Source organism: Vulpes lagopus, chromosome 11 (genome assembly GCF_018345385.1).
Source record: "Vulpes lagopus strain Blue_001 chromosome 11, ASM1834538v1, whole genome shotgun sequence".
NCBI classification, from domain to species: domain Eukaryota; kingdom Metazoa; phylum Chordata; class Mammalia; order Carnivora; family Canidae; genus Vulpes; species Vulpes lagopus.
This window is the reverse complement of record NC_054834.1, coordinates 72,728,509-73,251,766: the sequence shown is the minus strand read 5'-3', so window position 1 is coordinate 73,251,766 and position 523,258 is coordinate 72,728,509. Positions and strand designations below refer to the sequence as shown.

Here is a 523,258-nt window from a genome sequence, read left to right as displayed (position 1 = left end):
TATCCCGAGGGTCTGGCACAGAATGGGCGCACCATAAAGGATGATTCACTGGAGACTGGGTGACCACAAGGACTGTGGTCCAACTAACACCCATACACGTGCTGACCTCATTCACCCTCCTTGACCTTGGGTAGTAGACATGATGCTTATGATTCCTTTCACAGATGAGAAACTGAGGCACAGTGATTTGCCAAGAGTGTGTATGTAACAGGCAGCCAGGGGTCTAGATCTTCCAAACCAAAGTTCTTCCCACTGCTGGCACCTGCTTTCTACCCTTCCCCCTCTAGAAGCCAGCTGGGGTTGAGGGGAGAGTGTGGGTGGAGCCTCACCACCCCTCAACCAAACCAGACCCAGGCACACAGCTTGGGTCTTACTGGATAAGAATTCACCTTGCCCTGTTCCTCTTTGCAGACACAACTAACAGATAATTGCTTTGATTTTGTTAGTTTCTGATTTATCACTAAATGTTCTTTCCAAGATTTTTATAGTGCTTGGCTCCAAATACTCAGATTACATCCCAGAAACCCTGAGATTGCCTTTGCCAGCCCCTCCCCCACTGGATGCCCACAGGAGGCGTGCGCAGGAGGGAAAAGAAGGAAACCCCATCTGCCTGCAGTGGGCAGCCGCAGCCTTGTGTGGCTCTTGGTCGCTAGGCTTCAAGCCCAACTGTGCCTGGGCAGCCCTTCACAGCTAAGCACCAGTGTCCCCTCAACTCCAAACTTTCCAGAGTTCACCCCAACACAGACCCCTGAGACTGACACCAAAATCCCCACCCACACCCACCCCTATAAAGCCCCCAGATTCCCAAGATGCTGACACTGCCATTTATTCATGGCCCAGGGCCAGGTCAGGTGTTCTGGATAGTGACTTGCAAGGGAGCAGGTCAGACCTACAGCCCAGCAGGGGAGACAGATGAGACCTAAGCTCAGCATCCTCTCAGGCTCCCCCGGCTCTGGATCTGCCTCTCCTCCAGCATTGCTGGCTGCTCTTGTAGCCTTAACTGTGAGACACAGGGTGGACCAGAGTTCTTGGCACAACTGAGTTGGGCCTCAGGACCTCGATGGAGTAAGGATACAGGGAAGCTAGGGCTAAGCTGGGCAGAGGGCACAGCCCAGAGCGGTCCTCCTGGGGGAGACTGGAAATTTGACTTCCCCACAGTGAGCATGGCCAGCTGGAGGCTCCTGCTGCCAGCTGGCAGGGGAGGGGTGGATGGGGGACAGGAAGTAGTGTGGCCTGGCACCTGCCCAGCCCCCAGGTGACAGGAGCCATTGGCATTTACACTGTGAAGCCTCTGGATACTACAAAGTGGAAGTGCTAAGCAGTAACAGGAGCAGTGGGGCCCCCACTGGGCCTGGACAGATGGAAAGATATTAACAACTCTAAAGAAAGACTCAGTTGGCGGAAGGAGCCTGGCCAGCCCCGGAAGCTCCAGGAGTGCCAGCCCAGCCCGGAGCTGACCTGGGAGCGGCCCCCTTGCCAGAGCACTGGCTGAGGTTTATAGAGACTGTTCCAGTCCTCCCAGCCGGGCCCAGGGGTACTCCACAGAGTACCCAGTCTGGTCCCACCAACTCTGCATCACTCTCTAATTTCCCTTCTTCAAATGCTAGGTTCACCCAGCAACTGGCTGGCAGGGATTTGCTTGGTGGAATCTTGTGCCCACAGGGAGGGCCTGCAGGTCACGCTGACCCCAGAATTCTGGGTTGGGCAACAGTGGCTTCTTGTAAATTGATATGTTGACTTTTGACTTTGTACATGTGTCTCACTGTCCCTCCACCCCTGCCCAGAAGACAGGGCTGTTCTGATGAGAGCGGGCATCCAAGACTAATGGGAGAAGGACTGGGAACAAACCCAGGACCATTCCGGTGACCTGTCTGGCCAGCTGCCTGAGCACCACGAGGCCCCCTGCACCATCCTTACCTTCACCTGCCCTGACACTCTCACTCCTCCTTTGATAGGTTAGGAAACCCAGCCTCTGGAAGGTCAGGTGACCTGCCCAAGGCCACATAGTCAACAGCAGGCAGACTTATGGCAGCTTTGAACTGTCTGGGCTACATGTCTGACCTGGAATTGAATCCCCAGCTCCCCAACTTACCAGCCATGTGATTTGGGGCAAGTGATGTGGCCCATCTACACACCACCCATTCAACTGTGAAATGTGCCGATTCTTGGGTCTGCCCAGAACTCACTCATGTCTTTAAAATCGTTCATCTATTTAACGCCCCAATTCTGATTTCCAGCCTGGCCCACTGTTCTGAACTTCAGACTTCACCACTTAGGTATTTACCAAGCATTTCCTATATAGCATAGGAGCGTGTTCAGTTCACAACTGAACACACACACACACACACACACGCACGCACGCACGCACATACATGTGCACGCTCCCACCTCTCAGTCTTCCCATTGCTCAGGTCCAGTAACTAGCTTTCATTCCCCATTACCAGCCTTTGTGGCTTTCTCTCCTTAACACGTATCACTGTCTAGCATTCTGTACATTTTACTTACTCATCATGTCTACTGGCTGTCTCTCCTTTCCAGGCTGTAAGCTCCTTGAGGGCAGGGGCTTTGTCTGCCTTGTTCACAGCTGCATCTCCAGCATCCAGAGTAGTGCCTGGGGTGCTGACATAAGAGGCTCGATACATGAAGGATGATGCAGACCTTCCAGCCCTGCTACTGGGCTAAAGGAGGTGTAAGTGTTTCTTCACCTGCTCTTCTGGCCCAGTGGCTCAGGTGTGTTCAGCCGTGCCCACAAAGTGCACAGACCCTTCCATGCCTTTCAAGATCAGGGGTGCCCTGTGATTCGTATCCACCTGGGGCAATCAGACAGGCCCCAGGTACAGCCTTGTGCCCCTGAGGGATGGTGCCCTTTCAGGTCCCCACCACCTCCAAAAAGAAGCCTGACTGTGGTGAGCCCTGTCCTCATGCACACTTAACAGTAAACACAGAAAGGATCAATGGCAGCTGAAAAACTGTTTTCTTCAAGAGCAGGAAAACCTTAATCTTATTATTTTTTAATAATTTCAAACTTACAGGAAGTTTCCAAGTATTACACAAAGAATTATTTTTCCTGAACTGTCTGCCTATAAGTCACTACCCAGGGGCACCTGGGTGGCTCAGTTGGTGAAGCTTCAGCCTTCAGCTGAGGTCATATCTCAGGGTCCTGGGATCAAGCCCCACATCAGGCTCCCTGCTCAACAGGGAGTCTGCTTCTCCTGCTCCCCCTGCTTGTGGTCTCTCTCTCTCCCTCTCTGTCAAATAAGTAAAATCTTAAAAAAAAAAAAAAAAAAAAAAGTCACTACCCAGATGCTCCACAGCTTCAGAGCACATTAGGGTGTATTTCCTTCCAACTGATATATCTTCCTACAAAACCAGACCCTGGTGAGCAAAGTCAGGGAATCACATCCATAGGTTGTAGTCATTTGATCTTCAGATCACATTCAAATCTTCCCTATGACAATAATGATGTCCTTTATATCAAGGGAACCCATGTTCCCTTGGTTGTCAAATCTCTTCAGCTTCCTTCTGGAACATTCCTCCCTCTTTCTTTGACTTGTATGCCTTTGGCACTCCTGAAGGTTACAGACCAATTATTTTGTAGTATGTCCTTTAATTGAGGCTTTTCAGATGGTTCCTTATGGTTCGATTAAGATCAGGGATCTTTGACAGGAATGTTGCAGAAGCAAGGCCGTGTTCTCATCGCATCCTATCAGGTGGTGGAGGACTTCAGTCTGCCCCATAACTGAGGATGTTCAGTTGGGTCACTGATAAAGGGATGTCTGCCAAACTTCTCCACTGGAGAGTCACTTGTTTTCCCTTTGTACTAAGTATTCCATGGAGAGATGCTTTAAGAGGACACAAACATCCTATTCCTTATCAAACTTGCAGTGTAGTAATATATTTATGTCAGTATGACTTATGAGTTCCTATTTTTTTTCAGTAGGCTATACTCTGTTCCTCTCTCTCCCTCTCCTTCCTCTCCCCTTCTTCAAAGATTCTTGTGGCAGCTTCATTTATTGTAGCCCTAAACTGGTCACAACACAAATGCGATCAACAAAAGAATGGATAGACCAGTTGTGGTCTATCCACACAATGAAATCCTACCGAAATAAGAGCCAATGAGTTACAACAACAGATGAACTCCAAAAACATTGTGTTGGGGTAACAGAAGACAAATAGAGTACAGGTTGTTTGATTTCAAATATGTGGTATCAAAAAACAGAAGAAAAACAGACCAATGGGGATAGAAATCTGGAGTCACTCGCCTTTAGGCAGGTGGGAAAAACTTCCAATACAGATAGGGACGTTCTGTATTCCAGGGCGGTTACCCAGGAATGTGGGCTCAAGAAAGCTCTCAAGCTAAAAAATAAAAAAAAAAAAAAAAAAAGAAAGCTCTCAAGCCAGGTGTCTAAGTTCTGTACAAATTACTGCATGTAAATTATACAATCATAAGAGAGTGGGGGAGATGGGGGGGGGTAGTGAATTGAACCGAGCTACTGTTCTGTGAAAACCTCTCCTGTTTTTCCATGACTTGTCTTGCAACTGAGTTCATTTTGCAGCATAGGTTTTCATTGGGTGTTACCCAGACATTGCTTCGGGGAAGGACCCAGGTTTAAGATGACACTCATGGTCCAAAGTGCAGGTGAGGGAGCTGAAGATCCTCTCTCCTCCCTCTGGGCTCTGTCAGTATTGCCTCTTGCTGAGTGAGAAGTAAAGGGGAGAGGAAAAACTGCTCCTGTTCCTGATAGGCTTGATGAAAGCTTCTCCGACCAGGTGAACTTCCCTGCTGCAGGCCCTGGGGCCTCCTCTCAGCTGCTCTGGGGCCTATATTGGACTGGAATCTCCAGCCAATTTTCAGTTGACCTTGGTTTTCTCTGGCCAGGATATCATGGGGCACCAGGGTTTGCTCTGTTTCATTACCCTTAATTTCCATGTCATACCTCACAGATACACTTTGGGCTATTGGCTTGTCTCTCGGTAAATTCCTAGAGATGGTGTTTCCTGAGTCAAAAGTAGAGATGATTTTCCTCTAGAGCATTCTGGGTAGCCAGGCAGAGAAGATGAATAGGGATGAGGCTCTAGCATTGGGAGTGGAGACACTGGCTTCAGAGTTGGGGGGCCCCTAGAGGTTCAGTTCCAGAAGGCTTTAGAGTTGGGGAGGGAGCTAGTTCACCAAGGGAGAAAGAAGAGTTTTGAGTTTCTCTGTGACATCTTTTTTTTTTTTTTAAGATTTTAAAAAAATTTATTCGTGAGAGACACAGAGAGGCAGAGATATAGGCAAAGGGTGAAGCAGGCTCCCTATGGGGAGCCTGATGTGGGACTCTATCCCAGGATCCCAGGATCATGACCTGAGCCAACCACTGAGCCACCCAGGTGCCCTTCATTTTTTTTTTAAGTTTTTTTCTTTAAGTAATCTCTACATGCAACATGGGGCTTGCACTCATGACCCTGAGATCAAGAGTCACATGCTCTTTCAACTGAGCCAGCCAGGCATCCCTGTGATATTACTCTTGGTCTTTAATCAAATAGTAGAAGAAATGTGATAAGCCCCCAGTGAGCCCACTGAAAGGAGAAGCCACAAAGAATCAGAATCTTTCTTTGTTACTTCAATTCACAAGAACAAAATCTATTCCCCGGCCCTCAGACATTGCTCACTGCAGTGCCCAGGCCTTGATGGGTGCCCTCAGGAGATTGGATCCTCAGCAACTGCCGCCCAGACTAGAGCTCGGTTTGGGGCTGTGAGTTGCCCTGAGCCAACTAGGAGAAAGAGTAAGAACTTGCCAGAGATATGAGGTCTCTGGAGTGGTAAGGGGGAGGGTGAACGAGTTCCCAATGTGTGGGAGCAGTACACACTGAGGCTCCGCAGGCCAGGCACAGGTCCCTCCCACATCCTGGTGCCACAGGCAGCTGGCTGCAGCCACACGCTTGTCCAAGCCTCTGGCACCCTGCATCTGAGGTTCTGAAGGCAGAACTGGTTGTACAGGATCTCATTCCAGCCCCGTCCCAGGCACAGACTCTTCATAGGGCATATCTCTTTCCAAAGGGCTTTAAACCAGGCAGAGAAGAATCTTTCAATCTGGAAAGGGCTCCGCTCAGAGGGAGTTGACTCTTCTCATTTGTATTCGTTTCCTGTGGCTTAAAACAACAGAAAATGATTCTCTCACAGTTCTGGAGGCCAGAAGTCCAAAATCAAGGTGTTGACGGGGTGCTCCCTCCAGAAGCTCTAGGGGAGGATCTTTCCTGCCTCTTCCAGCTGCTAGAGGACTCCAGGCACTCCTGGGCTCACTGCTGCATCCCTCCAGCCTCTGCCTCTGCCTCCCCAAGGCCCCTCTCTGTGTCAAATCTCCCTTACCTTTCTCTTATGACACCTGTCGTTGGATTTAGGACCCACCAAGAGAGCCCAGAATGATCTCATCTGGAGATCCCTAACTTAAAATTACATCTGCAAAGTCCCCTTTCCCAAATTAGGTCACATTTGCAGGTTCTGAAGATAAGGACAAGGACATACCTTTGGGATGAGGGGGGACACACCATTCAACATACTCCAGCACTGTTTATTTGGATGCCTGCATTGTCCTGGATTGGGCTAATGGGAACCAATTCAGCCTTGTTTCTGTCCCATTTTATATGCCCCCATGGTTCTTTGGGCCTCAGCCCCAGGATCAATCATTTCTCCAGGGAGCTCTGGTTCCTCTCAGGGCAGCCAAGCTCTGGGTGCCAGGTATGCCCAGGGTCATGGTGGTGGTGGTACTCTCTGGCCCACTCAGTAGACCAAGCCCAAGAATGTATATGTCTATGTGTGTACATGTATATGCACATATAATACACATTTTTATATGTATATATAGTTATGCACATATTTACAGCTAGGTACATTTTTAAAAGATTTTATATATTTATTTTATAGAGAAAGAAGGAGAGAGTGCCTACATGAATGGGTGGAGGGGCAGAGAGGGAGGGAAAGGGAGAGAATTTTGAGCCAACTCCAGGCTGAGCTCAGAGCCCAACACAAGACTCAATCTTAGGACCCTGAGATCATGGCCTGAGCCGAAATCAAGAGTAGGATACTTTACTGACTGAGCTACCCGGGCCCCTCTGCATCTATATTTCTTCTTCTTCTTATTATTATTATTTTAGATTTTATTTATTCATTTGAGTGAGAGAGCAAACATGAGCAGAGGGGAGGGGCAGAGGGAGAGGGAGAAGCAGACTCCTTGCTGAGCAGGGAGCCCAATGCAGGGCTCAATCCCAGGACACTGAGATCATGACCTGAGCCGAAGGCAGATGCTTCACCAAATGCACCACATCCACAGCTATATTTCTATATCTAAATACATATTGGGGCGTCTGGGTGGTGCATTCAGTGAAGCATCCAACTCTTGATCTCAGCTCAGGTCTTGATCTCAGGATTGTGGGTTCAAGCTCCCTGTTGGGCTCCATCTAAAAAAATCATAATAAAATAAGTAAGTAGGGCAGCCCGGGTGGCTCAGCGGTTTACACTGCCTTCAGCCTAGGGCCTGATCCTGGAGACCTGAGATTGAGTCCCATGTCAGGCTGTGTGGAGCCTGCTTCTCCCTCTGCCTGTGTCTCTGCCTCTCTCTCTCTCTCTCTCTCTCTCTCCCTCTCTGTGGCTCTCATAGATAAATAAAAATATTAAATAAAATAAAATAAGTAAGTAAATAAATTAAAATGTGTAAACATAGACTTCAACCTAATTCCAATACATTACTGGTTCATTTTCATATTCTCTGTCCACAAACAGTTACAACCCATGACTACTATCTTTGTCTGGGCTGTTATAATACAATACCGTGCGCAGACTGGGTGGTTTAAACAACAGACTTTTCTTTCTCAGGATCAGAGGCTGGGAAGTCCAAATCAAGGTGCCTGCAGATTGCGTGTCTGGTGAGGACCTGCTTCCTGGTTCACAGACGGCCTCTTCTCACTGTGGCCTCACACAGCAGAAGGGGGGAAGGAGCTCTCTGCTATCTTGTTTATAAGGGTTCCTCCCTCATGTCCTAATCACCTCCCCAAAGCTCCACCCTCCAGTATCATCACACTGGGGATTAAGTTTCTGTATATGAATTGGGGGGGGGGGGGAGGACACAAACATTCACTTGATAGCCCTATCATTTACTTTATTTTGATTGCCCCAGGTTTGGCCAGTGGAATCCCCTTCAAGCTGGCACCTGTCCCTTTGGACATGTTCCTGTCATTCTTAGAATACTTCCTTACTTTGTGAAGTCACAAGAAATCCTAGGATCAAGTTGTACTTTCCCTGCCCCAGTTCTGAACCAGTCCTTTCTCTAAGAAGGTCACTTCATGTTAGTGGGGGATGGATTTAGAAAGCAAGATTCTGATGCCAGGTGTGCACATCTCCACTGGTGGATCATTGCTCCTCGGCTCTCTTAGCAGACATGGCAGAGGGAGTATATGCAATCCACACAACACACACACCTACACATATGTATTTCACATATAACTATTATTATTTCTATGTGGTCTGTCTGTCAAAAACAAAGAGTTCAGTTCTATGTTCATAACTCTTCCCCAGCAGTGAGAATCCTGACTCCCATTAACCTCAATAGATGTACTCATTTACTCAAGTCTAAAATACGCAGAGGGTAGGGGGCTCTTGGGTAGCTCAGTTGGTTAAGCATCTGCCCTCGGCTCAGGGTATGAGATAGAGCCCCGCCTCCATGTGGGGGTTCTCTGATCAGCAGAGTCTGCTTCTCCTTCAATCTCTGCTCCTCCCTCTACCTCTCCCCCTGCTCATGCTCTCTTTCTCTTGCTCACTCTTTCTTAAATAAATAAATGAAAAATCTTAAAATAAAATAAAATACACAGAAGGTAGCTTCAAAATTACCAACCCATTCCACCACAAAAAGCCACCCTATCAATAAGCGTTCAATATTTGGTTGCAGTTCCTTTTTTTTTTTTTTTTAGGTAAAATGTACATATATTGAAATTCTCAAATCTTAAGTGTACAGTCATGTCCTGACAAATGGATATAACCATGTAACCCACAACCTATCAAGATATTCACATGATCCCCAGAATGTTCCCTCATGTCTCTTGTCTCTTCCCAGTGTCTTCTCCCAGAGGCAGCCACAGTGCTGAAGTTTTTCACCTTTGATCAGTTTTGCCAGTTCTAGAGCTTCTTATAATTGAAGCATAATGTTTCTTTCTTTTTTTTTTTTTTAAGATTTGTTTATTCATAAGACACACACAGACAGAGACACAGGCAGAGGGAGAAGCAGGCTCCATGCAGGGAGCCCAACGTGGGACTCCATCCCGGGTCTCCAGGATCACGCTCTGAGCTGAAGGTGGTGCCAAACCGCTGAGCGCCCCCACCACACCCCGGGGCTGCCCCTGAAGCATAATGTTTCTGTGAGTCATTCATGTTGTTGGATGTATCAGGCATTTGCTCTTTTTTTGTTTTAATTTATTTAAGTAAACTCTCCACTTGTTGTGGGGCTTGAACTCATGACCGCATGCTCCACTGACAGAGCCAGGCTCCCCAGCAGTTTGCTCCTATCATTCCTGATATGCATACAATGCACAGATACCATGACCTTTCTACCTCCCCACCTGCAGCGGACTTTTGGATTGTTTCCAGTTCAGGATACTATGAATAAAGCTACCAGGAACATTCCTGTAAAAGTCTTTTTGTGGGAAAATATTTTCATTTCCCTTGGGAGTAGAATGGCCCGGCCATAGGGTAGGTGTATGTTTAATCATAAGAAACCGCCACACCTTTCCCGAGTGCTGCACCAATTTCCACTCCCACCAGCAGAGTAGGAGGGCTCTATCTGTTCACCAACTTTTGATACCATCAGTCTTTTTTAAGTTTGGCCATTCTAGGGGGTGTGTAATAATATTTCATCGTGGATGTTATTTGCATTTCTCTGATGACTAAAGATGTTGAGCATTTTTTTTTTTTTTTTACAAGTTCATTGTCCATTGTGTATCTTCCTTTGGGAAAGTGTGTGTTCAAATCATTGACCAACTTATTAATTGGATTTTTTGTCTTGTTATTAGTGAGTTATGAACATCTTTTATTTATTTGGATACAAGATGATATGTGTTGTATATATATCTATACACATATATATGTATACATACATATATGTATATACATATAAAACAAACTACTTTATTCTAACAAATTTACAAATTTGACAAGTTAGATAAGATGGGTGTATTTCTCAAATGGCAAAAAAATAAAAAAATACCATGAGTAACCAAAGAAGGATATAAGAATCTGAATAGGCCAATACCTATATCTATCAAAGAAATTTAATTCATTATTAAAAATTTCCTCTCTAAAAAAAAAAAAAATTTCCTCTCTCTCTCACACACACATGCACACACACACAGTCCAGTCCTAGATGTCTTCACTAGTCACTATAAATTCTAGTTTATAAATAATGTAAATCGTATGCAAACTCCTTCAGAAAACAGAAGAGAATATTTCTAACTCATTCTTTTTTTTTTAAATTTTTTTAACGATTTATTTTTGTTTATTTATGATAGAGAGAGAGAGAGAGAGGCAGAGACACAGGCAGAGGGAGAAGCAGGCTCCATGCAAGGAGCCCGACGCGGGACTCGATCCCGGGACTCCGGGATCATGCCCTGGGCCAAAGGCAGGCGCGAAACCGCTGAGCCACCCAGGGATCCCCTCTACCTTATTCTGTAAAGCTTGCTCCATCCCACTGCCATAACTGAAAAAGATATTACAAGAAAATAAAGTCACAGAAGGACATCTCTCATGATAGACATGCAAATATTCTTTTTTAAAATTTATTTTTATTTTTTAATTAGAAAATTGGGATGCCTGGGTGGCTCAGCGGTTGAGTGTCTGCCTTTGGCTCAGAGTCCTGGGATCGAGTCCTACATCAGGCTTCCTGCATGGAGCTTGCTTCTGCCTCTGCCTGTGTCTCTGTCTCTCTCTGTGTGTGTCTCTCATGAATAAATAAATAAAATCTTAAAAATAAATAAATAAATTGAAGCCATAGACAGGAAAGTGTATAACATACCCAGGTGGGGGGCAGGACTTCTTTAGTGGAAATAGCCCTGCCATCACTGATGTTTGGAACCAGATGCCAGAAGTTCCACCATTGAGATCCCTCTCCCCCAGCCCAGTGATGGTGGGGAATGAAGGTGAGGACAGTGAGGATAAGGGTGGGGGAAGAGTCTTGGCTTCAAATGTCTCACGGTCTAGTCACTACAGGAGGGAAGTGATGTGCTTGTGCATTAACTCATTCATTCCCCAAATATTTATGGACTGTCTCCTTTCTGCCAGGAGCCCATGCTAAGTGCTAGGGATAATGTAACAAAAGTGCCTAATTCTTGCTGTCATGGTACTTCCAGGCTCCTGGGTGAGACAGAGCCAAAGCAAACATGCATTGGGAGAAGGGAAGAGGCAGGGCTCTACTGAGGAGGGTGGGGTTGATGAGGCTGACCTGTTTTAGAAGCAGCCACAGCCCGGCCCTACATGGGCATCCTTGGACCTCAGGGAGCATAGGTGCCAGGCCCGCCCAGGCCAGTCCTGGCTGTCCTCCCTGCAGGCACTGGCCCACTCCTCCCCCTCCAGGAAGCAGTTCTTCTTCCCTCTTCCAGAGCTGGCGTTGAAGAAACACATGGTCAACAGGGACCTACAGGGACCTGGGAAGGGAGGCAGAAGGCAGGTGGCAGGCCTTGGGAAGAGGTACTGGCTTCATTCCCCTGGGTACTGGCTTCCAGGGTACTCAGCAGATGAGAAGGGTTGCAGGGAGGCAGAGCCAGCTCATCTCATGGCCTTGAGGGAGGTGCTCCTCCATGCAAATATTCTTAATAATATATTAGCAAAATAAACCCAGCAATATAGATGACAGATAAAAACACATAATGACAAAGTAGGGTTTATCCCATGAATGCAAGACTGATTTAATACTGACAAAAGTCAATATAATTCACTACATTTATGTAAAGAAACTTATGTCAATTAATTAAAAGGAGAGGGAAAACCCACGTGACATTTTAATAGATATATTTAATAAGAAGTTGACAGAATTCAGTGCTTTGATGATTTAAAGAGAAGAAGAGGAAAGAAAACCATCAGCAAATTTGGAATAGAAGTGAACTTGTTCAATCTTAAAAAGGCTGTCCTCGGGGATCCTTGGGTGGCTCAGTGGTTTAGTGCCTGCCTTCGGCCCAGGGCATGATCCTGGGGTCCTGGGATCGAGTCCCACATCAGGCTCCCTGCATGGAGCCTGCTTCTCCCTCTGCCTGTGTCTTTGCCTCTCTCTCTCTCTCTCTCTCTCTCTCTCTATCTCTCTCTCTCTCTCTCTCTATATATATATATATATATATATACACATATATATATATATATATACATATATATATATGTCTCTCATGAATAAATAAATAAAATCTTAAAAATAAAAAGGCTATCCTCAAGAAACCCAGAGCTAGGGGATCCCTGGGTGGCGCAGCGGTTTGGCGCCTGCCTTTGGCCCAGGGCGCGATCCTGGAGACCCGGGATCGAATCCCACGTCGGGCTCCCGGTGCATGGAGCCTGCTTCTCCCTCTGCCTGTGTCTCTGCCTCTCTCTATCTCTCTGTGACTATCATAAATAAAATTAAAAAATTAAAAAAAAAAAAAAAATAAAAAAAAAAAAAAAAAAAAAAAGAAACCCAGAGCTGACATCACACTTCATAGTTAAAAAGCATTAGGTTCTCTTCCTAGATCAGGAGCAAAGTGGCTGCATCTATGCATACCACTTCTACTCAACACGTACAGGAAGGCCTGACCAGTGCAATAAGGTAAGAAAAATTTAGAAGCATAAAGATTAGAAAGGAAGAAGTAACTGTCCCAACTAGTAGGCAGCATGATTTTTTATACAGAATATCACATAACAACCACAACACATTAGTAGAACTAATATATGAATTTGGGGAAGTCACAGAATACCAGGTCAATGTAAAAAAATTAAGCATATTTCTGTAAACCAACAACAAATTGGAAAAAGAAACTTCATTTACAATAACATTAAATACTTAGGGCTAAATTTAACAAACCTAACACAAGACCTGTATATTGGAATTGCCAAATATATCTGAGAGAAATAAAACAGTCTAAGTAAATGGAGAGAGGTATCTTATCTATGGATTGGAAGAGAACAGACAACTCAGTTTAAGAAATGGGCAACAGATCTGAACAGACAATTCACCAAAGTAGATATACAGATGGCAAATCTGGGTTTGGAAAGCTGGTCAATATAATATATCCTTAGGGACTTGCAAACTGAAACAATGAGATACTACTCTCACCTCTCAGAATGGTCAGAATCCAAAAAGTAGACAATAATAAATCTTTTTTTTTTTTAAGATTTATTTATTTATCTACTCATGATAGACAGAGAGAGAGAGAGAGAGACACAGGCAGAGGGAGAAGCAGGCTCCACGCCAAGAGCCCGACGCGGGACCCGATCCCGGGACTCCAGGACTGCGCCCTGGGCCAAAGGCAGGCGCCAAACCGTTGAGCCACCCAGGGATCCCCGACAATAATAAATCTTGATGAGGATGTGGAACAATAGGAAATCTGAGTCATTGCCGGTGGGAGTACAAAGTGATACAGCCACTCTGCTAGACGTTTCTTACAAAACCAAATATCATTTCACTGTACAACCCAGCAGTCATGTTCCTTGGTATTTACCCAATTGAATTGAAAACTTAGGTCCACACAAAAACCTACACAGGAATGCGGCTTTATTCAATCACCAAAAATGGAAACAACCAAAATGTCACCCAACAGATGTAAGGATGAAGAGACTGTGATACATCCAGTTGATGGAGTGTCATTCAATAATCAAAAATAATGAGCTATTAGGCCATAAAAAGTCATGGAGGAACCTTAAATACATACTGCTAAGTAAAAAGCCAAAGAGAAAAGGCCTCATACTGTGTGATTCCAACTATAAGACATTCTAGAAAAGATTCAGCTGTAGAGGGATGTCTGGGTGGCTTATCAGTTGAGTGTCTGCCTTCGGCTCAGGGCATGACCCTGGGGTCCTGGGATTGAGTCCTGCATCGGGGTCCCTGCGGGGAACCTGCCTCTGCCTCTTCCTCTGACTACATCTCTGCCTCTCTCTGTGTCTCTCATGAATAAATAAATAAAATCGTTTAAAAAAAAAAGATTCAACTGTAGAGACAGTAATAGGATCAGTGGTTTCCAGGGATTTGGGGGAGTAGGGAAGTATGTAAGGAGAGCAAGGGGACTTTGAGAGCATGCAACCATTCTTTGTATCACTGGGACTATAGATATATAGAAAGCACAACACCAAAAGGGAACTAATGTAAAGTATGGGCTTTGGTTGATAATTATGTATCAATGTTGGGTGATAGAATGGAACAAATGGGCCACACTAACACAAGATGTTAGTGATAGGGAAACCCCTGGGGTGCAGTGGGATGTATACTGAACTATCTGTACTGTCAGTTTTTTTGTAGATCTAAAACCGTTCTAAAAGAAATGAAGTTGATTGGGGTGCCTGGGTTGCTTAGTTGGTTAAGCTTCTGACTCTTGGTTTCAGCTTGGGTCATGATCTCAGGGTCAAGTGATCGATGTTGGGCTCTGCACTTAGCAGGGAGTCTGCTTGGGTTTCTCTCTCCTTCTCCCTCTGCCCCTCCCCCCTACAATAAATAAATAAATCTCTAAAAAAATAAGAAATAAAGTTTATTGATTTAAGAAACCAACTGAACAGAGAATTTGAATTTGCAGATCAAAAATGTCATTTGTACTCTGCTGGTCTTCTGAATTAGGGTCAAGTAAGCTAGGCAGTCCCCACCTGGCTGCCTGATGCTGTGCTCTGGGACAAATGGAATTAGCTGGTCTACAGAGAGAAGAGAGCAGCTTTGCAGGGAAGGACAACACCAGGGAGGGGAGTGTCCCAGACAGAGCTTGAAGAACAGCCACTCTTGTTGCTTTGTCTTTCCAGTTTCCTGTTCCCAACTCTGGGCAGGCTAGGGCCCTTTCTGCCTGTGGTTCCATAACATATACAAAATGGGACAGTATGGTATCTACCTTAAAGGACAACTATGGAGATTTGGGCAGTCATGTAGGGACTCAGTGAATGTCAGCTCTCACTTGGCCATCAATGTTCCACCTTCAAATTGTTCCAATCAAGTACCCTCTTGGGCCCTACCTGTTCTGATTTTTTAAATATTTCTCATTAAAAAAAGAGTCATGACTAAGGTGAGAATGTTCACCAAGGAATGGCTGAGCTGGGCCATGGGCTGCAAGCCAGAGAAAGAGGCTAGAAGACTAGAGCCCGGGGGCTGGATCGGGCTGACATGGTTTCAGGGGATTCTATGCAGGCTTGAACAGGGTCTCTCAATCTCTGCTCTCTTGACATCTGTGGCCAAACTACTCTGCTGTGGGATCTGTCCTGTATATTGCAGGATGTTTAGCAGCATCCTACCCACACCATCCCTGGTCATGACAAAAATGTCTCCAGATGTTGCCAGATGCCCTCCGGGGACAACGTCACTCCCATCAAAGAGCCATTGGCTTATAGAGTGGTTGCTCTGATTTGTAGCCGAATTCTGAGGCAAAGCAATTCCTGGTGACAGGAGGATCCGGGTGCAGCCATGGGTTTGGGTGTCTGCACTGGAGGCAGGAAGAGGACCTGAGAGATAAAGGGGTCAAAGTAGCAGGAATTTGCTCAGCTCTTGCAAGAAGGTGGCATAAGAAAACCTGAAAACTCCTCTGCTCACAAACACCTAGAAATGCTGAATAAAATATATCAAAATCAGAGCACCTGGGTGGTCTGCCTTTGGCTCAGGTCATGATCTTGGGATCCTGGGATTGAGTCTTGCATTGGGCTCCCTGCATGGAGCCTGCTTCTCCCTCTGCCTATGTCTCTGCCTCTCTCTGTGTCTCTCATGAATAAATAAATACAATCTTAAAAAATAAAAATAAAACATAAACATATCCAAAATCATTTCTAGCATACAGCTGAAGTTTATTTGTTTGCTTTTTCAAATTAAATGCCATTTTATTTTGTTTGGTTTTGGTATATGCTTCTGTGAGATTTCACATATTTAAAGACTTGGGCATCCACCTCCATAGTGAGGGATGAAACAGCCCCATCACCCCCAAATCCCTTCATACTGCCTCTTTGTAGTCAAGTTGTCCCCTAAATCCTGGCAACCACTGGTCTGTTCCCAATCCTGTTCTAGAATGTCCTGTAAGTAGCATTCTTCGGTAAATAATCTTTTGAGACTGGCTTGTTTCACTTAGCATAGTGTTTTTGAGAGGCTTTCATGTTGTCACTGTATCAATAGTTGGTTTCTTTATGTTGCTGAAGTAGTATTCCAGTGTGTGGCCATTTGACCATTTGCCTATCTTCTGGCAAGGACATTGGGTTGTTTCCAGTTTTTCCAGTTTTTCACTGCCATGAATAACATTGCTGTAAACATTCATGGACAGGTTTTGGTGTGAACAGAAGTTTTTGCTTCCCTTGGGTAAGCAACCAGAAGTGGCATTGCTGATATATGTTTTATTTTATAAGAAACTGCCAAACCATTTGCATGACTACATCTCTGCCTCTCAATCGGGCTGTGCCATGTTGCATTCCAGATGCTGTGCCATGTTGCATTCCACTGTGTGAGAGGTCCAGCTCCCCACCTCCTTGTCCACACTTGGTCAGTTTTTTTTTTTTTTATTTTAACCATTCTAATAGGTCTGGAGTGGGGTGTCTTGTAGCTTTAATTTGCATTTCCCTGGGGACTAATGAGGGTGAGCATTTTTTTCAGGCTTATTTGCCATGCTTATATCTTCTTTGATGAAGTGTCTGCTCAAACCTTTCATGCATTTTGAAATTGGGTTATTTGTGGAGCACCTGGCTGGGTCAGTCACTAGAACATGGGACTCTTGGACACCTGGGTGGCTCAGTGGTTGAGTGTCTGCCTTTGACTCAGGGCATGATCCTGGGGTCCTGGGATCGAGTCCCACATTGGGCTCCCCAAGGGGAGGGAGCCTGCTTCTCCCTCTGCCTATGTCTCTGCCTTTCTCTCTGTATCTCTCATGAATAAGTTAATAAAATCTTTTAAAAAAAACAAGATCCTGGGACTCTTCACCTCAAGGTCAAGAGTTCAAGCCCCATACTGGGGGCAGAGATTACACAAACAAATAAATAGGATTGTTTTCTTATTTTTTATTTTTTTAGAGAGGGAAGAGGAGAGGGGCCAAGGAAGAAGGAGACAGAGACCCAGCATGGCCCAGCATGGAGCCTGATCTCACAACCCTGAGATGACTGAGTCAAAATTAAGAGTCAGATGCTTAAACAACTGAGTCACCCAGGCGCCTCTCCTAATGCTTAATTTTGAGAGGTCTTTATAATATCTCCTTAATACAAGCCCTTTTTGGATAGGTGATCTGTAAATGTTTTTACAGTCTATGTCTTTTTTTTAAAGATTTATTTATTTATTTCAGTGAGAGAGAGAGAGAATGAGCACAGTGGGAAGAGGCAGAGGAAGAGGCAGAGAGAAACTTAAGCAGACTCTCTGCTGGGCACAGAGCTGAGGCGGGGCTCAATTTCACCACCCTGAGATCAGACCTGAGCTGAAACCAAGAGTCAGAAGCTTAACCAAGTGTGCCATCCAGGCCCCTCCAGTCTATGTCTTATATCTCATTCTCTTGTTTGTTTAAAGTAAGATCTACGCTCAACATGGGGCTTGAACTCAAGACTCTGAGATCAAGAGTGTACGTGAGGAAAACAAAATGTCTGCTCAAACCTGGGAGACAAACACCCAAAAGGATCAGAGGGAACAATCACAATAGCTTACACAGGGCCAGGAGTAGATTTCCTGCTTCCAGTAGCCACAGGGAAAGCCTTCTAGACTTTGGGTAAAGTGCTGAGAAGGTTCCTGCTTGTGTAGAGTGGAAAATTAGCCCTAGACTAAACACTGCTCTGATCTTGCCTCACAAAGCAAGACTAGAAAGAATCAAACTCTGTCTCAGGAACATAAGTGTGTCCCAGAGCAAAGTTCAAGAATATTTATATAAACACCAAATAGTCCAAAACAAAGTAAAATTATTTTAAAAACTGTGTAAATGGTGTATGGCATCCAAAAAAAGTTGCCAGTATGCAAAGAAGCAAGAAACTATGAGCCATAATGAGAAGAAAATTCAATCAATTGAACTGAACTAGAAATAACACAGATAATAGAATGAGTAGAGAAAGACATTAAAGTAGTTACTATAACTGTATCCCATATGCTAGAAACTAAAGGAAAGATTAAGAATGTTCAGTAGAGGTATGCCTGGGTGGCTCAGCAGTTGAGCATCTGCCTTTGGCTCAGATGGTGATCCCGGGGTTCAGGGATTGAGTCCCACATCTGGCTCCCTGCAGGGAGCCTGCTTCCCCCTCTGCCTGTGTCTCTGTCTCTCTCTATATATATATCGCTCATGAATAAATAAATAAAATCTCTTTAAAAAAGAATGTTCAGTAGAGACATGGAAAATATTTGTTAAAATACCCAAAGTAAACATGCAGATATTAAAACTACAATCTCTGAGACAAAACACATGTTAGATAGGATTCACAGCAGATTAGCCATGGCAAAAACAAGGATTATGCAACTAACAGGTCAAAGGAAGTCCTTTGGCAGAAAGGAAATGATACCTGAGGGAAACCAGAATGGAATGAAGAGCTTTGGAAATGGTAACCCTGCATAAGATGTTTTCTTAAGATTTAGATCTCATTATGAGGTCATTGGCTGTTTAAACAAAAATATTAACAGTGAGGTTTACAGTGGTTGTAGTGGGGTTTACATAAAAGTAACTATATGGTAACAACAACATAAAGACTATGAGGGAAGAAATGGAAACATGCTATTTTAAGTTTCTTACAATATACATGAAGTGGTGTATAGCAGCTGAAGGTAGACTGTGATAAATTAAAGATATATACTATAAAGCAACCACTAAAATACAAAACCGAAAAGTTTTAGCTAATATGCCAACAGAGGAGATAAAATGGAATTCTAAAAAATGTGTAATTAGTAGAAAAGAAAGCAGAAAAAATATAAAAAAGGGAAAAAGAAGATGGAACCAAAAACCCTACAAATAACAAGATTATATATTTAAACCTGATCATATCCATAAACACATTAAATTTAAATTGTCTATCCCAATTAAAAGGCAGAGATAGTTAAATTTTATTTTGTTTTATTTTATTATTTTATTTATTTATTTATGAGAGACAGAGAGAGAGAGGCAGACATAAGTAGAGGGAGAAGCAGGCTCCCTGTGGGGAGCCAGATACAGGACTTGATCCCAGGACCCTGGGATCACGACCTGAGCCAAAGGCAGATGCTCAACCACTGGGCCACCCAGGTGCCCTTAAATTCTATTTTAAAAAATGCTCCCCTTATATACTACCTCCAAGAAATCAACTTTATTTTTTAATTTTTTATAATAGATTTTAGGGCAGCCCGAGTAGCTCAGCGGTTTAGCACCGTCTTCAGCCCAGGGTGTGATCCTGGAGACCTGGGATCAAGTCCCATGTCGGGCTCCCTGCATGGAGCTTGCTTCTCCCTCTGCCTATGTCTCGGCCTCTCTCTCTCTCTCTCTGTGTCTCATGAATAAATATAAAATCTTTTTATAAAAAGATTTTATATTTACTTACATGAGAGAGACAGATCAAGAGAAAGCATAAGTGGGGTGGAGGGGCAGAGGGAGAGGGAGAAGCAGACTCCTTATTGAGTGGGGAGCTCAATGCAGGGCTCCATCCCAGGACCCTGAGATCATGGCCTGGGCTGAAGGCAGACACTCAACTGACGGAGCCATCCACATGCCCCCAAGAAATCAACTTTAAAGGTAAAGGCACAACTAGATTAAAAGCAAAAAAGACAGAGAGAGAGAGAGAGACAGAGACAGAGAGAGAGACCATGCTAACACCAGTAAAAAGAAATCTGGGGAGGTTATGTTAGTATCAAAGTGGGTTTTTGAGGTGCCTGGGTGGATCAGTTGGTTATGTGTCTGATTTTGGCTCAGATCAAGATATCAGGGTCCTGAGATTGAGGCCCCCCCCCCCCCTTTGAGGCTCTGCACTCAGCAGGGAGTCTGCTTCCCCGTTCACATGTGCACATGCAAGCGCTCTCTCTATCAGCCCTCCTCCCCCTCTCAAGTAAACAAATGAAATCTTTTTTAAAAAAAGAGTAGGTTTTAGGGTAAGGAATACTACTAGGTATCAATTTTATTTCATTGTGAAAAGTAGATCAATTCATTGAGAGGACACAACAATCTTAAATGTTTATGCATCTAATAGCAGAGCTTCAAGATACATGAAGCAAGAAGTGAAAGAAATATAAGAAGGAATGCACAAATCCACAATTTTAGTTGGAGATTTATTTTTTAAAAGATTTTATTTATTTATTTGACAGAGAGAGAGAGAACCAGAGAACACAAGTGAGGGGAACAGCAGAGGGATCAGGAGAAGCAGGCTCTCTGCTGAGCAGGGAGCTCAATGTGGGGCTCCATCCCAGGACCCTGGGATCATGACCTGAGCAGAAGGCAGATGCTTAATGACTGAGCCACCCAGGCGCCCCTTAGCTGGAGATTTAATACTTCATTATCAATAGTTGGTAGAACATGTAGATGGAAAATCAGTAAAGATATAGAAGAGTTAAACATATTATCACGCAGCTTGACTTTATTACGATTTATACAACACATCATCCAATAACAGCAGAATGCATTTTTTTCAAGCTCACATGCTAGACCAGATTCTGAGCCACAAAACAAATCTCAGTAAATTTAAAGAGATTCACTTTATACAAACTATGTTCTCTGATTACAATGGTATTGAATTAGAAATGAATAACAGAAATAGCTTTGGAAATTCTCCAAATATTTGGAAACTAAACAACACCCTTATACATAATAAATGGATCAAAAATTCAGAAGGGAAATTAGAAAGTGTTTTGAACTCAATGGAAATGAAATACAACATATCAAAATGTGTACCTGAAGTAGTATCTAGGAGGAAACATAGAGCACTAAATATGTATATTAGAAAAGAAGAAAGGTTTCAAAGACTTCAGTTCAGCTTCCACTTTAAGAAACCACTTATAAGAATGTTAAACCCCAAATAAGCAAAAAAGAGGAAGTAATGAAGATAAAACTGGAAATCAATGAAATAGAAGACAAAAACAATAGAGAAAAAATCCACTAATCCAAAAGTGTTTTTTTGAGATCAACCAGATTTATCAATCTCTAATGCATTCATCAAAAATAAAAGAGAGAAGATATGAATCACCAGTTTCAGTCACATAAGAGGTGACTCACTATAGGATTCATATATATTAAAAGAGTATTAAGAATTATGAACAACATGCTAAAAATTCAACAACGGCTTAGATGAAGGGGACAAATTCCTTGAAAGACAAATTACTAAAGCTCACTCAAGAAGAAATAGACAACCCAAGTAGCCATTTGTTTATTAGATAAATTTAATTTGTAGTTAAAATTCCTCCCACAAATTAAACTCTAGGCCCAGATGGCTTCATTAATGAATTCTTACAAACATTTAGGGAAGAACAAAACACCATTTCTATGCAAAATCTTCCAGAGAATTGAAGAGGTGAGAATGTTTCTTAATTCATTTTTTAAAAGATTTTATTTATTTATTCATGAGAGACACAGAGAGAGAGAGAGCGGCAGAGACACAGGCAGAGGGAGAAGCAGGCTCCATGCAGGGAGCCTGACGTGGGACTCGATCCGGCGACTCCAGAATCACACCCTGGACAGAAGACAGGTGCTAAATCTCTGAGCCACCCAGGGATCCCCTTATCTCATTCTTTGAGGTCAGAACTATTCTGATTCTGAAACAAAGACATGGCAAGGTGGCATGGGAAAAACAAACAAATAAAAAAACAAACAATAAAGACCCTGTAGACCACTATCTTAATAAACATAGATGCAAACATTCTTTTTTTTAAAGGTTTTTTTTTCAAAGATTTAATTTATATATTCATGAGAGACACAGAGAGAGAGGTAGAGACAAGCAGAGAGGTAGAGACAAGCAGAGGGAGAAGTGAGCTCCCCTACCAACCCCCCACCCATGCAAGGAGCCAGATGCGGGACTTGATCCTAAATCCCAGGATCACACCCTGAGCTGAAGGCAGACACTCAACCGCTGAGCTACCCAGGCATTCCAGATGCAAACATTTTAACACATTTTAAGCAAATCCAATCCAATGAAAGGATAACATATCATGACCAAGTTGTGATACTGTAGGAATTGCAAGATTGGTTTAACAAGGGGAAATTCAAGAAATTTAATGTAATACACCATATTAACAAACCAAAAAAAGAAAAACTATAATCATCTAATATAAGAAAAACTATATAATCATCTAATAGATGCATAAAGCATTTTGTAAAATCCAACATCCATCTATCCTGTAAAAATGGGTAAGTGAACTATGAACAAAGGGAACTTCTTCAACCTGACCGGGGCATCTATGAAAATCCTACAGCTAACATTATACATAACAGTCCACTCTAATCATGTCTATTCAACATTGTCCTGGAGTTTCCAGCCAGTGTAATCAGGCAGGAAAGGAAATTAATGACATCATATTAGAAAGGAAGCAGTAAAACTGCCTTTATTAACAGATGACATGATTGTCTATGTTAAAAATCCAATGGGATATACAAAAAAGCTATTAATAAAGATGTGTAGCAAGATTGCAAGATACAAAACTTGATTGTGTTTTTACCTACTAGTAACAAATAATTCTATGTACAATAGCATCAAAAGATGAAATATTTTGGAAAAATGAGAAAATAGATGTGTAAGACTTACATATCAAAAACTATAAAATATTATTGAGATAAACAAAAGAATACCTAAATAAGTAGAGACACATACCTTGTTAGTGGGTTGGAAATTTTAGTATTGTTCAGATGTCAATTTTCCCCAACTGATCTATATAGGTTCAAAATAATTTCAATCAAAATCTTAGTAGACTATTTTGTAAGAAACTGACAAGCTGATTCTAAAATTTGAATGGCAATTCTAAGACCTAGAATGGTCAAAATAGTTTTCTTTTTTAAAATTTTATTATTATTTTAAAAAGATTTTATTTATTTATTCATGAGACACACACACAGAGAGAGAGAGAGAGAGAGAGAGAGGCAAAGACACAGGCAGAGGGAGAAGCAGGCTCCATGCAGGAAGCCTGATGTGAGACTCAATCCCGGGACTCCAAGATCATGCCCTGAGCCAAAGGCAGACACTTAACTACTGAGCAACCCAAGCATCCCTCAAAATAGTTTTCATAAAGAACAACAAAGTTGGAGGACTAACATTAACTGACTTCAAGTTTTAATATCAAGCCCCAGTAACAAAATAGTATGCTGTTAACATAAAGATAGACAAATAAAGCAATAGAACAAAATAGAGATTTCAGAAGTCCATAAATATATGTACAACTCATTTTGAAAAAAAGTACAAAAGCAAATCAATGAGGAAAGGATAGTTTTTTTTTTGTTTTTTTGTTTTTGTTTTTTTTTTTTTAACAAATGGAGTTGGAATAATTGCAGATGTGCATCCAGGAGCAAATTTCAATCCATACTTCTCAACCTATACAAAAGTTAACTCAAAATAGATAATAGGCCTAAATGTAAAATATCAAACTTCTAGAAAAAAAAAAAGAAAATCTTTGTAACATTGGGTTATTCAGAAGTTTCTTAGATACAATGCCAAAAACATGATCCATTAATTTATTAATTTGACTTCATTGTGGTGGCTGGGTGGCTCAGTTGGTTGAGCATCCAACTCTTGATTTTGGCTCAGGTCATGATCTTGGGGATGTGGGACTGAGCCCTGAGTGGGGCTCTGCACTCAGTATGAAGTCTGCTGGAGATTCTCTCTCTCCCTCTCCCTCCAGCCCTACTGCCATTCTCAGTCTATCTCTCTCTAAAATACATAACGTCTTAAAATTAATTAATTAACTTCACCACAATAAAAAAATTTGTGCTATTCAAAAGACATGATTAGGGATCCCTGGGTGGTGCAGCGGTTTGGCCCCTGCCTTTGGCCCAGGGCGCGATCCTGGAGACCTGGGATCGAATCCCGCGTCGGGCTCCCGGTGCATGGAGCCTGCTTCTCCCTCTGCCTGTGTCTCTGCCTCTCTCTCTGTGACTATCATAAATAAATAAAAAATTAAACAAACAAACAAAAAGACATGATTAGGAATGCCTGAATGCCTCAGTCAGTTAAGGGTCTGCCTTTGGCTCAGGTTATGATCCCGGGGTCCTGGGATCAAGGACTGCATTGGACTCAGCATGGAGCCTGCTTTTCCCAAACTTTCTCCCATTGCTTGTGCTCTCTCTCTCTCTGTCAAATAAATAAATAAACAAACAAAATAAAAGACATCATTAGGAGGATGAAAAGATAAGCTATATAATGGAAGAAATCTTTGCAAATCATACTGATAAAGGACTTGCACTGAGAGCTCATATCTATATATCTATATCTATATCATATTTCAAAAACTCAGTAATTAGACAATAAGCTAATTAAAAATAGGCAAAAGATTTGAATAGACAACTCATCAATAAAGATACATGCATAACAAACAAGCACAGGAAAATATGCTTAAAGCACTAGACTTTAGACAAATGAAAATTAAAACCATAATGAGATACTACTCATACCTATTAGAATGGCTAAAGTTAAAAAGACTGACAGCATCAAATGTTGGTGAAGATATGGAGCAACTAGAACACTCATACACTAATAGTTGGAATTTGAAATGGTGCAAACATTGGTGCCTGGGTGGGTCAGTCAGTTTAGCATCTGCCTTCAGCTCAGGTCATGATCTTAGGGTCCTGGGACGGAGCCCCATGTTGGGCTCCCTGCTCAGCAGGGAGTCTGTTTCTTCCTCAACCCTTGCCCCTGCTGGTGCTCTCTGTCTCTCACTCTCTCTCTCACTCACTCTCTCAAATAAATAAAAAACATATTTTTTAAAAAAGTTAAAGACACCAACCATATGATCTAGCCTCTCCATTTCTAGTTATTTACCTTAGAGAAACAGAAGCAAATGCACACAAAAAGACTCACACACAAACACTGATAGAGCTTAATAGCTCAAACTGGGAATAACACAATGTTCACCAACAGATGAAAGAACAAAGAAATTGTGGTATATTCATACAATGTAATACTACTCATAAACAAAAAGGATGAAACATTGACATACATGACGTACTAATGAAAGAAGCCAAACAAAAAGAAAACACATACTGTATTCTTCCATTTACAGAGAGCTTTATAAAATGCAAACTAATCAATAATTGCAGAAGGTAATTGAGTGGAAAAAGTGGACAATGTGCATGAACAGATGGGGAATTCCAGCAGAGAGATGGAAACCAAAAGAAGGAATCAAATGGAAACACATTAAATTTTTTAAAAGTCTCAGATATGAAGAGTTCCTTCAACAGGCTCATCAGAAGACTTGATATGGCCAAGGAATGAATCAGTAAACCTGAATATATGTCAATAGACATTGCCCAAACTGAAATACAAAGTGAAAAAAAGAGTGGGAAAAAGTTGAACAGAGGATCAAAAAGCTGTGGAATGATAAGTTTTATTTTTATTTTTTAAAGATTTTATTTATTTATTCATGAGAGACACAGAGAGAGGGAGAGAGACAGGCAGAGGGAGAGCAGGCTCCCTGCAGGGAGCCTGATGTGGGACTCAATCCAGGGTCTCCAGGATCATGCCCTGAGCCCAAGGCAGACGCTCAACCACTGAGCCACCCAGGCGCCCTAACAAGTTTTAAATAATTTTATCAGAGTCTCAAAAGAGAAAGAATGGAGCAGAAAAAATATTTAAAGAATGTTTCTAAGAATTTTACAAAAGCAAAGATAGGTAACAAACTATAGATCCAAGAATCTCAGAGAACCCAAAACCTACAGGGGCACGCGCGCGCGCACACACACACACACACACACACACACACACATCATACTCAAACTACTGAGAAACTGATAGGAGAAAATAATGAACACAGCTATGAGGGGAAGTACATTACCTACAAAAGAGCATAGATAAGACTCATAGCTAAGTTCTCATCAGAAAATAGGCAAGCTGAAAATAGAGTGACATCTTTAAAATGCCGAAAGAAAAATCTGTCAATCCAAAATTCTCTGTACAGGAAGAATATCTTTTTAAAATGAGGGTGAAATAAAGACCCCCTAAAGAAAGAAAGAAAGAAAAAAAAAAAAAAAAAAAAAAACGGGCAGCCTGGGTGGCTCAGCGGTTTAGCGCCACCTGCAGCCCAGGGCGTGATCCTGGAGTCTCGGGATCAAGTCCCATGTCGGGCTCCCTGCATGGAGCCTGCTTGTCCCTCTGCCTGTGTCTCTGCCCCTCTCTCAGTCTGTGTCTCTCATGAATAAATAAATAAAACCTTAAAAAAAAACTAACATCTGAGAAAATTCATTGCTAGCAGACCTGTGCTACAAAAACTGTAAAGGAATGTAAAGGAAGTTCTTCGGCAAGGAATTTGATTTAAGGAGGAATATAGTACCAAACAGGAACTTTGGCCAACACACACAAATGAACTCTGGAAATGGTTAAATTGAAGGTAAATATTAAAAGACTCAAACAGGAACGCCTGGGTGGCTCAGTGGTTGAGCATCTGCCTTGGCTCAGGGTGTGATCCAGGATCTGGGGATCAAGTCCCACATTGGGCTCCCTGCAGGGAGCCTGCTTCTCCCTCTCCCTGTGTCTCTGCCTCTGTGTGTCTCTCATGAATAAATAAAGAAAAATCTTTTTAAAAAAAATTAAAAAATAAAAGACTCAAACATTTTTTCTAATCTAGGACATAACTGTCTAAAGCAAAAATAGTAAAATGTGTAATAATTAAAATATTTATTTATTTATTTATTTATTTATTTATTTATTTATTTGAGGAAGAGGGGTAGAGGGAGAAAAAGAGGGAATGAATCTCCAGCGGACTGCTCACTGAGCGTGGAGCCCAACGCAGAGAGCTTGCGACCCTGAAATCCTGACCTGAGCCAAAACCAAGAGTCAGTCACTTAACCCACTGAGCCACTCAAATGCCTCCAACAATGTATAATTTATAGCATATGTGAAAGTAAGCTGTGTGACAAACATTTAGCACAAAGGATGAAATGGAGAAACTAAGAGTTTATTGAAAATTGTGATGTCAGACCAATATGTCCAATACCCATTCAATACCATAGGTCCCATTCATGAGTTCTCCCTTTTAAATTTGTACTTCGGTTCTCCAACCATGAGAAACATGTCTCTCTAAATCCTTAATCTCTTTCCTTAATCAATTCCTTTCAATGTAGCCAACTCTGCCACTGATGTTCCCCAATGCCAATGCCCCCCTCACCATACTCAGACTCTGACAACTTATGCTTGGATGCACATAGCTACTTGGAAGCTCTTCTCAACCTCCTTGGGCTCTAGAAATCTGCACTGGTCTTCCCTCTTCATAAACACTCTCCTCACCTTTCTTGGGGTCTAACCTCCTGCACCTGGCACTACTGTGTGGGTGTCCTCTTCACCAAGCTAAGGTTCTGACATTTTGCACCAAGATGCCTTGTAAGTGAACACTCTCCTCACCTTGGCTCTTGGAACCCCGTGCTGAGCTGTCACCCATGTGGACACTTCATGGACTCTGGTCAGGTTCTGACACCCTGCATTGGGCCATACCCTCACATGAATGCCCTCTTGAAATCATAGTGCTGCACTGAGTCATATTGGAACTTGAGGCAAAAGAATAATTCAGTATATTGATCCTTTGTTTAATATTTTTGATGGTTTGGTCATTATGGATTTTTTTGCATTTACTTTGCTTTTTTAAAGTAATACATTAAAATGTGATTTATCTTAATTAATAAGCTTTTTAACACCCTCTTAAAGTTTTCAGCCAAGGTGAGTACCTCACTCTTCTTACCCTAGTCCTGGCCCTGTATCTTCACTCACTCTAAGCTGTCAAACTCTGCCTCCACCTACATGAAACCCTTCTATTTCTGCCCTCTCTAAAGGCTTTTGGGCTGAATTGTTCAGATGGGAAGAGAAAGAAAGAGAAAATGGAAGAGATTTATAACATCTAAGTATTTTGCACATTTTCATTGCTTCCACTTGTATTCTTGGACTGGATTCTGCAAATATTTGGGGCAAAGAGAATCAGTGGAAATTCTTAAATTAATAGATGTTTCCTTCTTCCCAAAGAACTCAAGACTCAGCTCAAATACTAATGTTTATCCCCTCTCTGAAGGAGATGCTTACAGCTCTTTAGCCATTTTTTGGTTAATATTTAAATATATTGTCTTTCAAAAAAGTAAAACTTTACCTCCTTACTTTTTCCTATACTCTGCAAACAATCCTTGTCCTTAGCCTTCTTATTTAAGAATTCAGTGCATCAACTGGTACAGCCACTCTGGAAACAGTGTGGAGGTTCCTCAAGAAGTTAAAAATAGAGCTACCCTATGACTCAGCAATTGCACTATTGGGTGTTTACCCCAAATATATGGATATAGTGAAACACTGGGACACCTGCACCCCAATATTCATAGCGGCAACATCCACAATAGCCAAACTGTGGAAAGAGCCACGATGTCCTTTGACAGATGAATGGATAAAAAAGATGTGTACACACACACACACACACACACACACACACACAGGAATATTACTCAGCTATCAGAAAAGACGAATACCCACCACTTGCTTTGACACGGATGGAACTGGAGGGTATTATGCTGAGTGAAATAAGTCAATCAGAGAAGGACATCATCATATGGTTTCACTCACATGTGGAGTATAAGAAATAGTGAAAGGATTATAAGGGAAAGGAGGGGAACTTAGTGGGAAAAAATAGAGAGGGAGACAAACAATGAGAGACTCCTAACTCTGGGAAACAAAGGGTTGCAGAAAGGGAGATAGGTGGGGAGATGGGGTAACTGGGTGGCAGGCACTAAGGAGGGCACTTGATGGGATGAGTACTGGGTGTTAGACTATATGTTGGCAAATTGAATTTAAATTTTAAAAAAAGGAAAAAAGGATTCAGTGCATCTTTCTCCAGAACTTTCCCATTCTTTTATATATATGCATATGTTTGTTTATTTAGAAATAACATAAATAAGCAGTATGGAGGATGGACTGAGGTAGCCTGGATTGAATGAATACCATTCAGTAGAATTCATTCAGTAGGCTTGAATGAATACCAGCCTACTGGTATTCATGACGTTATGTAAGCTCCTCCCATTGAGTGTGGGAAGGACAAGGACCTATGACTTGCTCTTATAACCAGTAGAATGCAGAATATCTGTGATAGTATTACATATGATGTCACACAAAAATGGCAGAGTGGGAAGCTTTAGGAGTTGATCCCTCCACAGAAGCAATGAGAGAGTAAGAAAGATGACTGGAACCACCAACCATTTTTGAACTCTGACACCTGGTTGGATACTTATAACAATCAAAAGAATGTGTTTTTTTTTTTTTTTTGTTAAGATTTTATGTACTTATTCATGAGAGACACACACACACAGAGGCAGAGACACAGGCAGAGAGAGAAGCAGGCTCCATGCAGGGAGCCCAAAGTGGGACTCAATCCCAGGTCTCCAGGATCACACCCTGGGCTGACGGCGGCACAAAACCACTAAGCCACCAGGGCTGCCCCAGAGGAATGTTTAATGAAGGGAGAACCTGCTATTCTTTGGTAAGAGAGAAGTGTTCAGTAACCATCTATCATGCCCTGTTCCTCAGTCTTGCCACAGTTGTGGAGATAGGGACCCATGTTGCTGGAGAGACTGGCTTGTGCCAGGGTGGGCCATTGGGTCCTTACTCTTCAAATATTTGGGATGGTGCATTTTGGTTGGTCTGGCAGTGTTTTGAGGGGCCAGTGCAGATGCTTGCCTTGGTTTCAGACCTCTCAGCTACAGCAGCCTAGCTCCCCTGGCAGGATCTATGGGCAGATTTAAAGAGACAAAAACTTTTTTTTTTTTTTTTTGAGCCAGACATTTAAAGAAATCTTTGTCAGGTCACTGACTGACCACAGATTTAATGGAACAGAAACTTCCCTGACCATGCACAACAAGGAATACACACTTTGCAAGAATAGTTTGGAAAAGGCACAAATGGATGTTGCAGCCCTCAAAAAGCAAAAGCCAGCAATCCCTGAGGATTGGGTACATCAGATTTCCAGAGCGACTTCATTATGATATTTGTAAGATCCAGTCCTCAACTAAAATTATGAAACATACAAATAAGGAAAAAATGGACCATTCACAGGAAAGAAAAAAAAAAAAAACCTTGACAGAATACATCCCCGAGGAAGCCTAGACATTGGCATTGCTGGTCAAGAACATGAAATCAATTCTTAAACATGCTCATTGAGCTAAAGGGAACTATCAACAAAGAACTAAAAGAAATCAGGAAAATGTTTGAAGAAAATGAGAATATCAATTAAAAATAGAGACAGAAAAAGGAACTAAATAAAAATTCTGGAGCTGAATGGTATAACTGAAATGAAAAGCTCACTAGATGGGTTCAGCGTCAGATTTGAGCAGGCAGAAAAAAGGATCAGTCAACTTAAAGATAAGATGATTGAAATTACACAATCTGACAGGCAGAAAGAAAAAAGAATAAATAAAAATGAGCAGAGCCTAGGGGACCTGTAGGACACTACTAAGCATACCAGCATATGCATTATAGGAATCTGAGAAGAGAGGAAGGGACAGAGACTATTTGAAGATATAATGGCCGAAAACCTCCCCAATCTGAAGAAAACATGAGTAGGCATATCTAAATTCAACAAATTTCAAGTATGATAAACTCAAAGAGATCTACTCTGAGACACATTATAGTGAAACTGTCAAAATCCAAAGTTAGAATTTAGAAAGCAGCAGAGTACAGCAACTTATCACATACAAGGAATCCTCAAAAGATAGCTACCTGATTTCTCCTCAGAAACCACGGAGGCCAGAGGCAGCGGGATGACATATGTGAAGTCCTGAAAGAAAAAAATTCAACTGAAAATTCTATATCCAGCAAAACTCTCCTTCATTCTTGAAGGAGAAATTTAGATATTTCCAGATAAACAAAAGTTGATGGAGTTTATATACAAGATATGCTAAAGGGAGTCCTTTGGGTTTAATTGAAAGGACACCAGACTGTAACGTGAAGCCATAAAGAACATTGGTAAATATAACTATATAGGTAAATATGGAAGTCAGTATTATTGTACTTCTGATTTGTAACTAATCTTTTTTTTCACACATGATTTAAAAGGCAAGTTCATAACACAATAATTATAAATCTATGTTAATGGGCAATAAAGGTGTAATCTGTGGCAAAAACAACATAAAGGGGAAGGGATAGGGATTTACAGGGGCAGAGTGTTGATATACTGTTGAAACAAAGTTGGTATTGCTCAAATTAGGTTGCTAAGAGATTAATTGTAATCCCCAAAGAAAACCAAGAAAATAACTAAAAAACATACAGAAAAAAAGGGGCACCTGAGTGACTCAGTCCTTTAAGTGTCTGACTCTTGATCTTAGCACAGGTCACGATCTCAGGGTTGTAAAATTGAGCCCCATGTTGGGTTCTGCACTGGGCATGGAACCTGCTTGGGATTCTCTCTTCCTTTCTCTCTGCCCTTGCCCCCCACTTGCTCTCTCTCAAAAATAAAAGTAAAAAGACATATATACAGAAAAGGAAAGAGGAAGGGAATCAAAATAAGTTTCTACAAAAAATCAACTATAATCAAATTTAAAAAGAGGCAGTAATGGAGGAAATTGAAGATCAGAAAAATATAAAACAGAAAACAAATAGCTAAATGGCACAGTAAATCCTTATCAGTAATTACTTTAAATATAAATGGCTTAAATTCTCCAATTAAAAAGCAGAGATGGTAATATCGGCATAAAAACATATTGTCTATATGCCATTCATAGGAGACTCACTGAATTGAATCTTCAGATTCAAAGACACAGAGAAGTCAAGGCAAAAGGATGGAAAAAGATATTCAAATATTAACCAAAGGAGAGCTGACTCTATTATTTTCAGACAAGATAGTCTTTAAGCCAAAACAGTTATCAGAGATAATAAGGACATTATATACTGATACAAGTTTCAATCCAGCAAGAAGATATAACAATTATAAACCTATACCTACCTAACAAAGGAGCCCTAAAATATATTATAAAGCAAAAACTGACAGAGCTGAAAAGAGAAATAGACAGTTCTACCATAACAGTTGGAGATTTCAATACCTCACTTACAATAAGAGAACATTAAAACAGAAGACCAATAAGAAAAATTGAGCACTTGGGGTACCTAGCTTGCTCAGTTGGAAGAGTGTGTGACTCTTGACCTCAAGATTGCGAGTTTGAGCCCCATGTTGGGTGTAGAGATTACTTTTTTTAAGATTTATTTATTTATTTATTTATTTATTTATTTATGATAGAGAGAGAGAGAGAGAGGCAGAGACACAGGCAGAGTGAGAAGCAAGCTCCATGCAGGGAGCTCGACGTGGGACTTGATCCCGGGTCTCCAGGATCACGACCTGGGCCGAAGGTGGCGCTAAACCACTGAGCCACCCAGGCTTCCCGAGATTACTTTTAAAAATTTATTTATTTATTTATTTATTTATTTATTTATTTATTTATTCATGAGAGACACACAGAGAGAGGCAGAGACATAGGCAGAGGGAGAAGCAGGCTCCTTACATGGAACCCAATGTGATGTGGGACTCGACCCCAGGGCCCTGGGATCACACCCTGAGCCAAAGGCAGATAGATGCTCAACCACTGAGCAACCCAGGCATTCCTAGAGATTACTAAATAAGCTGAGTATACATTCTTCCTAAGTACACGAGGAATGTTCTCCAAGACAGATCATGTGTTAGGGCACAAAACAAGTCTTAGTAAACAATAAAAGGTTGAAATGAAACAAAATATCTTTTCTGATCACAAGGGAACGAAACTGAAATGCAACAAAAGAACAAGAAAGTTCACAAATATGTGGAACTCAAACAGTACAGTCTCTTTTTTCTTTTTCAAATTTATTAAATTCTCTTTAGTTAACGTATAGTGTAATATTGATTTCTATAGTAGAATATAGTGATTAATTACTTACATATAACACGCAGTGCTCATCACAACAGGTGCCCTTCTTAATACCATCACACATCTAGTCCATCCCCTACCTACCTTCTGCCATCAACTCTCAGTGTGTTTTCTATCATTAAGACTCACTTATGGTTTGTTTCCCCCTCTCTCTTTTTTCCTCCTCCCACATATTCATCTGTTTTGTTTCTTAAATTCCACATATGAGTGAAATTATATGATAATTGTCCTTCTCTGGTTGACTTATTTTGTTTAGCATAATACACTCTAGCTCCATTCACATTGCTGCCATTGGCAAGATTTCCTTCTTTTTATGGCTGAGTAATATTCCTGTGTGTGTGTGTGGTGTCTTCTTTATCCGTTCATCAGATGATGGACACTTAGGCTCTTCTCTTAGTTTGGCTATTATTTTTTTAAAGATTTTTTTTAAATAAGCTTTTTATTTTATTTTTTTATTTTTTTAATTTTTATTTATTTATGATAGTCACAAAGAGAGAGAGAGAGAGAGGCAGAGACACAGGCAGAGGGAGAAGCAGGCTCCGTGCACCGGGAGCCCGACGTCGGATTTGATTCCGGGTCTCCAGGATCGCGCCCTGGGCCAAAAGCAGGCGCTAAACCGCTGCGCCACCTAGGGATCCCCTATTTTTTTTTAAAGAGTTTATTTACTTATTCATGAGAGGGAGAGAGAGAGGCAGAGACACAGGCAGAGGGAGAAGCAGGCTCCACGCAGGGAGGAGCCTGATGTGGGACTTGATCCCGGGTCTCCAGGATCACACCCTGGGCTGAAGGCGGTGTTAAACCCCTGAGCCACCGGAGCTGCCCTAGTTTGGCTATTATTGATAATGCTGCTATAAACATCAGGGTGCAGGTATCCCTTCAAATCTTTATTTTTGTATCCTTTGGGTAAATACCTAGCAGTGCAATTGCTGTGTTACAGGGGAGTTCTATTTTTAACTTTTTTTTTTTTTTAAGATTTTATCCATTTATTCATGAGAGACACACAGAGGGAAGGCAGAGACACAGGCAGAGGGAGAAGCAGGCTCCATGCAGGGAGCCTGACGTGGGACTTGATCTTGGGTCTCCAGGATCACGCCCTGGGCTGAAGGTGGCGCTAAACCGCTGAGCCACCCGGGCTGGCCTATTTTAACTTTTGGGGGAACTTCCATGCTGTTTTCCAGAGTGGCTGCACCAGTTTGCATTCCCACCAACAGTGTAGGAAGGTTCTCCTTTATCTGCAGCCTCACCAACATCTGTTGCTTCCTGAGTTGATAATTTTATCCCTTCTGACAGGTGTGAGGTCATATCTCATAGTGGTTTTGTATTTGTATTTGCCTGATGATGAGTGATGTTAAGCATCTTTTCGTGTATCTGTTAGCCATCTGGATGTCTCCTTTTGAAAAATGTCTATTCATGTCTTCTGCCCATTTCCTAACTGTATTATTTGTTTTTTGGGTGTTGAGTTTGGTAAGTTCTTTATGGATTTTGGATACTAACCCTTCATCATATATGTCATTTGCAAATATCTTCTCCCATTCCATAGGCTGCCTTTTAATTTTATTGATTCCTTCCTTTGCTGTGCAAAAGCTGTTTCTCTTGATGAAGTCCCAATAGTCCATAAAACAACAAACTCTTAAAGAACCAACTAGTCAAAGATGCAATCCCAAGGGAAATCAGATGATACCTTGAGATAGATGAAAATGAAGATAGAACACACCAAAATTTATAGGATGCAAAGAAAGCAGGGTAATTACAAGGGTAATTCATAGCTGTAAATGTCTGTATTAAAAAAGGAAGAAAGGGATCCCTGGGTGGTGCAATGGTTTAGCACCTGTCTTTGGCCCAGGGCGCGATCCTGGAGACCCAGGATCGGATCCCACGTCGGGCTCCCGGTGCATGGAGCCTGCTTCTCCCTCTGCCTGTGTCTCTGCCTCTCTCTCTCTCTCTCTGTGACTGTCATAAATAAATAAAAATTTAAAAAATAAAAAATAAAAAAGGAAGAAAGATCTCAAATCAATAACCTAACCATATAGCTTAAAGAACTAGAAAAAGAAGAGCAGACCAAGCCCAAAGCCAGCAGAAAGAAGGAAAATAGTAAGGATTAGTGTAGAGGCCAACAGTGGAGGAGAAAGAACAATCAAGAAAATCCGTGAAACCTAAAGTAGGTTCTTTGAAAAGCTCTACAGAATTGACAAAGCTTTGGCTAGATGAACTAAGGCAAAGAAAGAAAGAAAGAAAGAAAGAAAGAAAGAAAGAAAGAAAGAAAGAAAGAAAGAAAGAGGGGATCCCTGGGTGGCGCAGCGGTTTGGCGCCTGCCTTTGGCCCAGGGCGCGATCCTGGAGACCCGGGATCGAATCCCACATCGGGCTCCCGGCGCATGGAGCCTGCTTCTCCCTCTGCCTGTGTCTCTGCCTCTCTCTCTCTCTCTCTCTGTGACTATCATAAAAAAAAAAAAAAAAAAGAAAGAAAGAGAAAGAAAGAAAAAGAAAGAAAGAAAGAAAGAAAGAAAGAAAGAAAGAAAGAAAGAAGAAAGACTCAAATAACTAAAGTCAGCAATTGAAGGACCAGTAGTGTGTGGCTCTACTTATGATTCCACCGTATCTGGTTCAGGCATAGTTTATAGAGACAGAGAGTTGAGTAGAGGTTGCCAGGGGCTGGGGGAGGGGAGTAGAGAGTTGTTGCTCAATGAGTACAGAGTTTCTGTTTGGGATAATGAAAAAGTTCTGGAAACAGTGGTGATAGTTACACAACACCAGGAAAGTGCTTGGTGCCTCTGAACTTGTATGCTTTTAACTGGCTACAATGGTAAATTTTATGTTGTGTAAAAGATTTACATTATATCAAAATATTTTATGTCTATCTTGCTTGGAGACTCCCTTGCTGGCTTGGAAGAATGTGATGCCAAGTTCTAGCTGCCTATGGAGTAAGCCATGTGGCAGGGAGGTACAGGAGGCCTCACCCCCCCACCTGCAAGGAACCCAGTCCCTCAGTCTGAGCCTTGCAAGGAACTGATTTCTGCCAACACCATGTGAGTGTGCAAGAGCTCCCTCCTCAGATGAGCTTCAGATGAGAATGCAGCTCTGGCCGACTCCTTGATTAAAGCTCTGTGAGACCCTGAAGCAGAAGACCCAGCTAAGTCAGGCTCAATTCCTGACTCACAAAAACTGTGATAGGTAACTGGAAAATGCAAGCAGTATTGTACTGTAACTTCGGTAACTTTTCCTTTCTTGCTCAGAAATATGTCTCTGGAAACTACCAATTCTATCACAGATCGTTCTAGCTCTTTCTTTTAAACTGCTATCCATATTTGGTGGTACTACTGAAGACCATTTAGAGCATCTGCATTTTTGCCTTTACAAAGAATGTGGTCAACGGTGTTCTAATCCGTGCCTCTCCTGTGCTTCTGTAGGGCAGAAACCGGGGCATGTGATTACATCTGTGTTTTAATACCATGGTCAGTTGCCCTGCAAAGTGCCTTCATGAATTGTGCTCTGACGCAGGACCTAGGGGCCCTCCGTTTCTTTTGTAACTCTTGTCTGCGCCTCACTGTCCACCATCTGAATGCCCCACAAGCCTGCAACTCCTTGAGAGCAGGAAGCACGTCTCTTGAGTCATTGTGCCCTGGAGCTCAGCCCAGGGCCTGGCACATGGAACAGAAACCCACCAAGATGTGGGCATCCTTTCTTCTCTGTCCACACTCTTTTCATAACATTTGGGCTGCACCCACAGCCCACAAGGGACAGCCTCCTGGCCATGGTGGATAGACAATGGATGACCTTGGGAGTTGGACAATGCAGCTGAAATGGGCCATGGTTGGTGCCAAGGTTACAACCAGAGTCCCTTGGGGAGATCAGACCCTAAGACTTATAAAGGCAGGTGCTCAGCCCAGGGGAGAGTGGAGATGTGCAGAGAGAAGAAGAAACGGAGAGGAGCACACAGCACAGCTCCCAGAGTCTTGGCTCTTCTATCTTTGTGACAGATCCCCCTCACTTTGGAAAGTCCCAAGGTTTCTGTTGCTAGCAATCCAAGGTTGTCTGAGACAAATAGTTGCTCAGGGCTTATGGAATAAAGTGGACTTGTTCTCTGGGGCTCCCAAGATGCCACACTGGGGGTCTCCCAAAGGTGCAGGAGAAAGGCCATAAGTGGGTATGAGGTCTCCTCTTTCAAGCTTTTCTATTTACAGGACCCAGGGCCGACCCCTTAGAGTCCCTTGTGCTTCCTCTATACCTACCTGGATTCCTTTGTACCTGTTTCCCTCATGCAGTGCCCTGAACACTGGCAAAGTGGAGCCAAGCCCCCGCTGTGTACCCTGCTTACGGGGCACAGTGAGCTTATTCACTGAGTATTATAACTGGCCAACAGGATGTGGCACCCCCAACTGAGCAAACCTGGTGCTCTACTCAATTTGGCAGTGGGAATGTGTGACTTGGAGCCAGATGGACTGAACTCAGAGCCTGGCTCAGTTCTTAGCTATGTGGCCTTGGGCAAGTCACCTAATCTTCTGTCCCCAGTTTTCCCATTTGGAAATGGGCACAATAGTTGCTCCTCCTGTGTGGGAGGCAGTGAAGCACTGTTTGAACCTCTAGGATCTCTGTTTTTAAAAATTTCCTTCTTTGGGGGTGGCTAGGTGGCTTAGTCGGTTGGGCATCTGACTCTTGATTTCAGCTCAGGTAATGATCTCAGGGTTATGAGACCGAGCCCCGAGTTGGGCTCCATGTTGAGCCAAGAAATGGACCTTCAACTCTATGGCCAACTAATCTTCGACAAAGCAGGAAAGAATATCCAATGGAAAAAAGTCTCTTCAACAAATCATGTCAGGAAAATTGGACAGGTACATGCAGAAGAATGAAACTGAACCATGTTTTTACACCATACACAAAAGTAGACTCAAGATGGATGAAAGACCGAAATGTGAGACAGGAATCCATCAAAATCCTAGAAAAGAACACAGGCAGCAAGCAACATCTGTGACCTTGGCCACAGCAACTTCTTGCTAGACACATCTTCAAAGACAAGGGAAACAAAAGCAAAAATGAACTATTGGGATTTCATCAAGATAAAAAGCTTTTGCACAGCAAAGGAAACAATCACAAAACCAAAAGACAAGTGACAGAATGGGAGAAGATATTTGCAAATGTCTTATCAGAAAAAGGACTAGTATCCAAAATCTATAAAGAACTTCTCAAACTCAACACCCAAAAAACAAATAATCCAATCAAGAAATGGGCAGAAGAGATGAAAAGACATTTCTCCAAAGAAGACATCCAGATGGCCAACAGACACATGAAAAAATGCCCAACATCACTCAGCACCAGGGAAATACAAATCAAAACTGCAATGAGATACTATCTCACACCAGTCAGAATGGCTGGAGTTAACAAGTCAGGAAATGGCAGAGGTTGGTGAGGATGCAAAGAAAGGGGGAACCCTCTTACACTATTGGTGGGAATGCAAACTAGTGCAGCCACTCTGAGAAACAGTATGGAGGCTCCTCAAAAAGTTGAAAATAGAGCTACCCTCTGATCCAGTAATAGCACTACTAGGTATTTACCCCAAAGATACAAACATAGTGATCTGAAGGGGCACCTGCACCCCAATGTTTATAGCAGAAATGTCCACAATAACCAAACTATGGAAAGAGCCCAGATGTCCATGACAGATGAATGGATTAAGAAGATTAAGAAGATATTATATATATTAGATATATATAATCTATCGATTCTCTCTCTCTCTCTCTCTCTCTCTTACACAGCCACCAAAAAAAAGAAATCTTGGGGCACCTGGGTGGCTCAGTTGATTGAGCCTCTACCTTCAGCTCAGGTTGAGATCTCAGGGTCCTGGGATCAAGCCTGGCGTTGGGCTCCTGCTTAGTGGAGGGTCTGCTTCTTCCTCTCCCTCTACCCTTCCCCACCCTACTTATGCTCATTCACTCTCTCTCAAATAAATAAAATTATTTTTAAAAAAAGAAAGAAATCTTGCCATTTGCAATGATGTGGATGGAACTAGAGAATATTATGCTAAGCAAAATAAGTCAGAGAAAGACAACTATCATATGATTTCACTCATATGTAAAATTTAAGGAACAAAACAGAGAAGCATAGGGGAAGGGAGGGAAAAACAAAACAAGATGAAATCAGAGAGAGAGTCAAACCATAAGAGACTCCTAATCATAGGAAACAAACTGAGGGCTGCCGGAGGGGAGACAGGTGGGGGGATGGGGTAACTGGAGGACGGGCATGAAGGAGGGCACATGATGTGATGAGTATTGGGTGTTATATAAGACCGATAAATCACTGAACTCTACCTCTGAAACTAATAATACACTATATGTTAATAATTAAATTTAAATTAAAAAATTCTGTCCTCCCTCTGCTTGCCCTTCATTCATGCATGGTCTCTCTCTCTCTCAAAAAAATCTCAGTCCTTCTTGGGGACTGAGATTACACAGAGTGCACGTATCATGATGAGCACTGAGTAATGCACAGAGTTGTTGAATCACTAGGTTGTACACCTGAAACTAACACAACACTGTGCGTTAACTATACTGAAATTTGATAATATCCTTCTTGGTCCCCTCTCCACCTCTACCTGCTGCCCTGTGCCCCCTCCCCGTCCCCACATCTAACCAAACCTTTCCAGATTGTTGCCTCAGGTCACTGCCCCTTGCTCACCTGTCTTCCTTCCTAACCCTCCGCATGGACTTTCTGAGGCTGCCTCCCCGAGGCCACTTGCCTACACAAGCAGCCACTCCCTGCCATGAACCCAGCCCATGGCAGCATCTGATGTGGCTCCCCTTCCTCCCTGAAACAGCGGCTTCTCTCGGATTCCAGGATGCCCCACTCTCCTGGTGGAAGAAGACAGGTCGTCTCTCTCCTCTGCTCAGCCTCACCTCCCCTCTCTCCTCAGACCACCTGCTCCGGCCTCCTGGCGTTGAACCCCATCTCTGCTGATGGCTCCTGACGTCTCTCCCGTGGGGGCCTTCCAGGCCTGTAGACCCGTATCCCACATCCTCCTGATGGCCTAACAGACATCCCAGCCTCAGCACAGACTCAGACTGGGTTCCCTGCCCACCTCCCCACACCCTCCCGGCAGGAGGCAGTGGTGTCTCGCAGTAAAGCACAGAAGCTGGGGTGTGGCTCCAGGGTGTGAATCCCAGCTCTGCCCCCTCGTGCTGTAGGACATCGGGTAGGCTCACTAATCTCTGACCTCAGTTTCCCCTCTGTGGGCTAGGGGTGATGTGATGATGATAAGGATGCTTCTGTCTCATAGGATTGTAGCAATGAATTACTGTGCAAAGTGCGGAGAATAGGGGTGCCCTGCTCCCCAGCTCCTGGAAATGACCTCACCCCCATCCCATCCTCAAGCTCCAGATGGAGAGGCCATCCTGGCTTCTGCCGTGTGTGTGTGTGTGTGTGTGTGTGTGTGTGTGTGTGTGTGTGTGGCGGGGGCGGTATGGAAAGAAACACTGGACGTCCTGTTGTCTCAGCTTCCAAAACACATCCCCATGTTCATGTGCGTCTCTCCCTCTGGGACACTCCCCAGTCCAAGCCGTGTCCGCATCACCACAGCCTGGGACACTGAGCAGCCTCCCAACTGACTGGCCCTTATGCGCTGGCCCCCAGCCTCCCTCCACATCACAACCAGAGCCATCATTTACCTAAGAGATTTAAATGATAGCTCTAGGGACACCTGGGCGGTTCAGGGTGCGATCCTGGAGTCCTGGGATCGAATCCTGCTTTGGGCTCCCTGCATGGAGCCTGCTTCTCCTCCCTCTGCCTACGTCTCTCTGTGTCACCCATAAATAAATAAATAAATAAATAAATAAATAAATAAATAAATAAATAAAACCTTAAAAAATGGCAGCTCTACATCTCCCTTCCTTTCTCTTCTTCTTTTTAACTTTTCATCATGGAACTCTCCAGACATGCACAGAGGGAGTAGGTAGTGGCCCCGCTGCACCCACCACCCGTCGTCCACAGCAGCTACATGCTGTCTTGGGGCATCTTCCCCCTCACCCACCACTCGCGCCAAAGTGAATCCCAGGGCGCCCGGCTGGGTCAGCCGGTGGAGCATGCAGCTCTTCATCTCCGTCATGAGTTCAAGCCCCGTGTTCTTAGGCATTGAACCTACTTAAAAAGAAAAAAGTGAACCCCAGGGGCACCCACTTCATCTGTGAAGACTTCAGTGCAACAAAATAATGCTTCAACCTGAAATCAGAGGACATTAATCTGCGGAGCAGAGTCCTGGGCCTCCACCTCTTCCTTGCCCCACACTGGCCATGTCCTCCCAGCCCTGCCCCACCGTCTGTCACTCCCCCCCTTGCCCTTCAGTTCTCCATGCCCACCAGTGTCTCTCTGTCCAGGGACTACTCCCCTCCTCCTTCTGCCTCGATCCTTGTTTTCCAGATTTTTCGTGAATGCTTCTCTCTGGCCAGGTGCATCCTTAGTTCACATTTGGATTTTTTTTTCCTACTATGGTGAGAAGCCTTTGAGGGACCTAGGCCGGGTGGATGGTATCCTGATCTGGGTTGTATTTTTAAATCATCATTCTGGCTGCCTTGGAGGATGACTTGTGTGAGGGGGTGGGGGAGCAGGAAGACTGAAATCTGAGATTATTAAATGAGATGATAGCTATCATCAGTGCTTGTGCTGCCTAGACACTGGTCTCTTATTTTGAAGCATAGATGTAGATATAAAAATTGTGGCCGAGCATGGACATGAATGGTTTGCTCCTTGCAGCCCCGCTGGTTGCTTCTGGGACGGAAGTGCAGGGCTGTGGTCGGGAGGGTACTGCGTTCTCCCCGAAATCCTGACTTCCTTTTTGGGGGAGATGGTCGCAGGCACAAATGACAGGATTCCACCCAGAACAGTCTGTCCTACAGGAAGAGACCCCCAGCTGGGAGCATGCAGGGGCAAGAGCTCTTCAGTGTGGGGTTCCCGGGGGGGCTTCCCGGTGCCAGAGGAGCTAGCACGGAGGGAGACCCCCGAGCAGTGAGGGGAAAGCTGGGGTGCTGTGCTCGGTGGTGCTAGGACTAGCACCCAGGGCGTGCCAGCACTCAGGATGAAGGAGTGAGGCTTGGCCGCCAGGGGGAGCCCGTGGACCTCCCTGGCTTCGGGATACGCGGCTGCCCCCAGAGGAGATAGGCTGGGTCCCTGGGTGCCCCAGCTGCCTGTGCTCCCAGAGTGAATCCTCTCCTGCCACTTGCTTGGAGGGTGGCTTTGGGCAGCCACTCGGCCTTGCCACACCTTGGTCTCCTCACTGGAGGGAAGTTTGGAGGCCGAGCCCCGAGTCTGATTTTCACTGCACCTCGGCCTTCCATCTAGACTCTCAATAGGGTCCCTGCTCCTCTGCCTCAGTGCTGCTTTGGCCACTGAACCAACCACAGCCACAGCCACCACAGCAAAACGCAAGGAAGAGAGGGGCTCTGAGTCCTCTCTGCCGAGCAGCCTTCCCTGACCTTCCCAGGAGGGTAAGGCACCTCCTCCATGTGCTCACCTCTTGCCTCCCTCCTTGTGTTTGTCACATCTCACTCACCAAATGGTGAGTTCCTGTGGGCAGGGCAGGTGGATTTGTCTCTGAATTCCCAACTGGTTGGCAAACAGTGGGTGCTCAATGAATACCTGATGAGCTAATGCTGAATGGGTCTTTTGAGCAGGCCAGGAATGCCTGCTCACTGTGGGCTGGAGGCCTCCAAGGCAGGGGGATAGCTCAGGACTCAAACCCGCGGCACCCCCCAGACTTGGACATGGGTCTCTACCTCCTGTGAGCTCTCTGTAGACTGGCTCTTTCCCTTATGCTCTGCTTGGCCAGGACTAGCCAAGTTTGCCTTGATCTAGAATGCCAGACAGAGCAGCTTCGCCTTTATTTTGGGAAGAAATACTGACTGGAAAAGGTGTGGTCATGTTTGTGTTTTGAGGGGCTCCTGGCTACAGGGTGGAGGATGGCTGGGTTGGGGCTGGCACTTGGCGGCAAGGTCCCAGGCAGGGCAGCAGCAGGGGCCTATTCACAAGAATATGGGGAAGGGGCCCATGGCTGGCTCAGTCAGTGGAGCACGTGACTCCTGATCTCAAAGTTGGGACTCTGAGCTCCACACTGGGTGTGGCGATTACTTAAAAATAAAATCTTAAAAAAGGAAAAGAGTCTGTGGGTGGTTGACAGGACCCTGGGCTGAAGCACGGGTCTCTAGCTCAGGTAAGCAGCAATGCCTGTAGGTTTAGGAAGAACCCCAAGGGCCCAGGACACTCTGGGGCCCAATGCTGAGCTTGGCCATGGACGCCATGGCTTGAGGCACTCGTGGCCCACCTAGGGAGCCAAGATGACTAGATGGTTGGGAACATGACCCCCCAAGGAGGGAGGGATGGAGATTGCAACCAATTCTCAGGGGATGAAAGGACAGGACGTCTCTGGCTGGGGCAGGGAGGCAGGCAGGCCCTGACGTCCTGTGCCCTCATTCCTTGTACATAGGGGTGCCAGGCAGAGGCCCCTGGCCGTAAGCTGAGGATGAAAGCCATCCCTGTGGGTTGTCCCCCATCCCACCTCCCCAGACAGGAACAAAGCACCCGATTTGTGGGGATAGCCTCCAAGCCCTGGTTCACATGGGTCCGAGTCTCTGGCTCTCATGAGACTCAACCAGCCTGGGTATGAGACCTGCCTTCCGCAGACAGGTCCCGGTGCAGGCTGCCAGCGCTGGCTGGCAGAGGAAAGGGCATGCTCCAAAGTCCTGATGCTCTCTCCTGAAATGCAGAGCAGCTGTCAGGGCACAGTGATGCAAGATGGGTGGCAGCTCCGGCCAGGAGCAAGAATGACGAGCCAGGGGCTGGAACAAGCACCTTCAAGCCACAGCCAGCACCAATACCTATGAGCATGCACGCGATGGGCTCCGGTGTGCGATGGTGTCCTCTGGGGAAGGGAGAAACCAGAGGCACAAGCTGGTTGAGGCCTAGCTGCTGGGACACATGGCATGGCTCAGAGACAGGCAGAGGCCTGAGAGGGGAAAGGGGGCTGGTGGACAGACCACAGACAGACAGGCAGAACAGACAGGCTGCAGGAACCTGGTGGAGCTAGAAGGCAGGTGAGGACCACGTGGGTGTTCTGATCCCTCCTCCCTACTCTGTTTCTCCTCCCTTGGCTCCTACGGGATTTCTAGGTGATTCTAGGTCTCCCCATTCCACAGATGAAGTGGAGTTCCGGAGCATTCCACACTTGCTCCAAGTCACGCAGTTGGCCACTGCACACTTGGTCTGGGGACTCAGCTTGATGTGTTGCCCACCAGCTCTCACTGCCTTGGGCAGGTAGGCTGAGCAAGGCTGCAGGCCAAGCTCCACCTGGGCAGGGGAGTCGGTAAAGAGGGAGGATTCCAGAATGGGTTTAACCCTGATTCTGACCCTCAGGGGGTGAGTATGTCTCCTGCTCCTCTGTGCCTCAGTGGGGTCGGGATGGCCATGCCTCTGTCTTGGGGTCAAGGTGGAGGTTAAGCGGGTTAGCGTGTTAAGTATGAGTAGCCAGGACAGTTAAGTACCTGACACACACATGACAGGCCCCCTGTGTGGGCTCTGAGGGCTGTTTGGAACACGGGAACCCAGAAACGTCATCCTGTGCAGGAGAGGGCCCTGGGTGCCCTCACGCTGGGGGCTCCTCTGTGTTCTAGAGGTGCTAGTGGGCAAGGTGCTAGTAAGGACTGTCCCGCCACATGAGCTGATTGGGTTTCCATGAGGTGAGTGCACAGCATGAGCTATGCAGGTTCACTGAGAATTGTCTGAGCAGGTCCAGGCTGACCCACCATGCCGGGCAGCTCACATGTGGTTAATGTGCTGGCTTCAGCTCTCTCGTGCCCAGATCAGACTCTAAGCACGCACCACTAAACAATTCAGCAAAAGGATGTCTGTGGGAAGGCCCCAACCGCACGTGGTGCCAGGGGCTGGCACGCTCCTCGCCAAGGGCAGGGCAGGTGTGGGCATAAGAGTGAAGTCCCAGGGGCAGCCCGGGGATGCTCAGCGGTTTAGCTCCCGCCTTCAGTCCAGGGCATGATCCTGGAGACCCAGGATCGAGTCCCACGTCAGGCTCCCTGCAGGGAGCCTGCTTCTCCCTCTGCCTGTGTCTCTGCCCCCCCGCCCTCTCTGTGTCTCTATGAATAAATAAAATCTTAAAAAAAAAAAAAAAAAAGAGTGAAGCCCCAGAAAGTGACACAGACATAACAGATCCCAGGGCCTGGGGTTACAGCAAGTGTTTATGAACACGAACCCCATCATGCATGTCCCAGGCAGGCTCACCACGACGTAAGGGTTGGCAGGACTCGGCCTACACAAATGGGGAGACACAGGGCTGAATGGAAAGCAGTCATTGCTTTAATTCTGGTCTGGATCCACATTGGGGCCCTGCCAGCCCCGCCCACGGGGGGATCGCTGCCTGCTCCATGAACATGACTGTTTACAAAAATAAATATGAAAAAGCAGCAACTCGAGTGATCGTGGAATTTGTCTGACAGCATGTAAATGTGTTGAAACGTCCGGCATAGCTCCTAATTGCACCAAAAGAATCTGGAAGCACTGGGTTTGGTCTCAGAGGCAAAATGGAAGGAGGGGTGGGCTCAGCCTCCCAGACTCCTCACAGTTCTGAGTCCGCGTACATCCCGTTGATTAGATAGTCTACCTGTGTGTACTCCTTCTTCCTGTAGCTCTCGTAGGCTTGTAGGGCAAACAGAACCAAAATTATGATGAAGAGAGTCACCCCGAGCAAGAGCAGCGCCAGGAGGAAGCCTTTGTTTACTAGAGACTGGGAAAGGGGCTTGGTGGTGACCACCAGGTACTGGCCTTGGGTGCTAAGCGAGCACGAGTCTGTGGTTGGCATCTTAGAGCCCCCTGAACTCCCGGGTGTCAGGGCGGTGGAAGCAGTACCAGGTGATGTTTCAGGCGGCACCTGTTCTGGTGTCCCGGGTGTGCCTGGTCCTGTGGCTCCCCGGGTCAACGGAGCAGGGCTTGGCTGTGTTGTGGGGGACGTGACCTCCACCTCGGGGGTTGGGCTGGTGTGAGGTGCAGGTGCTGGCTCTGTGCTGGTAGTCAGCTCCTGGGCTTGTGTCGTGGTGGTGGTCACTGCGGTGGTGGACACAGAAGCCACAGAAGCCACGGATATGCGGGTGGGCTCTGAGGTTGTGTTGAGGGTGGGTGTGGGCCCACTTGCTGTTCCATCCATAGGCCAGGCTATCGGTGTCTGGACGGTGGAGACTTGTATGGACTCATTAAGTCCTTGGGGACTCAAGGAGGGTGCCAGGCCTGCTGGGGAGTTGCCAGGGATGTGCTCGGAAGGGCCCTGCGTGCCTGTCAGGCCGTTGGCACCTGGTGTCATCCCAGGGGCAGTCTGAGCACTAGTGGCCGGTGTCGTCAGAGCTGTTATTCTTGGCACCTGCGTTGGGGATGTGCTGATGACAGTGCTGGAGGATAGAGTCTGCCATGCTGATGACGTCAGGGCAGGTAGCAGGGGCAGGCTGGAGGTGACTGGGTCAGGGGAACCTTCTGTCCCCGTGTCTGTCCTGAGTGTTCTCCCTGCTATGACCACAGGAGAGCTGGGGTTGGCCTCCGGAGTCCCTGCAGCCAAGGTGACAGGAGAAGGTGTCACCACGGTCACTGTTTTAGACGTTCCATTAAGGATGCTTATAACTTTCATCACAGATGCATTTATCTTGGCTGGATTATCCATCTGGTTGGGGAGTAAGTGCCCTTAAAGTCAGAAAAGGGAGAAGAAAGAGATACCATCACTTTTCGTCCTGGGCAGGTGGATGATTCAAAGAGTGTCTTAATTGCTGGCCTATTGGCCTGGCGTGGGTGGCTTTCCCCTTGGCTCGGTGAGAACAAACGTGATGTGTCAACACGCTTCCCTCTTATCTTCCCCCTGAGCACATGAAGCCTGCTGCCCAGCAGAGTGGATGTAAAAACTCCTCATCCTCTGAGCCCTGGAAGGCTCGAGAGCTTCACTCTTTGATCCGATTCCCAAAACAGAGTGAAAGTCTCACCGTAGAGGTGTGAATCACTATTAACAAAACCCATCAAACACACACCTAAGTTTACAAAGCAGTAAATCATTGCCCAGATATTCACACCATAAAATAATTCTTGGCTTTACGAAAGGATTTATGGCAGGAATTTCTGGAGATGAACAGTGCCTGGCACACGGCAGGAGTGTAATGAAATATTTGATGTATGAACAGATGAATTCCCCAGTGAAGATCAGATTTATAGAAAAGATTTTGCAGGGCCAAGCAAGTGACCCTCTCAGGACTCAAAGGTGCAGTCCCCTGGGGGCTTTCTACCCAAGCTGGCCCCCAAGAAGCGTGGCCTGACAACCCTCCCCAGAGCAGCATCCAGGCAGCAATGGGGCCCCCACCTCACCAGCCTTGGCTTGTATATATCCCTTGGGCTCAGGGTGCTTTGGGACCACTGTGGGCCTGACCAGCAGTCACAGAGCTTTCTCACTTACATGAATCCTGAGTTGGCACTTGGCTCTTAGATAAGGACAAGAAGGAAATCCAAACGAGCACAAGGGCTGTCCACATCTTTTGGGTGAGCCAGGAGCAAGGCTGGGCGGTCCCTGAGGCTCCCAGCTGGCCAATCCTCAGGCTGCTAATGGTTCCCTGCTGCTTGGCTGAAGGGAACAAGAAAGAAAGTGGTCAAGAAAGAAGGTGTCTGGTCAGTAATGCACAACCTCACCTGGGACATGGGGCATGGCATGGTACCTGTCATGGAGGGTTCTGGCAAGGACCAGTGTGCAAACCAAGCTGAGTGTTTAGACCAAGGCCTGGCGCCCAGGAAGTGTGATACGTCTTAACCATGGTGGTCTAGTGATCTTCTCTGTGCCTGCATTTGATGGGTTTAAAGCATGCCTTGACCGACCTTCCTACCCAGAGATCCTAGTGTGAAAGAGCAGTAGAGAGAGGTCAAGGTCTTTTGGTAATCAGGATCAGCCAAGATCATGTATATCTGGACCAAGCTACTTCTGTACACCCCATGATAGCCAACCACACCTTTTTTTTTTTTTTTAAAGATTTTAAAAATTTATTTGACAGAGAGAGAAAGAAAGAGTGAGAGCACAAGCAGGGGGAGCAGCAGGCAGAGGGAGAGGGACAGGCAGGCTCTCTGAGGAGCAGGGAACCCAATGTGGGACTTGATCCCAGGACCCTGGGATCATGACCTGAGATGAAGGCAGACACTTCACCGAATGAGCCACCCAGGCATCCTCTGACTCACATGGGAGAAAGCATTCATTTATCTATTGATCGATCGATTGATCCATCGATCTAGATTCATCTATTCATCATGTGTCATCCATTCACCCATCTATGATCCACCCACCCATCAATCCACCTATCCAACATCTATCCATCTATCCATTCACCCCATCCATCCACCATCCATTTACCACTCACTCATCCATTCACCACCCACCCACCCATCCATCCACCCATTCACCACCCACCCATCTATCCATCCATCATCCATCCACCCCTCCATTCAACCTATACTCCCTGATTCCCTGCTCATGTGCTGAGCAGTGCAAATAGAACAAAAAGATGAAAGCCACACAACTCCTTCCTCCAGGCAGCTTGCCATCCCGTAGGAGACACAGAAAGAGGTCACTGCATGCTGCTGCAAGCACAGAGCAGGTGTGACTCAGTGCCTGGAAGCAGGCAGGGCATGGCACATGGGAAGGCCTTGACCTGTAAGTGGGAGCCTGGTCCTCTGTGTGGAGGCCCCAAAGGTGGGTGGGGAAGGACAGGATGCTGTGGGGCTCAGAGGGGGCACTGAATTCTGGTGGGTGGAGGGGCATGGCCAGGGAAGGCTTCCTGGGAAAGCAACACATGAGCCATGTTCTGAAACAAGGGATGGGATCCACTTGGTGGGGAAGAGGTGGGGGAGGCGAGTGAGAGAGTAGATGACAGCGGCAGGGCCAGAGGCTGAGACCTGGGATTAGATCAGAGATTGGGAGACCACCACCAGGCAGTTGGGATGTGTGGGGAAAGCCCCTGCAGGCCTGAGGCAGGTGTGTCACTAGCACAGAAGGTGCTTGGGCAGGAGGGACAGATGAGGGGTAGGCATGAGCGGAGCCCAGCAAGGAGGTGGCAGGGGTAGTAATGCAGGCAGGAGGGGACAAGGCCACAGGAGGCTGCAGGACTGGACCAGGGGGGTGCCACTGCAAGAGACAGAGGTAGTTGTGAGGATCTAGTCACCCAGCTGGTTGCAGAAACTTCCAGAAATGCCATGATGCTGAGCTTCACCAGGAGGAGGGCTGGGTCCAGCCAGAGCCAGCTTCCTGAGTACACAAGAGTCTCCCCACCCTTAGGCTGCTAATGGTTCCCTGCTGCTTGGCTGAAGGGTCTGTGGTCAAGAAAGAAGGTGTCTGGCACCCTCCAGTATGCTGGCAGGCTGGGGTCCCTCACTGCAGGGGTGCAGTGGGGAGTAGAGGGGCCCACTGGCCTCAAGCATCCCATTGCTTCCTGCCTTGCTGGTCCTGGGTGTGCCCTGAACCTGTCCTCAGCCCTGCGCACCCGCCTGAGTCCTGCGTAGCTGCCTGAAAGGCCCACGTCCTCTCTAGGCTATGACGCGGTCACATGCAGTCATGGGCGGTCCCATGGACTAAACACTCAATTTGGGCACAGGGAATATAGAACACAGGCATGCTGGGAGCTGCAGGGCAGGCGAGGAGTCTGGGGCTCCTGAAGACACCTCCAAAATCAGTCCTGCCTGAAGACACCCAAGACCTTTGGTCTTTCCACTGGCCCTCACCATGAAGTTCCTGGGTTGCACAGAACATCTTGGAAGGCCCTCAAGTCACACTAAGTGAAAATGTCCTGATCAATTCTTCACCTGGCATGGAGGCTGTCCACTTCCCTGTGATTAGGCCAGCTTCTGGCGGTTACGGCAGGCTTGCTGTCTTCCCATGAGCCCTGAGTCACAAATGAATCACCTTCAAGCATCCCTACCCCAGCCCTGATGCACGTGCTCCCACACAGCTTCCAGAAAGATCCTGTAACCCACAAAGGTGACCTTGTTTCCACTGCTTAAATCCCATACTATCCCAAGATAACCCCCAAACTCATTAACACAGCCAAGGTAGCCTTCAAAATCTGGCCCTGCTACCTCTTCCCAGTGGTCACAGTCCCCCTGGGCATGTGGAATACCTGAAGGTTCCAACCCAGCACCAGGCTTAGCCACCAGTCCATCCCAACAAGCACTTCCAGTCCTGCTGGGAGCTACACCAAGCAGCCCCTGTGCAGCAGAAAGGGATGAATGGAGGGCGGCCACATGGTGGCTTTCTGCCTCCTGTGATCAGAGGAGATTGTGGTAAAGTGATTCCAAGACTGGAAAAGCCCCTGGAGCACCACCTCTTCTGGAAGGCTGGTGCATTCTTTGATGCTTCTCACACCTTTGCAAGCGTCCCTAGCTGTTTTTTAGCCTCAAATTGTATGTTCTATCCAAAACTGTCCGTAAGGGCTCTTGGTAGCTTACAGGTCTAGAGGACTCAGTCCTACAGGCTACAGATCTGCATCTGTTCTCTAGAGTGCAAAGGCATTCTTTGTTCTGACAGAAACAAGTGGGGGAGGGTGGGGAGAGAAGAAACAGGCCGATACCATGAGAAGAAAGAATTGAAACTGGAAGGTTTCAGGGACAAAGAACCCACACTTTCCCCATGAGCTAAGGCAATGCAGCTGGGCTTTCGGTAAATAAATGCATTTATAAAGAAAAAAAAGAATAAATGCATTTAAATGACTCTTTCTTTGGCCAGTCACATCTACTGAATGCATTTAAAATGCTACCACTGCTGAACCCAGCATGCTCCCTGTGTGTGAGCCTGGATCTGGGGTCCGCTGTACTGGGATGATGTGACTAAGGCTTCCTGAATGTACTCCAGGCCCTATCGCCTTCTGCTACACCCCTCTTACTACAAATCTCCAGGGCAAGGTTGGCAAATTTTTTCTGTAAAGAGCAAGGCAGCAGATGTTTTAGATTTCTGGGGTCCACGCGGTCTTTGTCTCAGCTACTGAAGTCTGCTGCTGTAGTGCAAAAGGGCTGTGGGCCATTTGTAAACAATGAGTGTGGCTGTGTCCCCATAAAACTTTATTTACAAAAACAGGCAGCAGGAAGGATTTGGCCCACAGGCCATAGTTTGCCAACCCAGCTCTAGCACTTGGATGAACTTCAAAGCTGATAATCCTGCTAAGGGACAGGGGGACCGATCCACCGTGCTGAATAGATTGCATGAATGCAGGACAGACACAGACTGTCTTGTTTGTGGTCTGGGCAGCCTCTCGTCTGTCTCCTCCTAGGCCACTGCTGCTCGGCGGTTCCTCCTCCAACCCTGGCATCCGTGAGGGCCAACATACCCTGCTTGGGCAGCAGGATGGGCCCATGCAGGCATTGTAAGATCTCAACAAGAGGGCAAGAGAAAACCTCTCGTGGTGTCTGGCATTTGTGTCACGAGAACAGAAGATGGCCTAGAGGACCACGTGCTCCCAGCCCCACCTGTCTATCCCAGCTCGTGGCCCACGCTCCTGGTCTACCTCGGAAGGCAGAACCTCAGACAGTGAAGTGCCACAGAATGGGCCCCTCCTGGTTATGGGAAAGCTCGGCCCTCTGGGCTTTGCTCTTTCTTTTTTCCACCTGCAGCAAAGCCCTCTTGTGGCCCTCTCTGGGCTCACCATCCCAATACTGTGCTAACACGCAGGGCCACAGACACTCACCAGAGGGAGTTGCTCAGGGCATGCTCCCTGGCTGGGCCATTTTCTTCCTTGAAGAGTTGTGGGCTTGGCACTGTGTGCTCTCTGGGTGAGGTCTGGCTTTGCAGGAGGTGAGAGCAACTTCGGGGAGCACTTGCAGGCCATGGCATGCTTTGTGGCAGATGTAGGACATGGATAGATGCTCCACTCTGGGAACAAACGCATCTAGGATTTGAAAAAGAGTAAATACTTCTTAGGAAAAGCTTAGGGAAAAAATCCAGGGAGAAGGGAGGCACTGAAATAGCAGCACTAAATAGATGATCATGCTGGGAAGCTGATAATGTGTATTAGAACTTTCAAAGTCAAGACTTCTGATGTAGCACTTTCTACTGCTGGATTTCTTCAAAGAAAGCAACTGGATGGATGTTTAAAGATGGAGGTCTAAAAAGATGTCAATCGTGGCATTATTTACAACAGCAAAACAGAATGGAATGGTTACATAGGGATACAGTCCCACCCACATATCAAATACTATGGTGGCTGGGATGCCTGGGTGGCTCAGTAGTTGAGCGTTTTCCTTCTGCTCAGGGCGTGATCCTGGAGTCTTGGGATCAAGTCCCTCATCAGGCTTCCTGCATGGTGCCTGCTTCTCCCTCTGCCTGTGTCTCTGCCTCTCTCTGTGTCTCTCATGAATAAATAAGTAAAACCTTAAAAAAAAGAAACAAATATTATGGCGGCTGCTCAAAAACATAACAACTTCCTGGCTGACTCAGGGGAGCGTGTGGCGCTTGATCCCGGGGTTGTGAGGTTAAGCCCCGCATTGAGTGGAGATTGCTTAAAAGTAAATCTTAAAAAAAGATATAGCTTCCTATTTATTGACATGGGAAGATGTGCAGCATGTATCATTAATGATTGAAAAAGCAGATCATACAATAGTATACACACCATGATCCTTTTTACTTAAACAGACATTTGTTAAGGGGTCTAGAGAGATTTACACAAGAACATGATGACGGTTATGCCTGGGGAAAATACATATACTGGTGATTTCCATCTTCTACTTCTAAATAAATAAATAAACAAATGCATTTTTTTTCACACAAGCATGTAACACTTTTGGAAAACATTTCTGAAAGGCTCATGAAAGAAAACAATGAATTGAGTATTTTGAACTATGGGAAGAAAGGGACAGAAATAACCCCACTGGATATATACAGTTTCACATGGAGATTTTAATATTTTAGAGAAACTCCATAATTTATATACCAGGAGTTGTATTTTTCTAGAGCCAACCAAAACTTTAGAGGAACCAGGAGGATAGTTGTAATGCAAAGATATTCTGGTCCACGATTCTCTCATTGATGAATATTTAAGGTAAACTCGGGAGACTAAGAAATAGCTCATCACCTCCTACTGTGACAGATACTAGTAGGTGGTGATGTGTGAGGACCACCATGGGCCCACTCCCTCATACAAACACCCACAAGGGCACACACAGCCGCACACATGCACAATGCACATGCACACACATGCCTGTGTGCAGTCACTCTTATGTGTGCATACAACTGCATGCATATCCAGCTACACACATGTGTAGGCACACACATGCCCGCATACCGCCACATATGTATACATGCATGTGTGTGCTATTGCACACACAGTTAGAAACACAAAGGTGAACGCATACATGGTGCATTTCTCTAAGACTATGTCAAGAAACTCCACAAGTTTCTTAGGAAACTTCTACTGGATACCATCACTGCTATTCACTCCCAGGCGGTGGGACTGGTGATCACTCCCACAGAAACAGGAATTGGCCGCCTTAGACTCCAGAATGGGCCCTAGTTGGGCCATGACTTCATCTCTCTGGAATGGTCCTGCCTCCACTTTCCAAAAGCATATTCTAAATGTCAAGATTCACGTGTGGGGACCTGCACTCATCTTTGTGAGTTGACTCACAATGGCAAACCCTCAACAAGATTTAAAATAATAGTTTGTCCTGCAAAGGCTTCAGTGAGCCTTAAGTGAGGGGCTCACATTATTAGGGTTCAGGGAGACTGGGTACACCAAGGTTTCAGACTACAGTGGATGGAAAGGAAAGAGACCCTGGGGCAAGAGGGAATAAACAAGAAAGAATTAAGTTATTATGAAGTGGAAGACCTGCAGATAGAAAGACAGGAGTTAGGCTGGTGTTGGGAGTCCCTCTTTTTCAGCAGTCAGCTCCCCACAAATTCTGCTGGGAGGAGGTAGCACCCCTTGAGCCAGGTGACACTCCATCAGAAAGACACCTCCAGACTGTGGCCCTAGGTGTCAACTTCCTGATCCTATTTTGGTCCATGATCTTGTGATGCCTCCCAATACTTCCTGTTTCTAAAATTTTTAAAAAGATTTTATTTACTTATTCATAAGAGACACAGAGAGAGGCAGAGACATGGGAGGGGGAAGAAGCAGGCTCCTTGAAGGGAATCTGATGTGGGACTCGATCCCAGGACCCCAGGATTATGACCTGAGCCAAAGGGAGATGCTCAACCACTGAGCCACCCAGGTGCCCCTGTTTCTGAATTCTTATGTTCCCAACCTTGGCTTGATTTTTTTAAAACACTTTTTTTTATGAACCTGCTTGTTATAATGCTGAATGCTGTGTGCAAGTCACATGGAATCCGACTCCAAATTGCTGGATTCCTTTTTCTGGTCCAAACGGGTTCCTAAGATCCAATGCAAGTAATCCTTAGGCTTGGTAAAGGATTGTAAGTGTTACTCCCACATTCTGGCACTCTAGCAGGATTTCAATCACTAGCAGGATGGCCTGGGCCCCTACTCCAAGCTGGAGAAGCTATATAGACCAAGAAGCAGGAACTGCAGTAACAGATGCAGGGCAAACCACAGATACCTAATACTGACACGTCACCTGGCTGAACTTTGGCAGCAGAACCCAAGGAACACAGGTTCACAGTTTTGTGTATACAGACATTGCCCTGTGGTCTAAAGGATGTGTATACGTGGCAGATGGAAACCTGGAGAAGCGGATATCATCTACTTGCTTCCTGGTTTCTCTAAGTTTTGGTATCACAGCTAAATGCTGATGGAAGGCTAGTTTTTGTTAGCAATGTGGACAAATCTGGCATTCCTTTGTCCGTGAAGCAAGTCCAGCATATAAGAGGAAAATCTGTATTTTACTTTCCTCACCGATTTTATTGCAATTTTTAGAGATGCTCCCTCCAGGGGGTAAAAATAGCTGCACGTTGGTAGAGGCAGATTTCTAAGCACGATGTTTATGTCTCATGGCAAACCATGTGGATGCCGCTTCCTCCTGTCAGCCGATGGGTGACTGCACACGACCAGGCTCACACGGGGGAGGGAGGCAGGCAGATGGAAAGGCACAACCCCCTCCCCGGTGCAGGGCCTGGGGAAGGCCTGGGGCATACAAAGGGCCACCTCCTTCCTGCAGGGCAGCACTTCCTAGGGCCCAGCCTTGCCCCGGGAAGACCTTCCAGGTCCCCGCGCCTGTGGGAGCGTCCCGACTCTCCCGTCCTCCGCTGCCGAACCAGCCGGGCAACCAGCCGGGCGTCTCCCCTGCAGCCCTCCTCCTCCTCCTCCTCCTCCTCCTCCTCCTCCTCCTCCTCCTCCTCCTCCTCCTCCTCCTCCCTCCGGCCTCTCGGTCCCCCATGCGTGAGGGACCCCCCGACTGACCCCCCCGTGTCTTCCTCTCTCCTGTCCCCTCGTCTAGCACCTGCGCCCCCACTAATCTCTTCTCGGTCCCCCTCCTGCCTCCGTGCCCCTACCTCCCTCTTTCGCTCGCAAGCCGGTTCAGGCAGCCGTGACAACAGCTCCCCGGCCGGCGGCGCGGGCCCCTTACCCGGGCGCGGCAGGCCTGCGGCGGCCGGGCGGCCGTGGGACGGCGGGGAAGTGCCCGCGGCCCGGCCCAGAGACGTGGCGGGCAGCAGAGTCAGCGCACCCGAGCCGGACTGCTCAGGGCAGCCGCCCCAGCTCGGGCCCCGCCCGGCCCGCCCCGGAACTGATGTCACGGGAGGCGGGCCCGGGAGGGCGGGGCAGCTCCGGCCCGAGCCCGCAGAGGCTCCGCGCCGCCAGGCACAGCCGAAAGGGAGCCGGAAGCGGAGGGCGTGGCCGCCCTCGGGCTCCGCCCACCGCGGGGGCGGGGCGGCTCCTGTCGCGCGCGTGGCCGGAAGCGGCCCGAAGTTGCGCTTTCGGGCGAGAGTCCGGCGGAAGTGGTGGCGCTCGGCCTGGGCCGCGGGGCTGTGGGTGCCCGGGTGGGGGTGGCCCTCAGTGCAGCCCTCCTCCCTCACACTTGGTCCAGCCCCTGGGGGCCAAGTATAAGGACTCGGGGTGCGGTCACCGTGCTCCGAGCGCTAGCCACGTGCCCAGCGCAAGTTCATCGGTTCAACTCTGCGGCAGCAGGCTAGGCGCTTTGTGCCCATTTTACAGATGCAGAAGCTGAAACTCAAAGTGTTTAGTAATTGAAAGACGCAGGATAAGAATGGGGCAAAATAGAGCATTAAAAAAAGCGTATAGGACTCGACTTAGAAGTAGGCTTGCAAATCACTCGTTTTGTGACTAAATCCCACTCTGTAAAACTCTCTCAGGTCCCCCCAAGTCCAAAGAAAGCCTGTGAAGGATGCTCCCTTGGGAATAAACAAAAGGCTTTATTTTCAGACGATTGTGTAACCCGTCTCGGGGTCTTGGGCTAAGGAACTACATACACCAGAGCGGGGAAAACACCGTGTGCAAATCCAAGATCGCCTCCCTGCTCTGAGTTCTGGGAGCCCTTGAAATGCAACTTAGAGCTGCAATGTCCAGTTCAACCTCATAATTTCAAGTTGTTTAGAACTCACCCCTCAGAGACAAGTTTACTGGGACCTAAGCCATTTGGGAATGTTTGTGAAGACAAGATCCTTTTTTGCTTTGTGCTTGCTTTGGTTTTCCCAACTCACTCAGATCTAACACGTTCTGGAGAAAATATACCCCATAGCCAGTTGTTCTATGCCCGTCTTCCTCATAAGTCAATGTCTGTGACCAATTTCCTCTTTGGTAAAATCAGGACAATTTTTACTGCTAGGGGTGAAATTACAAAGATAAAGACACAAACCTCCTGGAAGAGCTCATAGTCTAGGGCAGAGGTCTGCTGGCCCTCTGCTTCTGTAAATAAAGTTTTATTGGAATACAGTTACACGTTTTTGTCTCTCTGCTTTTGCACTGCAAGGGCAGAGTTGAATAATTGCAACAAAAGCTGTATGGCTCACAACACCTGAAATACTTACTGCCTGCCTTTACAGAAAATATTTTTTAAAAAATTTTTTAATTTTTATTTATTTATGATAGTCACAGAGAGAGAGAGAGAGGCAGAGACACAGGCGGAGGGAGAAGCAGGCTCCATGCACCGGGAGCCTGATGTGGGATTCGATCCCGGGTCTCCAGGATCGCGCCCTGGGCCAAAGACAGGCGCCAAACCGCTGCGCCACCCAGGGATCCCAACAGAAAATATTTATGAACCCCCCAGTCTAAGATGTGAGTAGAAAATGATTTTCAGACAGCAATGGAACCATCTTGTCAAGATGGTCCAGAATACAGGGAAACTCACTCTCTTGTAGAGGAATCTAGCACCTTTTCAATGGATTGGGGTCACTTGGAACCTAGTGTTGAGCGCAGCTCTGGGAATCACATAGCTGCTTCTGTAGAGTGAAGCAGAGCTGCTGTGCTGCTCCTGATGGCAGTGGATGCATTAAGTTAAGAGAAGGGTACATTTAGATCCTCAGGCTTTTGTCTCAGGGCACAGATAATCTCAGGTGCTTTCTACGCAGAAATAGCTAATAATAAACTCAGAGCCCAGTCCTCTTAGTTGTTGAGTTACATTATTATTTGAATATAGTCCATGCTAGATTGCACATGTAAAGAGCTCTGGAGTAACCCTGCCTGGCCTCAAACCCCAGCCCCACTTTTTAGCTGAGTGACAGCAAGTAAGAGGCTTAGGCATTCTGTGCCTCAGTTTTATCGTTACCCATGGTAGTTATGTTCAATAAGGTCTCCATGAAGACTGACTTAGTGAATTCTGAACCATCAATCCTAGGAGAAAAAAAAAAAACAAGGACAATTTTCACCTTCATTGTCATTATTTTTTTTATTATTATTATTTATGATAGTCACACAGAGAGAGAGAGAGAGAGAGAGAGAGAGGCAGAGACACAGGCAGAGGGAGAAGCAGGCTCCATGCACCAGGAGCCCGACGTGGGACTCGATCCTGGGTCTCCAGGATCGCACCCTGAGCCAAAGACAGGCGCTAAACCGCTGCACCACCCAGGGATCCTTTCATTGTTATTATTAATCGAAGGTTTGTTTTTATTGTAAACAGAAAAGGACATTAAAAATTATGAAAATTTGTAGAATAAAGATGGATAATGATGAAAATAGAAATATAATTCTGTATGGATTATTGGGCAGATGTTCCTGACCTGTCACTTATAGTGTTCAGAAATACTAAGTTTGGCAATCTCCAACATATTTACCCAGAGGCAGTGAAAACATATATACCCACAAAGACCTGCATGAAAATGTCTACAGCAACTTTATTGATAATTGCTAAAAGCTGGAAACACTCAAATGACAGTCAGTGGGTGAGAGGATATAAAATTTTGGTACAACTGTACTATACGATGGACTATTAGTTGTAGAAAGCAGAATTACTGATATAGCCACCATGACCGAAGAATCTCAAAAGCATTATGCTAAGAGAAACCAACCAGACAGGAGAAACTACTGTTGAGGAAGGTCATTAAGAAGATGTGACTTCTGGGGACGCCTGGGTGGCTCAGAGGTTGAGCGGCTGCCTTTGGCTTAGGGCATGGTCCCAGAGTCCTGGGATGGACTCCTGAGATCGAGACCCACATCGGGCTCCCTGCATGGAGACTGTTTCTCCCTCTGCCTATGTCTCTGCCTCTCTCTCTCTGTGTCTTTCATGAATAAATAAGTAAAATATTAAAAAAAAAATAAGATGTGACTTCCAGTTGACCTGTGAGCTGGACCTGGGCTCTCAGAGGCTACTCAGCCTCTGCCCTGTCCATGGAATGTGGGTTCTGCTTGATTTTCCCGCTCTCAGAGGCTGCTCCAAGGATATAGGCTTAAGATAATGATTTGGTGTTGAGAACACCTGAGCAATATATGTGACTGACACTGGTTAAGACTTCTCTATATATAAACTTCCAAGATTCAGCAGGTGGTGAAGGGATTCACTCACATTAATGCCACCTAAGACAAGCCTCATATATAAGTTCCCTTCACTTATTAAAACTGCCACCTACCAAACTGGAGTGCCCTTTCTCTTTCTTTGGTCTCTTCCTGCCCTCTGCATTTTGGGGTCAGTTTCATATTATACACAGAAAGCTCCCAAAGAGGTTACAAACCAACAACTACATACAATATGATTCCATTTATATGACATTCATGAAAAGATGAAAGTATATAGGTGGCTCAATGGTTGAGCATCTGCATTTGGCTCAGGTCATGATCCTGGGGTCCTGGGATCAAACCCTGCAACAGGCTCCTGGCAAGGAGCCTGCTTCTCCCTCTGCCTATGTCTTTGTCTCTCCCTGTGTTTCTCATGGATACATAAATAAAATCTTGAAAAACCAAAAAGAAAAGAAAAAAGTATAGAAACAGAAATCAGCAGTCACCAGGAGATAGGAGAGGGTACAAGAATTGGCTTAGATTTGCCAAATAAAGTACAGGTTGCCCAGCTAAATTTGCTAAATCTGGCAACTCTAAATTGACTACAAAGGAGCATAAGGGAATTTTGAGGGATGATGTAAATATTGTATATCTTGATTGTGGTGATGCTTGCACAACTGTATGCATTTATTACAGGTCATGAAAATGTGAATTTTACTGAATGTAAACTATGCTTCAATACATTTAACTAAAAACAAATACTTTGCTGTAAAGAAAGGCAAAAATTAAGGGATTATATTCATAGTTACGTGAATGTATGTGCCTGTGTGTATAAGTGGAACTGAACACTTAAAATGGATGCATTTTGTTGCATGTAAAATTGTATCCCAAAAAGTTGGTTTTTAAAAAACTACACTAAGAATAAAGAATGTCACTTCAAATTGATTCAAAATCCAACACAGGGAACCCTGGGTGGCGCAGTGGTTTAGCGCCTGCCTTTGGCCCAGGGCGCGATCCTGGAGACCCAGGATCGAATCCCATGTCGGGCTCCCGGTGCATGGAGCCTGCTTCTCCCTCTGCCTATGTCTCTGCCTCTCTCTCTCTCTCTGTGTGACTATCATAAATAAATAAAACAAAACAAAACAAAACAAAAACAAAATCCAACACAGTAGGAAGATGTAACACAGGGGCTCCTGGGTGGCTCAATTGGTTTAGTGTCTTACTCTTGATTTCAACTCAGATCTTGATCTCAGGGTTGTGAGTTCTGACCCCATGTTAGGGGGGTCACTTAAAAAAAAAAAGGAAGATGTAACATTTCTAAATATTCTATATGGGAATACACCCAATAATAAGACCTCAAAATATACAAAGCATAATTGGCAGAAGAGAAAGAGAAAAATCCCCAACATAGAGAGATTCGAATATGTTCCTTTTAATAATGTATAGAACAAGTGGACAAAACAAAACAATAGCAGCAACAACTACAAAACTCAGTAGGATCATTCAAGACTTGAATGACACCACTGACAAATCCTGGCCTCCTAGACATATAGAGATCACTCCACCCAATAACTGAAGAGTCAGTAGCATTAGTGGGTGTCCTGAGGGAAAAGTTTGAGAGTATGCTTATTGGGGCACCTGGGTGGTGTGGTCAGTTAAGCGTCTGACTTGATTTTGGTTCAGGTTATGATCTCAGAGTAGTGGGATCAAGCCCCATGTTGGAATCTACGCTCAGTGTGGAGTCTGCTTGTCCCTCTCCTTCTGCTCCTCCCTCCACCCCCAGCTCATGCTCCTTATCTCTAAAATAAATAAACAAATCTTAAAAAAAAAAGAAGGGTATGCTTATCAAGTTTGCAGTTAACACTGGGGTTTCAACCAGTTGTGCCTTGGCTCACCTTCAACCTTGGGTTGGCCCCACATGGCCCTTTTGTCCAGGGAAAGTTCTGCTGGCAAACCCTGGGGGTCCCCAGTCATCCAACACCAATACTCACTCCACTGCAAAGTTCTCCAGTCTAAGGAGGGGCTATTACCAGCATCTCTTTCAATGCTTCAGAGCCTCCTGCTGCCTTCACCAACAAGGGCTGCATGTTGCTGGAGGTGTTCATACTCCAGGAACCCAAGGAGCATGGCTCAGAATCCAAGAAATGAAAAACTGAGGGTGCAGAAACGTTGAGGTCAAGCAAGGATTCTCATCAGAATGGTTGATTTGGATCACCTGGGTGGTTCAGTGGTTGAACATCTTCCTTCAGTTCAGGGCATGATCCTGGAGTTCTGGGATCAAGTCCTGCATCAGCTCCCAGCAGGAAGCCTGCTTCTCCCTCTACCTGTGTCTCTCCCTCTCTCTGTGTGTGTCTCCTATGAATAAATAAATAAAATCTTTAAAAATAAATGAATAAATAAATAAATAAATAAATAAATAATAAATAAAATCTAATCTTACAAAAAAAAGAAATGGTTGATTTAAAAAATCGTTTTAAATATTTATCTCCTACTTATGCAAATAATGTATCTTGTATATCCTGATTTCCAAAATTCTGAAGAAATCATCATTAAAAATCTTGATTAAGGATTCTGGGTCGTGGGTAGCCCCCGTGGCGCTGCGGTTTAGCGCCGCCTGCAGCCCAGGGCGTGATCCTGGAGACCCTGGATTGAGTCCCATGTCAGGCTCTCTGCATGGAGGCTGCTTCTCTCTCTGCCTGTGTTTCTGCCTCTCTCTCTCTGTCTCTATGAATACATAAATAAAATCTTAAAAAAAAAAAAAAGGATTCTGGGTCGTTGTTCCAAGCATGTGTTCACTATGTATGATATGGATGGAGAGGAAATGACAGGAATTTCTATAACAATTTAGTAAAAAAAATGGCTAACATGATTTTATAAAAATCCTTAGTTAACTAGGAATCAAACAATATTTACTCAAAGTGATAATGATTATTTTGAACTATTATCCCACATCAAAGTTATTGATTAAAAGTTTTTAAAAAGCTAGAGATATTCCTAGAAAGATCAGAAACAAGGTAACTATTCTCAAGCTCTTAGTGAACGTTGTTCTAGTCAAAGGAATGAGACAAAAAATAAATGGAATATATATATATATATTTTTTGGAATATATATTTTTAAAGATAAGCTTTCATTATTTACATATGATATGATTACCTGAAATGTCTAAAGGAGTCACCTTAAAAATCAATTAGGGGCACCTGAATGGCTCAGTAAGTTAAGCATCTGCCTTCAGCTCAGGTCAGGATCCAGGGTCCTGGGATTGAGCCCCTCATCAGGCTCCCTGCTCACAGAGAGGTCTGCTTCTCCCTCTCCTTCTGCTCCTCCCCCCTGCTTGTGTTCTCTTACTCTGTGTCAAATAAATAAATAAAATCTTAAAAAAAAGTTATAAGAACAAGTCAATGATTTACCTCGATGCAAAATAAATATATGTCAGTAGATTTCTTGCATACCAACAGTAATGAGCTAAAAATATTTTTAAATAAATAAATTAATTAATTAATTAACTAATAGTAGTTAATCAATTAGGGAACTTAAGGGAAACACCCAATGGTGGGGCTTGAACTCACCACCCCAAGATCAAGAGTCACATGCTCTGGACGCCTGGGTGGCTTAGTGGTTGGGCATCTGCCTTTGACTCAGGGCCTGATCTCGGGGTTGGGGATCAAGTCCCACATCGGGCTCCTGCAGAGAGCCTGCTTCTTCCTCTGCCTGTGTCTCTGCCTCTCTCTCCATCTCTCATGAATAAATGAATAAACACATGCTCTACCCACTGAGCCAGCCTGGCTTCTCTAAAAAAATTTTAACATCAGTTACTCTGATAACATTATAAAATACCTAGATATACATTAGCGAGAAACATTCAGGACTTAAGCAGGCTTTCTAACTTGCTTTATATGGAGAACTTAAAAATAAACTTGAATGAATGAAGAGATACATTATGTTCCTGGGTAGGAAAATGAAAGATGTCAATATTCCCAAATTAATCCATAGGTTTAATGGAATTCTAATAAAAAAGACTGTAGGGATCCGTGGGTGGCGCAGCGGTTTGGCGCCTGCCTTTGGCCCAGGGCGTGATCCTGGAGACCTGGGATCGAATCCCACGTCGGGCTCCCGGTGCATGGAGCCTGCTTCTCCCTCTGCCTATGTCTCTGCCTCTCTCTCTCTGTGTGTGACTATCATAAATAATAATAATAAAAAAGACTCTTTGTATTCTTTTGGAACTTGAGAAAATAATTCTAACATTTAGGGTGCCTGGCTGGCTCAATTGGTAGAGCATGCAACTCTGGATCTCAGGATCATGACTTCAAGCTCCATGTTGGATGTAGAGCCTACCTAAAATAAAATAAAGATCTAGTATTCATCTGTATTTCTTTTTAGATATCTCGCCAGAGGTAAGGGAAACAAAAGCAAACATGAACTATTGGAACTTCATCAAGGTAAAAGAATTCTGCACAGAAAAGGAAATGGTCAGCAAAACTAAAAGGCAGCCTATGGAATGGGAGAAGATATTTGCAAATGGCATATCTGATAAAGAATTAATATCCAAAATCTATGAAGAACCTATCAAACTCAATACTCAAAAACCAAATAATCCAGTTAAGAAATGGGCAGAAGACATGAATAGACATATTTTAAAAGGAGACATCCAGATGGCTAACAAACACATGAAAAGATATTCAATATTACTCATCATCAGGAAAATACAAATCAAAACCACCATGAGATACCACCTCACACCTGTCAGAATAGATAAAATTAACAACACAGGAAATAACAGATGTTGGCAGGATTCGGAGAAAGGGGAACCCACCTACACTGTTGGTGGGAAAGCAAGCTGGTGCAGCCATTCTGAACAGTATGGAGGTCCCTCAAAAAGTTAAAAATAGAACTACCATATAACACAGCAATTACACTGCTAGATATTTACCCAAAGGATACAAAAATAGAGATTCCAAGGGGTACATGCACCCTGAGGTTTATAGCAGCATTATCAATCATAGCCAAACTATGAAATGTGCACCAGCTGATGAATGAATAAAGAAGGTGTCATATGTGTACAATGGAATATGACTCAGCCATCCAAAAGAATGAGATCTTGGGACAGCTGGGTGGCTCAGCGGTTGAGCATCTGCCTTCGGCTCAGGGCGTGATCCTGGGATCCTGGGATCCTGGGATCGAGTCCTGTGTCAGGCTCTCCACAGGGAGCCTGCTTCTCCCTCTGCCTATGTCTCTGCCTCTCTCTGTGTCTCTCATGAATAAATAAATAAAATCTTTTAAAAAGATGAAATCTTGGGCAGCCCTGGTGGCTCAGCGGTTTAGCGCTACCTTCAGCCCAGGGCCTGATCCTAGAGACCCGGGATCGAGTCCCAGGTCAGGCTTACTGCATGGAGCCTGCTTCTCTCTCTGCCTGTATCTCTGCCTCTCTCTCTCTCTCAGTAATAAATAAAAATATATTTAAAAAAAATAAAATCTTGCCATTGGCAGTGACATGGGTGGAGCTAGAGAGTATTATGCTAAGTGAAATAAATCAGAGAAAGACAAATACCGTATGATTTCACTCATATGTGGAATTTAGGAAACAAAACAGATGATGTGTGGGAACAGGAGAAAAAGAGTGAAGGAGAGAAAAGGAGGCAAACCATAGTCTCTTAATGATAGAGAACAAACTGAAGGTTGATGAATGGAGGGGGTGTGGGGGATGGGTTGACTGGGGGATGGGGATTAAGGAGGGCACTTGTTATAATGAGCACTGGGTGTTATATATAAGTAATGAATCACTAAATTCTACTCCTGAAACCAATATTACACTATATGTTAACTAAAGAGAATTTAAATAAAAATTTGGAAGAAAAAATGCTAATGTTCATCTGAAAGACTAAATAGTGAAAATAGCAAAGATACTATCATGCCTTTCTATATTTCTCAAATTTTCTATAAAATATGAATTGTTTTTATTGTGGAAAAAGGTTTTATGTTATAAAAACTTTTTGGAGGCAAAGTATTCTTTAACAACAACAAAAGATAAACTAATCCCAATACATATTTTAAAATAGGTATTGAATGTAACTACTGATACAAAAACCTTTCTTTACTATGGCTCTATCCATTCCTTATCAGATAATTGTTAGAAGTTCAAATTATGGGGTGCCTGGTGGCTCAATTGGTTAAGGGTCTGCCTTTGGATCAGGTCATGATCTCAGGGTCCTGGAATAGAGACCCTCATCGGGCTCCCTGCTCAGCAGGGAATCTGCTTCTTCTCCCTCTCCTGCTCCCTCTGCTTGTGCATGTGCTCTCTCTCTCTCACTGTGTCAAATAAATAAATAAATAAATAAATAAATAAATAAATAAATATCTTTAAAAGAAGTTCAAATTACTCTGCTTTAAAAAACTGACAAAGGAAATGGAAAAATAGTTTTTTGGGAAGAAGTTGATGATTTGATATTGTCTTGCCTACAGAAAGAAACAAACCAGTTACAGTCTTGTTAAACCTGAAACAGGAGCAAACAAGCAAGTCCCCAGCTTGAACAGTAATCATCTTGAGAAGTAAAGGCTGTTTTTTTTCACAACAACTATAAACGCAATAGTCTCATCTGTGTGTTTATTTCCAGTCAAATGAAGTGGAATGCCCAGGTACTTTTGACCAATTCTAAACACTGAACTTCACTCCTGTCTCTGATTATAAGCCTGATCACAAGGTGCATGGAGGCAAACCCTAACCAGGAACCTTTCCTTTCATGTCTGATTTCAGCTAAGCTTCCCTGTGGCCTTTAGATTTCACTGATCACACACACACACACACACACACACACACGCACGCACACACACACACACACACACCTGTAGATCCCTAAGATTTTGTCTCCCATGCATTTCACCTCTTGGGAGATGTCTGACTGTCCTCAAGCTGGTTTAGAATGTCCAACTAGTGTTTCCAGAAAGGCAGCCTGGAAGAAGTGCTAGGGAAGACCTTTCTATGCCTTGAAAAATGCATGTGGAGGTGCTTTAGGGAGACTGTGCTACCCTCTACTGCCGCTGGGCACAGCATTCTTTTTTTTTTTTTTTTTTTAAGATTTTATTTATTTATTCATGAGAAACACACAGAGAGAGGCAGAGACACAGGCAGAGGGAGAAGCAGGCCCAATGTGGGACTCAATACCTGGACCCGGAATCAGGCCCTGAGCCAAAGGCAGACGCTCGACCGCTGAGCCACCTAGGCATCCCTGGGCACAGCCTTCTACCAACATCCCCATCCCACCTCTGATGGCATCAGGTCACAGTGCTCCCTCCCCTCCTTTGATATCATTAAGGGGGACTCCATTGTTTGTGTGCTCTGACTTTCTCTGCCCCCTGTCACGGTGAATTCCAGGCTTCTCCACCTCAGTTGGCCATCTCAAGGCCACGATCTGGAACCTGTCATCATTCCTGTGCAGAGGCTCCCTGCTCTTGGGCCCTCCTTCCAGCTATCCCACTTCATTACTCCCACTGTACCTGTTCTTGAGTCTCATCCTCACCTGCAGCCCCTTCCCCTCTCTGCTTTCTCCCCCTTTGCCCTGCTGTCCTCCAGGTGGGATTCTGCGATCCAACAAGTAAGTCACTCTTTTGCCAACATGGTATCTTCAGCTTCCTTGTCCTTCAGCACAACCACATGGCAACACCACACCCCTGGATGAACCCAGCTGTCCACCTCTTTCCTGACTACACCTGGGTGCTAGAGAAGATCCGTAGTCTCTGGCCTTGGTGGAGTCTTCTCGGCTGCCAGGAATCCCACTCTTTCCTGGGAGGCCCTTTGCTTCCACTTCCTTCCATCCTCTTCAAAATCCTGTGCTCAGTTTCTCCACCTGTACATGGATAGGCCTGTTCCTCGGCCACTCTTCTCTTCTCCCTTCCTATCAAGTTGGAAGAAGAGTTCTCTCCTGTAAAAGATGATCTCCTCACCTGTGTCTATTGTTTCCTGTGAAACCTGAGTCTGCCAACTAACTACTTCCCTTTTGTCCGCCCACCTCTTCCTCTCTACTGGCATCTTCCCATTGACAGTAAAACACTCGAGTTCTCATCTAACTTCCTGAGATGGATGTTTATTCCATTAATCTTCAACCTTGACTTGTTTCCTAAGATATGCGCATAAGACTAAAAATGTCCGCTACGTGCTGTTTCACATACTCCACAGTTTAGGGATATGGTATTATTTTTTTAATTCAAAATATTTCTCAATTCCTATCTGAATTATTCCTTGGGTCTATTTATTACTTGTATGTGTATTTCTTAATTTCCAAACAAATAGGGATTTTCCAACTTTTTGTTTTTGATTTCTAGATGAATTGCACTGTGGTCAGAGAGTATGTTCTGTATTATTTTAGTCCCTTGAGATTTGTTCAAACTGCTTTATAAGCCAGTGTATGGTCACTTTGCACAAATGTTCTGAGTGTGCCTGAAAAGAATGTGTGATGGTCAGTGCTCTATACTCATGTATCAAGCCATTCATTAATTATGTTTTCCAGGGACGCCTGGGAGGCTCAGCGGTTTAGCACCTGCCTTTGGCTCAGGGTGTGATCCTGGAGTCCAGGAATCAAGTCCCGCGTTGGGTTCCCTGCGTGGAGCCTGCTTCTCCCTCTGCCTGCGTCTCTGCCTCTCTCTTGCTCGCTCTCTCTCTGTCTCTCATGAATAAATAAATAAAATCTTTAGGGATCCCTGGGTGGTGCAGCGGTTTAGCGCCTGCCTTTGGCCCAGGGCGTGATCCTGGAGACCTGGGATCGAATCCCACGTTGGGCTCCCGGTGCATGGAGCCTGCTTCTTCCTCTGCCTATGTCTCTGCCTCTCTCTCTCTCTCTCTCTCTCTCTCTCTGTGTGACTATCATAAATAAATAAAAATCTAAAAAAAAAATGTTTTCCAAATCTTCTATACCCTTACTGACTTTTTGTTTCCTTGTTCTGTCAGTTAGGGATTGAGAAAGGTTACAATATTCTGTGGACTGTAGATTTTCCATTTTTCCTTGCTATTCTATCAAATTTTGCTTTACTTACTTAAAGCCTGTGTTATTAGGTACATAGAAATTTATTCATTTATTTTTAAATTTTTATTTATCTGAGATAGATAGAGAGAGAAAGCATGAGCAGAGGGAGGGGCACAAGAGGAGAGAGAAAGAATCTAGAGCAGATTCCACACCGAGCAGCTGCCTGATGCTGGACCCATGATAGTGAGATCATGACTAGGGAAAGCATCCTGCTGTAAGTCAGACTTGCAGGAATCCACATTGAGATCTCTAGTAATAATACAGGAAGCTAAACAATACCTTCTGTAACAACCAGCCAGTATGGCCAGGATTTGATTAATAACTGACAATTTCCATAATTTTTGTCCCTGCTTCCAACTTAAGGCCAACCGTAGGACGCTAAATATGCTCCCTTTATGAGTCACACAGGATGCCCCACTTCCAGTCCATCTGCCTACTACTTCCCAGGCCACCAGGCTCCAATCAAGGCATACCTAGAGCCTTCCCTTGCCCACCAATAAAGCTTCCCCACTGCTCTGCCTGCCCTGAGTCTCTGCTAAACACAAGCGATGGTGGTTGACTCCCTTATTGTAACAAGCCTCAATCTGTATCCTCTGTTTGTGTCATTTGGGTGGTTTCTGTTTATTTCCATGCTTTTGTTCATCTCTTTGACTACAACAGAAGTGACCCTCCTCAGAGCTGCAGAGTGTTCCTGTCCATCACACGCTCACCTCTACTTGCCGTTGAGAAAAGACAGCACCCGTCCCCAACACATCTACATGGAGGGCCAAGCTTATTGAATGCTTTGTGGCCAGGCCCCTCAAACAAAAGCCCCCTTGTCATCCACTGCATGTGGGCTTTCTTTTTTTTTTTTTCCATCCACTATATGTGTAGTGAGGTTCCCTGGAAGGCAGACTCTGAGATGCCAAGATTTGCATGCAAGAGGTTTATCATGGAGGTTTTTGGGACGGACATGTGTGGGGAAGTACAGGTCCCAGGACAGGATGAAATAAACAACTGGCCTGAGATGCAGCCAGAGCACAGCCTCAGCTCATCTGGTGAAGGATCTCTGGACTGGAGGTGAGAAGCTTGGGCCTTTATTCCCCGGCATCAACCAGTCATTGAATGAAGCTGCCCCAAGAAGGGCCTTGATCATGGGACAGGCAGCTTCCATTGTCTGAGAGCAAGTCCAGGAGAGAACTCCACTTGTACTTCAAGTGGCTGGGGAGTGAGTGTTTCGGTTCTGGGGGAAGAAAGATGTAGGGGGTCTGTCGGGGTGTACTGCAAAACCTCAAAGCCTGCCCTACCAGAAGCCAAAGGAACCTGTACCTTTGTGCTTTTTGTTTGTTTGTTTTAAAGATTTTATTTATTTATTCATGAGAGACACTCAAAGAGAGGCAGAGATATAGGCTGAGGGAGAAGATTCCCTGTGGGGAACCTGATGCAGGACTTGATCCCAGGACCGTAGGCTTGCAACCTGAGTGGGAGGCAGACACTCAACCCCTGAGCCACCCAGGCATCCAGAACCTGCACATTTGCATCAGCAGAGAAAACAATGACAGACCGCTTGTGGACTTTGGGATGTGGAGGGAGTGAGGCCAAGCTGAGCATGGAGCTCCCATGGAGTCAGAGCTCGCAGAACAGGCTGAGAGAGAGTAATGGGAGCCTCAAAGTGGATGCAAATAGGTCCTGGACAGTTTCCCAAGACCAAGAAGACGTCATTTCCAAAATTAAAAATTCAAAAGAGGAAATATAAAAAACCAATAGTCACGACAGAGAACCTTCTGAAATATCAGATGGAAAAATCTGAGAACAAAGCAGAATTATAGTAAAAATGGAAATTAACATGAAAGAGAGCAGAAAGCTGCAGGACAGATCTGGAGTCCCCCCTGCCCCGTGAATGATGGAACTTCCAGAAGGGTGTGTGCCTGGGTGGTTCAGTCGCTTAAGTGGCTGCCTTCTGCTCAGGTCATGATCCCAGGGTCCTGATCCCGTCCCGCATTGGGCTTTCTGCTCAGCAGAGTCTACTTCTCCCTCTCCCTCTGCTGTTCCTCCTGCTTATGCTCTCTCTGTCAAATAAATAAATAAAATCTTAAAAAAAAAGAAAAGAAAAAGAACTTCCAGAAGGAAAAGGGGAGTAGAGATGGGGTAGGGATGGAAGGAATAACAAAGCACTGGCCCCAGCCTCTGGGAGAGTCTTCCCTGGCCACTGTCGCCTACAGCCACATCTGAGGTGTACACTTGGGGACTATGCCCTCCCTGGGGAATGTCCAGCTTTGGCAGCCCATGTCTGCTCATGCACATTTGTGGGCCTACAAGTCACTTTTGTTTTTTTTGTTTTGTTTTGTTTTCTTTTTGTCTTTTATATTTTAGTTATTTATTTGAGAGAGACAGAGAGAGAGGGAGGGAGAGGGAGAGAATCCCAAGCAGACTCTGCACTGAGAAACAATGACAGACCGCTTATGGACTTTGGGACATTGAGGGAGTGAGGGAGTGAGCATGGACCTTGATGCAGGATCTCTAGGCCAATGTGAGGCTTGAACTCATGGCTGTAGAGTTGTGTACCACCGTTTGTCTCAGCTCTGAGTTGAACCTGACCCCTGCATCTTTCCCAACTTCCAGCCCTGTGTCATGGCTACATTCAGAACCTGGAGTCTAAGCAAAGTCTGGCCCAGGGGACTGTCATGCATATTATCACCTGAGCCCATAAACAGAGAGACGCCCAAAGATGTATGTGCAGGATGTTAGCTGCAGTATTAGGTCCAATGCTGAGAACATGGGGACGGCTAGATGGTATGCAGTTGTAGTATATCCATAAGCAAAATTATTATTTTTTAAAGATTTTATTTGTTTATTTGATTTGGAGAGAATGAGAGAGAGCATGGGGGGCAGAGGGAGAGAGAGAAGCAGGGAGCCCAATGTGGGGTTCATTCCAGGACCCTGGGACCACGACCTGAGCCGAAGGCAGAGGCTTAACTCAATGAGCCACCCGGGTGTCTTCCACAAGCAAAATAACTAAGCAGCTACTAAAAAATGATGCCTGCTGGGGCAGCCTGGGTAGCTCAGGGGTTTAGTGCCGCCTTCAGCCCAGGGTGTGATCCCGGAGACCCGAGATTGAGTCCCGTGTCCGGCTCCCTGTATGGAGCCTGCTTCTCCCTCTGCCTGTGTCTCTGCCTCTCTTTCTCTCTCTCTCTCTCTCTCTCTCTCTCTCTCTCTCTGTCTCTCATGAATAAATAAATAAAATCTTTAAAAAAAATAAAAATGATGTCTGTGAAGGACGGCTAAGAATAAAGAAAAATGCTCAGGATATAATACCAGGTGGGAAAAAAAAGCAAGAAAAAAAAAAAAAAAGAAAAAAAGCAAGATAAAAATTGCATACAAAATGCAATTACTAAAAACAAAACAAAACAAAACAAAAAACAAAATGCAATTACTCTTTGTGTCTCATGAATTTTATGTAAATGTATGGCTGTCTTAGAAATGTAAAGAACAAAATAAAAGATGCAGTCCAAAAAAAGAATGAGGGGCAGCCCTGGTGGCGCAGCGGTTTAGCGCCGCCTGCAGCCCAGGGCGTGATCTGGAGACCCGGATCGAGTCCCACGTCAGGCTTTCTGCATGGAGCCTGCTTCTCCCTCTGCCTGTGTCTCTGCCTCTCTTTCTCTCTCTCTCTGCATCTCTATGAATAAATAAACAAAATCTTTAAAAAAAAGAATGAAAAAATAGGTATAAATGTAGGGGGGAAATAGTTAAATCACCCTTTTTTTAGCTGAAATGATTTAACAGCTAGAAAGCCCAAGATAATCAACACTAAAAAAAAAAAAAAAGACACACCTAGCCCCCAATCTTTGTTTCTAAATACCATTCTTTTTCTTTTTTAAAGTAGGCTCCACACCCAGCATGGAGCCCAATGTGGGGCTTGATCCCAAGACCCTGAGATCAAGACTCAGACACTTAACCAACTGAGCCACATAGGCACCCCTAAATACCATTCTTTATAAAAGAAACAAAGCTCCCTGGAGAAGTGGTTAAGTGATTGGTTCTTGGCTGGGCATGGAATATACCAAATAATCCTGGAGGACCTCACAGAGCTAAAATGTAGGGAAATGCTAAAATAATAATAATAATAATAAAGTACTCATAATGGACAGTATTTATCAAAGGGACACAGTCAACTGAAGGAATTCCCAGTGACCAAAGCTGGAGTAATTTGAGCAAGAAAACAAATAAATAGGGATGCCTGGGTGGCTCAGCAGTCGAGCGTCTGCCTTCGGCTCAGGGCCTGATCCTGGTCCCGGGATCAAGTTCTACATGGGACTCCCTGCATGGAGTCTCCTTCTCCCTTTGCTTGTGTCTCTGTCTCTCTCTGTGTGTCTCTCATGAATAAATAAATAAAATAAAATATTAAAAAAAGAAAACAAGTAAAATAGTATTGAGTTAAACCCTAAGTATAAAATAAATATCCATGAGTGATATAAGTAAATGACTAAGTCAATAGGAGGAGGGAGACGACAGTTCGATGTCCCATGCAGAGGAATTCTAAATAATTTATATAGATACCCCACTCTCAGGGAGGTGAAGCACCACTCCCTTCCTTAAATGTGGGTTGCAATGAGGGACTTTCTTCCAAAGAGTACAGCAGGGAAACAGGAAGAGAGTAACTGCGGTGGAGAAATCTCACACATGCCCCTCAGCCAGGTGGTCAAGATTGGCAGCAACGGTGGTAAACCAGTCATGTTGATCCTATGTTCCCTTGATGTGATGTGATGTGATGAGAAGGTGCTTTACCTCTGTGGTCTTTCTCCTCCCCAGCCCCAAACCCCTGTCTCACCATGAGCCCCAAAAGAGAGACGTTCTGCAGAAGAGTGTCCAGTGCTCCTCCAAAGTGTCGAGGTGAACAAAAGCAAGGAAGGTCTGAGAAACTGTTCCAGCCCAGATGAGCCTATGAAGACATTACTAAATGTGATGTGACATCCCAGATGGGCACCTGGAACGGAAATGGACATCAGGTAAACTCTATGGAAATCTGGGGACACTTGGGGGACTCAGTCGGTTACACATCCAACTCTTAACTCAGGTGTTGATCTCAGGGTCATAAGCAGGGCCTGGCATTGAGCTCCAAGCTGGACATAGAGCCTACTTAACACACACACACACACACACACACACACACATACACACACACAACTATGGAAATCTGAATAGAGCATGGATTTCAGATACTAAGAATGTTATTGGGTCATTAATTATGTATCATGCTAATGGAAGATATTAATACCACAGGGACCTGGGTGTGGGCTATATATGATCACTTTATACTCTCTTTGTAACTCCAAATCTGAAACTGTTCCAAAAATAAAATGTGTACTTAAAATGCAGTTAGATAAAATAATGAAATAATATGTAGACATATTGGAAAGGAGGGAGTAAAACTATCTTTTTGATAGGTAATGTGATTAAGTAGAAAACCCAAGATCATTTTTTTAAAAAGTTAAAACACAGGGGCACCTAGGTGGCTCAGCTGGCTAAGTGTCCAACTCTTGATTTTGGCTCAGGTCACGATCTCAGCGTCTTGGGATGGAGTAGAGTCAGGGTCCCTGCTGGGTGTGGGGCCTGCTTAGGGTTCTCTCTCTCTCCCTCTCCCTCTACCCGACCCCCCGCCCCGACTCACACTCATACATGCACTCTCTCTCACTAAAAAAAAAATAAAAATAAAAAATAAAAAACAAGATGAAACAGGACAGACTTAGCATCCAGATCTTGGTTTCTAAGTACCATTATCCTGCCAAAGGAGCCAGGGCTCCTGGGAGAACCGATTATTCTAGCTTTGGAGCAGGGAAAATAGAAGATGGTCCTGGAGTGTCTTATGGGGCCAGACACTCAGTAAGTGCTGGTGGGGGTGTGCACCTTACAGGGACAGGAGCAAAGGACAGACCTCGATGACCAGCGCTGCAACAGCTGGCCTCGCAAAATAAATAAGGGCAGTCTGTGATTATGACCCAAAGAATAAACCAAAATCCGTGTCTACATAAGTGAGAAAGATGAAGAAATGCAGAATGCTGTCCTGCAGTTTCTCAGATCCACACGGCTTCCTCCTGCATACACAGTGGGTGTTATGACTACTGTGTACAGTCATTTATTTCCATTTATCCAAACCTTTACCATTTTTGTTGCCTCCCATTCCTTTACAACTCACACCTTTTCCCTGGAGAATGTGTTCAGGCAGCTTCTCCGCGGAGGGTATGTTGGCAAACTCTCTTTGTTCCGTTTGTCTGATAAAGGCTTTGTTTGGTCCTGTTCTTTTTTTATTTTTATTTTTTTTTTAAGATTTTATTTTAGGGCAGCCCAGGTGGCTCAGTGGTTTAGCGCCACCTTCAGCCTAGGATGTGATCCTGGAGACCCAGGATCAAGTCCCACGTCAGGTTCCCTGCATGTGCTTCTTTTTTTTAAGATCTTTTTAAAGATTTTATTTATTTATTCATGAGAGGCACAGAGAGAGGCAAAGACACAGGCAGAGGGAGAAGCAGGCTCCCTGTGGGGAGCCCAGTGTGGGACTTGATCCCAGGACCCTGGGATCATGACCTGAGCCAAAGGCAGATGCTCAACCACTGAGCCAGCCAGGCACCCCAAGTTGGCCTTATTCTTGAAGATGGTTTTCCTGGGTCTGGGATGTGCAGTGAAGGTGCTTCTGCCCCAAGGTCCCCCTGGCCCACTGCCCCTGGCCAGGCTGGCTGGCACTGGCCGGTTGGCATTCCATCCTTCCCTCCAGCTGGCTTTAGGAGCTCTTTCTGTCTGCCGTCCTGCGGTCTTGCTGTTGGGCCAGCTGCAAGCTTGCTGTCTTCTCTGTGGCAAGGGACCCAGAAGGCGCAGGGGACAGTAGAGTGGAGGACCGATTGCTTGTCCAGCTTCAGTGTGTTCCTGGGCCCTGGGCAGCTTCCTAGCGCAGGGCCACCAGCAGGACACCTCTGCACGACAGGCTTCCCTGGCACTCAAGGGTGGATTTCTCCAGTCTCTTGACTGGACTCTCAACATATCTTTATGTGCCTAGGTGTGGATTTCTTTTTTTAGTCTTTTAAAAAAATGTATTATTGCTACTTTTTTATTATTTTATTTAAATTCAATTAATTAATGTATAATGGATTATTGGTTTCAGAGGTAGAGGTCAGTGATTTGTCAGTCATCTATAACCCCAGTGCTCTTTCCATCATGTGCCCTCCTTCACGCCCATCCCCCAGTTACCCCGTCCCCCCATACACCCCACGCCCCTCCTCTCTCCAGCAACCCTCAGTTTGTTTCCTGTGGTTAAGAGTCTCTTACGGTTTGTCTCCCTCTCTGATTTCATCTTGTTTTCTTTTTTTCCTCTCTTCTTTCTCCTATGAAAACCTGCTTGGGATTCACTGGGTTTTCTGAGTCTGAGGAGGACTCTGTGTCAGTGACTACTTCTGTACACTTCTGTAAACTTTCAACCATTACCACACTGAATATTGCCTCTACCTCTCTGTGGTTTTTCCTTCTGTAGGATGATGCTCTCTAGGAGATATTCTTGTCCCACCCTCCATGTCTCTTCATCTCTCTTAAAAAAATCTTTGTAGAGATGCAATTCACATACCATACAGGTCACCTATGTAAGGTGAAGAGTAGAATAGTTTCTTGTACATTCGCAGAGTTGTGCAACCACCCCTTTAACTGACACTAGAACATTTCATCATGCTGGAAAAAAAAAATCCCCATCCTCCTATCCCCCCAGCCCTTGGCAAATTCTAGTCTGCTTTCCATCTTTGTGGATTTGCCTATCCTGGATGTTTCAAATAAACAGAATCATACAATATGGGGTCTATTGTGCCTGGCTTCTTTCATTTAGCATAATAGTTTCCAGATTCCTCCTCATTAAAGTGTGTGTCAGCACCACGTTCCTTTTTATTACCAAATAATATTATATTCGATAAATCGAATTCACCACATTCTGGACCCCGGGGCATTTGGGTTGTTTCTACTTTGGGTCTGTCATGAATAATGCTGATGTGAAATTTCACATGTATTTTTGTGTGGATTTTTGTCATCGTTTCCCTTGAGTAGATGCCTGGGAATGTGGTGGTCCTATATGTAACGTATATGAGCCCTATAGAGCTTTTCCAATAGAAACAATGTAGAACACACCATTGTATCTTGCCACCAGAAATGTGGAGTTGACTTCCCCTTTACTTGTTTGGCTCTCTGGACTTCACCCGGGGCAGTCTCTTCCATCTGTTTCCAGAGCACTTACCAGTCTTGTCAGATCCTTAACCTGGCCATTTGGCTCCCAATTTCAATTATAATTTTTATTTCTGGAATCCTTCTTTAGTGTTTGCTTATAACTTCCCTGAAAATGTGATGGTTTCTGGTTTCTTTGTCATACTTTCAATATCCTGTTTTATTTCCATAAACATTTGAAAAAGTGTTTTTTTTTTTTTTTTTTTTTTTTTTTTTTTTTTTTATGGCTCCAAACTAAACTTTCTCTTGAACTTTAGAGTCTTGGCTCTGGACAAGTTTGCTTTTCCTGCCGACTCTTGCTTATGATGGTTCATTTCCCGATGTGCTCTTTGAGTTGCACAACTTTATGAGTGGGAAGCTTTTGAGGGCTCCGTCTGAAGTGCATTTACTCCTGAGTTGCCTTTGCTTTGCCAGGCTCTGTGGAATTCTGCCAATGGGGACCACTTTGGGTGACACCTTCATTTTTTTTAAGATTTTATTTATTTATTCATGAGAGACACAGAGAGGCAGAGACATAGACAGAGGGAGAAGTAGGCTCCCTGTGGGGAGCCCAATGTGGGACTTGATCCCAGGATCCTGGGATCAGGACTTGAGCCAAGGGCAGACGCTCAGCCATTGAGCTACCCAGGTACTCAAAACCTTCAAACTTTATGTGGCTTCTTGCTCCAAGCCCCTGTGAGTATAGCACCACACTGAGACATTCTCAGGAAGATTTCTTTCTTCCTTCTAACTTTTTCTGTTCTACCCAGAGCCAAGCTAAGGAAGTCCTCTCCCTCTTACCCCCATGGCCCTCCATGGGGGAGATAATTTTGTTGCAGTTTACTCACTGAGGCTGTCTCTTTTCTGGGGATTCTCAGCTTCTTGGGGGTTTCTAGCATGACCTTCCTCCTTGTTCAGGCCCAGAGTTTTGCTCCTGTTTGGAATGTGCTGTCTTTCCAGGGCATCCTAGCTCTGAGGTTCTTGGGACCAGAGACACCCTGGGGCAAAGCTAGATATAGCCCTCCATGATTGTGTTTTCATTTAATGGAAAATTTCAAATTTACATAACTATGCAAAAAATAATGTAATGACCCCAGTGAACTAATGACATGGCCAATTTTCAAGCTCACCTGCTCTCAATATGGTTTTGAAACAAATTCTATACATTATGCTATTCCATCAGAAAATACTTCAGTATACATCTCCAAATGATGAGAGCTCTTTAAAAAAATATAGCCAAAGCATCTATATTCACACACAAAAATTTAAAATAATAATTCCCTAGTATCAGCCGTGTTCATGTCTCTGCTCTAATCAGTGCTCAAACTGCCAGTTGCCTCAAAAATGTGAATATGGCTTTCTTTGTTATTTCTGGCCTGAAAAATGTCCCCTACTTTCCTGCCAACTCCACTATGCCTTAACAAAGCTTTTTAAAATTAATATTGTTTCAGTATTTTTACACATTCTGTATCAGGAGGTCCTCTCTGGATATCTACCCTGTCATTCTGCCAGAAACAGAAGCTTCTGACCACAATCTTGCTTTAAAAATATCATCTCAGTGGCACCCGTCTGGCTCAGTCGGTTGAGCCTGTGACTCTTGTTAGTTGGAGCCCCATGTCAGGTGCAGAGATTACTTAAAAATAAAATCTTTAGGGATCCCTGGGTGGCTCGGCAGTTTGGCGCCTGCCTTCAGCCCCAGGGCGTGATCCTGGAGTCCTGGGATCGAGTCCCACGTTGGGCTCCCTGCATGGGAGTCTGCTTCTCCCTCTGCCTCTCTCTCCGTGTCTCTCATGAATAAATAAATAAAATCTTTAAAAATAAATAAAACATAAATATTAAATAAAATCTTTTTAAAAGATGTCATCTCCACATATGTACCTAGGAAAAAAAGACTGGAAGGAAATAAATAACCATGCTAACAGTAGTGAGAGCTCTGTCATAGATCATTTATGATTTTTGTTGTCCTCTTTATCCTTTCCTATCTGTATTCTATAATCAGAATACAAAATAAATACCATTACTCTAACCCATGAAACCATAAGCACTGCCTCTGAAACTGAGCTTCTCTGTCTTTGACTTTCAGCCTTATTGACACCTTATTATAATGATGATAGGGCTGCCCCAGGACACTTGCATGTTCCTCAGTCTTTTGGGGCTGGCAAGGGATGAGTGGGGGGAGATTCCTGTCTGCATCCCCTCTGGCTTCCCACTGTCTTGCCCATGGCTAAGGGTCCTGAGCCAGTGGAGAGAGGGCAAGGTAGACCAACAGTGGAGCTCTGCCTAAAAATTTTCGTAGGAAATCTGGCAAACCTGCGGGGGGCAGGGGGCAGATGTGAGGAAGGACAACTGTCAAAATGTCCATCAGCAGCTCTCACCTTGGTTGAGGGGGTTTGGGAGGAAATGAACGTCCCTGACCATGCAGAAGTCACTCAGACAGCCTTTTGTGCAGGTTTGTGTAGGACTTGCAGGGTGCCACCCTCACCCCCACAAATCCCAGCTCCTGGGATCCTTGGCTGAAGCAGGGGATGGCTCCAGGCCAGGTACCCAGCCTCTTTGAGCCTGTTTTCTTATCACAAAATGGAGATACCAGAGTCTCCCTGGTGGGGTGTGTGTGTGTGACGTGGATGCTCAGTGATTGTCATGCATTTCTAGATGTGGGTCCCAGTGCTGGCCGAGGAACAACATACCCGGCTCTTGAAAGTCATGGGCAGACCAGGGAGACTCAGAGCGGCCCTGCCCTGAGGGGCACCTGCCCAGGTGTTATGAGGTCCCAGGCTGGATGCCCAGGATCCCTCCTCCAGGCACATGCAGAAGCCTAGCCCTGGTCCTTGCTGCTGACCCTGCCTGGGGGCCCTCAGGACCCTGCCAATAACATTTTATGCATGCTACCTGGGTACCTTTCTTTTTTCCCTTCTGAGGATTCTTCCCACCAAACCCCTTTAAGTAACGAACGTGAACCTTAGATGTTCAGGCAAGATTTTTCCAGGTCTCACTACCCACTGTCTTAATCCCCAACACAGCCAAGCCAGCAGCTACTATTATCACCATTAGCACCCATTAGAAAACTGAGGACCCCCGGGTGGGGGGGCAGGTTCAACAACTCGCCCAAGCGGGCATTCCAACCCTGTTCACGGATCAGGGAAACTGCTTTCCTTCCTCCTATCTTGACAGCATCAGGTGGTTTCTCTGGGGAGCTCCGCTTCCCTGAGAGCGATTTCTTGGGTTCGTCAAGCTCCAGGCAGAGCCAGGCAGAGCCAGGCAGGGCAGGCTGCTGCTGCCCCCTTCTGGCCGCATGGCTTACCGCAAGCCCGAGGACCCGGAGCGCCCAGAGCTTGGAGATGCCTGAGTCAACCCTCCCGGACCTCAGCTTCTTCTCCCCAGAAGGGACACAGAGCTTTGTGTAGAGAAGAAATCACCGAGTCTGCAGCTCCATCCTTTGCACACTGATGAACCTCAGTCATGTCTCCCATCTTGCCCCAGGCCTCAGTTTCGCCCTCTGTAAAATGGGCATAAATGAGGCCTTTGAAGGGCTGTTAGGAGGCAAGGGGCTCAGCCGGCTGCAGATAGAAGGCGCTGGGTGCCCTTGTTCTCTGCCCGCTGTGATCTCTGGTCGGAGAATTCTGGAAAAGCAGGAGGAATGTGTGATCCTAGCCTGGGAGGGAACACTGGCAGGAGACACCCCAAGCCTAGGCTCTCCCCTTGCCTGCAGTACCTGATAAGGGCTGAGGCCACGCCCACCAGAGCCCAGGGGTGCTGCTGCAACTTTGAAGACCTCTGCAGGGGGAGGGAGGGGACTTCATGGGACTTGTAAGGACACAAGACCCCTGAGCGTGCCCTCAGCCACAAACAGCCCTGAGATCTGCACCCTTCTCCACCTTGTTCAGGCAAAGCCTCCTGTCCTGGGTGCCTTCCATGACTTCCTTTCCCATCACAGCTACTGGAGTGCCCACATCCCAGGATTCTACTGGGAAGGAGTGTGTCCTGCAGGAAGGGAGGGGTTGAGACCCACACCACAGCTGGGCTCCAGAAGCATCCCTGAGGGCACAATGCACAATATTCCACCAATGCAGAGCCCTCATTAGGGGTATCCCCTGTCTGGGTCCTTGCCCCTACAGGCTGCCTACCCACAGATCCCCTTCCTCTCCGCACCCCAGAAACCAGCTGCTCCTGGCCCCATTTCATGCATGCACCCTGTCTCCTTCCAGAGACAACCAGCCTCTCCATGGCTGCCCATCCAAGCTGACCCTCGGTGAGGGCATAGTTCACCTGGTTCACCCTCGCCCATGGCTGGCATGTGCCTCCCCCACACGGAGTCTCTGCAGTATTTACTCTCTCTTTGCTCCTCCCTCTGTCTCCATCTGAGCCTCGTAGGCCTCACCCAGTGAAAGGTGACCTTGATGTCATGTCTGCAGAAGGGCAGCAGCTAGACCCAGAGACCCAGGGCTCTGGGAGGATTGTGACCAGTCTGGAGCATCTGTGCCTGGCCGGGGATGGATGCCAGCAGGAGAGGACGCTCCAAACCTGGAAGCTGGCAGAAGCAGGAGCCCTTGGGCACTGGGGAGCCATAGAGGATTTGTGTGTAGGGAGGACCATGGTCAGATGGGCATTTCAGGACCGTCGGGCTGGTTATGCCGATGGCCAGACTGCCATGGGGGAGAGCCCGGGGGGCCTGAAGCTGGCCCTGGAGATGGAGAAAAGTGGCACAGTGGCGGGCCATGCCTGGAGCAGGGCAGTGTGTGGGCAGGAGAGGCTAGGCCCAGGAGAGGGGAACCACTGAGGGGGGGTTGGACTCAAGGAAGCACAGGAAGGAGGTCTGGGGTGGAGAAAGCTGCAGAATCCAGAAACAAGACACAGCAGGAAAGGCCTTTAGGGCTGGCAATGGGAAGATCGCGGCAGGGGCAGGATTGAATGAGCAGGGGCTGAGGACAGGAGGCAGTGAGTGTAGACGGTGGGTTGGAGAGGCTTGGCGGGGGTGGGGGGGCTGTGGGGGGAGCAGAGAGGAAAGAATGAAGGGGAATGGGGAGGTTGGGTTGTTTTTTTACAAGGGCAGACTCATGCTGCGGTTTGAAAGCTGAACAGGTAGAGCTGGAGGAGGGGGGTGCCCAGAGTGGTCCTGGCAGCAGGTGGGTTACTGGGGAAGGAGAGGTGGTCAGTGCAAGGAAGGGGGTCAGCCTGGCAGGAGGAGGGCCTCGGCAGAGCCGGGAGACCTGGGTTCAAATTTTAGCCTGGCCATTTTCCAGCTGTGTGACTTTGGGCAGGAGCCACACCCGTGCCGAGCGGTGGTGTCTCTCCTGAGGGGTGAGTTCATGTGGGACTTTCCACCCCAGTTTTGCCTGATATCGAAGGCTTCAAACAAAACAATGCCATCTGCCTGGGGCTCCAAGCTTTAGGGGAGCCCCACTGCACCCCCTCCACCCTGCCCATCCCCCACAGCAGACACGTTCCCTGCCCCCCACCCCACCTTGGACTCTGAATCCCTTCTGGGACAGCACAGAGCACAGGGGCCAGGCCCATTCCCCCACCTGCTGATGTCTCCTGTGGCAGAGGTCAGGTGAGCTCGCCTGACTGTTGCTACCAGGCTCCAACGCAGAACTCCAAGAAATCAAAAAGTTCTATGTGGCACTGCCTTCCTGATGTTAGGAAGGTGTGTTTGTCCAGCCAGGAGGACAGAGCATTCCGTGTTCCATAGTCTGTGCACCTAATTCATTACTTTTTTTTTCAGTTGTCACCCATAATTTTATTACCTAGGTTCTAAATTTGCTAAGGTTTTGCCACATTTGCCAAAAATATAAATATTGAGGACAGTTGCAGACAATATGGTGTTTCTCCACTGAATAGTTTGGAAGAGATCTCCTAGGAGAATTCTCCTACATATAGTTTGTCACATCTAAAAAAAAACAATGCTCGTGAGGCACCTGGGTGGCTCTGTCCCTTAAGTACTTGTCTTCAGCTCAGGTCATGATCCTGGGGTCCTAGGATCAGCCCCAAGTCAGGCTCCCTGCTCAGTGGGGAGTCAGCTTCTCCCTCTCTCTCTGCCCCTCCCCCTGTTCATGCTCATGCTCTCTCTCTCTCAAATAAATACATAAAATCTTTTTTTAAATGCTCATAATTCTAAAAAAAATAAATAAAATAAAATGTTCATAATTCTTAACGTCATCAACATTATTTTTTTAAGCAGGATACCATCAGCCAGGATATCTCTTTCATCTCTTTGTATTCAGGAAAATCCCTCTACTTAAACAAAAAAAATGGCACTGATGAGCTCAGGAGGGATTTTTCAACTTTTAGGTGGCAGGCACAGTGCAGGGCCTGCTTTATATTTTTGCCCTGGGTCTGCAACGTGCTTGGGGTCAGGGCCTGCCAGAGGGGAGTTTGGTTTTACCAGCCCTACGATAACCAACTCATTCCCGTTTGCCTGGGACCTTCTCAGGTTAAGCTCTGAAAGTCCGGAGTTCTGGGAACACCCAGTGCCAGGCAAACAGGGATGGCTGCTCACCTAATTAGCCCACTGCCCACCATGAGAGCCTGAAAGAGGAGAAGACACAGTGAGAAGAAAGAGAGGCTCTGGGGTGGGTCCCTTTCATATCAGGACCTGACAAAAGTGGCTCTGAGGAACCAGGGGGATGAATGTCCCTGGAGCTGGGTCTGGCTGGAGGGGCCAACACATGAGTCTGGTGCTTCCTCCATGCCTGATAAAGTAAAGGGCAAGGCCATTGCTATAGCTGCCTGGGTGGCCACGGAACTAAGCAAAGTCACGTGTCCAAGTGTCAGATGGCACCTAAGAAATAGCCAGCATGCCCACCAAGAGCCCGATAGGGAAATAATTGACATTTGGAATCCCCAAACCTACAGGCCCCCAGTCTGGTCACAGGGAGGCCTGTCCGTCCCTCCTCCCCCACATCCCAGCCTTCTCCCGCCACCATGTCCTTCCCTCCCCCTGCTCCAGGAGAGCAGAGGCCAGCTAGCTCCCTCCTGCTGCGGCTCCCCTGCCCCCAGCCCAGTCCAGCAGGAGGAAGGGAGAAGCAGTGACTGAATAAACTTTGGTTTGGGTCATTAAGCCAGAACTGGAATTGCAGCTGCTAACCAGTGCTGTTTTGAGGCCCAGAAGTGACCCCAGGACCTCACTGCGCCTGAGAGGGACCAGAGAGATGTGGCAGCTGCCCCAGTTTCCCCCCAGGTGCATGGCCCCAAATGATTTCTGCCTCCATCAGTGGAATCCTCCAGGTGTTCAACGGACTGTACATTGTGTGCCTGGTCTCAGGGCAGAGCCAGGTGCGTGTGAGCCACGGTGTCTTCCCGAACAGCTTCTCAAGGTCACAGCAACCAGCCATCTGCTGAGTATGGACAAGTCTCCATCCCCAGGCCACCCGTCTGGGCAGCAGCCACACTCGGCCCTGGCCCTCCACTCACTTTTTCCCCCTGGCTTCTGGTCCCCTCATCTATAAGCTTGGAGACCTCAACCTGGAGCCTTGAACCCCTTTCTGCTTGGATGCTTCCCTAGGATTGTGGCCTCCACACTGAATATTCCCACCTTTCTATGCCCAGCCCAACCCTCCTCCCTGAACCCCAGACCCTGCCTGTTCTACTCCTCCCCTGGGAAGTCTAGTAGCTAGGCAAGTTCGAGGCAGGACACCGCACCCTGAACCCGGGGGTCTCCTGCCTTTCACTCAGCAACCCTTACAATCTCAGCGAATGGTAGCCGTGCCTCCAGGTGCTCAGGCCAAAAGCTTTGACAGCATCCTTGACTCCTCTCAGCCTTGACGATGCTCTCTGTGTCCTCTCTCCTCTCAGAGAGATCCAGAACTCGACCACTTCTCACCGCTGCCGGCTTCGTTCCCACCATTTTGAACTTGGGCTCCTGCAATGGCCTCTCCACTGGCCTCTCTTTGGTTCTCCTGCCCCTGCAGTCTGTTTCCCACATAGTAGCAGAGAGATTCCATAGCATGGAAATCAGATCCTCTGCTCCCTCTGCTCCTGGCCTCTGTCTCACTCAGAGAGAAGATGGCCTCCAGACCCCGCAGAGCTGGCCCACTCCTCTGACCTTGGCTCTCTATCCTCGGCTCTACTGGCCCCTCACTGTGCCTCTGGGCCTTTGCACTGGCCTTCCCTGCTGACTGCAGGCTCCCTCCCTCCCTTTTTCCAGGTGCTTGCATGGCTGTTGCCTTCCTAGTGAGGCGACCCTAGGAATTCGGTACCCCTTGACCCTCTTCCCCTGCTTTATTTTTTCCAGGACAGGTATTACCATATGACTCCCCAAAGCACGGGTGGAAAATGTGTCTGGAAAGGACCAGATAGCAAACATTTTAGGCTTTGCAGGCACACCATCTCTGTTGCCACTCCTCCACCTTGCCCTGATCGTATAAAGACAGTTGGGGGATGGCACCCCGGATAAACCTCTCTGACCTCAGGTTCCTTCCCTGGGTTTGAAAAAATTAGGGGCTATATTCATTGCCTGCGGCTGCTGTAACAAACCACAGACTGGACGTCCTAAAACAGCAGAAATGTATTCTCTTGTAGCCTGCAGGCCAGAGTCCATGATGCAGATGTCAGCAAGGCTGCGCTCCCTTCCGAGGCTCTGGGGCAGGATCCTTCGTGCCTCTTCCACCTTCTGGGGGCTCCGGGCACTTCTTGGAAGGCCCTGTCTCTGCCTCTGTCTTCACATGGGCTTCTCCTTTTTTCTCCTCCTCTTCTGCCTCAAATCACCCTCTGTCTTTCCGGTATAAAGACAACTGTCACTGGACTTGGGGTCCACCCAGATAATTCAGGATGATCTCCTCATCTTATGATCCTTAACTTAAAAAAAATGATTGTATTTATTTATTTATGAGACACACACAGAGAGAGGCAGAGACACAGGCAGAGGGAGAAACAGGCTCCCCTTGGGGAGCCCGATGCAGGACTCAATCCCAGGACCCAGGGATCACGGCCTGAGCCAAAGGCAGACGCTCAACCACTGAGCCACTCAGGTACCCCTGACCCTTAACTTATGGCTACCTACAAAGACCTTTGGTCCAAATAAGTTAACATTCCCAGGTTCTTGGGATTAGGACATGGGTATGTCTTTTGGGGGGCCACCATTCGACCCATACAGGTGTCTTTAAAGTGCCTTAAAAGGAAAATGAAACCGGAACATCAGCTTCTTCATCTGCAGCAAAAAAGAAAATGAGGTGGATCAGACACCTGTGTGTCTCAATGAAGAACACGGTCCCAAGGACACAACTTACACAGCTGCCAAACCATCAGCAGGGCTGGAACTCAGGCTACAGAAAGTCAGTGTTGGTGACAACGGTCAGTAGGGGAGGTGGGGAGGTGACACTGAGTGGGTGCCGGCACATCCATCCTCCTACCCCGTCCTGGGCCCATATTAATCACAATTCACATCCAGGCAGGACTTTTAACATCTAAAGAGCACATTTCTGAGTCTCCTCTTACTGGAGGGTCACATCAGCACCGACAGGTAAGAAGTTGATCAGATACCACCATTGTCATATTAACGATTGAGGACACCCAGGCTCAGAGAAGTAAAGTCCGGCCCATGTCCCTCACAGCCCAGCAGCTTCCACAGTGACCATGCCCGCTACCATCCAAGCCTTCCACTGTCCATCCCCTCGCAGCAGTGGCCATCTGCCCTCGCCTGGCCCTGGTGCAGGTTGCTGGGAGGTGGTGCAGGGGAGAGGTCCGGCGAGCTCGGTGACATTCCAATTGCACGCCTCTATTGAGCAGCCCTCCGGACGATGCTTGTGGTGCAGAAACCCTGGGGACACTGGGTACCCAGTGCACACCTCTGATCACAGTGGCCAGGCCGGACGGGCAGGAGGGCTCTTGTGCCCAGAATAACTCTCTACAGAGTCAGCATGTCCTAGCTTGGGAGGGCAACCAAAAAGGCACCTTCCCCCAAGTGTCACAGGGCTGAGATGCCATCCCCTGATGGGCCCTACAGGGACCCCATTTGAGCCCCTGTCCCCGGAAACGATTAGATCCGACAGGTGCCGAGCCCCGTTACCTCATTGGGATGGAACTTGCATCTGAGCGGTGAATTGAGAGTGAACACTTCCAAATGTGAGGCCTAAGAAAAGGTCGGTGGTGTGATGAGCTGTGACAGGCAGTCTTCTGGGGAAGTGGGAGCTTAGCACATTCTCCGGTTGCTTCTTATGTGAGTGAGGAGTCTAAAAATGACTGCCCTTGTGATGTCGGAATCCTGTAGGATCTAATCGTGATTAGTTCTCATTTGTTCTCTGTAAACGACTTTTCTCAAAGTTCTGATAGGAGTCAAGCAACCTCAGATCTTGCTCTGATGCCTTGAGACCTGGGGCTCAGTCCTTCCCTTCTTGGGAGGGAGAGTCTCTGGTGGCTTCTCCACCACTGGCATCTCAAGAGTCCTCACAGGAAACTGTGGGGCATGCTTGGAGCTGCTGCCAGCCCGCCATCACCTGACCTCCACGGTGTCTTCCTTGTTGACTGAATTCTCCCACTAAAAGAGTCAAGCTTTCCATCTCCCTCCTTGAGGACAAAGAATCTCTGTCTGTCGGTCCTTTAATTCTTGGTTCATTTTCCTTTTAATCATCTGAATAACCGGGCATAGGGTCTTCAGCCACTCTGCATTCCTTCTCAGATCTAGAACCATGATTTGAACTTTGGACCAGCTGCTATTGTACATGTCCCCTTAGCAGAGCCCCTACAGCTGGCCCCCCTGGGCCCTCTTCCCCTGTGCCCTCAACAAGTCCCATTAGATCTTCCCAAAGCATGCTGAATCTGGTTCCTTCTAGCCATTTGTGAGCCTCTTGCTCCCCAACCCCATCAGCCCAAGCCACTAGCTCTTCTGGTTGCTGCCATGGGACCCATATGCAGACCAGTCTCCCACATCCTCCCTTCTCTCTGGTCCTCCTGTCCCTACTCAGCAGCCAGAATGCTCCTTTTATGAACATAAATCAGCTCTTTGCTTCATTCTGTCATTCAACAAACTTTTATTGAGCACCTACTGTGTCCTGGGCCCTAGTCTAGACTCGGGAGGATACACAGGGAACAAAACGAATGAAAATCTTTGTCCTCTGGAGCTTCCATTCTAGCGGAGGGCAGAAAAGTTAAGTAGACAGTGTGTCAGATATTGGTCAGAGCAAAGAAGAAAAGTAAAACAAAGAAATGGAACAGGATGTATTTGCAGGGGTGAGTGATGGAGAGGGTGTAGTTTACTATTTTCAAAGGGTGTCAGAGAAGGCCTGGCTGAGGAGCTGAAGACGTGAGGGAATAAATCACATGGATAACTGGGGTAAAAGAGTTCTAACAGAGAGAAGAGCAAACGCAAAGGCCCTGGGGCAGGAGTGTGCCTGGTGTGTTTGAGGACCAGCCAGGAGACCTCCGTGGCTGGGGCAGAGTGAGGAAGAGGAAGGACAGTGCATTAAGAAGTTGGAGAGAAAAACAAGAGAGATGTGGCCAGGTCAGGCCTTTAGGTGCCCTAAGGCCTTCTGCTTCTCTTCTGAGATGGGAGTCATAGCAGATTCTTGAGCAGACGAGGGAATGGGATCTGTCTTGTTTCAAGAGGCTCATTCTGGATGCTGTGAAATGAGGCTGAAGGGGGTCACGGCAGGAAGTGGGGGACCTGCGTAGTTTGGGAGGTGTTGGTAGTGGAGGGGCCACAAGAACTGGGAGTCTGCATCTGGCCCCAGGAGAAGCAGCAGGATGTGCTCCTGGAGCTGGGCATGGGGCCTGTGTGAGGAAACAGCAAGGGTTTCTTGCTACTTAAACCCCGTGATGGTTTCCTGTTGCTTTTGGGATAAATTCTTGACGCCTTTTCCAGGTCTGTATGTGTGGCCCCAGCTAGCTTCTCCCACTGCAGCTCTGCCCCTCTCCCCCACCACCCCAGCCTCTGCATACCTTGGCCTCTGGGCTTCCTCTCACAAGCCCAGCATCCTGGAGGGCCTCTGCCCAGGGCCTTCACCCTTAATGCTGTCTCCACCTGAACGGCCCTCCCTACCATGCGCCTGTTCCTGATTTGTAGCCAGAAAGTCCTTACCTCCCTAAAGTCACAATGTCCTGAGACACTGCAGCTCAACGCCATCCATTTTTCATGGCATCCCTTGTTGTCTGTTAACAGTGCTTTTGGTTTTCTGTTTTAAATCTGCCTGTCTCTTGTGTTTTTGTCTCCTTCTCTAGAACATAAGCACCGGGAGGACAGAGACTCCTGCCTGACCGGTAGCTTGGTCAAGCTGTCACAAATACATGAAGAATGTGGGTGTCCTGGCATATGTGGCTGCTCGTGTGAGTTACAGCTAGCTTAGCACCTGCCTGCAAGGTAGGCATTGCCCTACCTGTCTTATAAGGGAGGAAAGACTACCGGAGAGGTTTATATTTAGACCTGCCCAAGGGCACATCTACTTCTAGGAAGCAGCAGAGCTGGAGTTTTGAACTTGGGCCCCCAGTTCAAGAGCCAGTGCATTGTCACCTCCCAGGCCCTCCTGTGCCCTGCCGGTTCAGAGCTGAGCCACCAGCTCAGTTGGGCACAGAACCTGAAGGATGGGGTGGGGGCGGCGGGCTCCCTTCCGAGCCTGCTTTAGGGACCAAAGGTGAGGTCTGCCATCCTGGAGGGGCTTTCCCGTCAGCCGGCCTGGAAGCGCATCTGGAAGAACAGTGCGTCTACTGCTCAGTGTCCATGCGCTATAACCAATATGTAGGGTATTACATTTAGTTCAAAAAAATAGCCTCAAGCCCACCCCACTGTCAGCCCCTGCAGCTCCTGCCTTTGCCCATCGTCTGCGTCTGTGGCTGCCTCCAGCTGACATCCTGGTCGCCCTCCTCTGCCCTCGGGTGCGCCCTCACGGGTGAGAACAGGTGTCTTGGGGCCGCCCCGGGCGACTGACCCTGCCAGAGCGGCCGCGGTCGCGGGAAGGCGCACCGGCTCCCGACGCCAGAGTTGCCCGGTCGCGTGCCCTTCCCACGCCCCGCCCCCCGTGCCTCGGTTTCCCCGTCGGGGACGGCCGGCTCCGGCGCTGCTCCACAGGTGACACACCTGCTTCCGGGACCCGATCGGGCCCCGAGCCGCCGCGGGCTGTCGGGCCGGCGCCCTCCCCGCGCCCCGGGAGCGCCGCGGGGGGCGGGGGCGCGCGGAGGGCCGCGGGGGCTCCGGGGGGCGCCCGCGGGAGGGCGCGGCGGCGCGGGGGGCGGAGACGCGGCGCGGCTTCCGCTCCCGCGCCTCCTCCCTCCTCCCCCGCCGTCCTGGTCCCCGGCGCCCGAGGGGGGAGGCGGCAGGCGCCGGGAGCCGCGCGAGGAGCCGCCGCCGCCGCGCCATGGAGCCCGAGTGAGCGCGCGCGGGCCCGCCCGGCCCCGGACAACATGGAGGCGGCGCCGCCGCGGCTGCTGCTGCTCGCGCTGTGCTGCAGCCTGGCCCCCGCCGCGGGTAGGTGGCGCGGGCCGCGGGGACAATGGCCCGGCGGCCCAGTGCGCGGCGCGCGGAAGCGACTTTGCAAGTTGGGGGCGAGTCGGGGCGCGCGCCGCGGCCCCCCCCCCGCCGCCGCCCGGGGCCGCGCGCCGGTCCTTTGTCTCGCCCGCCCGGGCCCCTCCCGGGAAGGCCGGGCCCGGGCCCCATCCCCGTCCCCGTCCCCGTTCCCGTCCCCGGCCCCGTCCCCGTTCCCGTCCCCGTTCCCGGCCCCGTCCCCGTTCCCGTCCCCGGCCCCGTCCCCGTCCCCGTCCCCGTTCCCGTCCCCGGCCCCGTCCCCGTCCCCGGCCCCGTTCCCGTTCCCGTCCCCGTCCCCGGCCCCGGCCCCGTCCCCGGCCCCGTCCCCGGCCCCGTCCCCGTCCCCGTCCCGAGCCGGCGCGGAGGGCGTGCGGGCGGCGCCGACCCCGCCAGGTGCGGCGCGGGCGGGGCCTCACCTGCCCGCGGCCCGGGGCGCGCCCCGAAGTGCGGCGGCGCGGGACCGTGTGGCCCCGGGCGGCGGCGGGCGCGCAGCGCGGACTCTGGCCGGGGCAGGCCTCGCCGCCTCGTCGCGGACTCCGGCGCGCCCGCTTCCGATGGCCGCGGCCGGCCTGCCAGCCCGAGAACTGCTTGAAGTTGCGGGAAAGTTGCGAGACGCGGCGGCGGGGGCCTGGCCTGTGGCGCTGCCGCGTCTCCGGCGGACCGACACCTGCCAGGTGTCCGCGGGCCCCCGCCGTGGCGCGGGCCGCTGTCCCCGCGGGGGTGGGGGTGGGGGCGGGGGCCGCCGGCGCGGTCGGAAGCCGCGTGTGCCGCGCGGGTGCACAGCCCCGGTGCACAGCCCTGGGAGCTCGGCCGGGCACCTTTCTCTCCGACTTTTGGTGTGTCCCGAGGGGTGGAGTTGAGGTCAGGAGGACTCAGGAAACCTGAGCGCCTCGTGAAACGCTACACATGTTCTTTTAATTTGGAGATTGCCATGTGGTTTTGAAGCAAATCTCTTGCTACCTAAATCATTCTGTTTGGACGTGAGTGTTTTGTTTTTCTGGAGTGTGGCTGGCCAGACTGGACAGGGCCACAGAGCCCTGGGCTCCCCGGCTGCTGTTCTGCTGCTGGTAGCAGATTTTTTGGGGGGTGGCGGAGGCTGTGGCGGTGGCGGTGGTGGTGGTGGGTGGCTCAGGTCCCTTTGTCTGGGCCTCTTTAAGGCAAACAGCTGTCTCCCTGAATATTTCCAGTTGGGACATTGCAGGGAGGTGTCCTGGCCAGGCTCTGTGGTCACATTCCCAGTGCTGCAGCCCCTTCATTGAGGTTTGGGGGGCGTAGAGGGGAGCGTTTCCTCAGGTCCTTTTGCCTCCCAGCCCAAGCTTAGAGAATGTTGGCGGTTTCACCCCAAATTTATCTGCCTCAGGAGCGTGTTTACATTTCTCGGCCATGTCTGATACTAGCAAAACAAGGTGATGACAAAACAATGACAGTATCTGGGTAGTTCAGGCCAACGCTGCTTCTTTTCTTTCCGGAAATGCCTGGATCACGGAGGCAAAAGTTTTTTTTTTTTTTTTTGGGGGGGGAAGATGTTTGTTTTAAAGGTGGGGTTTCTCAGCCGGCTGTGTTGCTTTTCACTTCGTTACAGTTTTGGATTTCCTGTACCTTTTGGGGTGACGTTGCTGGAGTCAAACGCCTGTCATTTTTGTGGTTCAAGCCCCTAATGAGAAGGAATCACATCTGTGGAGTGCAGTCCTGTAGGAGGCAAAAATAGAGTTGATTATTTTAACATTAGGAAGCATGTCAACACAGGGGTTTTAGAGCACTGGCTAAAGTGGCTACCCAGTCCTAAAATGGAAGGAGAAGGAGGGCTCTTTCTGCACAACTATTTTGACTGTTCTTGATATGTTATGTCCCCGATTTCTGTGTTAGATTCATGCGTTAGTCCAGAGTGGAGCCAGTAAGTTGGTGGCTAATTATTTTTCCTGATTGCTTCCTGTTGCAATTTGAAGCTGTGAGCCCACGGAAATGCCTTTGTTTTAGTGGTCCCGGTGCTGGGAATGGCCTTCCCCAGCTCCACAGGCCCAGGCCTCCTTACCCTCTGGCCTCACAGCACTTGCTGCAGGACCACCTGTCTGGGACCCCCCTTCCCTCCCAGGGTGGTTACTGCAGATGCCTACTGCCTGGCCCACTGCCTGGCAGGTGGGTCCTGCTTAGTTAATAATTAAGTGCTATGTGGAGTCCACTGAGAGAGGTCCCCCAACCCCTGTTTTCAAAGCAGGGCCCACGTGCTTTTGACCCTCCCTGTTCAAATCCAAGAATTTACCCCGGTCAACCTGTATGATGCCACATTTGCTGTGGAGATCCTGCGGCATTTGGAACCCATTTAATTTCAGCTACACTGTATCACTGCTCAGGCATTTAGCAGAATTTGCGCACTGCCCTGGGGTGGGGTGGGGTGGGGGGTGCAGTCAGGTGAGGACTCAGCACGGCTGCCTGCCCTGCAGCTTGGGCTTGCCAGGGCTGAGATTGGGGAGCTCTGGGGTCAGGCCAACCTGGATTTTACATGCTCAGGAGCTATTTGGCTTTGGATGACTTGATTAGCTTTTCTGCGTCCAATGTCTTCACCTGGTCCCCCCTACCCCGGAGAGTTCAAGAGCAAGAAATGCTGTGTGTACAACTCTTAGCACCATCCCTGGCCCAGGTGTGGGGACCGGTGGTGGCCGAACTGCAATGCCTGTTGTGTAATAGGGTCCTTGATCTTTTTGGCCTGGAGGTCCAAAAGCCGTTTTTACACAAGCTGGATTTTTTTTCAGCATCCGATATTTAGTCCACTGCCCTGACTCACTTATTGCTGCAACCCTGGTGGGGTCTCAAGGTGATTAGCAGTGGGGACAGACAGAGCCTGAGGGCCAGGGCCTAACATCAGCCTTGGTGCTTGCCATGTGGAGGAGCTTGAGCAGCCAAGCCCACCTTGTGTGCTTTGGTTTTCTCTTCTGTAAAATGGGATAATAATACTTCCTATCACTAGCCCAGTGAGTTAACCCCTGCCTGGCACTCCATCAGATCTTATCATTGCTGCCGTTACTCTTTGGTACCCCTGGTGCCATGTGAAGTGCGGTGATAGAATGGCAGATGAGGCTGGGCTTTTGCTGTGAGGGCATCCTGTGTAGACAGGGAAGGTAGGCAGACAGAAGCTAAGTATGCAGCTGTGGGAGAGGTGGACCCTGGGGGCGCTCCCTCACAGTCCCAGAGTCCTGTCCTCAACCACCAGGTTGAGGTCTTCTCCACTGAAAGAGGCCAGATTGCCATGTAGAGTCTAGATGTGATACAGAAGGCAATGGGAGCTTCTGGAAGAATTTAGTCAGAGGGATAGGAAATGTAGGCTGGAGTCAGGTCTGTCCTAGGTGAAAGGTGTCAACTTGATTTTTTTTTTTATTGAAGTGAAAGTCACGTAATATAAAATTAATCTTTTTTAAGGATATAATTTATTGGCATTTAATACATTGACTAGGCTGTGCCGCCACCAGCTCAATCCAATTACAAACATTTCTGTCTCCCTGAAATAAAACCCCACACCCGTTAGACAAGAACTTTCCATTCCCCTGTCACTGTCTGCTTTCAGTCTCAGTGGAGTTGCCTATTCTGAACATTTCATGTATACGGAGTTATATGATATGTAGGCCTTTTGCGCCTGACTCCTTATGTCACTGTCAGTGTTTTCTAGATTCATCCATGCTGTAGCATGTGTCCATGCTCCATTCCTTTTCAGTGCTGAGCAATATCCATCGTATATCGGATAGAGTGCACTTTAACAACCCCATCGACGGGTCAGTCTTGGTTAGGGACCTCTCAACAGGCCCGGGCTATGGGCAGTGCTGAGTGGGGTTTGGGACAGGAAAGCCATTTTAAGCTGGGCTGGGAGCGAACAGATTTGTTCTTAGATCTGTGTCTCGGTTCAGAGATGTGACAGCTGGTGGCTGAGGCTGGGGACAAGCTAAGGGCCGGTGCTGGCCTCTGGGAGGAGGGATGCTGGGAGGTGGGCTATAGTGCTGTGGTTAGTGTTGCCAGAGCACTGAGAGACAGTGGACATTGTGGCTTATTCGGCATCTTGGACAGTCACTTAACAGGCTCTCAAAATGGGGAGACTCTGATGGAGTGAGGGGCTGTATCCAGGACCTGCTGGCACATTTGCTCAGAAAGCAGTAGTATATGTGCTGTGGGACAGGCTCCTGGGGTGGGGGTGGGGGGTGGCTGTCCTAGGGATAGCATGGGTCCCAGTGCTGACCTGTCAAGACAGCTGCGGGTCTGGCCAAGAGCTGACTCCCTGGGTCCTGCCTGCTGTTCCTGGCTGGTCCCTGCTTTCTCTTCAACTCTGGGAATGGTCTGCTAGCTTGTGGCCTCAGATTCCTCATGGGCAGAAGTGGGATGTGGCATCTAGCTTGTGGGGTTTGTGAGGAGGGTGTCTAGTGTCCGTAAGGAGGGGCCAGGAGGCTCTTCCCTCAAGACAGGCTGCAGTGCCAAGGACACCAAGAGGTCCTGCCCTAGATAGCCAGGTTACCTTTTCAAAGTGCTGGAGAGCATGATCAAAGTCAAGGTTGAGAACACCTTCCCCAGTGGGGCCTGTGGGCAGGAGTGCTGAGACCTGATGGGGGCCTGGGTTTGGCGCCAGCTTGTCCCCAAGGGGTGCTCCAAGCAGGAGCAGACCGGGCTGCTGACTCTTCCCTGTAAGTAAGGGTGTCCCACTCCCCTAAGCCACCTTGGGCCCTTGTACACATCCATCCTGCCCCTTCTGAGCCCCAAGCAGCCCCATCTCCTGTGTGCCTCCCAGGCCAGCATTTACCCACCTGGCTGTGGACAGTTAACCCTCCCCTGGCCCCACCTGTTGCTCACCTGCCAGAGGAGTGCTCACCTCACAGCAGCCGAGTAGCACTGGAACTCAGGTCTAGATTCAGTCTGTGCCCAGAATCACATGTCCACTGTGTCCTCTTTGCTCAGGGTCTCCCTTGCCATGGACGCCTTGAAAGGTTATCATGGTGATGTCACATCTGAGCCCTTTCACAGGGGTGGGGATCTGTACTCTCTGGGTATTATCTGCTTTATTTGTTGGTATTTAATTTAGTGCTTTCAGATTGCCTTGTAGTAGTTTTCTAGTGCTTAAAGGAAAGCAAAGATCCGCTCAGGGAGACGAGGAGAGTTTAGGCTTTCTGGGTCTCTGGTGTCTCTTTGGAACTATGGTAAGGCTCCTGTCCCTGGAAGAGCCAGAGAGTGGTGCACACACACTGGGCCCTTGCGGGCTCCCTCTTGAGGTCCTGGGTGCACTTCCTTCCCATGAACATCAGTTTCCTTCTTTGTAAAATGAAACAGGTTGGCCCTAAACTTGGAGGTATTTTCTAGGATGAGGCTTTCATTTTTCTCCCTCCAGAGGTCTTTGGGAGGGCTGCTCTTGTAAGAGGCACCTTGTCTGCCATACTGTCTGGCCCCGCTGCTCCCGGCTCCTGTTCCCTTGGGCTGTGTGGCTTCCCCAGGGTCCTCGGGGCTCCCCTTTCCCCTGGGAATCCTGTATCCTCGGGTCTGGAGTATGGTCTTCCCAACTCTGCCATTTCTGCCTGTTTCCCCCCTACTTTTAAGTGTATGATTCAGTGGCATTAATTGCATTCACAATGGCATGTGACCAGTACCACTATTTCCCCAGGTTTTTTTTTTTATTTTTTAAGATTTTATTTATTCATTCATGAGAGACACAGAAAGAGAGGCAGAGACACAGGCAGAGGGAGAAGCAGGCTCCTTGCGGGGAACCTGATGTGTGACTCGATCCCAGGACTCTGGGATCGCTCCCTGAGCCGAAGGCAGACGCTCAACTGCTGAGTCACCCAGGTGCCCCTATTTCCCTGGTTGTTTATTACCTGAAACAGAAACAGTGTCCGTGGAGCAGTCAAACCCCATCATCTCTCCCTCTCTACAGCTCCATCCCAGATGTGGCCTTCTTACTTTCCCATGGCCACGAATCTGCCTGTTGTACGTACCCCCTCTTCGTGGAATCACACGGCATTTGTCCTTTTGTGTGGCTTGTTTCATTTAGCGTAATGTTTTCGGGTCCATCCGAGTTGCAGCGTGTGACTGAACTCCATTCCCTTTTATGGCTGAATGATACTTTGCTGCATGGGTAATGCAGGTTTTGTTTGTCCATGTACCTGTCACCTGGGCTCCTGCCCCGCTGGCTGTTGTGAACAATGCTGCTGAGAATGTGGGTGTGCGAGCACCTCCCTGAGCCTCTGTGTTCACTCTGGTGGATGTGCCTGGAAGTGGAGCTGCTGGACCATATGGTGCATCTGTGTTTGATTCTTTGGAGGATCCATCTAACTGCATGATTGTATGCAGTTGGCAGCAGCCCTGGAATTCCAGTGTCTCCACATCCTGGTCAACACTTCTTTTCTTTTCTTTCTTTCTTTTCTTTTTCTTTTTCTTTTTCTTTTTCCTTTTCTTTTTCTTTTTCTTTTTCTTTTTCTTTTCTTTCTTTTTGGTTCTAGCCATCCTAGTAGATGTGAACTGGTACTTCATTATGGTTTTGATTTGCTTTTTCCTGGACGTTCATGACGTTGAGCATCTTTGCTCCTACCAGTTGGCCATTTTCTTTTATAAATATGCATAAATATTTAAATGCAAGACATACATGAATATATATGCTCTGCTTAACTGTGGTTCTTATTTCCATGCGGATGGACATCTTTGTTTATTGCCTACTTTATTTCTCTCCTCAGAGATGACCAGACCTTTAATACATATCGTAACAAACATATTACATTGTTTTGAACATTGTGTTCATATTTTTTTACTAAACCCAGTCACTCTTTACCTGTGATTCAGTAGCCTTTTTTACTTGCTAATGAATCTTAAATGTTTTCTGTATCTTTACTTTCAGATTTTCATTCTTTTTAAAACCTAAGTAGTGTTTTATAATATGTATCTACCACAGTTCATAGCTTTTATCTACTGGAACAGCATGGAAGTTTTTCCAGGCTTTATTTTATTTTTTAATTTAAACTCCGTTAGCCCACATATAGTACCTCATTGGTTTCAGATGTAGTGTTCAATAATTTATCAGTTGCATATGACAGCCAGTGCTCATCACATCACCCACTTACCCCACCCCCCCATCCACCACCAGGCTTTTTTATTATTATTATTATTATTATTATTAATACAAGGCATGCCACAGTGACTGCCTTGTTCATGCATATCTATGCATTTGTGTACAGGCATTTCTGTAGGATTCGTTCCTTGTCCAAGAGTATATCTGCTTGTAAGTTTCTCGAGTTCCTGACCAAGTCCTCCAAAGAGGCTGCACCAGTTTGTACCTTCCCAGGCATTTGTGAAAGGATGTGTTTTCCTGTGCCCTCTCCAGTGCTGGCAATGACCAGACTTTATTGTTCTTAAATCATCAGTTTGTTTAAAAATTAGAAAAATTTGATTTGCACCTCCTTCATTACTGGCTTCTTGGCTGTTTGGCCATTTGTATTTCTTTTTCTGTAAATTACCTACTCTTGTCCTTAGCCCATTTTTCTGTGGAGTTGTTTATCTTTCTTATTGATTTGTGGGAGCTGTTTATGGGCATGGACAGTAACTCTTTGTTATATTTGTTCCAGTTTTTTCTTCTGATCTGTAGTTAGTCTTTCATGCTTATTTCTGGTGGTTTATTATCCTAAAGGCATTAAAAAGTTTCATGTAATCAAAACCCTGTGTCTCTTCCCTCATGGTGTGTGGGTTTGTGCTTTGTTTCTCTACCTCTAGATTATAAACACCTCTTCCTTTATTTTCTTCCAGGGCTGTTATTGTTTTGTGTTCTATATTCAGACGTTATTTTATCTGATTTTGGGGAGGTATATGGTATCAGGTAAGGATCTGAGCTGTTCCTGATGTGCCCCTCCCCCACCTCCATCAGTGGATGGAGAATTGTCCCAACACATTTCTGGAATGGCCCATTCTATCCTCATTCACTTAAAATACCACTCATTATGTCATGTGCAGTGTTCACAGATGGCATGGCTCCTTATTCTGACATCTTCTATTCTGCTCCATTGACCTGTGGGTGTCTTTCTGTACCAGTGTGCTGTTTCAGCTCCTATAGCATCACAGTGTATCTAGAGACTGAGTGTATTCAGAGACTCTCTCTTCATTATTGTCTTTAAAACATTGTATTGACTGTTCTTGTACGCTTATTCTTTTGTGATAAACTTCAGAGCCAGCCTATCAGGTTTCATCCTTTGATCTCTTGATCCAGAGACAGTGAGTGGTCACATTCAACAGGTGTCGGAGGGCTGGACTTTAGAAGTGGTCTCTGACAAGCAAGCTGGCCTCGGGCTGTGGAAGTAAATTCATTTTCTTCCGCCACGAAGGAGCTGGTCTTCATGCTTTTGTTTCCTGTTGGCACATGGAATGCTCCAGAGGTGACATTTGTGCCAGATAGCCAGCCACACTCCTGTTCCCTGGCACACCAGCGTCTGCTCGGGAGATGAGCTCTTAATGCAACCAATTCCATCGTTAGCCCAAAGGGAAATATAATTACTGTGTAAATTACTGCTCCCCTCCCCTAGTTCATTCCAGAACAAAATGTGAGTAACTTTAATTTCTTACCTGGCTTGCACCCCTTTATTAGCCCAATAGGGAGGTGGTTCCTGCCTAGCAGAACTCTTAGGCAGTTGCCCAATAGGGCATTAAAAGCCGCCCGAGCGCGTGGCCCTGGCCAGAACATGTCAGCCGGGGGTGCCTGGGTGCCTTCCAGACTGTCCACTTGCAGCAGCTGCCACCCTGGAGTTCACCCTGGGAGGAGCAGGCCTTTTCCGAGATGGGAGCTGAAGTGATGTCCTCGCTGCAAGATGGTTTCAGAGCAAAATGTGTCCTCCAGCTGCTTTTTTTGCGGGGGTGAGGGGGTGGAGGAAGGAGGGAAGACCATTTCTCTGAACTTTCCCCAGAACAGATTTGGTTCCAAAAAGAGCCTGGTGGGAGTGTGCACTGTCTTGCCTCCCCCCCCCCTTGCCCCATGCCCCAGATTCCTCCTGACTAAGGCTGGAGCACGGGCTGATTCTGACACCCATTCTTCCTCTGCTCTGCGATGCAGGCCTGGTCTCTGTTCCCTCCCACATGTTGGAAAGCCCTGGTGCTTCCTTCCTCTCCATCACCACCCCTTCCCCAGCTCCAAGACCTCCCCTCTAGGCCCCCACAGTACTCACCCTTGGGGTGGGAGACTGTACCAGTTTCTAGCAAGTCTCCTAGAACCTCCCCCTGCCCATTTACCTTTTACTCTGGCCAGATTATGTTTTCCAAAACTAGTTTCATCATGTCCTTCCTTCCCCTTCTCAGAAAATGACAGCAATTTCCCAACATCTGAAGTTGGGACTTTTTGGCCTGGGATTCCATGCTGCCCCCAGGCTGGCTTTAGCCCTCTCCTGTGCTCCCTGGGATGAGTGCTTCTCCAGACAGAGCTGTCTCCTTGGAGTCCAGAAACTTCCATGACCCACTCAGCCTGAGAGGGCCTTGGGGACAGAGGCTGCCTTCATGCTTGTCTTTCCACCTGCTGTCTTGCATGTAGTAGATGCTCAGTAGCTATCTAGAGGATTCCCAAGACCTCATCTGTCCAGGGAGCCAATCTTTCCTATCCTTATCCCCTCTGGCCCCTAGATCTACAGTGTGGTAAGCTCCCACCCCCATCCTGGCATCCAGCAGTGCTGTGTTTCCCAGATTACAGAGCACCTGTCCTTCATAACAGAAGGCTTGTGGGGCCAAGTGTGGGACCCACTTCCCCAATGGAGAGTCATATTCCTGAGATATGGACTCTGAGAGGGCCTGCTACAAATAAAGCTGTTTTATTTCAAGAAACCCAGTGCATCCTGAACATATTTAACTGGAGTCCAGCGTCCATGATATACCTACCCACTGTGGGGGTCATTGTGCTGGTTCTCCTGGTGTCACCTGTGTTTGCACAGAGTTCTCCTTTTCCACAGGCCAGAGCAGTATCAGCTCATGAGGGCCAAGGTGCTGGATCCCTAGCCCTGCCAGGGAGCAGCCCCGGCACAGGGGATTTGGGTGGGCACCTCTTGCCTGAGAGGAGTGTCGGCCTGGTCATCTTAGTGCTGGCTGTGGCCCTAGCTTTGCCTCTCTCCACAGAGCAGGTGACTGCCTGGTGTTGTATCTGCTGAACAGAGCAGCCCCGACATGTCACCCTTTGCCCCAGGCCCCCAACCTGCTGGGCTGGGTACAGCGTGTCATGTTGTGTCGTGTCCCTAGAGAGGATGCGGTGTGTGCTGTTTGCAGCCCTGGGAGGTCTCTGCCCGTGTGGCCCCAAGGTGAGCACAGCACAGTGAGTGGAATGACCTTGCTGAGGCTCCTCTAGTTTTCATGTAATCCCCACCTTCTTGCTGGAGGCACTTGTGCGGCCAGTGGTGGAGCTTGAGGACGATCACTCAAAAGAGCAGATTTCATCTGTTTGGTTGTTACCATTCCTGGCTTCTTTCTCTTTCTTTCTCTTTCTTTCTTTCTTTCTTTCTTTCTTTCTTTCTTTCTTTCTTTCTTTCTTTCTTTTTTTTTTTTTTTTTAAGATTTTATTTATTTATTCGTGAGGACACACAGAGGCAGAGACATAGGCAGAGGGAGAAGCAGACTCCCCGCTGAGCAGGGAGCCTGATGTGGGACTTGACCCCAGGATCACACCCTAAGCTGAAGGCAGATGCTCAACCACTGAACCCCCCAGGTGCCCCAACCCTTCCTGCTTATTGATTGCGGCCGCGCATGTGCAGGTGGCCAGGCACAGCTGGTTGGAGCTCTATAAGGCCCACCAGCAGCACAGATGCCAGAAACTGAGGCTCGGGTTCCTTTTGCCCTCAGAGGGGTGTCTGCATTCAGCTTTTCTGTACCAGTGGCACCTCTCAGAGCCAGGACATGTCCATGACCCCTAGGGCCATGGATATGGGCTGGAAATAACTGATTTGGAGGGTGAATGGAACCCATGCCAGGATCCAGGCAGGTCTGGCCATGAGGTAGGTGCTGGGCTTCAAATATGAGGATCCAGAAAGACCTGCTCAGGAACTCTCTACCCCCATCACCCCAAAACATTTCTCCAGCCAGGCTCCTGCATCCTGCATCCCTGTGAGACCCACTTATTGAGACCTGTCTATGTGACCAGGCTTTCTTGGGGCCCCACTCCCTCAGGATGGAATAGGATGTTTCACAGATGGGACTCTGTTACACAGGCAGAGGGATCCTCTTAGGGTGCTTCCTGACCAGGGGCCTGTGAGACAGAGTTTCCAGAGTCTCCAGGCATATAATCACTGATTTCTTCTTACCACAGTAAAGGTGCAAGGTCTCTCCTAGATGGCTGGGAGCTGGAGAGGTGCTGGGTTTTCCTGAGCTTCACTAGCTGGTGTCAGCAGAGCAGGATGCAGAAGCAATTGGGAATGTAGAGTTAGGAGTGTGCTCCCATCCATGGCCGCTGAGGTCCTCCCTATCAAAAGGGACAGGGGACGCATTTGGTTAAAGTGACCCCCCTTCTGCTCTTTGTGGGTGTGAGGAAGGCAGAAAGGCCTCATTTCTTCTTGCCTGTCTATGGTACCAAAGGCCAGATGGGTCACTGGGGAATACTTGGGAAAGTCACTGCAGCACATGAGGTGTGGTGTGGGTTTCCATGTAGCACCTGCCCCTCGGAGCTTGCTGCCTCCCAGCAGAGTCACTGTGGTGGGGATCCTTGGACCGAGGACATGCTGTACCGCAGTGTCCTCCCCTGCTGACCTGCCCAGGGTTATTGTGAGCAGCAGAGGGGGCTGCAGAGGCATCCCAGTAGGGAGCCCCAGGGGCCCTGGGAGCCTGGAAGCCCGGGCAGTGCAGGCTGCCTCCACCTGTTCCGGCCTGGCCTGCGTTCCTGGCTCTGCTCGCAGCTCCGTGGCCTTGGGCAAGTGTGTTAACCCCTCTGGGCCTCAATTTCCTCACGTGTCAGGGGAAAGTTGTTGCCTGAGGATGCAACGAGGCTGCAAAGTGCTTAGCATGGGGCTGGCTCCCAGAGAGGGCTCAATAATTATTAGCTATTAGGGTTATTATTACAATCGTAATTGTGATTCTCCAGGGAGAGGGCCCTCAGGGGATCCTGGAGTCAGGTTCAACTCCAGCTAAGCGGTGGCTTGGCTGAAACCATCTTAGCTCAGACTTGTTAGAAGGTGGAGTGCTGCGTTGCGGTAATGGCCATGTTGAACCCAATCACTCTGCGCTGAATTTGCTTCCTTGCCCAGGTAAAGCCTGGTAGGGGCATGCTCTGGAAGCCCTGCGGCTGGGAGAGCAGGTGCCTATGTCTGTGGGGGTGGGGATCTTCCTGGGACTTTGCTCTGTCCGAGGTGTGGTGGGGGGTGTTTACCTCTTAGTTCTTTCATTTGGAGCCCCCACCCCGTCTATTTGTAGGTGTTGCCTGCCTCGCCCCTGCTCACAGGAAGTTGTTGGTAGCCCCGCTTTCTTCTCTCCCCATTGCCTGTCTTCTGACTGCCGGCTCACTGGCCTGCCTGACAGGCTCCCGGGCTGGGCAGGGCCTCCTGTCCACTGGATCGGTGGTCTCTAGTCCTCTCGTGTCCATTGGCCTTCCCCCTGGAGGCAGAGAAGGGAGCCCAGGCACCAAGTCTTCACCCTCAGGTGAGGTCCCTGCTCCATCTGGCTTCCCTGCCCTGGGATGGGGACAGTCAGTGCCTTTGCCCTGGGTTCCTGATGGCACTGTGCCCAGCAGGCACTCCGTAATTAGTGAGAGAGGCTGCCTTCCAGCTCGGGTGCCAGGCTGGGTCTCCCATTGCCATCTCCCTCTCTCTACAGCCTGCAGGAGGGGAGCAGACTCTGCAGCCCTCAGCTCCTGGCCCTTCTTCTGCACCTGCCCTCTGGCTATGAACCTAGGTGGGACCTGCCTGTCCCTTCCTCGGCCTAGGCTGGCTTTCCTGATTTCCTGTTGCCTCTAGCCCGAGAGTAATTTAAGCCCCTAGCAGGTGCTCCTGGCCCCAAACTAGGCCCCTGGAACAGGATGAAGACAGGCAGGCAGTGGCTCTGTCATGGCCAGGCCAGATCTGGGAATAGAACACTCTGACCCTTGGCCAGTGGTGATTGTCCTGGAGGTGAGTCTGTGAAGGGAGGGCACCCCTCCACCCTGTGCCTGTTGCCCAGGCCTGGCTCCTGTGCTATCTGGACCCTGATTTCCTTGGCATTGGTCACTCCCTCTTGGGAGAGCGGGGTGGCCTCCCTCCCTGTAGCGTTTGCTTTCTGCTGCCTGGCGGGCCATTCTTCTTCCATGGTTGACCTTCACAGCAGCCCCGGAGGCAGGGAGGCTGGGCCACATCTCCATGGTCACCAGAGAGGCTCAGAGTGCTGACCTCTGTTTGGAGAGTGAGCCAGTGAGGGGCAGGCACTCCCTCCCTCCACCCTTGCATGCTGCTCAGTGTGCGACAGGAATGTTAGACTCTGTCATGAGGGAGACCTGTAGCTCCAGGCTTAGAGCCCCTGAGGCACTTCTGAAGCCCAGTGGTCCTTATAAGGGGGCCCTTGGGGAGTGTGTAGGCACGGTGCCGGGTTGCTGTGTGGTTTTAATGGTTGGTATGTCCTTACCCCCTTCCTACAGATGTGGACATTGAATCTGAGGAGCACCTGGACCCTGTACAGAGTTCTGCTGGGATGCTGGGGGTGGGGGGGGGCCTGGGGCAGGAGCCACGGAGATGAGTAGGAGGGACCTGCCGACCCACCAGCCTTACCTGGCTCCCCCTTCTAAGCAGCACTCTTCTGGGACCTACTCTCTGCGCAAGAAGGAGCAGTTGGAGTCCCAGGCTCCAGGTGCATCTCTCTGTTCCTTTTCTTCTTCTCCCTGGGCACAGAAGGGTTGTCCTGGAACACAGGACCCAGATATATGGTCAGGGGGTGGGAGGCCACCATCCCTGGGGGCAGAGGCTGAGATGCTGGGCTTCTTCCTTGGAATGTGGTAGGTCACCGCAGTGCCTTGGGGACTGGATGCCCCTCCCTTGTCTGACCCTTCTGCAGAGAGATCTGGGGGTCATTCAGGTGCCCTGAATGAGTGAATTTCAAGTGCTTTGGTAAGAACCTGTCCTCTTTGCTCTCCTGTGTTGCTGATTAGCAGAGGGTGACTTTGGGCAGGTTACCCAGTCCCCCCTTCCACATACCCACATACTGAAAAAGCCCCCCCCCGCGCCACACCCAGGGCCCTCCCAAACGCTCATTTCAGGCTTCTCCACATTCTTACAAAACTTCAGATCCGATGCTTAGCTTGTTTCCAAGTATAATGAGAATAATCAGAGCTGGTCTAAAGTGCTGAGCATTTACAGGCAGCCCCCAGACCTGCATAAGATATTCAGGACCCAGAAGCTCCAGCTCTTCAAGACATGTTAGTGGCCGGAGGGGCTTTGGACAGGGTTTCAGCAGGGACCAAGAACCATGGTTTCTCTCTGTCCACTCTGCTCTGCCTGGGACAGAAGTGTTGCGAGCCTGAGGTCTTTTGTTTGGCTCCTGGCAGCAGCCTCGAGGCCTCAGCACCTAGCGGGCTGCTTTTTTTTCAGGAACAGTAGATCATTTGAAAGCAGAGCCTCCCAGTCTTGCCCCATAAAAAATGAGATTTTGTAGAGTGATGGTAAATTTGGCACGCCTTTATTATTATTTTTTTTGTGCAACACTTAAAGAAAATAAAAGCTGGTACAAAGGTATGTTTGTTTCTGAAATGCATTTCCTTTCCCAGATGTTCTTTTCTGCCAATTCCAAAATGCGTTCTGAGCTCAGTTCTCGTTTCCTCTCTGTGGAGTAGAACAATGAGATCTCTGTGACCACACAGGGAAAACGCAGTCTTCCTCGCCAGTGGGCCCGGGGCGGGGTGGGGCCGCTGCAGTCGTCCCACCTTCTCCCACTTCAGTGGAAAGGACCAGTCTGTGCCAGCAGGGTTAGGGACTCCTGCTGACATTCCCGCTGACTGTTGGGGGGGCGGGGGTAGGGGGCTGCTTAGAGGCACCGGGGCCCTGTGCACCTTTGTTTCTAACTCTTTAGTTTGCTGTGTGGCCGTGCACTAAATTCTTGTATGTGCATTGCCTTTGTGCATCCTGGGACTATGTTACCTGGAGCTGATCTGGCCCCTTCTTTCTGGCATCAAATACTGGTGTCCCTGGCCAAAGGGCAGGTGTCTAGGACACATTGCAGAGGCAGAGTTGGCCGGAGAGCCAGGTAGACCCCGGTGGACATCCCCAGAGTCAGCAGGACCTCGGGCCCTCCGGGGCTGGTTGGCCAGTCCCTTTTGCGCTTGACATGGGTGATGCATGTGCTCCTTGGGAGCCATGGACCGCACAGCTGCATGTGCTCCCACATAATACATGCGTGCACACAAGTGCAGGATCCTTAGCACCTCCTTGGTTAATTTCCAAGGACTGTTAAGAGACCCATAAAAGCTTGCACTTAGGATGGATTTTATACTGATGTCCATTAAGAATGTTTCTCTGGGGTGTGCATTTTTATTTAGGGTGTGCATTACATGATATCTTTACTTTTTGGTCAAGGTACCCTGCCTTCGAACACCCGCGATACACATAACTAGGCTTAATAAATAAAAGTAGCTCACGGTACTACACATTTACAGTGTGCCAGGCAGGTTCTAAGGGATGTTCGATTGACTCATTGAATCCTTGCCGCCACTCTGGGGCCTGGGTGCCCATTATATAGATGAGCAAACTGAGGTTAGGAGAGCCTGCAGAACTTGCTTGGGATCACGCAGAACTCAAATTGGCAGACTGAGGCCCCACTGCCTACTCCTTAATTGCAATTTGAATTATAAAAGTGTTTTCTTTCATCTATAAAGGAAATAGGCTGCAGAGCCCCCAGTGCATTTAGATTGGCCTTCATTATAAGAGGTGGGGAGGACCCAGGCCAGAAGGCTCTCCTGGGTGGCCCCACCTTCTGTACGAACCTGAGCAGCCACCTTGGTGCCTGTTTCCATGGGGCCTTCAGGACTTTGGGTGGAAGCTCCTGCCTCCCCTTTCGCTGGAATGGGCTGGCAGAGTCAGCCCCCCAGGGCCTCCGGGTCAGTCCCTGCCATGGCCTTGGGCCACTTCCGGGAGCAGGGAGCTGTTGAGCCGAAATGGTATGTAATCAGAATGCTATATTTTGTCGAAAATAAGAATGTTAGTAATGGGCTGGTTTCTGGCAAGTCCAACTGGGACTCTGAAATACATATTTTTCCCTACTCTGCCCTAAACCTTCTAATTAGTGAAAACGCACATTTGCAAACATAAATCAAATGTCGTATTTCCTACAAACTTGTCCTAGGTATCACTGAGCTAGTAACATTCCACGGTTGCTAAATTAGGGCTTGCAGAATGAGTGCATGTGAGTGTGTGTGTGAGAGAGAGAGCGAGCACGAGAGAGCGAGCACAAGCTCATGAGGAACAGGAGGGAAGGAGAGACTGGGGTGCCTGTTGGGGAACCCACTTCTGTCCCTCACAGGTGCTTGGGCCCCTGCTTCCAGCTCCCTTACCTGTCAGCACCTGCAGGGTCACCGCAGTGAAACTTATATATTTGCCCAAATACAACATAGTTGGTAGAGGAAATGGCTTCACTTTCCCTCACAGGGAAATCTCTGCAGTGTTTGTAACCAGACCCTGACATCTACAACCAATGCACTCCGTTAATGGACTCTGTTTTGGAAAGGGCGATTATCTCTGGTAACTGGCCCTGGTGTGGGCTGTGCCCTCCCTCCCTGGCATTGGCACCAGCTCTGGGGCCCCATGCACTTCTGGGGCTGCGTTCAAGGAACTGGGCTTGGGGTCCCAGGCAGTTGGGGTCATTTCCAGTTCTGAGCCATGTTGTGGGGGTAGGATGCTTACCTGCCTGTGTAGACCAGCGTCCTGGAGCTTGTTGGGTCATTGGTATCTGGGGTGGTTGGTTGCAAATAATTTCCCAGTAACCGGATGGAGAAAATCTTTGTCAGGACTGACATCCTCTGGCCAGAAGACCATGTGAGAGCCCCCAGAGAGCCTTAGAGAGCCCCCAGACTTGGATATATCAGTCTTCTTGTTCACGAAAAGGGGAGGAGGTGGTTGGGGATGGGAAGTAAGTGTGATGGGCTGGAGATAGGATCTGTGGTGCCTCTGCTCAGTCTCTGCTGACGTGTCCTATTCAGTTTTGCTTTTGTGTTTTCCATTTCACTTTACCTCCAGGCCACTTTTTCTCAAAATGTGTCCCCTAGGTCAAAACTAAATGGTGCTCTTTTATCAGATACACTTGGGAAATCCTGGGTATAGGACATGAACTAGGTTTCCTCATTGTGGGACTTCTCAGAGCCTTTAAAATGGCAGTTACATGCTAGATTGTGTCTCCTCTCTGTAGGCTCACTCCACAGGTTGAGGAAAAGGGGTGGTTACTGGTGTGTGAGCTCTATAGTGCCCAAGGTAACAGGGGACATCACTGGCACTGTTCTTTCCCATCACCCCTGCTTCTTCACACTTGTCACCTCTGGGCAGTGGTCTCCTCACTCTGCTGACTGAATAGAGTAGCCCGGCTTCGTGTCTGGGTCCAAGGTCAGAGTAAGCCCCTGCCCACTCATGTCAAGAGATTTAGTGAGATCTGTCAACTTTTGCATTCTTTGAGGTTGCCTGTTGGTTGCTTTTGGGATTTGTGCCCTCAGATAGACGTGGGTGACGTGTGGTGTGGTGGGTGGTAGTGGAGGAAAAAGCCAGCTTAGGATCGGGGTCTCCACCCCGGGCCCCACATTTTGTGTGCTGTGTGGTCTCAGTGAGCTGCTGGAGGTCCAGCTTTTTTTGGTCATCAAAAAAAAAAAAAAAAAAAGAAAGAAAGAGGTAAAACTGCTCTTCCTTCAGGCCAGGCGGCAAGGCAGGGAAGGTGCTATGAGATTGAGTTGGGTTAAGATAGAGAGTGAGTGGGCAGTAAGCCCACAGCAGATCCCTCTGGAGTCTGCTGACCCATGTGGGAGTTGGGCTGGGGGCTGGGGAGCTGACTTCAGTTGTGAAGGGGTGTCCAGGACTTGCCAGGTGGGAGGCTTGATGATCATCTGACAGTCATCCCGGGAGGTGTTCTGCATTGGGGGTGAGCCTATGTTGGGTGGGAATTAGGGCCCCATAGTCACCTCTGGAAGGGGTCCATGTTACTTGGGCCAGGGTCAGGACCTTCAGAGTGGCCCTTGGGGGCAGTGTGCTACTGCAGCTGATTCCTAGGGGTCCCTCTGACAGGTGCTCAGTGGGTCTGTGCCAGGTCCTGGGGCTTTGCTCATCTTCTAGGACTTTCCAGAGTAGCTGAGCTCAGGGTCCTCCTTAGCATGGGCCACAATGTCCTCCTGCCTGCCCCAGGGCACAGCCCCCTTACACAGGGTGGCATCAGGGACCCCCCCCACCCCCACCCCCCGCCCAGCCCATCTCCTTGTTTAATGAAAATACTATTTAAGGGTTTTTTCTAAACTTCTTTGTACTCTAAGACATCTGAAGCTTCATTTTCTTGTATCTTTTACAACTGATTTCTTCTTTCCTGCTCCACTCCCCCCAGACCTGCCCTCATAGTTTCCTGTCCGCCTGCTTCCCTGACCTTTGAAATGTGGTCCCTGCTCTGGAAGCTTTCCTGGGCCTCAGGGTTAAGTACCCTGTGTGTGTGTGCGCACGCGGGTGCGTGTTAAGGCTAGGGAAACTAGCAGCTGGGGAACTGTAGAAACGGGGTGACCAAGCTGGAGGAAGATGGCTGGCTCTGAGCTGTGCCATAAGCCCAGGCTGGTGAGCCTGTGAATGGAGGAGCAGGTGGGGAGGCACCTGGAGTCTAGCAGTTGCAAGGTGAACCTGAGGACTGGGGACCAACCCACGTGACTGGGCTGGGACAGGGCAGGTGGGATGAGAGGTGTTGACCTTGCTTCTGCAGCCAGTGATGTGCATAGACCTCAGAGAGCAGCTTGATGAATGTCCACAGCCATGCGTCTTAGTCCAGGTCAAGAGTATAACTTCCGGAAGATTCCTTGAGCTGCTTTCTAGCTTTCCCCTGCCCGCCCTGTCCCAGGAGGCACCACTCAAGTTTTGTCTTCTGAACTCCCCACCCTTGTGGTCATAATAAAAGCTATTTCTTTTTATCCCAAGCAGCCTTGATTTGGGAGTAGATAAGCATCCTTTGTAATAGGTTATAGTCTTAATGCCAACCGTGGCTATATCTGCTCTGGATTTGAAGCAAAGTACAATATTTATTTATTAATATAGTGCAGATGTCAGCATACCTGATTGATGGATAGGTCATTATCAGGATAGCACCTTGAACAGAGAGAGAGAAGGAGGGCCCTCTGCCAGAAGCCCCATGTGCCAGAGCCAGCCTTGGAGGGGAGTTGGGCAGTCTCACGGAGGACTTGGCTTTCACCTGGGCCAGGTGTGGGACCAGGGAGGGCTCGGGGGGTAGGAATGGTGGAGGCATGGTGGTAGAGAGTGGAGTCTCCTTGGTCTGCTCTGGTGGGAGCTGGAGCCTGCGAGGAACCTGGGCGGCTGAGGCCAGGTTGGGGGTACGAGAGGAGTTTGGGCACATCCCTGGCTGAGTGGGTCTGAGGTGGATAGATGGGTGGGGGAGGCTTTGGGGGCTCTGACAGGGCAGGCCAGGTGGGAGCTGGGAGAGCCGAGTCTTCCGGGGCTTTGGGAGAGGTTATGGAGAGTTCCACTCCAGCTCAGCCCACTCAGGCCAACACGTTTGTTTGCTGAGCTTTCCATAAAAGGCAGAACATCTGTTCAGTTAAAGGAAACCCAACATTTATGATTGTTGTAAATGTCAAGTGTCCCCTTTAGAATGTTTAGGAACCGCAGAATGTGTCACTGAGGGGAGCCTATCTTCATTGGGCAGAAGCCCCAGAGGGAAGGTGAAGCTCCGTTGCTGGGATGGTGGCCGCACGTGGCCTCTGCGCCCCAGTGACAGGGTGCTCCCCTGCGCTGGGCGCTGGGCAGAGGCGTGGGGTGGGAGGTTCCCAGCTCCGAGGAACTGCCCATGTAAAAGGGAGTTTGGGCATTTAACATGATGTTAATCAAGAAATTGCCTTGAGAAGTTGCAGTGGGGTTTTGCTGAGCTCGGTGCTCCTATGGTGGAGCTGCAGACATTTTCCAGCCATTCCAACATCCCTGCAGTCTGTGCTCCGCGATCCAGCGCGTGCTTCTCGGACTCGGAAGTGAGGGACTGAACTTCTCTGTGCACACACCTGGGGAGCCTCATTCACTTGCATTTTTGGGGACCACGCAGATTTTTCCTTGATCCCCGTCATTTTAGCCAGATCAGCGCCTTTCCTGTGTTTCCTCTTATAGGGGAAATAGAACTTTCCTGCCCAGTGGTGGGGAGAGGCTCCCACCCCAGCCCAAGTGCCTCTGAGGTATGCTTTATCATAACAGTCGAGGGAATTCTGCAGTTTCTCTCTGTTCAAGTCATGCTTTTTTTGTTTTTTATTTAATGAATTAATTTATTTTAAAAGATTTTATTTATTTGAGAGAGAGAGGGAGAGAGGGTGAGCACAAGCAGGGGGGGAGCAGAGGGAGAGGGAGAAGCAGGCTCCCGGATGAGCAGGGAGCCCAATGTGGGACCCGATCCTGGGATCCCGGGATCATGACCTGAGCTGAAGGCAGATGCTTCACTGACTGAGCCACCCGGGTGCCCCCCCCTTTTTGTTTTTTTAATTAAAATTAAAATTTTTTTAAATATTTAAATTCAGTTTGCCAACATATAGTATAACATCCAGTGCTCATCTCATCAAGTGCCCGCCTTAGTTTTTTTGTTTTTGTAAATGATGGTTTGAGCTTTATCTAAAGTACCTAGGATTGTATCTAAGTAGTACGTACAAGACAGTTTGGGAAAAGAATACAGTTTTGTAGAAGGACCTAAACAATATTTAAATAAATGTTTATGGATAAGAAGACACAGTCCTGGAGATGTTACTTCCCCTACACGAACCACTGTGTCTATCCTTTCCCAGGGCAAAGGTGCTAGCCCCTGGCATGTGAGGAAGCGGGGTGGTGGTGGGGTACGGCGTGGAGGTGCTGGTGGTGATGTGGCCTGGGCACCCGGTGTCCGGGAAGCAAGCAGGGGTGCTGTGAGCAGTGGCGGGCGGCAGAGGCTGGGGAGTGGTTGGGAAGTTGGTTATATTGAGCAAATAAGTCAGTCAATGGACAGCCCCAAACACCAGTTTTCCACTTTGGAGAAGATACTAACACATGCAGAAAGAGAAACTGATTAGGGATGCCTGGGTGGCTCGGTGGTTGAGCGGCTGTCTTCGGCTCAGGGCATGATCCCGGGGTCCTGGAATTGGGTCCCACATTGGGCTCCCTGCTCATTCGGGAGCCTGCTTCTCCCTCTGCCTATGTCTCTGCCTTTCTCTCTGTGTCTCTCATGAATAAATAAATTAAAGCTTTAAAAAAAATCGCCAAAAAAAAAAGGAATGATTAGAAAGCACCGTGAAGAAATGTGTAAAATCGCAAGGAGTGCCACGCACTCATGTATTTTTCCTGCATGTGCACGCACATGCAGAGGGTGATATAGAAATACAATTTTAGGTGTCTCTGTGTGTAAAAGTGCATGGATTCACGACTGTTGGTTCTCCTTATTTATAGCAGTGTGTCCTGTAAAGTCTCTACAGACACTGACTTAGTGAAGACCGGGAAATGCAAGGCTGGCTTTCTGTGGGCCTCTCGTCCTGACATCTTCATCTACCGATCAGTATGTAGCCTTACTTCCCATATGAGTTTGTCGAAGACTCCTTGTTTAGGATGGATGGCATGAATGCATGGCCAGCAGTGCTGGGAGTCATGCCCTCAGGAAGCTCCTGCAGCCCATATTGTGTCTGTAAGGCTGGCATTGGCCTTCTTGCATGCGGGCATGCCACACAGCATTTGAGCACCGTGCCTAGGGACCATTTCTAATGGTGACCCCGCCAAAAAGCCCAGAAATATGAACAACATGGCACTCACTAGGGCACAAAACAGGATGTTTTGTTTGAGAGCAGAAACAGAGCATCGCCTCGTCCTGCCTCAGTGGGACATGCACATGAGACGACAGTTCTTTCCCTCTGTGTGTGCACAGAGGGTCTGGTGATCACAGGAGCTTTGCCAATGACTTGAGGGTTGTAAAGAAAATTTAGCGTATAGGCCAACTAAGAGATGGGATATTTGGATAACGAGGGTGGCCTGTGCTCGTGTTTTCTAGCTGCACCTCCTGACAACCCTGGGGACAGTGATTTCCAAGTAGCAGTGAGCAGACCCCATGCCCAGGTCTGGGCTTCCAAAGCTCACTGTCCCAGGAGAGGAACCAGAGCTCCTCAGAGGAAAGGCCAGAGCCAGGGCTGAGGTAGGGAAAGGGGCCCCTGTGCCTGGAGCATATTATTGGGGCAGAAAGTAAAGAAATCCTCAGGAGGCAGTGGAGGTGTGCCAGTAGGAGTCAGCCTGAAGGGAATCTCACTGTCCAAATGTAGGGAAGTATAAACATCAGAGTAAATGGGGATATTGGACCTTAATCCATTTAATGAGCTAGGAAGGGGTGGCTAGGTGGCTCTGTTGGTTAGCCATCTGCCTTTGGCTCAGGTCATAATCCTGAGGTCTTGGGATCGATTCCTGCATTGGGCTCTTTGCTTAGCAGGGAGCCTGCTTCTCCTTCTCCCCCTACCCCCCCACCTAGTGCTCCTATTCTCTCTCTCAAATAAATAAATAAAAATCTTAAAAAAAAAAAAGCTAAGAATAGATGAGTCTACACGGGCTTAAATAAATAAGTAGCACATTGCAGACATGCTTTAATGACTGCCCAACATTTAAAGATAAAATCCTGAATGCAGGCTCTACCTGCAGTTCTAAGTCATTCTTTTCAGTAGCTTGTACGATTCTGTAATGTTACTACGCCATGCGCTTTGATTTATACCATTAAGTTGTGTTAAAATATGCATCATATAAAATTTACCATCGTAACCATGTAAAAGCGTCCAGCCCAGTGGCATGGGGTACATTCACCCTGTTGTGAAGCATCCACTCCACCCACCTCCCACAGTAATGTATACACTCCTGAAGCCAGGCTTTTACTATGAGACAGCAGCACGATAAGCATCCTGGTGTATCTTTCTGTCCCGTCAGCTTTGCTGTGACATTTTTGCCTTTCATACTGTGAACACTTTAAGATCCCATATAAAACATCCCAGCAGAGACTCTGGAACTCAGGAAGCTGGTTGTGAAATGTGGAGAAGGCTCAGGACAGCCAGGACATCCTGAGGAGGAAACGAGGGGCTGGCGCTGCCAGGTGTTGGGGTGTGTGCTGCTGGTTCAGGGCTGGACAGGTAGACAGGGGCAGAGGAACCCAGGCATACCTGGGGATATGGCATGAGTAGGGGAGCTCCATTTGAGAAACTGCTAGAAGGCATCCAGAGCTGTTAGGAGTTGGGTAAGTTGCTTGTAAGCCATTGTGAGTAAAATTATTTCAAGTGCATAGATATATCTTGGTATTGAGCCTGGGCACACTCGGTATTCACAAAGCCTTATTCATCCTTCCAGGCTCTGGTCTCCCTTCCTCCAGGAGGCCTACCAGGTCCAGCCAACAGTTCATTTTCCTTCAGGCTCTAGATATCTCCTGTCTGTGACACTCACCTGCCATTTCTTCTTGTTTAGTTAAACTGTGTGTGTGCAGTGTGTGTCCTGCCCGACTAAATCCTTGAATGTGTCCCATGTAGTCTTCCTTTCCTAGAGGGCTGGTGTGGGATGGAGGGTCACTCCTGGCTGGTAAATCCACAGCTTGTGTCCCAGCCCCGCCAGCCCAGTGAGCAATGTAACGCTTGGTGAGTATCAATAAGGCATGCACTAAAAATGTTGCTTATTTGGTCCAGTAGCAGAGGATTGGGTTACCTTGAGTTGAGTTGTGTTTAGAGTAACCATGTGAACAGTATAAAATACAGGCTATTGGAATGGAAGCCCAGACATCTGCTATGAATTCTATATATAAATACTGGATATGCTTACATGGGGTAGAGTGGGATGGCTGGCGCTGGATTTTCAGACTTGGAAATTGGTCATGGGTCCTGAAACCCAGGGGAGGAGGGAGAAGGAGCCAGCGGCCTGTGTCCGACGCTGTTTGGCTGAGGGTGCTGGGAACGTCAGACCACTTGCAACCAGGTGGGAGGACCTGCCCCCAGGCCCCTAACAGGGAGGGGGGGGGCCCACAGGACTCTTTGGGGGTGTCCTGAGGGTTATGGCAAGAAGGGACCATGCACATCCGGGGCCACGGAAAGGGTAACCTTGTGCCTGGTTAAACCAACTGGGAGACCAGGACAGAGGAAACATCACAGGGGAATTTGGTCCACTCCGGGCCCGGTGGTGCCCTTTTAAGGGTAGATCTCATTTCCTGCCTCTAAAATTTTGTCCCAAATTTCACAGTGAGAGCCCAGTGTCCCCCCACCCCCACCCCCAAGTGTGAGTCCATGCACATTCCTTTGGAGCCGAGCTGGCCCAGTACTGGATGGAGGATACTGCCCCACCCCGGCTGCTGTCTGGGTCAAGCCTGTGTATGAATCGTCCTGGCTCCCAGTCTAGTCCACAGTCTTTGAACTAGACGGACAGTAATCCCCCCCATTTAGGGCCAGACACGGCCATCCGAGAGGGCCGGGCCTGAACCGTCGCCCCCAGTGGGCTCCAGCGCTCACACTCGGAACGCTGACCTGGTTGGCCGGCCCTTCTGATCCATGGTCCTGAAAAACTCTTTGGCACAGATAACTTTGTAGCAACATAAATGGAATTCAGGGTGAAGACATGAAGAGTAAATTTACCCAGAGACCCAACGAGGTCATCTTTCCCGGTCTCCTGTTCAATCTTTGTCCCCACTGAGCCTGTCGGTGAAACCGCAGTGCAGGGGATCCCTGGGTGGCTCAGCGGTTTGGCGCCTGCCTTGAGCCCAGGGCGTGATCCTGGAGTCCCGGGATCGAGTCCCACGTCGGGCTCCCTGCATGGAGCCTGCTTCTCCCTCCTCCTGTGTCTCTGCCTCTTTTTCTCTCTCTCTGTGTCTATCATAAATAAAAATAAATAAATAAATCTTAAAAAAAAAAAGAAACTGCAGTACAAGTACAATTAGAGTTAGGTCGTGTGGGTGTATTTTTTTTTTTAATAATAAATTTATTTTTTATTGGTGTTCAATTTACCAACATACAGAATAACACCCAGTGCTCATCCTGTCAGGTGCCCCCCTCAGTGCCCGTCACCCATTCACCCCCAACCCCCGTCCTCTTTCCCTTCCATCACCCCTAGTTTGTTTCCCAGAGTTAGGAGTCTTTATGTTCTGTCTCCCTTTCTGATATTTCGTGTGGGTGTGTTTTGACTTAACACGATATTGTGCACATTCTCTGATGTCCCCGCAACCACTTTTTTATTACTTCTGTGGATGTGACTTTACGCTGGGAGAACAGTCTGGCTACCCCTGACTGTGGAGATATTTTGTTTATATTTTTATTGCAAATAAGGCTGCAGCAAATGCTGTGATCAGATCTTTTTCCTTCCTCCAGTATTCCTTCGGATGCATTCCTGCAAGGGTGAGCCCTGGGGAGACCTTTCCATGGCCCTTAATGCCAGGTGCTACAGTGTTTTCCAAAAGTGTTTTCCTGGTGTCCGTGGCTATCAGGTGACAGTCTGTTTTTCATGGTGACCCATGTGGTTTCCGGAGCTTGGAGGTGGCTGGGCCCAGTGGCTTCCGCTCAGCCCGTCCACCCTACCTTCCTCTTCCCTGTTGCGTTGCACTCTTTCTTCTTGCGATTCCTTCTTGCTGCCCAGAAGCTCAGGCCCTGAGTTAATAAATCATCCCTGGGACTAAAGGGAAAGGAGAGAAAATGAGTGAAAATATCAGTGAGGGTGACAAAACATGAGAGACACCTAACTCTGGGAAATGAACAAGTGGTGGAAGGGGAGGTGGGCAGGGGGGTTGGGGTGACTGCGTGATGGGCACTGAGGGGGACACTTGGCGGGATGAGCACTGGGTATTATGCTATATGTTGGCAAATTGAACTCCAATAAAAATTTTTTTTTAGTAAAATAAAATTAAAAAAAAAAATCGTCCCTGGGTGGAGTGACCAGAGAAGGTCAAGGTACATTTCTCAGAGCTGCAGTCCTCTCACCTGGGGGATATGCAGCTGAGACCTCTGACCCACAGGGGACTGTGGGATGAGAGGGTCTGGGGCATACAGGCACGCTGCCTGGCAGGGAAGGAGGACCTAGGAGCAGTGTCTGCTCCTCCTCCATGCTTCACCCTAGGACCTTTGCACTGGCTGTTCCCTCTTTTGATGATACCTTCTCTTCAGACCTCCCTCACCCCTTCACGTCTTTGCCAGGTGTCACTCTCTCAGGGGATTGCCATAACCGCCTTAGGTGAAATGAGAGCCCCCCACTCCCAGACCTTGTACCCTGCTCTGTTTTTCCAAACCATAGCACTAATGTTTCAAGGTACTAACTTTGCCTGTCTATTGTATTTATTGCTTATGACGGTTTCCCTACCATCATAGAGGACATGAAGGGGGTTCTGTGTGTCTGGGGTGATGCTATAGGGTCCTCTGCCACCACTCTCCTGGCTGTCTCTGCTGTGGTCTCAGTGCAACACACTGCCCGTCTTGACTGCTGTCCTGAGAGCTTCCTTGCCTTTCTGTTCTGCTCTGTTCTCTTCCATCTGGCCCTACACCCACCAGCATCCCCATGGCTGGCTGGCTCCTGTCCATTCTGTGTCCAGTGTCTCTCCACCAGTGGGAGAAGAGAGGCCCTAAGGAGGCCGGGTGGGAGGGCCATGTTGGCCGGGGTCACACAGGCCCTGAGCAGGCCACGAGGAGGGTAGGTGCTGCCTGTGGCATCTGGGGAAGCCGCCCTCACTGTGAGTTCCCAGGTACTTGGAGAGTGAAGTGGGTGCCCCTGTAGACCTGGAAGTGGAGTGTGCCATGCTTTCTAAACATCCTAGAAGCAGGAGCCGCTCCTCCTGGAAAGAGCCTGCCTGTTGGGGCCACGCCCATCCGGGTGGTGTGGAAGCTTGCCTGCCACCCACTCATCCACCCCTGGCTCCTCAGGGTGGTTCCCCTCCCTAAGAGTTTCACTTTGGGAAAAGCATAAGAAATTGAAAAACACTCCCCATCTGTGGCCTTTGAAGGGTGCACCTGAACTGCCCAGAGTGTAAACCGTGGTGAAAATGTGGTCTTTCCAGTTTGGGGAGAAAGTACAGAACAGAGCTAGAATTTTTTTTTGTGCCTGGGGCAGCTTCCAGGAGCTCCTTTCCTCCCCCTGTCTCCACAGCCCAGGCACCTCTTGCTGCAGGGTAGGGTGTTCTGGGTTTCTGGCTAACACTGGGTCTGGCAACTCACCCCCCACCCCCGTACCTCCTCCCCAGTGCTTCCCCTCCTGGCTGGAGAGCAGCCGATTGGAGGCCAGTCCTCTATGGAGCTGTCTTCCCGATGGTGCTCACACCCGGCGAGGCTCACCTGCGGCCCCTCACCTGTAGTCACGGACTAACACTTGAATACCTGGCAACAGGGAGCTTGCTCCCTCCTGAGACAGAGGTTACTTTATAGAAAGAGAGGTCAGTAGCTCCCCTTACCTCCCCACTTGCCTAACAAGGGGTTATCTGGCTGGAGCTGGGTCCTCCCTGCCAGGGGGAGGTCATGGGACTTTGGTGACATCACTGAGTGTGCTCCTGTGGGTGTCTGTGTCGGACGAGAGGATCAGTTTATCAGAGAGAGCATTGTGACCCTCAGAAGGTTAAGAACCATAGTGTGGAATTTTGACTCCTCATGCCCCGGCAGGTCATGCCTTGGCTGGAGGAGTGGGGATGAGCCAGGGGACCGTGCTGCAGGGAACCTCAGGAGCCTGGGCACTGTAAACCTCTCAGGTGGGACGGGATTCCTGGTAATCCCTACTCTGGGTGGCCAGGAACATCATGGCGATGATGAATGGGAATGTTGTCTAGGCATGCCACATCACTCTGGGTGTGCTGAGGGGTGTCTGCGTTTGGGTGGCTTTGTCCACTTGGGCCACTGTGTCCTTCAGATCCCACATGCGACCCTGCTCACAGTGAAGGCCCCCATCCTCTGGCCTCATGGATTCTTCCTCTCAGAAGGTTCTGGACCCTCCTTCATCCTGGGTCTCATCTACCTTCTCCCACTGCCTTACACGGCTGGCCAGGACCCAGCTCTCATGTGGCACCTAACTGCCGGCCAAGCCGTGGGGGTGGGCATCCCTGCTTCACTACCCAGAGTCTCTGGCTGGGGGTGGGGGCCCACACCCTTCTGGACAGTCCTGCTTTCCCTCTCCACCTCTCACAGGGCAGAGGTAACACACTTTCTTAAAGTTGGGGGATGCCGTAGGCTGGGTGTGGTGGGTGATGTGCACTTGCAGAGCAGCCCCTGTGCACGGGCCTGGGGCAGGGGCAGGAGCATTCTCAGCCAGGCAGTGGACCCTTGGCATATTGGGAAAGATTCCTATAAGAAGCCAGGAAAACAGGAAAAGTACCATTTTTGAATTTTTATTGAAGTGAATATACAACAGAAAAACAATGCATTTTTACAAACTGAATACACCTGTGCAACCAGCATACCGTAAGCGACCCACAGTGCAGGGGCCTTCGGTACACTGTTGAACTGGGCTGCGCAGGTACCTTTCAAAGGCTTATCTTTCCCTTCCATGAAGTGGGCACAATGTCACCCACAGCCCAAACCTGGGCATGGGGTTCCCAGGGGACTTACTGACGAGCCCGCACAGCTCTGCGTACTGTGCATGAGCTGCAGAAAGCTGTCAGCCTGTGAGGATGAATGTTCTTTACTGTCTGCATCTGTTTGGGGCAGAGAGGAGTGAGATCCGAGGACAGAGTACTTTGCAAGAGGTCCCTCCTTGCAAGAGGTCAGGACGCCAGCTCAGATGTGTCTGCACGACCCCCACTTGATCTTTACAAGCGTCCCTTCCTGCCTCACGACGCAGTGATGCTGGTGATGGCGATGGTGATGGTGGCAGTGGTGGAGCCCGTGGGGTCCTGACCTTCAGCCGTCCTTGTGTCCTTGTGTCCTCTAGAGGTGCAGCCTAGGTTTGAGCCCGACACTTGCTGTGGCGGCCTGACCTCAGCCCCAGCAGCACAGGGCGCTGTTGAAGGGTTTGAGCTGAGGGGTGGCATTCCAGAGTGGCAGACCGAGGCCACAGTCCCAGGAAGAGGCCTGAGCTAGGACAGCGGGTTGGGGAATTGTAAGGGAATCCTGAGACTGTGGCCCAGCCGAGACTGTGCCCTCCCGTCCCCTTCTCTGGCATCAGGATGATGTGACTTACCTCTCTGCAGCCCCCAGGGGTGCCATGTGGTGTGGGCATGGCAGGCAGAGTCACCTAGGCTTGGGGTGCTGCACGGGGTACTCCATGATCCCAGGAATTAGGGGAGCTAATGTTTGCTGCTTTAGAGGAGCTTTTGAGATGGCCTGGCCTGGGCCTGCCTGGGCACCTTCCAGCCTGTGCCCAGGGGAGTGGGAGGAAGGAGCAGAGGGCCTGGGGGTGTGGAGTGCCCACGGCCCCCTGTGCCAGGGTGTGCAGGCTCTGGCTCAGTGAGTGGTCCTCATGGTTCGCTTCCACCCCCTGCAGCCTCACCACTCCTGCTGTTTGCCAACCGCCGGGATGTGCGGCTGGTGGACGCTGGCGGAGTCAAGCTGGAGTCCACCATCGTGGTCAGCGGCCTGGAGGATGCGGCGGCCGTGGATTTCCAGTTCTCCAAGGGAGCCGTGTACTGGACGGATGTGAGTGAGGAGGCCATCAAACAGACCTACCTGAACCAGACGGGGGTTGCTGTGCAGAATGTGGTCATCTCTGGCTTGGTGTCACCTGATGGCCTGGCCTGTGACTGGGTTGGCAAGAAGCTGTACTGGACGGACTCAGAGACCAATCGCATCGAGGTGGCCAACCTCAATGGGACGTCCCGGAAGGTCCTCTTCTGGCAGGACCTTGACCAGCCACGGGCCATCGCCTTGGACCCCGCTCACGGGTAAACCCAGCTGCCTTCCTTCTTGGTGGGGGTGAGGGGGGGTCGGGGTTTCCTTCTTAAATTTGCTTGGGCCCGAGCAACTTTTTCAGAGAAAACCTGACAATCTTACGAGTTTACCTTTCAGAACTTGTTGAGAATAATTTTCCCTTGATATGAGGAACTTGTTAGGGGATTGTTTCTCTGAGCTCTCCGGAAGCCCTCTGCTCCCCTCTGTTCCCTGGTCTGGCTGAGCTCACAGTGACCCACGAAGGCTCAGGGCCCAGCGGTGAGTTCCAGGTGGGATTGTGTGAGTGGCAGTGAAGCTAAGAACATCCTTGGATTTGAAGGCCGGGAGGGAGAGATCATGGGGAGGTGGCTGAGTGTCACTGCCTAGCTTGGCCAGGCTCATTCTAGATTTTTCTGAGTGGGAGCTTTTGCTCAGTGACCCCTCCACCCTCAGTCCCCTCTTCCCACAGCCTGGGAGTGACACACTCTTACCTGGGCAGCAGGTGCCTACCTGCTATCAGCAGCTGACCCACTGATGTGTGTCCAGTTCTCTGCTGATTCAGTTGTCAGAGGTGGATGGCTCCCTGACATCTGGAACGGAAACACAATAAGACCCCCGGGTTCTGGTCCTGATGCCACCCACTTGCTCGTGTCTCCTCTGCCCTGTCAGCCTGCCCCAGGGTGGGTGGAACAGGGGCTGGGAAGTGCAGACCTGTCCTGCTGGGGCTGGCATTTGGGTAACTCAGGGAACAGGTTGGTGGAAGGGGTGCTGTGGTGGCCGAGTAAACCTCCTTAGGTTGGGGGTGCTCGGTTGACTTAGAAAACGTACCTTGCTGGCTCTGCTGTCCACCATGTGCACACACGCGAGGTATGGGATGGTCTGGGATTTATGGCCCTGGTGTCTGACTCACTGAAGTCAGGCCAGACAAGCCTGATGCCTCCACCACGAGAGGAGCAGCCCAGCCCAGCATCCTGAGGGGCCAGCCCAAACAGTGACTTCCCTTAGGCACCTCCTGCCCCCCTTCTGAGCAGGCTGAGCTGCTCAGGGCCAGGCTGCCCTTCCAGGATGTTCCCCATTTCAGACCTCTCCCATACTGCTGTGTGGCTCCAGGACTTGCAGGAGGTGGCAGCTGGCATGGGCTGAGTCTCCCTGGCTAAGAGGGAATATTGTCAGTGATGGGAGAGGCTGAGGGGTGCTGCCTGGAGGCCCTTATGATGCACCAGGGGGAGAAGACCATAAATGTTGTATGCTCAGGAGAGATGTATGCCACAGAGGAGAATAGTGCAGGGCCTGAGGACAAAGAAAATGAGGCAAGGGGCTTCCTGTTGTAGGTCAGGAGACTAGGAACATCTGTTGGTGACATTTGAGCAGAGACCTGAAGCAGATGAGAGTGAGAGCCACATGGCCATCCCAGGGATACATATCCAGGCAGTGAGAGCTGCCAGTGCAAAGGCCCTGGGGTAGGAGGAGGCCCGGCCTGTTGGAGGGGCTGTAGTGGAGTGAGGGGGAGAGGGAAGGACACAAAGTAGGGGAGGGGCAGGTCCTGTTTAGAGTGGAGGGGTTGCTCTTCCAACTCATGTAAAGGAGTCCCTCTGGCTGTTAGAGTGAGGTTGGACTTTGAGGTGGGAAGGGCTCTCATTAGCAGCTATCAAGCTGTCATTGTGATCTGATAGAAGGTGGAGGCTTGGATCAGGAAGCTAGTGGGCTATGGGTGAGCAGTGGCCAGATTTGGGATGTTTTGAAGTCAGAGTCATGTGGGTTTGCTGGTTCTTTGCATGCAGGTTAGAAAGATATGAAGCAGGGGTGACTTGCTGTTCTGTGCCTCAGTGTCCCCATCTGTACAGGGTGTGACCATGTCATGTCATGCAGAAAACACCAAGAACAATTAGTGGTTTCAATAAATATTAGTAGTTGTTACACTAAAAATGCCCCTGCCTCACCACCCCAGATACAGTCTCCTTGTCTGTGCACAGAGTTCTCTCTTTTCTTCCTTATGACCTCTCACTGTCTTGGTTGGGAGGTACTTGGTGCCTGGTTGGGAGGTGCTCAGCACTTGGTGGGGAGGTGCTCAGTACTTGGTGGAAAGGTGCTTGGTAGGGGGGTACTTGGTGGAGAGTTGCTTGGTGGGGAGGTGCTTGGTGCTTGGAATGGAGGTACTTAATGGGGAGATGCCTGGCACTTGGTAGAGAGGTGCTTGGTGCTTGGTTGGGTCTTCTCCATGTTCACGTCCAGGCTGGCCTTGCCTGTGCCATCTCTGCGAGTCGCTCAGTCTCTGGCTTTGGCTTTTCTTATTAAATGTTTGAAATCCTTTCTGATCTTGCCTCTGAATTCTCTCCCACAGCCTGGCCCCTGGGGTGAAGTTGACTTTGGTATTGATGCCCTGAGTAGGGCATTCTGAGGCCCTAGCCTCTCCCCCACACTTCCCCTGGGTAAAAGGTTAGAGGCACCATGCTGCCCAGGAGGGGAAGACTCCAGCCAGTACCCAGATGCCATGGGCAGCACCACTACTCTTGCTGAATACAGATTGGGGCTGAGTCCCGGGGACAGGACCACTGTCCTAAAGAATAGAGACAGTGGATCTTGTGCTCTCTCCTGGCCACAAGCATGAGGTTGCAAGAGCAGTAGCGCCCCTTCCCGGTCCCGTGGGAGCCTTTCCCACATCAGATGAGGGGACCCGGACCTCAGGAGGGTAGATTCTCAGTCCATCTCAGTGTCCACGCCACCAAGAGCCCACAGCCAGGAGGGCCCTGGTCCTGACACTAGGCTTGATATGGTTTCCACAGCATAGGTAGTAAAGTGCAAACGTCCAGGTAGGGTAGAGGGTGGACACCCCCTCCCCAGTGCCACGTGCCCACGTGGGGGGCAGAGCAGGCACTCAGGGAGACCTTCTGGCCCTGAGTACCTGGTGCCGGGGACAGGGCCAGGGGTGCAGGGGAGGCCCAGCTGGCATCAGCCCAAGAGGGGCTGCAGTGGCTCCTGGGTCTCAAGTTAAAGCCAGGCTGAAACCCAACCCCTTCTTTAAAATGCAAAATGGTCCTTCCCTAAAATAACACACAACCGCGACCCACCACGAACGCAGCCAGCCTCTGCAGAGAGACCAGGCAGCCGTGCTTTCCTTCGGAAGTTGATTTTCCCCCGTGGAATTTGGCCAGGCCTGGGGCAGTGTTCAAGATTTTGCAAAAGTACATCCACGCCAACTGGTCTCTGGTAATGGAGTGGCTCGCAAATTCCCCATTTAAGGAAACCAGCGGGCCTCTGTTATGAAACCCGGGGGAAGGAATTTGAATTATGCTCCTCACGGAGGTCCCGAGCCTTCACATTTTCCGGCCTTTCTCGTTGGCTGCAGTGGAGCATTCAGGGAGGTCATGAGTGGATCGCTCTGAGATTTATTCTCCTGATATCTTCTTGGCGGGTGGTGGGAAGGCTGGGCCCTGTCTGGGCTGCTGGGGGCAGGGAAAGCGTTGGGAAGAAAGGCGGCTACAGCAGGCTGGCGGGAGCCTTTGCCGAGCTGGCTGACAGCACCTGCCAGCCCGGGGCTGCCAGGAAAAGTGCACCAACGCCCCGGGCCTGCTGGCACGGGGGTGAGTCATATGATGGCTGGGCTCTGGTCTTACTCAGAGAACCACACGGTGCTCCCAGAACCGCTGGTGCAGGTCAGCCTCAGTTTTGTAGACTCAGTTTTTCCATCTGTCCAGTGGGAATAGTAATTCCTGCTTCCCCTTCATCTGCTGAGTACTCGCTAGATGCAGAGGAGAGAGTGCAGGAGAGGCTTCTGGGACAGTTGTTCCGTGTGAGGTGTGCCTTCTTCTCTCTGTCCCCATTGGGCATGGAGAGCAGGGGAGCTTGGTGACAGTAAGCTTGCTGCCACATGGGGCAGAGGGTGCTTTTTGAACCAAGCCCCTGCAGGCTCATTCTCAGTGACCTTGTCACAGCTCCTCCAGCAGATAGTAATGGCACTGGCTTGGAAATGACACCCCTCTGGGAAGGCTGCACAGCCTCACAAATGCAGCTGGTCACTCAGGCACCCACACCTCCTGTGGCCGCCGGGGTCCCACTGGACAAGGACCCATGAAAGGCCAGGTGGAGTTTGTTCTCCCCACACCCCTGATGAGTGTGCTGACCTCTGGCGCACAGCAGTAGCTCAGGGTTTGCTGAAAACGGATGAAATCTGGGAAGAGGTAGAGCCGAGAGCAGTGGGAGGGGACTTGCTTGGTGGGAGGGAAGAAGCTTGAAGGGGAGAGAGAGTCCATGGGCCCTGGAACTAGGATGCCTGAGAAGGGACGGGCCACAGGCTCTCCCCATCTGGATTTACCATCCCAGCAGGCCCTTTCATGATGGCACAGATGGGGCCCGGGAGCTCCCTGCCTTCCTGGGTCAGGGTTCCAGCCTAACTCCTGTTGGCCCAGCATGGACGAGCTGCCTGCTTTTAAAACAAAGCCTGGCCCAGGGTTATGGGATTTGCTGATTGACCAGGACCCACCCACACCTACCTCAGAAGGAGAGCTTCATAGACCACACGTGGCAGCAGGGCTTCTCAAAGGGACACTGTCCTACTTATCTGCCGAGAGACACTGGGCAGAGCAAATAAAATAGGTCTGCCACTTGTGTCCTGTGGCTTATCCACGTCCGACTGGAACCTGAGGGTCATGTGTCCTCCAGGCTGGTGTGGTTCCTCTAAGCTGTCACCAAGACCCATGCCTGGCTTTGAGGAGCACGCTGGGTGGTCACCCCACCTGGAGAACTAGATGTGTTCTCTGGGTGCTGGTGAGCTTTTGGCCTGTCACCCCGGCTGCCTGGTGTCACTGCATATTATGTCTGCTTATGTGATGGGACATCACATAAGGAAGACTTTAAGGAGGTAGGGTGGCTTCTCAATGGATGTGAAGCACCTGCCCCTTATTGAAAGCTGGAGGATGTGGATAAACAGAGCCAAATCACCCACAAACCCACCCAGGCAAAAATGCTATTACTATTGCAGGGCACAACGCCACCCATGTGGGTTTTATTTTTTTAATAGACTTTATATTTTTAAGCAGTTTTAGGTTCACTACAAAACTGAGGGGAAGGTATAGAAATTGCCCGTATACCTATGAACAGTCTGTGGTTTTGACCATGATTTAACATCATGTGTCCACCAGTGTCGAAAATCCTCTCTGCCCCACCTGTTTGTCCTTCCCTCCTCCACCTCTGGCAGCCCCTCATCTTTCTGTTCTGTAGTTGTGTCTTTTCTGAGATGTCCTGTGGTTGGATTCACACAGTATATAGCCTTTTCAGATTGGCTTGTCTTGGTAATATACATTTACGATTCCTCCATGACTTTCCATGGCTTAGTGGCTCATTTTTTTAGACTGCTGAATAATATTCCATTCTACATGTTTTTAATTGGCTTTAGCAGTTCACTTACAGCATTTTTGTAGTAGCAAAAAATCAGAAACAACTCAAACGCCCAATGTGGAGTTGTGTAAATAATTTATAGTACATTAAGAGAACAAGGAGGATATCTATTAGTATATTGCTAACTGAGGACACATGGGAACAGTGTATTTTGATTACTCAACCTTTTTTTTTTTTTTTAGATTTTATTTATTTATTCATGAGAGACAGAGAGAGAGAGACAGAGAGAGAGAGAGAAGCAGAGACACAGGCAGAGGGAGAAGCAGGCTCCATGCGGGGAGCCTGATGTGGGACTCGATCCCAGGTCTCCAGGACTCGATCCCAGGTCTCCAGGATCACACCCTGGGCTGAAGGCAGCGGCGCTAAACCGCTGAGCAACCTGGGCTGCCCCCCAATATTGTTTAAAAATTAATATGTTACTAACTGCTTAGAACACAAATTAGAGGAGCACTTGGGTGGCTCAGTTGGTGAAGCGTCTGACTTCAACTCAGGTCATGATCCCAGGGTCTTGGGATCGAGCCCCACATCGGGGTCCCTGCTCAGTGGGGAGCCTGCTTCTCCCTCTCCCTCTCCCTCTGCCTGCCACTCCCCTTGCTCTCTCTCTCTCTCTCTCTCTCTCTCTCTCAGATGGATAAATAAAATCTTAAAAAAAAAAATTGGAAGCAATAATAGCCTAGCCCCTAAGCACTGGTTCTCTCTAGTGGGTGAGATTTTAGGATGAATTCACTGTTTCTATGTTACATGTTTACATTCGTGTGGATAGAAAATGAGGACGAAAGCAGATCTGAGCTAGCCTTGTCTGCTTGTGCTCTGCCTCCTTGTTAGATACATGTACTGGACAGACTGGGGAGAGACACCTCGAATTGAAAGGGCAGGGATGGACGGCAGCACCCGAAAAATCATCGTGGACTCGGACATCTACTGGCCCAACGGACTGACCATCGATCTGGAGGAGCAGAAGCTCTACTGGGCCGATGCCAAGCTCAGCTTCATCCACCGCGCCAACCTGGACGGCTCCTTCCGGTAAGTGGGCCCCCACCTCTTACTCTGCTCCCCAGCCACCGCCAGGGCCTTGGCCAGGTCTGGGCTTTTCAGAACTTCAAACAGAGAGTGCCCAGGGCATGTCTAATACCACACCCAGGCAAGATCTGCCATCCACTGTGGGAATGCATTCACAAAAAAACTACAGAATGTTCATTCTAAGTGGGGTTGGAAGACGATAAACAGCCCCATGTCACACACAGGTTTTGCCACCAAATGAGTAATAGAACTCTTGAAATTTTCAGAGCTTTTTGGATTTCAGAATTCCAGATAAGGGATTGCAGACCTAAAGCCCAGGGGGTCTGACGGGGTTGTGAGCTATTTGGCTGTGTACCCCCTTCATCCCTGTGCCAAGTACGCATCCTGAGGGCAGGAGCAGGGTTGGTTTTGGTGTTCATTGCATCCCCCAGTCTTGTGAGAGGACCTTATACATAGTAGTTTCTCAGTAAAATGAATTAAGTGAATGAAATATAAAGGATTTTTTACTTATTAGGTAATTGCTTTTAGAACTTTCTGGTCAGCTTAGCTTGACAGCCCCTGCCTCATTACCCTATAGATGTAGCAATGTCCCTCCCATGCGGAGGTGTTCATTTATTTTTTATTTATTGACCAAAGGCTGCCTGTTAGCTCTGTGCCAGGTCTTGGGGATCCTCCTGGAAGGACAGACCCTGTTCCTGCATGGTGGAGCTCCTGAACCAGGCACGGCATATGTGGGTGCTGGTGCCACGGGCTGCAGTCACATGGTGTTGGGAACACTTAGCTGGATCTCTCCACACAGGTAGATGACAACTCCATAAGATGTGAGGATGTTAGCAAGTTTGCCACATTTTATCCAGGCCTGTGTATTAGTTAGCTATTGCTGTGTAACAAAATACCCGCAAATGTGGCCACCTAAATCAACAAACAGGGTTTTTTGCAAGAAAGGGGTATCAAGAATTAAGAGTGGCTTTGCTGGTTTAGCTCAGAGTGTGCCCTGTGGTTATAAGCAAGCTCTTGGCTTGGTCATCTGAAGGCTTGACCAAGATCAATCTCATGGTGGTTGGCAGGAGGCCTCAGCTCCTCCTTGATCTCTGCGGACCATGCCTAGCTGGTTAGAAACATTCTATCCCATTGTTTCTGTGAGCACAGACTGGCCTGGGGCCTGGATGGAGACCTGGAAAGTGTGGCAGCCTGAAGAGCTGTGATTCTTGGGAAGTTGAATGACCCTGGCCATTGTGAAGGGAGTGTGTGAGGCCAGAAAGGCTGCAGGCTGAGGGTCCCTGGCAGAGGGATTGTGACAAGACAGGAAGGATGGTGGTGGCATTTAAGACATGATGATGACGGTGATGATTATGGTGATGCTGGTGATAGTGATGTAATGATGGTGGTGGTGATGATAATGATACTAATGGTGGTGACAATGATGGTGGTGGTGGTGATAGTGGTGAAGATAGCAATGACATGGTGATGTGGTGATGGTGGCTAACCCTTCCATACCGCTTGGTGTTTGCCAGGATATTTATCAGTTCGTTTCATGCTCACACCAACCCTAATGTGCTAGTAGTTATAATCCCGTATTATGATATTGCACAGAGAGGCATGTGAACCCCCCCAAGGCTAGTCAGAGTCAAGATAGGAAGCCAGGCACTATGACTCCAGGGTTCCCTCAGCCCTTCTTCTGTCCTCCTCAGCACCAGATTCTTCTGGCTCTGCAGGTCGCTAACACTCTTTATGGATGTGTGTAGGGCCATTCCAGTAGAAGCATAATCTGCTGGTAAAGAGGGCAAGCACTGCAGCCAGATGGACCTGCTTGGTCCCCTCTCAGCTGTGACCATGGCTGGGTCACTTCACTGCTCTGAGCCTCAGGACCTCACATGTGAATTGGGGGTGGCAATTATACTTTCTAGGGGTATTCACAGGGTTTGATGCAACAACAGACATCAAACTCATTGCATGGTGCCTGGATACAGTAAGCACTCAATAAAGGCTGTGCTCAGGAAGTTCCTGGACCCAACAGGAGGTGGGGTGGGCATGGTTGGGCCAGCACCTGAGAGGAGGGGTGAGGGTGGGTGAGAGGAGCTGAGGCCTGCACCAGCTTCCTGTGGTGCCTCTGGCTGAGGCAGGGCTTGGGGGGAACAGCCTGAGATATGATGGGCCTCTGGCTTCTTTGGTTAAAAAAGGACATCATGAAAGACAGTTGGGTGGTTCCTCAGAATGTCAACGTTGAGTGACCGTACAATGCAGCAGTTCCATTCTGGGGAGAGATGCCCGAAGGAAGTGAGAATTGGTATCAGAATAAATACATGTGCGCATATGTCCGTAGCAGCAGTGCCCACTGTAGCCCAGAGGTGGAAGCAGCCCTGGTGTCTATCGCAGATGAATAGATAAACCAAGCATGGTCCGTCTGTGCCGCGGAATATTGTTCAGCCATAAAAAGGAAAGCTGCACTGGCATGCCTACAACGTGGGTGACACAGAAGGACTCCGTTTATAGGAATGTCCAGAACATGCAGATCCATGGAGACAGACAGTAGGCTGGTGGCCTCTGGGGGCTGAGGTGGAGGGGATGGGAGGAGGAACAGGCGAGTGGGCTCTGGGTTCTCCTGAGGAGCTGTGGGAATGTCTGGGAGGTAGATGGAGGGAGTGGTGGTAAAGAACTGTAAATGTGCTTCATGGCACCGTATTGCTCACTTAACAAAATGGTTGATTTTGTGTTATGTGAATGTCACCTCAATGAGCTTATTTTAAAAGTTACACACGCTGGGGAGGTGGTGGTGACCAGCCCCCTGCAGGCCACCACCCCGCCCCGCCCCGGGAGCCTGTAGTCGGGGGAGGGTCATTAAACCAGATAATCACACATGCTACCAGGTGTAAAATTATGAGTCTATTACCAGCGTCCATAATCCTGTTAAAAAAAGTTGTTCGCTGGGCGTTATAAACACATGAAAGAGTTGCTTTTTCTGGCACTGATAAGCAATTTCAATTTACTCTGATACTGTAAGTTATTGGCATTACAGGAATGAGCAGGCACATTTGGTCCAATTTGTACTACGTTGTGGAAACATCAGGGCTGAGCAGGCATGCTTGTCACCAGCTCGCTGTCATCAGCTGCGGCTCCCCCCTTGTTTCCCTGTGGGGCACTCTGCCGCCAGCTACTTTTGTAGAAACAGGTGGGGAGGGGAGGCCCATGTCACCGTGAGGGACAGCAGGAGGCTGGCTGAGTCTGGGAGCTGCCCTGCACACATGGGCCAATTCCTGGGATGCCTGCCCCACGGTTATCCTATGTGATGTGAATGGGTCCACCGTGGCCGGTGCGGAGGGTGTTCAAAGCTGGGGGCGTGCGGGGCTGTGGGGAATCTGCTGATGGCTCATCCGTCTCCTCCCTCACCTGCAGGCAGAAGGTGGTCGAGGGCAGCCTGACGCACCCCTTTGCCCTGACACTCTCTGGGGACACTCTGTACTGGACAGACTGGCAGACCCGCTCCATCCACGCCTGTAACAAGAGGACTGGAGAGAAGAGGAAGGAGATCCTTAGCGCTCTCTATTCACCCATGGATATTCAAGTACTCAGCCCAGAGCGGCAGCCTTACTGTAAGTGGGGGGCTGGGGAGAGGGTGGCTGGCCTCTTCCCTCAGCTGAAGCCCTTAGTCTTGGGGTGCTGGCCTCAGAGCAGTGGAGGAGAAGAGGAGGTGCTGGTAGAGGGGAGGGAGGTGTTTGCAGAGTGCAGGGCCAGGTTCGGGGGCAACCAGGGGAACTCTCTGCAGAGCTGGTGTGAGGGCTGCTTCATGTGCCCCCTGCCCCCCGCTGTCCTCTCTTCGGAGGTGGCAGAGGGACTCCCCAAGGAAGGTTGCTTTGTTTTCAAGGCCGACAAGTTACAGAATTATTGACGAACAATCAATAAGGCTTTAAGTTGAGACTCAGCCTGGGATCCCCATAGGGTGGTGGCTGGGGTCTTTGTTGGTGAGAAGCTTGAAACACATGGGCTCAGGGCTCCTGTGACAGGTGGATAGCAGAGTGGGGGCCCTGGGTTTATGTAGAAGGTTCCAGCTTTGAACTCAAGAGTGGAGACCCAAAGGGGGCAACTGTTGTCAATGCCAAAGGGAAGGTAGGGCTCTTTGGAATCATTTTCTGGTGAGAACATCATGGTCCTTAAATGGATCCACACTTGGGGCAGCCCACAAGTGGAAGGCGGCTTTAGGGACAGGAGAGGCACCACCCTACAAGTCTCCTCCAGTTGTCGGGGGTGGGGCGGTTCCTACTTTGCATTTTGGGGTACCACACCCCAGCCTGCCCTGGGCAGAGTGAAATGCCGGCAGTATTCAGTTCAGTTGCGTGCTAGTTGTGGACAGTCTTGAGAGAATGAAAAGGGTTGTTTTCAGCACCGAGAGTGTCCAGGTGTGGCCACCAAAGCATTGGTGCATATCCGGTGGGGTCCAAGCATGTCACAAAGACAAGACAGACCTCTGCTCCAGGAGCCCCTGATCCATACCGCATGGGCAGGTCCTGAGATCGTGGCAGGGAAAGCTGAGGGTGGCCTTCACAGAGGAGGTGTTGTCTGAGGGCTTGGGAGAAGACAAGAGTTTCTTATCATAGAGGGTTGGGGGAGGAGCAGGGAGGATGCCCCCAGCGGGAGTGGTGCATGGGGGTGGGAGTAGGGTCGAGTAGGGTCGAGGGCCCTGTTCTAGAACCTTTCCTCAGTCTTCCCTGTCTTCCCCAGTCCACACACGGTGTGCGGAGGACAATGGTGGCTGCTCCCACCTGTGCCTGCTGTCCCCGAGGGAGCCTTTCTACACGTGTGCCTGCCCCACTGGTGTGCAGCTTCAGGACAACGGCAAGACGTGCAAGGCAGGTGAGACAGGGAGCGCTGGCTGGGGGCCTGCCTGGCCCCGGGATGCGGGGGCAGCAGGGGAGCTGCGGAGAGGGGGCAGCCCAGCAGCTGGGACTGGGGTTGGATCTGGGTACTGCTGCCCGCTGGGCACGTTCCCAGGCTCCGGGCTCCGGACTTGCGTTCTGGTCCATCGGGCCAGCTTGCAGTGGGCCGCCAGCACACTGTGGTTGTAGCCCAGATGCTCACTGTTGCCAACTGCCACGTGAAAACTGTGTGGAGTGTAAGAGTGACATTAGGGTGGTGTGGGAGTGGCCAGGGAGCCAGGAGGTACCCTGCGATCCTGCACCCAGAGGGAGATACGGTCTCCTTTCCTGCCTCTCCATCCCTCGAGTGCACGCTGCTGCACACTTGGGATTCATTTCTGTCCTTGCATCCGCTTTCCGTGGGGCCTTTGTGCCCCACTAACCTGCCCCATGGAAATTCAGCTTGCAAGCACATGCTCAATGGGAGAAAACTTCAGGCACAGGGAGTTCAGTGGAGGTCCCTTCCTGAACACAGGTGTTTCTCTTTGCTTCAGGTATATGTCAGCCTCTTTGTTCTCCTCCCTAATTCTCAGCACTTGCCGCTTCCAGGACTTTTTGTATGATTATTTTTTAATGACATGCCACCCCCTGGTCCGGGACAGTGTCTGAAGCTCTTCATTTCCAAGTGTCAGGTTCAGAGTGTGCTCTTCTGGACATGATGCATGTCCAGGATACAGCCGTCTCTGGGATGCCCAGGGCCCAGCGCAGCTGGGTGGAGCCTGAGTGGCCAGTGAGGTGCTGGTGAGAGACGTCAGGAAGCAGCTGCCCCTGGGCCAGGGACTTCCCTGGGGACCTAGGGGCAGAGGGGAGGGAGTGTTACCAGAACTCGAGCATGGGTTTAGAACAAAAAAGCTCAGGGGTGCCAGGGGGGCTCAGTTGAGCACCCAGCTCTTGGGTTTGACTCAGGTAATGATCTCAGGGTTGTGGGATTGAGCCCCACCTTGGGCTCTGCGCTCACTGTGGAGTCTGCTTGAGATTCTCTCTCTCCCTCTGTGCCGCCCCCAGCATACACTCTCTCTGTCTCTCTCAAATAAACAAATCTTTAAAAAAAAGTTCATCTTGGCAAATCTGAAAAATATGGAATATATTAAGTTCCATGTATCTACAAGCAATGACCACATGCCTGTTATGTGCTGGGTGCAGAGAATAAAAGCAGTAAGTGACACTGGCCTATTCCCCACCCCACTCCCCCTGCCGTTTTTAGAGCACATGTGCAAGTTGAGGTGGGGTCAATAGGAGGCCAGCAGGCACACAAATGAATAAAACCAATTCAAATTTGGATCAGAGTAAGGAAGGGCATAAAGGAGAGATTCAGATGGGGTAGGGTGGAAGGTTAGAGACGGTCCTTCCCAGGAGGCACCATTCAGGCTGAGACTTGAGGATTAACAGGGAGGAAGGGCAAGGAACAGTGAGAAGGAACAGCATGTGCAACAGCCCTGGAGCAAAAGCTGGATGGTGTCAGAACTGACTTCACAGGGGTTTGGTCTGTGCAATCACTCGGGGCCCCGAGTTCAAAAGAGCCCTGGTTTGATGCTCTGTTGTTGCTGACTTGAAATGCTTAATAATTTTTGGACAGGGGGCCCCGCATTTTCATTTTGGAGTGGCCCTGCAATTTATGTAGCCAGTCCTGCTTTGTGTGCAGGAGAAACTGAAGGGAATCTGGAGGTAGTCTTAACATTTTGCTGCTTCTTTCTCTGCTGCTTTTCCATGGGTGTTTCTGCATTTTACTCAATATTATTGCGGGAGTACTTGCAATTATAGGAGGTGTATATGCTTCTAAAACATGAGTTTTAGTGCCTGAAAAATGTTTATCCAATAACACATCTGTCCCCAGTTGTGCATTTCTGTTTTATTTATGTTTTTGCTATTTCCAAGTCGTGCTGCCATGAGAGAGCCAGCTTGGGGCCTGGCCCTAGAGTTAGAGGGATCTGAACATGGTGTCTGTTGCTGCCATGTGAAGCAGGAGATCCATGCACCCACAGATCCAGGACTGGAGTGTGGAGCCCCCTAGAATCCCAGAGTCATGGCCCAGTGCAGCTATACAGCTAGAGAAGCCTAGAGTTCCCCAAAGGGTTGCCCAGGCTACCCTGGTGTACAAACGGCTGTTGGTCATCAGGGGTGGACGGTGTCTGGGGCCTTGTCACTCTGTGCCTCTCTTCCTCTTTTGAGAGGTAGGGCTCACCGACCACCCCCTGCCCAGGGGAGCTGGGGAGGACAGTGTATTGATAGGACTTAGAAGTGCTGTGCAGGGCACCCAGTGCATAGTCTATGCACATACATGGCAGCCACACCCACCATTCACACCGTTGGGATCCGTCTTCACGTTGGGCCAGAGGGAGTAGGGCAGGTCTTCCAGAGGCCTAAGTTTGTCTCCACGGTCCACAGTCTTCCCACCCCTTGGGGGAGGGCTGCCTTCTTTTCCAGGCAGAGGAGCAGGGACTTTCTGGTTCTCTGCATTCCAGTAGCTGGAGCCTCTGAGCTCTGGGGACCACTGCCTGTGGTCAAGCCCTTTGAGGGCATCCTGTTCTTTCTGCAAACATCTGTGGGAGGTGGGGTATAGGAGGCAGAGTAGGAGATGCGCTCTGGGGGGGGGGGGGGGAAGCCCTCCTGGAGGAGGCTGTACAAGGGTGAAGGGGGTTGGCTGGAAGCTCTGGTGGAGAGCTGGCACCAACCCTTGTGGATTGAACCTGGTGAGTTAGCAGCAGGGCCTGGCCCTGTGGGAAGCTGTCTGGCAGGGAGCTGATCCTTCAGGAAGGATGGCCAGCTTGCAGATTCCCCTGGGATTCAGGTCTTGTGAGAGCCATTTCCATCTCCCAACTGTAAAGGGCACTTTTACAAATAACTCAGTTGGAGAATGCCAAGTGAGAGGAAGAAAAAATTTTTGTTGTCTTTCAGGGCAGCCTCCTTGGGTGTGTGGGTGTGTGGATCTGTCTGCATAGAGCAGCTCAGGGGGCTCTTTCAGGCTTTTGCTCCAAATGCCCTGGAGGGTGTGTCACAGGAGGGGGAAGCTACCAGAGGACACAGAAGGGATGGGCTGGGACTTTTGCTCTGAATGAGAGTTCTGTGTTTTGATAAGAATAGTTCCCACCCCGTGTGCTTCCCACCAAATAGACTGGCTCTGGAGGCTTCATGGGGCTTCTGTAGCTTCCTGCCCTGGGACCACTTGAAGTTTTGTGGGAAAGGGGAAACAGAGTTTCCTCAAGATTTTAGTTCGAGTTGAGAAGAAATCCAGAGCTTCTCAGAACATTTCAAGGGTTTGCCACCAGGGTGGCTCTCTGGAGATCTGGGGTGGAACTGAGGTATGTATCTGTCCATGTATATTAATCTAGAGGTATCAGGGCATGAGTGAAACATGGATTCCATCTTTGAGGGGTGTCTGTTTGGGGGACAGACATGGCGAGTCAGAGATAGGGTCGTGAGCCAGGACCATGGGCTTTGAACTTCACACAATGTGACAACTCCGCTGGCAGGCTGGGTTTTAGGGCACAGATCTGCCCTCCAGGTTTCATTTCTTGCCACAGAATGTCACATTAAAGGAAGACGTTTGATGAAAGCAGTGTGTCCACTGATTTACTTTTTTCGCGTGGCCTTCCAGGCCTCTCATGTCTGCTGCCTGTAGTTTTGCCTGGGGGTAGGCATGACTTACATTGTGCAGCGTGGATTTGGACTGCTGGCTTTGTGCAGGCGATCCTGAAAGCAGCCTGGAGATAGTAGCTGGAAACATGAGGGTAAATTGGAGAAAGCAAAACACTGAGTCCTGCTGAATGCCCCCCGCTGACAGTGGAGCTCAGAGGCCCCAGTGTGTGGGGACCTGGCGCAGGGCATCGCTGGCTAATGTTGAGCGGCACCTGTGGAGGCTGCCAGTGCTCGGGAGAGGCTTCCTGGTGGCCGGTAGGATGATGGAATGCAGGCACTGGCAGGAAAGATGAACGGAAGGCACCTGCTGGCACAACTTCAGTCTTCTAAAAGGGGAGGCATCAGAAGTGACATTCGCTCTATAGAATGTAGCTTTGCTCTTTAATTGACTTTTGGAGTGGTGAGGAAATCCAGTCTTGGGGAGACCCAGAATTTAGATCAGTTTCCAATTATGTGATGGCTTTGTGTGTCCAGTCACCATTTTTTGATACCTGCACTCACGTCCTGGCTGTGTGATCTTGGGAAAATAACCCAGCCTCTCTGTTTTCAGTTTCCTCCCCTGTAAAAAGAGATGATAATAGTACCTGATTGTTGGGAGGAAGGCCTGGCCACCCAACAAATATGAGCTGTGCTTAAATTTAAACTTGAACTTGGAGCCAGACAGGCTAGTCTCATTTGAGGCCAGAAGAGCAATTCTTCCCTGAATGTTTGAAATCAGATGATGAGGCTGGGTGGTGGCAAGAGGAGTTTTGAAGATGGCATAGGGTGGGTGGGGAGCAGAAGAGTAAGGGGTATGTTCTGGGGGCACTGGGCATGTGGCTCCCTTTCCAGGGATGAAGGCCAGCATCAGGCTGGGCAGGATTGGGGTCTGAGGCAGAGGTCTGGATGTGTCAAAATTACTCGGACCCTTACATCACGTACAGATTCCCCAGGCCCCAGCAAATCAGAGTCTCCAGGACAAGGGCCAGGTATGGGAGGCAGAAGGCTGAGTCTGGACTTGACACGCACCCAAGGTGGCTCATGTGCTGCATTTGGGGAACCTCCACACAGCCGGGAACATCTCAGGACCTGGAGCCACGGCCTCAGGCATGGCTTGGCGGATTCCTGGGGCTTTCACTCTGGGCATCTGACCATCTTTGCTGTGGATTTGAATCTAAAGACATTTTTGTAATATGCATGAGTCCTATTTTTTTCCTGCTTTTGAGCAAATGAAAGCCAGCCCTGTGCACAGAGTTGACACCACCTTCCCCAAGGAAGGGGCTGAGGTGGCAGAAATGCTCAGACCCCAGTGGATGGGGGTGGTGGTGGTGGTGACAACCCAGGGCCTGCAATCTGTGCCCCAGAGGCAGAGGATGGCGGCACAAGGCAGGGTGCAGAGGGTCATGTCCCAGCTGCTGCCTTCTCACCTGTGAAATGGGGAGAGCAGGGTGACACCCCTCCATGTAGCTGGGGGACAGTTGAGAGGCTACTTTCTGCAGCACCTGTGTGGGGGCCACACAGACAGGATGGGAGACTTGGACTCCCTTCCTTAAGAGCAACACTGGCTTATATCCCATGGCCCTGTGGGTGGGGTGATACCCACTTGCCACAGGGTGTGACGTCTCAGGTCCCCGAGCCCCTCCTCAAGGGGCCCCAGTGGAGGTCCTGTAGGCTAGGAGACTAGAACCATCGATGTCCTAGCAAGCGGTCCCTCCTGGGTCCCGGCTCTGCAGGGGGTGAGCTTGGTGAGACCCTGGGGCCCGAGTGACTCTTGTCTCGTGAGCCAGGCAGGGGAGGACGCCTGGGCCGGCCGTGATCCCATGCAGCGAGCCAGCGTCCTCCAGCGCCTGCCACCCCCCGCCCCTCCCCAGCAGCCTGGCCCACGGGGGCGCCCAGCTGGATTTGGTTTTCCCCATGTTTTTCCAATTATGTGGGATCGGCTACAAACAGCAGTAGCGGGGCCCAATCTGGGAGTTACCACCACTGTCCAAGGAAGCCTTCCGCCCCCCGCGCTCTGGCCCAGGCTCTCTGTAGGATACGCCCCTGCTGTTTTGACGTTTATCCCTGTGCACCCCTCTCCACTGGGGGCTTCCAGGCATTGTGCAGCCCTGCTCCCCTGCTCGGGGCCTGAATGACCTGGGCAGGTGATGCGTTGGGGCCGTGTCCAGAGCGGCCAGCCTCCAGCCCATTCCATGCTCTCCACCTTGGCCTTCCTAGAGGAGGCCGTGGCTGCGTGTTGGGGCAGGCGGGAGGCTTGGGCTTCATGATTTACGCCGAGAAGGAGCTTTAACAGATGTTCGTGAGGACAGGAAACAAAAGGACGAGGGGATGTGGGGGGGCTGCGGTGGTGGGGGCCGGGCGAACAGAGGCGTCACTGTTGGGGCTGACGCGCAGACTGACAACTGGGCCAATGTCTCAAAGCCCCTCACATCCATCCGTCTCTCTGGGTGGATTAGCCGGGGCTCAGGGCTGAGGAATAAGGGGCGCGTTTGTTCCTGGTCTGGCTGTCTTGTCACTTATCAGGGAAGTAGGTCAAAGGGAAAAGAAAGGAGGCCCTTGTGGCCGAGGCTGATGCCGCCTGGGCTGTGATTGGCGTTGACTCTGCAAACAGAAGGCAGCTGCTGTTCTCAGCCATGGACCGTGAATTTTTAATAGCAAGAAAATCAGATTGCACAGTCCCAGGAAATGGTGTAACAAGGCCAAGCACTAACTTTTTTTTTTTTTTTTTTCAGTTTTTGGAGATAAGGTATAACTCACAGACTGTAAAATGCACAGATTTTAAGTTTATGTTGTGATGTAGCTTTGAGAGTTGTATGCACCTGCCAAGCCACCACGCTGGTCTGGATACAGAACATGGCCAGCGCCCGGGGGATTCCCGGGTGCCCCCTCCCCACCCACAGGGGCAGCCCTGTCCTGATTTCTATCACCGTGGATTAGTTTTGACTGTTCTGGAGCATCATAGAAATGGAACCACACAGCATGTGTTCTTTTGTGTCTGAGCCTAGAGACTACTAAATCTAATGAAAGAGAGGAGGGGAGCATGCCGTATTCTTAGAAAGAGAAAACTGTCATCCTGCAGCCCTGGGATAAGACAGAGTGGCGCCTCCTGGGTGCGGTTAGCTCCCTGGATACCCTGGGTCCACTGACTGAGAGCTACATTGCAGTCACTCCCAGCCCTGGCCCTGTGTCCCTGCCCTGTCCCCTCCACCAACCTCCCACCCCCTCGCCCTGTCCAGAGTCCCCTTGGCTGGTGCTACCTGAGTTTGACCCCAGAGTGGAGTCAGGTTCTGGGCTTGAGGTCTGGGCCCCGGTGGAGCCCTCAGGCTGCCAGAGAAAGCCCCTCCACCATGGGCTCCTCATGCCCTCTCTGGCTTTGCGGATGGCTACAGGTCCTCAGTCTTGGTTCCTTCCACTGACTGTGCCCTCCCCAATTCCAAGTGCCCTGGAGGCAGTGACTCGATTGCCCCCCCTCGGGCTGGGCTGATGTCAGGAGGCTCTTTTTCACCTTTTGCCTCCTGTTCCCATGGAGGAGATGGATGGTTCACCCCCTTCCCTCTGAGGATTTCCCTTCTGCCTCTGCCTGTGCTGTGCCCGTTGTCTAGAGCACCCTTCCTTGTAGCTCCCCACCTGATGTTCCTCCATTCAGACAGTCCCCGATAGATGTGTCGTGATGCGCTCCCACATCCACTGCAAGGGAGGGACCCTGGCTTCCCATGGGACCAACAGGCCCGGGAAGAATGCTGGGAAAGTTGGTTAGACACCTTCAAGAACATTGGCCATGGTCATCCTGGAACTGGGGACAACTTTGGTGACTGTGCCAAAAGGGACCTCTCCTTGTCCCCTCCCTGCCACCCCAGGTTTGGTAGGAATCAGGGCATCTGAGTCTGGTCTTGGCCTAGATGTGGCTGTGACCTGATGAAATGTAGGATCTTCGTGTCTCATTGGCCTGGGAGTATCAAACAAGCTTGTGTTAAACTGTAAGGTGCCGGGGTGCCTGACTGGCTCAGTCGGTTAAGTGTCCTACTTGACCTCAGCTCAGATCTTGATCTCAGGGTTGTGAGTTCAAGCCCCATGTTGGGCTCCATGCTGGGTGTGGAGCCCACTTAAAACAAAAAACAAAAAAAATTCCAACCAGTCTGAAAGATGAAGTGCACTTGACTTAGGTTGAACCGTGTGACCTACCAGTGCCCAGCCACCTGCCTGCTCTGTGATTTCAGCCTCCACCCCCAGAGCAGGGTAGACAGTAGCAGTAATGATATTGCCTAGGGGCCGCCATGCGGGTGCACTTGACAGGCCAGCCTGCTTCAGAAGTTTGGGCACTCAGAGCTTGCTCGAAGCCACAGAAGAAGGGATGGAGGCAGGATTCGAACCTGGGACCCTGGGGAGCTTTCACAACTGTGAATGTTATCAGGAGCAAGAAGGATTGCTGCTGTTTGCAGGGCACCTACAGTATGCCTGGGCCCCGGAAGGCACTCTGTTGTTTTCTTTTAAAAAGCTGAGCCATGTGCCCAGAGAGGTGGGACCCTGCCTTCCCCATCATGTGAGTCACCGCCAGTTATATAGCTTCCAGCCCCACAACCCTGTTTCAGGTGACTGGGTAGCCTGCCTTCAATGAGTCCAACCAACTGCACTTTGTTCACATGTCTCTCTCTCTCAAGATCCTGTGGCCTGGGTTGTGAGCCTTCAGGGCACCTCTCTGCTGCTGGCTCAGAGAGAATGTGGCCTAAGGGAGGTCACCTGGAGCATGCTCCATGCCCCTGGGAGAGAGCCATGTGCTGGGGCTGTAGCCTTGGGCTCAGGGCCTCACTGACTTTGTCATGGGACCTCCCAGCCTCTCTGGGGAGTCTTATCTACTCCTGACTCTTACGTGTGAGGAGATGGAGGTCAGGTTGCTTACCCAGGGTCACTCAGTGAGGAAATGTGGCTGGGGGCCGAAGTTGGGTGTGACCATTGGGCTGTGTGGCCTGGATGGTGAACAGTCTCTGAGGGGGAGAGGCAGGTGGCAGAGGACGACGTGAAGGGCTGATGCCTGCGAAGAGGAGAGGAAGGGGCTGGCTGCAAGGAAGTCCTGAAGCCGGCACTGACCTTGCTGCCCTGGCCGCCCCAGGCCTTAAGGCAGAGGAGTGACTCTGTGTAGAGCTGTGCAGAAGGAGGCCAGGACCCTGGGCCAAGGTACCTGCCTGGCCTCTCCTGGCGGGCTCTGGCCTCCCATGGGCTCACAGAAGGCCTGGGGTGGGCTGCGCAGGCAGACAGCTGCTCAGGCCTCAGGTTTCTAGTGGAGGCTGAGCCTGGCCCGACCACTTCCCCTGTGGTCACTTGGCATGGTCTCCTGGGCCAGGGCGCCGGGCTGTGGTCTCAGCGCCTGTCCAACAGCTTACCCCAGGGGGCAGTGGAGAAACTTAATCAATTGCTAAAAAACAAAAATAAGTTGGCTGCCTACCAGCTGCGAAGCTGTTTATGGCCTCAGAGACTGTAGTGTGGACGGCGGCCTGCGCCGGGACCGGCTCTGCCCACGCGACTCCAGGCCCACTCCTGAGCCCACGTGAAGTCAGCGATGGTGGGCAGCGAGGGGAGCTGGGGCAGAAGGGAGGTAGGAGGCTCCACTTCCCAAGTCTAGCATGATGAAAAGCTAGTAGGAGGGGTGGCCCTGGGGTAGTGTGAGCATCTGGGTGGGCACCCATCCTTTCTCGGAGATGCCATTGCTTCAGTGGGGACAGTTGTGATGTCCACTCTGCCAGCTGGGAAGGCCAGGCCCTGCTGCTGGGTGGCGGGTGGCACAGGGGTTGTGGGTGCTGCCTCTTTAATCTGTGTTGATTTGGTCAGTCCACATCCTGATATGTGTGGTTTTGCTCATCCTGAAAAATCCTTTCCCATGTTGGAGTACAGAGGGGATTAACCTCAAGGACCTTCCAGGTCTCGCTGGACGACCTGCCAGCAAGCCCTCCTCCTGCTGGGCTGTGGGGGGCTGTGGATCCTTCTGCCCCATCCCACCTCCCTCCTGTGGTTCTTTACTCCCACTCCGCCCAGAACCTGGAGGCTAAAGAGGTCAGCCCCGTGTGGTTGCTCCATTTCCCCTGGTCGTCAGGTGAGAAAGCCTTGTCCCCAGAGCTTCCACCCCCCGCCCCCGCCCACTGGAACCACGAGGCCTCTACCCATAAGCGGGGGCACCATTTTTTAAAGTCTTGTTTTATTCTTGTTAAAAAGTAACATTTGTGTTCACCCTCAAAAAGAAAACATCACACAAAAGAACAGAAAATAAAAACCACCCGGAATGCTGCCGCCCAGACATCGTTGCTGCTAACCTTGTGCTAAGCTTATCACTCCTCGTTGCCCTCTGCTTATGCTCAGAGCTGGGTTTGCATGATTCCATCATAGCGTGTGAGCCCCACTGCACCTCACCTCACACACCGCTTCGCAGGCACGTCCACCCTGACCCTTCTCCAGAGCCCGCTGCTTTAGCGGGTCCCTCATTTACTTGATGTTCTTGCATTAGTGGAACATTTACACTTGCCTACAGAGCTCTTCCTGCAGGTTCGGGCTTTGCTGTTATCACCACACCATGGTGACCCTCTGCAACCAGGAGGAATCTGTGGCCAGGAATCCGTGTGCATTTATTTTCAGCAGCCACTCTGGGCTGGATTCTCAGAGGGGAAGTTGCTGGGTCAGAGGGTCCCTGAGCCACACTGCCGGCCAGGAAGCGTGCACTGGGTACGGTCCTCTGGGAGGCGGGGGCCTGGCTGTGGCCATGCTGGGCTGCCAGCATTTTCCACCTCTAGAAACCTTCCTTTCTCTCGTTTCTTGACTGTGGTTTTTTTTTTTTTCTCCTGTTAATTTGCATTTGTGGTCTTTACCTGCTTGCTGCTGGGATCTGGGCGGTTTTCTTATTGATGTATCCACCTTCTGGTGTACTTAAAAAATGAATAGACTTTATCTGGCATAGCAGTTTTAGGTTTCCAGGACAACCGAGTGGAGGGTCCCGAGAGTTCCTGTGTATCCGCTCTCCCTCCATAGACAGTTTTCACTGTTATTGGTATGTGCTGTCTAATGTTGTAAAAGGCACATGTACTTGCCATGCAAGGGTCAGCAAAGCTCCCTTGACCCATGGGCTGCATGGCTTGCACCTGCTTTTGTGCAGCCTTCGAGCTCAGAATGGTTTTGGCGTTTTTACATGGTTGAAAAGAGAATCACAAGAATGTTTCATGATGTGGGAAAGTAATGATAAACTCAGATTTCAGTGTCACTTCATGCACAAAGTTTGGTTTGCACACTGTTGCTTATGCGTTCTCTGTGGCCACTTTCATACTACAACTTGGGGCTGCCTGATGGCGACAGAGGTGGTTGTGGCCCGCAGAGCCTAGAAGGCTTACAGCTGGTGCTCCACAGAAAACATGTGCAGACCCCCTGCTGGAGACCAGAAGGAAGACCGGGAATGGTCCAAAGATAGCTGCTGTGGACATTTGCGTGTGTTTCCTGCCAGGCTTTTGTTCTAGGATGGCTTTTGTTTGTCTTGTGGCTGGGCTCCTGCTGTATGCACAGCGTGCTGTTTGCACGAGGCTTCCTTGTAGACAGGGGTGGGCTCAGGGCTGTCCTAGCATCCTGTACACAGGCACCCAGCCTCCGAACTCAGACCAGACTCGCCCTGGGTGGGGTGGCAGGGTGGGGCCCTGTTGATGTGTTGATGGGCCAGCCCCATCCCTGCCCATCCCAGCTGCAGAAATGGCCCGGTGCACTCTGGCCTCCACGGTGTGGTGCACAGTGTCCCTCCTGCCTGGAGTCTCCCCACCCCTTGGACCTGCCTGTCCTCCCATGGAAGCTTTCCTCTCACCTCCACTCCCCATCTCTTGTGGATTGAATTGTGTCCCCCCAAAAGACATGGTGAATCCCCGGAACCTATACGTGTGACCTAACTTGGAAATAGGGTCCTTGCCAGTGTAACCAAGTTAAGAGGAGGTCATACTGGTGTAGGATGGGCCCTAAATCCAATCACTGGTGACCTAATAAGAGGGACACTGAGACACAGAGACATAGGGGAGGAGACTGTGTGAAGACCGAAACAGAGGTTGGAATGGTGAAACCACAAGCCAAGGAGCATCCAGGGCTTGTTGGTAACTGCCAGAAACTGGAAGAGGCAAGGAAATCTCCCCCAGAGGCTTCAGAGGGAGCATGACCCTGCCAGCACCTGGATTTTTTACTTCTATTCTCCAGAACTGTGAAAGAGTCCGTTATTATAAGCACACACACCCCAACCCCCATTTGTGCTGATGTGTTACAGGAGCCTTTTCCTGCATCTTGCCTGCTCTGTGTGACCCACAGGACAGTGCCCCATGATGGAAGGCAGCTTGCTCCTCAGGGATGTTGGCAGGGAGGGGTGGTGTTGAGCTTGACATGCCCATGACATTGGGCCATCCCTCAGGTCTGATTTTTTTGTTTTGAGAACGCCTGCTGCCAGGAAGGCTGTGCCCTGGCCTGTGTTCCGCGCCCGCGTTTGGCCTCAGGACAGGGGCGCTGCCCTTCTTTCCTGCGTGTGCTTGCAGGGAGGAAGGGGAGAGGTCAGGAGTCCGCCTGAAGGAGGCTCCGGGGACTGCTGCCCAGCCAGCAAGGGGAAGGTTTCACTTTCCTTGGCAGCGCTGTGGGGCAGGCTATTTGTTTAAACAACCCCAAAGAAAACCATTTGGCCAAACTGTTAGTTTCTAAACAATTTACTTCCCTGGTGTTTAAACAAACTCCTACCCAGGATCTGGGTCTGGCCCCAGGGAGGGGGTTGGCTTCTCCTCTTCATGGCCGGCACAGTGCCCTACACCCTCCAGGTGGCCCAAGGCTGGGGCTGCTGCTCAGACCTCACTGCAAACAACCTTGGAGGTCACCTGTGAGCCGCAGCCTCAGCAAGCATTCAGCGGAGCCCAGGCCAGGGCTTCTCCCTCTCTGGGTTCCTCTCTCCGTGGCCGCCCCCCGCTGGCCTGGCCCTGGACACAGTGCTTTACCACCTTTACGCTTCAGGCAATGAGCTGGGCCGTGGCTCTTGCCCACAAGTCCTGGTCTTCTAGGCAAAGCTCAAATAAAAACTTCAAACGCTCTGCAGCTCAAGGGGTGTCAGACACCCCCATTGGAATCAATTATCACCTACAGATTTATCCTGGCATTCAATTACTGCCTCAGCCACAGAGACTTAATTCTAAGGGATGATGATAATGGGGTTCCCTGACAGTGGGGTGTGCTGGGGGCTTTGCATTGACCTGGTTAACAGAGAACTGGGGCCAGACACACTTGACAGCTCTGAGCCCACTGGGGACACTCTGCAGGGATCTACTACATGGTCACAGCCTCATGAATCTGAGGTTCTTGAAGCTGGCAGCCAACTGCCCCAGTCTCCACTGGCCCCCTTAGCAGGCCCACCTGTAACCCCAGCTCTCCTCCTAGTACCTGTTCACTGGTGGTCTTCCTCACTGAAGGTCTCTGCCCTGCGATCCCAGGAGCACCATGGGGGTCGATCCTGTGTTGGTTTTGCCCACCCCCACCCCTAGTTTCCTGGTCCAGGGCCTGGTGTGAAGTAGCTGCCTGCAGAGATACTGGTGGGGTGACCGAGCTAGTGGGGCAGTGCTTTAACCCTGGGCTTCCAATGTGTGCCATCTCCAGAGATCCAAGTGTCTGCAGGACCTTATTTTCCCTCTCACTTCTGTGTGCCTTTGAGCCAGGAGCTTTACCTCTCTGTGCATCAGGGTCGTCCTCAGTAAAATGGGGCATCATCATACCTCTGGGGATTGGTGTGAGGATCATACTATTCTAGGTGATTGTGTCTGAAGGATCATAGGAACAGGGTTGGGTGAAACAAGCTCAGAACGTGTTTTATGGGGCACACTGGGTGGCTCAGTCAGTTAGGCGTCCAACTCGTGATTTTTGGCTCAGGTCATGATCTTAGGGTCGTGAGGTTGAGCTCTGCGTCAGGCTCTGCACTCAGCATGGAGTTGACTTGCAATTCTCTCTCCCTCTCTCTCTGCCCCTCCTCCTGTTCATGCTCTCTCTCAAGTAAATAAATAAAAATCTTTTTTTTTTTAAATGTGTTTTGGGACAGAACATTGGTTTTCCTTGGGGACAAATGTTTCCTCTGGGGAAGAAGGGTTGCTTGAAGTCAAGTGGGGTTCGACACACACCCTTCTGCTTCACAGACTGAGCTGTCCCGGGCTCAGCTTGGGAGGCTGACAGCCTCTTTGTACAGTTTTGCAGATGCCCGCTTGGACGGGGTTCTTCCTGGCCATGCTGTGGGGTTGGGGGGTTTCCTCCTTCCATCTATGGTGGCAGATTAAGCCAGAGCCTTTCATGGAGTTTGGTTCCTTTGATGTCAGAGCTGGATGGAAACTCAGACACCATCAGGTTGGGCTGATTCTTCATTATAAATGGGGAGACCAAAGCCCAGGGAGGGTTAGGGATCTGTCCAAAGTCAAACAGTGGGAGCAGGGCCAGGAAGTTTCTGCCCTGTGTTCTCCCTACTTGTCTTAGGATGTCAGCATCTGCTCTGGGTGTGTCTCTGGGTCTGCAGAGGACCAGGGGGGCATGTGCCAGAATCCCAACGAACTGTTAAGTGTGGTGCCCACGCAGAGGGGCAGGTAGTGTGTGTGTGTGTGTGTGTGTGTGTGTGTGTGTGTGTGTGTGGTGTCAGCCAATCCATGGGGGTGAGTGTCACAGGAACAGCTTCCTGGAGGAGAAGGAGGTGTGTGACCTGGGTCTTGAAGGACAGGGCAGATGTCCATAGAACATTTTGGGAATGGAGCCCAGAGGAAGACAGTTTGTTGAAATTCACAATTCCCCCCCCCTCCTTCCAGCACACACCAGATCACGACCAAATCTGAACTTGGGTCTTGGAGGTTTCCAGTGTAGTCAGGTACTTGGGGAACCTTCTGAGGACTGCCTGCCTCAGTTTCCCAGCCTGGGCTCATAAAGCCTTTGCTGTCATGTGTGCGCCCTCTAGTGGAGGAATCAGATTATGACCTTAGGTCTAGGAGCCCAACAGAGAGGATCCTTGTCCTACCCTTACTTGAATGCCAGGTGAGGGACCCCAGGTGGATTCCACAATCACCAGGCTTCGGGGAGCTCTGCCGCTGTGGCCAGAAGCTGGCACTGGGTGAAGGAGACAGCCTGCTGTTTGAGGGCTGTGGCTTGACCAGGCAGCTGGCTGCAGAGGCTGGGCCTGGGGGCCTGAGTTTGATAAGTGTGCCCCGCTGGTTCCGCCCTGTCCCCATCCTGCGTGTCTGCATGACTTGAGGCAGGTTCTTCCCCATTCTGGGCCTTTCACCAAACCAGGCAAGTGGTCCCAAAGTTCCCAAAGTGGTCTCTGGGCCTAATCTTGGTTGTGGGTCATTGAGACCAGAAAGGGCCAGAATGAGTGAGTGGACAGTGACCCAGCTCTGGGGGAGGGGCCGCATCCTGACCCCGGCAGCCTCCAGAGGTGTCCAGGTCAAGGCTGGGGAGCACTGTGAGCTTCCCTGTGTTGTTTGTCCTGGAAGTTCTGACAAATCCCAGGGAGGGTCCAGGACAGAATCAAAATATTAATACTGCTGGGGTGGCCGAGGCCCCAGGTGCTCACCCTTGTCAGTGAGAGAGCCACATGGGGAAGAATCGGACTTTGCAATGATGTGTGTGCTTAGGTGGCATGAAGCTGCCCTGGGGGGTGAGCGGGGCAGGGGTAGGGCCTCAGAGAAGAAGTGGTAACTGAACTGAGCCGTGAAGGATGAGCATGTGGAAGGCAGGGCCCAGGGGGGCTTTGAGAAGTATGGCTGGCAGTTGATGTCTAGAGCCCAGTGTCTGTGTGGGACTTGTATTTGGATCTAGCTTGTGGCAGGAGAGGGGCTGGCAGGGGTGAAGGGGGACTGCATGTGAAGCAGTTCTTCCATAGTGATTGAAGTCAGGTGGCTGTGTTGCTTGACCTCTCTGTGCCTACCTCGTCTCATCTGTAAGATGATGGTACAAATTGTGCTGGCCTCATAGAGCCCTTACGAGGATGCACTAGTGACCACGTAGGAAGATCTCGGCAGGTGTTCCCCAAAGTCACCTGCTGTTGCAAGGAAGCTCTGCCCCTGAGGGCTGGCTGAGCCCCTCCCTGCCAGTCTCAGCACAGGCCCAGGCTGCTGTCCTGCTGCAGGCCTCTGACCTCACTGCTTGTGCATCCACAGGGGCTGAGGAGGTGCTGCTGCTGGCCCGGCGGACGGACCTGCGGCGGATCTCTCTGGACACACCAGACTTCACTGACATCGTGCTGCAGGTGGATGACATCCGGCACGCCATTGCCATCGACTACGACCCACTGGAGGGCTATGTCTACTGGACAGACGATGAGGTGCGGGCTATCCGCAGGGCCTACCTGGATGGGTCGGGTGCACAGACGCTGGTCAACACCGAGATCAATGACCCCGACGGCATTGCCGTTGACTGGGTGGCCCGAAATCTCTACTGGACCGACACAGGCACCGACCGCATCGAGGTGACCCGTCTCAATGGCACCTCCCGCAAGATCCTTGTGTCCGATGACCTGGATGAGCCTCGTGCCATCGTGCTGCACCCTGTGATGGGGTAAGGATGGGGGTGGGTGGACCTCCCATCTGGTGGGGACTGGGAGCCAGGCCATCCAGAAGTGAGACAAGTGGTTCTGGAACTTTCTCTGGCATCAGAATCCTTTGGAGGAGGGCTTGTTAAAATGCAGGTGGCTGGGCCTTCTTTGCGGAATTCTGATTCTGGAGGTCTGGGGTGGGGCCTGAGAACTTGAATTTCTCACAAGCTCCCTGGTGATACTATTGCTGCTGGTCCAGACTTTGAGGAGCTCTGACACAGGCTATTGTGCATGTGTATAGAGGGCCTGTTGAGCTTGGGTAAGTCATTTCTTCCCATGGGCCTCACCCTTCCCATGGAACGGTCCACCAGGGTGGTTTCCAGGCTAATCACGGTTTGTCCTTACTATGTATGGTCTGGGCCTCTTCTTAACACATTACACACAGTGAACCTTTACCTCCTCCTCTCACCCCATGAGGTCAGAGCAGTTGTACAGTGGAGGAAGCTGAAGTCCAGAGAGGTTAAGGGACTTGCCCAAGGTCACATAGCTAGGAGGTTGGGATTGGATCTGGCAGCCTGGCTCCAATTTTCCATTTTAGGATTCTGTGACAATAGCTTGTGAGTGGATGTAGGTGCCTTTCTGAGAATTTCAGCGGCTCAGGGCAGGGTCGCAGCCCCCTTCCTGGGGGTTCATGGCCAACAATGTGAAACTGGCAGACCCTGAGGGAGGAAGAACAGCTGGAGCTCCTGGTGGGTGGAGCCAGGGCTGCAGGGAGGCCTCCCACCCTCTGTGCAGGATATGGACAGTGTCCCAGAGACGGCCTGGAGGAGGAGCTGCAAGGACAAAATGGAGGGCAACCCATGAAGGCAGCCCTGGGAGCCATGCCTTGTGGGGAGTAGCAAAGCTGCAGTAATAGTAACCGTGGTAACTGGCTGCCGTCCACAGAGCACCCACTGGGTGTCAGCTGCTTCTCTCATTTCCCTGGGTCTGAGGCTCAGAGCATGCAGTGACCTGTTGAGGTGCCTGCTGCCAGAGCTGGGGTTCTGGGCCTGTCTGCCCGTGGAGCCTGCGCCTTGTACATGGGGGCTATCCACTTCTTCCTCATCCTGGTGCTCAGTCCCGCTAGCCCATGGTTCTCTCAGCAGAGCGTCTGCTGTCTGCCAACCTACAGCCCGGGAGAGGAGTCCCAGCAGCCCCCTCTAAATCAAGGACCCGTGTAGTTAGGCCTGCACTGTGGGCACCGCTGCTCCTGTGGGGCCCCTGGTCCTTCCTGCCTTGGGGCTTGGCGCTCATCTGTCCACCAGCCAGCACTTCTCGAGCACCTGCCATGGGGCAGGGAGGAAGGTGTCCTCAGCCCTGGGGTTGCAGCCGGGACTAAACAGACAGTGCCAAACAGATATGTGCTTCTTCTCCAGCCTCATGTACTGGACGGACTGGGGGGAAAACCCCAAAATCGAGTGTGCCAACCTAGATGGGCAGGAGCGGCACATCCTGGTGAACACGTCCCTCGGTTGGCCCAACGGTTTGGCCCTGGACTTGCAGGAGGGAAAGCTGTACTGGGGAGATGCCAAGACGGACAAAATTGAGGTGAGTCATCCCCACCAGTGGGCGTTGGTTCCTGGAGCTGTTTAAGATAGGTTGTGCAGTCTGGCAGAGCCCGGCAGGCCTGGAGCACTGTTTTAGGCAGAAGCCAGGCCTGGCTGCCCCTGTGGCCTATCACGTGTACCAGGTGGGCATCAGATGGATGCTTGTGCTCTGCTATTTTTTTTAAAGATTTTATTAATTTTTTAGAGAAAGAGAACATGCATGTGCGCGCGCGCGCGTGTGTGTGTGTGTGTGTGTGTGTGTGTGTGTGTGTGCAAGCCGTGGGGAGAGGGAGAGGAAAAGAATTTTAAGCAGTCTCCACATTTAGCACAGAGCCTGATCCGGGTCTCAATCTCACGACCCTGAGATCATGACCTGAGCCAAAATCAAGAGTGGGACGCTTAACCAACTGAGCCTTTGTGCTCTGATATTTGACCAAATAGGATCCTTGATAAAATAATTTGTTATGATACATTTCTGACATGTAAGAGGCCTTTAAGGATATATGTAGCCAAGTTAATGCCATTGTAGGATATACTGTAGTGATGTGAGGTGTTACCCCAGGGAAGCTGGGTGAAGAGCACACGGGAGACACTTGAGTGACTTCTTGTGAATCTTAAGACTATTTCAAAATACAAAATCTTTTTTTTCTTAAAGAGTTTATTTATTTGGGCACTTCGGTGGCTAGTGGTTGAGCATCTGCCTTTGGCTAGGATCATGATCCCAGGGTCCTGGGATCAAGTACCACATCAGGCTTCTCACAGGGAACCTACCTCTCCCTCTGCCTGTGTCTCTGCCTCTCTGTGTCTCTCATGAATAAACAAATAAAAATCTTAAGAAAAAAAACCCCAGACTTTATTTATTTGACAGAGAGAGAGCACAAGTAGGCAGAGTGGCAGGCAGAGATAGAGGTAGAGGGAGAAGGAGAAGGAGGTTCCCTGCTGAGCAGGTCCTGGATTCCAGGACCCGAGGATCATGACCTGAGCCAAAAGCAGACGCTCAACTGACTGAGCCACCCAGGTGTCCCACAAAAGTCTTTTTTTTTAGTTAATAAATCAATTTATTTTAGAGAGGGGGAGAGAAAGTGGGGGGTGTAGAGAGAGGCGGGGAGAGAGAATCCTCAAGCAGACTCCCCGCTGAGCACAGAGCCAGACCCAGGGCTTGATCTCAGGATCCTGAGATCATGACGTGAGCCAAAATCAAGAGTTGGGGGCTTAAACTTAGTCACCCAGGTACCCCTCAAAATACAACATCTTAATGAAAAATAATGTGCACATGCCCACCACCCAGCTCAAGACATAAAATCTCATCAACATAGTTGAAGCCAGAGGTGACCACTGTCCTGAATTTGGTGTTGCATTCCCAAGACATTTTCTTTGACTACATGGGTGTTTCCCTGAACAGTCTTATTGTGAATGGTTCTACATGATTGATTTAAGTGGTGTCTGAATGTGTTCTTTGGCAACTTGGTTTTTGCTCATGGGTGTATTTTTTTTTGAGGTGCTCTTGATATGGTAGCTAGATCTGTCACTGTGGAGGGGAGACTCCAACATTCATTCCTGTCCTCAGTGAGGACACCTCCCTCGGTTCTGGTCACATTTGCATCATTCTCGTGTTTCTGGTCATATCACTATTTATCGGCATCACCACCTAGGAGTCACTGTCTCTCCTCTCTCGGCTTCATGGGGAGCCCCCTACCAGGCAGCTTGCAGGGAGTGAGGATCCCAATGTGTCTCAGGGTTTTCAGCCATGCTTCCGAGCAGGAATGTGAAGGGGACTCAGGGTTGGGTGGATGCCTCTCCCCAACAAGTTGCTGCCAGAGTGGCCATTTCCTGTCAAATTCCCTACAAACAATCTTGTTGCAAAAGGGAGTTTCTTTTGGGCCTCTGAGCCTGAAGCTGAGACCCTTGATTCTGGTACAGTCAGCAGAGGAGGCTTCGTCTCCAGGGACCCCACCCACCCCTGGGAGCAGGCTGGGGATTCGTGTTTCCAGCACACACCACTGGACACGTTACAGGCATGGCTCTGTGTGCTTCCACGGCAGGGTGTTGTCTGCTGCGGTGAAATACATGTGATCTATGATGGCCATCTTAACCATTTTAAAGTGTGCTGAGCATTCAGTGGCCTCTCATACATTCACAGCACTGAACCACAGCAACCATCACTGCTACCTAGTTCCAGAATGTCTTCATCCCCTGGGACACCATATGCATTAAGCAGCCAGTCCCCAGTCTCCCCTCCCCAGCCCCTAGCATCCACAGATATCCTGTCGGTCCCTCTGGGGTTGCCTGTTCCGGATGTCATCTAGTATACAGCCTATTGTGCCAGGCTTCTTCATGCAGCATGATGTCTTCAGGATTCATCCACACCGTGGCACCTGTCTCTGCCTCCTTTTTACAGCAGAATAACACTGGTTGGATGGACAGACCACAGGTCATCCACTCATCTGTTGATGGACTTTTGGGTTGTTTCCCCCTTTTGGCTGCTGTGAGCAGTGCTGGGAAGAGCACTGTGTGCACATTTTGTTTGAGCGCCTGTTGTTAATTCTCTTGAGTACATACGGAGGAGCAGAATTGCTGGGTCATGATTTACTGAGAACAGTCAGACTAGTCCACGGTCTACATCGATTGGCACTCTCGCTAGCAGCATAGGTGTGTTCTACTCTCAGCATAGCCTCACCTGCCGTAACATTCCATGTCCTTTATCATTGTGGCCATGCTGGCTGTGGTTTGATTTGCATTTCCTGATGTTCAGCACCTTTCATGTGTTCGCCCCACAATAGTATGTGACATGGTCCCTGTTTGTGGACCAGGAACCGAGGTCCAGGGGGATGGTACCTTGCTCGGGGTCATGTAGCAAGTGGGTGGTTTTTTATTTTCTGCTCTTAGACTCAATCCACAGACAGAACCCAAAGACACTGTCAGGCTTCCATTCAGAATCCAAACGTTATACCCTGTGGTAACCACTAAATAGAAAGGACGGAAGTTAGGAGGCGTGAGGCTGGGGTGAGGTAGGAGCACGATTTCAAGGGTAACCAATGGAGGAACTAGGATGGTGCCAGCACAGTGGCATGAGGGTGAGGGAAGGCCCGGAGTGAGGGAAGAGGCTTCACCTACGCAGTGGCTGCGCCAGCAAACCAGGAATGTGCACCACAGTCCTGTTACATCTATTCATTTGGAGCTAATCACCAGAAAGCATAAAGAGAAAGGGCTGCAGAGTTAGAAGTGTTTGAGAATCTTGGGTCAAGCAGACTCGGGAAACATGCGGCAACTTCCCTGTAGGACTCCTCTTGTGGGAGCTTTTCACATGCTCACATAAGCTGAGCTGCTCTGAGGGGATGAGGCACGTTAAGTGTTCTCAAACTGTGTGATCGAGGGTCCCTTTCTTTCCCTGCTGTGGCTCTGGTGGCACACACTGTGGGAATGCTGACCCCGGTGGAAACTGTTGCTGCTGCCTCCCACACATCCAGGCCTGACCCTAGCTGCGGGGTTTGTGCAGGATACCCCTCAACCCCTGCCCCTAGGGAGGCTACTGACATGCACAGACAGACATGGAGACCATCCTCCACATAAACTCAGGGAGTCTTATCCCGCCAGTGGGAGATGCCCCAGGTGAGTCACGGGTGCTTTCTGGTCGTGCTGGCTCCTCTGGCTCTAGTGTTCTTTTCAGTGGTGAAATACCCCAGACACAGGGGTGAATGTTTTGGAGGTGGCCCAACCATGCTAGGGGATGTGTCTGCATGTTCCTGCTGTGAACTCCTTACTCTCAGGTCCCAGGGTTTGCCACGAGCACCTGGTGAGTGCCAGCGCTGTTCCCAGTGCTGTGGCCACCTTGGCAGGTATGCCCAACAGATGTTCCTCTGGTGTGCCCCTCAGGACAGATCTTTGGATCAGGCCACCAGCTTGGGTGCAGAAGCCCCTGCCAGAGGTCACAGAGGATCCTGAGGGCTTCAGGGGGAACAGCTGAGGAACCAGGGGCTGTGTTTACTTTTCAGTTTCCAGGTGGGAGGGGTGGTCAGGGGAGGCAGAAACCAGCTTAGGTCAGCAACAGGACATGCTTCTGGCAGTGGTAATGTCTCCAAGAAATTATGCCCAGTGACAATGGAATGGCCAGGCCAGATGCTAAGGAGCCCCAGCACTGGCCTTGGGCTTACCTCACGCGGCTGCCTTTGACGGGGAGAACGGATTCCATGCGGCCTCATTATGTGCATGGCCTGGCTCTGAATGCAGAGAGAAGGCGCTGGAAGAAAGGTACTTTAGATGGTGATAAACTGGCTTTCCCTTTGAAGAGGTGATCAGTCTCCTGTGTTCTGCCCACTGGGCCCCCAAGAAGGACTTCATAGAGCAGCTGTGGCTAACCAGGAGAGTGAAGGTCTGGAAAGGCCGGACGTGTGAAACAGGGTTGCATCTGGATGGCATTAGTGGCACGTAGATGCATCTTACAGAACAGGCCAAATTGCTGGCCCTGTTGGTGACAGCTGTCTGGACATGGGGTTCAGGCCAGCCCTGGGGCAGTCCCTCAGCTGTCCAGCGAGCTGCCATCATGGGAGTCGCAGGGTGGCTCCCCCTGTGGCGGTGGCCTCAGGACGCTCCCTCCAGGCTTATGCTGGGAGGCAGCCCCGACCTCCCCCAGCACAAGCAGGCTGGAGCCACGTGGGATGGGTGGGGGCTGAGGAGCCCCTCCTGCAGTCTTAGGTCTTGTGTCCCAAAGGTCAGCCTGATTCATGAAAGCAGCTGGGACTCACTGTCTCCCTAAGCTGGCTCTGACCAGTGGCCACTGGGGCCCTGCGCTTCTCTCTCTGTTTTTGGCAGATGCCACGTCCTTTCTCCCTCTGTCCATGCTGCTTGGCAGACACCAGGCTCGTGACAGCCCCGCGTGGGGCCTCCCCCAGGCAGCTGCACCTGTCCCAGCCGCCCCCAGGTCTCAGGCGTGGGGACGGCACTTCACAACTGGAAGCCGCAGCACCTTTGAAACCCATCCAGTGCCCATGCTCTGGCTTAGTCACCAGATCATCTGCATTGTCGTTATTAATTTTTTAAAATTTCATTTAAATTCAATTTGCCAACATAGAGTATAACACCCAGTGCTCATCACATCATGGGCCCTCCTCAGTGCCCGTCACCCAGTTGATCAGCATCATTATTTTCACCCCTTCCCTAGTTTGTGAGCAAGCCTTGTCTCCCAAAGCAGACGGGAGCTCTGTTGGGCCCAGCTTGAGTCAGGGTCTCCGTGCTGACCATGGGTGGAGACTCAAGACACACCGGGTCTGTATCGGGAGTGCCCTCTCCCACCTCCCTCCTCTGTTCCCTCCCACACTCTCTGTCGCTCCCACTTGCCCCTTGCTGGGCCCCCTCCTCTTGTCCCCTTCTGAGCAGGTCCCCCTTTCCCACGGCTGCTCAGCAGGCCCCTGAACAGAGCTCTTGTCATGCCCCCCAACCCCCTCCACACCCCTGTTCATTCTCCAGCATCCACAGACACTGCCTCGTGCTGGAGGAGCACCAAGGGACAGCCCTGTGCCCTGGTGGGGCAGATGTTCTAGAGGGGAGATGGACACGGGGTGACCTGACAGTTGTAGCACTTTGGAGGCGGGCCGTGCTCTAGAAGGACGCTCAGGAGAGGCGACGGGGCACCGTGGTTAGGGGGTGACATTCAGGCTCCCCCGACGGCGCCTCAGCTGTGTTTCCAGCCACGTTTGTTCTGAAGCCCTGTCTTCTCTGCCTTATTTGTGCAGATTCTGTTGCCTCTGTTTCTAGAGTAGAGGGAAGAATTGTGCCCATGAGTGACGCTCAAACAGGCAAAGAAAGCATTTAAACAGCCAGACACACACACCGCGATACGTGTCCACGGAGGGTGGTTTCAGCTGTTACTGCATCAAAACTGGGACTGGTCTTGCCCCTTTGAAGTCTTGAGCTGTCTTTCTAAAGCTTCCTCCTCAGCTGTTTCCCTCTGGATTGTCTGGACTCCAAGACAGACCAAGCAGAGGTCTTGCAGGCCAACACAGGCTCCCTGCGGCAGGAAGTATCACCAGTGTGTGGGCATGGTGGACCTGCTGGGGCCCCCACCCCAACCCCCGTAGATCATCTGGGCTCTTTGAGGCACCCTGCTGTCTCACTCTGGCCAGGACAGTGGGAGCTTGCATCTCCTGCCCTTGACATCTGCCGTTGGGGTAGGCTCTCAGATGGAGGATCTGAGGATCTGATCCACACACCTGGTGGGGCTGGCTGGTGGGCGGGCTGAGGATAAGTCACAGCCTGAGAAACTAAAAATATATCTATGTCCCTGTTCCTCACATGTCCTAGGTCAATGGAGGGGATTTCTGGTATGCCCAGAGTAAATACTTGGCACAAGAGTAATGGTTGCAAGGCCTGATGGCTGTGTGTCCTTCGTCCCCAGGGAGGACATTAGAACATGAGCCCTGCGCACGTGCATGCAAGTGTGTGTTTAAGATCTTCTTTTATTATGTAGAACAAAATAACCAGGGCAGTTTTAATTTGATGCTTATGTCCAACTGTGATAATTATTTTTTTTAAAGATTTTATCTATTTATTCATGAGAGACACATAGAGATAGAGAAAGGCAGAGACATAGGCAGAGAGAGAAGCAGGCTCCATGCAGGGAGCCCGATGTGGGACTTGATCCTGGGACGCCAGCATCACGCCCTTGGCTGAAGGCAGGTGCTCAACCGCTGATCCACCCAGGCATCCCCAACTGTGACAATTACTGCATCAGAAAACAGAAGTCTTTTCCCTTTAAAAATGTATTTTCAAAGGGTTGGTCTTGGTCTTGTATCTCTTTGCATGGTGACTTTCTGGGGTCCACCATTGTGTGGGCCTCCCTCCAGACCCCCATGGGTTCAGCCGCTCAAAGCTCAGCTGAGAGTGGGCTTCTTTGGGATCTGTAGGCATCTGCTCTGCTTGTCCCACATCTCAGCCCCCCCTCTCTGACCCCAGATCTGGGCATGGAGTGCAGAGTTGGCCAAGCCAAGAGGACAGAAGCCAGAGGTCAGAGAGAGCAAGACTCTGGGCATGTTCGGCATCTGATGTGATCGCCTTTGGCATAAGTTCTTGGAGAGGTGGTTCCTTTCCTGAAGATCAAATGCACAGGTGTTTCTGTTCTAGAGCAGGGGTTAGAATCTACAGCCTGTGACCCAATTGCCTGTTTTTGTACCACTCTTAAATTCTTAAACTTTCAAATGATTGGGAAAAAAATGAAAAGTAGTATTTCATGATGTGTATAAATTACTTGACATTCGAATTTCATGATCCACAAAATTTTGTTTTGTTTTGTTTTGCACAAATGATGTTCTGTTGGAGCATAGCCCTGCTTTTGTTCACTTACATACGCTGTCTGTGGTTGCTCTTGCGCTGAAAGGACCATATGGCCACCAAGCTGGAAATATTTATGATCTGCTGCAGGAAAAGTTTGCCAGCTCCTGACCTGGAAAGTCTGTCTCCCATGCTCTCCCGTTGGCTTCAACATTCTTGGATGTTTAGATTTTATTCTGTTATTGCTGAATTCTTTTTGGATGTGTTATCCCCTCAGGGGTCAGAGGGATATGTGCCCTGGGTCTCGTCTCCTTACCCTTGGCTCTTCTCAGGGCTCCAGGAAAGCTGGAATGTTGAAATATGTGTGCTCCCTGTAGACAGGCCCCACTGGTGCTCCAGGACTGAGGAAAGGCCCGGTCCAGCAGAGTTACTTTTACAGATGGGCTGGATTTGCTCAAGAGGTGCTAAAAGCTGGCATAGGAAACCATTTTGGGGGGTGCCTGAGTGGCTCGGTCAGTTAAGCGTCTGCCTTTGGCTCAGATCATGATCTCGGGGTCCTGGGATAGAGTCCAATGTAGGGCTTCCAGCTCAGCAGAGAGTCTGCTTCTCCATCTCCCTCTGCTCCCTGCTCCCTATTCTCTCTCTCTCTCTCTCTCTCTGAAATAAATAAAATCTTTAAAAGAAAAAGAAAAAAGAAAACCACTTTGGGCTCATTTATTTTTCTCAAGTGTTAAGAGTCTTGATGGAGAGCCCGTGGGTTCCCATGGGAGCTTCGTGGGTTCTGTAATTGGTGGAAGGTGACCAGCACAGGTGGGCAACAAGGAGGGGGCAGGGGTGGAGAGAGGAGGTGATGCTGGCCGTCCCCCCCACCCTCCCCCGTTGGCCCCATGTCCTCCGTGGACTCATTCTCATTGTTCCTGAGCCAGGAAAAAGGTACTTCCTTTTCTCAGTTCAATAGAAATGTGTATTTATTTATGTCTGGAATTCAGCTATTAAAGGAAATTGAGAAAATATGGAAATAGTGAAGGAAGAGGAAAATCTCATACAGAGATGATATTGACATTTTGGTGTATTAAAGCTGAGTCTTTTTTCTAGATGTGGACAATTTTCTTTGTATACGGTTACATGTACAGACCACCCTCTGCCCCCCCCCCCCAGTTATCCTGAGCCGAGGGGGGAGCAGGAGTCCCCAGGCCTTGCTTGATCCCTGCCCTGATGAGACGTGCTCCTGGACACACTGTCTTTCTCTCCTCCCAGCCTCACCTCCATGGCCATGAGCCCCAATGTGACCCCTCCCAGGGGCAAGTTTTGTGCTGAGTGTTCTCTGAGGAATTCCTTGTGTTCTAGTTTTCATCTTTATGTGCCTTCCCGTTGGCAGGGGGATAGAATGGGAGCCAGCGCCCAAGCCGTTTGCAGAGGTGGTCTGTCACCTGCCATTTACTGCTAGCCAGAGGGGCCGGCCGGGAATGGTGCCCAGATCCTCACAGAAATTGGTACAACCTGAGCTCCTCCCTCCAGGTGAGGCTGGCAGCTCCCCGGCTCACCGTCCAAGGGCATCCCCTAATCCCGTGTTCTCACCTGGGCTGTGTGTTGGAACCACACCTGCCGGGGGAGCTGCTTTCAGGACCCATACCTGGGCCAGGGCCCCTCATTGCTGGCTGAATTGCCTCAGATTGGGGCCTGGGTGGTGTTCTGTCTTTGGTGAAGTTTCCTGGATGACATCAGCTGCTCCTCTCAGTTACAGGTGGGCAAACTCAGGTCCTTTGGGAGTGGGGGCTTGCTGGGTCAGCCCAGAGCTGCCCACCCCTCCCGGTTGACCTAGCAGTTTTGTCCTGTGCTGTCCTACAGCAGAGGACCCAAGCCTCTTCTGTTCGGCATGAATTTTATCTGTCTTCTGTTCTCACCACCTGCAAAGCAGAGGGTCTGTCGCTTTTCTGACGGGCTGGAAACATAATCTGGCTGCAGGAGGCCTGTTGGGACTCGTCATGTCGCTTTCATCCTGGCCCGAGAGCCTGGGAATCTCGATGTTGTGTTTTATCGAGTCTTCCTTTCAACAGAAGCTGCTACAGGATCATCTGTCATCAGAATCCCATCTTACCCCGTATGTGTGTTTCAGTTGGTTAAGGCGTTTTGATGTCTGACAGCAGTTTTCTCCTTTGTGGCTTTTGTGGCTAATGCTTTTCATCAGCACTGATTCTTCAAGAAGAAGACTTAGCTTTTCTATCTCAGAATAAATGACCACTGGCGTGTGGGGGGTGGAAAGCGTCTTAGAGTTACGGGCTCAGGCTAAGGGCCAGAGGTGCCCTCAGAGTTCGTTTGGTCCTGACCAAGCAAGACCTTGGTCCCCAGGCCAGTGGGAGGTCTGGCCCAGGGCCCACGGCATGTTCGCAGGCCAGCCTCCGGAAATGCAAGTGTGTACCAAGAGTGTGATTTGATGCCTTCTGGTGCTGCATGCAGGCGGACGTTGCTATCAGAGGCTGCCCCGGGTCTGAGACCCATGCCTTGGGACTGCAGGTGGCCATTGTCCGGCAATCAGCAACAGGAAGGGTGGAGATGCCCATCTGCCCCGCCTGGCCCTTTCAGCACAGTGTCAGTACCCAGGTAGGGGAGGCTGCGGGGAGAGCCCCGAGCCAGCCGCAGCTCGGAAGATGTCATCCGTCCAGCTCTGCCAGTGAGCCACAGCCCTTGGCTTTGTATCATAGCCTCGCAGGCTGCAGACAGAGCTGTGCACCCCACTAGCTGAGCCCACTTCCTTCTGGCTCAGGACCGAGGCTGCTTCATACCCGTGTCTGCCGTCCTGCAGGTGATCAACGTTGACGGGACAAAGAGACGGACTCTCCTAGAGGACAAGCTACCACACATTTTTGGGTTCACGCTGCTGGGGGACTTCATCTACTGGACTGACTGGCAGCGGCGCAGTATTGAGCGCGTGCACAAGGTCAAGGCCAGCCGCGATGTCATCATCGACCAGCTGCCCGACCTGATGGGGCTCAAGGCCGTGAACGTGGCCAAGGTTGTTGGTGAGTCTGTTGGGCCTCCAGCCACGGGTGAGCCACACTGACTGGCACCAGGAAAGGGCTGTGGGCTCGGGGCGGCCCTTCATACAGGCACTCACCCTGGAAACTGGCAGGACAGGATATGGCAGGACCTGGTTAAGTACAAGTGGGAATGCACATGGTACCTCAGCCAGGAATGTTGACTCGCTACTGGTTGTGGACAGGCACTGCTGGTGATAATTATTATAATAATGGCTAATGTTTATCAAGTGCCTGCTGTGTGCCAGGCTCTGGCTAAGTGCCTTTGTGCCTGAAGCAACCCTGTGCACTAATTATAGTATTGCCCCGTTTACACTGGGAAGGAAGGAGGCACCACCACATGGCTGATGTGTGGCCAAGCTCAGGACTCACCCAAGTCTGCCTCAGCCTCCTCCTTGCGGGGCAGCCACGGTGTCCAGGCTGGACCTTCAAATACATGCTTTTTTAAAAGATTTTATTTATTCGTTTGAGAGAGACAGAGAGAGCATAAGGGGAGGGAGGGACAGAGGTAGAAGGAGAAGCCGACTACCTACTGAGCATGGAGCCCAGTGTGGAACCTGATCTCAGGACCCCGAGATCATGACCCGAGCTGAAGTCAGACCCTTGACCAACTAAGCCACCCAGGTGCCCCAAATACACACCTTTTATCTGAAAGCCAGGATCTGCAAAAGGTTCCCTTTACATGATTTGTCTCTTTATGAAAAAGGATTCCAAATGCAAGTCATTAGGCTACACTGGAGACAGTAGCATCCAGGTGTGGTAGGGGAGTTTGGAAGCAGGGCTATGGGCTCCATGTGGGCAGGGCCTCTGTTCCCACCTGAGGTCTCTGCACCTAGTACAGTACCTGCATGTCAGAGGTACTCAACAGACCTTTGCTGGATGAATGAATGAATAATGAATGAATGAGCAGAGAAGATGCAGAGCTTGTCCTCAAGTAGCTCATGGTCTAGAGGGTGAGACACTCCTTAGCTCTACTGCCAGGCAGTGACTGTAGCTGGGACACTAGGGGTGCCTGGGTGGCTCAGTCGGTTAAGTGTCTGCCTTTGGCCCAGGTCACGATCCCAAGGTTCTAGGATCAAGCCCTGGGTTGGGCTCCCTGTTCAACAGAGAGTCTGCTTCTCCCTCTCCCTCTGCAGTTCCCCCTGCTTGTGCTCTCTTGCTCTTTCTCTCAAATAAATAAATAAAATCTTAAAAAAAAAAAAGCACAAGGGAGGTCACTTGAGCTTAGAATTCAGAGAGCAGGTGGGGGCAAGGTTTGCCTGGCAGAGGGGCAGCTGAGCAAAGGCCTAGGAGTAAGGTGGTGTGGGGTGACCCGAGAGCAGCTGGTGCTTCTGTGTCACTGGAATGGGCCTTCCCTTCCAGTGGCCTAGGTTCCTGATAAAGAGGTGATGGGACTGACTGATAAACTTAGTTTAACAGTCGCCTTTCAGAACATGTTGATTGTCTACCATGGAAGGCGAGGCCTGTCTGTGAGTTATTTTAAAAAAAAAAAAAAAAAAAAGTAAAACCGACAGGAGAAAAAAGATGTGTCTGTCGGGTGTGCTTTAAAGTTGAGAAATTGGGTTCATCTCTCTCTCTCATCTCAGGATTTCCTGAGAGAGATGGGGGAAAGGATTCTTTTTTTAGCTGAAATACTTAACACTAAATTAAAGCCAATTTTAATAGCACCTCAGTAGGTAAGTGAGATTAACAGGCTGGCCAAAAATAAATGAGCACCCTAAGTACTCTGCTTTAATAAAGAAGAGACCCCTTTGGCGGTCCTGGGTGAATCTGGGTTTGTGAGGCTGCAGAGAACTGGTGCAGTGGATGGGCCATGCAGGTGGTCAGTCCAAACAGCAGGCCTGGAGTCCAGGCCTGGGGTGAATTTGGGGGTGTGTGACTTGTCCTGTCATGTGACATTCTTCCATCTGTGCTACTTCCTGCCTACGTCACCTTCATCAGACTCTCTGAGCTTCAGTTTCCGAGACTGGAAAAAGGGTGGGAATGGCTTCCACCTCCCAGGCTGCTGGGCAGACAGAGTGAGTTCAGATGCACTGGGTCGCACTGGGCCCAGAGCTACCACTTTGTCATTGCCACTGCCCTTCCCTGTACTGGGGGAGGACCTCGGTTTCCATCATCCCCACTGGTATCCTCATGTGATGTGTGGCTGAGGCAAAGCCGTGCGTGATTGTGGATCGATGCACGCCTCTCTCTGCTGGACTGCCAAGGTTTAGAGCTAGTATGTTTACTTCTAGGAACCAACCCGTGTGCGGACAAGAATGGAGGGTGCAGCCACCTCTGCTTCTTTACGCCTCACGCGACCAAGTGCGGCTGCCCCATCGGCCTAGAGCTACTGAGTGACATGAAGACCTGCATCGTCCCTGAGGCCTTCCTGGTATTCACCAGCAGAGCTGCCATCCACAGGATCTCCCTTGAGACCAACAACAATGACGTGGCCATCCCGCTCACGGGCGTCAAGGAGGCCTCTGCGCTAGACTTTGATGTGTCCAACAATCACATCTACTGGACGGATGTCAGCCTGAAGGTATAGTCTTCCAAGTGTCCTATGCATGCAGCTTTGCTTGTGACAGCACCACCTCAAAGGCGTTTACGTTCTTTTTAAAAGAGCTGTAATATTTAGGGGTGCCTGGGTGGCTTAGTCGGTTAGGTGTCTGACTCTTGATCTCAGCTCAGGTCTTATCTCAGGGTTGTGAGTTCAAGCCCCACATTGGGCTCCATGCCCAGCATGGAGCCTATTAAAAATTTTTTTTAAAAACAGCTGTAATATTTATTGTAATTTGATCTATGACAAAGTATTAGTGAGCTCTTTTAATAAACTAACGTGAACGATTGTAACAAGCAGATCCAGTAGACACACAGATGGGCTTTTCTAGACTGTGTATCTGTGAAACATTTGTGGTAAGTTGACACTGTCTTTGGATTCACACCCTCAGCAGGTGCCCACCTGCTTAGCAAATGCTATCTTTATGCATGGTGTGAATATACGTGAACACCTGGAAGGGCCTTTTCATCTTGTAAAGCAGGATTTGGCAAACTCGTTCCCGGGCTGGCCTCCTGGTTTTGTAAATAAAGTTTTATTAGAACACAGCGATGCCCATTTGGGGATCCCTGGGTGGCTCAGCGGTTTGGCGCCTGCCTTTGGCCCAGGGCGCGATCCTGGAGACCCGGGATCGAGTCCCACGTCGGTCTCCCGGTGCATGGAGCCTGCTTCTCCCTCTGCCTGTGTCTCTGCCTCTCTCTCTCTCTATGTCTCTCATAAATAAATGAATAAAATCTTAAAAAAAAAAAATGCTTAAAAAAATTTATAAAAAAAAAAAAAAAAAAGAACACAGCGATGCCCATTTGTTTATGGGTTGTTTACAGCTGCATTTGTGCCACTAGGTTGGGTAGTTGCAACATTTCTGCGTGGCCCTTGATCTTTTATTCTATCGATTATATTACACAGCTCTCCGATCTTTCTGATTCTAAAACTTCATGGGAGCTCACTAGAGAAAGAGAGCAATAGAAAAGTATGCAGAAGAAAATTAAAATAAAAAAATGAGATTCACTCATAACCCCCCAGCCAGCATTTTAGGGTAGTTCTGATGTTAATGTTCCTGACATTTACCAGTAGGTGCTATAGAGGATTCTGTATCCTCGTTTTTTTTTTTAACTTAACATTATAAGAGGTAATTGATTAAGCTGTTAGGGTCTCTTTTTCTTTTTCTTTTTTTTAAAGATTTATTTATTTATTTGAGAGAGAGAGAGCATGCGCATGAGTGAGCAGGGGGAGGGGGAGGGGCAAAGGGAGAAGCAGGCTGTCTGCTGAGCAGGGAGCCTGACCAGGGGCTTGATCCTAGGACCCTAGGATCACAACCTGAGCCAAAGGCAGACGCTTAACTGACTGAGCCACCCAGGCGCCCCTGTTACAAACTCTTTAATACAAGTCTTTAGATGTGTGAAGTGTTCCACTGCACAGATATTCCCCATTTTGTGTAACTGTTCCCTTCCAGTCTCCCCCGCTCTAAACCTTATCATGGTCATGAGCACCTCTGTGTTGCTTTAGTAGTGTCTCATCTTTTGCATTTTTATTCCCTTGGATAAAACTTCACATCACAGATTACTGGATGAAAAGACTTATCTCTATGTGATATACATATATAAATATAAGTGCTTAACTCTTGCCAAGTCATTTTTCTCCTAAAAAAGTGTGTCTTGCTGTATATCAAGCATTTAAAAAAAAAAAACTGTCAAATGTTGGCGATCTGGCCCCAGATGTGGTCAGTAGCTGCTCCAAGTGACCGAGCATCTTGTGGTTAGAGGTCTGCAGAAATGCTGACTCCTAACCCGTGGCCCCTGCCTCCTGCTCCCAGACCATCAGCCGAGCTTTTATGAACGGGAGCTCCGTGGAGCATGTGATCGAGTTTGGCCTCGACTACCCGGAAGGCATGGCCGTTGACTGGGTGGGCAAGAACCTCTATTGGGCAGACACTGGGACCAACAGGATCGAAGTGGCCCGGTTGGATGGACAGTTCCGGCAGGTCCTGGTGTGGAGGGACTTGGACAACCCAAGGTCACTGGCCCTGGACCCCACCCAAGGGTAAGAGCTGTTTTTGTCATACGTGTCCCTGCCCCCCTCCCACTTCTGTACATTAGCCAGTGTATGACAACCCTAGGCCGAGGGGGGTGGCTGCCCAGCTGGCCCTCTGTGATTAGCGCCCTAGTGACCACTACTAGCCCTGGTGACCACCACTAGCTTTGAGGTGGCTGGGGCCAGCGGGACATGAGGAGGAATCTACTTTATTTCACAGATGTGGAAACTGAGGCTCAGGGAAGCTGAGCGACTTCCTGAGGGTCACGTAACTGGGGAGAGCAGAGCTGGGCTCCTTCCTCGCCCCACTTGGATTCCAGAGTGCTCAGAAAGGGCTCCTCACAGGCCTCTTAGGCAGGGTGTCACCTGCTTTGCCAGGTACCTGCTTTTATCTGTAGGTGGCCGGGGGGCCCTGCCCTGGGCAGGGTGTCCAGAGGGGCCGGGGTGGAGTCTCCTCTGCACCAGAGCTTTCTGTGCCACAGACACAGCGCTTGCCCCCTAACATCAGTGATGTGTACAGCTTTCCCTAAGCCCTGCCTGTCTTCGCAGGCAGCTAGTTAGGAAAGGAAGATTTTAGGATGGCAGAGTAGAGGGAAAGGCCCAGTTTTAGCCAAAGGGCAAGGAAAATGCACACAATTCTGGAACGGGGTTCCTTTTTTTGGAGCTGCTGAAGAACAAAGAAGGAGGACCCGTTGGAAGCAGGAAAGCTGAGTTTGGATCCTGGCCCGGTAGTGCTCACTGGCCTCAGATTCTTATCTTCTGCCCTCTTTGAGTAAGGGGATATCTTGTATATCTTGATTTGCCCACATTCATCCTGGCTTCCCTGTCACCCTGGCATCCTGTCCAGCTTATCCCACCTGGGCATTCTATTACATGGTCACCCCAGCTGAGCACCCGGCTTGTGTCTGTAAACAGATATGTTCGTACTTACCCTGCAGGTGAACTGCTGTGGGAATCCAGGAGGTAGGAGGCATCGCAGTGATGCACCTGAGGGATGTTAGGGTTGTGGGGGGCTCCCAGGGTGTTGCCCTGTTCCTACTTCCTGGAGGGATATCGCCGATGTGGCTTTCTCCAGGATGGAGAGGGCCACGCCGAGGAGATGGTGGTGGTCGTGTCCTCCTGCCCTGTAATGAGTGGACGCTCCTGAGCCCGCCCTGCCCTCCCTGTGTCTTCCAGCTACATCTACTGGACTGAGTGGGGTGGGAAACCCAGGATCGTGCGGGCCTTCATGGATGGGACCAACTGCATGACACTGGTGGACAAGGTGGGTCGGGCCAACGACCTCACCATCGACTACGCTGACCAGCGTCTCTACTGGACGGACCTGGACACCAACATGATCGAGTCGTCCGACATGCTGGGTGAGAGCCAGGTGGGGTCCTGCTGGGCTGGGGCCTCCTGCAGCTGAGATACTGGCTGTCTCTCAGCCCCTACTGCACCGTTCCCTCTGACCTGCAAGTCCCAAGGCCCCACAGGAAGTGTGCACACAGCCCTGGCTGCCCATCCAGCCTTGTCTTCTCCCAGGGGCTGTCCCCTTCCACCCTGTGCCATTGCTCTAGGCATGTCGGCCAAAGCCTTGGTGACAGCTATTTCTGCACACCTACAAGAGCTGGGGCCCAGCTAAGCCCTGGGCCAGGACCCTAACATGGTGTAGGTTTTCACTGATGGAGAAGCTAGGGCCCAGGGAGGTCATTGGTTTTCCCTGAGGTCACAGAGCATTGCTCAGATTCCAGGGCTACACACATAATCTCCATATGATCCTGGGCACCTACCATGTGCTGGGCATTATTGTGGGACCCCTCACAGGCCACCCCCAACATCCTGGGATTAGGTAAAAAGAGAAAAATACCTTATTCCAAGTCACCTGCCAGCAGGGGCAGGGCACACAAGTCTAGACTCTGTACAGCTGGAGGGGAGTGGTTGTGTTAGCTGTCTCCAGTGATGCACCGGGTGATAGGGCTGCCCTGTGTGATAGAGAATTTGATTTTCTGATCACTGATGCTGCTCCCCTGTGATGAGTGTGGTTGTACCCATTTTACAGGTAAGAAAACAGAGGCATAGGCTGGTTGAGAGGCTTGTGCCAGGTACTGTGTGAGCAGAACCAGAGCTAGAACCCCAGTGTCCTGGTTTCTGCTCAGGGCAGGCTGCACCCACCCTAAATGCTGACTGTCCAGGTTTCTGAGGCTGATGGCAAGGTTTGAAGGTGTCTTTGAGACAGCCACCCCAGCCCCACAGTGAATTACAAGAGCCTGGTGCCTGATGAGGAACCCATCACTGAACAGCAGGGGTTGCCTGAAATAAGGAAGCTCACTGATTGCCCCGGGGAGGGGGGGGTAGACATACTTGGGTGGAAATCTGCAGGAGCCCCTGAAACTTGCACAGCCCTGCAGACCGAGGGTGGGCCCGTGCCGCAGGCCTGCCTATCACTGCTGTTGCACACTCTCTATTTAACACTGCAGACATTCCTGCACTGGGGGCCTCACTGTCAGGTTGCAGTCCTGGCTGTGCCTTTTACTGTGTGACTTCAACCACATTACTTAACCTTCCTGGGCCTCGGTTCCTTGATACTGATGGCACTTTCCTCCCATAGCTGCCATGGGGAGAATTGAATGAAGCAGTCAGGGTGAAAGAACTTCTCCCTGATTATGGTTGTTGGGAACCTGCTCCTGACGCAGGACCCAGGGGCACGTGGAGGCAGTTTGGGAGCGTCTTTATGTAAGAACTGGTTTGTTCCTAATGGTAAAATAATCAACATAGGGCATTTCTGAAAACACAGAAGCACAGAAAGAAAAAGTAGTTATTCATAATTTTTACCACCCCGTGATAATCAATATTGACATGTCAGCATATTTTTTTCTAGTCTCAAAATTTTTAATTGATTTTTTTAAAGATTTATTTATTTATTTACTTACTTACTTACTTACTTATTTATGAGAGAGAGAGAGAGAGGGGCAGACACACAGGTAGAGGGAGAAGCAGGCTCCATGCAGGGAGCCCAATATGGGACTTGATCCCAGGTCTCTAGGATCATGTCCTGGGCTGAAGGCCACAATAAACCGCTGAGCCACCCGGGCTGCCCTTTAATTGATTTTGTAAAGATTTTAAGTAGTCTCTACCCCCAATATGGGGCCCAAACCTGTGACCATGCTCCATGTACTAAGCCAGCCACTCTTTTAATTAATTTAAAAATTTTCAAAGATTTATTTATTTGAGAGAAAATGCACGAGCTGGGGGAGGGGCAGAGGATAAGGGAGACAGATTCTCAAGCAAACTCCCTGCTGAGTGAAGAGGCCAACACGAGGCTTGATCCCACAACTCTGAGATCATGACCTGAGCCGAAATCAAGAGTCAGACACTCTTCATGTCTTTTTTGCCCATTTCATGATTGGATTGTTTGTTTCTTTGGTGTTGAGTTTAATACAATCATGAAATGGGCAAAAGACATGAACAGAAATCTCACAGAGGAAGATGTGGACATGGCCAAAATGTACATGAGAAAATGCTCTGCATCCCTTGCCATCAGGGAAATACAAATCAAAACCACAATGAGATACCACCTCACACCAGTGAGATTGGGGAAAATTAACAAGGCAGGAAACCACAAATGTTGGAGAGGATGCGGAGAAAAGGGAACCTTCTTACACTGTTGGTGGGAATGTGAACTGGTGCAGCCACCCTGGAAAACTGTGTGGAGGTTCCTCAAAGAGTTAAAAATAGACCTGCCCTACGACCCAGCAATTGCACTGTTGGGGATTTACCCCAAAGATTCAGATGCAATGAAACGCCGAGACACCTGCACCCCGATGTTTATAGCAGCAATATCCACAATAGCCAAACTGTGGAAGGAGCCTCGGTGTCCATCAGAAGATGAATGGATGAAGAAGATGTGGTTTATGTATACAATGGAATATTACTCAGCCATTAGAAACGACAAATGCCCACCATTTGCTTCAACGTGGATGGAACTGGAGGGTATTATGCTGAGTGAAATAAGTCAATCGGAGAAGGACAAACATTATATGTTCTCATTCATTTGGGGAATATAAATAATAGTGAAAGGGAATATAAGGGAAGGGAGAAGAAATGTGTGGGAAATATCAGAAAGGGAGACAGAACATAAAGACTTCTGGGGATCCCTGGGTGGCACAGTGGTTTAGCACCTGCCTTTGGCCCAGGGCATGATCCTGGAGACCTGGGATCGAATCCCACGTCGGGCTCCCGGTGCATGGAGCCTGCTTCTGTCTCTGCCTCTCTCTCTCTCTCTCTCTCTCTCTGTGTGTGACTATCATAAATAAAAAAAATTAAAAAAAAAATAACATAAAGACTCCCAACTCTGGGAAACGAACTAGGGGTGGTGGAAGGGGAGGAGGGCAGGGGGTGGGGGTGAATGGGTGACGAGCACTGAGGGGGGCACTTGACGGGATGAGCACTGGGTGTTATTCTGTATGTTGGTAAATTGAACACCAATAAAAAATAAATTCATTATAAAAAAAAAGAGTCAGACACTTAACTGACTAAACCACCCAGGTGCCCCTTACTTGACTTTTTAAAGATAAATATCCTTGTCAATATCTGAAGTTTTTCTTACGTTTTTACTTTTCGAAAATAATTCCTAAAGCGTTATTTCAAGTCATGGCATATGTAATTTTCGTTCTGGTTTCTCTCGCTTGCAAGTATCACAAGCATGTTCTCATGCCATTAACGTGTTTCCACCGACACCCTCTTTATTATGATGTAGAACATGTTCGAAGTGTTCATACACGTAGTACAGGGTCTGGCAGGTGGAGACCTGGAGAACGTTGCAGGGTGGAAGAACAGAGCTTATTGAGGTCACAGAGGCCCTGCATATGGGCTCTGCCTCCCCCATGGTTCAGCCCCCATTGGCACCGTCCCCCTGAGCCAGCACGTTCACCTCCTTTCCTCAACACACAGCCGATAATTGGTAGATAGCAGGTGCATACACATGTGCTCCGCACACGGCTCTGCTACCGTATGATTATCCCGCGGTTCATTTCAAGAGTCCTCTGCTGCTGGAGTGCAGGGGTGGTTGCTGCCCTGGCTTCTGTCTCAGGCGCTACTTTTGCTGTTTTAGAACTTTCTATTCTTGTGATCATACAGCATGTGCTCTTTAGAGCCTGGCTTCTTTCAACCTCACAATTGTGTGAGATTTTTCCCACATTATTATTTTTTATTGCTATGTCATTTCTATTTTATCAAGATTCAGCATTTTTTATCCACTCTACTACTGATGGTCATCTGGGTTCTTTCCTGGTTCTGGCTTTTACAAACAATTGCTGCTCTGCATATGATGGTCTCTGTCATTTGAGTGCACAAATGAGTGCATTTCTGCTGTGGTGTAGGAGGGGGTCTGCCCGGTCACAGGGTAGGTGGCATCCAGCTCCAACCGATCTTGCTTGTTGTCCAAAGTGGTTGAACACTTGAACTTTGACCCAGGTTGCCAGGCAGCTTTGAAGCACGTGGCCCCGTGCTGTGGCTGGCTATGCGTTGCTGACACTGTGCCCGTGTATCTCCATGCAGGTCAGGAGCGGGTTGTGATTGCTGACGACCTCCCACACCCCTTCGGCCTGACACAGTACAGCGATTACATTTACTGGACAGACTGGAACCTGCACAGCATTGAGAGGGCTGACAAGACCAGTGGCCGGAACCGCACTCTTATCCAGGGCCATCTGGACTTTGTGATGGACATCCTGGTGTTCCACTCCTCCCGCCAGGATGGCCTCAATGATTGCATGCACAACAATGGGCAGTGTGGGCAGCTGTGCCTCGCCATCCCTGGCGGCCACCGCTGTGGCTGTGCCTCACATTATATCCTAGACCCCAGCAGCCGCAACTGCAGCCGTAAGTGCCTTGCTTTGCTCGTGTGCCTCTCCTCCATATCAGATCAGGCTGGCCCTGGGCGCAGAGGCAGGAAGGAGCTTCTTAGCTGGAGGTGCCTTGGTGTTCATGGCTGGTTGAGTAGACTGTACACTGCATAAGCTGCATGTTACCTGGAAGCCTAGACCTGGCTGTGGAAACGAGGGCTTTTCCCAGTGATTGGTTTTTGTTTTTATTTTTATTTATTTATTTTTAAAGATTTTATTTATTCATTCATGAAAGACATAGGGAGAGAGGCAGAGACACAGGCAGAGGGAGAAGCAGGTTCCATGCAGGAAACCCCATGTGGGACTCAACCCCGGGACTCCTGGATCACGTCCTGAGCCAAAGCAGATGCTTAACCACTGAGCTACCCAGGCGTCCCTCAGTGATTGGTTTTTATACCCAAAGATCCTCCTATGGAATGTCTCTGCTGAGGGTTCAGCCCATTTCCTTGAGTCTTGATGAAGCAACAGGTCCTCTATGCAGCCTGGGCCTCCCTGTGCATGCGCCCCCTTTGGTCCTATTGTCCCCTTCCCCTGGGGGCCATAACCTTGAAAGATCAAGCAGAGGTGCACCTAACCCGCTGGTGGGGATGCTTGTAATGCAAGTCTCTGCTTTTGTGGCCAGCAGACTTGGGGCCATAACATAGTTTCAAACCACCCAACTGTAATTCTCTGACTGTGGCTCTAACGGTTGCCTCCTACACATTGTGAGCAGTGCCATTTCTGCACCTAGACAGTTTTGCTCACTGCCACCCCCATACAGTGTCCCCTCTCATGTCATGTTCACTTCATACAGTTCAGCGTTCACTTGAGCACATCTAGGCATAAGGCAAATAATATGGTTACCCGAGCATTAAGTACGTGTATGGCTGGGAGTTTCATATTTATTACCATTACCTTTCTTCTGTCTTAAGTCTTGAGAGTTAAAACATGCTCTGTATTTTAAAAGAGTTCGTGCGCTTACCAAATATCGAAACAGCAGAGACACACATAACATGGAGAGTAAAATTCACCAAAGTTGTACCCCGCCCCTCCGCCACCACTGGCTCCAGTGCTTTCCCCACTGCATCTAGTAGGTGCATATGCAAATCTGCCTCTTCCAAGAAAGCAGAATGCTGTCCATCCCCACCGACCTGGCTTCAGTTGCAGACGCTGATGTGCAGCCCCCTCGTCTGTTCGCCCCATTCTAGCGCCCACCAGCTTCTTGCTGTTCAGCCAGAAATGTGCCATCAGCCGCATGATCCCTGATGACCAGCACAGCCCAGACCTCATCCTGCCCCTACATGGGCTGAGGAACGTCAAGGCCATCGACTATGACCCGCTGGACAAGTTCATCTACTGGGTGGATGGGCGCCAGAACATCAAACGAGCCAAGGATGATGGGACCCAGGCAAGTGTACCCATTGGGGAGCCACAAGGGTCACTTCAGTGAGGAACTCCCCTGGGCAGTTTCCAGGCTGCTACCCCTTTTGCTTAGCAGAGGGGGTGCCAACAGAGCACGGCTTGCGTCAACGACCCTTTGGGCTCTAATTATGTCATCCTAGGGTATAATCCTGAGCAGTGTGAAACCCTTAGATTATGATTATATGTAGAAATGGGATTTTTTTCTTTCCACAGTGGTTTTGTGCAAAGCTAGTTGCTATTGGTTATTCTGGATTTATTCTTAGTTCTTAGGACTTATATAGTCAGTTTTGTTGTAATGCAACATATATGTTCCCTTTTTTTTCTTTTTAAAGATTTTATTTAGGGGGGTCTCTGGGTGGCTCAGTGGTTTAGCACCTGCCTTCAGCCCAGGGCATTATCCTGGAGCCCCGGGATCGAGTCCCACATCGGGCTACCTGCATGGAACCTGCTTCTCCGTCTACCTGTGTCTCTGCCTCTCTCTCTCTCTGTCTCTGTATCTCTCATGAATAAATAAATAAAAAATCTTAAAAAATAATAATAATAATAAAAAGATTTAATTTATTCTTGAGAGAGACAAAGAGATAGGCAGAGACATAAGCAGAAGCAGAAGCAGGCTCCCTGTAGGGAGCCCGATGTGGGACTCGATCTCTTGACCCTGTGATCACGACCTGAGCCGAAGGCAGATGCTTGACCACTGAGCCACCCAGGTGTCCTGCAACATATAGGTTCCTAAAACTCACTACACTGTACAGATTCACACAGTAAAATCACAGGGCTATAGGGGAAGGGGGTGAGGCACACAGCACTCAAAACTCTTGTTGGCAATATATGAAGAAGAGATAGGGACCTCATAAATACAGGCATACTTTTTTGCATATGTTAAGTGGGTCAAGACATAACTCCTTATGAGCATTGCTTTACCTTGGAAAGCCTTCAAGTTGGTTGAGGACATGGGGCCAGAGGGCTGCAGCTGGTGGGTTTGCGGGAACTGACGGGAGGGAACAGTCTGAAATGGGACAGGAGTGAGGAGCCAGCAGTCACAGACAGGCGTGGCTCACAGCACAAGGGAGGTGGAGTGTTGGAGGTGTGTGTGCTTGTGTGTTCCTTAGTGGCTCACTCCATGCTGCATGCTGTCCTCGCCCTCTCCTAGCATTTCTCACTGGATTAAAATTGTGTGTTGGCAAATGCAAAATTTGTGTTAGGCTCAAACTAGCCTTGGTGTATCACTCCATCAGAACAAGTAAGCATTTTCAAAATGCTTATTCTAGCAGAACTGACTTCCTTCATGTTAAGTTTTTGTGGCCTTTTCCACGAAGGACATTCTCACTGTGGCCTTGGGACCCACTCGGAGTCTCCACGTGGCAGGCAGCTGTGGCTGGCATCCGCTGGTGTGTCATCCACGGACTTGGCCTGGCTCATTGTGTCAGTTTCCAAAGACTCCTTTTATGAAAGCTACAGAACCTAGGGGTCCCTCTCTCTGTGGCATGGTCAGGGCAGGAACTCACGTCTCCACAGTGAAATCATGGCACCATTATGATAGTGACACAGAGAAATGCTGCTGATGGAGATTTTCAGACAATTTTTGTGCCTCTGAATTCCTTTGGCCATTCTCCACCCTGAACTGAGCACCAGCGCTGTGTGTACAGGCTGGGCATCACTTTCGACAAAGTACTCCATCTGACAGCACAACGATGTAGATAGGACATTGGCAGTCTGTGTCCTTGGTTAGGAATAAAAGCCTCAGCTGAGCCTGGGCAGCTGTGGTATCATCTCTGCAGGGGGTAGAGCCTGGTGGAATGGTGGGAATGCGTTCCTTTCATCCCTCTACCATCCCTCCACTGTGCAGGTGACAGTCACTTTGAGTCCTTTGGAGAACGGGAAGTGTTAATTGATGGCTGGTGGCTTCCCTGTGGAGGCAGGTACTGGGCGCAAATTGCCTTGAAGTCTCATCAAGAGGTGTTCTTTCTTAGCGTCTGCCAAAAGCAGGGAGAGACTTTGAAGGAAAAGTCCTTTAGGGACACCTTCTGGGTTTCTTTTCTTTTCTTTTCTTTTCTTTTCTTTTCTTTTCTTTTCTTTTCTTTTTACCTTCTGGGTTTCTACTTAATTTGGGACACATCTGTTTCCCTCCCTGTGAGTCTTGCTAAGCTCCACCCTCTGGTGGCTTTCATTCTTTATTAGGGATGTGCCCCCAAGGATGGATGGATGGATGGATGGATGGATGGATTTATTTATTTATTTATTTAATTTGATGGATTGATTGTATTTATTTGGGAGAGAGAGTGTGAGAGAGCACAAGCAGGGGGAGCAGTGGGCAGAGGGAGAGGGAGCTGAGGAAGGAACCCCACGTGGGGCTCGATTCCAGGACCCGGAAATCATGACCTTGAGCCGAAGGCAGATGCATAGATGCATCACCAACTAAGCTACCCAAGACCCTCCCCACCACTCAAGGATGATGTTTTAAATTATTATCTACTTGACTAAGTTGTATTTGCAGTAAACCTTTTTTTTTATTGCAGTAAACATATGTAACATAGATTTTACCATTTTAACCATTTGCACGTATATGGCTCGGGGGCACTAAGTACCTTCATATGGTCATGCAGCTGTCACCATGACCATCTCCAGAGCTCTGTCATCTTCCCAAACTGGAAATCTGTCCCCACTAAACACTAGGTCCCCCGCCCCCTCTTCCAGCTCTGGCAACCTCCCTTCTGCTTTGGGTCTCTATGAATTAGATTTTTCTAAATACTTCATGTAAGTAGAATCATGCTGTATTCTTCTCTGTGCCTGGCGTCTTTGACTCAGCATAATGTCCTCAAGGATCATCCACATCGTAGCAGGTGTTAGAGTTTCCTTCCTCTTAAAGCTGAAAATACTCCACAGGAGATATACCACAGTTTGCTCCTCTGTCCATCTGTTTTTTTTAAGAAAGATTTTATTTACTTATTTTGAGAGAGAAAGAGCTTGAACAAGGAGGAGGGAGAGGGAGGAGCAGATCTCCCTGCTGAGCAGGGAGCCTGACATGGGGCTCCATCCTAGGACCATGAGGTCATGACCTGAGCCGAAGGCAGACGCTCAACCACTGAGCCACCCAGGCACCCCCTCTGTCCCCATTGACGGATCCCGGGTCCTTGGGCTGTCATGACTGCACTGCTATGGACACTCCCCTGTGGCCAGGTGCTACTTTGTACTGGTATGGAGGGGTGGTGGTGTTTGTGGTATCGAATAGGATTCTCTTAAGAACTTTTGCATTTAGGGATGCCTGAGTGGCTCAGTGGTTGAGTGGCTGCCTTCGGCTCAGGATGTGATCCAGAGTTCTGGGATCCAGTCCTGCAGTGGGCTCCCTGCAGGGAGCCTGCTTCCCTCTGCCTATGTCTCTGCCTCTCTCTCTCTCTGTCTCTCATGAATAAATAAAACCTTTAAAAAAAAAAAAAAAGAAAAAAGAACTTTTGCATTAGCCTAAGTTTTGTTACTGACATTAAAATTGGAGTTTGCATTTTATAGCTGGCCAGTCGTTACAGCTCATCTGCCCTGGGAAGAGGTATGAGCAGTGGGTCACCTTATACCACGTATGTTTCTTGGCTGGTTGTTCTGATGACTGGTGTCCCAAAGTCTGGTTTTATGCCTGGTCCCTCACAGACCTGCCCTCCACAGAGAGCCTGATTCCTACTAAGGCCGGCTAGAACCTTGCTTTACTCCCAGCCTGGCAGTTGCTCTGGGCTGTGGTCTCTGGCCAGAGTCTGTGGCTTTGGGGAAGGGATGTTTGCAGTTGGAGCTGATGCTTGGCTCCCAGAGCCCCCAACTCTTGGGGATATGGCTGTTGTTACCTGCAGGGACCCATGGCCCTTGAAAGCAGTTCTCTATGTTCAGACGTGAATCACATGCTTCTAGCAGCCCAGTGTGGCTGGATCAGAGGCTGCTGTTTGTGGTTTGTGTGTGGGGTGGTGTTCCTTTCTAGCTGGGTTCAAGAGGCTGGGCTTCTTTTCAGCTATAAGCCCCTTCTTGCCCCAGGAGACTTTGTTTTGACTGTTAACAAGAGAAAAAATTTGCAGTGACTTCTTAGCAGAGCATCATCTTAATGATGCCTTTCTTAGAGGGAAGGACTTTTCATCTAAACCCATGGTGGGACCTCTGGGAAGTCCACTTTGCACCAGGTCGTGTCACCTGAGAACCTGAACACAGTCTTTCAGGGTACCCCCAAGGGACCCAGATGCAACAGAGAGCCAGGCTTCTGGCATGTAGGGGAGATGAGGGTGACATTGGGCTCTCCCCTCCTTCTGTGGCATTTTGGAAAACGCATTCTCTGTCGGGAGCTCCAAAAGCCAGGGCTCGACCCTGCTTCACGGCAGATGGCATAGAGTCAGGCAGAGTTCTCCAGAGAGTCTCCCAGGGCAGAGACCCAGGGTGTAGACAGAACCACTGCTGGGAGAGGTGTCTGGCCCCTTGCTCTGGAGGTGCGCTGTGTGTCACCCATCCACCCTTGCCAGGGCTCGCAGCCCTGGTCTCTCCCTCAGGGAAGAGGGCTGCGAGAGGTGGGCTTCTGTTCAATACATCTAATTGTCCTGGCACCCTGAATTTAAAAAATAACAAGGTTTGAAGTTCTTTTTTTTTTTTTTTAAGATTTTATTTATTTGTTCATGAGAGACACACAAAGAGAGGCAGAGGGAGAAGCAGGCTCCCTGTGGAGCCTGATGTGGACCTTGATCCCAGGACCCTGGACACTACCCAGGTGTCCCAGGTTTGAAGGTCTTAATCCAAAAGCATGAGTCCAAGATGATAAGCAGGAAGAGAGATGTCTTGAGAAGGAGGCTGTGGTTTGTGTGTGGGGTGGTAACTGTTGAACCATCAGGTGGCCCTTCTGTGGGGTAGGAACGGGACCCAGAGGGCATGGGACGTGACAGTGCACTGCGAATTTCCTAATGAGTGGGCTGGAGATTTGAGCTAATGGGCGAGCGCCTTCCCAAGAGCTGCTTCTTGATCCATCTTCCTCTCAGGTGGACACATGGGTGCGCTGATCCAACAGGAAAGGTCCCCAGACAGGGCAGGAGTCTCGACTTTCATTCTGGACTCAGGCGCCAAAGCCTCGACCCTCCCCTGGGGTCTGTAGCCAATGCTCGTCTCTTCCTGTCTTACAGCCTTTTGTTTTGACCTCTCCGAGCCAGAGCCAAAACCCGGACAGGCAGCCCCACGATCTTAGCATCGACATCTACAGCCGGACGCTGTTCTGGACGTGCGAGGCCACCAATACCATCAACGTCCACCGGCTGAATGGAGACGCCATGGGTGTGGTGCTCCGTGGGGATCGCGACAAGCCACGGGCCATCGTCGTCAATGCTGAGCGAGGGTGCGAGGCTGGGGATGGGCAGGCACTGCAGCGTGGGGTTTTACCTCAGCAGGGAGACCTTGGAAGGACATAGTTTTAATTAATAGGTTTTGTACCATCCCCATCAAATTGAACCCAATGCAAAAATCCCTTCCATAGCATGCCGGCTGATGGCTGTTATTCACTTGCATACGTTCCACCACAGGGAGCTCACTCCTTTCCTGGGTGCAGCCCAACTCCTGGGAGCTTTCTCCTTCCATGAAGATGTAGGCAGACTTGGAGGGTCCCGAAGGGAATAACCAGGGCAAGAGGGAGACCAAAAAGCCACATGACATAAAGCTCAGAAATAAAGCTAAGCATGCGGAGGTTTGGAGGTGGGTGGCAGGCACACGGCAGGCACCTTCAGATACCTGCAGGGCTGCCATGCCAGGCGGGACTCAGGCTTATGGAGGCACCACTTGGTGGAGGGGTAAGGACAGCTAGTGTGAACACAGGCCCTGGGCTGGCCAGGTGCAAGTTTGAAACCTGACCCCATCACTTACTGCCCTTGCGACCTCAGGCAGGTGCTGTAACCTCAGGGATTTGGTGTCTTTATCTGAGAATTGGGGATGATGATGGTATCAGCCCCTGCAGCCCACAAGGGCTTGGGGAACACAAACCCATTTATTTCAGGTGGCTCCTTAGCAACCTAATGAGTCTCCCTTGAGGCTGACCTCCATGGAGGCAGGGACTTCTTAGCTGTGGAAGGGGACAGAGCGTGTGCTCGTCCTTGAGGCTGTCACAACAAATGACTACTGGCTGGGGGGATTGAAAGAACAGATGTTTGTCCTTTCATGGTTCCAGAAGCCAGAAGTCTAAAGTCAAGTGTCAGCAGGGCTGTGCCCCCTCTGGAGGCTCTGCGGGGACCCTTCCTTGTCTCTCTTCCAGGTTCTGGGGGCTCCAGGTGTTGACCAGATGGTCTCACCTTGATTCTTTTTTTTTTTTTAATTTTTTTAAAATTTTATTTATTTATGATAGTCACACAGAGAGAGAGAGAGGTAGAGACACAGGCAGAGGGAGAAGCAGGCTCCATGCACCGGGAGCCCGATGTGGGATTCGATCCCGGGTCTCCAGGATCGCGCCCTGGGCCAAAGACAGGCGCTAAACCGCTGCGCCACCCAGGGATCCCTCTCACCTTGATTCTTTTTTTTTTTTTTTTTTTTAATTATTTATGATAGTCACAGAGAGAGAGAGAGAGAGAGGCAGAGACATAGGCAGAGGGAGAAGCAGGCTCCATGCACCGGGAGCCCGACGTGGGATTCGATCCCGGGTCTCCAGGATCGCGCCCTGGGCCAAAGGCAGGCGCCAAACCGCTGCGCCACCCAGGGATCCCTCACTTTGATTCTTAATTGCATCTACAAAGACCCAGTTTCCAATTACGGTCACATTCTGAGCTCTTGGCAGATACGAATTCTTGGGGGACACCCTTCAACTCTGTACAGCCTTGGGGGCCAGCCTTGACTGGCTAGGGCCGTGTGACTGTTATCTTCCCAAAGGCCTGCTGGATCAGGGGCTTTGTGCACTCAATCCTGGATGAGGACATGGCAGGTCAGGATGCAACACCTGACCTTCACCTGCTCCCCTCCCACAGGTACCTGTACTTCACCAACATGCAAGACAGAGCAGCCAAGATTGAGCGCGCAGCCTTGGATGGCACTGAGCGTGAGGTCCTCTTCACCACAGGCCTCATTCGGCCCGTGGCCCTCGTGGTGGACAACAGGCTGGGCAAGCTCTTCTGGGTGGACGCGGACCTGAAGCGCATCGAAAGCTGTGACCTGTCAGGTTGGTGCCCTGGGGGCCCCCCCAGGGGTTGGGCCCCTCAGCAACCGACAGGTCTGACCTTCCCAGGGCCAGCCAGCCTCCCTTGTCATCAGTAATTTTGGTACCATTCACCACATTTGTCAAGGATCTGTTTCAGGTGGGCATTGTGTTGCAGCTTTGTGTCTACAATATATAGTCCCAGCCAAGAATTCCAGGACACAGATCGTGAATGATCTCCATGTGGTGAGGCAGAAGAGGAGTCTCAGAGAGGGTGGGTGACCTGTCCAGGGTCCCATAGCGTGGGCTGGAACAGGAGTCTGACCCCTCCACCTCCAGCACCCACACTTGTAGCTACTCTGCTGTGGGCTGCCTCAGACTGGGATGCCCTGAGGCTGGAGAGGTGCTTTGAGGGGCTTTTCTTCTATACGTGAGGTGAGGTAAGGGAGGGGCTGGCCCAAATGGGAGCAGGGCTGTCGGAGGGCTGGTTTCAGATCTGCCTGCTTCCAGGGAGTCTGCTTTAGCTCCTGGCCCTGGCCAGAGCACAGAATCCCCCAGGGTCGCTGGCAGCCCTCTGTTCTGAGATGAGCAAGGGTTGAGCTCTCAGGGTCAGCTTCCACTCAGGGGGCATTTGTCTCACTTGCAGGGGCCAACCGCCTGACCCTGGAGGATGCCAACATCGTGCAGCCTTTGGGCCTGACCATCCTGGGCAAGCACCTCTACTGGATTGACCGCCAGCAGCAGATGATTGAACGTGTGGAGAAGACCACCGGGGACAAGAGGACGCGAGTCCAGGGCCGAGTCGCCCACCTGACCGGCATCCATGCTGTGGAGGATGTCAGCCTAGAGGAGTTCTGTACGTGGAGCAGGGGAACTGTTGCGGGCAGGTCCCCGACAGGAGGGTGGGCATCTGTCCACCCCTCTTAGCAAGTAGGAGGCTGGCCAGTGCAATGGCTGCGGGGCTGGCTGTTGGCCGGGGCCACTCTCAGGCCCTCATTGGGCGCCTCTGTCTCAGCAACAGATCCAGGTTTGACTTCCTCCTCTACTACCAGCTGGACAACCTGCTCTGCCTTTCAGAGGTCCTGTGATTAGTTTTACACACCTTTAAATTAGCATCCCTTTTAATTAACTCCAACTCAACTGGTGAGTAGCCTTAATGCTCTGTAAAACCCCTCTACTGTATATGGTAACAAAACCACAGGCATGATAGCTCATCACACCCACTGTGCTGAGGATCAGGCTGGGGAATGGGATTTAGGATTCCACATACAACAGTCTGGGCTGTGCCGAAGGGCTGGGAGAGAGGGACTCCTATACTTAAGACCTCTTGTTCCTCCACCCTCTCCATTTATGGCTGTAGATGGATGTAGGGGCATGTGTGCATCTGTCTTTCCACTCTGTATTCAGTAAATATACCCCAGCTACCAGCTAGATGCTTGCTACTGGGACAGAGCAGTGAACAGGGCCATCACTATCTCTGTCCTGTGATGCCTCTGGTCTGGCTTCCTTCAAGCTGCCTGTCTTCAAGGCCCTGGGGGCTGCCCCACGTGCCCACCTCACCTGGGCCCCTCACCCTCCCACTGGACATGTCCACTCCTCCCCAGAGTCCTTTTCTCTGATCCCCTTTCCTGCTCTGAGTGAATCCTGCTAATTCCTTGGCTTTCCCTCAGCTCAAGTGTTGTGTTCTCAGTGGTTAAGCTTCTCTCTTGGCCTCCTTGCTCAGCCACACTGCTCTGATGGATAGCACCCGGTCCTTGTGCTCAGTGCATCACCGTTTGTTTTTTTAAGATTTTGTTGATTTGAGAGAGACAAAGAGAGAGCGTGAGCAGGGTGGAGAGGGAGAGAAAGAAGCAGACTCCCCACTGAGCAGGGAGCCTGGTGCAGGACTCGATCCCAGGACTCTGGAATCATGACCTGACCCGAAAGCATTTGCTTAACCGACTGAGCCACCCAGGTGCCCAAGTGCATCACTATGTTATGTGTGTTATTTTACTCTAATTCTGTATTATATCCGAGGAGAGCAGGGCTCAGAAAGGGTGTTAGCTTTCCTTGTCAAGTGGCTAGTAAACAGGGAGGGGCTTGGGTCTGGGGGCCTGGGTTTCCACACTGGGCTTTTCTGATGCTTACCTCCTGTGGGGTAGGTAGATTAGCAGCTGAGATCGGCAGAGGTGTGTGTGGAGTACAAACACATGGGTCTGAGTGGGGTTCTGGGGCTCCCTGCTCTGAGCTGGGGATGTGACCTGTGACAAACTGAATTGGTCACTTCTGTGGTGACTGTTGGGTGGCTGGTTCCTGTCCTGTGGGTTCTTGGTCGGGTCCTGGATAAGTGAAGTCACTGGGTAAGTGACTTCCATATGGCTCAGACGCCCGATAGATGGGTCAGAGTGCCTGAGTTCCCATTGGCCCCTCACACCATTCTCAGTGAAGCCACAGATTTTTGGGTGTCACAGCCTTCAGAATGGCTGGCATGTGGTCCAAATGGTGAACTTCAAGGCCACGAATGTCCAGACCTGCTGGTGTTGGCGCAAAGCTAGGCATATAACCAGCAGCTCCTTAGACCTGAGGGGGTGGGAGAGCCAGGAAATGTTTAACAAAAAGGGATGAGGTTGGACACTGGGGTGCCCGTGTGCATGCAGTTGTGCAGTGTCTAGGACATGTGCAGTGTCATGGACATGACGTTTTTGAGGAGGCTGGGAGATCCTTGAGTGTGCTCCCCTGTGTTGATTTGGGACATGGAGCACCCAACCTGCTTACTCAGGAAATTCTACAGTAAACTCTAAACCAGAGGTGGCGCTCCACGGCCTCTGGTCCCCATCAAGACATCTCCTGATTCTGTAAATAAAGTTTTATTGGCACTCAGCCATGCCCATTGGTTTATGTGTCATGCACAGCCGCCTTCATGTGACAGCTGGCAGACCTGTGATGGATGGTCTGGCCCGTCAAGCCAAAACTACTTACTTTCTTGTTTATAGGAAAAGTTGGCTGACCCCTGCTCTGAACCATGACTTTTATCACTTTATATACTTAGTCCTGGAGGTTGAGGCAGGCCACCGATTTTTCTGTGGGGTTGGGGCTTGGGCTCACGCTTTCTCTCATTTCCCCTCACCTGAGGGAGGGCAGGCGCCTTCCCAGGCTTCATCCTGTTGTTCGGGTGTTAGTTAATCCAGCTAATTGAATCAAAAACACCACATTCCTTGGGGATTCGCTGACCTGGTATTTATCCCCATGTACGTTAGCTTCCTGTGGCTGCTGTAACAAATCACCACAAACTGGGTGACTTAACACAACTGAAGTGTATTCTCCTCTACAGTCTGGACCCCAGAAGTCCAAGAACAAGGTGGCAGCAGCACTGCACCCCTCCTGGAGGCTGTGGGTGGGAACACTCTTTGCCCCTTCCAGTTTGTGGTGATTGCAGGTGCTCCCTGGGTCAACAGGACTCCAGTCTCTGCCTCTGTCATCACACAGACTTCTCCATGTCTTCACCTGTCCTGTGGTCTCTTACAAGGAGACCTGTCATTGGATTTAGGGCCCACCCAGAAAATCCAGGATGATCTCATCTCCAGATCCTTAATTTGATTACATCTGTGAAGACCCTTTTTTCCAAATAAAGTCACATTCACAGATTCCAGGCATTAGGACGTGAATGTGTGGAAGCCGCACACCATGAGAGACAGTGCAAAGTAGTGGTTGTGGGTGCCAGTGGGAGCTGGTGTAGACAGGCTGGCTGTGATGAGAGTGCTTTTAGCCTCCATTTTCCTTCTGTAGAATGCACATTGTTGAGAAAGTAGACTCTAGGCTTCCCTGGAAATTAAGTGGGATGATGTGTAGGGGCCTGGCCACAGGAGCACACATTCTTGTGAGTTCTCACCTGGCCTTTATTTCTAGCACCCTCTGGGCTGCAGTCCTGAGGTGAGAGGCAGAGCCTGACCCCCTCCCTCTTTTTGTCTCTACAGCGGCCCACCCGTGTGCCCGGGACAACGGTGGCTGCTCCCACATCTGCATTGCCAAGGGAGATGGGACACCACGGTGCTCATGCCCAGTCCATCTCGTGCTCTTGCAGAATCTGCTGACCTGTGGTGGTAGGTGTGATCTCAACACTTTCTTTTGGGACATGGACAGGGACTGGATTCTTGCCTGTCAGGTCCCTCCCCAGCATCCTTTTAAAATCACAGTCACTGTGGCATCCAGTCTCCAGGGCCAATTGTCTCTTTGTCTTCCCTCCTTTTCCAGTGTATGCATTCAGGGCTATGAATTTCCCTTGAGATACTGTTTTTGCTGCATCCTACAAATTTTGATAAGTTCTATTTTCTTCTGTTAGTTCAAACATTTTAAAATTTCTCCTAAGACAATTTCTTTGGCTTCTGAACTATTTAGAAGTATGTTATTTTAATATCGAAATAGTTGGGGATTTCCCAGCCAGCTCTCTGTTACTGATTTCTAGTTTAAAGATTTATTTGTATTTGAGAGAGAGACAGAGAGAATGCAAGCAAGGGGAGGAGCAGAGGAAGAGAGCATTTCTAGGAGACTACCTGTTGAGCACAGAGTCTGACGTGGGCCTCAATCCCAGGACCCTGAGATCATGACCTGAGCCAAAATCAAGAGTTGGATGCTCAACCAACTGTGCCACCCAGGAGCTCCTGCTTTCAAGTTGAATTCCGCTGTGGTCAGAGAAATACTTTGTATGATTTTTATCCTTTTAGCTTTGTTCATTTGTGTATTACAACACAGCATGTGGTCTTTCTTGGCAAGTGCTCCATGTTGAAAAGGTTGTGTTGTCTGCTCCCTTTGGGAGAAGTGTACTGTAGACATCAGTTAGATCCAGTTGATGGATGGTGTTGTTCAAGGCTGTCTATATCCCTCCTGACTGCCTGTGAGCTCTCAGTTATGAGGGTGTTGAAGTCTCCAACTCCAATAGTGGGCCTGTTTCTCTTTGTAATTTTGTCCGTTCTCCCTCCTTCCACCCTTGATCCTCTTCTTCCCTAAAGCTGGGTGGGGAGTGGTCAAAATGTAAGCTTAGGGGTCAGACATATCTGGTTCAGATCCTAGCTCTACCACTTCCCAGCTGAGCAATCCTGGGCTAGTCACTTGGCTTCTCTGAGCCTCCACTTTCTCTTCTGTGGAACAGAGAGTTTGAGAGTGCCTGGTAACCTTGGAGTCGTTGTGGTAATAAGTAACATGCATTTTTGCGGGGTCCCTGGCATGTGGCACACAGAAATGCTAGCTGCTATTGGTTGTGGGACACTGGGCAGTCATAATAAAAAGAGACAATTGTTATCATCACTGTGATGAAGCCCAAATCCCAGGGTTCCTCTCTGCTGCCCCCAGTGTCCGCCAGGTAACATTGAATCCTCTCATTTCCTCTCTTTTGAGTTCCTGGGTGCTGGTTTTTATCCTGTCCTGTTTCTGCTTATCTTCACCCCTACAGCCCGGCCTGCACACTCTGTCCTACCCACAGCAGGTGCTCAGCATATGCCCGTCAGTACACTGATGCCTGTTCTCAGCTCACCCTGCCCCTGGAGATAATATCCACTGCCCAGGAGCCTGGGGAGTAGGACCATAGGGTCTGTCCTTCTGGAGCTTTCTCTTGCCCTGCCTTACACTCTGAACCCCCAAGAGTGGTGCGCAGAGCAGAGAGGACATTTTGTGGCTGTCCCCCACTACCTTGACCCTCCTGAGCTCTTCATGGCTTTTCTCCAAATTCCAACCCCAGGGCTCATGTGGTTTTGTGGCCTGAGTGGCTTGGCAACTCCCACAGATGTCCAGGCTGCCTTGGCAAAGAGGGGACCACACAGAGCACTCAGCCGTCCCTTGGACTGCAACCCTGGGTCTCTGTGTGAATGACATGAATGACGGGAACGATGTGCCCCCTGCCCCTTCCCCAACCTGCCCTTAGCCCTTCAGACTGGGGCTGCCTGGCTACTTCTCTGGGGAGAGCATAAGAGGACGAGAGCTCTGAGGGGTTCTCGGGGGTGACAATGGGCCCTTGTGCCTCGTGAAGTGGCAGGAACCAGATGGTGGAGGTACAACCACATGCTTCATTCAGCATTCTCAGGGCGCATCAGCCCCAAAGCCATTTGAGCTCTTCTGAGCCATGTGCAGTCACACACCCCCACGCTTACTTTGCTGTCCTGTGAGGAGCATGGGATGTAGCATTGCTACTTCTGTTTTAGGAATGAGGGAACAGAGGCCCTGAGAGGTTGGGGCGTTTGTCTGGTTGAGCAAAGTTGCCAAGGGGAGCCTACGTTCAACCCCAGAGCTGTCTAGCTCCCACATGGTTCTACCCTGCTCTCCAGCTGTGTCCTGGCCTGCACTTGGCCTGCACTGAGGTAGTCAGACATGAGGAGTAGAGCGACTTGCCATGGTCACCAGGAAGGAGGTGGCCCCTGGTCCCCTGTCTCCTGTTCACCCAGTTCCCCACCTTCAGGTGACGCCTTCCACCAGGAGCCTTCCTACTCCCTCTTGCACTCTCCCACCATGGTATCCTCGCTCTCCCGCCTCTCCTTAGCCTTCCTCTCAACAAGATGCCTGGTAAATCCTCCACTAGCCCCCCTGCTGTATCTGTGGGCATGCTGGCCACTCACAGAGTCCCAGCCTCACTGCTCCAGCTGCCTGAGACCTTTAATGGGTGCAGGTCCTAAGCACCTGCTTTCTGACCCTCCATCTTCTAAGGGGTATGTGCGTGTGCATGCAGTGGATGCTCAGGTGTGGCCAGCCAGGTATGCACACAGACCTGGGACCCCAGGGAGGCAAAGGTGAGACTCCAGTGGGCATCCCCAGAAACCTGGTCCAGTGCCTCCAGGTGCATGTGAGGAGACTGGAGAACTACGGGGGTCTGCCTTGGCTTCTCAAAGGTCAGGGTCGAGTTTCCAGCCCAGAGCATTTCCTGCTCAACTTGGTGTAGTATTTGCAGCTTAAAGCTCACGTTCAAATCAGCATCCTTTCTCCTCCACAGTAAAAAAGCAACAGAGATTCACGTCTCCTTTCAGCAAACATTTATGATCCCCGCCTTCATCTTACTCTGGGGCTGGAGGCGGGACAGCGGCAGGTCACGCTGCAGTGGAGACCGCGTGGATATAGCACCGTGATCGAGCTGAGCCGTCTCCTGCTTGGAAGCCCAGCAGGGTGGTGCGTGATGGTGTTTGTGTTCTCCGCAGAGCCTCCCACCTGCTCCCCTGACCAGTTTGCGTGTGCTACCGGGGAGATCGACTGCATCCCCGGGGCCTGGCGCTGCGACGGCTTCCCCGAGTGTGACGACCAGAGCGACGAGGAGGGCTGCCCCGTGTGCTCGGCCGCCCAGTTCCCTTGCGCGCGGGGCCAGTGCGTGGACTTGCGTCTGCGCTGCGACGGAGAAGCGGATTGCCAGGACCGCTCGGACGAGGTCGACTGCGACGGTGAGGCCGGCCCCGCCTCCACCCCGCCTGACCCGGCCCCGCCTCCGTGGCCCCGCCCACTTGCCTTGGCCCCACCTCCTCTCCGCAGCACCCTGCTCCGGCCCCGCCCTTCCGTGGCTCCGCCCCCAGCTCTGCATGACCTATCCCTGGCCCCGGCCCTCCCTGGCCCCGCCCCCACTCCCTGAGCCGCCTCCGCTCCTCCAGACCCTGCTCCAGCCCCGCCCTTCTCTGGCCCTACCTCCGCTCTTTGCCCCTCCTGCCCCCACCCGCCCCCACCCTGACCCTACCCCTACCCCAGCCCGCTCTCGACCCTTCTCTTACCTCTGCCTGGTCCCACCCCTGCCTGCCCTGGCCCCGCCCCCACTTCTACCTGACCTTGGACCGGCCCCTTCCTGGTTGCCGCCCTCCCTGAGATAACGGCCCCAGCAAGCCACTTGCCCTGTCCTCCTGGAGCTTGGGCTCAGTCCAGCCACACAAGAGTAGGTTTGGTGTAGAACCTTGGCCAGGAGCAAAATTGTCAGATCTCAAGGATCCTTTTAGGTCCACTGAGGAAAACCTTGCCATCCACTCTGTCCTGTCCTGCCGGGCAATTTGACTTGAAGGCAGACTGGTTTTTTATTTTTTTAAATTTTTATTTATTTATGATAGTCACAGAGAGAGAGAGAGAGAGGCAGAGACACAGGCAGAGGGAGAAGCAGGCTCCATGCACCGGGAGCCTGATGTGGGATTCGATCCCGGGTCTCCAGGATCGCGCCCTGGGCCAAAGGAAGGCACTAAACCGCTGCGCCACCCAGGGATCCTGAAGGCAGACTGTTAAGAGTCTATCTTGCCTTCCCTCATTGGAGCTAGAGTTTCACAAAAACCCAAGGCAAATCCAGTAGTCAGCAGGATTTCCATGGTGCACACTCTATTAATCTCCATCCCAAAAGGTAGTGCTGTCCTCCACAGAGCAGTCTGTAGGATAATGCTTACTCCTGGGTGGTTTCTAGCATCCCACTGAGCCGAAAGTGACAAAAAGATTTGCTTAGTCATCCCCAGTCCACTCTGACCAGCAGGATCTTCCTTTAGACCTTAACAGTGAAACCTCATCTGTGTGCATCTTCTGAATTTTCTTTTTATAAACGACTTGCTCGGTTGTTTCCTGCCACGTATCTATCGTCAGGGCCATGGCCCGATGACTGAGCTATTAGTGGGTTGCTCTAACTGCCTCCCCAACAGCTGCCAGATGCTGTTCTTAGATAACTCACGTGCTCATTGGTCACTGTCCACTGTCCCCATTCATGATGTGTAGCCATTTTGTGGAGGATGAGGGCCTGGGGGTGGGGGGAGTCACTTCTTCAGCTGTTTCTATAAAGCTGCAATTGTGAAGTCTTTCCTGCCTATGGACCCTTTGAGGATTTGATGGAGGTGGGAGACCAGAGATTGGCAGACTGCTTACAGCCTGAGTGCCAGATCCAGACCTCCACCAGTTTTCCTAAAGTTTTATTGGAACATATCCAGGCTCATTTGTTTACGTATTGTCCGTGGCTGGTTTTGCATTAAAACAGTGGAGTTAAGTCATTACAATAGAGATCTGTGGCCCTTGAAGCCTAAATACCTATTACCTGGCCCTTTACAAAAGAGTTTGCTGAGCCTTGCCACCCACTCTTGCCCTAGCGTGTTTTGGCGACAATCTCAGAGCAGGACAGGAGCCTTGATGAGGCACCATTTCCCTGCCTCTTCCCCTGTAAATGTTTATCCCGGTGCAAAGTGCAGTGCTGACCACAGGCACTGTTTCAGGCTCTGGGCTTTACCATCTTTTAGAAGCTTCCTCCCCTGTTCTGTTGCCAACAAATTGTCCCACCCACTGAAAGGACAGGTTTCCCTCATCTCTAGTTCCCAGGAAGGGGCACTCCGGACAGGCCAGGGCAGGTGGGGAGCTGATGTAGCAAGCCCTGGGGGTGGGTGATGGCTGAGGCCCCCCCCCCGCCCCCAGGCAGTGTCTTTCAGTGCCTAGAGCTGTAACTCCTTCCAGGTCAGCCTTCTGGAACATGGAGTGAGACAGGGACAGCAAGCCATACCCAGCCTCTTCCTCCTAGTCCAAAAGGCTCTGAACTGCCTTTGCCTTCCTGGTTGAGCTCTGCTCTGCCTTCCTGATTCTCCACCCACGGAGCTGTGTTGAGATGTATCACCTGTCTCCTGCCTCACCCATTCTGGATCATTCCTACAATTGGCTCTTAGCTCCCCATAACTCAGGAGAGCCTTGGGGCAGGGGCTGTGTTAGTCCTGGCTCTGCATGGGCCAGTCATGGTAAGAGCTGATAAATACTTCCTGGGAGTCGTTGAGGTCTCTTTCCTGCCAGTCCTACCCCAGCTATACATAGACATTGGAACAGGGGTCATTGAGGGGAGGGTGGAGACTGGATTTGCTGTGACCACTCCCTGACCCCATCCTAGAAAGGGTCCCATTTGTCCATTCTGCTTTGGAACCCAGACCTTTCAATTTTTTTTTTTTTTAAATTTATGATAGTCACAGAGAGAGAGAGAGAGAGGCAGAGACACAGGCAGAGGGAGAAGCAGGCTCCATGCACCAGGAGCCCGATGTGGGACTCAATCCCGGGTCTCCAGGATCGCGCCTTGGGCCAAAGACAGGCGCTAAACTGCTGCGCCACCCAGGGATCCCGGAACCCAGACCTTTCAGTTGGGTCTCAGTGGCGGGGCAGGGAGCAATGGTTGGTGGCTATGCACTTAGCACACCTGGCTGCATCATACCCTGTAGCCTCTCTGAATGCAAGACTCCTCCTTGCAGCCGTCTGCCTGCCCAACCAATTCCGATGTGCCAGTGGCCAGTGTGTCCTCATCAAGCAGCAGTGCGACTCCTTTCCCGACTGCATCGACGGCTCGGATGAGCTCATGTGTGGTGAGCCAGCTTCCTGTAGAGGGTTCACCCTGGGCTGGGTTCCTCCCCACAAGGGTGGGGTCTCAAGGGAGAAGGTATGCTGGGGGCCAAACGAAGAGGCTAGAAGGTTGGGAGTACTCAGCCTGTGGAGGAGGTGGGCAAGGGAGGAAGGAGGAAGTGGAGGCAGTTGTGAGGCTGAACTAGGATGGGGAGAGAGGATTGTGAGCCATGGAGAGACAGGCCTCCTGTGGAAGAGGCTGACTGCCTGAGAGGGAATGCTTGTGCCCACTAGGACCTCACTCAGCAGCATCTGTCAGGCAGCAAGGTTACTGATGGGACTTAGGGTGGCCCCTTCCCTGGCAGACTGTTCTCTGGCAGAGGAATTGCAGTATGCAAATGCACACATATGCTCCATACCTCTTGAGTGATGCAGCCTATACAGTCAGGGATACAGGAGCCACAGGATGTGAGACCAGGGCAGTCAGGGAAAGCTTCCTGGCGGTGGTGGCTCTTGAAAGCCTGTCTTTGATTCTGACAGGAAGAGAGCTGGAGTCCCAGACAGGAAGTGGGAATGTGTACACATGCTTGGCGACATGGGCTCTCTATTTACCATAAAGGTACCTAGGCTGAGAGCTGACTACAGGAGAGAGGTCTTATGGGCAGGGAAGGAGGAGGGGTCCCCGAACACTTTTGTACCTTCAAGTGAAGCCAGGTGAGGCACCTCAGTTACTATCTCAAGAAATTGGGTCCCTGGGGCCAGCGGGCAGAGATGGGTGCCACCAGGGGTCTAAAGCCCAACCCCGTTGCTGGGCATGCGTCATTCTGACAGTGTCTCTCTTCAGCCTCTGGCATGGTGGTGGCTCCAGTGTTGGGGGTGACATTTATCCACAGTCTGGTCCTGTCACCCGAGCCAACACTTTTCCTCCTTCCCTTTGGGTTTAGGCTGGCAGGAGGGTCACAGTGGCTTACCCTTGGAACCATTGGGCCAGCCTGATGGGAAAGTGAATGTCCTTTTGTCAAAGTTGACTTGAGAGCCTCCGTGCTCCTGCCCTATGCCCCAGGCTTTGACAGTGGAGCCAGTTGAGGACTGTCCCCTCCTGGCCGGCACACTGTCAGGGCACTCAGAAAAACCTCCAGGTACCTTGTAGTCCTGAGCGGGCTCTGGCTTCGCAGGTTGGCAGAACCCCAAGCCCAGGCCCTATCACACTCTGCCCCTCACGCTACTCTCATGGTGGGCCACTGTCTCAGGCAGGCATGGGGGGCGCCGTGAGCCCTGTTGTGGTGAAGGCCTCCACCCGTGGGTGCCTCCGTCAGCCCAGCGCAGCCCCTGCATGTGGGTAGTCCCCAGCTAGACAGGCTCATGGACCCTAGGCCTTGCCTACCTGCCCCACACCTGTGGCCCCGTGGTCAGCTCCAGGTAACCGGCTCCAGGGGCCTCCTGGCCCTGCTGTCTTAGGGGCGTGACTCACAGAGCCTCCAGGGTGCACACTCTCAGCCACCCAGAGAGCCCCCAGACACAGGGATGAATCTGAGGCTACTGTAGAGGAGTTGTTGTTGAAGGGTTGTTGGAAAGTATGTAAAGCTTAGCCAGCCGGGAGGGGGTAAGGGAGGGTGGTTGGAGAGGAGGAGGGAAGAGGTGCTCCAGGCAGGCCAGGTGGGCAGGTGTCAGTGGTACTGAGGTCATGTGGTGCCCCAGCACCCCAGCATCTCCCTCTTCCCAATGGGTGCTGTGCCTGTACCAGCCCCTTCAGGGCACACAGTATCCACCCCCAGGGGTGAGCCTGTTCCTTGGCGCCTAATGTCCATTGTCTCGTCTTGTCTGTTTTCTGGCAGAGATCACCAAGCCACCCTCCGATGATACCCCGGCCCACAGCAGTGCCATCGGGCCGGTCATCGGCATCATCCTCTCCCTCTTCGTCATGGGCGGGGTCTACTTTGTTTGCCAGCGTGTGGTGTGTCAGCGCTACACGGGGGCCAACGGGCCCTTCCCACATGAGTATGTCAGCGGGACCCCCCATGTTCCCCTCAATTTCATAGCCCCTGGCAGCTCCCAGCATGGTCCCTTCCCAGGTGAGGAGCTGATTGATGTGTGCGGGGATCCTGGGCAGAGGTGGGCACGGTGTGGGGCAAGGGGGCAGAGGGGCCTATGGGGGCAAGGACAGGACAGGACTCGTGCCCCTGAGCCTGGGTCCTACGGGCAGCAGGAACCACAGCACATGCTGTGTCTGTCTGTGAGCGCCCTGGCCCCTGACCTGCCTTGTCCCTCTCCCCCGGGCAGGCATCTCATGTGGCAAGTCCATGATGAGCTCTGTGAGCCTGATGGGGGGCCGGGGCGGAGTGCCCCTCTATGACCGGAACCATGTCACTGGGGCCTCGTCCAGCAGCTCGTCTAGCACCAAGGCTACACTGTACCCGCCGGTAAGTGGGGGCGGGAGCAGGCTTGGCCATCTGGGGCTCCTCCACCATCAGTGGCTGGCCAGGGGCCACTTCCAGTGACCCCAGGGTGCCTAGAATTATTAGCTGTCCTACCAGCACAGAGAATGGTGGGAGTGTTCACTTTCTTCCTTGTGTGTGTTTTGTCATCTTTCTCCTATGGCATTTTTTTTTTCTGTTTAGAAGGGGTGAAAAAAAAAGGGGGTGTATACCACTTATTCATTGCAGCTAATCTGGAAACCTCATAAAAATATCACGGATGGAGTCTCCCCTACAGTTCCACCTCCTGGGGTTGCCGTTGGCATGTCAGTGTCCCGGTGAGCACCTGTGTTCCTCACAGGGCCGCCCCTGTGACTACTTCTTGTAGGGCCAGTCTGGACCAAGTGCTCCAAGTCTGCTTATGTGACCTCTCCTTAGGGTCTCTGCCACAAGCATCCTATTTTCCCTCCCAGGGCCCTACTGGGTCCCAGGAAGTACCTGGATTGTTTTCCAAAGGATTGACACTCACGGGTGACTTTTGTGGCTGAAATACTCCAAGGAGCCCACGTAGGGTGAGGACCTGGCCTGGCCACATGCTATAGAGAAATGACCATACAGAGGGTGAAACACTAAATCCCCCAGTGTCCCCGCCCCCATCCCCAGGATCCTGCCAGGGGACCTCTCCTGAGGCTGGCTGGGAGGGACATTTACAAGAGTACAGCCCCAGGGAACTTGATTCACGAGAGTCAATCTATGTAGACAAACATCAGGGTCTGACTTTATGTAGTTCTATACTTTTTAATCCTTAAAGACCTGACTTCCTGCCACATTTGCCCTTCTAAGGTGAATGTGGCCTCCTGTGCTTTCTCTGGGGTCTCCAGGAAGCTGCCCCTGCCAGAACTGGTGTTTCTGCCTTCCTGGTGTCTTCCATGTCCCACTCTCCCCTCCTTTTTTTTTTTTTTAATTTAATTTTATTTATTTATTCATGAGAGACAGAGAGAGGCAGAGACAGAAGCAGGCTCCATGCAGGGAGCCCGACGTGGGACCCAATCCCGGGACTCCAGGATCACACCCCGGGCCAAAGGCAGGCACCAAACCACTGAGCCACCCAGGCGTCCCCCGCCCCCCCCCCCTTTTTAAAATTTTATCCGGTCTCCCCTCCTTACCACATCTGACACTGGCAGCCCCCGGAGGAAGGGAGCAGCAAGAATCTCTGTCTCGGCTCTGGCTGTTGAGAACCGCGCCTCCTGGAGGCTATACGTCTGGGCTGTGTCTAGGGGCAGCCAAAGTGAGGAGCCGCAAGCCTAGAGTTTACACTACTCCCCACCATCCCTCTGGTCCTCTCTGCTGCTGTCATCCCCTGACTCTCACATGTGCTATATGACCAGCTAGAAATACCAGCAATCATGAAAGGCCGAGCCCACTCCAGGACAGCCCCTGGGACCGCCCCATGCAGACACCAGGAGGCTCGGTCCCCTGGCTTCTCTGTCCCCTGGCTCTGCTGGGAGCTGGGGGGGTCTTCTTAGCAGCCAGAGGATAACTCTTACCAGACAGCTATTTTTTAAAAAAAAAGCTTTGTTGAGATAAACTTACATACCATACAATTCACCCGCGTAAAGGGGAGAAATTGGTGGTGGTTAGTATATTTATGGATTTGTGCAACCTTCACCACCGTTTTAGAACATTTTCATCTCCCCCCCGCCCCAAAAAAAAAGCCCTGCGTGAAGCTAGCTGTTTTCAAATTAACTGCATTATTTCACATCAGTAATATATGCTCATGGTACAAAATTCAAAAGGTACAATAGAATATACAGCAAAAAGACCGTCACCTCCTCATCCTGAGCAAGAACCCCCACCTACCAGAGGCATATCCTGTGGCGAGTTAGTTTCTTTTCTTTTCTTTTTTCTTTTCTTTTCTTTTTTTCTTTTCTTTTCTTTTCTTTTCTTTTCTTTTCTTTTCTTTTCTTTTCTTTTCTTTTCTTTTCTTCTTTCTTTCTTAAGATTATTTATTTATTTATTCATGAGAGACACAGAGGAGAGAGAGGCAGAGACACAGGCAGAGGGAAAAGCAGGCTCCGTGCAGGGAGCCTGACGTGGGATGACGTGGGACTCCCGGGTCTCCAGGATCACGCCCCGGGCTGAAGGCAGCGCTAAACTGCTGACCCACAGGGGCTGCCCTCTTTTTTTTTTTTTCTTTTTTTTAAGATTTTATTTATTTATTCATGAGAGACACAGAGAAAGAGAGAGAGAGAGAGGCAGAGACATAGGCAGGGGGAGAAGCAGGCTCCTTGTGGGGAGCCTGATGTGGGACTTGATCCCAGAATTCCAGGATCACGCCCTGGGCCAAAGGCCAGTGCTAAACCGCTGGGCCACCCAGGGATCCCCCTATGGCAAGTTTCTTGTGTGTCCTCCCAGATAGTCTGTAAACAAGTAAGTATACAAGAGTCTGGACTTTGTTTTCCCAGCCAAGAGAGTCTTTTTTTTTTTTTTTTTTTTTACTTTTTATCTTGAGATCATTGTAAATTCACATGTAGTTGTAAGAATACAGAGAGAGCTCATCTAGCTCATCTACCCTTCACCCAGACTCCCCCAAAGGTAATGTTTTGGTCCTCTTGTGCTGTTCTGACAAAGGTACCATAGACTAGGTGGCCTCAACAACTGTTCTCCACAGTTTTGGGTGCTGAGAAGTCCACAATCAGGGCACTGACAGATTTGGTGTCTTGTGGGGGCCCAGTTCTTGCTTCCCAGATGGCTTCATCCTCCTCACAGGGCAGAATGGGGTGAGGGAGCTTCATGAGCTCTGTTATCCAGGCACTGGCCTGGGTCGTGTGGACTCCGTTCTCATGACTGAATCACTTCTCTGAGGCCCTGCCTCCTAATACTATTGTACTGGGGGCTGGGATTCAACATAGGACTTTTGGGGGACATGTTCAGTCTATGGCAATAGCACAACATAAGTAGTAGGGAATTGGTGGGATATTCTTTAGCTCTATTCATATTTTACAAGTTTTACATAGGTGCTTTTTTAAGACTTTTTAAAAAAGATTTTGTTTATTTATTTGACACAGAGAGTACAAGAAGGTGGAGCAGCAGGCAGAGAGAGAGGGAGAAGCAGGCTCCCCACAGAGCAGAGAGCCTGATGCGGGGCTTGATCTCTGGACTGTGAGATTATGACCTGAACCCAAGGCAGATGCTTAACCAACTGAGCCACCCAGACACCCCTAAGACCGTTTTTTAAGAGCAATTTTAGGTTCACAGCAAAATTAAGAGGAAGGTACAGAGATTTCCCACATGCTTCCTGCCCCCCACGTGGACAGCTTGCTCAATGTCATCACTCTGCACCAGAGTAAGTTAGTCATGGACAAGCCCGCATGGACACATCATAATCACGCAAACTCCACAGTTTCTATATGGTTCATTGGTGGTATTGTACATTCTGTGGGTTCGGACAGGTACATTCTGTGGGTTCGGACAGGTGCACAGTGACACGACTCCACCATTAGGGTATTGTACAGAGTAGTTTCATATGTATGTTTTGAAACCCAAACGATAGCATCTGAAGGCAATGATAGCTTCTCCCCAAGCTCTGCTTTTTGCTAACAGTAAGTAAAAGCTGGCTTTAAAAAAAAAAAAAAAAAAGTTATTTATTTATTTATTTATTTATTTATTTATTTATTTATTTGAGATACAGGCAGAGGAAGAAGCAGGCTCCATGCTGGGAGCCTGATGCAGAACTCGATCCCAGAACCCTATGATCATGTCCCAAGCCAAAGGCAAATGCTCAACCACTGAGCCACCCAAGTGTCCCAAAAGCTGGTTTTTCTGAGCACCTGTGAGACTCCCAGCTGGCAAACGCATTTGCCACATGTGACAGTAACCCAACCAGAAGGAGGCGCTGTCATGAACTTCCACCCCATGGAATTTGGGAAGAGCTGCCAAACAGTGCACTGGGGGCCATGGCCCTGACTGGCAGCAGAGGAAGGGATTCAGGATCTCAAAGCTCCCCTGGGGGGTAGAGGTCAAAGGAAAGCAGATCCAGTTAGATTCTTGGGCAGAAGAGGAAACAGGACCCCAAGGGTGTGGGGGCAGTTATAGGAGGCCCTTCCTGCTGGGCTTCCCTGCCTGGTTTCTGCTCCCCTTCTGAATGACACCCCCTCTGTATCGTGCCCTCCCAACTTTGGGGTCAAGTCCTGAGGAATCCTCTGGCTGGCTATTTGGGCTGAAGAGAACCCTCCCCAGAATAAGCAATGGAACCCTTGACAGTTCCCAGAGGGCGCTTCTTACAAGTTACTATCTGCGTGTCACCAGGGGGCATGGTACAGTGGGAAGTGATGGATCGGGACTCATACGCAGCTGCCTGGTAGTGTCGTGAGTGGCGGCTGTGGGCGGAGATGCAGACCTGGGCGGGTCACCGGGGCCTAGGCCTCTATCCCTCTGTGGGGCCACTTGTGGGCCGCCCAGCTCTGGAGGATGCATTTACCTGGTGAGCTTGTGTATTCATTAGCACAGTTTGGGGCAGTACCTCCCCTGAGAAAGGTGCTGTGGGGGCCAGCAGCATGGCTGGGGTCCCTCCCTCAGCTTGGCGACCCTTGTACGTGGTCAGGATTCCAGCCGGAATGTGGAGCCCCGTTGGTGTTGGGAATAAGGAATGTCTTGTAGGAATTGGTCTTCGCACCATGTGGGGAGAGAGGGGGGTGTAGTGGTCTAAGAGGGGAGTTGGAGATGTCCCAGAGGACCCTTGCGAGGTGCCCCCTGGCACCGCGAGACACCCCAGGGCTGGGGAGACATTTCCCGCTGCCCAGTGTGGGGGCCAGTGCAAGGGACTGGTGCAGGCACCTGGGGACCCCTCCGAGTCGGGTTGAGCATCTGGGTTTGGGCCTGGGGGTCCCCACCAGTCTGCAGGGCAGGTACTTGGGCCATAGGCACCCTGCCTCTCACTGTGATGACCTCCAGGGGTGATGTGACAGCTGTGGATTCCTGTCCACTTTCCAAGTGTCACCACCCCTGACCCAGAGCTGTACCCGCAATGTGGAGCCTGCCTAGCCCAGTAGGCCTGTGCCCATCTACCCGCCTGCTCAGGGGGCCGCGAGGAGCGCGCTGCTCCATCAGGCCACATCACCCTTACTTGGCTCTCCTCAGATCCTGAACCCGCCGCCATCCCCCGCCACAGACCCCTCCTTGTACAACGTGGATGTGTTCTACTCTTCAAACATTCCCACCACTGCGAGACCCTACAGGTATGAAGTCCCTGCTCTGGCCCTCCCCACCCGTGGCCGTCTGGGCCTCCACACAAGCCTATGGTAGAGGAGGGGCCCTGTCCCCATATCCTGGGTGAGAGACCCTGGCAGAGAGGTCCAGGGTTCTGGTAGGCTCTCCTGGCCCCTCAGACCCTACCTGGCCTGCCTGTTGAGTACAGAAACCGATCAAATCACATTTTCTGAGCAGGCTCTAGAATCTAGAAGCATCTCTGGGGGTGTTTTGTGAGTCGGGACATATCCAGGCAGGCATGGCTGGAATGGTGCCACCAAGGGATTCCCACTGTGGCACGGCTGGCCCCACTGCCCAGGGAGGCTAATGCACAGGGGCGAAGGTTTGTGTCTGAATCTAGCCACAGGACCCCAGTAGTGATGCCGCTGCTGCCTCCATCCCATGACGATCAAATCCAAATCACCTGAGTGCAGTTGTGGCACCTGCCACGGTGAGCCCTTGAATGGATGATCCCCTCTTCCACCCACTACAGGGAAACCCACAGGTCTGCTCAGGGCCCCAGGTTGTCTGTGTTTGGGTCACATTCCCCACCTCCCTGGGTCAGGAGGGGGCACTTGAGAATGTTGAGAAGAGGGATCTGGGTGTCCTGGCTTGTGTCCAGAAGCCAGGTCAGGGCCTGAGATGACGTTCAACCCAGTGGTTTCAGCCTACAGGGCCTACTGCAGAGGTGCACAGGACCCCTCACCCCAAGGGAGCTACCTGAAGGGGCCAGTGGAGGCGGATCTTGGGAGTGGAGGCCCTTCCTCTTCCTCCTCCTCCCCCTTCTCCCCGTCCTCTTCTCCTACTCCTCCTCTTCTTCCTCCCTAGAGTTGCCTGGTGCAGAGGAACCTTTTTTTTTTTTTTTTTTAAGATTTTATTTATTCATTCATGAGAGATACAGAGAGAGGCAGAGACACAGGCAGAGGGAGAAGCAGGCTCCATGCAGGGAGCCCAACGTGGGACTTGATTCCTGAACTCCAGGATCAGGCCCCGAGCAAAGCAATGCTCAACTGCTGAGCCACCAGGTGTCCCGCAGAGGAGCCTTAGAGCATGGTGCCTCCCGCCATCTGGTGGCCATCTCAGGAACTCTGGGGCCTGAAGAGGAGAGGCACCCAGTGTTACTGGGTGTTACTGGGTGCTGCCCTAGTCAAGGACCTGAACTGGTCCTCCCAGTGTGTCAGCGTCCCAGTGCGTCCCCAGATCTCCTCAGTTACTGGTCTACCCCCTACTCTACTCATTATGTCCAATTTGGGGGCCAACTCTTCCCTCCCTCTGTGTGTCAGGGCCCCTTCCTGCCCCCCTCCCTAGGGTCCCGTGAGGCACATCCTCCTGCTACTCTTTCTCAGCACCAGGTGCCCCTGGCTGTCTCCGAGGTGCTGGCTACACCTCCTGACCCTCTGTGAGCCCACTGGGGCTCTTGAACACACCTTGCCCCCCCCAGCTCAGGCCAAGCGGCTGCCCCACATAGAACCTTAGGGCGCAGGGGACATCTGCGAGGCATCTCCTGGGTTGGATTGTCTTAATTTGGTAGGGGACTCTTCAGGCCCATCGGTCTCTGATATTTATAGTGATGATGACATGGGGAGCAGGTGTCCAGCGCTTTCTGGTGTCCTACACTGTGTCTTCCACTTCCTGTGCAGAATCTCATCCAACCTTCACAAGCTCCCCCCACTTTTTTTTTTTTTTTTTTTAAGATTTTGTTTATTTATTCACGAGAGGCAGAGAGAGGCAGAGACCTCGGCAGAGGGAGAAGCAGGCTCCCCATGGGGAGCCTGATGTGGGACTGGATCCCAGGACCCTGGGATCATGACCTGAGCCAAAGGCAGATGCTCAACCGCTGAGTACTTTGGTGCCCCCACAGCCCTCTACTGAATGGGGTGCTCTTTTTCTCCTCCTCATTTGACCACGGAGAGACTGAAACCCAGAGGAGTTAAGTTTGTTGCCCAAGGCCAACCAGGTAGGCTCTGGAGGCTGTGTTGGCCCTGAAGGCACCCTTGACCTAGGGTTGAGGTCCCTGCCAGGGCTGGGGCTTGCAGCCCTGGAGCGGGGGTACAGGCCTGCCCGCATTAGAGGGGGGGACGTGTGGCTCAGGGAGGCCACATGATCGAGGGGCCCCCAGGGCTGTTCTCTGAGCCCAGACCCCACTGGATCCCTCTGTCTCCTTCAGGCCCTACATCATCCGAGGCGTGGCACCCCCAACGACGCCCTGCAGCACGGATGTGTGCGACAGCGACTACAGCGCCACCCGTTGGAAGGCCAGCAAGTACTACCTGGATTTGAACTCAGACTCAGACCCCTACCCGCCACCGCCCACGCCCCACAGCCAGTACCTGTCTGCAGAGGACAGTTGCCCCCCTTCGCCGGCCACCGAGAGGAGCTACTTCCATCTCTTCCCTCCCCCTCCGTCCCCCTGCACGGACTCATCCTGACCCCTGCCGGGCCACCCTGGCCTCTCTGTGCCCTTGTAAATAGTTTTAAATATGAACAAAGAAAAAAATATATTTTATGATTTAAAAAAAATAAATAGAGTTGGGATTTTAAAAACATGAGAAATGTGAACCGTGATGGGGTGGGCAGGGCTGGGAAAACTTTGTACAGTGGAGAAAATATTTATAAACTTAATTTTTTTTAAACGTCACTGCCATTCTTTTGTGCCATGTGTGTTTTTGAACTGAGTGCTCTCCCAGAGTGCATCCTGACCTCTGCCCCTCCCCTGGGCAGCTGTCAGGGTTGTGCAAGCGTCCTTCTGAGCACCGTGTCTCCATAAGGCTCCCTCGGGATAGGCTGAACCCCAAGGCAGAGGCGTGCAGGCTGGTGCCTGAGTCATGCAGTACTGAAGGGCCCCTGCACCTTGCTTTGTGTGCCACTGTCGCCATCCCAGAATTCTAAATCGTTTTTAAGGAAGAGGCCCTGCATTTTCATTTTGCACTGGGCTCGACAGATTACGTACCTGGGCTTTGGGCTGGTCCTTGGCGGTGTCTGCTACCACCTGACCTCTGTGTGTGGCCAGCCCAGGCTTCTGCAGTCCGTGGAGACGGGACCAAGGGATCCCTCCCAGCCCTGTCGTCCGTGTGGAGCCCTGGGGATGAGGCTTCCAGGCTGCATTCACCCAGGGTGGGGTGGGAAGCTCCCAGCCCTCCTGCCTCCCCAGTTGCCGCCCTGTCCTTTCCAGCAGACTTGCCAGCAGACAGGCCCTGTAGAGCCGGGTCCTCACAGAGGCACAGTCAGTAAACACTGCCCCAGGCCTGCGCTGTACCTACTGGGGTGGTACTGGAGGAGGCCAAGAGATAAGGCCTGTTCCCTGCCCAGGGGGTGTCTCCAGCCTTCAGGAGATGGAGAAGTCAGCAAGTCATGAGTCATGAGGAAGCCTGGCTGTTCCCTTGGTGCCAGGCCGGAAGGGCCAAACCCCAACCAGAATGTTGTGGGGAGGTCAGAGAAGAACCACTACTTCTGGTGCCGGGCACATACTCCACTCAGGAATCAGCATGGAGATCTGGAAGAAGGGCTTCCCAGCAGGACGGGAGATGGGACCCTTGGCCAACCCCACAGCCTGGAATGCGGAGGTAACAGGCTCCAGGATGGGGAAACCCCAGAACACTCAGATCCTGGGGCCCCGGTGCTGGGGAGGCAGGATGGGACAGGTGGTGGCCCTCGGGGCTCCCAAGACTGCTCGACCAGGGGACATAGCTGGGGACATCAGGCACGTAAGCCTGCCAGGCCTGGTTTCCTGAGACTTTTGGGGAGCTGCCTCCCCCGCTCCCTGATTGCCCAGGAGTCCCCTGAGGTCATGGTTAGCATTGGTAGTGCTGGGGGCTGGTGCACTTGCTGGTGCTGCTGCAAGAGACAAGAGGATGAGGTGACCTGCCATTAGTGCAAGCAACAGCTTGTGCAGGAGGTCCGGTCCTGGTGGGGACCTACACTACAGGACCCTTTGCGACAGGAGGCATCGGATTTGCCCGGGGAAGGCCAGCTTCACAACTTATCCACTTCACCAGCTGGCCGCTTCTGTTAAGGAAGGCGCTGTCACCCACCCTCAGGACTGTCGTACGCTTCCCTGAGATAATGCCTATCAAGAGAGGAGCCTTACCCAGTAAGGGCCTGGCAAGTAGCACTTCCTTAGTAAATGGAACCTGTGACCTGTTCAAGCTCAGGGAGGTGACATGCTCACCCAAGGTCACACCGCTAAGGACCAGCAGAGCTAGAGGGTGCACCCAGAGCTCTCAGGCCTGAGGTGGGGTCCCCTGCCCCCAGAGAGCTGCTTGCAGGGGTTTGGGGCCTCCCAAGCACTCGGGGTTCTTCCAGGTTGGGTCACAAGCCCTGAGGTGCTAATTGGAAGCACTAATCTCAGCCCGGGCAGATGGGGTGGGAGGCTTGGCTGACTCCAAAGCAGGAGCTGCATTGTGGGAGTCCACCAGGGCACCCTCCCACGCTCCTGCCCTTTCATTCATGTGTTCTCCTAGGCCAGCTGGGAATCAGGCAAGGGTGAAGGGTGGCCTGGGCTGCCACCCCCTGGTGATAGCCTGCCTGGGCTCAGGGGAGTTGAGACCTGCTCTTTTAGCCCTCCCCCCAGCATCCCGGGCATGTTTCTAGAGGCCACTCTGCCGGACCCGTTCCTGCCATGAGGTCAGCGAGGAGGAATGGGGGCCGACCTGCTGGCCACTACTACCTTCTAAGTGAACCTGTCAGCCTTCATTAAGCACCCACTATGTGCAGAGCCCTGTACTTAAACCGCATGCTGGGGGACCCAGAGATGAGTCAGATGTGGGCCTCTCTTGAGGGTGCTACAGACAGTTTCCAAAGCTGAGGGGAGAGCTCTGCGCTGAGATATCCTGGGGCCCAGAGAGAATATCCTATTCAGATGGGAGGGCCAGGAGGACTTCCTAGAGGAGGCAATATCTGAGCTGTGTCTTAATGGAGTGAAATGAACCTGCTTTGATTCATTTAAACTTCACAACAGCTCAGATAGGTAGATTGTGGCCCCAGCTTGTAGTTGAGGAAGCCAAGGTTTAAGGGAAAACAGTAAAGCCAGGATTTTTTCCCACTCATTTGTTCAATCATTCCTTTACACAATAATTTAGTACTGACAATTGGGCACTGCTCAAGGGCTTCCACCTTCCCTCCAAATCCCCTCACCTCTGCAGTGACATCCACTAACTCCCTGTCGCCTGTCTCTGAGTCCTGCAGGGGTCCCACTACTCCACTGGCCCTAGCACTTGCTGCACTCAGCCCCCCAACCCTCATCCAGAATATTAGTGTGAAGATCCTCTCTGGCCTGGGCCCAGCAGCCCCCTTGGGTCTCCAGCTGCCGTGGGCGCTTGAACAAAATCCATGTGGCCAGATCTTGGTCATATCCACTGCCAGGTCGGACGTTGGGGAGCACAGATGTGGCAGGTGTGGAAGGCTCTGACCCTGAGACACCTGGGGGTGGGGGGAGTTGGGTGGCACTTGGCTCCTGCAGGGTTCTTTCTTGAGAGCCACTTAAGGCTGACTCCTCACATCAATGGGCTCCCCTTACTGGACCTCAGCCTCAGCTTACCAGGGAGGCTTCCCACTAGGGGGACCCCCGCCCCTGCTGGCTCATCCCTTTGAGTACATCTCCCTCTCTCTCTCTCTCCCCAGATGCCCTCTCCTCTTCTATAAGCCAGAAGCCTTGATCATTAGCAACACTAGTGGCTCCCCTTTCTATTAACCCTTGGGTCACACGGTCCTCGGTCCTCGGTAGGAAGCAAGATACTCACTTCCTCCACAACCTAGATTGAATCTTAACACATTGAAGAAAAATAAGGGAAACGGAACAACTAAATTTACAACATTAAAATGGACTGACCTTTCCTACCCACGAGAGCCCCCTACCCAGCCCTGCCCACTCCAGGCTGCACAGGTGACCTGGCCCGGCACTGCTCACCTCTGTCAGGGTGGCCTCACTCTAGCCCTCAGACCAGGTCTGAGCCCTGGGGACATGTCAATAGGAAAGGTAATGGGGAGTCAGTTTCTCTAAATTGAACTTATTCAATTTAAAGCCTTTTTCTGAGGGTATGTATGTGTTAAAATGTCCTTTCTTTTATGAAATCATGGCAATAGTATGAAGTGTTTTGTTTTTTTTAAATCACTACTTAAAATTTTTTTTTAAAAATAAAATCATTACTTGCTAGAATTAAAATTTGGCAGCTCTGTGTCTGTTCCCAAAATTAGGGGGCAATAGTTAGATGTGGGCATTCATTATTTTTTTCTCTCTACTGTTGAATAAGTCTGAACATATTCACATAATTTTTTTAAGTCCAGGTGGAGTGAAATTTTAAACATTAAAAATTAAACCATAAACTTTTCTCTCTACTGTTGAATAGGTTTGAATGTATTCACATAATTTTTTTTGAAGTTTAGATGGATGCTGAGGCCAATGCAAAGGTTCAAAGTCACTCTCCTACTTAAAGCCTGTCAATGACTCCCTATGGCCCTCAAGGGACAGGCTGAGTTCAGATGCCTCCTCTTCCTCCAGGAAGTCCTCCTGGACTTCAACCCTTCCAGTTAGGTTAGCTCATCATAATTGGAGACTTTTGGGGCCCACTTAAGTTGGGCGAGGTACTACATTATTTCATGTAATTATAGTGCACATGTCCCTGTGACCCTCCTCAGAGTCTGGGATGGAAGAGCCTGAAGCACGTACTGGCAAGTTCTCTGATGATGAATGAGTGAAGGGATCTCTGTGTGTGGCTGGGCTCTCCGCAGGCTCTCTGGACGGCAGGTCCCAGCCCTCGCCCAGCCTCCTTCTCAGACACCAGCCCCTGTCCAGGGGTGTCCTGCAGCCACTCCCATGCTCCTAGGTCTAGTTCCTGGGGCCTGCCCCTCTGGCCCTGCGCTATTCCAGTAGCACACCTCTGCTGCCCTTGCTCTAATCTGTCCTTTCTAACCTGTGGCCAGTCCTAAACATGCCCCTTCTTGCTCAGAAGGTTTTCCTTGCCTTCTGTCTCTGAGCACAAACCCGAAGTTACTTGGCTTATCCTCCAATGCCTCTGTGAGTTCCCTCCCACTCTCCTCCCCCAGACCTGGGTCACCCCCACCGGATCATCTGACCAATGGACATTCTGTTCCCACCTTCTGCAGTTCTCTCCACCAGGCATGGCGGTTCCCCTGCCCAGGCTATCTGTGCATTCGTTCTTTCTCAAACCCTCTGCGCCAGCACACCTCCTGAACTGGTTTCAATCTTGACCGTGTATGTTCCTCATGAGCCCAGTGGCCTTCCCCTAGAGGCTCTGAGCAGCAGGATCAATGCAATAACATCTGCCCTTGGCTGCTACCTTCCTAGAGGTCCAGCACCCTTCAGCACTCACGGACACAGGTGAGTCAGTATTAGCGGTACTTTACAGATAAGAACTGGAGAGTCCGAGAGGTCAGATCACCCAGCCAAGCTTACTCAGCTGATATGGGCCACACCTGGTGTCTGAATGCTTCCTGGGTTTCTGTTAACCAATCTGTAAAATGGAGATGATAGTACTGTACTGTCCTGGAGCTACCAGCCACAAAGTCTTTCTAGAGAGTCTGCCTCAGGCTCTGCTGAGGGAGTGAGCTGGGGGAGGGGCATGTTTGTACCAGAGGCCCAGCTTCCCAGGCAGTGGGGTGAACTCAGCTCCATTAGGTTTCATTCTCCCTGCTGTTTGGCATGGGGACTCAGAGAGCCTAAGCCTGTGAGATGGAGGGAGCTCGGGCCAGCTGGGGGTGATGCAAAGGATGAAGGTATGGGTGCAGAAAGATGCTGAGCATCTGGAGAGCAATCTGGTGGCCAACTCCACTGGTCCTGCCCTCCCTACCCCCAGTGGCCAAGTTATGTCACTTTTTTCAGGATGCAGCTTGGGGACGTTCCACAGTAACCATGCCTTGCCTTCCTTTTTTTTTTTTTTTAATTTTTATTTATGATAGTCACAGAGAGAGAGAGAGAGGCAGAGACACAGACAGAGGGAGAAGCAGGCTCCATGCACCGGGAGCCCGACGTGGGATTCCATCCCGGGTCTACAGGATCGCGCCCTGGGCCAAAGGCAGGCGCTAAACCGCTGCGCCACCCAGGGATCCCCATGCCTTGCCTTCCTTGAGCTTGAGTGGCCATCCCTGACCGAGCCAGCACCACTAGAATGAGCTGCCCCAAAGATTGGGAGACCACCAACCTCCCTGCATGGAGCCCCCATTATGACTCCAGGCCTGGTGCCTAAGTGAAGTCTGGGCATTGAGGAGTGTTGGTTTCTCCTTGGCATGGTGGCACTGTCCCCAAGGCCCTGTACCATGCAGCCACCTCTGCCACCTCCAGTCCCTGCCATGTCCCTCTCTCACCACAACCCTACCTCCTCACCTGCCTCTCCAACGCCCGGCTTCAGGGTCTCTGGTCTCTCTCCCTGCCACCTGGACCCAGGAGCCCATGGCTCTGTCTTTCCTGTTGGTGGGTTGAAATGCCACCTGCTCAGGAGGGGCCCCCACCACTCTGCGCCCTGTTACTCACATGGAGTGTCCGCCCGTCAGAGCCAGGACCCTCTGCTCCCCACGCGCCCGCGCAGGCTGGGCACTGAGCAGCTGCTCCCGGGAGGGCTGCCCAGCGGGCAGCGCACGCCTCCCCTAGCGCATGCGCACTCGCGGGTGTGCGATACTGCGTGCTGCCCAGCTCCGTTTGGGCTCCGCCGGACCCTCACCTGGCCTGGGCTTCTCAGCCCTGCCGCCACCTTCCGCCCTCCCGTCGATTTACTCGGGACTCGGGACAGCGCCTCGGGACAGCGCCTCGCATCTATTTAGAAGCCAGACAGGTCATTGGAAAGTGCCCAGGATGGGCCAAGGCAGGCTCTTCTTCTCGGTCCTGGCCCCTCTCCTCCCCTCCCCCGTCCCCCGCCCCGGGGAGCCCGCGCACAGGATGGGGAGCCCGGGAGAGCATTTCGGAAGAGGCTCCAGTGTAAATCCTTCCGTAAGACAAAAGGAAGGGGTCGCCCGGCCTGCCAGTTTCCCTCCAGGGGATGCAGGCACAACTGGGGGCGCGGGCCCCTCACCTGGGCCCCAGGGGTGATCTCACCCGTCCTTCACCTTGACCTCAACTCCGAACAAGACCACCACTTTGTGGGAAGGGGACCAGGACAGACGTACCCCCCTACTTCTTCTGTAAAATTCAACCGTGGAGAATGCGGGCATCGATCCCGCTACCTCTCACATGCTAAGCGAGCGCTCTACCATTTGAGCTAATTCCCCAGGTCGGGCGGTCCCCGCCGCCGGAACGCCTTGTGGCTCACGTCATCACGGGTCTCCTCCGGGCCCGCCGATCCGCCCGCCCGCCGGCCTCGCCGCCCCATTGGTCCTCTCGCTGCTCCCAGCTCCGCGGCCAGGATTGGTTTGGCTCCACCGAGTTTTAAACAGCGTTGGCTATCGGATTGGTGGCCCGAAACATCCGTCAAGCGGAGGCCCTGCTGTTGCTACGGCGTTAGGGGGACCCAGCCAGGTTTCTCCGGGTTTCTGATTTGTTTCTCCAGACTCCGGGGTCCTAGAGGTTCCGGATCCGTCAAGTCCATGGGAAAAGAATGCTCCCTCACATTTGACTGACGGGGCCCAGGAGCCAATCGGAGTGGGCGCAACCGGGCCGCGGGGCGACCCAATAGGATGCAGGGGGCGGGAGAGGAAGGCCAATGAGCGCGGGTCTGGGGGCGGAGACTGGGCAGCGATTGGCTGCGAGGCGGCCGGAGGGAGGGCGGGGGGAACTCAAGGCCTGCTTGATACGTCCGCCATTTTGGGCGCTTCGCTGATGGTGTCGGTGAGCGCGTTTCCCGCCTGAGCGCAACTAGCGGCGGGTCGCGGGCACCTCCAGGTAATGGGGGTGGGGGGGCGGCGGAGCGGGCTGCGGCGCGGGGTGCGTGGGGCGCGCGGCGCGCGGGCGGCGGCGGCGAGGCCAGTCCGCCCGGCCTCGGAGGCGCGGGGAGGGAGCGTCCCGGCCCCCTCCCCTCCCCCCCGGAATTCGCCGCTCGGCGGCCGGGGAGGTGCGGCGCCCGGGCTCCCCGGCCCGTCCCCGCCCGCGTCTGTCAGCCGCCTGCCCGCCCGCCGCGGGGCGCGGGGGGCCTCGCCGGGCCGCGCGCCGGGGCGGGCCGCGGGCCGGCAGCGAACTTTGCGCCCGGGTTGACGTCCGCGGCCTTGCGCGGCGGCGGCGGCGGCGGCGGCGGCGGCGGCGGCGGCGGCGGCGGCGGCGGGCGGGGCGCGCCCCTCACCCGGCCCGGCCCGGCCCCTCTGCGGCCCCGCCGCCCGCCCGCCCGGCCGCCCGCCCGGGACAACTTCTCTGGGCGCGGGCCCGGGAGCGTGTCAAGTTGAGGCGGCCGCTCGCAGCAGACTGGCGCAGGCCATTGTTGGACTCCGTGCTGCGTGGAACAAGTTCTGTGGGGCTCTGCTCTTCCGCCGCAGAGCCCTCGGCACACGCGGAGCCCAGCCCGGAGTGTTTCCGCAGCCTTCCGAGCGGGGCTTTTAACTCCGGTGTTGTGACTCGAATGTAGACCTGGTCACGGACGCCTCCCTGGCGAATATGAGCGAGGGGGGTGGTCCTCCGCGCGGCTGGAAGCACCTCCTCTTAAAGAAGCCCATCCGTGGTGAACTCGGAGGGCTTTCCTCCGCGCGCGGCGTGCTGTCCTCGCAGCCTGCACTGTGGGTTGTAGGTGCACGAGATGAGCCCATGGCTGTTACCCTGTGTCCCGACGTCTCAGCCTCAGCTTCCTATCGTTTCTTAACGTTTTCTCTGGGTCGGCTGGAGCTTTGTTTATGTTTTGCTTTTATGGGAGGGGCACTTGGTGGTGGTTTCCTTTCGTCCCCACGGCCCTTGTTAACGTGGATGTTGTTGCACTTTGTAACCCTGTGAAGTTTACTTTGATTTATGTCCTCAAGGTCATGTGGCAGGTAGGCAGCAGCAAGTGGGGAAAGGGACACTGGATTTCCAGCCACGGGAATAAATGTCTCCTAAGAGGTGCTGGTGTTTCCGCTTTCTTTACTGCGAAGTTAGGCTTTCCCGGACTCAGGTCTTGGCTTCACCACTTTCTAGCCCTGTGACCTTGGACAAGTGCCTCCACCTCTCTGCGTTCCCTGTAATGTGACAATAATAGTAATAGTGTCAGTCTCGTAAGTGTGTTGGGAGTAAATGGGCTACAAACGGGGTCTGGCCTGTAGGATCAGCTTAGTACAATTAGTGGCTATTACTGCTTGAACTTTGGTTTTTAAATGTTTAGTATTTGGAAGTTAGATGAGTGTTTGTGACTTGGTGACTATCTTCGGAAAGCTCTGTGTATTTGTTTATTTAAAGATTTTATTTATTTATTTATTTATTTATTTATGAAAGAGAGACAGAGAGAGGCAGAGACACAGGCAGAGGGAGAAGCAAGGGCTCCATGCAGGGAGCCCGACGTGGGATGTGATCTTGGGACTCCCAGGATCACGCCCTGGGCCGAAGGCAGGTGCCAAACCACTGAGCCGCCCAGGTGTCCCAGCTCTGTGTATTTAACATTAGTTCTGCTGAGAAAGTGAACTGGAAGTTATTTTAATTTTTTTCAGAAGAGGGGTGGTTGAAGATTCATTAAATAACATGTTTCTGGGAGCAGTAAATGAGTGGTGGTGCCTTAGGATGTTTCCTCTAAGAGGTTAAATAAAGAAAAGCCCATCAAAAGCTTGGGTTAGATTCTGTCCTTGGGATACTAGGTCTTGAGTGTGATTGGTCCCCATATCAACTCCAAGATTTCTCAGTGTATCTCTGGGTTATTGAGGTTTGAAAGGTTGCTGTGCATTGACATATACTTCAGTGAAACCAGTTTGGGAGATAACTGTTGTCCTGCATGGATGCTTTGGAAGCTGTTTTGCCTTTCAGTGTGTCTGATTATGGAGTTCTGCAGTATCTAACAAAATGCCGTTCACTCAAGTTACACGTAATACTCAGTCTTCAAATTCCCTATGTTCTTTTTCCTGGTACTCAAAACCATGCTTGCCGGTCCTTTGGTATTATTGCTTGGGATCTGGCTTGCTTTATTTGCACTGGGGAAATGTTTTTAGGCAGTTCTAAGTAGAAGTGAGCATCTTGCTGGTATAACTTAAGAACACGAAGAAGATTGTTTTGGATTAGAAAACTATAGTTTTTATGTGAAGTGTAGCAAGACAATGCAAAAACTTACAAGTTTGAATTAAGTACTTGAGAATATGAAAATCAGACCATAGCTGGACAGAAAACGAATGGTAATAAGATTAAGATTTGTGGGACATCTGGGTGGCTCAGTGGTTGAGAGTCTGCCTTTGACTAAGGTCGTGATCCCGGGATCCTGGGATCGAGTCCCACATCAGGCTCCCCATAGGAAGCCTGCTTCTCTGTTCATGTCTCTGCCTCTCTGTGTCTCTCGTGAATAAATAAAATCTTAAAAAAAAAAAAAAGGTTTGACATGAGATTTGCTTCTTTAAGATAATTTTTGCATCAATTTGGTATAAAAGTAATGTGCTTATAGCAGACAAAAGTCCCCGCCCCCCAGTTTGTATTGGAATTGCAGTTAGTTGCAAGAATCTCTTCCTTAAAACAGTATTTGTCAGGATCAGTATTTAGTTTGTTACTGTCGTGAACTTGTGTCTTGCGGTTTTATATTTTGGATATATGAGAGGCAGCATGAGTGTATATTGGTTTAAAATTTTGCAATGTTTTAGTACTCCTAAGAAGAATAAATGCTAGTAACAATGAAGTTCTAATCATCTGCTCACCTAAAACTCAGCGTTTAGTTTATTTCATAAAAAGCACAAGAAGTTGTGGTTTGGTCTTCATAAGTCAAGATCTGAGTCCCCATGTGGGCAGAGTAGTTTGTTAGTTACTTAGGTCAGGTGGACTGAAGAAATAGGCCTGGGCTCTTAGCTTTAAGCAGCTTTCTTTCTTTCTTTCTTTCTTTCTTTTTTTTTTTTAAGATTTATTTATTTATTATAGACAGAGAGAGAGAGAGAGAGAGGGGGGCAGAGACACAGGGACACCGGAGGAGGGAGAAGCAGGCTCCATGCCGGGAGCCCAATGTGGGACTCGAGCCCGGGACTCCAGGATTGTGCCCTGGGCCAAACGCAGGCACTAAACCGCTGAGCCACCCAGGGATCCCCTAAGCAGCTTTCTTATTTCTTCTTTAAAGAATGTCAAGTAATTGGCTTTTTAAATTTACTGTAGATAGATGTTAACTAATTCAGGGATGATTTGCCCCCAAAGAAACATTTGGCAATGTCTGGAGACATTTTTGCCTGTCATACCTGTGGGGATGGGCAATGTGCAACTTGGGTAGAGACCAGGGATGCTGCTGGACATCCTATAATGCACAGGATAGCACCGAAACATAAAATTATCCAGCCCCAAATATTAATAGTGCAGAAACTGAGGAGCCCTGTTCTAGATAGAGGGTAGGCTGGCTTGCATTAGAATCATTTGGAACATTTTTAAGACCATGGATGATGGGCTCCACTTCTGGAAATTTTTGGTGGTATTGAGAATATATTTTTCGGAAGGTCCCCAGGTAATAACTGAAGTATAGCTAGGTTTTGGAACTGCTCTGCAAGACCACAGATATTAGTGACTACTTGTGGGTCAGGGAATCCTTCAGGTGATCTGTGAGCTCGGTCTCTGTGGTCCCTAGATCCTGCCTTGGAGATTACTTAGTAGTAGGGAGAGACAGTATACATGTTGTTTTCAGGTGCCTAAAGACTGACCTTTGAAAGAAATTTTAAATGAATTGATTGCTTGATATAATTTAGAAACTTTTTTGCTTTTATCTCATGAAAATACATTACCATATTGTGCTGAAACTTAGCACTCTTGGGTGTTTAGGGTTGTTTGCTCTTTTTTTTTTTTTAATTTTTATTTATTTATGACAGTCACACACACAGAGAGAGAGAGAGAGAGATAGGCAGAGACACAGGCAGAGGGAGAAGCAGGCTCGATCCCGGGTCTCCAGGATCGCGCCCTGGGCCAAAGGCAGGCGCCAAACCGCTGCGCCCCCCAGGGATCCCCATAGGGTTGTTTGCTCTTACGCGTAATAACTTTATACCGTGATTTTTGAGTTTTATATCCTGTGCTCTCATCCAGTCAGCTAGCTGTCAGTTCTGTTTTTAGATGCCAGCTTCATCATTATCTTTTTTTTCTTTTGTAATGAAGACCTATTTCCAGAGAGTTAGCCCAGGATCTGTTTGCCAGTTTTGACTTTTGAAGGCGAGAGAGGCATACTTCATGCTTCACGTTTAACGCAGACCCTTGCTTGCTAGTAAAAGGGGCTCCTCTGGGCCCTGGACTCTGGCCCAAATGGGTGAGTGTTTTTTCCTTCTGGAGGGGGCGACGGACGGAGAGGGATGAGGTGCAGTAGTAGGAAGGCAGATGTCCTTTTCTCACACATACTTACAATTTAGATCGTCTGGTTTATTGAATGGAAGAATATTAGTTTAAAAACTATTAAAACTATACAAATTTTCAGCAACTGGAATGTTAGTATCTGAATATATAAAAGGGAGACAATCGTGGAGGCCTTTCTAATCTTTCATCCTGAAATTCAGCTTATGGCTGTTGTTGACAACTTTATTTTTTATTTATTTATGATAGGCACACAGTGAGAGAGAGAGGCAGAGACATAGGCAGAGGGAGAAGCAGGCTCCATGCACCGGGAGCCCGACGTGGGACTCGATCCCGGGTCTCCAGGATCACGCCCTGGGCCAAAGGCAGGTGCTAAACCCCTGCGCCACCCAGGGATCCCCTATGGCTGTTGTTGAGAATGACAAGCGACCCCTCCCCTACCAACTTCTTCTAATCCTCATTTATTTGATCAGCAAATATAGTGATTGAATCCTTACTTTGCCAGGAACTGTATTAGGGATTCACTCATGAACAGGCACTTAAGGACTTGCAGTTTAGAGGGAAAGGTAGCAATTAGGAAAGGGATGCAGTTTTGGCTGGGAGGCCAGGTAACAAAGCTTGTTAGAATTGTACATGGTGTAAGTGGGCTCCTCAGGGAGGCTCTACTGGCCTGGGAGGTTTGTTCCTTTGCAGGTTGAGTTTGCCTGAAGTCTCTTGCCAAATAATAAAGTAGTTACACCTTTGTTTCTTATATTTACTAAGTGGTTACTTTGACTTGCCTCCTTGGTTTGGTGTAAATTAGAAAGCAATCCCATTGTTCCTGTGCTGGTGAAGCTGTTTTATAATGACAAATAGGATTGGGCTGTATTGTTTTTTGCTCCACAGATGTTGGCTGTAAGTCAGTCATACCGGAAACACTGACAGGTTCCATACCGATCGGAGGTTTGCTGTAGATTCATGCCATGTTTCTTAAGCATCCTTGAGGTTGATTGTGCCACCAGTGGGAATGGGTTTTTTTCCTGCTGCAGTTGGACCTAGGTTGACTGGAGATTTGTTTTTGTGGTCTTTTGACTTTGGCTTAGATTTAGTTGCCACAGAAACCCCTTTTCTTCCACTCTCCCTTCCCATTTATTTTTATTTACTTGGAGAGAGGAGATAGTTACTAGTCGAATCAATACTCAGTTTATTTCAGGGTTTGAATGATGATGCACTGACATCAGGTAGATCAGCTAGCGAAGAAGCAGGTCAAAGGAAAGGGAACCAGGTCACCTGGGTGGCTCAGTTGGCTAAGCGTCTGCCTTTGGCTCAGGTCATGATCCCAGGGTCATGGGATCGAGCCCCACTGGTTAGTGAAGAGTCTGCTTCTCCCTCTCCATTCCCCCCCCCCCCCCGTGTTTGCTCTATCACGCTCTCTTTTTTAAAAAAGGAGGGGAAAGGGAATTTTGGCAGTAGTTGAAAGGCTTCTCACCTAATTGGGGATATTTTCATGTCACAGACTTGGCAAAGATCTGAGTTTACTCTGAGCAGAGGTGTTTTACCACTTGTCGCTTACAGCTGGCTAGCATTGACTTGTTTTATAAGTATTAGAGAGGACAACACAGTGAACTGTGAGTTTATACAAACAAAGTTTGATAGGGCCTGAACATCTTTTTACTGATATAAAGAAGCTCTGCTTTTGTACTTTTTGGTGACTTTGGAGAAAAATAGGGTTGTATTTGTTCCAAAATTTCTTGCAGTGGGAATATATATTGACTTGGAATGGTCTGTGTAACCCAGAGGCTGACTGCCATGAAATCTGGTGACCTACAAGAAAGATGAATTAAAGATTGTTACTTTGGAACATTAGAAGAACAAAAAGGCTACAGGAATAGGAGTCTGACTGGGTGTTGAATTAGACTTGGAGAAGGCTATTTGGATTGCTGGTTGGAGCCTTGAGTTCCCCTACCTGGATATAAATATGAACAACAGTGCTGGTGTCAGAGATGTGCTTTCGCAAGAGGAAAAAGGAAAGCTTGTGTGAACAGCCAAGGCACCCTGAGGCCCCAGTCAGGGCAAGTAAGGCAGGGGTGTGACTACCCACTGAGGCGTGTTCTGTGGTGGCCTGTAGTCCATAGACATTGGCTGGACCTTGGTAAGATCTGGGCTTTTGGTCCATGGATGGGGGCAGTGGCAGGAGGAATATTGAAAAGTACTGACTTGATTGGCTATTTGGGGCTTCCTTTCTTGAGAGTCATGATTTTGGAGCTGGAACAGACATTAGAGGTCATTGATTCCTAGAGAAAAATGCAGGCCATGCTGGAGAAGGGACCTGTAGGCAGCTGACAAATTTCAGTTCCTGGGTGATTCCTTAGGGTTTTGGTGGCCCCCCCTAGAGTGCAATTTCTAGTGTGATTTGCTTCAAGAGTGACATCACAACTGGATCTCACTAGAGTTGAGAATAAATGCTTAACTTGTGAGTTGTTTCCTTTTGGTGGTAGTACTTGTCAGTTTTCTGTCGTAGCAGATGAGGGGATAGTGTCTCCAGTTTTCTTTTCTTGACCTGGAGACACACAGGGTTTCTATTGCCTCTGGACATTGTGCACGAATCATCTGATTCTGTTGCCTGCAAGCAAGACCCTGCCCCTTTTGATTAAAAAATGCTCTTTCTAATATGGACCTCTCATCCTTGATTTATTACACCCTTACATGGATTCAACGACTGTGTATTTGGTACCTATGATAGGTGCATAGTATTTTAAACTAAAGGAGTTTTCACAGATTAATACTGTTCTCCTTCCCCAGTTCAGAATATATTGTGAAGGTCAAGAGTACATAAGGATCTAAAATAACGGGCTTTGACTTCTGATTCTCACAGTCTTCCAGCTTTGTAATCCTAATTTTAGATGACATCTTTGTTCATTTAGTTTCCTTATCTGTGACATGAATATTAAATGTAAACTGATTATGGGCACCTGGGTGGCTCAGTTGGTGAAGCGTCTACTTTTGGCTCAGGTCATGATCCCAGGGTCCTGGCATGGAACCCCATGTGGGGCTCCTTGCTTGTTTGGGAGCCTGCTTCTCCTCCATCTGCTTCTCCTCTTGGTCATGCGCGTGCGTTCTCTCTTTCTCTCTCCCTCTCTCTGTCAAATAAATAAAATCTTTAAAAATAAATTAGTTAAACTGATTAGCACAATGTCTAGCACAGCAGTAGTTTTATTGATATTATTACTGTTATCAGTCTTCTTCCTAATAACAATAGAAATAAGTACAGAAATGACTAATATAAGGTGCTAAAGAAGTGAAATGGAATATTGAGAGATCTTAGAGAACTTTGAGGTCTGACTAGTGGCTCTGGGGAGGTCCTGTGTGATGATGATACAGGTTAAGAGAGGTTACAAAATTAGTGTTTTTATATATTGTGTGTGTGTGTGTGTGTGTGTGTGTGTGTGTAGAGAGAGAGGGAGAGAGAGGAGTTGTGTGTGTGTATATATATAGAGAGAGGGGGGGGAGGTAGTGTTTATATTATATATTAGAGGTTATGGAATTAGTGTTTTTTCTTTCTAAATTTGGATAATGTTATATATGCTTTACTTAGGTAAATGTGGTATTTTCTTACTTTGATGAGAGTAGAGATCATAAATTTGAAGTTTTGCATTTTGCTTTCTAAAACAGTCTTTAAAATTTCTGTTTCTGGCACTTATGACATTATAAAGGTAACTATTTGCTTTAGAATCTCCTATGTTACATAGAACCATATTTTTCAGTGTACTGTGCTCTTGAAGAAAATCATATATGCTTTGAGGGATCAATGCATTTTAACAGATAATTGGATCTTTTTTATTTTGCACTTAATTTCTTTACAGATTCCGTGTTATAACCAGATAATACTTTTTTTTTAAATTTTTTTTTTAAGACTTTGAGAGAGAGAGAAAGCATGAGCTGGGTGGCGGGTGAGTGGCAGAGGAAAAGGAAGCAGCTGAGCAGTGAGCCTGACCAGGGCTCAATCTCAGGACCCTGATATCATGACTGTGCCACCTAGGTGTCCCTGGACAACACTTTTCTGTAGAGGGGCGGTTAGTAAATATGTTAGGCTTTGCAGGCTGTGTGATCTCTTAACTACTCAGCTCTGTCATTGTGATATGAAAGCAGCCACGGACAAAATCTAAACAAGTGAAGGTGGCTATTGGGGCGCCCAGGTGGCCCAGTGGGTTAAGCGTCCAACTCTTGCTTTCAGCTCAGGTCATGATCTCAGGGTTGTGAGATCAGTCTCTGTGCTGTGTGGAGCCTACTTAAGATTCTCTCCCTCTGTCCCCTCTTCCCCCATCTCTCTCTCTTCCCCTCCAAACCCCCCCCCAAAAAACCACCCTAAACAACAACAAAAATGATGACTGTCTTCCTGTAAAACTTTATTTACAAAAACAAAGTGGAATATATAAATACCAAATAACCAAGTTGTACATTTCAAATGAATATGATATTGTTTCTTAATTAAAGGTCAATGGAAAAATAATAAAACTATTTTGAAAACCAGGACCTCACAAACAAAACAGATGGTGGGCTGGATTTGGCCTGTCCTGCTCTAATCTACTTTTTTATTTTAATTTTTAATGTGATCATATATTCAGAGAGTATATAGTGGCATGTGTAGGTACTACATGTTAAAACCAGCAACTATGTACCGACTAACTAACTTAAGAAATGGAATGTTGCCACTACCTTTGGCTGTATGTCTTACCCTGACCACCTCTTCCTCTTCCATCTCCAGAAGGCAAGCACTACACTGCATGCAGCATTTTCTTGCTTTATGCTACTGCCATATGTGAAAGTATTCTTATATAATGTAACTTAATTTTAAAGTTAAGACTGCTAAGTCTTTAACTAGGATAGAATCATTTTATTCTGTGCCCCTCCCCCCCAGTATTGTTTTTGAAATTCCTTTATTCAAATGCTTGAGGTTTGAGTATGTCTTAGGCACTAAGGTATATGTTTTGATGCTGGATATGTTAGCATGAGTAAAGCAAACAAAAGTCTCTGCCCTCATGGAGCTTACATTTCATTGGGGGAAAGAGTTAACATGTAAGTCAAAGATAGAGCAGCATTGATGTAGCAGGGAGAAAAGTGAAGCAGGGAGGTGGGTGGATGGAGACTTTGTGAGGTTTGAAAGGTGGTCAGGGTGGACTTCCTGAGAAGGGGGCCTCTGAACAGAAGAAGATGTGGGAAGGAGCCCTGTGGCTGTGGGTGGGGGGTGGGGTAGAGGTACGGGAGGACCCTTACAGGTAGGGTCTTGCTGGAGATGCTAAGAAGGGTTGTGCCTGCTATGTTGAAGGGACACTGGGGATGCCCACTGGCTGGAGGGAGAGCCCAAGGGAGAGTGGTAGTAGATAACATCAGAGGGGGTAGGGGTGGTCCTTGGGGCCGTCACACAGACCGTTGTTAGGATTTTATCTTTTTCTCTGAGTGAGATGGGAAGTCATTGTAGTGTTTTGAGCACAAGTGTGATACCAGACCTGAAGCTGTCAGGGTAGCTGCTGCCCCTGTGCTGCCTCAGGATCCAGCTGAGCAATGATTGCAGCTCGGGCTGAGGGGGCACAGGGTGGCCATGAGAAGTGGTTGGGTTCTGGATGCATCTTGAAGGTAGACTGACAGGATTTGTGGACAGATTGAATGTAGGTATAAGAGCGGAGTGAAGGATGGTCCTAGGGGCTTTGCTTGCAGTGGGAGTTGTTGTGTGTGAAGAAAGGGAAGACCATGGGAGGTATGGGTTGTGGATGTCACATCAAGATTTGGGTTAAGCTTGGACATGTGAAGTTTGTGGAGCTTTTAGAGAACCAGCCAGACACATGGAGGATTAAGATGTCTGGAGTTGAGGGGAGAGTTCTGGGCTGAAGCTAGAAATGTTTGAGGCTTCAGTGTTTGGATGACACTTGAGCACCCCAAGGTGGAATGGGGGCCAAATCAGCAGAGACAACAGGGATGGGCCGTCTCTGAGATGTAGGAGGATCAGGCTAGTGTGTTGTCTGGGATGCCAAGGAGGGAGGGAGAACCTGTGCCCACTGCCACTGCTGTCAGGTCAAGTGAACAGAGGGCCGGGGCTTGTTGGGTGGCTCTGGCAGTGCTGAAGCCGCCTGCAGCCTTGAGAGCAGTTCCCACGTGCTGGTGTCTGAGAAGCCTGGGAGGGAGGCTTACAGAGGATGGAGAGAAGAGGACAGCAGGTAAAGGAAGTTCTTTCATGGGCATGTGCCATGACACCGAAGGGAGAGATTTGGGACCCTGAGCAGGTTTTGTTGAGATGGCAGAAATGACAGAATTTTGGTATCTGTGGCGGGAGATGATTCTTTATGGAGTCAGCAACCCAGTGAGGCAGGAGGCAGACACTGGCTGGAGCTGTGCTCTTGGGAAGGTGGCAGGAAATGGGCAGAGTGCCCAGGTAGAGAGCCTGTGGGGTTCTTCTTGCTGAGAGTTGGGGTAGTGGGAGCATGTGGACATGCTTCTCTTTCTTTTTTCTCTTGATGAAATAGAAGTTATCAGCAGTCAGTGAAGATTAGGTGACTGGAGGCTGGTAGGGACAAACAGAAGAGGGACAGGCCAACCCCAGGGAAGTGATCCTGAGTTTAAAGTGAGAACAGACAGCACTTGAGTTTGTTTTACCGGAAGCAGAGTAGGCAGTGCTGCAGTGGTGTTGGGGTTGTGGGTTTCCTGGGTTATAAGTGGCTGAGCAAGAGGTTAACAGAGTGATGGTAATGGGGTAGGGAGCATGGAATTGCAGCTGGGAAGGGAGGGAAGTGAGGATGTGTGGACAGGGAGGTTTGGCCATATTGGTGCATGAAGCTATACTTCATTCCTTTTCAGTTCTATGTTCTGTTTCAGACTGGGTAGATCTCAATCTTTGTCCAGTCATTGGAAGATAAAATTGTTTCCAGTAAAGAAACAGTGCTGCTTTGAACAAATGCAGAAACAATTTCTCCAGGGTATATACCTTGGAGAAAATTGCAGGGTAGTGGGACCTATACATTTTTAACTTTCGTAAATGTTGCAAATTGTATTCCAGGGTGGTTGTACCCATTTACCCTCCTACCAGCATTGTTATTCTGCATCCTTGCCAACACTGATATTGTAAGATTTTTTTTATATTTGCCAATTTTTAAAAAATAAGCTTTATTGAGATATAATTCACATCTACATTTCATCCATTTAAAATATAGAGTCCAGGAGCACTTGGGTGGCTCAGTTGTTTAAGCCTCTGACTCTTGGTTTTGGCTCAGGTCATGATCTTACAATTGTGGGATTGAGCCCCATATCCTGCTCCATGCTCAGCAGAGTCTGCTTTAGATTCTTTCTCCCTCCCCCGATACCCCCCTCCATGCTTGCTCTTCTCTCTTCAAAAATCTTAAAAAACAAAAAGTAAGTGTAGAGTTTAATGCATTTTAGTATATTCACAGAATTGTGTAATTCTGTAATATAGAATTGTGTAATTAGACCACAGTCTAATTTGAGAACATTTTCATCACCCTGAAAAGAAACCTTGTCCTCTTTAGCAGTCCTTCCCTATTTCTACCTAACTTCAAGGCAACCACCTATACTTTGTATTGATTTGCCAATTCAGGACATTGGGTATGACAAATCATACACTGTATGATACACTGTCTCTCATGTCTGGCTGCTTTCACTTGGTGTCAGGTTTCACAGTTCATCCTTGTTGCAGCAGGTATCAGTATCAGTACTTCATGCCATTTTATTGTCCTATATATACTTTGTCATATGGATATGCCCAGTGTTCTTATCCATTTATCAGTTGATGGACATTTGGATTGTTTCTTCTTTTTGGCTGTTAAGAGTAATATTGCTATGAGCATTTGTGTACAAGTCTTTGGGTGGACATATGTTTTTATTTTTCTTGGTGTATGCTTAGGAGTGGAATTCTTGGGTATCACGGTAACTCTGTGTTTAACATTTTGAGGAACTGTCAAACTTTTCCCAGCACTGTATCAGGGTTCCAATTTCTCCATATCCTTTACCAACATTTATTATTTTCCATTAAAATTAATAGCCATCCTAGTGGGTGTGAAGTGTGGTATATCATTGTAGCTTTGATTTGTTTTTTCTTCATGACTATTGCTGTTGGACATCTCTTCCTGTGCTCATTGGAAGTTTCTCTCTAGAGAAAATTCTCTTCAAATCCTTTGCCCATTTTTTTTAAAGATTTTATTTAATTATTCATGAAAGACAGAGAGAGGCAAAGACATAGGCAGAGAGAGAAGCAGGCTCCACACAAGGAGCCCGATGTGGGACTCGATCCAGGGACTCCAGGATCATGCCCTGGGCTGAAGGCAGATGCTCAACCTCTGAGCCACCCAGGTGTCCCTCTTTGCCCATTTTTATTAGTATATTTTTGCATAGTTACAATGTTCTTTTCTCTAACTACTAATGAAGTATGCTTTTGGCAGTTTCATTTCTACCTCTCTCTAAAGTGCCTGCTTATGTCTTTTTTTTTTTTTTTTTTGCCTATGGAGTTGCTTGTTTGTTTGTTTGTTTGTTTTAAGTAAACTGTACGCTCAATGTTGGGCTCGAACTCATGACTTCTAGATCAAGAGTTGCATGTTCCACAGACTGAGCCAGCCAGGCATCCTTGTAGGAATTCTTGCGTATTCTGATTAATAGTCTTGTGTTAATTATCTGTGTGAAGAATACTTTTCCCAATTTATGACTTGTTTATTTACTGTGTTTATGGGGCTTTTTAAAAAGTATTTTATGAAAGCATGGAATAAAAGGGCAAAAGAGGATCTCCATGTCTTCTGACCTGATCTTATTGGTGTAGTGGCCAGTTACAAGAGGAAACAGACTTTTGGTTTATAGGTAATTGTCTTTTAAAAACTTTTATGGGGATGCCTGGGGGGGTGGCTCAGCGGTTGAGCGTCTGCCTTCCAGCTCAGGGCATGATGTTGGAGTCCCCAGATCAAGGCCCACTTTGGGCTCCCTGCATGAAGCCTGTCTCTCCCTCTGCCTGTGTCTCTGCCTCTCTCCCGGTGTCTCTCATGAATAAACAAAATCTTTTAAAAAAATAAATAAAAAACAAAAAAATAAGTTTTATGGTTTTTCTCCCTAAAAGTTTTACACATCTTTTGTTAGATTTATTCTTTGGGTACTTTATAATTTTTGTTGCTATTGGTAATGATTTTTTAAGTTAAATTTTCTATTTGCCAAATGGCAGTGCAGGTACCTTTATATGCAGCTCTTCTATTCTTTACCTTCTCTAACTTAATAATTTGCCTGTGGACTCTAGGGGTTTTTATGTAGATAATCATCTCATCTTTGAATAACGGCAGTTCATTTCTTTCCAGTACTTTTACTTTTTATATCTTATTCTAGTCTTTTTGCACTGCTTGAGGACAGCCATTGCAGTGGAGACTAACTGATAATGGCAGACATCATTGTCTTATTCTTAGTTTTAAAGGAAATGCTTTTATATTTCATCCTTAAATGTATGGTACTTTTTTCCCCGTTAACAGGTCGAGGAAGATTGCTTCAGTATTATAGAGAAATAATAAAAAAAAATCACAAGTAGGTATTAAACTCAACTGAATGCTCAACTCAATCTCATCTATTGAGATGATGATAATATGATTTTCAACTTTAATCTGGTAATGTGGAAAAAATTAAGGCAATTTTGAAATTAAGATAATATTGAAATGAACTTGGGATTAATCCATCTTGATCATGACATATTTTAGAAATATATTTTTTAAATTTTATTTATTTATGATAGGCACACACAGAGAGAGAGAGAGAGAGAGAGAGAGAGAGAGGCAGAGACACAGGCAGAGGGAGAAGCAGGCTCCATGCACCGGGAGCCCGACCTGGGACTCGATCCCAGGTCGATCATGACATATTTTAAAGAAATACTGTATTATTAAATTTTTTTTTCTGGTATATATTTTTTTAATGTTTTGACTCACTAAATAACTTAGGATTTATGGATCTGTGTTAATTGGTAAGATTGGTCTATAATTTTTCCTTTTTTTATATCAACCTTGATAAGTTTTATAATCAGGGTTATTCTAGTCTAATAAAATAAGCTATGGTATTTCCTCTATAATAATACATTCTTTTAGAGAATATGTAAAATTGGCATTACCTGTTCCTTCAATGTTTGATAAAATTTGCCTGTAAAACTATCAGAGCCTGCCTGATATTTTCTGTCTGACATTTTAAAATTACTGATTTGGTTGCTTTAACATTTACAGGATCATTAGGGTCTTTCTTTTTCTTTTCTTTTTTAAGATTGTATTTATTTACTCATGAGAGACAGAGAGAGGGGCAGAGACACAGGCAGAGGGAGAAGCAGGCTCCGTGCAAGGAGCCTGATGTGGGACTCCATCCCAGGTTTCCAAGATCAGGCACTGGGCTGAAGGCGGCACTAAACCGCTGAGCCACGTGGGATGCCCGGTCTTTATTTTTCTTGAGTCACATTTGGTAATTTACATTTTTTCTAAAATTTATTTTGTCTTTGTTTTCAAATATATTGGCAGAAAATTTTAATTTCTTTTGAATCTGCCTAATTTGGAATTAGTCACTAATTTTTAACCTATTACATGGAATGCTTAGGTCTATAATATTCTGCTTTTTCATCTACTTACTTGTGTGTACATATATTCTAAGTAAGGTAATTTTCATTTAAATACTACTTTGACTATATCTCAAGTTTCACTATGTAGAATTTTTATCTTTCAGTTCTGAATATATTAAGATTTTCATTATGATTTCTTCTTTGATTAAAGAGTTTGGAAAGTATATTGAAAAATTCTGGTGTAGTTTTATCTTTTCTTAATGTTTGTTAATGACTGCTAACATATATTGTGTTAATGAAGTGTGATCCAGTGTGATTTTGATTTTTTTGGAATTTTGTTGAGGCTGTTTTATTTTTTAAAATTTTTTATTTATTTATTTATTTTTAAAAGATTTTATTTATTTATTCATGAGAGACACTCACAGAGAGAGAGAGAGAGAGAGGCAGAGACACAGGCAGAGGGAGAAGCAGGCTCTGTGCAGAGAGCCCGACGTGGGACTCCATCCCGGGTCTCCAGGACCAGGCCCTGGGCTGAAGGCGGCGCTAAACCACCGAGCCACCAGGGCTGCCCTTTTGAGGCTGTTATAATGATGTCTGGTTTGTGGTAAATTTTTATCGGTCTTCCAGTGTATCTGTGTCTAAAAAGCCAGTGTGTTTCTGATTTTAAGGTGAGGTTTTTCTGTGTATATTAAGTAAAATGCATTAATTGATTCGCATTCAGACTAGTATCTAGTTTGTCTGCTGTTATGTCACTTGCAGAGGAGTATTGTTGAAATCCTTTGTTATAATGGGAGCCCTGTCACATCTCTGAGGTGCTCTTAGGTTTTGCTTTGTGCCCATAGGTTTAGAATCATCTTGTGGTGAATCTGTCTCGCTAGGAATACTTTTCCATTAAAGTATATTTTGTCAGATACTGGTGTAGCTATACCAAGTGACTTTTGGTTAATATTTGTCTTAATAGGTATTTTTCTGCCCTTTCACGAACAAACTTTTTGTTACCTTAACATTTTACATGTGTCTTGTTAAAAAAGACTGTATGTATTTATTTTAGAGAGAAAGCGAGGGAGAAAGAGTGCACCCACTAGTGCATGACCAGAGGGAGAGGGAAAAGCAGATTTCCTGCTGAGCAGGTAGTCTGATGCAGGCTCCATTCCAGAGTCCTGGGATCTAGATCTGAGCTGAAGGCAGAGGTTTAACCGACTGAGCCACCCAGGCACCCTTACTCTTTGTTGTTACCTCTGAATACCCAAGTACCAGATATATGTTTGGCATAAGTATCAATCAGTATTAAAAAGACCTGAGAAATTACAAGTGATAGAGGATATTAATTTTGTTAAGAACTGGCAAATATGAGTTTTTTTCCTCCATTAGTGTGGAGCGGTTTTGTGTCAGTAAGGGATTTCTTAGGGATTTTCTACTTCTTCACATATGTTAGGTCATTTTTACGTCTAGAGATGGGAAAGATTTCCAAGATATTACCTTTTAAAAATGGGATCATTTAATTGCTAGAAAACATTTATGTGGACCTCACATGTGACTGGCCTAGTGCAGAACACCAAAAACAATCTGGAAAAGGGATGTGGATCAAAATAGATTATGAGCCAAGTGAAAGAGAGAGAGTGCATTTCAGCATTTAGAGCACATGGCCTATTCCGAGGGAGCGGAAGGACTGTTCTGTGCTTATTTTTTTTATATGAAATCTTTTCTTACATTGACTAATAAATGAAAGAGGGATAGTCAAAAACAAAAGAAGCATCGAGAGACTGGAGGGTGTGTAGGCTGGGCTAGGGTTGGAACTCACTTTGTGGCCCTGTGGTTCACAGGCCCTGCAGACTGTGGTCCTGCTTCTGCCACAGCCTTCCTAGGAGAGGGTTGGGTTTGATGCCAACACTGCTGATGTTGGGAGTGAAGATTTAATAGCTACTTCTAGTCCTATCCCAGTGGTTTTTCAATGAGGACAAAGTGTTTGAAATGCATAGACAATGTAACTATTGTTTCCATCAAACTTCAAAAAATAAAGCTCCATAATCTTCTGGGGCATTGAGGAAAGAAAGAAAGAATTATAGGGGGAATGGGGTGGAGAGAGAACTGGCTTAGCAGAATTATTGTGAGGATTAAAAATAAATATTACAGGGCATGTTTGTATGTATCTCCAGAAAAATATAGAGGAAGTCCATTCCTGCCATTTACCGTATTGTCAGGCCTGTTCAGTTTTGTTTTGCTTTTTTAAGATTTTATTTATTAGAGCATGCACCCACAGCAGGAACAGTGAGTGGCATAGGGAGAGGGAGAAGCAGGCTCCCCGCTGAGCAGGGAGCCCCATGTGGGGCTTGATCCCAGGACCCTGAGATTATGACCTGAGCCGAAGGGAGACACTTAACAGTCAATTACTACTGAATTGCCTCTCTTGGGATCCCTGGGTGGCGCAGCGGTTTGGCGCCTGCCTTTGGCCCAGGGCGCGATCCCGGAGACCCCGGATCGAATCCCACGTCGGGCTCCCGGTGCATGGAGCCTGCTTCTCCCTCTGCCTGTGTCTCTGCCTCTCTCTCTCTCTCTCTCTCTGTGACTATAATAAATAAAAAAAAAAACAAACAAACTACTGAATTGCCTCCTAATTAATGTAAACTGCCACCAGCCTGGTGACGTTATCTGTTATTTGGGGTTACTCTTTGTGTCTTGTGTTTCTGAATAACCATGTGCCAGATACACGTTTTGCATAAGCGTCAGTCAGTATTCAGAAGACCTGAGAAATTACAAGTCTGCATGCCTACATGCCTTACCCTGGTAGATGTAAATTGTGTCTCTTCAAGTTTGTTTGCCCTGTGCCTGTTATTATAGCTATACTTGTGTTTGATTCATTGTACACATTATTTTTAACTTTTTCCCTCAAGATAAGTGTGGGATGTTCATCTTTCATATCAAGAAGGAGCCTCTGGGAGGGAGGTAGGCAGTATGGCCAGAATGGTTTAGAGGAAGGGTGGATTAAGTTCATGAGAACTAGATTGGAACCTTGGCTTGACCAGACTAGCTGTCTGATTTTGGGCAAATTATTTCACCTTTCTGAGCATGTTTCTCACATAAAACAGTGATGTTAACTTTGAGTAATTTGAATTTATGGGTGTTTATTTTTTATTTTTTGCAAGCATTCTAGTATAGAAGTCACAAACTGACAGAACAAATAGTTCAGGACAAACTGACTTTCTCAGTGGTTAATAGCTTATTTGATGAACTTTTACTAGCTTTGGTTTTGAAATCTTGACTAGAAGTGTAGGATATTGTGGATTTTTCTTTTTAAGTTTATTGCCATTTTTCTGTTTGGGATGAAAACTCTTAGTTTTTTTTTTTTTTACTCAAATATGCGATTATATTTGTTTTGAAAGAAAGTAGTGCTAGATAATACCAAACTCTCTTCTGATCACCTCCTGATCCTTTTCTATATTCTGCTGTTAGTTTTGTGTCTGACTTCTTGATTTTTTTCTGTGTATTTGCGTACTTATATATGTGCTTATGGAAACTGTACTGTGTTGGGAACATACACATTTTTACCACTCATCATTTCTCAGTCCTGGCAGTACAGAGAGCTCTTTGCCTCATTCACTTCGATTGCTGCATGGTCAAAGGGTCTCCTGCAGCCGTTTCCCATATCGGTGGGCTTTAGAGTTTTGTTTTGTTTTGTTTTGTTTTGTTTTGTTTTGTTTTGTTTTTAATAGCCAGTAATTCAGCTTGTTTAGTTTGGCATAACAAAGTACATTGTTTTTAGAAGCTTTTAGAAACAGAGTGTTTGCTGCAGAAATAGGAAAATGCCAAATTACAACCTGGATTCTTTTTTTTTTTTTTTAATTTTTTTTTTTTAATTTTTTATTTATTTATGATAGTCACAGAGAGAGAGAGAGAGGCAGAGACACAGGCGGAGGGAGAAGCAGGCTCCATGCACCGGGAGCCTGATGTGGGATTCGATCCCGGGTCTCCAGGATCGCGCCCTGGGCCAAAGGCAGGCGCCAAACCGCTGCGCCACCCAGGGATCCCAGAACCTGGATTCTTTTGTTCTTTGGTTTTGCATGTAAAGTACAACTATTAAGCAGCGGAAAAACCTTTTTTTCTTTCAGAAAATTATTCATTTATCTCCCTTTCATTCAAATGATGTATGACATACGACATTTTTAAGCTCTATTAAAAATGAACAATTATTTAGCAGTCTTTTTTAAGTTGTAAAATACACATAAGATTTATTTTTTAAACACTTAAAAATTAATAAACTTTATTTCATAGAGTCGTTTTAGGTTCACAGCAAAATTGAAGCCAAAGTGAAAAAGCTCCCATATATTCCCTGCCTACAGTTAATCCCCACCATGGACATCAGCACCAGAAAGGTACATCCATTACAATCCATGAACCTATACTGGCACATCATTATCCTTCCAAATTCACAGTGTGCTTTAGGGTTCACTCTTGGTGTATATTCTGTGGGTTTTGACAAATGTATAATGACATATATTCACTTTTATAGGATCCTACAGAATAGTTTCACTGCCTTTGAAATTCTCTATGTTGCCTATTCATTCCTCTCTTCTACCTTAACTTGCAACAACAACTAATCTTTTTATGGTCTTTATGGTTTTTTCTTTTCTAGAATTGTCATATAGTTGGAATCACAGTTTTGGATTTTGGCCATTCTGATAGGTATGAGTGGTATCTTTTATTTATTTATTTATTTTTAGATTTATTTGTGTGTGTGAGAGACGGTTGTGTGCCTGTGTGTGTGCGCGCGCATACACACACACGCACGCACGCACGAGAAGAGGGAGGGGCAGAGGCAGGAGGAGAGGGAGAGAGAATCTCAGCACACTCCCCACTGAGTGTGGACCCTGACACCCTGAAATCATGAACTGAGCTGAAACCAAGAGTTGGATGCTAAACCAGCTGAGTCATCCTGGTGTTCCTCTCCTTTTTTTTGGTAACATTGTTTTAAATTGCAGTTCCCTAATATTGAGCATCCATTCATATGCTTATTTGCCATATATATATGTGTGTTTTTTTTTTTTTTTAAGTAGCCCATAGGGGACCTGAGATCAAGAGTCGGACACTTAATTCACTGAGCCACCCAGGCATCTTTATATATCTTCTTAAGTGAGGTGTCTGCTCAGGGTTTTAGTGCTGTATCTAGAAAGTCATTGCCATAGTTCAAGGTTTCTTAGTTTGGACTGGTATAACAATACCATAGACTGAGTGGCTTATCAACAACAGAAATTTATTTTGCACGGTTCTGGAGTCTAGAAATTTGAAACCAGGGTGCTAGCATAATTGGGTTCTAGTGAGGACTCTTTAGAGTTGCAGACAGGCATTTTCTCATCATATCTTTATATGGTCAAAAGAGGGCAAGGGAGCTCTCTGGGGTCCCTTTTATAATGGCACTAATCCTATTTATGAGAGCTCCACCTAATTATCTTTGCAAGGCCTCACTTCTAATACTGTCACCTTGTGGGTTAGGATTTTTTTTCTTTTCTTTTTTTTTTTTTAACGATTTTATTTGAGAGAAAGAATGAGAGAGATCACAGAGGGAGAGGGGGAAGCACACTAACTGTTGAACAGGGAGCCTGGTGCAGGGCCCTGTCCTAGAACCCAGAGATCATGACCCGAGTTGCAGACAGATACCTAACCGACTGAGCCAGCCAGGTGTCTCTGTGGGTTAGAATTTCTGCATATGAATTTTGAGGGGTCATAAATACTGAGTTTATTGGGCAAGGTCATCTAGGTTTTAGCTTACGTTATCTTCTGGGAGGTTTATGGTTTTGCATTTTACATTTAGGTCTATGATCTGTTTGGGGTTAATTTTTGTGAAGAGTACAAGGTCTGTGTCTAGGTAAATTCTTTTGCATGTGATGTCCCAGCACCATTTGTTGAAACGACTGTCTTTACTCCGTTGTCAAAGATCATTTATGTGCATCCCGTTTCTGGGCTTTTTTGTCTTGTTCATTGCTCTGTCTGTTCTCTGCTTAGTACCACACTGTCTTGATTATTGCAGCTTTGTAGTAAGTCTTAAAGTTGAGTAGTGCTAGTCTTCCAACTTCGTTCTTTTCAATATGGAGTTTGTTGTTTTGGGTTTTTTTGACTCTCGAATACACTGTGAAATCAGTTTGTCATTAACCACCAAATAACTTGCTGGGATTTTGATTGTATTTGATTGGAATTGTTCCTGATCTCAGTGGAAAAGGTTTGAGTTTCTCACCTTAAGTATGATGTTTGGTGTTTGGTGTAGGTTTTTCATGGATGTTCTTTATAAGATTGAGGAACTCCCCACTATTCCTAGTTTGCTAGAAGTTTTTAGTCACAAATGAGTGTTGGATTTTGTCAAATGCTTTTTCTGCATTTATTAATATGATCATTTGATTTTTTTTCTTTAGCCTGTTGACATGAATTCTTTTAATGGTTTTTGAATGTTAAACCAGTCAGTCTTGCATACCTGGCATAAATCCTACTTGGTTTATAATTCCTTATATATGTTGTTGGATTTGATTTGCATATCTGTTGTTGAGGATTTTTGCATCTGTTTATGAGAGATACTGAACTGTAGTTTTCTTGTAAGGTCTTTGCCTGGTTTGGGTACTAGCATAATGCTGGTCTTGTAGAATGAGTTAGGAAGTACTCCTTCTGCTTTCGTTTTCGGGAGGGCATTGTAGAGAATTGGTATCATTTCTTCCAGTAAATGTTTGGTAGAATTCATGAGTAAACCCATCCGGGCATAGTATGTTCTGTTTTGGCAGGTTATTAATCACTGATACCTCTTTTTTAATAGATAGAGACCTAGTCAGATTGTCTATTTCCTCTTGTGTGAGTTGTGAGAGATGTTGTCTTTCAAGGAATTGGTCCATTTCATCTTGGTTATCAAATTAGTGGCTGTAGAGTTGTTCATCCTTTGGTTATCCTTTTTTTTTTTTTTTAAGATTTTATTTTTTAATTTTTTTAATTTTTTTAATTTTTTATTTTTATTTATTATTTATGATAGTCACAGAGAGAGAGAGAGAGAGAGGCGGAGACACAGGCAGAGGGAGAAGCAGGCTCCATGCACCGGGAGCCCGACGTGGGATTCGATCCCGGGTCTCCAGGATCGCGCCCTGGGCCAAAGGCAGGCGACAGACCGCTGCGCCACCCAGGGATCCCTAAGATTTTATTTTTAAGCAGCCTCTACACCCAACATGGGGCTTGAACTCACAAACCCGAGATCAAGAGTTGCACACTCCTCCAACTGAGCCAGCCATGTGCCGTTATCTTTTTATTGTTCATGGAATCTGGAGTGATACCCCTTTCGTTTCTGATACTAGCAATTTGATTCCCCCCCCCCTCCTTTTTAAAAGATTTTATTTTATTTTATTTGAGAGAGAGAGAGAGAGAGAGAGAGAGAGAAAGCATGAGTGGAAGGAGAGGCACAGGCAGGGGCAGAGGGAGAGGGAGAAACAGATTCCTCACTGAGCAGGGAGCCTGATGCTGGGCGCCATTCTAGGACCCTCGTATCCTGACCTGAGCCAAAGGCAGACACTGAACCGACTGAGCCCCCCAGGTACCCCTGGGTCTTTTTTCTTTAGCTTAGAGAAAGGCTTATACATTTTATTGATTTTTTTTTCCCCCTTAAAGAACCAGCTTTTGGTTTTCTTGATTTTCTCTACTGATTTTCTTGTTTTCAGTTTCATTGAGTTTGCTAATTTTCATTATTTCAGTTTTCTGCTTACTTTGGAATTAATTTGCTCTTTATCTAGATTTTTAAGGTGGGAGCTTAGGTCATTGATTTTTTTTTTTTTAATTTTCATTTATTTATGATAGTCACAGAGAGAGAGAGAGAGAGAGGCAGAGACACAGGCAGAGAGAGAAGCAGGCTCCATGCACCGGGAGCCCGACGTGGGATTCGATCCCGGGTCTCCAGGATCGCGCCCTGGGCCAAAGGCAGGCGCTAAACCGCTGCGCCACCCAGGGATCCCAGGTCATTGATTTTTAAAATCATTCTTAATATGTGTTTTCAGTGCTATACATTTTCCTCTAAGCACTGCTTTTGCTGCATCCCTCAAATTTTGGGACGTTGTATATCTTATTTTCATTTTGTTCAAAAAATTTTTTTTAATTCTCTGGAGATTTTTTTCTTCAATTCATGTGTTCTTTATAGGTGTGCCATTTAATTTTCAAGTACTTTGGAATTTTCCAGCTCTCTGTTACTGATTTCTAGTTTAATTGCATTGTGGTCCGAGAGCAGACACTGTATGATTCCTCTTTGTTTAAATTTGTTGAGATATGTTTTATGTGTGGTCTGTCTTCGTGAGTGTTCCATGTGAGTTTAAGAAAAATGTATAATTGCTGCTGTAGTCTGAACATATCAACTATATGTAGTCGATTGATGGCATTGTGTTGAGTTCAGTTACATCTTTGCTGATTTTCTGCCTGCTGGATTTGGCCATTTCTGACCCAAATGGTGTTAAAGTCCCCTTGCTACAGTGGTGGATTCATCCGTTTCTTCTTGCAGTTCTGTTTTTGGTTCTACTCTGTTGTTAGGTGTGTAACATTAAGGATTGTTATGTCTTCTTTTTGTAATGCCCCTTTTTATTCCTGATAACTTTCCTTCTTTCAAGTTTGCTGTCTTTAATTAAAATAGCTGCCCCCACTTGTTTTAATTAGCATTATTGTGCTATATCTCCCTCCACTTTCATTTGTATGTGTCTTTAAATTTAAAGTGGTAGACAACGTATGATAATGTGTCTGTATAGTTTTTTTTTGGCTTTTGTTTTGTTTCTTTGTATTTTGCTTTTATCCTGCTTGGTGTGCTTTGAGATTCCTGAATCTGTGGTTTGGTGTCTGATGTTATTTTGGGGGAATATTCAGTCATCACTCCTTCAAATATTGCTTCTGTTCCTTTTATCTCTTCCTTCCGGTTTCCCTATGACATGTAAGTTACACCTTTTGCTATTGTCCCACACTTCTTGGATATTCTATTTTTTCCCCCAATCATTTTTTCTCTTTGCTTTTCTATTTTGAGTTTCTTGTGTCATATCTTCAAGCTCAGAGATTCTTTTCTCAGCCATGTCCAGGCTGCTAACGAGCCCATCAAAGGCATCCTTTGTTTGTTACAATATTTTTTATCTCTAGCATTTCATTTCGATTCTGTCTCCAAATTTCCATCTCTCTGCTTACATTATCCATCTGTTATTGCGTATCGTCTGCCTTTTCCATTAAAGCTCTCAGCATGTTAGTCATAGCTTTCTAAAATTCCTTGTCTGATCATTCTGACGTCCTTGTCATGTCTGACTCTGGTTCCGCTGCTTATTTGGTCTCTTTGGACTGTTTTTTGCCTTGTAGTATGCTTTGTAATCTTTTTTTGAAAAGGGGATATGATGCACTGGGTAGAACTGTGGTAAATAGGTCTTTAGAAATGTTGGGATCCCTGGGTGGCGCAGCGGTTTGGCGCCTGCCTTTGGCCCAGGGCGCGATCCTGGAGACCTGGGATCGAATCCCACATCAGGCTCCCGGTGCATGGAGCCTGCTTCTCCCTCCGCCTGTGTCTCTGCCTCTCTCTCTCTCTCTGTGACTATCATAAATAAATTAAAAAAAAAAAAAAGAAATGTGATGAATTTCAGGGGAGGGGAAGCCGTGCTGCAGTCCTGTGGTTAGGTCTCTGTTTTGGTAAGCCTGTGGCCCTCAACTGAACTGGAGTGCTTCTCCACTTTTTCTCTCCTTAGATGGGACAGGATGGTTAAGGTGTCCTTGAGTTGTATTTCCCTTCCTCCAGAGAGTGTAGGTTCTGATAAAACCCCAGAGGTTAGGCTCTGGTAAAATAATTTCTGCTGAGGGCAGGCCTTGTTAAGAACAGAAAACTGACGTATTTCGGAAGTGTTCTCTTCCCCTCCCCCTGCTGAAAGCAGGAGATTTTTCTTTTATATTCCCTGTTAGGACCTGGTAGAACAATCCTCCTGGATTTTGTGAGTCTACGAGTTGTCCCCACTGAGCCTCCAGCAATTCGTTATAGTTGAGGTTTTCCTACCCTGGCAGTGGTTCCCATGGAAGTTCTTTGTTCACAGGTTCTTCTCTGGTAAGTTGTGACTCTGTATTTGCCTTTCTTTCTCCACAGTTTTAGGACCTCATTTCTCTGATGAATCTTTAAAAAAGCTGTTGATTTCTTTAGTTCAACTTTTTACTGTTTGCTGGGACAGAGTGGCAACTTAGAAACTCCTTACATACTGGACGAGAAACTGGAAGTTTTATTCTACCTGTACAGTTCATCAACATCGAGTACATTCACTTTGTTGTGTAACTTTCACCACCACCTATCTCCAGCCATGTTTTCACCTTCCCAAACTGAATTTCATAGTGTCATACCACATTTTGTTTATTCATCTGTCACTGGATACTTACCTCTACCTTGACTATTCTGATTTTTGTACTACAAACATGAATGTACAAGTATCACTCTGACACTATGCTTTCAGCCAGTTTTCACCTTCCCAAACTGAATTTCCATACCCATTAACTAAATTACTCTCCATTCCCTCCTCCCCTAGCAACCAGCATTCTACTTTCTAGCTCTACGAATTTGACCAAGTACTTCAATTAAGTGGAATCAGGTAGGATTCGTCCTTCTGTTGAATAACTTCAAGCATAAAGTCTTCAAGGTTTATCTGTATTGTAGCATGTATCTGAACTTCCTTCCTTTTTAAGGCTGAACTATATTCCATTATATGTGTATACCACATTTTGTTTATTCATCTGTCACTGGATACTATTCTGATTTTTTTTTTTTTTTACTATTCTGATTTTTGTACTACAAACATGAATGTACAAGTATCACTCTGACACTATGCTTTCAATTCTGTGTGGGTATGTACCCAGAAGTTTTGCATAAAAACTGCATCATTTTACATTCCCAGCAACAGTGCACAAGAGTTCAGTTTTTCCTCTTTAGCACATCTTCTTTTTGCAGACTTATCTAGGAGATTTATTTATTTATTTATTTATTTTTAGTATTTTATTTATTCATGATAGACACAGAGAGAGAGAGAGAGGCAGAGACACAGGCAGAGGGAGAAGCAGGCTCCATGCCGGGAGCCCGATGTGGGATCCCCGGACCCCAGGACCGCGCCCTGGGCCAAAGGCAGGCGCCAACCGCTGAGCCACCCAGGGATCCCCTCTAGGAGCTTTAAAACACTATTTGTTGTTTAAATCTTACTGGCAGCAAAATCCAGGGAAGTTTTCTTTGTAGGATTTACAAGTTTCTGACGCTATATTTTCTTGGTTTTCTTCTTACCATTCTTGGCCTTCTTTTTAATTTTCTTCCAGGCTAGTTTCACATTTTGTTCTTCAGCCTTTCTTATTTCCACCCTTTGCCTTGTGCAATCTCTCCTTTCATGGCTAAGTTTATCAGGTACACGCTAAAGGTGCTTAGATCTTTCCCTAGCCCTGATTTTCTGTTGGGTTCCAGCTACCTGCAGAGCATTCTCATTCATAATCTTTCTGTCCCAAACTCAGCAATGAACCAGGTAATGTAGGTGAACTTGAGTCCTGTTACTGCCAAATCCTAGTTGTTTGAGCTCTGAATTTTGTTTTTTTCTTTTGTACAATAGAAATGATGTATTTATGAGGATTAAATGATAGTTCATGTAACATCCACGTTATAGCATACATGAGTTGTAGTAAGTATAACCATAGTTACTATTATCCTTTGTACAAATAATTTTCTTCCCTTTTTGATAAAATTCTTTTTAATTTTCATGAGATTACTCATTAAATAAGACTCGCAAGACAAAAGGTACTGTCATTTCATTTATTTATTTTAAAAATATTTATTAGAGAGCATATGAGTGAGAATGAGTGGGATCGAGGTTGGGGGTGGCAGGCAGAGAGAGAAGCAGACTTCCTTCTGAGTAGGGAGCCTGACAAGAGGCTGATCTCAGGACCCCAAAGGCAGATGCTTAACCAACTGAGCCATTCAGGTGCATTGGTAGTCATTTTTATTAATCTTGTATAGCATATTCTTTAAAAAGCTCATACCCATTTATAGTGTATTAGTGATAGAGAAATATCTTTTCTCCCATATTCTCCTACCAGTTTTAATTCTAATTATTTTTTGTTTGCTGATTCATGGGATATAAAAGAATATCTCGTGGATTTTTTTATTTCAAAAATTAGCCATGCTAGACATTTTTCACATGTTGGTTTTATGTTTTGACTTTTTTTTTTAATTTAATGAAAGTACTCTGTTCAGATCTTTTGACCATTAGGTTTCGATTTTCTCAGTTCTCCACTAGGCATTGTATAGCTGAGAAATTATCCTCTGATTTCAGTATACTCCACATTTTGGAAAGATTTCCTGTTCCTTTTTTTATGCCATTGTTCTTCTCTGGGCTCTGTTTTATAGTCATCTCACCTCTGTAGTTGAGCTATATGCTTATAACAAATCCCCCCAAACACATTTATATCAAATAAGTTTACTACAGTGTAGTCATGATTGGGTTGCTCAATTTCTTAGTGTTAATGCCTTCAGTTATAAATGGAGTTATGAGAAATGAATGTGATTTATTTACCAAAATTTTGAAGTGCCTGTTAAGTGCTGGGTAAATGTTTAAGAACCACTTGGCCCATCATATTAGACCGTCTGCAAATGGTGCGGCTGTTAAGGTAGTTCCACGTGTAGTATAAGCTTCACTTTTAACAGTCTTGAAGGTGGCACAATGGTAGGAAGAGCAGGGTATTTCCAAGTCCCTGGCCTAGCCACTTCCTCAGTTTGTGACCTGAGTCACTCACTCATTGTCTTTGCACCTCAGGTTGCCTACTTGTAAAAAATGATATAACTTCTCATGTAAGATTGTTGTGAGGTTCAGATGAGAATGTATATGAATACATTTGGTATAGATTCTACTGTTTTTAAAAACAACTTTTTCACCTTTCTTTGCAGGTACATATGGCACTTTTTTTTTTTTTTAAGATTTTTAAAATTTATTCATGAGAGACAGAGAGCGAGAGAGGCAGAGACACAGGCAGAGGGAGGAGCAGGCTCCATGTAGGGAGCCTGACGTCAGACTCGATCCTGGGTTTCCAGGATCAGGCCCTGGGCTGAAGGTGGGCGCTAAACCGCTGAGCCACCCAGGGATCCCCTACATATTGCATCTTATAACAGCTTATTGAAACATAACGCACATATAGACATACAGTTCACATGCTTAAGCATACTGTTGATTTTTTTTTTTTTTTTTAGTATATTCATGGCATGTGCAGCTATCACTACAGTCACATCTAAAATGTTTTCATTTCCTCAAGAAGAAACCTCATACTCTTTAGCAGTCACACTCCCATTTCTCTCCCATCCCCCAGCCCTGTAACCACTCATCTACTTTCTGACCCCAAGCGTTTGTCTCCTCTGGACATGTCACATAAATGGAACCATAGAAAATATGGTCTTCATGACTGGCTACTTTGCCTTAGCTGTGTTTTCAAAATTCATGTGTGTTGTAACATGTACCAGTCCTTTTTTTGCTAAGTATTATTCTGTCATACCTTCTATTTATTCATTAATCAGCTGATGAATATTTGAGTATTTCTACTTTTTGGCAATGATGAATAATGCTTTTGTGGACAATTTTTCCGTGGACACACACTTTACTTTTTCTTGGATATATACCTAGGAACAGAGTTGCTGGGTTATAAGGTCATTCTGTGTTTAAGAAAAAACTTTTGAAAAAATGCCAAAATAATCTCCAGTGTGACTCATTTTAGGTTCTCAGCAGTGTGTGAGAATTTCAGTTTTTCTACATCTGTGTCAACTCTTGTTACTGTGTGTCGTCTTGATTATAGCCACGTTAGTGTGGCTGTTTGGTGGCATTGCATAGTTCTGATTTGCATTTCCCTGATAGGTAATGACATTCTTTTTTTAGTGTGCTATTAGCCATTTGCCCATCTTCTTTGGAGATAGTCTTTTTTTTTTAAGATTTTATTTATTTATTCATGAGAGATACAGAGAGAGGCAGAGGGAGAAATAGGCTCCCCGCAGGAAGCCTGATGCTGGACTCAATCCCAGGACCCAAGGATCACAACCTGAGCCAAAGATAGAGGCTCAACTGCTGAGCCACCCAGGTGCCCCGGAGACATGTCTATTGAAATTATTTGCCAGCTTTTAAATGAGGCTGCTTGGCTTTTTATTATTGAGTTGTGTTTCTCACACTGTTAAGTCCTAATTAGATGTACAGTTTACAAATACTTTCTCTCATTCTGTAGATTGTCTTTTCACCTTCTTCAACAGTGTCATTTAAGCACAAAAATTTTTACTTCTTTGAAGCCCAATTTATCTATTTTTTGTTTCTTACATTTTTGGTATCATCTAAAAAGGCTTTACCTAATGTCACAAAGATTTACTCCTGTGTGTGTGTTTTTTTTTAAGAGTTTTGTTTACATCATTTTAAAGACTATTTTTTACGGCATTTTAAGGTCACAGCAAAATTGAGGGAGGTCAGGGTTTTCCTGTATATCTACCGCCTCTCCTGTTATCAGCATCCCAGAATGTACATTTGTTGCAGTTTATGAAGCTACATTGACACATCACAATTGCTCAAAAGTCCATAATTTACAGTATGAGTTCTTGGTGTTGCACATTCTGTGTGTTTGGATAAATGTATAATGACATGTATCCATCATTCTGGTATCATACAGAGTATTTTCACTGCCCTAAAAATCCTCTGTCATTTGCTTATTTACCCCCATCCTGCAACCACTGATCTCTTAAGCGTCCTGTGGTTTTGCTTTTTCCAAACTGTCCTATGGTTGGAATCACAGTCTGTAATCTTTTCAGATGGGCTTCTCTAAGTAATATATATTTAAGGTTCCTCCATGACTATTCATGGCCTGCTACTTCATTCTTTTTAGTACCCAATAATATTCTGTTGTCTGGATGGACCACAGTTTATTTATCCACTCACCTACTGAAGGACGTCTTGGTTGCTTCCAGGTTTTGGCAATTATGGATAAATTTGTTCTGAACATTTGTGTGCATGTTTTTGTGTAAATCACAAGTTTTCATCTCCTTTGTATAAATACTAAGAAACACAATTGCTAGATGGTATGGTATTTTTAGTTTTGTAAGAAACGGCCAGTCTGTCTTCCAAAGTGGTTGCATCATCTTGCTTTCCCATCAGCACTGAGTGAGAGTTCCCCGGACTCCATAGTGTTGTCACCATTTGGTATCCTTTTTGGATTTTGGCCATTCTAATAGGTATGTGGTGGTGTCACTGTTTTTTTAATTTGCATTTCCTTCATGACATAATAATATGGAGCATCTTTTCAGATGATCATATCATTTTTAATGACTATATTTCATTGGATGGATAAAAGAATCTTGGTGCAGATAAAATCATTGTTATTTATTGTTGGATATTTAGGTGCCATGTATTTGTGAATGACCTGGATTATTTGTCCTCTGGTAGTCCCTACAGTGTCCTGTGTCCTCTATATTTACACATTTTTCTCTTTTCTGTTTTAAACTTTCTGGACATTGTTATATATAAAACTTTTTGCTTAGTATAAACACCTTAGGATACAGTCATAGAAGCTGAATAATTGGGTCAAAGAATGTGAAGAATTCAACACTTTTTGATATCTAGGACGAGAACAATTATGCAAGTTTATACTTTTGCCACCAGTTCCACCCAGTTTTGTTTTGTTTTTTTAAGATTTTATTACTTTATTCATGAGACACAGGGAGAGAAAGAGAGAGAGAGGCAGAGACACAGGCAGAGGGAGAAGCAGGCTTCACACAGGGAACCCGACACAGGACTTGATCCTGGATCCCCAGGATCACTCCCTGGGCTTCCTCCACCCAGTTTTTTTTTTTTTTTTTTTTTTTTTATCCACCCAGTTTTATATTAAGAAATTTTAAAATCTTTAAAAAAATTTTACTTCTTTGAAAAAAATTTTTTTTACTTCTTTGAGAGAGCCAGAGCGAGCATGAGCAGGGAGGAGGGGCAGAGGGAGAGAAAGAAGCAGACTCCTTCCTGAGCAAGGAGCCTGACAGCACAGGGCTCAGTCCCAGGACTCCAAAATCATGACCTGAGCCAAAGACCGACACTTAACTGACTGAGCCACCCAGGTGCCCCTAAACATCTTTATTAGGGGAAAATTTTAACATGCACAAATATATAACAGAATAGTATAGTGATCCTTCTTTTGGGGAGCTCCAAACAGCTGTATACCGGAGGACATTGCTGTTATTTCCTCCCCCATTCCTCATTTCTCTCCTGAATTGTTACTAGTTGAAAACTCTATTGAAATAGTTATAATAGAAATATAGAAAAGTACATATTGTAATAAAATTTCACACTGAAATACACATGGGTAATTGACATCCCAGATGCCCCTTTTGTCTGCTTCCTTCCAGTACCCTCCCTGTCACAGGTACCCAGTATCCTGACATTTACCTGAACTGATTAGTTTGCCCAATTTTGTTCTTAAGTAATTGAACTCCTACAGTATGTTAGGTTGTGTCTGAGTTTTTTCTCTTGTCATTGTGTATAGGATTATCCGTTATTACATGGAGTTGTTGACTATTCTTGTTGCTGTATGAAATTTCATTGTATGAGATTACTTTCTTGTTGGTGGACATCTAGAGAGTTGGCAGCTTTGCTGTAACAAATAGTGCTACTCTGAACATCTCAAGTGTATTTTTTGGTGGATATACATATGTATTTCTGTTGCGAATGTATCTAGGAGTAAAACTGCTAGGTCCTTAAGGTATATGTACATTTTTTTGGAAAACTGTGGCTGCAGCTCCTGAAGTGGTTGTACTGAATGAAATTACACTTCCATCAGCAGTGTGTCAGATTTTCACTTACTCCATATCCTCTCCTGCAGCTCATATTTTCCATCATTTTCATTGTAGCCACACTTCTAGCTGTGTAGTGACAACTTAAGATAGTTTTAATTTGCAGTAGTGAAGTCAAGCACCTTTTCATGTTTTTTTTATTGGTCATTTGGATACCCCTTTTTATGAAGAGTATATTTTAAAGTCTTTTTTTACCGCGTTGTTTTTCCTATCCTGCTGATTGTCTTTTGTTGCATAACAAATTATCCTTAAACTTTTAGTAGCTCATAACAACAAAAACCCTTTTCTGTCTCTGCTTCTGTGGGATAGGAACTTGTGTCTACCCCCTGAAGGCTTGACTGCAGTTGGAGGATCCTTCCCAACGTGGCTCATTCACACACATGGCAGGTTAGTCCTGGCTGTTGGTGGCTGGCCACAGTTCCTTTTCATGTGGGCCTTTGTTGGAGATCCTCCGTGTCCTGTCCTTAGGACATGTTTTCAAACATGACACTTGGTAGGATTTCTTTTATTTTGGATATGAGTTTTTCAGATCGAAGTGTGGTGAATGTCTCTCTCCATCTGCTCTGTGGGTTTCCATTGTGTCACTTGAGGAAGAGAAGTCATTATGAATGCAATTTAGTTTATTACTTTTCCTTTTATGGTTAGTTCTTTCCATATTACTTTGAAGGAAATCCCAAAATAATTATTTTGTTTCTTCTGTAAATATGTCAGAGTGTATATGTATGTGTGTCTTGCCTTTCAAAGATATTTTTGTTTAAACATAACCACAAAGCTCTCATTTCTAAAAACAAAACAAAACCCCATCCAATACCCAATCAGAGTGAAATTTCCATTGTGTCAAATATTATAATTTTTTTGATACAGTTTTCTAATTTTGGCAAATCAGGATCCAAATAAGGTCTACCAGTTAAAAAAAAAAAAAAAAGATTCCTCATTCATCACTCTTTTCCCCTCTTGTCCTCTATTTTTGGAAGACCTAGATTGTTTTGTGGTGTCCCCACAGTGTTCTATGTCCTTTTAGCAGGTAGCTGTAAGTTTCTTTGCCTGAGGGGTAAACTTTGTTGTCCTCTCACTAGTGTTGCTTCTTTGGTTGTGATCTGTCTCTGAAGGTTGAATGAGGACCCAAATTGAAATTTCTAAAGGGCTTTCAACCTAAATTACATAGAAATTCACTCAGGTCATAGTTGTTCTGTACTTAAAATGTAATGATCGTTTCGGAATGTGTTCTACTCCATCACTTTCTGTGTTTGTGAGGCCATCTGAGAGTGCTTTTTCAGCGTCTTTTTGTAGAATAACAACATAATGGCTGTACGCCTTGTCATCTTGAGCATATACCATGCCCTCTGGTGGTTTAATAATGTTTCAGGGCATTACAAAATGAGGTCCAGCTCTCATATCTTAGACTTTCCGTGTTTATTCACTACTTGGTTTTTTCTCTTTGTACTGTCCACTCACTTTCCTTCTCTTGTGGCTGATTTTTTGAGTTGTAATGACCAATGTTTTAAGAATTGATGAGTCAGGGATCCCTGGGTGGCGCAGCGGTTTGGCGCCTGCCTTTGGCCCAGGGCGCGATCCTGGAGACCCAGGATCGACTCCCACGTCGGGCTCCCGCTGCATGGAGCCTGCCTCCCTCTGCCTGTGTCTCTGCCTCTCTCTCGTTCTCTCTCTGTGTGACTATCATAAATAAATTAATTAATTTAAAAAAAAAAACTTAAAAAAAAAAAAGAATTGATGAGTCAGAATCTTATTTTTAGGTGAGTTTGAATTTCCAGTCTTCCCCAGGCTTGGTCTCTTAACACATATCTTGGCCATGAGAAATTAGAAAAATTAATGACAACATTAGAATGAACATTAAAGAAATAGATTAATTTTTAAGATGCATGTATGTTTAAAGTTTAAACATAGAAAATTTTCTTAATACCAGATGTATTGTAAAAATGTCATCCAGCTTCAAGTAAGAGTTATATTTTTAGTGTTTTGTTTTTAAGTGAGTGCACATTAATGATACTGATTTTTGGCCATAATTCATTCACCAAATATCTCCTGGTGCCTGCCCCATGCCAGACCTGACACTTCCAGGCTTTAGTCATACGTGGTTAAAAAGATGGCTAAAGGGGCACCTGGGTGGCTCAGTTAAGCGCCTGACTCTTGATCTTAGCTCAGTTCTTGATCTCAGCATCATGAGCTCTCAAATCCCACGTTGGGTTCCACACTGGGGGTGGAGCCTACTTAAAAAAGATGGCTTTGGTGCTGGTGCTTTCAGTGAAATGCTCAGGACAGTGTCTCAATAAGGGATATAATCAGGCTACATATATAATCTTAATTTTTTTTCAACATGTAGTCAATATAAAATTATATTTAAAAAATATTTATTAGGTCGAGTGTGAGTGGGGTGGGGGTGGGATCAAAGAGGCAGAGGGGGAGAATCCTTAAGCAGACTCCTGCTGAGTGCAGAGCCTGATGCCAGACTCCTTTCCTCTACTCTGAGATCATGACCTGACCTGAAATCAAGAGTCAGATGCTCAACTGACTGAGCCACCCAGGCCCCCCATAAAAAATACTAATGAGATATTTTCACTTCTATTTTTGTACTAAGCCTTTGTTTTTGTTTTTGTTTTGTTTTGTTTTTTAGATTTTATTTATTTATTCATAGAGACACAGAGAGAGAGAAAGAAAGAAAAAGAGAGAGAGAGAGAGAGAGGCAGAGACACAGGCAAAGGGAGAAGCAGGCACCACACAGGGAGCCTGACGTGGGACTTGATCCTGGGTCTCCAGGATCACACCCCAGGCAGCAGGCGGCGCTAAACCACTGCGCCACGGTGGCTGCCCATGTACTAAGCCTTTGAAATCAAGTGAGTATTTTGTGATTACAGCACATCTCAGTTCAAATTGTCTTATATTTCAAGTACTCAGAAGCCTTGTGTGGTTACTATAGTGGACCACATAGATCAGAATTATTATTACCATGGCTCACATGGAGTAGAAGAGGAAACTGACTAGGAACCCAAATAAACAGTGGCTTAGAGGGGCCAGAGAAGACATAGGGAAATCATGTAGGAAGCTGTTTCTGCTTTCTAGGTGGTGGCAGAAAATGGAGGAGGGGAGACACTCAGAAGATGGAATTGGATTGGGAGGGAAAAGAAGAGCTAGGGCAGTTTCTAGGCTGTTTTTCACAACTGGGATGTGCCTTTTTTTTTTTTTTTTTTTTTTTTTAAGATTTTATTTACTCACGAGAGACACAGATAGAGCGGCAGAGACACAGGCAGACACAGTAGAAGCAAACTCCACGCAAGGAGCCCGATGCGGGACCTGATCCCAGGAATCTGGAATCAGACCCTGATCCAAAGGCAGACGCTCAATCACTGAGCCACCCAGGCGTCCCGGATGTGCCTTTTCTGAGACAGGGAAGACTTGAGGAGGAAAAAGATTTGATTAGGGGGTCAGTGTTGGTGTATGATAGACGAAAAAAGGCTTTGTTTTGAAGATACTCAATTTAATGTGGTTGTGACACATCCAAGGGGAAATGTCTGCTAGCAGTTGGGTACCTGTGTACGAAGTGCAAAGATGGGTATTTGGTTTTATAAATTTGCGTCTTAACTGTGTTTATAGAGGTATTTTTAAAACCTACCATTTATTCAACAGAAGTGTTTTTTTGTTTTTGTTTTTTGTTTTTTTTTTAAGTCTCCTGGGTTTTGTTTTAGTTGCTGGGGCAACAGCATGAATGGAACAAGTGTGAATTGACATCCCAACCAGTGTGGTCACTGGTCTGGAGAGTATAATAGGTGATGTCCACAGTCTGAACCCTGCATCAGCTTCTACCTTAGTAGGGGTGTAGTAGGGGAAGAAAGAAAGAGGGAACCTCCAACATAGGAGACTAAAGAAGCCAAGTAAGGAGAATGTTTAGTAAGGAGGGTCTATTGGTCAGCTGTGTTGAAAGCTTCTGAATGTTGAGGGTAAGATGAGGACAGAAAGAGTTTCATTTGGATTTGGCCCTATCTGGAGGTCACTGGTGACTTGAAAGAGCAGTTTCAGTTGAGTGGTACAGATAGACACCAGATTGGAATAAGTTGAAGAGGGAATAATATTAGACAAAGGGCTCATTTTCTTACTTTGAAATAACCACTACAAATCATTGAGACGACCAGCCCAATAGAAAAATGGACAAAGGATATAAACAGACAGTTGGCAAAAAAGTGAAGTGTAAATGGCTCTCAAACATATAAACAGTGCTCAAAAGAGAAAACCACCAAAGACAAGGGTGTTGGGGAACGACAGTCCTGTGTTGCTGGGGGGAAGTCTAGATAGACCTCCATGGAGAGCCATTTACCTAAATGTTCTCATTAGAAATGCATACTTGATCTGGCAATTCACTCCTGGGAACTCTGGCATTTGTTTGTAATAGTAAAAATTGAAAACTGATCATCAGTGGTGACCTAGTGAAATCAGCTGTAATGCAAGGAAAAGTCTATATCAGGTAAAACATTTATTCTGTAGGAAAGTAGAATTTGTTTTTGTTTTTTCCTACCATGCTGTAAATCAAACCATTTGAAAGTGATAAGTTTTTCATTCTGCCGTGATCTTCTGCCTGTTTAACACATTTCACATAAGTTATTGATCTAAATTTTGTTGTCTGGATACCTGTTGGGATTCTTTTCCAAGGACCCTGTCCTGTTTCATATATGTATGTGCCTAGAGGAGAGGTGAGTGCGGTGTATCTTAAAAGCTTCACGGATGAATTCACACTCCAGTTTATCTTACAGCACCTGAAAATAACCACAGCTCCTATCAAAAGGGCATCAAATTGTACTTGGTGTGGGTCATTGACAAAGCAAGCATATGATAATGTTTGAGAACCCTAAATGTAGCAATGGGGATTATACTAGTCTGGTGTAGGGGGAAGACTTTCTTGGTCAACTTTTATGGGGGAAGAGGACAGTACAAACCTTTCTGAGCTCTGTGTTCTGACTTTTCTGCCGTTTGGCTTTCTTTGGAGATAACGTGTTCACATGTGGACTTACAGCAAAGTGAAAAATCAGGCACACCCGAACAGACCAAATCAGTTTCCTAGCAGAATACATTGATATTGTACCAGGACTCTATACTTTAAGATCTTGTTTAAATTTACTTAATTTCTTAAGAGTTTGAGACTGTAGTTATTGATTCCTTTTTCTTCATTTCTTTGAATATCCTGGTTTCACTTTTATTTTATATTTCATTTTATATTTCAGAAGTTTAGGATTTGAAGCATGTTAAGTGATAATTTAGTCTAATCTTTTCATTTTTACAGATAAGAGAATAAAGAGAATGAATTACTTGCTCAGAGGTTGACTTTGTTCTCTTGTGTTCTTTTTAAGTCTTCCCCATGAGGTTTGGTGATGTGCAGGACACTATGGTACCTTGCATCATCTGTAGAAGTAACCTGCCGTCATTTTGAGAGAGGTGTCATTTTAATTACATTGCTGCAGTTCTAATGAAGATAATTTATATGCTGCACTAAATTATTTACAATCACAGAGACAATCTAGCTGAACCTTTTTTTACATTTTTTTTTTTGTTGAGAAAGTTGCCTAGACATGTGAATTTACTCATCCAAGATTGTAGACCATTTATTTTGTGCTTAGTTTTTAAGGTGAGTCAGAATTAGAGCAGTGATGTCCGGCAGAACTTTGTATAATGATATTCTTTATCTGTCCTCAGTGTGGCTATTTAAATTAAAATTGAAAATTTAGTTTCTTAGTCTTACCAGCCACATTCCAGGTACTTAATAGTGATGTGTGGCTGGTAGCTATTGTATTGGACAGCACAGTCTGGGGCCCTTCCTTCCTTCCTTCCTCCCTTCCTCCCTTCCTCCCTTCCTCTTGTCAGTCCTTCTCCACACCAAGCTTGGAGCCCAATACAGGGCTTGAACTCACAAGCCTGGTGAGATCAAGACCTGAGCTGAGATCAAGAGTCAGATGCTTAACTGACTGAGCTACCTCGGCACCCAGCACTTAACCTTTTTTTAAACAATTATTTTGAGGGCTGCTTAAGTATTAGTGGAAGAAACCAAGGCTTATGAATAAGATTAGAATTGCCAACTAGAAATTAGGCTTTTGTTCAAAGCTAGGAGGAGAAATGTGCTCTTGGAGCTTTTGACAGAGCTACAACTGGTTGTGGCATGGGCCTTTTCTTGGTTCATATTAAGTCCATTCTTTAGGAGAGTAATCAAGAACCTTTATAAAGATCTTTTTATTATTTTTGTGTGTGTGTGTCTTTTACCCTGTTTTGCCAGTGAAAATCTCATTCTTGGGTTGAGTTTTCAGTGGACAAATTCTTTCACTTTCATGGTGCTTAGCACATTTTTTAGTCTCTGTACTTTTACTTATTAATCACTTGGTTACTAAGATACCCTACAAAAAGTTTTGATGCCTTTCTTGCAGTTGTACTCTGGATTATGGAAATTTCAGCTTTTATATCAAATTAAACTTGATTGTCATGGCTGAGCCAGTTAAGTATAGCTGGCAGTTGGGATTATGTACTCTTCTGTACCATTGCTGTACGTTTCTGCACACTGTTGTTGTAATAGGCAGAGTTGGTTCTCTGGGCTTTACTTTGTATGCTAATTTACTGATTTATGACTTGGCTTCGTTTTAATAGCAACTTAGATTGGGTTGGCTTCATGCATGACTGCAGTGATTTGGTTGTCCATTAGGGCGCATAGCCAGACGATGATGTAATCCAATCAGGTGCCAAAGTTTTTACCTAAAGTACTTTACGCATATGATTTTGCTTTTAAAAGGTGGTAGTATGGATTTTTACCTTGAATGCTTTATACTTTAATAAAGTCTTTTTTTTTCTTTTTGCATTCTTGGTATGGTGATTTTCGATTACTGATTTACAAATCTTGGTGTTCTTGCCATGGCTTGTATTAAAATGATTGGTGTTTCTAAAATTAGCTGAGTTATATGTGTGGATATATATCGATATATAAATAGACTTAAATATTTGCATGCAAATATGTGTTTAAATTTTTGTTGAAAGATGCCTCTGAAGCCATCTGAATTATTTATTTAGGTTTTTTCTTCCAATTATGAATTGTTTATATGCTCATTTTTGATGACTTTTGTATTCTTTTTTTTTTTTTGACTTTTGTATTCAAATTTTTGTAGACTTTTAAAATTTTTTACTCATAGTCTGGGCATTGAGGCTAAAATGGTGAACGAGACCTCAAAGAGATGGATTATTTTCCCATCTCATTATATTCTATCTCTTAGGACTTGGGCAGTTTGGAGAGCATGTGTGAGAACACTTGCAGAAATGGGATCAATATCCATGTTAAAATGCTACTCTGATTGAGCTGGCCTACCTGAGGGCTGCCTGGTGTTAGTAAAAGTAGAGTTACTTGCTTTTATGTGTTCGGGCTTTGGGCTGTATCACTTATCTGTAATTGAGAAGGTGTTTATTGTTTGTGCTTGATGTATGATACAAGGAGAAATTACTTTCTTGCATGTTCTGTAATAGCTGTGGCTTTCTTGTGTGAATTTGCATCAGTGAGAAATATCTTGGAATTTACATGATAGCACGGAGAGATTTTCATTGCCTTTTTTCCTAAGATATATTAAAGAAATAACCTAGTTCCCATAAGGTTTATATGGAGTAAGTCCTTTCTTATTATCCTCAGCTATAAAATAGGAATTAATACCTAAGAGGATTGAAAGCTCTTGTATAATGCTGGCACAAAGGATTTGTAAGGGTAGATGTTCATTCTTGCTATTCTCAAATTCTGTGACTAAGCAAGTACATATTTAGATACTCTTGAGAATCTGTTTTTTCACCATTTTAGGCTAAACCAGTCCTCATTTCTGACTGGTTATTTTTATAGTTATATTGTTCTTGCATTCTCCTTATTGGCCTTGGTCAGAGTATTTAAAAATTGAGATGCTTTGTGATAGGATTGGGTTGTATGGCTGTTGAAGAAAATGTGGCTCCTTTAAGGAATGGTTGGCAAAAATAAATATAAAAGTGTATTATCTCTTTTTTAAATCTTGATTTCCTTTTCTGAAGGGGCCCCTCCAGATCCATTTCCTCTGAGAGAATAATCTAATGATACCAACTGCTATAGACTGAATGTTTGTGACCCCCGCCTCCCCAGATCCATATGTTGAAACCTAATCTTCACACTTCATCAGTGTGATGGTATTGGGACGGGGGACCTTTGGTAGGTGATTAGACCATGAAGGTGGAGCCTTTGTGAATGAGATCTAAAAGAGACCCTAGAGATTTGCTGGCCCTTCCTGACATGGGAGTACACAGCAAAAAGACAGCTGTCTATGAACCAGGAAGCAAGCCCTCACTAGATACTGAATCTGCACATGGTGTGATCTTGGACTTTTCCAGTCTCTAGAACTGTGGGAAATAAATTTCTCTTGTTTATAAGCCAACCAGTATGGTATTCTGTTACAGTGTCCTAAATAGACTAGGACATCCACTATTACAGCTCACATTATATTGTTTACTAGCAAAGCCTTACTTTTCCTCCTTTAGCTCCACACATTGTACTGTTGCTCCCAATCCTTCAGTACTCTGCTCTCTGGCCAAGGCCCTTTTCTTATTATGTAAAACTCGGGTTTCCTACAAGTTAAATACCTGGGGAGAGTTCCCCCCTTTTGAGAGGGAAGCAGCTTTCATCATCTTCATGGATTCCACCATCATCTGTATATTTTAACTTTCAAAGCAAACCTCTCTCTTTGGCTTACGTAGCTTTTTTTCCAGTGGTCTTGTGTCCTAATTTGTCTGTATACTGTCAGTTAAATTCTTCCAGGCTGGGATCAGGAACTCTTTGTCTTCAGGCCCTAAACTGTGCGTGTCTAACTTCTCCCTCACCACCAGCAGCCTGTCGGTTCCCAGGGGCTTTAAGCAAAGTTTTTCCCCCATTTTACTTCTCTCTCCATTTATTCTTTCACTGATCCTGCTTAGGTCTTTCTATAATTTAATTGACTAATGTCTGTAGCCACTGGCACCATATTTAAAGCCTAGATTACTTCATTTTTATATTAGATTCATAAGTTATTGAAGCAGGAAGAACAATGTTTAGAATTAAGTAGTCCAGCTCTTTATTTCATAGATGGAGGAATGGATGGATAGTCAGGATGGATAGAAGGCTCATGTCTAGAGCTAGGGAGTTGCTCATGTTATAGCTGTCTAGTCTCAACATTGAATACCTTTTTCCAGTTTAGCATTCTTCTTAAAAATTTATTAAGGACTTTTTTCTTTCTTTTTTTTTTTTTTTTTGGTCAAAGCATTACACATCCACAGGTAAAAGTGAGCTAGTTCTAGGAGGTTGGATGAGATTAACGGCCTTCCTTAGCCTCCCCACCCTCTTTTTGCTTTTCCTGAAGGCCACTGTAATTTTTTGAACTTTTTTTTTTTTTTAAGATTTTTTTCTATTCTTTTGAGAGGGACTGTGAGCGCACACGTGAGAGCGCTTGAGCAGGCACTAATGGGGGAGGGGGGGAGAAGCAGACTCCTCTCTGAGCAGGGAGCCTAATGGCTCCATCCCAGGACCCTAAGATCATGACCCAAGCCAAAGGCAGATGCTCAACCAACTGAGCCACGCAGTTGTCCTGAACACCTTTAGCCAATTAAAAAAAAATGTGTGTGTATATATATACATATTATATATTTACCTCCTGTGTCTGAAGAGCATATTTGAAAACTTCATACTTGCATGATTGTACGCTGAATTATTTTTAGTTTCAAGCATATCCGTTGATTTCCTGTTATGAAAAGATACAGAAGGTAAGGATTAGCTCTCTCTTCTCACCTCCCACATTCTATCTTCCCCATCCTTCCAAAATAATTCTATTGCAATTGTGGTTAAATCAATATTTAGTTTTATCATTATGACCCTATGTGCTATTTATATGTTACGTAGTGAATTACGAATACTTTTCCTGAACAACTTTTGGTTTTCCTTGAAAGTGTATCACTTTTCACAAAACTTTTGTTTGTTTGTTTGTTTTGAGTAATCTCTACACCCAGTGTGGGGCTTGAACTCTGACCCTGAGATTGAGGCGTGTGCTTCAGTGACTAAGCCAGCCAGATGCCCCATCACTTTAAAAAAAAAAAAAAAATTCAGTCACTATTTTAGCCTCAGGCTTTTTGTCAGTTCCATGCTCAGGTATTCCATCAGCTTTCACTTTTGGAAGAACTCTTCCCCAGCTCCAGGCTGCCTTGCTAGCCTTCCCTGCTGGGAGCCCAGTTGTCTTCTGGGATCCCAGAGATTTTTCCTCTCTTGTTCCCGTGTTCTTTGCTGTCTTCAGAGCTCTCCCTCTGTGTTAGTGGAGCATAATCTCTCTCCTCAGTGTCTTCTCTGAATAACTTGTGTGGGAGGTAAATCTTTTGACTTTGTGTTTCTTTCTGTGTAGTCTTGATTGATGGTTGGAAATCATTTTCCTTCTGTATTTGTTATTTGTTCTGTGTGCCCTTTTAAATAGTATTCTTTTGTTTATGGATGTATTATCTTTCTGAGGACATCAATTATTATTTTATATATTCTCTTTGTTTTTTATTTTTCCTCCAGCTTGTATTTTTCTGTTTTGCCCTTGACTTTTCATGATAGTGGCTTTCCTGAGATCCATGATAATCTTCGTTTTCCTTCATATCTAAAAGTCAAGGATACACAGCACAGAGAGTTGAATTATATGAAATTGCTCTTTCCCAGCTTTCCTATCTGTGAACATCTTTACCTCTCAGATCTTCATTTTTTTTTTAAGATTTTATTTATTTATTCATAGAGAGAGAGAGAGAGGCAGAGACACAGGCAGAGGGGGAAGCAGGCTCCATGCAGAGAGCCTGAGGGTGGGACTTGATCCAGGGTCTCCAGGATCACGCCCTGGGCTGCAGGCAGCGCTAAACTGCTGCGCCACCAGGGCTGTCCTCAGATCTTCATTTTTATGTTATATTCTCCACTAAAAGAACCAGGGCTTCCTGGAGAAATGAATGATTTCAGAGTTGGGGCAAAGAATGTTCAAGATGAATCTGGAACATGTCATGTTGTTATGCCAGAAACTAAGGAAGTGCTCAAAGAGTGTGAAAAGTACACAGGAGTCTGCTTGAATCAGGACTCTTAACTGGCCGAATGTGGGACAATTTGAGCATCAGAGTGAATGATGGCATTAATAAATAAAATAATCTGTGAGTCCATATTGTTAAGGAGTTAGAGGATGAGTGAGAAGAGGGGGGCATACCTTACTAAAGTTAAAATATCATCTGATGGAAGAACAGTAGATTTACAAAAAAAAAAAAATCGCTTTTTAGCCATCAGAGAACAGTTGATTAGACAAAAATTGCCAATAGGTAGTAAAACTACTGAGTGAATGTTTTAAGAACATAAGCTCAAAATATCTTTCCACAGGGACACCTGGGTGGCTCAGCGGTTAAGCGTCTGCCTTTGGCTCAGGGTGTGATCCTGGATTCTCAGGATCGAGTCCCACATCAGGCTCCTTGCATGGAGCCTGCTTCTCCGCCCTCTGCCTGTGTCTCTGCCTCTCTTTCAGTGTCTCTCATGAATAAATAAATAAAATCTAAAAAAAAAAAATCTTTCCACAGATTACTTATTTATTACTCACAGAAAAATGGTTATTTTACAGTGGAGAAGTATGGCACATATCATCTTAACCAGGTGATCTAAATGCTCGCCAATAGTGGGACAAATTGACACCCTCTTTATGTGATACTTCAGGAACAACAAAACTTCATTTATTCGTGCCAGAAATGCATACCCTGTATTCCTCAAAAATGTCAGTGAAATGAAAGACAAAGAAATAATGCAGGACTGTTTTAGACAGAAGGAAATGAAGGAGTTAGGACATAGGATCCTGGATGGAGGTGATGGAGGATTACCACGAAGGCCATTGTAGAACGTTTGGGAAAATTGGAATATGAACTATTTAATCCATAGTAAGTACTATGTTAAATTCCTGACTTTGACATACGTACTGTGGTTGTGTGAATTAGTGTCCTTGTTCTTAGGAAATACGCAGTGAACTGTTTGGTGGAAAGGTCAGTGATCTGCAGTTAACTATCAAGGGGTTGGGATGTTCGTGGAGAGGAGGTGCTCAAGCAAAAGTGACACAATGATTAGTTGTGAGTCCAGGGGAAGGCTTAGTGGGAGTTTCCTCTACTATTTTTTTTTTAAGATTTTATTTATTTATTAGAGACAGAGAAAGAGGCAGAGACAGGCAGAGGGAGAAGCAGGCTCCATGCAGGGAGCCGGATGTGGGATTCAATCCCAGGTCTCCAGGATCACACCCCAGGCTGCAGGTGGCGCTAAACTGCTAAGCTGCCCATTCCTCTACTATTCTTGTAACTGTTCTGCAAATTTGCAATGAAAAGCTTTTTAAAAAAATACTAGTTTTTAAGAATGGTAGATTGGAGGCTCCCATCATGGGAGGGGTTCATTGGCTATGAACTTTACAACAGTGACCAGTAGTGCTTCTTTGGTTGGGAAATTCCCAGTGTCAATATTTTCAAGTTCTTTTTTCTCAAGGTCAGTTAGTTCACTCTGAAGACATTCCTGTCTTCAGCCTAGCTGGGAATCTGAAGAACCCAGTAGGAAAACATGGCTGGAGTTGGGGTGGGCCGTGGGGTATGCCTGTGTCTCAGCATTTATTCTGTAGTTCCCGCAGTACCTCTGTTATCAGGGTGGCAAACTATAACAAGCTGTGCTGGCCGGGCTCTCCCAGTGCAGAGGCCTGCTTTCATGGCTCATCATCCTGTCATACGCCGAGCTGGCAGGGATGGGAGAGGGTGAAGATATTTAGGGATCTAAATGTTCAGTGAATAACTTTCTCAGCCAGTACTCCGTTTGCTCCCTTTCAACACCTAATTTGGTTGCCTTCTCCTGGTCCTTGTGGATTGTGTCTTTAAGGCAAAACAACCAAAATAGTCTTTTTACTGTAGATCTAGAGGCATTTCAATGTGTATTTGACATACACTCTTTACTCAAGAGGCCCATGGCTACACTATTCCATTCTATTTGCCGTGGTTTGGTCTTGTTTCTCATGTTCTCACACTTTAGAATGACTATATTTCTTACCATCAGTATTATGGACCCACTCTTTTCCCTCATTAGCCCAAGTGAAAAGAGTATGAGCAATTATACAAACACCTTATTCCAGAAAAATGGATTAAGTCTTCAGCACACTTGTTACTATTTAATAAGCACTCAGGTTCATAATGCCATGAGCACATTTGATAACTGTTTTTTTTCTTTTGGCTTCCCTGAATATGGAGTGTGCAGCATGGTGAGGCAGGCAGGCAGGTTGTCCAACTCTGCTGGGAGCCTGTGATCTACCTACCGGTGGGGGGTAGTGAGTGATCTTCGCTCCTGGAAGAAACAACTGCAGATCATCTTTGAGGGTCCTACAACCACTCATTTAAATGCTAAATTGTGTGTGTGCGTGCGTAAGTGTACATTTTGTGATGCATGTAAATTCATCGGATTCTTAAAAGGACCTGGAACCCTGGGCACACAGAAGGTTGGGATGGGGCTAGAATTACCTGCAACATTTAGTGATGTACTTTTTATAATAACACGTTAGCCTTGTTATGTCTGAGGACTGTAGTAGCACATGATGGCACTTGATGTCTTACAATTTAAAGCAGAAATTTAGTTGATTAATTTTTTAAAGCTTTTGTTTAGAAAGCATTTGACTGGTAAAATGTTTTATGTTTAGAATTAAATAATTTCTTAAGCTGGGTTTGTTACTGTTTTGGTTGATTCAGTTTATTGTTTCTTTTTTTATTATTAAAGATTTTATTTATTTATTCATGAGAGTCACAGAGAGATAGGCAGAGGGAGAAGCAGGTGGGGAGCCTGATGTGGGACTCAATCCCAGAACCCTGAGTCAAAGGCAGATGCTCAACCACTAAGCCACCCAGGTGCCCCTCAAGTTACTATTTTAATAAGAAGTCAGCATTGTTTCTGTTATCTTATTTGATGGAAAACATTGGCTTGAGTGTAGTGAGTTTTATGGAAGAAACATATCCAATGAACAGCATTATGTTTTGAGATGCCTTGTAGACTGTTTTCTTACAGGATTTCTAATTAGCATATTGTCCATAATTTGAATCTTTTTCTGCAGTGTTATCCATAAAGTGCCTTGGAAAATGGTTTATAGTCCTTTCATGTGTAGTGTTTGATTAATTGACATTAGAGACACAGTTTGGCTATAGCTAGTACTTCAGTGACCTCAATATTCTGGTTTCATTTCCTGGTGAAAGTTATGGTGTTTAAAGGTATTAACATGGGGCTACTTGGCGGCTACTTTTAAAATTTGATTTAGTATTTTAAAATATGGTGCCATCAGTCAACCCTGTGTTGGGTAAGAATATCATTGATGTTTTCATAACATAAAGATAAGAATATATATATGTTCTTACTGATAGTGCTATTATGGTGTCTGTGTTTCTGGGTTATTGTTTAGTGTAGGGTAAAAACTGAGGCAGAGGGATGATAGTGCCTTTCCTCCTCTCCTTTCTTTTTTTTTTTTTTTTAAGATTTTATTTATTTATTTATGAGAGACCAGAGAGAGAGAGGCAGAGTGTGTCTCTGTGTGGCAGAGGGAGAAGCAGGCTTCATGCAGGGAGCCCGATATGGGACTTGATCCCGGGTCTCCAGGATCATACCCCGGGCCGAAGGCGGCGCTAAATCACTGAGCCACCCAGGCTACCCCCTCCCCCTATTTTCACATAGAAAAAATTTCAGTTAACTAGAACTGTTTGATCTTCTGAGATTCTGTGAATCAGGACCTTCAACCAGTATCTTTAATGTCAGATGTCACCAGACCAAAACAGAACATGCTGTAAAAATATGCTCTTTTTTCTTTACAGGAGAGCTTCTGTTTTGCTTCTACATCCCACTTTACCTCTGGCTAATCTGCTAATGCAGTGAATTGGAAGACAACTGTTACCAGCATAACCTGTAATGGGCAAGGAGCCACAGAGAAGAAAACATTTCTTTTAATTTTTAAACTTGGTTGAAAGGTAAGACCATTGAGATTATCAGGAGTTTCCTTCCATGAGTTCATCAAGGAAGGCAGTGTTCTTTTGTGAGACCCTGGAGTCTAGGTCGACCAGGGCCAGACCAGGTACAGTATGGTTCTGTGGCGGTGTGGTATTTTTAGCAAGTTAAATAGCAGCCTCTGTAGTTTGCTCTTGAAGTTTTGGAATCTACAGCACACATGATGTGTGGGTTTCCTCATTTCCTAGGGGAGTTGATCTGGGTCCCAAGGATAAGCCAGGCCTAGCAAGCTGAAGGAGCACACAGAGAATGACTGGTTCTTCAGACTCAGCGGCTGCTTCTAGGTCACCTGGAAGTATGTGTGTGCTGGCACAAGAGAGATTGAGCTTGGGTTGTTTTGTTTTACACCAGCCAAAGGCCATCTCTCTCTGGCTTTTAGCTAGCCATCTGACTCCTTTCAAGTCCTAATTGCTATCATTTTAGAACTCTTTACTGAAACTTTTTCTTAAACATCGGAGGTTGATTTTGCATATTTGATAGTTGGCACCTCAGAAAGTGGTCCAGTAGGGTCTTTGGAGGATGTGACACATTTTTAATCCATTTTCATTTGCTCCACTGTATCTTGAAGAAAAGGTGGGCATAAACCACTTAATTATCTACAGTTCAAGCTTCATTATCTCAGGAGATAGTCTAGTTATGGTGCTATAGCAGGTCTCTGCTTTTCATCCTAAGGCAGTTTTTCCTTCAGCCCCTCATAAATGACTCTCCTCCCCCTTCTGGCCTCCCTCCGTGCTTACACAGTGAAGCACCACCTCTTGGGCCTCCTTATATTCAGGATTCTTACATAAATCTTCTGACTTGTCCAGCTTTTTCTCTGTAAAAATCCTGATGGGGAGAATTCTCCTGTAAGTATTCATTCACCTCTTGGTGCCTTGTCTGGTAAGGCACCTTTTTTTGGGAGGTAGGGGTGTCCAGCTGTTTCTTCTCTTTCTCTGCCCCGGGTTACATTCTAACCCTGTGGGTAAAGCCACTTCCATTTCCCACCTGCCTGACTGTGTGGAAGAATTCATCCCAAGGTGAGGGTTCAGATTTGAGAAAGTCGGGACCATGTGCTTACAACTGTGGTCTGACCATGTAGGCCCACTGATTATAATAAAGAAAGTGGTTTATGATGCACATGAGCTGTTATTTTGCCTTTTGATTAGCTGGTTCAGAGCTGGGAGTAACAGGAAGAGGGGGCACAAATTTCAGGGCCCCCAAAGACCTCCATCTTGAATTCAGCTGGTTATTTTACAGGTTGTACCTCTTTTTTCTGTTTATGGGACTGTTGACTGTTTATAAATTGTAATAGTTACCCACTTTTCATTGTGGGTATTGTGACACTATCAAGGAATGATTTTTAAAGCTGTTTCAATAATACCATACAACTGTAAAAAATTGAGATATAATTGACATACAACATGTGAATTTTACTGTATTTTATTTTATTTTTTTAAAGATTTTATTTATTTATTCATGAGAGACACACACACACAGAGAGAGAGAGAGAGAGGCAGAGACACAGGCAGAGGGAGAAGCAGGCTCCATGCAGGGAGCCCAATGTGTGACTCGATCCCGGGTCTCCAGGATCATGCCGTGGGCTGAAGGCGGCACTAAACCGCTGAGCCACCCAGGCTGCCCAATATGTGAATTTTAGGCACACAACATAGTGAATTGATATTTGTATATATTTTGAAATGATCACCACAGGAAGTCTAGTTGACATTCATCATCACACAGTTTTTTCTTGCAGTGGGAACTTTTTTTTTTTTTTTAAGACAAAGAGTTGGGGAGGGGCAAAAGGGGAGAGAGAGAATCTTAAGCAGGCTTCATGCTCTCTGAGGAGCTAGACACGGGGTTCGATTTCACAACCCTGAGATTATTACTGGAGCCAAAATCAAGAGTCAGGGGCACTTGGGTAGCTCAGTCAGTTCAGCATCTGACTCTTGGTTTTGGCTCTGTTAGTGATCTTGGGGTCATGGGATTGAGCCCTAGTAGCAGGCTCCACACTCAGTGGGAGGTCTGCTTGGGATTCTTTCTTTCTTTCTTGCCCTCCCTCTGTCCTTGCCCCTGCTCATGTTCATGGTCTCTCAAATAAATAAATTTTAAAAATAAATAAAATTTATAGTAAAACAACAAAAAACAAAATCAGGAGTCAGATGCTTACCCAGCTGAGCCACCAGATGCCTCTGTAATGGGAACTTTTAAGATCTCTCACAGTGACTTTCAAATACATAATTCACTATTATTATTAACTGTAGTCACAGTGCTGTACATTACATTTCATGACTTATTCTATGACTTGAAGTCTGTACCTTTTGACCTTCACCCATTTTGTCCACCCCCCCCCTCATATGGTTTTATTATTATTCTCTGTATTTGATTACCCTTTTACTAGGGCTCAGCTCTTTTTCTACTTTTTTGGCAAATCTTTCTGTATTGTTCCAATTTCTCTGTGGCCACTCCTTTGTGAACTCTTAGAATATCTCAATTAGTGAAATAAGCCAATTGGAGAAGGACAAACATTATATGTTCTCATTCATTTGGGGAATATAAATAATAGTGAAAGGGAATATAAGAGAAGGGAGAAGAAATGTGTGGGAAATATCAGAAAGGGAGACAGAACATAAAGACTCCTAACTCTGGGAAACAAACTAGGGGCGGTGGAAGGGGAGGAGGGTGGGGGGTGGGGGTGAATGGGTGACGGGCACTGAGGGGGGCACTTGACGGGATGAGCACTGGGTGTTATTCTGTATTTTGGCAAATTGAACACCAATAAAAAATAAATTTATTATTTAAAAAATTGTCAATTATTTTAGCGTTATTTTTTTTCTTTGAGTACATTTAAGCATTCCACAAGCAAGGAATTTTGACTTCTACTTGATATTCTTAGTACTTTTTACACAATAGGTATCATTAATTGTATAGTGGTAGGGCTAAAATTTCAGAAACATTTCTTAGGATGACATTTTTAGGACTTTCTCCCTCTCATTTTGTTTTTGTTTTATTTTGTTCTTTGCTGATGATGACTCTTAGCTGTGGCAATGGATAGAACAATTCCTTACCATTAGCTGTATTCCTTCTGTTTCTTTTTTTCACTCCCTCTGTTCATCATATGCTGTCTGATGCCAGGTGAATTCTTCTCTTAGGAAGTTATCCATTAGTCTCTAGGAGTCCTAGAATCAGTACCAGGTGATAGAGAAGGATTCCCAAAGAGGAGCAGCATTGTAAATATAGGGTCCTTTAGACAGGGTTTATCAAGGCCCAGATAGGAAATATTTTAGGTTTTGCAGACCACGAGGCAAAAAGGAGAATATTGTATCGGTATTTACATAACAAGAGAAGAAATTTTCACAGATATTATTGATGGAATTAAAATTTAAGAGTACTTGAGTTCAATATTCTGTAATACAGATCTATTAATGAGAAGAATGGAATTCTTTTTCTAGGGGGATACCATTTCAACTAAATGGTGTTCATAGCCAGACTTCCCCTCTCAAACTCTATTGTAAATGTTCATCTAATCTATTAATGCTGCTATAATGAGATTTTACATATTTCATCTTTGAAAATATCTTTTTACACAAATAGGTACTGCCACATTCTGATATCAGTTCTAAAAGCATGTATATTCATTACTTGGAAGGCATTTATAGAATTCTATTAGATTCTTCTCTTAGTGTTTGTCTTTTAGCATGTCATTACATTGTAGATTGATTACTTCTAGTTGATGGTTAGGAAAATCCTCATTTGTATAGCTGTATGAATTTTGCAATAGGATAATTTCCTTTACATTTGCATTAAGGTCTGAAACATTCTTTTAACTCTAGTTTGAGCTAAAAAAAATGTACCCACTGCAAATTTGTATGGAAACAGAGATCTCACTTCAATTTTAGGTTCTGACAACATGGGAAGGGTATGAAGCAGTTTGAATTTATGATCCTAACAAAGTTAGTAGTGAAGTGACCTTACCACTGCAGCAGGTTTGCAGATCAGTGCTGATTAGCCTTGTAGTTTTAGGTTGAATTCACTAAGAAGCCTCAAGACTTAAGCCCATGCCAATTTTCAGAGCCATTCAGGGCTTAGCAGTAGTGGTTGAGGGTTATTCTCTCATTCAGAAAGATTTCAGTTTTGGCCCTGACCTCAAAAAGTTGCAGAAGACATTAACCCTTGCTAAAAGCCATTATGCTGCTTGCTGGTGATAGGAAAAGTCAGGGTCGGATGACAGGTCTGGAGAGTAAATGAGGTTCCCTGTTGATGTTACCAGTACAGTAACACACGAGGAATTTAAAAAACCTCTCAAAGGACCTGCTGATGAAAATAAAGAACTGTAAACTTTGAACAGTACATTTTCACAAGTTTTGTAAATTTGTCCAATTAAGCAGTTTTTTGCTCTACATGTTATTTTACCATTATCAGCTGTAACATGTCACTCATGGCCGAACTCTGCTACACACTGTAGTGACTTTGTCTAGCTTTTCTGAAAACACCCGGCCTGTGGCTGTTTCGTGTGGGCTCTTAAAGACTCATTTGTCATCATGTCAAATGCCTCAAATAACAGCTGAGCTGCATCGGTCATATCTGTGAACTCCTCAAGAGTCCAAAGGAAAACTATCCTTGACTTCCTTGCCATATGGCTAATAAGCCACTTGGAGACCAGCTCTGCTTGAGGTTTCATTTTCATCTTCTATTTTTGTGAAGAAATTTTCCTGTTACAAGATAATCCAGTTAAAAACTTAAATGTTTCTGACACATGCCTTCCTGTACGTTGGGAATACTCTGATGACTGCGTGGTCTGGAAATGTGGACCTTATGTTCTCTTAGTACAGGTATGGTGTCGTTACATTGCAGACACAGCACTTTGCCATCTGATTTTGTGACATAAGAATCCCCGTCCCACTCTGTCTTACAAGCAAAACTTGTGAAGTCTGGTTTTTCTTTTCTTGTTTTGATTTGTTGGGGATGCAAGGATAATAAAATAAGTGTTGCAGTTCAACATTTTGCCCCGAGTTAGGACTGTGTCATCGTGATCCAGCGAGCAGCAGTGCAGAGTGATAAGTACCCTCAGGTGGTCTCTGCCACGCTCAACTCTGCCTTCGTAGTGTGACAGCAGCCAGAGGCAGGATTTAAGTGGATGTTGTGCCTGTGATTCAGGAAAACTTAATTGAATTTGAAAGATTTTTCACAAGTCATGGAATAATAGTCTTCTGATTTCCCCCCCCCCACCCCAATTAAAAATCTGAAAATCATTCTTTGCTCAGGAGCTGCATAAAAATAGGTGGCAGACCAGATTTGGCAACTTCAGTACTGTACCCCCAGGTCCCAGGTCTCTGGAGTTGGCTCACATGCTGATGACAGAAAGAATGAAGTGAAAAAAAGGACCTAAATGTGAAAAAGGTACCCTTGTGGTTCTTGTTCTCGTTTGCTTGGCTTGTTCTGTTTCTTTGTTTGCTTGTTTTTTATACACAGACTCTTAAGTATATGCAGCTAGTTGCTATCTTTACATGTGAGTGGGCAGCTTAGCTAATCTTCCACAATGTCTTGATTTCAGACTGAGCCTACGTTTGTAGAACCCTTATTAAGTGCCAGAATTGTAGTAAATGCTTTTATATTTTCATTTCTTTCATAATCTTATCATACTTGGGTATATAGTTTATTTTTTTTTTAATTTTTTTTAAATTTCTTATTTATTTATGATAGTCACAGAGAGAGAGAGGCAGAGGCAGAGACACAGGCGGAGGGAGAAGCAGGCTCCATGCACCAGGAGCCTGAATGTGGGATTTGATCCCGGGTCTCCAGGATCGCGCCCTGGGCCAAAGGCAGGCGCCAAACCACTGCGCCACCCAGGGATCCCGGGTATATAGTTTATATAGGTGCATAGTTTAAAAGTCAAACAGTACCACAAAATTTACAATAAAAAATAATAGTCATCTGCTCCATCTTTCCTATCCTTGCCTTTCCTCATCCCTTAATCATGTAGTAGGGGCCACTACCTTTATCTCTTAGCTGTTTTCTCATATTTACTTCCTTTCATATTTCTAAGTCGTGTGCCTATAGCTGTTTCTAATCTAGCTGACTTCTGACAATGAAGGTGAAAGTTTAGCTTTTACATGCACAGCTTCTTTCCTTCCCCCATCTTCTAACATAGTTTAAGCTCAACTTTGGTTAAAATCAGTATAAAAGTATGTATATCTTGGGTAATTATTCCCTAGGTCTCTGACTTAATTAGTAAAATTCTTCTCAGCATGGTCACATATATCTGGCACATAGATCTCCTGTGTGGATACATCCTTTTCAGAGCCCTCTGTCTCATGCGTGCCTCACTCCCGGCAGATTCCTCTTGACTTCATCTGTAGTGGCAAGTGTTATCTTACTTCTCTTCTGAGAGTTATCTTTGCTTCTTAGTGTGTGGGATCCCTGGTTCCATGTATTCCATGTCTTCCCCTCATGCTTATTGCCATGCCTTTTTATATATTGTTTTAAGATTTTATTTTTAAGTACTTTTTTTAAGGTTTTTTTTTTTTTAAACAGAGAGAAAGAGAACACAGGCCAGAGAGTGGCAGGCAGAGGAAGAGGGAGTGGGAGAAGCAGGCTCTCCATTGAGCAGGAAGCCCTGTGTGGCTCAATCCCAGGACCTTGGGATCATGACCTAACCAAAGGCAGATGCTGAACTGACTGAGCTACCCAGACACCCTTATTTTTAAGTACTTTCTACTCTCATCATGGAGCTTGAACCCACAACCCTGAGATTCAGCGTTCCATGCTCTACAGACTGAGCCAGCCAGGCACCCCTCCTGGCTTACTGCAAAGCTTTGGTGGAGCCCATTTTCTGGTAGCTTTTTGAGAAAGTGTGAATATATCTTTCTGACCTTCCATGTCAGAAAATGTTCTTTTCTAGAATTGCTATTGAGGAAGCTGATATTCTGATTTTCAGTCCTTTTTTGAGTGTTTTTTTCCTCATGAGAAAAGTTGAGATATGTCTTTATCCCTGATACTATGGAATTTCACACTGTGCCTTAGAGGTCTGTTTCACCACTCACTGTGATAGGATCTGTAAGTCCTAGATGGGAGAGTCCTATTCTTTACACTGGGGAGTTTTTGTTTTTTTGTTTTGTTTTGTTTTGTTTTGTTTTGTTTTGTTTTGTTTTGGTGAGGCAGGTGATTGTGGATTTTATTTTTTTTTTGATTGTGGATTTTAATATATTCTTCTACAACTTATGTTATTTGGACGTTGGATTTCTGAATTATTTCTCTATTTTCTGTACTTTCATACATTTATTGGCATTTTTTTCTTTTTTTACTTTATTGCTGTCTTGCTTGAGTTGTCAGAGGAGTAGAAGATTGTGTTTACCCAGTAAACATCTGGAACGTTGTGTAATCTTTTCATTTTCTTGTTGAGGCCCCATGTCAGCGCCAATAAAGCCATGCCTTTTATATCAAATGGACTTGAGAAGAGATTTATGAAGCAGCACGGCCATCACTTAGTATTGCCTTCCTTTCCTGAAGGAGACAACAACCATCTAGGCTTTGGCCAGAGTTCCTTTAGGCTTGGGGCATTGTGTGTGTTCACAGCCACAACCTTTAGCCTCATCTTTAATGAGTTCTTGCTGTAACTACTCACACATCATCTGTATTTTTCACTCATTGGCTCTCATTTTATGTTTGGGACCTATAAATAATAGTATAAAAGAGCTTTAAGATAGAAAGCTAGTTCTTTTATCCCCCAAGTGATGAGTCTCTTTGCGTGGTCATCTCTTTAGGTACCACGTGGTTGGCAGTCTCTTCCTCCTCCCAGAACAGGGTGTGGTATTGCCCGGCAAAAGGTGATTTGCCTAGGAAGGCTACAGTAGGATTAGATCTTCCATGGTCCTAGACAAGATTCATCTGACTTTATTCTGAGGTTGCTTTGTTTTTAGTCACATCAGAATATGACTTAATGTTGAGCTTCAGTCAACTAAAATCTTTGGACCTACTTCCATCCAACTTGACCAGCTCTTTCTAGCTTATGCCTCAGTTCTTCTGTCACTGCTCTATTGCCGGGGCCTTCCCCTGTAGCTGCAGACTTCAGAACTGTTCTGTGCTGTGCCAGGTGACTGCTGCCTCTTTTTGTTTGTTTGTTGTAGTTTTATGGTTTTATTAACACAAATACAACGTGCACATAAGCTGTCTATTCATTTTCTTTGCTCTGCAGCCTGGCATTGGGATTGGTGGTTCTGATGGCCAGCTGGGCCACCCTTTGTACAGTGACTTTGTGGTTCTTGGAGAAGACATGTGAGCAATCTCTGCACAGTGAAATTGGTTGCACATCAGCAGCACTTCAAACTCGTTGATGTTGTGGACTATGAACTTTTGGAAGCCGCTGCATTGTCTTGTTGCTCCCATAACCAGTGTAGGACATCAAAAGCTTGTCCTTGAATCTTCTGTATACCCTCCTGCCAGTGCTTCTGGGTTTCTGCCAGTTGAATTTAATTTTGACATATCAGTCTGATTTGTGCTGGTTAAACTTACTGATCTTTTTAATGATATTGGGCTTCCCTAGAGGTCTGAGGGCAGCTGTAATGCTGGACAGGAGGCAGCTGCTGCCTCCACAGGCAGCACTGGGGAAGAGAGCAGTCACCCTCTTGCTCTCCAGTTATATGTTGTTTCTGTCTGATGTTTGATGCCAATTTGTTGATTCTCCTACTGGCTTTTAGAGATTCAGAGAATCCTGGAGCTTGAGATGGAAAATCCGCTGTTAGAGCCCATAAGAATTTTCTGATGTGACTTTGATTGTATCACCCTCTCTTATCCTTGCTTGTTTGCATGTGCAGCCTCTCCCCACTCTCTGCCCCCACCCCCCCCACGGGTGTACATACACAATACCTAGATGCAGCTGGGTTTTTGCCTTCATTCTTTTGATCTCAGGCTTCTGGCAAGAACTTGGTCACCATGGTGTCCCCCTAATTACTTGTCTTTTTTCTTCCCAACCCCTCAGTCTCACTTTGAAAAGATGCACAAACCTTGTTCCTAGTAAAGTGTTATGCTTTACATATACTTAGACTGAAGTTTTTGAAATTGTGGAAATTATGCATAGAAATGCATATACAGGGATACCCAGGTGGTTCGGTTGAGTGTCTGCCTTTGGCTCAGGTTATGATCCTGGGGTCCTGGGATCAAGTTCTGCATCAGCCTCCCCACAGGGAGCCTGCTCTCGTCTCTGTCTCTGCCTCTCTCTGTGTCTCTCATGAATAAATAAATAAAATCTTTAAAAAAAAAAAAAAAGAAAGAAATGCATATACATTTGCGTTTTCATGACACTTTGTACAGGAACATATTACTTGATTTAATGCGGACCAGGTGACAGAAATAAGACTGGGTTTTCCTTAGCAGTTGGCTTTTTAATGTAAAAGTGAAGTGGCTGATGACATTGCAGCATGTGCCCTGCCCAGCCTCTGAGTGCTAGATTTGGAGTGAGCTCCAATATGGGGGTGATGTTTGCTTTCTGAGGGTCATGTATTTCCCAGGCAGCTCAGAATTCCAAAGGCAAGCCATAAATTTGTATCATCTGATACCACAAAGTATAGCCACGATTGAAGAAAACATGAAAATCGGGTTTTGCAGAGGCAGAATCATGGTTGATGCTGGAAGAAGAGAGGTAGTTTAGTGGGAAATCTTTAGGGGATGCTTTGGTTTTCAGAGTGGAGGCTGTTGCAGGGCTCTCCAACTTCTGTGGGTTCTGACAGAGGCTTCTGGATGGGTTGCTCACTCTTCAGGCTTCTCTGTCTCCAGTACATCTGCTGCATTGTGGACAGCTCGTATATAAAGTACACATCTGACGCTGCTTATTTGCCTCTTCTTACTGGATTCTCCCGCTTATGTCTTCCCATGCACAGTTCTGCTCTGTCCCACCTTCATGGCCTTGTCTTTAGCACCCCCTCCCTGCCCTATATTTCAGTCACACCCAAACCCTTGGCCATACCCAGAACAGGTTAGACCTCTCCCTCTCTTCACCTTTGTAGGATTCCAGCCTCTGTTGAAAGCATACCTGCCATGGCTTAAATATCATCTCCTCTATGTATGTCACTTTCCTCTGCTTCTGCTCAGAATGATTTCTTTCCATATGTTATTAAAATATGTTGCTTTGTCTTTTCTGTAGATATTTTAATATATGTTTATCTTAGTTAAAACTCACCAGTTCTCTTTCTCTCTGCTTCTGCAGCAGGCCTATGGTGCTCTGTACTGTACTTCTTCAGGGCCCTTTGAGACCTGGTCTTGATGCCTAAGCTTACTATCAGGGCTTTCTCCCTGCCATGACTTTCCTGAAGCTACTAGAAACCTCTGTCCTATTCTCCGTGCTTGCAGGCTTATGTTTACTAGCCTGGAATACTTTTTGCTGTAGCATCACTTATTGAACTCTACCTGTCTTTTGAGCCTCATATATAAGGAAGTCTTTTCTGGTCAAGTTCCCCTCTGTTGAGCTCTCTTTCTACAGAACAAGCTTGGAGTTGATACCTCTCATTCTGTGTTTCTTTCTTTTTCTTTTTCTTTTTTTAGTTTTATTGTATTTTTCAAGGGGTAGGGACCATTTATCATGTTATTCCTATATTCAGAGTATATGCTGGTTAATATAACACATATTAAATGGAGTTGGCTCCTTTATTTATTACTCTCAAAAAACCCTGAAATATCAAAGAAATTACAAAGTAAAACTGAAAATGACTATGGAATATCTGAGTGGTATAAAGGTGATTACTTGTGACATGTTCTTTGGAAGAATCCGTTGCAAAGCAAACTCTGGTCCAGAGTTTGTATTGCCCTTTCCTCTAAGGAAATATGTATCTCTAAGAGGCACTCTGGTCTTTGATTTAATTAGTCCAGTCTTTGAGGGCTGGGGAGGGCAACTGTTGTGTAGACTTTCTAGTCCTTTGTGATATTTTCCCTTGGTACTGAGTGAGAGCTGTCTCTCAGAGTCTAGCTCTTACTCTTTTCATTGTGTTCCGTGTTTCTGCCTTTTTGTGTGAAAGTTGGAACATTTGCCTAGGCATTCAGCTTTGTGAGGAGGAAGTTTATTGTTAATGTGTAGCACAGAAGTAACCTTCTTTCAGATGACACTGCATGCTCCTATTTATAGGTGCTTTGCTCTCTGTCCCCTTCTTGTGGCATGCTGCTTTCATTGTACCGAGTGAGCAACCACCTGCCCTCCTTGAACCCAGCACTTCCCCATTTGGGTCTTGTCATATGCTGCCCAACTAAGTTCCCCCAATACCTGAGTTCAAGCCCAGGGGAGGGAGTCCTGATACTCCAGGTGTCCGGATGCTGGCAGGAGTAGGTGAGCCAGTATTAGCAGCCTTTCAGCAGCTTGATTTTTGTCCAATATATCCTGTTCCCACGCTGCTTGTAAACTTGACCAGAGGTGTGGGGTAACTGTCTGCTGCCGTGGAATAAGCAAGTTGTTTTCAATCTAAATGTGGGCTGTGGGGATCCCTGGGTGGCGCAATGGTTTGGCGCCTGCCTTTGGCCCAGGGCGCAATCCCGGAGACCCGGGATTGAATCCCACATAGGGCTCCTGGTGCATGGAGCCTGCTTCTCCCTCTGCCTGTGTCTCTGCCTCTCTCTCTCTCTATGACTATCATAAATAAATTTAAAAATTAAAAAAAAAATAAATGTGGGCTGTGAAGGTTCAGTGTACTCCCAAGATGATAGGGAATCTAGTGGCTTTTTTTTTTTTTTACATTGATGAAACATCATTGTTTCCCAACATACTTGAGTGACCTAGGCATTTTTTTCTTCTTTATAATATATTTTTTAAAAAATTTATTTAGGGGCACCTCAGTGGCTCAATCGGTTAAGCATCTCCCTTCAGCTCAGGTCAAGATCCTGTGTTCTGGGATTGAGCCCTGTATTGGGCTCCTTGCTCAGCAGGGAGCCTGCTTTTCCCTCTCCCTCTGCCTCTTCCCTCCTTGCTTATGTTCTCTCTCACACTTACTCTTTCTCTCTCAAATAAATATGTAAAATCTTTTTTTAAAAAGGTTTATTTGTTCATTTCGTGGGGGAGAGGGCCAGAAGGATAGGGAGAAAGAATCTTCAAGCCGATTTGGGGTTTGATTCCGTGACCTATAAGATTATGACCTGAGCTGAAAGCAAGAATCACATGCCCAACTGACAGAGCTACCCAGGTACCCCTATAATATTTTTGAGTTAACTTAGAAAATTACACATGCCTGGTTTACAATTTGGTGGATTATACTGAAACCAGCTAGCCCTTCATTGTTTCAAGGTGAACCATGTGAAAACTTCACTTTAATTCCTACAAATATTTCTAGATATTAGAGGCTGAAAAACAGTGACCTACTTTTTTTAAGTTGAAGAATGTCCAAGTTGCTTTACATATCTAAGAATAAACGCGATTTCTCATGTATGTTTACATTTTAGAAGAAGGGAAGAACGTGGCCCATAACCTCTCCTCACTGACCCCACATTGGCCCTATGTGGAAAAGGTGGTTAACTGTTGACTTTGGCTGTGGAAGGAGATTGGGGGGGGGGGGTGTTATTTTAGTACAAGAGGAGAAACTTTGAATCATAATTGTAGTAATATATAATTAGAACTGTTTTTGTCCGGTACAGCAACCACTGGCCATATATGAGTCTTAAGCATAAAATGTGGCTGGTCCAAATTGAGATGTGCTGTAAGTGTAAAATACACACAGATTTTGAAGACTTAATACCAAAAGAATTACATGTTGAGATAATAATATTTGGGTATATGAGGTTAAATAAAATATACTATTAACATTTATGTAGTCAGTTTCTTTTACTTTTTTGATGTGGCTGCTAGAAAATCTAAACTTACACATGTCTCACATTATGGCTCTCGCTAGATAGTTTGTTAGATGGGGGTCATGTTAGCCAGTAGGCAGAGCCAGGGGCCTGGGAGGAGTGCACCCCCTGAGGTGCATGGGGGTTTGAACTTTGACAGTATGTGCTTGTATGTCTTTGTTGAGATCATGAAAAATCTGTTAAAATATTCCCTTCATAGTACAAATAAAGAAATAGAAAAAGATATTACAAATTTAAAACATTTAGTTTATAGAGTTAAGTCTTTTCCTTTGTGTTGTCTTGGACATAAGCAGCTGCTCCTTTTCTCTTTGTCGCTTGTACTCTGTATATTGAAGTGAAACTGGAAGACGTTAGCAAATATTTACTTAGGACATGAGATCTTGGCAATTCCAGTGGGGCCAGTGATAAAATGGTGTGGACAGGCTGTCTTCATGCATGTGCCACCAATGTGGCCTCAGGGCCCCACGCCCAGAAGTGTTTGCTTTCGTGCCCAGCTGTTTTTCATAAGCTCAGAAATTCTAAATAAATTTGGAATCTTTTTTTGAATCTTTGAATGTTTTGCCCTGGGCCCAGCCAACAGTTCATAGTAGTGTATGGTGGGGGTTTTATGGCAGCTTCTCCTGCTTAGGTAGAACGGTTAAGCACAGTTCATGGGAAATAGGAGATTTTGAGTTTTAAGTTAACACTCTTTGTCATTCCCTCAGTTTACTTCTATCATTTGTAGGGAGGACAATCAGCAGTTTCTCCCTTCAGAGTGCTACTAGTTTATCTTTCACCGTGTTTGTCTCATTTTTTCTGGGCTCCTGTTAGAAAGTGATACAGTGTGTTATGTTTTACATCTGTTATATTGAAAAAACCCTACTAATATCAGCCTGTCCACAGGGAGTTTCTGAGATAAATAACATAGTCACCTGTTTGCATCATATGCCTTTTTCTTTTTCTCATGGTTATGTAAGCATTTTGAATGTGTGTATTGCAATTTGTTGCAAATGATCAGCCATAGTTTAAACCCAGGGCAGCAGTAACAGCAGCATCTGGGAACTTAATAGAGATGCACAATCCCTGGTTTACTGAATCTGAATCTGAGACTGTGTTTTAATAAGACCCTTAGGTGTTTCCTGTGCTCATGAAAATTTGGGAAGCACTGGTTTAAACACCTCACACACTTCTGTGGGGGGCATGCTTATTGCACATAGAACTTCCAGTGGTCGAAGTGCGTGTGGTATGGTCCAGTGGACCATACCAGGCCTTTCTCAGTGACTCTTCACAACCAGTTTGCTGTGTGAGGATACTGAGATTTAGAGAGGTATGGTTGCTTTCCCAAGGCTTTGGGACCAGCCAGTAGTGGAACCAGCATGGGAAGCCAGGTCATCTTAGATGCTTTACAGTCCTCGCAAGCCTGGGGGGGAAATGCTGTTTATCTGGTGAAGGCAAGTGGTTGTAAGTGGTTTACATATGCCACCATTGGGCCCCTATTGAATATACTCTCCTGGCAGCGCCCTGGAAAATTCTACGGAGGGTCTGATGTTCTTGTCATACCTCTTATAGACAGCTTAACACAGTTCCTATTGTCATAGACAGGGTATACCTTTTCTTCCAGAAATAAAGTGTCACTGCTTAATTGCTTTGAAATAAAGGTAGCATGGCTCAGAATTTGCTTCCAAGAAGGAATATATTTCAATAATCTTAGAGGACCTTTAATTAAAGTGGTTGATATGAGCTGAATAGGTTTATGGATCCTTTGGTCCTGTTTTGTGAATGTAAGATGGTAATTTTACCTGTGTCTTTAGTTCTGGGGAATACAGAGCACAGTTGAGGCCATCTGTGGCAAGCTGATGGGTCACTCCCCAGTGACTCACCTACCTGACCCTCAGCTGTTTTAGAGAAAACCCTGCTTTCAAGCTACTTAATCCAACATATAAAACAACTCTAAAGGGACAACTGGATGGCGCATTCAGTTGGGCATCTGAGTCTTGGTTTAGGCTCAAATCATGATATCAGGGTTGTGAGATCAAGCCCATGTTGGGCTCCATGCTCACTGCGGAGTCTGCTTTAGACTCTCTCCCTCTTCTTCTGCTCCTCCCCACCATGCTCAATCTCTCTCTCTCTCTCTCTCTCTCTCTCTTTCAGATAAGTAAAAATCTTAAAAAAAAAAAAATCCTAAAGAAACAAAACGACTCTAGGATTTTGAAGAAAACTGGCAGGTTCTCTAGTTTTAGTTACCATTTCCCTCTTGTTAATAGAAAAGCCCATGATTTGGTTTACTGTAAGAAATTGTATTCCCTTTTCTCCCTAAATCCTATTCAGGTATAGCTAGGATATGAATTTTAAAGTGTATTTATGTTAACTAAAAATTAGCTGTTGAAGTGCTGGCTCCTTTCAGCTTTTCTGAGTATAGTAGTTGTATTTTTGCAAGGTCTCTATTTTACCACAGGGCTTTGGTTGAACTTTGTAACCATTAGTTCATACCTAGCTTATTTCTACTTCAAAGGGCACAAATAGAAACTAGGGTAACTAACTTACTGGGGCCATTCATTTCCAGTTGATTTGCTGTTTGGCCAAAAGATAAAATACATAATGTTTGCTTAAGGAGTCTACTGTGGCTTTATTTTATTTTTAAGTTTATAACATACCAAGTTTAAAGAAAGTGCACTGTGGAAATGCATATTTCAAAGTGTTCTGATTTTAAAAATGCTAATCTAATTCAGGATGGTGGAAAATGAAAGGACCTAGGCATTTTAAAACAGTTGCTAAAAAATTCCTGTTCTCGTGCTTAAATAAGTATAATAAAATAAGAAGTCATAGGCTTGGGGTTTTGAGAAGTTGGCTGGTCAGGTAGGATACACTACTAGAACACACAGACCAGGTGTGTGATGGCTCACCACAGCACAGCCTGCTGGAGGCTTTCTCCCAGGTGGTGATTTGGGGATGTAGAGGCACCTTCCATCTTTTGGCTTTGCCATCCCTCCATCCCTTAGAGCCTTTTTTATCTTGGGCATCCAGCCAGATGCAGAGGAGAAGGCATGGAGGTTTTTATGGTTCATGGCACACTGGGGAAGACATTGTCATGTGTTAATACCTACCTGCCCAAGAAATTGGGAATGTGGTCTGGGTAAGCGCCTGGGGAAAGGAGAGTGGGTCTCTAGGTATCTGGCCCAGCACCATGTGACTGCACTTTGCCAGATGGCCTGCAAAGACCCAGGGTGGATGCCCATGTAGGCTCAGAGATAGCAGAAAGGAAAGAAAATTAACATTAGTGAGAACCTGATTTCCTCCTGAGCAAGGGATGCTAAACTTCTTCTGTAAAAGACCAGGTAGTAAATATTTCAGGCTCTGTGGGCCACTTTTGGTCTCTGCTGCACATTCTTCTCTTTTCCTAAAACAACACTTTAAAAATATCTAAACCGTTCTTAGCATGCCGGCTGTGGGCTGGATTTGGTCTGTGGGCTGCAGTTGGCCAACTCCTGCTCTTATTTCATCATGGCTAATTACCTGTCTTCTTATAAATCCAGTATGTATGTATGTATGTATTTATTTATATTTTATTTTATTTATTTATTCATGAGAGACAGAGAGAAAGGCAGAGACACAGGCTGAAGGAGAATCAGGCTGCCTGTGGGAAGCCTGATGTGGGGGACTCCATCCCAGGACCCCGGGATCATGACCTGCGTCAAAGGCAGACGCTCAACCACTGAGCCACCCAGGCATCCCTAAATCCAGTATTTAATGAGTTACCTTTATAAGGTTGAAATTTGGAGAGTCAGTTTTTGCTTGCAGTACGTCGATGTGATTATATTCTGACCCATAATTGAGGAGTATGGACTTTCTATTTGTAGACATTTATAGTTTCCGCTTGACAGATGTGAGTGTATATCTTGTTTATAACTAGCCAGTTGCAAGGTCTTGATAATCAGCTTTGCTTTTTTGTAATTGATTTCTTAGTATTTTTCATTATATTTTGCCTTTCTATATGGGATTACAAAAGATAAAAAAGGTATAGTATTTTATTTCTTAAAAATTGATTTATTTATTTTGGAGAGGGTATGAGCAGGGTGGGCGGGGTAGAGGGAAAGAGAGAGCAGCAGACTTCCAGCAGAGCACGAAGCCCGATGCCAGAAGCGGGGCTCCATCCCAGGACCCTGAGATCATGACCTGAGCTGAAATCAAGGCAGTTACTCAGGTGCTCAGAGCCACCCAGGTGCCTGAAAATGGCATACCACTTTATTTATTTATTTATTAAAGATTTATTTACTTATTTTTGAGCGTGGGTGCAGGGGAGGGTGCAGAGGGGAAGGGAGAGGGACAAGCCTACTGGCTCTGAGCACGGAGCCCAACACCCAGCTGGATCTCAAAACCCTGAGATCATGACCTGAGCTGAAACCAAGAGTCAGACATGTAACCAACTCTGCCATCCAGGTGCCCTTAAAAAAAGCATACTACTCATTTAGAGACCTAATTTAAAAAAAAATACTTTGGGCTGAATTATTAACTGTGTCCAGTATTCTGAATTCAGGTGGAGAGACTGTTCTATTAGATTATCAGAAATTTGATTTACAGACCAAAATAAACACAGTCTGACCTGATGTCAGTGGAGCGTGGGAAAGTATTTGAATACACCTGGTAGCTTTTCAGTCAGTGACTTTGCTAAAGTATTTAAAATAAGTAAAATGAACTCTTCTGTCCATTTGTAGACATCTCAGGATCAAAATTTCCATGGTTGACTTTGAAGGCAAGGTGTACTGACATGGATGGTGAGGGTTTGGCAGTTCTTTCAGGTGCTTTGTTCCTTAAGCTGACCTGGAGCTCCAGCATCTGTCTTAGGTGCCTGTATCTACTCTTAAAGACTGTGGATTAGTATGTGCCTGGAGTCCAAATACGGCCTGTGACTCGTGTGCTGTGTCTGTGTGTGAACACAGCTGTTTGCGTCCTCATACACTTCAGTAGCAAGGAGGAGGCAGAGGGGTAGAGTGTGCTGTTTTTAGGATTTGCAGTTTAAACTCCCAGATAAATGAGCCACGTTGTTCCGCCAGAAGTGTTGTAGTCTGTGCTGACAGCGTTACTTTGGAAAGCTGCTTTTTTTCCTCCTTTGGAATTAGCTCTTGCTATCCTTGTGTCTTTTTTTTTTTTTCCTTGTCGTCAGTTTTATGAGGATAAAATGGCATAATAACGTCTCTTTTGTTTGTTTCCCATCTTCCCCAATCTGAAAACCAAAAAAAGCATTTATGGTTTTATTTATTTCCGCCATCTTTTTCCCTGAAGTTCCTTTCTTGTTAGGAATATATCACCTTTGCCCTTCTTCCCTTAGTAGAAGTAGATTGCTCTTCTGTTTGAAGTATACATTTCAGTCCTTCACTACTACAAGTGTTACAGTGCCAGTGAGCACTCTGCCTGTTCCTGGTCTTGAAGGTGAGAGGCCTGGCATGTGGGTGGTTGCTGACCATGCTGGGAATTGTGACATTGCTTTTTTAGCATGTTATGTACATAGTTAGTGGCCTAATCATTAAGAAAAGAGATGGCTGTGCCTCACACTTGTGTCATCCACTGAGCTTTGTGGGCAGTGTGTCCACATGCCGGTTCCTCTGGAGGGAGGCATTGTCAGTCTGGTTTAGGTGAACTGTCAGAGTACCTTCTCATCCCTAACTGTGGCTTCCTGTTGCTTCCTGATGGAAGCATATTGCCATATGTGTCTTTTGAAACATTTAAAGATCTTTTTTTTTTTTTGAAGCAGAGACAACTTTTATAACACCATATTTCATAATCTTACCTAAAACTTGTTCCCTTAAGGAGTCCTTTTTTCCCTCTTTTTTTAGATTTCTTAAAACTTTGCCTATATTTTAAACTCTGTGATTGTATACTTAATAGTGAAGTCATATGAAGTATGTATACTTCTACATGTCCTTAAGTGACCTGCCGTGGCATGTAGTCTTCTATTCCTGGATCAATCAGTATGACTGGCTGTATAAATAAAATTTGCCCTCCATGATGTCTAATTTTTAAAATATTATTTTGAACAAATGTTAATGAAAATGCTAAATCAGGATTATATTCCTACCTGATCTCCTAATATGGATGATTTAAACAAATACTTCTCAAAGTGTGTGTGTGCTCTACATAGGTTATGACCTTTGCAGCTTCCTTTCTTCTACCTAGGCTCTTCCAGCAAAGGATTTTACATGAGCACAGGTGGATATTAACGTGTATTTGGTGATAATGGTAACAGGAGCCACTACACTGAGTGAATAGTAAAGCTGCAGTTGATCTGTAGATTTGGGGGTTACTTGAAGTATGTATGTGTGTTACCAAACCCTGGGTCAGAAATTCTGCAGTGAGCATCGTGGACAGATAATGACTTGTGTGGCTAGTCCCATCCCTGATCAGGACTTCAGTTTCATGCTGTCAGCTTTTCATGTGTTGCTCAAAAGTAGCATTTGAAAGTGTCTTGTGGCTGCTGTAGATTACATAGTGACTCCTGTGCTTCCTAATTCCAGTTGTAACCAGTAAGGACTTTCTGTAACTCTTTAACTTGAAGAAAACAAACTTTGTGTTCTCACTATTGAGGAAGGGTGGGAGGAAGAGGAAGGAAGAGTATGCACATGGTCCTGTTCATGTCCAGTGGTTTTCCTGATAGCTGAGGATGTTGGTTTCCCTCATTTCTCAAGAATTATGTTCCATTTGTTTAGTTTCTTTATTAAGAATGGGACAGATTTTATCATTTTATGACCTTTAGACTTTTCAGCTGTGAAAGTGTTCTCAGTGGTTGAAGGTACTGGTTTGTGCTGATGATTTATTTAATTCTTTGGTATTCTGAAGAATACTATGTACTTAGATCACAGTACTTGTTGTTTGTTGCTTGAATATACTACTTCTGTGTAAGCATGTGTTCTTCAAATGTCAGAAAGGATTTACTTTCTTCCTTTCCCAGCGTTAAATTCTTTTTTTTTTTTTAAAGTATTGGGGCTCAAACTCATGGCCATGAGATCAAGACCTGAGCCGAGATCAAGAGTCAGACACTTACCTGACTGAGCCATCCAAGCACCCCTCCCAGCGTTAAATTCTCAACAAAGTGTGGATGGGTTAATTTCGTAGGTTTAAATCATCCCAAGTTTAAGCATTCTTTCAGCATTTTTAAGTCAAAAATTTTTGTTAATAAAACTATTTTCTGAGAAGGAAAAGTCCTGTTGATTTTACTCCTTTACAAAGTGTTTTAAATATGTTCAATATGACACATTTTACTTATGTGACTCAAGTTGGCATTATAGACTGTAAAATTCAACTGAAATTTGAAAAATTAATATGTGAAGTTGAAATTTTATTTGAAATACTCTCTGCATTTTGTTTAGACCAGCATGTTTTGGAAATTTGATCTTCATTCATCATCCCACATAGACACACTTCTAGAAAGAGAAGATGTAACACTGAAGGAGTTAATGGATGAGGAAGATGTTTTACAGGAATGTAAAGCTCAGAACCGCAAACTTATAGAGTTTCTGTTAAAAGCAGAATGTCTCGAAGATTTAGTCTCATTCATTATAGAAGAACCACCTCAAGACATGGATGAAAAGATCAGATACAAGTAAGAAAATTCAATCTTCTCTTTAGGGTGGGACTGAAGTGAAGTGGGGGTAGAGTATTACTCTTGTTGTCCAGCAATTCCCCAGGGCTGTTGTAGACCATTTAGAGTGTTAAAATGGTCAAAAAGTAACAGACTGAGTGGAGCATGTAATCCATTCTAGAACCATGTCCAGTGAATCACATGGTTTTTTAAAATGAGTGTTCTAAATTGCAGTCAGAAGGCTTTGTGGAAGGGCAAAGTGCTTTGTGAACAGTGATGGAAGTTTCTGAAAATAGTAAGACGATTCAAGTAAGTATTTTCTCTTCTTTGCAAATAGGAAGATAGAAATTATGTGACCGTCCCAGATCACATGCCAAATCTAAGCCAGAGCTTGGGCTATGAAGACTATGGCTGATACAAGAAATTCTGACTTGTTAGCTTATGAAAAGGGAATGGATCTTGATGAACATCAGCGGAGCTGAATTTAAGTAGCTAGTGCCTTGGATGACTGTAGCAGGTTTATGTCCTCCTTGCCAGTTTGCTCACAGTAGAACAGTAGTGGATGGGGCCCTTTATCACTGTCTCTTTCAACACTTGGACTACACATGTCTGGAAACTCTTAGTGAGCACTCCATGTGCATTGAAAGTATTGAAGTTTCAGTGAACTCTCTTTCCGTCTCCAACTCTAATTGAAATATTTGATACTTTCCCTCCTCCCCAGAAAGTAGGACAGATTTAGGAACAAAAAGTCATTGATTATGCATTAAATAAACTTAATGGAATAGGGAGAATTAAGACTTTTAGTAGATTCTCCCCCCCCCCCCGCCCCCTTCCCCAGTCTGTTCCTCTTTTCAAATATCTTTTTCTTTCTTTGTGGGGAGAGTTTTGCTGTCAGAGAAATAATACTTTTTAATGCTTTCAAGTGCTGGTGGCTTGGACTTTCAATCAGGTGAGGTTATGTTCTTTGGCGGCCATTAAGATGGACATCTAGCATTAGCAACAGCATCCACGCAGATCAGTCCCCTAAAAAAAGAAGAGGAAAGAAATGTGGCAGCAGGAATACTAGTGTACTCCCATCCCCCAGAAGACAGACACTTTGCTGTTTGGGAATTCCCTTCACGTGTGAGCCAGCACACGTGGGTGCTGCTTGTCAAGGGACTCATCCTAGTGGGAGCCATGTGCTGTGGGCTTTACATTGAGCCCACCTGGAGGGTTGTTGTATCCCCCCCTCTTAGAGAAGGTGAGCCAAAGGACTTGCCCTTCTGGTGTCAGTTTTCTCACCAACTGAATGAAGTTAATACCTCTTAGTTACCTCTTAGTTCTTCCCAGTTAGGGAAGAATAGGCATACCACACCTTAGGGAAGGTGCTTATTTTACCAAAAAGTAGTCATGGCTTTTGTAGTATTGCCTTGCCAGTTTTTTTTTTTTTGTTTTTTTTTTTTAAATGTGTGTGTGTGTGTACTACCTTTGAAGTTGAGGGAACAGATGTGCCTCCCTGGACACACAGTCTTCTGGATGGCACCATTGTGAGGGAACATGACTTATGCTGGGCAGATGAGGTCTGTGCTACGGTTCTGGCCGAGATGGAGACACCAGCTGTGCAAGAGATACACGATATGCCTGGCTGGATACGCAGAGGTGTATTTCATATGGGATCTGAAAGCTTTTCGAGGTTGAGATTGACCTGTGGTCATCTCAGGAAATTTAGACTAGTGTTTATAGAGTCTGGGTGATAGAGTTATTGCTGTATTTTGTGAACCTCATAACTTTATTAGTTACACATGTGAACTGAACTCACACTGTTCTAAGTTAGTGATCATATACAGGGTATTAAACATTTGTCATTTTGCACTGATCTTTTTAATCATAATGACAGATCTCTCAGTTCTAAATAATTTAGCAGAAATTTGAACTAAAAGAACTTTGAGAATAGGGCTTTAAGTAATATAATAAATCCTAAAGCTAAGGTGCCGTTGGTTGAGTGAAGGTTCCTACAGAGGGACTGCAGAGGAGGAGAGGTAGGGGAGAAGAAGAACCAGGAGGGACTGCCACCCTGAAAGCTAAGGGAAGCCAGGCTTCAGGACAGAGGGATGGACAGGTGGGTTGAGGGCCTGCTATTGACTGGACACGTGACCATTGGCGCTTGCAACACAGAGCACGTGGCCCCATCAGTGTAGGTTTTCTGGAGTGCTGAAGGTGAAAGCCTGGCTGGAATGTCTTTCAGGAGGACTAGCGACAAAGCAGAGACAGCTCTTTCAAGAGTCTCCCAGAAAAGGAGCAGAGAGAGAAAGTGGGTGCTGTAGGCAGATGGGAGTCAGTAAAGGTGTGGTGGTGTTTTTATCCCTGTGGGAAAAATAGTGGGACATTTATATGCTGATGAGAGCCATGCAGTACTGAGGGAAAAGAAGGAACAGGGAGTGGGACATCCAGGGATGTACTGTGCCTGAGTAGGTGGGAGGCCATGCAATCAAAAGGGCAAGTGAAGGGTGGCTTTAGGAGCAGAGTCAGCTCTGTGGGTAGGGAGGAGGAAGAAGCCCAGATGTAGGTTGGTGTGCAGTTCTCTTCTGTTTGCTTCTGTGTTCTCACTACAGAGGAATTGAGATCAGAGCATACAGTGGGGGAGGGGAGAAATGGAGGGGGTCTTTGGGTGTTTTAGAGCTAGTTTAATGTTTAGGAAAGAGAGAAGAGCCCCAGCCTGTCTGGAACCAGGACTGTGAACCTTACGTATAGGGCCCAGACCCTTTACATGTGCTGCTTTAGCTAGATCATATGTCTCGGTCACTGTGGGAAAATAGGTGAAAATTTCATAAAAAAGATATTTTAAATGCCCATGCTCTGTTCTGGACCTTGTGTGTCAGAATTTGGAGAACACTCTATGCATTTGGTTTGCAGCCTCACTTGAGGTCTACTGTCTTTTACCTGTGCTTTACTTGCCAGCAGTTTCAAATTGGGGCATTTGAGACAGTGCACCCCCTAGCCCCCTACAGCAGTATTTCAGAAGTTTTATAAATTAGAAAATACAGAAGAATAAAAACAGCTAGGTTTTGTTTATTCTAGGCCATCTTTTTCTCAGTATTTTGTGTTATCCTTCTCCATGAGGTAAAGGTTACTTTCTTAATTTTACGGACTTGAAAACTGAGGCCAGGAAGGTTAAGTAACTTGTCCAAGGTCATGCAGCTTGTAAATAGCAGGGACAGAGTCCGAACCTAGGTAGTGTGAGTCCAGAAGCCGCACCTGCAACCACTGCATTATCCTGCCCTGGCATAATGACAACTTTCTATTATGGCATCTTTGAGCCCACATATTTCATAAAGTAAGGAGGAAAGACTTTAATTTGACTGAGCCACAGAAGACAGCTATTTGATAATATGATCTTCATGCCCACACACCTGCCAGTTCTGTTGTCTTTCTTTTCCTTTCTCTTCCTCCCTACAAAGGTTCACTTGGGGACATTCTCATACTGTTACATCTCCCAGCCTCACACCAGACCCTCTTAGGGTCTGCGGCCTTCTGGTCTGTGGCCGGTAGCCTCTTGAGCCAGTGGCCTCAGAGCAGGCAGCCCTTGCTTATCTTGGGTGCCTCAAAGGGTGTTGTCTCTATTTCAGACTACAGTCCTTGCCTCTCTCTTGTCATACAGCAGTCTGTGGCTGTTTTGTCACCTTCCTGTCCAGCCAGCCTTTGACTTGCCACTCCAGATGACTAGTTGGTACTGGATCCTGGCTGCTTGACAAGGAGGAAAAAAGAGCAGATAAATGAAATTGGGGGTGGTAGAGAATGTCATGTGGACCGGCCTTGGAGTCTGCCTTTGTTGCTGTTAAAAACGGAAGAGAGATTGTGGTAAAAGGAGTGAGTGGAGAAAATGGATCAGCTGTCTGGTTTTCAGAGAGAGAGAGAGAGAGAGAGAGCTCTGATGGTCAGAGGCAAGCATGATATAGGGGTGCAGGTATTTCCAGGGCTGTGGGGTCTGTGGAAGAGGTCTGTGACCCACAGCAGTGAGACCTGTCAGTGGGGTAAGCCCTGGAAGACCTTGGAAGGCTGGGATGGCTGGCATGAGAGCTTGTGTTTTGTACACAACTTTCCCATTTGGGTGACTCAGGCTGATGTCCTGTTCTCCAGTTCCCTATGTTAGAATATTTATTCTCTTATGGTGTAATATAGACTGAATACTTGATGAGCCCCCCAAAAGAGCTTTCTAGTACATTTGCAACTCCTGTGAAAATAAAGGTGGCTGATGGGTCTTGAAACCTGAATGTGTCTTAAGTAGTTAAGGAGGTACTGTGTCGTACTGTGTGTAGTGCAGTTTCCTGGAAACCAGTGTCCCCTATGGTTGTCCTACCAGCTCTGCCACTTTCCTGCCAGAGCAGGCTGCTGGCTCTTACCTGCCTCATCTGGCCAGTCCTGTCCAAGAAGGCCCACACCCTGTCCCGCAGCATGGCCTCCCAAGCTTCCCGAGTCCTAGGTGTGCTCTAGTTTTGTTGGGGAAAGTGTATCCTGTTGAAACTTGCTTTAGAAGTAACTTTATAGATGCAGTAGAGAATTTCACTTTAATTTAGAGGTTGGACAGAATGGATTAAAATTTCCTAATTCAGAGGTGATTTTGTTATTTTTCACAAAATTTTAGGAAGCCTTTCGGATTTATGTTTTACTTTCTATAATGAAACTGTTAATACAGATGATGATGCAAGTGTCCTGTTCTTCTAGGTACCCAAATATATCTTGTGAGTTGCTCACTTCTGATGTCTCCCAGATGAACGATAGGTTGGGGGAAGACGAGTCCTTGCTCATGAGGTTATATAGCTTCCTCCTAAACGACTCCCCCTTGAACCCGCTACTTGCCAGTTTCTTCAGCAAGGTGCTCAGTATTCTTATCAGCAGAAAACCAGAACAGGTAAATATCATTTTCCAGAAGGTAAGTATTAGGGCTGATGATCCCCCAGTAATTTTGTTGCTTCAGTATTCTGAGTGGGCCTTCCATCCAGGTTCCATAGTGACTCTGGTGAAGCGACAGTTAGTTTATTTTTTTTTTCCCCTCAAATGACCACAACACAGATGAAGCTTTAAATGAAAAACCATTTCCATAAATGTAATCGATGATTAGTTTATACATATGGTGATTATTTTCTATTTTGATTCCACTTAAGAACTTAAGTGTTTAGCTTGGACATCTTTATTTTTTTTATTATTATAATAATGTCTGAGCTAAAATCAGACATTTGACCTACTGAGCCCACCAGGTGCCCTAGACTTCTCTGTTTAGACTGTTGTTCTGTCCAGTAGTGCTGGGCAGAAAATCCTCCTTTACTGTTGTGGCAGGAACTGCCCCTTCCTCTGCTCCTCCCCTTCTCCCCACCCACCCCCACCGCTCACATCTGTTTTGTTCCTCAACAACTCAGATATAATTAGGAAATTGATTTTCCGAGGGCCTGTTACATATGTAGTGGTTCTTAAAGTATGGTTTTTTGACCAGCAGCATGAGTACCACCTGAGAATTGTTAGAAATGCAAGTTTGTAAGCCCCACCTCACGTCTAATGAATCAGACACTCTGAGGGTGGGGCCCAGTGATTTGGAATTTTTAATAAGCCTTCTAGATGACTGATGCATACTAAAATTTGAGAGTCACTGCTCTAGTGGATACTGGTGTGAAGAAGGATGTGCTTACCAGGAGATTATGATCCACTTCTGGAAATAGGCACCCAAGGAGCAGCAAGAGCTCCGAGGCTCTAGTACAAACAGACCTGCCAGAGCGTGGCAAGCGAGAGTGTGATGCCAGAACTGCAGTTGGTCAGACCAGCTGGGCCTGGCTTCTTCCCCATGGAGAACAGGGTCCGTGACCCATCCTTGCTGTCAGCAGACGTGGAGGGATGGAACTATTTTAGGCATAGTATGTCTGTCCTTTGCCAAGGCAAAGTGGTTGCATGTTTTATTTTAGAAAGACAAGATTGTTCTTTCGTGTTCTTAATTAGGAAGGATTATCCTCCTAAATGTATTGGAATTGAGGTTCTTTTTTCTTAGATAGTAATCCCCAAATCATGATTACTGTAATACAGGCTGTCTTTCCCTCTTCCGCCATCTGGTGAGAAATAATAGTCCCACTGAGCGTTCTAGCAAAGTGCACGCCGTCCCATCAACACAAGGTACTGGTCCTTTCAGGTGGTTGTAGCCTTTACTGACACAGGCCTTCCACCTTCATCATGCTTTTTTTCTCTTCATTCAATGCGAGGGGAGCCCAAGTTCAGGGCCCCAGGTCTCACCAGACATTTTATTTTATTTTATTTATTTATTTTATTTTATTTTATTTTATTTTATTTTATTTTATTTTATTTTATTTTATTTTTTTATTACTTTATTTTTATATCTGCAATTTTATTTTTTCTTTGCAGTTAGGGTTGAGGGGAAACAGAAGTTTGGGCTGAGGAATAAACTTTTTTCCTGAAATTACATCCTGAAAGTTTTAAATAAGTAGAAGAAGGAGAAGATAGGTAGTTGGTAAACTGGGACCTAAGGTTAGTATCCCACTTCTGCCACCAAGACTTCCTGTCCCAAACCAAATTATATTAGAGAAAAAAATTATTCTATATTTTGCTCATTAATGATCTAGACAAGAGATAGAGAGGGTGGTACCACCACAAGTTTCCAAGGAGGGGCACAAGTCCGTTCATTCTATGTCTATGTCTGTGTCTGAGATATCATCCCTTAGACCCCATCAAAGAGTTCACCAGACCTTTTATATCAAGTGAGAATACACTTGAAACTTTCTGGGACTCTCAGTGCTTGTGCTGTCCTTCCAGGTCAGACGTGTATGCACAGGTGTTCATGGCATATGCCGAGTACATTCCGAGAAAGGGGCTCAGTCGTTCCATGGTTCTTTGTGCTTCTTGGCTTGGGACTTTTGGAATGAAAATGAAAGAATTCAGTCACCCTCGTTCTTCACCTCTCTCCGTTTGAGAATTAAGATTGCCAGTGAAGATTTCTCGTCTTGTGATGTTAGTGAAGATGCATGCAACTGCAGGTGATGGCAGGGGCTTAGCCAATGCAGTCATTCATTAGCTCACAGGGAGGATGTTCAGCTACAGGATACCTTCAGTGTTGGGCGGGGGGGAGGTTAGCATCTCCACAGTGTTGTCCTTGATCTAGGACACCTTTAATCCTTGCTGTGCTGTCCACAGTACTGGCCATACTCGGTGCCTTTGGGCTCCTGGGCTAGTGCTTTTGCCACTGAATCATGCAATATTTTGGTTATGTCTGACTTTTTCTTCTTTTCTCCTCTATTGTGCTTTTAAAACAACTGTGTGACTCAGTTATGAGTGGATGAATTGTATATAACTTCTTGAGGTTTATATTGTAACATCTAACCTTACTGTTCAGAGGATCCTCATGGGATCATTGCTCCCGCATTTGCACTGGAGAGGATGAAGCAGGTTTTGTTCATCTCTGGCTCATAGCCTTCCTCATGTGGGATAATGGCAGGATTGTGGCTTCTGTGGCATACAAATCTAAGCTTAATCCTCAGGGCAGCCATGGTTTGGCTCTAGCAAGATGCTTAACTGATCTGTACCTTGTTTTCCTCGTCTAGAATGCTGAGTGGTCAGCCCCATGTTAGGGCCTCCTGAGAGATTTTGGTGAGACTTAGCTGCTGCCACACTGGCCATGTTGCTTTGAGGACTTTTGAAGAGACACTTGGTGCATATGGACAGGAGGCACGTGAAGGACAGAACGCTCTCCCTCTTCTTCTTGTACAGAAGAGACACCCTGATTGTAGTTGTAGCTTCTCTTGTCTCTTCTGTGTAGCCACCCGTCTTTTCTGCATTCCCCCTCTTGTTAATCTAGTCAGAGGGACTGCTGACATAAAACCCAAATGTGATGTTGCTATAGCAGGTGAGTTAGCCACTTAGACTGACCTAAAAATACTTGATGCTTTGAATTTTTTTTTCTTACTTGCGAGAGACTAATTAGGATTTTGAAGATTTATCCTTCATTTTAGTGCAAAGTCTAATGAACTTGCTTTATCCATAAACTGTTTTATGATACATTCTTTGCTCTTTATGGGCTATTAAGTTATCCTTATTCTTTGAAAATTAATAATGAAAGTGAATAGAAATAATGTTATGGTGTATTTATATGAGAGAAATAATGTTACGGTGTATTTATATGAGAGAGTGTGATAATTTGAGAGGTTTTTTTCCTAAGGAGCTTTTGCATTCTATAACAATTATAGTGGACTTTCCAATTTTATATGATTACTAATTCAGCATTTACCATTCATCAACTTCAGGTGGTGGTGGGATTTGAGAGCCAACAATTTGAGGGGTGAGGTGGAATACATGCTAAAGTTCACAGTTCCCCAGTTACGTGTCTTTCAGGTTTGGTTTGTTCTCCTCTAGATTGTGGATTTCTTAAAGAAGAAACGTGATTTTGTAGACCTTATAATAAAGCACATAGGAACTTCGGCCATCATGGATTTGTTGCTCAGGCTCCTGACATGCATCGAGCCTCCACAGCCCAGGCAAGATGTGCTGAATGTGAGTAGAATTAGGACACCTTCACTGGGGTGGGAAGTGGCCCAGGAGCCCACAGGGCTGCTGGGTGCTGGGAGGGATTCCAGGGGGTTGGAGAGGAAGGTTGTCTGGGAAACTAGGAGGTAAGGCGGGGGCAGAGAGGAGGGTGGAGTGGGGAAGGAAGGTTGTTCCTAGGTAGAAAGAGATTCTGACTTTGCAGGATTAGTTTCTGAGATGTGCACATCCAGAGGTGCCTGGGAAGTTTCTTTGTGAAGCGTCCTTTACCCTTTACTGGTTTGATTTTCAGTGGGAGTGGGGTGGTTGTGGATGGGAATGGGTTGAGGATGTGTTTAGAGCTGGTCTGGTGGTAAGAGCAGAAGATTGGGAGTTACGCATCTCATCTGAGGATACTGTGGGCCGTCACTCTTGGGAGTGTGATCACACTTCAGGGTCATGGCTGCAGAGATGGGGGCAGGTATTTCCAAGAAATCAGCCTTCAGGGTAACTTTCCTCTTGTGGGTTGTTTGGATCATAGAATAGGAAGGAGAATGGGGGTTATTTCCAAAAGCACACATTGTAAAATTTTGGTAGAGGGTTATTTTAGGAAATGTGTGCCTCTTGAAGAGCTGTCTTAGGTGGAATTTGGGTGGGAACAGGGAGAGTATGAGTGACTGGAAGATGAGATTTCTCACAGGCTTTTATCTTTGCCCCTTCTTCTTGTCTTCTGTCTCCTCCACTCTCCTTCTTTTCACTGCCTTCTTCCAGGACCTTCCCCAATCTGTTCCATCCTTAAAACTCAGCCTTGAACCCTAGCATTTACTAATTTCTTTGAAATAAGTTCTGTTGGAAATGCCAATTTTAATTAAAGATTCAAAGAACCAGAGGAGAGAGGTAGGAGGTTCTGTAAGGTAGTATTCCAGGAAAGGGCATGTTCTGCGGAGGTGAGCAGGCATGCCTGGATGCGTGTTTGTGTGAGGGGGAGGAGTCAGAGCTGAGTCTGGAGAACCTGGTCATTGTGAGGACACCAGCTGAGGGTATCTAGTGAATGTCTTGGAGTTGCCTGTGGGAAGGAACCCTAAATTGGGGTGCTGGTTCCTTTTAGATGTCTTCTTGTGGATATTTTTTCTCAACATGTTGAGGATTCCAGAAAAGATTGTTGAGGGCAAGGGGGAGGGAGGGTTAGCTTTATATTTGGATTGCTCTGGGAGAAAATTATTAAATATAGTTTCTTAGAATTCCTTTGGCCACTTCTGGGTTGAATTTTAGGGCAATTTCTAAAGGAATAGATGCACTTCTGGAGGGATATGGTGATAGGCAGTTAATACAGACCTAGGTTAGGGGAAGAGTAGTTAGAAACTTTGACTTGGGTGCCCGCCCTGGGGGAGTGCTTATTAGTGGCTCTGCAGGCAGTAGGAGTGTGGGGCTGATCCTTCCCTAGCTCACAAAGCTTCTTTCCTTCTTTCTTGGTGGTCAGGAACTGCCCCCACCCCTCCCTTGCTACTAAAGGATGGCCCCAGGCCTTAACTCTGCCTTACTGAATAAAAATCTGCATTTTCGCAAGATCCCCAGGAGGGTGATTCCTGTGCCCCTTTAAAAATTGATCTTAAAATGTAAAGTTGGACCTCTAGTAGCTTTACCCTCTAGCAGCTTTGTTTGCATTTTCCTTGGGCACCTTTCTCCTTCGGGAGCAGGCAGCTCTGCCCTTAGCAAATTGTGTTTGATTCCTTGCTCCCCAGCCCTGTGCCTCCCTACTTCCTCCAATTTCCCTTTAACCTTTGGGTTTTGTTCTCGGGCTGTTTTTGTTTCTGTGTCCTTTCTTGGTTGTAAATGCCTTGTTTAGTATGGTGTTTCTGTTCCTGCCTAACATTCTGCTAGCTGATATTTAATTTATTCTTCCTTATTCTTCTCCTATTTTCATTTACAGCACTACTTCACGTGTAGGTGAGAAAGAGGTTGCCTAGGCAGGATACTAGCTCTTTACTAACTCCTGACTGGGCAGATAAACTCTCCTGCTGTGGTGCCCTGCCCCCCATGTCTCCTGTGGCTGTTTTGGTTTTGGAGTCTGAAAGTTCATGTTTTAACTTACGATGTTTTAAGAGGGTTGATACTAAATCATGCTTTTCTCAATTTTTCTGTCTTTTTTTTTTTTTTTGTAAGATTTATTTGACAGAGAGCAAGAGCGTGCGTGTGTAAGGGGAGGGATAGTAGGAGAGGGAGAGAGAGGATCTTCAGCAGATTTGCCTCTGAGCATGGAGCTTGACCCTGAAATCATGACCTGAGCCCAAATCAGGACACTTATCTGACTGAGCTACCCAAAGCCCCTGTGAAACTGTCTTAGGGTGAATACTGTCTTATAGAAAATCTATAAATTACACACACACACACCCTCAAACAAAATACAGACCTTTTTAGTGCTTAGTGTCTGAGAATTACCCTGTGGCTAAGAAGCTGATGTTAGAATTTTTTAAGTGGGAATTGTAATTTGGGGCATAGTTTGTACTGTTGGCTACTGTTTAAATAATATATTCACTGGCATTTTCCTTGGGGGACTTTTAATTTCCTGTAGTGTTCAAAGTCCAGAGAAACCTGTAACATTCTACTTAAAATGTGATGGATATTTCCAAGTATGTTAATCTTCATTGGGGCTTGAACAAGAGCCACGCATTGCTATGATTACCTCTACAATGTGTTTTACAGTGGTTAAATGAGGAGCAAATTATCCAGAGACTTGTGGAAATAGTTCATCCATCGCAAGAAGAAGATGTAAGTTCTTCTGTGTGACTGTAAACTTGTTTTTTTTTTTTTTTTTTAAATTGAAACCTTTTTATTTGAGCATAGTGCTTAATCTTAATTGTATGAGACATGGATGTAGACGACAGGTATAATCTGGCATTCTTAAAGTGGGCAATTTTCTAAGACCCCAAAGCTTTAAAAAATATTACATTTTGCTGATGTGTAGATCATCTTCAGAAATATGGAAAATAGCTCCAAAATTTGGAAAATGGTTCTACCTCCATCTTCTGGAGCTGGGATTTTGTGCTGAATCTGCTTAACTTTGTCACAGACCTCATCCATCCTATTTCTTTCTCCTTGTATACACATCATTAGCCCAAATGGTGTAGCCACATCTGCACTTGGGTTTTCTGTTCTGGCTAAAGCTCTCCTGGCAGCACATCAGAATCTTTGCCACCGTTGAACCCCTAAGTGTTGGACCCTTGGCGGTCATACTTGTTGGCCTGGCTCTGGCACCAGCAGGTTTGGCTTTGTCCCTGGTGCTGGGGATTGGCTTGGCAATATAGGATTGAAGCTGCTCTGGAGTTTGAAGACTGAGCTCTGTGCTGAGAGGATGCTCATCTGGGTCGGGTCTCCAGGATTAGCCTAGCCCATCGGCCCCTGTGGAGGAAGTTGTCTGCTCTTCTGCTCTGCTGCTATTCTTGTTGCCACCCTTTGTTGCAGCCTGAGCCCTATGGACTTGCTGGTATTTCGCCATTTCTGCCTATTGACATGACAGCTCTCTACTGCTCAGCCTCCTTTCTGCGAAGTAGATATGCAGGATATGTCATGGGAAGGTCAAGTGACCTTCTTGTATGACAGAGGTTGCCAGTGAGATTGAAGAGTGAGCACCATGGAAGAATTAGCACAAAGGTAAAAGTGTATAACCAGAGGAAATTCTCACTCATTTTGACTTAGCCCCTCTACTCTGGTATATTCAAAAATTTCTGATACCTGGAGTTCATCTAAAACAACCCCTTCCCTCTGCCAAGTTAATCATTAAATGTGCCACTGATTCCCCATCTTCCCCTTGGGACAGTGCATCTGGTGCTCTGGTGCAGTGTCATTCCTGTTAACATTCAGAACACATTCCAGTATGTACCTGTATTGGGTGTGGAGTGGGAGAAGTCCTGTTTAGAAGGAGCCTGCAGTCTGAGTGGGCTGATAACGCCTCTTATGGTTCCTGAGCATGTTTCCTGTGTGATACAAGTGTGGTCAGTGTGGGCCATGGAGAGTGATGATGAGAGCTTGACCTCTCCTATTCACAGGGAATACATGTCCATGGACGAGGCTTGCCTATTGCTAGGATTTCACGTTCTTGAACAGAAGAACTTGATTGCCCAGCAGGAAATTCTGCCTTTCTACAAGGCTCAGAAGAAACTGATGAAAGAGAAGCCCAAGTCTGCAGCTCTTTTTTTTTTTTTTTTCCCTCTCTTCTTTTGAAGGACAAAGCATTTGAGGCATTAGCACCTTCTTTACTTGATTTGCAAGAAAGTTAATTTTGCCTTTGGAAAGTCCTATTAATACTTCTCTTTTGTATTAAGTGATAAATTATATGCTAAAATCATACAGACCAGTTTATATTTATTAAGGAAATGTTAAATTCCTAATTCTAGTCAGTAGATTTTGATATGTTGGTGTGTGTTGTCAGTGCTGGCATTTCATTGTTTCCCTGTGCTGGGCACATAGCTGCTCAGTCTGTGGACTGTGCTCAGTGCCATGTGCCATGAGACATAATGCATTTGGGGGCTGACTTTAGACCTTTCCTATAAGGTGAAAACTGTATGATAACAGTGGGAGAAGATGCAGTATTTCTTACCCATTGGTATATTCCAGAAAGCTATATTTGACTTTTTTTTAAATCAGTGCTGATTTATTAGCTTCTATGCTGATAAAAGTATATATAATTGACCTTTGAACAACACAGGTTTGGGTGCCAACCCCCATATGAAATCAGAAATCCATATAAAACTTTGGACTCCATAAAACTTGACTGCTAATAGCCTGTTATTAGCTGTAATCCTTACCAGTAAGGTAAATCATCAACTAACACATATTTTGTACATCTGTTACCTATCATATTTTTACAGTAAAGCAAACCAGGGAAAAGAAAATGTTATTAAGAAAATCGTAAGAGAAAATACATTTAAATAAGTACTCTACCATATTGAGAAAATCCGCGTGTAAGTGAACTTGTGCACTTTAAACCCATGCTGTTCAAAGGTCAGCTGTATATTGGGGGTGTGTCTTTTTCAAGTTTTCAGTTGTAGAAATTTTCTGCTGCCAGAACTTTGATCCCATGTGCCTACATAAAGTGATCTGTATTGTGCAGTATTGTTATGTGAAGTTCATTACCCTGGCAGAACCAAATCCTCCTGTGTCGACCTACATTACTTTTCTGAGCTTGACTTTTTACTCACTGCAGCTTCTTAGGGCCATTGTTAATTTGTGTTATTTCTTAAGCAATTTCCTTGCTATCGTTTTCTTATAAATTTGACATTTTATGTGTTTTATAGTTAAAATTGTACTTTTTTCCTTTAGCGGCATTCAAATGCTTCACAGTCACTTTGTGAAATTGTTCGCCTGAGCAGAGACCAGATGTTACAAATTCAGAACAGTACAGAACCAGATCCCCTGCTTGCCACTCTAGAAAAGTATGTTTAAAACTCTGTTCTTGTTCTTTTAAAAAAAAAATTTTTTTTTTCAACTGATACTATTTAATGTGTTACCGGTATGAGTGGTTGGTAAGTCTTCCATCTGTGGGAATCCTGTTCCTGCAAGATAACCCTGGGATGGGGGAGAAAGTAGGAGAACCAGCTTATCTGATTTCAGCCATTTATGATGCCCAGTGGAAACCTACAGGGTAAGAATGTAAATAAATGACATTTATATGTAGACTTTGAACTTTTCTTTTTTCTTTTTTTTTTTTTTTAAATTTTATTTATTTATGATAGTCACAGAGAGAGAGAGAGAGAGAGAGAGAGAGAGAGAGGGGCAGAGACACAGGCAGAGGGAGAAGCAGGCTCCATGCACTGGGAGCCCGATGTGGGATTCGATCCCGGGTCTCCAGGATCGCGCCCTAGGCCAAAGGCAGGCGCCAAACCGCTGCGCCACCCAGGGATCCCCGACTTTGAACTTTTCAAATAGCTGTAAACTAGAATTTCATAAAGCTATCATAAGATGGTATAGTGCATCATGACTATGGTCCCTGCTCCACAAGTCTTTGGTGGAGAATAGTCTGATATACAAACTAACTCACGTAGTCAATGATTTTTACCAGAAGATCTTCTTAGGGTTTACTATATACCTTTGCAGCTGACTAGGGGCAACCTGACCACACCTGATTTGAAGGGTTACAAGTCTTATATGGTTTGTTCCTTTGTACTACCCTGCCCTTATTTTTGGACAGTTCCTTGTGAACAGCCATCTCCTGTTTGGGTGGAAGATAGCTTGCGGATGGTGTGCTGTTTTGAAATTTGTGAATGGCCAACCCATGGACACCAGTTTTTCTAGATTCACACATTTTCTGGAAGAATATTTGGCATTGAGCATGAGCATACATTCAGTCTGCATCCATATAGCTGCAAGTTGTTTTTTTTTATTTATTTATTTATTTATTTATCTATCTATCTATCTATCTATCTATCTATCAAGTTGTTTTAATAGAGAAACATCAGGCATTTCCCCACTTTGGATGAGTAAATGGAGAGTGTACATACAATTAGCACTTTTGAGTACAGATGGCAGTCCTGCTTCAGCTCACTGCCACTGCTGCTATTTTTTTTTTTTTTAAGATTTTTTATTTGTTTATTCGTAAGAGAGAAAGAGAGAGAGAGAGAGAGAGAGGCAGAGACACAGGCAGAGGGAGAAGCAGGCTCCATGTAGGGAGCCTGATGTGGGACTCGATCCCAGGTCTTCACGATCATGCCTTGGGCTGAAGGTGGCGCTAAATCGCTGTGCCACCCAGTGGGACAGCTGCCCCACTGCTGCTATTCTTGCTGGTGACTTTGTCAGGCCTCTTCTGGTCCTGCTATATGTTGACACTCATTTGACTTCTTTTGGCTTACCCGCCTGGAAGGCCCTTTTATTAAAATAAAACATTTGTGTGTATTATTTGCCTGGCAAGTGTGAGATGAGCAAGGAACAAATTAGAGATGTGGTATCATTTTTAAAGTCTGTCATTTGAGAAGTAGAGTTGTATTTTCCCAATTTGTGTCATAGAATAGGATGGGGTTGACTAATTCTCTGAAGTAGTGAAATTTAAGTTATCAGTTTCTAAGTAAAATATCATTTTCCTTCCCCACTTCTGTTATTCTTGGCACATGGTGTATGTGCTCTTTCTGTAAATCTAAGACATTCCACATTCAAATACTAGTAATTATAGTAGTGTTAGGTTGATCCATGTAAAGTTGCCATTTGCGTAGGTTAAAAAAATGTTGCATACCAACAGTCCCGTGGTTCTTGACAGCATTGTCCAATAGAAATAAGTCAGGTGTAATTTTAAATTATCTCATAGCCACATTCAAGTAAAAAATAAGTGAAATTAATTTTAATAATGTTTTATTTAATTGATACAAAATATTTGAACATATGCTCATTGAGGTATTCTACATTCTTTTCTTTGTACAAAGTTTTGGAAACCCAGTGTGTATTTTACACTCAGAACAGGTGATTTCAGACTAGTTACAATTTGAGTGCAGTGGCCTTATGTGGTGATTGACTCTGGCCATCTGGGAGAGCAGGTTCCCCCTGGATGCCAGACGATCAGCAGTAACCACTGAGTTTCAGTGCCACCAGAGCTCCCTCAGATGTGGAAGCTGGCCCTTGAAGCCTGCATCTGCACCAGCTCTTAGGGTGCAGACTGTGTCCTTAGTCCTGGATCAGGTACCTATAAATTGAATCATATGGCCGCATGCTCAGAATTGGCATCATTAAGTATTAGTTGGAGTAAATTTCTTCAAATTCATGGACCTGACAAGTCAGGGGTCCCATGATGTCGCTGAGTTATGTCTTCACTTAGCAGTGGGGAGACTTACTCTATCTATAATAGTCCTCCTGCACTTTTCTTGAGAATGAAGACCAACCCCTTTTAATATCAGACATGCTCCCACGTTATGGTGGTTCTTTTAGTATCTGTTGGTTAAGAAAACACACAGTGATCAAAGGCTTCAACAGGCTTGATAAACTTATTAATTGTAATAGCTTTTGTATATGGTTGATATATTAGGCCATAATGTATAATGTCTGTTTATATTTGATAAACTATCAAATAATATAGGAATATTGTATTATGTTTTATAGTCTCCTGGCAGTACATAGTAGATGGGTTACCCAGCTCTTTAGATTATAATGCCAAATAACCCACAGGTAGGGTGCCACCATGTATACAAATAGTTACACGTATGTATAGTGTAGCATGTAAGGAAAAGTTTAAAATGAGTTCGTTTTGGAGAGAATGGTAAAGATGGGTAGAGATACCAAAAGGTGTCTGAGAAGGTGGATGGGAGTGTTAGACGGTGAGTGGCATGGGAACCAGTCAGGGCTTGAGTACATGCGGGGGCTCTGGGATTCTGAAGTTCAAAAATTCCTTTAAAGCCAGTGGTGGTAGGGAAGGTGATAGGGTAGGTGGTAGGGAAGGTGGTAAAGAAGGTCGAAGGAGCTTAGAATGAATTGGAGCTTGATCCCAGTTTGGCCAGCTAGCTGAGGACAGTGATCTTTATTCAGCCTGCCCACCTACAAAGCAGAAATAAAAGTGCACCATTGTCTCAAAGGCATGGAGGGAGTCCCTGGCGGGCTTCATGCCTAGAACACTTCCTATGGGCAGTTTACTAATGTTCATCCAAGAACTCCAGTTCTTTTAAATGTTGAAAGTACAAATATGTTTTCTCTCAAAATGAAGTAGATGCCTTAGTATTTAATGAATACGAAGGCATTCATTTTATCCTGTTTGAATAGCTTAGTCCTTCAGTCTATGATTTCTTTTGTATTGGATGATACTAGACTCATAATATGGTTCAGCTACTATGTTGCATCCTGACCTTCAAATTCCTGCCAGTTATCTATTGTTTTTGTCCATTAGTAGGATGCTTTCATGGATATAGTCTACTGATGAAGCCATGAGCTAGTGAGGCTTCTTTGTTAGCCACTCTCTCAGGCACCAGCATTTATGAAACTATGATTACACTCTGAAAAATAAGAACGTTACACTTGAACCTGGACATCTACAGTTGGATGCTGTGTCCATACTCTTCTGGCTGGCAAGAGGCTACTTTTTTTTTTTTTTTAAAGATTTTATTTATTTATTCATGAGTGACAGAGAGAGAGAGAGAGAGAGGCAGAGACACAGGCAGAGGGAGAAACAGGCTCCAGGCAGGGAGCCTGACGTGGGACTCCATCCTGGGTCTCCAGGATCACACCCTGGGCTGCAGGCGGCGCTAAACCACTGCACCACCAGGGCTACCCAAGAGGCCACTTTTTGAAAACTATACATACTATACATATTTACTGTGAAAAAGCTGTTTGCTTTCCACAGCCCAATCCCAAACCTGGTATTTATTCTATAGACTGCTGTGTGTTGAGTGACGACTTTTGTAGTGCTGTTTTGGGTAAAGGTCTCAACATTTTAGTGCTGGCGTAGGAGTTCTTAAAATCTCCTTCCAGCAAGGGGTGGCGGGGGGGGGGGGGGTCCTCTGAAGTTAGGTTATATGTCAGTTTTATTTGCTTTCCCCAAATAAAAAGAGATTCTCTCCTCTTTGCTGCCCCTCCTGGTAAGGGAACTGGTGTTGGAATGCAGTGAGCACAGCTATACCTTGGGATGACTGGCATCTATGCTGGGTGAGCAACAGGGACAACCTAGCTGTGTGTCACACTGTAAGGGAGATTCCAGTCTTTCGTTCCCTTGGATTCTGAAAATTACTGAGATCTTAAGAAGTGGAGATCTTCCTTGAGATTGTCCATATAAATTTACCTAACAAGTTACCCTTGTGTTTTACATTAATTATGGCCTTGAGTGTGTAATGGGAATAGCCTACAGAGAGAGAATACATTTTGGGCAGTAGTTCAGGCGAATCCACTTCATTGCTACCTTATTATTTTGATTTGCCAAATTTTAATTATAGGGTAAAATGCAACAATTGATCGTGTCTTTTACCTGTTTTAGATCTTAGTTAATTATACATTAATGCCTTTGTGGGAAGACATTTGTGGGTTCTAATTAGCCTTTTTGAAAAATTCCCCTCCTTTGTGGGATGAAGAGCTCCAAATCTTACCACCCACAGCCGCTACCACCAGCACCCTGGTCTGAGTGGGAGGTGACTTCCAATCTTAAAACATTTGTTGGCTCTCAGTGAGATTGGCAAAGGCAGGGAGGGCTCAGGTGATTCTGCTGAGGGGAGGGAGTAGGAGAATACATGTGGGAGAGTTGCATTTATAATAAGCAGGATCACTGGTCTACTTTAATGTATGAAAAATAAAATATTGTTAAGTGAAACAGATATGCCCCAGTGAGATTGAACTATGATAAAGTATGTGCCTTACTGGTACCATGCTCTTTTTCTGTTATTATTAAATCGTGTTACAATTAGCACTTGACTATTGATTTGTTTTCCTAGGCAAGAAATTATAGAGCAGCTTCTATCAAATATTTTCCACAAGGAGAAAAATGAATCAGCCATAGTCAGTGCAATCCAGATACTGCTGACTTTACTTGAGACACGGCGGCCCACGTAAGCTTTCCTTTTGTCTTATAAATGTTAAACCATTTTGTTTTGCTTTTAGATTTTCTAGAAACTAAAAGTTGGTTGATAAGCTACAACCTCATGCCCTTGAATTGCAGGTGTTCAGTCTTCCTCTACCGTGTGAACTCTGAGTTAGTTTTGTGTGAGTGCGGATGGAGGGAAAAAGTTAAAGATAGAGTTTGATGAGCGCTGTTCACTGGCAGTGTTTGGGTATTTAGTAGTTTAGAGAAGATTGCTACAATAAGTGGGGTCATACACAAAACACGTAACACAAGAAAAGCCTATTTCTTGATTATCAAAATTGAAAATAGGTGTTCCTCCTGGTCAGTGGGCAGCTCTATCCCCTCCAAGTGGCAGTTCTGGGACACCTTCTGTCTTGTGATTCTTTTCTATGCATGCTAACTTGAGGCTTCATATTGGTCCTTCGGGGATTTCACATGAGGGCACTGCAGTTTGTGAGGCTGTTTTAAAATGGGTTGGCAGGTGGCTTGCAGCCTTTAAGGAAAAATTTGTCCCAAGTGTTTCAGAATCAGAAACATGGTCTGCTTTTCCCGTGTGTGTGCCCTGCACTAGCCATATGATGTCTGTCATGTTATTCTTTAGTTTATGTCCAGTGCTAATTCACTTATTGCTAGAATTTTCTAATTGTTCCCAGAGCATGGATTTGAAGAGCTACATATATGTATATGAACATTCCAGGAATATGCGGCTTAGAGGTTAGAGTTTGTGTTTTATCACTCACAGTTAGATTTCTGCAGTAAACTAGAGGGCATGAAGAGAACAGAGAAGGCTGCTCTCAGCATCTGAAAATCTCAGTCATCCAAGGTTTCTGGATATACTTTTAATGAAGTAATTTTGGTTTCTAGCAAAGTAGTGAACATAATCATTCCACTTCCCAAATTCTTGATCTCTATTCCTGGTTTGTTTAATCTTTGGTTAGTGGTAATGGAAGGGCAGTTGGGCAGCACTGCTTTAAAGGTCTTGTAATTTGGAGATGTATGTCTGCAATTTTGACTGTGTCTGTGTTTTCTGCAAATTCTATTTTAAATAATGTAACCAGTAACTTAAGGTATTAATCAAGTGGTACAGGACTGACCTCTTGCTCCTCATGCTTCAAGACAGTTGCACCATCTCCTCAAATGGTTTGAAAGCACCTGAAATGGTCCTGATGCTTGTATCAACAACGCTGACTTAAGAAAGGAATAAATCTGGGGGAAAAAAGGTACATCTTTACAAATAGAAGTGAGAAAACACATAGTTGCACAGTCTAGAGCAGAGAAGATACAATAATAAGAGAAACAATAGAAGGAAATTTTTGACCAGAAGAAACTTGTCTTCAAATCATCAGAAAGTGATGGAATGCTGAATAAGATTAAATTTAAAAGGAGTGGGGGATGGGGCTTATATTTTAGCCTTTTCCTGATGAGATTTCTGAATCCCAAGAAGAAAGGATAAATCCTAGAAGCATCTGGATAAGAAAAAAAGTGGGTTAACCACAAAGCAAATCAGATTGCCAGGCATCTCATTTGTCAAGCTAAATAAAGACTGGAAAGCAGAGGACAGGTCTGTGCCCCTGATATGCTGCTGCTGATGCATGAGGGCAAAGCAGGCATTCTCTGGCCCCTGCAACCTCAGTGTTCCATATGGCTTCTGTTCCCAGTGTGAAATATCTGAAGATGGACTTCACCAAAACCAAACAGAAAATAAGTTAGAATAAAGAACTTAAATAATTCTGGTAAAAGTGATGATAAATGAAATGGTTAGGGAGTGAAAATGATTAATATGAATATGAAAGCGAAGTGTTCAGAATTGAACAGTTGAATAAGTCACATATGGGAAATAAAACAATAAATCTTAGATTATTTTAGTAAAACTCAAGAAGTAAGGAGAAGGAATAAGTTAGTATATATTAGTTCTTACCTTACACCAAGGAAGTTTCTTTTTTTTATCTTGGAAAAATTGAGAGTTCAGATATGTTTTCCATAAATGTAGAATAATAGTAGGGTTTGTAACTTCCAAAGCTCCCTTGGGGACAAAGAGGTCAAAGAAACCTGAGAGTTGTTCTCCAGGGTAATTTGCACACACCTGCAAGCCCTTCCTGGGGAAACAAGTGGTGGCAGGGTGGGGTGGAGACCAGAGAGAGCTTCCCTTGCAGAGTGGGCCTCAGAAAACAGAGCGACAGCCTTTGGAGGAAATGTACGAATCCCCACCATAATCATTCCCCTAGCGCCTGCTGAACGAAGTCATAGGCTACTGAGGAAATCTTAAAGCCATAAAGACACGGGTGAAGACCATTTGCAGTGGGAAGAAGGCACCAGAAAATATTCTCTAGTCCACAGAAGAGGCAGGGACACATTCTGGGCCCCAAATATTAGAGATCCCTACCACTAAAGCAAGGTCAGTGAGACCTAGGGACTCTTCAGCTGCCTAAGACAAGCTAACCCAAAGCAGTAGCATTTCTCCCTGCCGTCCTGTCCAGCAGGCCTTCAGTGACAACTGCAGTCGGCTTGTAGAGAACAAGCTAGTGTGGAAGGAGACTGTCAGGCAACGGAGCAAGCTTAAAGGGAAGAACTTTAGCTTAAGTGTAAGCTAAATAGTGACTTGGAGAAAACTGTGGCAAACCAGCCCTAACTATAAAAACAAAGTAACTTGAGACACATTTGAAGTCTGTAAGGCACTGAGGGAAATCATCACAGCACACCTAGCTCAATTACTGATCCTAGATTGATTTAAAACCCACACTAAAGATCTGGAGAAAAAGAGATGTGTTCATTCCAGAAATAATGTTTACATTGGTTTCTACTACCGTACACAACTTGTCCACCTTTCAACCAAAATTTGCAAGACAGACAAGATAAAAAGAATCCCAGAAAACTCATGAACACGAGTAGTCAATAGAACTACATTTAAAAGTACTGAAACTGTCTGACAGATATTTAAAATAACTCTCATTAATATCTTAAAGGATTGTGGGGAAAATAGTATGTGAACAGGTGGGGAATTTTAGCAGAGAGTTGGAAGATCATATGAATATGCTAGAACTAAAAACTAAAAACCATAGCAGAAATGAAGAATGTCTGTGGGCTTATTGGTGAACTTGGCCATAGTCCAGGAAAGAATACGGGACATGAGAAATTACCCACACTGAACCATAAAGAGTTAAACCAAAAAGGCTTGATTGGTGAGCTTCAAGGGTCTAGAAGTAATGACATACCACAGGGAACAAGGACGAGTGCTCAGATCTTAGTTTCTCACACCATTCTCCAGGGAAGGGAACCAGGGCTCCTTAGAGAAGGGCAAGAGGAGCCTACAGCATTGTGTGGTACAAAAATAAGTATAAAAAACCCTACAAAAGCCCACAGTGTGAGTGGCAGGGGTTATGTCAGAGGAACACAGGAGCCAGCTTGAAAGAGCTTTCATGGCCAAAGCTGATTTGCACAGTCAACAACAGCATAATAATTTGTACAATAAAATAAAGCACTGTTGTCTTATAACCCAAAGTTCAAAAATATTCATTAGTTCATACCAACACAAATAAATGGAGGAGAAGAGACAAATCTCCCCTGCAGAAGAATTTCAAATAGTTTGGTAGATGCTCCCTCCTCAAGGAAGAACAACAGAACTGTCCATTCTTTTCAGTGTGGACTGCACACCATGACTTCCTTCCAAAGAGGTCTTATGAAAGATAAGAAAAAGAGCAACTTGACAGTGACTCTGACAGACACTTCCTCAGCCAGATCATCAAAGTGACTAGCAAATGATAAGTTGTGTTGACAGCTTATACTCTTGTCAGTGAAGTCTGAGTAACTCTCACAGCCAAGAGGAGACCGAGGAGACATGACAACTAAATGCGATATCTTAGGTGGGATTCTGAAATGGAGAAAGGACTTTAGGTAAAAACTAAGGAAATCTGAATAAAGTGTAGATTTAATGTACCAGCATTGGTTTACTGATCGTGACATATATTTATAGTACTAATGTAAGATGTTAATGGGAAACTGGGTGTCAGTTATGTGGGAATGCTCTGTACTACCTTTGGAGTTTTTCTGTCAATCTGAAATGGTTCTAATAGAAATCGACATAGCATTTAGACAGAAACCCAGTGAGGATACAGAAGACCGGAACAGCAGTGGTAGCCTGCTTGACATAAGTGATACTTGCAGAGCCTTCCCTGGGTATGTCAGGGTGCACAGTCTTTTCAAATGCACACAGAACTTTTATCAGGGTAGACCAGACTCTCAGCCATCAAACAAACCGTAACGACTTAAAATAATTTAATCATGCACAGTATTTATTCAGACCATAATGGGTTTAAACTAGAAATCAGTAATAAAGATTGTTGGAATATCCCCAAATATTTGGAAATGAAGCAGCACACTTCTAAATAATCCCAGTGTCAAAGAGGAAACGACAAAAGAGAAATGAGAAAATATTTTGAACTAATAGATAAATGAGACAGGGCATGTCAGAACTTGTGGGATGTAGTGAAAGTAGTAGAGGCAAAGTTAGAGCATTAAATGTTTATATTACGAAAGGAAGACAGAAAAAGAAAAAAAGGAAGACCAAGTTTTGTGTCTGTGACCTAAGCTCCCACCTTAAGCAGATAAAACCCAAAGCGAAGGAAGGAAATAATAAAGATAAGAACAGAAATCCAAGAGATTGAGGAGGGAAAAAAAATAATACAGAAAATCAGTGAGACCTAAAAGCTATTTCTTTGAAAAGATCAATAAAGTTAGTAAATCTCTAGCCAGATTAACTAAGAAAATGTAGAAAAGATACACATTACAAATTACAAGAATAAAAGAGGGGACATAACTGCATTCCTACAGACATTAAAAGAATAATAAGAGAATATTGTAAACAACTTGGTGAACGTGGACAGGTTCCTTAAAGGAGTAGTACTGCCAAAGCTCACTCCACAAAACAATAGCTAGGATAAACAGTCCCAGACCTATTAAAGAAATTTATTTATTTATTTTAAAGATTTATTTATTTATTCATGAGAGAGACAGAGAGAGAAAGAGAGGCAGAGACATAGGCAAAGGGAGAAGCAGGCTCTTCGCAGGAACCCGATGTGGGATCACTCAATTCCGGATCCCAGGGTCACAACCTGAGCCAAAAGCAGCCGCCCAACCACTGAGCCACCCAGGCGTCCCTATTAAAGAAATTTAATTCCTATTTAAAAGCTTCTAACAGGCGCCAGGGTGGCTCAGTCAGTTAAGCATCTGCCTTTGGCTCAGGTCATGATTTCAGGGTCCTGGGATTGAGCTGCATGTCCTGCTCCCTGCTCAGCGGGGAGTCACTTTTCCCTCTGCTTCTCGTGTTCCCCCTGCTTGTGTGCTCACTCTCTCTCAGGCCACCTAGGCTCCCGAATAAGTAAAGTCTTTTTTTAAAAAAAATAGTCTGGGACACCTGGGTGGCTCAGCAGTTGAGCATCTGCCTTTGGCTCAGGGCATGATCCCAGGGTCTGGGATTGAGTCCCACATCGGGCTCCTTGCAGGGAGCCTGCTTCTCCCTCTGCCTATGTCTCTGCCTCTCTCTATATATATCTCTCATGAATAAGTAAATAAAATCCTAAAAAATAAATGAGTCTTGGGGACGCCTGGGGTGCCTCAGCTGGTTAAGTGTCTGCCTTCAGCTCAGGTCATGATCCCAGGGTCAGGCTCCCACGTCAGGCTCCATGCTCAGTGGGAGTTGGCTTCTCCCTCTGCACCATTCTCCCTCCCCTCATGTTCTCTGTCTCAAATAAGTAAGTAAGATAGTTGACAGTTTTTTACAAAACCAAATATAATCCAGCAGTTTGGCTTGTTGATACTCACTGAATGGAGTTGAAAACTGATGTTCACACAAAAACCTGCACGTGAATTTTTATGGCAGTTTTATCCACACTTGTCAAAACTTGGAAGCAACCAAGATGTTCTTCAGTAGGTGAGTAGACACACTGTGGTATATCCAGACAAATATTACTCAGTGCTAAAATGAATGAGCTGTCAAGCCTTCAAAAGACATGAAAGAACCTTGAAATGTATATTACTAAGCAAAAGAAGCCAACGCAAAGGCTACAAACAGAATGATTCTAACTGTATGACTTTCAGGAAAAGGCGGAAGTATGGAGACCTTGGAAAGATCAGGAATTGGCAGTGGGAAGATGAGTAGGCAGAGAGCACAGAGGAGTTTTAGGGCAATAAAAATAGTGTGAGACCATGGTGATGGATGTGTGTCATTATACATTTGGGTAAATCCCTGGAATGTACCACACCAAAAATGAACCATAGTGGTAAACTATAGACTTTGGGTGATTGTGTTGTGTCAGTGTGGGTTCAATGATTGAAACGGGTATACCATTCTGGGGGTGAGGGGGTTGATAATGAGGAAGGCTATGCACGTGTGGGGACAATCTCTGTACCTTTCTCTCCATTTTGCTATGAATTTAAAACCGCTCTATAAAAATAAAGTCTTACACAAAATCAATCAGTATAACTCATATTAACAGATTAAAGAATAAAAACCATGTGGTCATTTCAGTAAATTCCTTTATGATAAAAATCTCTTAATTAGAATGGAAAGGACCCTGGAAACTGATAAAGCCCCCTTAAAAAAAATCCATAGCTGACACCATTCGTAATAATCAGAGACTGAAATGATATACCCAAAAATCAAAGAAACATGGCAAGGCAAGGATCTTCGCCATTGCCAGTCCCAGACAGCTTTGTGTGGGAGGTCTCAGCCAGTGCAGTAAGACAGGAGAGGAAGATAGAAAACTGAATCTGTTAGCAGAAGTCAGAATTGTCTTCGTAGAAAATCCTAAAGAATGTACCAAAAAACCTCTCCTAGAACTGATAAGTAAATTTAGCAAAATTGCAATCTCTGCAATAAGGTCAATATTCAAAAATTAGTCACATCTCTTTATAATAACAATAAGCATCTGAAATTTGGGATTTTTATGAAATACCATTTACTATAACAGAAGACACTTAGACATGTATCTATGTACAAAATATGTGCAGGATTTAATGCTGAAAACCACTCAATATTGATGAATTCACAAACTGCCCAAATAAATGGAGAGAAATACTGTGTTCATGGATTAGAAAATTCAATATTGTTGGCTTTTGATTGATTGATTGATTCTCCCCAAAGTGATCTGGAATGTCCATATAATTCCAATAAAATCAAAGCAGGAGTTTTTGTAGAAATTAACAAGCGTAATTCAAAAACTTAATGGAAATTGAAAGTAAAGTAGCCACAACAATTTTGAAAGAGAAAAGCAAAATTGTAGTACTGGCACTCTCTGGTTTAAAGCTGCAGTAGTCAGAACAGTGTGGTATTAGCAAAAGGATAGACACAGAGTTCACTGGAACAAAATAGAGTCCAGAAGCAGGCCCACACAGTATATGGTCAATTGGTTTTTAACAGAGATGTGGAAGCAAGTGAGTGGAGAAGAGCTAGCCTTTTCAACAAATGGTGTTAGAAGATCCATCTGCAAAAAAAAATGGGTGAGGACGCCTTGATATATACCTTGCATATTATGCAAAATTTAACTCAAAATGGATCATAGGACTAAATGTAAATCCCAGAACTATAATGTTCTGGGAGAAGATCAGTGGCCTGTGTTAGGCGGAGATTTCTTAGATGCATCACCAAAGTCCAATCGGTAAAAGAAAAGTTGACAATGCAGATTCCATAAAATGCTCTTTAAAGGACTCTGTTGTGGGGCACCTGGGTGACTCTGTTGATTGACTATCTAGCTCTTGATTTCAGCTGTTGACTTCAGCTCCGGTTGTGATCTCAGGGATTAAGCTCTGCGTTCTGCATCATCTGGCTCTATGCTTAGTATTAGTAGGGAATCTGTTTGAGGATTTCTCTCCCTCTGCCTCTTCCCCCCACTGGAACTCTATCTTGTTCTCTCTCTCTCTCTCTCTCTCTCTCTCTCTCTCTCTCTCTCAAATAAATCTTTACAAAAAAAACAAAGAAAAAAGAAGACAACTCTTGTGAAAATAAAAAGGCAAGCCACAGGCTGTCAGAGAATATTTACAAATTGTGTGTCTGAGAAAGGACTTACATCCAAATATATAAAGAACACTCAAAGTTTCAGTAACAAGAAAAACAATCTGGTTTTTAAGGTCAAAAGATTTGAGCAGAACTTAATAAGTAAAATGTATTTGTGTAGCAAATAAATACATGACAAAGGACTGTCCATTGTCATTACTGAAATTTAAGTTGAAACCACTATGTACCTTTTGAATGATTTGTATTTGTTTCCTGTGGCTGCTGTAACAAATTGCCACAAACTGTGGCTTAAAACAGCAGAAATTATTCTCTCACAGTGAATGCTAGAACTCCAAGATCAAGGTGTCAGCAGTGCTACACTGCATCCAGGAGCACTAAGCAGACACTCATCCTTAACCTCTTCCACTGTCTAGTGGCCATTGGCATTTTTTGGTTATGGCCACCTTGCTCCATCTTTACATCAGCTTCTCTGCTGTGTGTCTGTGTCTCTCTCCTCTTATGAGGGCATTTGGGATGTCATTTAGGGGCTGTCTGGGTAATCCAGGATAATCTCAAGATCCTTATTTAATTACATATTCAATTAAGGTAACATTCATGGGCTCTGGGGATTAGTGTGTAGACATAATCTTTTGGGAGGGGGCACCGTTCTGCCCGCTGCACAGCACAACCATAAATATTCAGTGCTGGTGCCAGTGGAGAACATCTGAAGTCTCACATGTTGGTCTTGGGAGTGCAAAGTCATATAACCACTTTCTAGAAATATTTGGCATTTCTTACAAAGTTAAGCAGACATTTTTTTGTATTAGCCAACAATCTCTTAGATACTGTTACAAGTAAAATGTGTCACACAAAATGTAAGTGAATGTTTATGTCATCTTTATTCATAATCACACAAAACTAAACAACCCACAATTTCCTTATACTGGTAAACGGATAAAGAAGCTGTGGTCTATCTGTAGTGGATTGCTATTCAGCAGTAAAAAGGAATGGACTCTGATACGTAAAACATGCATTATTTCTTGTGCCTTTCCAAATTTAACATAGTTCTACATGGAAATATCAACATGGTTTTTGTTTTGGAATCGGCAAATTCTTACATGCATTTGGAAGAATGAAAATGTGAGGCTAGCCAAGAGATTTTGAGCAATACCAATGATTAAGTCACCTCCTGCATATTACAGTCACATTATTGTTGTAATAAATGTGGCGATGTGGGGATCCCTGGGTGGCGCAGTGGTTTAGCGCCTGCCTTTGGCCCAGGGCATGATCCTGGAGACCCGGGATCGAATCCCACGTTGGGCTCCCGGTGCATGGAGCCTGCTTCTCCCTCTGCCTGTGTCTCTGCCTCTCTCTCTCTCTCTGTGTGTGTGACTATCATAAATAAATAAGAATTAAAAAAAAAATGTGGCGATGTGATACCAGTGCAAGTCTTACTAAACACTGTGGATGTTGGCTGTAGCACCTAAGTCCGGGCTGGTACAGAAGTTGATGCTCACCAAGTATTTATTAAATGTGAACAAAGTTTTCATGAATGCTTAAGGAATTTTAGTATGCTTTTTCACATTAGCGGGGAAATGGGAATTTTCTATAAATGTGGTTTGGAAAGTGACTCACCATTTGAGAAAAAGTACTGTATCTATACCTGTTCTGTGTAAAAAATAAATTCCAAATGAGTTAAAATACTGGAGGAAAAATATATTTAAAAATCCTAGAATTATGGGCTTGTAAAGAACTTTTAAAGCATGGCTCCAAGTACAAAAGCTATAATAAAACTGTATTTGGCCACACCAGTTATTTACTAAAACCCCTAAACGTTTAAAGAAAAAAAACACCAAAACAAAAATCCTTTCCTTTCCTCTTTTGCATTCTGTTGAAGTTCTGAATGCCGCTAAGGCAGCTGTGAGTGAGAAGTGGCATATATGTGTGGAATACCTTGAAATAATACCTTTCAAGGAATACCTTGAAATGAAGAGTCCTAATAACGGCTCTTGGGTGTTAGTTGGGTGCCAGGCAACATTGTCAACCCTCTGCGTAAGCGCGCCCCTCATGGTGGGCTTGAGAGAGACCATGTAGAGGCTCCCCATATCCACAGTAGAATACACAGCTGGGGGATCCCTGGGTGGTGCAGCGGTTTGGCGCCTGCCTTTGGCCCAGGGCGCGATCCTGGAGACCCGGGATCGAATCCCACGTCGGGCTCCCGGTGCATGGAGCCTGCTTCTCCCTCTGCCTGTGTCTCTGCCTCTCTCTCTCTCTGTGACTATCATAAATAAATAAAAATTAAAAAAAAAAATTTAGAATACACAGCTGGTGGGGAGGAAGCAGGGCTGGGCTCTAGTTTGCATTCATGTCCAACTGGCACTCCACTCTCAGGTCTGTCTCTTCACTTGAACTGCAGGCCCATGTTCCTAGGCCCCTGACCTCCTGAGGTCCTTCCTCCTCCCATTTTGAGACCCCTTGGCCCACATGCTCACTAAGGCCCATTGGGATTGGGCATCTCATTCTACTTATAATTGCTTTCCTGTAAGGAGTAGATTATAATGATTGAGCTTTATGTGGTAGAGTGACTTACACTTTCTAAGTAGGAAGCAATGTTGGTTTTCCAAGAAAAACTATATGGAACAAATATAGGCCTGTTGGTTATCAACATCCCAAATGGCACATAGTATAGTATGCCCTATAATTCAGGGATCAGATCTCCTTTTGCTTTCCAGATTTTCTAGTAGAGACCTGCTTTAGTATAATGGGTATAAATAGCATAGAAGGTTTGGGAGAATGGGAAGAAATCACATGTAATTTCTCTCCTGACGTAGTAGGTCTGTGGATTTCAGGTCCTGTTGCTGTTTCCCAGCAAGCTTGTATTACATCCTCTTCCTGTCTCTCCAGAAATATTGATATAATTATTTATGTAGTTATAATGTATCTATCTACATGCTGATAGGGATGAAATTATAATAAAATTAACTTGCTTTGTTTCAAGATTTGAAGGCCATATAGAGATCTGCCCACCAGGCATGAGTCATTCAGCTTGTTCGGTCAACAAGAGTGTTCTAGAAGCTATCCGAGGAAGACTTGGATCTTTTCATGAACTCCTGCTTGAGCCACCCAAGGTAGGGCAGCTGCCTTGAGCATGGCCGGGTCATGGCTGGCCAGGTCAATAATTTGGTTCAAAGAATTATTAGAAAATATATGAACCTTGTGGGTAATAGAATGGGCTACAACCAGTATGTACAAACTAGCCCTTCCAGTTGTTTTTATCATTTTTGAGCTATAGTGTCTGCATTGATGAATGAGGTAAAATTAAAATTAGGCAAAATATTTATCTACTTAGGAAACTCAGCTTTTTGTTCTTTCTTTTTATGAATCCTGGGTACTTTTATGCCAACAAAATAAACAGTTCTCTTCTCATAGTGTGTTATTTTCACCTTTGAGGTAAAGTCAGTCTTTTAGGAACTGATCTCTGACACTGAGTTGCCTTATTTAGAGTTGGAGTGGTGTATCAGTCTAATGGGCAGGTATCTTATTTAAGGACAAGTCGGCTGAGCCTGACTTGGAGTGCTAGTTTTTCCATCAGGAGCCATCCACATGTTAATCCAACAGTGACTTTAATCTGGCAGTCTGCTCTGAGCACAGATGATAGACAGTGAGGCCCCACAAAAGAGAGCTATTCACAGGCTGTTCTGCTGCTGCTCCCCAGGATTGGTGTAGGGATTTAGATTAAGGTAAGAAGCTCTTCCTTTGAGAGTCTCTGTGGAACACTTGGCTGTGAGAGGTCCCCTGTCAGCACCAGTTCTCATGCTTTCCTTTTTCCTCTGTCCCGTGTCATCACAACCAGTGGCCTAGCTGTTGTAGTGTGTGTCTCTATAGCATCTGCTGTGCATGGTATTAGGAATTTAAGATACTAGTTTCTCCCTTCCACAGTAGATGCTTTATGTGTTTTTTAGCATTTGTGGAGGGGGACCATAGAATAATTTATGTCCATGATGCAGGGCATCTAGGTTAGCTTCCAGATGGCCTCTTCAGACAGCCGGTGCTACCCTGCCTGTGTTGTGCAGTTTTGTCTGCGTTCAGCCAGTTCTGGGTGTGGGCCAGCGTGTTTGGCATTCACTCTCAGGCACAGTGCCTCAGCTGGTATTTCATAGTTACAGTCAGTGGCGTCCTTCATGGCAGACATGAGAAATAGAATGGGAGAGTAAGGAAAGAGAAAGAAAGTATTTATTTAGATGAAGAAGAGAGAATATCCCAGGTGGAAATTGGAGGTGGGAGAAGGAGCCATGAGAGAAGAGGATGTGTGAGGAGGTGCTCCAGCCTGTGCCTTCATGGCCTGCCTGCTTCTTTCTAGGTGGACAAAAAGGCAGCACCTAGTGTGGATTCTTACCCACACTAGGTGGGTTGTTCTTGGCCCTGATTCAAAAGCAAGGCAGTCTCTTGTTTGGGTTTCTTGTCTTCTGCTAGGAGTCTGTGAGTTCAGTTTGTTTGTAGTTTTACCACATGATGTGGTATATGTGTAGGTTCCTGAAACCTTTTAACATGTCTGTTAATTGGAGGTGCCTTGCATGGAATACAAGGGGGAGCCTTCCAATTCCATTAAAGCCTTGAGAGGAGCAGGCAGGGGCATGGGGAAAGGTCAGGCTCACTGCTGGGTTAGAATTTGCCACCTTTTCCTGTCAAACCTGTGAAACTCTGAAGTGTCCTGTATCTGTCTTCTGTGATTTAAAGTATAGAGACTCCCTTTTGTGGGCAAGAACAAGTTTGAAGTTGATCCTGTTTCAGGATCATGATCCAGAAGCAACTTCTGAGTTTGCATTTTTCTCACGGATTTTGCAAAGATTGAGAATTGTGTTCCAAACCACTTGTAACTTGTCTTAGTTCCAAGATTTCTGGTTAGGTTTGGAATATTGCACTTTTTCTCCCCATGAACTTCTGCAGCTTCCTGCTCTCTTCCTCTGGCAGTTGGAATGTTGAAGCAGGGAGATACCTGATTTCCTGTGGAATTTCTAGTCCTGGGGAATTCCTTGATTCCCCCTCTTGGTTATTTCATCATATCTTGAAGATCTCAAAAGCAGCTTTGGATTTTCCTTCAGATGTGGAACTCGGGCCACATGATTTGCAGGGTTAGTTTACCTAGTGTTACGTATTAGTACACACCTCTCCACCCGTTTGGTTTCTTACGGAACTGGATTTGATTGGAACGCTTTTTCTTCCTCAGAAAAGTGTGATGAAGACTACGTGGGGTGTGCTGGACCCTCCGGTGGGAAATACCCGATTGAATGTGATCAGGTTGATATCCAGCCTCCTTCAGACAAACACCAGCAGTATCAATGGGGACCTCATGGAGCTGAATAGCATTGGGGTTATATTGGTAAGATTTCCCCCAAATGATAATTTAATTTGCCCGTGATGTTTTATGGACAACTGAAGTTAAAACCTCACAAATTTACATACGTGTCTGTGACTCTTGTTTTGAGCACAAATGGTCTTTTACATAGTTTTTGCCTTGAGTTTATCATCAGTTTCTAATGCTTTTAAGTTTTCAGTATTTATTATTTCAAAGATGATTAAGACACAGACTTCTTCAAGAAGCTCAGGTTGGCACAGATGGATCGAGTATAGCCCTCTTCCTGAGGGGGTCATGTTAGCAATAAATGACTGCTGTTACAGCATCATTTTCTGGTCCTAATTAGCAAAGGGACAAGTGTTTATCGTATTTCCACTGACCTAGATCTGTATAATGTATCTGTATGTGATCTTGTGATTTGAGTCCAGACCCTTCCTTGATACACACAGCTTTGGGTCTGCTTGTTAGTGGAAGCAGCAAGGGAAGCTCAGGGGTTATCTGGACTTCCCTGACCCTTAAGTCCCCCCGTTCCAAGGTTTGTGTTTAGAATCTGGAAGCCCAGCTCTCATACCCGTGCTTGCCTGGTCTGTCCTGCCACCCCACAGCACCAGGGCTAACAGGTTTCATAAGACCTCTGGTCATACCGTACATTTGGGTGGGTTTGGTTTTCACACTACATGAATGAAAAGCATGGTACTGTGCACTTTAAATGCATTTCTCGTGTGATGCTGGGTATAAATGTCTGTGTGAGAGAGAGGATCTGTTTTGCAGATTGTGCCCAGAGAAGGGGATACATTCTATGGCTAATAAGTGGTGGAGCCAAGATTTGAATTCACATTTAGTTTCAAACCAGTGCTTGCTTTATCAACCACACTGTTATGCCACCTGGTGTCATTAGTTAGTTTTAGTTATATTTCACCTTTGGGTTAAATCATGGCAGTTACAGGGATAGAAAGCAGGAACATGTTGGAGCAATATGAAACATTAAAGGATCACAGTCTCTTTGGTGAACTTAACTGTTGTCCTCTGAGGTAGGGTATTTTTGTTTGCTCTACCTTCTGTCTGATATATAAACTCTACTCCTGTCCCTGAAGTCGTCAATTACTAGCCTCTAATCTTACTGATAGTAAGTGTACAACTATTGTTAATTTGCTAATTCATTCCATCATTAATCTTTAGAACCACTTTTGAGTCACAACAAATTTGATAAAACTCCTAAATGGGTCGTTAGTCATTACAGTTTTATTTTGAATTTAGATAACCAGACTCAAAGAATGTTCTGAATATATACTTGATGCATTTTGTGCTTTTAGGAATTGTCTTTCCTTTTTGTGGTACTATCAACTTTTCAAGCAATCTGGAAAACCCATGTACTTTCAGGAGGTCCACATGTCATTGCTTCTCAGACCCCTCTTGTTTTGCTCCATTCACTGATAGTTGAAGGAGTTTCAGATGCCTGAGTGGTTATAACTGAGTGGTTATTGACACTAGGGTGTGAGTACCTTGAGATTGGAGACTGTCTCCGTATTGCACCTAGCACCATGCCCTGCACAAAAGCCATCAGTAAATATTTGTTGAATCAAAGTAAGTAAAATTCTTAAAATTTTATTGGAAAAGTGTCGGAAGTTTACTGAACTTACTAATACCTTTGTCAGTTGCCTGGAAAATATAAGAAGATACTCTCTCATTGGGGAACTTACCATTGCCTTCCCATTTTCATTGTTTATACTAGATTCCATGCAAATGCTGGCATGTTGAAGGAGCAAACATCATGCTACTTTGTCTAGTGGCATTTCAAACCCCTTTTAAAATAAACTCGTGTTCTTTTTAATTATTCCTATTGGACTAAGAACATATTGTTTTTATTTTATTAAATCACTGTTCTGGAAATGTATTAAAATAGTGGATTTAAACATCCAAGTAACTGGATAAAAGAAAGCCTTGTTTTTCTTTTTTGTAGGACATGTTCTTCAAATACACATGGAATAACTTTTTACATACACAAGTGGAAATCTGTATTGCACTGATCCTTGCAAGCCCTTTTGAAAATACAGAAAATAGCACAATTACTGATCAAGACTCCACTGGTGACAATTTGTTACTGAAACATGTAAGCTTACTAGGCTGGTTTCTACCTCTCCTCGTTATAGCATTCTCCCACTTCAGCATGAAATGAAGTGGAGTTTAAGGGCAGGGAGTTAAATCTCAGAGTCCAAGGGGATCCCTGGGTGACTCAGTGGTTTAGCGCCTGCCTTCGGCCCAGGGTGTGATCCTGGAGACCCAGGATCGAGTCCCACATTGGGCTACCTGCGTGGAGCCTTCTTCTCTCACTCCCTGTGTCTCTGCCTCTCTCTCTCTCTCCCCGTCTCTCATGAATCAATAAATAAAATCTTTTAAATAAATAAATCTCAGAGTCCAAATATTTAACTCCTGTGTTCTTCACGCTGTTGGCCAGTGATTCTATAAATCACATCCTGGAAGAAGTCTCCTTATTTGGTAAAAACAATTGCGTTGAAGATTTAGAAATTTTTTGGAGATTAAAAGACCTATAAGAATTTAGAGAGTGCAGAAAGTGTTTGAACAGCTGTTTGGCGTACCAGTTTTAATTTGTGGGCTGAACTCAGGACAGAAGGGTAGCAGAAGTGGGCTCCGTGCAGCGTTGTGAGGACCTCTTCTGTGAGTCTGTTTCCTTTCGTTAAATAGGTGATTTCATTAAGGCAGTCTTCACATTTCTTTTTGCTCTCAAGTTCTGTGGTTGTATCAGATTGCCTAGCTCACAGTGGGTTACTGCCAAACCTGGGAGGTGGGAGAGGCTAGCCCTCTGGAGTAACAAAAGGGAAAGACCACCGACGCTGGGTAAAGCTAGCAGCATACGTGCCAAAGCCTAGATAGCCCGTGGCACCCATGTGCAGTCGGAACGCAGTAACCATAGTCACTCCCTGTGCAGGAGCAAGTGTTGCTCATCTTTCAAAAGTACAAGTATTGCTGCGGATTCTGTGCTGCATTTTTGCCAGGGCATAACCTTCTTTATTCCTTTTAAATTTGGGTCAGGCTCTATTTCTGAGCTCAATTTTCATGGCTAATAAAACATGGCTTTGCTTTAGGTCAGCTACTCACCGGAAGCGGTACTTGAAATGTTTCTTGCTTCCCAGTCGCTACACTGTTGAAGGTGTGGATCCAGTCTTGAATCCCTGTAGTGTTCTGACAGCCTTGAGTAAATTTATTATCACGTTGCATATGATATAGCCAATAATTCACAACTAGCTTTAGCTTGCTGGGTAATACATATCACTGTTCTATTTGAATTGAGTTCTGTTTCACTTTAAATTTTTGACAGTTGGACATTTATATACATGTTAACTGGAATATTCCTTTTTATTCAGCTTTTTCAAAAATGTCAGCTAATAGAACGGATACTTGATGCCTGGGAAATGAATGAGAAGAAACAGTAAGTACACTGTTTTCCCATAGAAATTCAGTGTGATTTTTAATTTGAAGAAAATATCTGCCTTACCTTAGAGAACAGTGAAAATAATGATGTGATACAGGCCACTCTACGGTTATAAATAGTTCTCTCGGGACTTCCGGATTATTTATCATAGCAGATCTTTTTCTAACAATTTTTAGATTGCCTGGTCTTTCTACCTCTCTTGAGGGGGAACCCAGGGGCTGGCTGCTTTTGAAACTTCCTGGTCCTATTTGAATAGCTGTTTTTCTGGCAGGAGTGCGAAGTCTAAAGAAAAAAGTCGTAAAGTCACGTCCTCCCTGACGATGCTTTAACTTAGCAGGTTTGTCCCTTTTACCCCCCGGACTCACTGGAAAGAGTCCCTTTGTGCATGGGAGGAGAATGTCGGGGGAATTGCCTAGTGTTTTTTGTTTAGAAAATTTCCATTAGCTGATTGACAAGATTACTAGGAGTATTGACACATGTAAGCAGCTTTGCCTATAGATTTTTTTTTCTTTCTTGTGCCTGTGAGGCTTTTATGCCATCCCATAGATTCTGAGGTAGATAGGGTATGTTTGGGAGACACTCTCAGGCCACACTTCTTGCATTTGTTTTCTAAGTCAGGTTTGTTGAGGTATAATCCTCAATAAAGTGAAAGTTCATCCTTTTTTGGTGTACATTTCTAGAAACTGATGAATGCATGCAGTTGTGTAAGCACCTCGGTCAGGCACAGCTTTTTTCCATCAGCCTAAAAAGCTATCCATGTGCCTTTATAAGTGAACCTATGCCAGGGGTTTTCTTGCTCTGTGTATCTGTTCCAATTCCTTTTGTGGCCTCTAGGAGAGACCTAGGAACTAAAGGGATGTGTCAGTTTTATTTTGTAAGGTTTGTTTTAAAAGTGCTCCCAAGCACTGGTAGGGCTCTAATGACTCTGTGGTAAACCTGATTGAATTTGAATGTAGTAGGGGGCTCATCTCAGTAGACTTCAGGTACATTCTTTCAAATGGATCTCCTTTGGGGGTGCTGTGTGTGGCTAGGTCGACATCTCTGGTTATGTGTTTGATCCTTTGTTAGCCCCATGTGCTCTATTTCCCCCTGAGCTCCATCTTCTGGAGGTTCAACTATTAATAGTGCCCCGATTTGGGGGCTCCTGACCAGAGTTTTTTCTAATGTTTCCTTGCCCCAGGAGCCTAAAGAACATCGATAGCCTTGGGGCAAAACTGGCAGGTGGGCATTTGTTTTTATTCGGGCGCTTGTGGGAGCATGGTACAGTAGTAACTGACTGAGAAGGTGCATGAGAGGAACACTGGGGTCTTGGGATCTGATTGTGAAACCAGAAGAGCCTCTTAGCAACTCATTTGAGATCAGCTCAGTGCCTCTGACCCTTAGCTGTCCTGACCCTCTATGATGATTAGCAGATATTCTTTTTTTTTTTCCCCCCCACAGGCAAGCCTTCAAGCGTAGTATGGGTTGTTTTTTTTTAGCAGCTCCTGAAAGGTTCTCCCTTTAAACAAAAATCTGTTCAGTTTGTTGCCTCCTATCTGCAAGCAAAAGTCTGTTGTTTCATAGAATTTAAAGCCCTGGCACTTTATAAATAGAGAAATCACAGCAGTGTGAAAAGTTTATCTAAATGGGCAGATTTGGGGGGCGCCAGGGTGGCACAGTTGGTGGAACATTCAACTCATAGTTTCACTCAGGTTGTGATCTCGGGGTGGTGGGATCAAGCTCCACATTGGGCTCTGCGGTCAGTGAAGAGTCTGCTTGAGATTCTCTCCCTCTCCTGTGGCCCTCCCCAGTCTCATAAGTAAGTAAGTAAGTAATTAAATAAATAAATAAATCTATCTTAAAAAAATAAATAAATGGATGGATTTGAGATGCCTGTGTGGCTCAGTCAGTTAAGCCTCCAACTCTTGATTTCAGCCAGGTCATGATCTCAGGGTCATAGGATCAAGTGCTTCATGCTGGGCGTGGAGCCTGTTTAAGATTCTCTCTCTCCCTCTCCCCTCCCTCTCTATCCCCAAAAAGGTAGGTAAGTAGGTAGATTTAGTGAAGATGGGTCCTGGGTGGGAAGGGTATACCCTAAGTGGGGGGAAGGGATAGGGACTCATTGATGTACATGTGAGTATTTGGCCCCCAAGGGCAGTGTGGGCCAAATACCAACTGACTGACTACCTCATATTGGCCAAATCTCAAAATCAACCACTATTTTAACTTGAGAAATGCCACTGGTAGGCAATTATGTTGTTAATTGAACTGATGTGATGAAGATTTGATGTCTTTTAGCACAATTCTCACCTTAATGTTCCTACAGTCTTTTTAAAGTCTGAAAAATAGTTTCACGAAAAGAAACTATACGAAGGAAAGTCACAGAAACTTAGGCATCAGTGAATGGGCTTCTTTTCTAATCTTTTTTAAAGTAATTTGTAATTGAAGATCACTGATTCGTTTGTGTATAGAATAAACCTTGCCCATTGTGACCACCATGTGGTCCTTGAGCAGAGCATTTCTGCCACCCCCACCCCTGCCTGACCTTGTGACTCTGGCACCTCCTTTTCTGTCCATTCTCATCTTTAGGGCCTCAGATTTTAGAACAATTATTCCAGCTCACTGTACTTACCAAGCTGCTTCATCACTCTATCCGATCAGGAGTCTGAGTATTTTGTCCTTTTCCCCTGTCAGGGCTGAGGGAGGCAGACGGCATGGCTACATGGGACACCTGACAAGGATAGCTAACTGTATTGTGCACAGCACTGATAAGGGCCCCAACAGTGTGTTAGTCCAGCAGCTTATCAAAGGTAAGTGGTTTATGAAAATTTAATTATGTTTTTGTTGGATTAGAGAAAGGATTTAAGGGTAAATGGAAATGTTGATGGCATTTTTTTAAATAGCAGTCTACGGAGTTTTCTGTATACTTGGCAAATTATCTGGAAATTTGAATGAAGTTCTCGAGAATATGAGCAGTGTCATTCTTTGCTGTATGTGTGTAGTCCTTTTAGTAGGTATTGGCAGGCTCAGCCAAGTTAAGTTCTCTCTCTCTCTCTTTCTTCTCTCTTCTCTCTTCTCTCTTTCTCTGTCAGAGCCTGCTCAGTACACTGCTCTGGTGTGCATGAGGTCCCCATAGGCTGACAGTTGAGTCACTTGAGCTATGACCACACTTGCTTTTTATTTTCTTCTGAAAGCCCCTGCATTGCCTGTGGATTGAGTTCCTTTAGCTGGGATACTGAAACATTTATCCACATGTTTGACATCTCTCTCTTACTAAGATGAGGGAAAATGGACCTTAAAGGATGCTTTCTATACCAGTATTTAAATGTAATCAGTCCAAGGTTGCTGGGAAGAAAATGCAGATGCCTTTTACTAGTGCCCAGGCTGTGAGTCTGACTCCTCTAAACCAAGAGCCCTAAGATCTCTGTGGACTCTGGGCTTTGGACCAGTCCTGTGACTTACTGTGAGTGTGAAAATCTTTAACCTCTGTGGTACCAAATTCGTCCAGATTCAACTTGCTAAAACTGGATGTTGTTTCCCGGTCTGTCCTTCTATTTGTCTTTAAAGAATATCTGTGTGTTTGAGAGGTTAACCTGTTGAGCACATACTGAAAGAGTTGCTCCAAGTGAGGGAGCAATTGGGGCTTGCCCTCCCGTAATTTTGCTTCTTGAGAGAGGTACAAGCCAGACCATCACAGTTGATGCTCTTACCAAGGAGAAATGGCCATGTGCGTGACATGTGCTTTAGATTAGGCTTTGTTTTACAGAAACTGCTTACCAGGTAATGGGGGAGGTACACATACGCATGTGTGTTGAAACCATTTGTCAGAGGATAACTCTAGGAAGGCCTCCAAGATTATAGCCAGGGTTTCTTTTTCTCAGAAGCATTTGCCTTTTCCTTTCTTTTCCTTTCCTTTCCTCTCCTCTCCTCTCCTTCTCCTTCTCCTTCTCCTCCTTCTCCTTCTCCTTCTCCTTCTCCTTCTCCTTCTCCTTCTCCTTCTCCTTCTCCTTCTCCTTCTCTTCTCTTCTCTTCTCCTTCTCTTCTCCTTCTCTTCTCTTCTCCTTCTCTTCCCCTCCCCTCCCCTCCCCTCCCCTCTTCTCCCCTCCCCTCCTCTCTTCTCCTCTCTTCTCTTCTCCTCTCTTCTCTTCTCTTCTCTTCTCTTCTCTTCTCTTCTCTTCTCTTCTCTTCTCTTCTCTTCTTCTCTTCTCTTCTTTCTCTGTTTCTCTATAGAGGCACCTGGGTGGCTCATTCAGTTAAGTGTATGCCTTTCTGCTCTGGTCATGATTTCAGGGTCCTGGATTGAGCCCTGCATTGGGCTCCCTGCTCAGCAAGGAGTGTACTTCTCCCTCTGTCTCTCCTCCTTGCTTGTGCTCTCTCACTCATTCTCTCTGTCTCTGTCTCTCTCTTGCTCTCTCAAATAAAATATTTTAAAATAAATAAAATTTCTCTAGAAGGTAGAATTTCACTATTGCCTATGTATCTAGAGGCTGGCCAGTGGGCACAGACATCTAGGAAACAGCAGACTGGGTTCCATGGAGCATTCACTGGCTAGATGCCAGTCACGGTATCTGATGGGTGTATAGGAGCTTGCATTGGTAGCATTTCCTAAACTTGAATGATCATGGAAGAAGAAGGCTTTTCCTCCTACCTTAAAGACCTGCTAACTCCTCAGAAGTTTGTTAGAAACACATTTTCCAGGTTTAGTTTTTACCAAAAGATTTTTAAAAGCTTGTTAAATTCACAGAGCTGCTTAGCACCCTTGGCATCAAGCATGAGCCATTTTGGGGGTGGTTCTAGTTCCTGAAATTCCTGGGGCTCTTGCTGCAAGGTTTTATAACTCTGTTTCTCTAAGAGTCAGGTGCTCAGATGATGGGACATGTTTGCCTTTGATGGACCGATTGGGTGGCACTCTCTTATACGTCCTGTTTATGTGTCTGTGTGCAGATCACTAGAGTGACAATGCCTTTTTTTCTTTCTCCCTCTGCAGACCTTCCAGACACAATCAGGGAGCGATGGGAGGCGTTCTGCGCAAGCTCCTTGGGAGAAACTAACAAGAGGAACACGGTAGATCTAGTAGGTTTTACCAGGTCACATTTCTGTGACCCCAGTGCTCTCAGCCTTTGCCTGCTTATTCAGAAAAAAGATGCAAGATCTTTCGTTTATCTTGGTAATTTGGGGCCAAGGATAAGTTCATGTTTCTTTACCTGGAAGAGAGGTCAGTGTTCATCCTATTCTTGATTACTTGTCTAGTCAGCTCCTAATTCCTGCCTGGGTTGAATCAGAGGGTACAGAGAGGCCACTGTCTCTACATTCCCGCCTCCACAGTGCCCTGTTCCCTAAGCACCTCAACAAAACCACTGCTAACCTACTCTGTTGGCTTTGTTGCTTTATGCCTCAGATAAGCCTGGTTGGTTAGAATCCTCAGGACACCTTTGGATGTTTTCTAACTTTACTGATTTGAGTTTACCTTCATTTTAAATTGTTCCCAGGGTGAGGGCGTGGGGTGGGATTTTGTAGGTGACTTTGAAACCCCACCTTTAACAGATACGTGCTTCAGCAGATTAGCCAGGGAATAATGGCATTGATAATATTTTTTAAAATTATATTGGACTTTGGAATGTATTCTTTGTTTTTTTTAATGCATTAGGATTTAAGGTAAGTATTGCTTTTGCTTTTGCTTTTAAAGATAGGGAAATGCCAGCTGATAATTGAGGTGGTGGCCTTAACTCTACATGGCAATAGATGTGTCAGGCATTTAATTCTGTGATTGAAATTCAGCAGCTACAGTCTGAATTTCTAATACACATTAATGCCTTGCTTGTTAGGCAGTCAGGTATGTGGTAGCCATATCAGTTCAGAGCAGAATTTAGAAACCGAAACACTGTAATAGCTACAGAGCAGTCACTAGGTCTTCCTCTGTCACACCCCCAGTGGGGCTGTTGCCTCCTACTTGATAGATTGTCTAACACATTTGGTTATCTTTTTCTAGACTCTTCACAGATTGGTTGGGTAATGGCTTGTTAAGGATAGGTATAATGATAGAATCAGTAAGAGTTGGAAGAATTATGAAGTTAAGAGGTGACTATAAGGGAAATTGTGTGAAGCCATTTAATTAAAATAGATCTGATGGCCCTTGGTGTCTCAGTGCATCATAGCCCAGCAGAGAAACTGGCTTCCACATTGACAGCCTTGAGTCATCAAGGAAGAGTTAATTTTTGATGAACATATTATCCACAGTGGGTTGCTTTTTTCCCCCAATCAAATTGGTTAAAATTCTGGATAATCGGGATTTTATTGTAAGGTGAAATTGCTCTCTTCTACTGTTAAATTGAACCATTTTAATTAAGAAGCCACATTTTGATTCTTTGCTAAGGATGCAGGCAATGTGGTCTCCTTAAAGGGATTTTTGTCTTATTTCTTATTTATAAGGGAATATTTAGGAATATTAATTCTGATTTTGCTTGGGGAACTTCTTTAAAAGTTGTACCTTCAAAGAATTGACTTCAGAGGTAGACTTCAAAAATGTCCAGTTAAACTTGTTATCAGGAGTTTCAAAAATGTCTTTATCCTTGGTATCAGGAGTTTCAAAAATGTCTTTATCCTTGGTAATTCAAACTGATTTCTCTTGTGAGCAGTTCTGTATAAAGAGAGACTTCGTTGCAATTCATATAATAGCTACTTTTCATGATGCTATCAGTAATCTGGTCCATAACTGTGTGTAGTTGTTATGTTTAGCTACATGATAGAATATGGACATGCAGTGCAGAATTAATGTGTAGCAGCCCTTTGAGTCTAGATCTAGACTTTTATACCTGTGTTGAAGATCTAGACTTTTATATATGTGTTGAAGAATTAATGTGCAGCAGCCCTTTGAGTCTAGATCTAGATTTTTATACCTGTGTTGAAAATTATCCTGGCCAACCTACCACAAATGGCTGCTTAGATCTCTTTGCTGAAAGTTGTCAGACTTGTAGAGCCTGTATTGAGTTAGCCCCACTCTGTAATTTTGTTGTCTGTGGGACTTTTGGGTTGATGTCTCAAGACCTGTTCAGTTCCTTGATCCCACATGTCTAGTACTTATACCACCTTCTTTGAGTTTTAAGGCCTCCCAGGAGGGAACTTTACTCTGTGTAGTATTTTTAGGGGTACATAGGTTCTGGGTTTTTGAGGATGTTCACATATCCTAGGCCATGAGGGAAAGTTTCCCTGTAGCCTCTAGGCTTTCCATTTTTGGGCCCAGAATATGTCAGGTTATATCCTAGGGGGTTGGGTACCACGTTCTAGTGAATATTATTATAAACACAACTTGGTAAATGTAGTGAGTCCTGCCCTTGTGAAAACTTCTCACAGAAAGGGTGCTCACCCATATAACATAGCACAAAATCTAAGTAAAAGCGTTTCAGACATTTTCATTCTTAAAATTGACAGTTGAGTAATAGATTGCTTAGTTCCTGTTCCCTCCCTAAATAGATATAGATTAGACCCCCTGTCTTGATGCCTTAACTTACTAGTTGTTTTTATGATGGCTCAGACACCTCTCTGGGACTTCCAGTATATTCATAGGACTTGAGTCAACCTTGGGGCAGCCCGGGTGGCTCAGCGGTTTAGCACCACCTTCCACCCAGGGAGTGATCCTGGAGACCCGGGATCGAGTCCCACGTCGGATTCCCTGTATGGAGCCTGCTTCTCCCTCTGCCTGTGTCTCTGCCCCCCGCCCCCCCCCCCCCCCGTGTCTCTCATGAATAAATAAATAAATTCTTAAAAAAAGAAAAAGGACTTGAGTCAACCTGTAATTCAGCACCATATACTTGGGCTGATGCTTTGTCATATAGCCCTGGCCTCTTCTTATGTTCTAGCCACAGCAAGGATTCGTTTATTAATTCATTGAACACTACTGGCTGTGGGCCAGAGGTCTTGCACACTTATGTCGGGAAAGCTATGCCAGTCCCAAGCTCTTAACACTTCTGGGACAGCTTTTTAATTACCCTCTGTCTGAGGTCTTTGAAGTACTTTAATCTGTTGACCTCATCACACCCAAGTATTATATATACAGTAGACTCATAGATTGCTTATGTTTTTAATTTGGGAGTTTTATTATATTTATTATTATTATTTTAAAGATTTTATTTATTCGAGAGAGTGAGAGGCAGAGACACAGGCAGAGGGAGAAGCAGGCTCCATGCAGGGAGCCTGACTTGGGACTCGATCCCGGGTCTCCAACATCACGCCCTGGGCTGAAGGCGGCGCTAAACCGCTGAGCTACCTGGGCTGCCCTGGGAGTTTTATTATAGATGAAATTTGGTGTATTACTTACATCTAGAGACCTCTCTGTGGGTGTGTTGGTAAAAATTGGTGAAGATTTAGACAGTATATCTAGGTAACATAGATGTCTTGGTATTGACTTTGGAAGGCAGAGTTTGCTTTGTTGTCTCCCTTCCTCTCCATGGGGGAGAATGTGTTTTCTGAAGTACTGGTGCTTCTTTCGCATCACTGATGAGATTGTGTAGAATGATACACATATGCAGTTGTGGATTGCCTACATATCCCACAGGTTGGGGTGGAACCTCCCAGAGTTTATGTTCTAGGCAGCTCTGGTCATGGAGGTACCCGGGGCCCACAGCAGGACTCCACTATAGCCAGGAGGAAGAATATGTGACTTCCTCGTTTCACTTAGGTTAACTTCAATCATGCTTACGATCTTCTTAGCAATCCAATCAGCCAAGATGAAGAAAGCACTCACTTATTTTTCCTGTAATTACAGTTTATAAAACTTAAATTTTATTATGAAAGAAGGGAACATCTCAAAAGTATCAAGAATATACTTAGAACACATCTGGCTTGGTCACAGTGTTCTTACATACTTGTTACTTTTTTGAAAATTATGATTGTATTCTCATTCAGTGATTTGTTGGTATTCATTAATTCAATAAATATTTGAGTGGCTACTGTGTGCCATGCATTGAAGCTGTTATAGTAAACTTGATTGGCAAAAATCCCTGCCTCGGTGGAAATGGATAAACAAATGGATGGATAAACTCCAGGGGAGGGAGCCAGGATTAGTTTTGGGTAGATGTGCAATTTAAGATTACGTAGTCTAGGAAAACCTCATTGAGAAGGAAATATTTGTGTAGAGGCTTGCGGGAAGTGGCAGGGAAAGAGCTAGCTAGTAAGAAACTGGCATATTGTCCAGAGGGAGAGAACGGGATGTAAGGTCCTAGGGGCTCTGCAGGCCAGATCTCATACTGCTTTTAATCCACACAGGAGCCTTGGGTTGTAACCTTAGTAAGATGAAAAGCCATTAGGTACTAAATTAAGAAAGGATATAATTTATAATTTGATGGACATTTTAAAGGATTATTATGGCTGCTAGATTCAGATTAGACTGTAGAGAGAGTGAGAGGTCTCAGCAAGGAGACTGGTTGGCCGCCAAGAACAATTGTTAATCTAGATGAGATGATGGTGGCTTGCACTGGAGAGAGATGACCAGAGTGATGAGAAGCGATAGGCTTTTAGGCTGTGTTTTGACAGTGGAGTGAGTAGATTTGGGTGGAACAGAAGAAACTAGATGGCCAAGATTTTAGCTGAGGAAGGAGAAAACAAGTGACATCTGAGATGAAAATGCCTCAGAAAGAGTGTGTTGGGAAGTTTAGGTCAGGGACGCTGGTGGCTGCATCTGTGTGGTGAACTCAGTGGCATTCTAGTTAGCAAGTCCCTCTCCCCACAGGGGTGTGGTGGATCCAGTCATCTTTATAGCCTGTTTTATTAGTAATGATTTCAGGCCAGGCATGGTGTGGGTAGAATCAGAATCACCATATATTTCAATACATAAATGCAAAAGTGTATATGTACTGTGTTATTACTAACTTTCTAAAACTTCCTTTTTGGAGAAAAAATTATTTTAACCTCTCAGAATTGCTTTGAGAATACAAATTATGGAGACTATGTGAAAAGGGGTCACAGTGTCTGATATATAGTAGTTGCTCAACAAAAACTAGTTTTTTACCTTTCATTAATGAACTGATTTATAGCAAAGAGTAAAACTATATGAATGAGGAAACATTGTATCCTTTTTGAACTTGGACAAGACATGCTGAGAGTAGCCAAATCTTTTTGTTGTTGTTCTCTGTTGTTTAGTTGACCTAGTTTGCTCTTTGAGTTGTCTTTTGGTTCTGTACCCTACCATGGGGTTGCACTCCTAAAACATATACTGGCTTAGTATGATTCTTATACTAACTTGCCCTCCAAGTAGCCCGGAGTTCCTTTAAATCCACTGCAGTAGAATGGCATAACCTGTTCTTGATTGCAGTTCTCCTGTAAGGTGCCAGATGCCATGACCAACCAGTATCTGCCTCCTCCCTTCTGCATTCTGGCAGGGCTCTCCTGGAATGTCTACATCTGCACATCTTTCCCCACTAATTCGCTAAACCAGTGACTGACCCAAGCAGGTTCCCTTCATTGGTCACAAATTCTGCCTTTGACTTCATCAGGCCAGTTCCCGAATCACAGTGTGAATGCTATATCCATCCTCAGAGAAGAGGGAGAGGGAATTAATTGGAAATACTACTGGATTAGTCACTTGGCATGGTATCTTTACCAAAGATGGTCAAAAGAAAAAGAGATTGATTTTATTCCGGCAGTGATATATTCAGAATTTCATCAGCCATACCACACACAGACCTATTTGGATTCTATTATGGGTTTCTTGAACCAGTGTTGGAACATCATAAAGCAAAGCAGGCCAGTTTCTGTAGCTCCAGGCTCTTAGGCACAGACAGCTTCAAGGGTTGGCAGGTGCCAGCCGCTCATGTCTTCCCATGGTGACAATGCTCTCTGCCAGTCACACTTCTGTAAGAGTAAATGGTGAATAACTCAAAGTACAGTATTAGTTACTCTTAGAAGTACAGTTGCTTGTTTTAGAATTTTGCAGACTGTTGATATTTTTACTTGCTGTAATAGCAGTGGCCATTGCTTGTGCTCTGCTTAGTCACTTACATGTCTTTATTTTTAATAATATATTTCCCCAATACTATGTGTCATTTATGAATTAATTAAAAATCACTTACTGTATATTAGTGAGCAGTTCATGTTTGTGTTCTTGTTTAATTACTGTGAGTTGGTTGTAAGTCTTGAGGGCAGGGGGTAATTTTAAGGGGCAGAAGATTTGGGGGTCTTCTTCTGAGCAGGGTACTGCTGGCTCGCAGTCACTAAGCACTAAATAGTGCTTTATGGACTGTGTTTTTCTTAGAGTGGACAGGCAATGCAAGAAGTTAAACTGAAATGCTGTATTTAAACCTGACCTTCCTTGTGGCTCACTAGTAACCCCTAGGGATTGCAATTTCACCCCTCAAGCTGGGCACTTACAAGTTACCTGATATTTTATCTGAGTCGTTCTTCAACCTTCCCTTAGTAAACATTAATAATTGGAGATGATCGTTAAAATCATATAAATGGAGTAACTAACCTCTTACCTGTTTTCTGGTGGAATCAGTAATGAGACAGATAACACAGATGGGCAACAAAAAAGGATAGGTAACTGACCATCTGATTGAGTGAAGTGGGCCTTTGAATTATTTGGGTGGATTTTACAACTTAACTGTTATTTATTTTTGTTCTTGCTGTTGTTACACATTGAGAAAACTAATGTGATTTTTCCATTAAGATGCTGATACAAATGTCCAAAACTTTTCTGTTAAATAGTTTTTTACATTTTTATGCATATAGGTTACAACCTGCCATATTCATTCATCCAGTGATGATGAAATTGACTTTAAAGAAACGGGTTTCTCACAGGATTCTTCTTTGCAGCAAGTGAGTCATGCCTAAAGCTTTGCTTTTTGTTTTTATTTTAAATGCTTAGTCTAGTTGCCATCTATGACTCAGCTTCGGAGGCAGATTATGCACTAGGATGTGATTTGGGGTTACTTATTAGTTAGTCAGAAGCATTTAAAATAGGAAGTGTTGGGTATGTGAGAGGAAGGTTTGTATTGATGTTTCCAGGAAATGTTTTGTATCTGATAACAACAATGCTAAGTCGGGTAAATTTTCAGATTTGAAAGAACTGAATGGTTTTGCAAGTGTCTCAGACATGCTCATTATGCAGACCTGTGCGTAGTTGTGTTGTTGCTTAATGGGAATAATGCTTTTAACATCAGTAAAAGTAACTTTCAAAAAAATCTCTAAACAAAATGGCTTATATGTTTCTGATGTCTGAGGTCTTTTATAGTGACTCCTAAATTAAGTTTTAGTTGAAGTAATTCACTGCCACCCTACCTTCCTGTCCCACCTTCATCTCCATTTATCAGTTGCTTATACTCTGTGAGGGAGAAAACAGAATATAAAAATACATGTACTGATTTATCTGTCACTCAGTGGTGGTTATTGGAGAGGCAGGCGACCGCTGATCTCACTGGCTTGTCTAGGTATCAGAATTGGAAGCTAACAGTAGAAGCTGCTTTTTCAAGTTATCAGCTCTTCATATGGAGAAATCCTCCTCAGTCAGGACCAGGTCGTGGCATGGCAGTTGCTTTGGTGTGGCAGTATGATTGATATAGTTCCCTTCCCACCTGGCACTGAATGTTTGTTTGGCTGCTTTTTTCTCATTCTTTAAGCCATATCTTTTACCAGGGCCAGGGCCAGGGCCAGGCTGCTGATGACTGCTGATCCTGACTTTTGACTTCCAGATAGGCTCCTCTAGTAAAAGCTGAGTCAAACAGGTGCTTGGTTTCGGTACAAAGTCAGTTTAACATTCACGTTTTCAGGGCAGGTCTGAGGTGGTTTTTCAGCACTTCGCTGGCTTCTCCATTGATTTTCGACACTGCTGCCCTTCAGAAGCCAACCTCTCAGGGTTGGGCAGAGAGCAACTGGCCTGTAGGGGTGGTTGTGGAGCAGCAGGACCTTCGTGTAGAGCACAGCAGCCCCTTACTGCCACCCTCTTGCCTTGGCTTGCTCTTGGGCAGCACTGGCCACTCAGGGCGCCCACCTGGCTCACTGTGAACCCTCATATCTACAGGCACTTCTTTCTGGATCCAGAGTTCTCTGGTTTTAGCCCAGGAAGCACTTTCTCCCCCACAGAAGCACCTGGAAAGTATTGAAAGAGTACACCCTGCCTGGCATGAACTCCAGTGCCACACACTCTCCACCCCTGAGATGAAGCTCATTAGTATAAAATATAAATTATCAAGGTGATTCTGAACCTGTTGAAATAGCTCTAAGAAAATAATTTACCTATTTGTAAATAAGCTAATAACCTTGAAACTTTAGGCAGCTGATTTAACCTAAGAGTGGTTACATTTAGTTACCTGGAGAGTGGGTTCCCTTCTCATAATCTGATTCCATGGTTGTTTTGGGGAGAAGTTTTTCTGACATTTTTTGGGGTTGACTAACTGCTGGCATGCACAGGATCAGCCCCCATCACACAAGTGCCATACCAGCAGAGTCCTCAGCGGGCTGCTGCCCTGTGGCTTTCATCTGCATCCTAGGACTTTTTGAAGTAGGAAAAATCATTCCTTTTTGCTGGACAAGCCTCTAGTAAACCTTTCTTTGCGTGTTAAACTATAAATCAGCCATGGAGCCATGGATCATTATGCAAATAAGAAATAGGTTTCCAAACCCTTTCTTTTTAAAGTTGGAAAGACAAGGTTAGGTTAACTTAAGAATTTTATACTGAGTTCCATTATAATTAGAACATTAGCTTATATATATATCCATTTCAGTTTCTCATTCACATTTGCAGTTAGGTCTCATTTGGTAGAGTTCTGAGTGTAGAAACAGGACAGGCCATTTAACAAGGTCACCTGACCATGTCACTGGTGGGGCCATACTTGGCTCAGGGAATGCTTCACAGCTTTTGTCTTCTGTCCCTTCTGGTTTCCTCACCTCCAGCGTTTGACTCTTCCTTCTGATTCTGAAAGAAGTGTGGAAGGTGAGGAGGTCTTCCTCTTGCTGGGTCTGGAGAATGAGGGTTGACTTGTAGAGACAGGCTCTAGAGGTCTGATTGGCAGCCTCCCACTCCTGCATCCAAGCAGGCCTGTTCACAGGCGGTCACATGAGATGGGGCACACCAGGACTTCTGTGGTTCAAGTGGAGCCTCCAAAGAAATTTGCTTAATAAAATGGTAGGCACACTTTTCAGTGACTGTCTTCAGCCAGGATGATAGTTTTGGGAAGTGTGGGTTTTGGGTTTTTTTTCCTTAATAATTAAGTTTTTAATAATTACACAGCCATATGGTACTTTCCAGACTTGGATTTCTCCCTGTCCAGAGTACTTCTTCTATAGCTTTAAATACAGTATAGTAACAGTCTTTACATATGTGGCTTTAGGAAGCTCTGATAGCTTTATTAGCAAAAACTGTATTTGAAACCTGAAATTCTTTGCTAGCTTATATCTTCCTAGAAGCTGTAATTGTCTTAGAAGTAATGAGGACTGTAGTTTGTTGGTTTTCTTTTCCCTCTAAGTTACTTGGGTCTATCAGCTATATATCTCCCTAAGTAGATAGATGGATAGATAGGGAGACAGATGATGTAAGTATGTGTGTACATATGTATGTGTATTTGTACATATGTGTGTTCATGTATATACATATATAATTAGTATTTGTATGCTCTTTATGAAGCATTTAAATAAACACTTTTGGGAACATTCCTTTCCTTTTGTTCCCAAAAAGATTCATATAGAAACACCAGAGTCACAAAAAAATTAAAGGGGGAAAAAAAGAATCAAACAAAACAACTGGGGAGGGACCTTTACCTTTGTGTGACCAAATTTCTATTCTATAAATAAACTCAGAGCCCAGCTTATGCCATTGCTCAGAAAAATGATTTCATTACTGTGTCTTTGAAGGTGGCACACATCCCATTTTACCTTACAAAAGATAAAGATGCAATTCAGAGGAATTGGTTTCTTCCTTGTTGGTTTTTACGAATATGAGTGTTACATATCATATTTTTCATCCATATGTTCAAGACTCAGCCACACTTGCAGAACTTGTTCCTGACCTTCTCCGTTCACCCATACTCCCATGGTTCAGCCGTGGTATTCCTTGTGAGGCTGGCCCCTTGCCCCCGTGTTCATATAGTATCACCTCTGCAGGCAAGAAAAGGGATGGCATGGAAGTGTGCGAGTGAGCAGAGGGGTGGTGGGGCTCTAGAGTTAGAAAAAAGTGAGGTTTTAGGTTCTCGGTAAACTAGATACCACTTTTTCAGACCAGAAGAGATGCCTTCCAAAGCCAAATATAAGGTTTATTTTTTAATCATCTTTAACTTGGATTATCCATGCCATAATTCCCTGCCATAAGAATGAGTAATCAGGAATTAACAGTAGAGGCATTTTTGCAGCAGATGTCTGCAGGGTGGAATCTGTGGGCTCTGCTCAAAAAGAGAACCAATGAGGGTTCAGTTTCACTCAGTTATAGCTGCCTCCATACCAGCAAGTGGCCTCAGGGGTGATGCCTTTATTCAGTTCAGCCACCAGTTACTGCCCATGCTCTTGTCTGGGGTTCACCTGCAGGAAAGAGCTTTCTCAGCTATCCAGAGCTCTGTCCACAAAACAGCACACACATTGGTATTTATTTGCCTCATTTATTGTTTGGGGTAGAATGAGGAGTGGTGGCACTTGCTTATCTTCATTGTCCTTCACTCCTGACTGATAATGTAGAACGCATTTGTGCATTTCTCTTGCTCTGCTGGGCCTGCTTGTTGTTTTAAATCAGAGTATCAGCATCTCTGTGAAGTCCATTTTAACATTCCCCCATTTCTCACCAAGAAAACCCAAGTGAGCCTGGTGCTCTCTAGAAATGGTGTAGGAAACAGAACAGGCTCCTCTATGGATCTTAGAGTTGTAGGCTTTTCAGAGTGATGTTGGATCGGTGTGAAAAGTTTGTCCTGTCTCTCTAAGGTAGGTAGGATAGAAGCTACTTTCATACTTTTCCCAACTTCTGAGACTGAAGTCTTTCTTTTTTTTTTCTTTTTTTAAGAAAAGTGTCCCTGAACATTGTGTCATAGGATGGTGAATGTGGTTATTAGTTGTTTTTCCTCTGGTGCAATGTTACTGTAGTGGATTGGGGGTGGGAGATACAGAGGGAGGTTGGGTGGTCACCACTTACTGGATCTTAGGTTAAGGTTGGTTGTGTCCAGAGGTGATTGATACATCTTATAATTTCAGACTGTCACATGTCACTTGATCGCCTTGTTGAACAAGTCTTAACCCAGACCTCTCTAAAGATAATTCGCAATAGAGGACAGAGTGGTCACTTAACATTTCTTATAGTGAGTGACATGTGCATTGGAACGACTTGTGAGCTAAATTCCAAAATTTCCATTTTTGGGCAAATGGTGTCTGAAATTATTTGATTTTTTTTCTTAGAAAAACACACCAACTTTTTAAGCCCTAAGGCTCTATAAATAAGATGGTTTCTGGAACACAAATGGGCAAATAGTATGTAGAGTGTCATTAGAATCATTATATCACTGTCACTGGTCCTGGGGTTGCCAGGCCTTTTCTGATTATCAGATGCAACAAATGACGTCCAATTTTATTGACCAGTTTGGCTTCAACGATGAGAAGTTTGCAGATCAAGATGACATTGGCAAGTGAGTATCTTTTCCTGTTCCCCTCTCTCATGCACTCCTGCTTTTTGTGAGACATGTGGGTTCTGGGGACTTTTCCACATTCATGTGTTAAGAGGAGCCTGCCCTCCAAGGTGTCCTTGTAGTTCCGGCCTATTGGGCACTGAAGCACCCAGAAGACAAGTAAGGATGAGAGGGTCACTCCCACAAGAGGGTCTGCCTCTGGTGTGGCTTCTCTCCCAGGGGTCTGTTATTGTTTAGATGGAGCTTCTCTTAGGAACCCTGCGCCTTGCAGTTGTAGTGCTGGATAATGTTACCTGGAGTAACGAGTCCCTGCTGTATAGTTAGTGGGTTGGAGCAGGCATGGTTCCTTTACATCAGCAGCTGGTATTCTTTTGTGACAGGAGCAGCTCACCGTGTGTGCCTTATCTGGCTGACTCACCATAAGGTCGAGCTGGGTATTTTGGAAGACAGACCACTCATTCTGCTAGGCGGGGGAAGAGGAGCACAGAAATGGGAATTATTGGTACTGTACCAGATTAATGAATAGGTGATCTACAGAAATGAAAACAAATGGTATAGCATCTGGCCTCAGGAAAGGAGAGGAGTTTATAAATAAAGTATTTACAAGGAGGGTATTCTACATCACTGAGAACAGAGTTGAGTGTTAAATGGCTCTAATACTCCCCAGCCACTGCCTGGTGATGCCCGTCAATACCTGGCATCTCTGTGGCTCCTTACTGTATTAGGTCTTTGTGGCTTAACAACAGTCAGTGGAGCTGTCTTCTACCTCAAGTTGTGGTTTCTAGCATGTGAGAAGTTGGAGATTTTGAACACACTCTTAGTTGTACCGTGCAATATGCTGTTAGCGCCATGGATGGAGGCTTCACTGTAAACAGAGCAAGAATTATAGGCTATCAGCTGCCCTAAGAATCAACTCATATCCAAAAAGAGCAAGGACTGTCCACATGGTGTTTGTGTCTATGTCCCAGAGGTGCTCTCACCAGAGCCCGTAGGCTCCCCACTGGCATCTCTACACACACCCAAATCCCCACTGTCAGTAAGTGTTACTAGTTAGGAATCCGTCGCTTTAGAATTTATATTGTGTGGTTGGTGTAATGATTGATTAGAAAAGATCTTGTAAGAATTATATTGACTCAGAAAGTTATGTTTCACAGTCTAGGAGCTTTCTTCCCCCTACTTTCTTCCTCATTATGCCTATTAGAGGATTTTTGAGGTGTCTCTTCTGTATATGAATTTGTCCGTCCCTGGAGAAAGCTCAGTGTCTGACAACTCTTGGATAATTTTTCATGTTTTGACTTGTTTCTTCTTTGCAAATAACATATTTCTTGGCCAACTAAGTATGGCCCCAGGAACCATGGTTGTTACCGTGGGTGTTAAAAATCTTTTATAGGAAGGCTTCGAGGGAGGGTGTGTTTATTCTGTCTTAGGCCTTTCCACCCTGTATGAGTTCCTTAATACTAAGGGAGGAAGCATCATTTAATGCAAGCAGGTTTCTATTTTTATTTCACCTATGGAGATTTTAATGATGGTATGAATATTTTAACTTTGAAAAGTTACATAAATAGTGTTTATGTCAGTCTTTTGGTAATTATTCCTATACTTACATTTTGTTTATAGTGTTTCTTTCGATCGGGTATCAGACATCAACTTTACTCTGAATACAAATGAAAGTGTAAGTATCAATGTTTCATCTGGTGAGTGACAAGGTATGTGAAGGGTGGACAGGGGAGGCTGGGATCTGTCTGCATATGGATGCCATGTGTGTCAGGACCCTCTGTGCTCCAGGAAACTTCATCTTAGTTTGGTGTTGCTTCACCCACTCACATGACCTTTGTGCTCCCTATGGGTATGAGCTTGCAGCCATGGTTTTCTTAAGATGTAGCAGGGCTGACAAAACTGGGCTCATTTGTGATTGCAGTGTAGACATGTATCTTTAAAGACTGCAGTTCGAGTCCAGCCAGCCACCTTTTCCTTCAGCTGTCACCAGGAAAGAAACTTGGGTTAGATCAGGGCCAGCTTGTCATCCCCAGGCAGGGCTCAGATACCAAGTCAGTCCTATCAGCAGATGACATGGGATTAGTGTCATTTGAGTGGGCACAGTCTTGACTTTGATGTTGATTAACATGAGAGACCACTTGTTTATTTGCTGATGTGATAAGGTAGAAACTGATCAGACTGTTGATGCTCCTGACTGCTTAGCTGGACTGCCAGATATGGAGGAAATGGAGGTTGCTTTGCTATTGGGGCAGATCTGGGACTGCATTTCAGGTGCTGGGGCAAGGAAGCTCTTGGAAGTAACCCGGTGCTTTGTCAGATGAAAGGGAGTCCACGATGCCAGTGTAGGCTCCTACGTGCCATTTATTTATTTATTTATTTATTTATTTATTTATTTATGAAAAGATCTTATTTATTTATTCATGAAAGACGCACACAGGGTGGGGGGCGGGGAGCGGGATCAGACACACAGGCAGGCAGAGGGCTCCATGCAAGGAGCTTGATGTGGGACTCGATCCCAGGTCTCCAGGATCACACCCTAGGCTGAAGGTGGCTCTAAACCACTGAGGCACCCAAGCTGCCCCTACGTGCCTTTTAAATCCATTCTTTTTGGGGGAATTTTCTGTTGTTACACAAAGCTGACATTAGATGCTTTTACATTTTATTTTGGTGTATATGCTAGGCACTGTTTTTGAAAGGAAATGAAGGAGGGCACCTGGGTGGCTCAGTTGGTTAGGTGTCCAACTTGATTTTGGCTCAGGTCATGATCTCAGGGTCATGAGATTGAGCCTAGCACTGAGCTGTACGCTCAGCAGCAATTCTGCTTGAGATTCTCTCCTTTTCCCTCTGCCCCTCTCCTGGTTTGTCTGCATGCACGTGTTCTCTCTAAAATAAATAAATCTTTAAAAAGATAAAAGGAAATGAAGAATATGATTTATATTGGCAAATTTTGGATAAAATAACTAAGTTTGTTCTTTTTCTCTCTCTTGTTTTTATTTAGGGAAATATTGCCTTGTTTGAAGCATGTTGTAAGGAAAGAATACAGCAGTTTGATGATGGTGGCTCTGATGAGGAAGACATCTGGGAGGAAAAGCACATTGCCTTTACACCAGAATCCCAAAGACGATCCAGGTAAGTGTGTTACAGTAGCAGTAATATCCAGTGCATAAAGTAGATGATGGTTAGGAGACATACATTTTATCCTGTGCAGATGTATATGTGTGAATTAGAGACCAGTGCTTCTGTCACGATCAGAAATGCCCGGGTTGGGGCACCTGGGTGGCTAAGTTAGTCAAGCATCTGACTATAGATCTCGGCTCAGGTCTTGACCCCATGGTTGTGAGTTCAAGTTCCACATTGGGCTTTGCATTGGGCCCAGAGCTTACTTGAGAGAGAGAGAGAAATATGCCCTTATTAACTGTTGCGAGATGGTACTGATACTCCTGTCTAGTGTGACAGGAGTGTGGACGAGTCAGCGTGATGAACTTGAAAATACTGGAAGTGTTTAGACATAGTTCATAAAGCGTTGTGACACAGCCTCTTGTGAATGGGAGGCCTTGCTGAGAAATGTAGTATTAAGTACTCTGAATAGATGTTCCCTTACCAGAAACACCTGTTGCTGCTGAGTTACCTGTTGTTTCCTATGAAAGAGTTTCCCCAAGAAAGGGCAAAGTTGTTTCTAAAAGTTTATCTAACTGGAGGAGACAGTCCTGTCCATGGGGATGCTTTGGGATCAATCCAGTTGGGTTTTTTCCTCTATAATTTGTTGAAGTTACTCTAACCCAAGAACCTAAATACATTTGCTTCAGTACACAAGGAGTTCTTGTTATCTGAGAATCCATTACCAGAATCTTCATAGTTGAGAGAACAGCAGCTGAACCTTCGTTTTTATTTCATTTATTTTTAATAAGTAACGTTTCCACATAGCATACAATTCAGAGAAAACAAAATGTACAGTGAAAGGTAAAGCTCCTCCCACCCCCCAAAAAACTAAAGCTTCCCTCCCACACCAATCTCTTACCCATTTTATTCCTTTTGCTGAACAGAGCATGCCAGCCTTTCTTGCCTGTTCTCTGCATGTACCAGCAGTTATGTTGGGTTTCTTCGAAAGGTTTGTTGTTTCAGGTTACAGAAGACCTCACTGTGACTCAAACTTGGAAAAGTATATTTGTCTCATGATCCACAGCTGTTTAAGGTCATTAAACCTAGCTTCTTTTTTTTTATGCCCACTTTTTCATCTTTTGCATATTGGCTTATTACTTTGTAACCACAAGGTAGCTAAAGCTCCAGAACCAGGAAGCAAGAGATAAATGTCTAAATGGCGTTTTGTTTGTTTTTAAGATAAAGCTCCAAACTTGTCACCATTTACTGTGAAATTTTGGTCCTAATGTTGAGTGAATTCACTAAATGGCCATTGCCTACTGCCATCTGTCCTCTAGGGGCAGACCATACTCACGCATTATTACAGCAGTGTGGTATGTCCCAATGGAGTACCATTTGTAGAGCATGTAGAGAAAGAAGTATGGCGATGAAGACAGTATCTGGAGGACGTGACAATTGATCCCCAGAGGGAACACAGGATGATGAGAAAAGGCAACTTTTTATTATTTAACGGCTCTGTTGAGGGATAATTGACATAGAGTAAACTATGTTTTTGAATTATATAATGTGGTAAGTTTGAACATATGAATATATCTATGAATACATCCATGAAACCATTATGTCAGTCAAGATTATGAACTTACCCATCACCTGCAAAAGTTTCCTCATGCTCTTTTATATTGCCTTTACCCAATCTGCTTTTTATTCCTTTAGGATGATTTATGTTTTCTAAGGTTTTATATAAATCAGATTGTACATTATCTACTTAATGTTTCTTCCATCAACTTTGAGAGTCACTCATGTTGGGTGATGTATCAATAGTTCATTTGTTTTAATGTCTGTGCAGTGTTCTGTTGAAGGGATGTACTATTTACTGAACGGGTGCATTTGTTTATTCATTTGCCTGCTGATGGACATTTGGGTTTCTAGTTTGGGGCTTTGATATCACTTGAGAATAGACTGTGGTAAGTTATGGATGTATATCGTATACCCTAAAGCAACCACGCAGCAACAAAACAAGGAATTATAGTTAATAAGCCAACAAAAGAAGTTACATCATAAAAAATATGTGAAAGAGGGCAAAAAAAATAAAAGGCAGTTGGGACACTCAGAAAATTACTAGCAGTATGATAACATTAAACCCAGGCAGCCCCATTAGGTATTACTGAATGCTGTTAAATAAGTAACGTCAAAACCTGTTAAACTGAAGAGATTGTCAGATTGGATAAAAATTCTGGTCTAACATTAGCTGCCTATGAGAAATAATTTAAATATAGACACAAACGGATTAAAAGAAGTCTACACATTATAAATAAAGCAGATTTCAGAGGAAAAGGGTAAAGAAAGGGTCATAAGGAGGTCAGATCTTCAGGAAGACATAACAGTTCTAAGTCCGTGTGTACCTAATAACAGCTTCAAAATAACACAGCAAAAACTGAGTACACTGCAAGAGAAGTAGACAGATCCACAGTTCTAGTCCTGTGGTACAGCACTCCTGCTCTGGTCGTTGATGATGGGCAGAAGTCAGAGGCACAGAGCACTGAATACTGTCAACTAATATGACCCTGTTGGACATTTGCAGAGCACTCTACCCAACAGTAGCAGGGACAGGCACTGTTTTCAAGTGTACCACATGACCTATTTATGCCAAGAGAGATCACATTTGGGCCATAAAGCCAGTCTCAGCAAATTCCAAAGGTTTCAAGTCCTACAAAGTATGTTCTCTGACTCCAGTGGAATTAAGTTAGAAATCAGTAACAGAAAGGTCTCTAGAAAACCTCCAAATATGTGGAAGCTAAATAATAAGTGAGTTACAGAAGAAATCAAAGGTATTTAAAGGATCGTTTTTGTACTGTTTATATCTAAAAATTAGAAACCTCTCAAACCAATAACTTTAGCTTCCAGCTTAAGAAACCAGCATGAGGGATCCCTGGGTGGCGCAGTGGTTTGGCGCCTGCCTTTGGCCCAGGGCGTGATCCTGGAGACCCGGGATCGAATCCCACGTCGGGCTCCTGGTGCATGGAGCCTGCTTCTCCCTCTGCCTATGTCTCTGCCTCTCTCTCTCTCTCTCTCTCTCTCTCTCTCTCTCTCTGTGTGTGTGTGTGTGTGTGTGTGTGACTATCATAAATAAATAAAAATTAAAAAAAAGAAAAAGAAACCAGCATGAAGGGCAAACAGAAAAACAGTGGAGGAAATTGTTGCAAAAGCTGTTCTTTGGGACGCCTGGGTGGCTCAATGGTTGAGTATCTGCCTATGACTGCCCCTCTCTCTGTATCTCTCATGAATGATAAATAAAATCTAAAACAAAACAAAAAGCTGTTTTTCGAGAAGATTGAGAAAGTTGATGCACCTCTGGGCAGAATGGTCAGGAGAAAAAGGAATGGCTCATACCAGGAGTGAGCAAGGCGACGTCACTCCTGGTACTAAAAGAATAGTAAGTGAATATTGTGAACAACTCTGTGCCAATAAATCTGACAACTTAGATGATCTTTGAAAGACACAGACTACCAAAGCTTAAGCAAAAAAAAAAAAACAAAAACAAAAAGTCTTCTATCTATTAAAGAAGTTGACATTATAGTTTAAAAATTCCCACATACACACAAAAACTCCAGGCTTAGATGCCTTCTCTGGTGACTTCTACCAAACATTTCAGGAATTACACTAGCTTTATAAAAAGCTTTTGGAAAATTGAAAAGGAAGGAATAGAGTGCCCATGTCGATCTATGAGGCCACATCAATGTGACCTGATAACCAAAGCTGACATGACATACATGACATGACATGACATGACATGACATGAAAAGTGATTCAGTTATTTTTGTGAATGTGGATGCAGACGCTCTTTTAAAGGTTTTAGTAAATAATGGAATGATAATACATCATGACCAAGGAAGGCTTATTTCAGAAATTCTGAGTTGGGTTAACATTTGAAAATCAATCAGGAAGCATGTGGCCGAATCCAACATCTATACCTGATAATCAGCATTCTTAGCAAACTGGAGACAGAAGGTAATTTCTTTAGTCTGATTAAAGCTTTTACAATAAACCTACGGCTGGCTGACTGTATAGTAAAAATGGAATGATTTCCCTCAAAGATTAGGAACAAATCAAAAGATGTTTACACTTACCACAGCTTTTCTCTATTGTTACTGGGGCTTCTAGCCAGTGCAGTAAGTCAAGAAAAAGAAGTAAAAGCCATCTATGTTAGAAAGGAAAGGGTAAAATTATCTTTATTCACAGACAACAGTTATTGTCAGTGTAGAAAACTTGTTGATAACTACGAAAAGATTATTAGAACAATTAAGTCGGTTTGGCATGATTGTATGGTACTAGGTCAATATAATTGCATTTCTATGTACTGCAACAAACAGTTGGAATTTAAGTTCCTAAAAAATCCTATTCATAGAAGCGTCAAAATATTAAATATGTAAGGATAAATTTGGCAAGATATGCAAAACTTAGATGCTAAAAATTACAAGACAGCTGAGAGAAATCAAGAATTGATAAATGTTTATAATTTGAAACTCAATATTGTTAACATGCCAATTCTCCCCAGATTGATCTAGAATCAGTGCAATCTCAAGTAAAATGATAACAGGGTTTTTTTTAGTGATTTAAGCTTGTGCTTAAATTCATATGAAAATGCAAAAGAGGGATCCCTGGGTGGCGCAGCGGTTTAGCGCCTGCCTTTGGCCCAGGGCGCGATCCTGGAGACCCAGGATCGAATCCCACGTCGGACTCCCGGTGCATGGAGCCTGCTTCTCCCTCTATCTATGTCTCTGCCTCTCTCTCTCTCTCTCTCACTGTGTGACTATCATAAATAAATAAAAATTAAAAAAAAGAAAAGAAAATGCAAAAGAGCTAGAAGAACCAAAACAACTTTTTTTTTTTTTAATTTATTCATGAAAGACACAGAGAGAGGCAGAGACATAGGGAGAGGGAGAAGCAGGCTCCCCACAGGGAGCCTGATGCAGGACTCGATTCCAGGACCCCGGGATCACGACCTGAGCCAAAGGCAGACACTCAACCATGAGCCACCCAGGCACCCCCAAAACAAGTTTCATAAAGAACAGTTAGAAGACTAACAGTATTTGATCTCAAAATACAGTAATTGAGACAATGTGTTTGGTAAGACAGTAGTTTGGGGGATAGAAAAGTGTAAATAAGTAAGTGTTAAGACAGCTGACTTCTGATGCAGGTGCAAAAGCATTTCTGTGGGGAAAGGATAGTCTTTAAACAAACAGTTCTGGAACAGGTGAACATCATTATGCAAAATTATTGAACTAATTCCATACTTCTTGCCATATATACACATGGATTCCAAATGGATCTTAAACCTAAATGTGAAGCATCAGACTATAAAACTTACACTAGAAAATCTTTGTCCCCTTGGGTTAGGGAAAGATTTCTGAGGTAGGATGCCAAAAGCACTGCATGAAAGGAAATTTTCATAAGCTCGACTTCTCAAAATTAAGCACTTCTCGTCTAGCAACATTAGTTAAGAAGAAAAGGAGGATGGTGCGTAGACTCAGGGAGGACATTTGCAAATTACGTGCCTGGCATAGAGCCTCTCTGGAGGGTGGTGCATAAAGGACTCTTAGGGTTCTATACAAATTAAAGACAGTAACCTGTTTTTTAAACTGTGCTAAAGGTGTAAAAAGATCCTTTAGAAAAGATGTGTGGATGGTAGGTTGGCACAGGAAAAGCAGTTCAGCATCTTGGCCATGAGAGAAATGCAAATGACCACCACAGTGAGCTGCCTCTAGACCCTCTTGGAAGGTCGTCTGTAGATGTGCCCACATGTTCATGCAGAGCCAGGTGCAGTGGGGACAGCTGAGACCATGATTAGGCAACACACTCGTGAAGGCAAGAATGAGCCCTTTGGAGTGCATATGATTTTTTTTCTTACTGGATGACCTCAGAATGTCCTGGATTTAGCCAGTGACTGATAGGCAGCATTAAATATTTTATTTCGGTCTTTGTGTTCCCCCCTCCCTCCCCCAGCTCGGGGAGTACAGACAGTGAAGAAAGTACAGACTCTGAAGAAGAAGACGGAGCAAAACAAGATTTGTTTGAACCCAGTAGCACCAGTACAGAGGACAAAATGGAGGTAGACTTGAATGAACGTAAGTCAGCTGCTTCTTCCTCTGTATTAGTCACTGTATGTTGGAAACAGGTGTATTTTTAAACAAAGCACCCTGGCCTGCAGGATGGGAGTTAGGTTGAGTTCTTGGAGGTTTAAGTGTCAGGGACAGGGCCTGAGGGAAGGAATGAGTTTCCTTCCGATGATGCGGTGTCTCTTACAGTGTGGACACCCCACTGTGTGAGTCTGGTTAGGGATAGAGCACACCGGGGGGGTCTAGCCTCTGGCTACAGGGCCTAGGAGCCAGGCAGCAGGGGAGAGACCAGAATTAGGGAAGACAAGGAAGGGCTGTGTTTGTGGAGTCAGAAATCCACTACCAGAGGAAACAACTTCAAGCTGAGACTATTTGAAATGGGTTCTTCAGAGTTGATTTATGAAGCCTATAACCTAAAACTTGTCTGGCTTCAGTGCTTATTCATGTCCTGGTACTTGCTAAGAAGACTTGCTTTCACTGGATTTAAAAAAAATTACCTGTTAACTTCTGAAAGGCCAGGTACATTTTTATTTGGAAGAGCCGTGTGGGTTGACACTGGAGCTTTCCTCAAGGCTGACAGTGCTTCGTGTTCCTGGGGAAGGCCTTTGTGTCCTTAGTCCTGGAGGCTAAAAGTTAGCTCTGGGCATCAAGTGGTCCTCACTACTGCAGAGTTGGCCAGGACCTTAATGGTAACCCAGCACAGCCCCATGGGACAGACCTGGAAAGCGAGAGCCATGGAGGAAAAGAGGTTTGGCCTCTCTCCTCTCATTCTCTCATTGTTTTCCCAGCTCACCATCTTCAGGAGGAAAAAGTGGGCTTTTCTCTCTTAATTCAGTTCGAGTCCACATGCCTTTATCAATATCCAGCTATGTGCCAGATTGGAACACAGACTCTCCGTCTAGAGTCTCCTGAAGAATGGAGAGATTGTGGTAGATTCTGGGGCGCTCCCCTGGGAAGGTCATTTCTGTGTAGCCTAGCATGGTGTGCAGTGAGAGCACATAAACAGACCTAATTTCACCTGAAAGGACACATCCCCGAGGAAGTGACATTAAAACAGACCTGCAGGTTAGATCCAACCTTGGTCAGCAGTCAGTGCCATGAGGCTGTTTTGATGGATAGAGGTGAACAGCCAGATGAAAGAAGTAGGGATATGGTCAGGAAGGGTCCTGAGCATAGGATCTTCTGTTCTCATGGAGTTTGGGGTGTGCCACCTGCTATTTACTAGCCCAGAAGCTCTAAACCCCTGAAATTTTGAGTGTTTTATGGAATCTTCATTAAATGGGTACTTTTGATCAAATAACTGGCCATTAGTGATTTTCTCCACTTCTGGCCCCTCTTCCCTCCTAGGAGGGTGGGCTATGGGATAGGGGTAAAAGTTCTAGCCCTCTAACCCCAGGCTAGTTCTCCTGGCAGCCTGCCCAGGATTGAGCCCCATCCTGAGGCCACCAGTCATCTCTTTAGCATACAAGACACTACTTCAGAAATTCCGAGGGTTTGGAGGTGGTGGTGAGCTGAACACAAATATGTATTTTTTCTTGTGTCACCAGATGCCTTCCTCTTTGTGTTAGCTACAATGGACTGTGGGAAGGCCATTAAAAGTATGAAGTGGGGCCACATCTGGATTGGGATGCATTTAAAGTTTCCAGTTTATTACAGCTGAATATACAACATTCTGCTTTAAAAAAATTTGGGGGGGAATAACTTTGGATTTACAGAAAAGTTGCAGAGATTATACAGGGAGTTGGGGCTGTGTACCCTTCCTTCACCCATCTTCCTCCTGGTGTTCATATAATCTTGGTACCTTTGTCCAAAGTAAGAAATTATAATATTCTCAAAAAAAAAAAAAGAAAATTATAACATTCTTTTATATGTGTCTTTGCATCCTCGTGTGGTATTTCTGGTGGAGAAAAAAATCTTAGAAATGGGAATTAGGGATTAAAGGAAGTCTACAGTTTTATAATAGGATAGATGTTATCACATTGCCTGACACTGATTCTGCTGTTTCCACCTCTATCAGGGGTGTGTTAGAGTGCCCTGTCCCCACCACTCTGGCTGCCTCCTTGCAAATGTTTCTGAAAAATATCTTGGATTGCACTGAACTTCTGAAGTATTCTCAAAATGAGGTTTCTGCTCTCTTTTTAGCACCCAACTGGTCAGCCAACTTTGATGTCCCCATGGAGACAACTCATGGTGCTCCCTTAGATTCTGTGGGTTCTGATGTCTGGAGCACAGAGGAGCCAGTGCCAACTAAGGAGACGGGCTGGGCCTCCTTCTCAGAGTTCACATCTTCCCTGAGGTGAGTGTGTGTGTGCTCGCTCCCTAAACCTGTCCATAGGAGAACTGGGAAAGGGGACAGGGGTCAGCTGCAGACACTGTCTCTCACCTTGATTTACTCCCTACATGAAGATAATGCTCTACGCTAAGTCACAAATCAGTACAGGGGAGCTAGCGACACAGTTATGGATTAACAAGGAAACTAGTTTCTATATTCCTTTTATCCAGGTGAGCTGGGAAAGGCAGTGGGCTGTGTACACATAGTAGCCCGGGAAGATAGGGCCCCGGGAGGTTATATAGTAGGGTGCAGACCATCAGAAAACAAACAGGATTGAGGAGGATAGAAAAGGGATAGAGCGAGAGCTCCTGACAGGCACCTCTGTGGAGTGTTACAGAAGAATGCACAATGTATCTTGAACTTAACAGATACTTTGAGCTTGCATTTCACTTGTAGCTAATCTGGTGCTGTAAATTACAGGGCCTGATAGGATGGCTGTCAGTCTTGTTATTTGTAGTATTTTTGTTGACAGCAACCTATCTTTTCATAATTTTCCTGAATAATATTGCCAGCGTTTGAGTATTAACCATGGATTTCATGTCTTACTAGGCTTAGTTTGATTTGCTAAACATTGTTTTGTCTCAACTACACATTTAAAAGACTTTGTTGCTCTCCGTGCTGTTACGGAGAGCAAAAAAGTGTGTTTTTAACTAATCACTGGTAATAGGCAAGATGGGAGCACGAACTATCACAAGGTCACGATTACCATCTTCAACAATCAGGGGGCTGGCTGACACCTGTGTGGCTTTACAGCAGTTTCAAGAATAGCAGGAAGCCATTGTCAGGGGCAAAAGTGAGGTTGTGGGAAATGTCTCTAAAGTATTTTAAGTTATTTCACTAACTCCACTCCAGCACTGGACAGTCGGGTTTCCACCTCTTGTCTTTTTTCTGTCTTTTATAACTAGAGGATAAGACCCCCTAGTTACTTGGAAGCTTGCTGCCCTTTACCCCTTATGCTCAGTTCATGTTTTCTTGTTAAATATCACTAAGGCCCTCAGGCAGTTTGGCTCAAGGTAAGTAGGGATTTTTGTAAAAATCACAGCAGGTACAGTTGATGGTGCATAGTGTCAGCCCCTGTTGTCCCAGCCCTTGGGACCCTGGTGACCGAGGGGGAGGATGAGAGACTGGTGCATTCTGAACCTGTCTGCAAACCTCTACGAAATCCCCATGCTCCTATCCTGCTGACTTAGCAGAATATTTACCTGTCTGCACTCACCTGTTCTGCAAGCAGCCCTCTGCACCTATATCTATCTCTGTGTCCTTGGAGTCTATGACAGACTGCTCCTGTCGCCCCAGCGAGCCTAGAACTTTGAAAGGGTTTTTGTGAATGAATCATGGTAACTGACGGCTATTTGCCACTGCTAACATCTGAATTTTCTCTTTTCTAAAAGTACAAAAGATTCTTTAAGGAGTAATTCTCCAGTGGAAATGGAAACCAGCACTGAGCCGATGGGCCCTCTGACTCCCAGTGTTGGCACGCTGGCCGCGCAGCCTGAAGGTGGGTGTGGAGAGCAGGGCACCAGCCGACCCAGCCTGCTGGCCTTTCACCTGACTGTTGTTCAGGCTTTGACTGTATGCTTAGTTTTCTAGATCTGAAGAGTTGCTTTTGTCTACATAACAGTTTATAAAGCCAGTCTTGATTCTTAGGCTCAAAGGGCTCAGGGAGTTGAGGTGGTAAGTCTGATGTCCTCAGGGCAACTGATAAAAAGAAATTGTGTATTCATTCCAGAACCATGGCATGGTGATTTTAGAAGGCATTAGGGACCTAAGTGGTCAGTTGTTCAGTCCTATCAATATACAGAAATGGAAACAGACCCAGAAAAGAAGAACATCTTTGTCTGCAATGCCCAGTGTGAATAAAATCAGAATTAGGCATGTCAGTGTTTTCAAGCCTCGCTGGTACCAAGTTCTTTTGTCATTTGGAGTTTGCTTTGCTGGAGCATGCATGTGTGTCTTAGTATGTTTCAGGCATAAGGCTGTTTCTTTTCTTTTTCTTTTTTTTTTTTTTTAAGATCTTACTTATTTATTCATGAGAGAGAGAGAGAGGCAGAGACACAGGCAGAGGGAGAAGCAGGCTCCATTCAGGGAGCCTGATGTGGGACTTGATCCTGGGACTCCAGGATCACTCCCTGGGCTGAAGGCAGACACTAAACTGCTGAGCCACCCAGGGATCCAGGCTCTTTTCTTTTCTTTTCTTTTCTTTTCTTTTTTTTTCTTTTCTTTTCTTTTCTTTCCTTTCCTTTCCTTTCTTTCCTTTCTTTTCTTTTCTTTTCTTTCTTTTCTTTCTTTTCTTTCTTTTCTTTTTTCTTTTCTTTTCCTTTCCTTTCCTTTCTTTTCTTTTCTTTTCTTTTCTTTTCTTTTCTTTTCTTTTCTTTCCTTTCCTTTCCTTTCTTTTCTTTCCTTTCTTTTCTTTTTTCTTTTCTTTTCCTTTCCTTTCTTTCTCTTCTTTTCCTTTCTTTTCTTTTCCTTTCTTTTCTTTTCCTTTCTTTTCTTTTCTTTTCCTTTCTTTTCTTTTCTTTTCTTTAAGATTTTATTTATTTATTCATGAAAGACAGAGAGAGAGAGAGGTGCAGAGACACAGGCAGAGGGAGAAGCAGGCTCCATGCAGGGAGCCCAATGTGGGACTCCATTCCGGGTCTCCAGGATCACGCCCTGGGCCAAAGGCAGTGCTAAAACACCGAGCCACTGGGGCTGCCCTAGGCTATTTATTTTCATTTCACCTTTATGAACAGTTGAAATGGTCAGGGACATCCGGTGGGTTGTCTCGTTGTTCAGACTGCACACGTTATTCCTTGCAGAGGCCCTGAGCTGTTTCTAGCCTGATGAATGGGGCTTGGGAGCTGGGAGGGGGAGAGGTTGGTGAAATGGGTGTGAGGAATCAGTATGTGGAGGGGGAAAAAAAGCAAGTCTTGGAAAAAGAAATGAGGACCCAGGTGGAATGGAGGGGAGCACAAGAACCAAAGGACAGGAGAGGTCATAAAACCAGTAACTTAAAGTTGATTTGTCATTCTTCTCCACATTTTATAGAGTTGACCCCATTTTACCCTGAGTTCTGCAGGTAGGTTTAGGTAACTTCATTTTACAGATAAGAGAACTCTTGCCCTAGAGTGAAACAGCTAGTAAGTGATGAGGCTGAGGTTTGAATTCAGGGAATGTGACTTCAGAGCCCACGCTTATAACCAGTATAGCATATGGCTCACTAGTACAGAACAACAGAATAATAATCCACAAGGAACCATAAGAAAGTAACTTTAAAAAAAAAAAAAAAAGGACCCAAGTGAAAGGAAAAAGACCACTGAGACCAATACCCTGAACAAACTATAATCTCAGCTCTTGTAGGCTGAAGTGGGCAGAGGCTGAATATATCCAGCTGCCCACTGCACCTTCTGCTATGAATTGGAACAGCCCTGGAATGGGAGGGTGACTGGGAGGAGTTGAGGGGTGTGGGTAAATGCTGGGCTGGGAAGGCCAGATGGTTCTGCTGGCCCTGTGAGATGAAAACCTATGGAACGTCTCTAGTGGGCGTTTTCAAGAATCCTGTGCCCATCAAGAACCGATTTAGGCAACAGCCGGCAAACTGTCTCTTTCTCAAGCAGTAGATGGAACATCGGGTGGCTGGGTCCCCACAGAAGGTGAGGGATGCTTATTGTTTTGGTAGGGTGACCATCCACCATGTGTTCTTTTCAGCGCCAGCCAGTGTAGCCATGGAAGCCAGCTCTGACGGAGAGGAGGATACAGAAAGTACAGACAAGGTAACTGAGACAGTGATGAATGGCGGCATGAAGGAAACTCTGAGCCTCACTGTAGATGCCAAGACAGAGACTGCAGTTTTCAAAAGGTAACCAGGCCAGGTCCTGCTGGCAGCTTCAGGTTGGGTTGGGAATCTCAAGTGTTAACATCTTCAATTGGATTGAGATGTGGGTTCAGACATTAGCCTGACATCTTCTGAGCACCTCTGTTCAGCCCCATGAATCTGAATGAAGACAGGAAGAGTTTGGGGTCCCCAAGTACCTCTCCTCTGCCTTTCTAGTACTCAGAAGACTGTAGATTAAGTCTAGTAGGTTCAAAATATGGGACAATAAAAAATGGACATGTCTGTAGTCAGAGTAGACACTGGCCCATCCAGAACAGGGTCAGTGCCCTGCACACTATCTTCTCCAGACATAATACAGCCAGAACATTCAATAGCAGAGTGATAACTTAAACAGTCAGTTTAACCTCACTTCTAAATTCATGGACCAAAAAAGAAATCATACTGCAAAATAGGAACACAAACCTGAAAGAGCAGTGACAGCCTTTTTGTTCGAACTGGGTGCTGCAGCTGGGTCGGCGCTCGTGGCTGCGTCTCGATACTCTGCAGAGCCTTTGGCACAGAAGAAGGGATGTGTCCCACCTTGTGGTGAGGTCCCTACAGAACAGCCAGCACAGAAGGGGAGCATGGATTCCCCGTGGGGGTACATATGTGCGAGATTCTAAAGTTAAAAGCTAGCAAACTGAATCCACCAATGTGTTCTTGAGTCACGAGGTGCACTCAAGGACAGGGTGACCTGGTGAAGCATACTAAATGTGATTCTCGGACTGAATAAGATAGAAACCATTTGGACCTTTGGTAGACGGGAGTATTTGAAAAAATTAAAGCCATTCATGAGTTTTTGGCAGTGTAGGAAGAGAAAGTAGCTCCCTGAAACTGCTAAAGGTGTGTTCTGAAAATCTGTAGCCGACTTGATTGTTCACAGTGAGGTGTGAGGTATGAGAAATGCTCCCTTCCAAGACATGACCTGGACAGTGAGACGGGCCTGTAGTCACTGCTGCTGTCTTCAGCACTGTACTAGCTAGCGGTCTTAGCACATGCTGCCTAAACAAAAACAAAGCATACAAAGATTTGAAAGACTAAAATGGTTCTTGTTTGTAGATTATGATTTTCTGCACAAAAAATTCCCAGCAGTTTCATGAAAAATATTAGAATTACTAGGGAAGTTTAGCAAGTTTTTTAGACACATGTGAGTCAGATGCATCCTATAAACCAATAGAAGGTGTCCTAGATGTGCGCCCCCCCCCTTTTTTAATTTTTTCCCCCTTTTAAAATTAAAATGTTAAACCTTGTCTATCAAGATTGAAAGGCATAATAAAGGTTTAAATAAGTAGAGATATGCCACGGGACGATATCTTTGGCTTTTTTTTTTTTTTTTAAGAATTTTTTTTTTTTTAAGTTTATTCATAGAGACAGAGAGAGAGAGACAGGCAGAGGGAGAAGCAGGCTCCATGCAGGGAGCCTGACAAGGGACTCGATCCCGGGTCTCCAGGATCACGCCCTGGACTGAAGGTGGCGCTAAACCGCTGAGCCACCAGGGCTGCTCATCTTTGGCAGTTTTTATTTTATTTTATTTTTTTAAATATTTATTTATTCATGAGAGACAGAGAGAGAGAAAGAGAGGCACAGACACAGGCAGAGGGAGAAGCAGGCTCCATGCAGGGAGCCCGATGTAGGACTCGATCCTGGATCTCCAGGATCACACCCTGGGCTGAAGGCAGTGCTAAACTGCTGAGCCACCCAGGCTGCCCCTTTGGCAATTTTTTAACAAGTTAATGTATAAAATGATTGCGTTTCTAATCAAAATCCCAGTGGAGCTTTTCATGGCGATTAGAGGCTGATAGTGATATTCATAAAGAAGACCAAAGAGCCAGAAATAACCAAGATCATTTTGAAGAAGGAAGGAAAGGAGAGAGGCAGAGGCATCACCAAGTGAGATCTTTTTGGGCATGCTGTGCAGGTAGACACCGCAGTTACAGGAACTTGGTGCATGCTAGAATGGTGTTATAGTCGGCAAGGAAAGAATAGCCTGAGAAGTAATGATGATTCTGTCAGAGAAAAACAGAACTGAGTCTGTCTCAACGTAAATATGAAAGGCAAAACTACAACTTTGAGAAGAAAACATGAGAGCGTATCTTTATAATTTGAAGGTTAAAGGGTTTTTTAACCATTAAAAAACCAAACCATAAAGGAAAAAGTTGATGAATTTTCTTTATTTAATTTCTGGTATTCTGAAAAACATGATAAAATGAAAAGACGTGCCATAACCTACAAAGGAAGATTCAGGAGCAGGGTAAAGGAAAAACCTAATATCAACAAGAAAAAAACAAGCTAATAATAAGTTTTAAATGGACAAAAGACACGAGCCATTTTCTGTGGTGGAAAACAAGGAGCAAGCCAGCTCCAGGGCAGGCCAGCTTTACAAGTAAATAGGATGTGCTGGTTGTAGTAATGATTCGATCCTGTTTTGTGCACATTCATCTGCGCACTCCTGTCTCAGTTGTTGCAGAAAGTAGAAAAAGTGCAGAAGTTGCTGGATCTTTTTATGAAGCTGTGAAATCTTAATTCCAAAACCAGATAAGGATGATTACAGAAAGCAATCAGTTTATACACTTACAAGCGAACTAAATGCAGAAATCCTGTAGAAAATATTTGCTAACCTAATCCAGTAGCACATTAAAAATAACTCATAACATTAAGTTATGGTTTTCCCTGGACTGCCAAGAAAAGTGTCCATGTCATTTAGAATATGTTAATAGCTTGAGAGGAAATCATTTGAGGCTTTTCATGATGCTTCTGATAAAGTTCCATACCCACATATTAAAACTGAGCAAACAGGGACACTTCAGTGGCTCAGTCAGTTTAAGCATCCAACTTGGTTTCGGCTCAAGTTGTGATCTTGTGGTTGTGGGCTCGATTATAATAATATAATAATAATCATCACCTGCCACCAAGTTAGTAGCAAACTTTTGTAACTAGTAAGAGTTCAACAAAACTGCTGGGGGAACAGATCAGTTTTAAACATCAGTAACCTTTTTCTGCATCAGTAATAAGCAATTAGGATGTATAATAATAGGCAAAATACCAGTCATAAACTACATCAAAGTTAAGAAAATTCCTAAATAATTAAACCCATTTGTCTATAGAGAAAACTTGAAAGTGCCACTAAAAGCAGTCCCAGAAGAAGAGTAGTCACGTGGAGGCCACAGTGGTGAGCATGGCAGCACTGTGCACAGAGGGGCATTGTGAGAAGCCAGGTGGAATTGGGCATTGCACACCATCAGGCACTGTGCCATTGACACTAAAAACACGTGGATCTTCCAGAGTATGTTGAGTTACAGAGATAAATACAATGAGGTATACAATTCAGAGCCACTTACTTGCCTCAAAATATGCATATGCAATGACTGTACATTTTATAAGAATGAAAGTAATACATAAACACAACAGGATAGTTGCTTTTCTGGGGAGGGCATGGATAATGAGGATAGAGAAGAGTAAGGAACCAGGTAGCTCAAGTTGTTAACAAATCTTTAGACTTTAGTTCAAGTTCTTCCTTAAAAATTGCCTAGACCCATCTGAAAGGCACCCAAGCGATCATCCTAAAATTAGGCTTTTCATAACCAAGTCCAGGGCAGGACTCCCCTCTTGAGAATGATGGCCCTTCCCAGAGGGAACCTCTAGCTGCCCTTGAGCTTATTTTAGTGCTGTCTTGATTGTGTCAAATGGGAAGTCCAGACAGAATAGCTAACTTTCTACCCCACAGTCAATCAAAAGCATTTGCTACTTGTCTTTCTCCACCAAGAGCCAGGAGAGGGGGAGATAACCCTTCCTATATTTTTGTTTGCCCTCTTAGGATCAGCTTTTACCTGTTCTGGCTACTTCTTGGCTCTCCCTTTATGATGTCTGTACTTCTCATGCATTGTCAGAAGGCATCCTGGTGCAGGCACCTGGTACCCTGCTCATATGATGGGAGCAGCAAGCTGATAGGGGTTGCTCCTGCTGACTGTTTAATGCTGGGCTGGGCCCTGAAAGCAAAATGCCTTAACTAAAGACTCATTCCTTCAAACAGGTTCATTTGACACCTTCACCGAGTCTGCAGTTCTGCTTATGTGCAGTCGTGGACATATTACCCCCCCACATTCCTCATTTATAGGAGTATTCTGAAACTCTTGTACATTTCTTTTTCTATTTTGCACACTTGGCTTCAGAGTGTTGAAATCCTATCGGTATGTACAGTAATGCGGGCCATTCTTTATCAGACACCAGCTGCATTACATTGTCCCTCCTTTGGTTCCCTCTTGTGTGTGATCCTTTCCTTTTGTGATTTCCCAGTCACTGTCTGTGGTCCCTGTGGTCCCTCCCCTGAGCATGCTCAGCCCCAGGGCTTTACTCCATGGCGCCCATGACTTCCAGGGTCATTTGCATGTGCCTTCACCCTCCACCCCTACTGGTACCTGGGGTGCCTAACACTGCCTGTCCTCCTCTTTACTGCAGTGAGGAAGGAAAACTGTCTACCTCTCAAGATGCTGCTTGTAAAGATGTCGAGGAGAGCTCTGAGACAGCAGAGGTGAAGTCTGTGGGCCCCCGGCCCCCCAGCAGTAACCCAGAGCAGAGGTAACTCCTCACTTTCTCCAACCTGCCCAGGTCCTATTCTGACTGTCACTGTTTTCTCCTGGAAGCTGGGAGGGAAGTTGGGGGAGCAGGAGAGATAGGAGTAGTCATTGTCCTTAGGGATTCAGTGACTTACTCAGTATAGTAGCATTATCTTAGGCTACATCTAGGCAGGGTACCTGGGCCAAGAACTCAGAACGGTTTACCTCCTTACCCCAAAAGTCAAAAACTGGTTTTTGGAGATTTGGTAATATTACTAGCTCTCTAAGAAATTCCTCAAAATGGAAGGGAAGGGTCTCCAATGCTGGCATACCTTCCCCTGTACTTTTTTTTTTTTTTTTTTTTAAAGGAAGTACTAATTTGAGGCTGATATTGAGCCTCCCCTGGGATCAGGGGGCCACTAGGCTGTGGCAGCCAAGTTCTCATGGGGTCCACAAGATTACCAGCTGCCAGCCACAAGCAACCCCTGGTGGTACTCCTTTTCCCATAATCATGCACATGTGACACATGGGGAGAGCCTTCCTGGAGACCCTTTTCTGTATGTTGCTAAATATTCTTAACTCAGATGATTCCCTGTATGGTTTTGTTTGTGCAAAATATTTGTCTTGATTACGTGTGATAATCCCACTGCCAGAGCTGAGTGATTTGGAATGTGATGTTTTCTTTCTAGTCACCTATTGCTTAGACTGAGCCAGTGGTCTGAAGGGATAGGCCAAGCCAAAGCCTCAGCCTCCGAGGGCCGGCGCCCTGGCCCATACACACGGCCTCGCAGGTAGAGCAAGGGCGGCCTCCGATTGCTCCAGAGCTCGCGCCAGAAGATGAGGATTTGCCCTTGGACCACAAGGAACTTTGCTCAGCACTTCCCAGAGTTAACTTTTTTTGTTATATATACCTAAGTTTGTACATTCCTTGCATAAGGAATAAAGTAATCTTTAAAGCCATTTCAGAAAAGCTGTCTTTCCCCCTCACCAGATCCTCACCCCCAAAATCATTGTCATGTTAGGGGTGACATAACCAGTGGGACCCAGCAGGGGGCACACTCTGTTCACTGGTTGACAAACCTCTTTTGTGGCACAAACCCTGCTTTTGTTTCTCATGGGAATTACAGCCAGAATGAGGAGTTTGCTTCTCTATGATTTAAAAAAAAAAAAATCTTGGTGTATAAAACAAATCAATTATAAGAACTATTTGAGCATGTTGGCTCTAGTGAAAGCTTTGGGAGGAGGAGGCATGGTGACACTACAACATTGATGGATCCGGCCCCAGGTATGCTTCTCAGTGTTTTGGGCAAGTCACCTTTTTTTGCCTGGGGTTTCCAGTGGATGTTTTTTCAAGGGTATTTTGTAGGATCTTATTCCCAGTCAGTTATGTCCTTTCCCTAATTTCTGTCTACAACATTCCTTTATATTGAGATCTGTTTAGAAAGCAGGACAATCCAGGTCTGTTCCAATTTCTAGTTGATTCAGGAGTCTCTTCTTGGTTTCTCAGACATAAATGATACAGGAAGCTCTGGAATCATTTCCTTGGCTCTCTGGAGTGCAAAATTATTTGCCTTGGGGGAACCTGCTTGCTCTTCTACCCACCTAGAGATGTCTGGTGTGAAGAGTCCTGCCCCTCAATCTGCCGGACTGAGGTGGGGGGGGAAACACTGAGGAGGGCCAGTGGACGAAGACAAGGGCATCACATGTGTCCATGCGTTCATCCATCTGTCCTTCCTCTACCCAACACACGTGAGTGTGGCAGCCAGTGGTCTAGGCCTGGGGGTAAAGCAGTAGCATAACAGACACCCAGATGATCTAGGCACATCTAGAAAGAGGTGCTGCTGGAGGATTGGGCCAGCTGGATGGGAGATCAGGAGTCCCACTTAGATGGGGCAGTGGAGAAGGCTGCTCAGAAGGTGGCATTGAGCTGCTGTGATGGCAGGGAGAAGGTAAGTGGTCCGGTGAGCCCATCTGTGTTCTAAGAGCAATGTACGGGAGGTGAAGAGAGCCACTGGGCCTTTCTGTCTGCACTTTTCCCCACATGATTTGTGTCACAACCAGGTATCGGGGCCCCTTGGGTTGACAGGCGTGCACTACTGCACTTAATGGTTTGCACTGCCACGGAACTTAACTTTTTAACTATTGTTTATCAAGCACATGCAAGCCTGTATGCCAAGCACTTTGTATACATCACATACTCCCCCACCTTTAGGGGGGTTGTTGTCCCCCTTTCACAGGGGGAGGAGCTGAACTGGGAGAGGTTAGAAGATGGACTTGAGACCCGGCAGCTTGTGAGTGGTGATGGTGGGATTTGTACCCGGTGTGTCTGCTGGCAGAACCCTGGTCCCCCTGTCTCTGAGGTACGGAGACACCATGAATATAAGCAGAGTGCATTGCTTGTGGAGTCAGCTTTTTGGCTCTCTCTTACAATTAGCAAATGTCTGAAGCCTTGAGCTTGTGAGCTGGTCCAGAAGTACCCGTGTGCTTCTCAGTACATCTCTAAGCACCCTTTCCCAAGCCTGCTTTGTAAAAATCTGGGAATGCCGCCAAGACTGAGATCATGACCTGAGCCAAAATCAAAAGTTGGACATTTAACCAACTGAGCCACCCAGGCGCCCCTAGCATTCCTTCTTCTGTTCTCCCAACTTCAGCCCTAACACTTGCCTGGTGGGAGCACATTTGTTAAAGTACACACCTGTTTTCAAAAGCTGGTCCTGTTTACAAGCCTTTTTTTTCCTCTTTCAGTAGAAGAATCCTGCTTTTCAAGTGTAATTTACGTGGAGTCCAATATATGGAACAAATAAAAAGCTGTTTGAAGGAGGGGATGAGCACATGGCTCGTGATGGGTCTGGGAGCAGCAGTCTAAATACCACTGACCTTGTCTGCAGTGTGCTTCTAGGAGGCCGAAGTGGGATGGTTTTATGGAACTCTGCTCTGCTACAGCCCTTGCTAAATGCCTGTTAACCAGAGCTGAGGTGAAGCTTAGGAACAGTTAGATTTCCTGGAGTTTTTGATTAATGCGTTTTTGAAGCATTCCGTTAAGTAACTATAAGTGCCAGGCTTTGTGCTAGACATTGCATAAACAATATTAAAATAAATGTTCCCATGCTCAGGGAGCTAAACCAAGTTGGTTTTCTGCCTCAGATGCCTCACATGTCTGTCTCTTCCTCTGCAGGACTGACCAGCCAAGCATGCCAGGCGACACATCCGTCAATGGCCCCGTATGATGAGTGACCCCTGCTGCTGCTGGCTGAGGACTGCAGGCCGCCACCGTTCAGGGCCTCTGGAGACGTCACCTGGAGCCCACCAAGCCGTCACTGCTGCACTCACTCTGCAAGGGATCAGGACCAGCAACCTTTATATTCTAGATTCTAAGACATTGTACAGAGAAATCCAGAAGTGTAAAAATATTGCACATTGACAAATACCAAGAATTTTTGCGTATGTTTATATTGTATTGTTCTAAATAATGGGTAGCCTGTGAAATAAGATCGTGCCACCCATGTAATAATAGTAGTAATACTATAGTTAAAATGGCTGTAAGAATAGTTTTATAAAAGTGAATACACAGATCTATTGTATTTGAAACATAACTATTTGACAATTATTAGTGTGACCAAAGTATTAGGCAGTTTTCATACATTTTTCACCTTGTACAAAATTCTGAATTCATTTCTCTTCCAGGCTGGCAAGGAGATGTGGGGTTGAAATGCCCTCTAAGTGTTATTTTGGTTGTTCTAACTTACAAACGTGATTTTGAATAAGAAATATTTGGTGTTCTTTTTATAACCAGTTTTTGATTGGTAACTGTTTTCTGTATTGTTTTAAACAGATCAAAAAATGTAAGTCTATTGGTAGAGATTAAGTATTTATTGCTACAACTTAGTTGATAAATTGATGTTATTGTAAAGCCATATGTTCTGTTAAAGTCTTGTTTGCTTGAAATGGTTATTCCTACAGGTGAAACACTAGACTATTTGGAGTGTACATGGCTTGTGGTTTGAGTTCTTTTGTTTTTCGTTTTTGTTTTTGTTTTTTGTTTTGTTTTGGTAGTTCCTCTGCCTTTTAACCCATTCACCAAAATTTACCTTGTTAACAAGCATCACCAATGAACATTTCTGAGCAATTTGCATATTTAACAAACCTAAACCATATCAGGCAGGCCAGTCGAAGAATGCTCGTGCTACGGATGGATTAGAGCACGTTCATTTTACAGGCTAGTGTTTCCAACTAGAAATCAAAACTGGCACCTAAGCATGGTAATTGTGCTCCTGTACCTTGTGAGGTTTCCACTCGTAACTTCTAAACCAGTGTATTTTTTTTAGAACTGGTTTGTGTATATATATAGTGATTATGGATACTAATTCAATGTAATTTATAATTTTCTATGTCAATATAAAAATACATCACAGCCTTCTCAAACAGCTGAAGCAATATATCGTATATTGCCATATCGTCTGGGGAAAGGGTTAAATTTCTTCACCTCTTGCACTTTTAGATGCAGATCAGGTTTTCATTTCTGTAATAGACAACTATTCATGTATTTTTACATCATTTGTCCTGACCAGTATTTAAAACCAAAAGGATATTCTGAATAATGGCCAACGATTTTTTTAGAACTAGCATCCCAAGCAGCGTGCCTAAACATTACATTGCATATGGAAATAAAAAAAAATCAAATGTTTAATGCCTTATTTCTTATTTACTTTTTCACTGTAAATGGTGTAGGAATTCTGTGTGAGGCTTACCAGGGCAGACCTGTCAAGGACAATGGAGTCTGTAGCGTGCCCTGGGATGGACAGCAAGGGTGCCTTACTTGGCCTTTGCGTGCCTCCTCAGGAACCCTTTCTGTTGTGAGCTACTTTCAGAAGGGACTGTCCTCATGCATTTTCCTCTGGAACCTAGCGCCACCAGAGGACAGGGCTCCTTTCACTTGTCTCAAGGATGCTGACTTCCATGGCGCCGGACCTCGGGGACCGCTGACAGATGGTACACTATTGTCTTGCCTGGTGAAGAGCCTTGCTGGCCACCTCCAGGGCTTGGCTCCAGGGATGGCACTGCTGCCTCCACACAGTTTGGATTTGGTTGGCTTTTTCATCCCATCTAAGGTAACAGCATCTTGTTGCATCCCACCTACCACTGATGCCAGGGCACTTGAGGTTTTTCTTTGGAGTAGTGTTTTGTTTAGTTTGTCTTACATGGGAGGGAAAGGACATAAGAATGAAAAGAAAGTCTGTTGGGGGTGCCAGCCCAAGGGCCAGGAGCAAGTACACTCTCATTTAGTCTCTAGTTTCTGTGTATTGGCCTCATTGAATTGTGAGGCTAACAGATGTCTACAATACAGTTACCTGTATTAAAAATAACTACAACAAAAATAAAGCCTAATTTTTTTGTTTCTAGAAATCTCTTGTACCTTGCTTGGGCTTTAATAACCAGACAAGGTATATGGGGGCACCATTGATTTCTTTTTCCCTACTGTTTTAAATTTTTTATCTAAATTCGGTTTAACTAACAATGTGTAATTAGTTTCAGAGAGAAAATTGAGTGGCTCATCAGTTGCATATAACACAGTGCTCATTACATCTCGTGCTCTCCTTCAACCCAGTTACCCCATCCATCTTCCCACCCCACCCCCAGCAACCCTCAGTTTGTTTCCTAGAGTTAAGAGTCTCTTATAGTTTGTCTCGTCTCTAATTTTGTCTTATTTTTCCTTCCTTTCCCCTGTGTTCATCTGTTTTGTTTCCTAAATTCCACGTAGGAGTGTAATTATCTGATACTTGTCTTTCTCTGACTTTATTTCGCTTAGCATAACATCCTATAGTTCAATCTGCGTTGTTGCAAATGGCAAGATTTCATTCTTTTTTTATGACTGAGTGATATCTATCACATCTTTATCCATTCATCTATCTTTTTGGCTATTATGGACATTGATGCTATAGCACCATTAATTTTTAATGGTCAGGGCTTCCTGACAAAGCTCACAGGCTGTATTTCATATCCCGAGTTAAGGGTATGCCATCCCTAGTGTCAGGGACTCATCTTGCCCACAAGTGTTCAGTGGGTGTACTTCTGACAGAATTGCCTGCCACTAGCTCTTTCAATGGTTTATCTGGTCTCTAGCTTCTCACCTGCTCCATGGGTTGCACTTCTCCAATCTGTATTCTTGGCTTCCAGCCCTACCAGTAGTGTGACTCTTTGGTGATAAAATTTCTCAGGTTTTCCTTTATGATGTTTAACATGCAGTACTACCTCACAGCTGCTTGGTTTTCACTCTCCTTCCACCTGTTCACATAAACAAGTGTGGTTCCTGATCCCCAGAACCTGTCTTCACCAGGGGTTTCTGTGCTGGTCCAGGCACATGCCTCTGCATACCAGGGCTCTGCGGGCATCCCTCCGGGTGATCAAGGGCAGGGCTCCGAAGACAGGGGCTTGTGTTCTCGTCCCACCTCACCCTCTTATAAGGACTAATTTCTCTTTGTCTCAGCTGCTTTTCCTGCCAGAATGGGACTTCATAAAGTTTACAGGCCTAAAAGTAGAATTGTTCTTGCCTATCGTAAATGGTTAATAAATGTTAGTGTTAACTCTTTGCTTACTTCTCAGCCCCATAAAGTCACAAGCTAACCTTTCTAATCCTGGCTTAGAACCTGCTGTTGTACTTAAAACCCGTGCCTCCTGAAAACTCACGCTGCTTCACTCCAGTCAGGTGGCTCCAGGGGTCTGCTACATCCCATGTGCCAGCTCAAGCCCATTACCTGTATTTACAGGTAGCTTTACTGGAACAGCGTATTCATATGCTGTTGATCGCCACTTGACTCATTGCACACCCTGTGTTCTTTCTTCACTTTGATGTACTTTCCTCTTTCTCAATCTCACTCCCATCCGTGTTAATCCCTTTTCAGTCATTAATTTTCAGCATTCAGCATATGCTGGCTCCCTTTGCCTTCACCATCTCTACTAGTTACTTAGAACTTACCAAAGAGAGATGACACAGCGCTGCCTTTGCAGTGATCTCGATCCGCCCCCCAAACACACACCAGATATGTTCTGCATGCATCAAAGGCAAGGACCATGGCGGCTGACAGTGCTGCTGCATGTTGCTTTAGGTGAGGCATTTGGTTTAGTTTGGTTTTGATTTTCCTGGAGGATTCTCTACTTGTTAACATAGAATAGAAAGTCCTTACTGTATGCCAGCTCTGTTCTAAGTGCTTTATGTGCATTCACTTTACTTCACAGTGATTTTATGAGCTAGATAGTTGCTGTCATTTTATACATGCACAAGAGGGGTACAAGTGAACTGGTTTTTTTCCAAGGACGCCCAGCTAGCAAGTGACAGAGTTGTCAAGATTAAGTGTAACACTTAATATTCTATGTAGTAGAATAATACTTGACTGTAAATGTGCATTTAATATTAGCTGTTAGTATACTCCTAGGCAAAGCCTTTTGCCTTGTTTTGCTTAGAATTTGACAGTTTAATTTCAAAGTAGCACAACAAATGGAGATTGGCTGCATGGCATGTTTGATAGCCAAACAGTAGAAATGTTAACAAAGACTGAATAGTGCTCAAAACAGTTCTGAAGCAGATCAGTGTGCATGTGAGAATTAAATTTGAAGAGTGAACTCACAGGAATAAAGACCTTTAGGTGACTTCTGGGACTGCCCCCACCTGCTGCTGGACCTGACCCCCATTGGCTGTTCTCATGATCCACTGGTAGAGTTGAGTAGTTGCAGCTGAGACCATGGAGCCTACAGACCCCAGGACACTGACTCTTGGCCCCTTACAGAGAGGTTGCCAGCCCCTGAAGTAGATCAAGGAGATGGAATAGAATCTGCAAATAGAACCACAAATGCAGTTATTTGGCTTTCAGCAGCATTGCCAAGGCAGTAACATGAGGAAGTCTTTTCAGCCCCTAACTAACGATTGGGTATTTGTATGGGAAGAAATGAACGTTGACTACTACCGTCCGCCTTCTACAAAAACTAATTCAGAGTAGGTTCGAAGTCTTAAACATAAGCACTTCAGCTTCTAAAAGAAAACATGAATATCTAAACGGCTTTGGAATGAGCAAAGTTTTCTTAGAACACAAAGCACAAGTCACAGAAGAAAAATGCAGTGGGATTTTACCACAATCAAATTTTTCTGTACTTCAGAATGAACAAGTAGGCCTTGGCCTGCCATGAAGAAAATGATCTCTGGGTGCCCTGATAAAGGACTCATCCCCTGAAGATAGAAAAATGCAAATCAAAAATAAGATGGAAAACCCAGTTTAACAAATGGGCAGGAGACAGCATCACAAAGAAGTACATGAGTGGCCAAGAATATGAAAAATCATTCAGTGTCCGTAGTCTTCCAGGAATGCAAATTAAAACCACAAAAAGCATTTCCCATCTGATAGAATGGTTAAAGTTAAAAAAAAAAAAAAAACTGACAATACCAAGTACTGATGAGAATGTAAAGCCACTGGGACTCACATTGCTGTCTAAAAGAAGGCATCCAACATGGAAATCTGTTGAGCAAGGTTCCAGTTTTTTAAATTGGGGCTATTTCTACCTTGTGACTTGGCCATTCTAGATATTCATCCAAGAGAAATGAAAATCTATATCCACGGATGATAGACCAGCATATTTACTGTTGCTTTATTCATAATGACAAAAGATTAAAAACATGTCCAAAAGCAGGAAAATGGTTAAGTGGGTTATGGCATATTAATACAATAGAATATCACTCAGCAATAAATAGGAACTATGTATAAGTGCAACATATAGTGTTATCTTAAACGTCAAAGGAAAGGAGCGAGACGTAAGCAAGAGTACTTTATGTGAAGCTCTAAAACCAATCAGACTGACAAGGCTAGAAATGAGAACATGGTTTGTTCCTGAAGGAGAAGGGAGGGGTTAACTGTAAAGAGGCCCAAGGAAACTTGGATCTTCTGTGATGGAGGTTACATGACTGTAGACATTTGTCAAAACTCACTGAACTCAACACCTGAAATCTATGCACTTTATTACACGTAATTTATACTTTAATTTTTTTTTTAAGATAGGGAAAAGGAGCAAAAAATAAAGCAAACACTGAACATTATTAGGGAGGACACATTGCCCTTGTTGCATGGTGACCAGGGCATTCCCTTTCCTACCCAGCAGAAGAGAAGAGGCCAGATCTTGGTGGATTTGGGAAGAGGACCTGAGCATGCTTGGGTCAGCGTTTTCTGGAATCCAGCCTAGATTTGTCTGCCCATGATATATTCTCGGTTACCCGTCACCATACAATAATCTTTCTGTCCTTGGAGATAGAGGTTTGCATTTGTCCAGTGCCTGTTCCGGGTGGGTAAATGTGTCTAACCCAAGGATCAAGTGTTAGGAAACACCCAAACCATGTTCTTCAAAACAGGTTCATTAATAAAACAAATGTTGTAAATCCACATTTGCTGTGTCTTCTCTCCAAGGGGATACTTTACAAGATTAGAGGGGGACAGTGTTTATTATCTTCACTAAAACTGCAACCAACATTTTGTTGCAGGAAGCTTGCAGTGGGGGAGTGGCATGAAGGTGGGGCAGAGTTGTCCCACCTTTGCTTCCCTTTCCTTGGGGGACAGCCACACAATGGTTGACTATAGTTTCATGGTGAAGTCTAATGGACTAAAAGGATCAATAAGTGGGCAATATTGGGGATCATTGTTTTTTCTCCTGGCCTCATTTCTCTGTGGGATCGTATTGCTACACTGACACTCCTGACCTCTCTCTAATCTCACTCTTAGGGGAGGAGAGAGTGATTGATTAATTGGGAAAGGATCTGCATTTTTGGTTCAATGCCTTATGTGCTTTTTTTCACGTTTGCCAGCCTACTGAGGAGTACGTTCTAGCTTGTCTATGTATAAGCTCTGTCCCTCTGGACAAAACCTGTGGTTGTACAGCTCTGCAAGTAGTCAGGTATGTGATTCTGCATTGGGAATGAAGTATTCACAAGCCCACTTAGCCACACATCTAAAGCTAGACTTTCTAACCAGGTTTTGTCTTCCACATTATAATCCTCACCTATTTCTGAACTTCCAGGTAGAGAGAAATGGTTTCCCCTAATCCTCCTCCCAAACAAAAATAAGAAAGGATATAATCTGTTACATCCCATCTAGATTGTCTTTTTAAAAGACAGATGATCAGACTGGGGTTGAAAATAAAACCAGCGGGATCCCTGGGTGGCTCAGCGATTTAGCGCCTGCCTTTGACCCAGGGCGTGATCCTGTAGTCCCAGGATCGAGTCCCACATCAGGCTCCCTACATGGAGCCTGCTTCTCCCTCTGCCTATGTCTCTGCCTCTCTCTGTGTGTCTCTCATGAATAAATAAATAAAATCTTAAAACCAGCAATATATTGTTTATATGAAAGACATAAAAGTGACAAAAGCCGAAGATAGAGGAAAATGCAAACAAAAGACAATATTAAGTTTAGGATTTAAATTTTAAAGCGCTGGGTAAGGTTAAGAGATGGTGCGTCAAACCATAAATACGGTAGCTAAGTAATTATTAGAAATTGCAAAGAGGGATCCCTGGGTGGCGCAGCGGTTTAGCGCCTGCCTTTGGCCCAAGGCGCCATCCTGGAGGCCCAGGATCGAGTCCCACGTCGGGCTCCCGGTGCATGGAGCCTGCTTCTCCCTCTGCCTGTGTCTCTGCCTCTCTCTCTCTCTCTCTCTCTCTCTCTCTCTCTCTCTCTCTCTCTGTGACTATCATTAATTAATTAATTTTTAAAAATTGCAAAGAAAAGGACTTAAGTTTTCAGCTATCGGAGTGATTTCATCAGTTTAAACATCCTGCAGACAACAATAGAACTTCTAAAATCTTGTGTTTGAAGGCAGTGAGTAGAGAGCAGATAGGCTAGGCTGCATGTGCTTGAAGGGCCAGGGTCCTAGAGAGAAAGAAACGCATCAAAGTGAACCTGACAGTCCATGCCGCTTTTCACCTTGCGGACTTAGCTGATTAAGTATGAGGAGCAGCAGAAAGTAGAGGCTCAAAGCTTTCAGCCCTTACAAGGCTGGGGAGACAAATTGGAGCAGATAGCCATGAAGGAGGCCAAGACCGACAGCACAGGATCTTGGGGCAAAGAAACATGAGTGAGCCTGACATTCACTACATAACCTCTCGAGGCCTTTGATGATTCCTAAGCTATGCAGGGAGAGATGCTACAAAGCCAAGCAGAAAATAGCTGAGAAACTAAGAGGCTAAGAAGAGTCTTTAGGCAGCTCAGTGTTGGGGAGACAGAAATTGGAGTTTAGGGACTTCAAAGGAGGAGGGACTCGTGAACATGTTGAAACCACCAAAGGACTACACTCCAGGGGTAAGGGGACAGCAGAGACAGAGCAATCTTAACTACTGGAAGAAACAAATCCCCTCACGAGGACAACTGTATCATCCAAAAAGCTTCTACCATTTTCCATATACAATGTTGGCATTGAGTAAAAACTTAGATGGGCCAGAAGACAACACGTGCTGAGTGATTGAAAATTGGAGAAAGCGGGGGTCCCTGGGTGGCTCAGTGGTTGACCACCTGCCTTTAGCCCAGGCCGTGGTCCTGGAGTCCTAGGATCGAGGCCCACATCGGGCTCCCTACATGGAGCCTGCTTCTCCCTCTGCATGTGCCTCTGCCTCTCTCTCTCTCTCTCTCTCTCTCTCTCTCATTCATGAATAAATAAATAAATAAAATATTTTTAAAAAGTTGGAGAAAGCAGGTGATCCAGATCTTGGAGATTTTAGATTTTAAACTATTAATATATTCAAGACAATAAGTGTCCAATTGGCGAATTTAAATTATATATTACAAAAACAACTGGAATCTATTACAAAGAAAAAATCAGACAGAAATTCTAAAACTGAAAGGTATAATAATTTAAATTAGGAACCCCATAAATGAATTTAAAAGGAGATTGGACAAAGCAGAAGATAAGATTTAGGAACTTATGATAGGCCTGTAGAAAACAGGAAAACAAGTGTGGAGAGGAAAAGGATGGAAAATCCAGAAAAGCACCTACAAGAGATAGAGGACACAGCAAAAAGCTGTAGCAAAAAGCTACATGTATTTGGAGTCCCAGAAAGTGCAGGGGATAAGAATCAGGTGGAAGAAACACCAGTAAGACTTTTCCAAAATTAACCAAAAGACATAAATTCTCCAGATGGCCAAGGAGGAAAAAATACGAGAACCACAACTACCAAACCCCAGAGAAAAAGACATTGCCTTCAATAGACATATTACTTTTCCTCGGAACTTTTGAAAGTGAAAAAGTATGGAGTGACATTTTATGCGCTGAAAGAAGTGCCAACCTGGAAACTCTATGCTTAGCAAATTATCCTTCAAAATGAAAGAAAAATAAAAATAATTTCAGAAAAACAAAAACAAGAGACTTCAACATCAGCAGAGCTGCATTGAAAGGAATGTTCCCTGGAGAAGGAAATCCAGCCGGAAGTGAGAGCACCAGAAAGAGAAATAAGTGACAAAAAGAAATTAATATGCCTGTGTCTTGTGGAGGGGTGGAGGAGGTGAAAAGATACTTGGATTTAATATAATGTTGGGAAAACCGGATATCCACATACAAGAATGAAATTGAACCCTCACTTTATACCATACACAAAAATAAACTTGAAAATAGATCAAAGATTTACCTGCAACTGTTAAAGTCCTAGAAGAAAACACGGGTAAAGTCTCATGACACTGGTCTTGGCAATGATTTCATGGATAGGACACCAAAAGGACAGGCAACAAGAAAAAAATTACAAGTAAGATTACATCAGACTCAAAAGCTTCTGCACAGCCAAAGAAGCAACATGAAAAGGTAGCTAGGAATGGAAGAAAATGTTTGCAAATGGTTGATAAGGGGTTACTCTCCAAAATGTATAAGGAACTCCTACAACAGTAGTAAAAAGAATAACCTGATTAAGAAGTAGGCAAAACGGGACAACTGGGTGCCTGTCTTTTGCCCAGAGTGTGATCCTGGAGACCTAGGATCAAGTCCCACGTCGGGCTCCCTGTGAGGAGCCTGCTTCTCCCTCTGCCTGTGTCTCTGCCTCTCTCTCTCTCTCTCTCTCTGTGTGTGTGTGTGTGTGTGTGTGTGTGTCTCATGAATAAATAAAATCTTAAAAAAAAAAAAGAAGAAGAAGTAGGCAAAGTACCTTAATAGACATTCCTTCAAAGAAGACATGCGAATGACCAATGGGATATATGAAAAAAAAATGTTGACCTTGCTCATCATCAAAGAAGTGACTATCAAAACCACAATGAGATACCACCTCATACTGTCAGGATGGCTCTTAAAAAAAAAAAAAAGAAAAGACAATTGTTGGAGAGGTGGAGAAATTGGAACCCTCAAATGCTGTTTGTAGGAATGTAAAATGGCACAGCCACTATGGAAAACAATATGGAGGTTCCTCAAAAACTAAAAGCTAGAACTATCACATGACCCAGCAATCCCATGTTATTTATCCAAAAGAATTGAAATCAGGGTCTCAAACGGATATTAGCACCCTCATGTTCATGGCAGCATTATTCACAATAGCCAATATGTGGAAATAACAAATGTCCATTGATGAATGAATGAGTAAAGAAACTAGGGCATGTATATATACAATGGAATACCACTCAGCCTGTTAAAACAAGAAATTTCTGTAATCTAGGACAACATGGATGAACCTCCAGGACATTATACTAAATGAAATAAGCTGGTCACAGACACAGATTACATAATTTGTCTTAGATAAGGTAATGAAAATAGTCATATTTATAGGATCAAAGTGTGGAATGATTGCCAGGGGCTGTGGGAGGTCCTTATCAGTGGGAATAATGTTTCAGTTAAGACAGATAAGCTCCAGAGATCTGCACAACCTTGTACCTTTGGTTAACAATAATGTATCCTACACATAAAAATGTACTGGAAGAGTGGGTATCATATTAAGTGTTCTTACCAAACCTAAAAAAATGTGTTTAAGCAAGTAAATGTCTAATTTTACTAGTAAAAAACTCCACATTTTTAAAAAAAGAGATATGTGACCGCAACACAGAAGGCAGAAGGTACACAATTTACCTTTCAAAATCCTGGCATTATCTAGTTAGTGTTGAAAATACTAATTATCCTCTGATAAGGATGCAAGATATGCTCTCTAGGGTCACCACTTAAAAAAAAAAAAAAAGGTGTAACTAGAAGTCACTATAGAAGGGACGCCTGTGTGGCTCAGTCAGTTGGACATTTGCCTTTGGCTCGGTTCATGATGCCGGGGTCCTGGGATGGAGCCCTACGTTGGGCTCCCTGCTTAGTGGTAAGTCTGCTTCTCCCTCTCCCTAATGCAAGCTTATAATGTATCCCGATAACTTTCTGATGTTGCGGGAAGATTTTTTCTATGGTGAACTCTGTGGGCGTTCTCCAAGTATTACCCCTGGACGATAGGAATTGGCTCCTGCGTGCACACACGTACACACCCACACACACATCTATCTATACATACTGGCTTAAGCCAAACTCTTGTCTTGCAGATGTAGAAATTGTTGCTTTGTTTCTCTGATAAAACTGGTTTTAGACAAAAAATAGGGATGATCACTCTCTTAGACCATGCTAATGTTAATAGAGAAGAAGCATTCTTTTCTTTCTTCTATGTGAAACTTGAAATGAGGAAAAGCAATTCTAGTGTAAATCATGCAAGCGCTATAATTACTATAAATAAGAAAATTCAAGAAGATTCAATCACTGTATAGAATGGTAAAGTACCAACTCATTTCTTATATCATATTGTTAAATAAACTGTGTGCAACAGACAAAAAAATAAAAAAAAATAAAAAAATAAAACTTGTTCTCTCTCTCTCTCTCTCACACACATAATGAATAAAATCTTTTTAAAAAAGTTATTAGAGGAGTAAAATAGAATTATACTTGATTGTAGCAGCCATAGAGATGGGCTGCTCAGCTCCCTTTGAAAGGACTTGATTTTATCTCCAAGAACAGAGCTGGATGGCAGCCTGCAGTGAACAGCTCCTTACCGCATGCCTCATCTGTCCTGCCTAAGCCCTGCTCTAGTGGCCCTCACCCAGGTGGTGGTACCAGGCCCCAGCTTTCTCTGCCGAAGGGGAAACCTCTCTAAACAACAATCTTTGTCCCAGGGATCTAGCTCCCCACTGGGTAGTAAGAGATGCCATCCAACCTAACTACATCCTTTTTCCTTTCCTGGTCAGTAGGCCCTTTGTATTCCTAGCTCTACCTTGGTTTCTGCTTCCTGGAGAACCCAACAGTCAACAGCAGGAATGGTCCAGGAAAGCAGGTGGTGAGATAGAGCTTAGAGATTGGCTCATTCACGGCCTGCCTGGGTGCAGCATGGACCAGTAGTGTCTTAAAAGAACCAGCTGGTGGGGGAAATGCACTCACAGAGTGATGACAGGCACTGGAAATGTGCGGGGTCGTGGGAGTGGGAGCTCTAAGGATCGTGGAAATAGGTGGATGTTACTGAGCTGCACTGAGACCCTTCAGCTGGATAATGAAAAGTAGGGAAAATTAACAAGCCAAGTGTGAGAGCCAGAGGGTCTTTTTAGCAGCTTACATTTCCTTCCATCTCACGCAGTGGGACGTCAGCCAAACTGAGTTCAGAATGGCAGCACTTCAGATGGTTGAATGTGGGTGGAGGTAGAACTTTCATGCCAACATCAGGGCCCTGGTTGAGAAAATCTGTGATCCTGACACATGAATGGTGGACACCTATGGAGACTTTGACCCCTCAAACTTTTCTGAGTGGTCCACCCTTCCCCATAGATAAAGAAAATACAGAGGTATTTCTCCCAGGGGGCAACAGGTGCCGCCCGCAGGAGCTAGCCACATTTCCTCTCCTCTCTGCTTAGGCTCGAGCCTACGTTAAGATGCAGTGTAACTTGGACCCATTGGGCCTGATGATACAGGAGGCTGGATTCTGAGGGGCATGTGAAGGAATCAGAGCATAAGGCTAGATTAGGAAGCATTTATTGACTTGAGGTCACTCTCTTGGGATCTAAAATTTAACACCCTGTCAAACCCTGGGAGAGGGTATAAAGTTTCTTAGAAACCTGTCAAAAGCAAGGCCCCATGCTGAAAAATGGACCTGAATTGGAATGCCTGAGCTGCCAAAAATAGGACAGAGAAAGGCTTGCGGACATGGGTATGCTGGAATCCACATGGTGCCAAGGAAGGCCCAGAGATCATACGATTCAGCACAGCCAGGAAAGTACTGGCTGATGACGGGAAAGGTGGCCATTACAGCGTGGCTCAGTGATGGCTGTGAGACGTGAGGGCCCCAAGGCAGTGGAGGCCAGGTGGTAGCATTTAACCACCAGAAGCCAAGGGATTGCAATTACCCCAGCAACTAAAAAGGTCGAGGGATGGCCTTGAAAGACCATCTTCCTAATGGGTGGAGCTTCGAGTGGTGCACCTGCTCGTTTACTTTGTGTGTAAGAAGCAGCCAGAGGTTAGAATATACACAGACTCATGGTTAATGCCAAATGGCCTGGCTGGCTGGTTTAGGACTTAGAAGGAGGGAAATTGAATGACCAGAGATAAGAAGTTGTGGAGTAGAGACATGTGATGGCTTTTGGGAGTGGACACAAAGTGTGAAGGATCGCATAGTACTGCCCAGCATCTTCAGTGGAAGAGACACTAAATAATCAAGCAGACAAAATAGCTCAACTATTAGGAGCCACACCAACACCAAAATGATGGACACAGAAATGACATGGCCACAGCAACAGACATGGAGGACACACATGGACACAGCAGTGTGGACTCCTACTCTCCAAGGCTGACCTAGCTACTTCTCCATCTGAATATTCAACCTGCCAACAACAAGAGACCACCACTGATCCACCAAGGTGGCACTATTACTCAAGGACCCCAACAAGCCACAACACTTGTTGACAACACTGGGCCCCTTTCATTCTGGAAGGGCCAGTGGTATGCACAAAAAATAGACACTTCTGGGTATGGGTTTGACTTTCCTGGCTACAGGGCCTCAGCCAGGGCCAATCTCCAAGGGCTTGTGAAATGTCTCACCTATAGGCATAGATTCTCACAACACAGCTTCTGACCAGGGAACCCACCTTATAGTGAAGGAGACGGGGAATGAGCCCATGTCCATGAAAGCCACCACTTTTTTCCTCCATCCAGAAGCTATCAAACTGGTAGAACATTGTCCTCCTGAATGGACAACCAAAGCACAAACTTGGAGGCAGTAGCCCACCAGTATGGGACACCATCATCCAGGTCATGGCATACACGTTGAATCAAAGACCTTAAATATGGCACCGTATCCTCAATAGAAAGAATACATTGCTCTGGGAGCCAAGAAGTAGAAATAGGAGTGGCTCATTTGGCATCACTCCTAGTAAGCCACAGGCAGCCTTATGCTTTTCATTCCTACAACTCTTGTCTCCACAGGTTTAGCGATCTCTTTGAAGGAAATTCGAGTGACCAAAGAAAAACATATATGCAATGATTATATGAGCATGGGGGGAGGCACACAAGAATACACATCAGAGGGATCCCTGGGTGGCGCAGCGGTTTGGCGCCTGCCTTTGGCCCGGGGTGCGATCCTGGAGACCCGGGATCGAGTCCCACGTTGGGCTCCCGGTGCATGGAGCCTGCTTCTCCCTCTGCCTGTGTCTCTGCCTCTCTCTCTCTCTGTGTGACTATCATAAATAAATAAAAATTTTGAAAAAAAAAAAAAGAATACACATCAGATGTGATACACCACATTAATAGAACGAAGGATAAAAATCATATGATCATAGATGCAGAAAAAGTATTTGAAAGAATTCAAAATTTTTCATGATAAAAACTCTCAATAGGGGCGCCTGGGTTGGTTAAATGTCCAACTCTTGATTTTGGCTCAGGTCATGATCTCAGGGTTTTGAGACTGTGCCCTGTATTGGGCTCCATGCTGGATGTGGAGCCTGCTTCAGATTCTCTTTCTCTCCCTCTCCCTCTGCTCCTCCCCCCTCCCCCATCTCTCTCTCTCTCTCTCTCTCTCTCTCTCTCTCTGAAAAACAAACCCCAAACTCCCAATAAATAGGGCATAGAAGGAATGTAGCCCAACATAGCAAAGACCATATATGACAAAATAGAGTTTGCTTTTTGTTTTTGTTTTTGGGTTTGTTTGGGGTTTTTTTGGTACAAGATAGAGTTTTTATTTCCCTTTGGAAAAATATCCAGACATGGAATTACTGGATCATATGTAGTTTTTATTTTTTTGAGGAAACTCTCTGCTGTTGTTTTCATAGTGGCTGCACCAGTTTACATTCCCACCAACAGCACACAAGGGTTCCCCTACCTTCACATGCTCGCCAACACTTACATCTCTTGTCTATTTGGTAATAACCATCCTAACAGGTGTGAGGTGGCATCTCACTGTGGATTTGGTTTGCATTTCCCTGATGATGAGTGATGTTGAGAACTTTTTTTGTGTCCTTCTTGGCCATTTGTATGTCTTTGGGAAAAGGTGTATTTAGGTCCTTTGCCCGTAGTCTAAGTGGGTTTTTAATTTAATTTATTTTATTTTTACTATCAAGTTGTATGAGTTCCTTATACATGCTGGAGAGTAATCCCTTATCAGATACATGGTTTGCAAATATTTTCTCCCATTTGCCGATTGTCTTTTCATTTTGTGGATTGTTTCTTTTGCTATGCAGAAGCTTTTTATTTATTTTTTTAATTAATTTTTATTGGTGTTCAATTTACCAACATACAGAAAAACACCCAGTGCTCATCCTGTCAAGTGTCCACCTCAGTGCCCGTCACCCATTCCCCTCCAACACCCGCCCTCCTCCCCCCTTCCACCACCCCTAGTTCGTTTCCCCGAGTTAGGAGTCTTTATGTTCTGTCTCCCTTCCTGATATTTCCCAACATTTCTTCTCCCTTCCTTTATATTCCCTTTCACTATTATTTATATTCCCCAAATGAATGAGAACATACACTGCTTGTCCTTCTCCGATTGACTTACTTCACTCAGCATAATACCCTCCAGTTCCATCCACGTTGAAGCAAATGGTGGGTATTTGTCGTTTCTAATTATGCAGAAGCTTTTTAGTCTGATGTGGTCCTATTGTTTATATTTGCTTTGGTTGTTTATGTTTCTGGTGTCCTATCAAAAAATTCTTGCCAAAACCAATGTCAAGAAGCTTTTTTCCTGTTTTCTTCTAAGAGTGCTGCATTTCAGGTCTTACCTTTAAGTCTTTAGTCCATTTTAAGTCAATTTTTGTGAGCATTGTGAGATAGGGATCCAACTGCATTGCTTTACCTGTGTGAATATTCAGGTTTCCCAACACTGTTTATTGAAGAGACTTTACCCATGGAGTGTTCTTGGCTCCCTTGTCAAATATTAGTTGACTGTATATGCATGAATTTCCACTATTTTTATGAGCTATTTGTATCTTTGTATTTCAAATATATCCTTTGTAGAATATTGTTGCTTTTTAAAAAATTTCATCTGGCAATATCTGTCTTTCCCCTGGAGCGTTTGGTCCAGGAGAAGGCTAATTTCCTGTATTGATGAACATTTCAGGCTTGTTGGGCCAGTGTCTATCATAACTACTTAACACTGCCACTGTGGCATGAAATCAGCCATAGACAATAAATGAATAAATGTGTGGCTGTGTTCCAATAACACTTTATTTATAAAAATGGGCAGTAAGCAGTATTTGGCCGGCCAGCTACAGTTGGCTGACCTTAGCTTTAGTCCATTATGTTGAACGCAGCTACTGATATGCTTAGATTTATTAATGTTATTCATTTTGTTGTAGTCTCACCTGTTTGGGTTATTTTGGTTCTTCTAACCCTCCTTTCTTCTTTGATATTAATCAAATATTTTTTAGTATTCCATTTTAATTCCTTCATTGGCAGTTTTGCATTTTTTAGTGACTTCTCTAGGGACTATGATAAGAATCTCTAACTTAACAAAATATACTTAAAGTTAATATTTAATTCCTTCAGGTAGACTATAGGTATCTGCAACAGAAGTGTTCCACTTATTTCCCCCATCCTTTATGCTATTGTTGTCGTATATAGTACATCTATGTATACTATAAACCTGGTTTTTTTTTTTTTTTGCTTTATAAATAGTCATGTCTTTGTGTTGGGGGGGGCTGTGATAATTTTTTTAGTTGAAATTCATATAAAACTAACCATTCTAAAGTGAATTATTCAGGGGATCCCTGGGTGGCGCAGCGGTTCGGCGCCTGCCTTTGGCCCAGGGCGCGATCCTGGAGACCCGGGATCGAATCCCACATCGGGCTCCCGGTGCATGGAGCCTGCTTCTCCCTCTGCCTATGTCTCTGCCTCTCTCTCTCTCTGTGACTATCATAAATAAATAATAATAATAATAATAATAATAATAATAATAAATTTTTTAAAAAATAAATAAAGTGAATTATTCATGGGTGCCTGGGTGGCACAGTGAGTTAGATATCTGGTTTTGGCTCAGGTCATGATTTCAGGGTCGTGAGATCGAGCCCATCATTGGGCTGAGGGTAGAGTCTGCTTGAGACTCTCTCTCTTTCTCTCCCTCTGTCCCTCCCACCCATGTACTCTCTCTCTAAAATAAATAAATAAATCTTAAAAATAAATAAATAAATAATAATAAAGCAAAATATTTGGTGACAATTAGTACATTCACAATGCTGTACAGCCACCACCTCTCTCTAGTACTAAAATATTTTCATTACCACTCGCCCCTCCTCCAAGCCCCTAGCAACCACCAACCTGCTTCCTGTCTCTACAGATTTACTGTCCCTTATGGTCATTTCCTATAAATGGATTTCTAGAACATGTCACCTTCTGAGCCTGGCTGCTCTCATTTAGCAGAATGTTTCCAAAGTTCATCCACATTGTGGTGCATGTCAGTGCTTCACCCTTTTGATGGCTGAGTAATAGTCCATTGAATGGATAGACCACAATTTGTTTATCATGCCTTTCATTTGGGCATCTGGGCTGTTTCCACCTCCTGGCTATTGTGCATAGCGCTACAATGACTATGAAAGAAATAAAGAGAAGAAAACAAACCTATGTGCAGTGTTTAATATGTATATGTTTATTTACTCTTTATGGTTATTCTTTGTCCCTTGTTGTGAGTTCATCTGAGGTCATTTACCTTCCACCCGAAACTTCCTTTAGCAACTCTAGTGGTGAAGAGGAGCTGGCAAAAATTTCAAGCTTTTGTTTACCTGAAAGCGTTTTTATTCCAGCTTTCAGTTTCTGATTGTTCCACGGCTGTATGACAGCCTTGTTCCGCGCTTCGTCTTCCAGTCGTAGCCTCTATGCCCTGCCCTCTACACCTGCACACTTACCTGCCAGCCAAGGATTTGAGCACAGGCTCACCAGCTCCTTGTTTAGGGAGGCTGATGCCTCACTTCCCGGCTGCTCTGCCAATCCCATGCTCTATCCCCTGACACCCCAAGCCAGTAACGCTTCTGCCTCCAGCCACCCAAGCTGCGCTTGAGTTGGGGAATACCTACAGCAAAGAGTAGAAGCCCCACACATCCCCCCAGTGCAGGCGTCTTTCAAGGGCAGACTCGTCTCTCCTGTGTGCCTGCTGTTTTACAGAGCCCCCTCTGGGCTCCACTGTGCGTGTGTAGTTTGCTGGTCATCCAGGGATTTGGGCAGCGTTTCCACCCAGACTCTGGGCCTCACTCCTTCTGCAGTGATCTTGCTTCCAGGATTTCTCTCCCATTTCCAGCTCCTCTGCCAGCCCTGGACCCTGGACTCTGCCCCCTACTGAGCTGGGAAGATTGTGGCTTTCCGGTGCTTATAGTCGTGGGGCTGGGGAGCACACCAAGTCCGGGGCAAGTCCTTGTATAACTGTATCAGGGTGTTTCTATCCAGCGAGGGCATCTCTCCAGAAAAGGGGCCTCAGAGGTAAACCACTTGCATTCCTCCACCAGCTGAGGAAAGGGGATCTTGTGGCCAGACCTACCGCAAGATCCCACCAGAAAGGCTGCTTTCCACCTCTGCCTGGGAGGTGGGCAGGGGTCGATCTCCTAGGAATTAGGCTCCCCCAAGACCCCCTGCTATGTACTCCCCACCACCCTCCTTTCTGCTTGTCTCCTGACAAATTCACCTTAAACCCGGGGGAAGCCCATGATTTTTCTTTGGAAAGTCTCCTGTGATTTCAGGTCCCCTAGGCTGCAGGGACCACCATGGAAAGCTTTATTTCAGATGCTCTTACTTGCCAGCCCCATCTGTCCCAGGCACTTTTACCAATGTCTTTTCTCAGGAATGAAACCAAGTACGAAGCTTTGGTTCTGCATGACCCAGCCAGATCCTGGCCCTGCCCCAGGCCTTCTCCCTGTAAAGGTGTGGGGAGAGAACACCGCAGTGCGAGGCATCCCCAAAGGGGATTTTGAAAACTTCACTTTCATAGAATTTCCGGTGGTACAAAAATGTATATGATTGTTCTGCTTTCTTTAAAACACACATTAGATTTTCAGGTCTTTTTCTATTGTGATATTTCATGGGTAAATCCTGCCTCTAGTTCTGAGCATCGGGTTCACCCGTGATACCAGAGTATGTCCGTGTTCAGAACTGCCAAATCCTAGAATGTGCTGATGACTTTTGACAGTACTTATTTTAAAAACTAGCCAAATGCAGTGTTCGATCCCAGCACACTGTTCTCCGCCTTTGAAAAGAGAACCCAGGAGAGGGGGTGCCTGGGTGGCTCAGAGGGTTAAGGACTTGCCTTTGGCTCAGGTCGTGATCCCGGGGTCTTGTGTCAGGTGAGCTCCCTGCTCAGCAGGGAGCCTGCTTCTTCCTCTCCCTCAGCTGCTCCCCCTGCTTGGGCTCTCTCTCTGTCAAATAAATAAAATCTTAAAAAATAGAGAAAAGAAAAGGAAACTGGCTATTGAATACCAGGCAAATAGGGGATCTTTTGAAAGAAAAGCACACAACCCAGAGTCCAAATCCTGAAAGCAGACGGAGACTGAAAAGATAGGTAAAAACCTCCTTCATGGAGAGAATTAAGGCAGCAGCGATACTATTAGACGGCTGTGACTAATTGCAGCTGATGCTTGCTGTTGTCAATTAGCCTTATTAGCACGAGCAGGGGGGCTCAGGATGGCCTGGAGGGAATGACAGCGAGCAGCTGTGCTTGGGAGTGGAGGGGGGGGTTCCAAAAATATTATGCTATCCGGAAATTCATCCTAACCTACATTGCTGGAAATTTAGGAAAACGGGGCAAAAAACCATAAGCAAGCAGATAAAAACATAAAGGTGATGAAAGTTGCACCATAAATTTTACTGTTATTTTTCTACTATTTTGTTTCCTCCACTAACTCAGACTAGGACCATTGTATGCATTTTTTTCCCTGAAATCTGTGAGTGGGAGGCAAAATTACTCACATTAGAATTCAGCTAAGACCTTAGGCCCATTAGGAAGGTGATGCAAAAGAGCCTCCAGAGGCCCAGCTTGATTCAGCTCAGCTCCCCGGCTCAGGGGAGGGGCCAGCCAGCCTGAGCTGCCCCAGGGCCCTGGGCCGGCTCTTCCTTGGGGTGCTTCTCCCTGCCTGCCTCCTGTCCACAGGCCCTGCAATGCTGACGGGGGTCCCTGCTGCGGGGCCGGAGGGAAGTGAGGGGCTCATACTCCCTGTAGCCCCTGACCCTACCCTGGTGCAGAGATGGCAGAGGGCCAGGTCCCTCCCATCAAGCTCTTAGGGGCAGGTGCATGGAGCTGAATAGGATGGTGCCTGGGCTCAGAGGGCCAGCGGGGCAGGGAAGCAGCACCTTGGTGCTGCTGCTGCTGCTGCTGCTGCTATAAATCCCAATCCTGACTCCTTCGTGCTCATTGTCCCCCATTTCCCATTTCCCACTAGGGCCCATTATGGGCCATTTCTGGGCCCCAGACTCTGACCCTGCTCCCTTGGTACGTGTCTGCCCACCCTGGCGGATGCCCTACACCTGATTCTACTTTGACTGCTGGCGCTTCCCTTGGGAGTGGCTTTGTGCATAGACAGGTGGGGGTGGGGGGAGCAGGCCACCTTTAACCTCACGTCCAGCCACGGTCCTATTGGGCTCTTGCAGCAGGCCAGGAACCAGGGGACCCATGATCCCTGAGTCCCCGGAGATGATGCTCTGCAGGGGGTGATGGGCTCGAACACACGAAAGCCAACATAAAAACATGGTGGGTTTTGTCATCAGCTTAGAAACACAGACTTAAATATTTGCAGTATAACTTAGATACGATAAAGTCATATTTTGTAAGAACCCATTCTACACTCTTGCATGTCCACATGGCCACATCCACAACACCTCAGTTTCCCTTCCAGCCCGCAGCCCTCCCGACGGTAAACTGAGGCAGGGCAGATGGGAAGGGGTCCTTCCTGCTCACTCACTGCCCGTGTGGTTGTATGTGGTCCTTGTTCACTGGTTTTTGTTGCTCTGTGGCATTCCTCGGACAAATGACCACAATTTACATGGTGTGTGATGGATATTTGAGTTGTAGAAAAAAAAAATTGCAGGACACCTGGGTGGCTCAGCGGTTGAGCGTCTGCCTTCGGCCCAGGGTGTGATCCTGGGGTCCTGGGATTGAGTCCCAAGTCGGGCTCCTGTGGGGAGCCTGTTTCTCCTTCTGCCTGTGTCTCTGCCTCTCTCTGTGTCTCTCATGAATAAATAAATAAAATCTCAAAAAAAGATTGCATGCTCTCACAGACAACATATTAAGCTGGCTCCAGGACGCTGTGGTCTGAGTGAGGCCCCCCCAGGAAGCCCCACACTAATTCGAGAGCCCCCGAGTCACAGCCTGTGGCCCCCACCCTCACTCCCTGCTCAGCAGGTCTCTGCACCTCCCTCCAACTCCCTTCTGCTCCCTGTTCCCATCAGAAGCCCCCAGGTCGGCTGTTGGGGGGCGAGGGCGTGGGGCTGTGGAGGCCCGTTCCCTGGGTACACCCACTGTGCTACCCACTTGCATTTATCCTGCAAGGTGACATTTTAAGGTCCAGACACTACTTTTACTGAGCAACTGTCATTGTGTTAGACAGGAGTTTTGTCGTCTCCCAGCACGTCCCTGCTGGGGACACCAAGGCCCAGAACAACGTGCTCTGCTCTTTCTGCTGCCTCACGCCACAGACTGTCTTTGTATTCAGGAAGAATCTGCTCTGAAAACAAATCTCTGTGGTGGGGCGTCGCCAGGGAGGCTAGCAGGGCTTTCGAGTGGCAGGCAGGGCTTCTGCTGGTTGTCTCTGTTGAGAGTGGGGACACGAGTGGCAGCCCCCAGGCTCACAGGCCGGGCAGGAGGGGGCCTCCCACACCATCACTCGGCTCCCCGAACAATTCCTCGTGCCTGGATCTCCGGCTGCACGCTCACTGTTGAACCTCCTTTGACAAGGGTCGTGTCTCATTATTTCCTACAGAAGATGGTGCAGCTTCCCTCCAGCCAGCCTCGGGTGCCACCCATGCCTTGGCCTGGCCGTGCCCCAGAACCGCTCCTGCAGGGGGCTGGCCCTCAGCATACGACCGACTCGCAGGACGGCCTGTGACCTCCTGAGCACGCCCCACCATGGCCTCCAGGCAGACAGGTTCAAGCCCCACAACCCCTGGAGCCCAGTCCTGCCAACAACCTGAACGGATCTGCGGCCCCAGCCCTTCAAGGCTGAGCATGGAATTTTTGTTTTTTAAAGATTTTATTTATTTATTCATAAGAGAAACAGGCAGAGACATAGGCAGAGAGAGAAGCAGGACTCCATCCAGGGATCCTGGGATCACGACCTGAGCCAAAGGCAGATGCTCAACCACTGAGCATGGGTTTGGAGCGTGGGTTTGGAGCGAGGTTGCCCAACTGTGGCCCGGGCGCCAAACCTGGCCCTCCACTGGGTTCACAAAGTCTTACGGGGCCGAGCCACCCCTCTCCGTCCACGCACAGCCTGCAGCGGCTTCCATGTGGCGGCGCCTGGCGTAGCTACTGTGCCCCACCCGGCACCCGCACCCACACCGGCACCCGCACCCGCACCGGCTGCCTGCACAGCCTCAAATATTGCCGCCCGGCCCCTGTCGGGAGGGCTGGCGAATGTTTGTCTTGGGTGCAGCCGCCGCACCTCGGAGCGCGCCCCTGACGGCCTCCCCGGGGATGGAAAGCTGTGCCCGGAGCTAGGCCCCCCACCCCTGGGTGCCCGGCGCCCCTCTGCTCATAGAGGCGCGTCCGGGGGTCGCAGAGCCGTGCTCCCAGCCGTCTGTCTACCGCGAGCTGGCCCTCACTCAGAAGGGTCAATTCTCTAGAATCGTCTCAGCTCGAGTTCGTAATTCTGGCAAATAGTCTTGAAATGTGTTTTTAATAGCTTCAGATGAAGCTCAAATCTTATTAGGTGACGTCAAAGCAAATGCAAATATAAATCTCCATTTGCCTTTTATGTTTTCAAATATTAAAGTTATCAACTGAGAGGCAAGTAAAGGAATAAAAATGCAAATGAATGGGGAGAAACTCGCGGGGTGGGGGCGCATCTCCAGAGTCCGGGGGACCTGCCACCCCCGCTCACCCGCTCGGCCCACGGCCCCTGGTTCCAGGGGAAGCATCCAAGCTCTCTGCCGGGAGGAGCTCCGATCTCACCTGCAAACACATTACAGGAAGAAAAAGCCAAAATGTAAGCACAGAAATAGCTACTCCAGAGAGCTCGTCTTTATTCTGTGTTCAGGAAAAGAAGTCACCAGCCCATGAGCTTCAATGGCCCGAATTACTGATAATTTCAGTATAAATTAGGCCATTTTGTGCTGCCACAACTTTTCTTTCCCTTGTTGGGGAAAAGTGGGTGCTGAGCCTTGTTCTCCAGGCCCAAGGGGTGTGGGCTGGGGCAGGGGTGTCCCTAGCCTGGCCTCCGGCTCCTCCTTTACAGTGGGAGAGGGGACACTGCGACCCTGGGCAGGCAGCCATCCCCCCATGGGCCTCGGGGGCTCCTGGGGGGCTTCGGGGGCTGCAGCTCAGCTGGGGGAGGCTCTGAGTCAGCCCTGACGAGATTTATGGAGCCCATGGTGGGGGCCCTGCCCTTTAGAGGCCCTCTGGGTGCGGGTGTCCAACGCACAGCTCCGCCGCCGCTCCTGGCTGCGTGGGCTCCCGGAGGCACCACACGGGGCAGGAGCCGGGTGCCCAGGCCGGTCCTGCATGGCCCCAGGGCGACAGTGTGGCAGGTGGTCGGGGTCAGGCGAGCTCATGGGGCTGGGTCCAGGCCGGGATCCGGGATCAGTGCCTGGTGGGAAGGGACCCAGGGAGCTTGCTCGCGCTCTCCCTGTTCAGCAACCACGGAGCGCACAGGAGAGGGCAGCTGCCTGTCCCCCAGGACGAGGCCCTTGGACCGACGGGGCGGGGGGGGGGGGGGGGGGGGGGGGGGACCGGCACCTTCCTCCCGGGCTTCCGGCCTCAGGGACCGGGAGAAATAACTTGTTCAAGCTGCCTGAGCTGGCCTGGGCACCAAGCCTCGTGCCACCCCCTGGAAGGGCGTCCCCAAGGAAGAAGAGTGTGAGCAAAGGCACGGCAGGACACGGGCAGGCCGGGCGGACGGAGCCCCCGGAGGTGGGGGGCACCTGCAGGCAGGGGAAGGCGCTCAGCTTTCACTCTGCAGGCAGTGGGGACGTGGAGCCACTTTTAGAAGGAACATGCAGGGGTCCCGGCGCTTTCAGCCTCGGATGAGACCCCAGCGCGGATCCCTGCTCCTCACCCGCCTGTGTGGACGGCCGTTTCCCGGGTCGGGGTCAGGCTCTCCCCCTCCCTGGCCCCCCCCGAGCCCCACGGGCCTGCCGGGCAGGTGCAGGAGCGCAGCATCCGTGTCCCAGCGCAGAGATGAGCTCTTCTCAGCAACAGCCCTGGGAGGTGGGGACCCCTGCACCCCCCCACAGTTGCTCAGGGTGAACTGGGTGAGGGCCCACCTGGGCCCCAGGAGATGGAGGCTAGAGGGCCAGGGCCTGTGGGGGGGTGGCGCCGCCCAGAGGACGGTCCCCAGAGCCCACCTGCCTGCCGGCGGTCCCCAGGCAGTCAGACCAGGCTCTACATCGTTTATGCGGTGGCGCCAGAGGCCCCCCGGCACCCACCCCTTGATTCCTAATCTCACCCCCCTTCCCCTCGTGGGCCCTGGTTGGAAAACCAGGGCTCAAGGCGGGCAGCTGGGATGTGAGCCGACAGGGAGGGGTTCTGGGCTGTCACCCACCGGCCCGGTGGCCCAGCGGGCCATGGGGACGGGAGACGCCCCAGACGAGTGCAGCCCGGAGTCAGGGGTGAGCGGGGGCCGCTCCTGCTGGAAACCTGGCCCTTCGCGGGGCGGTGTCTTTAGCCAGAGAGGGTCCTGCCCACGCTCAAGCCCGCGACGTGGAGACCCCAGTGGCCCGCTGGGCTGCGATGTGTGGGGGTTTCGCCGGCCAGGAGAGAAGGCGGGCAGAAGTATCCCCACCTTCATAACAGTTTTATGGGATTGGTTTGTTTTTTAAAGAAAAGTTCATTTACTATATATTATTCAATTAGGAAACCTGCCAGGCATGTTGATGTTTTTTAAAAGGGCAAACATAACCTAATAAGTCAAATTCGATTGGCAAAGTAGAGTCTGTACGATTTCCAGAAGTAGCTGGATGCCACCATGGCTCAGATCAGGGGCGAGGGACGGACTGGAAAGGCAGGGAAGGGGGTCATGAGCTGCGGGGTGGGGCTGGGGGCTGCCCAGGGCTCCGGGCAGAGCAGCAGACGCCCCAGAGCCAGGCCTGGAGCCCTGGGCAGGGCAGGGCCGGGGAAAGGGGAAGAGCCCCCGGGGCCACCCAGCCTGTCCCTCCCCTGGCAGGTCCCGCTCCGGAGCTGGAGCTCAGGTGGCAGACGCCCCAGGCCCTGCCACCTGATGTCCTTTACACGAAGATGAGGCCTGAGGACAGAAAGGGTCTGTTTTCACCCGGGAGAAGCAGAGGGACTTCCAGGCAGGGTGAGGCAACCATAACCCAGGGGTCAGGTCGTCCTCAGGGATACACACCTTGAGATGCACACCCAGACAAGCACGCGTGCATGTGCGCGCACACACAGCTGGAACACGGCAGCACGTGTGCTCACACACGCACGCTCACGCACACTCTGGTAGGTGTGAACACCCACGCATGCACCCATGCCCATTTATACTATGGTGTCTATCTCTGCACACTCACACACTCACACACGCTTGCACACATGCACACCAGTGACGCTCACACACTCCTACGGGGCAGGGCGGGGACTGGGGGTTTGTTCCTCCTGCTGACAAGGCATGTCCTGGTCTAAAATAACCTGCTAAATAAATAAATAAATAAATAAAAAATAAAATAAAATAACCTGATAGCTGAGCGGACGCCTTGCACCTGCCACCTCCACCTCCACCTGCGCGTGGAGGCACCTGTGGTCCAAACACCATGTATTCCTGTAAAACAACAGAAACTGTCCTCCCCATCGTCTGCCTGGACCAGCCTGGAACTTCTGCGTGGGAGGTCTCCTGAGGGCTCATGGTGAGGAGGGCGGGGTGGAGGAGTTGGTCTGAGGGAGAAGAGTTGCACCCAGAGTCCAGTGACCCCCATCCAGGGCTGCTTTGGACCTCTGCGTCCCGGGCCAGAGGCTAGGCCAGCCTCAGTTTCCCCAACTGGAATGCAGCCTCCAGCAGCCTGAAGAGTCTAGAAGTTGGAACAGATGTGCCTCCCATACTGGGAGATGTCTCCAGAGACTCTCTGGCTCCTCGGTGCAGGGAGGGGACAGGCCATCTGGGCTAAAGCAGTGACTCAGGGCAGGTGGGAGGAGGGCCTGTCCCTTGGGCCAAGAGGAAAGGAGGAGCCAGGCTCCATGGGAGACAGACCCTGAGGGTGAGAGTGGGGAGGGCAGGGCTGTGGCGGGGAGGGGTGCCCTGGCCTGTTTGCCACAGCCCCGCTGGCCTTGTGCTGGAGGGCCATCTCTGGAGCCCCTCTGACCCGGCTCGGATCCTGGCTCTCCCTTTCCAGCTGGGGGAGGACTTCACTGCTCTGAGACTCCACTAGTGAAGGAGGTTAATGATTTCAGCCCTGAGTGACTTAGGAAGTTTTGTTTAATATAATGGAAATCAACGTGAGATAACTTAACCTAAAAAGGAGACTGTCCAGGGACCAGGGGGCATCAGGGCCTCAGGTAGTCAGTCACCAGTACCTGGGGCAGAGGAATAGTTGCACTTGTTCTCTCCTTGGTCTCTTATTTTCCGCCCTGAGGCTCCATCTCTGCTCTCTCCTCCCAGCCTCCTGCAGGGTGGGAAGTGACATTTCTAGTAGGAAGCTTTCATTCTTCAGACTTGGACCCTCAAGAGCCTAAGAACTCTTTCCTAGTCCCAAATTCTGAGGGAGGAGGTCTGATTGACCCAATCTGAATCAGGTGCCCAAGATGCCCAGACTAGTCTCATAACTCCTGGGGTGGGGGGAACCTCATGGCACCAAAAGGCTGCCAGGCACCAGCCCAGGTGGATAAGGGGGGACAGTATGGGGGTTGCTGTGAGTTGGTTGGCTTGCACAAATGATAAGATTCAGGACTTGAGCCCAGGTCTCAATAACTCTAAGCCCTTGGTTTTTAACTCCTGCCATAGGTTGGGTTCCCTCCAGCAGAGCCTGAGACAGGATTCTTATGTAAGTGGATTATTGAGGGAGTGACCTCAGGAGAAGCCTTTAAGGAAGTGAGGGGAGCAGCACAGGGCAGGAGAAGAAGCCAGGAGAGTGCCAGCCTGGTCCTGCAGGAGCTCTGGGGTGCTGGCGGCCTCACAGGGTTATCCCATCTTCAGAAAGGAAATCGAACCTTTTAGTCATTCATTAGGGGCTGCACAGAGGGAGCAGAGCCGCCCAGGCATCGCTGAGCTGGGCAGGTCCCAGCGACAGAGGGTGGTCCTGCAGGACGGATGCAGTGGTGAGTGGTGAGCACTTGGAAGGGCCATGGGTGCCTGGTGAATCTGGGGACAACGTGATGGCATCTGCTGCACTTGCCCTGCTCTCCGATCTGGGGGCTGCAGATAACGGCTGATGAACGGGGGCCTGAGTATTGTCAGGGAAGCTGTGACAGATGGGTCAGTGCCTGGGCAGAAAGGTGAGAAGAGGGAAGGGGATCATGTGTTTGGCCTGGTTTGGGGAGCACTCCTTGTCATGCTCACGTCTGCCTGCACCCCAATTCCACGGTCCCCAAATCTCTAGGGAGAGTGATCCTGGAGAGCCGGCTCATAAGCAACCCCATGAAGGTGGACCAGCCTGAGGAAACAGACCCACACCCCCTGCCGTGGGCCATCGGGGCCACGACAGTTCTGTATCCAGATGAGTTTCTGACAGACAAGACGCACGCAAGGAGCCTTCAAATCTAAACTACAATCTTCATTTATGAACCCTTCCATCACGATGACCCAGAAATGCGACTCCCAGAAGTTGGGATAATGCCATCGAAAGGGTCACGGCGCCCTCATGATTCTCTTGACAGGCACAAATTTATATAATAATCAGAAGGCATTTTTGACATTAAGGGGCTCAGCCGCTCAGGCGAGGACGTCTCGGATGGCCATAGCATTAGTCACGCCTCACCAGCCTGTCGCCTTGTCACCGACACTTGCTGCTTTCCCAGGAACACTGCAGAGTCTGGAAGCTAGCTTGTGAAATTTGTACAAGCATCTTTCCCAATTACTCCTTCTGGGGGAATTTGTAAAGGATTACATTACTTTGAGGATAATTATTCCCTCTGGCCATCTTTTCCCTCCACACTTTAAAAATTGTGGTAAAACATACATAACATGGCATTTGCCAATTTTGTGCGTCAAGTGTACAAGTTGTTGGCATTGCATATATTCACAGGCTTGTGCAACCATCACCACATTATTTCTAGAAGTTTTTCCCTTCCCAAACAGAAACAACGCCCCCCTTAAACACTGACTTCCTAGCCTCTCCCCCAGCCCCTGGGGATGGTTATCCTCCTTCCTGTGTCTATGACTCTGACTCCTCTAGGGTCCTCATGTGGGTGGAATCACACAGGACTTGGCTTTGGTGACTGGCTTCTTTCCCTCAGCATCGTGTCCTCAAGGTTCATTCACGTAGTAGCAGGTGTCAGAATGTCCTTCCTTTTGAAGGCTGAAGGTTATTACATTATGTAGATAGGCCACATTTACTCATCCCTTCATCCATTGGTGGACACTTAGGTCACTTCCACCTTTTGGCTGTTGTGAATATTACTGCTGTGGACGCAAGTGTGCACACCCCCATCATTTTGGCAATAGAACATACTAGAACAAATTCAGGGAGGCTGCTGCCCCTACAATGGCTCAGCTCTGTAGGCCTGTCTCCCGCTGTAGCCCCAGGAAGAGGCAGGCTTCAAGAAACTTTGCACCATGAGATGAAGAACCACATGGAGTTAGGAAGTGAGTCACAGATTTCAAGAGTCTTAAAAATATTCAGGTTGTTTGATCAGTAATTCTGTTAGAAAGTCATACAGGGAGAATCAGGATACCAGGGAGGTGGCTTGGGACTTTATCACAAGCAGAGGTCTAGGGACATTTAAAATTTTCTTCTCTGCAAACCAAGCTAGGGTGTGAATTAAATTTGTTCCCCACCATATCTGTAATGATATGACTTAGATCTTTTATAATTTGACCTCTGTAAATTGCATAAGAGAAAGGCATCGTCTAAAATCAAAAAGCCAAAAAAAAAAAGCCAAAAAAAAAGCCAAAAAATAAATAAATAAAAAATAAATAAAATCAAAAAGCCTGAGGGAAAGGAGGGGAGGGTGAAAGCTACATATGGTGAGGTAATAACAATGAGATGCGGGGAGCCTCACCCTGTGTGTGCCCCTCCCCTCCTCACCCTGGGGTGTGCCCCACAGCTGGGGCCATAGCTCAGCCATCTGCTCTGAGCTTCCTGACTGGAGTGAATCAGGACCACCTCCCTAGGGCACAGCTTCATGGACCCCCACCCCCCAGCGCCCCTCTCCCACCCCAGAGCCCTGGCCCAGAGTGTTTGGGAGCTAGTGGCCCACTCCCAGAAGAGCACCCATGACCCGGCTGGAGGGGAGGCCTGCCCACCTTCTCTCCCCACCTGGATGCACTCTGTCAAATGAAAAGTTTCTCCAAAACACTCCAAATTGGCAACACATTTTTGCAACGAGAATAAACATTTCCCACATTTCTGGAAGACCCACATACACACTTCCCCTGGGACCTGGAAGGCACCCCCCCCCCCACAATGACAGCTCCCCGCTGCTAGATCCCAGGCCTGCACGCTCCTCACCTCACCAGCTGCCTTGCTTCCCAGTCCTCCTCAGGGTGGGGGCGTGCCCCAGCTCCCCCACCCCCACTCCACCTCCACCAGGCAGGGCCATCGGGGGCTTCAAAAAGCAAGCCCCAGATGAAAGTCCCTGTAATGGAGCCTGTCATGCTCCACGGAGGTGGAGAAACGGAAATCAAATCAAAAAGTGACCAAAGGGAAAAAAAAAAAAGTGACCAAAGGAGCCAAATTACTGTATTTCAGACACAGAGCAGCCTCTAATGGGACTTGGGCAAAGTGCCCCGCGCGGGAAGTGGGTCAGCCCCTCAGGCTTCAAGCCCCCCACAGCAGGGCTCGGCTTTCATCTGTTTCCCAGCTCAACTGATGGCCTGGGAACAGCTGCTTTCCTAGTGGGGCCCCTACAGTCCCCCCCATCCTGTCCCCACTTCCATCCCCCATCTCTGCCCTCCTCTCCCCCCAGCCCCAGCCTCCTCAGAGGTGACAAGTCTCACTGTGTGCTCATTGTCATTCCTTCTGCTTTCAAGAACTCACCTTTCTGGACATTTTATTCTTGGTGAAAATACTGTCTTTATTTCTATATACTGTTCCTTGGGAAGGGAAAATTTTAAGATAATTTCCAAATATCTTCTCAGTGAACAGGCTGTAATGCAAACAGTCATTTTCATGGCAGAATGATTTTCAAAAGGAGAGAATAAAGCTGTTTTCTCCATCGTCACCACTATGAGACTTCAAGTCAGACCACATTACCTCAGGGAGACTTTGTGACCGCCTTAGATATAAAAACTAATCACCATCCTTATGACATGTCCTTTCCTTGATCAAAACTGCAAGGGCAAAATGAGCATAAATATCCCCAGTTCCATGAATCTCGCCACATTTGGACCAGAACATGCCTGAAAACATGAGAGAGCCGTGCCTGGGGTGGGCTGGGACTGGGGGCTTCCCACGACCCCAGCACCCCCAGCACCCCCAGGGGCCGTCATCACATGCCTTGCTGTGTGGTCCCGCGGGTTCCACCGGGTTCGGGGATGTCATGCCCAGGCTGGGAGTAAGGTGCTCTCGTGGAGGGCAGTGGGTGCACTGCCCTGAACACTTGCTTCTCTCACCCCCGAGCTGCCCATGCAGTAGGCAGGCGGCCCCGACAGGGTGCCCACCTGGGACTCGGGCCCCCACCCAGGAAGGCCCCTGCCAGCCCCTCCCAAGGGCTCCCCTGCCCCTCGACTGTGACCCTCCTGTGACCCTCACCTGTGCTGGGTGCACGGGCCAGGGCCAGCTAGGGGGAAGGGGGTCTGCCTCCGGGTCCCCAGCCCCAGGCAGGCCCTGTCTCCCTGCAGGTGGGTGGAGGGCGGGGGAGAACAGGCCCCACCGGCCCACGACAGGCCCCCAGCCCTCGATGGCCCTCGCCCCTGGGCCCCGGGACAGGCCAGGGAGGGTGTGCCCGCTGGGGAGGAGGTTCTCCGGGGCGAGGAGCACGTCAGGGGAAAGGAGCCCAAGGACACGGGGGAGAGTGAGAAACACCGAGTCCCCTCCCGAGACGGGGCCCAGGACTGGGGAGCGCACAAAGGAAAGGGGATGACTTCCAGAAGGAGCGCACCTCTGTGCCCCTGGAGACCTTCCGACTCCCCGCAGGAAGAAAATCCTCCCTGGGCCAGGCAGCCGCTTCACAACAGGCCCTGGAATGCAGGCCGCTCCTTTGAGTCTGGCTGGGGGCTGGCCAGGCCTCAGTTTCCCCTTCATCTTCACAGAACCGGTTCATGAGCCCTGCCTTCTGGAAGATCTGCCCTGGAGCCCCAGCTCGAGGAGCCGGTCAGGGCTTCTGGCTGGAGGCACTGGTGCTGCCAGACTCGGCCCTCGAGGCCAGAATCAAGTGCTTCCCCGAGCACCTCTGGACACCCAGGCTCGAGGGACCCCCCACAGACCCATGTCCCCTGTGGCTGCACGTGTTCTGGGGCCCCACATGCTGCACCCCACAGTTCCGCTGGCCTTGTCTCTGCCCATCTCCATGTTCTTCACAGGGGCCTTAGGGTGGACTGAGCACCAGGGACCCCTCTCAGTGGTGGTCTGACATTTCCATCCCTCCTAGAAGAACATCCTCATGTGTTTTGGTTGGAACCATGGCCCAGAGGACCTATGGTACATCTGAACCTCAAGGGCATCACTCTGTTGCCTTTGGACAGAGTGATGGCATTAAATACCTGGTCGCATGAGTTGGTGTCCCCTCCAGGGGGACCGCACCCCCCCCAGGGCAGGCTGCACCTCACACATGCTAGAGGTCTCTAACTTATGGGTCCAGCGTGAGTGTCACCTAAAGAGCCATCAAGCGTGGGACAGAGGTGCGAGGCAGCCCTAAACTGCTCGTGACAAAGCCTGAGGGAGTTCCCTGGTGGCCCTGATCCATGTGACTGCTGATACTGCCAGCTTTTATCCCATAACAGGTACCAAGCCTGAAGAGGTCACATGCTGTGCTGGTGGTGGTGTCACTTTACCAGGCATCCAGAGGAGTCCAGCAGCACCAGCCCAATGGGTAGCTGCATCAAAGGGAGTTAGGAGTGAGCCTGGGCCCACCTGCCATGCCTTGACCCACACCAGTCCTCTGAGCTGCTTAGGGCTGAGGGGATGGATGCATTACCCCCACCCTGTCCCCTGTGGTTCACAGGATCAGCCCTGTGCATGTGTGTTGGCAGGCCGAGGATGACAGGGAGCTTAACGAATGTTTACCGTGTGACAGACCAGGTATATTCTCAATCTCAGGAGCTTGGGTGGTGATTCTTAAATGAATGGTGCACAAGATGGCCACAGGAAGAGACCCAGGGAAAAGAGCCCTGAGTATTTCTGCAGAGTTACAGGCAAGGGCATCTGGTCTTGGCAGAGAATGATTCCCTCCCTGAACCAATAGATGAAAACAAAAGCAAACAATAACCTAAAACAGAACAAAGCCAAATGCCAAACTGAGAATCTTCGGGAGGGGGATGGGGCATTTATTAATGTATAAAACCATAAACCTTCATGCCTTTAAACAAAAACCAGATAGAAAAGTTTATGGGAAAAGACCCCATTTATAATGGCAGCAAATGAGGTAAAACAATCAGGAATACATGCAGCAAGAAACGGATAAAAACCATGTGAGGAGAACGTGGAACTCCTCATGGAAGTTCCACCATGACGCAGTGTGGGAGGATCCACATCAGGGAGATGCCAGCTGCGCCCAGTTAACTCATGCATGTGGAAAATCTCAATAAAATACTAAAAGGGGGCAGCCCGGGTGGCTCAGCAGTTTAGCGCCGCCTTCGGCCCAGGTGTAATCCTGGAGTCCCGGGATCAAGTCCCACATCGGGCTCCCTGCATGGAGCCTGCTTCTCCTTCTGCGTGTGTCTCTGCCTCTCTCTCTCTCTCTCTCTATTCTCATGATTAAATGAATAAATATTAAAAAAAAAAAAACACTAAAAGGTTTTTCCTAGAACTGGACAAGCTAGGTTGAAAGTTTGTATGAAGAAATAAGCAATAGGAGGAACTGTGAAAACTCTAAAAGAAGAACAATGAGGAGAAATTAGGCCTTCTGGAAATTTGGGCAATTTACAGAATACTTGATGTATAATGGCATTGCAGCTGTGTTCACACAAAAAAAGAATCCTTGTCAGGGATCCTGGGTGGCTTAGTCAGTTGGGAGTCTGACTCGAGCTTGGCTCAGGTCTTGGTCTCAGGGTTGTGAGTTTGAATCCTGCATTGGGCTCCATGCACGTGGAGTCTACTTAAAAAAAAAAAAGAGTCCCTGACTTATAGAGATTTATGGCACCTACAGAAGTTATAGATAAAGTTACATAATGTCAATAATTTTCTTCAAACTGTTCTTCAGAAACTCTTGGGGGAGGTGGAGGGAGGGCAGACTGGCCAGGAGTGGGCAGTGATGGGAGTTGGGTGATGAGAACCTAGGGGCTTATTAGAACTGTCTAATAAGAACTTATTAGAACTGTCTCTGTGGTGGCTGGGCGAAGAGTAGCCTCCAAAGATGCCCATGCCCTAATCCCCAACCCCAGGAATATGCCATGTTGTCTGGCCAGAGGGACTTTGCAGATGTGATGAAGTCATGACCCTGAGGTGAGAGATGGGCCTGGAGTGCCCGGGTGGGGCACATGTCAGCACACAGGTCCTTGTAAGACAGAGGCAGGAAGTGTAACAGTGGACACAGAAGGCACCAGGAGCCAAGGAATGTGGCGCCTCTAGGGGCTGGAAAGAGCAAGAAACAGATCCTCCTCTAGGGCCCCCAGAAGGAACCAGCCCTGCCATTGCTGGACTCCAGAACCCCGGCCTCTGGAGCCATGGGACTGTCCATCCATGGCAAGTGGCTAAGTCTGCGGCATGTGGACTGCAACCACAAGAAACTCATGCACTGCTTTATGCAATGTTTGGATATTTTCCATAATATAAAAGTGTTTTTTCTAAAATTTAGTTTATTTATTCATGAGAGACAGAGAGAGAGGCAGAAACATAGGCAGAGGGAGAAGCAGGCTCCCTGTGGGGACCCCGACGTGGGACTCGATCCCAGGACCCCAGGATCATGACCTGAACCAAAGGCAGATGCTCAACCACTGGGCCACCCAGGCGTCCCAATATAAAAGTTTTTAAGACATAGTATCAGCCTCAATTATAAAAGTGTGGTTCCTGGTCCAGGAACAGTGAGCCAGCCCACAGCACAGAACTTTCCATCCGGATAAGGCTCCCCAGACACACACACACACACACACACACACACACACACACACACACACACAGAGTTAGTGTATGAGGCAGGTAGGTAGGGTGATCTGACTTCCTATGGAAATAATGATAAAAAGTGAAATCACAAAATGTTTTTAGAAAACACAGTAAGTGTCCTTTGTAACCTTGGGGTGGGAAAGGCCTTTCTAATGGATTCAGAATCCAAACGCCATGAAAGATTGATCATTCTACCACATGGAAGCAAACCAAATCTCTGCACACGAAAACAAGCAGGCAAACTTCCATCAGGAGAGTCAAAAGACAAATGGAAAACAGAAAAATATTTGTCACTCACGGCTCAGGCCAAAGACTTATCTTCCTAATACAGAGAGAACTCCCTGAGGGAACAGACAGGCAAAGGACGGGAATGGAGGCTCTGCAGAGAAAAAATGCAATTTCTTATTCATCAAAAATGCACGGGGCTCCTGGCTGGCTCAGTTGGTGGAGGGTGAGACTCTTGATCTGGTCGTGAGATCAAGGCCCACGTTGGGAGTAGAGATGACTTAAAAATAAACTGTTTAAAGGAGTGCCTGGGTGGTATAGTTGGTCAAGCGTTGACTCTTGGTTTCGGCTCAGGTCGTGAGCTCAGGGTTGTGAGATCCTCACGTGGGCTCTGCTCAGCGGGGAGTCTGCTTGAGATTCTCTCTCTCTGCACCTTCCCCCTTCTCTCTCTCTCTCTCTCTGACCTGCTAACCTTAGGAGCTGAGCCCAACAAGAAAGTATGCTGTGTATACAAAATATTATGTGTCCAGAACAAAGGAAAATGTAATCCCTGGACACAATTTGGCTCAGGTGTGTGGACCAAATGTTTAGGGAGGTGTGGGAAGATGGGTGCGGGTCGGACACAGGAGAGGATCAAGTGCCGTGAATAAACGTTTGAACCTGATTCCTTAGACAGGGAGGGGTTGACAGGTTGCCCAGCAGGAAAGAGGTGTGGTCAGATCAAAGCTCAGAGCGGCTGCCCCAGCGCGGCCTGCACAACGCGGCCTGCACAGCGAGGCAATGCACTGGAAGCAGCCACCGAAACTCTGACTCTTGGGCCCTGAGAGGCAGAGTGTGTCTCTCCCTGCTCGTGCATGGGGACCGACCCTCTGACTGCTCTGGCCCCTCAGACACAGCAGAAGGTCCAGGCCTCTCCTGCCTCTGGGAACCCAGTGGCCACACTGTAGGGAAGCCCAAGGAGTGTCGTGGAGGGGAAAGAAGGGCCCGGGGCTCTGGGCTCCAGCCTCCAGCCGTGGATGCACCTGCCTTCAGTGAGCCACGAGGTGATGTTGCACGCCTCAGACATGAGCTGTCCCTGCCAAATCCTGCCCATATTGCAAGACTGTGACCAAATGTGTTTCAAACCACAAAGCTTGGAGGCAGTTTGTTACATGGCAATGGATACCTGAAACGTTGGACAAGGTGAGGCTGCGATGGAGGACTTGGCTGGACTCCACGGATAGACACCTGGTGGGGCTTAGCGGGGACCAGTGACCAGGAAAAGCCCGGGGCAGGTTCTATAGCTGTTCGCAAGAGTCGTTTCCTACCAAGATCACAGCAACCCCCTCGCCGCCCTCACTCCCAAGCAAACAGCCCACCGTTTCCCTGGCAATGCAGGCGGGGCTGGGGGGCCAGCTGTCGGGCAGGGGGCTGCAGTCTGGGCAGCTTGCAGGACAGCTGTGCTCCCCGGAAAAGGATGGCCCTGGCGATGGTAATTGGCAATGTCCTTCCTTTGGTAAGTCAGCCTGACTCTTCAAATATAATAACAGGGTTTGAGAATTTAATTTTTTTCCCCACGCTCACGATCTGTTCTGTTGTCAGTGCATTATAGGGGAGGAAAGCTCTTACCACGAAGGACCTGTTAACCTGATTTCCTCTTAATTATTGTACATATCCACTGTCCTACCTGATCCATGTCTTCTTTTTAAAAAAATATAGAACCCACACAGGTTTTTTCATTTTGCTCAGAGCAGAATTTGACCCCAAAATACTTGTCAGTGGAAACGAGGGAGGCATGAATCTGGCACAGCTCATCTCAGTGACCGAGGGTCTCGGTTCTGGAAGACTAACCCCCAGCCACTAGGGTTGCCCGATGACACAGGACGCCTGGTCAAGTTTGAATTTCAGATTACAGCAAATTACTTTTTCACGTAACATGTCCCAAATATTGCAAGTGACATGCTTCTGCTCTAAATGTATTCATTGCTCATCTAAAATTCAAATTGAACTGGGGGTCCTGCATTTATATTTGCAGGTCACACCTGAGTCACTAGGGGGCCAACCACAAAAGCAGGAGGAACCACTCAGGGGGAGGCATGAAGGAAGACACATGGAGTCCCGAGTCCTGGCCAGCTACACCAGATTTTCAAAGAGGCAGAAGAAGCAGCTAGCAAAGACATGGTGGGAATTGGGTGACAAGTTGTCCTCGCTTGCCCAGGGACTGCCCAGAAGCCCTTTGGTTTCAGGCAAATTGGGATGATCTCAGCAGGAAAGATTTTCTAGACCAAGGAAGGAGGAATTGCAGGATTATAGAGGTGGGCTTGCCTCCCATAAATGGCCTGACTCCATCCACTCTTCCCCACCCTGTCCACCCCCACCCTGCAGGACCAGCATGGGGACAAGGCGAGCGAGGCACTTGTGGTGCATGTGAAGTTGCTGGAGCACCAAAAACACAACAGTCAAGATAGATACTTGAATGCAATACTTAAACATCAAGGGAAATGTAAAAATACCCGCGATGAACAAAATATCAAAAATTCAGAGTTCCTCAAATAAACCTTAGTATTGAATTACTGTATGACCCAACAATCAATTCTAAAGTGCGGACCTAAAAGAATTGAAAACAGGTATTCAGACCAAAAAAACTCATACACGAATGTTCACAGCAGCATTGCTTGCAACCGCCAACAAGGCGGGCACAATCCGGTGTCCGGCCACTGACAAGTGGATAAAAATGTGGTCTGTCCATAACCTGAGAAAATACCCAGCCATAAAAGGCACGAGGTAATGACAACTGCTACCACATGGAGGACACTTAAAAGCCTCCTGCTCAGTGAAAGAAGACAGACAGATAAGGCCACACGTCATGACTGCTTTATGAGAAATGTCCAGACCGGGTAAACGGGACAGGTGCCCCCTTACAGCCCTACCAACACCCTGCCCGAGGACGGCCGGCCTCCAGCAAATTTCTGTCGTGTGAGCCACTAGCTTGCCATGCTCTGTTACAGCAGCCCCAGCCAATTAGTGCAATCTCCTTGTCAGGCTGGCAATCGTGTGAAAGTCTGGTAGCACCCAGCCAGGGTTTGGGGCAAAGAGTACTTTGACACTGTGAGGGGCCTATAAGTGGACACAGCCTTTCCAGAAGGTGAGGTGGTGTTTCTCACGAACATTGAGATGTGTGCACCCTGTGTACACTGATCCCCCAGCCCCACCGGCTGAGTCCCTGGCATCTGATTCTGGGAGAAGTCTGCATGAGGAAGTTCATCTCAGCCTACTGGACGTCCAGCACCCGGGGAAGGTCCTCCTACACACGGTAGTGCCTGACCACGGAAAGAAGGGCTGGTCGTCAGCTGGCAAGCCACTGGGGCGTGTACAACGAGAGGGGCAAGCTGCAGAGAAAGAAGCATCGCAAAATGCCACTCTGCTTTCTAGGTTTTTAACTGCACGTATGACCAAAGTGAAAACAAGCCTGCAGAAGAACACACGTGTCTCATTGCAGAGGCTCCTTCTAGGAGGGCAGGTGGCAGGACTTGAGTTTCTCATCTTTTTTTATAAGATTTTATTTATTTATTTATTTATTTATTTATTTATTTATTTATTTATGAGAGACACAGAGAAAGAGAGGCAGAGACAGAGGGAGAAGCAGGCTCCACGAAGGGAGCCCGACGTGGGACTCAATCCCAGGTCTCAAGATTAGGCCCTGGGCCTAAGGCGGCACCAAACCACTGAGCCACCCGGGCTGCCCTGCGTTTCTTATCTTAAACATTTTTTTTAAAAAGTCATCATTGGGACCTAGAAGGCTCAGTGGTTGAGTGTCTGTCTTTGGCTCGGGGTATGATCCTGGGGTCCTGGGATCAAGTCCTGTATGGGACTCCCTGCATGGAGCCTGCTTCTCCCTCTGCCTGTGTCTCTGCCTCTCTCTGTGTCTCTCATGAATAAATAAATAAAAATCTTTAAAAAAAATCACCGCTCTGGGGGACCTTCGTGTTTCACACCTTTCTGCCTGTTGCAGATATAACATCTCTGACAATAAGCATTTCAAGTAAAGTACGTACCGTACGCTCAGCCTATGGTGGAGGACACACTCGGTGTTCTGAAGAGCAGGGCCCCACCCAGCATCCCCCTGGAGCCGCAGAACTGCCCAGCCTCGAATCCAGATCATTCTGGATGATCAGTCAGGACCGTTCAGAGTCCTGTGCCGGCTGACCTGTCTCTGCCTCCACCCACGGCCTTGGTTTACCCTTCACAGTGACCCTGTGAAGCCGGGACTTTATGGGTGAGAGAACCGAGGCCCAGAGAGGGTGGGTGGCCGGTTCAGAGCCACACAGCTCGTGAATGCTGAGACGGCATCTGAACCCGGCTGCCACCAGCTCCTGTCACTACTCTGACCGGTGACCGGGAATGTCTCCAGCACCCCACCCCCAAACCACTTGGGCCAGTGAACCTCCCCAGGGAGGGGGCAGCTGCCCCCCCAAGCCGGCACTTTCGGTCCGGGAGGGGATCCGTCCATCCCCGAATGAGCAGATGAGGGCGCTGAGGGAGGTGACCCTTCCCCACAGCCGTGCTCCCCGGGGACAGAAATCGACAGTGCCTCCCAGCGCCCAGCACCTTTTCAGGGATGGATTCGGCTCCTAGCCACCCCTGAGCTGGCCACCAGCTGCACACTGTCACCCCCGACAGGCTCAGGGCAGCGGCTCACGCAGGTGCCCTCGGGGGCAGCAAAGTGCCTGTTCGCAGAGACAAGGAGCCGCCAGGGGAAACAGACCCCGGTGAGCCCGCGGTCCCAAAGCTCCCAACAGGCAAAGTTGTCGGTCACTGGTGGTACAGGTCCGGTGGAGGCTGTCCTGAGAGGAGGTGGCAGGTAGGGACAGGAGGGGTCTGGGGCCCAGGACCTGGGGTGGCCCATCTCAGCCGGGCCGAGTGATACAGTGGGTGGGCCCACGCGCGGCCAGCTCCACACTTATTTGTGCAACTTTTTATAGGTGGATTATTCTTCAACTAAGGGCTTTTAAAAAATGCTTATCGCTTTGAAGTCTCAAAGTATCTTGGGTGTCACCTGAGGCTGCTTTTCTGCATAGCTCAGGCCCCCAGATGGCGGCGCCCCCTTGCTTCTGACTCAGTTACTCCCTTTGGGCCCCAGCTGCCTGCCCTCCGCAGCACCCACATCCTGTTAGCCAGATGGGCTCCCACATGGCCCGGGGCCGCTGCCCCCTGGGCCTAAGTGCCAGGAAACAGGTGCAGCTGCCCGGGGTCTGCAGCTGAGTCACCAGCCTCTGGCCCCCCGAGGGCAGAAAACCAGCTCTCCCCTTTCTCCAGGGGGAACCCCCAGAGCAACACCCAACAGGGTGAGTCACCCTGGGGCACAGATGGAATCTCAGAGCCAAGCCTCTGACCAGCAGCTACATCCAGGATACCAGAAACTCCTCAAGATGGGCTGTCCGTGGGGGGCTGGGGGGAGACACGGAGGAGGAAGGGGAGGGGGGCGCCCCACGGAGAGGTGGGAGCAGCCAGGAGAGTGAGGGGCCTCCAGCCCAGGGCAGGGGAGGAGCCGGCTGCAGGGGGATGGGAGGAAGAAGAGGGAAGAGGAAGGCCCCACATGGGGAGGCAAGGATGGCTCAGGCCAAAGAGCCCAGAACTCGAAGCAGGACCATCCAGAGCAACTTCCCCCATTCCACCCACCTGACAAAGCCACCCTGCCGAACCCCAAAGAAATGCATCCCCAATCTGGCTTGGCCTGAGAGAACCCAGAAGTGCCAGCAGCCTCTCTGCCACTTCACGTGAGGGCAACTGCAGCACAGGGAAATTTCTGGACTGATTGTGCTCTTGGCTCACTTCAGATGTTACAAATACACGCAATCATGGAAATAATTGTTTTGGACCCGACCGAGCGGAACCTGCTCCTCCACTCTGCAGCCACAGAACCCCACTTTCTGTGGGGCACCAGCACCACCTAGGACTAGAGACCATGTCACCAGCTCCATCACAGCTGGACACCACTGGCCAGCAGGGTGTTCCAAGAAGTAGTGAGGTCATGGTGGGGTTGGTAGGCGGGGTCCTTGTGTCCCTTTGTCATCTTCTCTTCCAAGCTTGTCCTTTCCCTGAGCCCCTCTTGCCACCATCAGCTCCCTACCAGCACTGGAGGTGGTACATGCGTTCATTTGTTTGTAGTCATTAATTCATTCATTAGGCATCTGTTGACTGCTGTGTGTAAGACACAAATTAGGAGTCATTCCAGATGCATATAATAGAAAACCCCCAAATAACATTGCCTTAAACAGGAGGGAAGTTCATTCCTCTCTGTTGTGAGAGGGGCATGAAGGGTGGTGGCCCAGGGAACCAAGGCCCTCCAGTCTCCCTGTCATCCCTGTCATCCAAAGGCATCACCTCACAGCCCAGAATAGCTGCTCTACTCTAGCCCTCACATCCACATTCCAGGCAACAGGAAGGAGCAAGGGAAGAGGACCTGACTGCGGGCCTACCCTTGTGATTCCCCCCTCCACCTGGAATGTGCTGGGCCCCACCTGGCCAATCCTGCTCACCTGTGGGGTCAGGCTCCCTGAGCCCACGGACCTCCTGGTTCTCATGATAACGAGGTGGTTGTGAGTGTAACTGCTGTGCATAGGGCCCCGCTAGACTGTGAAACCCACGAGGGCAGGCTGGGCGCCAGGGCAAGCAGCAGCCCCTCCTGGGGGTGCCATGGCCCAGGTTTGCCCGGGCCCCTGCTCTTTTTGCTTTGTCAGCCTTGGGCTGGGTGTCCGCGGTCGTGATGAGCAGGGCTGTTGAGGGAAGATGGGCCAGCTCATGGTGCGGGGGTAAAATTATGCTTTCTGCTTGATTTCCATTACTCTAATGGTGATCCATTTTGCCTGCCACACACTGGGCCGTCCTCAAGATGACAGGTTGACAATGACTCCCATTGGGTCACTGCTGAGCACACAGAGCCCATTATAATGCTGGCTGTGGGTTCCAGCACAGCTTGTGCCAGGAAGCAGGCGCCTGTCATCTCAGGGGTGCTGTCCCCTTGTCTGAATGCATCTGCTGGCCTCAGGAAGTCACAGCATCTTCATGCTACCGCCTTGCTCCATTGGCCCCCCTTCTGGGCCCACCAAGGTGTCCTGGGCCGGGGTCGCCAGCCACCTTCCAGAATCCCCTGGCCCAAAACAGGGAGAAGCAGTGGGCGGGGCTGGATGGGACGGGAGGTCCTCCCGAGTGGCGTCGTGGTGAAAGTGCTTAGGAACTTCGAGGAAGCACCTTGGTTTTGAGCTCCTGTCTCCAAGTTAGTGTTAAATGGAGTCACAACCCCCTTGGGTTGGGGCCCAGCAACCCTTCGTCTTCCCCTGGCTGCACCTGTGCCCCTGCAGCCCCCCAGCTCGGCCTCTGGGAAGGTCTGGGAGCTGTCATATGGATAAATAGTCTGACGGCCCCACCTAAGCACATCACCTCACAAGGGTGACACGACTGTCCCATGTGCCTGCAGGGCTGCCTTCTCCCCACTTTGCCACCCGAGTGCTGGCTCCCAGCCAGAGTGTTCTGGGCCCAGCCTGCCCAAGGCCACATTTTCTTTAGGATCTGGGTGGACATGTAAGGGTCATGTGCTGCAGAGGGGTGCATCTCCCCACCTGCTCGCTTTATACGTTTGGAAGAATGATGACTGAAAGGCAGGATGTCTTCTTAATAAAGGCCTTCTCAACAGAAAAACTACTGTTAACTTTCTTTTCTTTTCTTTTTTTAAAGATTTCATTTATTTATTCATGAGAGACGCACACAGAGAGGCAGAGACACGGGCAGGGGGAGAAGCAGGCTCCCCACAAGGAGCCCGATGTGGGACTTGGTCCTCTCTTCCCCACCCATGGGAGGGATGGGCTTGGGGTCTGTTTTTTAATTAGTTCCAAGGACTTTGGCTCATAATTTCCGCTTCTTCAGACAAAGAGGCTCCCTGACAAAGCGAGTTGAGAGCAGGACATCCAAGCTCTGGTGGATGGCAAGAGGTATCTAACATGGAAGGTGCGGGAAGGCAGGAATTGGCCACATGTTGGGGTGCCCTCAGTCTCAGAAGCAGAGCAAGCATTCCAGAACCAAAGCACGTCTCTCCAGCAGTCGTCAGAAGGTGGTGGCATTTCTTAGGTAACCAGGGACACCGGTGGCCTGGCCCGTGCCCACTCCCCCAAGCCCTGTACGTCCGAGCACACAGGACACAAGAGGGTGTCACAGGAAGCTGTTCAGCTGTCCCTCTGCCCACCACTGACCAAGGTGGCCAGGGGGACAGCCCTACTCCCTCTTCCCTCCCCACGCTTTGGGGTTTACCGTGTGCTGTGAGTCCTGGTCTGGCCTCCTGCCCCTTACCATCCTCCCACCCCATTTGCCAAAACAGGAGTGACAGGAAGTCCAGTGTGTCCCTGAGACCCCCATCACAGCCAGCAGTCTATCCAAGTCAGGTCTCCCGGACAGCACCCCTCCTCGCCCGGCGGTAAACCAGGGCTGGGGGTCAGCACCTTCCTTCCCAGCCAACGGGCCCTGACTCAGTCCTCCAGCGCCCTGCGTCCTTCCCATCCGTGCAGAGGCAAATGGCTCTCCCGCAGTGTGTGGGAAGGTTCCTGAGGCTAAGATGTAGGACACCTGTGTGTGTGGGGGGGGGCATCATCATTGTCATCTGTCCTGTGTCTTGTTCACTCCAGAACTTCCAGTGACGTCACCCAACCTAATGTCCAGCTTGGTGGGTGGGGAGAGAATTGCAGCTTCTTGGTAACTGGGAAGCTGGTAAGCGGGGCCGCCTGGGTCTGCCCCTGCCGAGGACCCCAGTGGCCAGTGACGTCCAGCCAGGTGGGAAGAGGGGCGATTTTCAGCTGATGGCCTCATCCTTCCTTGGAAGCCTGGAGGGGCCACCCTTGTATGTATGTCTCTTGGTGTCTGTGAGCAGGGCAAAGAACAGTCTGGACTTGGCCCAAACTAAGGAAGTACTCATGGGGTACGCCAGGGGGGTCCTTGCTCCTGTGTGATTGCTTTGCCACCTGCCACAGGACAGCCTCTTCCTGCTGCTCTGCCCACCTGCCCACCCCTCGGCTGCCTCAAGGAGCTGGGGCTTGTCTCACTTGGGGTTCCCCAGACCCCCAAGGGCTCTACTACTACCTGACCCTGCTCAAAACAGCTGTGTCCTGCACCAGGGAACCATGGAGAACATCTGCAGGGACCTTTCTAAGACAGCAGTGCCTGTGGAATATAGGGGGGACCCACAGTTCCCAGGCTGGAGGTCAATCAGCCCCCCAGGAGATGGCCCAATGGCCCTGCTGGTTTGCCTCTTTTTAGCCAAACAGGACAAGGGTCTGGGCACCCAAAAGCCACTGGGCACTGGAGGCGGTAAAGCTGGGCCAGCAGGCAGGCAGGTTTCGGCCTCCTGCCTCCAGGCTACGTATTCATGGAGGCTGAACCCACATGCCACCCAGGGGAGGGGGCTCTTGCTCTGTACCCTGCTGCACCCCTCCCCCAGGACCACCCCACCTGGCCTAGTTTGGGCTGAGGGCTCCTCCTCCAAAGGGTGTGGCCGGGGAGCACCCTGCTCCCAGCTGTTGTAGCAAGGGAATGCAGTGTGTGGGTGGGGGCCTCTCTCTCCAGGTAGGACCTGGGTTGGGGTGATGGGTGTGGGGCTCACCAACACAGCAGTGATGTGGGCTGTGGGCAGTTGAGAGCTCTCCCCACAGGTTTCAGGGTTTCCCTGTGTGGCCTGATGGGGGCTCTCCCCTGGGATGATGGGGACTCTGCCCGGTGATGGAGGCTCTTCGGGGTGATGTGGGAGCTATCTGTAGGGCTGATGGGGGCTCTCTGTGGGGTGATGGGGGTTCTCTGTGGGGGTTATGGGTGCTCTCTGTAGGGGTGATGAGGACTGTGGGGTGATGGGTGCTCTCTGTGGGGGTAATGGGAGCTATCTGTAGGGGTGCTGGGGGCTCTGTGTGGGGGTGCTGGAGGCTCTCTGTGGGGTGATGGGCACTATCTGCAGGGTGACGGGGGCTCTTGCAGGGTGATGGGGCACTATCTGCGGGGTGATGGAGGCTCTCTGCAGGGTGCTGGGGGCTCTCTGTGGGGTGATGGAGGCTCTCTGCAGGGTGATGGGGCACTATCTGCGGGGTGATGGGGGCTCTCTGCGGGGTGATGGGGCACTATCTGCAGGGTGATGGGGGCTCTCTGCGGGGTGATGGGGCACTATCTGCAGGGTGATGGGGGCTCTCTGCGGGGTGATGGGGCACTATCTGCAGGGTGATGGGGGCTCTCTGCGGGGTGATGGGGCACTATCTGCGGGGTGATGGGGGCTCTCTGCGGGGTGATGGGGCACTATCTGCAGGGTGATGGGGGCTCTCTGCGGGGTGATGGGGCACTATCTGCAGGGTGATGGGGGCTCTTGCGGGGTGATGGGGCACTATCTGCAGGGTGATGGGGGCTCTTGCGGGGTGATGTGGAAGCTATCTGCGGGGGTGACAAGGGCTCTCTGCAGGGTGACGGGGGGCTCCCCCGCGGGGCTTGGGGTCTCTCCGCCGCCCCCGCCTCTCCACCGGTGCTCAGGACCACGGTGCGGTGCGGGCGCCCCCGCGGGACCATCACTCCGCCCCCCTCGGTTCGGCGGGGCCGGGGGGCGGGCGCCGAGCTCCGTGACGCTGCGCACCGCATAAATAGCGGCGGCCGCCGGGCCGCGGACACGTCGAGGGAGCCCAGCCGCCGCGCCTGTGCGCCATGCGGTGAGCCCCCCGGCCAGACCCGACCCCCGCCGGACGCCCGCACCCGCCGCCGCCGCCGCCCCGGACCCGCCACGACCCCGGGACCCCCCGCCGCCCGGACCCGCCGCCGCTCAAGGTACAGCGCGCCCCGGGGCCCAGCGGGAGGCAGCCCCGCCCGCCGCCGCCGCCGCCGCCGCTCCCGGGCCCCTCGCCCCCCGCCCCCCGCCCCGGGCCGGGCCGGGCCGGCGGCGCACAGCGCTGGGGGCGCCTCCTGGCCCCTGCGGCCGCTCCAGCCCCGCCCCGCCCCGCCCGAGCCTCGCCCGACGTGCGCCTTCCCTTGCAGATGCCGGGCGGCCGCGCCCTCCTGCTCGCCTGGCTGCTCCTCGCCGCGGCCCTTTCGGCCGCCCCGGGGCTCGGGGCACCGGTGAGTGCGGGCGCGTGTCCCCCGCTACGGGCCAGGAGGGGGAGCAACAGTCGCGCGCGCCGGGCGGGGGGGGCGGGGCGGGGCGGGGGCGCGGTCCCGCCGAGTCCCCGCCGGCGCACGACCAGCTCCTCGCTGCAAACCCGTTAAATCCGGGGGCTCCGTACTTGGCTGCTTCGCGGAGTTACCGGCAAGGCTCATTTCACTGCATTCAGCGGCGGCTCGGTTCCGCGGGGAGGGAGCCGAAGCCGCAGGTGCCCTCCACGCCTGTGTGCTCTCATGGCTTACAAGCAAGTGGGTGCACCCTGTGTTTGGGGGTTGGGGCCCTAGAGTGAATCACTTGCCAAAGCAAGTGTTCATGTGGAATATAGCTTTTGGGGGGCGAAGCCAGAATTTCTTGCAGCCTCCGAAGTGCATGCATCATTCAGATTCCTACACCATGCCTGGAAAGCCTGGTGGGCTTCCTTTAATATCCACTTCGCTTTAACAGGCTTACATCACGTCGCCCATTAAGTGACAGTAAAAAAAAAAAAAAAAAAAAAGTTTTTGCGATGTGAATTCTGCGATTACCTGAAGGGCAGCAGCTTCACAGACCACCGCAGTGGGCTATACAAACCGAGCCTGCCATTGGGGCTTCTTTGAACCCCTGCAGCCCATACCTGACATGACTCTTCTCCCATTCGAGGTGAAGGAGAAGAGAGGCTGGACCCTGAACAGCGCTGGCTACCTTCTTGGCCCACGTAAGTGACCCAGTGTGCGCGGCCCTCAGAGCCAAACCTGCTCTTGTGATGCTGACCGGAGCCACTTATGTGAATCCTGCTCTTTCTGACGTTTACGTAGCCAGTCCACATTCTGTTACATGGATAGAGGGACGTGGGGAGGCACTCCATGAGACTTTGAGGCAGGATGGCTTTCCATGCAGGTTAGGGGGTCAGGGATTCAAATACTTGCCACCTCCCCGGGGAGCGCCCTTCCCCATGCCCTGCCGCAAGCCTCACTTGCAACAAATGGGCAAATTCCTGGGTCCCTTGATCAGCGCCCCCGCCCAACCCTCCTCCTAGCCTTGCTTTTTCTTACTCAGGCATCTGTGCAACACAGAGCAGGACTTAGGTTATTGCCGAAAGATCAAAATGCCCACGGTAGGAGGGGAGTGGTGAGAAGGAAGAGTCTGCAGCGTGTGGGTTGGTGGGGTTGCGTGATGAACACGTGGAGGTCTCACTGGGCCTGACAGAGTGTGGGGCCTGGGCTGGGGCCGAGGTGGGGGGGCAGGAGGTGCATCCACATCCCTCACAGTGGGCCCTATGTGGAAACGGGTCAGCTGATCTGAGTCCTAGAAGGTTCCCAGAATGGGCCGGCTCCCCGCAGTCTGCCCATTAGCACTTTCTCAGCTTCAGAAGGTCAAATCTGGGCAGTGTGGAGTCGGAGGACGCTTTTGCCAACTTGCAGTAGTCCATCAGGGTACTGGGCCGTCCTTGGCCTTAACTCTGCCATGAATCTACCAGCTAAAATGTGCAGCCAGGGTGGGGGAGTGGGTGGGGGTGCATGCGTGTGTGCACACACCTAGAACCAGAGCATGGCGTTCACCTGCAGCCGTCATTTCCCAGACCTTGCCAGCCTGTGAGTAGACTAATACTTGGTGTCCTGTCCTTGATTTGACACCGTTTGGACACAGTGTGACTGGAGTGCCTTCAGGATGCAGAGAACCCATGGACCCAGAGGTGCTGGGGACTTCAGAGATCCCCTGATGTGGCAGCTGCGTGTAGATAAGCACGCCAAGTTCAGGGCTTGCTCAGGGCTGTGGAATTCTTAGTAGGGGCAGGAGGCAGCAGGTGTGCACAGGCAGGTTCTGCCTCCAGGTGACCCAGGCCCCAAAGGGCGCATCTCTGGGACCCAGAGGCTGTGTGCGTCCATGCCTCCCCTCGCTTGTCCTTAGCCCCGCTCTCTGCTTCCTGTTTGTCCTCTGTCTTCAGTGACACCTTCGGATTTTAATTATGCTAAAGGAGAGGACCAGAGGAGACCTTTTATTTCCTCCTCCAATCACTTACATGCTCGTAGCTCTGAAATTTGCAGACATGGTTGGTTTGGGGACAGCTGTCAACCCTAAGAAAAACAACCCTCCCCTATTTATGTACAGCCTTCTGCCCCAGGAAAGGAGGCAAGCAGCATGTAGGTCGCATTCCCTTCCCACCAGCGTAACTGGGAAGGACCGTGCCTGTTTTGTTTTGTTTTTTATTTTTCTTTTATTCATTTATGATAGTCACAGAGAGAGAGAGAGAGAGAGAGAGAGAGGCAGAGACACAGGCAGAGGGAGAAGCAGGCTCCATGCACCGGGAGCCTGATGTGGGACTCGATCCCGGGTCTCCAGGATCATGCCCTGGGCCAAAGGCAGGCGCCAAACCGCTGCTACAGCCAGGGATCCCAACCATGCCTGTTTAAACTAGCACAGGGCTGGCTCTTAATCCCACCACTTGAACAGACTTTTCTCCCACGTAGATGGTGTCTCTCTGACGTTCAGGAGGATGCTCTGAGCAACACGGGCATAGAAATGACCAAGACGAGCAGGGGCCCCAGGCAGGGCCTCTGGGTGCCCTGGTGTCAGGTCAAAGGCAAGGGCAGGTCCCCACATAGTCCTGTCACTGTAAGTCGTGTGACCTCGCCGGCAGGAGGGGCACATGGGCTCAGAGGGCGCAGGTTTTCCAGAACCTTCTGGAAGCCTGAGCTCTGTTGCTCAGAAAGCATCTCATCTCTGTGTGCTTCTGACCCAAGAGAAAGAAGGAACCCTTCCGCAAAGATCCTCATTCATATTACTTTGAAATATTAATCTGTTCGTCAAGATTTGGATCTTGAACTAGAAAACAAGCTCTTGTTTACTGTCAAGCTTACATCTCTGTCAAGCTGGCTCGCCAGAGGCGGCACCTGCAGAGGAGCTTATCAGGATGCTTTATAGCCCCAGCACACCCCGTTTCTGTAGGCGCACATGGGGGACAGGGGACAATGACCACGATGGGGGCACGACACCAGCAGCCTGGTTCTTCCTGCCCCCAGGGCTGTGCCACGGCCTCCGGCTTTCTCCTGCCTCGCCTTGCAGACAGATGCCACAGGCATCTGAGCCACAGGCCCTGAGCCCCTCTCACCCCGTCCTCATGGCCTCTTCTCCCTCACCCCCAAAACACCCCAAACCCGGTGCTTCTTTCCCTGCTGGGCCCTTGGGTTAGCACCTCCTGCTTTCCTTCCGAGCTTCTCAAGGGACTGCTCTGCTTGCAATCACGACTCCCTCTTTTCACACCAGCCAACATAGGCGTGAGCACACACACGCACGCACGTGCACACACGGTCATTTAGCCCCCCTGCCCCCGGCTCTGGCTGGCTTGCTCCAATCCATCTCCCACACAGCTGCCGGGGAGCTCTTAGAAAAGTCTGATCAGTCTGAACTTCAGTTCTTCAGCGGCAACCCCGTTTTCAGGGCCATAGGACCCCAGCCCGTGGTCTCCCTGAGAGGTACCCAGCTCACCTGCCAGCACCTCTGGGACCACCTCAAGCCCCTCTCCCTGCACCAGCTGCTCTCCCCAGGGCCTGTCCAGCTCTGCCGAGCGCTGTGCTCCCTCTCGCTTCCCTCCTAGCCCCGTGGGTTCCTTCCTCTGGCAGAGTCCCTGCACCTGAGAGGGGGAGGTCCGTGCCTCTGGCATTGGCACAAGTTTGTGGTTCCACAGAGAATGATATTTCTGCTGCTATGGCTTCCCTACTGTGACTTAATCTTTACCATCCAGTTGCCTATGCGCTTTATAAGCAGCCAGTGTGTCCTCCTTTGGGAGTGAGGAGAGTGTAATTATACTAACAACTGTCAGGTGTTTTCCTCTCCGATTTGCAAACAGATGCCATTGACAACCACAGATCATTTCATGAGAAGCCTGGCCTCACTGGCAAACGGGAACTCCCACCTGAAGACGAAGGAAGGTCAGGTGAGAGAGCCTGGGTCACCTCAGGTTGATCACCCCCCCCCCCCGGGGCACACAGGGCAGTGGGGCATCAGGCTCCTGCCACCCCCTACCCCAGCCTGGCCTGGCCAGGTCTGCCAGCTGCCAGGACAAGTACAAGACCCAGCATCAGCATCCTGTGCCCCAGGGCGGCCACAGGGGCAGAGTCACTGGGCTCAAGGCCTCAGAAGAGTTTGGCCTTGACCGGACCCCACCCCCACCTCCCATCCCTGCACTGTGCTAAGCAAGGCCCTCGGGAGGGGTCATGGCCAGTCCACCGGCTTCCAGATGATGCCCAGCCCTCCGCAGATGGAGATGTGAGATACAGAGCCCCGTGCAGCAGGTGGCAGACGCCGATCCTGTTTTCTAGGAGGCTTTGACGGGCCGCTGTTGGAGAATGCCGCTGTGCGCATGTTAATCGAGTTTCTGACTTTCTTGCGTCTCAAAGGTACATGAAATATTACCAATTTTAAATTCCGCCTCTTAGAGCCCCGCACACATAAAAAGCCTATCAAAAGAGGATTCCGTAGTCTTTTCTTGGGAAGTAGCCAGCCATCTGCTCACATTCCTAAAGTCAGGGCAGTTGGTTGGGAGGGTCATCAGAGCCTTGGGGGACCCAGGGACAGAGAGAGCGTCTGGCCCCACTCCCTTGCTGAACGAGCCATACTTGGTGGCAGGGTGACAAGTGCTGCAGTTCCCTGTAGGCCATCTCAGACCACACCTCGTAAGCAGGTGAACTGACCCATATTTCAGATCCCAGTTTTTATGCAGCCTTCCTGCAGAGCGGACCTCATTCCCATCTCAATAGTCTCCCCTCTAGACCTGGTATCTTCTGCGGTGTGGGTGAGGCCTCCCTGTGGGCCTGTTTCTGCCTGGTCCCTCTGCACGGAGCATCAAACCGCTCCCCGGGAAGGTACCAGGACAGAGGTGGCAGTGCCCCAGGAGCCAAGTAAGGGAGACAGGGATGGAGGGGGGGGTTCTCCAGGAGAGACATGTTTGTCAAGTTTTACACTTTACAATTTGGTTGTGAGTTTGGCAGAGTTGAGACTAATCTTGACTTCTGTTTTGATCCATGTGCTTGCTTTTCTGGCTGTACCCATGGCTGTAGTTAAGGAGTTCAGGTGGGCGTGGGAGGGAGGAGGTGAAAGGCAGGTGGCTTCTTCCTTGGAGCCAACCGTGGGCACGGAGACTGCAGAGGAGGACTTTCCAGCTCAGAACCCATAACCAAGTCGGCTCTGTTGGAGCCCTGCCAAACCTGCAGGGGACTCTCTGCCTGGGGAAAATCTGGTGACTTTTCCTGCAAGGGCAGATGGATTCTTCTGGGGACTTGTTTTTCACTTTGCTCTGTTTAGAATTTTGTAATATGGAACTTCTTTCACTCAGAGGTACCCATCTTTATTACCCAAACAGGAATTATACTTCATTAAAGTGAGACTTTAAGAGCCCGACAGTTTCAAATGCATAGTAAGTGTGAAACTTAAATCAGTAAGTGGTGAGAAATAGGAAGGGTTGCCCTGGATTTCAGGTCTGATTCTGGGACCCTCCAGAGAATGACACAGTGGCTCTGGCATGTGTGCTGAGTGTCACTGTCCCTGGTGCAGATGGTAGGGCTCTGACGGGCGCTCCTTCGTTGCAGAGGCCGGGGCCCTGCCCGACCTGCCGTCTGCGGTCTCCGCAGAAGATGTGGAGCAGCCCTGATGATGCCCTTGGGCAGGTTCCTCTGTGCCATGTCGCTTAAGGTCAAACTTGGACACGATGGATAATCTTGTGCCAACTTACGGTGACCAGTCCTGTCCCCTGTGCTCTGATGCTGTGTCGTTAGGATTTTGTTGTGGAGATTCTTTTCCCTTTGGTAATTATTTTGAGCAGCAAAATAAAAAATAGCAATGGCTTTTGGGTGTCTTTTCCTTCTGTGTGTATCTGTCACCACTGCCACCAGTGCGTTTTAACAGATAAAGCTTGATTATAATCATGAGCAGCAGAGGAAATCCTAGCGTCCAGAGCATCTCTGAGTGCTACCTGTTGTCATGCGTGCCCAGGGGACACAGAGTCACCTTGGTCTTCAGTGAGTCAAACACAACCACGAAGAGACGTCCACTACCCACACAATCAAAACCAGGATGGACAGAAGCCCTGGCTGCAGGGAGCTGGCACTTCATAGAGAGATAGGAACAAAAACCCTAAAGCAGCCCTAACCATAGTGGCTGAGGGAACTACGAGGTGCCTGTGACAGGGAGACAGAGAAGGAAAGTCCTAACCAGGGGGCGGGGATGGGGCTGAGGTGGGGATTGATGTAGCAAAATTCATGTGGCTGGGGCAGAAAGCCAGGTGTCTGAGAAACCTCAGCTACGTGTGGGTCAGCAGAGGGGCGGCCTGGGGGATGGCACAGTAGATGTGGGGTGGGTCCTGGGACAGAAACAGATCACACCAAGCAACAGATCACGCCAACAACAGATCACACCAAGCCTGTTAACAGTGACTGGAACTTGGGAGTTTTAGAGGCCCCCCCGCCGTGTTCTAAGGCTCCCCCAGGTGAGAATCCAGGCCGATTGCCGATTACCCAGCCCCTGCTGGCAGGGCCCGAGCTGAGCCCTTGCGTCCTTCTGCCCACCCTGTGAAGCTGCCCCCCCCCCAGGCTCCTGTGGCTCCCACAGCTCCCACGTGGTTCCAGGACTCCATCAGCTCTGTCCTTTCCCCCCACACACACATGCGCTGTGCTCAGACTTGGGTCACTCTCCCAGCTCAGTGTGCAACAGCAGCCACCGGGTCCTCTGCACACCCAGCCACACGGGCATCTCTGGTCGGTACTCGGGTCACCACCAGCCTCCTTTGTCCTCTCTCACACTGAATACTCTTTAGTTCTCCCAGACCTGGGAGGGGCTTGTGGGACCACAGCTCACCCGGCCCCTCCTCTAGTGCCTCCTCTGGGAGTCTGATTCTGGGGAGCGGGGGAGCCCAAGCTCGCCCTCCCAGCAAGTGCCCAGTGCTGCTGCTGGTCAGGGGCCACACGCCGCCGTCTGCTCCCCAGGGAAGGGAAGTGAGGGACTGAGAGAGGTTCGGTACCCTCAGCGGCCCAGCAGCGTGATGGATGAATGGACAGTCCTCACAGGGCATCTGTGGAGGACACTTCTCCACTTCCAGAGAGAACGCGGCTGGAACAGGCTACAGCCATCCTGGATACTTCAGCTGCCGACAATGGCAGAATTTTTAAGACAAAAAGTCCGCCAGCATGAGGGGAAGTGAAGAATTTATAGGTAGTTCTTTTCTTTTTTTTTAATTAATTTTTATTTATTTATGATAGCCGCACAGAGAGAGAGGCAGAGACACAGGCAGAGGGAGAAGCAGGCTCCATGCACCAGAAGCCCGACATGGGACTCGATCCCAGGTCTCCAGGATCCAGGATCGCACCCTGGGCCAAAGGCAGGCGCCAAACCGCTGCGCCACCCAGGGATCCCTATAGGTAGTTCTGACAACAACCCAGATGACCTGCTGAGTGAAAGAGGAAGGAGAATGAGGAGGTTATTTACCTCCTTGAGGAGGCAGCTCTCTCCATGCCATGAAAGTGCAGTCATGAAAGCTGACTGACATCAAGACCCTCCTTCCACAGTTTGAGGCCGAGGCCGGGGAGCCCCTCCCCAGTGTCTGTCCAGAGCCTGAGGAGGAGAGTCTTGCTCCTGAGGCCCCTGGAGAAGGAGGAAGGGGAGGGGTGTGGGGGGCTAAGGAGTCCCAGTGCAGGGGCAGAGTCTCAGAAAGACACAAAAGATCACAGCTGATTACTGTGCAGCCTGTGAACTTTTGCTTTAATACACTGCAAAGCAAGAGGTTCTGTGCTCCATTTTACAGCCTGGATTTCACCCTGTTTTATCCATGATACAAACTAAGATGGCTCTAGAAAGCAGAAAGCTTGACCACCTCTGATCCAACTTTTAAAGAAAAGTTTGCTGATTTCTGCTTTCAGGAAGATGGAGTAGATGTAATCCTTCCTGATTCCCTTGCTAAGTACAACCCTGGACATTTTGTATAAAGCAAGCATAAGACTGAAAGGTCAAGACGAGGGAAGACCTCAGAACCCAAGGATGATACAGTGGTGAGTTCTAGGTTTTCTTTTTGTCTTTGTAGCAGAGTAAAGCTGACTCTCTCCATCTTGATATATGGGTTAATGTAATTCTTACCAAGGAAGAGGAGGAAAAGACAAGTTAAGCACCAGGAGAGAATATCTGCAAACCACATGTCACATTAAGGGATATCCCACCAAGGATATATTTCTCTGAAGCATATAAAGGTCTCTCAAACCTCAACAGTGAAGAAAACAAATAATCCAATTTTTAAAATGGGCAAAATACAGGAACAGACATTTCACTGAAGACATATAGATGGAAAATAAGCATATGAAATGATGTTCAACATCGCTAGTCAGTAGGGGGATAAAAATTAAAACCACAATGAGATTCCACTAAATACCTATCAGAACAGCTAAAATAAAAAAATAGTGATACCACCGACTGCTAGCAAGAATGCAGATAAAGCGGATCACCCATACACTGCTATTGTAAATGTGAAATGGTACAGCCACTCTGGAAAACAGCTTTGTAGTTTCTTTAAAAATGAAACATGTTAAAAAATAATAGTAATAATAAAAAAAAAAGAAACATGTAGCTACCATTCAACCCACCAATTATACTCCTGGACATTTAACCCAGATGAATGAAAATTTGCCTGCACACAAATGTTCACAGTAGCTTTATTTGTAATAGCAAAAAAACTGGAAACAGCCCAGATGTCCTTTAATGGGTGAATGGTTAAACTGCCATCCATCCACCCTACGCACCTACCATTCAGCAAGAAAAAGTAACAGACTACTAAGCTATGCCCCAATCCAGGTGAATCTCCAGAGAATTCCTCTGAGTAAAAAAAAAAAAAAAATCTTAGAACGTTACATACTGTATGATCCTTTATATAGCATTCCTGAAATGATGAAAGTATAGAAATGGAGAACAGGTCAGGGGCTCCCAGGGTTTAGAAAGGAGGATGATGGATATGGCTTTAAAGGATGACTTGGGAAAAATAAATAAATAAAGGATGACTTGGGGATCCTTGAAGTGGTGGAAATGTTCTGCATCTTGACTGTATCAAAGTCAGCATCCTGGTTGTAATATTCTACTTAAGTTTCGCAAGATGTTACCATTGGGGAAAACTGGATAAAGGGTGTATAGCATCTCTCTGTATCATTTATTACAAATAACTATGCATCTACAATCATCTCAAAATAAAAAGTTTAGTTTTTTAAAAGCTATTCAAATATATTTTAGGGCCCTAATATGTTCACAAGTGAATTCTACCAAACATTTAAGGAAAAAATTATTCCAATTCTTTATAACCTCTTCCCAAGATGGAAGTCCTAACTCATTCTATGAGGCTAGCTTTACCCTAATACTAAAACCAGAGACATTACAAGAAAACCACAGACCAATATCTCTCATAAACAGAGATGTAAAATCCTTAATAAAACATTAGCAAATCAAATGAATAACATATAAAAAGAATTACACACCATGACCAAGTGGAATTTATTAACCCACATATGCAAATCTGGTTCAACATTCAAAAGTCGGTTAATGTAATCATCACATCAACAGGATAAGGAGGAAAAAAGTCACATGATCATATCAGTAGATATAGAAAAGGCATTTAGCAAAACCTAACACCTATTTATAGTTTTCAGCAAACTAGGAAGAGAGGGGAGCTTCCTCAGCTTGATATAGAATGTCTACCAAAAAACCCTACAGCTAACATCATACTTAATAGTAAGAAACCAAAAGTTTTCCTGCTAAGATAAGGAACAAAGCAAGGATGTCCCCTCTCATCCTTGGGGACACTGTAGTGGAAGTCCTAGCTAGGAAGGAAGGAAGTCCCAGTCCTTCCAAGAAGTCCTTCCAAGAAGGCAGGGAAATAAAAGGCATACAGATTGGGAAGGAAGAAATAAAACTGTCTTTGTTTGCAGACGACATGACCGTCTATGTAGGAAACCAGAAAATCAACAACAAGAACTCCTGGAACTAAAAAGCAATCATAGCAAGGTTACAGGATACAAGGTTAATATACAAAAGTTAATTGCTTTTAGGGACACCTTGGTGGCTCAGTCTGGTGGGTAACCAACTCTTGGTTCTGGCTCAGGTCATGATCTCAAGGTCATGGAGTCGAGCCCCACATCCTGCTCCATGCTCAGTGGGGAGTCTGCTTGAGAGTCTCTCTCTCTCCTTTTCCCTCTGTCCCTCCTCCCTGCTCTCTCTCTCTCAAATAATAAATAAATCTTGGGGCAGCCCCGGTGGCACAGCGGTTTACCGCTGCCTACAGCCTGGGGTGTGATCCTGGAGATCCGGGATCAAGTCCCACGTCAGGTTCCCTGTATGGAGCCTGCTTCTCCCTCTGCCTGTGTCCCAGCCATTCTCCCCCCCCCCCCCAATAAATAAATAAATAAAATCTAAAAAAAATTTTTTTTAAAAAGAAAGTTTTAAAAAATCAATCTTAAAAAAAAATACCCACAAAAGTTCATTCCTTTCCTGTATAACACCAATGAACAAGTGGAGTTTGCAATTAAAAATATATCATTTATGTTAGCACCCCCAAAAGTGAAATACATAGGTACAAATCTAACAAAACATGTACAAGATCTATATGGAGGAAACTACAAACTTTGACGACAGAAATCAAAGAAGTGCTAAATCACTGGAGAAATATTCCATGTTCATGGATAGGATGACCCAATATTTTGAAGATGTCCATTCTTCCCAACTTGATCCACAGAATCAATGTAATCCCAATTAAAGTCTCTGAAAGTTATTTTGTAGGAATTAAAAAACAGATTCTAAAGTTTATATGGAGAGAAAAAGACTGAGAATATCCAACATGATATTGAAGAAAAAGAACAAAGTTGAAGGATGGACTACCACCCGACTTGGAAGACTTTCCACAAAGCTATCATCAGGACAGTGTGACATTGGCAAAAGAATAGACAAATAGATCAATGGAATGGAATCAAGAGCCCAGAAATAGACGTACATAAATATTGTTAACTGATCTTTGGCAAAGGAGTAAAGGCAGCACAATGGAGCAAAAACAGTGTTTTCAAGAAATACTGCTGAAACAGCTGGACAACCACATGCAAGAAAAGGGTGGGGGAATCTAGACACATCTTACTTCACAAAAATGGAAACTCATAGTAAACCATATACATAAACATAAAATGCAACACTCTAAAACTCCCATAACACAGAAGATCTAGATGACTTTGAGCATGGCCATGACTTTTTAGATATAACACCAAAGTCACGATCCATAAAAGAACAATTAATGAGCTGGACTTCATTAAAATTTAAGACTTCTGCTCTGCAAAATCACTATTGAAAGAATGAGAAGACAAGCCACTGACTGGAAGAAAATATTTGCAAAATGCACATATATATGATAAAGGACTGTTATCCAAAATACACAAAGAACTCTTAAAACTCAGCAACAGGAAAATGAAGAACCCAATTAAAAGATGGGCAAAAGATCTGTGCAGACAAGTTGCTAAAAAAGATACACAGAAGGCAAGGCAAGCAAGCACATGAAAAGATGCTCCAGGCCGTGGGCCATCAGGGAATTGCAACAGAAAACAACTAGATATGGCCGCACACCTATGGGAATGGCCAGAGTTCGGAATCCTGACAGCACTTGACTGGTGTTGTCACCTCTGCCCTCCTGAGCCTGGTGGCCTTTGTGGGGAGAGCTGCAGCAGGAGCTGCCTCTGCCCCTCCAGTGCTCTTCTCTTCCCCACACTGATTCCCCAGGCACCATCTGCATCTTAGAAGAAACTTCCACCTTCACTTCCCTCAATCAGTGTCCTCATCTAGTTCACATAATAATTTATCTCTTGTGGTTTTAAGCTGCAACCCCACTGGAATTCGACCAGCCTCAGTGGAACTTCAGGGAATTAGTGCAGGGTTTTGTAAGGAGATGAAGAGCTTCAGAGCCAAGAAGAGGACTACACACAGGTTTCTGCTCAGATTCCCCAGGCAGCAGAAGGTTCTGTTTCCTATGTTCTCATGTTTTCTGTATTGTGTACAAGCTTGTGGTTAATTGAGGGAAACTTTTCAGCATGTGCAAATAGAAATATGTATTTGGTCTCTATGCTGTTTCCTAATAGAGCTCATAAAGCCCTTGTAATTTCTTGGATAGTAGGAGTGTCTTTTGTTCTAATGAGGCAACTCTGGGTGGGCTTCTGACTGGGGGCTTGTCACCAGAAAGACCAAGCCACACGCTCCAGGGAGGAGAGGGGGCTAGAGGCTGAGTTGATACTTGATTGTACCTATGACATGAAGCCACCATAAAAATCCCTAAAATACAGGGTTCAGAGTTTTAGGGTTGGTGAATGCCACAGGCCAGAGGGTCGCGCCCCAAGCTTCACAGGGACAGAGTGCGCTCCTGAACCTTGCCCTATGTACTTCATCCTCAGGTTGCTCATATGAATCCTTCAATATCCTTTACAATAAACTGGTAATAGCAAGTAAAATGTTTCCCTGAGTTCTGTGAACTGTTATAGCAGATTTTCAGACCCAAAGAGGCGTTCCCGGAAGCTTCCAACTACAGCCAAGTCAGACAGAAGTGTATGGGTTTTCCTCAGGACCCAGTATTGCAACTGGTGTATGGCTGGTGTCTGAAGTTGAGGACAGTGGCGGGGACTGAGCCCTTAACCTGGGTCATCCGACACTAACTCCAGGAAGTTAGCAACATAACTAAATTGAGTAATATTAGGACACCCAGTTGGTGTCGAGAGAAATGGAGTATAGATTGGTGGAGGGGATATGCCACCTGTCTCATGTCTAGCTATTATTCTGAGGGGAGAAGCGGCTTTCTTTCAGCATGTCATGTTACGACTTCTTTTCGAATTCTCAAAAAGGCAAGCTTTAAGCTAAGCTGCATTTGGGGAGGAACGACACCAAAAAACCCTCTGAAAACCCAGCAGATAGTCTCACCCTAATCACAGAGGCGGCCGAGTTATTAGTAGATACAGGCGAGAGCTACAAGGCAGTTCATTTTGCACAGCCACATCCAGAAGTAAGGCATGCTATGTTTATTTTTATATAGTTTGAAAATGGCCTTGGCTCTTTACCAGCAACAGATGATGTACTTTTTGATTTTTTAAAAATATTTTATTTATTTATTTATGAGAGATACACAGAGAGAGAGGCAGAGGGAGAAGCAGGCTCCATGCAGGGAGTCCGATGGGGGACTCAATCCCAGAACTCCAGGATCACGCCCTGAGCTGAAGGCAGGCACTAAACCACTGAGCCAGCCAGGCGTCCCAGAAGATGTACTTTTAGATATTTAAGTCATCCTATGTAACTGTCACCCTTGGGCATTACACTGGCTTGATACACGGCTCTACCTGGCTCTCACTTATCATACTGAATTTTCTAAAAGCTGTATGGGCTTACTAAATTCTCCCTGGCGAGAAACTCTACAGGGACGGGCCTTCCCTTAATTTTCAGGCTCCCGCTCAGTATAGCTGGCCACAGTCAGAGTATCCTGGCCTGGCATGAAAGGTCCCCTGCCTCACACGAACCTGGGCTCTGGCCAGCTCCTGGGTCGTGCTGGGTCCCTGACCCAAAGGCTGTTGCTCATCTTCCTCCCTGGCCAGGACATTCTTGGGGCTCTGTAGGTGACCACCCCTGGCTTCGGGACCTCTATAGGCAGCTCTTTATCTCAGAATAGTTCTGGAGAACAGTGTTCCCTTTACCTCCCTCCATACCTGTGCCATGCGGCTCCAGAGCCTCTAAAATGTGCCGGGTGTGCGCAGAGATGTGCCTGTAAGATGCACGCTGGACTGCAAAGATGTGGTACATACAAAAGAATGTGAAATACCTCAATCATTTTTATTTTTATTACATGGTGACATGACAGTATTTTGAATATATGGGGTTAGATAAAAGATTGCTAAAATAAATTTCACCTACTCCTCTTCACTTTTTCAAATATGGCTCCTAGAAAATGTGAAGTGACTGGTAAGGCCCTGCAGACATTGCCACTGGCAGCATTTCAGGACAGACGCAGAGGAAAGGCCGCCCCCCAAGAAGGGGATCAGGAAGCCCTGGTTCGGGACCCCACCAGCGCCGAGGGTGGAGTGGATGGGTCCCCTCCAGCAGCACCCCTCCCACCCCTTCCCAGATGCACAGGGGGCTAAGAAAGTGTCCCTAGGCATGGGGCACCCAGGCCTCTGCCTCTGGCCTGTCACCATGAATCTCCATCTGGAGGAGCCAAAGGGGAATTGAAATGGTGAAGAATTAAGTTTATTTCTTTCCCTCCAGGGTTTCCCATCAGAACTTGCTGTTCTGAATACAACTCTACTAAACGGCAGCCAGCCGCTGGGCCCCTTGCTTATGCGGGTGCTGTGCTGGCAAGTAAATTTTCTAAACATACTCTAAGGGTCCAATGCTATTCATAAACACAGAACAGGATGAATATATTTATAGTTACTAAGTTAATTACAACAATGGAAGACATTGGAAATTTTAATCGTTTTGCTTTTTCAAAAGAAATAAAAGAGAGTCAACTTAATAACTAATCTTACCTGCTGGCTTCTGCAAACTAGTTACTTCAACCATATTTTAACAAACAGTAATAATATTAGAACAGTAATTAGGGAGAAGTTAATTGGATAATAGAGCATTCAAATGAGAACACACAAGAAACTAGATAAATTTCAGCCCCATAAGTGTGACCCTACGGCCTGTGTTTCATGGTGGCCCTAAGGGAGACAGAGCATTTGTGTGACTCTGGGAAAATGTTCACACTCAGGAATTCCTCAAGGGACTCAGGGCTGTTGAGAGATTTTACGCTGTATCTTAGCAGCCCATCTGGAGAAAGTATTTCAAAATAATTTTAGTAAAAAATCATTATGGCTTTTTAGGCAGAGATGCCTCGAGAGGAAAATTTGCAAGACTGGGTGAAGCCAGTGAGAATGAACTGCTATTTCTCTCCAGAGCCTGCTTCCTCCTCCATCCCTCATTGTTAATACAGACAATCCTCCCAGCATCACAGGAATCCACGCTCTCTCTCCAGGGCCAGACAACAACGGCTAGTTGTGTCTGTGCTTTCTCAAAAGCCGGGGTGAGGGGGCGTTGATCACCAAGACCCTCACCCACTCTAAGTAAATCCCCTTGGCACCCGGATGCAGAGGGAAAGCCTGACCTCAGTGACACAGCCATTGATGCAAACCCGGCCTCGTGTTCCTCAAACCACCTCTCAACTATAGATTTCTTTCCCTTAGAATATTGAAGCAAAATCTATGTGCATTCGGATTTTACCATGCTGTAACGCTACTCAATTTTCAACCCTTTGGATTTAAACTCAATCCGGAGAATCTGTGATAAGCACCTCCCGAATTCCTCCAAGATCATCTGCTCCGCCAAGCACTCGGAGCAGTGCTCCTTCTCGGCCTCTTCACCCTGAGCCAGCAGGCAGGCGCACGTGGCCTCCACCACCTCCCAGGAGATGCACGAGGAAGACTGCCTGGCAGAAACAGAGCAGTTACAGGCCACCGTCCTCAGCTCCACATTTTAAATATCTTATATGTTCAAGGGGACGTCCCTGTCATGGTATTTTAAAGAACGTCACCCCTAAAATCGAATGGTATCTTCCTAATGTTGGAAACTGTGACAATATGAAGGACTGCTTTCAGAAGAGTAACACAGAGCACAGGCAACCGGTCTACCTCTTGACATTCCTTCTCACAGCAGATTCTGAATGTCCTCAAAGTTAGATCCACTACAACATTCAGAGGCACCGGGGCTACTGCATCACGCTGGTGGGCTGTGCAGCGGTGGAAGCAGGAATCTCAGATTGAGATAAGCCTTACAGGTGAGCCATGCAGCCTGGTCCAAACTCTGAGCAGAATATGTACGCTCAGGAAAGCCAGTGCCCTGGTGTCAGCCCCATCCTCCCCAGGGGCATCTGGCACTCCAGGATGCCAAAGGGCTCTGGGGACTTGCCCCGTTGGAGGGACACTGTCAGCCTGGCCTCCTCTCCCAACGCCCCTTAGAACCCTTAACCAGGTTCCCAAAGATGGCAAGACCATATCATACAAGACTGTCCATGCACCCCCACTGGGCTCGAGGGGCAACCTGGCTTAGCTAGACACTTGCCCAAGCAGTGCTCAGACAGCAGAAGTTCTGGAAAACTTCCTATAGTCTTAAAAAGTGTTGGATTATGGAAATAGACACAGGAGTTGGAATTGGTTGAAATCTCTCTAGACAGACAACACACAACGACTTTTGCTGAAGCTCAAGGAATAGGGCTGCCCTTGGGTCAAGAGTCACAGTATTTTGAGGCCAGACTCCAGCATGTGGAGGCTCCATCACATTCAACCTGACACACAGCATCCCAGAGCCAGGAGATAACATGTTCACTTGCCCCTTCACAGAAGATGAAGCCACATCTGGTAAATGTTTACTGATAAAGACTTCTGCAGGTCACTTCTGATGGTACTTCTGATGTCTCTGACCAAATAAGCATAAACTTGGCTTTGCAGAATCATATGAATTAATGATATCTGGTGCTTTTTCATGATTTCATTCATGGTATTGAGTTGAAAGGCATTTTTTTTAATGGATAAATCTAGTCTAGTACATAGTAAAATTATCACTCAACCTTTGAGATCTGCTAGGATTATAGTATGGCCTCGGAATAGTTAAATGGGACACTATCCACCTACTGTGAGATCCATGAACCCTCCAGTAAGGGACGCAGTAGGCACGCTGTCACTTCATATGGTAAGGAGTACTTCAGGTCTGTGTGTCTCTGTCTTGAGATTGTGGCCTCACTGCCCAAGGGCAGTGGCCTGTCAACAGTCCCTGCAAGGCCCTTCTGCTTGTGCACAAAACAGGTAACAGCCCAGGAAGACCGATGGACAGAGCAGTCTCAGCAGTGGGCCCCACGAGGAAACACAGAGTGGGACCTAAGGCTGGTCAAGCAGGGGAGCTGCTGCTTCCGCCCCATCCCTCATGCCCACCCCATGGACACACACACTTTCTTTCCGGTGTAGAGATTAACTGTCCTCAAATTAACCTGTTTCCCCTCTTTGGAGTACCTACCTATCTTTTCACAGTACCTACCTATCTTTTCTGAATTTTGGTAGTCCTGAGAATTTAGTTGGTGACAAATGATGGTTGCCTTCAAACCCTCCAATTTCCATATAGTTGGGCATGTTCATTAGTGTTTTCTGTTCTGGGCTTTCTTCATAATTTTTGCAACCAATGCATTTGCAAATAGAAGAACACATAATTTTGGCCTGGTAACATAAAATACTTCAATAAAATCAGACTGCACTATAATTCATCAAAAAACAACACATTCTATGTGGACCTTAGGTAACCCTGTGTGTGTGTGTGTGTGTGTGTGTGTGTGTGTGTGTGTGTTTAATCTGCAATTTTCACACCAAACACAGGGAGGGGATTTGGAAGGCTGGCATGTGAATGTGAGCATGAGTCCCGAGCAGAGAGGGAGTCACTCTCCCTTCTCTGCAGGGGATGCCAGCAGAGTGCTGCCCCTGACTGTGTCATGGGTCATAAGATTCTAGCTCTCTCAGCTCACCTCACTTCACTGCATGTCATAGACAAGGTGGTTTTCACACACGGGAGGTCTGTGGCAACCTGTGTCCAGCAAGCCTGTTGACACAATTTTTCCCACAGTATTTGCTCACTTTGTGTCTCAGTCACATTTTGGTAATTCTCTCAACATTTCAAACCTTTCGTTATTCTTATGTTTGCTATGATCTGTGTCCAGTGATGGTAACTAAGAGCTCAGGGAATAATTAGGGTTTTTTAATGAAGGTACGTGCCTTGTTTTTTAGACCTAATGCTACTGTACACCTAATAGACTGCAGTGTCCTGTAAGCAGGACTTTTATCTTCACTGGGAAGCCAAAAACTTCATCTGACTGGCTTGGATGCGGTATTTGCTCTGTTGCTTTGTGGTCTGGAATCGAACCTGCAGCATCTCCTAGGTGGGCCCATGTCATGCTGGCTCTGCTCTTGTGGGGAATGCGTAGATGAGTAGAGGCTGAAACCCACCGAAGGCAGGCCTTGAGTGGGTGTGAGGGGAGGCCTTGCTGCTTACTTGTGGGTGGGATTCGTTTCTTGCCACAGGGAGCATGCCTGGCAAGCCAGGGCCCAACCCCTTGCTTACACAGGCCACCGGGCAGTCTGAAAGCTGGCCCTGCCAACTGCTGTGGCTCCCTCTTTCTTTCAGCTGCTAGGGCTGTCCCTCAGATCTCGTCAGCTCAGAGATGCACATCGAAGGGTATCTATTGTGTTCTACTCTGCACCTCTGGCTGTTTTGAGCAAGAGGCTTTTCAGGATCTCCAGTCCCCTCTGGAGACTACAGGACAGCTGCACCTCATGTGGGCTGCTGCCTGGCAGAGGCTCAGCCTCCAGAAAGTGAGCCTGCTCACTGTCTCAGGCAGCAGGGAGGGTACTGTGAAGAGCAGGCAGGGATGCAGTCAGTGCATCTGAAAACTGCTTTGCTGGGGAGGTGCCTCACTGTTTGAATTCTGTATCTCGGCACGACTTTGCATTCTCACAATCCCAGCTGGGGGACTGCTTGGCCTGCTTACTCAGGCCATCCAACATGTGTCCCCCGAATCACGAGGACTCTTCTCAAGCCCAACCATATGTGACAACCTTTTAAAAGTAAAATTCACAGGTGCCTCCCCCCCACTTCACCCCCCGCAAAGACCTCAAGCAAACCAAAGGAGAGCTTTTTAAGGAAGGGTTTCCCGGCTGCTTTGCAGCTGAGGTCTGAGGGCTCTTGCCTCCTCTCCCTCGCTTTCCTTCAACACCAAGAAAGAAGAGGGAAGATGAAGAGAGAGAGCAAGCCTCTCCACCCCAGTGGGTCTGTGAGGAGCAGGCACACGCTCTGGTCCATAGGCGGCTCTGCACCACGACGTGTGCTGTCCTCCAGCCAAGGCCCACTGTCCGCTGTGGTCTCTGAGCGCCAGCCCAGAGACAAAGCTCTGCAAGCAAGAGGCAAGGCCCACCTCTGGGAGCTCCCGAAGTGCTGTGGCAGAGTGGGCAGGGCCATGCAGTGGGCCCGAAGCAGGTGCCAGCATCCCGGAGGAACCGTGGGTACATCTGCTGTGTCACTGAGCCCAGGGCCCTGGGGGGTGGGATGGGGGCTCACCTCGTAGCACTCGCAGTAATTTTTGAGACAGCCCGAGCGCCTGCAGTTACAGCCTTTGTTATGCCGAGGCTTCACATCTCCCAACTTCCCTTTCCCAATTTTTGGCTGGAAAGCTTCTGGATTTCGATCAAGACATGCCTAAGGCAGAAAACACAAAACTCCATCAAGATGTACCTTTTATTTAAAAACAACATTCAGTGAAAGTTGAACAACATTCAGTGAAAGTTCATTTGTCTGCTGTGTTAATCCAGTTGCTGCTTTAGAAGAACCACACAGCACAGTGGACTATCATCAGTCAGTCGTCAAAAAGGATGAAATCTCACCATTTGCAATCACGTGGATGGAGCTGGAGGGTATTATGCTGAGTGAATTAAGTCCATCAGAGAAAGACAATTATCATACGGTTTCACTCATATGTGGAATTTAAGAAAGAAAACAGAGGAGCACAGGGGAAGGGAGGTTAAAATAAAATAAGATGAATTCAGAGAGGGAGACAAACCATGAGAGATTCTCAATCATAGGGAAAAAAAACTGAGGGTTGCTGGTGGGGGGACAGGGTAACTGGAGGATGGGCATGAAGGAGGGCATGTAATGGGATGAACACTGGGTGTTACATGCAAGTGATGAATCACTGAACTCTATCTCTGAAACTAATAATACATTAGTCCACCATACAATACAACATTCTACCACTGATGGACACTGGGTCGCTTCCAGGGTGGGGCTACTGTGTGTGTCTGTGGTCAACGCATGCACTCATTTTTATTGTCTCTGTTTTCAGGAATGAAACTGCTGGATGATAGCATGTACCAAGGCTCAGCTTTAGAGGCTACTGTCAAACAACCTCCCCAGGTGCTTGTAGCAACTTATGTTCCGACCAGCAATGCTTGAAAATGCCAACACTTTTTAAATAAAACTTATATACATCCAATGAGAGACAATCCTTTAACCCTGAAGAAAATGCTACACTACTAAAGTTTAGAGGCATCAAAATTTTCTTCCGTCCCCTGGATCTGGCTATATCAAAATGGGTAAGATATTTTCAAGTGATTTATCTGTAATTCAAGAGGAGAATTAAATTATTGTAGGAACAAAACAGACCAACCACGAGATAGCACGACAGTCTCAAGTCTACATGGGCTAGTCCTTCATTGCCCTTTGCAAACCAGGGGCACCAAAATATGCCCCCAGAGCAGGCTGGTGGCCCCATGCCTACCCATCCTCCCTTCTTTAATGATCTTTTATGCCTACAAGAAGGGAGGAAAACTGCAGGTTCCTGTATGTAGCTGTTAGCAAGTGCAGGGCTGCCAGAGTTGCTGCTGGCCCCTTGAGGAAAGTCCAAATTCTCCCCTTACCTGAGAGCTATGGAGAATAAAAATTAGACATGAGTTGTGGCTGAGAACCTCTACCCAGTTCTCTGAACAGCAGACTTTCTACACCTTTCAGGCTACACTCTTCAAGCTCAGGCTTATGTACTACATGACAGGACCCAAATCTCTAAACCCCAACACAAGACAAAGTGGACATTTGTACATTCTGAAATCAGAACCTTCCAACAGTGCTGTGCCACTGAAGTCATCCCACATGGTAGAGAATAAAGATCTTTCTCCGGCTGCTAACTCCTTACAGCTCTTGTCCACGGCCACCTTCAGGAAGAATCCTACTCAGTGTATACTCATCAACACTTTGGGTTTTCCCAATATTGAAATCAGTTGGGAGTCTCTAGAGATGATAGTTTTATGAATATCTCAAGCACTTTTTTAAAAAAATTATTTTTAGAGAAAGAGAGGGAGTGTGTGAGCAGGGGAAAGGGAAGAGGGAGAGAGAGAACCTCAAGCAGACTCTGTGCTGAGCACAGAGCCTAGTGTAGTGCTTGGTTCCACAACTCTGGGATTATGACCTGAGCCAAAATCAAGAGTCAGACGCTCAACCTAATGAGCCACCCAGGCACCCCATATCTTAAGCACTTTAAAACACTTTTAGAATGCATGTATTTAGTGGAAAAATTGTTACCTTAATGGCCTTAAACCGTTGGATTTCGTGATGTAGATTGTTACAACAATTATTACAGTTGCAGTTGTTGCAAAAGTCCCCACTGGCAAAGCAATCACAGTACCTGTGAAGCAACGACACAGTGTGTCAAAGGTGTGGATGGCATGAGCAAATGACAATAGCACCCACATAGGAAAAGAGCCTGCCAACATGCTGTAGTTCAGTACAACTTTTATTTAGATGATTCTGACTCCTTTTTTATGAAAGCTACAACACCTGGGATGATGCTCTCCAGTGACAGAGGAGAAAGAGAAACCAGTTAAAACCACTGGTTTCATAATATAGGAGTTTGCAGAGCAAAACAATTTCCTGGATCCTGTCCCTTGTTGTCCATTGCCTCCTGTCCCTAGGTGCCCACTGAATCTCTCCCAGGAGCACTACCAGTGCTGGAGCACTGGCAGGCAGACACCATCAATCACCACCACTCCCAGTCCACCCACACAACTGAAGCTGAGTTCTCTTCCTGGCTAGACATTGACTATGAGTGAAAACTAATGGGGCCTGGAGGCTGAACGTGACTTGGGTTTGATCTTATTTCCACTCCCTGTTAACATATGGGGGAAGAGACGGATGGAAGAAACGTGGAAGAAACACACGTACAACGTGATTGCTATCATATTCTCTTATAATAAAAGTGCTGTTGGGGAACTCAGATTCTGCAGACAGCTTTTTTAGCAGAATTTGTCCCCAAATGTGTCCACTGTGCCCTGGAATTCTGGAGGTCATAAAGGTATTACTCGGTGACAGAAACGGTGTTCCTTGAAAAACCATCAGCTGTCTACAGCTGTGCTCTTGTAAGACTCCTGCTCTCATGCTGCAGAACAGAGGCATTTATAGGCCTGTGGCTCAAATGGTTCAGTGTGGGCAGGGATATGACATGTTTCTCAACTCATGTAAAAATTCAGTGTTAAGGCAAAGACTCCCAATATCTTACCTATAACCTGAACCCCAGGGAGGTTTCGGGAGTTCATCAGCCACTCCACAGCTTCCGTTCGTGACTGGAGAAGACCCACATTGCTCCCTCCTGAGAGCATGAGTCATTGAAAAGAGCTTCAAATCCAGGTTTCTCATGTCAGCTCTGCCACCAGGTCCCCATGTTAACTGATATAGGTTATTTGTCATTCAGCATCTTGAGCTATAAAATGGAAGTCGTGGCATCCAACCTACCAGTCTCAAGGGGCCACCCAGGGGAGCTCAGGACATCCCATGAACATGCTTCCTTTATAGTGCTGTGTGATGCCTGGAGGGCCAATGTCTGGCAACGTGGTAGACCAGATGTCTCTAGAAACCTTACTGTATTATAAAAGTCCCCACAGAATTCCTAAACATTATTCTTTTAACATTTGTTTCAATTTTTTAAAATAATATTTTAAAATGCATGTCAAGCCAAGAGAAAGTAAAGAGATTATCAGAGGTAAAATAAAGAAAAAACTATGCACCTAGAGGGAAGAGTTCTGTAGCTGCCAAGTTTTGTCCTGGGGCATCTGCAGGTCCCTGGTGACTCAGAGCCTGCTCATGCAGGAGACAGGACACCGAGTCAGGACTATGAGAGGTGGGAGTTGCACCAGAGAGCCCCCTGCCACCTGCACCATGTAAAACATGGATCCTTGAAAGGCAACCTTTCCACAAATCTACTTCATGGAAGGAGTGGAGATACATCCCTCTCTGAAGCACAGGGGTAATATGAGTGTGTCTCCTAAGGCTTCCTGACCCCTGGGATGGACAGAAGAAGGAAGAGATGACAGAAATTTGGAGGCTGGAAAGCAGAGGGGAGAGAGTTATAAATGACAGACTGAAGAATCCTGAACCCTGGCCCATCAGGAGAGAGGGAAGAAGCAGAAGCAGCTCTGAAGACTCGGATGCAGCAGTTGCAGTCTGCTCTGGAGTGGAGTGCAGGAGGGTAGGATGAGAAGAGAACTGGTTGAAGTTCTCTTTAGAACCCCCGGGCTCCTCGCCTTTCCAGCACCCTTCTCTCCGCCACTGTAGCAAGATACTGAAATTACTTTCTGGGGTAAAACAGTTGAGGACGGGTGGGTATCACAATGAACCAAAAGAGGAAAGGTGAATATTGAGACCTGAGGATTTCTTCTCCTTGACCCCTAGAATCCTAGCGCCACAGTGGAAAAGCCTTTTCTCAGGATGCCAACCAGACCAAGACAGAATACAGAGAGAAAGAGCCCCACAGTGAGTCCCCCAAAAGATGGCTTAGTCATACCACCAAGAGTCCCCAGGAAGCTTATGCCTCATTCTTAAATGTGAGTGGAGTGACAGCCAGAGATCTGCAGATATTTCAGGAAACCTGACATGAAAGACAAGAAGCCCAAAAACACAGACTGTTTAGGGAAAGGAAACTTGGTGTGTGTGTGTGTGTGTGTGTGTGTGTGTGTGTGTATGTATGTGTGTGGGAGCACTAGCAGCCTTAGACAGATTAAGAGGCAAGAAAATTATACCTAAAAAAACAGAGTATAAAAATGATGTTCGGCGGGGGGGGGAGTAATCACAGAGAGCATTATCTTAACAGAAGATATGAAAAGTAGGACCCCTGCCCTCCACCCCCCAAAAAAGGGAAGTAAAAACAGCAGGAGAAAGAAAAATGTAGAATCTGTTTCCTAAGCCCAAGATTTATGTAATTAGAGATCTGGCATGTGTTTGCAGACTAAAAAGACTGCCAAGTGTCCAGCACAAGAGGTGAGATAGTCGCAAAGCAAGACTTCACTATCCAGTTTCAAAGCACAGAGAACAAAGAGAGGATCCTACAAGGCTCCAGAAAGAATAAAGCAGGTTTCACACAAGGGGCAAGAACAAAGATACTATCAAAATTTCAATAGCAGTACTGAAAACTAGAAGAAAATGCAACAAAACCTTCAAAATTCTGCAGAAAAATTCAACATTTGAAATCGAACTGAAATTGGAAATCTAAATAACTATCCAATCCAAAATAATTGTCTAGGTGTGAGGACATATTAGGGAGGTTTAGACATGGGGGTTCTGGAAAGATAATCTCTGTGCACCCTCTCTCAGGATGTTCTTGGAGGATGTGCTGCATCAAATGATGCAGTGAGTCAAATGAGGGAGATGGTTGGGATCCAGGAATCAGGGAGTCAAACCTGAGAAGAAAGCAAAGGAAGCCCTTAGTGTGGTGGCAGAGGGAGAGTCCACGGTCAGAGCTGTCCATCAGGCCTGGAAGCCATGCCACCCAGAGTGGGGCAGGCAAATGGCTCTGAGAAAGGCTTCCTCTGACAACACAGCCTAGTATGTAGCAGATCTGAGCATGGTGGGAAGACAGCTATACACCCAGAGGGCAGTTCAGAGCTAAATTAATGCCATGTACACAGAAAGCTAAGTACCAACTACTAACTCAAAGGAAAAGATGGAGAAGTTCAGGAAAGGAAATTAATCAAGGTCTAGCAGTGAGTAGTGTTTCCCTAGTTGTGAAATATAAACACTACTGATCTAACCACATATTTCTAATGTCTGGATGTGGGAAATGTGTGTGTGTGTGTGTGTTGAGGGGGGAGGAAACAGAGCCAAACCCACATCTTCCATGATGCTAAAATAAGAGATTATGCCCAAATAGAAAAGCCAAGAAGTTAGCAAAGCAGGCATATTATTTACATATGTGGAAATATTAAAAGATTCTGTTTAAAGTGTTGACAATTCCTGGAGATCAAAAAATAATGGACAATTGTCAGGGAGCTACCATTCTTTGTCACAAGTCTTATATAATTACTTGGCTTTTAAAACTATGTGTGTAGAGTGTTTGGCTGGCTCAGTTTATGGAGTGTGCAACTCTTGATCTTGATTGTGAGTTCGAGCCCCATGTTGGACATAGAGGTTACTTAAAAACAAAATCTTTAAAAAAGATAAAAATAGGGGCACCTGGGTGGCTCAGCAGTTGAGCATTTGCCTTTGGCTGAGGTTGATCCTGGGGTCCTGAGATTGAGTCCTGCATCAGGCTCCATGCAGGAAGCCTGCCTCTCCATCTGCTTATGTCTCTGCCTCTCTCTGTGTGTCTTATGAATAAATAAAATCTTTTAAATATAAATATATATATAATTTAAAAACCTCTATGTGTATATAATATGGATAAAAATAACTAAATTAAAAGCAAGAAAGGATAGACTGAAAGATAAAGAAATTAGATTGAGGCACATCATAAAAGACAAAGGGATTAAAAACACAGAAAAGAGGTTAAGAGGAATGGTGCATAGTTAGAAGGACTAGCAAATGGCAGGTCAGCATTACAGGACAGAAGAGAACTAAGGTAAGAGGCTGTGGAATGAGGATGCCTGTGAATGTTCCAGAACTGTTGAAAGTTGTGGATCCTCTGACTTCAAAAACTTAATGAGCCCCCAAAAAGATAAATACAGAGAAAAAAGAAAAGATAGAAGAGAAATGTTAAAAGCCTCAGAGAGAAAAGACAGATTATCTAGACTGGCAGCTTACTTATTGTTAGAAATAATGGGAAATAGTAAAAACAGTATCCTCAAAGCTCTGAAAGGAAAACCAACAATCCAGAATTTTATACCAAACTACCCTTAGTCACTGAGGTCCAGGCCAGGCACAATTCTTCTCTTGTTCTACATACTTTGCTGATTGGTTTGATTTATTAACTCTTGCCCTTCACCTTTTTCAACTTTATGTTGAAGATTTTTAAATCTCTATCATCAAACCTACTCTCTTACCCTAAAATACTCATTTTCTTCTTCCACTAACGTCATGAAAGGATTATCTACATCTGCTGCTTATCCATCCTCGTCACCCATTCACCTTTTACTCTACCTCACTCCAACTTTCTTCTCTGCCCCACTGGCTCTCAAAAGCAATCAACAACCTCTTTACTGGGGATGAAAGGACCTCTTCACTGCATGTCTGTCTCAGCAGCTGTGACACTCTTATGTTCCAGAAACACATTTTCAACTTCCTGTCAGACATTTTTACCTCCAACTCAGTGTGTCTGGCCTTTAACTTGCAATCTTCTCCCACCCCTCTCTGTTCAAGCTATGCTCCCTCTCTACATCCATGGGGCCATCCACGGCTAACATTATCCCGAGTCCCTTCTGATAGTTACCTTTCCCCACACCTAAGGAGGTTTCAAGTCTACTGATTCTGGCTCATAAATGTCTTTTTAAAAATTTTATCTTTATACAAGTAAATCACATTTGTTGAAGACAATTTTTTGGATATCAATAAGCAAAAAGAAAAAAAATTATAATCACTCAGAATTCCACATATGATCATTTGGTGAACATATTTCAGACTTTCTAAAACTACACATACTGAAATAAACATATGTTGTTCAATTACATATTATACACAAACAAAAACAAGATCATATTCTATACACTGTTTCAGTGTGTTTTTGTTAGTTATCAACATCAGTAATCAGTTTAACTACTTGTTTTTATTACTCATCAATATTATGAGTATTTCCCACATACATTGATTTAAACACCATTTCAGTGACTACACAGTGTCCCCTTCTACAGCAGCATCATAATTCAGTTAACTCTCTTCATACTGAACATTTAGGTTATTTTATATATTTTGGAAGGTAAACAATACTACACCAGTGGCACTGGCCTCCTTTCCACTCCAGAACCCTTTTCCTTCCTTCTCTTGCCACAGGGCCTTTTCTTGTGCTATTTCTTCTGTCTAGAACACTCTTAGTCATCCACTCTCAATCCACTTCCATCTGATTAACTCTCCTCATCTAAATACCCCTCCTTAGGGAAGCCTTTGCTGGCTTTCATACTTGATCAACTCTCCCCTACACACACCCACTACTACTCCTTTGGCACATTTTCCACATTTCCGCAATGACCTTTATGTATATGATTATTTTATTCATGTCCATCTCCCCCTTAGACCGTGTGTGCCAAGAGGACAGGCAGGAGGATGGGCACTGAGCATGGGCAGCAGCTGCAGTCTGGGGGCCGCAGGGGCCATGGTTCTGGTGATAAAAAGTCCAAAAAGCATAGCTGGTGCTAGGAAACATACTCAATGTATATCTACAAGGTGCTGAAGCAGGTGCACCCTGACATCGGCATCTTTTCCAAGGCCATGAGCATCATGAACTCGTTTGTGAATGATGTGTTTGAACGGCTGGCTGGCAAAGCTGCCCGGCTGGCCCAGTATACGGGCCAGACCACACTGACATCCTGTGAGGTCCAGACGGCAGTGCGTTGGCTACTGCCTGGGGAGCTGGCCAAGCATGCCATATCTGAGGGCACCAAGGCCATCACCAAGTACACCAGCTCCAAGTGACTCAGGGCCTTCTATCAATAAAGAGTGAGCTGCTCCCCAAACAAACAAACAACAACAAACTATCTTGTTCACCTCAGCCTTCCTCATTCCTGAAATCACAGACATTCAAAAATATTTGTGGAATAAATTAGTAAATGTATATGTCTGTTTTTTTCTTAATTGCTACCATCCCTGCCTCAGTTCAGGTCTTTCTCACCTCTTCTACAGTCTTGTGATATAGCCTCTTAACTAATTTCACTTTCAACCTCCTCTACTTTGCCATCAGTGCTAATTTCCTAAAACATGTATCAGGCAAAAAGAAGCAAAAAAACAAAACAACAAAAACAACCTGTAATCAGAAAAACACAAAATAAGATGCTATTGTGCATATTGTGCATTCCTGGTGAGAATGTGAAATGGCATAGCCACTGTGGAAAACACTATGGGGGTTCCTTAAAAAGTTAAAACACAGACTTACTATATGATCCAGCAATTCACTTCTGGGTATATCTACTCAAAATAATTGAAAGTAGGGACTCAAAACAGATGCTTGTATACTAATGTTCACAGCAGCATTATTCACAGTAGCCAAAAAGGTGGAAACAACCCATATGTCCATTACCAGATGAAGAGCCATACAGAATGTGGTCTATACACACAATGGCATAGGAGTCGGCCTTAAAAAGGAATGAAATTTTGATACATGTTACAGCAGGGATGAACCATGGATGCTGGGTGAAAGATGCCAGACACAAAAGATTTTACTCATACAGGTCCCTAGAGTAGGCAAATTCAGAAACAGAAAGTAGAACACAGGTTTCCAGGGACTGGGAGAGGGGACAACAATTATTTACTGGGTACAGAGTTTCTATTTGAGATGATAAAAAAGTTCTGGAAGTGGATGTTGGTGATAGTTGCACAGCATGGTGGATGTAATTAGTGCCACTGAATTGTACATTTAAAAATGGTTACAATCATAAATTTTTTGTTATGTATATTTTACCACAAAAAACCCTCCATGACAAAACAAGATATACAAAGTATGCATGGAATGCTGCCATCTGACTGGGGCAAAAAAAACTTAAATAAATAAATTTTAAAACTTCAAAAAAATAAGGTGGTACAAATACGTCCACACATATCAATAATGACAAAAAGAGTACAAATGGATTAAAGAAGCCTATTAAAAGATGTGAATTATTAGATTTGCTTTTTTATAATCCAGCTATAGTTGGATTGCAGAGGTCACACCTAAAATAAAACCACCTCACAGAATGTGTGTGCAGAGAGGAATGAGTGGGAGTGTGCTTGGTAACACCAACCAGAGAATACAAGGGTGACAACATGAGTGTCCACAAGGAAAGTACTTAAGGCAAAAAGCAACAGGATACGGAGTATATTTAACAGTTGATGGAAGCATTCAACAAAAAGATACAACAACCATAGATTTATATGCCCTTTACTACAGACTCAATACATATCAACCAAATGGGATTATAGGGAAAAACAGAAAAATCCCAACTAGTGAGAGGTCTTAACATATTTTTATCAAAGACAGATAAATTACACAACATTTAATAAACATTTAAGCAACAAAATTAACAAACCAGACCTAATGGATAGTAAATACATCCAACAAGTACAGATATACATGTTTAAGTTAATATATTTTAAAAATCAATCAAACATTAAGTCATAGAGGAAGTCTTTGTTCATTTCAGAGCATTGATACCATATAGACCACATTATCTGACCACACAGTAATCAAAGCAAAAAATTAACAATTAAAATGTAGTTTAAACATATATCAACATACATATACACATACACATCTGGATACTACAAAATGTGCACCTGAATAACTCATGGGTGAAAAGAATGTTACAATGAAAATTTAAAAATATTCCAATTGAGTAACAACAAAAGCACCTCATACCAACTCTTGTGTGTGCATTAAAGCAGTGCAGGGGGCTAATCTTAAGGTTTAAAGGCATTTCCTAAAAAAAAAAATTTAAAAAGAGAAAATAAGCATTTAGCACAAAAAGCTAGCAAGACAAGAGAGTAAAATAATACAGGTGTGCAGGGGAAATAGTAAAGAGCAAAATTTAATGTACCTCTGAAATAGGAAACAGAAATATAAGCAAGAAAATCCAGAAAACCAAAAGCCAATGCCCTGAAAAGGCTGACAAAATAGGCCAACTTCCCATAGGAAAGATCAAGAAAAAGAAGAGGGACATGCAACAATAGTGGAAACTTAGAAAATGTACAGGGCAGTAACTACAGGTACAGAGACAACTTTTAAAACAATACAAGAATATATAAATAAGAATATACAAGTAGATTTTAAAATTTAGAGAATTCAACAATTTTCAAGAAAAATGTAAAACATCCACATCAACTCCAGAATAAATAAAAACTTAGAAAAAGCAATAGCAATGAGAGAAAGTGACCAGGTAGCCTGTCCCCTTCTCCCACTGCAGCCCACAAAGATACCCAACCCCAAAGGTTTTACAGGCAGAGGGGTGATCACACTTCAAGGACAAACAAGTGCCACCTAACCTGGACTTTCTCAGAGGCTTCACAGAAGAGCCTGGGGCAGGGGTAGGGAAGCCTAACAGTGCATTTTATTAGAAATACAAAACACTGGTTTTGTAAAACTAAATTTTAGACATGTAAGAAAGGGAAATTGTAGATCTACTCCACTCTAGAAAAGATGCAAAGCCCTAGGTAGAATTATTAGAAAACCAGATCGTGCAGTGTTTACAAAAAGGTAAAATAGGTATATCATGGTCAATTTGGGTTCAATCCCTAGAGTACAAGGATTAACATTAGAAAATTTATTGTAATAGATCATATTATAAGATTAAGAGAAGAAAACAGTGATCCTTTCCACAAATGCAGGAAAAAGACTTTGATAAAATTCACCACTCATGTATAATAATAAAAAAAAAACAAACAGGACACCTATGTTTAGGAACAGAAGAACTAGAAGGAAACCCCCTTAGCTTGATGCAGGTGTGCAGTGGAGGAGCAGCCCTTCCACAGTAGCCACTGTCCGCCTATTCTACAGCAGTAGCATTTCAGATGAGCACATGGGTGGCTCGACTCAAGACCACAATTCCTGGCTTCCAACCTCACCTGATCTGAGCACAGGACAAGGTTCTGGCCAGTGGAGCACGAGTGGAAGTGATTTGGGCAATTTCTGGTTATGCCTTGAAAGGTGAGAAGGGTGCCTTCACCTTTTTTTCTCTTCCCTAGCGGCTGGAATGAAGGTGAAGGTGGGGAAGCCTTCCATTGAGGACGGCAGAACAGCTGACAAGGGAGGCTGATAGACTAAGCTGAAGCTGCCATGTGAGCCCCCAAAAGACTGCAGTTTAGAGTCTCTATTATACAGCATGTAACCATGGAGTATCTCCTTAAAACCTATAGCAAATATCTTATTTAGGGTCAGGCAAGGGAATAATAGAAGTATTACTAATAAAACCAGGAGCAAAAGTACTGCCCAACATGGTAGAGGCTGTGGTAGAGACCCTCGCTAATATGATATGACAAGAAAAAAGAAAATAGAATAAAGATAGGGAAATATGTCATGGTCCTTACTTGCAGACAAGACAGTTGTTTAAATACAAAAGTGAAGGAGGTCCAGAGACGAATCATTATAACAAGTGGGATCCATGCACAGAGCAGATTTGAGAACCCAGAACCAGAACCACACACAGACATCACACCCTGACAGCCAACATGAAATGTGCTGCATATCACTGGAACTATATTAATGTTTTGCAATAAATGGTGCTAGACAATTAGTTGTACAAATGGGGGAATAAATGAAATTAGATCCCTACCTAATCCCATTCATAAATATCAATTCCAGGTGCCAGAAGGAAAAAAACAAACTTCATAAATTTAGAACAAACTCTAACAGCACAACTATTTAAACTTGGGATATGGCTGGATTTCTTGAATTCCCTTCAAAATTCCCTCTCTGAAAAGGCCCAAACTGCTCTGCTTCAGTTGGTAGCAAGAGAGCTAACAAAGCACCGTCCTCTACGGTCTGAGGCTCCCCTGCTCGACAGACCTGGTGGAGATGGGCTTCAGGGCTCCAAATCTCCCATGGCAGAAAGTCTGACTGCCAGCTGGTGGATGAACCAGTGTGGCTGGCGGTCTCCAGGAGTACACCCAGAGTTTGTGCTTTCACCACTGCTGTACATGGTCTATGTGTTCTTTGCTCTAGGGACTTGCACTGGCCCCCTTCCATGGGCCACTCTTCCTGTTCCCTAGGAAACCGCATCCACAGCCACCAAATGAGCTTTGGTGGTCCCTCTTTTGTCTGTGAAACACATGAAGGAGCATCACTCTGTTATAGGCGCTGTCTTTGAGATAGAGATTACTTTAGTGCTGGGAAGTGGGCAACATTTCAATGCTTCTGGGTAATTCTACTCTGCAACTTAACAAGAAAGTGAAAATGCTGCCCAAGAAAATAGTTTGGACACAGGAACACCGTACTCTAGAATTTTAGAGTCTCAATGTTTGAAAAGATCCGAGATGACATATATTCTAAACTTATTTTTAATTTATTGGCCATTATGACAAACACTTTAAAACATTGGCATTGGGCAGCCTGGGTGGCTCAGCGGTTTAGTGCTGCCTTTGGCCCGGGGCATGATCCTGAAGACCCAGGATCTGGTCCCATGTCAGGCTCCTTGCATGGAGCCTGCTTCTCCCTCTGCCTGTGTCTCTGCCTCTCTCTCTCTCTGTCTCTCATGAATAAATAAAATCTTAAAAAAAAAAACACACATTGGCATTAAATATTTAAAACCTTTTTATTTTTTTTAATTTTTTTGATTTTTATTTATTATTTATGATAGTCACAGAGAGAGAGAGAGAGGCAGAGACACAGGCAGGGGGAGAAGCAGGCTCCATGCACCGGGAGCCCGACGTGGGATTCGATCCCGGGTCTCCAGGATCGCGCCCTGGGCCAAAGGCAGGCGCCAAACCGCTGCGCCACCCAGGGATCCCTAAAACCTTTTTAGATGCATATTTCAGCATTTCCTAAAAATTTAAGGAGCCCCCTCAGAGGCCAAAAAAATCAAAGAAAAACAAAAATTTAGAGAAGGAAGTAAAGCTGAAGCCTGCAGCCATCTGAGGGTATCTGTGATCCCGAAACCAAAGGCAAATGTGTTTAAGAACATGTAGAATATGCCAGCCATTGCTCTAAGTGTTCTACATGTATCGACCCAAAGCCTAGGGCATACCCCAGCATGAGATCAGCTCCATGAGCTGGCATCAGGCTGAAGAGTGGAGGGTCTACACCCAGGGAGTGATGAGTGCGCTAGGAAAATATGCCCTGCAGAAGAAAAGGCAAGAAAATGCATCCATCTGGGCACTGGCTTGGGAAGAGGGGGCTCATCTGGGTTTGAATTCATACTGTGTATCCTAAAATAAGATCTTAGGAAAAATTTTAAGTTGTCCAAATTGGAAGTGCCACCAAGGCCAAAGAAGAAGCAAACACAAACTTTCCCTGCAGGAATGCACCCTCAGGCCAATCTCAGAATTTCTGTATATAAAGTCCCAGTGATTATAATTTACAATTTGTAAATATTTGCAAAATACATGTGGTAACAAGTGAAAAATCAAGAGAACACTAGAATCAGACAAGCAAAGATTAGAATTTTGAGCTACTGAATGTGAATTAGAATATTTGACATTTTGTAACAGAAAAGGAGTCTAAAGTATAAGTAAGAAAGAAGAGATTATACAAAATGATTACCCAGATTGGATCTTTTAGCCACAGGATTCTGATTAATTAATTATAATTATTATGTAATATAATTATATAATAATTATAAAATTGTAATCAGAGACAAAAGGCCATTTGAAAAACCAGTATTAGAGACTGCCCAATCTATGATTAAAATCTTGATTTGGATTTGATTAGGGTGAAAACAATGTGGATGATATAACTGCTCCTAACAAATCCCACCAAGCATCTCAGCAAAAACTGAATCAAAATGAAGGATACTTAAAAAACTTTGTTTCAATTTGCTGACTAATGCATTTCAGGACTAATTAAAACTGTGTGGCAAAGCATCCATACCCGTAAAGCGGGTTCCTCCTTTCAGAGTGAACTAACTCAGGAGACCTCTTTCCCACAGAGAGCACTCCTCCCCACTCTGTGAAGTTACTGCCCAGAGGTCTGGAATACCACTTATGTCACAGCCTACATAAAAAAATCCTGTTACAGAAGTGGCTTTCACAATCAATGCTTTTATAAACTACATATGAAGCAGATCAATGTTTAAAATGTATGAAAATATTAAGACATAGGTAGCAAAAAAAAAAAAAGACATAGGTAGCAGTGGAAAGGTAGAAGTGCACTGCTTACAAACTCTTAAATAATCAGTGAATTTTCAATAAGATAATCACAAAACATTTATCTACCTTTTTATTAAGTTTACATCAATGCCATTTTAATTGTACAGACTAATTTTATCATTTAAAAATAATTCCCAACTTCCACTGACATCACAGAAAGGTCGAAGTCCATTATGTAAAAGTTTCGAGGAAACCAGGAGAGGATCTAGCAGGGGTGGCTCTAGCTTCTCTGGAAGAGGGAGAGAGGGACATGGGTGCAGAGTGAAACCCTCACAGGGACAAGCGGTAGATAAACCCCCCAGAAAGCCTGAAAACAGAAGCCAATAAAACAGTCGCTTCTAGGGAGGAGTCCAGAGAATGGGAAGAGGTGGAACAAGGTACTATTACTTTCCATTGTCATCTGGCTATCGTGACTGATTTTTTTTTTTTTTAACAGGAATTTTTTTTTTAATTTTTATTTATTTATGATAGTCACAGAGAGAGAGAGAGAGAGAGAGAGAGAGGCAGAGACATAGGCAGAGGGAGAAGCAGGCTCCATGCACCGGCCGGGAGCCCGACATGGGATTCGATCCCAGGTCTCCAGGATCACGCCCTGGGCCAAAGGCAGGCACTAAACCACTGCGCCACCCAGGGATCCCTCGTGACTGATTTTTACCCATGTGCGTGTATCACTGTGATTTTCCAAAAATACAATAATGTGTTTCTCACTTCATTGATGGCCAATTCATAGCAATCTCTCTGGACCTTTCTCCTACAATACTCCCAGTGAAGCAAGACCAGCACACCCCAAGAGAATGATCTTCTGTCACTGTAAGAACATGACTTGTGGGGAGAAAAAGAGTAAAGGAAACTGAAAGCTATCTCATTATGGGATGGTGGGGCAGGCCACAGAGCATCCACTCCCAACAAGGAGTCCCGGCCGAAGCTCCCCAGCACCTGCAGCACACGCACAGAAACAGTCATGTTGCCGCCAAGCACGGTCGGCCACCAAGAAACCTGGTGGTTGGCTCTGCACAGGTGGGTGAGTTTACCCACTCCTCAGCCTTTCTGAAAACAACCCTTCCAGGGATCATTGGTTTCTCAGTGATTGATGCCAACAAACCGTGATGCACTGATCAGAATGCCACGTGTTCATTTCAGGTGCAAATAACATCCCCTTCCAGGGCTCATCATGCTTGAGGCCCCCAGCTTCTCAGCGTGGAGCTCCCAGGGCAGTGAGATCACGGCCAGGCGGTGTGACGTGCTGAGCGTGGGGTCGGAGGTGCAGGGTCCTGAAGCAGGACATGAGTGCCGTAAGCCTCTTGCACACAGCACACATCATTTCCCTTGAGAAGGTGGTGCCCACGTCCCTCGGAGACAGTGCCTCCTCTGTCTGACAGCACAGGACACACTCTGAACCTCCTTTTCCTTTGTTCCAATGCTGACCCAGCCCACCTGGGATGGCAGATTCTTTCTTTAATGCATCAGTCACCTATTAATCTGGAAAACTGCTTCTGGGCAGGAAGCCATTTCCTTGAGCTTCCATTGTGGGGTCATCAGTAAATTAAACCCTTCTTAGAGCCCCACCTGATAATCTCTACATCTTGCTCTAGGCTTCCCAGGTCATTGGGTCTCCCCAGTCCCCAGACAAGACTGCAGCTGGGCAGCTTGGTCCCCAGGCCTGCCCTGATCCTGGCTCTGTCCACGCTACACGCTACCACTTTGTCTTCCACCGCAGCGGACGTCTCCATCTGGGCCAGCCACTCTGGCTCGACAGTGTCACGCGGTCCAGGCTTTTCCCTCCGCTCTCCTTCCTCCTCACCCAGAGCTGCATGTTAGTGGTCTCATGGCGCGTCCAGCGTTCAGAGAGGTGCGTGGCTGGCATTCACAGACTAAACCAGGGATAGCTCAAATGTTTTCACATGGTCAACCCTAGATTTCAGCACTGCTTTCGAAAGAAATGGATTTGTCTTTTCAGTGAACCAAGTTTCTCGGACTTCTGGCTTTGTACCCACTTGTATACCCCCCAAGTCACTATCCCATCAGCGGAGCTCCCAGTGACTTCAGCAGGAGCTCTGCAATGGAAAAACCACGTGGAGACAGGTTAGACATCAGGATGAGGATGAATTCCCCCTCCAACATGTCACCTCAAAGCCAGGCAAGCCTTCAGGGCAGAAACCGGGCAAAGCTGAGAGCAGGGCAGGCAGCATGAGTACCGTCCACACGTGGCAGGGCAGGAGCAGATGTTGGATCCACCTCCCATGTCAGCCACACTGTGTGCCCATGGCCCATGACTCTGCTGCACGACCTGCCCTACTGCCCCTGCCTGAGCCTCCTGTGAGTTGGCATCCGTGGGGCAGGATTTTTCTGAGAAAATTCAACATGAAGTGAACCCATCCACCAAATTTGTAAAAACCAGGATGTGGAAATGTCATAGTTAGGGTTCCACAAGGATGTCATGGTCAGCACCTGTCCAAGGGGCAGAGATGTAAACCAAAACCCAAGAAAGTCACACTACGGGAGGTGCAAGGCCGGGTCCTTTGCTAAGTTAATGGGCCAAGATAATCCCAAGAGACCTGACCCAGGCTTGTGCAGGAGGCACGGCGTCTGGCGGCTCTGGCTGGCGGTGAGTGCTAGCACATGGCTGTCAGACCTCGGCTGTAGACTGTGCACTGCTCGCCACCGAGGCTTGTCTGGACTCTGTGCCACTTACTGACTTCTAAACAACCTTATTTCTATTTAATAATGAAGGATTTGTGATTACTTACAATTTCAGACACTGGGATTTGGTACAGTTACATGGCTTTTTAGACTTTGTGTCCCATGAACTAAGAGTTACTCTATAAAGATTAAAAAAGAGAATATTCAGATCATTACTATTTAAAAGGAGAATTAGCTAAGCATCTGGTGTTTTTGAACAAATACTGAAAACTTCAACACCAGGGAGTTATGGGTATTATTTACTGGAGCCTGATCATGAAATGGAAGTGGTGTGCATATCTACAATATGATGGATCTAGCCTGGCCAATCCCACCTGTGTGCCCACAGATCCCCCAGGGGGCTGGAGGGCGGGATTCAGAACAGCACCCTATTGCTGTCCCCTCCCCAAGAAGCCTTCTGGACTTTCTTCCCTTGATCTGTTTCAACCCCTATTGTGTGGGGACCCTCACACCAAATAGCTCCTTTATTTCAACTGTTTTGTATTTTCCAAAATCTGAACTCGGACAAATAGTATAATCTCAAGAAGAGGTGAATCATCACTCTATGTTGTTCCAGCAGTGTTAGAGCTGTCCACACTCTAGAACTACCCCAACATCAAAGCAGGTTTCGAGGGAGACCTCTCTCCCAAGTGCTCTTGGGGATCAGCCCAGGAGCCATCATGAGGAAGATCAAAGGAGGAGAGACACATTAGTCCTGGATGCTAACTATGAGGGGCTGCTGTGGATTAAAAATTGGGAAAAGCTCCAAGTGCTGCTTTACAATACTGCTCACTGAGGAACTTCGAATATTAGTTATGTGAGAAGTTTAATACACTGAGGTGGAAAGGAGGGTCCCGGCGACAGGGCTCTGCTGCATCACGTGTGGCCATCTCATGCAGCAAAGCACTCTTTGAGATGATGTGAGTAGTCTTATCTCAGGCCAGGGACACAGCTTGCTCTAGGGCTTCCTACAGAAACCACAATGGTATGTGGCACACGCTTCACGTTTGCCACAGTATCCACGTGGAGCACGGAAATACTCTGAGCCGTGGTTGTAGCTAATACAAATGCCCGGAGGACAGTGTGCCAGGCAAGCCCCTTTGCCTGTACTCTGTGCACTCACCTACTCAACTACCTGGAATCCCAACTGGGGTCCATCCTAAATCCTAGCTCAGCCCCTCATTCCCTGTGCCCTGGCACAGGTTCCTCCTGCATGGGCATGCCGGACTTAGTGGCCTCCACCCCAGCCTCACCATTGAGGCTTCTGTTAGCAACACCCCATCCCCTCCCATACTTGGTACCCAGCTCACAGAGGAGCTGCTCTTACTTTCGGAGATGCTCCCATTTTAAAGATAATGTCCCAGAAACTACATCACTGAATGCTATATTAATTTATTATTCCTCAGGTTTACTTTTCCCCTTTGTACATAGCAGAATGATGGCTCTCTGTCCCCAAGGGTGCCTCGGGGTGGCAGATCTGGCTACACTGCCCCCTGGCCCATGCACCCTGATTCAGACACAGGCTATGCAGAGGAGTGGGCTTGCACACCTACTTCACTGACCTTGCCCTCAGCCCTAAGCCCTGCCCCAAAAATGGGGCCCACAGTGGCCTGGCACTGCTGTCCAGAGCAATAAAAATTCTTTCCTTTAAAAAATGGGTGGCTCAGTGGTTGAGCACCTGTCTTCGGTTCAGGATGTAATCTTGGGGTCCTGGGATTGAGTCCCACATCAGTTTCCCTGTAGGGAGTCTGCTTCTCCCTCTGCCTGTGTCTCTGCCTCTCTGTGTGTCCCTCATGAATAACTAAAATCTTTAAAAAAATGGGATGGGGTGCATGGAGACATTCCAGGGGTGACCTGCCACAACTGTGGGAGGACAGAGTATATATAGTTCAGTGAACAACCTCTATCAGTAAGATAACAATAGGCATTTCCTGAGGGATCATCAAGTGGTCAGGACTGTGATAAGTGCTTCAGGGGAATACCAAAAAATACACGTATAAAAATTTATAGTACCAGTCCAGGAGTAATCCAGCAAATAATTTGGGACATGAGACATATAGGATTGAAAAATTGGAGGACAGAAGATATCAGCTGTCAAATTACTTGTCAATTTGTCATGATTGTCAATGACATAAAATTTGAAAACAATAGTTTAATATAGATGGAAGAAGCCAAACTACTTTGGAAGGAGATAGAACTTGACAACACCGGTGAGGTCACAGATACTTGCTATCCGCCACAAGGGCATTTTGGCAGCCATGACACAGAGAGACCTCGGATTGCACCGAGACTCCAAGAGCACACACTTGAAATGAAGCATTAGAAGTGCCAAATTCCCTTGAATGCTCCAGACCCGCTAAAGCACAGAGTAATGCCACACTGTTGGCCATATGCTCCCAGATTCTGAGAAAGATAAACAGAGTATAGTAGGGATGGTAACATCATAGGTCATGCAGGGTACCCAAAGGTGGGAGGCTGCCAGCAGGAACTACAAGTCACTATGCGGCTTCTGTTTTGCTCAGAAATGTGAAGAGCCATGATGACAGGACCGAGTACCATAACAGCGACCACACACCCTCCCTGATCTCTCATCAAGACAGTGGAGCAAGGAGAATGCTTCACACAGCCTGATCCCATCCAACGAACTGAAAGCCGTCGCCTGCCCAGGTACCATGTGACAACCACCAGAAAGACAGGCTGTTCAAACCACAGCAGCAGTGAACCACGAGAGCCCCCAACACACTCCAGCGGCAATGCAGAGGGGAAGGCATTGACAGATCTAGAACTCTGCCAAGGGGTTGGTTTGGCCTTTCACACTGCCCCTAGTCATCCCTCCTCCCACTCACCAACGCCATGAGCCCAGCAGTGGCCTGGAGAGCACCTGAGCCCATGGTGAACACATCATAAACTGCGTGACCTGATTGGGATGTCTGACAACATTGGATTGTGTACCCCAAACCCACAGAGGCAGGAACAGACTGACCTCTGTAACCAACTCAAAGGCTCCATGAGCGGGAGGGGCTGTCCCGTCCACTGTTAGCAGATGAATATTCCAACCAGCTTGGTTAGTTTAATTAGTTACAATTATAGATGTGACCTTAAAATGGCAACACAAGGCCCCAGCTAAGGGCAGCCCACATCCATGTGGACCGTGTCCTCGGCACCTGCCACTCAGTGTGGCCTGACCCATCAGGGACTCAGCAGCGGGCAAAGATGGCCCATAAAGACGCTCTAGGCCATCGTCGGTGTTAAGTGCATGCCGCAGCATTACTGATGTCGATGACTGCGAAACAGAAATAAACCATCTCAGTTTAAACTCATATGAGACCAAGACAGAGCTCTAAATGGCAGCAGACCCCTGAATCACCGACACGGGACAGTGGACAAAGTGGAAGCCCTTCCAGCGACAAACCAGACACACAGGGTGACATTGTGAGTGGTGCTGCTTAATGTAAAATATATTGTTTAGAGGTCTTCAAGGCTTACAGGCTGATTTAGAACTTAGAATAAACTCTTATATTAAAGTAAGTGACAACTGATTGCTTTTAATCCTTACCCAGCCAAAGTTATTTTGGGTGGTCCTGGAAGAGTGGATCCCGAAGGGAAAATAGACCCGTTGACTATGGACGACGGTAAGGCTCCATTTTCAAGCTGTGTAAGGTCAAAGACAAGCATATTTCTAATTAGTACATGTTTTAAAAGTTCCATCCAGCCAACCCCTAGGTATAGACAAAAATAACTGATGTTCTTCTGGAGGTTTACAACACAATCACTTTACAACGTCAGGCCCCACCACCATGACAATTCCCCTCACACTGGAGTGGGCTCTGGCCCGGGCTTCTCTGCAGCAGTGGGGGAGCCTAGCCCATGGTGTCCCAGACCCTCCCGGCCACCGTGCCGGGGAGGAGAGAGCCCTGCCTGTGTGGACTGGGGGCCGCAGGGTAGGGATGCAGGGCCCGGCAGCCACACACACAGTCAAGCGGCTGGCCACGGACACTATAGGATAGTTTTTTCATTTTTATGACTACAAATTATGAATTAAATTCCATCACAAACTTCTGTAAACTGAAACTGTTCTTTAATTATGAGTACATTCTTGGTATAGCATAAGAGCTCTTGAGGTGCCTGGGTGACTCAGCTGGTTGAGTGTCTGCCTTCAGCTCAAGTCATGATCCCAGGGTCCTGGGATCAAGCCCCACATTGGGCTCCCGGCTCAGTGGGGAGTCTGCTTCTCTCTCTGCCCCTCATCCCACTCGTGCTTGCTCTCCGTCTCAAATAAAATATTTTTTAAAAATCTGAAGGCTTATCAATCATTAGTGTCTCATCTAATAGAAAAAACAACAACTTTGTAGTCAGTTTCAACAAGTCCAAAAGCAATGTCACAACCTCTGCCCCCTCTGTGTCCTTTGTTTTCCTGGCTCTCATTTATTTTTCTTTCTATTACTCATAGCGTGGCTCACAGAGGATATTCCCAGGAAAAGGAAAGGGTAGCAAAGTCAGGAATGACCTAATTCTTTTAAGCCTGAAGAAATGTAAAGTATTACATAAATTTAGGTTTCAACATGATTTGTATATGTCACACTTCAATACCCTATCCTGTTCACCTGGATGAACACTTGAAATTCCTCCCCTGAACACTTGAAATTTAAAAGTAAGCTTTATATAAAAAGTACAGTCTTGCAGGGGGGCGGGGGGGGGGGGTTGTGTGTGCACCTAGCCAGTCCAGTCGGAAGACCATGTGACTCTTGATTTTGGGGTTTTGAGTTCGAGCCCCATGTTAGGTGTAGAGATTACTTAAAACTTAAAAAGTACAGATCTGGAAAAACAAATATTTTATTCATCCTACTCATTTTTTTCTCTTCTGCCTCTTGTTAAATTGTGTGTTATCACTGCCTGTAGGGCTGGAAAACACTGAGAAGCCACCCTGGGTCCATGTCCTTCAGCACAAAGCCCTGTCTCTCCGGGGAGCCTCGCCCCAGGGGTCCCTCCCTTCCGTGTGGAGCTCTGCCCTCCTCACTCAATTTACAGGAGGGAAGCATTCACAAATTACTGAAACCTCCTCTTTCCCATCACCAGACACCTATCAGGCCTATGTCCCCAGTGACAGTCAAAAGCTGAGCAGTGTTTTAGAGAAGGGATTTCACAGTTCTCAGGATCGAGGCAATCCTTTGGATAAACCAGGTACAATTTCTCCTTTCCCCTTTGCTTATTTAGCCCCAAAATAAAGCAGAGAAAAAGAGTTGTCTTAAGTATGGTATAGGTAGTAAATCTCGAGCAACTTTATGCTGGAACCCATGACCTTCTTCAGCAAAGGTTGGCCACTTAGGAGTAAAGATGTGAACTCCAAGGTAGGGTTCCTCACTCACATTACCTGGGATGTCGCAAAAATGCAGATTCTGGGTCAGCGAGTCTAGGACAGGGCCTGAGGTCCTGCATTCTAATAAGTTTCCAGATGATGCCCAGGCTCCTGGTCCATGCACCACAGTGTGAGTCGTTACATGCTTAAAAAATACAGACTTTGGGGGCGTCTAGTCAGCTCAGCCGGTAGAATGTGTGACTCTTGATCTCTCGGTTGTGAGTTCAAGCCCCATGTGGGGTGCAGAAATTACTTAAAAATAAAATACTTAAAAATATATATACAGAACTGGAAGTTTGGCAAGAAAGCAGCAAATGCATTCCTAAAGTGGTTGCTTCAAGGGTAAGAAGTCAGAAGCACCCGACATGAGGCCAGGAATAACAGCCAAGAAAAGATGGGGAGGTGGTGGACAGACAGGAGTTGTGGTCCAAAGGGACCTTGCGGTGTGTAAGAGCAAGTCCAAGTGGGTCTCTCTGGTTGGGGCTGACCCAGTGAAGAAAGGAAGATAGTGGAGTGGAGGCAGCCAGAAGGCAGGAGGCTTGTGTGCAGCATCTGCAAGACTCTGCGTCCAGTGCTCAGGGGATCATCAGGGGATCACAGCTTAGGATCTCCTGCACTGATCAATACTCTTTGCCCTCCTGGCTAACCTTATCATATGAGAAATATTTATTTACTCACTTGACTAACATCTGACTGTTTATACTTGCTGCCCCACAACCTTCTTATCTCAAGGCTTTAAATGCCATTTACATCCATCCTTCCTCACCTTCTGTTCCCTTCCTCTTGCTCACTCCATCCCCTCTCCCAGACCCCCTCATCATTATCTGCTGTTTTCACAGCAGGCTGACCCTGTGTTGTGCTCTTTTGCTTGCCTGGGGTGCTCTTCCATGTGACTGTCACACGGCTCACCCTCTCCTCTCTTTCAGGATTTTGCTCAACTGTCACCTTCTCAATGCAGCCAACTGTGACTGGTCCGTTTAAACCTGTATTCTGCCTTCCTCTCACAGAGCCTCTGTACCCTATGCCCATTCCCTGCTCTCCTAGCATATAATATAGTTTATGGACTAGATTTGCCTATTGTCTGTCTCCCACACTAAAACGCAAGCTGCAGGGGGTAGAGTCACGTGTTTGCTTTTGCTTTTGTTCAGGGGGATCATTTAGCATTATTAGCTCACTGATGTAGTCCAAGTGCTCCGACCAGTGCCTGCCCTATTTTTTTTTTTTTTAAACTATCTGTTCTATCGGCTAGGCAACTATCAGCTGCCCGTTCAAGTTAGTGAACAAAATCTCTGTTGTTTTTTTTTATATATTTTTTAATTTTTCATTTATTTACGATAGTCACACACAGAGAGAGAGGCAGAGACACAGGCAGAGGGAGAAACAGGCTCCATGCACCGGGAGCCCAACGTGGGATTCGATCCCAGGTCTCCAGGATCGCGCCGCGGGCCAAAGGCAGGCGCCAAACCGCTGCGCCACCCAGGGATCCCCCAGTGCCTGCCCTATTGAGCGAAAGTCACTCCACGTGAATGTCCTCTAAGTGCCAGGTTTGGTTCCAGTTCTCAGTTTACAGAGACAAACCAGACTCATGAGATCTCTACTCCTGTGGATGCAGGCAACCGAACAAACCAAAACACGCAGAAGTGCTGGGCAGAGCCTCAAACAGGTGCTGTGACCATTGAAGAAGGCTCTACACCAAATGGGAGATTTATGCTGGTGGATAGACAGCAGGGCCGTAGAGGCCAAGTTCAGCAGGGAGGCAGAAAGGTGGTCTGGAGGCTGTAGGGAAGGGCAAGGCAGCCCCACACGGCAGGCCCAGAACTTGTCTGCAATCATTCCATTCCCTCCCAACACCCAGCGTCTGACACCGTGGGGAAGCTACTGAATACTTGGTAAAGGTTTTACCACTGATTTTAAAACAGGATAAATTATGTTTCCTGAGTAATTCCAACTTCAACAATTGAAATTTTAAGAGAAAATAATGCCCAATTGTACTTTTTTTTTTTTTATTAAAACAATGACTCACTTGTTGTGTAATGAGATTTAATTTTGCTGGTACTGGCAAAAATCTTCCTACTAAAGTAGTCATTGGTTTAGGGACATCTGTAAGGAAGACAATTAAAATTAATTGATAACATATATTGTTCCTTTTCTGCTTGCACATGGAAGTACAAACATGATCATGTATCAGGGATTTATCATGTGCAAAATAATTTAAACATATCCTGATCCTATTTGTTTTTTTTATTCTGTAAAACCTTTTGAGTCACGTTTTTTTTTTTTTTTTTGTTATTACCACCCTTTTTTCTTGGCCATAAAACTGCTTAACTTAAGCTTCTAGGGATAGCCTACTATACTAAAAATGAAACTGTTGCCAGGTGTCCAGGTTCCCAAACTGTATGACTGTGTCTGGGTGCCTGCAGGCGCATCAGAGAACTCACCACAGGGTCATGGTCACACTGTCAAGGAAAGCACAGTGACATCTGTTGGACACCATGTGAACTACTTTTAATTTATGTGCATTCTTTTTTTCAAATGGTTACTAACATACTAGGAGGTAAATACTTATTGGGCTATTTGGACCCAAAACTATTTAACTGCTGGAACTGATTGATATTTGGTCTAAGGGTGCAGTGAAAAACATTCCTGATATATGCAGGGCCTTGCAAACTTCCGTGTTCAATGAGTCCAAGCTGAGGAAGAAATGTGTCTTAGTGTTTGAAATCCCCTACCAGCTGAACACACTTCCTGCTCCAGGCTTATGCATCCTTTGAGTGATGTTACCTTGAGACTTCAGTAACAGGATGCATTTATTTTATGCTGGTATTTCATATGTACCTAGTGGGGGGGGGGTATGATTCTATGACAAGGAAGGAGATTTAGAGAACATTGTATAAACTCTCTCCTTCTGTGGACCTAAAGGCATGAGGATTTTGTCATGTTCCAGAAGGAAGGGAATTAGGAAAGAAGCCTTCTCTGCCTGTGCAGAGGATCTGATACCACTCTGACCTATAGGGACTGGAGCCAGAAAATCCATGGTGGGACTGGACCAAGGTCTCCTGGAAGACAAAGCTCCAATCCCGATTCTGCATCACAGGAAAGTAAATGCCTTGAAGGCATGTTATGGTCCTGAATAAAGAGACTATCAGGATGGGGTAGGAGTTACAATATTTCCTATAGCCCTGAACTCCAAAGTTCCAATGAAATGACATCTGTATTTAATATTGATCTAAATTATAGGCAAGTACAGCATGGGGAACATAGTCAATAATACTGTATCAACTTTGTGTGGCAACAGATGGTAAGACTTACTGCGCTGGTTCAGTTCCCAATGTATACAAACGTCAATCCACTGTTGTACACATAAAACTAATATAATGTGGTAGGTTAATTATACTTCAACAAAAGGTAAAACAAAAATAAACAAATGATTGGCAAGGTCAGCAAAATATCTGAGAATTAAAATATTCTGATTAACTCAAGATGTAGAATTACATGATTATGTAATTATAGAGATGCTTAGTTTTCAAGAATTAGGGTCTAACTTTTGCAAACACAATCCTAAACTTATGCTATTTATTCTTTCATTTATCATTTATAAGTAATTTGAGGATAATTATGTACTTATAGGTCATGTATTATTATGCTTGTTTAAGGATGTTTCTGAGTGAATGGCAGAGAAAATCAGCATTTGATATACTTATTTCAAAGTCATGGTGATTAAAGCATAATCATTGTTCTCACTGATTATATGAAAATGTTTCCATTTGAATGTATATAGTTTATTTATTTATTTTTTTGAATGTATATAGTTTAAACCACACCTGAGGGGCGCCTGGGTGGCTTAGTGGTTGAGCAGCTGCCTTTGGCTCAGGTCATGATTCCGGGATCCAGTCCCACATCAGGCTTCCTACATGGAGCCTGCTTCTCCCTTTGCCTATGTCTCTGCCTCTCTCTGTGTCTCTCATGAGTAAATAAATAAAATCTTGACAAAAGAACAAACAAAAAAACACCACACCTGAACCATTAACCCCCCCAACCACCCAATCCGGGAAAGGCTGATATTTCAACCCCAGTCCCTTCTAGGCATATCCACTTGTTGGTAAAAGCAATCATTTGTTAGGATCACAAGGCTCTCTGCAGCTAGGGGAAGGAAGCACAGGGTAACTATTCAAGAACACAATGTACATAAATTAGTCTATAAAGATTTTTGTTTCTATTCTTAGTTCACTCATAAGGGCTCTGAGGTTTGCCAAATTGCCTTTTTAATAACCTAACTGCCTATTTACTTTTACTCTACAGACAAAGCCAAACATATTCACTTACCAACTTACATATCAAATATGACATATTTTTTTTAATCAATGTACTCTGTACCTGACTGTAGATAATTATTTTGGTCTTGATACTGAGGAACCAAATGAAGTGCTTTTAGTTCTCTTGTCCCAGAATTGTCTATACACAGCATTTGTGTACCCCCTTTCAACTGACATATCACCTAAAATGAAAAATAATGATCAGGTTTCATTTTTAAAAGATATCCAGTAATATGAACCTAAATAAACTTAAATCTGAGAAAATAACTTTAATCCAGAATTTAAGTTTTAATGGAAAAAAATAGCAAGATGAAGAACTGTTTTCCATTTCTTACTCTACTCTTACTCCATGTCTCACAGGGCAAAAATCCCCCAGGAAGTGCTTTGTGAGATGTGTTCAATGTGTGAATACAAGTTCCTGCTCATACCTTCCTCTACAGGTTGCTGCCCAAGGAGATTTAGGGTAAGGATGGGGTGACTATGCACCCTTCCTTCGCCATCTTATATTCCACCATCTGCATGAATGAAGAGTACGTGGATCTGCCCAACCCCAGTCCCATTAAATCCAGTTAACTCTAAGAAAGACTTCATCCTTGACACCATCCCTAGAACTGGTCACATACTTAGAATAATCTTTTATTTTACGTTACTCTTTCCTGCTATATATTATTATTTTACATGTGTTTTTTTTTAATGTCCATTTATTTTATTTCCTACAAGTACAGTTTAGAAAAGTTAATCCAAGAACTGGAAGATTCTAAGAAGCCATATCAGTTTTCCTGGGCCTGACTGGCTTTCTCAGATCAACTAGTTGGATTCTGAGCATAAATAAATCCTTAGTGAGCCAGGTGAGTCCGTCAGTCAAAGACACAGGTCAAGCAAAGCCCTCCTGGGTGCCATCTCATCCAAGGCAGTGAGGTGTGAATATGAAGGCAAGAGAAGTCATGGTTTCTGCCCACACACAGCTTCTAATTCTGATGATAAAGCCACAGATACCCAAAGAAGCTGTGGTCTCTGACTTCAGGTTGCCTTAGGGTTTCCCAGACAGGAAAGCCCAAATAAGCATAAAGGATCGATGTTAGCAGAATAACACACGTAGAGACTATGTTAACAAAGTGCTGATCACTGGGTCAAAACTTTAGATCACCCTGACATTGGATAAGAGGCCAGTATTCGTGTTTGGTTGGCATTTTATTTGTATTTAGAACATAAAGCTATAGCCACACACATACCTACACATGAACACACACACGTACACAAAGCTATAGCCACACACATACATACACATGCACACACACAAGTGCACAAGAGCAGGCTCTCCTGGGCTCTGCCTGGGCTCTGCCTGGGCGTCCCCCACCCTACCCCCTGCCCCAAGAACGAGCGCACGCTACTCAGTACTCTGCTATGACTGGAAAAGTTCTCATCCTGCTCACCTGGTCCAGGAATCCTGGAACAGCTCTGCTCTCGGAACCCATGCACCTGAGCAGAACCACAGACAGAGCGGCAGGTACTGGCATATGCCACAGTTGAGCCAAAGTCTGTGATGAGCTCATTTTCAAATATTTCCTAAAGTATGTGCCTTACAGCCTAGGCTACCTTTCTTGGAATAACGAGCTACCAAGGAAAAGGCAATCTCTGGTTCTCTGGACTCTGCCAGAGGACAGATGGGGCCCGATCCTCTGGGCCCCTCCTTCCCAGTCCTCACCATACTCAGACCAGGAGCCCCAGATACACCACTTACAAGCAGGCCAGGTAGCATCTCTGTTTTCTTATCTATGAAATGTAGATTAAAATAATATCTAGGCTATAGTACTGATGGGAGGATTACATGAAAACACATACATGCCAAACAATCACATGAACCACATGTGTAATAGACTATCTCACACGAGTGTCACTTGATATAATCAGGAATTTGAGGGCAGACGGGACAGGAAGCAGCCCCATCTGCCAAACCATGCAGCTCTGCAGGCTTCCCCCCCGCCCCGGGCCCACCCCAGTCTGCACTGCCAAGGGGACTTGTGGTTACTCTCCTCGGCAAGTACAGCAATGTCCTAATCTTTGTTTGGTTTGTTAATACCTGAGAAATGAGAATTTCAGAAGTGAACAGAGCATTGGGAAGGCCCCAATTACATTCTGCTTTTGATGGATGCAACCAAAAATGTGGACTCAAGTAAATAGGATGAAAACCAGTGGCCAAAATCAACAATTCCTATCGTCTTAGCAATGATCAGAGTCAAATATTTAAGATAATGTTAGCGAGACACGTTTTCTTGGGCATCATTACCATTGGGTTAGAGTCTTTCTTGTGAGAGCAGCCAGAGGTGTCTTCTGCTTCTTGTGATGAGGGGAACTTGCAACAGGATTCAGGGCCAAGAGGGTTCTGAAAAGCTGCTTCCTCCGGATTGTTACTTATAATTGTACCACCTGCTTCCTTTATTTCCACCTAAAAAAAGCAATTGTTATTTTAGAAACCACACTGTGGACCTGGGCTTCACAGTTGCAAACTAGAGAAAATTCTGTGTAGAAGTTATGTTTCTATTTTTTTTTTAAAGATTTATTTATTTATTTATTTATTTATTTATTTATTTATTTATTTATGAAAGACACAGAGAGGCAGAGACACAGGAGGAGGGAGAAGCAGGCTCCATGCCTGGAGCCCGACGTGGGACTCGATCCCGAGACTCCAGGACCGCCCTGGGCCAAAGGCAGGCGCCAAACCACTTGAGCCACCCAGGGATCCCCAAAGTTATGTTTTTAAAGTAAAGAGCGGAAAGCTTCGGTGGCTCAGCGATTTAGTGCTTCCTTCAGTCCAGGGCGTGATCCTGGAGACCCGGGAACGAGTCCCGCGTCGGGCACCCTGCATGGAGCCTGCTTCTCCCTCTGCCTGTGTCTCTGCCTCTCTCTCTGGGTCTCTCATGAGTAAATAAATAAAATCTAAAAAAAAAAAAAAAAAAAAAGTAAATAGCATCCTTACCTTTACTTCTTTTCTATTATTCACCCTGGAGGAGGCAGGGGGGAGGAACACAACAAGGGGGGGTGATAAGTCATCTGATCAGACTTTCCAGGAACTAAGGACCCTGAGAACCAAAGCTACCTGTCTGCAAAGTGTGAAGGTGTGATTTTTTGATGTGGTGCTCATGCTGTCTCAAACACACTGTGTAAGGAACTAAGAAGACGTCCCAGTTGCCTTGGTGCCTCTCAAGCTACTCAACAGCCCTCCACTCTAAAGGAGCTGGCAGCCTTGTGGGACCTTCCCCCAAGTGGCCTCAAATGTGGATCCTTTCTCACCATTCTTAGAGCATGCTCATTAAGTTGTATTAAATGTTCCAAATGATTGTTTTGGTTTTTTCTCAAGAAGCCTACAATCCCGGCAGATGTTTCAGTGATACTGATAATGTATTTACAGCAAAACGTACAATTACATAGTAGCGCTTTCCTGACTGAGTGGCAGGATGATAACTAATAAGAAATGCTGAGGGCAAGGAGAGTTGCCAACTCTGTCTCTAAGCCATCTTCTCCAACAACAGCCAACTCAGTGACGCACAGTGAAATCAGCAGAGGGTGAAATGCCAGTGATAGTACTGAAAATTAATGGAATTTAAAAACGAAAGACTCGGGGATCCCTGGGTGGCGCAGCGGTTTGGCGCCTGCCTTTGGCCCAGGGTGCGATCCTGGAGACCCGGGATCGAATCCCACATCGGGCTCCCGGTGCATGGAGCCTGCTTCTCCCTCTGCCTGTGTCTCTGCCTCTCTCTCTCTCTCTCTGTGACTATCATAAAAAAATAAAAAAAATAAAAAATAAAAACGAAAGACTCGGTGGTTAAAAAAAAATTACCATCAGATTTGAGCGTTCCAAAATTGTGAGGATGCCTTCTAAAGTTTGCTAAGAACATGAGGAGGATTGGGAACAGTATCCAACCCACACTTTGCATTGTCCCTGCCTTCCTGAACCTGCTCAGAGTGCCCGTTTGCAGAGTACAGGAGAGCCAGGTCCTGGGGTCCTTCCAAGAAGACAGTGATTGTAGGGTTGCATTCTGCAGACCTCGTATAAAATCCCAGCTCAGGTAACAATGTTTCTAAGGTATAGCTATGGCTGTGAATACGGAGATGTGGAACAGTGAGATTGGCAACCCACACAGGTAATAATTACTGGTAGGTTCCTTAGCACAGCAGACTAGCAGGAAGGTATACATCTTTAAAAAGAGGAAGGTTTAGCTGTATTTCAAGTTATGGTTTTATTTTGATAATTCAAATTTTATAGAAAAGAGAAAATTTTAAATTTTATTCTGCTTTCTGCTTTGAGGAACTTACCAGGCACACGCCATCTGAGTTTATTACATCTAATTGACCTCTCTGTAACTAACAAGTACTTACATAGTAAATTTATCAACTCAGCCACATGCAATTATGATCCAAACTACTTATACTCAGCAAAGTCCCATTTTTACAGAAGAGATAGAAATAAAGGTCAACGTGGGAATGAATTTCTAGAAAAAGGAAATTAGCAATTCATTCTCAGTATTTACTAAAAAATAATCCCATTCTGTTTAAATGATAAACATGTTCAAGCTGTATCTTTTTCATTTTACTACCTAACTAGGAAATAGGCAATAAAATATTTAAAAAGCAAATAAATATCCAAATACCCTCTCCTCTATTTTGTTAACTGCACATTCTGTTAAAATTGGATTACATTAAAAGAGAACTTTATGATTTTGACATTAGCTAGTTCCATTCCTGTTCTGGTGAATTCTCACTGGGTCCACTCTGTACAGGAAGGCAGCCATACTAAGCCCAACAGGCAAGAGGTGCCAAGAACCCAAGTCTGGCCTGGAAGCAAAGTGGAGCAGGGGCCATTTCAAGCCATTTGAAAAAGATTCAAGGAAGACCTCTATCGTGGGTGAAGGCTGGTAGGACTGGGTGAGCTCTAGGGTTCCTCTATGTCAAACTGCGAGGGTGGTTGAAGTCCAGCCTCTCCTCTCCATCTTTCCTTTACACTAAGAGTAGTGATTGCATGAAAGGAGAACCAGAAAGGCAGAAATTTCAGCTCCTGCAGCTCTGGCTGATTCCTGAAGTCAGGCTACAGTCATCCTACACCAACTCCAAAGTGCTCTGTGGAGGTTTAACTTAATACTACAATGATTTTGTGGCTAAGTAATCTAGGTTTTCAAACCAGGCCCCCTTAGAGGGCCAATAGACATATCCTTGGGATCGTTTCCTTTAAAAATTGATTTGTTTAGTTTCAGCAAGAACAAAGCAGAAAATCACCAGTGATGATAGCTAAAGACACTAGTTAGGGTAGAATTAGCAGGAATTCACATAGACTCTGATTTATATTACATATGGTTATTAGCAGAGAGAAGCTCTCATGTCTTGATTTTACAAAAACACAATTGCATTGCATTTTTTCCCCCAGACACTAGTGACTGGGGAACACAAATGAGGCTTCTTTCCTAAACCCAGTGATAGCAACAGGCCCAGAGCCACACACTTCTAGTTGCTTCCCTCTTCTGCTGCATGCTCTCTGCAGTGTTAGGCTACTTTGAACCAGTTGCCCAGGACCTCATCTCCTGCAGGGACAATGGCTGGGCGGTGTAGCCAACACCAGGCTTACAAAGGGAGGTGCTCAGCTAGAATGAGTGCATCCAACCAGGGATGCTAGTGACACCTGGAAAGGCTGGAGAGAGGAATCTTGGCCAGAGCCAGCGGTCTCACTTCTCTATCTTGGGGGGGCACCGAGGTCGTGGGCCTACTTGCCACATGGATCTTACTGGAATCACCCGGACACCGGGGTGGGCAGCTCCTTCCCGGGCCCAGGCGCCCAGCGGCACCACAGCAGGACTCCTATGAGGCGCCAGCAGGGAGGACAGGAAGTTGTAGGGCTGCGGCAGTGGTGGCAGCGGCTGCAGCGGCTGCGGGGCCACCGGGAGGATGGCGTCCTCCAGTGGGGGGAGCTCGGGGAGACTTGGGTATTCCGCCAGCATCTCTTCGTCGTTGTCCTCCACCACCAGCTCCACTTTGACTTGACTCTCACAGTCCCCGTGAAGCGGGGGGTTGAACACGTGCAGGAGGGGCTCTTTGGGGTCAGCAGAGCTCAGATACGCATCCTTAAACACGTGGAACTCGTCCTCCTCGTGCTTCACCACTACCGGGGGCTTCAGGGTCAGGTTTTCAGAAACAAACGGATTCTCTGCACTGAAAAGGTCTGTCACGATCTCCTCCTCCGGACTAGACATCCTGCTAAGCAGAGGGGCCTCCTCCATGTCCACTGCCAGCACCTCGGGCCGGGCATCGCCCCACACCCCTAGCCACCGGATTCCTTCAGCCTGGAGCCTAGCACCTGCAAGGACACGACCAGGTGAGGCGGGTGGTCCCGCCCCCGAATCCCCAGGGGGTCTCTCCATCCCGAGGGCCAGGGAGGGTGAGTCCACCATCCAGAGGGTCACACTGGGGGAGAGGGGCAGTGTCCCTCCATCCCGAGGGGCGGACCTGGGAGAGGGGGTCCCTCCATCCCGAGGGGCGGACCGGGCGGGGGTCCCTCCATCCCGAGGGGTGGACCGGGCGTGGGTCCCTCCATCCCAAGGGGCGGACCGGGGAGAGGGGGTCCCTCCATCCCGAGGGGCGGACCGGGCGGGGGTCCCTCCATCCCGAGGGGCGGACCGGGGAGAGGGGTCCCTCCATCCCGAGGGGCGGACCGGGCGGGGGTCCCTCCATCCCGAGGGGCGGACCGGGGAGAGGGGGTCCCTCCATCCCGAGGGGCGGACCGGGGAGAGGGGGTCCCTCCATCCCGAGGGGCGGACCGGGCGGGGGTCCCTCCATCCCGAGGGGCGGACCGGGGAGAGGGGGTCCCTCCATCCCGAGGGGCGGACCGGGCGGGGGGTCCCTCCATCCCGAGGGCCGGACCGGGGAGAGGGGTCCCTCCATCCCGAGGGGCGGACCGGGGAGGGGGGTCCCTCCATCCCGAGGGGCGGACCGGGCGGGGGTCCCTCCATCCCGAGGGGCGGACCGGGGAGAGGGGGTCCCTCCATCCCGAGGGGCGGACCGGGAACCCACCTTCCCTCCCGGCCTGCAGACCCCTAGGCCGGGCCCGGGGCCCAGGGGCAGACCCGACGGCGGCCGAGGGGCGCGGGCTCAGGCCTCCCCGGGGGGACGCACCTGGGCCGCGGGGCTGCTGCGGCGCCGAGCGAGGAAGCGGAGCGGGGCGGGGTGATCCGGCTGGGGCCGGCCCGCACGTGCCCGCGGCCGTTGGCGGTTGAGGGCGGGGCCTCGGGCCCAGGGGCGGGGCTCGCAGGGCCGGGGGCGGGGCCGGGCTGTGGGGGAAGGGCCAGGAAGGAGGTTCCTAGCGCCTGGGCTCTAGGTTCACTTGAGGAAACCTAGGCGCCCAGACCAGCCTCACTTCTTCAGTAGCATATTCATTGCATTGAATAATAACTCTATTGAGATATTGAAATGCTACAGATAGAGCTGAAGATCCATTAAGCACTTGTGCCATTCCCAGTGGTGCTGCCCGCCAAAGGAGACACTTCCGTTAGTTGGGTATCTTTCCAGGCGTTTCCAGGGCCTCACAGGGCCGATGGCCTCACTTATTTTAGGGCTGAAATAATCGCATCACGGTTAAAGTCAGTTGAGTTCAGGGCAGGGCTGAGAACACAGTTTGGGCTTCCCAAACTAAAGGCAGCTGAAATAAACTGAAGGCAGCCCTCGTTAAAAAACAAAAAACAATCTGACTAGCTTGAATAGCATGAGCAAGACCATACCATTCACATATTTTTACAGAGCAGTTCCCATGCATGAAGCATGCACAGCTCTCCAGTGTGAGTCACAAGCCAGCCAGACTCCAAGGCCCAGCACCTCCTCAACACTCCTAGATGCTCTTCAGCTCTGCTGGATCAGCCAAAGCCAGCTGTCTTGTTACTCAGACCTCCACTCAAATCCTCCTTTCTCAGCCAGCTACCTCTGTCCACACATGATCCTCTCATCTGCCTCAGGACACTGAAGGTCCTCTGAATGGCTGCCTTGGTTCTCTCCTCCCACTGGATTCGATCTCCACTGTAGCCAGAACTGGGGTCCCCATTGTACCGAGCAGAGTTTAGCACACAGCAGGTGCTCAATAAAGACTATTGAGAAAGGTAACGTTGTACATCCACTTAACAGATATTTGAGTACCTACTACGTGTTGGACACTGTTCCAGGCAAAGGGACAGGGAGCAAATGCATAAACGTAGAGTGGAAACCACAGCCCAACTCCGCAGCTTCCCTTCTAAGCCAGGTCACTCAAGCCAGGTCACTCCTATAGTCTCTCTGCAAACTCTCTCTAAAGTCTAAAGTCTCTCCTATAGTCTCACTGCAAACCTCCTATAGTCTCTCACCTTTGTCTCCAGCATCAGCACTACCTCCTTAATTCACATAACAAAAGAGCCAGAAACAAAAACTGGGATTAATGTTTTATTAATGATAACATTCATACTGCAGTTCTCAGATTTACATCCAAAAGAGCATATTGTATCTACATGCAGTGGACAGCCCAAGATAACAAATTCAAACCACAGCTCTTTAAGACTATGGCTTATTCCAAATTAAATTAAATACATAATACTCTTCCCTCTTCTTTTCAACATGTACAATAAAAACCCACTCTTCCTTCTTTTAGGAAATATAAAATTGCATTGATAACTGCACTGGTTAACAACAATTAATTACATTTGAAATATTTAAACCTGAGAAACAAGCCCAAATATGTTTAAGTGCTACACGTCAACGTTTGAATTCACATGTGAACACTAAGGTCAGTGGTCAATAGCACAGGATTGATGTGGCTCCGACAGCGACTGATCCAGCTTTGACTGGAAGCCACGCCGCCCTGGGGCAGAGTGGGCTCCGCCCCCCACAACCTCCTTAACTGTGAACCACAGATGAATGGGGGCTGGGGGGGTGTTGATACCATAGTTGTTGGTTTTCGTTTTAGCTTTTTTGTCTGTTTTCATTCCTTCTTGCTTTTAAGAGAAAAAAAAAATCTTTGGCCCATTTAGGTGGGATTTTTACATGACAACATATATGGAAATAAAACACATGTGCTCTGCAGCAAGCGCCCCTCTCTCTTCCAACAGTACAGCCTGGTCATTGTATCACTGGAGTGCACGACCCCATCAGAACAAAGTGGTCAGAAAAATAAATACACAGTTTTAAAAATGGACAGCTAAGCTTGTCATTACAGCCCAGAGGCAGTGGTGGGTCTTTTCATTCCATGATGCTTTATTTTTACATTAAATACTGAAGACAATTCAGTGCATAATTGCTTTTTGGTCACTCAGACACTTTCAATAAAGGCACACCCATCTAAAGGGCAGACTGTGTTCAACCTAGCACCTGTCACCCACAGCATCTTCATCAGTCACCGAGATGACGTGGCCTACCATGTCCATCTACCTCCATCTCTTCTGAGAAGGAACGTGGTTCTCTCTTGCCAGGTAGGACTGGGAAGCACTCCCAGGGCCTGCTGGCACTGCACTCTCCTGACCATTCTGAGGTTATTTCTATTTCTCAAGCTTTGTTCCTTCGTCAGTGGTAAACGTCATGCCCTCCTTGCTGTCAGCCTGGATAAGCAGCAGTCCTGAGGCACAGCTTACCCTTCATTCTGCAGCAACTGCTCCAGACACCTCACATTTAACCACAACATCCCTTACTCCCCATTTCTCACACACATACATGTGTGTATACACACACACACACACAAACACACACACTTTTCTTTTGTTGCTTAATGATACGAAGAAGGTGGTCTGACTGGGGGGGATCCAGCCCAGCTGCCCTCAGGAGGGAACTGGTCTTTATAGGGGGAAGGAAACTATAGGAAACACTTTTTCAGGTCACCCACTCCATAAACTTGGAAGGGAGTAAGACACTCATGATTCTACCTGCAGACCCGACACAGTAAATCTTCCCCACGGTCTCCCTTTCACTTAGGGCCTTGCATTGTTAAGGCACTGGGTTTTGACAACTTGCTCCGTCAGTAAAACTAAACATGTGTGGCATACTACTTGCTTCAAGCACGGAGAGGCAAATGAGGACAGGGTTACCCACAGCAACAAAAACTGTTTCCAAAAGCACAGCGTTTCAGTTAGTGCATTATATACGCATCAGCTACGAAAGGTCCCCATCTCCAAAGCTTAGATGCTTTCCTCTCTGAACAAAACAAGCTCCGGTTAAAGTAAATGCCCGTTTAAGTACCAGGTATTTGGTCACCACCAAGGAAACGTGCCACTCGCATTTCCAATGTGTGAAGTCACAACCCCACTACTCCCTTAATTAGCTCAATCATATTTTCGTCCCTCAGGAAGCCCAGGAAGATGCAAAAGCTTTCGGGGGTTGGGGGGGGGGAGGGGATTTTATCAAACTTTCTCAAAGTCAGGACTTGTCAGGAAGTAGTGGAGTTTTACTTCACATGGTAGAGACCTACTGTTCTGTACAAAGAAAAACATCAAACCCTTGGAAGGAAAACTTCTGAGTTTTGTAGAACAATTTTTCATCCTGAACTATGATCAGGATCCACAGCTATTTTTCATTTGGTTTTTATCCGAAGAGCTCGTTTTCCTTCACGGCGGCTCTAATGGAATTACTTTTTGGAGTTGGAGCTGAACCCAAATAAACTGATGATGTCACTCATGGCCTGTTTCAGGTACTTCCCGAAGCGATGAGAGTCCTTTCATTTAAAAACAAAAAAAAACACAAAATACATGTTATGACCTGGAAATCTCCACACTTGAGCCTTTCGCTACTTATAACCTGATGCAAAGAACAAACATTCCTTTTTGCCAGTGCTCTAAGCTTTGACCTAACAGCTTCATTGTGAATTTCCACTTTCTGGAGAAATGCTGTGGGTTCCCAGAGATAATCATTTATATATGTTTGTGTGGGTGTGGTCTTGATGTAAGGCCTCCCCCCCTAGGGTCAATGCATTACATAAAGCACAATAAATAGGGGCGCCTCAGTGGTTGAGTGTCTGCCTTTGGCTCAGGTTGTGATCCTGGGGTGCTGGGATTGAGTCCTGCATGAGGCTCTCCCTGGGGAGCCTTCTCCCTCTGCCTGTGTCTCTGCCTCTGTGTTTCTCATGAATAAATAAGTAAAATCTTAAAGAAAAAAAAAACACAATAAATGGATTCCAATCCTCTCTGCTAACAGTGAACCTGGCAATGCTTTCAGGTAGTATACAATGTAGAAAGGCAGAAGAGAAACAAGAATTAAGCGTGCTATGCAAGGAAAGAGGTTCCACACCCAGAGAACACCAAAGACCGTCCTTCATCTTATATGGTATGTCTCTCCATGTGCACACTGACCACAGTCCACCCTCCAACATTAGAGTCTGAGAGTTACATGAGCACTCCAACATTGAGATTTAAAACCATTCCTATAGGCAAAAACAAATATTTGCAACCAAGTAAGATGGTTTCTTTAAAACTAGGTTAGAGAGGGGCAGCCAGGGGGCTCAGTCAGTTAAGCATCTGCCTTTGGCTCAGGTCATGATCTCAGGGTCCTGGGACTGAGTCCCACATCAGGCTCCCTGCTCAGTGGGGAGTCAGCTTCTCCCTCTCCCTTTCCTTCTGTCCCTCCTCTGCCTCGTTGGTACACACGTGCTCCTTCTTTTTCTCAAATAAAGTCTTTTTTTCCCCAAGATTATTTATTTATTTATTCATGAGAATACACAGAGAGGGGAGAGAGAGAGAGGCAGAGAGAGAAGCAGGCTCCATGCAGGGAGCCCGAGGTGGGACTCCATCCCGGGTCTCCAGGATCACGCCCTGAGCTGTAGGCAGCGCTAAACCGCTGAGCCACCCGGGCTGCCCTCAAATAAAGTCTTTAAAAAAAAAAATAGCAATGAAGTAAAATTAGGTGAAAGAACTTAAAATTTCATTTATTTGAAAATGTCCACACCAATTAAAAGCATACAGTTGAACTGATATTTTCTGTCAAATTAAGAAGAAAACAGTAAAAAATACTCTGGTCTTTAGAAAAGGGCCTTCATGTTGTACTTACGGTCTCAGGGCTGGAAAACTTAGAAGATATATGGAAATTGATGAGGTTCTCTCCCACAAGGATGTACGATACACCATAACCATCATCAGCAACCTACAGAACAAGTAAGTAGAAGTTTAACATTGCGGGGGGCGGGGGGTGAGATGATGCGAAAATGGCACCCTCTTACATTTTAAATACAAAATGGCATTAACACCTGCATTAATAATCTGCAGAATTCCTTGGGGTGGGGGGTGAGGGGTCAAGGCACTCAACAAAGTAACACGAGGGGCGCTCATGTTACTCCCACTCAAAGTCCAGGGAGACATGAAGCGGAGGCAGACGTCCTGTCTCTGGATGTGCAGCTCCATGTACATCAATACTCAGACACTCACCGGCCCAAAGCCCCCTCCGCTGGACACATACTCTGGATTCCTCTCCAAATCAAACAGCTCCACCTGCTGCTGAGGAGTTTGGCTGGTCGATAATCTCCAAGGCTCTGATAAGACCTGTTGAGTAAAACAAGATGATGCTCTAATGACATTTTCCCCAGAGCTGTCTGCTTCTGTCCCTGCGCTGCCCCAGTGGGAGACAGGAAAGGGCTCTCTGGGTCTCTGGGCTCTCAGACACCAGAGGCCTGTGTCCCTGAAAGCATTGCTGGCTCAGGGCAGAGTGTGTGTAGAGGGCACAGGGCAGATGAGGACATGTGGACTGGAAGGCCCAACACCAGCTGAAAAGGGAGCAGGTTCACTAAGATTCGGAAAGGGGGCTATGCTGTGCTGGAGCTCATTTTCAGGAATTTTGCAAGCTGCTTGTTAAGTAGAACATAATTAAGAATTAAATTTTATTTTTTTTTTAATTTTGTATATTTACGTATTTATTTTTTAAAGATATTATTTATTTATTCATAGAGACACAGAGAGAGAGAGAGAGAGAGAGAGAGAGAGGCAGAGACACAGGCAGAGGGAGAAGCAGGCTCCATGCAGGGAGCCCAACGTGGGACTCGATCCAGGGTCTCCAGGATCATGCCCTGGGCTGCAGGCGGTGCCAAACCGCTGCGCCACTGGGGCTGCCCAATTTTGTATACTTATTTATGAGAGACTGAGAGAGGCAGAGACATAGGTAGAAGGAAAAGCAGGCTCCCTATGGGGAGCCCCATGCAGAACTCAATCCCAGGATCCCACTGGGCCACCCAGTCGTGCCTAAAAATTAAATTTTATAACTTAAAATGACATTCTCTTAAAAAACAAGAGTGAAAAAAAACAAACAAACAAGAGTGACAGGAATGCCTGGGTGGCTCAGTAGCTGAGCATCTGCCTTCGGCCCAGGGTGTGATCCCAGCATCCAGGATCGAGTCCCACATGGGGCTCCTTGCAGGGAGCTTGCTTCTCTCTCTGCCTATGTCTCTGCTTCTCTGTGTGTCTCTCATGAATAAATAAATAAAACCTTAAAGAAAAAAAAAGAGCAATAAATACTCAAGAGCTAATCACTTCCTAATTAGTTGACCACATCTTACTATGATCCATACTCGAGGTTATCTGTGTCTAGGAGGTCAGGAGGGTAAACCTGACACAAAGCATTCCCGGGGGATAAAGGGACACAGCTCAGATCTGACACCATGATGAGAGTTTAGCCCAAAAACCTGTTTGTGGGGCTGTTTCCCACTTGTGAGGCTGCCCTTAGTATTCAGTTAGCCAATAAAGCCAGGTGAGCTGCCACTCACAGAGGGGACTTACTTCCTTCAGGAAGGGGGAATCGACGGCCAGGTATTTGGAAACCACATAAAGACAGAAGAGGTGGCGGTCGATCCCAGAGCCAGTCATGGCGAGGCGGTACAGATGTTGATGCTTCTCGGATGCAATCTGGAACAACTGGAGTCTCTGCTCCACCTAAGCAGCCAAGGGTGGGAGATTCACGTCACCGTGCGGGATGCATGTACCAGGCCTTTCCCTCCAGTGGCCAGGCAGCACCATAAAAGCAGGCATCAGGGGGTCTCTGGGAGAGACGTACAGAGCAGAAGTGCCAGAGCAGAGGCCCCACTGACCAGCTGCCCCCTCCCCAGATTCATGCTGCCGATGGGGTGGCCCAGAGCCTGGGGGCAGCGGGGGGGGGGGGGGGGCACGGTGGAGACGCACTTTTGGTGCCATGTGCAGCCTGCCCAGCACACCTCATTCACACCTACTGATATCTTCCAAAGAATCAAAAGCCTTAATCCTTGGGAACAAAGTTTCCTCAGAGCAGAGCACCCTGCCCGGCATCTCCCCCACCACCTGCAACGTGCACCAGGCCTGCTGGGTGCAGATCTGGCCTCTGCCACGTCCTAGCTGTGTGGCCAGCAGTTTACGGAACTCAGAGTCGTCTCTGCTCCTTAGAACGAATGGATAGCATACCCCCCAGGCTCCTGCCAGGATGCTCAAAGGCAGTGTGGAGGAAACTCAAGCCCCGAGCCTGTGCAGGGGGCCTGAATGTGGGCTGTGGGCTCCATTAGCCCCATGCAGAAGGTTCCAGGGCATGGTTCCAGGTACCCACCCACCCATCAGCTCCTAAGACTGTCCCACTGCACCAAGTCCCATGCCTCTCCATGCTGGGTGAGAGTCTAGTTTAGACTCGTAAGGAATCCAAGCAGATTTGGAGACATCAGGAAACTGTACAAATGTTAACCTCTCTGTGCACATCCTGACCACATTCAGTTTCCGTGAAAGGAGGCAGGGAGAGAAGCTGAATCCAGCACCCCTGGAGAAGGTGCACATGCCACCTCTCAGCCAGAGGCCACATTACCGTCTGGGTGGGGTCCACCATGGCGAGCACAAAGTTGCATGACTCAGTGGTACAGGAACGCACAGTCTCCGTCCTCCCTTCGCGGAAGAGCCGGGTCATGGAGGCCTCGTACGTGAGGCAAAATTTGCCCATGTCCTGGGAGAAGAAAAGTATTTTAATACAAAGCAGGGCACGCCAAGGGCCTCAAACGCACAACAAGGGATGGGTTACGGTCAGCTTTAGCTTTTACTCATCAGTCTTCACACAGGGTTGTGCAGCAGGCAGATGGAGACTCATTAGCTTTGAAAAGGCCTGGGGGTGGGGGTCAGTTTCTGGGTAGCCCAGATTCTATTTCCAGATGCAACTGATGCCATGGCACAGTTCCTGAGCGTCACACACCTACCCGAGTGCAGACACATTTATGGAGGGAACACATGACAAGGTGATGCACATGCAACAGTCTGAAATTGTTAAAAGACACGAGGTGTTGGCAGGAAATATTCCAATGTGTTTGGATGACAATGAGGATGACCCAGTAGAGAAGGGACAGGTCGGAGTAATGTCCCCCAGCAGGAGGGCAGGTGGCCAAGCTGCCGCACCAGAGAGGAGGGGAAATAAAGTGAGGGGGATGTGGCCATGGGGGGAGTGGTCAGGAGGTCTCTTTGCAATGTTTTCTCCTTTTCTCAGTGAACCCAGAAGGCGGCTAGTCTGCTGAGGGTGAGGAAGCAGGGAGGTGCTAGGAGTCAGAGAAGAGGGGTATGGAACAGGCATGGAGGGGCTAAGAGTGGGCTACCTGGGGGTCCACCAGAGTGAGCGCTCAATAATTTGAAGTGAAGGAGCCAGTGCTCTGGGGTCTGAGTCCAGCCATGCCAGCCTCCTGGGTGCAAGGCCACACAGGGAAGAGCTGGCCTGAACCAGGGGTGGTCCTGATGTGCCTGGGGCCATGGGATAGTCAGGGAGGAGGGCAACAAACCGAGGAGTCATGCCCAGTGAGAGGGAAAGGGGAGGGCGAGATGGGCGGAGGCGCTATGGGGTCCAGAACAGTGGCATCAGGGACCAGGAGGAGGACAGGATGACAGAGGAGGCAGCACCTGAAGCGGAGACCCTGCTGGTGACAGGATGACAGGATGAACAGTACATCAAGGGCTACAGGTAGAAGCGACAGGGGGTGCGGGGGGGCGGGGGGGAGGCCGAGGAGCACACGGTGTCCCACCACATGCGCCGTGGGAGGGAGTCAGGTTGCCCACGGCTCAAAGACACACAGGTTCCCAGCCCGGATGGGAAAGTGGTCAATGGCAGTTCGTGAACCCCGATTATTCCTGACCGGACAACACCTCTCGGCATTCGGGCCCCGGTGGCCCCGTGGTGACAGAGAACACCCTGCCACCAGCTAGTGCTGGTAAGCAAAGCTGGTGCCAGAGTCAAGGTTGAATCTCCTGGTATGCGGGCCATGCCTGTGAGTGGCCTTCGGGGCTCTGTCCCTCCCCCAGTCCTGCCTGTAACGTGATGAGGCGAGCAGGCCACGGGGTGAGGAACACAGGCCAGGAGGTCTGTGACGAGCCGCCGCTGACTGCCATCCACCTGTGCTGCCCCACACGAAAGGCTTCCACGCTGCCCCCAACGCCCGACACAAGGAGCCACCAACTCACCACACTTCTTCCATACACCAGTCATTACTTTTCCCTTGGATGGGGTCCAAGAGGGGCTCTAACTCCTCATTCTATTCTATGTAGAGTAAGAATAAGAATAGAACAGGTAAGCAGGGGTCCAGGTTATTTGTCAAATGCGCCTTTCAGAGAACCTCCTACCAGCTCTCAGAGGGGCACATGATGAAGCAGTCGGGAGAGGGTGAGGGAGAGGAGAGCGGGAGATAGAAGAAAAAATACAAATCCGGCATTTTAGTCAATTTAATAAAGTCAGCTTGGGAGACACAATCCAATGATTTACGTGAGGTCCACTTGCCAACATCAGGCTTTTAATTGTGTGAGTGGGCAGCACAGTCATGTACGACACCCACAATCTTTTTAAATGATCATCTAAAAACCTCTTGGCAAATGCACTGACATTTGTCAGGCTGCTCAGGCCCTCAGAGAGCCAAGCCACTTCTCCTGCCACAACCAGCCACCATCGGGAGAGCAGCCGCTTGCCACCCACAGAACACCACCGGTTCCTAACAAGCGGGATGAAAAGACACGGTCTGTGAAGGTATACTGACATGCAGGGTGTGAGGACACAAACCTGTCACACCCTGGGATCGGCTGCCCCGGGGCTCAGTGTTCAGGCTGGTGGCACTTGGGGGTTTTTCACGTCTAGTTTCTAAATGAAAAATAAACATGACCCAAATGCAGGAAACAAACAGGCATATTTGACTAAAATTATGACCACAGCCAAGAACCTTCAATCAGTTGTCATTTACTGATGCCTATTCTTCTGTGGCTGGCACGTTCCTGGCACTGGGGATAGATCATGTCTCTGCCCTCGTGGGGCAAATGTTCTAATGGGAGAAACGTGGATATTCGATATTACAGTGACAGGTGCACCAAACAGAAACAATGCAGGGTGACGGAAGAGCAATAGAGTGCAGGCGATTTTAATAGGAGATGGGAGCGCTTGAGTAAAGACCTAACCAACCATACATCAATCTAGGAAACAGCAACTATCCGTGGAGAGCAAGTGCAAATGTCCTGAGGTAGGAATGGGCTTGATGTATCTGAGCACAGCAAAAAAGCTAAAGCTGAGGCCATGAGACAAATATTATATTAGAGAAGGCTGGAAGGGCAGAGGGATCAGGCCAGTGGTCACTACCTTGGGAATGTGTTAACTCAGAAGGGAAAAATAGGTATGTTTTAATTCCTACTAACCTCAAACTGAAATATTGCATTAAATAGCACAGGCAAAAACCACAGTAATCATGAACACTGTGGTGACTTTGAAGAGAAAATCATAGCTATTTTCACAACAAATTATAGTTGTTGCAGATACCCCAAAATATCATACATGCTTACAACTACCTCAAAATTACAGTCGTTATTAGATCCACTATCCCAAATTTAGTGCCTAATTACATTCACTGCACCACAAATTTACATTTAATATTTTTTTTTTGAAATTAATATTTTTTTATTTATTTAAACCTAAAAATTATTAGAAAAGCAATGGAAGCAATTGGGTAACATAAACATACTAAAGGAAATGAAAACTGAAATTAATATTTTTTTATTTATTTAAACCTAAAAATTATTAGAAAAAATTAAAATAACATGATTTGGATTTCTACTTGTCAGTTTTTGGCTTAGTTATACAAGATATTGCAAAGTGGATATAATATTTGTGGGTTTTGTTGTTCTCAGATCTGACAAGCAAATGTAGAGTGGATTATTTAATGGAGTTAGGCTTTCAATGTGGCTTGTTTTCCAGAAGATATCCTGTGTGTTTATAGAAAAGCAAATGTGGCAGTGGGTTTTTGTGGTTTCTTGTAGTATGTTTATCCATCAGAGTTGGAGTTTCTAAGGAAAACCATTTCATTTCTTGTTAAAACAAAGGGAACTTAATGCCTTTGACTGAATTTTGGTTTTGAAGTTAACATTCTAACTTTTTTGTTGTCTTATTTTTATGATATTGCCTTTGTAAATTTTCCCCCCAATTTGTTGAAAGGAATGTAATCTAAGCAAGTCGATTGTTTTCATGCTCTTGACCTTTGAAAATGTGTTACGTAATTAATTGAAGCAATACGATTTTTTTGTAAAGGCTAGCTTAAATCATGTTGATGGGTCTGGCTAACTAATTTTATTTACTATGTATGAAAGCTATTCTCATTAATTTCTCATTAATATTCAGTATTTCTTTTCCTCTGATTCAGGATAGTAGATTAGCATAATTAAGGGATTCTCTCTGAAAACCAATCTGGTATTTTGATATATTCTGTGTTTAGGATATACATTTAATATTTTGACGTGCATTTTTATCAACCAATTAACTCTGTGACCATACGTATTTCCTTTAATGCTTTGTAAACGTTATTGTGAAATGGGATCCCAAAGGCTTTCCCAAACTGCCTACAAGGTCCAGGGGCACAGAGAAGGGTCAGAAGTCTGGGAGAGATCCCCCAGAACATGCAGGACATCTGGATTTATGCAGAGCCACGGGGAGGTCCTGCAGCTGTGAGCTGAGCAGAGGGTCTGAACAACATCTCCACAAAGAGAGCCGTGTCCCCAATGCAGCTGGTGCTCAACCGAGCACGTATGAAACTTCTGAATGGAAAGATCTGCCCCACATTTTTAATGGGTCATCTTAATCCACGGACCATTCTTAATAGGTGGAGGGCTACATAAAGAACTGAATGGGGGGGGCAGGTGATCATTTCTAGCCAGAGGACAAAGGACCAATGGAAGTATCAAAAATAAGTGATCTTCTACTCTGACAGAGGAATTTGGTTTCTTAAAAAGTAATTGTAATACAAGCTTGTGCAAAAAATGTCAACACAGAACAATGTAAGACAATACAAATCAACCTTCACAGCACCTTGCTGGATTTTCATCTAGACTGGATTTTCCATCTAAATCTCTTCTAGATTTTGTATTTAATAAAGCAAGAGCTGGGACACATGTTCTATAACAGGCAAGTAGCAAGTATCACAGTTCTGTGGGTCAGGTGGTTCTGTGCTGCACCTGCTCATTCATGTCCCATAACTCAAAACACCTGCGGACAGTACACCCACAACGAGCATGACTGCTAACAAAATGTTCTCGGTGAACAATGAAATTACATTTGATATTCACACATCACAAAATATTATTCTTTTGAGGGTTTTTTTTTCCAGTTATTAAAAACACAACACCATTCAACTCAAGGGCCACACGAAAACAGGTGAAGGGCTGGATGTGGCCCATGGGACACAGTCTGCAGATCACCGTAGTAAATAAAACTTTCACATGGTGTTTTATGGTCAAGCGTTTTTACTACACCACAGACACATTTAATGGTCACGCAATAGTCCGTTGTACAAAAATACCATAATTTAACATGTTTCACGCAGACTGATTTAGCCTGATTCAAATTTTTACCGAGGGTGGTATTTCAGCACATCTTTGTGAACCTGTCCTTAAAGAATACAATTCTCAAGGAAGAATTTGCCAGGGAAATGGTTATACTTTCAGGACACATACTTCCAGCTAGATGAGCCCAACTGCCACATGCGCACTTCCCTAAATTCCCCTGTACAAACACGGAAGGGTCAGAAGACCTTTGCAAATCATGTAGGCAGAAAATCCAGTGTTACTTACGTTGTGCTTATCGGATTCCTCAAAAGTTTAATTTTCCATGTATGGTCACTGATAATTTGTATTGTTCTGCTCCCCTGAACCAACTTCTGCTCTGACTCCGTTTTCCTACCAGGCTGTTTCCCAAAAGGAACCATCTAAACTTTGTTTTTTTTTTTTTTAATGATAGTCACACAGAGAGAGAGAGGCAGAGACACAGGCAGAGAGAGAAGCAGGCTCCAAGCACTGGGAGCCCGACGTGGGACTCGATCCTGGGTCTCCAGGATCGCGCCCTGGGCCAAAGGCAGGTGCCAAACCGCTGCGCCACCCAGGGATCCCCCAAAAGGAACCATCTAAACCAATTTTCCCAGTCCTATCCACTAATGGACTCATCCCCTCACACTGATGTCAAACCCTACCTTTACCACAGAGAACAGCGTGGCGCACGTTACAGCCCAGTGCCACATTGTGCTCATTAGTAAAGCACAATAATTTGTTGCTGATTCTTTGTAGGATTCTGTACCAGGCTCCTTACTGAGTACTCTTCTTAATTATAGAAGCTTTTCTGGAGGTTCTATCTCCTGAGAAGACATACCGATGCTCCTCCTGCCCAATGATCACAGCTGCACTCACTGTACTTCCAGAAAGGCCTTCGAGAACAGTGAGAACAGCGGAGCTGCTGGAGGCAGCCTCATCACAGCCCCATTGTTTTAATGGGGTTATCTCACATTTTTCACCTCTCAAGCCACACTCTGGCTACTAATACATGATGGTATTTATCAGGTGAAGGAAACAGCCCCTATTACTTAGAGCTGTTATCAGGAATGCCTGCCAGGGTTTTAATGTCTTTTTAGTATCTGTCAAAATGACTGTTTTCCTCTCTGATCTAATAATATAATTTAATCTGTGACTGGATTTACTAACACCAAACCATCTCCTTGCTGCTGGGACCATAAGCTGCTACTGCTGCTTACACTTTTAATATACTGCTAGATTCTATTTGCTAAGATTTTACTTAGTTTTTTTGTGTTTATATTCATGAGCAACACTGATCCTATGGTTCTTTTGCATGTCCATCAAATTAAGACATGGATTCCAGAAGCAGCCTGCCTAGACGCAAGCTCAGCGGTGCCACCGTGAGCTGTAGACTTCAGGCAATGGAGCTCCCCATCTCCTGAGTAAAGCGGAGATGAAAAAGGCCTCCAAGCCGCTGTTAACCAGCTCCTGTGAGGCACTCAGCACTATACCCGGGCGGCTCTCAGCTGTTCCTTGTAATGCTCAGCATGAAGCTGGTCCTGGGAATCAACCAGGCAGCTCCCAGCTTTCTGAAGCCTCCAGAACCCTACGCTCGTCAAAACAATGCAGCAGCTTCCGAGCAGGTTCACATTAGTGAGTGGCTCTCCAACTTCTGCCTTTCATCGTGGGTACTGCCTCCTGCCTTCTTACCTTGCCTCGGGTCACCTTTACTAACCTCTGTCGCTGCAGAAAATAATCATTGCAAGATTTTCAAATGTATTACCACAGGCCCTGGGGCTCTCTTATGAAAATCTTCCCTTTATCTGAGACGGCACCTCCTTTTATCACCCTAACCCTGTGTATTTAGGTGAAATGTTTGCTCATCAATTTTAAACATCCAATTATTAATACTAAAATCCAATTCCTCAACCCAGTTCCTCTTTCAGTCTCTGACTCCATCCGAAAAAGAGCTCCTACAATGGCTGTGCCTCCATCCGACTGCTCTGGGAGCATGCATGTCAGTGCCTACATTACTTGGGAAAAGAAATCTTCGTGATTCAATCATCTTTGTCAAAGACTATATGGTAGAGTCAGTTCTAAGTACAATTTTGGCCCATCTGTTCTAGTTTATTTTAACATCACCTCTTTTGCTATCCTGTATCGGTTTCTTTTCTAGACTTGACCCCTGCCCCCAAGAGGGGTTCTGCTCACCACGCGGCCCATCCCTCCTGTGGCAGAAGGCCTGGGTGATGGCATGTGAGCAAGAACCAGCGGGTGGTGCTTCCGTGCTGGTGGCTTCCCTCTGGGACAAGTGTCCAGCCACCACCACCTCCCCCCTGAAGGCCAGGCAGCTCTGGAAATGTGCTCAGGACCCTGAAGCACTTGTGACAAAACCCCAGGCTCATACCTTGTAGTGTGCCAGCTGGAGAGCAAGCTGGACAAAGGCATCCGGGCTTGTCCGGCACTTCTTGATCAGCCCTTTGCCGAAGGTGTGGAAAGGGAAAGAATGGAAATCCACATCATTCGCCAGCAGGGTTGCACTGCTCAGGGCAGTCTCTATCACCTCTTGACACTTGAGAAAAAAGGAGAGAGAGGTTTTACTTATTGGTGGGGAGGGCAGGGTTCCTGACTTTAGTGCAGCTGACGGGGGCCGTTGCTGGAAAATGCACACATCCCAGTTCCTTCCCATTTCTTTCAGGAAGTGTTCTCCACGGTCCCCTGCTCAACGCAGAGTGCTGGGGTGACCCGAGCAGAAGGAATGCTGGGAGGAGCTGGGGACTCCTCAGTCCAAGTGGGACGCCTCAGCGCATCTCACACAGTCTGAGTTCAGTTTTTGAAATCCACTGTGGTGACCATGAGGATATATTTCCATTTCCATTTCATTTCATTTCAGATTTATTCATGAGAGACCCAGAGAGAGGGGGAGAGAGAGAGAGAGAGAGAGAGAGAAGGAGAAGCAGGCTCCATGCAGGGAGCCCGACGTGGGACTCGATCCCGGGATTCCAGGATCACACCTTGGACCAAAGGCAGGCGCTAAAACACTTGAGCCACCCAGGGATCCCCGAGGAACCCATTTTAAAAAACAAATGGATACACAAAAAAAGGATGGGATGCCTGGGTAGCTCAGGGGTTGAGTGTCTGCCTTTGGCCCAGGGCATGATCCTGGAGTCCCAGGATCGAGTCCCAAGTCGGGCTCCCTGCATGGAGCCTGCTTCTCCCTCTGCCTATGTCTCTGCCTCTTTCTCTGTGTGTCTCATGAGTAAATAAATGAATGAATGAAAAAGGGGAAGGAAGGAAGGAAGGAAGGAAGGAAGGAAGGAAGGAAGGAAGGAAGGAAGAGAGGGAGGGAGAGAGGGAGGGAGGGAGGGAGGGAGGGAGGGAGGGAGGGAGGAAGGAAGGAAGGAAACGAACTATGGCATAAGCATGCAATGGACATGAGCCACCAAGCCATGAAAGAACGTGGAGGAATCCTAAATGCATGTGGCTGTGAAGGAAGCTGGTCTGAAGAGGCCACATTCGATAGGATTCCAAGAAGGGGACATTCTGGACGAGGCAGGACTGTGGAGACTGTGATGAGACTGCTGGCTGCCAGGTGCTTGGGGGGCAGGAGGCACAGGCAGTGCCTGGATCTCTGGGCTGCACTGGTGGACACAGCCCATCATACATCTGTCCAAATGCCAAGAATGCATGACCCTGAGTGTGCCCCACATCAACAACCAGCTCTGGGTGAGGACGACCTGTCCATGAAGGCTCAGGGGTTGTGACAGACGCACCCTGGTGGGGACATGGGTGATGGGGGAGGCTGCACGTGTGTGCACTGGGAGGGGGCAGGCAGCTGTGAGGGAGCTCTCTGGACTTTCTGCTCCATTGTGTTGGCAAAATGCAACTATTGAAAAAGTTAAATCTATAGGAAAACTTGAAATAGGGACACCTGGGTGGCTCAGTGGTTGAGTGTCCACTTTTGGCTCACTCAGAGCATGATCCTGGGGTCCTGGGATTGAGTTCTGCATCAGTTTCCCTGCAGGGAGCCTGCTTCTCCCTCTGCCCGTGTCTCTGCCTCACTCTGTCTTTCATGAATAAATAAAATCTTTACAAGAATTTAAAAAATAAAAGAAAATAATTCTTTTACAAAAATTGAAATAGTGAATGATTGGGTCAGGTCCAAGCATCCTAAGCCTACCCTCTTTGACAGAGGCTACACGGTCACCGAGGAGCCCACACCAGCCTCTGGAGATGCAGGACAAAAGGAGCAGCTGAGGGTGTAGCACCACATGTGGCATATTCTACTTCAACAATAGTCTCTTGGGCTCCAGGAATGCCTGCTTGGATCTGATGAGCTGGACTGTGGTATTTCCAACCCTCACATTCCTTCCTCAAAATGCTTCCGTCTGAGTGGCCTGCGTATGAAAATTATTAAGCGCAACAAAAATGATAAGTTGTGCTTTCAGAGTTATTTCAACTCTGAAGGAAGTGACTTTGTTTTTTGCTTTTTCACTATGATTGATATCTAGCCAAGTCTGAGCTAGAAATCTCTGTTGGCAATCTTCACCAAAACTGGAAGCAGAAGTATTATTTACTGGGGCTCCTGAGGCAGCAACAGTTGAAACAGCTCCAGGGCCCCAGGAAGAACCCACACAGGGACAAAGTTCAGCCTCTGTGGTCTTCAGCTGAGCTGATGCATACTCAGGAAGCAGGCATGGACAAGCTGGCTGTGACCCTTTAAGCTTGTCTCCCACCCCAGGTAAGTTAACAGGTGTTTGAGAACCCAGACTCACTTCCTCTGGGATGTCCCACTGCAGCCGGGTGGGGTATGGAATGTTCGGGTTGGGGTCGCCCTTGCAGTGGCCATCCTCTGCATAGCTCAGCTGAAAGCAGTCAGTGGCTAGGACATACTGTCAAATGAAGAGATACACACATCAAGTCAGAGATTATCGTGGTCAACAGTGTTACATGAAACATCTTTGTAATGACCTCCAAAGTACACAGAACCTTATTCTTCATCAAGATACCATGACGACTTAGCAGTAGCTACTGGAGGTATGTTGGGAGCATGCTTCTGTGCACCTGACATCCTCCATACAGCCCCCTACCATGAAAGTTTTTTTTTTTTTAAGATTTTATTTATTTGTTCATGAGAGACACAGAGAGAGAGAAGCAGAGAGAGAGGCAAAGGGAGAAGAAGGCTCCCCTGCAGGGAGCGGGATGCGGGACTGGATCCTGAGACTCCAGGACCATGCCTTGGGCTAAAGGCAGAAGTTTAACCTCTGAACCACCTACGGGTCCTGTACTGTGAAAGTTCTTATTTCCATTTCAGAGAAGAGAGCAACAGCCCTGGCTTGGGAGGCTCCCCAGCATATGGGCTAGTGAGAACAGCCAGGACTCCAGCACGTGTCATACATGACGCTGCTCGGAGCCTGCTTCCAGGTCCCAGCTGCGCTGGAGGTGCCCTCCGGGTGCCAACCCACTGCCTTTACAGCTAGCCCAGAAGGCAGTCCCCAGTGTTCCCACTGTGTAAATGAGGAGACAGCCTCCCAAGGGGGAAGACATATGTCCCAGTTCATGCTCCCAGTGAGCCAGGACCCAGGTGCAGCTGTGATGTTCTCTTGCCGCTGGTGAGGAAACCCAAATCAACATCTTCAGCTGTATTTCCTGAGCAGCTACTATGGCCACCAGCAACCCTCTGAGCATCAGTGAGAGAACAGTGTACAAAACAGACCAGAATTTCTGCCTTTCCTCAAGAAGTTAAATAAATACAGACATTGACCTACCCATTCTGCTCCTGGGTACACACGCATAAGAGACGAAAATATACATTCACTACTACGCGAATGTTTCATTGGAGCAGTATTTATAGTAGTCAAAATGTGGAAACCACCCACGAAAATGGCCAGAACAGGCAAAGGCACAGAAACAGAAAGTAGATTTGTGGTTGCCAGGGGTGGGGGCAGGCATGGGCAGGAGTTCCTTCTGGGGAGAATGAAAACATCCTAAAGTTAGATGCTGGTGATTGTAAATACACAAAACTCAGCAAATTGTACACTTTAAGACAGTAAATTTTATGGTATGTCAATTATATCTTCATAATTATAAAAAAGAGGTTTTTTTTTAAAAAGGAATCCTTACACTCAGGGAGCTTATATCTTAGCGGGGGAGGCACCCCCCCAAAGAAGTCAAAAGACAAAACCACAACCAAAGTCCAGCTGGTGGCACTGCCCGGTGGTGAGGCGTCAGGGGCTCCAGCGTGAGGGCGCGGGGAGGTAGCCACATGCAGGTATGGTTGGCACCCACACAGATCTGAGCAGGCAAAGGAGCCAGGCCTATTTGTATCTGAGCCGCTCTGCATCAAAGCCCCCAGAGAGCCCAACACAGTGAAGCTTCAGAGAAACGTCGGCAGCAAACAGGATCCAACCCTAGCCAGATTTGTTCTTAACTGGCTTGCCATGGTCAGATTGGCTCTTGTTCTAATTTGGCCTGGGCCTCTGACAAGAGGGCAGGTCAGTTCCCATCCCCAAGGGAAGCTTCTGGGGCTCCCGGCTCGTCCCTGGGACCACAGGCCATGCTGTCAGCTGATAGTAACAGTTAAACCCCAGCACTTCTAAGTGATGGTCCTGGGCTAACACACAATCCCTCTATCCTTATCTCCTCCGGAGAACTTAAAACCTAAGCATGGCCTTGTCAACATCCCGATTACTCCACCTGGTCAGTTACCCTGTGTCGTCCACACCACCTGTGGCTCAGGTTCTGTCTCATTCACAAACATGCGCTTAGTACTCAGGACCTTAGCACAGGTGCCAGCAGACCTGGACTACTCTGCTGGGTGGACGGACCACCAAGGGCAAAGGAGGCTGGATCTTCACTGGGTTTTAAGCTGAAAGGACTGTTAAGCCTTTGTTGGCATCAATAGACTGGCAGCGGTCAAGAGCTTCTTGAGACTTGACTGCCTTTATTATATGTTCATATCTTGGGACCAATAGTATTACTATCTTCGAGACTGTTTTGGAACACTTCATTTTCCCTTCATTTATGCTTTTTTCCCTACATAGAAAAATCTCACTTGGCTAAAGGAACAGCAGGTTAGGTTTTGCTCAGACCCCAACCAGGGGTAAGATGGTCAAGAGAAGCCTCGGAAGGAGTATCAGGCTGTCCTAACCCAGGACTGGGAGGAGGCAGGAGAGGGGGAGGGGACTGCCTGGAGGGAGTGAAGCCTGGCAGGGCTGGTGGCTACGGGAAGAGTGTTCTGGGCAAAGGAGGGGGCACATGCCAAGGCCCTGCCAAGAGATAGCAGGACACCCTCCAGGATTTGTATGACTCTAGGGAAAAAAATACATATGATACATTAAAAATAAGCATTGAGGGGCGCCTGGGTGGCTCAGTTGGTTGAGCATCTGACTCTTGGTTTCGGCTCAGGTCATGATCTCAGGGTCCTGTGATCAAACCCTGTGTTAGGTTCTTTTTTTTTTTTTTTTTTTAATTTTTTTTTTCCTGTGTTAGGTTCTGTGCTCAACTGGGAGTCTAGTTGAGTCTCTCTCCCTCACCCCTCCCCACACTCGTGTACATGTGCACACACACACGCTCTCTCTTAATTAAACCAATATTTTTTTAATTTTTTTTAAATAAACCAATATTTTAAAAAATAAATATCGAGATTCAAAGCCTCCATAGAAGTTAAAAGAGAAGGAGGTCATGCATTAAGATGTCTTCACAAGTTCACTATGATTTCATCATCTCAGGTACATGACCGAGCTCCATGCCCTGTAAGGGCCAAGGAGGTCCCCACACTGCAGTTGCAAAGGTGCAGCTCTCAGAGATAACAGCAACATTAGGGTCACATTATTCCACTCTACTCGCTAGAGCAGCAGGGAAGACCACAAAGTACAGTCTGAGCGTTCAGCGTGAATTTCAAAGGGCCTTGTAGCTTTAACCAAGTTACCCTTGAGTTTCATCAAACCAAGATAATACAGAATTTCTGGATCAGGTCCACTGTTGACAATCTCAGACTTTAGAAGCTTCTTCAAACAAGAACCAGAGGAGTTAAGAAAGCAAAACCTTCCTTCGATTGTTCGTGCCAACATGAAGACTGTTACCACAGTTCAGGGGGAAATGAGTTTTTTAAAATTTAAAGAATTTTCAGGGCTGATCCAACGTTGCATTTTAACAAGCTGGGTAGGGGGATGGGATGACAGGGGTTTGGGTTTGGTGGTTTTTAAATTAAGTTGGTAATTTTAAGAATTAAATGACGTGGTAAAAAGCACGTTGCATTTTTATCAACCAGGATTTTAATATGCTTGCTTCTAGCTGGCCTAACACTCAGCCCATGAGACAAATCTTGAAAACATAGCAAAGAAGGTTTTGCTGAATTCTTCCCTGAAATCCCTGCCTGAAAGCCGACTCTCATTTCATTATTTTTGGTTCCACCTGGAGATGGCATTAAATGTGTTTCTACTGAAGGAACTTAAGTTTCAGGAGATGAGGACACAGGTACCTAGGTTTTGTTCAGCCAAGTAACTGTCACACGAAGCACCAACGTGTGTTAAGAAGTGTTCTAGATTCAAGGGGCAGGTATCACACAATGAAATGCAGTCTGGGGTTTGGATTTGCAACAGCAGGCCCCACATTCATGTCAAAGCTGCAAACACTCACCTCCCACAGGTGCCCGACAATGGGCGCATCAGCCCAGGAGTGCTCTGTGTTCATGCCCATCTTCCCATTTTTGAAGACAATGAACGTGAAAGATTTATCGAACCACCTGCATGGAACACAAATGTTCATGGGACTTAACCGTTTTAAAAAAAGCAAGTTGAACAAAAACTAGGCACTGATTTTATTCTGCATGGGTCATCTGCCCCCCACCCGCCGCACCTGCTGCCCCACCCCCGCCCCACCCCGAACAGCTGGCTGGTGGTCAAAAATCTCCGCAAAGTGATAACAAAAGCACACACAGAACTCTGGTCACTTCTCTGTCATCAGACACAAAGATAAACAGTTATGCACCAGAGGCCAGCAGAACAGAACATGTTACTCTAACATGAAGGGAACCGATAAGGCATCTGCAGAGAGACGGGACAGCATGTGCTGTCCGGGAGCCGCACACCCCGTCCTGGGCCGACCTCACCCCTACGTGCGAGGCAGGCAGGATGGCCCTGCACAGACTAGGTAAAGGAGGCTCCAGGATAGTCATGAGCTCAGTGAGCAAGCCAGAGCCAACATCCAGGTCAGCCCTACCACCTTCTCCTGCCTGGTCAAGGCACCACAGCCACTCTTCTCACTAGCACCTCCTATCAGAGGTGGTCGTGCACGGAGGGGAAAATCTCAAGTCTGCTGCTTGAGCTGTGTGTGTGTGTGTGCACACGTGCACGTGCACAGAAAAGAGAACCAAAGTGTTTTTATGCGAGCCTTATTCCTCCACCTGAGGCTGGTGTGAGCGATATTACCTGTCAAAACACCTGCCATGAAGGAGAGACTTGGCATAGCTATCCATCGATGCATCTGGGTCTTCCTTCCTATACCCTTGTTCTGTTTCGTCTAGTGTCACGAAAAATGCTGCTTTTTCCACAGCGTCAAGGGACTGCTTGTTTTTCCCACGTCCAAAATAGGCTTGGCGACACTTGGCCCAGGGTACTCTGAAACAAGAGTTAAAGGGAGTTAAACCTGTAGCACCGTGGTGACATCTACTTATATGTGATGTTCAAAATGACAGGGTGTTTCACTGTTTTGTAGAAATTTAGGAGAAACTACATATTTATGACTGCCGGATTTCCAGAGCAGAGCACAGGCATGGCGTGCACTTCTGTTTGCTAAATACTGATTGAGAAAAACAAAAAACAAAAAACAAAAAACAAAAAACACTGAGGGCGGCCGGGGTGGCTCAGTGGTTTAGCGCCGCCTTCTGCCCAGGAGGTGATACTGGAGTCCCCAGGATCAAGTCCCATGTCAGGCTCCCTGCATGGAGCCTGCTTCTCCTTCTGCCTGTGTCTCTGCCTCTCACTCTCTCTCTCTGTGTCTCTCATGAATAAATAAATAAAATCTTTAAAAAAACAAAAAATAGATGCCGATTGAACAACAAGAATGCACGCCGTGAGCTCAGCCACCTGGGGGCAGCAACCCCAAGAAGTTCTCCTCGGGCCCAAACCAGGGTCCATCCTGAAGAAGTTCTGGCAAGCGCATGTGAGCACTCAAGTCCTGCCTGGCTCTGCTCCAGCCCTTATCCATGTGCTAGAGCTCACTGATCAAAACTAGTTTCTATTGTTCAGAAGGGTAAACAGGCACAGAGATGCGGTCACAGCTAGTTTGTGGCAGAGAGAGCTTCAAACACAAGCTGCCCCAGTCCATGCTACTAATAACCACAGGACACCTTGGGACAAGGGGGCACCCCGGGAGTCCACCTAGAGTGACTCTTTCCATCCTCCCTCACGTGGGATCCAAGGAGCTGATGTGACACCCACTTCCTGAGAGTCAACCCAGCTGTGGCTGCTTTGACTGCTCCTGGGCCCCTCACCCAGGCCCTCCTGGGGTCCTTCACCCCACCCACCCTTCCAGATCAGAGTCATCTGGCCTGTCTCCCGCCCTCTTCTCTCCAAGGCAGCTTGTGATGCCAACACACCTGTGAATACAAGGATACACACACACACCTGGCCCAGACCACTCTACTCCGTGTCTGCCAGGGGCAACCGTGACAACAGGATGGCTACTATGCACCTAGTGCTGTGTGAAGCGGCAGGAAGGTAACAAGCCAGCGTATACGCTCGGCATCTATGTGAAATGCTCCAGGGAGGTAACATGCCAACATATACACTCGGTGTCTATGTGAAGGACTCTGGGGGACAAGACGCCCATGTATACACTTGGTGTCTATGTAAAGGGCTCGGGGAGGGGGCGGGCAGAGGATAGGCATGTACATACACTCAGCATCTATGTGAAGAGCTGGGGGGAGGGTAAGATACCCATGGATACACTCGGCCTCTATGAGAAGGACTGTAGACAGTGAGATTGGGGTGGGCCGGGTGCCCACGAGCCCTGCAGGGTGGGTGGTCACAGGCAAACCCACTCCTCACAACACGTTGTAACCACTGGCCAGTGAGCCCACTGATGTCCATGAGCATGTGGGAAGGGAGCTCTGTCTCTAGGACACACCACCCTCTGCTCTTCCATCCAGCCCGCAGAGCCCCAGTTATGGCCCAATACCCCTCCTGGGCTTCTGGCACCGAGCCTCCCCTCCAGCTCACACGGCCTGTTCCAGCCCTCACTGCCTGGGGAGCCCCGGGACTGGGATCATCCCATACACCTGCTCGGGTCCCTGGGGTGGCCCCTTTGACAGCTGAATCCAGCCCAAGTGTAGTCAGACACACGAGGACCCTCTCTGCTCTGCGTTCTGGTGTCCTGACCCACTGTCGCTCCCAGCATGGGGCGTGCAGTCCGCTCCCCCGAACACCGGTCACTCCTGCTGGCCCACTGCCACCCTCCGCGTGCAGGGGAGAACTCTTCTCTGAGAAGGGCTCCTCATGCTGCCCCAACAGCTGCCACATCGCCGTAACTCGGATGTTCAACTGCAGACAGTACTGCCCCCCAGGGACAGTGGGCAACGTCTGGACAGTTCTGTGACAACGGGGTGGCTGCTCCTGGCCGCCAGGGATGTGCTCAACATCCTACTGCGCACAGGACAAGGCCCCCACCCAAAGATTTACGCAGCCCAGTGGGCACAGAGCCAAAGCTGGGAGGCCAGCCCCATCTTTATAAGCTAATTCCTCAGGTAAACAAAAGCCTCTGAATGATCTTCAGACATGGCAGAAAGTTGATTCCTGACTCAGAGGCCTTGGTTTAAACTTGTTTTTTGGGGGGCATCTGGGTGGCTCCGTCAGTGAAGCACCTGTCTTCAGCTCAGGTCATGATCTCAGGGCCCTGGGATTGAGCCACATCAGGCTCCCTGCTCAGCGGAGAAGCCTGCTTCTCCCTCTCTCCCTCTGCTCGTTCTCTCTCTCAAATAAAATCTTAAATAAATACACTTGTTTTTTTTATCCTGAATTAAATACGCCTGCAGCCCCGTGACAGAGCCTAACTCCCATCTGCCATGTGGCCTGGTCCCCGTGCAGACACAAGCCCACCTGCCCCCCCCCCACACACACACACACACACCCAGAGGGGACCCGCCGGCGGGGCCCCAGCCCTGCCCCACGGCCACAGTGAGTCACCGACACATGCCTGTCCCCCAGCCAAGCCCCTGGTGGGACTTATGTCCCAGAGCCACTGTGCACCTTTCTCCCGCAGTGAGGGCTGCCAGCTTGGCCTCCCCAGGCTGAGGCTCCGACGGGTCGTCCAGAATCCTCTGCATCTGCTGCTCAATTTCCCGGGGCTTCAAGAGCCGGCCGTCGTGGTAGAGCCAGACCTTGAAGTACCGCCCTTTGTGGAACACGACGATGTGCTTGCTGTCTCTGATGTGCTGGATGGTGTCTGAGCAGGATGGGGGGTGAGACACAACATTCAGAGGCAGGATGTGAGGGAACGCTGAGAAAGACCCCTCGACTTCCCAGCGGCCCCACCCTGTCACCCCACGTCCCTCCACTCAGCTCATCCGTCCACATCTCAAGAGCCTGCAGAAGGTTCAGTACAGAGCCAGAGCAGAGAGCTCTGGAGTCAGGCTTGACCTCGTCTCAGCTCCACTCAGCCACTCACTGGATGTATTCAGCTGTGGCCAACAACTTAAGCCTGTTCAAGGGTTTCTCCCAGAAAACCAGGACAAACATGCACTTAAAGCCTTCACTTTAGAGTCAGAAATAAGACGATGCACACTAGGGCCACTTCCGTTCAACACTACACCAGGGCCTGCCAGCAAAATAAACTAAGAAAAAAGAATCGAGATACAAGGATGGGAACACGGGCCTCTCAGAGCCATGATTAACCACGGAAAATCCAACCAACCTCCCTCAAACAGCTATTTAAATTACTGAGAACATAGCTGGGTAGAGGCTCAGTGTCTGAGATCATCTGTGCTCCTCTAACCTGAGTTCTGGGCTGAGCTGAGCCTCTCCCACTCACAGGCCGGAGGCAGACTCTCAGAGACCACTGCATTGGAGGTAGGGCCTTTAAAGAGGTAATTATGTCAAAACATGGTGATTAAGATGGATCTTAATCTCATATGACTAGAGTACTTAGAGGAAAAGATTAGGACACAGGGGTGCCAGAGTGGCTCAGTTGGTTAAGTGTCTCCCTTAGGCTCAGGTCACGATCCCGGGTCCTGGGCTTGAGCACGTCAGGCTCCCTGCTCAGGGGGGAGTCTGTTTCTCCCTATCCCTTCCCCCTCCCCCTAGACTCTCTTTCTCTCTCTGTCAAATAAAATCTTAAAAAAAAAAAAAAATTAGGACACAGACACATGGAGGGACAACCCCGTGAGGACTCAGGGAGAGCATGGTCATCCACACACAAGCAGAGAGGCCTCAGGAGGACCCACCTGCCTGCACCTGGACCTCGGGCTTCCAGCCTCCAGGACAGGGGTGGACAGTGAATGTTTAAGCCACACAGTCTGTGCTGTTTTGTTACAATGGCCCTAAAAACTAATATATTCAGTAGCCTACGAATCAAAAATATACTGAAGACAACAAAAACAAAGAAGTTAGGAAGAACTCTGACCCTGGCAGAGAAAAGCAGAGCGGAAGCCGCCCCCCCCCTTCTGAGGGGGATGTGTCCAAGACCCCCATGGTGCCTGAAGCCGTGGAATGTACTGAACCCCAAACACGCTATTATTTTCTCTAATCAACATAACTTTAATCAAGTTTAATTTATAAACTAGGTATGTTAAAAAATTAACAAAAATAGGGGATCCCTGGGTGGCTCAGCGGTTTAGTGCCTACCTTTGGACCCAGGGCGTGATTCTGGAGTCCTGGGATCAAGTCCCACATCAGGCTCCCTGCATGGAGCCTGCTTTTCCCTCTGCCTGGGTCTCTGCCTCTCACTCTCTCTGTCTCGAATAATTAAAATTTCTTTTAAAAATTAACAAAAATAAAACAAAATAATGATGTGTGCTAATAAAGGTTATGTGGATCTGCTCTCTCTCAAAACACCTTGTCCTGTTCTGTCTTCTTGTGACGATATTAGGAGTGATGTAGGTATGACACGGGGTTAGGCTGCTATGGGGGATCATTAGCCTCCACACCACAGCTGGCCACGGGTAACTGAGACCACGGAATGCAAAATCATGGGTAAGAGGAAAAACTGTAGGACATTTTATTAAAACCACTTTTAAAAGCGCTATGACTGGGGTGCCTGGGTGGCTCAGTTGGTTGAACATCTCTCAGTTTTGGCTCCAGTTACGAGATCCAGCCCCACATGGGGGCTCTGTGCTCAGTGGGGAATCTCCTTGAGATTCTTGCTCACCCCTTTGCTCCTCCCCCCTACAATCTCTCTCTAAAATAAATAGTTTTTTTTAATTATTAAAAAAAAAAAACTAAGAATGCAATTACTGTCCCAAAAGTGCATTTTGCCAATTCATCTGCTTTTCACAAAAATCTGGCCACCGATCACTGGACTCCAGAGTATGAGAGAGATAATAAAGGTTGACTTCTTAGCCAGAAATACCCCCACTGTAAAAGCACTGAGTGCACTGCTAGAGTGAGTTTCCAGAAAGCCCCTGAGCCCTGGGTCTGAGGCAAGCTGAATCCACTTACACAAGCCCACCTGGAGGCCAGCTTTTGTGTCTGAGGACCCGCATGCCTATGTCCACGGGACAAGTTACTGCCTGGGGCTCACAGTCTGGAGGTACCCGGCTGTCACGACAGCCCCCAAAAGCTGGATGAGCTTGGGACTCTGTATACACTTAGCTTCAAAGGCAGCGACGGGTCATCATAATGGCCCACCACGAGGTCTCAGACAGGGCCCTGTTTGTTAGCTGAGAGTGGCCAGTATCTCCTGCCTACACAACCTACACAACCTGAGCCCTGGCTGGCCTGCGACAGTCCCAGATGGCACATCTCTCCCTCTCATTCTCCAGAGCATCATGGCTTGTATAATTACATGGCCGCCCAGCATTCTGCGAGGGTTGAGGGTGGGATCAGCTGTCCCAGGTCAGGCTGCCCCAAGTGAGCTGCTGGACTCCAAGTCCAGTCTCCCGAGCACAAGCCAACATGTGTGTGAGCCAGAGCACAACTCCTCCGAGGGAGCCAGATGAAGACAAGGAAGACTCCTAACCAGACGTGGGAAGAACACCCTAGAAGACAGCCTTCGACCAGAGGGAAATTGTGAAGTCTGAAGAAAAGCCGCATGCCCGGGCCTAATAAAGGCCAAGGAAATTCAACAGACCAGTGTTCCTGAGCCTAAAATAGAAATCTCAGATGCTCAGAAGCGGTCAGCACAAATCTGTGTGCTGAGTTTTGCCACCTTCCATACACGGCGAGGAAGGAGCAAGAAAGTGCTTTGCGAAGGAGCCTCACTCACCCGTCTCCTCTCCTGGGATCCGCGAGGTATTAAACATTCGCTCCCACTGAGCAGAGCACAGAGGAACTGTGGATCCCAAAAGAAATATCTGCAACAAAAATATGTTTCAAACAAACAAAAAATTCCTCAGGGGGTGGGGAAAGGGGGGAAGGAGCAGATTACACACTGGATTTGTTTTCCTTGCACATATCATTTGACTTCATCGCTTCCACGCTGGGAAGAGCAGCTCTTCCCCAAGATGCTGACCCTCACCACCAAGATCACTGGACCTGCCAGGGCTCAGTTTCCTGCACCCTTCCTTCCCAAGGGGCACACTCTCATCAATCGTTTACAAACCGACACTTACCACAGATTTTTTAGAAACTGACACTTAACCTGGGGATATTTAAGAAAGAAATGTCTTGTTTCCCTGGAATAATTCACCAGCTAAATTGTTTTCCTCCAAAAGCAAACAAGAGCTTTTCTTCTGGGGCAGATCTCGGGGCTGCGGTACAACAGATGTATATCCATTCGGGGTACGCGAGAAGAGTTAAATCTTGGAATAATTACACAGAGTGAAAGAAACTAGACAGAGAGAGAGAGAGAGAAAGTACCTACTGCAAGATCTCATTTGCATCAAACTTTGGAAAGCTCAAGTGATCCGGAGTGACAGAAGGCAGATTGAGGTATAGCTGGCAGGCGATGGCAGGGTGCAGCAAGACCATGGGGCACAACGAACTTTTGGGGTGATGGATGTGCTCACTACACCTGGACTGTGGGGATGGTTTCAGAGCTACGTTATTTAAAGTGAACTGTGAGGATGGTTTCAGAGCTACGTTATTTAAAGTGATGGGACTCATCCAGCTGTATGACAACAAAGTCACCAAAGCTGTTTAAAAAGAATGTTTTTTCTTTTTTAAGATTTTTTGAGAGAGAGAGAGACACAGAGAGAGAGAGAGAGAAAGGGGCAGAAACATAGGCAGAGGGAGAAGCAGGCTCTAAGCCCAATTTGGGACTCGATCCCAGCACCCTGGGATCATGACCTGAGCCAAAGGCAGACACTCAGCCACCCAGGCGCCCTAAAAAGAAATGTTTTAGGAAGCAGTTTGTGGGCATACCGGCTTGATCTCTTCCCGGTCCAGCCTCCGTCTATAGAGCAGAATGGCATGGATGGCGTTGCCCGCTCTCGCTGCCTGAATCGAAGTGGGTAAGACGTACAGCAAGTCCTGAAAAGGTAAACATGTGTTAGTGGAGGGAACATTCGCAGGCAAAGCTGAGTTAACATACACAGGAGAGCACTTCCACGCTGCTAAAGTATCTCCATAGGCGTTCAATCACACCTGCTCTGATGAAGAAGAAATTGAAAGTACATTTCCTATACTTTGCCAATTTTGTTTTGAGTTCTACAAGAAAATAAATGGAAATGAAGAACAGAAAGAAAGAGACAAAGAATAATGAGATGGCCAGGTACTAAAGCTAGTAAACGCCAGTTACCAGAAACCAGACTGTGGGGCTGCTAACAAAACAATGGGACGTGACCTCCTGGGCTATCACTGCCTTGGAGAAAAAGAAAAACCTGGCATCCCAGAGCAAAGAAGGAGGAAGCTACACCCTGGGCCACCAGGTGTTGAGCTCTGGGGGTGGCAGGGACATAGGCCACACGCCGCTGTGACAACAGGGGAAGGCCCGGCTATGAGGGGCAGCTGATGGGCTTGAAAGTATTCCTGCGGCTGTAATTTCTCCATGGTGGCTCAGGGCAAACACAGAAGGATGTTCACACAGCTTTCGGGCCCAGCAAGCAGGTCCTGGGCCCTGGAAGGAAGTCCGGCCAGCGTAGGCAGGGGCAGGAGCTTCCTGGGTGGCCCCCAGGCCCATGGGGATGCCCACCTTGCCCGCCTAGGGGACTCACCATGGCATAATAGTTGCTGTTCACCATCAGTGGCCCTCGTCCCCGCAGGTAGATGTACTCTTCCCACCAGTCGCTCACCTGTGGGTGCAAATAGGACAGACCCCCAGCAAGCTTAGCAGGAGCCACACAGGCCGGCGGGGTGCCATCACTGCTCGGTGGCGCTCCCATCACAGTGTCTGTAGGAGCCTGAGTGCAAGTGTGAGTTCAACACACCCATGTAGCCGGGTCACCTGATTAAAACAGCGCACACCTGATCAAGCTTGCCTGCCGTTCCCTGCCCCTACATTGCCTACCCAATGACTGCAGCCACTCCAGCCTCATCATCTGGTGTCATCTGATCACATTTAATACCTCCTCTTCCACATCCCACCTTGTTTCACTTGCCATGCACGGGGAAGCCCTGCTGGTTTGTGGCATGGACGAGTATTTGCACATGAAAATATCACCACCAAGAAATAAGGTGTATACACTTACATAGTTTGTGGCCCACCAGGACTTTAACTTCAGATACCACTGCAACTTCGGTCCGAGGCTGACAGCAAAATCTTGAGCAAGGACCGTCATCCGTTTAAAGTCTGATTCCTTCATCAGAGGCTTCACCGATTCCAGATACTACAGGGTTAATGAAAAGCACACATGCCGAGTTAAAACACACAGGTCCCTTATCTGTGCCTTAGAAAACATATAAACCTGCTTAAGAATTTAAAAATCTTCCCCAGCTTGGGACACCTAGGTGGCTCAGTGGTTGAGTGTCTGCCTTTGGCTCCGGGCATGATCCTGGGGTCCTGGGATTAAGTCCCACATCAGGCTCCCTACGAGGAGCCTGCTTCTCCCTCTGCCTGTCTCCATTCACTCTGTGTCTCTCTCATGAATAAGCAGATAAATTTTAAAAGATTTTATTTATTCATTTGAGACAGAGAGAGTGAGAGCACAAGCAGGAAGAGCAGTAGGCAGAGGGAGAAGCAGACCCCCTGCTGAGCAGGGAGCCCAACATGGGGCTCCATCCCAGGGCCCTGAGATCATGACATGAGCCAAAGGCAGATACTTAACCATCTGAGCCACCCAGGTGCCCCGGAACGTACAACTCTTGATCTTGGGGTCGTGAGTTCAAGCCCCATGTTGGGCAAGAAGATTACTTAAAAATAAAATCTTAAAAAACAAAACAAAAACCTCCCCCATGTGATGGGTTTTGTGGGTCCTCACATGAGTTAGCCATGTGGCTTTATGTCAGCGACAATGACACGATCATACTTCTTCGTCATTTACTGCCCTTTAAATTCTCCAGACCCGCATCACCACAAGATCACTAGAGCAAATTCCAGAGTGACAAGATCGCGGTTTGGCTGACAAGGACATCTCCATAGTTGCCATCATTTGGGCCTCAATCAAACCCTCGATTCCCACTGGATCATGGCTCAGGACAGTGCCAGGAAAGTGCAGAAAGTGAGCCCAAGACACCAGGGTGGGAAGGAGGAGCCAGCACAACGGATGGGATGTGGAAGGCCAAGTATCAGGTCAAGGCCAGGCCTCCAGGACAGGGTTCTGGGGCCCCCGGGATGTTGACTGGCACCACTCTGAAGTGAGTGTGCTCACGTATCAGGTCAGATGTGCAGGGTTTGGAGACCGTCATCTAAAGTTGCTGCAATGCACACGAGCAAACTTATAGAAAGTAAGGCCCTCAGTTTATGGGGAAACATGTCAATCCACCAAGTGGCAGTGCCCCCTGAGCCAGAGCTGCCGGCAGCTTGCCCACTCTCCCACAGGACTGGGCTCCTGTCACCACGTCGCAGGTGAGGACACATGAGAGCAGAGAGGAGAGGAAACCTGAAAAGCCAACAGGCCTTGTTGCAAAAGCCAAAACATGTCCTGCTTAGTCTTTAAAATGGGGCCAAAGGCAGAAGCCAGCCCTGGTTGGCTGCAGCGGCAACCAGCCTGGCTGCTCCTCCAGGTGACACAGAGGTCCTGTCAGACCCCAAGGTCCCACTTCCAGGCCTCAACCCACCCCAGTGCCAGCAGGTCCTTGAACAAAACTGTTCACAACAGCTGCAGGCTGGAAACCAGGCAAACATCCACCAACAGATGAATGTAGGAACGCAGTGTGGTCCAATCGTCCAGTCGGATGTGATTTGGTCATTAAAGGGATGATATGCTGAGAGACACTCTGGCATAGACAAATCCTCAAAACAGTCTAAGAGCAAGATGCAGAGGCACATACTGTAGGATTCCATTTATAGGAAACATCCAGGACAGGCAAACCCACAGAGACAGCGCAGGTTGGTGGGTGCCAGGGGTTGGGGGGCGGGGGAGACATAAAACGGGGTGTCAGGCTAATGCATGTGGGGTTTCAGTGATGGAAAGTTCTGGAATTAGCCCATGGTGGAGGCTGCACTATGAAAATGTACTCAATGCCACACAACTGCCGCCTTAAAGTGGCTAACATGTTTCACGGGTTTCCAGGATCACACCCTGGGCTGAAGGCGGCGCTAAACCACTGAGTCAGGGCAGCCCTGGTGGTGATCCTGGAGTGATCCTGGAGACCCTAGATCGAGTCCCAAGTCAGGCTCCCTGCATGGAGCCTGCTTCTCCCTCTGCCTGTGTCTCTGCCTCTCTCTCTCTCTGTCTCTATGAATAAATAAATAAATAAATAATCTTTTAAAAATAAAAAAAATAGGGATCCCTGGGTGGCGCAGCGGTTTGGCACCTGCCTTTGGCCCAGGGTGCAATCCTGGAGACCTGGGTTCGAATCCCACGTCAGGCTCCCGGTGCATGGAGCCTGCTTCTCCCTCTGCCTGTGTCTCTGCCTCTCTCTCTCTCTCTCTGTGACTATCATAAATAAATAAAAATTAAAAATAAATAAATAAATAAATAAATAAACCACTGAATCACCCGGGCTGCCCCAACAAAGATGTTTAAAAAAATTTTTCCAAAACTGTTTCTCTATCAAATGTGCTGCCTTTTAAAAAAAGGTACCTCATGGGGTGCCTTTGGCTCAGGGAGTGATCCTGGGGTCCTGGGATCGAGTCCTGCATCGGACTCCCTGTAGGGAGCCTGCTTCTCCCTCTCCCTAGGTCTCTGCCTCTCTCTGTCTCTTGTGAGTAAATAAATAAAATCTTAAAAAAACAAATTAAAATAAAAACATCAAAAAACAAAACACCTCCTATGTGCTGATATGTCAGAAAGGAAGATCTCCTCCAATAGCTAGACAATTACGGTGCTGAGTATAGCCAGCCAACTGCTATGGGTCATAAATCTTAATCCCAGGAGGACTGACACATGGGGGAGTGGGAGTGTCCCAGTGAGCTCAAAGCTGTACCTACCCTGTTCACAGTGTCCTGAACGGCCGGGACTGGCAGGCGTGGCAGCGACGTCTGGAAGCTGTATAACATAGGTTTTCGGCCGGAAAAGATCTTGACCATACTCTTTAAAAAAAAAGGAATGTTTTAAAACATGAGACCACATTAAAGATGCAAGCCAGCTCTCAATTTGCTGACTACTGATTTTTTTGTGGTCTTCCACCCCGACACTCCCAGGCCTTAGCAAACAAACAGGGAACCCCAAACAGAAACCAGGCTGATGAAAGCCCAAGTCTGACGGATGCTTCGAGATGCCCTGGCCAGGATGTGCACCCAGGTGTTGCCGGCTGACTGTATGTCTGCACGTGGCCCAAGATCCACCCAGCTACCTCCGCAAGGCCGCTCTTGGTCTGGGGACTGACTCAAAGTGCTGGCAAGGGTGAGCAGAGGCAAAGCTAAGAAGCTCAGACCTCGAGCCGATCCCAATGGAGCAGCAAGGAGGCTGCCTCAAGCCCAGCAGACAGCACACATTTGCCCACTCTTGGCCCTGGCTTTCCTCTGGAAGGATCTAACACCTGCTCATCTCACACTGGGATCTGAGATCTCAGACCTCGAAGGCATTTCTTGGGCTCGCAGCGGGCAGCTGGGACTCCACCGGACACACACCAGGAGCCACCCCGGGGATCGCCGTTTAGCTCACTCGTCAAGGGTGGGCGCCAGCTCTGACTCTGCCAATCAGTGAAACTACACCCAGGCCAGCGCAGGAAGTCGGTCAGGGGAGAGTGCACCCTAGGGGTGAGAGTGGGCCGGGCGTGGGGGTGCCTCTCCCAAGCAGCCCCAGGGAGGAAGGGAAACCGGGACAGGCATCCATGCACACGGCAAACCAGGGCCGCTCCGGCTGCGGCCCAGGGGAGCCAGCAGGACACCCTGAAGCGCGGGGTGGATCAGGGAGACCAGGTCGGACCGGTCGGCAAGGGAATCCACCTAACGTCTGCCTTCGACTTAGTCAGAAAAGCTACAAAGAGGTGGATGGGCGTCCCTTCTCTTTGATGGATAATCTGGATGGCAAGACGTTAATATACCACCTTCAGAAGTGACAAACATCATTAAAGAAAAATATACTCTTTGGCCCACACTTATGAGTCAAGATGAATCAACGGCTCTGGAGCAATGAGGTCAACTCCCAGGTCAACCAATTGTAGAAGGGGAAAGGTCCCACGAGGATCTCCCTTTCAAAGTAAAAGCCACCCACCTGAGACACTGTGCTGAGTGAAGACTGAATACTATGGTGAAGGGGGGGTGGCGGGGGTGGCAGGTGCCTGTGGCACCGGGCCCCTGATCGCGCTGCCCCTGTGCACCTATACCTTTGCTAAGTGGGCAGATTTTGCTTACATGCTCTTAACCGCAAAGGAAAAGCGGGGTGGGACATGAGGAAGCGTTGGGGGTAGGGGGAGGGCTAGGTTTGCGGCACTGATGGACCAGGTGCATACTTACCTCCAGACACAACAAGCCATGCACACTCCTAAACTGCTCTGAGACCTTTTGTACAGCAAGTGTACCCCCAAAAAAGCAGTTATAAAAAATGCACACAGCCCCAAGAGTGAAGGGAGGGTCATTTACCATCCAGATCTTGGTGGCGCGGCTCATCTTGCCATGCTGGGCGAACATCCAGCCGTGGTACGAGAGCAGCACTTTGAGGGAGTAGCGCATGGTGATGATGAGGGCCACCCACAGGCCCGTGCCGAAGAGGATGCCGCTGACCACGTTCTTTGTCTGGCTGGACATGTAGCCACTAGGGACACGACATAAGCCCAGAACACATTAGGGTGGATGCCACACGCTGCCAGCCAGAGCGGCCTTCCCTCCTGAACACAAATGAGACCACATTCCAAAAACACCACATTCGCTAAGCATCAGCCTAACTCTCGAAAGACTCAGACACCACTCTCCTATCCTCAGGATAAACCAGGCCTCCTGTGTTCTCAGGGAAAGATGCACATCTTTCTCCAGGGTCTAGGGATGGTGACGGGTGACATGTGAGGTGGTGGCCTGCCCACGATGAAACCCATGCCCCAGGTCTACCTGCACCTGCTCAGCTGGGTGCTCACAGCAACTCTGGGCCATTCCCTTCCTGCCCCTCCTCCTCAAACCTACCTTTGGGTTTCACCATTAGTCATGGGACACTCAGATCATTTGGGGAAACCATTATAGCCATTTATATCAAAAAAGCTTTTTGATCTAGGCAAGCATACTTATGTATAAATGAAGAAACTGATGGCATAAAATGATCTTTTTTTTAAAGATTTTATTTACTTATTTAGACAGAGAATGTGGGGATCCCTGGGTGGCGCAGCGGTTTGGCGCCTGCCTTTGGCCCAGGGCGCGATCTTGGAGACCCGGGATCGAATCCCACATCAGGCTCCCGGTGCATGGAGCCTGCTTCTCCCTCCGCCTGTGTCTCTGCCTCTCTCTCTCTCTCTCTGTGACTATCATAAATAAATAAAATAAAAAAAATGATAAAAAAATAAATAAATAAAAAATAAAAATAGACAGAGAGTGCATGTGAGCAGGGGGAGGAGCAGAAGGAGGGAGAGAGAGAATCTCAAGCAAACTCCTTGCTGAATGCTGAGCCCGAAGCAGGGCTTTATCTCCGGACCCTGAGATCACGATCTGAGGCAAAATCAAGAATCGGACACCCAACTGACTGAGCCACCAGGCGCCCCACAAAATGATCATTTAAATAATGAACTTAGGGGATGCCTGGGTGGCTCAGCAGTTGAGCGTCTGCCTTCGACTAAGGGAGCGATCTTGGAGTCCTGGGATCGAGTCCCACATCGGGCTCCCAGCATGGAGCCTGCTTCTCCTCCCTCTGCCTCTGTCTCTGCCTCTCTCTTTTTGTGTCTCTCATGAATAAATAAATAAAATCTTTAAAAATAAATAATTTTTTTTTAATTTATTTATTTATGATAGTCACAGAGAGAGAGAGAGAGAGGCAGAGACACAGGCGGAGGGAGAAGCAGGCTCCATGCACCGGGAGCCTGATGTGGGATTCGATCCCGGGTCTCCAGGATCACGCCCTGAGCCAAAGGCAGGCACCAAACCGCTGCGCCACCCAGGGATCCCCTTTAAAAATAAATAAATAACTTAGGGGCACCTAGGTGGTTCAGTTGATTAAGCATCTGCCTTCGGCTCAGGTCATCATCCCGGGGTCCTGGGATCGAGTCCTTTATGGGGCTCCCTGCTCAGCGGGAAGCCTATTTCACCCTCTGCCTATGTCTCTGCCCCTCCCCCTGCTTGTGTATATGCTCTCTGTCTCTCTGTCAAATAAATAAATAAAATATTTTAAAAATAATAGTAATAATAAACTTAGAGAAAATGTTTTCATTGGCTAAGGAAGGGGATAGACTGTACGGTAAAGACGGGACTGTCAAAAATCTTTGTGGTTTTTAGTTTTAGTTGCTCTGGAAACCACAACCTAGTATAAAATAAAAAGGATTTAAATAACAAATGTTGGTAAGGACCCAGAGAATAGGGAACCCTCAGCCACTGAGGGTGCAGCCACTGTGGAGAACTGTATGGAGCTTCCTCAAAAAAACTAAAAATAGAACTACCCTATGATCCAGCAATTCTACTTCTGAGTATTTATCGGAAGGACATGAAATCACCCTCTCGAAAACATATCTGCACCCTCATGTCCAATTTAGCATCATCCAAAAGAGCCAAGACATGAAAACCACCCAAGTGTCCATTGATGGGAGAGTGGATGAAGGTGTGTTATATAAATATGATGGAATGTTATTCGACCATAAAAAAGAAGGAAATCCTGCTGTTTGTGACAACCATGGAGCTTGAGGGCTTTATGCCAAGCGAAATAAGTCAGAGAAAAACAAACACTGCAGGATCTCACTTATACGTGGAATCTAAACCAAAACTCTAAATTCACAGACACAGAGAATGGGCTGGTGGCTGCCTGAGGCAGGGGATAGGCAAAGTGGGGGGGAGGGGGGGGACCATGGTCAAAAGGTACATATTACCAGGAGCTCCTGGCTGGCTCCATTGGTAGGGTGTGTGATTCCTGATCCCAGGGTTGTGAGTTCGAGCCCCACATGGGTGTGGAGATTCTTAAAAACAGAATCTTAATAAAGAGGGTATAAACTTCCAGCATTAAGACAAAAAAGTCTTAGGGATCATAGGTAACAGTGCCATATTGTATATTTAAAAATCGCTAGGAAGGTAGATCTTAAAAGGTCTCATCACAAGAAAAAAAATCTGTACTCGTGTGAAGAGGAGTGTTACTTAACTAAATGTGTGGTTATCAGTTTAAGCTATATACGTCTACCAAATCGTAATGTTACACACGTAAAACTAACATAACATTATATATCAATCATATCTCATTTTTTAAAATTATTTCAGGGGCACCTGAGTGGCTCAATGGTTGAGTGTCTGCCTTTGACTCAGGTCATGATCCTGGGGTCATGCAATCGAGTTCTGCATCAGGCTCCATACGTAAAGCCTGCTTGTCCCTCTGTCTATGTCTCCACCTCTCTGTCTCATGAATAAATAAAATTTTATTTTATTTTATTTTTTTAAAATAATATTTTAAAAAATATTTCAGTGTGCTTCAAATCATTAAAACCAGTATACATAACCTACAGGTATCTCCAATATTTAAAAACCATCAAGTTAACATCTTATGATACGTAAGTAACATTAAAACAAATTGCCTTCAAGGTAAAATAGTTTTGCTTCAAAACTCATGTTTTCCTTATAATCTGTCAAATCTTGTGTTCAAACTCAGCTGTGGCTTCTACTTTCCACCTACACATTCTTTGCTGACAGTATAATCTACAAGCAAGCTTGGAGCTAGGAGTTAAGAACCTATCTTTCAGATAATCTACATTTTAGATTCCAAAGGACTATGTCACTGAAGGAAAAGACACACATACCTATTGACCAACAAAAACCGAACAGTATTTTAACATTAGCAAATAAATACACGTTCACAATTTTTTATATGATATACACACATAGGCGCTTCAATGACAAGCATTCACAAAAAAAAAGCTTTCTTTTAAAGAACAGGTTCTTTCTGAGATTGCAGGAGTCAGACAAAAGCAGAATACACCCTGCTGGGCCAGGTACATCTGCGCTTGTGAAAGCAGCCACCTGGGGTGCCAGGGTGAAGCATCTGAATTTGACTTGGGTCATGATCCCGGGATCCTGGATCGAGCCCTGCATCATTGGGCTCCCTGCTCTGCGGGGATCCTGCTTCTCTCTACCACTTGTGTGCTGTCTCACTTTCTCAGTTGCCATCTCTCAAAGAAAGCAAGCAAGCAGCCACCTAGGTTCCAGAATGACCCATGCCTGGAAAACACTGACCCTTAACCTGGTCCTTCTAAATTTGGGCCAGGGATGGCCCAGTTCACTGCAATCGGTTTACAGACACAAAGAAACAAATCGTATAAGGATCCAGATTATTACAGGGCTTTAAATAGCCAACACTTTTAAATATAATCCAGCGTTAAGAGCCCACAGTGGAGAGTAAATTAAAAATCTGTGTTAAGGGACACCTGGGTGGCTCAGCGGTTGAGCATCTGCATTCGGCTCTGGCCGTGGTCTCAGAGTTCCGGGATCGAGTCCTGCATCAGGCTTCTTGCATAGAGCCTGCTTCTCCTCCCTCTGCCTATGTCTCTTTCTCTTATAAATAAATAATGAAAATCTTTTAAAAAAAAATCTGTATAAGCCCACAACAGTGTAAAGAGGATGCAAAAAAAGCACGACCTAGCATGCAGAGGCCAGCTGTCTACAAGGGTCTTGAGGACAGCAGGAACACGGTTTGGCCAGAGCATGGGGAGTGTCAGGGTCGCTGTCTCAGCCTCCCCAGCCCCCAGGCAGAGCAAGGAATCAGCAGGTGTCCAGCCCAGGCACACTTCCCCTGAAATGATGGAATTTTTATTCTAGGCCTTGCAGATGCTTATAAAGGCAGGAGCCAGAGTTCTTGAGGCAGCTCAGAGGCCATGAGCAACTCGGCTGGACTCTGAGCTTTGAACAAGAAGCAGGGTTCAGGGGGAAGGGGCACCCACTCAAGGCAGAAGTTCACACCTTTACATAAAACCACTGAATTCCAGGACGCCTGGGTGGCTCAGTGGTTGAACGTCTGCCTTCGGCTCAGGGCATGATCCCAGGACTCGGGATGGAGTCCAGCATCTGGCTCCCCATGGGGAGCTCGCTTCTCCCTCTGCCTGTGTGTCTGCCTCTCTTGTGTGTCTCTCATGAATGAATAAATAAATCTTAAAACACACACACACACACACACACACTGAATTCCTTCTTTAAAGTCATTGGAGTCTGACTCAGTCATGAGCTGAGAGTTTTCATCTAAAGTCCTACCCTGCCAGTTTATTCCTTTCTGCAGGAACGACATTAAATCCAAACAACCAGCAAAGTGCTGGTTTATCAAAATTCCTGGAGTCTGTTTTGCTCAGGCCAGCACCTGACACCCCAGGTACACCCCAGGAAACGTGAGGACACCCCTGGGCTGCCATCTGGTCCATCAGGGGACCCTACCCTCCACACGCAACCACTGCCCCAAACAAAGCCTGGCTATGTGACAAGGACTTGGGAGACCATCATTTCTCTAGAAAGAGACCTAGAAGGTTTGTCAGTACAAACGAAAAACAGAGACACAGAATGGAAAGTCTGGCACGGAACAGCTACGGCGACATAGAGGTACTGGGATACTTTCTAGCAGAAAATAAAAAATATTCTAGACAAAGGGCCAGATGCAAACAAGGTGACAGAGATGCCTGTGTTCTATCATCTGGTCACTCAAATGCCAACCAGGCAGCGGTGCCCGTTGTATGTGTGGCAGGAAGGTTCTCTGAATGGAGGCTCAGGGCATGTTGCAGGAAGCTTAGATTTTGGAGATGTGCCAAGCTGGGTCTGAATTCCAGTCCCTTGCTTCCTCTCTGAGAATCCGTACCTGTGTACCCTTCTTCACTTTACCACAGAGACCCCAGTGAGAAGCCACCACAGCATAGAGTCTGAACTTTAGGGGGTCCTACACCCATGTCAGGGGTCATCCCTGGGACTGCAGCAGAGGAAGGACGCCAGGGGGGGTTCCATAAGTGCTCTCGCACTACATACACCTTCTCAGAAACATAATAACCCAGAGGCTCCTCTAGGCCAAACATCATGGTGGAAAGAGAGCCTATTTTCAAGCTCCTAGAAAAACCTGAAACTCTCAGGAGTGCTAGGGTTCCCTCTGGGGTTTGATGCCACTCTGACAGAGAGCTAAGGGGCTGAGGTCTCCCCCAGAGCAGCTACTTGTTAGGATCATGGACTCCAGTGCAAAGAACTGACCGTATCCAGAACCAGTTCCTGAAGCAAAGATTTCTTTTAAGGATACTGCAGCCTCAGCCCAGGTGGCTCAGAGGTTTAGTGCCGCCTTCAGCCCACGACCTGATCCTGGAGACCCGGGATCGAGTCCCACGTCGGGCTCCCTTCAAGGAGCCTGCTTCTCCCTCTGCCTGTGTCTCTGTCTCTCTCTCTCCCTCTGTGTGTGTCTCTCATGAATAAATATATAAAATCTTAAAAAAAAAAAAAAAAAAGGTACTGCAGCCAGGCTATGTGCACTGACCACACTACCTCAGGCCCTGACACGATGTCCCAGCACAACCCAGGCCCAAGGCTGTCTCCAGAAAAAGAGCTGCAAGAGACCATAAACTCCCTGTGGACCTTAACACAGAAGAAAGCCTAAAGAAGAGCAAAGCTTCAAATGATTCAATCAGAACAGGAATGGTCATTATATTTGAAGAGACATAAAAATATTAGCAACAGAAATCGCTAGCTTCCTAGACAATCTAAGATATGAAAAGAGTACTCACGTAGTGTCAAGGGTCCGATTGATTTTTGCAATTATTCCCAGCGAGGGGTCGATCTTGGCATACATGGTTGACATAACACCCACCACCACGATGAGCCAACTGGAGGGGCTCGCCGGGTACACGCCAGTGATGATGCCATTCTAGAAACAGAACATGTATCGTTGAGTCCTGGGCAAAGTGGTAAGGAGGCATTTGTAGCACATGGTGGCTAAGTGACCACGTTGTCCCTGGAGGAAATCTTCCCCAGAGCCTCCAGCTCCTTCTCTTCTTCTACATCTGAGCCAAATCCCTCCCTGAAGCAGATTCCTCTGAGAGTGACCCCAGGACATCAGAATCACCCGAGGCACTAGTTTATTAACACTGATTCCCGAGCTCTACCTAGACTGACTCGTAACTGAACCAACTATGAAGTCCTCTCTCCCAACCTGCTACACCTTGGGGATGCCCCAAGACCAGCTCCAAAACCACCCCTCCTGTTGCTCTTGAATCATGAGGCTGTATTGTCGACCCCCAAATATTTTCAGGAGACCTCACTCCAGGCTGAGAATTTGCTATGATATGATCCTTCAGCCAAACCTTCCTACTTCCCCACCCTGAAAACCACAAAAAAAGTAGAAATGAGAAAGCACATTATGAAATAAAATTCTGGAACCCAGGTAAGCATTGTGCCTCCTTATTCTTTTTTTTTTTTTTTTTTTTTAAGATTTATTTATTTATTTATTCAGAGAGAGCGAAGAGAGAGGCAGAGACACAGGCAGAGGGAGAAGCAGGCTCCATGCAGGAAGCCTGATGTGGGACTGGATCACGCCCTGGGCTGCAGGCGGCGCTAAACCGCTACGCCACCGGGGCTGCCCTCCTTATTCTCTATTTTGGTGTTTGTTTCGAAACTACTAAACTAAAAAAAAAAAAAAAAATTCTTGCTAAAGCCTTCTTAATAAGAGATTAATTTGACCAAGACAATGGATTTAAAAACTCTCAAAGCTCTTCTGAATTATTTTAGAAGCTACTTGCATCCCTCCATGTTATTCCCATAGATTTCCTATTGTCTAGAGGTCTAAGAGAAAGATTTTTTTTTTAACGTTTTATATATTTATTCAGGAGAGATACAGAAGGAGAGGCAGGGAGACATAGGCAGAGAGAGAGAAGCAGACTCCCTGAGAGGGAACCCGATGTGGGACTCAACCTGGGATCACAACAACCTGAGCCGAAGGCAGACATTCAACCACTGAGCCACCCAGGTGCCCCAAGAAAGAGATTTTAAACAAAGTGGAGGTTTCTCCTGGTGTTCTCTGAAGTAAACGTTCTTTTAAGGTGAAGACACATAGATGTATTACGTTACATTAAAACCAAGGCAAGAAGGTCCAGATAAGAGGCCTCCCACTCACCCCAGCCTCCCCCTGCAGCCCCTCCAGCTCGGAGCCACATGGTCCTCTGTAACCATGCAGTCAGGTGCAGCCATGCACTATTGATCCTCTCTCTTCCTTTCCTATCCACTGGTCTTGCCAGCAGTACTACAACGTCTTTGAAACCAAAGAACACGTCCACTGGGGTGCAAGGACACATGGCCACAGCTCTGCACCCAAGTCTCTTTCCCTGGATTTGGCGGTAAAAGTTGTTGCTCTCGGGAAGGTCAAGTGGCAGTGCGCGCTTCCCCCTGTAGGTGGCGCCTGCTCCACCGCGGGAGCTGCCAGGGTCCGTGTGCGGGGACCCCCACCCCCACCCAGGGCAGCACCTGCCTAGCCAGGCCGGTTCCCAGGGGGCCTGTCGCCCTTCTGAGTCACTGCTCTCACCTACTCTGGCTCCTTGGCCTTCTCAACAGCGCTAGTCTGAGCTACACCCTCTGAAAAGGAAACTGGAAAATAAATAAACAGTTATGAGTTTTCCTCATTCCCTGCGGCAGGTAACTTGATGAATTGTCATCTCATCTGAATTCTTTCCAAACATGCATCTTATTCCTCCTATGATTTTCAAAATAAATTATGATTAAGTGGAAAACGAGACTTGTGCTTGAATAAAAAAAGCCTGGGTGGCTCGGTTGGGCGTCTGCCTTTGGCTTGGGTCACGGTCCTGGGGTCCTGGGATGGAACCCTGGAGTCAGGCCCCCTGCTCAGCAGGGAGTCTGCTTCTCCCTCTGCCCCTCCCCCTGCTCATGCGCGTGCTCTCTCTCAAATAAATAAAATATCTTTTAAAAAAGTGAATAAATTTCCAGTCTTTCAGGTAAACAGAATTGAGAACATGTGAAGTTAACTCTATTTGAATTTACATGCATATATTTCAACATCTGACTGTCTTATCAGCGAGGCATCTGTTAGATAAACTCACTGCGATTCGTACAGCTGGAAACGATCCTCCTTCTCCAAGGTGTAAAGAGTTCTGAACTCAGAGACGTGGATTTTAGTCTTTACTCTGCTTCCCTGAACAACCGCCTCACCTGCCTACAGGGTGCCAAACCAGCCTGCCTGCCTTATAGAATTTCTTCAAGAATTCAGTGAGCCTGGGACACCTGGGTGACTCAGTGGTTGAACGACTGTCTTCGGCTCAGGTTGTGATTCCAGGGTCCTGGGATCAAGTCCCGCACTGGACTCCCCACATGGAACCTGCTTCTCCCTATGCCTATGTCTCTGCCTCTCTGTGTGTCTCTCATGAGTAAATAAATACAATCTTTAAAATAAATAAATAAATAAATAAATAAATAAATAAATAAATAAATAAATAAATAAATAAAATAAAATTAAAATAAAAGAACTCAGTGAGCCAGTACATGTGTAAGTGTTTCATAAGTCCCAATGAAGTACCAACCCCGTGCCCGTCAGCACTGACACATCCATCCTGCACCAGCACCTAGACGCATTCTCAGGTGCTAGCGTGAGCACCACTAGATTTAAACAAGGCTCCACAAACCTTGAATCTGATGAACTTCTTCTTCCAGGAATGCAGTCCAGACAAATAGATTTGCTTAAGAGCTTCATGGCTCAGCCGCAGGTCGATACCGTCTGGGGTGACAGTGAACTGGAAGGCCACGGCTTGGTGAGCTTCCGCCATCTTCAGCAATCTCCTAGGAGGAGGGGACAGTGTGACACAACCAGCATTTTACCAGGTATTAGAGAGCCCCTTACCTGGACCTGGGATGTGTTCTGAATTTAGTCTTTCCCAGCCATCTAACAAACTTCATATTCCATTAATAGACCCAATTCCAGGGGCCACTGGCCCCTCCCCGACCTGTCCAGCACTACCCAGCCCACTGTCCCCTCTGCTCAGAGGCCCGGGGTGGTCGGTGGAGTCCAAGAGTGGAACCTCACCCCCACTCCTACCATCAGGCCTCCAGGCCACACCCAGCTGACCCAGGAAGTTGGCAGCCCTTTAGCCACCTGCCAATCTCACTGCCACCCACCAACCGCCTGGAGTCTGGCACAGAAGAAACCCAGAGAGTCCACAGATGAGTCCCTGATGGCCCTGAACCCCTTGTGTCCAGGCAGGAGCACTGGACTCTGGGGGGTGCCTGTGGCTGCTGTCTTGAGAGACCAGCTCAGGCGCCACTGAAGACTCCATGAAAAGGAGACACAGAGAATCCTCCGGAGTGGGTGTCTATGGGTGTCTCTGCTCAGGCTAGCTGCCCTGCCCCAACCAATAAAAGTGTGTTTCCTTTCAACAGCTTCAGAGCCAGGTCTATAACGGCTCCCTTCCTCCTGGTTCCTGTCTTCTTCCTTGGGGACTCGGGATGCACCTCACGGCTCCCTCTGGCACAGCCAGCCCCTCTGCTACCTCCTGGAGCCCCGGGACCATGCTCCTTCTTCCTAAGCTCTATACCGGACGCCCTACAATAAAAAGGAAGCTAACAGAAGGGGGAAAAGCTACCAAGAACTATAATGAAAACCCAAAATTGTATGTTTTCTTATCACAATTTCTCCTGTTTTTACCTTCTGAAGCCTACTGAGTGGGAGGAGGACCTACCAATATAAACAGGTGTCATGATTTCAAAGATGCCCAGTTACAAAAGCCAAAATAGCTTATTAGTCTTCGGCTAATTGGAACAAATGGTTGATTCCATTACAGGCCCAGAGAGGCATATGGCCTGCATTTACTTGCTCCTTCGGCAAGCATTTGTTGACTGCCTCCCACATGCCAGCCACGGGGAGGATGGAGACATTGGCAGTAAAGTCCTCCTCCTACCCCTCTAGAGCTCACACAGGGAGGCCAAAAAGTAGAGAGGGTCCAAGAGGGGACCTCCTAGATGACGTGGAAGCCCAGAAGGATCAGCTGGAGGGCAAGCCTTTCAGGCCCAAAGGTAAAACAGGACTCTGGGCAGAGGTCAAAGGCAGGTCAAGGACAGGGTGGCTGGTGTCAAGGGCAGGCAGCTATGGTCAGAGAGGATGACCCACAGGCAGCCAGAGGAGGCAGCTGGGTTTTATGCTAAGGATAAAGGAAGGGCATCCAGGGGCTTTAAGTTACTGTTTCTGTCTCAAGAAGACCCCTCTGGGGGCGCCTGGGTGGCTCAGTTGAGGAAGCATCCAACTCTTGGTTTTGGTTCAGTTTATGGTATCAGGGTGGCAAGATGAGGCTCTATGTATGGCTCTGCACTCAGTGAGGAGTCTGCTTGAGATTCTCTCTCTTCCTCTCCCTCTGCATCTCCCGTTCATGCTCGCTCACATGCTCTCTCAAATGAGTAAGTCTTTAACAGACAGAAGACCACTCTGGCTGCAGTATGGATGGGGGCCAGGGCAGGGCGTGAGACCAGTAAGAAGTAGAGGCAGTCAGTCTTCCAGGAGACAGTGGCCCAAAGTGGCATGAGTTGGGGGTGAGGAGGACAACCCGCTCCAGCCAGACAGGCTTCAGAGGCACCCTGGGGCTTAAGGCTTGATCACTGGCTCAGAAGAGCTTGACACAGGAGAGTCTCTGCCTGGGGACAACAGGTCGGGGGTGGGAGCAGAGTGGTGTGTGGACTTACCACATGTGATGTGGCTAGGGGCAAAGGGAGAGGCTGGGACAGGCACACCTGGGCACACCTGGGAAGAGTCAGCACACAACCTGCTTTGATGATCATGGAGGCAAAGAGCAAGTCGGCAAAACTCAATCCATTGGGAATCATCTTAGCTTAATGCAACCTGCAAAGTGTTCATGGTTATCTACGTGTTATTCAGCAGGCATGGAGCCAAGCTCCCTAGCCTGGCCGATTCTCAAGAAACAGATCCCATGTCTGAAAGCAGCAAGAACTCCAAGCAAAGGGCTCCTGCAGATAATGCAGGATGTTGAAGAGGGCACCTCAACAGCTCTGAATCCCGTTCTCAAAAAGCTATCCAGGTGGCTCAAGGATTCTGCTAGCGCTTCAAGGCAGCCTCTTAACCCCTCCCACAAAGACTGCAGCCTACACATGTGGCAGGAGGCAGGTGTCACAGAGATCACTCTGCAGAGAGTGAAGCATGGCAAACAAACTTACGGACTGGCCACCCTTGGGATGATTTATAAGCTCTTTCCAGGGCTTTATACAGATGTGAGGGATTATTAATGGCAGGAGATGGAACCTAAACATAGTGTCTGCAGTCAATTCTATCTGAAGGTGTGGGTCCAGTGTTTGCTCAGGGGTCTGACCTCTGTCAGGGAGGCAGGTGAGACAGTATCTGCAGAACCAGGCAACAAAGGTTTGAAGAACTCCCTGTGCAAATCTAGTAAGTGAAAATCCCACCCTCTGTCCTGGCATCCACAGACTCGTGTTTAAAAACATTTACAATCACAGGGGCGCCTGGGTGGCTCCGTCAATGGTTAGGCGTCCGCCTCGCTCTCAGCTCAGGTCTTGATCTCAGGGTCTTGAGTGCAAGCTCCATGCCCAGCTCCATGCTGGGCACGGAGCCTGCGTTTAAAAAAAAAAAAGAAGAAGAAGAAGAAGGGGCAGCCCAGGTGGCTCAGCAGTTTAGCGCCATCTTCAGCCCAGGGCATGATCCTGGAGACCCAGGATCAAGTCCCACGTTGGGCTCTCTGCATGGAGCCTGCTTCTCCCTCTGCCTGTGTCTCTGCCTCTCTCTGTGTCTCTCACGAATAAATAAATAAAATATTTTTTTAAAAAAAGAAAAAGAAAAACAATATATGCTTTCAATGCTACCTCCTATCACTGTCGGGGAAATGCCAATCAACACTGAGGCCAAATGCCACTGTACACCCACCAGGATGGCTAGAATCCAAAGGATGGAGGGTAACAAGTGCTGGCAAGGCGGTGGAGAATCCAGAACCCCCATGTGCTGCCGGTGGGGATGCACAACAGTGCAGCTGCTATGGACACCAGTCTGGTGGTTTCTCAAAACATGGTGTTAGTACACAGCCCCGCACTTCCATGCCCCAGTGTCCATGCTAGAGAACCGAACACGTGTCCACCCAACATCCTGTACACAGAGGTTCATAACACCATTACTCAAATAACAACAACAAAAACAAAACAGAAACAGCCCAAATGTCCTTCCACTGATGAATGGGTAGAGAAAATGTGGACTATCCATCCAACAGAATGTTCTTTATTATTAAAAAGGAGTGAAGCACCTGACACACGCTACCACACTCATGAACTTTAAGGATATCCTACTATAGGAAGGAAGCAGCCAGATTCAAAAAGCCACATACTGTACACCTCCATTTACGTCAAGTGTCCAGAACAGGCAAATCTACAGAGCCAGAAGGGAGAAGTTTGCCTGGGGTTGGGGTACACATGAGCACTGAGTGGGGTGGATGGCCAAGGGGAGGGATGGTGCTGGGTGCCCCTGTGTGTGAATGGATTCAACCCACTGAAGTGCATGCTCTGGGTGGGCATAGGGACAGTGCGCGAAGTCATACTGCAATAAAGCGGTATTTTATTTTATTTTATTTTATTTTATTTTATTTTATTTATTTTATTTTATTTATTATTTTAATTTATTTTATTTTAATTTATTTTAGACTTTATTTATTCATGAGACACACAGAAAGAGGCAGAGACACAGGCAGAGGGAGAAGCAAACTTCTCAAGGGGAGCCTGATGCAGGACTCGATCCCAGGACCCTGGGATCATGCCCTGAGCCAAAGGCAGACACTCAACCACTGAGCTACCCAGGTGCCCCTAAAGCTGCTATTTTTAAAATGCAGCTTCCCGAGCCTCCTGAAACTCAAGTGTCATCTATTCAACCTTCATGTGCCTAAATCTTCTCTCCCAAACAGGTAAGGCAGGTGGGCAGGGCCATCAGTGTCCCACTCAATGAGGACTCCTCCTCCAAACAACTGTCAGCTCATAGCATCGAGGAATTACTGTTAAATATTTTTAGGTGGCATAGGATAGTGTGGTTATGTTTTAAACGAGCTACTATCTTTTACTGACACATGCTGAAATTTTTATCAATGCAATTTCATCTTTTGTCAAGTCTAGGGTCTGCTTCAAGATCCTTGGGGGTGGAGCGCACAGAGGAACAGAGGTAGAAGCTGGCCACCGGTGGGAACTGGTGAAGTCGGGCAGTGGCCATTATCGGGGTCTGCTATGCTGGGCTCTTTTCTCCTGTACATTTGTGATTCTCTCTTAATAGTTTCTTAAAATAGGGCGCCTGGGTGGCTCAGTCAGTGAAGCACCTGCCTTTGGCTCTGGTCATGATCTCAGGGTCCTGGGATCGAGCCCCACATTGGGCTCCCTACTCAGCAGAGTCTGCTTCTCCCTTTCCCTCTGCCTGCAGCTCCCCTACTTGTGCACGCGCTCTCTCTCAAATAAAAAAAAAAATCATAATTTCTTAAAACGTATCTAACAAAATAAAATACCCGTCCACTGTAGCTCAGTGCTACATCTGACCCTCAGGAATGAACTTTCAAAGCTCCCAGGCCCTTTGTGAGCTCATCAGTGTGTCTGCCTTCTGGGGACACCTCACCCCTGAGCCCCACAAGCCACGAGCCAGCCTCAACAGAGCCATGGCTGGGCCCCTTAACCAGGCACGGAGACAAAGTCAAATAAGGAGGGGTCTGTTTCCAGGGCTGCTGTCTGCCCACAAGCCTGCCCTTGCATTCCACTGTGTCCACAACATAAGAATATCTACCGACCCACCCAACTACACCTAGAACAACAACAACAAAGACTGTGGGATGCCAGTACCCCTGACCTACTGCACCCTGGCAGGAACTGCTCGCTCTGCACCGGACGTGGGGCACACCCTCACCTTTCACCCAGGTGGGTGTGGGTGAAGCCTGCCCGCCTGCCCTGCCTCCCCGTCTCCCCAGAAGGACAGCCGGAGTAACTGATAGAGGCACAGCTACCGTCCCTTCCCAAAGGCTGGAGGCCAACCACGCCGGAGGCTGGAAAGAGGCAACCTGCCCAGGGGAAGGAGACAAGCCATCAATTATTAATTCATGGACAATTATGAATCAGGGGACCTCAAAAGAGCCCCAGTGAACGTCACTGTACTACACGGCAAAGCTCTCTTCTGTTCTAAAAGTTTTAAATCATACGATGCTGCACACACAGGTTAAGTCTGGAATAGTACTGATGAACCTGCTGTGTCCATGTGACACTGCCCAGTCTCTGAACTCTCCGTTCCCGGGTTGGCCTCCCGGGAGTCCCTGGCCAGGCAAGGCTGTCCTGTCATTCTGTCAGCGCAGCTGGAAACCCCAACACCCTGGAAGAGGAAAGGCCCTGGGCCAGTTGGCAGGCCAGGCCTGCGTGTGGATGCAGGCCACTTACGATCGACAGCCTCTTCTCTATCCCTCCAACCAACCTTCCAGCACAACAGTGAAGGCCACAGCACAGTGGCCCTGGCGAGGGCAGGCCATACCTCCCTCCCTGCCCCTTAGGGCTGTCACTGGGCTCTGCAGTGTCCCATCTATGACATACAACTAAACTGTTAGTGTCCATGGGCCGGCCTCACTCACTGTCCTCATCCTCCTGGACAAGGTGACCGGGCACGGACACCTTCCCACAATCTCTCTGCTCCTGCCACTGGTCCCTCTCAGGGATTCTCAGGATTCCGAGCTGGGGGCCACTGGTTCCTCTTCCAGCCCCTCTGCACCCCAGGACTCAGCCCCCCGCAGGACCCTGCCTGGGGCTCTAACCTCTCCCTGTACACACAACTCACCATTTCATGCACACCTCCACTGACACCAAAGCTAGTCAACCGCAAATTCATCCCATCACCTTCCACACACCCTTCCCCTTTCTCCCTCCCTAACACCGCCACTGCCTGCCAGGCCCAGGCACGCACACAGGCTGGAGTGTCTTCATGCTGCACCTCACCCCTGTGCTGGGTGCAAGCACCAGAACCTGATAGTCTGGAAAGGTATCCTGCCCCTCACCCCCACCGCCACCATACCATCCTCACCTGAGCACCTATCTACCTGGGTGGAAAGAGGTGGCTTCTCTGGGAACAAAGTTTACAGGGCATGACTGCTGGGATCCACCTCCTGCTCAGCAGGATGCGCACCTGCACTCCGAGTTCTCACATGGCTAGAGAAAACACCAGTTCTCACGTGGCTAGAGAAAACACCGGTACCCGTGAGAAAAGCAGAAAAGACAGAAAAGCAGAAAAGACGAGGGAGAGGGAGAGGCTGCAAAGAAACCACAAAAGCATAAAAGAGAGCTTTACTCCCCTTTGGGTCACTCATTTGTTCCCTCGAATCATCTCCACTGGAAGCCCTCTGACAAGAAATCTGAGCAGGAGGGAACAGAGTGACAGCAGAAGCACCCTCTGGGAACACAGGCTGGCTGCTCCTCCCCCAGAAGCCCTGGTTGTGCTAGGGGGAAGGCCCCTTGGGGACTATTCTTGATGTCAGGCCACCTCTTGCTGTGCACCTGCCAGACCAGTTCAGGGGTAAACCAGGAAGTGGCCCCTTGAGGCACTTGAGACGTGAATAAATTTACCCAAAGTGCTGAAGATAGAAAGAAAGCCCCCTCGGTCTATGTGGCTTGGCATGCTGTGGGGCTGTGGACCTGCTTATTTTTCCTGGCACTGCAGAAACCACCTCTGGCCGCCTCTGGTGGAGAGTGCCCACCTGGGAGCCCCAGCTGACGTGAGCTTGCATGAACCTCCCGGCCTGGAACACACCTGGGCGCTGCACCCCCAGGCTGAGCATGGGAACCATGTGACCGTGCTACTTTAAAAATCATGAAGCCCACTACTGGAGAGAGAGTCTACAAGGTCTGCACCAGAGAACTTAAGCATCTTACGTTAATCTGCTCTCGGAAAGACACCAAGATCTGAGTTGAGAGCAACGACCTATTTGTGGCAATTTTTATAAATTCACATCACTGGTCTATTATGCGGCTGTTCCTACAGCTTCCCAAGCCAGACCCCCACTTGGGCCTTGGCCAGGAGAGCCTGCTAACTCCAACTCACAGCTGGGATGCCTTTGGTCTCTCTCCATTCCCATCTTCTGGCTTCACACTTAGCTTCAAACTCCCCTTCTGCAGGCTGCCTTTGACCCCACATTCCCAGAGAACGGAGTTCCACCAGGTTTCAGCTGGTGATTCTCCCCACACAGGCTGGAAGGTGACTTTCATTTGTAAATCTTTCATTTAGGGGTGTCTGGGTGACTCAGTTGGTTAAGCATCTGCCTTCCGCTCAGGTCACGATATCAGGGTCCTGGGATCGATATCAGGGTCCTGGGATCGAATCCCTGACTCAGGCTATGCTCAGCGGGGAGTCAGCCTCTCCATCTCACATGTGCACGCTCCCTCCCTCTCTCTCTGATAAATAAAAATCTTTTTAAAAACTTTAAAAAATCTTTCATTTAATCCCCCAACGGAAGTGAGGAGTGTCTCCAGGACACAATCCTTGTTCTACTCTGAATCCATTGAGGACCACAGACAGACAGCTCTCTAACACTTAATGCCAAGTGAATGCTGGGGGCGGGGGCTGACGTAACACATATTTTAGTTTCAGTAAGACTACTTTAACTTTGATAACTGCCCAATGCCACTCACCACATCTTTGGACAAAAAAATTGTTCTGTAGTTCATTTTTCAAATGTGCCTGCTGTGTCCTCCTCCTCCATCAACTCTTCCTCACCATAATTTGTTCACACAAGGTCAGCAGCCAGCAATCATAACATCAGTCATCCCTAAGCTAGTCCCCTTACCCTTCAGGAGAAGCTGGCCGAGTGCCACCCCCATCCTCCCGGATTCTGGGGCAGGGAGCTGGCTAAGGAAAGGAGGTAAAAGGTCAGCACAATGCAAAGTGCTTAGCCGGCTTCCAAAACAGCCCGGGGAAAATTCAGATATGGAAATCACCTCCGTGATAAACAAACAGTAAAACCTGCCCTGTGATATCCAAAATATGTAATTAGTTGCTGTCAGAGGTCTTTCAACCTAACCTTAAAACCAACAGATAAGGAAAGAGGAAGGTAGGTAGGCAGACAGACAAATGCAGCCGATTCTTTCCTGTGCTTTTAACAATGAAGACACAAAAATATTCCTTCTACCAAACTGTGGCTACTGGACAACATGACCCGCATCTCACCAGCATTACCCATCTAATTCCCAGGAGAACCCAGGGAAGGGGCACAGAATTTACCAAGGGGCAGATCAATGTGCAGGTGCCAAGACACCTGCCCAAGGTCACAGCCAGCAGACCCACATCCAACTCCAAACACCACGTGCCTACCTCCCAAGTTAAGTGGTAGGAACTCCATTAAAAGTTCCACGTAAGATTCCTAAAGCTACACAAATATAAAATTAGGTCATCCTGTTGTAACCGAAACGATGTGATTGCAGTCAGCAATAAAACTACAATAACTACAAACACGATTGGTGCCAACGCTAAAATTATTCACAGGCACCAGCCTCTCCACTGAATTGCACAATTCATGCGTGCACAGGAGTGGGCTCAGCCTGCTATTAAAATCTGGCAAAGGGCGGTCCATCTCATCTAGCGGGTCAACAGCTGTGTTGGGCATCCTTTGAGGAAAGGTTACCCACAGGAAGCAACGGCTTAGCAGCCACACGAACACCAGGCAGGGTCTCCAACAGCACAGGCCGTATTCCTCACCAGGGAGGATGCTCGGGCCTCCAACCCTGGAAAAACTCTCCAGAGGAGAAACTGTGGGCAGAGCCTGCAGCACGGTCTTTCAGGGGGCACCATTCACGTTTATGGGGTAAAGATGCTGAGTCAAGGCAGATTATAGAGGGAATTCTCAATCATTATAGTTTGTATTATGGCTCCGGAAAAACCCAACTTCTGCCCACGGAGCTAGCATAAAAATAAAGCAAATTCAAATGTACACCTGATATCGTGCCCACTCTGGTAAATAACGGCCAATCAGAAAAATACAAAGAAGTATGATCCACGCAAGAGAAAAGAATTCAGGAAAGGTCACCGAGAGTCATGTTTTTATGAAGAAAATACAAAATGCCTCACCAGGCCCCAATCATCTGTGCTCTGCTCAAATGTTTTTCTCCAGATGCAGATCCATAAGCACCTGCGTCACCAGCCATGCCGATGGTGGCCCCACTGCTGGAAGAAGCATGCCTCCACCCAAAAGAGATCCCTGAACCTCTCCTCAGAGCAAGGTATCGTTCCCACAAATGTTCCTGACACCAAGGGCAAGGTGGCTTTCCCTCGCACGCTCCTCACTCTTGCACCCAGAGATGCCGCTGACCTTGCCAAGCCCCAGTTCCAGCTCAGGGCCTGGAGAGGATGGTCCTAGCCATAAAACATGCCTGAGGCTATGGTATTATTTGCTAAAACCCATGCCTGCTTCATACCCTTGAAACTATTTTCACATCTGGCCTCTTACTGGATCCTCCCCACTCATGAGACAAATCAACAGGTGTCAGAGGCACCATTTTACAGATGAGGAACTGGAAATCCAGAAACACATATAAGGCTGATTCAGTGTCATATCCAGGGGGGTGGGGTAGGGGCAATGCTAACACCCAACACTGCCTGCACAGGGGTCTGGGAAGCAGCCTGGGACAGGGAGACAGACGGGGCACAAGGTTTGGAGAACACAGATCTGGATTCAAACTCCAGCTCTGCCACTTAGCCGTGTGTGTGTGTGTGTGTGTGTGTGTGTGTGTGTGCGCGTGTAGGAGACAGGAAGACAAGGAGACAGAGAGGGAGGCCTTGAACAAATGTCACTGCCTTATCCTAACATCGTTTCCTGGCACATCAAGTATGCAGAATATGCCCCCCCCCCCATATCAAGTAATAGGCCTGACACCACAGTATGTAAGAACACACTGTACCTTCCGAACTATGGTCCCATGCTCCAGGAACGTGGGTTTCCACGTGTATCTGCCCTCTCCTTCTTTCCTAAACCCCTCTCCCCCCTCTCCCCGTTCCCCGCACGCCCTGCCAGCATCGGATACCTCCCAGACCGACCTCCTCACTCTGGTATTCAGCTTGCAGGAGCGCTGCTGATTCATTTCTAGTACACCTTATCGTACCCTAACCTTAACCCCCCATCGTACGACAGAGTGTTTTTGAAAAAATAGAAAGAAACCAAAACTCTTCACGTTAAATCTTTTTAAGGCGATAGAGGAGTTGACATTTAGGAAAATTAGTGACAGATGCGTTATCTCAAAAATGAGGAAGACTTTCATAAAATGTAAAGTCAGAGTTACAGCCTAAGAAAACTTAAAGGCAAGGTTATTTTGTGTTTGCTTTTAACCTAAATATGTATTACTTTTTACTGGGGCAGTGGGAGGAGGTGCCAGGGCTTCTAAAGAGAAGGAATTCACCCTTAGAACTTGACTCCTCAGAAACTGGACGAGTCCCATCTGCATGGAGCCGTATTTCTCACCAGGGCATGGAAACAAAGAGGTGACCAGACAGGGGTGCGCTGGGGATCAACAGTCTCCTCGGGACTCAGGAGGAAGCCAGTAGACTGGTGGGAAGAGGAGGTCACTGGTCCCTCCCTTGATGTGGGAAGTATGGAGCTTGCAGGTCTCCCATCCAGGAAACCCTGAGCACAGTCACAAGGCAAAACAAGGGCACCGGGCAGGTGGAAGAACGTAACAGCTTCCTCTGTCTGCTGCTTGCTTCCCTGGCACAGACTTTCACAGCCCCAAAGGACCCCACCGCATCAGAAAAGTGCAGCAATCCAGGGGAGAACGGATCTCAAATGTTCTTCACTGGATTAATATCTGAAAGGCCACTTTGGCTCACAGGAATGAGAAGGAAGGCAAGTTTAAGAGCCACGTGGGAAGCAAAGGTAGCAGGTGGCACTCAGGGACGGTCAGAAAGAATCTAGAACACTCAGGTTCCGGGGACAGGTGGGTGGTGAACCCACCACACTGGTGGTATGGAGTCCTTTCTTTTTTTACCTGAATTACCTGGTGTCCAACAACTAGTTGATAATCTTGCGCAATCTCCCGGCCTTCCACGGTGGCAAATATACTGTACACTGAGAGAGGCAAGCCTAAGGCAGCAGCAAAATTTCAATTATTAACTTCCAAAAACAGACAGGCAGAAAAACAACCCACATGACAGGAAAGTAAAGGTGGACATTCCAGAGAACTGAGGCTCAGGATCACCTTACCCCAAAAAGGTCAGTTGGCTTCCACCCAGGGCCTGCTGGGAACCCAAGGTCCACCCATATTTGCGCTGGGTAAAAGGTGAAGTTCACAAAAAGCAGCATAAACGTCAGAAATCAACAAAAAGAACATATTCTTTACTTGTGCTAATTAACGAATCTTTTTTCCTTTCTTTTTTCTTTTTTTTTTTTCAAGCACGCCCTGCGCAGCCTAGACTATTTCTACAGGCACCCAAGGCACTGTGAGGGTGGTCCCCGGAGCGGGGACCTGGGCGCGGAGGCCAACTCTGCGCATCATCGTTGGGTCCCCTAAGCACCGCCTTCATTTTGGAGCCTGTGCTTGTTCTTACTTATCTTTCAAACAGAACAGAGCTGGCAAGAGCTGCTCAGGAGTGGCTCAAGCCATTTGGGGAGAAAAAAAAAGAGGCCCCACTAAAGCCAGCAGAGAATCTGTGAAACGCACTCTAAACATGCCAATTTTATTTTAACCTTCACAGCACCAATTCTTCCGGAAGTGAAGTTGAGGCTTCCAGGAGCACCAGCAGCGGCGGCGGCGGCGGCGGCGGCGGCAGCAGCACTCTGGCCTGCCGGTAAGAACCACGCAGAATGACTAAACCTTTTCTCCAACAAAGGAAAAACTGCACCGGATCAAAGTGCAGCAGCAGCAGCCCCGGGCCGCAGCGGGCGCGCGTCTCCGCCTCCCACCTTCCCACCGCCCTGCGAGCTCCGGCTGCGTCTTTAATTGCTCGCCTGGAACGCGTCCTCGAGGGCACCGCGGGCAGCTGCGGCCGCCGCGCCCCGCCCCGCCCCCACCGCGGGCGTCACGTGACGGCTGCGAAAAGTAGGGGAAAGGTTACCCCGAGCCCCGCCCCCGGCCCGGCGCGTCCCCGGCGCTCAGATCCTGTTCCACCCGCCCGGCTGCGAGACCTTCCGGAGCGAGCTGGCGCGCATCGCCGGCGCAGCCCGTCCTCCTCCCCCGGCGACACGCAGCGCCTGTCCGTGGGAAGGCCCGGGCCTGCGTGGCCAGCCCCGAGGGCACCGAAGGGCTGCGGGCGCCGGGTGCCGCCCCACGGCGCGCCCGCGGCCCCGCGCCCCAGCGCCCCAGCGCCCCAGCGCCCCAGCGCGCCCGGAGCGCGCCCGGAAGGGACTCCCGCCCCAGGAAAAATTAACAGTGTTTCTATGAATGGGCACGAAGGGCCGGGTTGCATCAGCGCGGCCCTGGCCCCAGGACTCCCCGGAGGCCCAGGCTTGACCGCTGGGTTACCGCGCGTCCAGGGTCGGGCCAAGGGCGGCAGCAGCAGAGACGTGGCCTCCGGGTTAGGCCACTTGTTTTCGGGACAAACTCGAAAGGTTATTTTGGCCTGTGCAGGAAGCCACTTTCTGCCACCCTGACACAAAGTATGTGCGCCCCCAAGGGTGGCCCTTTTCTGTTGGACTCCAACAGATGGGAGTTCAGGGTGCGAGGCCGGGTCTAGCAATGCTTCGCCGGAAGGAAACCGGTCGTTTCTAGGCGAAGAGGAGCCCGCAGGCACAGAGGCACAACCACCCAAACCCCTCGGCCTGAGGGCTGCACTCCCTTCCGAGGGACGCGACGGCCCCATAAGCCTTCGCACCAGACCCTGCTTCTCCTCAAAGACCAGCGCGCTCCTCTATCCGCATTAAGGTCGTCCTCCGTGCACACTCACCGCGAGTCACCTTAAGTACTTCGGAGAAAGGGGGGCCGGGAGGGGTGCTGTTCGCTGGCACAAATCAAAAAACAAAAACAACAGGGAGTCCAGCCATGTTCTAATCCCTTAGTTTGAGGTTCGGGAGGAAATCAACACGCCTGAATATCTGGAATGGCCAGAAACCCGACGCCGGTGCAAGAGGATGGTGTAACAAAATACACGTTTCAAAAGGTTAAACGGATTTTTATTTTATTCGGCAACTTACAAAGTTACCAGTTCCCCCACAACAATCTCCCTTTAAATAATTCCACCCAGGGAGCACCGAGGAACCGAAAGCCTTGTCCTGAGTGGGGAGGCTTCAGCGTGTTCTGCACTGAACCTGGTCAATTATGCGGGATGGTGAACTCTCGGAGTTAAAGTCAGCCCCCACCTTGGTTCCCCGCAGCTTTAGCGAAAGCCAACAAAGACGCTGACCCACGGCCTTTCCGAGCAAAACGAAAGGAAAGGAAATGGTCGTAGCCTCGCTGGGGGAGCGGCGGTCAGGGGCTGCACCCGTCGGGGCTCCAGACCGCGCGGGCCCGGGCTTGCGGGCCCCGGGAGCCCGGACCCGGTCACGTGACGCCCCTCCCCCACCCCGCGCGGCGGGGGGGCGCGACCTTGGGCGGACGCTCCGCGCCCCCCTGCCCCGCACCCAGGGCCTCACCGGGCGGTGGGGGGCGTCCGCCAGCGGAGACCCCGGCCGGCGCCCCTGTGGTTCCCGGCGGACGCCCGGGACCGCGCCTGGAGCCCCGCGTCAAGGGCGTGTCCCGACGGCTGCAATGCGGGGGCAGCCGGGGAGGGGGTGGACGGCGCGCCGGGGAGTCCTGAGGCCCCAGCGTCCCTCTAGCTCCCGCCTGGAACCCCAGGACGGCCCCGCAGACCCAGTCTACCCCGATGGGGGAAGGGATGCGGCGGGATCGAGAGCGGGTAGACGGCGCCCAGCCAAGTCCAGAAGGCCGAGCATCCCTCCGGCAGCCTCACCGCCCCTCGCACGGACCCCCACGCCCAAACCATTCCTGAGAAGGGTGGGATGAGGGGATGTGGGGGCCGGCGCCCCTCGTGGCCCCAGGCCGGGGGCATCCAGCCCAATCCGGGGACCCGAGCATCCCTCCAGCTCCTGCACGTCCCCGCCGGCGGGCCGACCCTCGGGCGCACCTCACACCCAATCCACTCCTGGGAAAGGAGGGTGAGAGGAGCGAGGAAAGAAGCCAGTGGCCCTGCAAGTCCCGAGCCTGGCGCATCCTGCCTAGTCCGGAGGGCTGAGCATCCCTCTCGCGGCCGCACCAGACCCGCACCGGGGACTCGCGCGCGCACCGGCCCCCGGCGGACACCCGCCGCCCCCATCCGACCCGGGGCGGAGGTAGGAGTCCCTGCCGCGCTCGCGTTCCGGGCTCCCAGCGAAACCCGCCGTCCGGGTGGGGGGTTCCCCTCCGCGCCGCGGGGGCCCCCGCCCCCGCCTGGGTCGGGACCCCGGCAGTCCCCGCGCGCCCCACCCGGAGCCCGCCGCAGCCCGCAGGCCCGCCCGCGCGCCCTCCGCGGGCGCAGCCTCGGCCCAGCCTTACCGAGTCCGCGAACGGCGGCGGCGGCGGCGGCGGCGGCGGCGCACTGAGCGCTCAGCGAGCGAGAGCCGGGGGCTGGAGGGCCGCGGGCGAGGCCGAGTGCTCCCGACGCCGGCCGCGCCGATTGGCTGGAGCGTGCGGGGCTGCGGTGCGGGCGGGGCTGAGACTCCCCGCGCTGGGCGGGCGGAGGGTGGGGGACCGCGGGGGGGGCGGGACCGGGACGGGGCGGGGCCTCCGCGGCTCCCCGGGGAGCGTGTGGGGTGAGGAAACTGAGGCTGCAGGGGGCACGCGACCAACGCCTCTGCCAGCCTGGGGCCCGGGCGGGATTCCTCAGCCCGGAGATTCTGTTTTCTCATCTGAAAAATGGGCCAACTCCTGTGGGCCAAGCCCGTAAGAGTGCAGGGTGCGGGGTTCCTGCGAGCCCTCTGCAGCCGTTGCCGCCCGTAATCCACAAAGCGCCCCTATAAATAGCTGATCCCGCCGGGGCTGCGGAAAGGATCACTAACTCGCGCATGACCATATGGCTGAGAAAATGGACCCGACGCTGGAGCCAGGTCTAACTCCAGAGCCGTCGCCCCAAATCCCCAAATCGGACATTGTCCCCGGAGTGACAGCTCAGGCGATCCGGAGGCAGCGTGGCTCGCGGAGCCAACCCGCCGCTGCGAGTTCCCGCGACCGTCCGAGCCTCTTCCTCCTCATCCAACCGGGAGAAAAATACCTCCCTCGGGGGCTTTGGTCAGATTTGGTAGATTGATTATTCAGGCGCCTAAAGCAGTGCAGGTGCCAGGAAAGACCTGGCTGGTGGTGGGGACACAGTGACCCAGAGACCCTTGCGTGGGCCGCGGTGGAAACGGCTCCCTGGAGACCCCCGGAGCCTGGGCCGCCGGCAGCTGCCGCGGGGCGCTCAGGTCCGGGCGCGCAGCGGTTCCCCCCACCCCACCCCGCCCCGCCCCTCCCCTCCAGCTGGTGGTCCTGCAGGTAACAGGTGCTCCGTAAATGCACCAGTTTTATGGACGGAGACCTGGCTCTCCTAAAGCTCAGTGACTTCTTTGGGCAATGAAAACTCCAAGCTTGCCTCCATCTTTTTGTCTGTATTATTTGGTGGTTACCACTGCAAGGTTTAGAAGAGAAAATGAAAGTTCTCTCTTGTTCCCGCCCCCGTCACTGCTGCTACTACAGTTAACTGTTGGTGTGCGCTCTCCAGGCTGTTTTAAGTGAAGTCACAGGATATGTGCTGTTTGTAACACTCTTGTTTTCACTTGGCTTCCCCCTTGGACGACGGTTCCCTGTGGAGATACAGAGATGACCTCCTCTGTCTCGGTGATTAACCCGCCCCCACGGGCACTTAGAGCCCCTTTTCACCATTGCGGGTATAAATAAAGCTGCACTGGCTGTGAGTGTGCCTCTTTGAGCTCTGATTTCTCTCTGTAGATCCCTAGTAGTGAAGCAACTGAGTCAAAGGGCAGGCACCTGTGCCATTTTGGTGACATTGGTGTCACTTGCAGAGCCGCCTCAAAAAAGCTTACTGACATCTATCTATTCCTACCCAGGCATGGGAGTGGAGTCCTGTCTCTAGGAGACCATCAGTGCTGTCTGTCTCTATCCGCTCTCTTCATGTTTCTCAGTCCTAAAGGAGAGCGTGTAGATAATGCTATTTATTTTAATTTGCATTTCTCTGAAGTTAGAAGTTAGAGATTTCCCGCCACTGCTGGCTCCCATCTTGCCCACCAGGGGTCCCAGGCTGCGACACCCCCCACCCACCCCTCCCCTCCAGATTTCGCAGCCTGGCAAAGCAGGTGGGCTGGGCCAGGGCACACCTGCACAGACCTGCATCCTCTACTCCACAATCATGGCAAGTAGGCTTTCCAGGCTTGTCTCAAATGCCCTTCCCTCTCCTTTCCCTGGAACACAACAGCTGGCGGTCAGCAGGTCCCAGCCCAAGGTCACTTTCTTCCTCACTTAAGTCCCATGGTGCTCTCCTCTGGGATCAGCCCTGCGCTGTGTATGTTCCCAGGGCTCTGTGGCCTTGACCTTACACACCTCCCTGCGCACGGTCCCCGTGTCACCTTGCAGGCCGGGTGAGGCAGGGGCAAAGGCAGGACTGCCGTCCATGGGGCCACCAGGTCGCTGCAGTCACCTGTGCCCCAGTGACTGGGCTCTTGGGCCACGGTAAGGAAGCCCACGCCCGCCAGCAGTTCCAGCCAGAGCGTAGAGGCCTCATTCTCCTCCTGTGCTCTGCTCCCCGAGACTGCAGCTCCCCAGGGCCGCTTAGCAGCCACTATTAATAAAAAGCCCAGGAACTAGGCCTCTGGGGAGCTCCGGGCCTGTCGAATCCTGTGTTCTCTTTGGGCCAAAAATATCCCAGAGTCGGCCTCAGAAACTAGAGTAATCTTTCTCAAGGTCTGTTTTTGTTTTTGTTCTTTTTTCAATTCTTCCCCAGTTTGAATGGAACATACTATAGCAGTTGCCTATTGTGGCTATACAGAAACCTTTTTTTTAAAAAAAAAAAATGCAAAAAAAAAAAAAATGCATGTACTGTCTTTATTATCACTAAGAAACACCCCCCCCCTTTTTTTACTCTGAAAATATCTTTTTTTTTTTTTCAGATTTTCTTTATTTATTCATGAGAGACACAGAGAGAGATAGAGAGACAGAAACACAGGCAGAGGGAGAAGCAGGCTCCATGCAGGGAGCCCAATGTGGGACTCGATCCCGGGTCTCCAGGATCACACCCTGGACTGAAGGCGGCACTAAACCGCTGATCCACCGGGGCTGCCCTGAAAATATCTTTTTATGAAAAAATTCAAGCATATAAAAGTTAATGAAATCAATAAAGTCCTGGATAACCAAGCAAAACAGTTTCAACAATTATCAAGTGAGGGCCAAGCTTGTTTTTGTCTACCCCTGCCACTGCCTCTGGATTTCTTTAAAGCAAATCCAGAAATCCTACTGTTCTGTCTACCTGTCTTGAGTACAGATTTCTGAAAGACAAAGGTTCTTTTTTAAAAACATATCCCCCTATGGGACTCCTGGATGGCTCAGTGGTTGGGCGCCGCCCTTCAGTTCACCGTCGTGATCCCAGGATCCAGGATCCAGGATCGAGTCCCACATCGGGCTCCCTGCAAGGAGCCTGCTTCTCCCTCTGCCTGTGTCTCTGCCTCTATGTCTCTCATGAATAAATAAATTAATTAAAAATAATAATAATAATAATAATAAATAAAAGCATATCCCCCTAACACACACACACACACACACACACACACAAAACATACCAAGAATACCATTGTCCAACCTAAAATAGCAGAACAATTGTAATACAAAACTTGTAAGGCCTGGGGCAGCCTGGGTGGCTCAGCGGTTTAGTGCCGCCTTCAGCCCAGGGCCTGATGCTGGAGACCTGGGATCAAGTCCCATGTCAGGCTCCCTGCATGGAGCCTGCTTCTCCCTCTGCCTGTGTCTCTGCCTCTCTCTGTGTGTCTCTCATGAATAAATAAATAAAATCTTAAAAAAAAAAAAACAACTTGTAGGCCCTCTTGGGCTGCCAAGAGCACGGCTGAGTCCCACTCTCCTGCCAGCCTTATTCGTTGCTGGCAGCTCCCAGCAGGTTCTGATCCCAAAACATGTGGGACTTTCTAGAATTTAGCTCTCACTTCCCATAGGAAACAATTTTGTAATCCCGGAGTTCTGTGCTTCTCTCTCCTCTCCAGTGCTTTGAAACCCTCTGAACTTGAACCTTGAGCTGCTGTCAGTAGTGGGCAAATAACAGCAGTCCCACATCAGGTGGCAATAGTATTTGCTCAGCCAGCATCGCTGGAGTTTGGTAAGGACAAAATGAGGTAATGCAGGCAGGTACAAGCAAACTGTTTCAGACACAGCTCGACCATGTGCTAGTGACAGGAACTCCTAGTAACAACCAAAGGTATTCTTATTTGAATAGGCTTGCCCTGTGACCCAGTAATCCTGCTCCTGAGTATCACTGAAGAGAAATAAGAGCACATGTCTGTGCAAAGACATCTGGTACAAGAATGTTTGCAGAAGTTTCACTCAAGAGGTGCCTGGATGGCTCAAGCAGTTGAGCATCTGTCTTCAGCTCAGTTCATGATCTCGGGGCCCTGGGATCAAGTCCCACCCTGGGCTCTCTGCTTGGTGGGGCATCTGCTTCTCCCTCTCCCTCTGTGCTCTCTCTCTCTCTCTCTCAAGTAAATAAATAAAATCTTAAAAAAAAAGAAGTTTCACTCAAATGGACAAAAATCCAGAAACAACCCATGGGGCCATCAACATAGAATGGATAAATATATTGTGATTTCTCCATATAGTAGAGCAATAAGGAGCAACAAAAAAAGAATAAAGGGACACCTGAATGGTTCAGTGGCTGAGCGTCTGCCTTCAGCTCAGGGCATCTGGGATCCGGGATCAAATCCCACATCGGGCTCCCTACAGGGAACCTGCTTCTCCCTCTGCCTGTGTCTCTGCCTCTCTCTGTGTCTCTCATAAATAAATAAAATCTTAAAAAAAAAAAAAGAAGAATAAAGTGCTAACACACAAGTGGATGGATCCTACAGATCTTATATCATACAAAAGAAAACCAAACAAACGCACAAAATATTTATATGTTATATGATTTATTTGTTGTTTAATTTATTTATTTGGTAGAAAAAGAGAGCACAAGTATGGGGACGGGTGGAGGGAGAAGCAGTCTCCACTAAGCAGGGAGTCCAGCATGGGACTCAATCCCAGGACCCTGAGATCATTACCTGAGCTGAAGGCAGACACCCAACTGACTGAGCCACCCAGCTGCCCTTGCTGTGTGATTTCTATAACAAATGTGCATAATAATTGCAGTGATGGGTGACTGAGAAACAGAGTAAGGAGGCCACAGGCAGGCTCAGTGGAGTAATATGAAAATGCAGGGCTCTATATCCCTCAGATTATGCACTTACTGTTCTTGCTACCTGCATGGTAGGCCTCAATTTCAAAAATTAAAAATTAAGGGGCACCAGGGTGGCTCTGTCAGTGAAGCGTCTGCTTTGGGCTCAGGTCATGATCTCCCGAGTACTGGGATCAAGCCCCTCATCAGCCTTCCTCCTCCTACTAGGAGCCTGCTTCTACCTCTCCATCTGCCTGCTGCTCCCCCTGCTTGTGCTCTCTCTCTGTGTCAAATAAATAAATAAAATCTTTAAAAAAAAAAAATAAAAGCTTTTGTTTATAAACAATAAAATGTAGTCAATGAATAACTTATTTCCTGGTTTAGTAATTAGAAATGCAGATATGATTGTCAGCCAGAGCTTGCGATCAGCATGAGGCACATCCACTCTTTCAACAGATGTTTATTCCAAAGTCCAGACTGCCAAGACCCGATGCATTACTTGCCAGCCATGGATAAAAAAGTTGGGCTTCTTGAACTGTAGAGTTTTATTTTAAATAAATCTGGGAACTCTTTATGGAAAAGGTCAGAAGAGTTCAAGGGCCACCATTCGGACTTCAGATCCGGGTCATCTCCGAGGTCTGCGCAAACTAGCCCAGCCTGCCTGGAGAGTGCGCACTGGGGCCTGGACCTGAGCTTGTAGTGGGACCAGAGCAGCGTGCTGGTCACAAAGCTGGTGACAGCTCAGTGGGTACTCCTGGAAGTTGACAGCTTGACTGTCCCTAGCTGGAACTGCACCAGCCTGGACACTGGGACCTCAAATATAGGGAAGAGGTGACTGACCCCCCCCTTCCCCACAGCGCCTGCAAGCAGGTGCCTGGAAATCCAAGTGAGAGCATTAGCAGAAGACTTCTGTGTCAAGAAGGAAATTCCCCCCCTTTGGAGGGAGAAGAAGATGGGCAGCTAGCACCTTGGGTCAGTGGCTTTTTATGCTGGGAGGGTCACTAGTGAGAATCTACTGGCAGCTACAACCTTTTCCCCAGAAAAAATGTACGCATGCAAACCGTGGTAAATAATTTCATTCTTGAACCTCCCAAAGCCATTTACAAACTCCTGACTCAGACAGGTTAAGAAAAATAATCTGAAATGTGGCAACAAGGCAAAAGGGTATTTGAATATTATTTCATGGGCTTGTTGTCTAACTGGCCCATCCAAGGATTTGCTTCTTCTCTGGGGAAATGTATCTCGACCAGGCCCCAGACTCTATGAAGATTCTATGTGTTAACCAGTAGATTTTTGTCCAACAGAAATGCAAAGGATTTCTGTTTGTAGAAAAAAAAAGTATTCCGGGGCACCTGGGTGGCTCAGTTGGTGAAGTGTCTGCCTTTAGCTCAGGTCATGATCTTGGGGTCCTGGGATAGAGCTCTGTGTCGGGCTCCCTGCTCGCTGGGAAGCCTGCTTCTCCCTCTCCCTCTGCTGCTCCCCCTGCTTGTGCCTGCCCTGTCAGATAAACAAAATTTTAGAAAAAGAAGGACAGGGGATCCCTGGGTGGCGCAGCGGTTTGGCGCCTGCCTTTGGCCCAGGGCGCGATCCTGGAGACCTGGGATCGAGTCCCACGTTGGGCTCCCAGTGCATGGAGCCTGCTTCTCCCTCCGCCTGTGTCTCTGCCTCTCTCTCTCTCTCTGTGACTATCATAAATAAATAAAAAAAAAAAGAAAAAGAAGGACAGAAAGGAAGAGAGGGAGGGAGGGAGGAAGGAAGGAAGGAGAAAGAAAGAAAGAAAGAAAGAAAGAAAGAAAGAGACTCAAAGGTATGATTTCATTGCCCTGTAGGATGTTAAGGAGTTTTGTACCTACTTAGGATAAACTTCAGATTTTTTCCACCTTCTTGTGTAGGGAAAACACAGCTCTTCCTGCCCTGTGTCTGTTTGCTCTGTGACTCATTTACTCACCATCATAGCACTTCACTTCTGATACTTCTGGTCACCAAACACGGGGAGGTTTTTCCCACAGCAATAGGCAATTCTCAGACACCTGCAGGGTGTCTAAGAATTCAACTCCATTCTGACATGGTCTACCCAGATAGCGTCAGATCCCACAGGCTAAGGGCTTGATCCTCACCAAAGGCTCCCCTGTGCCCACCACTTCAGATAGCAGGTTGTTATGTGTGCTCTGGCCAACCCTCTACAGGGGTTCCAAAGACCCCTCCTGGAGTCCAAGGAATTTGCTGGAGTGGCTCACAGAACTCAGGGACACACTTACTTAGACTTGCTGGTTTATTAAAGGATATGACAAAGATGCTGATGAACAGCCCAATGGAGGCACATAGGGCAAGGTCTGGAGCTTCTGTCTCCATGGCTTTGGCGTGCATCGCTCTCCAAGTGTGGATATATTCACCAGCCTGCGCTATTGGGGTGTCTTGGAGGCTCCCTCATGTAGGCATGAGGGATTGCTAACTCCATTTCCAGCCCCTCTCTGTTCTCTGAAGAATGGGGCTGGAGGGCAGCCAAGAATTTCAGGCTTCTCATACTGACTTGGTCTTTTTGCTGACCAGCCCCCAGCCCGGGGCCCCCCCAGAGTCGCCTGGACAGATGATGCTAGCGCTCTTATTGCTTAGGAGTTTGCAAGGATTTCAGGAGCTTTGCGGGGTGGGGGTGGGAGGGGGTGGGGGTTGGGCAGAGCCCCTGTGCATACTTTCTGTTAACTCACAGAGTCGAAATAGTTCCCTAGCCATCATGTTCCAGCTTTCTCCTCTGTCAGAGCTTCTGGACTCAGCCTCTAGAATCCTCCTCCTCCCACCATCCTGTTGGGTCCTTCACTGATAAATTTAAATCTTTGACATTTGCTCACTTTGTATTTGAGAGTCCTGTTTTTGACTTACTGAAAATCCTATCCGACACACATTACTGTGCATGAGAGCCGGATGCCTTTCCGAGAGCTGACACTTGGTACAAAGCGTCTCAGAGAATGAAGGATGAGAGAGAAGGGCCTTCAAACATTCCTAGGACTCTGGGGTCTCTTGTTATAAATGGGCTCACTTCTCAGGCCACCCAGGGTCAAACGTCTTAGAGGCAAGAGACATTGAGATAGCAGCTTGGACCTCTTTTTTTGCCCATAGCATTCTCCTGCGTTTCTGCAGCAATGCAACACTAGGGGAGACCTTGCTGGGAAAGAGTTGGGGGCACCCACACCCACGAGCCCCCTGGAGCAGCACAGGGCAGCTGGTAAACCGCGGGACCATTTGTACAAGACCTCCAGCTTGTACTGCACCTTTCTACTCATACATGGTGTTATCCTCACATTTCCAATGTATTCCATATTTTCTTTTCCTTTAAAAAAGACCTAGGATGACTGCAAATATCAAGGCCTGAGAAAAGCACTGGCTCTGCCGAGTCCAAGGACAAGTTCCTTCGGTCCTTATCCCAAGCAGAAAACACTTGAAGATTCTAGGTTTAAGCCAGAGCAAGCATATCTGCTTTCCATGCTCCACAAACCATCTGGGCCTCAGGTCACTGCCCTGCCCCAATTTCTGCCCCAGGCCTGTCCCCTCCTGTCCCTAGCAGGCCCTCCTCATTTATAAAAGGAGGGTCAGGCAGCCTGGGTGGCTCAGTGGTTTAGCGCAGCCTTCGGCCCAGGGCCTGATCCTGGAATCTCGGGATCAAGTCCCACATCGGGCTCCCTGCATGGACCCTGCTTCTCCCTCTGCCTGTGTCTCTGCCTCTCTCTCTCTCTTTGTGTGTGTGTGTGTGTGTGTGTGTGTGTGTGTCCTGAGTAAATAAATAAAATCTTTAAAAAATAAAATAAAAAAATAAAAGGAGGGTCAAATAAACCAACTCATCTTGGAGGAGTGGGAGAACTTTTAAGCATCTATTGAACACCTGCTGTATGCCAGGCAACAAGCTAACCAGGGAGTAACTGCAGAATGTGAGATCCTCAGAGGCCCCTTCATCCTGCATCTTGTCCTTCACCTCCAGCACGAGTCCTCCCGAATCTCACTGTGGTGACCCACAAGCTCCCTGGACCAGCAGAGGCCACTTGGCAAACCACAGTTGCCTCCTTCTCTAGATCCCATCCTGTTGGAAGCCTGTGCTGCATTTCACTATTGCCTCATCTTCCCCTCCCGGGAGCCTTCTCCTCCTATAACCTGTGAGTCACCCTGGTCCCAGGTTTTCCTCCTCCGCTGGGACCTGTTCTTAGATGCCTTCTCTGGCTCACCTCCATCTGCCTTTCAACCTAGATATGGCTCCAAGCCTCTTGCTTTGGCCCTGCCTCGGTCACCAGCTTTGCTCCCCTGTGAGCCCCCACCCGGCCACACTACACCCCCATTCTGATCCTCCCAAATCCTCACCAGAGGGGCCCTCCCCAGGTGAAATGACGGGGCTGAGCTACCCACCAGGAAGAGAAGGCAAGCTTCAGGGGCCAGTGGAGCAGGGACACAGAGAAAATAGGTGTGTGTAGGTGTGTGTGTGTGTGTGTGTGTGTGTGTGTGTGTGTGTGTGTGTTATATTTCCTATGTCCAAGAAAGCAGCAAATAACCACCAAGGGGAAAATCAGAACTCTGAAGGATTTTCTTATACTCAGTTTAGTATGTATCTTTTAAATTACATATGAGGAAGTCACCCTAATCATTTTAGCAAGTAGGGCTTTCAAAAGATCTGAATCTAGGGGCTCCTGGTAGCTCAATTGGTTAAGTGGGCAACTCTTGGTTTTAGCCCAGGTAATGATCTCAGGGTCCTGGGATCAAGTTCCACATCAGGCTCTGTGCTGGGTGTGGAGTCTGCTTAAGATTTTCTCTCTCTCTCTCCCTCTGGCTCTCACTCCTCCTCTCCTGCTTGAGCATGTGGTCTCTCTCTCTCTCTCTCACTCTCTCTCTCTCAAAAAAAAAAAAAAATCTGAATCCAGCCCTGATCTGAACCATATTCATTCATTTCTTCATTCATTCATTCATTCATTCATTCATTCATCAGACAAATATGTACTGAGCACCTCCAATGTGCCAGGATTGTTCTAGATACTGGAACTCTGCAGTAATAGAGCCTTTAAACCAAGCCCTGTCCTCAGGAGCCCTCATTCTGGTGGGAGAAGCAGACAAGCAGCAAATTCACTCTTTTGTGTGAAAAGGAAGGCCAAAGGAAAAAAAAACAAGGAGGAGGACCCAGGGTGCATGACCTAGCATGGGGTAAGTAAGGCTAGCTTATATTTTCAATGGAGCATAAGTTCCTAAAGGTAGAAACCTTTGTAACCCCACCTAACTCATCTTGGGTCTCAGAAATGTTAGCTGAATGATTGATAGGTGAGTAGATGGGTGGATGGATGGATGGACAGGTGAGTAGATGGGTGGATGGGTGGGTAAATAAATGGGTGGATAGATGGGTGGGTAGATGGGTATGAGCTCCCTCATGCCCCTCCCATTGGGCCCTTCCTTTCCATGTCCTCAACCCATCACAAATTCTTCCTCAAGAATCTTTAAACTTCACTCCTGTCTGTCCTTCTCGTGGTGTGCCTAAGGTCACCTTCTGAGTCACAACAACTTTGATGCACCCTGTGGCCTCAGGCAGACCTAGATGCATAATTTGTCAGGTCCAAGGCAAAATGAACATGCAGAGACTCTTGTTTGAAAATGATTAAGCATTTGAGGACGGTGACAGCTGAGCATTAAACCAACCACAGGGCCACTCTGATCGCTGGCTCTTGTAACAGCATGGGTGGCACACCCATGAAACTGGGCCTGCTTTGAAGGCCTTCCTAAATCTGTACTTAAAGAGCCACCCAGGCTGTGCTTACAAGCCTCAATGAAGGGGCGCCTGGGAGGCTCAGGCAGCTGTCTGCCTTCAGCTAAGATCATGATCCAGGGGTCCTGGGCTGGTCCTGCAATCAAGCCCTGCACCAGGCTCCTTGCTCAGTGGTGAACCTGTGTCTCCCTCTCTGTCTGCCTGTCGCCCCCCCTGCTGGTGCGCTCTCTTGGGCTATAAATAAATAAATAAATAAATAAATAAATAAATAAATATCTTTAAAAAACAAAAAAACAAGCCTCGATGAATTCTGTGCTCCTTCCCTCAAGACTTCACTCCACTTCCAGTCTCTGGGCATCTGTTCCTACTCTTCCCTGCTCAGGGTGCCTTCCCCACTCACCACTTGTCTTTGTGCACAGCCATGAGCTAGACGTTAGGAAGGGAGATGTTGTAAATCAAACCTAGTCCTGACTCCAGAGAAAATGCTCACAGGGCAGGTGAGTTCTGGCTTAGCTGCAGCCCCGCCCACTGCATGGCCCAGAGCTGGTACACCTTCCTCTGTTGCAAAATGGGCAGCCGCCAGGCCAGTGCTGCATCCACCTGGGGCTCTGCTCATAACCCTCCCCCATTTAAAAAAATCTATGCTATAGGCCACCTGGGTGGCTCAGATGGTTAAGCATCTGACTCTTGATTTTGGCTCAGGGTGTGATCTCAGGGTGCTGAGATCGAGCCCCACGTCAGGCTCCATGTAGAGTGCAGAGGAGACTGCTTAGGACTCTCTCTCTCTTTCCCTCTGCCCCTCCCTGCCCCCTGCGAGTGCTCTCCCCCCACCCCAGAAAAAAACTAAGATATGACTCACATGTGCTATAACATTCATCCTTTTAAAGTATACAATTCAGTGGTTTTTAATATATACAAGAGGTTGTGCAACCACCACCATGATGCAATTCCAGAACATTTCCCACAAATCCCCTCCTAAAAGAAACCCCATTCCCAGTAGCAGTGCTCCTCTCATACCTGCTGCCTCCCTGGCAAGCACTACCTTACTTTCTACCTCTACAGCTTTGCCTACTCTGGATGTTTCATATGAATGAAATCCAGCACTATGTGATCTTGGTGTCAGGCTTCTTTCGTGTTTTCATGGTTCATCTTTGTCTTTGCAGGTATCAGGACTTCTTTCCCTTTTGTGGCTGGATATTCCATTGTGTGTCAAAGGGACATTTTGGTGGATGCTCAGAGCATCCACACATCAGCTTCCAATGCCTGGAGGTTGCAGGAGCCCAGCTCCCACTCTGAACTTGACCCTGAAATACAGCTCTGTCTTCTTTTCCTTTATGGAAAAATGTCACTTCTCCTTCAAAGTCAGATACCACCTGCTCCAAGATTTCCCTCCCCAGATTTCTCCCAGAGACTGATGAATCCCTTCTTCTGGGTCTTCCAATAGGTCTGGGTTGCAGGACACTCCACCTTCCCTAAGATCCGAGGCGTCTCCCCACCGGGCTCCGCGACCCTGATCCGGAACTGCCCCCGGGTCCCCTGCCCGAAGGCCGAAGTCCGGGCGGGCCAACCCGCATAGACTGGTGTGGAATGGGAAAGAGGGAGATTGGCTGGACGCTCATGGGCTGCCGGAGGAGCGATTTCCTTGAGATCACTCGCTTTTGATGGCAGGAGAGGGGGAAGTTCGGCGGTGGGGTGGGGACACGGAAATGACCGGCGCGGAGGGAGACGGGGGGGCGCAGCGGCGGCGGCGGCCGCGGGTACTTGGTGATAAACGCCCAGTTGCGCTGCTCCCCGGGATTAGTGCTTTGGGCGCGGGAAGCTGGGCGGGGGCGGGGGGCGGGGGGCACCCACCGAGGCTGCAGCCCGCCTGGGTGCCGGGGGTCCTGGGGGCAGGGGAGGGCGCCCACCCACAGCTCCATTTGCGTCCCAGGGTCGCGCTGGGCAGCTCGTTAGCGCTTCGAGTGTGTGGGTGGGGGGATGGGGGGATGGGGGGATGGGGGTGGGGGAGGGGAGGGGAGGGGGAGGGGCGGCGACGCGCCTCGGGGAGCGAGGCCGCGAGCTCCGGGGTCCCCGCCCGGGTGCGGGGCGCCTGGCCGCGCAGGGTCGGGGTGGGCGCCGCGCAGCTCGCTGCTCTGGTGCGTCTTCATCACACAGTTCAAGTGCGTTCATCGTGGAAGCGCAGGAAGCACTGAACCGTCAAATAAAAGTAAAAAGCTTTACAAGGTTGCCTGGAACCTCAGGACCTAACGCTGGGGGGTATTTCCTTTCTGTGTGGGTCTTTTCTTCCTCCCTCTCTTCCTTCCTTCCTTTCTTTCTTTCTTTCTTTCTTTCTAAGAATTTATTATTTATTTTAGAGAGCGGGAGTATGGGGTGGGGGGAGTGCAGAGAGAGCACCTCAAGCCGGCTCACAGTGAGCCCAAGGGGAAGCAGGGCTCCTCCCAGGATGGCGATGAACTGAGGGGAAGCCAAGAGTCTGATGCTTAACTTGCTCAAGGGAATGAGCCACCCAGGGCCCCTCCGTTCTGTCCTTTGTGCTGCTTTCCATAGATCTTAAGACCCTCCTTTCCTGCTTTTTACAAAATGAAAGTCAGTCGTAGAGTAGGGCATATGAAGTGCTTATCTTCTCTCTTTAATTTAACATTATTCATTTTCCCCAACGGATGGATTCTCTTGGGGATAAATGGAAGCTGCCTGGAAGCCCCTTAGTCACCTCCCTTCCCACCTCCATCCAACTCCCCTCTCTAGAAGTAACCAACATCCTTAGTGAGCTGGATCTTCTTCCAGACTTTTTGCACTTCTTACATTACACCTTATGTATATCTAGAAATACAGTTTTATTTTAGAGCTCTCTTTTAGTGAGACCAAACTAAGTTGTGTATACGGTTCTGGAACTTGCTTCCTACCCTCCCCCTACACAGTACATTTTGGAAATCAGTTGGTCTGGACCTACATCCTTCTTCACTGCTTTATGATATTATACAATTTGCACCTTTATCTATTTCAAGCATTCTCTGTTGTTTCTTGTGTATTTTTTTTAAGATTTTATTTATTTATTCATGAGAGACACAGAGAGAGAGAGAGGAAGAGACATAAGCAGAGGGAGAAGCAGGCTCCTTGTGGGAACTCTGATGCAGGACTCGGTCCCAGAACCCCAGGATCACGCACTGAGTCAAAAACAATCAACTGCTGAGCCACTCAGGCGTCCCTGTTGTTTCTCGCTTTTAGTTGGTTTCCAGTCTCACTCTGTTCAACCATTCATCCCAAATGCGTTTCTTAAGCACCTGCTGTGTGCCTCACCTTTCTCAGGCTGGGGACATACAACAGATGAACAAATAGAACAAAATAATGCCACCCTCTTGGGGCTCACTGTCTAGAAGCACTGCATGTGGGTGAGGAGGGGATATTTTTTTTTGAGTGGGAAATATGCTCTAATCACTAATATGGTTTGAATATCAAATCAATATTTTTAAAAAGATCTAGGGAAAGTGGTATCTGCCCCATCTGACACACAGGTAACCAGCCTTACGTTTCTTGTATTATCCTTCCAATATTTCCTTATAAAAATACAAGGGGGAAAAAAAAACAAGCAAAATGAGTTATGTATGCTACTTATCATCAGGGAAATGCGAATCAAAACTACAATGAGATATTGCCTCACACCTGTCAGAATGGCTAAAATCAACAACACAAGAAACAACAGGTGCTGGCAAGGATACAGAGAAAGGGAACTCTTGTACACTGTTGGTGGGAGTGCAAACTGGTACAGGCACTCTGGAAAACAGAATGGAGTTTCCTCAAAAAGTTAAAAATAGAACTATAATTTAGCAATGGCAGTACTGGGTATTTACCCAAAGGGTACAAAAATACAGAATTCAAAGGGGTACATGCACCCCAGTATTTATAACAGCATTGTCTATAATAGCCAAATTATGGCAACAGCCCAAGTGCCCCTTGACTGATGAATGGATAAAGAAGATATGGTGAATATAGGCAATGAAGTATTATCAGCCATCAAAAAAGAATGAGATCTTGCCATTTGCAATGATGTGGATAGAACTAGAGGGTGTTATGCTAAGCGAAATCAGTCAGAGAGTGACAAATACTATATGATTTCATTCCTATGTGGAATTTGAGAAACAAAACAAATGAGCAAAGGGGAAAAGAGAGACAGGCAAACCAAGAAACAGACTGAACTGTAGAGAACACACTGATTACACTGGTTACAGAGGGGAGGTAGGTGGTGGTGGGGTGGGGAAATAGGTGATGGGGATGAAGGAGGGTACTTCTGATGAGCACCAGGTGATGTATGGATGTGGTGAATCACTATACTGTATACATGAAATTAATATTACAATGTATGTTTACTCCCTAGAGTTTAAATTAAAACTTTAAAAAATCATGAACAGCAACCAAAAAATGAGAGTGTATACATATATATTTCCCTTCTTTCTCCTGTAAAAGGAAACTTGCTGTGGTTTACTACAGCCCTCTCCTTTGTTTGCCTTTTAAAAGATGTGTTGGGGGCAGCCCCGGGTGGCTCAGTGGTTTAGTGCTGCCTTCAGCCTAGGGTGTGATCCTGGAGACCTGGGATCTAGTCCCACATTGGGCTCCCTGCATGGAGCCTGCTTCTCCCTCTGCCTGTGTCTCTGCCTCTGTGTGTGTGTGTGTGTGTGTGTGTGTGTGTGTGTGTGTCTCATGAATAAATAAATAAAATCTTTAAAAAAATATTTTAAAAAGATTTAAAAAAAAAGATGTCTTGGTGTTATTTTCCTGTAATTGCATAGAGAGGGAGTATGGTGGGGGGAGTCATTTAACTTTATATATTGTTTGAAGGTACACAGTGTTCCATCGTATAGTTTATTTTACCATGATTTATTTGTGTCCTGTGACATTTTGCATTTCCTGTCTTTTGCTTTATAAACTGCAATGAAGTTGCTGCAATAGTTAACTGCACAAAAGTCAGTTCTTCCACCGGCAAGTTTTCCTGTAGGTTAACTGTAGGTTTCTCAGAGTTACGAGCTGGAACAAGGCCATATGTGTGCACACTGTTGGTGTATATCACTCAATTGCTCTATGTATTAGTTATGGTTCTCCAGACACACAGAACCAATAGGATATCATGCATATACCTTAATGCAATATAGAGATTTATTATGAGGAGTTTGCTCAATTAGGGAGACTGATAAATACTAAAATGTGCAATAGGCAATCTGGAAACCCAGGAGAACCAAGACTATAGTTCTGGACTGTGAAGGCCAGTGGGCTCAAGACCTAGGAAAAGCCAATGTTTCTATTTGAGTCTGAAAACAGGGGAGAAAAAAATCAATGTCTCAGTTCCAAGGCAGCTAGCTCTCTCTTAGACAAGAGTTCCTTCTTATTCAGGGGAAATTCATCCTTTTGGTCTATTCAAGCCTTAACTGATTGTATGAGGCCCACTCACATTACGGAGGGCAATCTGCTTTACTTAATCCACTGAATCAAATGTTAATCTCCTCTAGAAGCAGACTCATACGCACACCCAGAATCATGTGGGACCAAATATCTGCCCCCCCACCTTGGCCTACTCAAGTTGACAAATAAAATTAATCCTTACACCTTCTTTGGAGTTGTCTTGGTTTGCCCTCCCCCCTGCTTGGGATGAGTTCTCCAGTCCCAGAAGTGGAAAAATGCTGTCTTACTGCATTTAAATTTGTTTTTTTTTTTTCATTATGAGTAAGGCTGAGGATCTTTTTGCAAACTCGGGGAATATTTGTATTTCTTCTCAGTGTACTGCTCATACATTTATTTATTTTTAAGATGTTTTTTAAAAGAACCCTGAAAGGGGCACCTGGGTGGCTCAG

At 47.3% G+C, this 523,258-nt stretch overlaps 7 protein-coding genes and 1 pseudogene across 30 annotated transcripts; 5 read left to right on the top strand and 3 right to left on the bottom strand.

Annotated features, from left to right (window-relative positions):
• Nucleotides 1-45,487: 45,487 nt before the first annotated feature.
• Nucleotides 45,488-55,887, bottom strand: C11H11orf24 (chromosome 11 C11orf24 homolog). Of its 2 annotated transcripts, none has more exons than XM_041723215.1 (4): nucleotides 55,651-55,887; nucleotides 51,893-52,093; nucleotides 47,635-47,799; nucleotides 45,488-46,877 (listed from the first exon to the last, which is right to left on the bottom strand). In XM_041723215.1, the coding sequence occupies exons 3-4, from the start codon at nucleotides 47,708-47,710 to the stop codon at nucleotides 45,769-45,771; spliced, it is 1,185 nt and encodes a 394-aa protein (XP_041579149.1). In that variant the 5' UTR covers nucleotides 47,711-47,799; nucleotides 51,893-52,093; nucleotides 55,651-55,887; the 3' UTR covers nucleotides 45,488-45,768. The 2 variants fall into 2 exon arrangements, with proteins under 2 accessions (XP_041579149.1, XP_041579148.1); XM_041723214.1 differs by having other exon boundaries at nucleotides 55,725-55,887.
• Nucleotides 55,888-89,455: 33,568 nt separating this feature from the next.
• LRP5 (LDL receptor related protein 5) lies at nucleotides 89,456-198,428 on the top strand. 2 transcript variants are annotated; one of them, XM_041773934.1, is made up of 23 exons: nucleotides 89,456-89,651; nucleotides 119,258-119,654; nucleotides 125,860-126,057; nucleotides 129,448-129,644; nucleotides 130,771-130,902; nucleotides 146,744-147,140; nucleotides 148,533-148,704; nucleotides 158,770-158,986; nucleotides 161,236-161,525; nucleotides 163,354-163,580; nucleotides 164,748-164,932; nucleotides 169,110-169,433; nucleotides 170,644-170,843; nucleotides 175,993-176,201; nucleotides 177,811-178,001; nucleotides 178,624-178,833; nucleotides 181,931-182,056; nucleotides 185,132-185,368; nucleotides 188,156-188,266; nucleotides 190,079-190,315; nucleotides 190,524-190,663; nucleotides 195,797-195,894; nucleotides 198,072-198,428. In XM_041773934.1, exons 1-23 carry the CDS (start codon nucleotides 89,588-89,590, stop codon nucleotides 198,331-198,333), a joined length of 4,821 nt encoding a protein of 1,606 aa, XP_041629868.1. In that variant the 5' UTR covers nucleotides 89,456-89,587; the 3' UTR covers nucleotides 198,334-198,428. The 2 variants fall into 2 exon arrangements, with proteins under 2 accessions (XP_041629868.1, XP_041629867.1); XM_041773933.1 differs by lacking the exon at nucleotides 89,456-89,651 and adding an exon at nucleotides 103,308-103,484.
• Nucleotides 95,313-103,248, top strand: LOC121501657. The gene is made up of 4 exons (XM_041773935.1): nucleotides 95,313-98,564; nucleotides 99,807-99,985; nucleotides 102,084-102,308; nucleotides 102,483-103,248. The coding sequence occupies exons 1-4, from the start codon at nucleotides 98,488-98,490 to the stop codon at nucleotides 102,620-102,622; spliced, it is 621 nt and encodes a 206-aa protein (XP_041629869.1). The 5' UTR covers nucleotides 95,313-98,487; the 3' UTR covers nucleotides 102,623-103,248.
• Nucleotides 198,429-205,594: 7,166 nt separating the features above from the next.
• On the top strand, nucleotides 205,595-350,035 carry PPP6R3 (protein phosphatase 6 regulatory subunit 3). Of its 12 annotated transcripts, XM_041722534.1 has the most exons (25): nucleotides 205,595-205,730; nucleotides 252,497-252,649; nucleotides 257,927-258,062; nucleotides 272,822-273,054; nucleotides 277,735-277,921; nucleotides 281,416-281,553; nucleotides 284,227-284,292; nucleotides 286,843-286,955; nucleotides 291,912-292,025; nucleotides 303,025-303,154; nucleotides 305,254-305,406; nucleotides 307,343-307,492; nucleotides 308,766-308,830; nucleotides 311,507-311,622; nucleotides 313,800-313,885; nucleotides 320,534-320,620; nucleotides 325,301-325,398; nucleotides 327,016-327,070; nucleotides 328,394-328,524; nucleotides 334,498-334,619; nucleotides 336,753-336,906; nucleotides 338,334-338,440; nucleotides 340,630-340,780; nucleotides 345,251-345,370; nucleotides 346,038-346,308. In XM_041722534.1, the coding sequence occupies exons 4-25, from the start codon at nucleotides 272,828-272,830 to the stop codon at nucleotides 346,141-346,143; spliced, it is 2,676 nt and encodes an 891-aa protein (XP_041578468.1). In that variant the 5' UTR covers nucleotides 205,595-205,730; nucleotides 252,497-252,649; nucleotides 257,927-258,062; nucleotides 272,822-272,827; the 3' UTR covers nucleotides 346,144-346,308. The 12 variants fall into 12 exon arrangements, with proteins under 12 accessions (XP_041578468.1, XP_041578473.1, XP_041578471.1 ...); XM_041722539.1 differs by lacking the exons at nucleotides 257,927-258,062; nucleotides 346,038-346,308 and adding an exon at nucleotides 348,524-350,035 and having other exon boundaries at nucleotides 325,352-325,398; XM_041722537.1 differs by lacking the exons at nucleotides 257,927-258,062; nucleotides 346,038-346,308 and adding an exon at nucleotides 348,524-350,035.
• A 44,158-nt stretch (nucleotides 350,036-394,193) lies between these two features.
• On the top strand, nucleotides 394,194-400,503 carry GAL (galanin and GMAP prepropeptide). Its single transcript, XM_041723178.1, has 6 exons — nucleotides 394,194-394,353; nucleotides 394,561-394,641; nucleotides 395,324-395,378; nucleotides 398,511-398,597; nucleotides 398,983-399,060; nucleotides 400,249-400,503. The coding sequence occupies exons 2-6, from the start codon at nucleotides 394,561-394,563 to the stop codon at nucleotides 400,308-400,310; spliced, it is 363 nt and encodes a 120-aa protein (XP_041579112.1). The 5' UTR covers nucleotides 394,194-394,353; the 3' UTR covers nucleotides 400,311-400,503.
• An 8,839-nt stretch (nucleotides 400,504-409,342) lies between these two features.
• On the bottom strand, nucleotides 409,343-449,134 carry TESMIN (testis expressed metallothionein like protein). The gene is made up of 10 exons (XM_041723566.1): nucleotides 447,905-449,134; nucleotides 446,623-447,191; nucleotides 443,136-443,294; nucleotides 440,910-441,030; nucleotides 438,559-438,635; nucleotides 434,736-434,830; nucleotides 415,841-415,943; nucleotides 413,828-413,965; nucleotides 411,764-411,939; nucleotides 409,343-410,162 (listed from the first exon to the last, which is right to left on the bottom strand). The coding sequence occupies exons 2-10, from the start codon at nucleotides 447,112-447,114 to the stop codon at nucleotides 409,970-409,972; spliced, it is 1,554 nt and encodes a 517-aa protein (XP_041579500.1). The 5' UTR covers nucleotides 447,115-447,191; nucleotides 447,905-449,134; the 3' UTR covers nucleotides 409,343-409,969.
• LOC121472302 lies at nucleotides 421,778-422,146 on the top strand (annotated as a pseudogene).
• A 149-nt stretch (nucleotides 449,135-449,283) lies between the features above and the next one.
• CPT1A (carnitine palmitoyltransferase 1A) lies at nucleotides 449,284-506,974 on the bottom strand. 11 transcript variants are annotated; one of them, XM_041723557.1, is made up of 21 exons: nucleotides 506,827-506,864; nucleotides 504,048-504,142; nucleotides 503,350-503,444; nucleotides 492,000-492,153; nucleotides 489,099-489,238; nucleotides 482,830-483,001; nucleotides 481,234-481,335; nucleotides 478,391-478,528; nucleotides 477,917-477,994; nucleotides 477,126-477,233; nucleotides 476,029-476,116; nucleotides 472,857-473,052; nucleotides 470,040-470,228; nucleotides 469,249-469,354; nucleotides 465,384-465,500; nucleotides 463,016-463,180; nucleotides 455,636-455,770; nucleotides 454,594-454,746; nucleotides 453,253-453,366; nucleotides 452,879-452,971; nucleotides 449,284-451,550 (listed from the first exon to the last, which is right to left on the bottom strand). In XM_041723557.1, exons 4-21 carry the CDS (start codon nucleotides 492,138-492,140, stop codon nucleotides 451,464-451,466), a joined length of 2,322 nt encoding a protein of 773 aa, XP_041579491.1. In that variant the 5' UTR covers nucleotides 492,141-492,153; nucleotides 503,350-503,444; nucleotides 504,048-504,142; nucleotides 506,827-506,864; the 3' UTR covers nucleotides 449,284-451,463. The 11 variants fall into 11 exon arrangements, with proteins under 11 accessions (XP_041579491.1, XP_041579492.1, XP_041579493.1 ...); XM_041723558.1 differs by having other exon boundaries at nucleotides 503,565-504,142; nucleotides 506,827-506,861; XM_041723559.1 differs by having other exon boundaries at nucleotides 504,022-504,142; nucleotides 506,827-506,851.
• Nucleotides 506,975-523,258: the final 16,284 nt, after the last annotated feature.

Coding starts and splice junctions, on each gene's coding strand:
- C11H11orf24 (XM_041723215.1), bottom strand. CDS start 47,710: ATGTGGACAGCCCTTGTGCTCGTTTGGATTTCCTTCTTGTCCTTATCT. Junction 46,878..47,634: donor AGTGCCAACTCAGGATTCAT/GTAAGTGAGAAA, acceptor TCTGACTTTAAG/GGCACTTACTCCCCAACCAG.
- LOC121501657 (XM_041773935.1), top strand. CDS start 98,488: ATGGGAGCTGAAGTGATGTCCTCGCTGCAAGATGGTTTCAGAGCAAAA. Junction 98,565..99,806: donor CAGCTGCTTTTTTTGCGGGG/GTGAGGGGGTGG, acceptor CTCTCTCCACAG/AGCAGGTGACTGCCTGGTGT. Junction 102,309..102,482: donor CACCAAGTCTTCACCCTCAG/GTGAGGTCCCTG, acceptor CTCTCTCTACAG/CCTGCAGGAGGGGAGCAGAC.
- LRP5 (XM_041773933.1), top strand. CDS start 103,370: ATGAGTAGGAGGGACCTGCCGACCCACCAGCCTTACCTGGCTCCCCCT. Junction 163,581..164,747: donor GCCCTGGACCCCACCCAAGG/GTAAGAGCTGTT, acceptor TGTGTCTTCCAG/CTACATCTACTGGACTGAGT. Junction 188,267..190,078: donor CTCGGATGAGCTCATGTGTG/GTGAGCCAGCTT, acceptor GTTTTCTGGCAG/AGATCACCAAGCCACCCTCC.
- PPP6R3 (XM_041722533.1), top strand. CDS start 272,828: ATGTTTTGGAAATTTGATCTTCATTCATCATCCCACATAGACACACTT. Junction 305,407..307,342: donor ATAGCATTGGGGTTATATTG/GTAAGATTTCCC, acceptor TCTTTTTTGTAG/GACATGTTCTTCAAATACAC. Junction 320,621..325,300: donor AGGATTCTTCTTTGCAGCAA/GTGAGTCATGCC, acceptor TGGGGTTGCCAG/GCCTTTTCTGATTATCAGAT.
- GAL (XM_041723178.1), top strand. CDS start 394,561: ATGCCGGGCGGCCGCGCCCTCCTGCTCGCCTGGCTGCTCCTCGCCGCG. Junction 395,379..398,510: donor TGGCTACCTTCTTGGCCCAC/GTAAGTGACCCA, acceptor ATTTGCAAACAG/ATGCCATTGACAACCACAGA. Junction 398,598..398,982: donor TGAAGACGAAGGAAGGTCAG/GTGAGAGAGCCT, acceptor CCTGTTTTCTAG/GAGGCTTTGACGGGCCGCTG.
- TESMIN (XM_041723566.1), bottom strand. CDS start 447,114: ATGGAGGAGGCCCCTCTGCTTAGCAGGATGTCTAGTCCGGAGGAGGAG. Junction 443,295..446,622: donor CCGGTGTCCGGGTGATTCCA/GTAAGATCCATG, acceptor TGCTTTTTTTAG/GTGGAAATAAAGGAAGCAGG. Junction 413,966..415,840: donor AACGGTTTAAGGCCATTAAG/GTAACAATTTTT, acceptor TTTCTGCCTTAG/GCATGTCTTGATCGAAATCC.
- CPT1A (XM_041723554.1), bottom strand. CDS start 492,140: ATGGCGGAAGCTCACCAAGCCGTGGCCTTCCAGTTCACTGTCACCCCA. Junction 470,229..472,856: donor GCCCTCACTGCGGGAGAAAG/GTGCACAGTGGC, acceptor CTCTTGTTTCAG/AGTACCCTGGGCCAAGTGTC. Junction 452,972..453,252: donor GCGGAGGGGGCTTTGGGCCG/GTGAGTGTCTGA, acceptor CTTGTTCTGTAG/GTTGCTGATGATGGTTATGG.